Below are 444,737 nucleotides of genomic sequence, written 5' to 3' on the forward strand. Positions count from 1 at the left end.
TTTAAAAAGGCAAAGGCATCCAAGAAACAAAAGTCAGTCAAATCTAAGACTGGGACAACCTTTGTGTGTGAACAAAGGCTGTCTGAGTTTTAGACTTGACTGCCTTTCGCTTCTTGGCTGGCTTTGGCCTTGTAAGTGACCCTATTCATAATTCCATCAGGATTCGACAGATGCTGTTGTAATGGTGCAAACAAGGTCAATAAATAGTTGCCTGGGTTGAGGGTTGGATTGGGCAGAGGGTTACACTGGGCCGAGGGTCAGATTGGATAGAGGGCTTTGCTGGGCTGGGGTTGGATTGGGTAGAGGGCTTCACTGGGCTGAGGGTTTTGCATTGGATTGGTGACTGATGCTCAGCCGCCTGGGTTGAGGTCGTATTGGGCACAGGGCATGATTAGATGGGGATTGAATTTGGAAAAGGGTTTCCATGGGCTGAGGGCTGCATGTCGCTGAGGGCTGATGGTCAGTGAAGGCGAACATATTGGTGTTCTGTGGAGCGATGTGGCTGTTGCTTGGCATAGGGTACAGATAATCAGAGCATTATGGCATATCAGTGTCTGATTCATTGTCAGGTTCATGCAGTCTATCCATCAATTGCTCAAGAGCAACTCATTCATATGACAGTCGGCCACATGTTGGCCCGGTGTAGTAAACCCATGGGTGTCAACTTCACAAATCTCGGTGGATGGGCATAGTAACAAGTCTTCTTCGGGTGCCATGTGTATCATGGAATTAGAGGTGACCTCCCGCTTTGATGTCAAACCTAAAGTGAGTCAAGGGACAAATTGATACACACCTAATCTGGTGAGTACAACCCTTTTTCAAGCGTTCATCTACCATCCCTTCACCCAAACGACTCCGAGGAATATTGCCATGGTCATCTTCTGGCTTTGACTTCTTGAACCTCCCTCTTGGCAGCTTCATTATCATTTGACTGATTTAGTCTGCATGAGGATTGACCATTGACTCGTCATCTGAAATGTAGCTATAGTGTTAGAAGAAGCTCCGGACACCGCTTTACAAACTAACCAGTGAATTCAATGTCCTTGAACATTAACTTTCTTCCCATGGTTCCGTCAGAGATACAATCATGTTCCATTGTACCATCCATTGCCCAAGGGCGACTTATTCATATGACAGTCAGCCACATGTCGGCCCTCAATAAAAGTTGATATTCATACCTTTCCTTTACACACAGAAAGGTTGTCCGAGTCTTAGATTTGACTGGTTTTGCTTCTTGGCCGGCCTTGGTTTCATAAATTTCTGATCTCAGAAAGCCTGTGAGCAAATGGTGTAGTAAACCTATAATGACCTTATGAAGAGGGACACCTGCGGAGTGAAGGCCAGCTAGGAAGTCAAAGAAAGTTGATCCTGGTTTCCCCCCTTCATGGGGGATTCATCTCTGATAGAGGTGACCAGGATTTTCGCTTCAGATTCACTAGCTCGCCTATCAAGGTCTATATCCTTGTGGCTCTCCAGAGTTCACATTCCTATTTCCTCACCAAAACTGATGTCTTTCATATGTTGGTGAGTACGACCCTTTTTCAAGCGTTCATCTACCATCCCTTCACCCAAGCTTCATTATGATTTGACTGATTTAGTCTGCATGAGGATTGACCATTGACTCGTCATCTGAAATGTAGCTATAGTGTTAGAAGAAGCTCCAGGACACTGCTTTGGTACACTTATCTTGCCATCGCACACAGAAAGGTTGTCCGAGTCTTAGATTTGACTGACTTTGGCTTCTTGGCTGGCTTTGCCTTTGTAAGTGTCCCTTGCCATAATGTAATGACAATGTCATTGATGTTGTTGCAATGATGCAAGCAAGGTCAAGAAAAAGTCGCTTGGGTTGAGGGTTGTATCAGGCGGGGTCGGGAGTTGGCATGAGTGGGGACACATAGAAAATACCATGACCTACCCAACTGTAGTATATTTGAAAATGAAGATAGTTGCAGGATAGTCCAAATCCCAGTAATGACTGTACACTGTCTGTTCTTCTTGGTCCGGTGCTTCTTCCCCAAGGCTTAGCCAAATGTTAATGATAGAAAGTGAGGCATGGGACGAATTGATACACACCTAACCTGGTGAGTACGACCCTTTTTCAGGCGTTCATCTACCATCCCTTCACCCAAACGACTCGGAAGAATGTTGTGATCCTCCTTTTCTGGCTTTGACTTCTTGAACCTCCTTCTTCATGACCCCATCACAATTTTTGCACGTCTTCGCATATCTTCGGTGTCTAGCTAGTCCCTGATCCTCCTCATACTTGAAGAGATTTGCCTCAGTAGCATCCCTCAAGGATGATACTACTAGCACACCTCTCGAGGGATATATCCTTGTGACCCCCCAGAGTTCACATTCCTATTTCCTCGCCCCAAGTTCGCTCTGAGGGCTATTTGGGTGGCAAGGTCCAGGTTTTGCCAGCCAAGAAGCGAAAGTCAGTCAAATCTAAGGGCTTTTCCCATTCATGGGCTCTGATAGAGGTGGCCAAGATTTTCGCTCTGAGGGGTATTTGGGTAGCAAGATCTTGGTCCCTCCTTTCATGGGGGAAACAGCTCTGATAGAGGTGGCCAGGAATTTCGCTTTTTTTACCTTTTCACTTTCTTGTTGGCTCGGGGGGCAATTTGGGTAGCAAGGTCCTGGTTTCCCCCCTTCATGTGGGATTCATCTCTGATAGAGGTGACCATCATTTTCGCTCTGAGGGCTATTTGGGTGGCCAACTTCTACTTATACTTTCGCTTTCATGGAGTTATGAAGAGAGACATTTATGAAGCCAAAGCCAGCCAAGAAGCGAACATCGGTCAAATCTAAGGACTCTGCCAGATTTCGCTCTAAAATAAAGTTCAAAAGTTGGCTGCCCCTGTCATGCAAGTCAATACCAGACAAGAAGCAAAAGTCAGTCAAATCACAGGACTTGGACAAGTCTTGTTGTGTGAAATGCACCAAAGCCAAGAAGATCATAAAAAAGCGAAAATATACATGTACAAGATGGCCACCTCTATCAGAGGTGAACAGCTTGGTCCCTGCTGTGCAATTCTGCATAACACCTCTGCAATTCACAATTTTGGTGTTTCATAAGGCAGATACAGGCAGGATCTAACACTCTGAACCTCGGAAACAAATCAGCAAGATTTATTTGCTGGTGCATCACAGTGGCATTGAGTGGTGAGCAGGCCCCCTCTGAGAGGACCGCATTCTTGCTTATGTAAGCAGCAGCAGCACCACACTCTCCTAAGATCGATTTTTACAGCCTTCATATGACTTGGGGAGGATAAGGTAGGACTTGATTTTGAGGTTATTGAGCAATACAAAGACCATGGTCATGCCAGATTTGCACGAAGAAATCAATTCTCAAAGTTGACCACCCAGGTCATGCTGGCCCCCCACACATCGATTTTAACAGCCTTGATATGACCTGCTTGACTTCAGGCATGACTCATTTTAGAGGTTATTGGACCATACAAACATGTTGGTCATGCCAGATTTCCCTCTTAAAATCATATTCCAAATTTGACTACAACCCCTGTCATGCCCCTCCCCCCCACCCAAAGATTGATTTTTTCAGCCTTCATACGGCTTGCTTGGCTGTATCTAGGACTCTTTCTAGAGGTTATTGGAGCATCTGAACACATTTGTCGAGCCATAATTGCACAATAAAATCAAATTCCAAAGTTGACCCCCTAGGCCATGCTGGCCCCCCCACACATCGATTTTTACAGCCTTCATGTGACTTGCCTGGCATCATGTAGGACTTGATTTCGAGGTTATTGAACACTACGAAAAGGATTGTCGAGCCAGAATTGCACAAAGAAATCAAATGCTGAAGTTGACCCCCCTAGGCCATGCTGGCCCCCCCACACATCGATTTTTACAGCCTTCATGTGACTTGCCTGGCATCATGTAGGACTTGATTCCGAGGTTACTGAACACTCCGAAAAGGATGGTCGAGCCAGAATTGCACGAAGAAATCAAATGCTGGAGTTGACCCCCTAGGGCATGCAGGCCTCCCCCACATATCGATTTTTACAGCCTTCATATGACTCGCAAGGGTTGATGTAGGACTTGTTTCCGAGGTTATTGAACACTCTGAAAAGGATGGTCGAGCCAGATTTGCATGAGAAAATCAAATTCCGAAGTTGACCACCAAGGCCATGCTCCCCCACCCAAAGATCGATTTTTTCAGCCTCCATATGGCTTGCTTTGCTTTAGCTAGGACTCGTTCTATGAGGTTATTGGACCATACAAACACGTTGGTCGAGCCAGATTTCCCTCTAAAAATCATGTTCCAAAGTTGGCTGCCCCTGTCATCCTCCCCCCACCCAAAGATCGATTTTTTCAGCCTTCATATGGCTTGCTTGGCTTTAGCTAGGACTCGTTCTTGAGGTTATTTGACCATCTGAAGACGTTGGTCGAGCCGGATTTTGCTCTAAAAATCATCTTCCAAAGTTGGCCACCAAGGCCATGCTCCCCCACCCAAAGATCGATTTTTCTAGACTTCATATGACTAGCCTGTCCTTCAGAAGCATTTTTCCTGGGGGTTATTGAGCCCTCTGAAACACGATGGTCATGCCAGAATTGCCTGGAAAAATCGTGTTCCTGAGATATACAGGGTCCTCCCCCTCCTCCTGACCTCCTATATGTCACTATCCCGGTGTTCTGCCTCAATACCGATACTGAAAACATCTCTCCTAGGGTATTTGAGGCCTCTGAATCGATTGGGAATGGTCCCAGACCCTCCGGAGGTCGGCATTCATGTGATATGGGAGGTAGGCTCAAATATCAGTATTTTGGACATATCTCCACAACCGAACCGCCGATTTTTCTTAATTGTTGGCTCATATCCATCCCAGAAGTACCCTCCATGATATGTACCAGCCCACCAAAAGATATTTTTTTACAAGTTTGAAACCTATTTCTGTTTTGACCCTATAAGTATTTTGGACATATCTCCACAACCGAACCGCCGTTTTTCTTAATTGTTGGCTCATATCCATCCCAGAAGTACCCTCCATGATATGTACCAGCCCACCAAAAGATATTTTTTTACAAGTTTGAAACCTATTTCTGTTTTGACCCTATAAGTCTCCTTTAAGTACCAGTCCGTATCTCCGGTTCCCCAATCACCAGATTCACCCCCAGTCAATTCAGAGGGCGAGGGAGTAAGTTGGGGCAAGGTTCCAGCCAAGATGTCTGTAGAGACGATAGAAAAGAAGTAGTACAATATAGTCAAGAATGAAGGTGAAAGAACATACCTTGAGTACTGTAAGATTCCGCGATGGCGACAGTAGCTATCGCGGAAGATGTAGGTGTAGGATCTGGAACAAGAGTGAATGGAAGATCCTTGATGTTGATCGATATAGTTGTACCAGGGACAACGGTGGCAGAGTCAACGACAGTTGGTGAGACATGAGGCACGGCAGAAGATTGCATAGTGTCATGATCGACAGTGTTGTTGTCGATGGCGGGCGTAGAAACCGGGCCAAGGTCGTTGTCGTGGTCGCTGGCATGGGCAAGGATAATGGGAGGGGAAGCCTGGCGTTGTTTGCGTGAAACCTGACGTGCCTTCACAGCAGCCTTGCCTTTTGCAGGCTGCTTGGGAGGTGGTTCGGGCGAGGTGACGATGTTGTCAGACTCAGAAATCGAGGGTTCGTAGGGTGGGCTAATGGGGTCATCGTCATCGTCTGATACAGGCGTGACAGCCTTCTGTTTTCCCTTGCCCTTAGCTCGACCTTTGGCTGTTCCTGCGACCTTGATCTTTGATGGGATCTTCGTTACAGTCGCTGGTGTGGGCCTGTCTGGTACACTTGACTCTTCAGGTAAGCCCTGTGAAGCAATACACAATGAGTCGTACAAACACAGGAGTGAAGGGGAGATACTCACCAAGGTATTGTCATCTTCTACGCCATCGATGACTGCGATCTGCAGGTCAATGATATCGCCCTCACAGTTGAACAAGGCTTCATTGTTTCCCGCGAGATGACGCAGACGCAGACGTGCGCTGTTTAATTGTAGACCCTGTGATTAAATCGGTAGTAAGTATCACATACTATTAATTGTGCACAATTCCGCGATGGCTACAGTAGCCATAGCGGAGCATATACGTGCGAGCATATACAAATTTTACATATAGACAATCATGCACAAGTCCGCGATGGCTACAGTAGCCATCGCGTAACATATGCGTACGTGCTATATGTAAAATTGTGTACCGTCAGACATGCATATGTCCGCTATGGCTACTGTCGACATCGCGGAATTTAGTGTAACTGTATAGATGTAAAGACTCACCGCAACAAGTAGAGCCAGTGGCTTCGCAACATCAGCTGACATCAGACTGTGTGAGCTTTCTCCAGCTCTCGCACACGCCATGTTAGATATGTAGGAGACAGCTTTGGTGATGGCGTCCCTATCAGCCGTCTCGAGAGCAAGCCTCTGCTGTGTTTGCTGGACGTTGACGGCGAACGTCTCCTGGATCGCTTTCGTCACCTTCGTCGGGTCTGCTTGGCTGTCGTCGAGTACGATCCCATCCCACCATTTCCACTTCTTGTCAGTGACAAGCCTGGCGTTAACGTACGTCTGCTGCTTCTTCGCCTTGCCTTCCAGACAGATCTCTAACATCCTCCTAAGCGCACCAATACTCACATCGCTCAACAACTCAGGTCGATAACTGTCAGCGTAGAGACGCTCCAAGGTAATAGCCTCTCCCATTGGCGCTATGTCCCTCGCACTATTTTTGAGCGAGGGGTGGAGCCAATCCCACGACGTGACATGTAGGGCCATAATGCCCAAAAGTCCCTTGGGCTCGGCCGCCATACTTCTCGTCTTCGGAGCAGTAGGCTTTCGCCTCTCTCCGATTAAGTTTGTCAGCCCCGTGCTGGTTATCTTCTCCATGGCAGGCAACGCCTCGAACTTGGCGTCGAATTCCGTTCGATCCTTCGGACGAGGTTGCATCCGTCGTTGGAGCATCGTCATCTTGTTGTTGAGGCGCATCACCAACGAATTCCTGTAAGTCCAAATAATGTCGGTGATCTACGCAGAGCATAGGTCAGTGTTAACGTTTTATCATGTCTCTTCTGTTGGCACTTACCTCGTAGCTCACGTCAACTGCCTCGAAACGTGCGTCGTTCCTGATGTTATTCAACATCACCGTGGACCAATCGTCCATGGTGTGAGTCTTGACATGCAGGATCTTCCAGTAATCGAGCAACGCCTCAAACCAACGGCAGATCTATATCAAGGACAGTCAGTCTACACTTTCTCGCTTCAGGATTATGTGCCACTCACCTCCGCTATGCCAGTTTTGACAGTGTTCAAGAACGTCCAGGCGTAGTTCAGCATCATCCCTCCCAGCAACGGTTCAGGTGCGTCGGGGGCTGTCACATCTGGCGTTAACACCAGCAGAAGTCGAGCCACGATGGTGTCTAGGTGCTTTACGATCTTGTTGTCGCTGCCTCGACTCGAGGATCCCACATGCCACTTCCTTTGTAGGTTACTCACTAATGTCTCCCGGTACGTGCTCAACGACACGATATAGTCAGCCGTCAGTACCCCGACCCCTTTGGACAAGTCGCGGAACGACTCTCTCGCCGCAAGGTCGAATGTGCCGATCCATTCGGCCCAGATCGTAATGTCTCCCTCCTGTTCCGGGGTGTATCCTGCAATGATCTGACGCAATTCCTTTGCCCGTTTCACCGCTTTCTCGTCGCCACGCTCAACGTCTTCCAACAGCTCCTCGACTGTTTTGAAGTCGGGGAACGGTTCCTCCGACGCTAACTTCCTCAATAACGTGCATCGCGTGTGGATCCACGCGACATATAGCTGTAAGGTCAGTTTAGTCAGTATATGTTTCTTTATTCTCACTATGCGCGGAAACTCACGCCAAGGCAAACATCAAGAGACTTGGAAAGCCACGTAACGGAGTACTCCCGACGGTGACGGAAGTGCGGACCCAACTGTAGAAGCTCCGTAGACAGGAGCATGCACAGCGGGTCATTTGCAAGGACTCGTTGGAGGCGTGTGTTCTTCTCCTGTTCCTTCTTCAACTCTCTGAGACACTCTAACGCTTTCTCTTCTGCACTCCCCTCATCCTCTTTATCCTTGTAGCGCGCGAGGACCTTCTTGAAAATTGTGATCAATACCTCCTCCTCGGTTTCCTTATATTCGTGCAACGCGTTGTTGCGACTCAGGTGAGCAGCGAGTGTTTCTCCTTTCGCTAACAGCAGATCTATATAACGACATCAGCATGTGTTCAACAGCACAAGAATTCCGCTATGGCTACTTGAGCCATAGCGGAGCACGGAGGTATGTGCCGTGCTCCGCGATGGCTCAAGTAGCCATCGCGGAATAGCACATAACACATAGTATACACACGCGATGGCTACTTGAGCCATCGCGGAGCATCGAGGTATGTCAAATGCTCCGCTATGGCTCAAGTAGCCATAGCGGAATGGTTAAGAATGAGACGACTCACTTGAATTGTAGACGACGACTCCCCATTTACCAATGTTGTCCATCTTCCCCAGCAGGATGCCCATCTGCCCACGTAAGTCGTCCCATTGTGCCACGTGTTCTGCTGAGACGTTCGTTAAGCCCGAGATCTTGTCTTTCTTTTTCTCTAGCGCAGCATATTCGTCCTTGAGCATCTGGCTATATTTCTTCAACGCTGCAAGACGATGCTGGCCGGACGCAACGATTATCTTGTCGTTGTCCGTGATTTCAAGCTCTCACACAGCGTCTGGATCACTAAAATCAGTTGACAGCGTGAGTCCGCTTTTCAAACGCTTGATGTCGATAATGATCGGGATGGCAGCTGTCTCTTTCATAGACAGTATCCCGGATTGCTGGAAGGACAGGATTAGCTTGTTCCGCTCCACCTCGTTTTCTGCTCGGTCGTTATAAACGCCGAATTTTAAACGTTTCGCCATCTTCAGTAAGTCAATCCACGCTACCCCTGCCTTACATTTCCCAACTTGCGTGTCCAGCTTTTGCGTAGCCTTCCCCACATCGTTCTGGGGCGTTATCGCTTGGATCGGTCTAGTATCTAGGTGCAGGTGCAGGCTTGATCCGCCTGCCTCCTGATTGCCGTTAGAAGCACACAAAATCAACGTAAGTCTTCTGTTTCTATTTAAAAAACATGTATTATAACGTACTGCGTTGTTTTCTCCCTTCTTAGCGCGTTTGCCTCCCATCGTTCGTCGTAGAGCAGTGGAGACGTTGTACTTAGATCAGGGTATCGTGGTGGTTGCATCTGAAGGAGTAGATTAATCTTTTTACACCCTTTACCCCCTCCGTATGCCTCATGTTCTTTTTTTCACCCTTCCTTTGCCTCATGTTCACATTATCAGGTCCGCGAACACCACGTGACACATCACGTGATACGGAAATTACACTTCGATTTGATCCGCGATGGCTACTTTAGCCATCGCGGAACATTCTATATATACTTTGATCCGTGATATCTATGTCACGTTCCTGTACACAGGATTCCGCTATGGCTACAGTAGCCATAGCGGAGTACTGTGTACGTGTGTGTAAGTACATATGTATGTATGTATGTTACATATATGTGTTATATACATGTTGTACTCCACTGTAGCCACCTTTGCGAACGTTGTGTTGCGCACTGGTGTACCTGTGTTGTGTTTCAATGATAGTATATACAATCTTATGATATAATAGTTGTATCTTAATATAATCTCATTTTTGGTCACATGAGCGGGTCAAAAGATCCATTATTCACAAGGTTTAACTGTGTGTTCCGCACCGACAATTGTTAGTATTTATGTCTGACATTACAACCCTTAACAAAACCAGTTATGTACCCGAACCCATTTACAAGAATCGTATATCATTATCAGGTCCGCGAACACCACGTGACACATCACGTGATACGGAAATTACACTTCGATTTGATCCGCGATGGCTACTTTAGCCATCGCGGAACATTCTATATATACTTTGATCCGTGATATCTATGTCACGTTCCTGTACACAGGATTCCGCTATGGCTACAGTAGCCATAGCGGAGTGCTGTGTACGTGTGTGTAAGTACATATGTATGTATGTATGTTACATATATGTGTTATATACATGTTGTACTCCACTGTAGCCACCTTTGCAAACGTTATGTTGCGCACTGGTGTACCTGTGTTGTGTTTCAATGATAGTATATACAATCTTATGATATAATAGTTGTATGTTAATATAATCTCATTTTTGGTCACATGAGTGGGTCAAAATATCCATTATTCACAAGGTTCAACTGTGTGTTCCGCACCGACAATTGTTAGTATTTATGTCTGACATTACAACCCTTAACAAAACCAGTTATGTACCCGAACCCATTTACAAGAATCGTATATCATATGACTAACCAACCAAACTAGACACCTATGTGAACAAATACAATCTGCTGTTCTAGTGGAATCTTCTTGCGCAACGATTTCACAGCCTTGTGCAATGCTACCGCAGCCCGTGTGCAGTCCAATCTCCCTGAACCATCAACCATCTTGCGGTAAAAAAGAGACACAACCTGCAGTGCAACCTCGTCGTCAACAGACCACATGGAACCTATGACACTGCGAAATCCGGAGAATTGAATTGCCGCGGCGAGATGGATCAATTCGTCAGGACTCTTCTCGTCGCCAACGGTAGTGTGGCAGGCCGATAAGAATGCAAATTCAGGATTCTGCCAGTTGGACCGGATGATGTCCTTGATCATCAACGGTCCATCGCGCATCGCGAAGGAAGAGTCGAACGGTTGTGTCCGATCCGGCATTCCATGGCAGGCGAGATGGAGCCACTGGTTTTGGTTTAGAGCATCGAGTGCACCCTGCACTGTTGCGTGGCTGTCTCGGAGTGATGTGAAGGATGACACGATGGGTACAAGACACTGAGATATGGCGTCTAACTCAGGAGCGACATGTCTGAGTTCCTTCCCTCTGTCCGGATTCGCTTGACCAATTGCAACAAAATACTGTGTAGACGCATATTGAGAAACGCGCTTTCTCGCACGAACTAGCGTTGCCAAAGTGGGGGTATAAGAGGAGATGTAAATCTGAGACAGGTTATCTCTCCCCCTCTCGTAGGGTCCTGCTGCATGTAGAGGAAGCAGAGTGAATTCAGCCGTGGGACACCACCAGATACGCGAGCCAGGGTGAACATTTGATATCCTAAGGGCTTGGACCACGGGGTCGACGACATGATGCCAGAGCTTGCGTAGGATGCCCACGAGCTGGAGTTGATTATTGGAACAACCGAATTGCTCTGCGACAGACTGAAACTCGGAGGACAGCTCGGAGACTTTGTTCTGCGTGATATCAAGTGGAACGTGGACAGGATCGTGGCTGCTTGAGACGATTAGGGCGTCACAGCCGTACCGACTAGCATTGACAATGATGACTGGACCCTCTTCAGCGGCTTTCCGGAGGTCAGAAAACAGTGGGGGCAGGAGAAACCGAGAAAAGTCAGGCTGCATGCGGATGCGGGAGACAACATCATTCCATTGCATGGTCAGTTGTCGGATTCGTGGGGGCTGCTCGTTATTAGACTGATCGAATGCGCTACGAAGGCCAAAGCTCAGCTGTTTGAACTCTTTCTCCAAGGCTGCGCCAGTGTCACCGGACAGGGAAAGTTCATCGAGTGGTGGGCGTAAGCGTGCCAACTGGGTCCAGAATACTGCGCGGCCTTGCTCCACCATTTCAACAGCAGTTGTCAGCGCACCATGACGAACACTGCACGAGAAAGCGTCCATGGCAAGCGAAGCTGTGGCCATCTTGACGACATCAAAATGGCGTGGAGAAGACGATAATAGAGTAGCATGATGATCTAGGAATTTCAATGCAGTTTGATAGGCAAGCAATGCAGAGTCATGGTTCATCTCCTCTGCAAAGGTGGCCCATGACTTGGCAGCAGTAAGATCCGTACGAGAGACTGCATGAGATAGGTAGGAAAGTTGCACATACAGTCTAAATGCTTCATCTAAATCGAACTGGGTGCCCCACTGCTTGAATCTGTTGTGAAGACCGAGGGCAAGATTTTTGAGAGAGTCTGATCGAAGTGAATGACCGGGGGGACGAAGGAGTAGTGCAGCCCGATAGAGTTCGATGGCCTCGTCAAGGTCAGACGGGACACCCCGCTGCTTGAATCTGTCTTTAAGGTTGATGGCAAGATTGTTGAGAGACATTGAGCGATCAGAATGACCGGGGGGACGAAGGAGTAGTGCAGCCTGATGGAGCTCGATGGCCTCGTCAAGGTCAGACGGGACACCCCGCTGCTCGAATCTGTCATGAAGGCTGATGGCAAGATCGTTGAGAGACAATGATCGATCAGAATGACCAGGGGGACGAAGGAGTAGTGCAGCCCGATAGAGTTCGATGGCCTCGTCAAGGTCAGACGGGACGCCCCGCTGCTCGAATCTGTCTTGAAGACTGATGGCAAGATTGTTGAGAGACGATGATCGAAGTGAATGACCGGGGGGACGAAGGAGTAGTGCAGCCCGATGGAGCTCAATGGCCTCGTCAAGGTCAGACGGGACGCCCCGCTGCTCGAATCTGTCTTGAAGGCTGACGGCAAGATTGTTGAGAGACATTGAGCGATCAGAATGACCGGGGGGGACGAAGGAGTAGGGCAGCCTGATGGAGCTCGATGGCCTCGTCAAGGTCAGACGGGACGCCCCGCTGCTTGAATCTGTCAGCAAGGCTGATGGCAAGATTGCCGAGAGACGATGATCGAAGTGAATGACCAGGGGGACAAAGGAGTAGTGCAGCCCGATGGAGCTCAATGGCCTCGTCAAGGTCAGACGGGACACCCCGCTGCTCGAATCTGTCTTTAAGGCTGATGGCAAGATTGTTGAGAGACATTGAGCGATCAGAATGACCGGGGGCACGAAGGAGTAGGGCAGCCTGATGGAGCTCGATGGCCTCGTCAAGGTCAGACAGGACGCCGCGCTGCTCGAATCTGTCATGAAGACTGTTTGCAAGATTGTTGAGAGAGTCTGATCGATCAGAATGACCGGGGGGACAAAGGAGAAGTGCAGCCCGATGGAGCTCGATGGCCTCGTCAAGGTCAGACGGGACACCCCGCTGCTCGAATCTGTCTTTAAGGCTGATGGCAAGATTGTTGAGAGAGTCTGATCGAAGTGAATGACCGGGGGGACAAAGGAGTAGTGCAGCCCGATGGAGCTCAATGGCCTCGTCAAGGTCAGACGGGACGCCCCGCTGCTCGAATCTGTCTTGAAGACTGATGGCAAGATTGTTGAGAGACGTTGATCGAAGTGAATGACCGGGGGGACAAAGGAGTAGTGCAGCCCGATGGAGCTCGATGGCCTCGTCAAGGTCAGACGGGACGCCCCGCTGCTCGAACCTGTCATGAAGGCTGATGGCAAGATTGTTGAGAGAGTCTGATCGAAGTGAATGACCGGGGGGACGAAGGAGTAGTGCAGCCCGATAGAGTTCGATGGCCTCGTCAAGGTCAGACGGGACGCCCCGCTGCTCGAATCTGTCATGAAGGCTGTTTGCAAGATTGTTGAGAGAGTCTGATCGAAGTGAATGACCGGAGGGACGAAGGAGCAGTGCAGCCCGATAGAGCTCAATGGCCTCGTCAAGGTCAGACGGGGCGCCCCGCTGCTTGAATCTGTCATGAAGGCTGTTTGCAAGATTGTTGAGAGACGATGATCGAAGTGAATGACCGGGGGGACGAAGGAGTAGTGCAGCCTGATGGAGCTCGATGGCCTCGTCAAGGTCAGACAGGATGCCCCGCTGCTTGAATCTGTCAGCCAGGCTGGCAGCAAGATCGTTGAGAGTTGTTGATCGATCACAATGACCGGGGGGACATCTCTGCAAGGCCGCTCGACACTTTTCCACCCAGTCCGCCATTCTATGGTATTAAAGTTACACTATGGTTGTCAAGCACACAGAGAGGATGAAGCCGACAGGCGCACTGGCAATTGGGCAAAGACGTCACTGTGTCTTTCATGAGTACAGATCCAGGTAACCAAATATGTTTGAATTGCAATGCGCACGCACACAAAAATTATGTAGAAACCTGGCCATAAACGATATGGTGAGCGCCCAGTGCAGTACCCAAGACGAGTCTGGTACTTGGTGTGGAACTACCCTTGATGTTATAAAATCATTCATATGACAAGTGTTTGTGCGTGCTTATGTAATGATCCTTGGTGCTACCTTGGCAACTACAGCGCTAGTGACTTCATCAATGTAAATTCTGTCTACAACCTTGAAACGTTTTTGATTCTGCTTTTGACAATTGGCACCTGCACGCCCACTGACATCTTGTGTCGTCCAAAGGGAACCAAATGAACACGATACATTGTTTTCAACTTGTACAAAAAGGTACACAATCGCAAGAAGATGGCAGACGGAGAGGTAATCAATATTCAGCTTCATAATAAGACATAGATAACAATGGTAGCCTTCTATAATACGAGTCGTCGCAATCAGAATCATGCAACGCAGGAAGTGGAAAAAACTCACATAGAACAGAGGCTTTACAAAGGCCGCTTGGGAAGTAGCTTCACAATTCTCTCCCGCTTGACAATATGCGCATCGTTTCCGAATTAGCGGGACTCGAAGGTCCAGTGCAGTGAACCAGTAATCCAGCTCTGCAGTCCTCGAACGTAGGTAGCCACCTGCTTGTCAACCACATCCCCCCACGAGGGGAGCATAGCGAGGTTTTCTTCAAAGCGCTGGAGGGAAATGTTACAAAGCCAGCCGCAGTAGTCCACAGCACCTTGCAGGTCTAGACCTTGGTCGACCATGAGCACAGCAACCAAATTATGCGTGCTACGGTGAGATTGCTGCATGTTATAGGAGACAATGTCCTATCAGCAACGAAGTCAGTATTGTCCCTGCGTCGACGACATAATAGGGCATTACATTGGACCAAGAAACAAAATTATTGGTAGCCTCCTCCAGGGCCATGATAACCGGATCCGAGACTACTTCGTCGGGGAGATCAATCCCACTTACGAATTTGATGAGGGAAAAACAAGCCTTGCAGCCGCTCAAGTCGCGCCTCAATTCGATGTAAGATTCTATGTCGTTGACATGTCCCTTGGCGCGGTTGTCCACATCCTTAGCTGCAGAGATGAACCGCACGTCCATTGTGTGGATAAAGCGCTCGGTGCAGCCAGGGCCACCAGTCTCCCTAAAACAACCGAAGAATCTGAAGACCATAAGATGCTCAGAGCGTGTGTGTGTGATGGAAAAAACAGACGCACGCTTTGCACGTCATTGCACTGTATCTTTCCGTTTGGAAGTTGATGGGATCACGGAACGCAGCCATGCAGCAATCACGTACTCCACACGAATCATTAACATCGAACCTATCGATCTCGAGCCAGTCGTCTAATTTGAACGACCAGTTCAGGAAGTCCGAGCAGACTTTGAGATGGAAAGCATCCGCGTCAGTGTAGCAAGGTGAAGCGAACCAACCTGCCCGCACGCTGGTATATTTAGTAATATCGAGCTCTACTCGATGTGCTTCGTCACAAAGCCATTGTGTGGAAGCAAGAGAGACCGGATCACGGTGAGGGTTTAGTCGCATGGGGTAGCAGCAATCGCTGAAGAAGTCGGGTATAATGAATTCTGCGGGCTCCGAGTCTGAAGAAGTCATGGTGCAGGTTGCGGTAGGAGCTATGGAGGTTGTCGGACTCGTGTCGTGAATGTCGAGATGAGCGAACAGAAAAATAAGATATCCGAGTTATGAGACAAGTCGCTCTGAAATAGTTTTTATAGCCATGCCAGTCTTGAAAGTGGGTGTGTCGTGTTCGCTCGGACCATCGTGTGCTTTTGAAAGGGAAGGTCTACCGGTCAAGTTCGAAACCTGGGCGAAGACTCACCTACTCGAATAATCTGAATTGTGCTTCCATATGCAGGTTGAAACATTACTGCGCTAGGAAATATAGTCCTCTACGCTCCTGTGGGTCAGGGTCGAGATGATGGGGTGTTTAAACTTACGGACAATGACCTTAGTGGATTTGTTCATCGACGGCGATTGACCTGTATGTCAATCAGGATTGACGGACCCTTCTAGTGATCTAATATCTGCTCGTTGACTTGTGTGGGCGCCGTGGTTCATGATACCATAGGTAGGGTACCAGAACATCTACAGCGGATCCGCTGGATAAGCCGTGGTGTAAGGACAACTGGAAAAATGCCAAGAACAAAGCATCCTGGAAGCAGGATGCATTAGTGTCATTTCCGAGTTTTAGTAAATCTTGGTGAGTGTAACGTACCGTACTGCGTAGTACTTGCTAACTCATCGAGCGTGAACCAATTGAGATGAATAGAAAGTCTAAGGTTAGCAGGTTTCTGAGTGACGTTGTCGATGGTTCTTGATGGCAAGCGTCAGGAAGCGTATACATCCATCGCCCGATGCCCATATTGACGCTCTCATATGTCGAGGTCCACTGCTGACGTGCACGCTCGCGCCGCACAGGTCCAAGTCCGAGTCCACATAGGCTATTTGTACTGTTTTTGAATGAAAACAGAGATTGAGTTGGAGTGGGATTTGAAAATTTGACGATTTAATTAAGTATAGATGGTTGTCCGGCAATAACCCAGCAGATAAACTTCAGAGGGCGCGGGCCCTGATCTACGCTAACCTATAAATTTTGTGATGAACATGAAAACGAGATAACGGGAGCACAAGAATATCAGGGTCATGTCGACAAGAAAGCAGGATGAAAGAGGGTCGCAGACGAATGACTCGCGAATATATACCAGACGAAACAATATGACGTAGGTAGAACTACACACCAATATGTATGAAAACCATCCTCTGCTCGAGCGGCACTTTCGTCTTCACAGCGTGAGTAGCACGGTTGAGTGCCCAGGCCGCCCTCGTACAGTCCATGAACCCGCCATCCTCTACATGGTTGACCATGTTCTCGTAGAAAGCTTCAACAACGTGTTTTGCGACAGCGTCATCGACCTCCCATAGCGTGCCAACGACGCTCTTGAACCCCGAAAACTGAAGTCCAGCTGCAAGATGGATGACTTCGTCGGGCGTCTCCTTATCGCCGACGGCGGTATGACACGCCGACAAGAACGCGAACTCAGCGTGCGGAATATCTTTCTCCATGATGTCGAGCAGCGTGAGAGGTGCGTCCTTCATGACAAAATGAGAATTATAAGGCTGGTTGTGGTCCTGCTTGCCGTGACATGCGAGGTGCACCCAAGTGTTCTGTTCCAGGGCTTCGAGTGTACCTGCCCGTGTGGCTGCGTCGCCAGAAACAGTGAAACGATTGGCCGTCGTGGGGACAAGCTTATGGACAAGCTCGAGCTCACCGTCGACAGCCAAGAGCGCCTTGCCATTCCCTCCACCCGGTTGACCCTGTCCGATCGCCACGAAGGATGGAGGCACATGCTTCTTCATCATCTGTCTAGACCTAATCAGCGCCGAAAGTGTCGGCGTATAAGAACAGATGTAGAGATCCTCTAGGCATGGCTCCTTCGAGTGATCTGCCTTCGTTCGAAATGGGTGAGCTGCGTGGAGAGGAATGGATGTGAAGGCCGCAGTTGGACACAGCCAGATTCGAGACTGGTGCTTTAAGTTGAGGGTATGCTCGAGTATGTTGACGACGGGTAGCATGATACCGTCCCATACCGCCCGCAAGAGGACAATCAGATCATTGCGCGGCTGTTTTAGGTCCATCTTTGATGCATGCGGTATCACCCTGGCGAACCGATCCTTGAGATCCTCGAGATCTGCGAGAGTGATAGATGGAAAGGGAACATTATGGGGCTCTCCTGACGTCGGGACAATGATGGCGCTGCACGAGTGTTGGCTCGCGATGAGGATGATGATTGGTCCATAGCGAGCTGCTGCTTGCAACTCTGTGTACGATGGCGGGAGCAGGAATCGCGAGAAAGTTTTAAGATTACGTATCTCAGCTACCACAGCTTCCCATTGCCTTGTAAGTCTCCTATACTCACTTGCTGCCCGATCAGCAGCGGCTCTGTCTGTGCTGCCTGTGGAACCTTGAGCATCAGAGAGACAATTGCTGAGCTCCGAGAACTTGTGAGCTAGGATTGGATTCGTGGACTCGAGGTCTTCAAGCGGACTCCTCAGGCGAGAGGCCAATGACCACTGTTGCCCACGACCCTGCTCCACGAGTTCAACTGCACGTCGTAGATTGTCATGACGGATGGCACACGATGCTGCATCTACAGGCAGTGATCTGGTATTGTTGAAGGCAGTGGCAGCTTCACGCCGTGAAATTGATGATGATCGTGTTGACAAATGACTGCTAAGAAGGTCAAAACACGTCTTGTAGGCCTCCAGCGCAGATGTATGACTGTGCTGCTCTGCTGTGGTGACCCATTTCCGGGCTGTTGCAATACGATTTGGAAAGCCCTGAGTAGGATGTCTCGACGCCAGTCTGAAGTTCTCCACAGCGAGCGACAAATCAGCGATGTTGTGCTCCATCTCATAACGAGACACATAGGCATCCTTCAGGTGTATGTAGCTGAAATACCTGTCCGGGTGTAGTGAATGTAAGGCCTCCAATGATTCTTGGCAGAGCCGAATGGCCTCCTCGATATCTTCATTCTTCCCAGCTTGCGTGAAACGAGACCAGAGCGCTGAGCTCAAATTGGAAAGAACTAGATGGCGCTCTGGATGGTCAAGCGGCCTTACCCGAAGGGATTCACGATATAGATCAATGGCCTCGTTAAGATCCTCAATGACATGCAATGTGTCATATCTCTCTTTAAGCGTGAGGGCAAGGTTGTTAAGCATGGTGTCACGACGTGGATGCCCAGGTGGGCGCAACATCAGTGCCTCGCGAAAGAGGCTGACAGCTCGGTTGGTGTCATCAACGTCACCGCGTTTGTTGAAACGGGTGCGGAGGGCGCTCCCTAGGTTGCCCAATGAGAAATCAAGGTTTTTGTGCTCAACAGGGCGCAGGCGCAGCGCTTCTTCGTGCATGGAGATGGCCTCGTCGAGGTCATGAGATTTGCCTTGGTGATTAAAGCGGGATTGGAGTGAGAGGGCCAAGTTATTCAGGTAACCACCGCGGTCAGAATGTCCCTCGGGGCACAGAGAAACGGCTTCACGAAGAAGTTGTATGCTCTCATCTATATCATCAATGCTGCCGCGCTGTTTAGAGCGTGTTCCGAGAGCCCATGAAAGTTTGTCAAGTGCGCTTGGACGGTATTTCTGGCCCAGAGGACAGAGCTCGAGCACGACTCGTCGAAGGTGGATGCCTTCGCCAGATGCATCAATCGGAAGTTTGTTGCATTCGGTAATCACATAATCGACCGCACTGTCTACGCCGATGCTACGAAGGTAGGTGCCCTCTAGACAGAGGGGCAGTAACTTGCAGCACAATTGCACGGATTTGTGAATGAAGACGGGGGTGCGCTCCTTGCTGTAGCGCCAGTTCAATGCGAGAATGAGATGTAAGAGAGATAATGTGTGGTTGGGATGGCCCTGCGGACGCAATGCAAGGGCTTCGTGGAAGAGGGAAGTGGTGGTATCAATGTCTTGGAGATCGTTTCGAATGTAGCCGTGAAGGCGGGCCCACGCGAGGTTGGTGAGAGCTGCTGCGTGGTCAGGATGGTCGACCGGACAGCGGTCCAGAACCAACTGAAAACGCTCTACAGCACCGTTCAGGTGAGAGACCGTCTTGCTGGTGCTGTACTCGGCATATTGTGCGTGGCCCGCATCTGTTTCCTGAGCAATCTCGCAGCCTACGAGGGACTACAGTTGGTGTTCCGTCAGCAGGAGCTACCATCAGAGGTAAGTATCACTCACGTCAAATAGTGCGCCGTCCTGGTTATCGCAAGCGTGTACAACAGCGGCCTTCAGCGTGAGCGAAGGATTGACACCATGAACAAGTGGGAAGGACAATTCTACGGGATGTGAGTAGATGTGCAGGAATGAGCAGTGGGTTGCTCACCGAATGTCTCATCTCCATGATCGAGCAGCTCATCCAACGATGTTTGAAGTGTCCCAATGACTTCGCCATTGCCAAGCATTTGGTTGACCTCGTAAGACGCTCTGATCTCCACTGATAGTGCAGGTGACTCGTGAGATGATCTGTAAACCGAAGATGAGTTCTCGAATCGTATCCGAAATATTCGAGGGAGTTCACAGAGTCACGGTATCTCCCCATACTACAGAGTTGTTGGATGATAAGACTCTGATGGCTGATTTCCAGTGTCTCCCCGAGTCGACATTGATAGATACTATGTAAATGCCTGCGGGTATGCGCCAGGAAGGGACTCGAAGATTCTGTCCACTGATAACTATATATAGAGGGTCAGGATCGCAAAAGAGATACTAAGGTGATACGGAGCCACATACATTCAAGTCTGATAGATTGGCTTTCTGCGCTGCCGGGCATGATGGTACTATGAAGCCAAAGGATGAGGATCGAGGATGGGCTTAGTGGTGGGTAGATTGAGTGGTAGGAGAAGACTGGGTAGGGATATGTGGACCGTGGACGGAGTTCAGCCGAGAGGAGAAGAGGTTCGGGGGCCGGGTGATGGCTGCACGTGTATTTGAATCATGTTGTTGAGGGCTGTTCAGCACAATAGATGCTGGTACGATTAGACTAAGCGCTGTGACCAAAAGATGACTGAGTAGGATTAGCGGGAGAACTTCAAACACATCAGTGAAAGTGACACGCAAATATTATGCGAGATTATGAGCGTCCTGTGGTGTTTGCTACTCCTGGACGGCACGACTCATTTGGCACACGAAGGTAAAATATAGAATCGGGTTTATTCGCAAGGTAATGCAAACCGGCGAAAACAAAACAAAAAAGCCGAACGATTATAAATGGGTACGATTGAGCTGACAGTGCCATGGGGGGGAATGATGATTGAGAGTACAACGGGTGATGAAGAGTGTGAATGTGACCTAGAACAAGAGTCAGAAGGGACGAGCATGTCTAAACAATACCTGGGGAGTTTCCCTGCTGTTAAACGAGCTGGCGTATTTTCCTGAGCAACGGGAGAATCAAGTACCAGCAAAATTGAAAAGTGTCGCCCAAGTCCATTCCACGGAAAGAAAGAAAAAGAAGCACAGCCACCCATTCCAGTAACCGCGCCTTTGCCGAATTGTGACTTCGACGATTCAATATTCAATATGGACTCTACCCCTTCGAAAACCACAAAACAACCACCCATCCTACCAATATTGTTTTAACTTCTCTAATATGTCTCATTCACGAAACGCGAGTGACGCCAGCGACTTGAGCGAGACCATCAGCGAACCTGAATCCGTCATCAGTTTCAACGAGAACGTGTATTTCAACATGCAAAACGCTACCGTGTTCACTGCGACATACGTGGGACAGGCTCGACAAACAATAGAGCAACTAGCGACGAATGAAAATAGATGGATCACAACTCCACCAAGCGTGCACGACGTGGACGCATCCAGGGTTCTAGACGCGATGCTGAGGAACGCTCGCGGGACCGGTGGCGAAACCTCTGAGCGTTACACTGCCTGTGCTATTTGCGCATGTCCGGAGATCCACGACCAAGTCAACCTCGCGAGGACTTGGTTCATGTATCTGCTATGGCCATGTCCGTTAAAAAATTGAAATATCTGCCGCGGACACTAACACGATTTTTCACTGGTAGTCACAGCCGGAACCCACCGATCATCGGACCTGAATTCTGAACAGGCCACGCCGACTATTGACGACACCTATGACAGCCTTGTAAGTGCCAGTACAGAACGGAGAAGCAGATTCAGGACAGATGTACGTCCTACCAGTTGAACAGCGGCTTTGGTGTTAACTTCCAACAGGTTAATCGACGGGACGGCTATAGATGTGTTGTTTCAGGTCTCTGGGATGGACCACACGTGCCCGCTGGTCTTGATCAGGGTTATGTAACCTTGAATGGAGCGCACATCATGAAACGGGCTGTCGGGGTTTTCACCATGGACCGGGTAAGGATTTCTCTAGTGGGTTATCATTAATTCTGACCCTTAGATTATATAGGCACATACTGCAGCTGCAACGTGGAATATCATTCGGCATTACTCAGGAATGTCCGAAGAAACTATTCAAAATATGGAAAGGCTTGTAGACGACCCTTCCAATGGCATGATGCTCCAACACGATATCCACGATATTTTTGATAAGCTGAAAATATACCTGGAGCAGACGGAGGTGAGCCCGCAGTCTTGCATCCTCACAATGTATTGATCAGCGCTCCAGCAAGAAAACGAGTATGTAGTCAAGGAGGTTGGGAGCAGGGCGTGGTTACACCGTGAGCTCCTCGGTAAAACTATCACCTTCCGGAATCACGATGCCCCCACACGAAACTTGCCATTACCTAACCCTCATTTCATCGCACTACATGCAGGCATCTCCCGAATTTTGCATATGAGCGGCGCATCCGAGGTATTCGCACAGATCTTGGACAAATATGATGGGGCAGCAGGAGGCAATGTCGGAAATTTGAAAAGCAATGGAGATCCGGTGCATCAACTATCTTCAATGATGTCTGCCTTGTTCATACACGATTCATTGATTACTTAGTGTCTCGCAATCATGTGGAGTTTTGTGCATTAATTTTTTAAGTGCAAGTTTGAAAGTGCATACCCCACCTGTCTTTTTCACCTCACGTCTAAGGCGCCCCATTGCGAGTCAGCCTGGCACTATCCCAACGACAACTACAGCAATGTTGAAACAGTTTCTGGTACTCTGTTATCAGTCGGACCTTGATCGGTTCTTTCGAACCAGACCTTCATGCGAAAGTCACAAGTGGCTATCACTCGTTGGAACGGTAATATTCTCCAATGGGAGGGTGTGAATCGCTGAAGAGATGTTGGTCAAGCTCCTTTGCCCATGTGCGTGAGTGGGACCACGTTCATTTTCTCACTGCTCGTAAATGAGCTCTATATGATCGCTCACTTACATATGTACAACTGCTTTGACAATCTTGGCAAACTCTCCCTTTGGCTTTGACGATGACCTCGACAACAAGGGTACATGCTAATAAGTGGGTATGGCGATACTAGCAGAAGTTTGTTTGATGGGTTTGGATTCATGATCGTGATGAAGTTGTGTCATGAGCACCATGATTGAAGCCGATATTGTCAATCTAGCGTTTGGAAAATTACCAAGCAGCAGACGTCGTTATTATGCTCTTGTCTACCAGATGGTCATGGAGGCCGTCAAGAAAATAATGCACAGGTAAGAGTATGATCCCTTCCTGCGAATGATCTGCTTTCGCTTTCCGCGCTGGTCACTTTAAATCACTCACTTTCTAGTCTTATCAACTGTTAAAACCCTGGAACGTGTGTTCGACACGATGCACGCCTTGCATCCTGTCTATTCATCAAAAATAATCATTCTTTGCTCAGTTCATCGCGGCGATGGTGGTAATACAAAATGCTACAGATTTTTGCTGACGTAGGCGCTCTACGTTGGCTGCAATCATTTAAAGGTGGCCACGGACGGCCTTGGGCTCATACCTGAAAGAAAACGTTAGTCTCATCTCGAATGGCCAAGCAAGTAGAATACGAACGGCTCCTCCAGGTACAAGATCTCCTCCGGGGTGAGCTCGATTCCCTTTATGATACTCTGCTGCAATCTCTCTAGAGAGCTTATACCCACGATAGGGCTCGACACCTTTGTTGCGACCCAGGCCAACGCAATCTGGCTCATGTTGCAATTTTTCTTCTTGGCGAGCTCTGCGACGCGATTGACGATAGTCTCGTCTCCACCGGTCAGCTTCTTCTCGAAAAGGGTTCCCTTGGTAGCGTTGAGACGTGCCGTCTCCGTGCCAATGGGACGTGCGAGGACACCAGCAGCTAGAGGAGCCCAGGGAATGACACCGATACCATTGTAGTTGCAATAAGCAAGCATCTCGCGTTCCTAAACGCGACATTAAACTGGAGAACGAATTTCGTAATTGTAAATAACTTAAGACACACCTCCTCGCGGTAGAGTAGCGAATACTCATCCTGCATGCTGACGAACTTTGTCCAACCGTTACGAGCGGCCGTGTCATTCAACATGGCAAACTGCCAACAGCGCATGGAGCTGGCACCTATGTAACGGACTTTCCCGCTTTGCACGAGGTCGTGAAGTGCCTTCATGGTCTCTTCAGGGGTGACTGAAGGGTCGAAGCGGTGGATCTGCAGGAGATCGATGTATGGGGTCTCGAGACGAGCGAGGGACGCGTCGACAGCGTTGAATATTGCAGCGCGAGATAGACCAGATTGGTTGACGTACTCAGGCAGCTGCTCCATGCCGGGTTTGAAATACGCCATAGTGGTAGGATCATTGGCGACAAGACCGTGGCACTTGGTGGCGATTATGATCTTGTGACGAGGAATGTTGTACTATGAAGTTCATACCATCAAACTTGAGATATCATCGATTAAGGACATCTGTAAGGCACACCTTTTTGATGAACTTGGCGATGACAACCTCTGATTCGCCGTTTGAGTAAATATTGGCGGTGTCGATGGTGTTGATGCCAAGGTCCCAAGCAGCCTTCATGAGTTCGATAGCGGGTTCCTCGTCAAGGACCCATGACTGTAAGAGGTTTAAAATGCAGTGAATGAAACATCGGAGATCATCACATACAGCCCATTTAGATGTGCCAAAGCTCATCGCACCAAGCTAAGAAGAATTATAAGTGCTGTGCATTGGCAACAAGCATTTCACCAACTTACAATTGGCACGGAGACTTTGAGACCAGTCTTGCCAAGGGAGCGGTACTGAACGACGTTAGACATGGCGTTGGAGATGAAAGTGATGATGATATGCAGTTGTTGATTCAACCCCAGCTGTATTTAAACCTTCTGATTCTTCCGTTCCATGACTCAGATTTCCGTGACGCGTACGTTGACAATGCTTACGGGTGCTGGATGACATGGATGTTATGCCGATATCTTACGTCTGCTGATAGCTTACTGATCCCCTGACCAAGTACTGATCTGATGACGAGCAAACACGTACTATGTGACATGAGTCGGCAAACTCCCGAGATAGTACTAGTAGTTCACGACTCACTGTATCGCCTTGCCTTGATACAATGAAAGATGTATGAACCGCAAGTTGTCACACTCTCGTCAACGCGTTAAGTGGTGATGCTAGCCTTATCTTGGCAAAGTGATATGAATCCACCTGGCTTGACAACGGTGAGGGCAGCCAGCCAGCACAACATGCATTACCTAATCAATACAATAGCGCACCCGTCCGTCGTGGCAGTTATTCTGTGATTTGTTTCCCAATTGTTTTGTTCAAAGTGATCTTGCACAGATTTGACTTACATCGTGCAGCCTTGTTTTATTCTTTGCTTGGAGCAGTTTCGACCATTCCTTCCGCGTGTTTTGTTCTCACCATTGTGAGTAAAGTTCCGAACCTTGTTGTATTGACCTGTTTACGATAGTTCAATTCCTTGCTTGACGACACTTTGCACGACTTGCACGATTCAGTTTCCCCCAGACTTCGTGTATACCTCTATCCTCCCCTGTCGCGCTACCATCTACCATCACCCTTTCTCACTTCAACCCCGATGGCTCGATTTGGCGATTTTCAAGCTCTTTGCTCCCAGGTACCGTCATACACCTGGTGTAATCTCTTTTATCGTCAGGTCAGTATCCTTTCATATCCCATATACATTGGCTAAGCTCATCCCCCCAATTAGTTGCAAACCAATGATCCAACGGTCTTGGTTGGTGTATCCCAAAACGCCGCCTCTGCCCCAGTCGGTGTTAATCCAGAGTGTGGGATACCAAAATTAAACACCAACGGCTCTCTGGGCAACATCGCCAATATCGTTGCTTGCGGTCTCAGTATCTTCATTGTCGGAGCTTTGATCTACTTCACTGGAAGGCGTAAAGCAGCAGTTGGTCAGTCTTCTTGCTTCCCCGAACCGAATCCTCACGCCATAATCCCCACACTTCGACGTTCGTTCACCGTTCCTGTTAACTAATCCTTTTATATTCCAGGCCGTGTGGAACTCCGGATATTCTTCGCCTTATACCTCTTGACCCTTCCATTCCAGTTAATCACGACCGGCTCGTTGCTTACTCAGGGCACAACTGCCTTGGTTGTCCTTACTGCCATACATGCTGGTCTCGTCGCTACATTATTCTGGACGTTGCTGGCCAATGCCATTGTAGCCACCCAAATTGTGGAAGATGGCACCCTGAGCTCAATAGTAGTGCGTCCCTTTCCATTCCCCAACCTACAGCAAGCTGAACACCACCCAGCCCTTCTCCATCATTTCCGTCGCATTCTTTGTGGCTACAACCTATATATCCTTGGACGTCGGACTCACCATTACCCATGTGATCGGAACGTCAAATCCACCCCAATCTATCAACAGTATACCACTTTTCGTCCTCACCAGTATCTGGCCAGGAGTGTGAGTCGCGCGACTTCCATGCGCTTTCTCTATACTTACTGTTTTGGGCCATCTTTATAGCGCTGCTTTAATCTATTTCGGAATCATGCTGTACATTGTCCTCGGGATTCTCAACGAAATCCGACCGGTTTGGTACTATGTTATCGCAGCCATCCTCTTCGTGCTTAGCCAGCTCGACTACTTCTTGCTCAACAAAATCATATGTCGAGTACGTAATGCATTACGATTAATGCGTCGGATCCTGCTGATCGCTTGGTACCTATCTGCAGGGCTCGTCGATGAAAGTTGACGGCTCGTTCATTGCCACAATACTAGAGACCGCATGCGTAGTCGCTCTTTACTTTGCATGGAGAGGAATCACAGAAGGTAATCTCATCCGTCCTCTCTATTTCAACCTTGCTCACCCACGTCACAGAGGACTGGGATAACGATCTCTACTACCCATCATGATATAGATGAATGGGCTATGTATGTTGTTATGTTTGTGATTTTCCTTATCGTTTATACACGCGATACATGTTACTCCTCGGTTTACACGCTTATTCGCCTTTCCTTGCATTCTGCCTATGTATGGTTATCTACGCGGCGTTAGCGCTAGGGCTGGTCGTGAAGTGTTGTGGGGCAGGTTCTGGTTAAAAAGAGGCACACCAGTGGCTCGCTAGCGCTTGGACTTGTAACTTGTATCTCTGCGGGGTGCATACCCGAATATTGTTGTGCTGTAATATCATCATGATATACCATCAATCATTGGCCCGGGACGGTGAGGCCGTCGTGTACAATATGATACATATATCTAAACGCGGTGAGTCAACACCTATGCGAGACTCTGTCTCACAAGAATATGAATGAAAAGCGCGGATCAGGCGCGTCTGCAAAGTGAACTAAAGTATTCAATAGAAAAGAAACGTTCACAATGAGCGTGTAGCAACTGCTCGCAGCACAATAATTAAAAAGGAAGACCACAAAAGGATGACGTGGATGTGATACATCGAACTCTCAAGCCAGAGAAGAGCCCGGAGTCCCTTTACATCTCGACGACTCGTTGCGTGATGAATGGCGTTATCTCAATGGAGACCCAACTGTCGTCTGTCGACCTTCTAGCCACACGACCATCTGTCGACCGTCTAGTCAAACGACGAGATTTTTTGGACTTCACGCTGAACGAAGGCGATGCCGGGGTGGAAGCAGGACTAGCAGAAATTGGACTTGTCGAGCCTGAACTGCTTATATACGATATTGGAGAAACCGGAGACGGACAGTCACTCGGGCGACGTTTTTTCAAGCGTCGACGTGGACTATTTGGGGGAGTGGTGAGATTAAACGATGGCTGGTACTTGTCCGCTATCCATAATGGGGGCGGTACGCGACCGTGACTCTCGGGCGCCTTCGTTTTCTGTTCTTCTACACGCGGGACCTCGACATAGGCAGACGTCGAGGTAGTCGTGACGGACCAGTGTGATTTCTGCGTCAGCGGTGAGATATAGATATGTGGGAAGGAGGGGAAGGCGATAGACGTACTGGTTCTGTTCGTTTTGTTATGACTGGTATGTTTTCGAAGAACCCCTCATCTGACACAAGATCTGACTCCAAAGAGATGTCTGCGAACGCAGGCTGCGCCTCGAAGGAAGAGGGTTCTGCATGGAGCTTATCAAAACATGGGTACTGGCGTGACGGCCGTAGGATAGGGTCTCGCGAGTACACGTCTAGTCCATCCAGCGTCGAGGATGCCACCGTATTGGAGGAGTGCTTGTGCTGCTTGTAAAACTTCGAATTCCGCGGAACGCGATGGAGGAAGGCTTTGAACGTATCTTGGAAACTTCCAATCGTCGCTGTGGTGTTCTCTTCCGATGTATATCCGTCGTGATCGGTGCTGACGGCTTGAGAAAAACCATCATCAGAAACGTCAGGAGGGGTGCTAGCTCCGGAGGAACTCTCATATTCGTCGTCGCTTGAATCGAGTAGGCGTGTTCCGGAAAATGTCACCATCCCGTCATCAGGGTCCCATACCGCTGCGAAGGTCAATGCTGACTTTGGGGAGACAATGTTGGACGATTGGTTGTCATCGGTGGCCGCAGTGGTGTCGACGTTGCTGAAATCGAGCGAGATGGATAACTGTGGTCCAGACAATGAGGAAAGTCAGACCGATTGTGTGCGGATTTAGAGGGGTTACTAGATCCCACCTTGTTGGGGATACTACTTGAGTTGGGGCTACTGTCCATGGGACTGTTGTCCATTTAAACTGCTTTTGAAATTTGTATGGCAGTAGTAAAGAGCGGGTTTGAGCGAAAGGGGTTGTCACAATAAATTCTAGTTCTAGTTTATAGTGTGTGCTAGAAAGGGAGTCAGTCTCTTGCCATGCTTTCGGGCACGACGCGAACGCACCTAAGGTCAGTGGCTGAACTGTCGTATGCCTGCACACGCGTGGATACGATGCCCGGGAGGAAGAAATGGGAAGAGCGGAGGCAAGGGACGCATGCGCATATTTTATAAATGACCGACTGAAAATTATCTTGACGCCCTCTTTGCCCCGTGCATCAATAGAAGACTCGACATACCTGGTCACTTCCCGCCTGCTGTGAGAATATTAAAAACGTGCAGCTTGTCGAGGCCCTCTTCTACTGGAAGTTCTACATCCGAAAGTTGACCCCATTTGCAGCTGCACGTGACCGAGGCTGTATCACTATCCATACAAGGATACCTCCCATTTCTTGTAAGCACAGTTCGGGTTACTGGTGTTGGACCTACTTGGCTAACCCTTCTCCCTTAGGCAGACCAAATCGAAGTAAGGAAGTATTCGCAGGCCTTCTGATTGCCTACAACGACCCCTTCCTTTTCGACTATGATATCCTAACTTGAGCGGAGCAAAGTGTCAAGTGATGCGGGTGGCAAGCGAATCAATGTCCGTACCGGCAATCCGCGCCCCAGACGCGTGTAAAATAACATGAGCCCTCGGAAGCGTCACAGCGATTCACAAAGTGCTGCAATTCGCGGACATTGAAGGGCGTGCTTTGATCGGATGGAATTCGGACTTCTTTGCTATGATCGGCGACTACCCTTCCACAGGGAAACTTCTACTATGGATAGGACATCGATACCACGCACATAAGCACGTGTGAGGTTACATCCTGCCGGGAAAACGTGGCATTTAAAGATCGAATAAGCTTCGGATCACCGCGCTGTATCTATACGTATTTGAGTTTTCAGTCGCATAGTTGAGATCTGGGCGCCGCGAAGCGAAGGGTCACCGGCACCGATGGGAGGATCATAGTGACAAAATAAGGCTAGAGACGACGTGTTACATCTCCTCCAGCGAAACCGGATTACGCGCCTCAAAGAAAAACTTTCAGAGACTGCAAAGGGCACGATAACGACTAGTTTCATGACGTGCAATTACTGGTATTAGTCGAGCCGTGACGAAGCTTCTTAAAGCGAGTCGTGTTCAGTCTCGAGTCATCCTTGAGAAAAAGTGTAGAACGCACATGAGCAAGGAACGGAACGCGAACTGCGATGAGTAAGCAAGCGAACGACCGAAAAATTCAAGTTCTCATCAATCTGGGGAAACAGCTACAACATTCACAAAGTCAATTTTAGTCCATTGACATGGGGTGGGATCTTAAAGAAGCTGCTTCAAACAATCTATGCTGACTTGCTCATTCGAAATTTAGTGCCTTGGACTTGACAAGTCGTATGCGAACCAACCCTTCCGAGTCCGAGACCCCTTATCCCAGCTCTGGCACGATGGTAGGCATGTTATGGTATTTGTGAGACAGCGACAAAGGATCGCGACTAGATGACAGCAGTCGAGGACGTTGCATTAATAACAAGTACCTCAGTATTATTCCCTTCGAATCAAATATTATCTCAACGCAAGAATGAGCTCACTAGACGCGTCCCTCGTCCATATGAGCCAGATCCTGCTGAGCACTTAACAATACTTCCTAGGAATTCCATCAGTCAACCTCCAGCGTTGCTAGGACATCACATACCGTCACAAGCGCCTGTCGCGCCTCGTCCTTAATCTCCTTCCACCTCCCCTCGTAAGTCGACAACAGCTGCTCATACTCATGTTTCCGAGCCAACGGCCCAGTCCTGATGATAGACTGCAGAACAAAGATGCCTGCAACCCACTCCACCTCGTCTGCCTCCCAAACCGCATCGCGTGCCATCAGTTCCGACAGTGATTCAGCCGTGCTGGCGTAGTCGCCACGGAAACTCAACAAACCAAGCTCTAGCGCCGCGCCATGAATCTGTGCCCATTGGATGTAGTCCTTGCGCTTTTGGCGGTCTGCGGCAATACGCTCCATTTCATCACTCATAGAAGTCCCACTTGCCGGGGCAAGGACCGGGTACCACACAGATGATTTACGAATGGCCATCTGCAGTGCGCGAGGGCCGGCAACTGGGCCGGAGACCCCCGCATGCATGAGGGTCGCTGGGAAATACCCACATGCTTCAGTGAAGCGACGGAGGATCGTTATGATCGTGTCGTGATTTGAAGCGGTCCGTGAGGCCGTTGGAGCGTTGAGAGATGAAGTGACAGCTGCAAAAAGAGCGTCGATTATGGGATTTAATGGAGTCGGCGAGGGATGTGACAGGACATAGCTCTGAATGAGCGATGAGAGCGTCGTAACATCTATTCCTCGTGTGAGGAACGCATCTCTCAGAGCGTTGGGGCTAGCATTCAGAGCAAGTGTAGCCGCAGAAGGTACCGATACGTTGGTCTGGAAACTGAACTGTATATGGCCAGTAGGCTGAGGCGGAGGTACGTGTTGTTGAGATTGCTGCTGTTGCGACGACGAGCTGGCAGTCTGAGCGGCTATGTCATTTTGGGCAGCATACGACACAGTCGTTGGCGTCTCGAGATTCGGGCTCCATGTTAAGCTATTATGCCCAGGAGACCCAGAGGCTATAATGAAGATCTAAGGATCAGGAAAGTGGTACTGGTTTGAGATCCAAACCTTTCTCAGCTGGCTTCTTGGATCTCGTTCTTCCCTCGAGCTTTCGTCTCGCTCGGCCTACGGTATTCTTGTACCAATTGTATATTTGCTAGGATCAATACACCACCATCAATACATTTTCACTTCCTCAATTAAGCATCGGCGGTAGCAGCCCTCACCTCCCGGAACCTTGGTTCTGCTTCGTCGATGCCTTGGAGGTCCTCTGGCATGCCAAAACGGACAAGGAACTCATTGGCGCGGTCCAGCGCGAACTTCTTGGCGTCACCTCTCACATGCCCGCGAGTACGTGTCTCAAAGCCGCTTATGTGACTTCGCAGAAAGATGAGCTGTTCGTCGGTGTAAGCCTTGGGCAACCTGGGTTTGCTCACCCTGGGATCGCTGGCCATCGTATCGTGAGGCTGACACAAGGTTCGCTCTCATTCTCATCCTTCTTCGGCAACGCCCGAAGGATCGTTCCCAATGGGACTATGCTTATCACCGTGCGGAACTAGCGCGGACTCTTTAATCATTTGTGGTTTCGGATTACCTTAGGTTCAAGCTCAAGGTCAAAGACATTCGTGCATGGTTCTATGTAGGGTAAGTATTAGCAGCGGGTATATACGTAATATATATGTGGCATTGTCCAGTGAAGTGTGCAGCTCATCCTTCAGAAAGCGCGGGCTTGCGGCAAATTGCGAGGTACATGGGCGTGAAGAGCTTTAAAAGGATGATAAGCCCTCGTTCGGATCTACAGAGAGGTGCTCCAACTTACCTTGGTCTGGCCACCCTTCACGAGCGCATCAGCAGCCACCTTGAGGGATTCGCCAACGTCATGAGTGCCTTTTGGCATAAGATTAACCATCTCCATGAGCTTGATTGCGGTGTGTGAAACGAGCTTGCCGCTCCAGCTCATTCGCCAAACGGTGAAATAATCCCAGGCAGTCTGGGCCTTCCAGATATCGCCTTCAAGTGGGTAATACCACGGAACTTCATCAGGGCGTTCAGCAAGATCCTCTTCATGCTCAATCGTGAAGCCGACGTTGATCATGGCTTCACGGGCTTTCTTCAGGTGGCGCATCTCTGGGATACCATTGCCATACTCGATGGAATGTGCGAGTTCCTTGTGTGCCGGGATTGATGGATCCCACGCGTCGGTCATGCACCACTCGTAGACGCCGAACTGTAAACCGATGATTAATATATTGAACCCCGAAGGCAATGACTGACATACCACTCCTCCAGGCTTCAGAACCTTCATTATTTCCCCGTACACCCCCTCCCACGTAGGTGCATGAACAGTGGCTTCAATGGCGTACACTGATCTCCATGTGTTTGAGTTCAACAATGTTTCACGAGACTGCACAAGCACCCACCAGCATCAAATGAGTTCTCGCCAAACTGTTCCGACAGCTTCATAAAATCACCCTTGGCAAAACTCACTTGGTCCTGAAGACCAGCCTTCTGGGTGTACTTCCGAGCGCGCTGGATCTGAAAGTCGTTGTTGTTCAAGCCAACGATGGAGACGTCCGCAAACCGAGCAATCTCGCGTGCGGGACCACCGACACCGCACCCAACATCTAGTACGCGCATGCCAGGGCGAAGCGACATTTGGGCTGCGAGGTAGTGTTCATGGCGGGCCAAGGATGCTGCGAAAGCCTCTCCTTTGTAGAATCGCGAGAAGTGGAAGGACTGGGCCCAACCATACTCATACAGCTCCGTCGCCCCATCGTAGTAGCCTGTGTCTTCTGTTAACAACAAAAAACCGTTCAAAACATCATGAGGTATACCATTTACAACGTCGGTGTAGCTCTCAACACGGTTTTGATTATCCACTTCACCCTCGTTGCCAAGGTCCTTTTGCCAGAACTTGGTATAGTTCTCGACGCGTTTTTCTTGACGTCCGTCAGTGTACTGAGTAGAAACCATGATATCTGCAAAACAAAATCGCATAAGTAACAAATTCAACCTCCACAACAACAAAACAAGAAGAGATGCAAAACTTACAAGCTATTTACTATGGTGTAGAATGAAAGTATGAGGGAACGGAGCCAACTCTGCGAATTGAGGGTGGACCAGCCTCCCCTAGGCAGACCTTTATAGACGAATGAAGGCTCCGGCTGTGGATACTATCCGTTACACTCTATTCGTGACGGTCCGCAATTTCGTGAGTCACACTCATGTCACGAATAGTAACGGACAGTCACACTAGCCGTGCTCACGTGCTCACGGATTGCAGCTGCAATGAAACACTGTTAAATTTAATGTCCGACGTCGGCAGCCACGGCAGGTGACATCGAATCGTGATTTTTGCTGCTGTCACGCTAAAAACACGATCTCCACCATTTCTCAACGGATTTGTTTTGTTTCACTTGGGATATGGTAGTATAGTACGTAGAATACATACTCAGTGAAGTAGCTAAGTAATTACTTGAAAAATGAGGGCTGCAGACAAAAATCACGAAATTGCGGACCGTCACGAATAGAGTGTAACGGATAGTAGCATCCACTGGGTGAACCCGACGGTAAGAAATCAGGTCATTTTGTCTGGACCTGAATCACGTGGACCGTCGCTATAGGTTATGCATGTGTATATATATAAGCGTAGTCTATAGATAGGTGAAACAATATTCACTTTCGAAACTCAATTGCAATCCAAGGTACCCCCTAGCCAGACTATTAGAAGGAAGGCAGATGCTCCTTCTAACTGAAGGAGCTGTCAAACGTTTGTGCCAGACACGAATAAAAAACCTGATCCTTCGGAAGTCTCAGAGCTCTTGCGATTCTCGGACATTGAAGGGCGTGCTCCAGTCGGATCGGTTCGAGTGCTTCTCGACTATCATCGGCGACTGCATGTAGTATGTACGCATAGCCATCTGGTTTCCGCAGTGTGAAGGAGAATATAGCATTCGAGGGCCAAAAATTGTCGGATGACCATGTTATATGGCTTTGAGTGTCTAGAACCACTAGGTGTGCCACCGAGACTTGGAGTCATCGCAAAAACGTTATCATGCGTCCTGGATATCTAGAAGGCGCTGTCAAAGATAAGGACGCGAGATTCTGCAATGAGTTGAAGATAACATCACTCTATGAAACGACCTTCTCTGGTATCGTATCTTGTCGTTCGGGCGAATGGCGTTCCATTTTGTGCAATACGGACCACATCATCGATGTCATCTACGGGAAAGAGACAGTCGTGAGTATGGGAAGCGGTCAGATTGTTGCTGTGCGCTGAGCATTGAGAAGCGCGCTGCGGCTGCTCAGGCCCAAGGATTGAGCGTAGAGTATCAGATACCAATTTACGCCGTTTCCTGAGAACATATCACTACGAGTTAGCTAAAGACAGAGACGGAACATTTCTGCAAGAAGAAAATCACATATCAATACCGTCATTGCGTACAGGCTGCAGCACATGGTGAACCTGCATCACTCGATGGTGACGCCAAAATTCAGAGGAGTTTGGAACAACATAAAGTTTTAGGTTGAGGAACAAATGATATTGAGGAGCATTGCCGAACGGGGGAATGTGACACAGCTTTCAACGTCAAACGGTCACTGCTCTGACTTTCACCATTCCCCACCCCGTTCTCTCTCCCTATTACACCGCCTTAACAGGAACCGTATATCTTTCACACTGAACGTGGTATGCGATGAGCTCGGCAGGTGGACTTTCTCGCAGGCGGGTAGGTGGACCTTCATCGTCCTCAACTTCAGATGACGCCCCAAGTCCTGGCTGGACACCAAATGGTCCCAGCCCCAATGGAACCGTTGCAACACATGCAGGCTCAGCTTTTGAAGGTGGAAGTAAAATAGCCTGTGATCCTCGCGACCTCGATCAAGTCGAGGAGGACAGTCGCTATGGTGGAAGAATGCCTCGGCTGACAATCATGGAAGAGGTACTCCTTCTCGGTCTGAAAGACAAACATGTATGTCATGAACCTCTTTTATACCTCATAAACTTCCTTTGCTGCGCGCTGTTTCGTTTGTGTGCCATCTGCACTTTCTCCCAGGCTGCCCTGCCTCCGCAGCATGGCCTGACATGCCGCTTACATTACCTCACAATTGAAGGTGCCTTGCTTTGCTTGAGCCGGACGATATTCATGCCCATGGGTCACGGCCTGACATCAGCTCTTTGCAGGGTTATCTCTCCTTTTGGAACGACAGTATATCCTATGCACTTAGAGGGTGTATTCTCATCGAGCTCGCCCTTCGCCGCCGCATAGCTCTAGTGAAGGATTCAGGTCAACGCCGGAGTCCGCTCGCAGACAGGCTGGTAGAAGTTATCGACGACAAACAGACGGGCGAAACTATCCTTGATGAAGCGTTGAAGATGATGAAGGGCCAGGAGTCGGACAGAATGTCAATAAATGGCTGGGTCGATCTTTTGAGCGGTGCGTCTAAAATTCTATGCGTGTTTTATGGCATCATTTCCGCATTGATGTCTACCTCATTGCGAAGCTGACTGAATTCACGACAGGCGAGACGTGGAATGTGATGAAAATTGGATACCAACTTAAGCAGGTTCGCGAACGCTTAGCGAAAGGATTGGTGGATAAGGGTGTTCTGCGTACTGAGAAGCGTAATTTCTTGTTGTTCGATATGGCGACACACCCAGTCGCGGACGTACGGACGAAGGATTCGATTGTCACACGGGCGGTATCGCTGCTTACTGCGACGACATCTGCAGTGCCACCAAGCGCTTTGGACAAAGAAGGAACTCAATGCAGGGTCACACGGGCTGTTTGTTTGGTGTGCGCAGCATATGCAGCCAGCGTATTGGACAATGCATTTGGCAGATTGACATATGAAGACAGGGAAGCTGCCTTTCAGAGATGTGACGAGGTACTGGCGGAGTTTGCTTGTTGGCCGTTCGGGTCTACCACAGCTGGGTCAGGGAGTGGGGGAGGCAGAAGGAGAGAAGCTGTGAAGATTGGGATGGGAAATACTGCGCCTAGTGGACGGGAGAGTGTGCTTGGTCTTGTGCAGGAGGTGAAGCGGGAGATGAACGGGGAGGAGGACCTTGGGTTTCAATTGATTGCTGGAGTCCTCGAAGTTCTTTCAAAATTAGATTCGCTGTTGTGAGGGATGTTAATGCATATATTTTTTTGTGCTCTCTTCGTACTATGATGATTGATATCTTTATTCTCTCACAATTGATCTTGGCGTGGATGACAGTGGCACACTTGGCTTTGTAAGGGATTTAATTCTCAACAAGTGGAGACATTTGGTTTCTTTGACGACATTCTCAGGACGCGATCATATGCCAGCTTGGATAGGGCCCGACGAACAAAGTCTCATCACCGCAGACTCTGCTCTAGTTTTAGCAAAATTTGGACCATAGTATCAGAATTTACCATCATTCAGATTTCGCCATTATTTAGCACAGGGTATACCTCGGACTCTCATGTTTGATCGATTTTCCGCGCTACGAATTCGCTGGGTAGATTTTGCCTAAAAGCTCATCAGGACTCGTCCCTGATCACTTTTTTTACGAGACTCATTCGGGCCACTCACAGATTGGTCATAAAGCGCGGGTCGTTATCGCACAAATCCTTCATTGCTGTCCATACCCATAATCGTCCTCTACCGGCCCTCCCGGCCATTGAACATGGCTTTCAGCGTGGTCTTCCATCACGATGCTGCAGATCCGTTAGCGGTTATCAGCGCTCCACCCCCGAACGAATCTTCACACGAACGAGCCGCAAGGGAAGAACGGGAGCTTGAGGCTCAAAGAATAAGTGATCTCATTGACGACGAAATTCGCGCTGAACGAGCGGTAAGAAAGAAGGAAGAGGGTTTAGTCAAGATCCTATTATTGGGTCAGAGCGAAAGTGGTGTGTCCATTCAGCTCTAACGCATAACTTCCCCTGGTCTCAGCCTTTACAACAGGTAAATCAACAACCTTGAAGAGTAGGTTACGTTGCCTTCTGATTCCGTCATCATTCAATGAGCGTCCCAGATTTCCGTATGCGGTTTGCCCGAGATAAATGGATAGAGGAACGAGCATCATGGCGAGCCGTCATACTCTTAAATCTCGTTCGGTCTGCAAACACCATCCTTGATGCCCTATCACAGGAGATGGATGATCTAGAACCAGACCGCCCCGACGACGGTGATGCATTCAAGTTCGACGATTACTATCGTCAATATAAAGTTCGCCTCAGTCCACTGCAGGCGGTGGAGAGTAATTTAAAACACTTACTCGGCGCCACCGAAGATCTCCAACCACGACAACAAATCTCTCCAACAACACTATCCCCCTGCGGATCACCCGAATTCTTCGTTCGTTCTCGGACTTGGCGTAACTTTCTTCAAACAACCCAAGGTCCCGAGTTCCCGAGACGTTCATTCCAGCAGGATCTTCCCACTTTACTTGACAGCACAGATGTGATCGCGAATGGCAAAGATGACATCAAGGCCCTATGGAGGGATAGCCACATACAAGATATGCTATGGAGACGGAAAACCCGGCTCGAGGATTCTGCCAGCTTGTCAGCCTATTCAATATTCCATTCCCGCATTCTCTTAATCCATCTCCCCGTAGCTTTTTGGACGCAATCGACCGATTATCGGTACGAGATTACGAGCCAACAGATGAAGATGTCCTCCGCGCTCGATTACGAACGCTTGACATCCAGGAACACGAACTCATAATTGATGATGGTAAGTGTGAAACGTGAGATAGTTCGCCCTTGTTCTCTGAACACATACCGTTTTATGCAGAGACCGATGCTCCGAAATGGAAGATTTTTGACGTTGGCGGTTCACGCACACAAGTCCGTGTTTCACCGATTTTCCAATTCATGCTCACCCCCGATGATGTCTGCTATGTAGCGTCATGCGTGGCTACCGTATTTCGATCAAGTCAATGCGGTCATATTTCTCGCACCGATATCTTGTTTCGACGAGCGACTTCTGGAAGACCCCCGTGTCAACCGTCTAGAGGATTCCTTCATACTCTGGAAGGCGATATGCTCCTCCAAGCTTCTCTCGCGGACAGTTCTTATCCTTTTTCTAAACAAGATGGACATTCTCGAGCAGAAAATCAGACACGGCATAATGGTGAAGCGCTTTCTCCCCAGCTATGGCGACCGGCCGAATGAGCCGAATGATGTTGTCAAATGTAATATATTTCTTTGCTGTGTCGCGGTCTTTTCAGCGTGATTAAACGACTTGCCTCTAGACCTACGACAAAAGTTCAAAGACACGGTGAGGTACTGTTCTCCGGAGCCACGGGTTTGTCATATATACCCGACGTCCGTCACTGTTGGTTCTTCCCTTGTTCCAGGCCGAAAGTCCTGTTAACTTTCATTTGCTTGATAGGACACGAAGGCGATGTCTGTGACGCTAATATCTGGTGTGTGCCTTTGTATTCCCCTGTGGTTAACGCAACCTTGTTGAAATGAAGGACCAACCTGGCAGTGCGCGACGGGATCTTGCGCAGACACCTGAAGCATGCGGATTTGTTCTGAAGAACACGGAGTGACAGTAACATTTGTAATAACAGATCACATGCGAAACCCGATGAAGATATGAAGATATGACAAGTTGACGATATAGATACGACAAGTGTAATGAGTGCACGATTACCCCCTTGCTTGCTGAATCATGACTCGTGAATACCCTATCGTAGGTATCTATACGGACCCAGGGCATAATACAATCAGTATGGACTTCTCACATGACCACACGCTCAACTTGTCTGTCAGGCTACAGCGGTCGCCACCCCTCGCCTGCTGGCCATTTGAGGTTGTCTGCTTCCTTCAGAAAGTCGCGATGTACTGCAGAGCTCTTCATCTGCTCCGCGTCTTCCCCTGAGCTCGGCTCGTCGTCAGAATGAGGCTCAGTATACGGATCGCGATCAACATGAGCACCGTCGTCGCCCTCCTCCTCCCGATGGGTACCCGTCATCAACCCCTGCTCACCCTCCTCCACCCATCTCCCAGGCGCACCAACATGCGAATGATGAACGAACCCCCGCCGACTGAGACCCGCCTCGGCTTTGTACCGCGCCGCATCCAGTTTCGGCTGGGCTTTGAGTTGGAAATTTGAGATAGTCTTCTGGATGTGCGACATCGGCGAGGCGTCGGTGGCGTCGCGGTCTCTCGTGAGGGAGATATGACGAGATAGGCCGTGGTATGAGGATGAGGATGTTCGTGTGTGCGAGGGAAATGCGGACGAGGGGAGCTCCGATGTGCTTGACGCTGTAGTGAGTTGGATGCTCTCGGGACGCTTGCGCCGAGGAGGGGGAAGTGGGGGCGTTGCAGTGTGGTGCAATGACTTGGACCGTGTTGGACGCGTGGAGGTGGAGGTGGTGGACTCTGCTGTGTCGTTTGTGGGTCTACGATCTGGGTGAGTCGGTGGCGCGGGTAGTTGGGACGAGCTGTCTGGTGTCGTAATTGGAAGCGTGGATTCTCTGCTGGGAATTGGTGGGCGGAATAGGGTGGGCGTATGTGAGGACTGGGTGTTTAAGCTAGCGCTTGCCACTTGGTCGATGGACGGCAGGGAACTTGACGTTGATGATGGAGAGCTGGGTATTCGTCGGCGGGGAAGTGGAGGTGCAGGACACGTGTCTTCAGATCCAGACGAACGACTCCCGAATCCTTTGCGGAGCTGCTTTGTGGGACTTAGGCTGCGTGGCCTGCTGCTCGCCGACGAGCCGGATGACGTCGTCTTGAGCACCTGTAGAACTCGCTCACGATCTAGCTGTTCTTCAACACGCTTCATGTTCTGACCGTGCTTGCTAGCCTCCAGTGATTGTTTCATTAGGGGACTCATGATGTGACTTGGTTTAATATTGTGAGAAGGATGAAATGCTGCCAGACCAGGCGCGCCTAGAGGCTGGGCTGATGATGTGCGACGTGCTTGAGCAACCAAGGGTGCTGGTTTTCGAGGAGGAAGCGGTGGAATTTTGCCATCCTTGCGCCGCTCGGGTGATGTGATGACAGCGTCTGTCCCATTTGCTTTGTCACGCATCAAGAACGGATTATGGCTGATCTTCTGTGGCGGACGACAGGGAATGACAGGAGGGGTGTCGCATTGATCCGGAACAGAGGATAAAGACTGCTGCGTATCAGACTCGAGTGATTTGCGAAAGGGATTCGTGTCTGGGGAGGAAGAGTTGGAGGATGTGGCATATTGTTTAGGTCGGCCGGGATGAACAGGTGGAGCGTGGACTTGACGCTTGGAAGGAGAAGTTGATCTTGATCGTTCAAGAACTTCTGGGATTGGGTGGGCTGCAAGGCAAGCTGGTCAGTGATGGCCAAAGGATGAGATGGAGCTTGAGAGGCTGTAGCACACACCTTGCACAAACGCGAGAGTTCTATCAACGCGTTTACCTGACACGGCGTGAAGGACAAGCCTTAGTGCAGCAAAAAACTGGCCGCCAGTGAGATAATCTGTATGGAGCAGGTTTGGGTAGAAGAGTTTCAAGATCTGCGGGAGGGAACGCGCACGGTTAGGACATCAAGAAAGCGAAGAAATGGCCGAACCTTGTCAATATCAGCAGCTGGTAGATGAGGATATCTGCCTCGCAGCCATGCTCTGACTTCGCGGACGCCAACGGACATTGCTTCAAAGTGGGCATCGTCGTGGACGGTGGTAGAGTCAGGTGAAACGGCGAGGTCATTGAGAGATGATGTGTATAAGTTGTACTCGAGATCGTTGAGTGCAGATACATGAAGAGTTAGAGGTCGCATTGCAAGCTGGAAGACAATGATTTTTGCATGAGTGAGTGGGTTGTTCAAGCGCGTAATAAGCAGCGCAATTAATCCACGCTAGGACACCACGCCATGCACGTGATCACCACAACAAGGCTAGGGTAAAACTTTAAACAACGTTGTTATCTCTTGATACAATACAAATCATGTCAACTGCCAGTGAGCCTGAAGATCTTCCCCCGCCATACACCCAGTCTGGCACTACTTCTTTCCCAGCACCGCCCATATGGGAGCCTCACTTTATTGATCTCTCCACTCAACATCCATCTGTTCTTCTTCGCAAGCCCTTGGATCCTCCACCCGACTGCTTCTCCACTCCGTCACCTCTGAGAGTAAAATCCAACGATTTCCCTCCATTCAGAATTCCCTGCGCTGGCAATCACCTCGCAGACGGTTTCCGCATTCTTTATCCCTCGGGTCTACTTGAGAAACATGGGATTCAACAGGCAGACTGGACGCGCTTCCTGGAGGACCTTGAGATATCTGCTCGTCTTGCGGGTCAGGGACTCAGCGCAGTGGGTTCTCGCGTTCCCATAGCAGCACTCCCCGTTCGTGGTATATTTGGGGCAAGAGCGCCTGGAGTAGTATACGACTCTCAGTTCACGAGAAGCCCTAGAGATGAGGTTCAGACACTCATTACCGTCTGGAACCAGTCTGCGTTTGAACGACGGAAATTGCGCGTCAGTCTGCAAATCAACGGAGGGGTGGACAATATGGCCGCATATGAGCTTCTCGTCGAGTCTCTTTGAAACACTTATGATAATCTCTACCACCGGAATTCTATATATACACGATTCACAGCAGATGTAGCATATTTTGTAAATTCATTTGCTTTCGTGCAATGGATGCCTCGACAATTACTCATCGATATGATGCAGCAGCGCGCTCATGAATACTTATGATTGGCAGATCTACTAGCGCATTTGCCACGTCGACTCACTTTCATCTGAGCTCAGCTCAGCGATGGCACTACCTCATGCATAATGACCAGATTGCCTGCTTTAAACCGTCCTTGTACGATTTGCCCAAAACAGGGCGAAGTCCGCAGTAGTGAAAAGGTGGAAAACTTCAGCCTACAATCGACCAGGCCAGTAGACCAGTTCAGCGAACAATATGGCAGTTCGAAAAACCGGAACGCGTGTTACATGTATAGTCTGAGGAAATATATAAGTGCGAATTCGATAGTCATCTAAACATGTCTAACAGTCTGCCTACTACGTTTCGTGGTGGTGTTCTTGACTCTATCTCTTTGCTACGAAGGCGATCTATTGAAATTCCACATCGGGTCGTCTCGGGCGCTAGGTTTCATATGACGCTGCATCGTGCTCTGAAAATGATGGTGTAGTTGAAGGAGGTATAGGAAACAGCTCAACCCGATTTGGGCCGACAGTTCTGGATTGTCGACGACAATTAACCTGCATGTGTGAAGCAGTGGATCCTTGCATACCAGTCGCGAGCGTGATGGTCAGGGGATGGTAGTGCAGACGAAAGGGGTTACTGAGGCAGTGTTTAAGTTTCACCATGGCTCACCTTGACAAGATTCTCAGGGGTTCAGAACTTGAGAACTATTTCGTCATCGTAATTCGACTGATCCGCGAATAAGGGCTCGGTGCTCGGGCCTCGGGAGTCAAAGCTCGGGTGTAGGTACTGGACCTACTACTGGTTGGCATGCAGGGTGGAAAAAGGGACAATTGTGGTCAGGACCAAAATGACCACCGCAGGGGTCGAACCTGCAATCTCCTGATTCCCGTTGTTATCGTAGTCAGACGCGATGCCATTTCGCCAGGCGGCCATGTAGTCGGTGACGTTCCTGTTGGAAATGTCACTCCGGTCTCTTTAAGACAACCGGTGCTGGCAACGCGACCAAGGAGGAGGAAGAGTCACTGCTCCGGCAAAGAGTTCAGTCTATAAAAATACGCAAAGCTGTCACATCACCCTTGTGTGACAGTTAACCCATCAACCACTACAGTGATGACCCTATGACGACCCTGTAAGTAGATGGACTCTAAGAGACGTTCAGAATCGATGTAGACAATCGAGGTATGTTGGGAAACTCACTCCTCCGTAGCTGATATCTACATCTGAGCATTCCTCAAACGCGATAAAATCACCGTCCTTGATCAATGTCCACTTCGCGCGAGTCTCTCTTCTGGGAGAGGAATCGTTCCGATCCAAGCATTGAACCCGGTGGGAACGTCGACTTGTGGCAAGTTCGGCTGGCACACTAGGATGAAGCCAGCTAATTTGCATGTGTAAATCCTCGATGTTTGAGCAGCCTATTGACAACCCCGTGCACATAATCACACGAGCATTCGTCAGACATAGCCCTTCCTAGACAGACCACATACGCTGGAGTAGGGGACCTTAGGCAAGGGGCGAGGCTGAGAGGAGGTTTGGCGGAGTTTGTAGCTGAGTCAGCCTGAAAGCAAGATGTTGCTCACGCTTGGCTCACGCGTTGAAATAAGTATAAGTGGTCTTTCCCAATGATATTTCAGACTCACCAGTATTGCACCAGTGCCTTTTATACACCCTGACAGGACCAGGTGTGAAGGAGAGGTCATCAAAAGGAATACGAGTGGCTCTTTCCAGAGTCTCCATTACATCGGTCGTCGGCTCCATATTTTTGGCATCTTCATCATCCGTCATGTGCGTCCAGTGCTTGTAAAAGAATTCAATCCTCTCGGGCAAGGAGGTCCAGCTCCTTGTAATTCATATCATGCTCAACGTATGAGATGGTCTCACTTTGTTCCAGGTGCACGATGCCATCGGAACATGACTGCCACGACGGTGCGCAAATGTCGTGCTGGCCAAGAGAAGCTAGCCTCCACTTGAAGCTTGAAGCGCTAACGGAATTGATGACTACTTGCAATTCATAGAATCGTACATACATTTTTCATCATGCCATCAAAAATCGAAGCCAGTGATGACTCGACACCGATAATCAGTGACTATTTCGGGATTTTCCTCAATATGATATGGTATACATATTTGCCATGCCCATTTTGTCAGTGAGAAACAGGATCGGTAAGCTGTTTAAATACACAGGGGTTGGACCAACAACCACATTATCACTTACATCTCCAACGCCATGTCTAACGCCGCTCAGTACCGCTCCCTTGGCAAGACCGGTCTCAAAGTCTCTGTGCCAATTGTGAGTTGCGAAACACTAATTGCTAGTGCACGGCGCTAATTCTTCATAGCTTGGTGCGATGAGCTTTGGAACGTCCAAATGGGCTGTACGCGATGATATCTTTTTTCATTCACTGCATCTTAAACATATTACAGTCTTGGGTCCTTGACGAGGAGCCTGCTATCGAACTCATGAAGGCTGCTTGGGACCTTGGCATCAACACCATCGACACCGCCAATATTTACTCAAACGGCAAATCAGAGGTTCTCATCGCCAAGTTCATCAAAAAGGTGTGCCTTACAGATGTCCTTAATCGATGATATCTCAAGTTTGATGGTATGAACTTCATAGTACAACATTCCTCGCCCCCAGATCATAATCGCTACCAAGTGCTATGGTGTTGTTTCCACTGACCCTTCCAGGCAGATAGCCTACAGGCCCGGCCTCGAGCAGCTGCCCGAGTACGTTAACCAATCTGGCCTGTCTCGCGCTGCAATCTTCAACGCTGTAGACGCGTCCCTCGCTCGTCTCGAGACCCCATACATCGATCTCCTGCAGATCCACCGCTTCGACCCTTCAGTCACCCCTGAGGAGACCATGAAGGCACTTCACGACCTCGTGCAAAGCGGGAAAGTCCGTTACATAGGTGCTAGCTCCATGCGCTGCTGGCAATTTGCCATGTTGAATGACACGGCCGCTCGTTACGGTTGGACAAAGTTTGTCAGCATGCAGGATGAGTATTCGCTACTCTACCGCGAGGAGGTGTGTCCCAAAAAATACGAAATTCGCTCTCTAGTTTAACGTCACGTTTAGGAACGCGAGATGCTTGCTTATTGCAACTACAACGGTATCGGTGTCATTCCCTGGGCTCCTCTAGCTGCTGGTATTCTCGCACGTCCCGTTGGCACGGAGACAGCACGCCTCAGCACTACCAAGGGAACCCCTTTCGAGAGGGCGCTGACCGATGGGGACGTGGCCATTATCAACCGCGTCGAAGAGCTTGCCAAGAAGAAAAATTGCAGCATGAGTCAGATTGCGTTGGCCTGGGTCGCAACAAAGGTGTCGAGCCCTATCGTGGGTATCAGCTCTCTAGAGAGATTGCAGCAGAGTATTATCAAGGGAATCGAGCTCACACCGGAGGAGATCTTGTCCCTGGAGGAGCCGTGCGTGTTTTGCTTCCTTGGTCATTCGAGATGAGATTAACGATACCTTTCAGTTATGAGCCCAAGACCGTCCGTGGCCACCTTTAAACGATTGCAGCCAACGTAGAGCGCCCACGTCAGCAAAAATCTGTAGCATTTTGTATTACCACCATCGCCGCAACGAAATGAGCAAAGAATGATTATGTTTGATGAATAGACAGGATGCAAGGCGTGCATCGTGCCGAACACACGTTCCAAGGTTGTAACAGTTGATAAGACTAGAAAGTGAGTGATTTAAAGTGACCAGCGCTGAAAGCGAAAGCAGATCATTCGCAGGAAGGGATCATACTCTCTCCCGTGCATTATTTTCTTGAAGGCGTCCATTAAACACAATAACGTTCCGCCTCTTGGAAAATTTCAAAACGCTAGATTGACAATCTCGTCTTCAATCACGGTGTTCATGACAGTGATGACACACCTCCGTCATGATGATGAATCCAAACTCGCCTATCAACCTATTATGAATGAACTTCTGCTAGGGAGAGCTGGTCAGTATCTTCATACCCACTTGTTGGCGCGTCCCCTTCTTATTGAAGTCATCGTCAAAGCAGAAGGCCGAGTTTGCCAAGATTGTCAAAACATAGAGCAAAATTACAAGTACCGAGAAAACGAAAGTGGTCCCACTCACGCACACGGGCAAAGGGGAAAAGAACTTGACCGACATCTCTCCAGCAATTCGCACCATCCCATCCAAAAAAAAATTGAAGTCCCAACGAGTGAAAGCCGCCAGATCAGCCTGAGCAACAGAAGGGTGTGATGTGTGGAAAGTACGAGGAGCCAAATTGTATCCATAGTGTTGCCCAAAATGCGCGAACGCTAGAGGACATCCAGTACGATCACTCTTCGCGATCTCAGCCCACGAGTCCTGCATAACCTTGCGGTATTGCAGTTTTGCCTGCGCGAATGGGTCGGAACCGATCTCGTTTTCCCCACCACCACCATCGCGAACTTTCCGCAGGTCGACAACATATGGCCGTCCGTCCCACATTTCGTAAGAGCCAATTGTAAACTCGGACACAAGGCTACGCTACAAAGTCGATGTTGTCGTCCAACACTCTCAACAATATGGTATGACAACATTGAAACATGACTGGGTTTACATGGTATGCGTGCGACATTCAGGTTGAATTCATACCTTTACTTCCTATGGAGCAACAGAGAAACTGCTCACGACAGGTAAATGCATGCCCGCAAAATAAGAATTCAGATTCATATTACCTTGAAGAACCTGGTTGGGTGGCAGTATCAACCGTACAACGGGTCAGCCTGTCCAACACCTCTGTCATCATCGGTCGCTTTTTCGGATCTTCATCCATAAGTTGCCACGAAATTTCGAGGAGGGTATTGCGGTCCGTGGATGGGCGACACTTGTTGCACAGCTCCTCTAATGTCTTTCCACAGGACCACAAGTCCGCCCGGATCGCACTGAAGATGCCTTTACCAGCGGCTACCTCAGGGGCGATATATTCAGGAGTGCCCGCGATGCCACGAAACTTATGTTCGACACCCTTGACTCGCAAGGACCTGTTGAAGTCGATGACAGTCAGACGGCCGCCGTTGATGGGGACCAGGATGTTATTTGGCTTCAGATCCATGTGCGCCACGCCGTGCTGGTGCATGAAGTCGACCGCTTCGAACAGCTGTTTAGCCACAGACCACAAATGTGCACTGGGTTTTGTTAGCGACGTAAGCCAGCCGCCAGCCACCGGCATCGATATGACGTTGCCACCGCGCACAGGCCAGATTCGAACTCCCGAGATGGTATGATTTGCAGGGGAATCGATTCCTGTGAGGTATTCCAAGATCTCAATTTCCTTCTCCCCTTCTTTCACGAACTTCAGGTATCCGTTCTCGGACTCGTGGGTACTAGTAGCGTTCGACACGGCAGCTATCAGTGGATACTACAAGAAGTTTGCAAAGCCTCAGTATCATATTCCTAGACGTTATGGATGGCACGTACCCCAGCAAGGATGAAGTCGATCTTGTAATTCATCTTCTTCAAAATAGCTTGGATAGCATCCGTACCAAAGACGCCGAGATCATCTTGAGGCTCATCGTCAGCATCATCCTCAACTACGGAGGCCAATGTCGAGCCGCCCGTCCTGTCCTGCTTAACCTTAGATGTGAGGGAGATCACCTTGGAAGCATCATGGTGAACTTTAACAAGGCTACCCTGTTTGCGTTCGTCGAGATACTTGGCCAATTCCTCAAGCATCGCGGCGAGGTTGTACATCTCACGAAGAAATGTGACCGCACCATCTGCAGTGGTGAGGTCAAAATCTTTCTGGGCAATGGATACCTGGCGGTCCTGACCGTTCCACGAGAAAAAAATGGGACGACGAAACAGCATGACACACCTCTTGGTCCCCTCTCTCTTCCGTAGTATGGGTGATCACGTATCTTTCCGCAGTTAAATTTGAAGAGAGGTAAATCGCGACAACGAAAAACGGTTTTGGTGCATCGTCCACCATCAGGAACTGCCCGGCCCGTACGACAGTAATGCCTTGAAGCAGCATACGGTATCGATCTTCTTTTTTCTGTGAAATCACTTCGCATATGAGGAACGGGCAACCAAACAAGGGTGACGAAACCATGAAATCACTCCTCGGGTGAAACTGGCACCAAATGTTGGGGTTATCGTGAGTATCGATGAATATAGGAAAGTTCCAAGGCATCTCCCTGAAAAATTTCATTATAATCAGTTGAACTGTGACATGAGGTGAACCCACTTACTGCTTCAATACGATATGATTGCTGTGGCGGGAAAAGAAAGGCGGGACCATAAGATACGCGATGAAGTTGCTGGACTTAAGGGGGCAGGATGAGTCGGCGCTAATGTGTTTCGGGTCCTCGTCAAAGCACCGAAGGACATTGAAGAAGGCTACGAATTCCAGGTCGGTCACATCGTCCGATTGGTTCAGAGTCGACTCAAAGATGTTGTGAAAATGTTCAGTGTATTGGCAAGCGTTCTGATAATCCCTGTTCTGTGGGGCGCTCGGGACCTTGGGAAGAATTAGCGAAGGGCTATAGATGCGGCAAAAGGAGTTCTCACGTTGTAGGTACGGCGCTGTGTCAATGATGCCTCTATTTCGGAGAGTTCGACTAGACGTTCATTGTTGGGAGGGTACAACCTGCCACCTGCCATGTTATGGGTGACATCCTCCATCGTCCATCTTTGTAGCATGGATACCCTGATCTGCAAGCGGCTGAATATCTCTTTATGAATTGTAATGAGACGTGAGATAGCTCTGTCCGTTGCCACATCTGGGGGAATGCGTGAGCTAATCAATGATCAACGGATATGCTGACGTAACTCGCCCTCCTCAGGAATAATCACGATGTAGACATGACTCCTTGATACGGATTGTGCCAGAACCCACAAGGAATCCTCAGGGGACACCTTTTGCCAATTGCTCCTAACCAGGCACTCTGGGATGATGCTGGCAGCGATTCGGTCACGAGGAACTGGCACGGGATTTCTGAGCTGGTAGTAGTCGCATTGATTATATGAGATTGTGCCCAAAATACGACGTGCTACAGGCAATGTTTTGAGGGACTCGAAGGTCTCGCTGATCCAAGCGTCTTCGGAAGTTGTAACAAGGAACAACTGAGATTTGAGGACGACGCGGAAGCTGTAGACCATGGCCAGACTCAACTGTGGGAGACGCGATGAATCAATTAGATGTAGATATATCAATGTACGAGCACGAACTTGTTTAGATTCGCGACAGGTAAGGAACGATGACTGCGTGGCTGGAGAGCTGCAGGGCGAGACAAACTTTGAGATTCAATGGCCCGGGCCGCCCCGGACGTAATTTGATTTGATCGCACGACTCCGAAGACAAGGTCAAATCCTACTTCAAGTTCGTGGCTATGAATTTCTGAGTCTTCTTGTTTGGAAAATTGAGCCTGGTTGTGCGAGGTGCAATGTAAAGGGGCTCAAGGTTATACTGGTAGTATTTAAGGGTGTTTTGTGAAGAAACAGGTTTTGAGCGGGTATCGAATGAGGGCGCGAAAAGTTTTGGATTAGACGAGTGCTATGAAGAGTGTATGTAACTCAGTCTCGTGAGTCGAAGACTACGAGACACCGGCTGACCTACTCGTGAAATTTGAATCATCTGTTAACCGTTTATTGCTTCCGTTTCCTCCAATATTATAGATGAACTTCTGCTAGAGGGGTATCGCCATACCCACTTACTAGTATTGACGCGTTCCCTTATTATCGAGGTCACCGCCAAAGCCGCTGTAGATATGTAGGTGAGCGATTACATGGAGCAAAATTACGAGCAGCGAGAAAACGAACGTGATCCGACTCACTCACATGGGCAAAGGAGAAAAGGGCCTTGACCTTATTCACAACATCCCTCCAGCGATTCGCACCCTCACATTGGGGATATTACAGTCCCAACGAGTGATAGCCGCCATATCAGCAGGAACAGAAGAGTGTGGTGTTCGGAAGATACAAGCAGCCGAATTGCATTCATAGCGGTGCCCAAAAAATGCGTGAACTCTAGCAGGCATCTAGTACGATACTATTACATATGGTTATCCAAGATCGACGATTTGACGTTAGCGCTCCGTGCAGAACGTTGACATTAGTATTACGTAGCTGCGGACCGAAATCAAACCTCATAACGGCGCACCCGGAGGGGCACATCTCCAGCCTCACCACTCCCAACCACCTTCGGTCTTGGAAAAGTCCCCAAACTCTCCACAACCTTCACTTCAGGGCCCTCCACCATCTCAAACACGATTTCTCGCACAAGGTCGAACAGCACGGCCTGGGATGAGACCAAACCGGGTCAAAATAAATCGTGACTAAGACTTTTGTGCAACCGCATACCTTAAACTCTGTTAACGCAAATAGCCTTCCCAGGCACATCCGCGCACCATCGCCAAAGGTCGTCATATGGCGATAGCCATGCAGCAATTCTGTAGCACCACGCTTGCTCTCGTCTTCATCGATCCACCGGGAAGGCTTGAACGCCTTTGCGTCGGGGCCCCACATTCTGACTGAGCAATTGATTGCGGCGAGCGGGACCACGATCACTGTCCCTTTCGGAATGCATACGCTGTCAGTATAGTCACCGGCAGCCGTGTACAAGGGTTCGCATAGCGGAATCACGTCTTCTTTCGTAACCTGTCAAAGATACTGAGTTCGAGTAGTTTGTATCGGATTTGTATCGGATACGCACCGATCGTGGGATTTCCTTGATTGGCGCGTGAAGGCGAAGAACTTCATTCACTACAGCATCTAAGTAGGGAAGCTTGTTCATGAAGTCATCATATGAGGGGGTTGACCCGAATTCTAGACATTCGTTGCGAAGCTTCGTCTGGATGTCCTGATTCCTCGCAAGTTCTATCAAAGCCCACTGTGAAGGTTGAGACACTCGGTTGGAGCAGCAGGCGGTTTGAAACTTACTGTCATGGTGACTGATAAAAATGCAAGGAACAGTGAGTATGTGGTTCCTTTGCTAGACAAAAGCACGTTACCTGCAGTGGTCTCAAAGCCGGCAACAAGTACAACCTTTGCCTGGCGGAGACGGAGATCAGTGTCACATCGTTCAAGAGAGTTCTATGATTCGTATACCTCATCCAGCACCTCTTGTGGAGACAGTCCTGCGCTCTCACCAGATCTCTCCGCTTTCACTACACAGTGATTGTAGCGTTTGCAATTTTGAAAACGAAGGGCAGGACTCACAGAGCAAACCCAAACATGATTTGTCACCTTGCTCGGCGCCGCCAGCCTCTTTTTCCTTGCGGGTCCGCGATATCATCTCCTGACATATTTTGCCAAGTAGAAAGTTGAGTCTCTGAGAGAACTGCATGCGAGGTAATGGGAGCTTCAGGATGGAAGGAAACTTTTGTGCCAGGGCGACCAAGTTGAAGGAAATACTGGCAGATGAACTAAATGCATTCAGGACGTTCACGACCTCGGAGTCATTTCCATCGAGGGCGCCAAAGTCATGGGACAAGACGCCTATGCCCGCACTGTCGAGTCTACGTGGCGGGTGCTGGATGAGACAGCAGCCTGGTGGAGAGGAATGCATATACGTACGAGATCGAATTCATCCTGCATAATGCATGTCTGAGTAATTGGGTAGGAAGCTTTAAAGGAGAAAACAAATACCATCGTTCAGCATCAATTATAGCGCAATGAGTTCCTTGGTTCGATGCCATTTCACCGTCCCAAGCGATTATTGTCTGTCACCGATTTCAAGTACAGCGACGGACGAACGATGAATGACCGACCTTGTGAGCGGCATCTTGGAAAATAGACGTCAATCTGCGAATAGCACCTGCGCTAAATGCAGGGTTGAGAACCTTGCGCTGCCTGATGAATGAGAGAAGATGACATAGATTTAAATCAGCGCGACTTGTAAGGTCATCATTCCGACCTTTTGTGGCTTTCACCATCGGCCCACAACACTCCTCTTCCAAGCTATCAGTCACAGAAGAGCACCGTCATCTTATAGTCGCACCAAGAGGGAAAGGAACATACCGTCGTTCGAATGCCAATCTTGTTAAACGGTGTTTGGTTATACAACCAGGTATCTTTTGAGAATAAATGAGCAATCGCGCTCGGGTCCCATAATATGACCCTGGACTGTCCCATAACGTGCGGGACCTTGTACACTGGACCGTATTCTCTGGCCCAATTTTCGTACAGTGGAGCGATGATAGCGGTGGAATTCGCTGTCTTGGCGAAGCCAAACAACCAACTTGGGCTCGGAGGTCCTCGTAAGGGTGTCGTTCGTTGTCTTTGCCGATACACTTGTAGGAGATAGAGGGACAGCAGTATCAGAAATGAGACACATATCGCTGTTGAGCCTGGCAAGGACGCCAAGAAGCAGTAGTCCTTAAAGGCAAACCAAATGTCCCTGCCATAGTGCAACAAACCCATGGTCGTGAACAACTTGCTTTAAGGATATCAATCAGTAAGCACTTAAATACTGCGGACAAACATAATTTATAGCACCTTGTTGTACGATAAAGATTAATTCGTCTATTGCTGTGTATAGGGGAGACTACCTTGCTCGTTTTACGAACACCATCGTCCTGGCCGAATCCGGGAAGGATATGGATCCGACTGGCTGCAAACTTGCCTGACAATGCCATCACTTCCCTAAAAACAGGATGGTACCTATCCAAGTCGATTAGGTCCAAATTTGAGCTAGTTCGGTTCACGAACAGCCATCCGAACACGACCCGAGTACGATATTAATGGATGATGAACTGCGGTATTTTCTTGCAAAACAGGATAGCGTTATCATGGTCTGTCTTCATTCGTCTTCATATTATGGAGACTAGGGTCCAAAGAGGTAGCTTGTAACACCGCCGTCTGAACACCCTATCCGAGTACGATCCGGGTCCGACCAGCTGCAAAACCAGAATAAATCTGCCGTCAGCTTCATGAGAACATTTGCTGCTCCACTGTCATGAACAGCGAAGTACAACTTCCCCTGCCTCTGGCTATAAGATGATGGCTGGAATATTTTGTTAATATCTATCGGGCACGATTCACAACAGACAATACTGACAATGTGAATTTTCACCGCGATCCAGTAATTCTCCAACGGAGATCTCGGATGTCCAAAACAGTTCTCCATGACCACGAGACCAGTTCAAACGACTCGGAGCATTTTGATATCTGCGGGAAAAACGGGGACGACTTACAAAATATGCGTACATTCCATTCAACGACATCCTGGTCTAGGTGTGTGGGTGTATTGCTTGTTCGCCATATCGGTATGCACCATCATGTGGAAACCAACAGGGATCCGTCGGGGACCAAAAATGACACCAGTTGCACGAATGGCTTGAGAAACATCATAAATACGTGTTAAATAGAGATACATCGCACATACCAGTGATGGCAACGCATTGTGCTCCAACCAGGTGTGCATCTCCCGGATCCTGAGTGTTCTGGCTGGCTTGGCTTCTCATTTAAGGGTGGGAGGGTATCATCGAGTGGATTCCGGTGCTGAGCGTGTCGCGAAACGAAACGGCAGTGCAACGATGAAATACAATATGCTGAAAGAAGATAGATGGCACATACTATTGATGACGACTTGTAGCATTTCGCTGAACATGAGATGCATTCCCCCTGGGTCCTGGGGCCTCACCCAAGGGCAAAGAGGAATCATAGAGAGGAGACATCTGGCTGACTGAGGGACGGATACAAATTGCCAGTGATATTGAAGAGTAAAATGTGTATTAGCGGTCTTGACTCTTGAAACGCTGCAATGCCTGTAAAATCTTGATGGACATCAGGAAAACACTCCTGGGCTAAATCAACAGAAATTCCAGGACCTAGAAATAGGTACTGGTTTACAGACTTTAATCTTTGTCTAGAGTAGTGTGCACGATCACAGGCTCCAGTGCCACTTGCCAAATTGCCGGTCTGGTAAATATTATTACTAAGGTTGATGTTGAAATGTGTTTTGTGCCGGTACATTGATACACTAGTGCACTTGGTACTCAGGCTACTACTACTAGGTGCGTGTTTGAGACTTGTGAGTTTTTGCAGGCCATAATATATATTGAAATCTGTGTGTGGATTTCAACTGGAGTCGCTGTATCGCTGTGTACTGTGAACCTGTGCGAACTGTGGCCCAATCCCCGAAGTTTGTCACCTCCGTGAGAAAATTGGACTTTACTGATGGCCGCATGGAATCGGGATGCCTGTCCATGGCCGAAAACAGATCAGAAAAGTCTTGAAGGCCTCTAGATAATTTTGGCGAGTTGGAGAGTGATCTTGGTGTCGACGGGAATGGCTAGTCAATTGCGCGAAGAGAAACGCGGCAGTTTGGATTGATGTGGAACCTAGCGCTAATATACTTTTTAACTAAGCTAGTGACACTTTGTCAAGGAGTTTCGTTCCTCGGAAATTATGGACAGCCTCTCGAGCACAAGCTGTTCCAATACAGGTATACATTTCAGAGCTGACAAGAGCTCCGGTAGGGTAGTAGGAAAGAAGGTTGTGCCTCTGACACTCAGAGTTTGAAGCCCGCTGAAAATATGCGTTGTCCAGCGTAAGCTAGACTTCCTAAGTTCAACACTCCGAAGTCAAGGTGCTTCTCCTGGAAAGATGGTGTTTGATATGAGCCTCGTTGTGTGATCGCTGTGCGCCCAGTGCTTCAAGTTGCAGAATTGCGAAAATTTCAAGCAACGGCGCGGGTTGCGATGATAACAAGTAGATGATGCGATCGACATCCGATGGCAATGAGGGAAATTGGGGGACTTTGACTCGGGGCAGTTGCGAAAGGACTGGCTCCAAGCAACCTTGTAGTGAGACCGGGGATTTGTATGTCACGACCAGGGGGGCGTTCTTCGACCTCTCAAGCATGATGCCTACTAAACGAGGAGAGGAAGAACAGATGAATCTCCAAAGAGAGGGGCACTCGATTTGTATGTGACGACCAAAGGAGCGTTCTTCGGCCTCCCAAGCATGATGTTAGTTTGGCAACGAGGAGAGGAAGCACGGATGAATCTCCAAAGAGTAGGGCATTCCAGAGCGACTTTACGCCAGTGTCTGCAGACGTGTGTGATTGCCAGACGAGCCAGGAGATGTAAATCTGCTATGATGAGTGTAGCGAGACTCGACGAGTTAAAAAGCATTGAGAAGAGGTAGATGTATTTTGAGTAGACGAGCATGTGCAATGGAGTCGTCCGGAATCGTTCCGAGTTCTTTGGATCAAAATAGAGTGAATTGACATATGGTTGAGAGGATACATGTCATCCTATATACCGTTCTGAGTGGCTCAGAAGGTAGGTACAGATATGCGCGAGGATGAAAGGGAATTGTTGGGGACAAAGGAATAAGCGATGAAGACGACATTTAGTGGGAAATTCGTGCTCGTGTTGCAGGACCTAACAAGGTGAAACATGAACATGTGAAGTAATATGAAGAGACGCTAATACACCTCGTCCTCCCATGGACATGCCAACAAAGAATAAACTGTAGCATTGTCACATTCTTCTTTGTAGGCGAGTCTGTTGTTCTGCAATCGAATGGTAAACACTAACAACACAATGTCATAGCCCCCCACGCGCTAATCATCCGACGAAAGGCCAAACACTTATCTTCATTTCTCTATTCTCAGTGTCGTCCGCGCCTACAACACCATCGTCCCGCCATACAATGCCACAGCTCGGAAGACCCAGCAGCTCCGGAAGCATAACTCGAGTCTGCTACAAGGTGCATAATCAAAATCAGCTAAGCGGGGAAAACAGCGACAAGGGGCTACCACGCAAGGTCAAGGGCATTTGAAAGGGCAGCAAGGATAGATACGCACCTCTTTGATGAGTTTGCGAACTTTGGGATACCGTTCCTTTACCTCTCCAACATCAAATGTGATCACTTGCTCGCCCACCTCATCCACCAATGTCAAATCATCAGAGTCAGTTTGTAGTAGAGGAGATACGCGACCGCTCTCTTGTGGTGGCTGAGCAGCCGGCGTAAACCCGGGAGGGAACGCGTCATCGTCGGGGGCGTAGTGTTCTTGTGGGTTTTCAATTGGTGCTACGGTGCGCTGCGGTGGTGGCGGTGGGAGGTACGTGGTAACACGTCTCTTTGTCCGAGTGTCATGCCTCTTCTCTGGCTGTGTTACGCCTGTACCCCGGTCCTTTGAATTCCCGAAAGTTATACCAGGGAGACGGAGGCCGAATGGTCTCGATGACTGATCGTTACCGGGCTTGAACTTCTTGCTCTTTTTCTTCTCGGGTTTCATGACCGTGCTCCAGTTAGCGTCAGGATCGTCATCGAAAGCGTATGCAGAAATATGGTGAACACCGCGTGAAATTGACGAGTCCGCAACATTACGTTTCGGCGTACACTTTTGGGCGCGTTGGGGCAGTGGAGACGACATTGGCGATTGGTAGGGACGCTTCCTAGACTCGGGAGCGTTATGGTATCGCACCGGGCTTGAAGCTCTTTCAACAAATTCTGCTTGAGTTTGCGGAGAGTTGAGGGAGCTATGAATAGTGGAAGCTAGCCACTGCGGCATCGACGGAGGCTCTGCTTTAACCATTGCAGGCGATCCTGTGCGGTATGGCTCCATCGCCGGAACCTGGGGAACAGGCAATGCAGACAACGCTTGAAAACGCTCTGCGGAGTGCAGAAAACATGCATCATATGCTATACAGGCGCGCTAGTGTACTCACGATTACCAGTAAGACGTTCACCACGGCGAGAATGCGAAGAGAATTGGTTACACGGAAGCAATCTCGGAGGAGTATCGATGTTTCTATAAAAAGGTCTTGGCGGGGAGGATTGATAACCTTCTGGTCGACGGTGTGAAGCATTCATTGAATAATCGTGCTTGGTAAGTGGGGATGACATAGACGCGAAAGGCACGTTGTATCGCAATCGCGGCGTCCGACTCGTGTCGGGGGTAGATATATGCGCTACGCTTCGTTGCAAGGGAGCTTCATGACTCATCTGAATGTTAGCGCGCTTACTACCTGGGATGCAAGATAGCGTCAGGACACCCAGATGAGGCTGGAATCGCAGTTCATGGAGGTCCCCCTGGGGAGCATTTGACGACAAGATAACCGGTGTGTCCGAAGGTCTAGTTTGGGAATCCCTGGCGCTAAACGATACATTGTTGTGCTGCGAGTAGCCCCCTAGTTCAGCCCTGCTCATCCCCTGGATGTGTGAACAAACTTGGTCCACCTGAGAGGCCCGGGGCGTTTTCGACTTGGGTTTTGGAACCTTGAGTGTCTTCAAAGGAAGCGGTTCACGAGGCGGCTTGCGCTCTGCCTGAACTTTGAATGCATCCACGATTCGACCCTGTGGCGCCCGTGGTTGTGATTTTTGCCGTGTGTTCTCTGAGATCGCCTGGCTGGGGGGTGCCTTATTCGGGGGACGACTAGCAGCATTGATACGTGCGATACTCCATGGGTTAGGCTTGTACTCCACAGTCTCGTTCCGCGAGGAGATATCGAGCTCTTGAATGAGTCTGGTGTCATCGGAGGGAAGATTGGTGTTACAGCGAGTTTCGGCCTCGGATTCAGAGTCGGAGGAGTCGAATGTATAATGAACTCGGGTACGGTGATTGAACGACCATAAGTTCTGCTTGTCCTGTAATTCTGGTGGATTCATGGGAGCAACAATGGGTAGTTCATAAGTTATAACCGTTAGCTAGAGCACTGGTAGTGGTCTGGAGTCAGCTGGGGACTCTGGGCAACAAAGTTGTGGGCAGTTGTTTGGCAACACCCTCTGACCCAAATAACGTTTGCGCTACGAGCGGGCCTTCTCTCTATCGAGCATATAGTCTGAGCGTCTAATCCCAGGCTGGGTATGTCTACTTACGAGGTGCGGCATTCAGTACTTTTGGCTACTATTATGGCTACTGTGTTGCTACGATGCTCCGCCACTCATGATGCTATTTGGCCAGGGCCGTGGCACTAACGTTGAATTTGACTACCAGCCAATATGCGATAATACATGATCTCCCTTTCTAAGACTGTGGTACAGGCTAAGGAAGACGGTCATGCTTTCTATCCTACAGATTTATACAGTGCATGAGAGCAATTTGTTCCAAGATCAATGTGTAATTTACACAGAAAGCCACTTGTGAGTTATCAGCAAAGCATCGAGAGAGTTTTGATTCGGTTATTTTTCACAGACGATTTCGGCGACACCTGTTACAAGCGAGGATGTCACACCCTTTACACCGCTAACAGATATCAGATCAGAAAGTGTGTCGATGTAAGCAAGGCGACGCAAACGACTTACGAAGAGGTATAGTGGGAGATGTATCTCACAGGACTCGCAACGTCCACCCCCTCTCCGGAACTTCCAGTTTGTGTGGTCACAATCGTGATCCACTCTGAGACGCTCCATGGTCTCCATTATCATACGCTGTCTGACAGTGTTCCTATCCGAGTCCGGCGCGGCTGCGGGCTGCGCCTGTGGCACTCTCTGGTGCCATGTCGCGCGCCATTCGGGAACGTGAACATTCACCTCAGCGTCCCTATCCGAGTCCGGCGCGGCTGCGAGCTGCGCCTGTAGCACTCTCTGGCGCCATGTCGCCTGCCATTCGGGAACGTGAGCATTCACCTCAGCACGGCGAGTTCCTGGCAGGGAAGGGGGTGCTGGAAGAGGTGCTGGTGCTGGTGCCTCGGGACGGAGAGTCGTGGGGCGTGGTGGAACAGGAATAGGTGTTGGGGCAGGTACCTCAGCACGGCGAGCCGTAGGCCGGGTATTGACAACTGGTGCTGCTCTAGGTGCTGGCACAGGGACCTGTTGAGGAGGATTTGCAGGGCGAATATTGGCAACTGGCACTGGTCTGAGCGCTGGCACAGGTGCCGGCCTGGGTAGATTAGCGTGCTGAATCCTAACAGCACCAGCAGCTGGCACTGGTTGGCGCACTGCGGGGACCTGTCGGGGAGGATTAGCAGGCTGCGCGCGATGCACCGGCGCGGCGGGCATCTGAGCATCCACGCGACGCTCTGCAGCAGCAAGCAGCCTGGCCTCATCCCACTGCGGGCACCTGCAGTTCTTCCAGAGTACTTTACACAGATAGCAGAACTCCGTCCTGCATCGGCAGGTCATGTGGAAACACCCCATATTAAGCTCGATCATCTGAGCACAGCCTGGACAGCGTGCCCACCCCGAGGCGCGGCTTAGCATGAGTACTTGCTCAGCATCTGCATCAGGAGTGCAGCTGTGGGTGAATCCTTCATATCTACCGCGACATTTTCCACATGTCGTCGTCGTGCAGGTAGGTGACGTGCATGTAAAGACCTTGTTGAAAAATCCCTCATATAATGGCCCGAGGAAACGACTGCACGTTGGTGCAACACAATAAACGCGCTTCATGGTCCCAAATTCTTGAGCCTTGAGCTCAAACTCGGCGAGGACTGCCTGCGTCAAGTGAGGCCGAACTTGTGGGAGGGTAATGTTCTGGCGACAACATCGAGGGGGATACAGGCTCTCGTCGCGTGTTGCTGACTGGAATAGGTCGGTGATGCAACCGATATCATAAAAGTGGCCACATGGTGCCCGAACTTCTGCTCCGAAGATGGGATCCTGACAGATCACACAGTCATGACCGGTAGCCCTTGTAACGATAGTTTCAGTAACAATATCATGGGTGGTAATATGTCTCACCGAGGAGGAGCCGGCCTAACAATGGTGGGCGCTTGAGCTGGGTTCGGTGGGGTCTGACCATTCGATACGGGCGCCGAAAATATGGCGGCAAACCATTGGCCCCATGTTTGTGTTTTTGATGTAGTGCTGAGATTCTCGTCAGGGACTCTCAGGGGTAGCATTACACTCGCAAGCATACTTTCTAATGGTGGGTTGGGGCGCCGCAGCTCGCTGTAGTGCTACTGTTGCTGGCCTGCTTATCAGTGTTAGCTTTGGTGGATTACGCAGTATGGGTTCCTACATAGGTGCAGGAACAGGCTCTCCATCTCCTTCTTGAAGTTGCTGGGCAAGTGCCCGATCAGCATTGAACTCCGCAAGCTCTCGAGCGTTCTGCATCAACAGTGCGAAAGCAACTTCACGGTCAGTGAGACCTTCTCCTCGATGCACTCTGTTATGGTATAAAGTCTGCAATCTCTCCACGTCAGAAAGCTCGAGTTGAGCGATCATACGGGTAAGATCCTCCTCATAGTTGTCTCTTTCTCTTGGACCAGGGACCAGACGTGGTCGTGAGGGACCAGCGACGTTCATGGCGGCAAGAGAGAAAGAGTCAAGCCTGTGCAGCGTGAGAGCCTACAACGACATCTAACAACTTCTGGATGAGCCGCACTAACACGTGTCGAGCCTTTGTGGGCGAAACAAAGGATCAGCGCTCACTCAGCGCTATTAATTACCTACACGTTGTGCGAGACATCGAACATCGCCGATAGCTAAGTACAATACTATTACTACGTAGTATCCACTAATAGCCCCTAATCCTGTGTCCACCATTCAAGTAGCTTGTGAGTCTGAGCTCAGACCGAATACGCCCCTCAGAATCTCGACAAGTTCTTCATCTTCGGCATCGGCGCTTGTGGGACTAGAGCAACCTTGCTCGGCTGCAAACCTCTGTGCATACTCACGAGCCTCGTTGATCCTGAGGACGGTGGGCATGCCGAGCTGCTCACCATCCTCAACAGAGCGACTCGATTGTTTACACAGAAGAATGTAGGCGGGCAAGAGGAGCGATTTGTCGAGGTTGTACTTATCATAGGTGACAATTCGCTCGACAGGTTTCATGTCGAGCTTTTGCAGCTGCCGGACTGCCAGGTCTACAACGCTTGGAAATCTCCATCGTGTGGCCAGGTCAAGGATAGTGGTCCAGTGGTCCTTGGGCTGCTCATCGTACATATATTGTCTTCGATTCCAAGCGCTCAGTAAAAGAAATATGAGTTGGGAAAGAGGACTCACGGGTTGTAGAATACCCACAACAGTCGCTCGAACTCACTGATCTTGACGTCATCAAGTCGAAACGCTGCCTGGTCAGAATGACCATCTTCCTGTGGCCCGGCTTCTTCGAACCCCTCACGGAAGTATTCGGACTCTCTTTCAAAAAAATACTTGTGTACGCGAAAGAGGGTGCCCGCGACCTGGTTGACGATAAGCTTATCAGGACCGTCATCACGACCAAAAAAGGAAGACGTGCATGAAATGATACGCTGCCGTCACGCAGGTAGTACTGGGGATGGTGCTTTATTCGGGATATGCTCATATTTTGATAGTTGAGGTTGTGGGATAACAATGGTATATCGGAACCTGGTGCCATGGCCAAAGTATATATCCTTCCGTACATGTGTGTTATTTGGGAACAAGGTTATTGCAAATGTAACCAAACGTGCAGCAATCTTCGAATCACCCCACAAAAGGTTGCCGCCGATGATCAAATGAGGATTCATTCAATCAAGGATATTCGCCTAGAAGTGCGGAAATAGTACGTGCACGAGGCATGATGCATGATGGGCTGTGTGCGATGATAAAACCTGTGCAAGATGCCCGGTACTTGTACAGGAGATAGAAGCGGTCCAGTCAGGATCCACAGTTGTCCCCGAAAGAAGTAGAGTTTCATCAATATTCAATTTATCGACCGTCACGGATCCGAGTCTGGAGGGCATACATACTTCATTCACTTGCGCTTGCGCTTCACCTCCTCTAGAGCTACTTTGCTAGTGGTTTTTAGTGGTAATCGCGACATATATTTGGCATCTCGCCTGTTTTGTCACCGTTTGTGATGAGTCGGGCGAGATCAACGACCTCAAGAGAGGTAACCCATTTCCAGTATGAACATCATCCTGTCTACTACGATGCCCCAGTCGTTATCGGAGTCCAATGTAGGATCTAAGCCTGCAAATATAGTGAAAACGTTACGCCTAGTAATGCAGGAAGTATGTGGATGACAATGCTAACCGATGTCACCCGGGCTCCCAGTGAGGTCAATGTTATAGATAAGGCAAATGGAAAGTTATATCAGAGTGAGAGGCAGGTGTCCTGTCTCTGAGCATCTTGCTGCACGCTTGAGTCTTGAAACTGTGGATCATAAGAGTTCTTGAGGAAGCTACTCGTGACTGCTGGGAGCCTGGGACAAAGGATGGCGTGTTGGGCGCGGCAAATGTGTAAGTCAAGTAGCAATACAAAATTTCGATAGCTATATGGAAGGGGGAGTTATAAGTCCATTAGACGCGACTAGGCCTCGAGGGTATAACAGTTGACTGACATGGATGCACCTAGCCATTGTCTTCTGCTGCCGAATAACAAAGGAATCGAACACTCAGAGCCTGGCCATCCTTCCAACTGAGCGAGAGTATGGTAAGTGCCGCGACGTTGTCCAGCACATGGTGGCCACTGGGTATGTTTTGGTTGCCAATTGCAAACATACCCGTGTGCAAATTTGGTATGTAGATTGGTGGAAACCAAATAATTGACGATGTTTATTTCTAAAGCTTTCGGCAAACAACCATCCACATCGGTCAACAACTCTGGCCATTGAACTTGAAGTCAACGAGTTTTCATAAGTTTTCATCCAGTGTCTTCACGTTACGTTGACACAGGATTTAGGATCCTGCAATTTATTATGGACAATGATAGTGCTGAGATTGAGCTCGTATGTTCTTCCTCGAGACGGATTCACGGAGTGTTGATTGTTCTGCCGTGATGCAGCTAGAGCAGAACCTCAACAAAACGGTCCAGATCTCACAGCGGATGACTTGTGCGTAATTTTCAGCTATGCATAACTGTTGACTGCACATCACAATACAGCCATCCTGACAAACTTTGACACTCGCCTTGCGAGACTTGAGAAGTCTATTCTGCCGCTATACAATTCGACGCAGAAGCTCAAGCTACTGGCCCACAGTTGGTGGTTCACATTGCTTGATAGACAATACTCATCGGATTGTATGCAGATATTGATCGTGCCCTGCTGAAGATCGACGAGGTTGCTAGTAGTCAAGATGGCATTGCCGTAGAGGAAGGTCTGGTTTTACGGGGGTACGTTCGCAGTCCGATCAAGGCTTGGGACATAACTGAATTATGAACAGGCCGCAGCCTGGTCAACTTGAAGCCTACATCGATATCCTTGAACGCCTCAATGCTGCCATTGCATTCAAGTCTTCTGATGCAGGTTCAAGGGATATGGTACAATTCCAATTCATTTGTCGCTATTTTACGTGCTCTCTAATCGTCTTTCCAAGGCACGACTGATCGAGACCGGTGCGAAGAAGCTTACCCAGTTGTATACCGAGCTTGTCGCGGAAGGCTCCTCGGGATCTCCACCAGTTTCAGGTCTTGCATTCATGCTCACTGAGTTCCCCCCCTCCTTGATGTCCTCACTCACACCCCTTGTCGCCTTCCTCCGTACTCTTCCCCTTCCATCAACACATCCCTCTCACCCCGCTGCATCAGCTATCTTGAACACGCTCAAGGATGCACAGCGAGGATATGCGGATATGCGCGGGAACTGGAGTCGCAAAGCGCTTGAAATGCATTCGCGGCGAGTTGTGGACCGAGCAGAGACTCTAGATGGCGTGGCTGCCGGGAAGGAATTTAGCACGTGGATAGACAATTTGCTCAAAGTCACTCAGGTGATTTTTCATAGTCATCATTCCTATTGAAAATTCTCAACAGAGCACGGATACACAGACCGAATATACCCTCCTCACAGAACTCGCCCCGTTGTCCATCAACTCCCTCATTGCATCGACTTATGACAACCTTCTTACACCTCTCCTGACCCTCTTCACGGACACCCTGTCATCTCTGACATCCCTCATTAAGCGCTCCCTGCACAAATACACATTCCATGCGCTTTCTGCGTTTTCTGCTCTATTGATGTCTCAGAGTCGCTGGGAATCTGTATTGGCAAAACATGGACGGGAAAGGAATGAGTTGCGAGACGGGCTTATTGCGATCCGTGGTGTATGCCTCAGGAGCTTTCCTGAGTTCTTGGCCGATTTGAAGCTTGCCGCTGCTGGCAAGGGTGGCGACCTGAGTGTCAGCTTAGCGGACATCACTGTTTCGGTATGTTATGACAGGTCTTTCCTTTGCGTTCACCCGTACTGAACAAATATAGACCGTGCAGTATCTGAATCGCATACCCGATGTCCAGGATGCTGTTGGCGCTGCGTTGTCTGCGCTCGGCGATGGGAACTGGAAAATGGGTGACGGGAAGCAAGTAGGGAAAACCAAGTCCAACTCTGTAGAGATCAATGAAAAGGTGCTGATTCAACACTTTGTTTGTGGGTTGCGTTTTCTCTCCCATTTCCGAACATAATTCATTCAATCCGCAGACGACGTCATGAACACTCTGATTGGTAGTCTCACAACGCTGTCACGCACACAACGCCGGCCTCCCTTTGGTTCTGTGTTTCTCCTTAACAATATATCGTATCTTGTGTCTCACCTCGTTTTGCGCCCCACGAACCCTAATACGCCTTCCCTGCTGTCTAAACCCACAACGGACTTCCTCAGCTCGTCGTGGCGTACTGCAAAGGCAGGTTACTTTGATGTTAACTTCTCACCCCTCATGCAGGCGCTCGCCGATGACGCACAAGATAAGACGAGTGGCAGTGGTTGGAAGGCAGCAGCGAAGGAGAAGTTTACGCGCTTTTATGACTTGTTTGAAGAGGTTGGAGAACGACATCGAATGGCAAAGGTATTAGAAGAAGATTCGGAGGAGAGAAGCGCTGTTGAGGAGGAGGTGGTAAAGCTTGTTGTTCCGTCGTTGCAGCGGTTCATGCAAAAGCAGAAGGAGAGAGAGTTCAGCAAGAGTGAGCTTCTTGCCTTTGACGTGTGCAATGAACTAACACCTCGCCAGATCCTCAAAAGTGTAAGCCTTCCCGTGATTTTGCGCGAATCTGCTTCCTTTGACAACGCGTCCCATAGATATCAAGCTGTCTCCTGAAGAGGTGGAATCCCGGATCAGGAATTTTTACAAATAGTTCTCCATTCACACCATAAGCTGTCATTGTTCTACCTGCGACGAACCATACAAACCGAGCAATGGATGAAGACAGTAGAAAGGCTAGATCGTTCATTCTGGACAACCCTCGACTGTTCAGATTTGTCCACCGAAGGCGTGCAACGTACGATAGGGAAATGGAGATACATACTTATAAGCGAGCACTAATAAGAACCATGTCATCGAGTACCCGACCGGGCCGTAAGCATCGTCGCACCGACCTCTTCTGAGTCCTAATTCTAAGTACCACGCTTCGGGAATCGGGATGATCATAGTGGTCCAATATCGATATCTTCATTCTATCAACTTGAAGGTCTGACTACGGGAGACTAACTGTCCAGTACGTACTGTTAATAAATTTTACATTTCCTAACGACTCCCGATACAGTTACTGCTGTGATACGGTACTTGCAAGATATTACTGCACTGTGCAGTGGTGAATCTCCCACCGAGTGTAGTGCATATTATGATCACAGCTCTTGGTATTGATCTCGGGACATCGAGTTGGTGAGGGCATTTTTCATAGCTTCTGCGATTGACATTCACTCCTGGCATTACAGTTGTGTTGGGGTGTGGAACAATGATCATGTCGAGATCATAGCGAACGAACACGGGAATTATATCACCCCATGTTATGTATCCTTCATGGCCAACAATTACTTGATCGGAGAACAAGCAAAACGCCAAGCACCTTCTAACCTCGCAAACACGTAAGCCTAGTACCTACTAAGTTGCCTTCCTCTCCATCATGTTGAAAGTGCGCGAATAGTATCTTCAATGTCAAGCGTTTCATTGGCAGGAAATTCGACCATCTCGAGGTGCAATCCGTCATGAAATACCACCCGTACGACTTGATCAACAAGGAAGGACGGCCATATGTCAGCGTCGAACGTCATCAAGGACAACAAGATTTTGTGAGTGTACAGGAATCACTTCAGGTTTGCGCATGTGTCATTGTGATGATCCACTTCCTTCGCCAGTCTGCAGAAGAAATATCATCAATAATCCTCACCAAAATGAAGGGTCTAGGAGAAACCCACCTCGGCGCACCGTGTACAGATGCTGTCATTACTGTTCCGGCTTACTTTACCGATGCACAACGGCGAGCCACGGTAGATGCAGCGAGGCGGGCGGGCATCACGGTCCTGCGACTGCTTAACGACTCCACTGCTGCGGTAGTTGCCCATGTAATCAACAATGATACCAAAGAAGACATGTACAGAATCCTTGTTTTTGGTCTTGGGGCGGGCGCACTGGACGTAGCGCTTGTCGAGGTTCTTGAAGGTGTTATGGAAGTTGTCACTGTGGCAGGAGATTGTCACTTGGGTGGCGAAGACTTCGACGACCGTCTTGTCTTTCATTTCATTCAAGAGTTTTTGAGTCAGCACAAAAAAGGTTGGGATCATTTGTCTACTCCCTTCCGGCCTCTAAAGTTTCCCCCCCTATAACAGACATATCTTCTGATCCTCGTGCTCTTTGGCGTTTACGTGCAGAATGTGAGCGTGCTAAACGCACACTAAGCTCCGCTACCCGAGCTGACGTCGCGGTCGAATACCTTCATGACGGAATCGATTTCTATTCATCAATCACACGTGTTCAGTTCGAGACCCTATGCAACGATCTTTTCGATAGAATGCTTGATCATGTTAAGGAGGTGCTTCGAAGTGAGGATATCACGCCCGTGACTGAAATCGTCTTGGTTGGTGGATCAACTCACATTCCCCGAATCCGAACCATGATATCGGATATATTTGGCGGCAAATTGCCTGTCAAAATCCTTTACCCCGAGGCTCCTGCAACTGGGGCTGCTGTCATGGCTGCCATCCTTAGCGGAGATCTTTCATCAAGGCTACAGGATGTTTTAGCGCTAGATGTCGCGTCATTGTCTCTGGGTATCCAAACCGTTGGTGGAGTCATGACGCGTATCGTTGGCAGCTCTGCCACGATTCCTATCAAGAAGTGGGAGACATTTACGACTTATGCGGATAACCAGTCGACACTTGTCTTGCGTGTATTCGAAGGGGATAAAGAGCAGGCAAAAGACAACAATCTCCTTGGCGTTTTCGAGCTTTCCGACATCCCGCCAGCTCCTCGCGGGGTTCCTCAAATTGAAGTCACATTTGATGTTGATGCAAACAATATTCTCAGTGTTATTGCCTGCGATCAGAACACCGGAAGGATAAAAGTGGTGACCGTTGGCGAGCGTGCCATGGGATCGTCTCGTGATCCCGACGACCTCAAGTCAAATTATTCCCACAAACGGTACACGGGTATGTCATAACCATTTGAAGGAGTGTGATAACGCTCATATTAGTACGTATATTCACAGATGTGCCAGGCGCTCAAGCGAAAAAAACACTCAAGTGGTATACATCAAATCTTCGGTCATTGATCTCCGAAGACAAGCTTCCCGGGACTCTGAAAGCTTCTGAAAAAGAAAGACTCGAGTCGGTTGTTAAGCGAGCAGAAGAATTTCTGAGCATGGCTGACAATGAGAGTCCTGATGTCGAGCAGTATGTGGAGATGCAACGGTTCTTGGAGACGGCTTCTTTATCAATCTTGCGCAAGCATAGTACCACGTCGAGTTGAGATTCGTTGGTCTGACACAAACTGACTGCTATTATGTTGGTTCCTATGAAATGATCACAAGTTTTGGACATCAAGGCGTGAGGCCGGTACTGTTGAGTAAAGAATTAGTCTATCGATATTAAGCACGTTTCATTGGAACCGCGCATTCAAAGTTTGTTCAGAATTTGTGATTTGGTCTATGGCTTGGTCCATAGTCGATGTTCCATCGTATGAGCGTTCCAGGCTGGATCTTCAATCCTCAGGACTTCTCGTCCAGTTGTTGTATTACAGGAGCAGTAATTATCCAAGTGGACTGATTATCGCTCGTACATGGCAGCCCATTCAAGAGGCATTGTACATACGACTTCGAACCGAGAGCTACGAGCATCCTTGTTTTAGTACAACACTCAAAAATGGGAGAAGTCGAATTACACACTCACATGCGACTATTTAGTGTCTCAATTGCGAGACATTAGCATAGAGGTGTTCTCTTTGCATCTTATCTTTGAGAATACGAGCCGGAAGTGTCTCCTCATCGCGACCTGCAGCGCGAATAGCTTCCTTGTCTTGCTCTGTCATCTCAGAGCGCAAATGCAATTGATTCTGCTTATCCGCCCTAATATGCAAGTTGATGAACCTATGCGATGATTGTAAGGGGCTCCGCTTGCTGATATGTGGGGATAATGCAGAATAACCTACTCTAGACATGCCACAGCACTCATGGGTTTCTTGAACTGCGTGCCCGTGACAGCAGAGACGCCTGTGAAGGGCTCGCGTTTCTTTGCAAAATCAAGAAGAACAGCGGGGATGTGGAACTCAGCGGTCACTGAGTTCCCCGAGTCCTCTGCACAACTACAGCCGATGAACTCTACGAGGCCTACGGGATCTTTGGCGCAACCTTCTTCGTTACACCTTGCTCGGGCCTCACGCCATTTCTGTAGCCGCCTCGGCGTAAGGGGACTTTGCATGCTTGAGTGCCACGGAGTGATAGAATTGACTTGCAACATCCCTTGAAGCTTCTCCCCAACAGCTTTGTCGTTGAGATACAATCTTGTGAAGTCAAGAATATCACTCGGCTCCACTGCAATGTCAACACGTGCCATGAATGGCACGTCAAATCCGATACGGGGATTGTCGAGCAGGCCACAGTCAAAGAGGATACCGATTTTGAGGTACCCCATGAGCAATGGGTTTGCACTGAACATTTGTATGAATTTGAGTGCCCCCGAGGAGCGTTCAACTTCGTGACATGACGGTTTGTGGGTGGACCTAGTATCATTAAGTGTGGAGTGAGGATTCCAATCTGTTTCAATGCACTCTCACCAATTTTTCTTTTGACACTAACAAGGAGACACACGACTCGGTCAGTCCTTAAGCTTCAGACTTGGGTTTGATCCCGGTCGGAAATCCCACCTCTTTTGAGCAATACCAGACGCTCTTGCACTAAAAGCAGTTTGCGACACTCGATGAACAACTGCAACAGTATTGAGGTATTTGAGCACCCACCTTGGCGCATTTCAAAGGTTTCTCCAAACTCGTTTGACACTGCGTACATTGTATGCTGAAATTCTTCTGGTTTGCCTTAAGGAGTTTACTAGAAGCTGCTATAGCGCGAAAATGATTGTCCCTCTCTGGATGAGTCACATGTTCGATATAGACGGTCTTTGAAGCCGCGGAGTTGTTGTTCGGGTCAGCACTCATGTTCTCGCAAAGGTGGTGAGAGATGGACTTGGTGAGTTGAGCGCTAGTAGCAGGTTCACTGTGAAGGACTGACTGATCACGAGCGTAGAAGTTCAAGTTGGCGTACCCAAAGCGTACCTAGCTATAACTATTTTGGTTCAGCGCTCACTAGCCTGAGTGGGCAGGTGCGATGATAATTCTGATTGTGATAGGTTTTCCGCAGAGGTCCGCAGTCCACATGATCCAGACCAGATACTTACATTTCTATAGGACATATATCGTTTCCCTGTCTTGCTCGTATCAATCGCCAAGCTTGTAGAGTTTTCTGCAGCCAAGCACAGTGCTGTGGCACCAGTCAGCGTTAGCACACACCGTTTCATCTAACAAGGGACTCTGCCGCAATATCACCAAGATTTGCTTGTTCGAGTGCACCAGTCGGATCGACCTCCGTGTTACCGCCCATGATGCAAGAAAATGGAGCCTGGAACTTTGTTGCATCCAGTCTGTAGACCGATCATAATGATCCTATGCGCACGCTAACACGGCTATGTCCCAATTGTAATTACAGGTAACCAATCGGGCTAGCTCCTCTGCATTGCGTAGTAAATGCAGGCTCTCTGGATGCTAAGCAAAGCATTTCACCAATAGCGCGAGGAACACAGGTTTTTCGTATGATGCACCTAGGACCATTCGGCCGCTCAGATTTAGATTCCAGATATGGTACAGCTGATGGACACAAAGTTGCGCCCTCAGAAGGCATCCATGGGCGATAAAAGGACGCACTGGATGGTGTAATCTCACTATCACAGTCATGTCTTCCACCACGATCCCTATTCACTACTTGCCACGTAATTCTGCTCCACCAACCAAGGAGAACCACTACGCTCAGCGCGAGCGTCCGCTATCCTTCCAGCCTCGTTTTCAGGAAGTCGACACTCATCCCTTCAATAACTATGGCTTCCCGGAGCCAGGTATCCAGGTACTCGCGAGATACCCTTATTATTCACCAGAAAATTGACCTGCGTCCTTTCGAAAGGCTCCAAGCGCTCGCCAAGTTGTAGCACAAGATTTCCTCATCTCAAACGAGACATGGGAAGATCTCCGGATGGGTGTTCCCGACCTCGACTTCATCGTGATAGGTTCAGGTGTAAGTTGTCGTTCAAGGCACTCCTTACTTGCATTCAATCATATCCCCTATGTCAGCTGACGGCCCTCGCATTTATCGAACAAACATTGAAAAGAGACCCACGAAAGAAGATTCTTTGTCTTGAACGAGGAGGTGGGCGGTCTTTTTTACTGTAATTTTCAACACACTGAACACCCTTTGCTCGTCGCAGATTTTTGGCTCCCCGATCACTTCCAAAACCTGCCACTCCCATTCAAATACACTCTTGGCGGCCCCAGTGAAACATTCCCTTTTACTTTGTCTAAACAGACTTATGAGAGCGACATCAAATTTGTCCACGGCTCTTGTCCTTTTTTCGGTGGTCGTTCTACCTTCTGGTCTGCCTGGTCTCCAAGCCCGACTGCTGAGCTAATGCGCAACTGGCCTGACTCTCTTGTTACCACCGCACAGAATCCAAGGTTCTTCCAAATTGCGAGTAAACTTTTACGAGTCACGAAGGCCAGTGACATTGGTCCACCATATGGGAAGCTTCAATCCCAGATCGACCAGCGTTTGCAACCGGCAGTCGCCGGTGGAGACATATTGTCAGCGGAAGAAGTGTATCCTGCTCCCATGGCAGTCGCATCCATTGCGAAGACAACAACTATTCATTTCACCAAATTCTCTACGCCTGGTCCGCTTCTTTCTCTGTACAAGGATCAGCAGAGGCATGTGCAGGCTGGCACCGGCTCTCCACTTCTCTTTGCAACGGAGACTGCTGTGCAATACCTTGGGGTCGATGTCGGATTCCCGCCTCCTGCCAGTATAGGTGATGAGGTGTCCGTCAAATTTCTGCGTACTTCTCGTGGGGATCTACCTATAGCAAACAGGACGAAGGTCATCCTTTGTGCTGGAGCATTTCCCAACGCGACGCTCGTGCTCAACAGCTTCCGGAACAATAAGTATATAACAGGATCGGCAGGAAAAACAGTGACAGGCCACTTTTTGACCCATATCGTTGCTCGTGTGAAGAGAAGCGCTTTCTACGACCTTAACCAAAAGAGCATCGAGATCGGAGCGGAGTACTTGGCTGGGCGCCACCCAACTTCCCATCTACAGTATCACGTCCAGATTACTGCTGTCGCTTCGCCTGATCCAAAGCAGGATGCTGAAGATGCTGCCCGTTTTTGTCCCGTATGACATCTACGGTTTCTCGTGCATTTTAGTAACTCATGGTCACACGTAGGATTTTGCTGGCACAGCCAGTGAAGAGCAACTTCATGGATCGGAAGATTATGTTGTTTTTGGTGAGCATTTAGTATTCCCATATGTCCATTTGTTATTGAATCACCCTCCTAGTGTGCGCGACGCTTGGTGAACTCAGTGAGGACAACGCAAATTCTTTCTTCCGTTTGTCGAACCAGCCCCTGAACGAGGACCCAACATCCAACTGTGTTTTACAAGTTGTGCTTGACGAGAAGGACTATGAGCTCTGGGACCAGATGGACGAAGCGACAGTTGACGCTATCAGGGCGATGGCTGGTAATGAGAATCAGCAAGTCGAATGGTGGCATCAGCCGAAGCCTTGGGACAAGCCTGGCGCTTGGAAGAGAGAGATTCCTGGCAAAGAGACGATTAGGATGGAGGGCATTGTACACGAAGCGTCGCTGCTGCCCCTTGGGGATGGCGATGAATGCTGCGTCGACAGAAATTACAGGGTCAAGGGCGTTTCAAATGTGGTAAGTGTCCCTCTGATGAGTCAAAATATCAGTCTTTCATAACTCATCCCGAACTAAAGTACGTCACTGGATCAGCGATCTTCCCAACATCTGGCTCGTGGTATGTTGTAGCTCTCATCCTCCCTCAGCTAGAACTCACGAATTTTCAGGAATCCCACCTTGACGATGTGTGGGTTTGCTCAGGATCTCGCAAGAAAGTTAACTCGCAGTTCGAAACATAAGAGAAATGCAGTCTCTGAGCAGCATCAAATTTCGATTGACCATCCCCAGAGTGAGTTTGTACGTGATAGCGATGTATGGGCATCAGACAGCGACGAAGACGACTGAGCGACAAGGAACAAGCTGCAGACATTAATTACAGGATATCGTTGGATGTAGGATTTTGCGACATGTACAATAACTGTTCACAGAAGTTACCGTTATTGCCTCCCCGTGTCAAAATATAGTGATGTTTCAGTGTGCTCATGCAATGACGAAACAGGAGTCACTGGTTCCGTCCGCCGTGCTTTGCTCAATTCGGTTGGAACTCCCACTACTACAAGAACAACGGTAAGGAGTAATACATGGGCGGAACGGGAAGCGAGACACTCATGTAGCTGCCTGCTAGTGCAGTCCTGCCAGCGGTCGGGCCCGGGCGGCGGCTCCCCGCGGGTCGATCGAAACCATTTACATATGTTTTCCTGACCTAGTGCCATGTCCGTCCACGAACACACCTGCGACTCCGCATTGCTCATTTGACGCTTGCGAAAGCTTCAGTACACCTACATAGCGGTTTGGGAGCCCTGGCTAGTGATTGTAAAGCTTAATTTTGCCGCTCACGGAGCTTCTTTTTAACCGATGGCGCGATCAATACTCGGGCGCTAAATGTACTTCGTACGCTCAAGCCTCGAGGCCTAAGACCTCCTCAGGTGCACGATATGTGGATAGATAGTGTTCGAGAGTTCATCCTCAATTATTCCTGGCTATCAACACCTATCATTGCGGCAATCGGATGGTGCCAGACCTGGGTTATCGCCTCTCTTTTTCTTTCCATCGGAAAATCCAACGAGGTTGTTGAGGCCATTGAAGAATCACGATTACAAAGTTCCTTCGTGAGATATTATAATGAAGACAGAGAAGACCCAGGTGCGACTGAAAAGTCAACTTGTAATTATGTTGCAGAGCAAAGGTATACAGGTGAGTGGTTACATCCATGCCTCCCCCAGATTCGAGGCGTTGACACTACTCTATTGGACTCAGGTCTAGCAAAACGCACGGTACTTGCTGCATGGCTTGCAGACACTTCCACCGCAACTCCCAGAAAGATCGTCGGCGTGATGTCGATGGACCCTGGGCTCAGCACGCAGCTTCTTGACCTTTACCACTCCGTCTGCGACGCTGGCTACCTTGCATACTTATCATTCATCATTCAAATTGTCGGCTCTCTCTACGGTATCGTGACAGTCTCGATTATTTGGGCAGATGATGCGCATCTCAGGCAACAAGCTTATGGCGTCCAACTGCAGCAACAACTCGCAGCGCTCACTATCAACCGCGGGATGTGGTCCATTGCAGCTCTTGGCGCGTTCTTCCCGTGGGCACCTCTTCACGCTGTCTATTTGACGACGGCCGTTGCTGTCGTACTAGAATTCCTCTTCGCTGCCAGGGGATTCGTCATTGGCTGGCACATGAGCCTCCTTCCTGGTATCCTCCGCTTCTGGGTTGTCTTTTCGTGGCTGCTTCCTAGCGCGGAGGCGTTGACACTGATCTTTGGTATGTCAATGCGCTTTTAGTTTATCGGTTCTGCACTCACGTATCTGCTATAGGTCTTATCGCAATGAAGATGGAAGTTTCATTCATCTCCGCCAAGGTGATCATCTTCGGGCTCCCAGCACTGTGGTTAATCATCGGGCCGCTTCTCATCATCGGGGCATCGTTGGGATCGCACTTTGGCATGCTGAATTGTCTTGTTGTCAATTCTAGCTTGTGTGCTACAGCTTGAGCGAACAGACGTGCAATTAGGCGGATATTGGAAGGAGCAAATGTGCCGTTTTTTTATCCTGCTTTGTACCATGGTATGGTTTTCCTCACCAACTGCGTATACGTTTCTCACTCCCATTGCGCTAGTTTTCTGTCGTTGAAGCCCATAGTATTCATGCAACACTTCTGATTTCAATCATTCCAGCTCTCAGTTCGCGAGAGGTTACAATCGCGCCCCGTTTACATACCAGCAAGTCAACGAATCGAATAGAGTGTATTATAGACTTCTCCTCAGGAGTCGGAGAAGCCGATCGTCGCCATGAAAAAGATATCTTCTACCATAGCGCAAGACCTGACTGATTGTGTTCCGGAGATGAGACGAGCATTGGCAGATGCGATCCAGAATGCGAGTTCGCTGAAGAAAAAGACGGCGGATGTCATCAAGCTGCTAGGAAAGCTCTCTCAGGCTGGAACCCATCATGATCAGGATCGATGGACTGGATGAGAGCGGCGGAGTAGAGACACAGAGAGACCTCCAAATTCTCGCTGATAAACATCAAAGCCTAGCTGTTCCCGAAATTGCATAACCATTGTCCTTGTGAGCAGAGCGGATATCTTCTTCGAGCCCGCTGTCAACCGCACAAGCCGAATAGCCCTGTTTCAGTATTCTTCCTGTTATCATGCCATCAGAGGTCTATCATCACGAGGATGGACCCTGCGAGACCCTACGTGTTCTTACACTCAATCGCTGTCAAGAATTTGCTAACATCCTTGCAGTGATGTAATGCACCCCTTACCACGTAGCCCCTTTAGCGTTGAGGTCGAGGTTGCACGTCACTAGTACTCAAGCTGAATATTCTGTTGGACGATACGATACGTACGCGTGGTATCCATCCCGGAGGGTTGACCTCCGGTAAAATTATCACCGGTGGTTTCTTTTCCGTCTTGTGCTTCTCAACACTCGATATTGAATATTTTGCTCGCCGTCAACGTTTCAACGTTGTCTATCACATATCCACTGAGGTATGTATACTACATCACTTGTACTTACTCTTGCTAACGTTAACCTAGACCTTGTCTAGCTTCGTACACTTTCATGTCAATGAAGCCCACAATCCATGATACGTTCACAGCGAACGAGAAGTTGGATGATGTGGTAGAGCTAAAACATACGCAGTCATCTAATTCCACAACACCTCATTCAGAGTCTGACCCTCCGGATGGCGGGTTTAGGGCATGGGCGACTGTTTTTGGGTGGTAAGCTATGTCTCAAACGATACCCGCATGCTGCGTGTCTCACATTCAGAACGATGACTAGTTTCCTCATGCAATTTTGTGGTTGTGGGTGGGTCCAAGCTCCGTTCGTTCGAGATATCTGTCAGTTAATAGTACTTTAACAGATACATATCGTCTTTTGGAGTTTATCAAGGTACGCAGCAGCTGTATGGTCAATTGTATCCAAAGTTGACGAATGTCCTCGAAAGATTATTACACGCGAATTTATATGACCAATCAATCGCCGTCTGCAATATCATAAGTGAATGCCCTTTTATTCGGGAGTTCTTGGTCTCAGTCAGTGTCAGATGGATTGGTGCAATGACCATGTTCTTGGCAATCATTGTCGCATTGATCTCAGGTCCACTGTATGACCGAGGGTGGTTGTAAGTTGGCATATATTTATGACCACACGTTTATTTTATGTACAAATTACCAATAGCTATCGATTGGTGATTGTGGGGTCGCTGCTCCAATCACTGTCCTTGTTCGCTTTATCCTTCACGAAGCCTGGTCAGTTTTACTTTGTGAGCAGCCCGACCAATCTTATCGTCGATGGGCTACTTATATGTTGCAACCAGGCTTTTATTTTTCAGGGCGTCCTTGCTGGGTTTGGAATGGGCCCGACGGACGCTCCCACTATGGCGATTGTCTCTCATCACTTCTCCAAAAAACGCACAATGGTGATGTCTCTCGTCGTATCTGGTACATCACTTGGTACTATAATCCATCCGATCATGCTCAATCACTTTTTGAATGGCACTGTTGGCTTCGCAAGAGGCGTCCGCTTCAGTGCGGGATTTGTCAGCGCTCTGTTATTGATCTCCTGTTTATCCATGCGTACAAGAGAACTGCCGGCACCGACTGGCAGCTATACAGCAGTGGCCCGAAAATGCTCCCGCGAGGTTCCCTTCATCCTCATGACCGTTGGGTATGTTGTCTCAAGTATGCCCAAAGGGCTCAAAAAATTGACAGTGGATCGTTCCTAGGTCAACGCTATTTCAGATCAGGTCTTTCTTCCCTGTATTTTACTTGCAATTGGACTCTGTCAAACATGATATCGACATCAATTTCTCCTTCTACTCCGTACGCCCAGGATCATTACCCTCATTGCAGAGTTCTAACCCGATTTAGCTTGTGATCATGAATGTAGCCTGTTTTATCGGACGCTGTACGGCAGGGGTAATTGCACGGTATACGGGGGTGTTGAACTTTACGATCGTATCCGCGTTCGCATGCAGTGCCCTCATCATATCCATGATAGCTCTGAGTAACGTGGCAGGTGTGGTTATGTTAGGACTTGCATATGGTTACTTTTCTGGAGTTTGTATGTCTCACCGCAGCTTGTGTAATCCCTGGTACTGAATTTTCAAGACATGGCGCTACTGGTCCCGTTGGTGACTGTGTTGACGCCCGACTTGACTGAGCTAGGGTTAGATTCTCTCACATTTGCATTCTGGCGGTGTTGACTCTCATTTTCAGAATGCGAATAGGAATATGTTATACTTTCATTTGTGTGTATCATTCAGCTCTGTTTCAGAACTTTTGACAGAGCGTGAACGATCAGCCTTTAGTGGATTAATCAGTGGGTACTAATTACTTATGGGGATTTATCTGATGTCGAACCAAAATTATTATCAGGCGGCCCAATCTCAGGCACTTTACTTTCTTCTCAATATAGGTGGTGGATACCGTCGCTCTTCTGTGGGGTGAGTAGATCGCATTATTCTCGCACTTGCGCAAACCCGATGCTGAAAATTTGATCTAGCTCATCTCTCTTGCCGGAAGTTTAATGTTTGTGATAATGCGCTTCATGACATACCGCTATACCTCCAAGGAATAAACGGAAGCTACGCGTAGCTGGCGGGGGACGCGTAAACCAATTGTTCAGAGGTTCTGTCGAGGTCAGTCTGTACTCGTGCTGTATCATATGAGACTTGGTGCAATGATGTGTATGATGATGCTATGTACATGCATCCAACGCGTGTGCAGGTGTACAATTATTCTTGGATCGATCGATGTCGTAGCCGCGTGCGCAGGCGGTGACCAACCCCCAACTTCAAATTGAATGAATACCAACTAGCAACTCAACTTCGAGTCTATGATTTTCAGATACCTCTATGGTGATGAGATTATCGACAACTGATGTACTCTACTTTCATGTCAAGACAAAGAAACAAGGCGACGATTAAATCCTTCAGACATTGGCAGCTCACCACGAGCTGCCAGACGATATAATCCTACGAGGGAAATTTAAATACAGCCCCTTAGAGCATGAGACTTCGACTCACTGAGCAGTAGTAATCAGAGCGATACAAGCTCGACGAATCGTTTCAAACGCAGGGGCGCTTCGGGGGACTTGGGCGGGAATTGGGTTCGAAACACGACGAAGCTTGTAGTCGAATGTTTACGCCACGGATTCTTGGACCAGTGGTGGTTGTTGCTCATAACAGGCACCGGCTCCACTGCTCGCATCAGTATGAAGGCGAGGCAATTGAGAGGAAGCTCTGCATCTCCAGATGGGGTCTCCAGATAGTTCCATACCCCGAGAGCATAGTCTGAGACAATGCTATCAACATCGGCGGTAGCATCCTGCACATGATCGCCGTAAGACAGGAAATTTCCTGTTACATCAACATCCGTTATGTCCATGCCGTCAACTTCGCTGTGAAATCTGGCTTGACGAGAGGATGTGTTGTTGCCGAATGGCCAGGTCAGCTCAGCGGGCAGGATCATTAGCTTGATGCGTAACCCACTGTTCGTTAGCGAAAACGCTCTTCGAATCGGCGGGCAGTACGGCTGCCCAACATAGCATCTTGGCGAGGAGGGAAGAGCTCGGGAAGGATGATTCGTGACGGCGGGACGACCTGCCCAGTTGAAAATCCGCAGATCATCCGATGTCTGGATGATGGCTTCGACAAGCCTGAAGAAAGCTCGTTCTGACCCTTCTCCATAAGCAATGGGCAGGACGACATGAAAAATTCCCATGAGGGAATACGCCATGTCCTCTCCCTTCGTAGTCTTCCTGTTCGCTGCCCACGTCATGCGTTTAGCGACATCATGCGAGCCAGGGATGAAGTCGCTGAGCTCGCGGCTGGAGATAGACGTAACTCTTTCTATCGTCTTGATGACGTGGTAATCAGCCTTGTCGTTATCTTGCATGGTCAACGGTGACCATCCAGCTCCAAAGAATTTCAATCGCTTCGGGGCCAGAAGCTCTTGTAGCGTCCAGCCTCTCGTGAACCACAGATCCTTTCCCAGATCAGCAACTCTGATGGTTTGGGCAAGATATGCGATGCAGATCGACGAATTGCGGTACCACTTAAACATGGACCGGAGTGATTCGTCGAGCTCAGAGCTACTCGTTTTGTCGATGCAGCATGTATCTGACCAAGCAAAAGCCAGCTCATATCTCGATGCAGCTACGCAAAAGCTCTGCAGCTTTTCGAATCCAGGACCGCGGGACTCAACGCCTCCCGTCATCTCTTGATAAGTCACTTCCCCTTCTGCAAGCCACCTGTGAGAGAAAATTGCATATCGCACACGTTTCCGCACGACATTGGCGATCACATCTTCTCTCGAAAGATGGAGCTCTGCGCATTGCACCTGGATGTCTTCTTCTGTCATGTCTCGTACAGCAACGAGGAAGTGACGCAAAACGGCGCCGCGATCAACGAGCTTCATCTCTGGAACATGGATCAAGTGAATGGGGGTTTCATCGAAGACATATTGAGCGATTGCGTCTTCGAGGTCCCTAGGAGCCATGGTACGTGCTGCACATCAAATTTGGTGGCGAGTGAGTTGGCGACTGGGGTGGGGTGGGATCATCGATTGAACTCACGAATATTGTAACTCAGGACACGAGTCGCTGATTACTGCTACTAGCTATTTGGGAGTTGAACTCGAAGGAAGCTGACGACTTACTAGTAACTACGCTTAGTTTATCCCAGAATGGACATAGCTCCGTGCCTGGTTTTGGGGCTCCCCCGGGAGTTTTCTTCCGACCGAGTTTGCAAAACTAGTCCTCGCCGCTCGGTGAGTCGACCGAGCCAGCTGCATGGCACCAACGCACCTGAGGCTCTATTTTCCTATGTCACATGCAATACGGATGCTCGAACACTGCGTCTGGCGCTCTCGAGCTTGATAATCGTGGAACTTGATACATTGCAAAGGTAGACCGTCTGGACGATTCAGTCTACAATTGTAAGTCTAATGCTGATCTCGGGTTGAATTGATAGCTAGCAGGAGACTTTGCTTGGTGATCGGTACGAGCAAGACGGGAAGGGAAAGACGCCCAGAACATGTAAGTACTATTTGCTATTACGAACAAGTCATCATCAGAAATTATGGAATTCTCAGCGCATGGGCCAGGCCTGAAACACGTGTCTGTAATGAGGGAGCGCTTCCTGCCCCTTCGACATTGCAGACAAAATCTAACTCACCTCTACATTCATCTCCCACCGCTTTTGCGAGAACATGAGTACCGACACGAACAACTCCTCTGCAGCTCCAAAGGCCATCCATATAAGGGTGACTCATCCGGATGCTGAAAAGGATTTCCGAGCTGTAGCAGCTTCCAGTGAATATCTCAAGACGCAGAAGAAACAGCTTCGCACACAATGTACACAATGCCACATGATATTGGAAAAACCTCGGAAATGCTCAAAGGTAATGGCCAAACATCTGTTGCTAGCATTCATCGAGTATCGCAAATTCCTTTTAGTGTAAAACCGTTTGTTACTGCTCACAACAGGTAGGATTTGCAACTGGAATGAATCTGAAATCTGAAATGCTGACATCGTGTGTAGTGCCAAAAGAAAGACTGGTGAGAATGCTGCCTACGATTCACACAGGTCGAGACCTCCAGACGTGGACTTACGCCATGATAGGTCCACCCACAAACTGGCATGCCGCGAAGTTGAACGTTCCTCGGGGACAGTCAAATTTATACGAATGTTAGCCTTAAATCCACTGCTCATGGGGTACCTCAAAATCGCTACCATCTTTGACTGTGGTCTGCTCGACAATCCACGGATCGGATTTGACGTGCCGTTCGTGGCACGTGTTGACATTGCCATTGAGCCGAGCGACATCCTTGATTTCATTGGATTATATCTCGATGACAAGACCATTGGGGAGAAGCTTCAAGGGATGGTGCAAGTCAATGCAACCACTCCGTGCCACCCAAGCTTGCTTGCCCTTACGCCGAACCGACTAGATATTTGGCGTGAGGAACGAGCAAAATATAATGCAGACGGTTATGCCAAAGATCCCGTTGGACTCATAGATTTTGTCGATAATACTACCTATGCGAAGGACTCGTGCCAGAACGCAGTGACCGCTGGGCTGCACATCCCTACCGGTGTCCTAGACTGGGCAAAGAAACGCGAACCCTTCGTTCGCGTCTCTGCTGTCACGGGCACCCAGTTCAAACAACCCATGAGTGCTGCGGCGTGTGTAGAGTAGGTCTCCATAATTATTCCCTGGATTTAGAAGCGGAGCCTCTTACAAATATCTTGCATAGGTATGTCAACGTGCATATTCGGGAGGATTTGCGGAACCAGTTGTATTTACGGACCGAGATGACAGAGAAAGACAAAGAAATCATTCGCGCGGCAAGCCGCAATGAGGACACATATCCCGCTCGCATCCTCAAAGAGAAGATGCGAAGGGAATTTGTGTATGCTAATATCGTGCACTTGACCCAATAAACAGTTGCATGTGAGTGTACATTTTCGGTGATTTCTCGCACGTCTTTCTGAATTTTAGATCAAGAGAAGGAAGGCGGGCTTTCTTTCCTCCGCCCATGACTCTTCAAGTTAGCCTTGGGTTATGCTTCATTACATCGGCGGGACCTTGTGTTGGATTTGCTGCAAGTTTAGCGTCTCGTACTTGTAGCTGATGATCTTTTGGACTACGTGTTATCACATTGATGGGGTCTTACTCAGGCTAAACTTCACATTTTTTGGATGCTTGTAGCTCTCCGCTTGAAGTCATAGGTTACTGTACGACGTCTGTTAAGTAAACGGGCGTAATCAGCAATGATCAGTCCATGGGATCGCCGGCACAATCTGGTCTCGGTCCTTGGATATTTGCTTCTTCTGTGATACGATGAGTGGATGAACAATAACTTATCAGGATCGACGGTTCGGCACGAGGGGGGTTTGACATTCCGCACCAAGCTATGAAGAATTAGTAATGGTGAGTAATGCACGCTTGCAACAAGTGCATCACAGCTCACGGGGACTTTGAGACCAGTCTTGCCGAGGGTGCAGTACTGAACAAGATGTCGTTGGTGATAGAAGTCATGCTACAGAAATTGACTGTCAATGTGTTCTCGTCCCCCGTGTGAACTCGTACAAACCTTGTTATATGTGACCGTGCTACTCTCTGCGTGCCATTCGAGTCAGTGAGCAACAAACATCCAAATTACGACCTACGACAACCTATTCCTCTTACCACTAAAAACACTTCTTTCCGCAGCCAAGGTGTCTGCGCCCATCATGAGGCCATGATGGATGAAAGTGGAGCGTGGAGCATCCATTACATCCTATTGAATGCAAGAAGCGTTGTGCACACGTAACGCGCTTGATTGTATTTGTGTTTATGTACAGGTAACTAATTGGGCTGTGCTTATCCGCTTCATGTCACTCGGACTACACTTACAGCTTTGCGCTATTGACATAAGTACATTTCAGACGGCAGCATGATCCGTGCGCGTGAACGCTGATCTTTGCCCAGCGTGCTTGAGAAATCCTATCTTGGATCTTTTTGACCTTGGTGCGTTGCAATTTCAATGCAGTGTCCCTTCTTAGACGATGTGGTCCAGTGCAAGTCTAGTGCCGATTGATGTCTGGCTTGATTAGCAGGAAGATTTGAGATTGATACGAGAAAGATAGGAATGAATTGTGATAGATGCCTAGAATGAATCTAGATCTCGTGTGTACTCCTTGCTATTATGAACACTGATCAGAATTCCTGGAATGCTCACCAGACATAGTAGACCTGAAACACGCGTCCACAATGAGGCAGTGGTTCGTTCTCTTTCCATCGCATTCCAGACAAGGGTTGCCTTAAACCACGTGAACTCGCCGCTCATACCTGTATTTTCGTAATCAGTCCTTCTTCGTGTGTCTTTCATCATGCTGCAAACAAGGTCTTCCTTACAAAGTCCACTGCTAGCGCTCAACCCACCCAAATCCACCGCCTTTGCAAGAACATGAGCACCAACTCTAGCGACTCCCTGTCTGCAGCTCCAAACGGTGTTGCTATGACTTATGCAATACATCCAGAGCGGGACAACATTTTCCGTGCTTCAGCAGTGTCCAGCGAATTCCTCAAAGCGAAAAAGAAGTGTATCATCGTCAAGTGTACGCAGTGCCACACGATAATGGAAAGACCTTTGAAATGCGCAAAGGTGACGGTCAATCTGATTCATACTGTTGCAGGCGTTCATATAGTGTCGCAAATCACCTTTAGTGTAAGAGCGTCTGGTATTGCTCAAAGGAGGTAAGATTTTCAGCTGGGACAGAAAATATGAAGAGTTGACATCGTGTGTCTTCCTGTGTAGTGCCAAAAGAAAAATTGGTGAGAGTGCTGCCTACAATTGATACAGACCAGGACCTCACTTGGACTCGATGATAGGTCCAAGCACAAGCCGACGTGCCACGAAGATGAACGCTCATCTGGGCTACTCAAACTTGTACAAATGATCACTGTCAACCCAGTGCTCATGGCGTGTCTCCAGATTGGTGTCATCTTCGAGTGTGGCCTGCTTGACAATCCCCGACTCGGATTTGACAAACCATTCTTGGGGACTGTACATATTGCTATTGAGCCGAGCAACGTGCTTAACTTTGGTGGATTGTATGTCAATGCCACGAACATTGAGGAGAAGCTTGAAGGGATGGTGCAAGTCAATGGCATCACCGCGTGGCAGCCAGGCTCAAGAATGCAGAATCCCCTTTCACCAATGCGACTAAACATGTGGTGCGAGGCTCGAGCAAGGTGTAATGCAAAAGGTTTTGCTAAGGATCCTGTTGGACTCATAGAGTTCACCGGTCATAAGAGTGTTGAAGACTCAGGGAACTCAATGACTGCCGAGTTGCACATCCCCAATATTGCCCTTGCCGGCGTGATGACAGGAGAACCCTTCACATTTTTCACTGCTATGACGGACATTCAGACCAAGGCACCCATGAGTACTGCAACGAGCCTACGGTAGGTGCTCTGTTCTTATTTTGCAATAGAGCCCATCACGATTATATGCACAGGTTTATCAACTCGCACATTCGGGCGGACACGCAGAACCAGTTGGGTTTAAGGACTGAGATGACAGAGAAAGACAAGGAAGTTATTCGGGCTGCAGGTCGCAAGGAGGACAGCTTTCCCGTTCGTCTCCTCAAAGAGAAAATGCAAAGAGAACCCATTTATGCCAATTTCTTGCAACTGACGCAGTAAATAGTTACCCTTGAGTGCTCTTGAGTGCATATGTACATTTGATGATTTCTCGCAAGCCTTTTCAATTCACACGTGATCGGCAGATCTTGCTTTCCTCCGCCCGTGACTCTAGCCTTGGACTTATGCTTCATTATATATCAATGGAGCCTTACTCAAGTTGGATCTGCTGAAATTTCATCCTGCTCGATATCTTGTGTAGGTCGTCTCATGAATGGGCTGCACCACTAGGGAGAGCAAAATATTGTTTGCATGTAGCAAGTCGGCTGCCAAGCGAGAAAAAATAACGGAAAACAGAGACGTGGATCGACTACGTCAGACAGCTGAGGCTCGACCACCGACCTCAGGCTGGTAGGGTGCAAGGTGCGTTGCACCACCGTCCACTCATGTACAGACTAAATTCCGAATAAGCCAACCATGCAGGTGCATAATGGCGGGAACTGTGATAAATGCCATTATTCCCTCATCAAGTTGCTTGTATGATTTACGAGGCACTCAAAAACGCCCTTGGGGCTTGTGTATGTCGAGTAGGTTTGAGTCGGAGTGAAAGGAGACGTCGCGATCGTGAATAGAAAGTAGATGTCGACCGGGATATGGAGGGCGGCAGGTAGGCCGAGGGACATGCAGTGTAGAAGAAAGTATGGTGAGTTACCTATGATATAACGCATCCTGTAAGAGAACACTGGGGAGACTGACCGTATTCTCTGCAAGAGAGTTCTAGGAGTTGGTTCTTGGTGGAGTGCTGTGTTCTCGTTCCCCGTGCAACTCGCACAAACCTTGTTTGATCTAGGTAAATCAAGCGGGGCTTCCATGCTGAGATGCGATTCAGATCTCGAGCTGTGTTACAGAACAATGGACACTATTTGTTTTACTTTGGTTCGTCACTTTCATGCTTGGACCACAATGTCACTCTTGTTAAATTGTTTATCCATTGTGATTGCTAAATCTTTTGTTACCTTGGAACCACAACCGGGTCTTCGTTCCACTACGGTCTCAGTTACAATAGCGTTCTCGTCTATTTGAGTAGCAACTTCTTCAGATGTAACTCTCAGTTAACCTCTGCGGTCATTTTCGTTATCGCGTGTCACAACCGAGGTAAGACATTCAACTGTTCCTTGCCATTTACCTATGCTTACACTTCTCGAAGTTGTTTGATAATAGGTCAGTATACCAGACGTGAGTTATCGCGTGATACGACTGATACTATCTATTGGATTTAGATCCGCGCGACAATACGTTGTTCTTATACCTGAATTCTTGTTCGAATCCGTAGCAAACGCTGATTTGTGAAACCTGCATCTCGAATCACGAAAGGTAATAAATATTTACAGCTAACTGAGGTTTCGCCTGCACTCAACTGACGACTCCGCCCCACAGATCCACCCATGGCGATTATATCCTCTCCTCTGGCCGACTCGGATGCTATGTCCACAAGCACAACCACTGAAATCAACAAAGACCTTGCTGTATTAGCCGAGTCCATGCACGTCCTTGACTCCATATCTCGCCTTCCAGCCGAGATTCTCGCGATTGTCTTCGAATTCGTCGAAGAAGAGAAGCGTTTCGACGAATCTGCGAACAATAATGCCCCTGCTTGTCTAGCAATCACACACGTCTGCAGATACTGGCGCAACGTCGCTCTCGATTGCCCCTCTCTTTGGAGATTCATCCGTTCTTCCTCTCCATATTTGGTAGGCATCATGCTTGAGAGGTCGAGGAACGCTCCCCTGGTCGTGACGTACAAATCCCCGGTCTCACTACAAGGTTGCTTGGAGCCAGTCCTTGCGCAACTGCCCCGAGTCAAAGTGCTCCAATTTCCATCGCCGGCACCGGACGTCGATCGCATTATCAACCTGCTATCATCGCAACCAGCACCGTTGCTTGAAAATTTCGATTTACGCAAGCCATGGGAGGGCAGAGATTGGTTCATCACAGACACCATCTTTCAAGGCCAAGCACCTCGACTTCGGAGTGTTGAACTTGGGAATTTTAGCTTAAGCTGGACAGCGCATATTTTCAGCAGGCTTCAAACTCTGAGTGTCAGAGGCATAACATTCTTTCCTACCACCCTACCGGAGCTCCTGTCAGCTCTGAGACGTATGACTGCATTGGAACAGCTTGCGATTGATACGGCGTCCGTAGTTTCCGAGATAACGATGCCCCTTGACAATGGCAAAGTGCCACTCGCTCGGTTGAAAAGTATAGCGCTAGGTACTCTCTCAATCCAAACTGCCACGTCTCTCTTCTCGCAACTAGCCATTCCCGTCGATGCCAAGATCGCTCTGCGGCTCAAAGATATTCTAGGCCTTCAAGACTTTTCCGATCTGTTTTCGGCCATGGACAGGTATCCTGATACACCCGGTTCTGTCATTCGATCCCTGCGCGTCATCTACTTTTCGTACAAATCTTTTTGCTTCCAGCTTAGCACGTCCACGACGATGGATCCTCCAGAATCCTGGAATTCTCATGATTATGACGATGCCATACGACTATCCATTCACTTCAACTTCCACGGATACGTTGACGTCGCGAAGAGCATCCTGTTCGATATATGTCGGCTCGTGACGCAGCCTGAGGACAGGATTCAAACGTTCTATCTTGGGTCAGATTTTTTGGATCCAGACCCAGATTTCTGGCGCGCTGGGTCCGCCTTCCTCCCGGATGTCGAAACTATTCATCTGAACCGCACATTGATTGGAGGCTTGGTCGAGATGCTCGAGATTGACGAAGGCGAGCAGGAATGCAATGTGCCATATCACTCCCTCCGTGCTCTAGACGTCTATACGACCGTTTTCATTTATGAGGATGATGAATATGAGAGGCTTCGGGATATCATGAAGATGCGAGCTGGACGCGGTGCCGGCATCCGGGCCCTCCGACTCGAGAAATGCTTAGATTTAGACGCTGAAATGGTGCAAGGTTTCAGGAGAGTGGGTGGGGCTGTTGATTGGGACGAATATGTAGAGCCCTTGGGTGATAGGGAGATTTACGAGGTCACTACGCCGCCGGGTTGGGTGAATTGGACAGAGGCTTTTGACCAGCGCTAGTGTTTATATATATCGACGACGTTTTAATGCGTGATGGATTTGTATTTAGATTTTTGTTCTTATCGTCGACTGCTGTGCAGCCTCGGGCTGTATCTCATGGTCTGCCCCAGGCAAACCATATACATCAGAAAATAATATACCCCGGATCTATATCATGATGCATTGTGATTATAATTGGCGATAATCACGCCCCCTTGAAACTTGTCCTATACGTTAGTGAGAGTCCTGGCACAACAATATTTGTATGGTAAGTAGTGAATGAAGAAAAATATATGTGTCTTTGCGCAAGAATGACAGAAAGGATGGGGAATACTGCGCGATGAGAACGATCGACGGACCTCCGAGACTACGTTCCAGCGCTCTCACAACGTTGTCGGAGAACGAGTGTGGCCAGCCAAGTACGTTAACGTTTGCCCCCGGCATACTACTTCCGAGCCTGGAAATGGAAGAGAAAGAGAGATGGGCGGGTAGCGCAGGTCGTATGTCAATGACACAGATGGTAACGCGAGAAACGGATGGGGTAAGGCTGGTGGGATTAATCCAAATTACAAGTTGTGTCTGAGTCGTACCATTTGAGGTGTCATTGACGTTTGATGGCATTGCTCATCGTGTGGAATGATCATCTGGGGAAATATACACTTGAATATCTTGAAAGTTAGTCAAACGAAAAAGGACGCTTACACGAGCAATGTATTCTCTGTATCACTGGCATGCCCAGGAACATCCTGAAACACAGAATTCTGAGTTACCGTAACTTGATATCAACTGAGATCATATCCCCCACTGTTCGCCATACTGCCTCCGCCCATGCCGCTCTTGATCAGGATTCAGGACGTGGGACATGCGGCGAGAAGTGGGCCGGCTACTTGGCTGCCAGGTGGCTGTTCGAACCGAATCAGTAAAATTTGAAAGGTTAAACAGACCTGCTTAAGGCTCGATCTGTACTTCTAGACCATCGTGGATGTACGCAGGCATGAGCTGCGAAGCTCTTCTCCAGGGTAGGGTTTTGAAGTGCCGGCCGGATCACTGGCAGGCGAACACAATTCGGATGTTCAATTTGAGTCTCAGGCTGGCCTCGGCCTAGTCTCGTACCCAGGTCCTAGCCATCACACGATTACCCTACCCCAAGAGGAAGTGTGTTGTTGGGAAGGGTTACTAACTTACGACCCTATTTTTGAAACCTTGCCACATAAAGAGCAATAACCCCTATGACGCTGATGCCAATATTTAATGTCCCAAAATCTTGATAAAACAACCGCATAAAATGTGTGCACATTAATTCGTCCGAACATGATTAAAGATTATAATAGGGGTCTCTGAAACTCACAACCCACGTCTCAGGTGGCTCGCTCGCACCCGGAATGAGTCTCCTCCTCGCAAACTCCTCATCCTTTTCGAGCCCCGCAAACGCAACACGAGGCCCAAGCCAGTCCACACGGATTATCTCTGACCCTTGTATCGCAAGCTCCACACCCAGATCAGGTGCGGATCTCACTCTAGGCTTAGCAGTAGGAGATGCCCCGGAATTCAAGCTCTCGCGCGACGCAGCAACCATAGCTATAGTAAGCCTCCGATTGCGCGCTTCGATGATTCTTGCGCGTTTATCCTCTCCGGCGGCGCCCCACTCCGTATCTTCGAGTGGGAGCTGTAGTGCATTGTAGAGCGCGGTGATGACGGTAAGACATGTTATGTACTCTTCTTTGGGACTGGGTTCGATGTCGAATGCCCAGGGAAAGTCTTTGCTGATCAGCCGGATTTGCTTGGGCCGCGCTGGCGTGAGTGGGATAAATCGAAGATGCCCATATCCCAGTCCTGCGTTCCGAGGGAATCGACGAAACTGGAGAGAGGTGTAGCTGTATCGCAGATCGTATACCAGTGCCAAGCATGGTGCCGCAAGAGGGTATGCTTGGAGGAGGCTCATCAGGATCAATCAGGGATACAAATTTGCGTCTGAGCCTCACCGATTTGTGTGTCCTTGTTGATTAGCGGCATCGAATCCTCTGTTCGTCCTGCTTGATCATCTAGGAAAGTGGAAAGTGGGCAATTGAACCGAACTGCGGTTTCAAAAGCGCCTTGGAGAGATGGGTTTTGGCGAGTGCCACCTTTATCGTGGAGTGAGATTGTATGATAACCAGATTATATGACAGGAACCTACCGTTGTGCATGCATGAGTCAAAGATATCGCGGCGTTGGGATTCAAGGGGACACGCTATATCTACACAACCAATAAGCTTGGCGTAGAACAAAGGAGAGGGTAAATACCTTGCACCCCAGAATTTGCGCGTGGGTAAGTGTCATATTGGGGATGAAGAGGGTGATGGTCTTGTAACGGCTGAGACAGTGAGACACATGTAGAACAACAATAACCGCTTACGGGTATAAGTGGCGTTACCGGCATAGGAGGGAGGACATAATGGATTCGAAGCGTGCCGTTCAGCAGGCTTCTTGAATGAAGGCGAAGCGACATTTGGAAGCTGTAGTGGAGGGCCGGTCCACCCGTCGTAGCGAGCATTGTGCAAGGAGGTGCTGGGATCATGGGTTTTCCGTGATGGACGAGTTAAAAAAGGCATGTGGGAGGTGGCGTTGGTGTACGATTACTTGGGATGCTTGTGGATGCATCGCTATGAAGAGGGTATTATATACCATCGAATAATAGGTGGCAAAGCGCTGCCCGCTTTATTGTGAGTGCAGATATTAGACGTGACGTGCAATCGAACCAAGGGCCCGGTGGGATCAACTGACCCGTCCAAGCTGTGGAGAAGAATTCTTATCATCACGACCAGCAAATAAATGTGGACAAGAACCTGCCTGTTAAACCCAGCGAGCGTAGGTCTTCCCCTGCCAACTGCCACAGACTCGGAGATCCGATAACTGATGGTCTGATACACCTTCCTTTTGTAGTCATTATGACAGCAAAATTCTTCAAGTGAGACACGATGGATACACCACCAGTATTTCCAGTGCTGGTATGCCTTCGCCTTCTGCTCGCCACTCTACCACTTCTAGGCCAATATCTCCTTAAACATGACCACCAACTCAGCTCTCCTACCTTCGTTGTATGTGCCAACGTATTTAAACCAAGTGATTGCACCGCTTTGAATCCATCGCAGTGAATGAAGGTCTGTGGCTCCTCGACAATAATATCGAGCCATACATGGGTGGGGCCTTTCACCATGTTTGTCACTTTAGTGGGCCACATGCCATGGGCCGATCAGCTGTACCATAGTCACCTCGCTTACTCTCCTTATTTTTGACCATCGTACCTCTACTCCCAATAGTATGGGCTGTATCTGATGCAGTGGGAACATGGGCACTTCTCCGCACATGGCGTGCACGCCAGGGTCTATCACCTCACAAGGGCACGCAGAGAATCTCATCGTAAGCGTGTGCGTCCCACCATCATACTTCAAGTACGCACCTAACGCACCGCACAGCTACTTGCTGAATCCCTACCTCCTCCTCCCATCACTCGCGCTGTCAACATCCACATTCGAAAATACCCTCACCCTCCTTGTTCTCATGTTCGCATCTGAAGGGACATCCCAATGCCTCCATCCAAGTTGGCTCATGCATTCCTCACCTCGCTTCGCCGCGCCCGTTCCATGGCAGCCTCAAACGCATACCGTTCCTCTTTGGTGAGTCCACGCTATAATGGCTCGTCCTTGTAGGCGCAGCATGTACGATGGCGGGCGGAGGCTGGGACAGGGTCAGTGCATCATGGGGCGCGAGGTAAGTGAACTTCCAATACCTAACAGATGGTCCTAAAACCCACCATCCCAGCCTCACACTACCAGACCTCACGCCTAATCCGGGTCTCTGGTGGTGCTTCTTCACTGAGATGTTCTGATCATTCTTCCTCATGGTCTTCTCTGTGCGTTTTCGTCCTCTTCGTCGTGAATGAAAATGTGCCATCTCACTACGTGGTCAAGTTCACCTTGTCATATATATTACCTCTTTGCGTAAAATTCCAGTTAAGCGGTTGTACGTGTTTATTGTGATGCGCTTCAAATGTAGACACGACCCCCTCTACGCTGCGTTCCTCCTCGTGGGTGTCCTGGGGACGTTCAAAGCGTACCTGACTCTCGCAGACACAGATTTGTTCTTGAGCATGATATCTCTGTTCCCTGAAGTACGTTCACTCGCACCAGACCTCCGATACCCCATTATCACTACGCTCCTCCACCTACACGCTGCGCTCCTCCTTCCGCTTCAACATGTACTCTGGATGAGCGAGGGATGTATTATTATGCTGCTAGTCTTGTTATGGGGATGGCGGGTGGTGCGGGGCTTGTGGATGCGTGTTGGGCGGGATGAGGATTGCTGTGAGGGCTAGGGATAAGGGAGGTGTGGTGGGAGGTGGTGCAACAATGAGGAGTGAGGCTGGTTGCTGTTTTGCGTGCGTATTTTGAAAGGACCAGTATAACGAGATTTGTGGTGGGAATCAGGCCTAGGCCTCAGGTTGGATGTCCGGCTTGATTTTTACACAGAGGGCCATACGGACACGTTGGGTGTGGTAGAGTGAGCAGCGGTACCCGTATTTATGCAACAGCCGCATCGGGGTTGTTGGGTTCGTTTACCTTGACGAGCATGGGCTTTCTTTGAAATAGGCAGCGGCTGGGGAACAGGCACGATGGTACGAGATTGTATTTTGTGGTGTTCAGTAGATGTGGATACAAACACGGCTAGAAAGGCAAGAACTGGGTTAACAGGAATTTGCGAGTCCAGCCGTGTTTGTATCTAAAGATATATGTCTACAAGTGAATCGTCCTTGTAAGTATGTCATGTCTGGTGCATGCAGTGGGTACTTGTAGTCCTCCTCGATGGTTGGCTGTGCATGGATTGCCGAGTGGATTTGTATGGAAAGGCATAGAAGTGCGACGAGCACGGGATGAGTCATAAATTACGCGTTCGTGCCGATTCGGCATCGGGTAATTCCGTGGGTACTGGCAACACGCCTCACAAGCGCAGTGCTCATTACTCTCGATCTCTTGCCAGATAACAACAACGAACCCACCCATCGAGTGTCCCCATTCAATATGTTGACCGATGCGATAACAGCAGCACCCTCTTTCTCATTCGACCCTTCAGTAGACGACTTCTTCAATCTCGACATACTCAACTCGGCTCCTTCAGCTTTCACAGCTTCATCATCAACTTCATCCCCACGCAGCCCATTCCCTTTCTCAACCCCACCACCTTCAACTGGCGCAGACGATGACTTCTTCGCCCAATTCCTAGACACTGACGAGTTAACAAAGGGCCCTTCCCTTTCATCACTCTCAGTCCCTTCTTATGACTTTTTCGGCGCAACTCAAGGTGGCGCCAGTGCAACAGGCTCAAGCCCAGAGAGCATCGACCCTCCAACTCCCATGTTCGCAATAGACCCACAACTAGTCGGAACTCCTGCTACTTCAAACGACCATTCAGACCTCGAATCTGACTCTGAACCAGAACAAGAGCAAGCCCCGCCTAAACGTTCTCGCCGCGGTGCTGTCGCTTCCGGTGGCATCAAGAAATCATATCCCCCCTCCGAGAAAGACTTGAACTCTACCACAGGAAAATCAAAGTCCTCAAAGGACTCTTCCCCGCTCAAGATCCTCGAACCCGAAGACTGGCGTCCAAGTCCCGAAGAATACAAGAAGATGAGCAGCAGAGAGAAAAGACAGCTCAGGAACAAGATCAGCGCACGAAACTTCAGAGTCAGGCGAAAAGGTCACTATTCCCCTTTCTTCGCTTCTTTTCTCCACCTAACCCACTCCAAACAGAATACATCACAACACTCGAAGGCGACATCGCAGAACGCGACCGCCTAATCGACGCAATCCGCTCAGAACTCGGCAGCTCCCGCTCAGAAAACACTGCCCTCCGCCAAGAAATATCCGCTCTCAAACGCTGCCTCCTCGACTCCCGCCATTCCCCCGATCTCCCACCCCCTGCAGAACTCGCTCTCCCCACAGGCGCACCCCTCTCTCCACCCGGTTCGCCTGTCTCAGTCTCCGTTCCAACACCCACAACTACGACACCCCTCATCACCCCCAACACCCAAAAAGACCTCCCCACATCCCCCCGTCTCGGCGCACGCCCGTTCTGGGGCGGTTTCGGCGGCATGGGCGTCACGCCCGTCCACACAACTCTCATCCCGCATACCCCTGTGGGCGTCAAAGGCGTCCTCCAGGAAAATATCAATCCGGCGTTACACCGCCCCGGGTCGATTGTTGAGAAGACGAACAGCCAGCTCAACGGTCTTGGTATGGGAATGGGCACTGGACTGGGTGCATTCGATGCGTTTGCGGATACGAATCCGTTTACGCTCAAGACGCTCGATGCGTATCGGATGCAGCTGTGGGGCAAGATGGCGGCGCAGCATGCGCATGCTAATGCTGGTGGGAACGGAATGGGAATGGGGTATGCTCCTCAAGGACTGGCGTCGGGTCTCAAACCTGCGTATTTCGCTTCTTCTTCTTCGCCTTCTTCGAAATCACAACCGCAACCGCAATCACTTGGAGGGAAGAGCCCGTATGCAAGTGCTTCGCATGGGGGCAAAGCGATGCCAGTGCCTACGAGGGAGCAGGCTGCGCTTGCTGCTATTGCGTCGCAGACGCTGCTTGGGAAGCTTGGGAGTGCATTTTGGGAGGCGTTTTCTGGGTCTGGGTCCGGTATGGGTCCAAGTGGAAGTTCAGGTGTGGGTGTGAAGAAAGAATGGGACGCTGAGAAAGTGCGCAAGGTGCTCGAGGGTCGGGCGGTTGTCAGAGTCGTTGATATCGAGGAGCCTGTTTTGGAGAAGAGGGTGTCTGCGTTTGGTGTGCCGTCTCCGATACTAATGGAGAAGAAGCCATCTGCGTTGGTTGTGGACACGAAACCGAAGTCGTCGTTGGAGAAGAAACCGTGTCCGAGTGCGTCGAGTGTGTGCAAGGCGAATGTGTGCGATATTTTGGAGGAGAGTATGAGGAGTTTGACGATTTCGAAGAAGTAGGCGTGGAGTTGTCTTTCCTCGATTCCCGATCATTCCCTCGCACTCGATTTCCATCATTCCCTCGCGCTCGATTTCCGATCATTCCCTCGCGCTCCTCCCCGTCCCGTCCAGCTATCAATCTCCTTTTCGTTCCTCACAATATCAGCATCGCATCCGGATACGCTCTTCGTTCCTCTCCTCGTAATTTGTCCAATCCCCCCGCTCCGCCTCTGACTGTGCTCTCTTTCGTTTTGTGTCAGTGACTTCTTCGTCTCGACGGCTGTTTCGTCTCGACTCTCTCGTCTCAACGAATCGATTGTCTCTCAACGAATCGTTTGCGTCTCTCTCTCGACGAATCGTTTGTGTCTCTCAACGACCCCATCTCGACGAATCGTTTATCTCTCGACTGTTTCAATTTTTATATATTTGCTGTGCGTGGATGCTCGTCAGATCACGGTTCCTTCCCCTTTTTCTCATCCTGCGCTCACTTATTGTCTCGCGCACCGCTACGTACTTACCCTCCGTCTAAATAGTAGTCTTACATACATGAATTGTTTTTTTTGTACATATGAGAAGATTGTGAGAAATGGAATTTGGAATTTTATTATAATTTTTTGTTCAAGGCCGTTTACAGGGTAGGTTTAACTTGGGTGCTCTCCTCAGGAGTCTCCTGAGAGCTCTTACCGTTGTGATTCGCAGGCTGAGCTTGCAATTTTGCGCATCTTTAGCAACGTTAACTCTATATGCTGGTCACGCTCGATGGATGGATGCAGCGGGCTTCAACCAAGCTTCAGCACAATGGCATCATGGCGATATATATATACAACGCACAACAATCCAGGCTACACTCCATGCAGGACATGCATGTCCAACCCATCGACAACGGGTCCAACTTCAGCACATCTCAACCACACAATTTTCGTTACATAATTTCAATCCTATTCTCATCATCATGACCGGATTCAACAAACTCAAACTCTAGAGCTTCACGCCACACTCCCGTACGCCCTCAGGCTCCTGTACGTATTATGCTCGTGGTTCCATGCACTGGTGAAAGCAAGCACATCAGCACTCACATTCAGAAGACGGCGAAAAGGACAAGACTCACTCAGGCTCAGGCAGCACTATAGACTCGAATTGACCGAGGCTCAAGCTTCAAGGCTCAGCGCTCATGAACACGCGACCGTAGTCGGACTGGTAACATGGCATCTTTGTCCGATCTGGCATGGCGTATACTTCCAGATTCTGTGATTGGAGCAGTAAAACCCGAACCCGTTGCCGTGATTGAAACCGTTGAGGGTTGAGCATCCCACTTGAAAGCCCATAAGCATGTGTGGTTTCAAGGCAGGCTGTAAAAGTGAAAAAGCTCACCGGTTCCTCGGCAGGGCAGGCCCAAGGGTGTTATGTTCAGATCTTCAGATGCGATGGCTACGCCAGCCATCACTGCGGCAGAGATGATGGTGGTGGTGAGTGAAGGGAATTTCATGGTGGAGACTTGATAATGATTTCTGAATGCAAAAAAAACTAGCCAGGCTATACTGGCTTTTATACACAGGTAGCGAATGTATACGGAGCAGCCAAGCGATTTCGGTGTACTTGTACTTCAAGTCGCCGCCATCACGAAACATGATGGGCCACACAATACAATTTTACATGAAGGCTTCAAATAATGTTCCGTGCGCATTTCGCCGCGAGTTTTCTTGGTTGGTGACTTCGATCTATGGTGATGATTGATTCACCCAGTTTTCACATTTTCAGGGATGCGGCTGAGGCACTCACCGACAATGTGCATGTAGCGACTCAATAGGCCTGTCACTGTGCCCCCCGCCGCCCGCATGACCTCGCCAACCCTACTAAAGCGTACTGGTGGCCAGGCCGGTGGTCGCGGGGGTGAACTGTAACGGCGTTGTGGAATAACTTGATGCTCGGCCGAGTGTTGCAAAGGAATGTATGGCCGCACGTTGCCTCTGCTTTTGAATAGCACATTCCATCTATTGAAACCTGAGTGCCGGAGGTGAGAGTTCCTAGGTTACAACTTAGAAAACGCACTTACATACCAATCAAACTTCCAAATCCTGCACGCTTTGTCCAGAATCAATTTCCTGCTATAGTGCATGCCTGGAAAAATTGCAGTGGCTATTAATATGAATTCCTCTTCGAACTATACCTTTTTGCCGTCAGGTGCTACTAGTGGAGGTGTTGGCGTGGGTGGAAGCAACATTGGGCGGAGTGATGGTTCATATGGCGCTTAATACATGATCGTCAGCGCGTCGACCGATCATATGGCTATTTTGTAAGCGTTTGGCATTAATGTACATGGAGTCAGTTAATGGGTGTCTCGTCATTTTAGCAGTCAGGAGTTGTCAGATGAGGACTTTGATAGACCGTAGACTCGGCCCTCGCAGCTGCGAATTCTGCCATTGACATCGTGACCATCGTCAATGTCGTTCTACGACGGTCAACTTTCCAAAGGTCAAGTTGCATGCGTGTTGCAAGCAAGCCCTGGAAGAGAATCTGTGCGCTGTGTAGTCGTTAACTAAGGTTCAATCAAATCATCGACATCCTCACATTTCCATAATACCAGTAGGCCATGTCGCAACGGGAATAAGCAAGATGCCGACGATATTGAGGATATTCAGAGCTTTTCGGATGTTATTCGTTTCATCAGGCAAGGAGTAAACCACGTACCGACGCTGGCTCCGAAATACACGATATTATTTCGCACCAACGATTTGAGCAGTTGTCCTGAAGCAGCGCGGTATTGACGTAGAACACGATGCATGCTCATTACAAACAATCCTGTAATGCCATGACAGCAGCATAAGCGGTTGACTCGACATAGTGCTCAAGAAAACGCTACGGACCTATTTCTAGGCTAATCAAAGCCACAAAGCTCACAAGGAGCCACAATGCGCCTGGGTTTTCTGATCCATAACACGCCTCTGTATGACCGTGAGCGAACCGGTGTTAAAATGAGGGTTGAACCTGCCGGCAGGGAGAGCCCCAGTGTACATTTGGAGAGAGACGAGACCCGTGACATAAGTAGCCTGGCTACGATGTTACAGCGGTCAATCCTGTTAGCTTGAAATCTTACCAGATAAGCAGTTAAAAGACAAATAAGGACCCGTTTACTGCAGCCCCACAGAGCATAAGTTCGCAAGATGAAAATAACTAATCTTGTGTTTAGTGGCCTGTTGGCAAACCAGCATGAACCAACGTACATTCAACACAAGCCATCTGCAGGAAAGATAACCCTATGCTGCATGTGAGAGTTGGCCTCCACCAGTCACAAATTTGACTTACAGATGCTTGAGCGCATCAATACCAGGCAAAACTGAACAACGATTAGCGGGGGAGAAGACGGTATTGCGATTCAATACATTATCGTCGATATAACCTTCCCCGACGACTTCATCTAACAGGTAAAATAAGCTGTCTTTCTTTTTGTTGCAGAAAAATCTAGATTCCTTACAGATTCGCACAGCTCCAATAACGAAAGGAAGGTAGCGACACAATATAAATATGGCCTTGACGAAAATAGACCTTGACCTCATGATATAGTCGATCTATCGCGTTGAGATTCATGGGGCTCGGTGCAGGTGTTTCTCCTACCTCCTCGTCCAGGTGGGTGATAACATCGTAAACCTTAACAGACATTATTCAGAATCACAAATATACGAAGGAAAATGAAACCGACCACAATCGTGAGTGCCGACGCTATATTATGTTTTAGCTGCCAGGCGCCTGATAAGCGAGGTATAGGCTCACATAGGATGTACTAATTCCAACCTAATCTCAGTGAACGACCTATACAAGGACGACAGGACTTACGCCAGCGGTATTGTCGACGATAGGAAAACTTCCAGACATACTATGTAGATGGTGACTGTAAAGAAACAGATCCCAGTAGCACGAGTCGTGCACGCATTATAGGGTCAGAAGGTTGGTAACGCCAGGCAGGGGAATCGCCAAATGATGGGCTGTGCATATTCTCAGGGTTTCCGTCCTGGCCGACTAAGTATGAATCTTGTGCTTCGCGCCACGGCATATGTATCATGTAAAATATCTGTCGTGTGAGCAAAAGCATACGCTAAACTCCACTTACTTCTGTCGACATAGAAAATGCTTAGCGTGGGTGTATGCGCCTATCAAGGTGTTGTGTGCTGAATGCTGCGCGATGAGTGGATTCGCCTCAGAATCCGATGAATGACTGTGTGAGCCGTTCATGTTGCTGTAAATGAAATCACCCCCTTAGCGGCCTTCGTTTACCCGCACATTCTTTCCCTTGACAACCTGTGTGAGTGAGATTGTGAGTTGAAGTCAAACAAAGAATGTACAGGACCGACAACATCATGATCGTGAGTCGTGACTGTGGCGCACCTTTAAAACTTTTGTTCAGTGTAAATGATAATCATCACACAAGATGGTAATTGATTGAAGAGATCCAGCTCGACTGATGCAGTATAATTATATTTTTCGTATAAACAGAAACACGGAATGACCAGCAGTACGTGCAGCACAATGCAGGAGGGATGTACAAGGATGAATCATTTGAATCAGAGCAGAACCAGGAGGAACAACGATTTGATATGAATCAAATCAGCCGGGTCGTCTTACATAATCTTCACCCTTCGCCGTTTTCGTTCGGCACTTCGACAACACTTATCCTTCACAGAACCAAAAATATGGTGAGGCCACCCCAACGTGCATGTCACCGTACACTGACATGTCTCTAGGGAGGTGGTGCTAGATATCCATACCCAAAGCATGTGTGGTCCCCCGCTGGTACGTCCGAGCGGTTGCTTCCGAGCCACTCAACCTGACGGTGCCTCAGGTGGCTGGTGGACCCGTCCTGCGAATTGGCGAAGTAACACGGTCATAACTTTTGCTGGTATATTCGCCATTGCATACGGAGTCTGGACTGTCAGCGCGGACCGTGAGGTGCGGAACTTGATTTATCGTGTTTTGCCGTCGTCCTTATTTTGCATTGCTTGAGCAGATCAGACACATTCAACCCGACCGACCGATCCCGTCTATGATGGTACGCTTTTCTACCTCGTGTGCTGGTAGTCTTGTTCACTTTTTTGTAGTGGGCAAAACAGTATAAGGACCGGTCTCAGGAGAGCTGAGACAGGTAGCTGGGAGTGTATGCTTAAATAACACGGATCTTCTTGTCCCAGTCGGTTATATCCTTCATCATATACAGATATTTTTCCACCCCTGCCTGACTGTCGACTGAATTGACCAGGAGAAAACACGAGACCCTCTAGAGTGGTGCCGAAAGGACGGGTTCCCTGCATCCCAGGTCCAGAGCTTGTTCAGAATGCCATTGTATATATATATATATTGACCCATGTCAGAACCGTCATGATGTTACTAGTGCGAACACAAAATATGCCAGATTATATATATCGTCCATATGTAGCCGTTACGAATAATGCAATCAAACCGACGTGAACACAATTTCATATTTCAGATTCGTCAGACCCGAAAGGATCCCAGTCGCTGGGTTTTTCTGCGGCAGCAGGGTCTTCATCGTCATCGAGCTCATCAAGCTCATCAAACTCTTCTTCCTTCTTCTCATCATCATAGTCCGGATTCGGAGTTTTCCTCACTTTCTTCGTCAACTCGCACATGCGTTTATTTGCGTAGTCGACACGGCGCTTCCTCGACGGCGAGGCGGGGAATGGAGTAATAGCTGACGAGGCTGAAGATGAATAGGTGAGGGAGAATATCGATGAAGATAGCGAAGAGGGCGATGAAAAGTCAATGGAGGAGCACATGGGAAGAGTTAACGATGACTAGGAAAGCTGGTTCAGTATATTTGCATGTCAAGGCACGGAAATGAACATACGATATCAGGGTCAACTTCCCCTTCTGCGTCAAGACCCAGAAGTTCCTCTTCATCTCCGCCACGTTTTAGGCGCTCCTGCTCTTCCTCAGCCTTCAAAAACTTCTCAAACGCAAGTATATTATTCCACCGAGTTAATTCGATGCCAGTCAGAATGATGGAAGACGCTGCCGAAGGCGGTGCGAATAGGTCTATGGAACCCCATGCCATGAAGAGGTAAGGCTTATTGCCGACCCCCTTGCGACCTGGGATTTTCTTCGTGTTCATTGTTATGTGAATTTGAGTCGTAGAGTCATGATGCTATTCATGAATATCAGATCTGCCCAGGAGCATGAAGAGAAGAGGGACATACATATATGATACCTTTCTTAATGTCCCCGCCTGGAGCCCAGAGCTGCGAAAGCTGGAAGTCCTCCTCCGCTTCCCACCGCCACACGTCGTCTTCGCCATCTTCAGCATCAAGCAAGGAGCCCTCCGAGCCGTTGCCAGGATAGTGGTACGGGTCTCTCAAGGTAGACGATTTGACCGTGGTCATCCCGCGTATTATCTCGCCAGAACGCGAAATTTCTATGTCTTTTTGCACCTCGAACAAATGTCCTGGCTCAAGATCGAAGTCCAGAGCTGGTTCTTTACCCTTGTACGACGAAGGGTGCCTGGCATACCATGGAATGCTGGCGTGCCGTGCGGCACGCCGAAAATGGTATGATCCGCCCATCTCGCTTTCCTTCGCTGGCTGGAAGACAAACTTGATAAGCTTCCTGAGGTGACCGAGTGTATAGGTCAGAGGGACTTGAACGACCCTATACACCCCATCTTTGTTTGCGTGGCTTCTGCCGTCACCGTCTGGGCGGATAAGCTGGAAGCGAAGTGGCAAGTGCTTCCCATACGAAGAAGGGCGGGGAAGTGTGGTGCTCGTTGTCAGCCGCCGAATGCGACCAAAGGGGTTGGTAGGAGAGTCAGAGGGGACTTTCCAGTTTCTGATGCTGCATGGCGTTCTGGGCGTTGCACGTAACGAAGAAGTCGAGGTGAACGGTGACGACGGCGGTAAAGAAGATAGCTGTCGACGTTTTGGACCACGGGAAGCTGATGCAGAGTTTTCATAGGCGTCTAGTGGTCGTTTGAGGACCATCATGAATTCTTCAGAAGATAGACAAGAAGATTAAGTGGTGAAGAAGATCTGAACGCTGCTTTTCTACAATCTTCGCTTTGATTGAAGATGTGGATGACCCGGGGTTAGACTACATTTGCCCACGCTTGTCAAGCGCGTCGTCGCGTAATATTTTCAACAGTTACGCGATCACGTGATATCCACGAAAGTGGCGTACGCTCCAGGACTCCAACGCCTTTGGCAGCCGACGTCTTGAGTCAACTTGACATCAAAAGGGAACGTCCAGCGTCGATGTTGGATGCTTACGATTTGTTAAAGTTCCGTTTCCCTGCTACCATTTCACGCTGGGTCACACCGCTCGTTTTGCAACTCACCCGATCGATCATCCATTTGCAGAAGAATGGTTTTGCCTCCGAAGATACCCAGGACACCAGTGCCACAGAGCCTCTGTCCAACGAAGTGCGATTATTAAAGGGCCTGGTGAACACAGATAAAAGGACAACTGAAGCAGGACCACTGGTATACGTACATTCTTTATTGATTGGGATACCTTAATGTTGCATTCAAATTACAAGGTTGCAGAGCAACGCTAGGCGACCCGTGCTTCCAATGCTCATCCTCTTGGTCACAATCAGGGTGGGCCACTTCGTCAACCGGACGGTGGCTATACTCATTTCAATTCGCAATGTCGCTCACGGTGCTATCCACGTTGCGTCGATTTGCATGATAGGCAGATCATCCCCTGGGTCCTGCGGAGTATGGAGGACCCTCTGTTCTTTGCATTGGCGGTCACACGGTCACCGGGCTCGTTCGGAAAGTCTGTTTGACCAGGTTTATGCTATGAACATCTGGTACGCTTTGCAATTCTATATAACCTCCTGACACCTCCTGACACACGCCTCAGTCTCAACAAAGTTTCTAAACTTAGATCACTCGCTTCGTTCAAAAGGTGAGGCTCGTTCGGAAAGTGTATGTATAGGCTTCTTGCCGTGAACATCGGGTGCGCTTTTTATATCTTCCTGATCCCCTGGTTTATCGAGCTTCTCAACTTAGATCACACACTTCAACGTCAGAAGTTATCGGGTGCTCAAAGTTATTGCTTGTCTCGTCCGTCTGTGATATCAGGCTTTAGAAGAAGGAAGACGGTCGTTCCTACTGATAAAGATGTGATATTGGGGACTGGTGATGCTCTTACCCAACCCCCAAAATAAATGGCCGGATCTGATGCGGCTGATCTGTTAGACCTTTACAGCCTTATCGCCAGGACCACATCATAGCACAGCATGCCCCACCACAGTTCACCCACCTCAGGCATCACTTCTCGGTGCCTATAAGGGGTCTAAGAGACCCGGTTTTTATGTTATGGGAAACTAGTCTCTGAGACCCCTCCCTCCCACCATCTAATTATAGTCATGTTCTGACGTTCCCTCGCGGGCCTCTGGCACCTCCCTACGAGCCTTTTCCACCTGCCTCTTGTACCTCCCTACGAGCCCCTTGCACCTCCCTACGAGCCTCTTCCACCCGCCTCTTGCACCTCCCTACGAGCCTCTTGCACCCGCCTCCGTCGCGCCCTCTTGCATACTTCTCGGAGCATGGTTTGATACCTTGGAGCATTCACTCACCCCAGCCCAGCGAGTCTGCTCGGATGAATTGTAATCCGCGGTCTACTCCCATAACTTATTCACAAGTCAAGGACCCAGGAACATAGAGTAGGCACTCAAGTGTACAGTAGCAATAGCAAGCATAATGCATTATGTACATACATGGATGAGCGGGTATATCACCCAAGGAACATATTTAGATGTGTTCGAAGAGGTGTTACTGGAATCAGTGTGGATAGTGTACATAAGTACGGTACAGCATAGGACAGTAGGGGTCATACGGAATCCTAATTGTCACTGATGCGCCCCATCTCGTCCTCCCAGCGTGCGACGTGGTGGCCGTATATCGAGCGAAGGGCACCGAGGCTGCCGAGCTTCTCGAGTGCATGCTTGAGGTCGCTCTCTCTGGATTTGGAATCAAATGAGATCTGATCCCGCAAATCAGAATTTAATGTAGAATTTCCAAGCAAATTGTGGTACTAACATGGTATCTACTTTAAAAAGAATTGTGGTTCTAACATGGTATCTACATCCAGTCAACCTCTGTGACGTTTAGAAGGCCGATAATCGCTTTCAGACAACTCATCGTCTATAGTGATACTTTGATCATCATCAGAATCCTCGGCATATTCAGAAGTGGACGAAGACCGCGTGACAGAAGTTATCGGTGGGATGAGATCCTCAGTGTGAGTAGGGTGTGGTGGCAGAAATAAGTTGTGCACAGCTCTGGAAGCTGGCCGGGGTGGCGGGCGTGATATTTCTACAAAAACTTGGACATGACGACGAATAGCAGAAGTTGTAGGCTGAGGTGGTGCAGGAAGTGGTGCAGGAGGTGTTGCAGGAGGTGTTGCAGGACGAGTAGATGGTGTAGCAGGGCGAGTAGTTGGTGTAGCAGGAGGTGAGGGGAGACGGCGAGGCCCTTTTCGGTCAATGTCGCCATCTGCGAATGCACGTTGCCCGCGAGGGTGGATTGAGCGATGTGACGGTGCCTCTCCAATGATAACTGGGTCCTTGGACGTCAAGAGGTGTAAGCGGGCAGCATCGCTCGTGATGGCTCGAATAGTGAGGGTGCCTGTCTTGAGAGCGTTGACAAGGTTAGCACGATGAGGGATGCTCAAATCATGTATGCCTTTGGTCCGCCTGAGCGTGGGTCGAATCTCGCCGGGCATCAAAGTCTCTTCAGGGTAGTTCACGAGGCAACATCTGAGCCGAGCTAGTTCTTTGGGCAAGGTTTTCCAGGGGAAGTCTTTTGGGGAACGGCCATGCAGCGTGCCGCCAACAGAAGCTGAAAGAAAGTCAAGATTAGTGTAAAAGAGAACTAACGAAACTTACCAGCAAGCGCCGTTATGCCACCCATAATGCAAGGAATACCATCAAGGGCCTTCCATCCACAGTCGTGAACTTGTAGACTGGCAGTAACCCCACTAACTCCTGGGCCCTCTGTCGACACCGCCGCATCCATGAGCTAGAAGCGATCAGCAGAACGGATATGAAACTGACTGGGGACTTACGAGGTGAGTAGTTACAAAAGAGTGCGAGTCTGTCTGTGTGGCGGCATCAACAAGGTGCGAGGGCTTGGATATGGTCATAGTCATTTTGCAAAGTACAAACAAGGTACGAGAGTAGATGCAGTTAACCAATAACACGCAAGAGAAGCCATAGAAATCTTTGGGATGTCACAGGGTAATTTTCAAAAAAGCATTGAATGAGGATAGCGCCGAGAAGCTATGACTTACCAAACCTGGTAAATGAGCGCAGAACTTTAATTCATAACGTAGTGTTGGCACCAAGCGCTCAAGAGGGTTGTCGAGGCTACTGCGGGCCTCCTGCGAGGTGAAAATCACATCTGTGAGCCAATGCGCTTGAGCATATAACTCGTACTGAATTAAAAAGACAAACATATGGACATTCACTAGCATTCAAGGTGTCCGAACCAGCCTCATGGGCTCCAGCAGTACGCCCCATTGTGCTAACACCAAATTTTGAACAAGGACACTACAATTAATGGCTGTATTGTATTTCTCCAACCGACAGGGCAATATAGCAGTACGAACTTCACAACAACTTGTGATCTTGTTAGGTACCATTTTTACAATTCATCCTTTCCCCTGTCATAATTCATCATGGACCGGCGAGCAAAATACCTCACATTAGATGAGAAAGCAGCTGCCTCACGACAACATAGAGAATCATATTCTCAGTCACAAAGGTAAGTATTATATGTTTCTTGTCTAAGTTTAATCCACATGTTTTCATTATCACAGAGGTAAATTAGTGAGGCAAGCTCAGAATGCTCGCGGTTATGGTAGGTTATCGAGGGTAGCGGCCATTGACGGTAAAGTCAATAACCAATCCTATGTATAGATCTACCTCGAGGTTGTCGCTACGCCATCGTCAACTCCCCAGGAAGACTAGCTCATCAGGCGTGTCCGTAGTCATGTTATTCAAATCAGATTATGTATCGCGATGCACAGAATGATAACACTAAACAGACAACAAGCAAGGTGGATAACACTATCATCTTCCACCACGGTACTGACATCGGATCCCGCGTACGTCTCTCCGTCATCTGACGACATATGTCTCCTCCAGAAGTCTGGCAGCGATGGATGTCGGTGCAATGGATTCTGGCGCCATGAGAGCTGTTTACCTCTCGTTCTGGTGCAGATGGTGTGGCAGCGCTGGGGGTTGCACAAGCGGTGCAGCTTGAATTGCGTCGTCGAAAGTGAATTCTGGCATAGGTGGAGGACTGTATTCTTAAGAGTTGCATAGTTCTGCAGATGGTGCGATCATATTCAGCCATTCGAATCCTCCGCAGTAGTCAAGGACACTCACAGAATGGACCACACGCGGTAATCTGCAGGAAGGACGGGAGGAATAAGGGGCTTCCACATGTCCCTCATAATTAAGTTTATGCTGCTAAACTTTCCACTCTCTCCAGTGCCTGCTTGGCATGCGCTGTGGCCCGACATGATGATGAGAATACGCTATGCACAAGAAAAACTTACAAATTCCTGTAGGTCTCTGGTCTCCTTCTCGGGTGTGATGAGCGTACTCTGGATCAGGAACTTGTCCTTGCACTTCGACGACAAATGTCACTCATCTTTCATCGGTTGTAGCATTACTGTAATACTGTTGGACATTAAGCAAAGTTGACACAGACATATATAACACGAGGCACATACCAGAGACATCGACACTTCACCAGGCTCTACCCTGCCACCCACGGACGCAAGCGATAATTTTGATGAGGCGGAGGCCGTGATGGCAGTGGAAGTAGATTCTGTGTCTAGACTCTACAGATGCTGACGTCAAATTCCCATCACATTGCATTGCGTCTGTGACATCATTGCCTCGATGCATCTTCCAACAGAAGTCCAGCTGATGGCATCATACCACGCCCCCTTAATATAACATTCTTTTTGCGTGGCTCTGGCACCACCTCCACACCTCAGCCTCGTGCGAAATGTTCTAGGGCTACCTCCGTCATGTAGGCCCTTACACATTTTGTTGAACTCGCGTTAATTGCGTAAGTACTTTTCTCCAGACTACTATTACTACTACCTAAGGTCCGATTTTTACAGTATCATGGTGGCTTCATCGCTGTCATCTGGATCTCGTTCTAACCACCACAATCGGCTTATATTATCTGGGCTTGGACGTCACTCTGTCAGTCCGCGCAAGCCCCGAGACAAGAGGACGACTCAAACATCGGTCAAGGTACCTGGTGCAGAGGCCAAACGACGCCAAATTCTCGCAGCAATGGAACAACTGATGAATCCAGATCATCACGTGTTGAAGTTGCCTCTCCCACCTCCCCTCGTTACAAATGCGCCTCCTGATCCTGCTGATAATTTCATCGCAGATGATGGTGTGGAAATGTCAGTGCCAGAACCAGAATCGGACTCCAGCCCAGGGGAAGCGCCATCGAACGCCTTGAAACGTCGCATTTGGCCTGACAGGTCGACTCAAACATCATACAACTCATGGTCAACACTCATTCCCACTCTCGTCGAAGCCCAACTCCAATACTCCGCGCGAACACATGGCAAACCCTTAGAGAAAATCCAGAAAGTCGTCTCAGCGTGTAGGACTCTCAGGTGCGCATCAAAATGGACAAGTCTTGTATGTTTGTTTTTAGACCGTAAGCGCTGGAAAACATACCAGAGAAAATGTTCGTATTGACGGTTTATTAGGCTTTGAATCTATAGAAGCATTGAGTTGCTGTTGTTCTTCCCTTCCCCAAGTCCTTATCCACCATGGCTTGTTCCCAACAGCACCTTCGCAGCCTCGAATGGCAGTCTCCCTTGAATCACTATCCTTCTACCAGGCGTTGTTTGAGCGTTCCTGCGACGCAATTAATGCGCTTACATACGCTCTCAAGACATATTACTCGCATAGAGGCTTCCGATTGACAGATTCCAAGGTAAGTCAATTTAGTACACTATAAACGAATACTAATGATGCGTTTCTAAAGGGCGACGAAATACGAGAACCTTTTCGTCGCAGCCTTGGCCATGCGGTGCAATGGTACGACATTCTGCAAATTGAAGTTGAGCGCCAAATCGAAGACCTTCTCGAACGATGCCGGTTCGAATTCTAAGATAGCCGAGGCATGAGGCTATCATAGAATATAGTCTACGCGTGAGTAAGCAATGTGGCGCAGCTTCTTTCTTCTTGCCCACATCAGCTTCTGAACGACGTAGATGATCACAAGCCCTAGCCCTCTCGTTTTCTGTTCCTTTTATTAGAAATAAATGGCTCTCATGGTTAACGACCCTAATACCGCTATACTACCGAACTTCAGGACTGCTGAGCACAAAGCAGCCAGAAATCAACTTATAGCCAACGGCGTCGCTGACGATGCCCAAGCGGCAGAACTTCTAGCAATGTTATGGACCATAAACAATAACGCAGATAGAGAATGTTGGGCTGAACAAATCGAAGAAGCTGCCAGAGACGCAGAAGAGGCCCAGCGTCTAGCAGCCGAAGAGGAACAAGAACACCATCAAGCCTTAGAGGAAGAACAGGAAGCAGCTCGCAAGGAAGAACAAAAGAAAAACAAGTCCAAGTTCGTCCCCATCGGCAACTCCAAAGTTCCCTCTGTCCTGGTCGTCATTCCTTCTCACTATGCCGTGCGCAAATTGAAAGCGGGAGAATATTGTGAACTATATTATTTCACTAACAAGGGTTTGAAGGATGCTAAGAAGACTTTACTCTCCACCGAAGCACCAAGACTAATGTTAACAACAAACGCAGAAGGACAACAAACCTGGGTCAACGCCGACGAAACACGCGACCCCAAAGCTGTCGTCACCAAGGACGAGAATCTGTCTTGGGAACATTTTAACGAAGCCGCCCCGCGTATGATAACGGCCATGAAACAGCATGGATGGCCAGAGGACAGAGTCACCATGCATATTCTATTTTGGACAGCACTTCAAAATCACCGCTGGAGACACGCCTTCGACACTCTAAAGCAGCGCGCACTACTGCTTTATCAGAGTCAACAACGTCGGCTGTGGCACCTCACAGCAGGTGGACCACATGGGTGGAGCATAGCTGAGCTCAATCAAGACCTCATTCTTGAGGCGAGAGAGGAGATCTTCAACGAAGACCGCGATAACGCACTCGCCGCACTCAGACAGGTAGGGACCCACCCCCAACCCCCGTTACAAAACTAACTATTTTCTCTCATCATCGAAACCACTCACATCACGAACCACGCGCATCACGTTCGCCAACGTTCCCTAAAAACTTCGTTTTTCGACATCACGCTCAATCTCACAAACGATGCCGCTCCGACCATCACGCGTCAAACCGGCTACTAACCAACATCATGGCTATCCGGACATCATGCGCCCTCCTCGTCATTCCCCCCCCACTGACACACAACCCCACACTCGCACGCAAACAGGCAGCTACCGCCCCCAACATGAACGTTGTGCGGAGCCAACAGCCCGCCAACACCAGCAGTAGGCCTCCCGCTCTACAGAAGAGAACTCTATCTCCGAACGCGGAAAACAACGACCAGAGGAAGAAATCACGCTCCTTTCGTGATGTTCCCAACCCATCCTCCCCATTTCCATGTTGCACCGTCTGCCTGGGTCGCAACTCCCATCACACAGTCGAGTGCACCGCCCCCAAAACCTGGGATAACCTCTTTGATACCTTCTCAGAGCGCATTAACAAAGCGCTCTGGACCAGGGATGGATGACAGTTGTGTACCTCGTGGCAACGTGAGGAAGGTTGCACCAACACCTCACACGGCAACAAACATATGTGCTCGGGGTGTGGTTCCCCAGATCACGGAGCCCAGCGTTGCGCTAGAGCGCAGAAGGTCTAAGCCCATCACCCCATACATTGCAGATGCATGGGAGCAAGCGCTTCATAATGCGAACGCAATAGAACATTTTGCGAAGGTTCCTGAAGGTCTCCGATTAGGTTTTCTTCTAGATTTCCCCTTAATTACACATGTACAAAGCCCACCAAACAAAGATTCCGTTGACGATTATCGCACAGAGTTTAATGCCAGCATTCAAAAAGAAGTTAATAAAGGGAGATACATAGGTCCATTTACCCCCTCAAAGTTAGAACTCATTATAGGCCCATTCCAAACCTCCCCACTGTCCATAATACCAAAACCCGGAAAACCCGGCAAATTCAGACTTGTCCAGAATTTTTCGTTCCCACATACCACGTCTCCCGCATATCCCAACCCATCCATTAATTCCCACATCGACGCTAATAACTTCCCCACCACCTGGGGTAAATTCTCAGTCATATACCTACTGATCTCGAGACTCCCCGCAGGATCAGAACTCGCAACGAGAGACGTATCGGAAGCATATAGGACCCTACCCCTACACCCCTCCCAATGGCCAGCAGTGGTCGTCCGCACATCACATAACGAGGTTTACGTCGACACGTGCGTGTCGTTTGGTGCCACTCCTTCGGCAGGAGCATATGGACACGTCGCAGACGCAGGCGCCGAAGTAATGAGGCACAACGGCATTGGCCCACTTGATAAGTGGGTCGACAACCACCTTTTTATCCGCATCCGAATAGAACACCTAGCTAACTACAACAGACAACGCGCACTGTGGCACGTAGACCTAAGTGAGTGGGGCATGCATCAATCGGGGAGTAGAATCTGGTTTGGAGGACGCACCTTTGACGACAACTCCACAGAAGAATTCAACAAAGACTGTTCCTGGCCCCTCAAAGACCTATCGGGACAGTCGCCAAGATCAGATCACAACAAGCTGTTCGGATACTGCCTCGAGGACATCAACAAACTCTCCGATCACCTCGGCATCATGTGGGACAGGGACAAAGATCAACCGTTCGCGCTCTCCACAGTGTGTATTGGTTTCCTGTGGGACGCGGGCACCAGAAATGTGTCGTTGAGCCCGGAAAAGGTATCTAAGTACCTGCTGGCCATCCACAAGTGGCGCCACAGAGCAGTTCACGTCCTTCAAGATGTTCGCGAGCTTTACGGCAAGCTTTTACACGCGTGCCAAGTCGTGCGGAAGGGGTGTGCTTACCTTACGTCGTTAGAAGGTATGCTAAGTACATGCGGCAAGAAACCGCACCTTCCACACCGCCCCACCAAGGACATCGAGGAAGATCTCATCTGGTGGTCGAGCCTGCTACAAAATGGAGGCGTTTCGACGCCCATTTTCCCCCCACCCGCTGTAGGAGACGATCTGGCTGCAGCCCCGTATGGCACCAATTCCCCTTACGAGCCCATTCAGTCACATACCCTGTATTTTACAGGCAGCCGAGGTTGACAATATCCTGTTCCACACAGGCCAGCGGACGTCGGCCGACCGAATAATGTTGCCCGTGGCTAGCGTTCGGCTGACGGGCTGACAGTAAGACAATGTTAACAGCTGGGCCCATAGGTAGTGGTGTTTGATATTTACATGTCGGCCGGTGGTACATCAAAAAATGGTAGTGGAGGAGGGTGTATGATGGTATCAGGTGGGCCCATGATTAATATAGTAGCTGCGAGATGCAGGTCGGCCGACGATGGGTGTGAAGCCATCATGTCGGCCCATCCAAAATACAGTCTGTTGGTATCGGTCAGCCGATGAAGAAAATGTTGTTTATGTGGTAAACAAATGTTGAGCATCAGGGAATTGAATGGGTGGATGCAAACGAATTGCCGATGTTATCAGATGGGCCGATCCAAACGAATGGCTGATGGAATCAGATGGGCCAATGTAAACTAGTAGCTGATGTCATCAGATGGGCCGATGTAAACTAGTACCTGATGTCATCAGATGGGCCGATGCACACCCGATTCTATCACACCGGCCGATGGAAAATGAATTGCCGATGTTATCAGATGGGCCGATCCTAACGAATGGCTGATGGAATCAGATGGGCCGATGTAAACTAGTAGCTGATGTCATCAGATGGGCCGATGCACACCCGATTCTATCACACCGGCCGATGGAAATGGACACCCAATGGAATCAGATCGGCCGATTCAAGCGAATAGCCGATGGAATCAGATCGGCCGATCGACAGTTGATTCTATCAGGTCGGCCCATAGAAATGAAGTCCTGATGTAATCAGGTGGGCCGATGCTGGCTTGATACCATCAGGCCGGCCGATGGAAATGAACACCCGATGGAAGCAAATCGGCCGATCAAAACTAGTAGCTGATGAAATCAGATGGGCCGATGCACGCCCGATTCTATCAGGCCGGCCGATGGAAATGAACACCCGATGGAATCAGATAGGCCGATGTAAAATCGTAGCTGATGGCATCAGATGGGCTGATGCACGCCTGATTCTATCGGGTCAGCTGATGGAAATCAATACCGGATTCCATCATATGGGCCGATGCAAATGAAGTCCCGATGCCATCGGGTTGGCCGATGCAGGCTTGATTCTTTCGGGTCGGCCAATCCAATGTGTTATCTGTAAGGATCGCCTCGCCAACGTCGCTCCCGGCACACATCGGTCGGCCAAGGTCAGGTGACTTCAGCTCTTTAATAATGGCCAATATATGCATCTCAGCAAATCAATGTGATACATGAGACGGTCTTGAATGTCTATATAATGATGCAACCCTCTAAGCTTGAACCATGACATCCTGGCCAACATCCATGTATGTTGCATACTGTGTCCGAGGTGTCCCAACAAAATTGTGAAGGCTATCACGAATGAACCATGCCCACACGATGTGATCGCCGGTGAATGTCACGCCATGCCTGACCATGTGTCCAGAGCAGCTGACCATGGCGCCGGAGTTATATTGTAATCGAATACCTAAGTTGGACAGCGTCATGATTCCTTCTGAGTAATTGCCGATACTGGTCATGAGATCAAACCCATCGGGTGTGGAGCTTGGATCTCGGTGAGGGGGACATTGTCTATTGCAGATGACAGCGGCGCAGTTGAACACCGAGGCCCAAAGTTGCAAACACGTATAGATGTCAATGAGGTCATTTTCCTTCGCCCATTGACCGAGCTTAATCTGGGTTGTGACTGAGGCCCAATATAAGTCAGGATGCATGACCCGAAGAGCCGCCGAGGTCAGCAATGCCGAGCGCTGCATGGATAATATGACCGCCGGACCACCGTCACCCTTCAGTGCAGCTGATACCTCCGGTGTGAAACCACCAGATGGGGGAAAACCCTGAGGCTAGAACTGCCGAGTGAGCACTAGGATCCCCTGATACAAACCGGTCGGTCTCACCTCATGACCTTGTTGGAACCAGCAAGGGGCAATATTGATACATCCTGGTGTTAGAGGGCTGCCATTGCTGCTGTGAAAATATTTGGAGAATGTTCTCCACTTGGTCTGTTGTCCATTGGTCATACTTTTCTTCAGGAGATGCCCCATATTCACTGTGGCTTGTTCCATCTCGGCCTGGTGGGGGGTGTCAACACCGGACTATGTAGGATGATAAGCACCCTCACTTGAATCCAGTGGGTAATTGCATTCGGAAGATACCATGCAATAATCCGACCGCCGGAATCCACCAGGACCGAGGGCTTCTCCAATAATTGTTGGGGACCATGGGGGAATTTTTGGAGCAGAACATCTTCATGCTTTGGAATCCGGCCGGTAGAACGTCGGTCGAGAGCTTCGTTGTAGCGAACCATGTCAAACTTCAGGTACACTGGAATGTGTGAATGAGCGCCAGGTTAAATGATAGGGATTACCGACCGGGATTGCAATACGCATCAGCAAGAACCTGGGCTAATTGCCGACATGCTATCATGGTTCGCACATCCAGTTCCAGTGGCGGAAATACCGAGTTTTGTTGGCCAACAACATATGAAATAAAGAGGAGGTATACAAAGTCACAGGCAATGTTGGTGGTATGCAACGCGCAGTCAGTTGGAATTGAGATCATTATTGGGGGAGAGGAAGAGAAGGAATGATTTACAAACTAATATATACCAACAACCGAGACACATGTAGTAAATCTATTTACATTTCCAGCATTGTAAGTCAGATCGGCAATTAGGCCGAATGTAAAGGACTTGTATGTAATATCATCCCTCATCCCTCATTGTCCAAAGGAGTAAAGGAATTGACCAGCGCCTGCTCCACTTCATCGATCGGTGCCTCTAGTTGTGTCATGGTGGCAGCGGCCACTGCGGCGATCTGAGTTTTTTCCTCCAGTAAATCTTCCATCGCTTGACCGAGAGCTAGAAGATGGGCCCTGACTGCCACAATCTGATTGAAGAGTGCATCACTTTCAACCTGATTAGTGATCACCGGGCCGGGAACAAGCATGGTACCCATCGGCTAAGAGGTATGATCGGTAAAATGTCAGAATAGAACAGGAAAATGACTTACCAGTCGCTCAAAATGATCTTCGGTCATCTCCATGACTTCGCTGACATTCAAGATAGGGAGTTGAAACCCCAGAATATCGAACCGGTCCTTCCACCAATCATGGTGGTAGGTGCTGACGATTCGGTGATTGGACCAGAGTCGTTGGTCATTGGGAGAACATTCTGTGTGAAATTCCTGGAACAATTTTTCGGCGGTGATGGACCCGGTTTGTAATCGGGCAAAGCATGACATGACGCTGCGGAGGAGGGCAGGAATGGTCGGATGAATGTTCATCACAAGGCATATGTTTGTGTAAGGAAAGACAAATGCCTGATCAATTAATTAGCCATTGTGTCATACAACCGAACTACCAATAAGGTACTCACATCTACCTCCCATTGCAGGTGCCGGACGAAACTTGCCTTGTATGCCGCTGTCCGATTCACATGGCTCCGGTCCAATGCACGCCAGATTGCGGCGAATCTGGATGTTGCATATTCCAAGACATTGGCAGCATCCCATGCAGTGAAGTCACTGATTTCACGAGTTGAAAGGGTGCTGGTTCCAGACATGATTTGCGTAAGTGTAGCTAGATGTAATTGAAGTGTAAATCAATGAAGGATGGCGATATTTATAGGAATCGGCATTGTACTTGTGACTGATCTAATGTGACGTTTCCCATTGTCCAAATGCGGTTGTGGCCGTATGTGGACCCCTGTCACTCTGCCACTTGAGCGACCCCCTTTGTCCTTTCAAAGCTGTCTTGTGCATGCTGCGAGAGTCGGAGGTAAATCTGGGCCTGTCGGGCAGCATAGCACCGGTGGCCGATCATGTTATTTGCGTCGGCCTCTTGCATTCGGCCAACCCATTGCTCGGATTTATGAATGAAAAATTCAACTGTCCATGTCATTTCTCTACCGACCAGCAGCAGTTCCTCCGCCCAACGATCCCACAATGCCAATGTCCGAAGCCAATGGACGGGGTAAACTGTGAAAAGAAATTAGTTCGGAACAGCACAAGGTCGGTCGGAGAAGTGCACACATTCATCCATCCAGTCATTGCTTGTGGAATCCCCCTCAACATCAATTGACCAGAACCATGCCAGCGTGCTATTCCTTTGACCGCGCGCATTCGGGTCGGCCACTACTGTAGTAGCCTTGAGGTCCTCCTTCTGCAACGGCCGATATTTCGTGAGCAAGTCATCGGCTCCGAGACTGATGAGCTGCCTGCGGCATTTTGAGTATATCTGAGTATTTAAATGAAGAACCTTGTCGACCGAATGCACCTGGGCCCATGCCCTGGTCGACCGAGCTTGGGATTTCGCCGACCGAACCGTTGTCCGAAAGAGAACGGCTTTGTCAGCCAAATTAACCCTGATGGCATGCAAAGCGTCATTTGCCTGGCCTTCTCTTAAAGATATTTCTTGCAGCACAAGGTCGGCAACGCCCCACTCGGCACACCTTTCAACGCCAATGTTGGACGGCAAAGGAATAACCACGGTCTCGGGATTGAACTCAACCGGCACATCATCTTCTTCATCATCCGACCGATCGGCATTGTCAGACAATGAACCTACCGACTCCAATTCTGCGGCATCCAACATGACGTTCATGCCATCCAACCGGTCATATCCTTCATATCCATCGCCGAGAAATGTGAGCGCGATCCTGATGAATTCATCAAGTTGGCTTTGCAGTCTATCTGCGCCGCCGAGCCACGGCCAATTTTTGGGTATCGGTCGGCCGCCTTCCCAGCTTCTTCACGTCAATTAGGAGGGCTACTTGGGCCTCCTCAAGCGTAATTCCAGCGGCCAGCCAGGTCGCAGCACCGCGGTGGAGCTCGCCGGCCGGCCATCTTGCCTGGCGATTCAACAGGCGCAACTCTTGCTGTTTTTTCGTCGGCGCTTGATGTAAGTCGATGAGCATGTTGTAGATAGGAGTTGCATTCCGACGGACCTTTTGTTAATTTAACTTCGTATATGTCCATGGCGCTGGGATTATCCAGTCGGTCATTCTGAGCGGCCTCGGCCTCGGCCTCCCATTTTGCAAGGGTTTCTTCGCTGGCGGTCTCGCTCAACCGGTCAAATGCATATCGGCTGTCCTTCACTCCCTTCACAGCTTCCTTAAATTTCCGGCAAAGGAATTTGCCTATATGCATCAGGATTTGTGAGCTCGGCGACGCGTTATCACTCACTCATGCGAATCATCTTCATGAAATTGCAGTCGTTCATTTGATAGTCCAAGCACTCCTTTCAGGTGTGGGGTGGACATCCCCCTTGCCGACGGTGATATAATATTCAAAGGCGCCCACAAGGTCTCCATTATTTCGCCGTCTATCCTCGCAGCGCCAGGTGATGAAGTTGGAGGCATACCGGACGTAGCATTTGTCCTGATGTCCGTGAACATGCCAGAGGCCGATGCCAGGAATGATGTCCATGCCCCATGGAAGGCCGAGATAGGGGGATGCATCAATCCTCTGATGGAGATGCTTGTGGTATTGACAATTAATGTCGTAGAATGTGAATGCTCGCTCGATGCCATCGGTATTGTAGGACAGGGCTTGGCACAGCGCATAATCCATGTTCATCTGCCTTCGGCCGACTGACGCATCAGTTCAACCCGGCCAATGCAGCGTTTAGAAAGACGAACCTTTCCCCCTTTTGAAAGTCCACCATGGAATGGGGAACGAAACATCCATGTCTGGCGCAAGCACACCCGCCGATGCCGGTTGCTTCGAGCTTGTGCCGAGATGCATTTGCTTGGTTGACCGCTCGGTGATTGTTGCAATCAGATCTTTGATTGGTATCCTGCGCCTTGGCGAGATGCATTTTGTATCGGGCATCGCCGACCATGAATCCCAAGCCGTCAGGTCAAAGCCACCTCGCCGGCTGGATTTGTCGGATGCAAATGTTCGGCCTTGAAATTACCATCCATGACCAAAGATCTGGAATACAGCCAGGCTGGGTCAGGACCGATTCCTGTCTGCCAAATTGACATTTACGCCGGGCTGCGGACATGCAGGACAGAAGAGAGCAAGCTCCCCTGCCTTCGGCTTTCGCTTCTCATGGCCGAACCCATGCCACTTGAGCTGTTTGAGCTGTCGCCATTGCCTGCCGACCCTCATCAACTCCCGGTATCGGTCCTTTCGGCCCATTGTGAGTAATGACATGGAAGCCGGCATCAACATCACTCACTGGCACCAGATGAGGGAAGACGCTGGATGTGACACGCCTCAACTTACTGTAATAGTTCATGGCCGAAGTCCCGCATTCCAAGTTGTCCAACAGGAAATCGTCCAACACTTCAAATGTGAATGCTGTCTTCGGCGAAGTGAAAGACGCAGGGAAGAGTCCGGTCTCGAATAGTTGCTTGTCGGCCGTCATAGCATCGGTGCACCGACAGAACCTGATCATCAAGGAGTGAATGCCCGTCCTGTCCACCACTGTGGTGGTACGAGGATCATTCACTAAGGGTATCCAAGGGCCCTCGGTCAAATCGTCTCCTTCATCATCTGTGTCATACCATTCATCGGTCAACCCCGGGCAAGGCTGGCCGGCATGACCGAGGTGTATTTCTAGCCCGATCTTAGTCAAGGAGGTATCCTCGAAGAATCCCCCTGTCCATTGACTGATCCGATGGAATGGCATCCGGCTGTGCACCGTCCGACAGCAATGAGTACAGAAGAGTGGCTGGCCTACACAGCTGTGACATCTATAGACTCCGTCCTTTGCACAGACCGAGCACGTTCTGATGGAAGGTGGACCCTCCCGCCGAAGGAGCAGGTCCAAGTAGTCATCGGTGTTGTCCTTCCACTGACGAAGATAGTCATTTTGACTCTTGATAAATGCTCGGCATCAATAAATGGTGAGAGGAATGGCAATTGTATTGTGAGCTTGCCATTGACTTTCGAAGCTGAAAATGCTCCAAATTTGCTTCAGCGAGGTTGTAGTGTGCATAGTCATGCTCGGCACGACGTCCGCTGGCTGATCCCTGCTTGACAGGTGATTTTATGGGAGATGAATGAACTGATTTTGTTGTATTATCACGTCGAGCCTTTACATATCGACCTTTATCTCCCCTAGTTGTTCTTTTGTCCACCCATCGAACCAAAGAGGATGTCTTGGGAGGACTCCACGCCTTTGGCTTTGACTTGACCATGTATAACAGTAGTGCTGTGATGGTGAGGATGTGTTGTTGGAAATCGAATGCTTAGATATGATACAATTTGATGCTTATATGCGACTGCCAAATGCAATCTATCATATGTAATAGTCACTTTCATCTCTTGCAAATCATCAGCATGGATATTTGTGGAGCAATGTCAATGGTGTATATTGATTATGCATATGATATGGTGAGAGCACATCAGGACCTGTAGTTTTACTGGACATACCCACCCTTGCATCAACACCACTAGATATATGTCCTGTAGCACTGGGATCACACTATTCGGTACAATCTAGCCCTTACGTGTGCTAATGATAGGTGCATGTCACTCATCCGAATAATTGCTCGGACGACCTATCCTTCCTTTTCCTGTCCCACCACCTGTATAAATCCTCCCCTGCACTCACATTTGCAGGTTCTTTGCTCAAAGTTCCGAACTGAAAAATGCCTCGGACAAAGATTACCACAGGGGATCAGCCTCGGTTGAATGACCGAGAGACCACTGCTCTGGATTCTCATCTTAGAGTGGCAGAAGGCCAGTGGGATGCAGCGACGAGATATCTTCAAAGCGGCAGCAAGAGAGGCCAAACTCTTTGCTCCACAAATGGACAAAGAGCTCTTGAAGCAACGAAAGTTGGTAAGTGTTTCAGGCTCCGATATCCCTCATGCTGCTTTATGGTCACACAAAAAGAAATACAGGGAGTGGTTCTACAATCATAAGAAGCGCAAGGCTCAAGCTAAACCGCCAATGAGGTTGCAAAAGAAATAGACGGCACGCCGGGTTATAGAAGAGGAGCGCAAGGCCGACATCCTACAGAAAATCCGAGACGAAATTGAGGACGAGACCGGGCGGAAGGCCGGGCAGAAAGAGGTACTCAAGAGGTATCAACCAATGATGACAGCGGTCATGAAAACTCTGGACAACGATGAGTTGGAGCAGGCCCAGGCGAAGGCCGACGAGTGGACGAATCAAGCGCCCGATGCCACAGTCCAAGCCAAAACGGCCAAAAAGAAAGGTGAAAAGATGGTCAAGCACTTCGCCAAGGAGATGTTTACTCAGGCCGGGATGAGAGTATTTGTATTGGGTACCTGGAAGGATGAGAAGGGTGGCCTCCTTACATCTGGGTGAGTTTATCCGGTCGGTCGGTCGGTTATTTTGCGTGTTGACAAGGTGACAGGTTCGACTTCAACGAACAGCTCGGCAGGGGAATCAGCTTCATGAAAGAAAAGGACTGGCAGGTCATCTTACCGGCATGGGAAGATTATATCGGTGAAGCATTCGGTGAGTTTCAAGACCATGCGACCGCCGGTTCTCCATCTAATCTGTGTCCCTTCCACCAAGATGTAGATCAAGACCAGGATGGGACGGTGATCGGAGGCATGCGTCGGGTCCCCAAACCACAATATGAGTTTGACGAGGACCGCAAGGGATTGCCGATATTGCCCGACATGGACGACCTCTCACTTGAGACCAAGAAGGGAATGATTAGGTCATTCCTCACCACTTATTATAGTAAGCCTCTTCCCATACAACCTGCACGTCTATCTGATATCGGCCGCCACAGGGAAATGTTGTGGAAAGCCGAAGGTTCCAGTCCCTTGGAGCGATATTCTAAAGGGACAGTCAAGATTTATCTCCAGCACATACTTACTGGACGGTGTTCAGATCATGGAGCCATCAAAATTGATTCGGCGAGATGCTGACTCATTGTTGGAACATTGGTACGACCAACAGGAAAACCAGGTTGGACCAACATTCCAGTTCAAAGGTTGGATTGATGACAAGGGGAAGATACGCCTACCCGTCGGCGAGAGCTCTGAATACTCAGATGGTGATGCCGACAACGAGAGTGTTCTCACAAGACCAACAAAGAAGTCATCGGCCGCGGCTGTGCATGCATCGGCCGGCCTTGCCACACATCGGCCGAGGTCTGCCAAGACATCCTACGTCACTTCTGACAATGACCGTGATGATGAAGGCCCTGGAACCACAAATGCCGATATTTCCCCACTGCAGGGACAAGCAACAGGCAACCGCACAGACTTGGCGCATGAAGGCCTGACAGATTGCACCCAAGAGGGTCACTGTTGAAATTCCCATTGCACCAATGACCGAGCATGGTGGTCACAGGGACACTGTGACGGCCGGTCCTAAGCGTGCCCGCAACTTCGGCCCACAATCAACTCGGCGAGGTCTGGAACATCTTCATTCTGGTCCAGCATCGCAGAGCCTGGCCGATAGAACATCCCGGCTCTCCCAGAGATACATCGCCGGCGGTACAAGACCGTCCGGTCAAGAGGACCAGGGCGAACAAGCAGGTATCACCAGCAGTGCAGGATCCGTCGCCGAGAAAAAAGAAGGTGGCCAAAGCCACAGCACCTTCGCTCGCTGATGCGCCGGCAAGATGCACTAGGAGCAAGGCTGACAGTTCACTTGGTGTGAGGCGCCGGCAAAAGCCCAAGAGATATGATGACTTCATGTAGTTGTCGGTCATCAATAGGTTTCATATATACATTAGGTACTTGGCTTTCAATGGACTTTGTATATACATGGTTGCAGTCTTCTACATTACCGGACCGGGGAATCGCCCCGGCCCATTTTCCTCATTGACTTCAGTAATACACGCAATGGATCATCTATCTGACGCTGTAAGTTCATCAGATGTTGGATCTTTGCAACATCTTTGCCAGCCTCCATGAATCTGTCCCGAGCTTCCCTGTACTCCGAGATCAAACCACGGTTTGCATCTATAATCACCGCAAATGCTTCTCCTGGGTCATTGTCTGTCGGTAAAGGTTAATTTCATGACACTCCTGATCGGTTGAACACTGAACTTACTCATGAAAGTGTCAATATTGTGTAACCGCATATTGGCTCGGCTGAGAACCTCCTCACTAGTGTCAGACATTTGACTTGGTGTTGTTGGCCTCTGTGGTGGTGTTGCGGCCGGCGAAGCAAGCCCGGTGGATCTCGGTGGTGGTGTTGCGGCCGGCGATGCAAGCCGAAGTTGATCATAACTGGCATTGACCGAGTCGACGATCTCTTCAAAGGTCAGACCACTTCCTCGGTCATCGGCATCGCCAGATGGTTCATCGGCATTGCCGGATGCTTCATCGCCGCAGCACATATCACAATCAGCTGCAAGATTGTCAGTATGTATCAGCAGCCTAGATGACCGAGGCTCACCATTGTGGAAAAATGTTGATGCCGGCGGTTGGTCATCCCAACACATATCATATCGCTCTTCTGTTGCAGGTGTGTTGACCGGCTCCATGATAGGTGTGACATCGGCATCCGAGGCAATCGGCGCAGCATCCCAACAGAAATAGTATTGGGACGCCATTGGTGGCGCAGATGTCGCCAGCTCCACGATTTGGTTGACGTCGGCATCCGAGGCAATCGGTGCCTCGTCCCAGCATAGGTCATATCGGGGCGACGCTGGTGGCACAGATGTCTCTGCAGTAATGATAGGTGCTGGTTCAACCTCGGGGTCAAAGCACATCTCAAATACTGACAAGGGATAAGCACGCAGCAATTGCATCTGTAATTATGCACTTACTTTGTCTGCCGTACTGTGCATCGGCCAATGCTGTATAGGACGGTGTGTCCACCGTCATTGATGCATCACCTTCGGTGCCATAGCACATGTCAAACGCTGATAGGTGATCAATTATCAGCCGAGTTTTACTCAACAGGACACTTACTTTCATCTCCAAAATATGTCCTGGCAAGTATCTCCGCACGTGTCTTCTTGGATGTCTTGGTTTTCATACTGGTGCGGGATGTAGTTGGTAGCTTGTGCAAAGTGCTATTGGGTGGAGAGCGGCATGAATCAAGTCCTTTTGAGCGGATGGAGGAGGCCACATCTTCGGTGGCACCCACTTGTCCCACGTGACAAAGTAATTCCGATCGGCTTTGATGTGCTCGTCCTGTATTCTTCGAGCTTTGTCAATTGGACTTCTCGTGGGAAGACATCCTGCTGGCAGTCCCCAGTGAATTGATGTGACGGCTTCGAATTGGAAAACAATGTAAAAGTTTGACATCCGATGCGACACTTCGGCCATTACCGGCGTCTCACAATGCCACATCTCGGCCATAACCGGCGGAATCGCAAATTTTGAAATTCACCAATCCACATCCACATCCACATCCACACATAGTCAGTTCCCTATATAACTAGGTCAACACTCATCCAACAATCCTGTTCTTCGTTTTCCCACATTCACCTTGTTTTCTGTTACTCTAAATCATTACATCATCATGTCTTCTGTCAACTGATTCCAACAAGGCTTTGGTACTCGCCGATGAAGCATTGCGCACCGCACTCCGCCGAATCAAAAGATGGCAATTGGATGGCCGAGTTTCTGTTGACCAGGCTCATGACATAGCCCGACTGGTGGTATGTTCTCTTTTCTTCTACTTACTCATATTCATATTGACACTACTGACCCTTTTCAGTCTGATGCTCTTAAGAAGCATGGCAGGAATGCCTCGGTCGTTCCTCCATTGCTGCTCTCTGTGGCAGCCGAGGTCAGATCGACCATGAATGAACATTCTCGCTCCCGACTGGGACCGAGTTAAGGATGAAGATCCTCGCATGGAGTCCCATCCATTCTTCCCGAAGACCGTTGGTTTTGGTAAGTCGGTCGTCTTTTCATCAATGGTGGGACTTAACCTTTTCCCCAGTTCAAGAATCAAATGCTGGACCTGCACTGCCATCTCCAATCGTCCCAGCTCCTCCGCCCAAGACAGCATCGGTCCCCCCAATCGCAACCCTCCCTCCACCCCCTCCTCAGCCCACCGACAAAGGCAAACAGCCTGCTGACAAAGGGAAACAGCCTGCCAACAAAGGCAAACAGCCTTCTCGCAGGAAATCGGCGATCTAGAGAGGACAGCCCGGAACCTCGGCAGGCGTCCAAAAAGCGCAAGACTGACCGGCCCTTGTCCAAGGCTCTCCTCACCGACACCGAGGATGAAGACCGAGAGCCCTTACCATCCATTGTTGTCAAAAAGGTAAGTTCCTTTCTTTCCTCTTTCCACCTTGTGCACAAATTGACCTATTCTCAGACATCCGACATCGCTCAACCTGCACCATCGGCTCCGCTGAAGTCTAAGGTATGTATCGCGGTCATCTCGCACTTGACATGAATGCCGACCCACCCCTCTAGCGTGTCCCTAAAGCGGTTAAGCAGGTGAGATTTGCCTCCCTCCCTCAATATTCATTCCTCAATGATTTTCAGACCCCTGCAGACAACAGCATCGGTCGCACAGCCGGAAAGGGAAAGGGCAGGGAAATGTCCGAGCCTGTTAGAGGGCGCTCGGTCGTCAATACCGATGACAATGACAATGACAATGCCGACGCCGACGCCGATGCCGATGCCGATGCCGATGCCGAATCGGTGAGTTGTCATTTTCTTCAACTATTCAAAGTTACTTACCATTTACTAGAACGATCCACCCTGCGGCAGATGTGTTGCGATGGACAAGCGCTGTCTTGTCGTTCTAGGCATGAGGGGGCAGGCCCATCAAGTCCTGCGGCACCTGCCACTCAATGAAGGTGAGGTGCGACCACCTGGTCAAAGTCAAGGTCGGCGGTCCTGCCGCAGCTCGGGATGCCCCGGTTCGCACGTTCAAGGTCCAAGTCAAAGAGGACCGTCGAGGAGAACGAGAGCAGCATCCCGTGCACGTGCAGCAGCTCCGAATTGTGGAGTCTGAAGAAGCAACTCCAATTGTGGAGTCTGAAGAAGAGGAACCGGTCAAGGATACAAGTAAGTTTTCATTCAATTCATCATATCATTATTTGACCGATGTTAGAAGCTGTGACAGGTGCTAACGTCGAGACGCCCACCGACGTCGATACCGAGATGGTGGGCGTCGATGACATCGAAATTGACCAACCTGTGGCCCTTGCATCTGTGGCTGACTTTCTGGCCGATCATTGGGAGGAACCCAACTCCGCTGGCTACCCCATTCCCCCACCCACTCCTGCAGCCCCCATCACTTCCATCCCTTTGGCCTCCATCCATGATAGCGTCCTGCAACTGACTGCTCGGGTTGCTGCCATGGAACTCGCCGACCGGAATGTTCTAGGTAGGATGAACACCATGCAGCGGGAGTATCGCACCCTTATCTCCTCCATGCGTGCCGAATTCTTCACCCTGCACATTGATGTCAATCAGGCCCTCAATGCTGTTCATGGCCTCGCTGACATGCTTGAGATGTTTCGGCAGACACAAGTCGCTGCCAATCCCTCCTTCCCAGCACCGACCATCAGCCAGGCCGAACATCCCACAGTGACAGCATTTGGCCGGTTGTTCTTGAACAGCGTGTTTGATCCTTCAGTCGCACCCATCCCTGTTGCAGCCGCAGCCGGTGAACCCTCGGTGTCTCGCCCTTTCGGTCGGCATGACACAGTGGGCTCCACCTTCAGATCTGGACAAGCTGTCCTCGGTCTCGGCAGCCTGCCGGTCCTTCATCGGCCCCTGCAGTAAGTTGTGTCCTCGGTCTCGGCAGTCGCCAATCCTTCATCGGCCCCTGCAGTAGTTGCATCTCATTCTGCCGTCCCATTGCCTGCTTCTTCAGCCACCTCCATCCCTTGACTCTGTATTACATTACATAGTTGAACCATATATCATGCGTCGGTCGGCGATTGTACCTTTATACCACGTACTTTGATCAAATACCATGTGTCGGTTGGCCAATGTGCCTGTATATCACGGACTTGTACTGAACAAATAATTCGATTGTGTGTGGACTTCCTTGGTTTGAAACTGAGACTTTAAGCATGAACTGGCGAATGACGCCATGTCAGTTTACATTCACATGCTTTAATTCATCTTATCTAATGAGCATTTGCCGATTTATGCTTGGTGACAAAAAGGTATACCTGCACAATTTTGTCACTTGTTTATATTACACCCCAATCTGGCTACCTACATATTATCCTGACAATTCCTTATTCATAGTATCTTACCGAGTCTGTTGACCGACTGTGTTGACCGACTGTGTTGACCGACGTGGCCGTGGAAAGTATTTCCGGCAGGCCGGCCAACGAAACTACCTCAACATGAATATTTTACCGATTGCATCTTGACCGAGTGTATTTCCCCGATTGTCTTTTCACCGAGGTGGTATTTCCATGTTGTGGAAGCTAGACAATCAATACAAATCCATTGACCGACCTCCATATTCTTGATGTGACCGAGTATCTTTTTACCAAGTATCTTGTGACCGAACATCTTTTGACCATGTCTTTTGACCGGGTGTCTTTTGACCGAGGTGTTCTGTGCAAGATCTACACCCCTCGGCCCATCTGCACATATCAGGTACATAATTTTTACACTACCGGCAAAAGTCAATAGAAAAGTCCACTTATTTACTACACAACACACCATGGGCCGACTGTTCATATCACATACACCATTCGACCGGCCCATCTGTTGCTATCAGATACACACTCGAGGTCGGCCCACCTGTTGTTATCAGGTGTATACTCCATAGCCTATCTACCATACACTATCTACAAAATTCAATACAAAGTCTAAACTTATCTACTACACAACATACTATGGGCCCACTGTTCATATCACATACACACTTCGACCGGCCCATCTGTTGCTATCAGATACACAATCAGGGTCGGCCCACCTGTTGTTATCAGGTGTATACTTCATAACCTATCTGCCATACACTATCTACAAAAATCAATACAAAAGTCTACACTTATCTGCTACACCACATACCATGGGCCCACTGTTTATATCAGAAAATCACTTGAGGTCGGCCCACCTGTATTCAACATAACAATACATTGATGGGCCGACGTCAGCTGGCCTGTTTGGAACACAGGATTGTCAACCTCAGCTGTCTGTTTTTATCAAGGGTAAGTGACTGTAGTATGTGGCGAGACAGCATGTTTCTCGAGATGTCTCCCTTGATAAAGCAAACCCAAATGGAGGGATAGAGCTCAAACTTGAATGTGTCGCTCATGAGCTAGTCGTTCAACGTATTTTTAATGTACTTCCAGCTTAGGCACATCTCAATTGAAGACAAAGCTTCGACGGAGCACGCAAGGAGCTCCATTGCAAATAGATGACTCGCTCGCCGTGAATCAGATTGCGCAACATCATGATGGTGGAGCAAAACTGGGCAGGGGGTGATTAGTGATGACAGAAATGTGGTGAGTTTGTTGTGACGGATAAACTTCTCCCTAAGCGTGGACAGAACCAAGTTTGTGAGCAGGGTGGTTAGAATTCAAGTAGAATATGGATCATGACATCATTAAAACTCAACAGCCGACGAATTGCGAGCTATCGAACACGGGAAGTCACCAGTCTTTCTTGATCCGATCAGCCAACCTTTTTGCGACATCCCGAGACATACCGCAACGCTTGGTAAGGCGAGAGACCATGTCCTTCTTTACATTCACATTCCCAACAAGGAGCCCCTTCAGCTTACGCATGAACGACACGAACAGGTTTTCTCCTCCTATCCATGCTTGCTTCTGTCCGTCAGCAGCGAACTCCTTGAGAATGTTGCGGATCGTGGTGCGCGATTCTTCATGCCGGTGTGGAGAATTACCTTCGATGGCGGTGATGCACACATGACCATCGACATAGACCTCCTGGTCATGGAAAAGTTCTTCGTTTCTCTTCCACCAGTCATCCATGTCTTCGACCTCATTTTCGAGGTACGTGATCACTACAACGGTGGGAACCTTCTTGTCACAGAGAAATTCGTGAAAGAGCCGGTAATTGCTTTGAAGCGTGGAAGTGAGTCTGCCTGCGCGCATGCAAAGCAGAAGCAGATCAATGCCCCCTTGTCTCTCCAAATCCTGGATGAGCTTATAGGCATTCTTGACAGCATCGAGGAATTGTGGGATTCCCAGCTGGGGTTCCTCGAGTCCAACGGTATCGAACACCTTATAAGACTCGCCATCAAATTCGACGGGATATGATTTCCAGTGCATCGTGCTGATTGTCGTGTCATTGGATGTGCTTGCTAGATCCTGTCCCGCCATGAGGTTGACGAGTGAGCTTTTGCCTGCCCCTGCCTGCCCAAAAAGGACGATATTCGTATGCTTGCTCCTACTTATTGATGTTGAAAAAATATGGCACAAAGATCCTGTCTGGATTCTACGTACCTTGCAGTCATTTCAGAAGGGACGTTCTGAATAGTACCTCGTAACGGCTCAGCGTGAACCCCTGTATCATTTGACAAGCGGCACTGCTCGATGAGCTTGCAGACAGTGTCAGATGACTGGTCGCAGCGCTCCTTGATGACTTCAGATTTTTATATTGTATCCGCGGTGATACATGCATGGCCAGCAAACATCATCCCGATGTTTGATATGGTTTGTTCGTTATCCCTCCACCACGTTTCCATGTCTGGTTTCTGGAATTCCAAACATGTGACGACGAGTACAATTGGAACTTTCCTCTTGACTTGGGAGCGGATGAACTCGTAGTTCCGGCGGAGTATGTCAATCGCTTTATTCCCCCGCACACAGTACATGATGAGATGAATGTCGCCTTGCCCCGTCAGAGTTCCAATAAGGTTCTTCAGAATTCTTCGAGCTTCCTTGTCGGGGACTGCACCTTGAGGGCATTCGTCAAGACCTGCCATTTCATTCAGTGATAACCACGAAGAGCGGCTAACTGGACCGACCGGGTGTGTCGAAAAGCTTTACCTTCAACGTCTCATTCTGAAGCAAAACCTCGTGCGCTTTGGTTTCAGTTGTACATCCTATAGCATCGGGGGATACCACAGCCATGTCCGTCCTAGCGATCAAATTGACCAACGAACTTTTGCCAGATCCGGCTTCTCCGAAAATGATAACATTGCACGTGTCTGTGCGATGTGAAGCTTCTGTATCGTTGGGACGAGCAGGTCCTCGTGCGATGGCCACCTGATTTCGAGTTAACATCATACTGAGGCATAGACAAACACTTACAGTATGCGACATTGCAAAGATGACACGACTTGAGACAAGAAAACAAAAGGTTTTGACTTGCGTTTTCGGGGGTTTCGAGGTGTCAGACCAGGAGTCGATATATCCAGACGCCAGATGTAAAATTAGCCAAGACGCGTGGATTCAACATGTTCCAGTGACATGCGAGAAGGGCATTGTCAGGCGGCAGTTGGCCCAGTGAGCATTTGGCTGTGTACTTCAAGTTGGCAGACCCCCAGACCCTGTCGCGACTCGTGATTCAGCGTAAGCATACCGTAAAGTCCACATTGAGTGCACTGGCGCTTGATCAATCGAGTCCAAAGCCGGAAATTAATTTTCATTTGATGAAGGTCCATGGGCATGCTCATTCCATACTTACGGGGGCCAAGCTTGTCAACGGTTTGTCCATCATCTGACATCATCCCAGCCATCATGATCCATGATCCATAGCATCAGACAGCGTGAAGGTGCCGGGCCAGGAGAAAGGCGGGGACCAATATATAAGCGTTTCAAGTGAAGACTCTAGTGATCGAGACAGTGAGAAATAAGAACCGTGATCAGAAGGCATCAGCCGCGTTGTCGCGCCGGGCGGGATAGAAGATAGATGGCATGTGGCAGGCAGACGAACCTTTGACGCTGAGGAAGACATCGAGGAAATGGCCGTTTGAGTAAAATCTAGGTACAGTATTTCAGCGCTAACCGGTGGACGTCATACGCACCACTCGGCAGCTGTAGAGTGGGAGTCTGACGGCCCGCAGATATGGGCAAAGGGAGAGGCAGCGGATAACATGAAAGGCAGCGGGCAGACGAATTTGTGACTTCTAGACACTAGTGACAATGATCCAGAGCAGTATGATTGTGCACGGCAGTAGACAGCAATAATAGCGATAATAGCAAGGAGTAGAAAACGGCGAGAAATCAGAAAGCCGTGAGTAGAGATTGTACCCATGCATTTTGTTCAATGCGTGGTCTGAACTCTTCGACACATTGCCGCAAATTAGCAAGCTGAGCCTCATGCGACACATCGTCCATCATGGCGTCTTCATCGTCAGCTGAAGACTCGGAGGCCCACTTTTTCAGTAAATCTTCGATGACTTGGATGCCCTCCTCGGTGACTTCATCCGAATGCTCGGGTTCTGCCTGTTGCTCTGCTCAGCCAAAGTCAGCGTGACAGATTCCTGACAAAGAGACTGGTCGACAATCACCAGTTGCAAAATCTTCTAGTTCGTCAGCTTTCCGTTTTGCAAGCTAACACACGGTCAGTGAACAATATAGAAAAGTTCGATCCAGCACTGACTTTGACCACATTTTCAGGGAAGTTGGCCAGTTGCGCAACGTGGATACCGAAGCTTTGGTCTGAGACGCCTTCATTTAAAAGTCTCAGAGAAAGATATATACGATCGGGGACAATCAAACACACCTGGTTCGACCTTGTACAAGAGTGTGATATCCCTTTCGCGCGGCGCAGACGCATCTTCTTGGTTCACATGAGCTACAACATGGAGATTTTTCACGTGAGAAAGCTGCTGGTCAAGGGCAGTCAACTCGTGAAAGTGAGTAGCAAACAAGCAGAAAGCGCGGATGTGGGATGCGATATGCCTCGGGTGCCATCAGGTACTATTGCAGGTGATAAAACGAGTTCGCTTACTCGGATATGGACCATGCAAGGCCGAACCCGTCGTACGTTGACGTTCCTGGAGATCAGTTAATATTCACATGGATCCACAGTCTAACAGAAAACATACCACGGCCGAGCTCGTCAATGATAATGAGAGAATCTTGCGTAGCAGACTGAAAAGTAAATGGAAATCAGACTAAAGAAAGAGTCACGTAGATGCGCACTTACTCGGAGGATCGACGCAGTCTCAAGCATCTCAGCCATGAAAGTCGAGACGCCCTTCAATTGGCTGTCACCTGCACCCACTCGACAAAGCACGGAATCGAAAATCGGCAGGGTTGCCTCCGAGCAAGGAACGAAACACCCGGTCTGTGCCATGAGGGCAATGACTCCAACCTGTGAGTTAAGTTGAGAATGGTGGTGTTCATGAACAATGACATAAGTGACGTACCTGACGAATATACGTGCTCTTTCCGCCCATGTTTGGACCAGCTTTCGGTAGGTTAGTTCTGCTAAAACGGCACAATAGCAGAACCTACTGATGATTTGGAATTCGCCCTCTCCTACAAGACGGCACATGAGTTATGTAATGGTGATAGCGTGGTTAATCTTACCTTTCACCATCTCCACATCGTTGGGAATGAAACTGATGTCATCCTGAACTTCGAGGCAAGGGTGCCGTGCATCGCGTAATATCAAGCCGCTGGTACCTAATAATACATTAATCAACTCCTGCATCAAGCATTTTCTCTAAGACTTGCCTTTCTCCAGAACTTTTGGTTTCATGTATGGTTCAGGAGCGTTTACGGAAACATGAGCGAAACTGAATGATCGTTACCACATGCGCAGGCTCCAGTGAGTGGACTCACCTGAGGATCACATCTAGGTGCGCAATGATGTGGTCAAGATTCTCTAGTACGGGCGTATATGTTGCTACACGAAGGAAAGGGTATCTGTGAATGGCGAGGTAGCAGTGAAAGGAATATCTCACATGCAATACTGACAACTTCCTTCACCAGCCCGCTCTGCGTCCGCTGATACTCATGCGTAGTCTCTTGATGGTCCGTGGAATGCACTTTCAGTTTCTTGGTTGTGAAGTAGACTCCGCTCTTGACAGTCCCGAGTTCAATATACTTATTATTCCGGACAATGGCTTTTGCGTCCTGATAGGTACGTGAGCTCATGACATCTCGCAGGACGGCAAGCGTACATTTTTCGTCAACCTGAAGCAGTACCCGTAATTCTGAGAGTTTTCAAGGTGCAGTTTCTTGTCAAGATCGAGATCAAGATCCTTGCCGGTTGCACGATGTTCGGCATCAAGACCATCTCGGATCTAAGGAAATGTCAGCCGGTTCGCTAATATTCGGATAGTTACAATGATATACCTCCACAAGTTTATCTGCCAGAGCCTGCAGACGCTCATCATAGTCAGGTTTGATGGCATAATTGTGATTTTCGAGTTCTTCGAGATCTAGCGTTGACTCGACCATCTCCCCATATTTAACGAGGTTATTATTGACAGTCTGGTAACAGCGTGTGTTAGAAAGCGAGGGAAAAGCACATAACCCGACGAAACCACGTCGTGCGCACCTCGAATGGCTTGATATAAATTTCATCGATAAGCTCCTTGTGCTCCTCATGTTCGTACTGGACACCTTCGAGAGCCGCAAGCAAACCAGGCAGCTAGCCGGGTCAAGTAAGCATTGCTGATAGCTGAGAATCGAACCAAAGTACCTTGAGGACCACTTGATAGGCCCGAACAACATCTTCAAGTGATGCGATAGATTTCTTGAATCGCTTGCTTAGCCGATGGAGGTCAGGCATCAGCTTCAAGTAGTCATCCTGTGAAACGAAAATAAATGATGCCCTTGGCGAATGGTATTGTACTGACCTGCAGGGTTCTCCGAGAAGATGCGTCATCCACAAATGTTTCCACGAGGTCTTGCCGTTTACCTGCGCGGCCAAGGTTTTTATTACGTCAAGTGGAAAAAGAAAACGAGCGTACGTATTTCGTGTAGATTTATCAAGGGTTGCTTAAGCCAAGTTCCAAGAAGCCTAGTTCCTTGAGAAGTTTTGCATTTATTCAGCAGACCAAGGAGAGTTGCGTTCTTATTGATACTTCCCTACAGGGTGACCGTTCGCAGGTCAGACATCAGTGTGAACTACATCTCGAATGACTTACAGCACTCCCAGGGGCATCAATCAGATTCAGCGCACGCAATGCACTAGCATCCAAGCGCATATATCGTGCCAAATCGTGTGTTCGTAACTTGTATGCCCCATGATTGGAAGGATCAGAAAGAAGAGAAAGATAACTGATTAAGGCAGAAAGAGCAGACGGGGCTGAAGGAAGAGAGAGCTCAGCTAAAACCATATTGTGAATGTTGTTGATGCAGTTCAAATATAAAAACCCACGAATCGGAGCAAAATCTGAATTTGTTTCAGGATCAACCGTTAGTTTTTGGACGTCATCTGCCACATTTTTCGCAGTGAACTCGCCTAATAGTCTGGAATTAGTTGGCTTGAGAGACCGCATAGAGGTTGGCTTACTTGGTTTACGTTCGGTCACAACAACGCCACACCTCTCGAACACGGCTTTTAGCTTGCTCAAATCAAGGTCACGGTCCGTTGTTCCAGATACTGTTCCGGTGGGAATAATGGCTTCTTTGACTGAAAGTTGTATCACAAGAGACTACTCCAGTATGAGGAGATGGCAATGACGGTCTGCAAGTGAGCAACCCACCTCAAGGTTCGAGAATAGATCATTGTCGACGAAATCGGCAACTCCGAACTCCCTCACACTGGTGTCCGCGAATGCAATGCCAACTGCCCTGGTCTTAGCTTTGCTTGTCCCTGAAGATGACGACATTTTGACAGCCAAAACGATTGGTGCCGAGGTAACGTCGCAGCTGACAAAGAGAAGATCTTCAACGGCTTGCAGATTTCCAGGAGATGCCTTGCGAATGATTAAATCATGCCCACAAAGACAAGACGTTGCTTCCTTACTTCTTTCTCCAACACAAATTTGGAAGCTTTCCTTCCCTGGCCTGGTGCGGGCACCCAAATCTCGACGCGCAGCTGTTTAGATGTGAGGGCATCCCGCAAAAAAGAGTGAGCCAGGGTATGGCTGAGCGTGACGCTCGGAAGACCACCAGCCTTGCCTCCAGCACCTAGGTACTTGAGGACGGAGTTGGTACGAAAGACGTGCGTTGCGACGTAGTGAGCATCTTGCCCGTGTACAGAGTAGTAGTCTGTGCGATCGAAGAGGCGGACCGTTCCAGTTTCAGGAGATTTCTTCGGGAGTTTAGAAAAGAAAGCAACGAAACCAGGGTCAGATGCTGGTTTCCAGGTCAGAGTTAAAATTCTTTCTGTCGATGAGGCATTGGAGACTCACTCAATTCATGTTCCGCGTCCTTTTCTTTCCCATACATTAGAGACATGTTAGAGCTGATAATGGTTGTCACAAGAAAGAAGTAAACGACGTCTTGCAACGCGTCGCGTCACGCGTAATATTAACATTGACTCGGAACCTTATTTAGCTTTATGCAATTGCTCCCGCATACATCAGATCATCTGAGTTTCTCTTTGCAAGTCTCAAGCAAGTCTGCTGTCATATCTGTTCAGCGTCGTTCACAGTACTTCAGTCTCAACGATCTCCTCCCTCGTGCCCATTCGTGCAGAATTCAAGCGATTCTGGCTGCGCGGCCAGTCAATCGGTTTATATATATTTGCTTCCAGCGGAGTCGACTCATCAGTCGAGAAACCATCGCTGACACAGGTCACGTATATCCTTCGCAGGTCCCAGCTGTCTTAATGATGTAATCTCTGCTCTTTTTGTGCGTATTCAGCCTCGCCTCACTGGATATCGTACACTCACAAGCGAGACTCTTGTTAGTGAGATGAAGCAGTTGCTAAATAACACATCAAACGAAGAGAAGTGGCGAGTGGCATTGAATACCTGTCCCCCTGGTAATCATCACCGGCTTATGGCTCTCTATTATCTTGCCAGTAGCCTTTGAGCCCAGATTTCCGTAGCGGGGCGTCCTCTTTGATCTCGATGAGTCCATCAGAGTACATTCCTAATGCGAACGCATTAACTTGAAAGCGTACGGCGTTCAACGTTGACTTCCAGAATGGCCTTGAGGCCCATCCACCACACATTACTGTTCAACATGCGCGGAAGACAGCTACGTTGTCAACAGCGGAATGTCCCCAAATTTAAAGTCACGAGCCAAGAGCATGTCGAGTCCTCTAGAATAAATTATGCTAAGCCCCACTTTTACGCTTGGCTGTCTAGTACAAGCTCGATATATGCTGATATTTTGTGGACATGATAGTACATAGATACATGAAAAATCGGCCCTGAACTACTTGCTCCCATGCACAAGTATCAAAGAGTTTTGCTAGAGCCCGAGGGCTTGAAAGACCTCACTCTACCTCCTTCCCCGTTTAGGAACGATCATGCGCAGGAGCCCATTTCGTGCTGATCGAATTCTGGTGGCGAAGTCCAACATACGCAATCTTCGAACGTCGTACTGACATGTACGCAGCTTTCATTGGCATGCGTGTCCCAAATGCTGATGATAAGACGAGGCACGATAATGAATGGTGCAGTATCCTTGAACAACAGTACGAGATTCCTCGCTACCGTCTGTACATGCCTGCGTTAGAGCCGATCTCTCTAGAATAATGGGAGATAATACCGGAAGGTTGGCCCACAGTATCGCCATGAAAATTTGGCATGCCAGATTCCTAGCGTGATTCAATGAATACAGTTAGAAATCCCGACAGGGGAAGGGGAACTTACAGGACAAAGTATATGATATGATGTTGGACGATCATTATTACATAGGTGTTAGGCCTCATTTTGAGTTCCTTCCGTTCCCTGAGGTGTTTCTTGAGGACAGCGATTGCGAGAATAACTAGGAAAATATCATAGCATATGATGGGGATGGAAGCATATATCGCAGGCATGGGCCCGATGTGGAACGAAGCCGTGCAATACTTGATATTCGGAGTTATCATCACTTCCTCCGCTATGCAACCAGACGTTAGCTTGCACAGGATTTGATCGAAGTAGACATTCACTTGAGATCGCTGAAGGTCGACTCCATAAAAATATATCCATCGCTATGTAGAGCGCGATGACAGGTATGAATAACCCCAGGAGAACATAAAGTATAGGCTTGGATTGGTTGTATAGAGCGTAAAGACGCCAGATGAGAATGACTGCGGACGCACAATCGGTACGCGCAAAGATGCAGGAACGTGTATGACTGACCTTCCGCCAAGCAAAAATAAAAAGAAAAGCCCCATTGCATCAACAGAAAAATACCATGGCCTATTTCAATTTCATGATGAGCAAAGGGCGGTTTTAGCTGAATACGATACACTCACAACTAAATAAGAGATAAGCAGCAGATCAGGCTTAGCTGCAAAACGAACTTCTGACGTACGGCTGAATCTGAATTAACCCAGAAATCAAAAGAAAGAATTGACACACTCACTGCTTCAGGTATATAAAATAGACCACCCCCTAGCGCTAGTCAGTAAGTGATGGCTCAGTTGACATCATGTCACGTACAACAGGCGCAAGTACTATGGTTCAGTGTCAACATGCAATATACCATCTGAGGGACACAACCGCCGCGACATACATTGCAATGAAAACCCCAAAGTATCGAACCTGACATAGTAACAAAAATGGGAAACCATGAAGCGCTTTGGCAGGGTAGGGCTCACAACGAGGTATAGATATGTCATCACTGACCACTGTCTTCCCTAGATATTCAGTCAGTTTCTAGAGCTTGATATCGTTGGAGTTGAACTCTAACCCAAACAAACTTGACCTGCGATAAGATGATCGTGAGTACTCGACGAAAATAAAACGAGCTCCTCGTTACCTCTTTCTCGAACTGAAGAACTAGATAATATTACGCTCAGCCGCAGTGCAAGATTCATGATAAAGTTACTAACTGCACTCATAGGATAACAGGGTAATTATTGCAACTGGAAACGACAAAGTTCAGCACTTAATGGTTCGTTAATAGCAAGGCCGACGAACCAGATATGTTGTTGTTCCATTCAAGAGCATAGGCATCGTCTTCTAGTTGCGACATGAAACTGTGCAAATCAAATGGCGAATTCAAAGAGTGAGCGGTGGGCAGCTGATCACCAACGTACAATACTTATAAGGCACAGAGTCACGTTAACTTGTGAGGGCTGTGGTCTAATGAAAATTGTACGACATCGTGCCAAGCTTGCGGCGGCGCACTTCTTTTGGTGTCATAAATCATTGTCCTCGATAATTCGCTGCCGACGGAAAGATCGTGAGGATGTCGATAGTCACACGACAAGGGTCACCGGTGGCTGTTGCGTCTTGGGCTAAATTCTACCAGTTCAACCGTCCTGTTCAAGCATTGAGGGAAGTGCTTATCTACCCCAATATATGCTGGAAAACATCAAATGAAGTCCCACCACTATCAATATAACAAGGGTATGATCTAAGATCGAACCTTGAACTAAGCGAAGCGACTCCAGATGTCAACATATTGACGTCCGACGGCAAGGTGATCTCTTGGAAAAACATAGTCACGCTGTCTTCGAGGAAGACGATCGCAATCAGCGAAGTACCCTATCTTACATTTATGGGAATATAACCACCTTGACTATTTGCGGAATGGAAGTGACGGTCTGGCCCTCGAGGTGGGAATGGATAGCAGGGACGACAGGAGCGAGAGGCCCGGGAGGGAGAGGGTAGAGCCACGAGCGCATTTAGTTCCTAAAATAAATTATGTTATGCTGCACTATCAGATAGTGCACGGATAACAGAAAAATTGGCCCTGATCTACTTACACCCTTGGAGTATGAGGGAACTCTGCCAGGCTAGCCTGAGAGTCTGTACGTTAAACTCTTGTTCATGCAAGCACATCGGAATCACAGTAATATGCATATATATCGTCAAGAATATTTGGTTTGCCAGATTCCTAGTGGGATTCAATGATTGGTTTCAGAGCTCGAGAGCCTGCCAGACGAAGGGAACTCACAGGATGAGATTGGTTGAAGTGGGTGACGCAACTTGTACTCGCTCGACATCAACAACGACGAACGTCATATATATCTATCTGCATACACCTGTAGTGCCTCTCAAACAGCCATCGTCAACGAGATCACTAGTGTTCACTGTTTCTGGAAGCACTGGTAACCTTTTCCAGAAGCAGCGCCGTACTCAGCTGCAGACACGAATGCAACTGCGGGAACGTAAAGTAGGCGATGCGAAGGGTCGAGTCAAGTTGTCTATGTTTATGAGCAACTCAAGCATAGACTAGACGTCTGATGCGGCATGAACATTGAAGACCTGTTCTGTAATGAGCGTTTTCATTCGAGGCCAGCGCCAGGCATGCGGCCATGTGTTTGGATACCGCCCCACGCCTCCAGAAGGATCCAGCAAGAATGCTTACTGAGCTTCGGGGCGCTGTGGCGATGAGCGGCTGGATATTTAAACTCCGCCACGTCCCAATATATATGGCCCCGTTATCTAGGCGTTTCCCTACAATCGCTCTCCTCACAAACCACCCCCTCTAAATTCCCGTACTCTACTCGCGTGAGTTTTTGATCGCTCTCGAGCATCTATTTGTATATATGAGGCTGACATCGAGACACAGAATGCAGATTTTTGTCAAGACGCTCACCGGCAAGACCATCACTCTTGAGGTCGAGTCCTCTGATACCATCGACAACGTCAAGGCCAAGATCCAAGATAAAGAGGGGTATGTATGCATCCCAGTTCGCGCTACCTATAGCTGACGGTTGTGCCTGCAGTATCCCACCCGACCAGCAGCGTCTCATCTTCGCTGGCAAGCAGCTCGAGGATGGTCGGACGCTCTCTGATTACAACATCCAGAAGGAGTCTACCCTCCACCTTGTTCTTCGTCTCCGTGGAGGCATGCAAATCTTCGTCAAGACCCTCACGGGCAAGACCATCACGTTGGAAGTGGAGTCATCCGACACCATCGACAACGTGAAGGCGAAGATTCAAGACAAGGAGGGTATCCCTCCCGACCAACAACGCCTGATTTTCGCCGGCAAGCAGCTCGAAGACGGTCGCACCCTTTCCGACTATAACATCCAGAAAGAGTCCACCCTCCATCTCGTTCTCCGTCTTCGTGGTGGTATGCAGATCTTTGTTAAGACCCTCACGGGCAAGACCATTACGTTGGAGGTGGAGTCGTCAGACACCATTGACAATGTCAAGGCAAAGATTCAAGACAAAGAGGGCATTCCCCCCGACCAACAGCGCTTGATCTTCGCTGGCAAGCAGCTCGAGGATGGTCGCACTCTGTCCGACTACAACATCCAGAAAGAGTCTACCCTCCATCTCGTTCTCCGTCTTCGTGGCGGTATGCAAATCTTCGTCAAGACCCTTACGGGTAAGACGATCACGTTGGAGGTAGAGTCGTCCGACACCATCGATAATGTGAAGGCGAAGATTCAGGACAAGGAGGGCATCCCACCAGATCAGCAGCGTTTGATCTTTGCTGGAAAGCAGTTGGAGGATGGTCGCACGTTGTCGGATTATAATATCCAGAAGGAGAGTACCCTCCACCTCGTACTCCGTCTTCGTGGTGGTCTTTAGTATTACCGAGCGTCGTTATTCCATTCATACCATTGCCGTTGTATTCTGTTGTAGCATTATCCGTAAATCGTTAGTGCATATGATATGATCAAGTCCTTTGTTCCCCGCTGCATATGAACTAGTCCAAACTTGTCGCTTTATCGTGTCACATTAGAACTGCCAGACTCAAGCTAGCTAGCTTCACAACATCAGAAGGTAGTGATGACAGCAATCGCAAATCAATTCAGGGAAGGGGCCAGAGATCATGAAGCTGTACTGTTATCACCTCTGCCTTCCCTGTCCTTCCCTCTCTCCTTCCGCTCCCTACCCTCGTCCTTCCCCTTCTTCCCCTTCCCACTCCTCTCCTTGGCCGCTCTAAAGCACATAAACTCAATCCCAGTTGCACGCCGACTCTCCGCCAGCGTCCTCTTCACACTGTCCAGATTCGACTGCAAATTCTCATCTCCCGGCCGCCGTGCATACGCCTGCGAGATCTTATTGTACAGCTCTGAAAGTGTCTTCGCGGCCGGTGAAGACACGTAGCGAGCAAGCGTTTGGTGCAAGAACTCGATCTCTAGCGTAGCCTGTAGATGTTGTGTTATTGATAAGAGTAACATGTGAGGAACGAGGACATGCACTTACACGAAGCATACCGCCCATGCCGAACCGCTTGACTTGTTTGAACGAGAGTAATGCATCTTGAGCGACGTTCTCGATAAGCGCGTACATCACGCGTTCGAGAAGATTCTCTGCGACGCGGCTTATTTGTGCATGGATCTCGACGAGGCCAATCAAGGCCTTGTACATAAATGGTCGTACTTCTTTAGTGAATGTCAGAGCAGGGAGCAAAATGTAGAATGAGAGAAGCTCACCGGTAGGTTGCGGCGTCTCATACCAATCCATGTTTTTGTCGAGAATTCCCTCTCGCAAGATGATTGCGACGGCGGCAGCCTTGGGTTTGACATATCCGTCAAAAAGAGTCTTGTCCAGTGCAGTCACTGCTTTCATTAGTGTCTACGTCGTAACTTGAGCATGCACGGCAGCATAAGTAGGAGAGCAAGAAGAAATACCTTTCTATCATCCTCAACTGATACTCCGAGCGCATTCTCTAGCTGAGATAACATACTGGGTATCAACAGCCCTGATAAATGTGAGAAATTTGATATCACGAGGAGCAGCCTCGTATTCTTAATGCGTGACTGTGTCAGAGTGAGAATTGTGGAGCAGAAATACTACGTACCGAGTCCCGCAGGTCAATCAGTTCCTCCTTCCCTTCTCGCTCAGAAGCTCCCGCTGCCACGATGCTGCCCGCACCTGGTGGCACTTCCTCCGCGACAAGCACTACGAGCCCATCCAGAACTGCGTATATTGCATCCAAAAATGCCTTGGTAATCTTCGCTGTGAATGCTGGTGGCACAACATTCTGTTGCGTTACCCGCAACACGCCCGATCCGCTGTCTGTCGAGATACCACCCGCGATTTTGAATGCTGACGTTGCGAGGTGGCGCATGAACGATTCGAGATGAGCGAGGTAAAGCGTTGTGGAAGGGATGGAAAGATTGGGCGTGAATGATTCGAGTGCGTACATGTAGTTGGCGTCTAGGATAGTTAGTCCACAGATGCACAAGGGAAAGTAGAAGTAGCGCATACCTCGCAACCAAGATCTCACTAATACATCTTCAAAACGCCACCGCACGCTCTCCACTAGTCCTTTCACCAGACCTCCTTCTCCAAGTTCCAATGCACCAACCTCTGTGACGCAATCTTGGACCTCGCTAAGGATCTTGACCAACCAGTGAGCGGTCGTTAGCGAGTTCGAATGAGATGGGAGATGTTCGGGAGAGTTGGGGGTCGAGGAGTTTGATAAAACGTCAGAAAGAATAAAGAATTCTGAGAGGAAACTGATGTAGAGCTTGATGATGTCAAGTGCCATTTGCCTGCATTGGGAGGCACTGCGCCTCGACGACGAAGTCTAGAAGAAAGAGTGAACGTTAGACATGAGACCGCACGAATGACACGTACTCGTTTGAATTTCCCCTCCAAGAAACTCCTTGCGATTTTCCAAAAGTTGGGCAGAGAAGAGACCATAACCTCGGAAATGTTTTTCACCATGTCCCAGATAGCCTGCCACACTTCATGACCGCCTGCTTGCGCTGAGTACGACATGCATGAACAATGAAGCTTGACAAAAGGGATAGGACAGCGCACCAATTACAGCGTCCGGCGTTTTGCTCTCCAGCGCTACAATACATACCTGGAGTTGTGCACCAAGGATCTGTCTTAGTGCATTCGGAGACGACAGATCAGGTGCCGTGCGAGACTTCGTGGCTGTGATGCGTGTCAGTCTGGAAGTATTCAACAACGCAAAAAGGAACGCGCCATCGATGTTTGAAACACCAGTCCTGTAGGCAGCACTCATCCGGTCCATAATGTGCTTGTGCTGGCTATCGAAGTAAGTCCATATCGGATCTTCAGGCACATTTAGTTCCAGGAGAATCCTAGTCAGCGCTGGTTAAGAACGAAACGCGGGCAATGACGAGTAGACCTACTCAATCCCTCTCTCCATTTCCTCGACGCTCCTTCCTGGTTCTTGCAACCGTGCCAAAAGTAGTGCCTTCATCTCTCCCATCACCTTTTCAACATTTGCCCACACTTTGTCTAATATCCTCTTTTGTTGCGCTGTAGACCCAGCATTCGCACCTGCTTCGACAGGGAGGAGCTGCCCAGGGCGAGAGTCGAGGAGAAACTTGCCCTTGTTGTACTGACGCATTGCAGCTTCATACCTTCCAGCCTCGATAGATTCCACGAGAAATCCCGGAAGGCTGAAGAAGAACTTGGAGCGCTCAAAAACGCCGAGCGTAGTGCGCAACTTTTGGGCTTTGGCGCTGTTCTCGAGGACAGGGAGGAATACTTGATTAGCCTTCGCGGCTGATCCTGTTTCGGAGCGCATCAGAAACAGGATTAAGAGTGATGAAATTGGGACGGACGTTTTAAGTAGTCTACGAGCGGTCTGCTAGCAAATTCCGCCTTGTCGCTAAGTAATCCCTCGCACATCTCCGCATATAACGCTGCGAATGTGCACAAGTTGTTTGGAGTACCCGCAGACAAATAACACGTAACGTACCATCAGTGGAAGCCTTGACGGCAACGAACCGATCGAAGTTATCCTCCACGAGGACACGGACAGCCTCTGAACGGACATCGATAGATGATTGTAGATGTGTAATGCCTGCTGCGAGATCTTGGTAGGTTGCATTTGGGTGTACGGCAGATAGGAAGGCTTTGGGATCAAATGATTTGGAAGAGATGAGCACCGACATTTCTGGAAGCGTATGAACGACCAAAATTCCAACTGAAGTCAGACACAATCACGCACTCGATTCTGCATCCAGACTCGTCAGACTGCGAACATTGTTAGCACCGAATGGCGGGCTCAATGACAGCACATACTCAATGACGCCGCCAAGTCCCAGGGGGTCACCGTCCCCATCGTTGGATTGGGAGGTGAGGAGGTCAGAAAGAGGATCTTCCAAGTCGTGATCTATCTCCTCCCATTTCCTATGCAACAGTTAATGGTACGTTTAGACAGTAGGTTCTCCACGTACGTCGGGTTCTGGGATGATAACTTATAGGCCTTGAGGATGGAGGCTTCGTCGGCCGTGAAGTTAATCTTACCCATCAGCAAAAGCGGAAATGCTTTATTTCTGCAACCCCACCGCGAATGATATATACAAGCAGTAGCAGTTTAATATATGGGAGATCAGTTAGCAAGTAGCACTTGTAGTACTAAGTTACCCTTGCCGGTTACAGTCTCAGACTTACTACAGGCACTCACTCAAGTTGCACGTGACTCATAACATAACGGTAGACATAGCGTGCGGATTCCGGAACCCGGGTACGGTACTAGTAGTGCAGCAACTTGACTCAAGTTGATGTACTCTGCCCCCTTTCTCAAAGCCTCCAAAGACCGCTAAGCTACTATTTAAAGTCAGTCCACTTATGACTTCCATGCCACTCAAGGAGTTTTTGTTGCAAAAACTGGTCACGTTCGTGAAACATCTCAAGCTCTTAAAGTTATCAGTGATTCAGTGCATTCACCGACATGTCCTCACACTCCTCCGCCGACTACTACATAAGATGTCGCACGAGTCCGACAGTCATTTACCTGGACAAAGACTACGCGTTGATAGAATTCTGGGAGCTATACAGCCCACTGTTGGGGACACCCAGAACCACTCGCAGACTCCAGTGACGACGCTTGCTGTGCGCTCTCCCGAGAGCGGATATGCAACTCCCTTCCAACAATTTGTTGGGAGTCCTTTGGCATTCCCATCAGTTCAGGTGTCAATGCCTCGGCCTTACCCTGTTCAGACATCTTCAGCAGTACCCAACGTCCGTCAATCAGCAGCGATTAGGCTTGAGCCAATCATTGCATCACAAATTGCTAGGTACCACAGGAATATTACTCAGTATGTCTGCGTTGTATTTTTGTTTTGTCGAATGTCTCTCCAACACTGACGGTAGAAGTAAGGGTTTCCGTGTGCTCGAGGTTGGCCCGGGGCTGGACAATTTTACGGAGTGAGGACAATTGCGTTTGGATAATGACAACATTCTCATTATATTTCTGCAGACCCTCGACGAACATCGCCAACTGGTTGCAGCTCACTCATCCTGAGGGCGCGCGCTTCTTCTTCAACCCCCTTCAGGTACGCAAGAATCACCAAAAGGCCCAAACCACTCATCGTGCGACACCACACAGAGAGTCTTCACCGATCAGAATATTTTGAAGGATGGCCTTGCACTTGAGATACTCGCTGCGGCCGAGCAAGCGAATAAAATGGCAGCAGAGGCCGGCATGGTTTGCGCGACAATGGAGCTTGCTGTCGAAAAGCTCCCCAACGATAACTTTGGGTATTATTTTGTAGACCATGATGCACGGGTTATCTTCTGGCCCGAGCCTGTCCAATCTAGGGAGCTTATGCACCATGTACGAGGCGTTGTTGAGAAGAGTCACGTCGGTAAGCGTGTAGTTGACTTATCAAAATGATCTAGTGATTTGATAGTTTGATAACCTAGGGTATGCACTGGAGGCGCAATATTGGTATGTTCATCAATATATGGTGAGTAATTACCTACGCCTCGATCGAAAAATAGCCACCAACTTATATGAGCAAGTTTAAATGGCACTTCGTTGAACTCATCTGCACTTATATGTCACAGGAAACATTGCACCCTGTTCCCGAACATGCGTGCTCTCCCCGAACAGGTAGTGGACCACTTCCGAGATATCATTACTTATGCTCATGCCGGTATGATGCTCCATGCAACCTCTTGGTTACCTTTTGAGTTTTCTGGTAGAATCAATCACGTCTCAAACTTCGCTTTCTCCCTTCGACTTGGATGAGCTCACAAACATGCTCAGTGTTGTTGATCACGTAAAAGGTCAGCGTCTCAGTAGTATCGTCTGGACCCGTCTTGATCAGAATCAGATAACGTTAACAAAGTCAACGAGCATTCTGTCTGTATCGTGGGTAAGAGTATCAACTCGAGTGTCCATTAAATGTTTATTTATCCGCCTCAACCTACAGCTCGATACATGAATATGTTCGGCGAGTGGCCTCTATCTACATACTTCTTCCAAATAACGCCGCGTCGAAATAGTCCGAGCAAAATTTGTCAACTTCTGTGGACAGCTTGGTGCCCGTCTTGATGCTGATCAATCGCTATACGATAGTAATATCGAGAAGTCCAAGCCCATCTTATTTCGTGTTTTGAACGTTGCACTGTTCAACTCCCCCACCATCCACAGCGAATCCATTCACAACGTCTGGGTGGACAACACCGTGGTCCAACCTAGGTGGAAGAAATTCATCACCCAATTAAATAGCGAATGGAGCAGCTTCACTGTGTTTGTAAGTATGCCGGTGATCTTTCAATATACAGACCTGCTCATAATGGGCAGTCGACTGTGATGCTCGCTGTGGATGTCAGCTTCCTCGCGATTCCCGGAGTAGATGATCCCTCCATTCAGTCAAAACCAGCTACAACGATCGTCATTTACCTGTCCACGCTTTGCGCAATGGGCTCACTTGTGATTTCCCTTGTCCTAGCAGGTCAAGTCAGCGACAATAGACGGAGCTCTGCTGGTAGTGTGGTGCGTCGCTAGCTGTAGTCTCGATGCATCTCATAGCAAACACTGACATAGGCGACTTTCATGGACTCGATGTCCCAATCACTCCTTGGTATCGAGAGCCTTGCCTTCATGCTCAGCCTGCCATTTGCTCTCCTTATCTGGGGGTAAGTTACCCCGAAGTTTGCAATATGCGCGATGTTGACCAAGAATATCTCAGAATGATTTTCTTTGCAATCGGACTCTCGATTCTCATCTTCTATACTACCGATATCGTTGCATTGACCGTTGTCGTTCCCATATGGGCGGTCGTGCTCCTCCTCACGACGTGGCCAGTCCTAGCAGCCAATAACTTGCATGTTTCGGTTATTGCTGTGCGGGCCGCCAAGTACTGGAAATCCATGATGAAACACATGGTCGTCATCCGAAGGCAATGATTGAGTTTCCTTTATTCATTTTGTGGATGGGAGGTTTTCTTCTTGACACTCACACGAATCTCACTCCATATGATATTTACTTGTACTAGTCTGTTCTCTCTTTGTATTCTGACGCCATGGCGTTGTATATGTCATAGTTACTTTACACTGCAGTTGTTCTCGAGCAGTGCTAATGTGACCAGTGCCAGACTCCAGTGCTTGCTTGATCATGATGCAAATGTGGTACTTCAACACATGAATCTGATTTCAGTCCATCGGAACTTCGGAGGGGTGCTATCATTCATGGCCTTTCGCCATGTCCATCGTCTTCTACGGCGCGCCATCACGATGCAGCTGACAATAATCGTGAATTAGCGCCGTCGGTACGTAATCCTGTACAACATCGAGATCAATATATTGTTGACGTGCACAATTACATGGGTTGTCTATGTACTTAGTGCCTACTACCCCTTCCAGACCATTGCTCTACCTTCTCTCTCCCGCCCGCCGCCCGCGGACAAAGTTCTTTAATATAGCTCTTGCATTCGGTTCCGTTTACCTTCGAAGTTCTACGTCATGCGGAAAGGATACATCCGCATGTTCATCTCCTGGTTGAGGCTCATTGTCAAGACAACCGCATTTCGGTCGTGCAGGAGTCTCCTCTCTGTCCTCCTGCGACTGATCCGACACTGTCAATCTGCCGTGAATGGAAAGGAGGCGGATTTTCAAGAACGGCCCAGTTTAGCATTGAGCTCTCAGCCGATGGCCAACCAACCAGAGTCGACGCCTGTTGTGAGCCTCGCAGTGCCGTTGCTTAAAGCACCTCTACACACCCAAGGGTTCCAACCTGTAATGAACGTCCAGATGCCAACTCCCGACCCTTATGCAGGGACGAATACTAATGACCCAACCTATAATGCACATTCTCCCCAGCACTCTATTGCGCCATTCACGCCAATCTCTATGCCCGAGCCCAGCATCCACATCGCCATACCATCACCACCTGCTGCCCCAGGACAGACTTTTGATACCTTTCTGATTCCCATTGTACCCGACCAGGTCAAACGGTACGAGAGGAATGTGCGAGTGTACGCGAATTGTATTTCACCCGAGTTGCCGTTCTAATCCATACTCTCAGTGATCGTCAGTACAAACCGTTTAAGGTTGAGAAAGGTTCTTTGGACTGTTCAGAGTAAGCATGTTGATGAGAGAGCCAGTAACGAGATTAAAACGAGCCGTAGAGAGCTTGCTGCAGTAGAAGGATGGGAGCCGCTCACGCACCCAGAAGGGGCTTTGTTCTTCTATCACCCATCTAAAGTCTGTCTGCCGCCTGCTCCTTGAACATGTCTTTACTCAAATTGTTTACCAGAGAGCGTTCACTGATGCCGATGTTCGACCCGAAACTGCTGTCAAATTAGCCACAGCTGTTGAGAAGGCGCACGAAGAAGCACGCAATGCAAACATATCCTTGCATCCGGATTCGTCCGTCGAGCTCGCATTGGAACTCATAGAGGAGGATGGTAGGGAATCGTGGGGCTACTACTTTGCCGATCACGAAAAACGTGTCATTTTCTGGTTCGAAGACTACGAACACTTTGACCTTATACATAACGTTCGAGGTGTAAAGCGCAAGAGCCACGTCAGTAAGTTCTTTCCGTGGAACTCTTTCCTTTCGAGCTCCTGTGATTGTGTCGCTCCCAGAGTATGCATTAGATTCGCAGTACTGGTTCGTGTGACCTCCAGAAGTACGCATATGCCCTCATTCAACCAAAGTAAACGTATTCACGTTTTGTTACAGCCCTTTTTCTCGTTCCATGATTTACGTACATGACGTTGGCAGGAGACACGTCGAGCTCTTTCCAAACAGACGCTTCCTTCCGGAAGACATCGTTGTGACACTGAAAGAAATTGTCATGCATGCTCATGCAGGTGAGTAAAGACCGATAAGCGTTTCACACCGTACAAGATTGACTTGTATTAGAAAACATTACTTCTGATACGTGCCTAGCACCTTTTGCCCCGAATGAGGTTGCAGATATGCTTCCTCTTGTGGATTATCTCAAGGGTGAATCGTTCCCCGATGCGGGAGGGTCGTCGTTGATCGTCTTGTCAGACAGTATTAACAAGGAGCGTGAACACTCCGTGTGGATTGCTGGTAAGTCCGATTATGGGCCAGTTGATTGCTTCTGATATGTTTGTTGATTTCAGCTCGATTTATGAGGCTTTTCTGTGAGCTTCGGTTGGTAGTCCACGATCCCCAATTCCTGATAACTTCGCTAGGCAACGCAAAGTTTGTGAATTTCTGTGGACAACCAGGCGCCCGACTTGACGTAGATCAATCGTTATACGGAGAATATGACACCTGCTCAAAAAAGATTATCCTTCGTGTCATGAATGTTATCCTGTTTGGATCCCCTGATGCTCAAAGCAAGGCAATTCACAGGATATGGGTCGATGAAACCATCGTTCAACCGCGATGGAAGAATTTTATTGATAGGCTCACCACCGAATGGAATGGATATACAATATTTGTGAGTTGCACTTTTGTTTCATATTGTCATGTAATCAACGACCGTCTCAGTCTACTGTGATGCTCGCTGTTGATATCAGCTTCCTCGCAGTCCCAGCTGTCGCGAATCAAACGCCCGCGATTGTTCTAGCATATTTGTCTTCCCTCTGCGCCATGGGCTCGTTAGTGGTCTCACTGATCTTGGCTGGACAAGTTAATGACAGCCGGCGAGGCTCTGCTGCTGACGTGGTAAGTTTCTTTTTTTCGATTGTACAACCTGCATTATTTATGTCCATAGGCCTCTTTCATGATAGGAATGTCACGTTCTATGCTCGGCCTCGAGAGCCTTGCCCTGATGCTCAGCCTGCCGTTTGCACTTCTTATTTGGGGGTCAGTATCAGGGTTACATTCCATGGACCGATAGCTCATCCTTTGACAGAATGGCGTTCTTCGCTGGAGCATTGTCCACCCTCATTTTCCGTACTTCCGGCGTTGTCGCCGTCTCGATCACATCTCCAATTTGGATCGCCATATTCGTCCTAACGACGTGGCCCGTAATGGCTGCTAATAATATTCACGTTTCTCAACTGAGGACCTGGATCATAGCACAAGTTTTACCTCAGGCTGTGACGGACAATATCATATCTCATGTCTAATCTGTGTAGTCTGATTATAGGGACTTTATGTAGCCCGCCGCGCGTAGAGCTGGTGTCTGGTGCTTTGGTTGATTTATATGATACCCGTTTCCTCCTGGATACTCACACAGGACTTTGCAGCTCTAGATCTGGGATCGACATTCCTAGCGTGCGAGGCTTGTCGTTGTCTCTCAGATATCATACGTTACAACAGCCTCTCCGCCTTTTGTAAGTACTACTACATTAAGTTCTGTGATGATATTGTAAAGGCGTGAAGCTTCGTCGGAGTTGGTGCCTACTCAACTAGTGGCTATACCATTAGAAGGAAGACATTCTTAATGATACCACTAAACGATAGTCTCTTCTAGTCAGACCTTGTCGATAGTCGTTTCTTCGTGTTGGGACTAAACGAGCAAAAACGGTCTTGCGTATCAACTCTTTCCCGACTGTTTACTAGTACGAGAGTTCGGCACTCACATTTGGCTTCACAATCAATGTTGCGACAGTAACACACGCGTCCAACTCTGGCCTACGTACGGGAGTTGGATCTTGGTGGCAAAAACACCTCCGTAGTGGATCGCAGCATGAGAGGAACATTCTGAACCGCGCGTTGTTTTCAACTTCCCACGTTTGATCGAAGACGCATATTTTCTTCCTTCATCATGATGAATCATGCGCATGATTCACTAGCACTTTCAGCACAAGAGTTCGACGCATACCGCGGCATACATAGACACGTCTAGTATCGACGCAATTGCAAGTACTAGCATTCACTCTTAATTGATTCACTTTTCGCTCCACAGTATTAATCATGTTCGCAGTGACAAACGAGTCCAACTCTGGTCACCTATACTGTAGGCCTACCGCTAGAGTCGGTGGAAAAACACCTCTTTTTGATTCCAGCATGATGTGAGGAACCGTTGACTATACGATTCATGTCAAAAAAATCTTGACGCTCAGAGCGATTCCGTTACCGCCCAATCAACACGTGTGTCATGCCGTTCATTGGACATCTTCTTATCGTTCTTCTCACCCACCAGCAAAAAAAGTTCTTTAGTTTTTGTGGTCGGCCCATGATGATCATCCACGGAAAACACATTCGCATGTTCATCTCCTGGCTGAGGCACATTGTCAAGACAATCGCATTTCGGTCGTACAGGAATCTCCTATCTGTCATCCTACGACTGATTCGACACTGTCAATCTGTCGTCAATGGAAAGGAGGGGGATTTTCGAGAAGCGCCCGGTTTAGCATTGAGCTCTCAGCCAGCGACCGACCGATCTGAGCCGACGCCTCCTGTGAGCCTCGCGGTGCCGTTGCTTGAGGTACCTCTACAGGGTCTACACGGCCAAGGGTCCCAACCCGGAATGAGCATTCAGAATATGCAGATGCCAATTCCCGAGCTTCATGGAGGGTCGAATGATGCTGCTTTTAATACAGACACTCTCCCGAACTCTTATGCGCCGTTGATGCCAAGTTCTATGCCCGAACCCAGCACCCTCGAAGTTGGTGTCGCCACGCCACCACCTCTTGCGGTGCCAGGACAGACTATCACTCTAACACCCATTGTACCCGACCAGTCCAACCGATACAAGAGGAATGTGCGAGTGTACGCCAATTTTTTGTATTTCGAGTGATTTGCCGTTCTAACCCATACTTACAGTAAAGATGAGTTTGAAGTGTTCTTGATTCAGAAAGGTCCTTTGGACTGCTTAGAGTAAGCATGTTGGTGAGAGAGCCAACCACGAGATTAAAATGAGCCCGTAGGGAGCTTGCCGCAGTAGAAGGATGGGAGCCGCTCACGCACCCAGAAGGGTCTTTATTCTTCTATCACCCGTATCAAGTGCGTCTACCGCCTGCTCCTTGAACATAGCTTTACTCAAATTGCTTACCAGAGAGTTTTCACTGATGCCAACCTTCGGGATCCTGAAACTGCTGTCAAATTAGCCAAAGCCGTCGAGAAGGTGTACGAAGAAGCGCACAGTGCAGATATCTTCTTGCATCCATCTGTCGAGCTCGCGTTGGAGCTCATAGTGAAGGATGGCAGCGAATCGTGGGGCTATTACTTTGCCGACCACGAAAGACGTGTCATTTTCTGGTTCGAAGACCACGAATCTCATTCCCTCATGAATGCCGTCCGAGGTGTAGAATGCAAGAGCCACATCAGTAAGTTCTTTCCGTGGAATACTTTCCTTTTGAGCTCCTGTAATCGGTCGCTCCTAGAGTATGCACTAGAATCACAGTACTGGTTCGTGCGACCTCTCGAAGTACGAATGTTTCCCCCACTTGACAGAAGTAAATGAGCTCACACTTTGCAACAGCCTTTATCTACCTCACATAATTTAGACATCTGATATCGACAGGCATCATATCAAACAGTTCCCAAACAAACGTTTCCTTCCGGAAGATGTTGTCGTGGAACTCAAAGAACTTCTCATGTATGCTCAAGCAGGTGTGTAAAGACGAATACGCGTTTCACGCCATACGAGATTGACTCACGGTAGACTACATCATTCGGGACACATACCTAACACATTTTACTGCGGACGAGGTTGCTAGCTTGCTCGGGCTTATGGATTTTCTCATGGGTGAATCATACCCTGATGTGGGTTGTTGTTGTTGATTTTTTTTTTCAGACAGTACTAACAAGGAGCGTGAGCACTCCGTTTGTATCACAGGTAAATCCAATCACGGAAGGTCAATTGTTTGATTCTGATATGCTTGTCGATTGCAGCTAGATTGATGAGACTTTGCTGTGAGCTCCAGCTTGTCATCTGCAACACCATTCCCTGATTGTGTTGCTAGGCGACGCCAAGTTTAAGAATTTCTGTGGACAACCAGGCGCCCGACTTGACGTAGACCAATCATTATACGGAACATCTTATGACCTCCCACGCTTAACAAGGATCTTTCTTCGCATCTTGAATGTGATTCTGTTTAGAGGCCCTAATGCTCAAATGAAGAGTATTCAGAAGATATGGGTCGATGAAACCATCATCTGGCCACGGTGGACTAAATTTCGTGATAGGCTCACCACTGAATGGAATGGATATGCGATATTTGTGAGTCGTACTTTTGCCGTATATTGTCATACAACCAATGACGTTCCAGTCTACTGTGATGCTTGCTGTTGATATCAGCTTTCTCGCAGTTCCAATTGCTGACGCGGGTCGGACGATCGTGTTCATTATAATATACTTGTCTGTCCTCTGTATCCTTGGTTCATTAACATCCACACTATTCTTGGTTGGACAAGTCAATGACAGTCTACGAGGCACAACTGGAGAAGTGGTAAGTTTCTTTTTGCATTGTTTTACTGTATTCTTTACGTCCACAGGCCAATTACATACGTCAAATGTCATATTCTTTTCTAGGCCTCCGAGGCCTCGCCGTTATGCTCAGTCTGCCGTCAGGACTTTTGCATTGGGGGTGCGTTTACGGCTGCATCCATGGCTCAGTGGCTCATTGTTTGACAGAATGATATTGTTTACTCTGGCGTTGTGCATAATGGTAGCAATCGGATCCAATTCTGGCGGCATCCTCATCATCTATTCGCTGTCACCTGTGATCTTCATACTCAGCGTAGTGCAGTCGCCCATGCTGGGCCTATCTGTTTACACGTGGTACTGTAACACAGAACGTCAAATCTCTCGCCTGTGGCACAGGATCAAAGAACAAGTGTCACGTACAGTCACCACCCCCTCCCATGTTGTGTAGTCCACGATTCCAGGGACTCTCTGACCGGACGAAGCCTTTGGTTCAAACTTGTCTATGGTATAGCATGTACAGTTAATGTCTGGCGTTTTGGTTGATTAATTATATATATGAAACCCATTTCTTCCTGGATATTCATACACAAGAAACAAGTAGCAGTTCCAGCTCCGTTTCTTTCTTGATGCTATGTTGCCGGGTCTCGTGGTGGTACTAAGAAGCACGACTGAAGCCGTGTAAAGCTAAAATTACGAAGCTCATCCCGGGTCACGGGAGGTGTATGTCCGGGGGCCACCGTGACCGCCTTAGGAAATACTTGGAATGTTTTTGAACTATGGATGTCGATGACAGCGTTATTTTGCTGAGGACCGGATGATCTCCCTTGAAGCAATAAGACTGGTACCTTTTCTCCAACACAGTTTTCGGGGTCCAATGTTGCAACCTTCACTGAATAACGTCAGTAACACACTTTCTGATAGAGAGCCGATCTATTTCGGAATGCTAACAGCTCTGCACTCAAGTATGTTCTGGCATTCAATCCACTCTTACTTCACTTACTTTTTGCTCCACAATAACAATATTCACGATCGCAGTGACAAACACGTTCAATTCGAGGCCTACCGCTAGAGTCGGTGGCAAAACACCTCTTTAGTTGATCCCAACATAACAATTGGCAGCTATGGGAATCATGTCAAGACAATCTTGACGCTCAAAGCGATTCTGTTACCGTCCAATCAACCCTGTGACATTCCGTTCATTCCTTCTTATCGTTCTTCTCACCCACCAGCAAAAAAAAGTTCCATAGTTTTGTGCTCGGCCCATGATGATCATCCACGGAAAATACATTCGCATGTTCATATCCTGGCTGAGGCACATTGTCAAGACAATCACACTTCGGTCGTACAAGAATCTCCTCTCTGTCATCCTACGACTGATTCAACACTGTCAATCTGTCGTCAATGGAAAGGAGGGGAATTTTCGAGAAGCGCCCGGTTTAGCATTGAGCTCTCAGCCAGCGGCCAACCAATCCGAGCCGACGCCTCCTGTGAGCCTCGCAGTGCCGTTGCTTGAGGCACCTCTACAGAGTCTACACAGCCAAGGGTCCCAACCTGAAATGAGCCTTCAGAATCTTCAGATCGCAACTCCCGAGCTTCATGGAGGGTCGAACGACGCAGCTTTGAATACAAACTCTCCCCCGAACTCTTCTGCACCATTGATGTCGAGCTCTTTCCTCGATCTCAGTATCACTGAAGTGGACATCACCACGCCACTGCTTCTTGCGGCGCCAGCCCAGGCCTTTGATATCACTTTAACTCCCATTGTACCGAGGCAGGTCGATCGATACGGGAGGAATGTGCGAATGTACGCAAATTGTATTTTGAGTGATTTGCCGTTCTGACTTCTAACCCATACTTACAGTAAAGATGTGTTTAAGGCGTTTAAGGTTATGAAAGGTCCTTTGGACTGTTCAAAGTAAGCATATTGGTGAGAGAGCCAGCAACGAGATTAAAATGCTCCCGTAGGGAGCTTGCTGCAGTAGAAGGATGGGAGCCGCTCACGCACCCAGAAGGGGCTTTGTTCTTCTATCACCCAGATAAAGTGTGTCTACCGCCTGCTCCTTGAACATGACTTTACTTAAATTGCTCACCAGAGAGTTTTCACTGATGCCAATGTTCGAGATTCTGAAATTGCTGTCAAATTAGGCAAAGCCGTTGAGAAGGCGTACGAGGAAGCGCGCAATGCAGACATCTCCCTGCATCCATCCGTTGAGCTCGCATTGGAGCTCATAGTGAAGGATGGCGGAGAATCGTGGGGCTATTACTTTGCCGACCACGAAAGACGTGTCATTTTCTGGTTCAAAGACCACAAATCTCATTCCCTTATGCGTCACGTTCGAGGTGTAAAGCGCAAGAGCCAGAGCCACATCAGTAAGTTCTTTCCGTGGAATGCTTTCCTTTTGAGCTCCTGTAATCGCGCTGTTCCTAGAGTATGCACTAGAAGCACAGTACTGGTTCGTATGACCTCTTGAAGTACGAATGTTTCCCCCACTTGACCGAAGTAAATGAGCTCACACTTTGCAACAGCCTTTTTCTACCTCACATAATTTAGACATCTGATATCGACAGGCTTCATATCACACTATTCCCAAACAAACGCTTCCTTCCGGAAGATATTGTCGTGGAACTCAAAGAACTTCTCATGCATGCTCGAGCAGGTGTGTAAAGACCAATAAGCGTTTCATGCCATACGAGATTGATTCACGGTAGACCACATCATTCAGGACACACACGTAACACAATTTATGTCGATAGTTGATATGATTGCGACCTCGGTAGATTTGTTTGTCAATGTTTTGGATATCAGATACTTAGCGTTACTCGCCTCTTATTTTCTCCCTCAGTCGTTTCATTCAACGGCTGAGGTGAGTACTGTATTTACTTGAGTAGGACGTCGCTGACACGCACATAGTTCTCGCGTTCTTAGGTACAGTACATGAATACAGTCGTTTCATTCAACGGCTGAGTTCTCGCGTTCTTAGGTTATGAGCCCTGAGGCCGCTCAAGTCTAGTAGGTAATCGACACCGAACGATCCTCCACGAACCTGCGATGGGCGTTGAGTCAGTAACGACCAATGTCCCCATCCTCTCCGAACATAACTACCCAACCTGGAAGATCCGGATCCGAGGAAAGTTGCAGCGGGAAAAGGTCTGGGGCACCGTCTCCGGCGAAGACCCTGACCCGTCAGCACCACAGGCCAGCACGACATCACCTGCTGCCCCCACTGCGTCTGCGTCGACGAGTACCACAACTCCATCTACCACCTCTTCAGCCACATCTGTCCCCTCTGACACTTGGAAGATTCGGAACGACAAGGCTCTCGGCATCATCATTGAATATGTTAGCAACGAGAAACTGGACCTCATCGCAGACCAGACTTCCGCCAAGGATGCATGGGAGAAACTCGAGAAAGTGCATCAAGGCACTAATGAGGGGCTAAATGCGTTCTTCACGCTCAAGAATATGATGAAACGGAAGTTCAATGACTCCTCATCGATGGAAGAGCACATTGCTACCTTCTCGGCTGACAACCGCAAGCTCACAGCAATGGGGAAGGCAATCAGCGACGAAATGCAAGCTTTCCTCGTGTTGACGTCGTTGCCATCTACACCAATCTGGGACACGTTCACGACTTCCTTACTGCAGTCATTGCCTGCCAACTCATCACTCACTTTCGAGACCATATCCACTCGACTTCTCTCGCAGTCGTTGCTTATCAATGCCAACTCATCAGAACCCTCGTCTGCACTCGTGACTGATGCACGCACCAGTGGTGCAAGCAACCAAGGCCAATATTGTGAATATCACGAGTCACAGGGCCATGCCACGAAGGACTGTCGGGATCTCAAGGAGATGAAGAAAGAGCGCAAAAAGCGGAAGCGAAAACCCCGAGAACGAGAGAAGTCTGGATCAAAGACTAAGGCAAATAAAGCAGATACAGATTCAGACTCGGACTCGGATGGAACAGACTCGGATACGGTTGAAACTCGGAGTAGGAGCGAGAAAGCACAGCATGCGCATACAAAGCACCGCCGTAATAATTCACAACGTGTATATGTCACGAAGGCTTTAATGAACCGTGTTCAATTGTATACGTTGACGACTGCTGCAGCTACCAACACCACTCGACGATCAAAGGACATCCTCATTGACTCTGGTTGCTCGCGTCATATGACACCACGCAGGTCATGGTTCGTCGAATCCACATTCCGAAAATTGCGAAAGCCAATTGCAATCCACCTTGGCGACGACTCAACTATCAATGCAACAGGTCTTGGGTCAATACAATGTGTGCAACATCTGAATGGAGAGCGACGTCATCTCATCATTGATGATGTCCTATACGCACCTGACCTCGCGGTCACACTCCTGTCGGTAAAACAGCTCGCGCACCACAACCGTGTAACATTCGATGGACCCTTGTGCCAGATACATGATCGAAAAAGTAACCAAGTTGTTGCAGAGGGCAAGGAGCACAACAATCTCTACCACCTTGTCTCAGAACCAATAACCGGAGCTTCAAAGCTACACGAGTCGACTCACCTCGCAACTGACATAAACGTCCTGCATAGACGTCTTGGTCACCTCGATCATGACAGCATCAGACGAATGGTGTCCAAAGGGTACCTGAGGGGAATAGATGGGGTCACCGGAAAGGAGATTTTCTGTGAAAGTTGTGTCAGAGCGAAAATGAAGAAGCTTCCATTCAAACACGAACGTGAATCTGCCCTCGCACCACTTGCCCTCATCCATTCTGATGTCGGAGGTCCTATCACACCACAATCACCAGAAGGATATCGATATTGGATCACATTTATAGACGATCACACTCGTTACCCTTGGATTTTCTTCATGAAGCAAAAGAGTGAAGCCTTGGAAAAGTTCAAGGAATGGCAGGGTGCAATAGAACCGCTCCTCAATGCACGACTGCAGCAGATAGAATTCTCGCAGAACTGGGTTCGCATATTCCGCACGGACAATGGTGGAAAGTACATCTCACAGGAATTCCGAGGACACCTCCGGTTATCTGGGATCCTGCACCAGACAACAGCACCTGATACCCCTGAGCAAAATGGACTCGCCAAACGGATGAATCAAACCATTGTCAATCGTGCGCTGGCCATGTTGATTGATTCACGGTTGCCGAAGACCTACTGGTCACATGCTTTTCGCACAGCAACCTATCTAATCGCACGCAGTCCAGCTTCTGGAATTGATGGTCGAACCCCCTTCGAAGTACTCACCGGCCGGAAAGTGAATTCTTCAGGACTACGACCCTTCGGATGCAGAGCCTATGCATTAGTACCAAAGGACCAATGATCCAAGCTGGATCCTCATGCCCGCAGATGTGTCCTTCTCGGATACGAGTATGCATCCAAGGCCTATACTCTCCTCGACGTCACGACCCGGAAAATGTTCAAGTCCAGACACGTTGTTTTTGACGAAGCGCCAGGGACAGCGCCAGAACTGCAACGTGACAATGCTGAACCAATTGAGTGGGAGCAGGCATTACCAGACACAGAAAGATCACCTCAGACCATGGCTGACCCGAAAACGGTGTTGCCCACTGGTGATTCCGAATCTGTGTTTTCAGAAGGGGACCCTGTGCCCATGTGCGAGAATGAGCACAAGTCTCCTGAGGTAGGCACAGAGGACCATAATGTTGCTGTGAAGCTTGAAAATGAATTGGCAAAGTCGAATGTGAGAGATCACTCACCACCCCCAGCCGAAGAAGCACCAATCGCGCAAAGACGAGGCCGTCGAAACGTCAAACCACCACCTCGTGTCCCCCAACTGGTGATGGTGCAGAAAACCGCACCACCCAAGCCACCAGTCAATCAGCCACAAAAGCCAAGCGCAGTCATCGTCGACACGTCAGCACCTCCCGCGAAGATGGACCCACCAGAAATCCCACTGACTGAACTGTCACCTGACGTCGAAGATGACACAACGTCAAATTCCATCTACTGCCAGTTTGCTGCGTTTGCCGAAAGCGCACCCAAGGCAGCAGAAACACCAAAGAACCTCAATGACGCTTTCAACGGACCAGATGCGACACAATGGAGGGCTGCGCTGGACGAAGAATTAGCATCCCTTGTGGAGAAAAAGGTGTTCAGAGTGGTACCACGGCCGAAAAATGCGAAGGTCATTGGTGTAAGACTGGTGATGCGCATCAAGGTCAATGCCGACGGAGGGATCGAGCGCTACAAGTTACGTCTGGTTGCACAAGGATATAATCAAAAGAAGGGGGTCGACTATAAGGAGAGCTACTCCCCTACACTCGGAATGGACGTAGTACGAGTGATTGCTGACATCGCAGCTGAAGAAGATTTAGAACTGCACCAGTTGGACGTATCAACGGCTTACCTCAATGGAGAACTTGAGGAGGTGTATGTGATGCCACCAGATGGTGTTGACTGTCCGCCAGGCGACCTTTGGGCTCTCGACCGTGCGCTATATGGACTGCCACAATCAGGATATGTGTGGAACGTCACACTCCACAATGCCCTGGTGAAGATAGGCTTCGTGCGAATCAGTTCGGAACACTGCATATACCTTTATCGTGACAAAAACGGGAGAGTTTGCTTCCTCGCCATCTATGTTGATGATCTACTCGTTGCAGCCAAGGGCCTAAAATTCACGGAGAAGATGAAGAGAAACCTACGGAGACTCTTCAAGATGCATGACCTCGGTGAAGCAAAGCACCTATTGGGCATTGAGATCATTCGCGATCGGGCTAAAGGAACCATCAGTTTGTCGCAGCGGCAATACATCACGAAGATGCTCGAGAAATACGGACTCAAGGATTGCAAACCCGTGGCAGTCCCAATGGACCCCAGTCTAGCACTATCTTCTGCGCAATGCCCTGAGTATGGGTCAGACGAATGGCGAGAAATGCAAGACAAACCATACAAAAATATTGTCGGTTCGTTGATGTATGCCATGGTCGCGACACGTCCAGACATCTGCTATGCAGTGGGAGCACTAGCACGCTATAGCGCTAATCCTGGACGAGTCCACTGGGTCGCAGCAAAGCGCATCTTGCGTTACCTTCGCGGTACAAGAGATCTGGCACTAACGTTCTCGCCGGTCCGAAAACGGGAGAATGCACTCGTATTCTATGGCTATTCCGACTCGAGTTGGAGCGGAGATGTAGACACCTCACGTTCGACTTCAGGCTATGTGTTCATGATGGGCGGAGGAGCCGTGTCCTGGAGCAGCAAGCTACAAGGACTTGTAGCGCTGTCATCGACTGAGGCTGAATACATTGGACTGTCCAATGCAGCGCAACAAATCGCTTGGTTGCGGGAACTGATGGACGAGTTGGGATACAAGCAACTGAAACCTACACTTTTGCTTGCGGACAACCAAGGATCCATCGCGCTCACGAAGAATCCAGGGTATCGTGCCCGAACGCGGCATATCGGGCGAAAATACCATTATGTGCGCGACGCAGTGAACGAGAAGAAGTGGGCGGTCGTAGACTATTGTCCAACGGGAGACATGATTGCAGATATCATGACGAAAGCATTGCCGAAGGAGAAGCATCAAAGATTTACGAAGGCCCTCGGCTTACTACCGCGTTCGAGTGGGAGTGTCGATAGTTGATATGATTGCGACCTCGGTAGATTTGTTTGTCAATGTTTTGGATATCAGATACTTAGCGTTACTCGCCTCTTATTTTCTCCCTCAGTCGTTTCATTCAACGGCTGAGGTGAGTACTGTATTTACTTGAGTAGGACGTCGCTGACACGCACGTAGTTCTCGCGTTCTTAGGTACAGTACATGAATACAGTCGTTTCATTCAACGGCTGAGTTCTCGCGTTCTTAATTTACTGCGGACGAGGTTGCTAGCTTGCTCGGGCTTATGGATTGTCTCATGAGTGAATCATTCCCTGATGTGGGTTGTTGTTGTTGTTGTTGTTGATGTTTTTCTTTCTACAGACAGTGCTAACAAGGAGCGTGAGCACTCCGTTTGTATCGCAGGTAAATCCAATCACAGAAGGTCAATTGTTTGTTTCTGATATGCTTGTTGATTTCAGCTAGATTGATGTCATTGTTCTGTGAGCTCCAGCTTGTCATCTGCCACACCATTCCTTGATTATGTTGCTAGGCTCCGCCAAGTTTAAGAATTTCTGCGGGCAACCAGGCGCCCGACTTGACGTAGGCCAATCATTATACGGAGCACTTGATGGCCACTCACAAACGATCATTTTTCGCATCTTGAATGTATTTCTGTTTAATGGCCCGAATGCTCAAATGAGGAGTATTCAGAGGATATGGGTCGATGAAGCCGTCATCTGGCCGCGGTGGAACAAATTTTGCGATAGGCTCACCACTGAATGGAATGGATATGCAATATTTGTGAGTCGTACTTTTATCGTATATTGTCATACAACCAATGATGTTCCAGTCTACTGTGCTGCTTGCTGTTGATATCAGCTTTCTCTCAATTCCAGTTCCTAACAAGGGTCGGACGATCACGTTCAATGGAATTTTCATGTCTGTCCTCTGTACCTTTGGTTCATTAGCATCCACACTATTCTTGGTTGGACAAGTCAATGACAGTCTACGAGGCACTACTTTTAAAGTGGTAAGTTTCTTTTTACATTGTTTTACTGTATTCTTTACGTCCACAGGCTCGTTACATGCGGCAAATGTCACGTTCTTTTCTAGGCCTCCGAGGCCTCGCCATTATGCTCAGTCTGCCGTCGGGACTTTTGCGTTGGGGGTGCGTTTACGGCTGCATTCCATGGCTCAGTGGCTCATTGTTTGACAGAATGATATTGTTTGTGTTCTCGTTGAGCATAACGATGGCAGCTGAATCTTTTTCTAACTTTGTCCTCTTCATTATTGCATCTTCAGTTGTACCCCTCGTGCTGTTTGTAATGCACTCGTCTACAATGCTAGGTGGGCAATTGCTTCGCATGTGGTACCGGAACACACAACATCACATCTCTCGCCCGTGGAACTGGATTACAGAACAAGTGTCACGTACGGTCATTGCACCCTCTCATGTCTAATTTGTGTAGTCCACGATTACAGGCGCTTTCTGACAGGGTGAAACCTTTAGTTTAAATTCGTCTGTGGTGTAACACGTAGTTTTGGTTGATTTATATGATATCCCTTACCTCCTGAATATCCATAGACAAGAAGTAGCGCTTCCGCTTCCATCTCTTTCTTGACTCGATGCTGCGGTGGCCCAGGTCTCGTGGCGGTACTAAGAAGCACAACTGAAAGCTGTGTAAAGCTGAAATCACGAGGGCTCAGCGCTCATCCCGGGTCGCGGGAAGTGAATGTCCAAGGGCTACCGCCTTAGAAAGTACTTGAAATGTTTCTGAACTATGTTTGGATGACAGCGTTACTAACTCACATTTTGCTTCACAATCACGTTCCGACAATAATCCCCTGATGCTCAAAGCAAGGCCTTCAATGAAACTATCGCTCAACTGTGATTGAAGAAATTTATTGATAGGCTCACCACTGGGAATGGATACACAATATCATCAGTGAACTGATGAACATATTAAAATGTCATAGTATACTATATATTCATAACAATAACACCAATCCCCATAAATGTGGCAGTGGGGTTTGCATATAATTATTTGATCTTACGTGAGAACGATGCATTTTCATGGCAGCCAAGCAAGTTCTCCTGTGCTCGACGTACCGTCTTCTGCTTAGATCATCCTCCAAACGAATATACGAACGCAGGCCAATGAAGTAAAATGCGAGTCTGTAAGTGTCAGAGCGACGCAAAAAGTTGCCACCAAATATTCGTACAAGGTTTTTCCGTCTCGCCACAATTCTGTAAATCAGCACGCCTGGTGCGAGAGCTGGTGTTAATATTCGACTGGATAATGAGAATAAGCGAGGTTCACGTTCGACAACACGTTCCCTTGGTAAGATACAGGACACTTCACTCTGAAGTGATAGGTACTTGCCTAGGCTGACTGAGATTTGTATCATATACATCGCGCCCAGTCCTGCAACTAGTTCAGAACATATCCATCATCGAAGCAATGTGTCAACGATGCGTTTGCGACGCTGCTCACAAGATTACAGCCACCATACGATAAATGTGTCAACGATGCGTTTGCGACGCTGCTCATAAGATTACAGCCACCATACGATACCGCAGGTTCTTAATAATGTTGCTTGTGACGGCTAAATATCACAGTCACGAGGTGGGTGATTATTTGTAAGCTGGTTGATCTAGACCGCCGTATTGGATGGGAAATTGCCAGACTGCCACATCTAGCAGGATATTGCAGCCTTGCTCAGCCCTCGGCTCAATATTGTAAAAGTCAATTATCCTTCATGTAGGAAGGAATCTAGACACACTACCTCAAAGTGTTCAATTAGTGAGTGGCGGAACGATGGTAGGCGTTCGCACATCAAAATACATATCAGACGACAGGACATTTACTACCGAAAGTACCTCAATTTATTATATACATGTCTGTTGATGTGTCTGACCAACGACACAGCGGTACATAGAATTGATATACATCAAATACATCAGATACGTGGCTATGTCGTCCTGAAAACAAACCCAATGTGCCACACTGACACCGGTACTTACTTCGCGCAAGTTTGACGCTGCTACTCACTTGGTACAAAACATACAATATTAGTGCGTTTCAAAGATAGGGCAAGCGCTAAGTCCAATGCCTTAAACTACCAAATTCATGTCTGTTCTAAACACGAGCGGAAAATTCATCTGTCAGGAAACTCAGCAGCAATTCATACGAAGGCGCGTGGTTCCGGGATCGTGTCAGTAGAGCAAGTTGCTCTGTACTGATCAGCCTAGGCAAGTAGAAATAACGGCAGCAACAATCATTCCTTCGTTCCGCTGATACACTGGATACATCAAATTGGGTGTAGCAGAATTATTTACCGCTTGGAAACTGAACACCACAATGATGGAGTTGCGTGCTCCGCTCAGGTATAATTGGATATACCGATGTCTGCCCGAGTTCTGTCACCTAACCAGACCCACCTTTCATGTTTAGTATTTCCAACTGATAGTCTTCAGTCGGAGACCGCGATTGACCTCTTCCACTGGGGGCGTTCTAAACTGGCAAATATCCACGACTGATGCCGCACGGAGACAACATAATGTTGGTTGTAGCTGTCATAGACATGTTTGTTCACATACCAAAGATTTCTATGAATTGGTGGAATTGGAAGGTACTACAAATCTCGCTGTAGACTGCATGTCAAGCCTTGAGTACGATCGCTGAAAATCATTCCTTCCGATTTGTGATCTCGAAATATAATAACGAACATGAGATTTATGATTGCATTAAAAAAGTGTATTGTAATATATCGGATATATAAAACTATGATCAGGCTAATCCGAGTCGAAAGCAGATTCCTCCAGCCTCTTTCTCTGCTCGGCTAGCGTTGTAACGGACATTTTGGATACAACTTCCGGGGTTAGATCCTCTCGATGATTTTTCCCGAAAATCTTCCTAAAAATAATGTTAGATGATATATAGCAGACCACGGTAAGCAATACCTTGTCCACCATTCGAGTAGCTTGGTCACCCGATGTCGTGCGATAGGTCCAGGGACATCCTTGAAGAAATCGACGATGTTGTTCCAAAACACTTCGTAATCGAAGTTGCCGTCAACGGTGCGCCAAGACGAGACGCTTGATAGCGCAAACCGAACCTGAATGATAGTAGGTCAGACATCGATGGGTGAACAATCAGATGTACTCACCTGACAGACGACATAGGTGATGGAGCGAGGGGTAACTCTCTTCGTGTTGATGATTGACGCCACACATGTTTTAACCTTGACTTGGTTTAATGCCCGTCGGGCGCGCCGGTTATTCTCGAGTATATCGGCTCCATCACCGTCGCCATCAGCTTCTCTTGCGGAAGATGGTGACGTAAATACGGCTTTGAAAGCCTGGCACCATACAGACATGAGTAACGTTTTCACGACTAGTAAGAACCCATCATGATGTACTGACCTGAACGAGGATCTTAGACATGAACAGGCCCTGCTCCAGGTTGCTGTCGTCGAATGTGTAATTCTGGTAAACAAACAGCGGCCAAGAATTTTCCGACACGATGAAATCTGTCGTTCTATCGTGAATGCCCGCCTTCACGCTGCTCAGGCTTCAGCGTCATGTAAATATTCCACGTGCATTGATACTCACCGGTCATCATTCCAATCCCACTCAGTGGGGCATAGTAGTTTCCCACAAACGTCGTGTGCGAACCCGCGCAAGTGCTTGTCGTTGGACCTGAGTAGAATGGTAGGACGAAAATCCTGATTGATCCAGGCGGCGACGAGATCCTTGAGAGTGGATGTATCGTCGCCACGGGCGGCATCGGCTCCTCTTCTGATCTATAAAATTATGAGTGTGCAGTGAAAGCGCAAGTTTTGAGAGCACAGACCTTCTTCAACATCTCTTCAGATTCATCGTAATCACAATCTGCAAGTTTAGCATGTAGCCATGGCAGAGTCTGTGTAAGCGCGAGGTAGCCGCGCTGCAGGCGGTTTTGTCTGAATAATAATCAATTGAATGTGTCATAAAAAAAGAAAAGACCTACTCTGTGGTGTTTTGCGCAATGTCGTTAACCAAGCTTCCCTCATACCTGCGATCGTTCTCAGCGATCAAATTTTCTAAGCTAGTGTAGAGGACGGTCATTCGGCGAACCGCCCTGCCTTGTGCGACGTAGTAGGTCATCTTTCTGTGAGTATCTATGAGGAAGAGGCAGCGAGGAAAACGGTATGCGACGAACCTCTGTTTAGGTCCTCTTTCATCCTTCATTGTCTGCAATTCTTCTTCTAATGCAGCGATGCGGCGTTTGGCCCTGGCCTCTGCAGAGGTAGGGACTGCACCGGAGAGGTCTGGAAGTGAGAGGGCGTGTACCCCATTTCCGAGTCCAGGCTCTGACACAGACTCGGACTGGGACATGGTAGAAGTGATGGTGTCGGTGTCGGGTTGACAAAAATAAAGAGTGACAAGGGCCAGAAATAAAATAGCAACTTGAAAAAGTGCCAGAAATTAAAGAGTGAAGGTGAAGAGAGCTGTAGAGAAGATGCAGGTAAGTAAGAAAAGCCGCCTGCCAGACCATTATTTATACAACGCTCAAAACCGCCGAGACATATAGGGCAATTCTAAATGCGGATATGAGGGGGGTGCAAGTAAGCGAGTCTCATAACACGTACTAGTAGGTTTTGAAGATACTCCTTCGGTGCATGTCTTCCATCCGCTGACGCCATTCGACGACTGGGAAACACTGGACGGTGGACCGAGCACGAAGTATGGCTCTTTCTTCTAATTTGATCGTCTTCGAAAGCTAAGATAACATATAGGCCGTCGAGGTAGATTCCACAGGGAACCACTAAGAGCAGAAGCGCATTAGATCCCGCTCAAATAGGACTACGCTAAGCACTCACTCATCCAGGCATCAACCCAAGACCACAAAGTCGACTACCGACACCAAGGGTGCCTTTCCTAGCGAATTCGACAGCGACCAATCTAAATGATTCATCGCGAGAAGGAATCAAAGGGAAATCAGCACCACTAAATAGATAAGGGGAAAGCGCAGTGAACTCTGGTTTCGAGAAAACACGATCAGGGTACATCTCCATCAACCGACAACTTCGCTTCCCATACTTGTCTGGCGCACCAGCGACACTGATACTCTTTTGATGAACGCTACTGAATGATGCAGTGGCGTGAAGCAGGTTGAACGTGTTTCTGGACGTATTTCGTGCAGTGCTCTTTGCTGATGTTGAACGCGGAGCAGACTTCTTTCATTTCTTCCTTTGTTCGAAGCAGCCACAGACCCTGGAAGTCAATATCGTGCAGCGAGAGACGGACGGGTACTGCTTTGGGCAGGAGGTATATCGGAGCGAGCGCGTCGTGGTAGTCGTTGACGTGGTATATGTCGATGACGGGGAATTGGCGGATGGTAGTTGTGATGGCTTGATTCCACGTGTAGTAGAAGATGGCAGAACTAAGATCGTCCATGCGGGCTGGGTAGGGGTCCGACTTGGTCTATGCACGTAAAACGGGGCTGTCGAGGATAACGAAGGCAATATTGTCCAACATGTGCGTCTCCACTTCGATAAGGTAGGGCTCGTTGAAGATGACCACCTCGATGGGCTTTGCAGGTTCACCAGCGGGGTACTCGAGGTCCTTGACTCTTGGAATGACCCAGATCATGTCAACGTCCGTCATAGTTGAGCTCCCATCATCTTGCCAAAAGACGGGAAGCTGACAAGATTGGTTACGCTGATTGATGACCTACTAGTAGCGCATTGAGAGATCTTAGTTAAGCCGGCTTCGGGCTCAAGGCAAACGGAAATAAGTACTTACGGAAAAATCAGCATACTGCTCAAAACCCCACGGGATGTCACTGGCGCGCTGACTCGGACATTGAGAAATCTGGGGAACGTTGTGTATGAGTGGATGTACTGTGTTGATACGTTGAAAATACCCAATCATTAATAGTACCCCAGCTGCAGTGAGGGTCCAAGACTCGGATTGTCAGGACGTTGGATCGCCTTGCGAGAGCATCATGATTCATGATTATCATGGCCACGGTGTGTGTGACACGATGGCTGGAACGTCACGGTTTGTTTGGATCCAAAGCCTTTGGCAAACAACCCTATCACGTGATCAGCCAAAAATTTCACAACCGTGGCCGTCGAGAGGCCTTAGTAAACGCAGAGTTTCAAGTTGTACTAGTAGTCTATCTAAGCACAAGTAGTAGTACATGTGCGTAGTACTAGTGTATTGGTCAATATGCAAGGACAATCTGTAGTTTGTTAATTCGAGTCAACGTCGAGTATGATAGGAGATTACAATTGAGTCACTCTGTCTACTACTAGTAGTAGTCACTAACACCGTGGAACTGCAATCAACATGAACAAAGTTCGTTAGGAATGAAAACGTGAACAGCGTAAAACGAAAAGCGTAACACGAAAAGCGCGAAAGCAAAAATCAAGTAAAACATGATGAACTCAGGCTTGCGTCAATGGAACGCCCCAGTTTCCCTCAGCCTGATACGATCCCCAAAGCGCGCTAATGCTTTGCACACTTGTTGGAAGGCTTAGCCTTGCCCTTGCCCTTGCCCTTGCCCTTCGAGGGTTTAGACGTGCTTTCCGCAGCAGCCTTTGAGGGTTTAGACGTGCTGGCCTTCAAGGGTTTGCTGCTGGTACCCGCCACGGGCGTCACGGTAGAATCAGACTTTCTGGGACCCACAATGATCGTTCTAAATGCGTGGTGGGAGGGGGTGGGAGGAGTCTTCTTGGTGCCCGCACTGGCAGGCTGAGGCTTGGGGTCATCCACCTCAGACACGGAGCTACCACCCTCTGATTCCGACGGGGCGTAAGACGAATCGCGGGAACGCTTCACGCCTCTGAAACAAACCGCATGCCAATTGACATAGCGAAGATGGGCAGTAAAGTCCGCCGCGGTCGCAATTCCCAGCGCGCTAAGAGACCAGTCGATAGGGAAGGATGGAATAACATATTTTTCAAGCGCGGAACGGTCGACGGCAGGATCGAGGTCTGTCTGGAACCTGACGAACAGGTCTTTCATCTCTGCTAACCCTCGGTCGAATATCTTCGTTACGTTCTCCATGCGCAATTCAGGCATGAGAGTCTGGATGGGATTGAGTGATTCGTTGCGCATGAGACAAAAGAGAAATTTACGCCATGTGCCCTGTACTCTGGCTTGCTATTCCTCAAGTCTATCGGCTTATCTTTTTCGCCCTTCAACCAAACAAAGTATTCGACAGATTCCACGTGACACCAAATGTGATCGGCGACTTTGACGGGCTCCTCGACTGTCCGTGGCGTCGAGCACATCCTCATGAATGACTTGAGTGACAATGGATCGGGTTTTTCTTCTTTGTTGCAACGGTTGTGCAACGTCTCCGTCGCAGTAGATTTTTCTGCGGGACAGGCGTAGCGTTTGAGTTCTCGCACCAAGACGATCGACGCTAAGATCGTCTCGGGATATTGCGCGATCATTGACACCATTTTTTCGAAAACATGATCCCACTCCTCCGTTAACGCGGTTACTCCTATGTAAGGAATGAGTAGAACTTCACTGGGTCCCCGCGTGGCCGACAGCGATATAACTAAATCTGGAGTTACAGATTTATCCTTGATCGCGAGGGTACGATTCATATGAATCTGGGGCCGGATAGTCAGGCGATGGTAAGGAAAACTACGAATGGCGACGGTAAACGAATCCTTCAAGTCGTCGTAGAATGACTCGTGTAGGACAGTGGGCATGTCGATGGTAAGGAGTTCTGCGTTATAGTCGTAAGTTAGCCTGTAACGCCGGATTTAGCATTGCTCGATACAGAAGTAATTAAATCGCCTCGACCTGGGCTTCGTAGGTATGCGGGCCGTTTCTCCCACCGCGTGTTCTATTAATTCGAATTATTTTGCTCGCACGCGGAATTCCTGTATAATTGTAAGCATATCAATTTTTGACTGGTGAACTGGCAAAACACATACCATGTGACTTTGTGCTGGAGTCATCAAATAATTCAATACTTTCCATACATCTTTAACACAATTAGAACATAGTAAACATTCACTTCCCATTGAACATACTCGGCGTAAAGTGTTCAGAAGGGTAGTGTTTAGTATCATGTTCATACAATGAATCTGCTGCAGTAGGGTTAGAATCCAGCGCGGGGACATCCGAGTCTTCAGCTGGGTTCAGGTTCAAGTTGTTCTTGAGCTCTACCTCCTCTTCCACAGGCAGGGACTTGTATGTTTGGTGTGCAGTGCTATTTTTCAGCGGTAAACTTGGAGATATCAACCCAGATTTCATATTCTTGAGTTGTTCATTGTTGGAGTCGGTGAAGGAACTGCTGGAGGGGATAATGCGTGTCGCTTGTGCATTAAAGCTTCTGGTATTGTAGGGTTTGAAATGGTTTGGAGCCTTGGAGGTATAAGAGCTGCGATCATGCACAATGCCAGAGCGGTCCACTATGGCTGCAGGCATGATGTGTGCTGGATGAGTGTCTGGTGGCACTGAGGTCAGAACCTTGAAGAAGCTCCCATGATTATTACAAATGATAACGATCATGATTACGGTAAATGCCGAGAATCAATAGGAGACAACCGCGGGCAACTGCATGACAAATAGTTGGTCTTAATTTGGTATTCCCTAATGGATCAAATGATTTAAATCTGAGGGAGTCAGACTTTCAATGCAACTTGAACTTAAACGGTAATGACAGTAGTACTAGTATGCGAGGGTAGAAGCCATCCTCCATCAAAATTTCATGTAAGACCAAATGTCGGCCACCTGTTCCATGTCCCAATTCTGTTCAGGTTGTCCCGGGAGGGTTTCAGGTTCAACTTGAAGCTGACCTTCATCACGGTCGGCGGCAGCGGGTACTACTAACTCAGGCTCATCATCTAACTCGCCGATTCTTGTGGCCGGCATTGGCACTGGAAGTGCTAGGAGTACGGGTGAATCCCACGGTAGCAGGGACGGTGATGGCGGAGATGGGGATGGTAGAACAAGTGGCGATGGTGGAAATAGTAGAACAATCGGTGATTGGGGAGACGGGGGTGGTAGAACGAGTGGTAATTGAGAAGACGGAGATGGAGGAGATGGCTGTGGTAGAACGAACGGTGATGGACTCGGAGGTGATGGTGATGGAAGAATGGGTGGTGGAGATGGGGATTGCGTTTCGGGGGACGGTGGACCTGGCGGAAGATGTAAGGGTGGGTGTGGGGGTGCGGGCAAAGGCGGCTGTGATGGCGGAATATAGTGACAAAAAGTACTAGTGTCGTCCGGGCCTGTCATCGAGACATCGATGCTATACTCCTGCCTTGCAACACGCGTCGCTTTGTTCCGAAGTGCGACATCCACGGCATAGTCAACTTCAACAAACTTGTAGTTTTGTCCGTGACGGCGACTACTAGTACCCCTGCGATCTATCAGCACCATACGAATCATTTAGTGCATCTTCAATTGAAAGGGGGGGGGGGAAATCCCTTACCTGCAGGCATGCTGCGATTGAGCAGTACGACGACTCGGTGACCGTCTGAATAGCCTGCTGACTGACAGTCCAACAGCGGGTACTCAGAAAAAACGGCAACATTGTCACAGTACGATGATAAACTCCGAGTACGATTGGCATTCAAAATCCAACGTATTTAAACTTGCCATGAGATACAGAATCATTATTATGTACATAATACAAGCTGTGGTGGGGTTGCATTATGTCAATATCATCGTTGTTTAAGAATAAATGACGTACAATTACCTGCTGCTAAGTTGAATGATTCAACCAGTGTTCTCGGCTCAAGCCTCGAACAGCAGAATACACCCTGGTGGATTGTGAATCGAATAGGCGGCAGGGGTAAGGGTCCGAAGAACGTTGAACTTTGAGAGATCATAAGCCTGCAAACCTCGGGTTCATAAATCCCAAGCAGAACTCACGTTAAATTAGGGGGTGGGGGGCCTGCTAGGGCCCTGGTCGAACCGATCCCACGAGGCTTGTGCGAGGCTACCAGTACTAGTACGTGAAGTCTAGTACGCGCAGAAGCCTTCTTCTATTCAAACGCGTGCACAAACACATCCTAAAAGTTGCGTCAGTATTATAACGGAGGTGAATTGGACACGAGCCGCAGCGATGGCAAAGTCGCGGTGACTGAGGTGGTGTAAACTACGACTCGGATCTGTAATTTTTATTGAGTGAAAATATGGTGTCGGAAGCACATTGCTCGGCTCCGAAACAAAATGAATGTCGGAAAGTAGCCAACACCCTGGTACTTTAAACGGGCAGTGGTTAGGGAGGGGTGAGCCCTAGCCGCAGTAGGCGAACTTCAACCCTCGTGCAACACCAGAATACGGATGATCGAGAGAAGGGTCGACAACGGCCAACATACAATTATGTTCCAGTGAACTCCAAATGCGCATGCCCACCGTGACAGATCCGACGGCGAAACACAATACGGACGATCGAGACCAGGAAGGGTGTAGGGACAGAGGTACAGTCGAAGACAGCCGCCGACACGAGGCCCTTCGACGCGCACTGCGAGAGACAGGAGTCAGCCAACATACACTGACTTTTAAACCATCCCCAGTCACCGCACTTCCAACTTGAAAACCCTGAGAATGCACGAGAGGGGAAGGTCGACGATAGACGAGTGACGTGGAGTTGTCGACAGCCAGCATTGGCAACAGCCTGGGAGCCATGGTGAACCGAGCCCCGAACACTGGCAGCATGCCTTGGATGCGGCCATGATTTGAACATCCGCCAAGTCCGAGTCAGGAGTCGATCATGACCATGATAGCAGTCAACTTAAACCAGTTTCAAGCTGTACTCAAGCTGTACTATCCGGGGGGTCAAGTTTGAATTGTACCAACTTCAAGTTGAAATTGAACTTCTTGTGAACGCTAAATATCCGAGTCGGACTCGGATATCACGATCATCTTGCCGCACCGTAGAGTATTGTAACTTGTGCATCAACACAACGAAAACGTTCACCAGCAAGCTTGAACAAATCCAGTACCAGCCTGAGGTACTTCAAGTCAGTCACAGTAGTAAGGAGAAAGTCAGAAAATAATCATATTACAGCGACCAAACAAAGTCCATGATGTACATAAATAAAGACGAAGATATGACCACGCACCACGGGTCCGAGTCTACCGTGACAGCAGGATCAATTTTAAACAGTCTAGTTGATTTCGATTGGCCGTGTAACTGACCGTTCTTGCTCTGATCACAGTTCTTGCTTGATTTGAAACACCGTTACTGTAACTCCGATCAAAAATTCTCACTAAATATTTAAATTGTTGAATGTCTAGTTCCCGACCTCAACTATTGCTAGTATCACCCCACAATGTCATCATCAGATTCATCACCAACTTTATCGTCATCCTCTCCTCATGGCGTCGGGAACTTTCTTACCCATGAAGGCTGCATAAATGATATGCCCGCAGCGGCCGAATTAATTGCAAACATAGAAAGCACTGGGCATAAACGCGAGCACCAGACATATATGGTACGATAGAGCCTCTTGTTCCACTTTACGTCGGGCACTGACTGTGATTGTTTGTGCAAGATGGCGCTTGACGGAATCGACATGGGAGACGACGAGCAAGACACGCTGTTCGTCAAGTATAGCGTTGACACGGTGTATCTAAGCTATTTAGCAGCGCGGAATCGAGTCCGCCAGTATACTCAACTCTTGACGCTCCTGAAGCGCAAGGAAGATGCGTGGCTTCAGAGAGTTCAGAAGGCGAAATATGCGCTGCCGGGTTACAAGCCTGAGCCTGAGGGGGTGGCCATCTTAATTCAAGTTTAAGTCATTTCCTCGTTGGTTGAGTTACGCTCGCATTTTAATTAGCAACTTCTCACTCGTCTTGTTTCCTTGGATCATTATATTAAAGTACGAGCCTCATCATCTTATCGATATTCCGTTGTCAACTACGTACTAGACTTGATCCCAGAAATGTACTATTAGTTACCACCAGTTCATGCACACCGCATCTCGTGCAGTCACACAAATGTAACTTTCAAAGTCCAGTGACACAAACCGTTGTCAACATCCGTTAAAGCTCGTAGGGCGTTCTAAGAATTTATCATTCCATATGCATGTATTAGTTCGAAGATTTGTAGTAGAAAAGTGTTGTTTCCGCGTTTTTCATCATATGCATAGTAAGGTTCGATCGTATCGCGGTAAGAAAGATTAGCACAAATATGGCAATGCCTAATGAGGACGAATTGAGTCACTGACTTGTGCGGCGAGGACTCACTCCCAGGCTATCGCGACATTTTGATAATGAGCTATCATGACCTTCAAGTTCAGTCGAGATAGAATGTATATTTCTCGACCACCTTGGACTTTATTCTTTTTCATCTTCATCCTTTCAATGGTGTCCTGCGGCGCATTATCTTGCTCCTGGGAGAGGGATACTGATTTTCGCGGACTTGACAGACACCGCTCTACTTGCAAGTATTACCAGAGAGCAAGCATGTTAGCTACGCAAAAAAGGAGGGACCGGGCAAGAGTGTCAGCTCAAACATTGCAAAAATCAACCCCACAGCAGCTGCCCATAGTAAGTCCAGGCTAAGTTTTCGCCAAAGAATTTCATAATTTGATCGAATTTCTACTCTTCCAATTCATAGCTCGGACCGACACGGTTTGCAAAGAATCACGGCATAAAACCTATAGCTCAGTGCGGACCTCGCTTGTTCGGTGCGCAACAGGCTGAACCTATCAACCCAGCCCGGGCCAGTCACTCCGATCTGAGTCACGGTCGCACTGATGCTAGTACCTCTACGTTTGCCATTGTGCCAGCATTCCAGGACCCGGATGTTTTCGATATCGAAATGGACCATACTTCGACTGAACGGGATCATGATGATATTGCAGGTGTGTACCTCATTTTATATATAGTACGTGAATGATAGTGCTTATGAATCGCTACCACTACCAGTAGCCTTAGACCCAGTTCGAGGACCTTTGCGATACACGCGTAGGACGGTCCCAAGACATTTCGAGGACCTTATACCCGCCGATGAAGACATCAACATTTCAGATCATTCTTCTGGCAATAATTTGCCACCTGCGACCGAATCCCAGAATCTGCCGCAGCACCGAATCAAGAGGGTACTTTTGACCTTGCGCGATTCTCTTCAAACGGCGTTTAACGTAGTCGGACTCTGTCGACAATACCCCAGGCGACCCTCGTTCGAACCTGACAGATTCATTCCGTCTTCGCTACTAGCTAAATCCTGTCCAACGGCCGCTGATGCGGATACCAGTACATCATTTTGGGTCTCTGAGCCGCCTTATCCCTTCCCTAATATGTCCATCTACCGCCTTATGAGGTGGATGAACTCTGGTAGTCATCAGAAATCTGAGATTGAGGTAACACGCCTCGTTAAAGACGTGCTCCAAGCGGAGGACTTCAACCCAAGGGACCTGGATGGGTTTTCGGCAAGGAAGAGCTTGCGCGCACTGGACAGAGGAAAGGGGCCTGTTGATTTCCCGGATGACTGGTTAGCGACAGACATAACCATCGACATACCCACAAAGTCCAAAGACGATCCGTCTACATCCTTTCACATTCCAGGGTTCCATTATCGGCCGCTTGTAGCGGTGATTCGTTCGGCATTCGCTGACATTCAAGCTAACGTGTTTCACCTTCTCCCTTTCAAGCGTATCTGGAAGGATCCCCTGGACGGTCATCAAGAGCGCGTCTTCGACGAACTGTATACCTCTGACTCCTGGCTAGAAGCCCAGGATGAGCTGCAGAGACAGCCTAGAGAACCCGGCTGCTCACTCGAACGTGTTATAGCTGGACTGATGTTATTTTCAGATGCCACCCATCTGGCAACCTTCGGAACAGCCAAGGCATGGCCGCTTTACCTGTACTTTGGAAATTTAACGAAGTATGCACATTCAGCACCCAAGTCCGGTGCATGCCACCTTGTCGGATTTTTACCTTCGGTAGGTAGTTGTCTCGCATGTTCTACGTCATTCTTACCTTGAATTTTCAGCTTCCTGATAGCATCAAGGACGTCCTCAGTATGTTACCTCGGATATCGAAGAGTGGCATGGCAGCTCTCCATACGCACTGTCGGCATGATTTGTTTCACGCTTGTTGGAATCATTTACTGGACGCCGAATTTCTTGAAGCATACTGTCACGAGTTCCAAACACAAACCATTATTCTTTCCTTTCGACTACAAGTATTAAGCGCCCATTCCCAGCGCTAACTCCTAATCGCCCGACATATGTTCCAACCCTTAACCCTAACCCTACCACTACAATAACGGAAGTAGAAGAAGACGTCTTCTATGACGCAGAAGAATAGACGCTTCTATATCACGTGATTCCTAGAACCTTCCAGAACTTCACAGCCTCATGACATCATAGTTCCTTTTCACCTTATCACATCGTACGATTCCGTTTCCTATTTTATGATTGGCTAGTAGTTAGAACTCAGTTTGTATCTCCTCTTGAATAGTTGTATATAGTTAGGATGTTTGTAGTATTAGTTCTTTAGTTCAAACCTTTCGTCTCTACATTGTGTAGCAGCCCAAACGTACCTGCTCAATCTCATCTCTTTTATCGTGATATCCTTTGTTTGAGTCCTAGTCTCTGCCCTAGCATTAAGTTGTTTAAGGGGTTGTGACATTAGGTTTGAACTATAGGGGACTCCGACTCGCATACCGCTCGCATTTTCCTCTCTACGGTGTGAAGTATAATCACTATCCTTCATCCGTATAGACGAGACCATCATCACACGTTTTATCTTGCCCGGCCTAAAAAACCGCGACCTTTTTCTTTCCCCAAACCTTTGCTCGCTTGAGCACAACTTCTATTACCCTTTATTAGTTAGTAGTCTGGTGACAGGCCCCGCCTTACATTGCGGCTGCTATCATCAGTTGGAGGAGCAACCTTAGGTGCTTTATCCGCGACCTCAGTGCTGGCCCAAGACCCTGCCTGCTGAGCTCTACTATACCTTTCTTTTTTACGATAGTTTCCTTCGTACCTACAGATCGCTTCCGAAGAGTATTTAGTGGAACTGTCTCGTTGCATGACTGGTGATTTGTAAGCTCCGGCTGGAAGAGTCACACGTGTCCCTCGAGTTTTTCCCACTTTAGGAAGGATCGACCTACTATACCTTTTTACGATAGAAATAGTCTACTATAGGAAGAGCGTCAGTTGGGTTGATTAAAGAACCCTTTGACCCTGCAGTACGTGGTAGATCCGATCAGATATCGGGGACCGCTGCAGTTTCTTCATTTTCCACCTTCCACCTTTTTCACCATCTTTCCCATCCGGGTTGACCGTTACGACTAGTCAACCAAACCCCGACATTAGTGAATAGGATTCCAGAACGCAACTGGCACTATGTCCGAAACCTGGGAACAACAAGTTCAAGAGACCATCAACAGGCTTGTAGCAGAAGCCGTGGTGGGGTTCAGAACAGAAATAGAGCAACTACGTCTACAAAATGAAGCACTCAATGAAAATAACGAGTCGCTTAAAAAGAAGCTCGAAGATGTTCTGGATTCCCAAAAGAACACTGTACATTTTCCACCATCCTCCTCTTCATCCGAAATGAAGATCGCGAAACCCAGCGAATTCACAGGAGAAAAAGACTCCATTGACGCCGAAACCTTCGTAGCTCAGATCACATTATACTGGGCACAATATCCTAACGCAACTTCGAGCAAGATGATAGCATTCTTCTTGTCACATCTCAAGGGAACTGCCGGAAAATGGGCACACCCCTACATTAAGAAGTACGCAGATGATGACCTAGACGAAGAAACCTTGGCAACAGACTTCATGAAAATGTGGAGCGTTGTAGACAAGGAAGGAAAGGCGATCAGGGAGCTAGAATCTCTGAAACAGGGCACAAGCAGTGTACCTGACTACGTTGCAGCCTTCAGACAAAAGGCAGCATACACGAAATACTCCGACTACGATCTCAGACAGAAGTTCAGAGTTGGTTTGCAGAGCAGGATCAAGGAGCAGCTTGCTCATGTGGCTCTGGCAAACAAAGACACACTTGAAAAGTTGATTGAGCAAGCAGTCCAGATCGGACGGAACTTCGAAGAGTTAGATGCGGAGAAGAAGCGAACCTCGTGGTGGACCCCAAAAGGGAAAACACAGGAAACCGCTACCCAGAGGGCTGGACCCTCAAGAGACAGTGACGCCATGGACGTCGACTCCGGCAGACAAAGAGGCGCCCCTAAAGCGCGAGGTGAAGGGAAGGTCCCCTTCAAATGTTATCGCTGCGGAGAAGAAGGCCATATGGCTAGGAACTGCAAAGGTGCTCCTAAACCGGCACAAGTGAAAGCCACGGCTCCGGAAGCCGAGGTAAAAGTGTCTAGCACAGAAGGACTTACGCCTCCTCCCTGGTTTGCGGCTTGGCTCGCAACCAAACAGGCTAAGGATTTTTAGAAGGATCGAAGTCAGAGTCTGCGCACTTAGATCCGAACAATCGTTTCTCTATCCTATCTAGTTTCTCGGATGTATCAGAAGTATTTTTGCGATCGAAATCAGAGCATTTTTACATTCCGATTAGCCTGAAAGGAAAGAACCGACAAGCAGACGTAAAAGCACTCGTGGACTGTGGTGCATCAACACTATTTATAAGCCAGAAGTTTGTAGAAAAAAACAGTGTCCGTTGTCGTAAATTATTGCGGCCAATTCCGGTTAAAAACATTGATGGCTCCCTTAATGCCGCTGGATCGATGACACATTTCGCTGAACTAGGTCTTAAGATCGGAGATCATGAAGAGGAAAAAGCAGCCTTCATGGTCACAGACCTTGGAAGTGATGATGTCATCATCGGCATAGATTGGTTGAGGTACCATAACCCGGAAATAGATTGGAACGCAGGACGATTCAAACTTACACGTTGCCCAGTCAAGTGTGAGACTAAAAAAGAAAAACGACTTAAAAATCGAGAAAACAGAAAAGCACAAAAAGATATTCCGGATCTGATTCCCACAGAAGAGGATGACGATGAAGATTGGATGAAGAAGAGGGCGACGGTTGAGGAAGTAGAAGATGAGGAAAGTCCTGAAAGATGGATTAGATACAAAGGCTCAGTCGCCACAGAGCAGAAAGTAGCAGAGGAAGCTACTAAGAAGAAGAAGTCGATGGAAGAAATGGTTCCAGACTGGCTTCATGATTACCTGGGAGTATTCTCAGAAGAGGAATCAAGACGATTTCCTGAAAAAAGAAGTGGGATCATGCGATAGATCTCAAAGATGAAGGTGATCTTCCGCCAAATGCGAAACCATACCCGTTGTCACCTAAAGAAATGGACACTTTGAAAGACTGGTTGAAAGCAGAGACTGCATTGGGACGTATTAGAAATTCACAATCCCCGATTGCAGCACCTTTTTTCTTTGTGGCTAAAAAGGATGGCAAGTTACGCCCCGTTATGGATTACAGGAAGCTCAATGATAGAACAGTCAAAAATGCATATCCCTTACCAAGGTCGCAAGATCTAATAGATGCATTGACCGGAGCGACCATGTTCTCTAAAATGGATGTACGATGGGGGTACAATAACATTCACATGAAAGAAGGAGATGAGTGGAAGGCGGCATTCAAAACGCCCTTTGGTCACCACGAACCGACCGTAATGTACTTTGGCTTGACAAACTCTCCTGCAACGTTCCAGACTATGATGAACGAAATATTCAAAGATTTGATCGAAGACAGAAAAGTAGTTGTCTATATCGATGATATTCTCGTATTCACAAATGCGGACAAGGGAGAACATAGGAAGCTTGTGCAAGAGGTGCTCAAAAGACTAAAAGATAACGACTTGTTCTTGAAGCCAGAGAAATGTAGCTTCGAACAATCTCAAGTTGAGTTCCTCGGGTTGATAGTGGAAAAAGGCGGCGTATCAATGGACCCTGTGAAAGTAGAAGGAGTACTGAATTGGCCTGTTCCCAAATGCATAAAAGATATACAAGCATTCATGGGTTTTGCCAACTTCTATCGAAGATTCATATTGGGGTTCTCGAACATCGCTAGACCAATGAATGATTTATTGCGAAAAGATGTCAAATGGGATTGGACGGAGAAGCAACAGAAGGCCTTCGAAGAATTAAAGAGGCAGTTCACAGAAGCTCCGTTATTAGTCATGCCAGACGTTGAAAAGAAAAAGAGAATAGAGACCGATGCTTCTGACTATGCATCCGGTGCAGTACTTTCTCAACTAATGGAAGACGGTGTAGGGAGTAATATCCCTACAGGCTCGTATCCCCTGATATATACATCGACCTCATCACTATCCTCATGTATGCGCAGTCCAATAGAGTCGCGCGCAACACGCGCGACCTTCCGCGCTCTTCCGCGACGCACGCAACCTTCCGCGCCCTTCCGCAGACCGGCGCTATCCTCGGCATACCCTCCCATGTCCTGTCCTGTCTATCCGGTACCGTTGGTGCGTACTCTCACTGTCATCTCCGTCTCTGACCACATCCAGGGTCTTTTACATAGTGTTACATACTTATCCGCTTCCTTGCGCGCTTCCGCGCAGCCTATCCGCTTCCCTTACGTCTCAATACCCTGAGAGCTCGCGTAGCGACCTACATATCTAGAAGACTCAGAGGATTTCGGACTTACTTACTTTTCCTTTACTGGGACTCACTATCAGTTTCCTGTCTACTCGCGCTTAGAGCGCTAATATCATTGCTGTCATTGTCTATCATCTTCTTTGTCTAGTGAAGTCTCGTTCCTCATCCAAAGGGAGCTCCTACGATCCTCTGCAACCCTTCTCCCATCGCGCACGTACCGCGCGCTTTCCGACCCTTCCGCACGGCTCGCGCGTTCCGCGCGTTCATCACATCAGCCTCGCGCGTTCCCGCGCACCTTCCGACTTGAGCCTTTCTCTTGATCCCTCTCATCATTTAGAGAGATTGACTCAGTAGCATCCCCTAAGGGACGATTCTACTAGCTCGCCTCTCGAGGTAGATATTCTTGTGACTCTCCGGAGTTTGCATTCCTATTTCCTCACCCACAACGGATTATGGCATCCCGTGGCATACTACTCGAAGTCAATGAACGATGCAGAACGAAATTACGACATCCATGACAAAGAGTTACTCGCGATCATTCGAGCGTTAGAAGAGTGGAGGCACTATGTGCAAGGGGCACCTCACCCTGTGGAGATCTGGACGGATCACAAAAATCTCGAATATTTCATGACGAGCCAAAAATTGACAAGAAGGCAAGCCAGATGGAGTCTATTCCTGGCGGAGTATGAATTTACGCTCCAACATAAGCCTGGTGTAGTCAACGATAAGGCAGACCGTCTTTCTCGGAGATCAGACCACAGAGGGGGGGTAGAAAACGACAATTCCGACCGCGTTTTGCTGAAACCTGAGTTTTTCCAAGCTAAAGCTGCTAAAAGAGGCCAAATGCTCATAGAAGGAGAAAGTTCGTTGCTAAAAAAAGATAAGAAAGAGCACGGAACGAGAGCCCGAGGTCATGAAAGCTTTGGAAACGCTAAAGACAGCGCCAGTACAGCTACGCAGAGGAGTCGAAGAGTGGAATGTTGAGGATGGATTGGTGTTGTTCCGAGGCATGGTGTACGTTCCAAATAATAAAGAGATCCGCCGAGAGATATTAGAGTTGTTTCACAACTCTCCACCGGCTGGACATCCTGGACGAGCCAAAACCTTAGAATTGATTTCCAGAAATTATTGGTGGCCTTCAATGACGAAGTATGTTCACGATTACGTAGATGGTTGTGATCGATGCAAACAGACAAAAGTGTTCCCAAGCAAACCAACGGGACCTTTGCAGCCAAATGAAGTGCCGAGTGCACCTTGGCAGACAATCTCATGTGACCTTATCGTGGACTTGCCAAAGAGTGAGGGAATGGACAGCATATTCGTAGTCGTAGATCGATTTTCGAAACAGTCATATTTTATCCCCACGGTAAAGGAAGTAGACTCGAAAGGCATTGCCGAGCTATTCCTGAGAAATGTCTGGAAAAATCATGGAACACCAAAGAAGGTGATATCGGATCGAGGAACACAGTTTATCTCGAAGTTCATGGGACAAGTGTCGAAAAGATTAGGAACGAAATGGTCACCCTCGACCTCCTATCACCCTAGAACAGACGGACAGACAGAGCGCGTAAACCAAGAAATCGAACAATACTTGCGCTTGTTCACATCCTATAGACAGAATGATTGGGTATCTTGGCTACCGATTGCAGAATTTTCACACAACAACGCAGTCACATCAACCGGATACAGCCCTTTCAAAGTCTTGTATGGATATAATCCCGAATTCACCATATCTCCGAACTCCAAATCCCTTATTCCCGCCGCAGATGAGAGAGCGAACCAGATGAAAAAAGTGCGTGAAGATGCAGAAGACACTCTAAAGATGGTTAATGAACGGATGAAGCGTTTCTATGACCGAGGAGTGAAAGACGCACCGAAGTATGAGAAGGGAGACAAGGTCTGGTTAGACGCAAAGAACATTAAACAGCGTCGTCCGAGTCAGAAACTATCAGATCGTCGTCTAGGTCCCTTCGAAATACTAGAGAAGACGGGCGAGGTGAACTATAAATTGAAGTTGCCAGAAAGCTATAAGATTCACCCCGTTTTTCATGTTGAATTACTCACGCCATATCGCCCATCTCAAATGGTTCCTCATCGTCAATCCACCCGACCACCACCAGAGATCGTTGCCGATCAGGAAGAATTCGTTGTAGAATCCGTATTAGATAGCCGATTGTTCCGAGGAAAGCTGCAATACCTAGTAAAATGGGAAGGATATCCGACAGATGAGTCGACATGGGAGCCAGAAGAAAACTTAAAAAACTCCCCGATTCTTGTCGCAGAATTCCATAAAGAAAATCCCACGGCAGCCGCTTCTAAAAGAATCCGAGGATCTATTCTAGAAACATCGGAGTTCAAAGAATGGAGAAAAAAGAACATTTGACCTTCCGTCTTTCGCGATGACGCTCAACCTAGAGGGGGGGGTAATGTCACGAGTTCCAAACACAAACCATTATTCTTTCCTTTCGACTACAAGTATTAAGCGCCCATTCCCAGCGCTAACTCCTAAACGCCCGACATATGTTCCAACCCTTAACCCTAACCCTACCACTACAATAACGGAAGTAGAAGAAGACGTCTTCTATGACGCAGAAGAATAGACGCTTCTATATCACGTGATTCCTAGAACCTTCCAGAACTTCACAGCCTCATGACATCATAGTTCCTTTTCACCTTATCACATCGTACGATTCCGTTTCCTATTTTATGATTGGCTAGTAGTTAGAACTCAGTTTGTATCTCCTCTTGAATAGTTGTATATAGTTAGGATGTTTGTAGTAGTAGTTCTTTAGTTCAAACCTTTCGTCTCTACATTGTGTAGCAGCCCAAACGTACCTGCTCAATCTCATCTCTTTTATCGTGATATCCTTTGTTTGAGTCCTAGTCTCTGCCCTAGCATTAAGTTGTTTAAGGGGTTGTGACACATACCGCCACGGCATTGTACTCCGGTGCCCAGATGGCATTCTGAGAAGGGTATTTCCACGTATATTCACTTATTCGGCTGATTATCCGGAAAAGTGTGTTCGTTTATTTTTATTTCGCAATTCAAATACTAATTGATGTGTCAGGGTTTTAATAGCAACGATCAAGGACATGGGCTCTTGCCCGTGTCCACGTTGTCTCATGCGGAAAGCCTCATTCGATTTCCTGGGCCTATTTAGTGACATGCAGGACCGCCTAAATGACCTCAGGACTTACTGTCTAGAGAGCGTGACCCGGGCCCGCGAAGTTATCTATTCCTCGGGAAATACTGTTGATGGGTCGAGGGTTCAGGGAATTCTTGGAGAAGGGTCGTGGGTGCCGACCGTGGTGAGTTCTTTAGGAATAACGCGCCGATTAGTTCCTGACTCGAGTAGAACGCATTCACAAATAAACTTGGACCGCTCGGATTTGACGCTTTTCGGATGCTAGTGGTCGATTTCATGCATGAATGCGAACTAGGTACATGGAAAGCGCTTTTTACTCATCTCATTCGTCTACTATATGCGCTTCCGGGGGGTGACAACCTGGTTGCACAACTTGACAAGAGGTGTGTCGCACACCACTCTCCTTATCTATTTGAAATTAACTATGTTAAAATAAGATTTCGCCGTGTCCCATCATATGGCAATGGAGTGATCCGCAAATTTTCAAATAACACGTCAGAAATGAAGAGGCTAGCGGCACGCGATTTCGAGGACATCTTACAGGTTTGTCGTGCTGGTTACCGGAGTGCATTGTTGACATATCCATCTCAGTGCGCCATGCCAGTATTCGAGGGGCTCTTCCCAGCAGACCACGATGTGATAGTACAATCACTTTTATATAGGTTTGCCCAATGGCACGCCCTCGCCAAACTAAGGTGCATTCTGAAACCACCTTGTCGGTTTTGGATGAGGTTTTCAAGAAGCTCTCCCGCCAACTGCGCAATTTCCAGGATTTCACCTGTGCTGCATTCACCACAGTGGAATTACCCAAAGAAAAGGCTGCCCGCGAGCGTAACGTTGCGCGCGAACACTCGGGTACCAATAATCCAGATGCGGGGGGTGGTGGCCGAAAGGTGAAAAAATTTAATATGAACACTTACAAATTTCACGCTATGGGGGATTATCTACGATCAATCCGACTCTTTGGGACGACTGATTCATTTACATCGCAAATCGTATGTGAATTCCTGCTACCTCAAGGTCTACTAATCTTATTATGTCGGATTGATTTCGGTTTAGGGAGAGTTGGCACATAGAGCATTAAAAGTGTTCTATCCGTTGACCAGCAAACTCGACACCCCGGCTCAACTTGCTAAACACGAGCGTCGTCGTCGTGTTCTTCGGCGTGTAGCGGAGACAGGTCACTGTTTGTACACTAGCGAGCAAGCGCTGGTTGACTTGCCTCCAGTGATTAAGGATCACCACTACATACCACAGCTCAGCTGCAATAATCCATTGCACATCTTCGGTTTTCTTCGAGATCACGATCACGATCCAGCTCTGACAGTATGTACCACTCTTCTCCTTGTTTATTGTGCTCACGACAACGTGCAGGAGTTCATTCCGAAACTTAAAGACCATATATTGTATCGACTTCGGAAGTTAGATGTCACCTTTTGTGACCATACCTTTTCAGATGAAGAGCGCAATTCAGTCATCATCGCAGACAACAGGTTATATTCTGTCCAGACAATGCAGGTATGTTATGCATTTTGTGAGTTGTACTGATATGCGACTTTAAATTTTACAGGTTCATTATACCACTTACGACCTTCGGCGAGAATTCGACACTATCAATCCTCGGACTCACTCTGACGTCATGGTATTATCTGGGGAAACGAACCCGAAACATCCGTACTGGTACGCCCGAGTTCTGGGCATCTATCACATGGAGGTATGGCTCAACGTGGAGGGTCCAATCCAAAGGCGCCAAATCGAGCTTCTTTACGTCAGATGGTTAGCACCCTTGACCGACCACCGGTCGGGAATGAACCGCGCTCGACTTCCAAAAGTCGCTTTCGTCGAAGAGTCCGACCGCGATGCCTTTGGATTTCTTGATCCCAGTCAGGTTATCCGAGGTGCACATTTGATTCCCGCTTTTGCCTCTGGGCGCGGAACCAGTTCCCTTCACGAAGGTCAGTCATTTGCACGTCAGTGTGGTGATTTAGACGACTGGGAGGCTTATTACGTCGGAATGTAAGCCCGATCTCGCATTTGCTGCCCTTAATTCGAGCTGATGGTTGATTGTTCAGATTCGTTGACCGGGATATGTTCATGCGTTATACGCACCACGGAATTGGGCATCCCACCATCCTACGGGAGATAACAAGAGATTGCACCCGCGAGGACCTCGCGGATGGCCAAAATGACAATGGGGACTGGGAAAGCGATGTTCGTCGCTGCGATGATGACAACGAGAATGGTGGAGGTGATGACGATGATGACGGAGGTGGGGAGGAAGATGCAGAAGACAGCGAAGAGAATGGGGAAGATACGGAACAGGAGTGCGATGACGAAGAGCCGCCGTGTGCCAACGATGATCCGGATGATTGGATGGAGGACTCTGGTGAGAATGAAGAAGATAACTACATGTATTTCTGACTGAGTATGTCAGTGACCACTCTCATTATGATCATATGATACAGCACCCTCACGGTGACGCAGGCTTCAAACAAATGTACATAACTTCAACTTGTTGAACGAGGATGAATTCTCAATGAGAGATCTGCCAGGTTGCCACCGATTATTCGTACAAGGTTTTTCCGTCTTGCCACAATTCTGTAAATCAGCACGCCTGGTGCGAGAGCTGGTGTTGATATTCGACTGGATAATGAGAATAAGCGAGGTTCACGTTCGACAACACGTTCCCTTGGTAAGATACAGGACACTTCACTCCGAAGCGATAGGTACTTGCCTAGGCTGACTGAGATTTGTATCATATACATCGAGTTTACTCTCAGTTCTCGTGTTTTCTAAACAAGATCTCACCGGGTTCCGAGTCACTCAGGCTGATGCTATTACTGGGACAGTAATAATTTGATATCCACGTTCAAGTTGCAGCGTGTTGGCAATGCGCTTGGAAAAGCCCTGAAAAAGCTTGAAAATCTCAAGGATAAAAACAATCCAAAAGGTTGAGAGGAGCGTGTCTGCAGCCGCAATGGGCGGTTTGTCACAATTTTGTTACCAAGCCTAAAGCTAAGTTAGATTTGTTGACTGGTCCCAAAGGACACCCCCCACAGAAAGGTTATGAATACCATCTCAGGTGGAAACATAAATCAAGGAAATCCCGAACGATCAACAAGATTGGGAGGAGGCTGCCGTCATGTCTTGTCTGCTGCGACAGAGACATGTAACAAATTTTTTACGCAAGACAATGCTAATTTAAATCTTTCGACAAGCGCCAAAGGCACTTCCTACAAGAAGGTTTTGCATAATCTCATAATTTAAAACACACATAACAAAAAACGAGAGACATCAAAGAGGTACAAGAGGACTCAGAGGAGTGCGCTGACATCCCTTGCTGGTCTTCATGGCTACTGGTCTCGACTTTGTTGTGAAGTCCCACACTATTCTACATTTGTTCACGAGTGCCAAAGGCACCTCCTACCAGAATGTCTTGGATGAAGTTATAATGCAAAGCATGAGTAAGACAAAATGGCAATGGTCAAAATATTTCGTGCCGGTACACTACCACCACTCACCGGCTGCAAGGGAGGAGTGTAGTTACATTGTCGTTGACTGTTCATGTTACTCTGGGTTTCTAGGCATTCGCCAAACGGTCTTCTCATGAGAAGATCTTGAATAGCAGTTCAGTTCAACGCATAAACAGGGAAAAATGAGAGCCGTTAAATAGGTGGAGGGTTTTGCGCTGTCGTGCATCGTTGGTCTTAATGGCCGCAAATCAAGACTTAGTTATGAAATCTCACGTTATTATACATTCGTTGACGAGTGCCAAAGGTACCTCCCACGCGATTGCCTTGGATGAGCTTGCGGCGCAAAGTGTGATTGAGGTAAAATGACAATGCTCAGAATATTTGGCATATGTGAGCTACCATCCCTCGTCGGCTGCAATTGAGGAACATCATAACCTTGTCGTGTACCACTCATTTTACTCTAGATTTGCAGGCGATGTATCTAGAAATCAAATTTCTTATAGTATAAATGGCGATATTTAGCAGGAGCAGCATTCTGCCCTTATATAATTCGCACGGGTACAATATCAAGGCCTCATCGGTTTACTGATGATTTGTGAGTCCGAGTCGCACTTTCGGTCCATATTGTCATGCAACCAATGACATTTCGGTCTACTGTGGTGCTTGCTGTTGATATCAGCTTTCTCGTGGTCCCGTCTGTCGTGAGTCAACCATCCGCGATCCTTCTAGCACATCTGTCTACCCTCTGTACCATTGGCTCATCATTAGTCGCACTATTCTTGGTCGGACAAATCAATGACAGTTTACGTGGCACCACTTGAGAAATGGTAAATTTCTTTTTCCTTCATTTGACTGAATTCTTTACACCCACAGGCCTCTTTCATGGTAGGAATGTCGCACTCTGTGCTTGGTCTCAAAGCCCTGCCCTAATGCTCAGTCTCCCGTTTGCTCTTCTAATTTGGGGGTGGCTCATTCTTCGACAGATTGATATTTTTTGCTGCAGCGTTGTCCATCCCGATTCTCCGCACTTCCAGCGTTGTTGCCTTCTCGATCATATCGTCAATTCAGGTCGCCATATTCATCCTAGTGATTTGGCTCGTGCTGGCTGCCAACGATCGTCACATTTTTCAACTTGAGGACCTGGATAACAGAACAAGGTTCACCTCAAGCTGCGGTCGCCATCAGCTCTCATGTCTAATATGTGCAGTCTGGATCTTATGTGAGACTTTCTGTGGTGCGTATCTGGTGTTTTTTATTCATGTGATACTCGTTTTCCCCAGGGTTTTCATCACTGCCGCACTCAGGACTTCGCAGCTCTGTTTGCTCCAGATTGATATTCATTACTAGCGCGAGGCTTGTCGACCACCACTTACACCATATTGGGCAACTGCTGGCAATACCCGCCACACTATTTTGTTCACTTCACTGAAACCCCGATCACATCACAGCGAACAAGTGGTCGGTAGAAAACTGGGCGCCACTGTCAACCACAGGAACACGCGCCCGGAAACACCATGAGGACGATGATGCGCGGAGATCAAGGACACTTAAGCGAACAACCAAAACAGACCATAGGTAATAATAGCACTACTACTCAGAATTAACTTTTTGTGAATCATTACAGGGACTGCAAGCAAAGCGCACGGGAATAAGATGGATGCGATAGCACTTAGTATTGTAACGAACTTGAAGAGGTGAGAGCTACATTAGGAGCTTCAGCTAAGACATACACTAAATCATATTCTACACAGGATGGGAAAGTATCAGTAGTAGGTAGCCGGTGGGTAACACCTAAAATATCTACTTCGCTAATACAAAGAACGTAAAAGAAAGGCAGCAAACAGTTCCTGGTCTTACATATTTTTTCCCCTTGTTAATTCTCCTATCCCTTCTGCCAAGACTATCGTTCTGCCTTCTCGTCCGACGCTAGCAGACAGTCTTGAGTTTTTGCACTTGCCTCCATTGATCTGATCAATCATGCATGGAAGTGACATTCGCATGTTCATCTCCTGGTTGAGGCGCATCGTCAAAGCTACTGCATTTCGGTCATACAGGAGTCTCCTCTCTGTCCTCCTGCGACTGATCCGACACTGTCAATTTGTCGTGTATAGGAAGGAAGGGAATTTTCGAGAGCGGCCCGGGCCGCCCGTAGCATTAAGCTCTCAGCCAGCAACTAACCAATCCGAGCCGACGCCTCCTGTGAGCCTCGCAGTGCCGTTGCTTGAGGCACCTCTACAGAGTCTACACAGCCAAGGGTCCCAACCTGAAATGAACACTCAGAATCTTCAGATGGCAACTCCCGAGCTTCATGGAGGGTCGAACGACGCAGCTTTGAATACAGACTCTCCCCCGAACTCTTCTGCACCATTGATGTCGAGCTCTTTCCTCGACCTCAGTTTCACTGAAGTGGGCATCACCACGCCACTGCTTCTTGCGGCACCTGGACAGACCCCTGATATCACTCTAACTCCCATTATACCAAACCAGGTCAAACGATACGGGAGGAATGTGCGAATGTAAGCAAAATTTATTTCGAGCAAGTTGCCGCTCTAACCCTTACTTGCAGTAAAGATGAGTTTGAGGTATTCTTGGTTCAGAAAGGTCCTTTGGACTGCTCAGAGTAAGCATGTTGGTGAGAGAGCCAGTGACAAGATTTAAATGAACCTGTAGGGAGCTTGCTGCAGTAGAAGGATGGGAGCCGCTCACACACCCAGAAGGGTCTTTGTTCTTCTATCACCCATATAAAGTGCGTCTACCGCCGGCTCCTACGCGTCTTTACTCAAATCACACCAGAGAGTTTTCACTGATGCCGATGTTCGAGATCCTGAAACTGCTATCAAATTGGGCAAAGCTGTTGAGAAGGTGTACGAGGAAGCGCGCGATGCAAACATTGTCTTGCATCCATCTGTCGAACTCGCGTTGGAGCTCATAGTGAAGGATGGCGCAGAATCGTGGGGCTATTACTTTGCCGACCACGAAAGACGTGTCATTTTCTGGTTCAAAGACCACAAATCTCATTCCCTCATGCGTCGTGTTCGAGGTGTAAAGCGCAAGAGCCACATCAGTAAGTTCTTTCCACGAAATACTTTCCTTTCGAGCTCCTGTAATTGCATCGCTCCCAGAGTATGCACTAGAAGCACAGTACTGGTTCGTATGACCTCTCGAAGTACGAATGTTTCCCCCACTTGACAGAAGTACACGACCTCACACTTTGCAACAGCCCTTTTCTACCTCACATGATTTAGAGATCATGATATTGACAGGAATCATATCGAACTATTCCCATACAAACGCTTCCTTCCGGAAGATGTTGTCGTGGAACTCAAAGAACTTCTCATACATGCTCAAGCAGGTGTGTAAAGACCAATAAGTGTTTCATGCCATAAGAGATTGACTCGTGGTAGACCATATACTTTTTGAAACATCCCTAGTACCTTTTACTGCAGACCAGGTTACTAGCATGCTCGGGCTTATTGATCCTCTCATGAGTGAATCATTCCCTGATGCGAGTTGTTGTTGTTGATGTTTTTTTTTCCAGATAGTGCTAACAAGGAACGCGAGCACTCTGCATGGATCGCAGGTAAGGCAATCACGGACAGTCGGCTGTTTGTTTCTGATATGCATGTCTATTTCAGCTAGATGGATGAAAATCTTCTGTGAGCTCCAGCTTGTGGTCTGCGATGCCGTTTCCTGACTACTTTGCTAGGTAATGCCAAGTTTAAGAATTTTTGTGGACAACCAGGCGCCCGACTTGACATAGACCGATCGTTGTATAGAAAATCTGGCAACCAGCCACCACCGTTCAGTTTTAGCGTCATGAATGTGTTTTTGTTCAATGTCCCTCGTTCTCAATGGCGGAGTGTTAATAGGATATGGGTTGATAAAGCTATCATCTGGCCGCGGTGGAGAAAATTTCGCGATAGACTCACCACTGAATGGAATGGATACGCGTTATTTGTGAGTCGTACTTTTGCTTTGTATTGTCATGCGATCAATGATGTGTCAGTCTACTGTGATGCTTGCTGTTAATATCAGCTTTCTCGCGGTTCCATCTGTCACGAGTCAATCATTCGTGACTGATTTAGCATATATGTCGGCTGTCTTTACCATTGGCTCATTAGTATCCACACTATTCTTGGTTGGACAAGTCAATGACAGTCTACGAGGCACCACTGAAGAAGTGGTAAGTTTCTTTTCTGACTGTTTGACTGTATCCTTTACGTCTACAGGCCTATTACATGCAAGACATGCCACGTTCTATGCTAGGCCTCGAGGGCCTTGCCCTTATGCTCAGTCTGCCATTGGGACTTTTGAGTTGGGGGTGCGTTTCTGGCTACATTCCACGGGTCGGTGGCTCATTGTTTGACAGAATGGCATTGTTTACTGCGGCTATGCTCATCAACTCTCCTGCTGTGACCGCCTTAGTTGTAATACCAGTTGTGTTCACCATATTGGTCCTAGTTTACACGAGGCCCATATTGGCAGATGATGCTCACGTTGGAGACCACTGGCTTCACGTGTGGTACCGCAACACACAGCGTCGCATCTCTCTTCTGTGGCACTGGATCATAGAACGAATGTCACGTACAGTCACCACCCCATCTCATGTTTAATTTGTCTAGTCTGTGATTGCAAGGACTTTCTGTAGCGCGTACAAACTGGTGTTTTGGTTGATTTATATTTTATACCTTACCTCCTGAATATTCATAGTAGCAGTCCCAACTCCGTTTCTTTTTCGAAGCCATGCTGCCAGGTCTCGTGGCGGTACAAGCACGACGGAAGCTGTGTAAAGCTAAAATCACGAGCGCCCATCCCGGGTCACGGTCAGTGTATGTCCGGTAGCTATCGCCTTAAGCTTAGAAGGTACTAGCTTAGAATGTTTATGGACTTTTCTGAACTGTGGATGACAGCGTTACTTTGCCGAGGGTCGGATGGTCTCCCTCGAGTCTTGACATGGACTTGTCACACGATTGAGTCCTATATACATGGATCGCACGCGCGGAACTCATGATGTAGTTGCTAAATTCAGAAACAGTATGTACGTATGATGTCAATCAAGACAGGCGCAGGTGATCGCAGGCTGGCAGCGCGTGAAGCAGCGCCGTCACGACTACATAGCACGATGCCGTTGATCCCGCTGTCGGACGGACAAGAGATAAGATGAGTTCACACACTCACGTATATATAACATAGATCAGCACAGGAACATTTACGGCGGTTGGGGTAGCAAGTCAAAAGCATAACGGATGCTGTGATCCGCACATAAGAGCTGGGTGGATTCATCCAGCGAGCCTTCTCAAATTCATCTGAGTCAAAACGTCACTGAGTCTCACGGAGCGTGACGTTTGTTTCATTGAAAGGAAAACTTGCCACATGATATTAAGTAGACTCGTCGCGATGACCCACTAGGATGTTACTTCATCCCCAGCGGGTTACAGTCAGTGCGAATCCGAGGACCCTGGGAACCGTAGTGCACTTTCATTGTCTGGCATGATCCGGATGACCATGACAGAGCTGAGAAGCGATCCAGAAGGGCCTAGTGATTAAGTTACGGTAAGGATGGTTGACTGACCACTCACTCAATGAACCTGAATCGTTTAATAATCTGCGCGGTCAATTGGGCGAGGCTCGTTGAGTCGTTTAATAACCGGATATAATAATACGTGCTGTGGCACGTTTGATTGAGCAGGTCCGCTGGTAGCTCACTGGTTCAGAGGGAGTGGTACGATTTAATATTTATTGATTAAAAGCACTGCAAGTCGAACGCTGAAGAAGCATCATTAAGATTCATTCGCTTCGGTTAGCTACCGAACATCATACGAGCGATGAAGGCCCACTGGTGGGGAGTCCCAGGGACGGGATTGAGAGATTAGAAAGGATAACGTACTTGAACGTTGTTATCATCGTGTCTTGCCGCGGACTGGCAGACTCAGTCTGGCCAGATAGACATGGCTTGGCCACTGCCTAAAAAAGAGAGCCATGACGCAAGTGGTGGTCGGCTCTAAGGGCGTGCGAGAGACCATCGCGAGACATGAGAGCAAAAGAGCATCATATGTGGAAACTGAGTGGAGTAGTACTGCCTGGTGTCTGTCTGTGGCCCTGGGTGCAAACAAGGAACGTCCAAGAAAGCATAGCCAGTGATATATGCATATACCGAGAAATACTTGGTTGTGTATGTAATATGGAAGGATGGCTTGATGGAGGTTGTTATCAAGCTGTGATGATAATGTAAAATTCTAGAGCGCAAGAACATGGAGGAACATGAAAACCTAATTTGCTGTGTTGTTGACAACGTTGATAACAAGATAAGTTGTTCGGTTGGGAAGATGCGGAGGAGAAAAATGAGCGGGCGTACAACATGCGTAGGATACCCTAGGATACCTTCTGTCTAATCTAGAAAAATACGAATGGCTAGCGACTTGTCTCAGTTTGAGACAGCAAGTACGTGGTACACTGAAAGTGGCAGTAAGTATTAGTGCTGTGAGACTGTGCACCACAGGCACGACTTTCCGGATCTCTTCAAATCACCGTGTTGAGACGAACTGGATGAGACCCCGAAGGTTGATGAGCTGGCACTGACAGGACGAGCTAATAGCTAAAGATGGTGTCCAACGTTCTAGTAGTCGTGATCGTCCATGATGTGGCGGTTTATCACGTTCCATTCTCGATGACTTGGGGAAAGGTCGAACCTTGAGAGGAATGGTTGCATTCCACGGTAACAAAGCACAATCGCAGTAGGCTATCGTGGGTGTCCTTTATGCGAATAGAGCGGCAAGATTAGCTTGAGGTTGGAGCCGGGTCTGTCGCGAGCTCGGGTCAAGGAGAAAGGGCCGGAGGAGGAGCGCGCAAGAGCAGTGCGGCAAAAGGGATGAAAGAGAACCGAACCGACTTTGGTGGTGACTGGGGTCTTGAAAAATGCCATAATTAGCCGATTACATTACCGCATGCAATGTAAATAAAAAGTGAGAAATGACGGTCGTACCATTCCCTGTCCCAATCATCCTTACAAGGCCTCTCATTCTATTGAGACTGGCCAACTGCCCTTGTAACCTGCCATAACATTAGGCAGTCGTTCCCCGACTCTTGCTCACCGCGATCTTGGCTTGCACGAGCGTGTCGTCCTCCACGGTCAGTATCCGCTCTCCGTAAATCTCGACTCCGCTTTCTTTCGCTTCGTAGCCAATTACTCACAGAGCTCGGCTTCTTTTTAACAGCTTCTAACGCGTTAAATTTCCATCCCATCCCTCTCACCTCTTCCTTCTTCTAGGTGATCACAATGCGGTCCATCCTCCAGCCTCTGGCTGGACGCACCGTCTTCGCTCCAATTGAAACAATCGTCTTCTTCGCTATCGTCGGCACTCTCGCATACTTCCAGGTCCTTTCAGCAATTAAACACTCTTCATTCTTCGCCCCATCCGTTCCTTCAACACTCCGTCCAGCCCATGCACTACTGCGTGATGGCGAGTGGGTCGGCGTCGACGAAGACTGGTATTTGAAACGCGTTAAAACAGCAGACTCTCGTCCAGTGGAATTACAACAATTAATCTTTTCATTAGATTCCGCCCAGTCTTCGGTCGCAGTCAGTCTCCTCTAATTTTGTTGTCGTCTCATCATAGTAACGCGTTTATGGTTAGGTCGCTGCGGACTCCGCCCCCGTTGACCTCGTATCCTTATCACAATCTATTGATAATATTACACACCATATTGCTCACAAGCTCTCCACCCCATCGGGCGAGACTTACACGTCACTATGCTATTATCCAATCACTGGCGAATCTTTGTTACCCGCTTCATGTTTCACCACCGCATCTCTCCAGACTTCGCGCTCAAAGATGGTTACGCTGTCTTTTGCTGCTGGCGCTAGCGATGCATTTATAGACGCGTTGAACCATCAACCCACCTTTACGGCTGATGAACTAGGAGTCAGATACCAGATAGAGACGCATGTCACGGAGACAATCGGAGAAATGAAAGGTGGTAAATGGATGGCTTACGCTGCACGAGCTCTAATCGTCCGTTTCTGGGAGCTTACCAAGGTCAGTAGGCCGAAAAATATTCTGCCATGTTTCGTCATACTCACATGCAATGTAGAAAGCGGACTCGCTCGACATTCTGCTCGTTCTTGTTGGTTACATCCTCATGCACGCGTCATTCATTCGTTTGTTCTTCTCAGCTCGTGCTCTTGGTTCCAACTTGAAGCTCAGCCTTGCGATCTTGTCATCATCCATCCTCGCGTTCATGCTCGCTCTCCCCATCTCGCACTACCTTGAGATTCCTCTGGATCCAATCAGTCTCACCGAAGCTCTGCCCTTCTTTGTGTGCACGGTTGGCTTCGATAAACCCCTCCGTCTTGCGGCTGCAGTGTTCAATCACCCTCATTTGTTATCTCCCGTTAAAGAGGGCAGGTGGCGTGGGCAGATGAAACCCGCCGGCGAGGTAGTCATGGAAGCAATTGAAAACAGTGGCAATGCCATATTGCGCGACTACGCACTGGAGATTGCAGTCCTCGCTATGGGCGCCAAAAGTAAAGTTGGTGGCCTGAAGGAGTTCTGTGCGCTTGCCGCACTTACCCTGACATTGGATTGTGTTCTATTCGGTACCTTTTATGCTGCCATGCTGGCAATTATGGTTGAGGTGAGTTGTCATGTGATTTCCTTCTTTTGGCACTGGGGTTAGGGTCACAATGACTCTTGTTGTGATTGTTCTGAACAACGCTCATGGGCATCTTATTGTTTAGGTCCGGAGGATCAAAGCAGCTCGTGACATGACCAGGTCCCGGAGCTCAAATAATCTGACTACTGAACGCAAACCAAGTGCTCTCGTCCGTTCGCCACCTCAAGTCCAGGACAACAGCCTTAGCCGCCAGCTTTCAGAGACCCTATTGGGTGTCAAGGGTTCTATGCTCAGACAGAAGAACAGCCCACCGCCAGAAGTTAAGGAAGAGAACCCTCTTGCACGCCTGAAGCTTCTTCTCGTACGTAACTGCCGTACTTGACCTTCTCCCCTCTCTGATGTTCTTTCGAATAGATCGTATCTTTCCTGACGCTGCACATTTTGAACTTCGCAACCACTCTCACACCCGCAACCATCTCGAGATACCAAACTCAGACTTTGATTGACTCTGCGGTCAGCGAGTACTCTGTGTCGCACAAAGTCGACATTACGTCTCCTGCCATTGCTAGTGTGCTCGCCAACCTTGCCGCTATTGACATAACGTTCCAGGCAGAAGAAGAAGCCATCGTATCTGCTCCTGCCGATCTCCTTGTTAAGATTGCCCCGCCCCTATATATCCGTGTCACACCACCTGGTCCTGTTCGTCCCCGCGCACTCTTCAGATCTACGGAGGCACTCGAGAGCTTCATGACTGGCTGGACAACACTCGTCGGCGACCCCATTCTGTCAAAGTGGATCGTGATTGTGCTTGCTGTCAGCGTCGCGCTCAACGGTTACCTTCTCAAGGGCATTGCTGAGGGTGCCATGCGTGGACTACAGCCCAACAACGTGCGGTTCAGATCGGTTGTTGCTGAGAAACGCGAGAAGGATGATGAGGAAATTGTGACACCTGGGGTTAAGACCGCTGTTGGACGCAGACGGTCGTCCTTCATGGTTGGTGATTCGAAGCCGCCTTCGCCGAGTTCTTCAGATTCCGAGAAGCCTATTGCCCGTCCCCTTGCTATCCGCCCTATGCGTGTCCTCGCACCCATTGCAATTCCTGCTGCCAGTGGTGTGTCTGCACAAATGCTCGACATGAAACTCCGCGCACAAGCTGCACCCGAACCAAGAGAGGACCAGCCGCTTCAGTTCCCTGTCCGGTCATTGGAGCAGTGCATTGAGATCTTTGAGAATGGGCCTCGTCCTGCTTCGGCTGCTCTTGCGACGTTGAATGACGAGGAGGTTGTCATGCTTGCGCAGAACGGAAAGATTGCGGCGTATGCATTGGAGAAGGTACTTGGTGACCTTGAGCGGGCTGTGACCATCCGTCGCGCATTGATCTGTAAGTTCATGTTCATCATTTCTCGTGGACATGAGTGCTCATATGATGCCTAGCCCGTGCAACTCTCACTCAGACCCTTGAGTACTCGGATGTCCCCATGCACAACTACGACTACTCTCGTGTTCTTGGCGCGTGCTGTGAGAACGTTGTCGGCTACATTCCTATCCCGCTTGGTATTGCCGGCCCACTCAACATCGATGGCGAGCTTGTCCATATCCCCATGGCTACTGCTGAGGGTACACTCGTTGCCTCTACTTCGCGTGGTTGCAAGGCTCTCAACGCGGGTGGAGGTGTCACAACGGTCCTCACCAACGACGCCATGACACGTGGACCTGCCATCGACTTCCCTTCCATCGTCATGGCTGCAGAAGCTAAGCTATGGATCGACTCGGAGGAAGGCTTTGAGATCATCCGTGAGGCATTCGAGTCAACGTCGCGTTTCGCCAAGCTTCAACGCCTCAAGACTGCCATGGCTGGTCGTACACTCTTCGTTCGGTTCGCGACACGCACTGGTGATGCCATGGGCATGAACATGATTTCCAAGGGCACGGAGAAGGCGCTTGAGGTTATTCAGAAGCATTACCCGGAAATGATCACGCTTGCGCTATCAGGCAACTACTGCACGGACAAGAAGCCTGCTGCCATCAACTGGATTGAGGGACGCGGGAAGAGTGTGGTGGCTGAGGCTGTCATTCCTGGGAGGGTTGTCAAGAGCGTGCTGAAGACTACGGTTGAGGCGCTCTGCAATCTCAACACGAAGAAGAACTTGGTTGGAAGTGCTATGGCTGGTTCGATTGGTGGCTTCAATGCCCATGCCGCGAACATCCTTACTGCGGTATTCTTGGCTACTGGTCAGGACCCTGCGCAGAACGTGGAGAGTTCGAATTGTATGACCCTCATGGAGCCGTAAGTCGCCATTAACATCACCTGACTGCGTGATACTGACGACTTTTGGTAGAACTAACGACGGTGAAGATCTGCTTGTGACTATATCTATGCCCTCGATTGAGGTTGGCACTGTCGGTGGGGGTACCGTTCTCGGTCCCCAGGGCTCTGTTCTCGAGATGCTCGGCCTCAAGGGCGCACACCCAACTACCCCCGGCCATAACGCACAACGCCTTGCTTGTATTATTGCTGCTTCCGTCATGGCTGGTGAACTTTCGCTTCTCAGTGCTCTCGCCGCCGGTCACCTCGTCCGTGCGCATCTCGTCCACAACCGCTCCCAAGCCAACACCCCAACGTCGTCACGGCCCGTTACCCCCGGACTCATCGCCAGCGACATTGTTTGGGAGCAAAAAACCGCCGAGAAAAGTCTCGGATCGCGGCCTGATCCTGTCCTCTTACATTCGTTATCGACGACATCATTACCCCCATACACAGCAAACCCGGAGAGTGAGACCAAGCAGTAGCAGACTGTGTCTTCATACTGACAGAACTGCGACACTTTCATGTCTGACGCTCAAGCACTCTTTTCGTCGTCTCATACTCATCTATATACATCAATATCTTTTTCCCTTGCTTTGGCTCAGCATCTAGACGGAAAAATAGCTATAGGATTTTTTTTATCTATGTATATTTGTAGCCAGATAGCTATACTACGTATGCGAGCTTTTTGAATGCTTGTACTTGTGAGAGCGCTCAATGAATATGTGCGGCACCTAAGACAGTTGTGACGTCAGTGGTACCACCCTGCTAGGTAAATCATGCTCAGCCTTCTTCAGCTGCTTCCATCACATCGCACAGAACACTACACGATAGCTGCAAAAACAACAGAAGTGAAGTGATTTTCACTGACTGACTATCCTTGTTTATAATATTTCACCCCTAGATGGCCAATCTCATTCGTTCTGCAAAGTCAAGCTGCGACTGGGATGACAACGAGCTCATGGCATACAATATAATGTTCACTGCTATACCAGCACATCAATTCTTTCCCCAGGAGACAGATGTCCCTCTAACCCTGGTAGGCCTTGATTCCGGGCTCACCAAAGATGAGGTGTCCTCTTACGCCCAAGTGTCGCCCGCCACCTTTCATCTTCTCGCACGTCTCCACTTTGCCATGGATCCGAGGCAGGCTGAATATGAGCCGGTGATTGTCAGCTTGGCTTCTGAAGTTCTCGACAGATTTGGCTTCCAAAAGCGTCAGACTTGCCTATTCAGAGAGTACACTATCCCATTGCTGATCTGCGATGATACCAACCAAGTCGCATGCATAAGTGTATGCCTTGTATCGGATCCATCAAACAGCTTGCTTGTTCTACTAGCGGCCAAGACGCTGATGGGACCTTCAAATGTCGAAGCATGTATGGTCGCAGGAGCCATTGCGACATACCAGTTCAACAATAACAGGCGGCGAGAGATGGGTCTGCATCCACTTGATGCCATGACTATGCCTTGCATCACCATGGTTGGGACACGTCCCGCCTTCTATCTGGTGCCCGTCACCAAAGCGTTGAGTGAGGCGGTCATTTCCGGTCAATTTCCGTCAGATAGGACTGAGGTTTTGAAGTGTGAGGTCGCAAGTGACCACGATGGAGGCATGGAGGTACCGGAATACAGGCGCGTTGCTTTCCAGTATTTTGTTGCATTCCAATCCCTTGCGCAAAGCCACTGGGAAAAGTTCCTTAGTTTTGATCAAGTTTTGCTGCCACCTACGAATTACCATACGGATTGAACTTATGAGTCATCTGGTATCTGCATTTGCCACACCTTGACCTTCACTTGCTGCACGACGTCGGATGGCCATACATGGCCTGACGCCAACACGCTCACTCCTTTGGCCTCATTGCCCGCCAATAATGCTAAAAGCGCTTAGCTGGTAGCCTTTGAGTAGACGCTTTACGTGAAGGGCGAATATCAAGCGATGATATTGTGCAAGCTAGACCGTCACTTTCTTTCTTCTTTCGGTCCCAAGAACATTGCTTCTTCTTCCAATAGCTATGGTCCAAATTCAGAATTTGGAATATCTGCTTCTTATGCGATACCCTCTGATACTCCCGCAGCACGCCTCCCAGCGGAAAATCACCCCCTACAAGACTCTTTGAACAATCGTCAGAAGATAGCGCTGGCTCTGTGTCATCTCATTTAACACGACCCGAACGCAGAAACAAGGAGCCTGATTCCTCACATAATCGCATGCGGACCATCACTTCGCCATTGCCGACTCGAGCTCTCGCCCATCCAGCCGGGCATCGAATAGGTCGAGCTTGATTCCAGTGCCCTCAACATCTAAGAGGAATGGTCTTTTCAGCAGCGGCAATTTTGCTTCTTCTGCTCCTAAAGCCAACAATGAAGAGAAGTTCAAGAAGGGTCATCACAAGTGATCGATGGAGTTTACGGAGTCAGTGGGAAGTATTCAACATCAGGCTAGCATGCACGGTGCATTTGGGGACGAGGATATGGTGTTGGGTCAGATATGTATTTCCCTTATCCTTTCAATATACCTTATCTGGATTCTGCAGCGAGTGATGAGGAATCTGTATCGGACTTTGCTCCGCGTTTGACTGCTCCAGACATACGACCTTTGAATTTTTTCCCCGACGATGCTCCCAGCGAGACAGAGACAGAGGTTCTAGTGTCTCCACCATCCTCTCCACCAAGACAACACTCACCCGTTCAGGCACCTCATGGCGTTTCTGTCGATGATGAAGCACGTCTCCATAGAGCTCTTTCCTCAACTTCAGCGACCTCCTTCCCACCTCCTACTCCAGACTATTCATTAAAATCCTCTCGGCCCCAAGAGCAGACGACACCATCCTCTTTCACTCCGCCGGGAACGTCGTCACTGGCCAGTATCGTCCCTCAGGATGAATCTTCTTTTGTCATTCTCAACCTTGTGTTCACAACTCCGCCGTGTCGTCTTTTGTCAAGCACTTCCATCCTTGACTTCTGCACCCCGTCTCCACCCCATGACCTCTCCAATCTTTCTGCTCTCCCTTCATCTTCTGAGGATGAGGTAGAGACGCGCGAGGCGGATGTCACTCCCATACGAGTCAATGTCAATGAGGGTGGCCTTTCCAATCCGAACTACACAGCGATGAACACCCTGAGACTTCCCGGAGCATGGGCTGCTACGCCTGTACCACCCAAGCACCTGAGGGAAACATCACCACTTCCTGCTTCGTTTGAGTTGACTCTGCCTGCACCATCGCCACCGACGCCTTTCTCTCGAGCCAATTCTGAATCCGAGCGGAGCTCGAAGACTGAGTCCCCGGCAGGCAATGGGCTACTCATGCCAAAACCTTCTCTGTCGCGTGCCAACTCTCTTGCTTCACGCACCCCGGCTCCCCTGGTGCATGTATGTCGACCCCAAACCAACCTACAACGCAGCATGGACAGAATGGCTGTACCGATCAGTCCCAGTTTGGTTCTATCGGAACGAGAAAGAGCATTCTCAAAGTGATGTCACGGAATCAGAGGGTTCAACTGCTGAAGTTGAGCACCAAAGATCTCCTTCATCCTCCGGGTGCGTATCTGCGCCTGACTTTCTGCCCGACATCCCTGCACGGCGAGCGGAGACCGTCCCTTCAACAGACATGGCCCTGTGCGCTGCATCGGTGAACCTGCTTGGGAGAGGTGGGGAGAACGCCCTTACACCGGACATGGCCACCTACGTGACTATCATTATGATACTGCATGCTACTGTAGAGATACGACACTAGGTTCGTCACAGGTCACAGCCATCAACGAATCGAACCTATTTGGTGTGACTGTCACACCAATTTTTTGGGGGCCGAAGCTAATTTGTGACACGTGGTAAAAACATACAGAAAAACATATAAAAAACATACAAAAAAACATATAAAAAACAACAATGCCCAGCTAGATTCTACCTGTTACTTCTCAACTTTACAATAAGATATGAATCAGACAAGAAGCCTTGACAAAATCACGATTTCCGAAGCTATTTTTTATGTGGTCACAGGTGACAGGGTAATTCGAAGCTGTGACACTAAGCGTGACTTTGTCACGTGCTGCACGTGACGAAGCTAGTGTCGTATCTCTACAGTATCTATATTTTTTCTTTCTCTGGTATCGTCGAAAGGCTTGGCTGAATGCTGTCTGATATTACCATTTAGTATTGTATATGCATATGTTGCATGAGTACATACTTATGCATATGTAGAGCGTTGAATCAATTTTACGCCAGGATAAGGTCTCGCGGTTTGTTAGGCAAGCGGAGTCCCCCAGCTCCGTGCTCGGGGGACCCGATCAAATTTTATTGCGAACCGAGAACTAGAAAGTACACGACGAGGCAATGTGATAGAGTGCGAGTCTGAGTCTGGAGGATGGGTGCTTTTGGGTGAGCAGACCTCAGCAGAAAAAAGGTCGAAATAAAACATGAGTGACGGGAAACCGGCAAGATAGAGATACTAAAGGGCTAGTGATTTTTTTTTTTTTTTTTTAATATATGTTGTTATGTTGTATGTTTTGTGGTCTTGACGCCAGTGAGAATCGAGGAGTAGAGTACGATGAAGAATAGAAATTGATTTGGTGATGGTTTGATGAGTGAATCAAGAAGTGTCGTTGTGTGTATTTGAAGGCGCGCGAGCTGAGCCGTGAAGGAGAGCGTTTAGTAAGAACGCATGTTGGCGTATATACTTTTTAAATTCATCAGAGGACCACCGACCTGCCGCTTGAATAAGATCTGGGGTCATTCCCGCGATCGCTAATGCTGTTGCTCCCCCAGCTCTCATGGAGTGACCGGAGAGCGCTGCTCCACAATGTTTGCGTAAACGTTGGAGGAACCAACTACGAGTTGGTATGGACCCGTTACTTGTTAGCCACAGTGCGGGACGGAATGCGAACGCGGTATCGCGATATTTGAAATAGCGACGGAGTAAAGGCAGGGGATCGAGTCCGATCACCGAATTTGAGAGAATGAGGATGGTCGAGCCAGTCCCCATACTATCAGTCTTTTGATAAGGCAGCGTGTAGGAGACGGAATTGGCAGTGATGACGAGGGGTGTGTCGCAGAGGTACTTTCCGATATGTTTGATGTTTGACAGCGTCTGGCCACGTCAGTTCTCCTAGTCGTTGCAAAGTTAAGAAACCGGTGAATAATAGTGCAAGGAAAAGGCTATCATCGTGTCCTGGTGAACTGAGTTCAGCGCGTGCTCGTTGAAGGTCATCCACGTTCAAAGGCAATTTCCTTTGAACTGGTTTTGACATGCGCCGTTTGCAGCCACGGAGAGTACGAGCGACGAGTGACGAACGGCGTGCAGCCCGTACCGATGGATAAGAATCTTCCAAGCGATTAGCGATGCCAGATAGATAAGAATCAACTGATCGTGGTTCTATATGGTGCGCGAGCCATACAACATAGAAAGATAGCGTGTCTGTTGTAGGGTCGATTGGAAGGTGGTGTAGTCGGCAAAACGTGATGTAGGAGTTGAGGTGAGAGTCATAGGCTGACGCCGTTGTCGACTCGATCGCGAAACCGAGTGCGATAGAGCGCTCGTATAAGAGACGCTCAGATGTCCAGGCTTCCCGTACGGGTTGCCTGGACGATGACGACACGTGCATCATTTTTCGACTCCCCCCAGCGCATCTCGAGGGGGTTCGAAATCAAAAAAGTTGGCCGTTGGGACCAACTCCAAAACTCGTTCGTTTTGAAAGCGTGATAGCGCATCTGCGATTGAGTTCTCGCAGCCACTGACATGTTCCACGCGCAAGTCTACCTCGTATTGGAGTAAAACATTGATTGCGGAGAGCAGGATAGAGTTGTAGGGCGGATGCGCGCGAAGTGAATTGAACATTGCCACGGTGTTAGTGTTGTCTGTATAGACGAGCATCCTTGATGGGGTTTCAGTCATGTTGCAAATGGCATGCACTGCTGAGCAGACGGCGAGGGCTTCGAAGAAAAAGATGGTGTCCTTTGGAGCGTTGGGAGGTAGTGGAGACTGACTTGCAAAATGGTCGTGAGGGAACCATAGACCCATGCCCAGTCCTGAAGCGTCCGTATAGGCTACTACGACATCATCTGAACGAGGGTCAAAATCCAGTGACTTGTAAAATAACAAGCCAGGGAGGCGATCAATGTGAGAAGCCATCCACGTGAGCTCGTTGATGATGGCGTTGTTAACGTGAAGTCTTGCGTGAGGCTTCGTCTTCCCGCGTATCTTCTCATAAACAGCGGAGAGACCTGGTTTAAGTAAAGGGAAGATATTAAAGCCCCACTCACACCATCCCGCGAGTTGTTGGAATTCGCGAAGCGTCCATCGAAAATTCTTCCCTGCGAAATGTCGTAAGTGTAGGACTAGTTCTTCCTTTTTGTGTGGTGGTAGCGTTGCCGACATAGCGTTTGGGTCAATGTCGAAACCAATGACTGTGAGCGGAGAGCCGAAGAGCTGTTTTGGACGATCGTGAGGGAGTCCAATCTCGTCCCAAAGCTGCAAGAGCCGAGTTTGTTTAGCTGGGAATTGACACTGGTACGGCGCATAGTACAGCATACGACCAGCTAACTCAAATGAGAATGAGTCGTCCATATAAAGTTTGAGGGCCTCGATCAAGGTTTGATGGATAGCGATCCATGCGACAAGTGACATAAAAGAAATCCAAACTTTGGGGGATCCACGCCCTCCAAAGTTGTTATTTCGATCAACATAACGTTGACCGCGAACCGTAAGCACCTGCTTGGCTTGCCACAGCGGGTGCATAGGTAATCTTCGAAACGCCTGGGATACGTCTGACTTGAACAAGACTAAATCTTCATCCGGATGCTCCCGTCGAAATTGTAGGAGTGATGCTCCTAGCGAATGTAAGCCGTCAAGCTTGGTGCCCTTAATAGCATCCGAGTCAATCATTGAGTTTAGTGAGAAGTCCCCCGCAGTGTGATCGACGACGAGGCGGAGCTTGTCAGAGTTCGGTTTAGGTACAGTGTGCATTGGAACACTATACATTCCTGGTAACAAGTCAGTCCCGAAACTATGAGAGACTCGCCCCAAACGAATCTCTTCGTTGAGTTGATCTTCAATGAATTTGATTTGTTCGTCCGTCTTCGCGCAAGTTCGCATTGAGTTATCATTTATTGATGGGTACGAGTCGTCTGATGCGTCTGCCCACGGCCAGAAACCCTCACGCAGGGCTCGACAGACAGATTGAACAAAAGGCTGGTTAGGGTGACCCGCTAAAAGTTCTTCGAACCGATCAACGTTGATTGGCGTGACTATCTTGAAGAGATCTGGGTGATTTGCAACTGTATGGGCCGCATCACTATCGGCGAGATATGAAGGTGCTGCTGGAACTGGTTCTGCATACTCTGAGGAGCGTGCAGTAGGACTAAATGAGATGTCTGTTGGTGACCATATCAACCCTCGGCGATGACGTGGATGTTTCAACGGTCCCTCAGGTTGGTTTGGACTTTCCATCTTCGACATGCTTCGTTTTAACGTGTCGGCGGCCGCATATTTGCCCATCTTGCTCAAAGTTGCAGATGTGGGCATATCGGCAGCTGGTTGCACTGCGCGTGCAGTCTCCGTTATTCCATTTTCGACAAGGGTCCCGTTTGACCGATGCCGAGGACTCACGTCCCGTGGACTTACTGGATTCTCCCGCATCATTGTGAAGTCGTCCTCCAGCGGAGAAATGGGAGCTGTAGATGTCTTTGAAGTACTCAAAGTCTGACAGCTCGTACCTGCGAGTGTTTCCAACTCTGAATCTGACAGATTTGTCATAACGGAGGACTCGTCCATGGCATGATTCCAGTTGTTGGTCAAACTGCTCGTTGATGTGTTCCGAGTAGGCGTTGAGCTCAGCCTGTCGATAAGGGAAAGCGAACTTGAGGGCTCGTGCTGCCCTGTTCCACGCCGCATTCCATTGTCCTTGCGTGGTAATCTTCTTAGTGGCCGTTTCCGAGATCCCGTATGTGAGTTCGACGTCTCCGATGCTCTCTGTGTGTTTGTCGACGGCACGTGAGGTAGTGATGATTGTATGGATGGCGTCGAGGTTGATACTTCTTCCTGCAACAATGTCTGCCCATCCCGACTCATGGAATTCAGGACTCCGTTCATGGTACATGAGTTTGAGCTTTGCTTGTTTCTGGTCCTGCGCCCAGTTCTGGAGAATCCGGATGGTCTGTTTAAGATTGGCTGATAGGGGCTTGCTTGGTTCCTGGAGCGCTGACGGCTTAAGTTCGAGACAGGTAAAGTCGAGCTTAGCTCGCTTTCGAGCAGGTTCTCCTGGCTCGATGCTAGCTCGTTGACTCCCGAGATCCTCTCCTCGAGGCTCTTCTTCACTGCGTGAGTTTGACGTTGGTTCAACCGAACGTCGTTCTCTAGCGGCTCCCGATCCTCGTCGAGTAGCTCGATCCTGTTCTGATTCCCACTCATCAAGCATGGTGAGGTAGATAGCCGCGATATTAGAGGGTTCTTCGGTTGACTCAATGGGTAAACACTCCTTGATGATGCCGACAATGACATAGGTTGCTTCAAATTTGGTACCTTTTCCGGCTCTAAAATCTTGGACGACATCGAGGCATCTCTTCGCCATGTCTTGTTCGGGTAGATGCGTTCCATCAGTGTCGGTTTCAACCGAAGTCCCGCGCATTCCTGGTCCCCTAAGAGATGATTGTGCTTGCGCCGTATTGCTGGCATTGGTGCTTGAGATTGTGGGTTCTGACATGTACCTTTGAAGTATGATCAAGCTGAGTGAAACGAAGATTCAATGTGACGAAAACAAACGGTGCAGGAAGTGCACGAGCAGATGGTGCTCAAAGGACAAGAGTGCAACGTAACGAAAGGGGTCTCATCCGTTCAACACTTATATCCAGATTGAAAGAGGGGCCTCTAAGGGTGACGCTGAGTCACGAGGCAAAAACTTCGACCAGCGTCGCGAATCGATTCAACTTGGATAAACAAGTTTAACCCCGATCAAACGTTCAATATTCAATATTGACTACCACATGTAAGGTGTGACTCAGTCACGTCGATATCTTCAATCTTCACTTGCCTTCAGCTGCTATTTCTGCTTCGATCACATGTACATAGCTTTCCTGCGCAAAGTATCACACAGCGACAAAGGTGAAGTAATTTTTCACTGACTCAGTATTCTCTCAGGCTGACATTGTCCCCCCCTAGAAACAAATATGCATCTTATCTAACGTACTACACCTTGGACTTCACTTGCTACCCGTACGACGTCTGGCTTGATGCCAACTTAAACCTTCACTCCCTTGGCTGCGCCAAAAGCGGGTAGCCTTTGGGTAGACGCCTTACGTGAAGGGTGAATATCAAGTATGTTGCGCAAGCCAGACTTTCTTTCTTCTTTTGATCTGACTATATTTATGCGGGAGTAGAAACACTCCCAGCGTCAACGCTGTCAAGCACGTGTTCGTCATGGTCGCACTGCCCAAGGCTCTTGCTGTGTCCCACCACTCTTCTCTGCCCACTCACCTCCTACTCTTCCCAAATCTCACTGGGTTTGTTTGAGATCCAATATAATTATATTTCCTCATGTCAAAGCTATCAGGCACCGACGATGCCGAGGATCAGCGCGCTCAAAATGGTGAGCGGCCTCCCGCGCAAAATGACACCGTAGGACCCACAAACGAGTGAGTTGCGACTTCGTGGAATTTACCACTCACCTAACAGCAAGACAGGGAGGAGACAAATGGTGAACCTTCGGTGGTGCTGCCATCAGGGATGTAAGTGTTTCTGCTCTGATACTTCTGTGTCCTTCCTCACCAGAACTGCAGCTCGAACACTGGGCATTCCCAACCATTAGGACTTCACGTAGAGGAAAGTACCCCCAATTTGAATGTTGCACCAGACGGTGATCTAGCTCCGTGAGTCCCTATCAATGCCGATGTCAAATAAGCTCATGTGTTGTCTCAGCGAGGCGGAGAAGGACGTGGTGGAGAAGGACATGGTGGAGAAGGGCATGGTTGAGAAGGACATGGTCGAGAAGGACGTGGTGGAGAAGGACCAGCCAACTCTAAGCGAATTGTGAGCGAAAAGTCAGTCGAGCGATCGTAGCTGACAACATCCTACACACAGAGCAAGTGTCATGAAACAAGTATTGGATGTTCTCCAAGACTCGACGATTGCGTCGAAGAGCGGCAAGGACCATCGCTCTCGTTTCTGGGGGGTGTACAAAAGAGTCGCGGAGGAGCATGACGGGGAGTTCCTTGAGCGATACACCAGCGATATGGACATTGTCTTGGTCTTCGTAGGTGTCGCATGCTTTATCTTTAACTCACTTTGAGATTGATGTTTGATCAGTCTGGTCTTTTCTCCGCCGTCAGCACATCTTTTATCGTAGCGATGGAGTCTAATCTCAGTCCCGACCCCAACGAGACCACGCATGCTCTTCTCGCGCAGCTTGTACAGATTGGGCTAGGCAACCTCGCTGAAGCAAGCTCTGCGCCTGCATCTACGTGGTCGCCGTCGGCGACGACTATATGGATCCAAATGATCGCATACGCGAGCTTGTCCATGAGCTTGCTCGCTGCATTCGGGGCTGTACTAGGCAAACAGTGGCTCGGGTACTACAAGTCCAACAGATATGGCCGCGGCTCGCAGGAGGAACGAGGAAAGCGCAGGCAAGAGACGTTCGACGGTATCACCACATGGTATTTTGATGCTGTCGTGCAATCCTTTCCGGTGTTACTTCAGATCTCCCTTCTTCTGTTTGGGATCGCGCTCGGGGCCAATATGTGGACCGAGCAGCCGAGCATCGCCTGGGTCATCATTGCTACAACGGTCTTTGGATTTCTGTTCTATTCGCTGACGGTGATGGCATGTTTGATATCCCCCGCCTGTCCATTTCAAACGCCAATATCGACGATATTGCGCATGCTGCGCATTGACAGTAAGATCATTCTGTGGATTCTGGTGATCGTTTCCAGTCTGAATCAACATTGCAGGAGTTTTACTCTTGATATTTAAACCAGCCTCTAGGTATTTACAGCAGCTCATGACGTCAGCACACGGTGAGCTATGTTTTCTTATGTGCCCACAGGTTTTGACCGTTTCTTGTCAGGTGTGCTGCAGCGACTGCTTGGCACCGTCAGATCAAGATGGACCCGATTGTCTGAAGCGTCGAGAGGTGATCTTCTTATCTACTGTTACACAGGATATCCAGTGCTTATTTCATTCCCTAGGCCCTATATGTGCGGTCGGCGCATTCACATGGCGATCTCTTCAGCAGTTATTCACCACGCTTCATAATGGACTGCGTTCCTTAGTTCTGCGCTCTTCGACAAAGGTTGTGGACTCGGAAAGACAATCGCTGGACCAAAACCTGGACGTTTCGGCGGAAGATGAATGCACCCTTATTCTTGACCTCCCTGACATATCCACTGCCGGACTAGAAGCACCTAGCATCAAGTGGCTGCTCGAGACATCTACGGATCCTGAAGTATTTCTCGCCGCTGCCAGTCTTGTTCCGCACGTCGAATGGCCCCCGGATCTTGACGTGTCAGACATGCTGCCTCAGCTGCTTTATAATTTTACAAGCTGCATTGATATCCAGGATCAAATCGTACCGTCGTTGGAGGAAAAGGCCTCTGCATGTATAATGGCTCTGAGTCATCTATACTGCGGCCGCGTTCTTCAGGCATCTCCTGTCCATGGTGAATTTCTTGGCCAACGGAAAAGAGACTACGAGGTGTTTCATGATATGAAGCGGACGATCGGCGGTATAGCCGAAGACGTGGTACTTCCCACGACTATGAATCTTTGTCCTCCGGAAGATGACGATGATGAATTTTCGTTCTTTTCTTCAGACTTGAAGGATTGTCCCGACTCTGTTTCGGAGTGGCTGTCGCATTCTCTTCCTTACCATTTCGTCACTGGGCGAGTGAATGAAGACATAGAAGAACTCGCCATAGCAGTGATATCAAAACTGCTAAGCTCTCCATCCACTCCGTCGAATCGAATCGTCGCCAATTGCACTCTTCTCGCTTGCGTCATGATCGGGGTTCGGTTTGACAGGAAGGATATAGTTCGGATTGATAAAAGGTGCCATTGACTCATTTGATGTTTTTTCTGCCATCATTAACAATGAAATTGTGTAGTTCTGCTCTGCCTCAACTCGCGCAGTCCCTTTTGACGCAGTTCCAAAAGGTTCTCTGGGCATGGGATGGAGGCGATGTCGACAAAGACACCACTGGAATAATACGCCGGGCATGGAACCTCCTTGACGTTATTTGTCGCATTATCGAGCCTGCTCGACGTCACTATAATCCTTCACCCCACACGATGCGAAACCTGGACATGTGCAGGAAGATTTATGAGCGAGCGAGGTCATCTGAACATCCCTCCCAGGGGAATTGTCGCGGGCTCTGAAAAATGCACTGCATTTCACATTCGCTGCTGCCGGAGTATCTCGGGACCCTATCCAGGTGTGGAATACGCCGCCTTGGTGGATAGGCCTTGTCCACTCGCCAGAAGACTTCGACTGGCTGGTGGACTACCTCGACTATATTCATTCCGACGACCACGAGACCGCATATGACATCCTTTTGCTACTGAGTGGTTTGGGAGCTCGCTGCAGCCCTGCTAAACAACATATGTTCATCAAGAGCCTCATCGCATGCATGGACAGTGACATGCCTTACAATTTACGTCATGCTGCTCTTCGCGCTGTTCACATTGTCCGACAAGAAATAACATCGATCGATGGCATCGATGATGTGAGCCTACGGGACATGGTTTTGACAGAGCTCTCCCCCGCTATTCTGACTGTGGTTTGTCCGCGACCAGGTACAACACCTGCCGATGATGGCCCTGACCGCTTTTTGGATTCTAGCCGCGGCTCGTGCTATCTCGAGCTGGTTTTTTCCCTCGCGAGCAATTCCGACTGGTACTCCCATTTGTCTGGGGATCACCATATAGATTGGTGCATTAGCATGGTTGCAAAGTACCACCAAATCTTGCCGCATGCGTTTTATCTAGCTGGCATCCTCCTCCGAATCGCGCCTGAACAATTGTCGGCCACATCACTCGATTCTATTACAGAGCAGCAGTGGTGGGACATGATGAAGAGTGCATGGGCCGGTGTCCCCTATGAAATTGACTTGCACTGTTTCGAGTTCCTACCAGTCCTTGTGGAAGCCACGAAAAAGTACATGCAGATTGCCTCGAAATTTGATCTCGAGCTGCTCATTAGACATGTGGGCTCTGTTCTCGAAAGACTGGAGAGGCAATATTCGGAGCAGGGGGAGCATGGAGAGCATGGAGAGGGGGCCGCCGTCGCTATGAAAGAGTTGAAGACTGTGGCCAGCGACATGCTTGAGAGGATGGTCAAAAGTGATGAAGCTGTTAGTCCCTGATTATCACGGTGCCTGCATGTTGTGCTAGGATCCCGGGACCGGAGGAAGGGATGGCGCAATGCGAGTGCGGAAGTGGACAAGTATCAAGATCAAAACAAGATCGATTTTCGATGATCAGCCAAGTACCTCAAGTCACTATAAATCAGTCGTTCATGTCAATCACTGTCACCTTCACGAACGCTGTATATTTACATCATGAGAGGCGAGTCAACTCTATTATATCCATGCAAATGATAGTTTTTATCCCGTCTGACACTGCTGCCTTGAACGGCATAATCTCGAGAATATTGACGAGGGAGAGGAAGGGACCCATGCATCGGAATACGTGCTTGTTTTCAGCTGTCGTGTTTGCCTCGAGACACGCCTCGAGCTTTTGGTGCCAGTCCCACAACCACTATTACAGATCTGCACGATGCAATTCCCAGCTGTCTGGACGGAAGTGAGCGCTCAATGAATGCCTCCTGATCAACTATCGTGGATTCGTGGTGCAGCTTTCGACCAGGCCCAACTCGACGTTGACGCGTGTTGCCAATATCTTTTGATACTAGCTGCGATTCAAAAGAAATAGATTTGATATCACGAGAGAAGACCACACGTGTATCGAAAATCAATCCCTTAAATAGAGGGCGACTTCAGACAGAACCACCCACCGCGCCATCAGCGATACCGCCCACCCTGAAAATGCGTCAGCCTAGGAATCTTATTGAATTCTGTTCCGTACCGTTTTTTATATTTATAGCCAGTTGCTTATACTACATCTGGGAGCTTGTTGAATGCTTGTGCTTATGTAGAGTACCTCCTGAATTGACCATCAAAGTGTAGCTTTCGACTTTGGCCAGGCCCGAAGTTCTCGCATCGATAGTTTCCTTGAATTTCGCGACGTCATGAGACTCATAACATCATCAGTGACGCAGGCCTGGTACTCGATATTATTAATACCTCACATGAATTCGATGGTCGTCTGCTATATCTCCTCCGCCTCATGAACAAATCACCATTTTCGAACTTTCCTGAAGAGCTTCACGATCCACTATCGCCATCAACGCGCTAGAGAAGAATGATTCCATACAGACAAAATCTAGATGAAATCATACTTCCCTTGGTTAGCGTATAGGTTGTTGCGCTGTAGCAAAGGCCTGAAACCCACCACCTCTGAACGACGGCTTTCCGTCAATTCAGGGTCCACCTATCGGCCGTCCTCGCGGGCTCCATTGTCGAACCCTCGACATCCGTCTGAAGGCTTCATTATCTGTGATACGCAATGCTACGAAGGGATTTATCATAGCAAACACTAATCATTAATGGCAGACGTGATTTAGGTGGATGAAGAGCCTGCACGAGCATAGTAGCCCCATTTTGGTGGAAGAGGGGCATTTGATTGGGCTCAGCCAGGGAACGACTATGTCATGGATACAGCATCGAGTGGGCGCCGATATTGTTGCCAGAGATACATCGATGAAGGTTAACTCGACGTACAGAATTATTGAGAGTCGAGATATGAGATGTGGTTTCTTGACACCGAGAGTTTTTTCAGGGTCTTTGTCGTAACCCACCTGGATCAGGCTGTCACTCGACCGATGCTTTAAGTCACTTTACATCGCTGCAGCGACAGGTCGCGGGAGTGCCGGAGTCAATAACGATGTCGAGGTCGATGGGCATCACTCCATGCGCCGTCAAGGTGGAAGTTGCAATTAGTCCCTACATCAGCCCTACATAGCTGAGTTTGAATATTAGGATTGGGTTCTGTTAAATTTGCTCCCAGTCACCCGTTTCCGAGCTTCAAATCGCAGTTATCACTATCATCCCCAAGATTGTTGCGCATCGATAATCTCATCCGAGTCTCTCCCGGGTATTAGTATAACAACGCGAGAGCGAATCCTCGGTCTCTGCATTAAGTCCAGATGTCTGAGTAATATTCACACCTCGAGACTCAATCCAGAGATCGCCGCCCACTTCTACGCAGACGTGCACGACCGTCCTTGCGCAGATCACCAGTTCTTTATTTCAACCATGACTTTGGACGGACAGATGTCCCTCTAACCCTGGCAGGCCTTGATTCCGGGCTCACCAAAGAGGAGGTGTCCTCTTACGCTCATGTGTCGCGCCCCACCTTTAATCTTCTCGCACGTCTCCACTTTGCCATGGATCCGAGACAGGCTGAACATGAGTCGACGATCATCGCCTTGGCTTATGAGGTTCTCGACATACTTGGCTTCCAAAAAGATTGGCAGTACCTAGTGAGACCGCACGATATCCCATTGCTGATCTGCAATGATGTCGACAAAATCGCATTGTTAAGCGTATGCGAATTGGATCGATCAAATCTCTTGCTTGTTCTGCTAATGGTCAAGATGTTGATGGGCTCTTCAAACGTCGAAGCACGTATGGTCGCAGGAGCCATTGCGGGGTACCAGTACCAGTACAACAACAACAAGCGGCAAGAGATGGGTTTGCGTCCGCTTGATGCCATGACTATGCCTTGTATCACCATGGTTGGGACACGCCCCGCCTTCTATCTGGTGCCCATCACCGAACCGTTGAGTGAGGCGGTCATTTCCGGTCAATTTCCGTCAGATAGGACTGAGGTGTTGAAGTGTGAGGTCGCAAGTGACCACGATGGAGGCATGGAGGCACCGGAATACAGGCGCGTTGCTTTCCAGTATTTTGTTGCATTCCAATCCCTTGCGCAAAGCCACTGGGAAAAGTTCCTTAATTTTGATTGAACCAATGAAGCTACCACGTATGAATTGCCATACGGTTTGAACTTATGAGTCATCTCGTGTCTGCATCATGATTTGCCACACCTTGACCTTCACTTGCTGCGCGACGTCGGATGTTCATGCTTGGCCTGACGGGCCAACACGCTCACTCCTTTGGCCTCATTGCCCGTCAATAATGCTAAAAGCACTTAGCGAGTAGCCCTTGAGTAGCCGCCTTACGTGAAGGGCGGATATCAAGCGTATGTTGCGCAAGCTAGACTTTCTTTCTTCTTTCGGTCCCAAGAACACATTACTTTGTCCTGTAAGTTCCCTTTCCTCTGTCGGGTTTTCTAACAATATTCATTGGATCCCGCTAGTAATTTGGCATATCAAATTTTCGTGGCGATACTGTGGGACAACCTTCGGTATTATCCCCCATGATTCTAGAGATATCGACTCTAACGCAGGCATACATACACAGACGGTAGCGAGGAATCTCGTACTCTTGTTCAAGGATACAGCGCCATTTATTATCGTGCCTCGTCTTATCATCAGCATTTGGGATACGCATGCCAATGAAAGCTGCGTACATGTCAGTACGACGTTCGAAGATTGAGTATGTTGGACTTCGCCACCAGAATTCGAACAGCACGAGATGGGCTCCTGCGCATGATGGTTCCAAAACGGGGAAGGAGGTAGAGTGAGTTCCTTCAAGCCCTCAGGCTCTAGCAAAACTCTTAGATACTTGTGCATGGGAGCAAGTAGACTGTTTCCTGCGGCTTTTTGTTCGCTTCTTGAATGATCTGGACTTCTTTACGGCTTGTCATCCTACCCGACGTCCATGATGGTTTGATTGCCACTGAACTGGTCGAAAGGAATAATGTGCAGCATTCAATTGAGACATGAAAATGAGATTCTTGATTTTACAACTTTGGTCGAACGATGGTAGTACATGGTGCAAATTCCAACACACGCTTCAGGAATGGCATAACACAACTCAGAAATATCCCAAGTAGGGGATGTAACCGTTATCATTCTGAGTAGACAAAACTTGGGTCAGTTGAAAGCAAACAGCACGGTGACAAGAGAACAAACCTTGAACGTGTTGTCCTGAGGCCTGGTCCGACGCAAAATCCAGGTCATCATTGGTCTCAAGACAAATGTAAGGTCACTCACTCGAAAAACAGAACACGAAGACAGTCATTAGACAAGGTGAAGTTATACGCATGCCCCGGTTTGCTGTGTGATTCGGACCTTCCGAGCATTAAGCCGCAGAGCAGGCTCACACCCTAGGAAACAGAAAGTAAGAGCGAATTTCTGCGCAAGAAGAGCTTTGAAAGGCTCACATCTGCGTGGATACTGTCGTCCCCCCAGGTGGCAACACAGCCTTTGTACACTAGAAAGAGTACTCAGCGACCTTGACTTGTGAAATGGAATAGATGAACGACAAACCGGCCGCAAAATCATCACAGTCAAAAATATCCGCGCGCCATTTTCGCCCGGGAAGGGTTGAACCCTTCCATATTTCAGAAAGAAGTGCTTGTGGGAGGATAAGGTATCTATCTCGGAAATAATTGAGCAAGCGAACGCTGACAGAATGCCATGGACGTTGCTTACTCTCCGTCGACCTTGTAACTTGCGAAGTCTTGTGCGAGATTCGGGCTCTCCTTTAGAATGGTGTGGACTTCTGGCCCAGAACGGCTGACTCGTTCGAAGTCCCAGAGTTGGTTAGCTCCTTTGTAACTCCACTGGCCGCCCTCGCCGTTCCATCCCTGGATCCTAGTCCCATTGACGGTGCCCCTGTATACCAAGGCAGATCAATAGTAGGGCCGCTACGGGAGGTTCTATGCACTTGCCCGCGGTTGAGGTCGACGAACGCTGCGTTGTGGATAAGTTTTTCTGTAAGAGTTACCGACTGGCAGATTCATTGAGTGCGACGTACTTTTGGTATGCACATTCTGGATCCTGCAGGCCGTGCATATGAGTTTTGCATTATGCGAACACCAGATTGACACACTGACATGTATGGCCCTGAGCCATTCTTTTGGCGGATGATCCAGAACCGTCGGTTTCCCTCTGCGCCTGTCGGTACCCGGCCGATGATGGGTGCACCATTATCCGGACCTGCACAAATGAGTTAAGACACCTTCACAACGCGACAGACTGACCCTCAGCTAGGCACATATAAGTCCCGCCTTGGAGGTTTCGGATGGTATACATGTCGGTCTCCCCCTTAGCCAACTGGAGGAGCCAGAGCTGGCTTAACGGGAAATTAGCCGTAGCGGCCATCCACGGGTACTTTTGCCACCCATTTACTGCTGCACCTGTAGACATAAAATGGTGAGGCTGACGTGAACTTCCGTTTGAAGTTCAAGTAATGACGCTTACCATCTGTCCTCGAGCCTGTAAGAGCCACATCCGCATCAACGTGACAGTCAAGTGCCGTGTAGTGCAAGTGGCACGCTTACCTCCTTCCAGGTTGATGGTCATAGGAGAATTTTTTGTGCTCGAAATAAAATCTGTTCGGTGATGACAAGAATAAGTTGGGTGTATGAGTTACAGTGGGCGATGAACATACAAACACCGCGAAGAGACATGATAACGATGGATGTCGTCTGTCACAGTTGATAGTAGTAACAGTCAGGCTGTTAAGGAGAATGTACACGATGAAGAGGTGAAGTGTGACTCACCTGGTCAAATCGAATAAGAGAGAGATGGTAAGAGATGCTGATGATGAGGTGCACTCACTATACATTTTATAGACGAAAAATAATAATTTGTTATAGCTGAGCAGGACTCAGAGGCATATGATGTCAGATGCTGTCGCCTCATTACTACATGTTAGAAGCGCTGTGATAACGCGGACTCGGATTTAGTGATGTGCCAGGCCTGCAAGCCTGTGCTGGACCGTCAATTTGCTTGTGATCAGTCCTTCTTCGGGCCTCCAGGCCCTGGCTCATAGGCCATGCCAAAGCCAGGCCTGTGGTAACGGCCTGATAGGGCTTTGGGCCTGGCCTGGGATTCTGGAAAGCCCAACTGTTTGAGGGGTTTCGCCGGACAAAAATATGACACAAACTTGAACGACGTCGACGAAGAAAATCAAATTTCTTGCTCTTTTTATGTAATCTCTCGTTCTGGTCATAGTAGGTCCTGTCTCTTTTATGCATCACCGTGGTGCCCGCGTTGAGTGAGGCGGTCATTTCCGGTCGATTTCCGTCAGATAGGACTGAGGTGTTGAAGTGTGAGGTCGCAAGTGACCACGATGGAGGCATGGAGGTACCGGAATACAGGGGCATTGCTTTCCAGTATTTTGTTGCATTCCAATCCCTTGCGCAAAGCCACTGGGAAAAGTTCCTTAGTTTTACTTGAACCAATGAAGCTGCCACGTACGAATTACCATACGGATTGAACTTATGAGTCACATCTCATATCTGCATTTGCCAAACCTTGACCTTCACTTGCTGCACGACGTCGGATGGCCATGCTTGGCCTGACGCCAACACGCTCACTCCTTTGGCCTCATAGCCCCGTCAATAATGCTAAAAGCGCTTAGCGGGTAGCCTTTGAGTCCCAGTGAAAATCGACAAGAATGAGGTAGATAGGTAGCAATAGATGTCTAAGTACAGATTGAGATAGATAGAAATCTAGAGCTAGTACGGTAACCAAAGTTGGACTGAAGTTTGTTTGAAGTTGGTGTGCCGTTCGGTAGTAGCCGATAGCGGAGCTTTAATATGTAAGTTGTCGGGGCGCATACCATGATTCAACTGACTCGGATTATCGAGACGCTGTGAGCCTGTGATGGTTCCGTTGCCCCTTGATCCCCTGTACAATAGACCATTGTTTGCTGACCGACTGGTCAATCGACTCAATATACCATTGGATCAGGCAAGATCTGCCTCATCAGTGGTCCGTGAACGCCTCACTCGATATGTGCTCCTCATGATCAGTATCATCATCGCTACGACTCAATCATTTCTACAAACCGGATTACCAAAGGACCCTGAACCTTACCACACGTCAGCGCTCAAGGGTGAAGAATGGCTAATGGAGTTGATCATTGGCCATCCTGAACGCATCCGCTGTGAACTCGGTGTCCACGCACACGTCTTCGAGAAGCTGATTGAGGAGCTTCGTGGTCTCGGTCATCGGAGCTCTCGCCATGTCTCGCTGGAAGAACAGTTAGCTATTTTTCTCTACACGTGTGTCACTGGTTTGACAATCAGGCACGTTGGAGAGCGTTTCCAAAGATCCAGCGACACAATTTCAAAGTAAGTCTTTGATTTATCGATAAAAGTTAGCCTAATCTATTTGTATCAGGTATTTTCGCAAGATATTGTTCATTTTTGCCTCCCCCCCATTCTACTCCACGCATGTACGCTTTCCTGACGGCAGCATCATCCCCGACAAGATTCGCAATAGCCCAAAATTCTGGCCCTACTTCAAAGGCGCTATTGGTGCCATTGATGGCAGTCATATTCACGCATCCCCTCCCTCATGTGATCGTACGTTCTACCGCAATCGCAAGGGCTTCGTGTCCCAAAACTGTCTGTTCGCCTGCAACTGGGACCTCAAATTCATATACGCGGAGACCGGCTGGGAGGGTTCAGTGACAGATGCGCGTCTATGGGAGGAGGCTCATTCAGACGGGTTGGATATTCCAGATCAAAAGTATCTCCTTGGTGATGCTGGGTTTCCATCCTGCAAGGAACTCCTTGTCCCATACCGCGGCGTCCGGTATCACCTCGCAGAATGGGGCCGTGCCAGCACTAGGTACATTTTTCTTTTTCTTTTTAACATTTCCAGTTTTAATTTGTCAATAGACCTGCTAATAAACAAGAACTATACAACCTTCGTCACGCCTCCGCACGGAACGTTATCGAAAGAATCTTCGGCGTGTTAAAACGACGCTTTCGCATCCTTCTCTTATCGCCTGAGTACAAGATGGAGGTTCAAGCACGCGTTCCCGCTGCGCTATGCGCCATTCACAACTTCATCCGCACTTTTGATAATCAAGAAGGCCTTCTCCCAGAGACGCGCATCAATTTCGACAACGACAACCCTGAATATCAAGGGCAGCCTGCTGACGTGGCAGGGCAGGCGGAGGAGGTCGTTAACGACGCGAACATACTACGAGACAATATTGCGCAGAAGATGTGGGACGATTACCAGTTGGTTTTGGCGGAGCGGGGCGCACTAGATGACTTTTCCATAGTTGACATTGACGACGATAACATTGACGACGACGATGAATTGTAGTACTGTACATGGTAGTAGCTACAAATGAGAATGCGCTTGTTATACATGATATGAGGGACTAAAAAATACTTGTACTAAGTGTTGGCATACTGCTGGATGACAGAGAGAGCGAAAGCGCGGCGCAACACGGGGTCTGTAGTTTCAACGTACGAGCTAGTCACCGCAGTACTTCTCACGAAGATGTTGATCAGCGCAACCTTCTCCTCCAGCGACAGGTCAGAGTCTTCATCCTGCACGATACGAATGGCTTGCTTTCGTTGATCAGTTATGCGGCTCTCATCAGTGGCAACCATCTGCGTCACCAATGTATCTGTGAGGCGGTTGAGGGCACCTTGCATGCCTATCATTGCGACGGCATTTGTGGCCTTGCCAGCTTTCGCTCCGCCACTGCCACTAGCCTCAGGTTGAGCTTTGATGTGTGCAACACCACCATGGTTGGAGGTCTTGACTTTCTTGGGGCCCGGCTCTTGCTGCGACACTGATGTGAATGTCGTGGAAGGAGGAAGTACAGGTTGCGCGTCTGTGCCAGTCATAGTGATGTGCAAAGCCCGGCTTCAGGCCGTGGGCCGAGCCAAGCCGAGCCCATTTAGGCCGGGCCAAGCCGAGCCTTGAGGACGGCCCATAAGGGCTCAAGGCCCGGCTTGAGGTATCTGTAAGCCTGAGCCGGGCCCTCGAGCCACGGCTTTCAATGGGCATAACACTGGCAGATCATAGATGAGTATTTGAGTACTTCTGCTCGTTTGCGTGCATCTGCATTTGTTCGTATGTAATTCTGCGTGTTCTCACTCACACATACTCATTTATAAATCGTTGCACGTGACACTTTGTTTGTTCGGAACGGGTCATTCATGCTTGCCATATCCTGTTCGTTCACCACTCGTATCTTCACACTCGTGCTCATATTGCACTCATTCCAGCTTGTGTACACCTGTTCTGACTTGTCCCTCGTCGTTCTCATTCATCTGGGCTTGCCTGGCCTCATTTTGGTTCATTATGGCTTGTCCCTCGGCATTCTCATCCATCTAGGCTTACCTGCACTCGTCTGGACTCTTCTGCATTCGTCTGCATTCGTCTGAACTTGCCTGAACTCGTTTTGACTTGCCTGTATTCATCTGGGCTTGCCTGCACTTGTTTGGACTCGTCTGCATTCGCTTGTACTTGCCTGCACTCATTCTGCATTCGTTTGGACTCATCTGCATTCGCTTGGACTTGCCTGAACTCGTTTGGACTTGACTTGGCTTGTCTGTATTCGTCTGGGCTTGTCTGCATTCATCTGGACTCGCCTGCAATCGTTTGGACTTGCCTGCATTCATTTGCGCTTGCCTGCACTCGTTTGGACTCGTCTGCATTCATCTGCATTCGTCTGGACTTGTCTGCGTTCGTTTGGACTTGACTTGTCCTGTCTGTATTCGTCTGGGCTTGTCTGCAAACGTTTGGACTTGACTTGGCTTGTCTGCATTCATCTGGACTCGCCTGCAATCGTTTGGACTTGCCTGCATTCATTTGCGCTTGCCTGCACTCATTTGGACTCGTCTGCATTCATCTGCATTCGTCTGGACTTGTCTGCGTTCGTTTGGACTTGCCCTGGCTTGTCTGTATTCGTCTGGGCTTGTCTGCACTCGTTTGGACTTGCCTGCATTCATCTGGACTTGCATGCACTCGTTTGGACTCATTTTCATGTACGTTGGTGCCCGTGCATTTTCGACAGCTGTTAATAATATCACACAATTTTTTACATAGCAAGCCGCGGCCTAAGCCTAGGCCGAGCCGAGCCTAGCCTGAGCCGTCAAGGAAGGCTCGGCCTGCAATTTCAGTGAGCCTGAGCCCCATCAAGCCGAGCCGTGGCCCCGGCTTTTGAGCCGGGCCGGGCCGTGCACATCACTAGCCAGTCATATCTGAATGTGTGCGTTTACCGACGCTCGATGTATGAATAGAATGAGGAGGGGAATAAAGAGGAGCAGTTGCAAGTTGTGAGCTTCCGGCGATAGGTCCAGCATCATTGTGTGGCACATGGCCCCAACCAACCTCTCCTTCAGCCTCGCCCATGTGAAAATCATCTGTGCATCCAGCAACAACATCCGAGTCAGAACCCATGGGAGCTGCAGAAGCCTGATCAGATGAGTCGTCCGTGAAGGCAGGTGCGGCGGCCCTAGATGGGCGATAGGCCGCACGACCTCGAGCGCCACTGCCACTTGGCAGAGTCTCTTGCATGAGTGGATAAAGCTGCCATCCGCTGTTTCGGTAAGGGCGCATGACTTGGTTGGCCTACAGTGACTCAAGCATGAGCAACCTGTTAGCTCTAGACGGTGATGCCAACCGACCTTCTTCTCCATATATGCGTCCCACACATTGCTTGCAGCCTTCCCCTCGATACCAGCTCCAATCTCATTATCCCAGTGAGTACCAGATGTTCTGAGGCGATAGTTCTCAATAACGTAGTAAAGATTTTTTAACTAGAGATCTTAAGATCAGTAGCTGTTAGATAGATGTACAGATAACATACTGATTGCCATTTGTTCTTACACTGGTTCATAGTCTTCGTCGGGCCAAGGGTCCTGTGGTTTGCAATAGTAGTTGCAGCTTCAGAATAAACCTGTGATCTGAAATTCCCGCCGTCTCCTATTTTTGAGCGTTGTGAATGGAGGTATGTGACGAGGGCATCTGTCTCTGCATCGTTCCAGATCGCCTTTGGAGCCTTCTGGGACTTCGGTTCTTCAGACATGAGAAGTATTTGGTGGTGAGCAGATACAATGATTCCGATTATAATTGGTATGATCTGCCTGCGCAGCTCCTGCAATTTGAGGCTATCGGGGGCATGGAACGAGGTCATTGCAGGAGGTCAGGAAAGTTAAAACTCCGTCTCGGCTTGCATCAAGCCGATACATCCTAAGTTGGCTACTTTGGCCAAACTTTGGTTAACTTTGGTTACCGTACTAGCTCCTAAGAAATTCGAGACGGCAAAACTCTAATTTTGTGCAAAATGCAAAGAACCTTTGCAAAGGTAAAAAATGCAAGCATGTCAAACTTTGTTTGCATACTTTGCAACAAACTTTTGACAAACTTTTATGGGGGACCGTATTGGACAAAAACATACGACTTTGAAAATGTATTATGGTTTTGGCTAAGGATTCAACTTTACATCAATCACTGTGAATCCCCGTGAGCGAGGTCTTATCCTGAAGTGGCAATGTGGAAGACTAAGTCAAGACCAAAGCGCGACAAACAAATTCATCTTCACTTTTGGCTACGAAGTCCCGTTTTAGCTTATTCACAGGTTCACTTTGATTTTCTTCTTGACATTGCTTGGCAGCGACTGGCATTACGCCGTTGATCAACGTGAGTGAGTCTTCTTATGTGTCTTTATCTATGCTGCTGACATTCAGGCTAGCTAGTATACTCTGAGATGAACCGGAGCAATGTTGACCACTCGGCGGAATCCATGTTTTTTGTGAAGACAGCCTCGAATTCCACTTCCTGAACCCACTCATGTACCTGTGTCTGCACCTGGCTATAGGTCGTTGACAATTCTCGCAAGGACATGTTGATTGTTTTACGAGCACGCACTGAATGTCATCTATTCAGATCTTCCAGGGCTCCAGCCATCAATTGAGCGCTTGCCAAGTCCTCGCGGGTCCTCTTTTCAGTTACCATTGTGTCATCTCCTCTCCGCAAGTCTTGACCTTGTCTCGCTTTTCAGGGGCGCTCAACCGCCACAGCTCTATTCAAAACGTCGTTCGAGACAATATGAAGGCCGTACGTACGCGTGAAGAATCCCTTCATGACCTTCAACGGCGCCGGTGGTGTACTGCAGCGTCCGTAGAGAGCATCAAGAAAAAGCTCACCCGGATGAATCATACTAAGGCGTTCGTGGACCATTTCATGCAAGGACATGCGAGATTTGGATGCAAAATTGCGCACGAACAATCGACGATCACGGTTTTTAAACGTAAATGCACAAAAAACTGGCTGACACTTAAGTTTAGAGGTCTTGCAGAGTACTGTGAAAAGGGCATGGTATGCTCTGTACGCCGTGCTAATTATGAAGAAATGCTACGTTGGGTTCGAGGTACGTCGTGTGCGATCTTATTGTTCAGGTGAAGCTTTAAATACTCGTGCCGCTAGTCAAATGCTCGTATTTGTAATACGTGTCATGCTAGTATATAATTTCATGGCATTAAAACTGCAGGCAGGTCATTTATGTCAGCTGGATAGCTTCAAAGATTGAGCGTCGGTCGTCAAATTGTCGACATCTCTAAGGGACACTATGTTGCCGGTCGTGCAGATTCGTTCAAATTGGGCATTCAGAAGATACTCACCATGTTCTCTCAAGATCTACTAATCCGCACTGATAGCACTGCTCGTCATCTCGAGACGGTCTTCCTCTTTACAAAAAACGGACGGGCTTCGTAATCCCCTGGACGTACGTTTCCTTTATCTGTTTGCTTCATGTACAATTGACTCGACGGTCCGCTTGCATTTCCCCGCTATAGCGCCCCTACCTCATTCACATATAAATCTCCATGAGGACGTAAGTAGGGATTGCCATATTCACATATTTGACTTATATTTCATTTTCTAGTCCCGGCCCCCACCAGTACCGCCCACTACCCAATCCTGGTGGCCCATTCGGACAGGTCGGGCATCACCGGCTATTGTCGAGGTCCCTCCTGTTTGCTGGATCTCACGCATCCGTTTACAGCGGAATGCTTCAGCCGATGCTCCCGCCAAAGACAATGAATGGATTCGTGACGAAGACTATGTTTCTCCTCCAAATCCCGATTTACAACGACCACCCGCAGCAGGGCAGATCAATACTGGAGAGCACGGAAGCGGTCGGTTGTGTTTTTTTTTCTTTTAGACTGACTTTTCAAATGGTACTATGATGAGCTCGTCCTGGACGAACGATCTCCCTTTGCTCACTACGCCTTGTTCAAATTGCAAAGTGTATTTTTACAGAAAGTAGGGCGTATCTTCAGTTGCTGGTTATTTAGCTTGGCGGTACCATGATGAGTGATGAGTCAGTCGTGGACGATGATCCTCCCCCCTTGCTAATTAAGTGCGACGGGTGCAAAATCTCTCAGTGATGAAGTTTTTTCGTGCTGGTCCAGCCACTGCAGAAAATGCAAAGTGAGGATAGAACAGTATGGCGCTGATCCAAGTTGTCTACCAACCTTGCGTCCTCCAGATATAAAAAGGTCCAGCCAGAGAACATGCTTCGAAGGTACTTGCATCAAATTATCTGTGTCGTCTCTCAATTATGGTGGTCGCTCAGGCTCTCGTCACCCATCTTGGCATGGAGGAATCCTCTGTGTCGAACACTCATTTCGCTGCGCCCGCAGGCAAGCGGCATCACCGACTTGTGAGCGAAGGGCAATATTCACCCGTTGGCCAATTTCAGTGTAAGCAGTGCGAATAGTTTGGATTGGTATCACATGTATTTGCGGCGGGTGCCACTGCCAGCGTTAGCGTCCATTGACTCAGTAACGTGCAAAGTCGAGTGCGTAATCAAAGCGGAAGACAAAAGCAAAAGAAGTCTGATCAAACCAAAAACAGAGTGGTACCTTCCAAAACTAATATCCAGATACGTAAAAACGTGTTTAACTTGTCCTTGGACATGGCCCACGGTGGTCTTGTGTTAAGGTTCCTGCATTTGGTTTTCTTTGTAAGTTGTTGACTGCGCCTACATGGCCAATCGAAATAAGCATAGAATCTATGTTTTTTTTTGGGAGCATAGCAACTATACGTACACAATGCCGGTACTATAATTTTCGTCCTATACGTACGCTATACATTTTCTCGGTATATGAGCTATGTCTGAAACTGTGGTGCGAAGCACGGTAAAAAGCATGAAAAAGGTATATGCAAGAAAATACATAATAAATCAAGGGGATTCGAACTCTCGAGCTCACCATTGACTTTCTCACACATCATTCGTGCAACAGCGTACATACCGTTAGGCTATCAGGCTGTTAGAATGTACCATAAGTAATAATATTTAACAAGCTACCACGGACTTGGAAGAAATTTCGTTGAATTACTGGCAGCAGCTATTATATATAGGGCCGTCTGCTCACAACACAACAGCTACTAGGTAGTAATGTTGTTATTCTAAAGCTTGCTACATTGTTGCATATATTAAATATGTCTGTCTTAGTGAAGATTACCGCTGGTGAAGCTGTATGCATGGTATGAAGACCTTGGAAGCCGTGGGATAACTCAATATATAGATCCTATGCTTTGGCGGCATCGATTCTATGCAGGACCGGTGATTGTAATGTAATTATATCCTGTTACCGCACCGTTATCCGGCAGCTATATAAACATTATAAATTTTTCCAGTATGTACCAGACCCTGAATATGTATAGGTTCTATATCTATTGTACACATTTAAATTGTTTTTCGTCAAATATACAACGTGCGAATTTGACGATTGGCCGTGTAGGTTAGAGTCATACACCGTTATTCACTGTGATTCATCATTCTTACTCACAATCAGGTCACAAATTAATTTTGTCCAGTAGTGGCCCCCAAAAACTTTGCACATGCTGCAATATTGCGCATGTGCATATCATAGGTGCATAACTTCTGCATTTGCACTTATGTTAACTTTATCATATCCGAGTCGGTGCAGTTGAACCACATGCATCTTCTCCTCCGCCCACCATCTCCTCCATCCCCGCCGCGACCCCCGCTCGACACAATCACTCCCTTATGTTTCTAGTACAACACGACAACCAGTTACCACGAGTTGATTTCCTAACTGTGACTTTGAACTACTAATCTAGAATCTAAGTTCAACGCCTGTAGACGTCGCAGTCACGCAAAACAGCATTTCTTCTATTATGACTGCAGACCTTGCACACGACCTCAGTCCTGATTTGGTCGGTATGCTCAACCACTCCCGACCCCAATACGCAAGAGAGCAGCTGCTGCTGCCTGTTTAACCAAGGCACACACCCAGGTGTGGTCTGCGCGACTGTAAATGTCTTGTGCGAGCTCGCCTGGCAAAACCCCCAAGACTACCTTCCGCTTGCCCCACAACTCCTCCATCTCCCAACACATCGTCTAACAACTGGATGCTCATCAAAATCATCAAGTCGGTACGGATCTTTCTTGCTTTTTCTTAACCTTAGTAGAACCCCACGACAGAAAGCTTTCCTGGTTCGCGTGTCTTTGGGCGTAGGTCATGTTCCAAGAACGCGGAATATCAACTGTTAGTCTGTTATGCCTTCTCGATCTCTCCGACGTGCATTCCTGCACCCCAGTCACACTCAAGAAACACACCAATACCTTTGGTGTTGTCTCTACTGTTAGGACGTTCTATCCCCAGGCTGAAAGTCCAGTGGAGGTCCAGCAGTGGGTCCAAGCAATCCAGGACGTGCAGGAGGCTCTCATGACCGCTTCACCCGAGTGCGCAGCGGACTTACTCGACCCCCTCACAGAATCGCCCTGTAGTTCCTTCCTCACCCACACCGGTCACCAGCGGGAGCCAGCGAGTGCGTTTGCACTCTACTGGGACAACCTATCTGCTAGTATTAAGGAGGTAAGTACCGTCCATTCTCTCTTAGCACACAACTAACACAGCGCACTACTAGGAGTACAAGAGAAAGGCAACTGCACAAGTGAGTACAATCGTCCGAGATCCGAGTCTGGCTGCTAATCAGAGTCTTTTACAGGTTCGTTCTTTCTCAACACAGCAGGCCGTCGACGGGGAGGATGCAATCAATGTTGACGAGTAGGAATGGGTCCCCGCACAGTCCTAGGGCGGAAACGGGAGGGGGTGCGAGAATGGCGGGCAGGGCGAGGACCAGCAGATACCCTACCATAACCTAATATCATCAATTCACAGCGATACCCACCTACATTTGATTCTATAGCATTATATTTGTATCGGTACCATTTCGAGGCCAAATAGAATCATTTTCAGCGCATACATCGGGACGAAAAACCTATCGAAAGACCGAAAATTCCTCTCGACCTCTATCTTTCGCTGTCTCGAAAAGTGCCGTTTTTTCGAAACACCTCGAAACGCAGCGATATAATTGACAGCCTCAATTTTCCTCGACGTATATTGTTACGTATCGGCCTGTTTCTTGTCGATTTTCACTGGGTTTGAGTAGCCGCCTTACGTGAAGGGCGGATATCAAGTACTACACTTTCTTTCTTCTTTCGGTCCCAAGAACATTGCTTCTTCTTCCAATATCAGAATTTGGACCATCTACTCCTTATCGATACCCTCTGATACTCATTCCCGCAGCACGCCCTTGCTAGCACGTTCATTAGATTTGCCCAGCGGAAAATAACCTCCTACAAGACTCTTTGAACAACCGTCAGAAGATAGCGCTGGCTCTGTGTCATCTCGTTTTACACGACCCGAACGCAAAAACAAGGAGCCTGATTCCTCACATAATCGCGTGCGGACCATCACTTCGCCATCGCCGACTCCGAGCTCTCGCCCATCCAGCCGGGCATCGAATAGGTCGAGCTTGATTCCAGTGCCCTCAACATCTAAGAGGAAAGGTCTTTTCAGCAGCGGCAGTTTTGCTTCTTCTACTCCTAAAGCCAACAATGAAGAGAAGTTCAAGAAGGGTCATCACAAGTGATCGATGGATTTTACGGAGTCAATGGGAAGTATTCAACATCAGACTAGCATGCACGGTGCATTTGGGGACGAGGATATGGTATTGGGTCAGATATGTATTTCCCTTATCCTGTCAATACACCTTATCTGGATTCTGCAGCGAGTGATGAGGAATCTGTATCGGACTTTGCTCCACGATCGACTCCTCCAGACATACGACGTTTGAATTCTTTCCCCGACGATGCTCCCAGCGAGAGGTTCTGGTGTCTCCGCCATCCTCTCCACCAAGACAACACTCACCCGTTCAGGCACCTCCTGGTGTTTCTGTCGATGATGAAGCACGTCTCCATAGAGCTCTTTCCTCAACTTCAGCGACCTCCTTCCCACCTCCTACTCCAGACTATCCATTAAATTCCTCTCGGCCCTAAGAGCAGACGACGCCATCCTCTTTCACTCCGCCGGGAACGTCGCCATTGGCCAGTATCGCCCCTCAGGATGAATCTTCTTCTGTCATTCTCAATCTTGTGCTCACAACTCCGCCGCGTCGTCTTTCGTCAAGCACTTCCATCCTTGACTTCCGCACCCCGTCTCCACCCCATGGCCTCTCCAATATTTCTGCTCTCCCTTCATCTTCCGAGGATGAAGTAGAGACGTGCGAGGCGGATGTCACTCCCATACGAGTCGATGAGGGCGGCCTTTCCAATCCGAACTACACAGCGATGAAGACCCCGAGACTTCCTGGAGCATGGGCTGCTCCGCCTGTACCACCCAAGCACCTGATGGAAAGATCACCACTTCCTACTTCGTCTGAGTTGACTCTGCCTGCGATGCCTTTCTCTCGAGCCAATTCTGAACCCGAGCGGAGCTCGAAGACTGAGGCCCCTGCAGGCAATGGACTACTCACACCAATACCTTCTCTGTTGCGTGCCAACTCTCTTCCTTTACGCACCCCGGCTCCCCTGGTGCATGTATGTCGACCCCAAACCAACCTACAACGCAGCATGGACAGAATGGTTGTACCGATCAGTCCCAGTTTGGTTCTATCGGAACGAGAAAGAGCATTCTAGGACGGTCAGCTTTGAAGGCGGAGCTACATGGCACTATGCGCCGCATCAGCCAACCCGCTTGGGAGAGGTGTGGAGAACGCCCTTACACTGAGTTATGGCCGCCTACATGACTATTATTGTGATACTGCATACTATCTATGTTTTTTCTTTCTCTCGTATCGTCGAAAGGCTTGGGTGAATGCTGTCTGATATTACCATTTAGTATTGTATATGTTGCATGAGTATTTGTTAAGGTGTGAATCAGTCACGTCATCCTGTCAAATGATGTTCAGTCTCCACTTGCCCCCAGCTGCTATTTCTGCTTCGATCACATAGCTTTCCTGCGCAAAGTATCACACAGCGACAAAGGTGAAGTAATTTTTCACTGACTGAGTATTCTTTCAGGCTGACGTTGTCCCCCCTAGAAACAAATATGCATCTTATCTAACGTACTACGCCTTGGACTTCACTTGCTACCCGTACGACGTCTGGCTTGATGCCAACTTAAACCTTCACTCCCTTGGCTGCGCCAAAAGCGGGTAGCCTTTGGGTAGACGCCTTATGTGAAGGGTGAATATCAAGTATGTTGCGCAAGCCAGACTTTCTTTCTTCTTTTGATCTGACTATATTTATGCGGGAGTAGAAACACTCCCAGCGTCAACGCTGTCAAGCACGTGTTCGTCATGTCGCACTGCCCAAGGCTCTTGCTGTGTCCCACCACTCTTCTCTGCCCACTCACCTCCTACTCTTCCCAAATCTCACTGGGTTTGTTTGAGATCCAATATAATTATATTTCCTCATGTCAAAGCTATCAGGCACCGACGATGCCGAGGATCAGCGCGCTCAAAATGGTGAGCGGCCTCCCGCGCAAAATGACACCGTAGGACCCACAAACGAGTGAGTTGCGACTTCGTGGAATTTACCACTCACCTAACAGCAAGACAGGGAGGAGACAAATGGTGAACCTTCGGTGGTGCTGCCATCAGGGATGTAAGTGTTTCTGCTCTGATACTTCTGTGTCCTTCCTCACCAGAACTGCAGCTCGAACACTGGGCATTCCCAACCATTAGGACTTCACGTAGAGGAAAGTACCCCCAATTTGAATGTTGCACCAGACGGTGATCTAGCTCCGTGAGTCCCTATCAATGCCGATGTCAAATAAGCTCATGTGTTGTCTCAGCGAGGCGGAGAAGGACGTGGTGGAGAAGGACATGGTTGAGAAGGGCATGGTCGAGAAGGACACGGTCGAGAAGGACGTGGTGGAGAAGGACCAGCCAACTCTAAGCGAATTGTGAGCGAAAAAATCAGTCAAGTGATCGTAGCTGACAACATCCTACATGCAGAACAAGTGTCATGAAACAGGTATTGGATGTTCTCCAAGACTCGACGATTGCGTCGAAGAGCGGCAAGGACCATCGCTCTCGTTTCTGGGGGGTGTACAAAAGAGTCGCGGAGGAGCATGACGGCGAGTTCCTTGAGCGATACACCAGCGATATGGACATTGTCTTGGTCTTCGTAAGTGCCGCATGCTCATCTTCGACTCACTTCGAGATTGATGTTTGATCAGTCTGGTCTTTTCTCCGCCGTCAGCACGTCTTTTATCGTAGCGATGGAGTCTAATCTCAATCCCGACCCCAACGACACCACGCATGCTCTTCTCGCGCAGCTTGTACAGATTGGGCTAGGCAACCTCGCTGAAGCAAGCTCTGCGCCTGCATCTACGTGGTCGCCGACGGCGACCACTATATGGATCCAAATGATTGCATACACGAGCTTGTCCATGAGCTTGCTCGCTGCATTCGGGGCCGTACTGGGCAAACAGTGGCTAGGGTACTACAAGTCGAACAGATATGGTCGTGGCTCGCAGGAGGAACGAGGGAAGCGCAGGCAAGAGACGTTCGACGGTATCACCACATGGTATTTTGATGCTGTCGTGCAATCCTTCCCGGTCTTACTTCAGATCTCCCTTCTTCTGTTTGGGATCGCGCTCGGGGCCAATATGTGGACCGAGCAGCCGAGCATCGCCTGGGTCATCATTGTCACCACGGCCTTTGGATTTCTGTTCTATTCACTGACCGTGATGGCATGTTTGATATCTCCCGCCTGTCCATTTCAAACGCCGATATCGACGATATTGCACATGTTGCGCATCGACAGTAAGATTATCTTGTGAATTATGATGGTCGTTTCCTGTCTGAATCAACTTTGCAGGAGTTTTGCTCTTAATATTCACACCAGCCTCCAGGCATTTCCAGCAGCTCATGATGTCAGCGCATGGTGAGCTATGTTTTCTCATGTGTCCACAGGTTTTTACCGTTTCTTGTTAGGTGTGCTGCGGCAATTGCTTGGCACCGTCAGATCAAGATGGAACCGATTGTCTGAAGCATTGAGAGGTGACGTTTTTATCTACTACTACGCTGGACACCCAGTGCTAATCTCATCCCCCAGGCCCTATACGTGCGATCGGCATATTCGCATGGCTGTCTCTTCAGCAGTCATTCACCGCGCTTCATAACGGGCTGCGTTCTTTAGTTCTGCGCTCTTCAACAAAGGTTGTGGACTCGGAAAGACAGCCACTCGACCAAAATCTGAAAATTTTGAGGGAGAACGAATGCACCCTCGATCTCGACCTCCCTGACATACCCACTGCCGGTCTGGAAGCACCTAGCATCAAGTGGCTGCTCGAGACATCTACGGATCCTGAAGTATTTCTCGCCGCTGCCAGTCTTGTTCCACACGTCAAATGGCCCCCGGATCTTGACGTGTCAGACATGCTGCCTCAGCTGCTATATAATTTTGCAAGCTGCGTCGATATTCAGGACCAAATTGTACCTTCGTTGAAGGAAAAGGCCTCTGCATGTATAATGGCTCTGAGTCATCTATACTGCGGCCGCGTTCTTCAGGCATCTCCTGGCTATAGTGAATTTCTTGGCCAACAGGAAAGAGACTACAAGGTGTTTCGTGATATGGGGTGGACGATCGGCGGTATAGCCAAAGACGTGGTGCTTCCCACGACTATGAATCTTTGTCCTCTGGAAGATGACGATGATGAATTTTCGTTCTATTCTTCAGACTTGGAGAATTGTCCCGACTCTGTTTTGGAGTGGCTGTCGCATTCTCTTCCTTACCATTTCGTCACTGGGCGAGTGAATAAAGACATAGAAGAACTCGCCATAGCAGTGATATCAAAACTGCTAAGCTCTCTGTCCACTCCGTCGAATCAAATCGTCGCCAATTGCGCTCTTCTCGCTTGCGTCATGATCGGGGTTCGGTTTGACAGGAAGGATATAGTTCGGATTGATAAAAGGTGCCACCGACTCATTTGATTTTTTTTTCCGCCATCATTAACAATGAAATTATGTAGTTCTGCTCTACTTCAACTCGTGCGGTCCCTTGTGACGCAGTTCCAAAAGGTTCTCTGGGCATGGGATGGAGGCGATGTCAACGAAGACACCACAGGAGTCACACACCGGGCATGGAACCTCCTTGACGTTATCTGTCCCATTATCGAGCCTGCTCGGCGTTGCTTTAATTCTCCATCCGACACGATGCGAGACCTGGACGTGTGCAGGAAGATTTATTCACGAGTGAGGTCATCCGAAGATTCCTGGGATTTGTCGCAAGCTCTGAAAAATGCACTGAAAAATGCACTGCATTTCACATTCGCTGCTGCCGGAGTATCTCGGGACCCTATCGAGGTGTGGAATAATCCGTTTTGGGGGACAGGCGATGTCCACTCGCCAGAAGACTTCGACTGGCTGGTGGACTACCTCGACTATATTCATTCCGACGACCACGAGACCGCATATGACATCCTTTTGCTACTGATTGGCTTGGGAGCTCGCTGCAGCCCTGCTAAACAACATATGTTCATCGAGAGCCTCATCGCATGCATGGACAGTGACATGCCTTACAATTTACGTCATGCTGCTCTTCGGGCTGTTCGCATTGTCCGCCAAGAAATAACATCGATCGATGACATTGATAATGTGAACCTACGGGACATGGTTTTGACAGAGCTCTCCCCAGCTATTCTGACTGTGGTTTGTCCGCGACCGGGTACAACACCTGCCGATGATGGCCCTGACCACTTTTACTATCATCCCCGCAACTCGTGCTATCTTGAGCTGGTTTTTTCCCTCGCGAGCAATTCCGAGTGGCACTCCCATTTGTCTGGGGATCACCATATAGATTGGTGCATTAGCATGGTTGCAGAGTGCAGCAAATCCCTCGTGCGCCATGCATTTTACCTAGCTGGCATCCTCCTCCGATTCGCATCAGAACAGTTGTCGGCCACATCACTCGATTCTATTACAGAGCAGCAGTGGTGGGGCGTGATGAGGAGTGCATGGACCGGTGTCCCCTATAAAATTGACATACACTGTGTTGAGTTCCTTCCAGTCCTTGTGGAAGCCACGAGGAGGTATATGCAAACTGCTTCGAAACTTGATCTCAAACTGCTCATTTTACATGTGGGTTATACTCTCAAAAGACTGGAGAGGCGAGATTCAGAGCAGGGAGAGGGAGCCGCCGTCGCTATGAAAGAGTTGAGGACTGCAGCCAGCGACATGCTTGAGAGGATGGTCAAAAGTGATGAAGCTGTTAGTCCCTGATTATCACGGTGCCTGCATGTTGTGCTAGGGTCCTGGGACCGGAGGAAGGGATGGTACAATGCGAGTGCGGAAGTGGAGAAGTATCAAGATCTGAACAAGATCGATTGTTAATACTCAGCTACCTCAAGTCGCGATAATCAGTCGTTTATGTCAATCACTGTCACCTTCACGAACGATGTATATTTACATCATGAGAAGCAAGTCAACTCCGTATTATATCCATGCAAGTCTATAGTTTTCATCACGTCTGCACACTGCTGCCTTGAACGGCATAATCTCGAGAATATTGATGAGGGAGAGCTTCTCAGGTTTGACGAGGGAGAGGAAGGGACCTATGCAGAACACATGCTTGTTTTCAGCTGGCTGGTGGTTAACACAAACGTCTCACCGACCTTAGCCTCAATAGCTATGATATCCTTTGTCTGCCTTGAGACGCGCCTCGAGCTTCGGCTGCCAGTCCCACAGCCACTTTGCAGATCTACGTGATGCAGTTCACAGTTGCCTAGACGGAAGCGCTCTACTGCAAAATCGTGGACCAATCTTCGAGGAGTGTTTGTTGGTCTTCTGGGAGGACGTGCTGTGCAAAGGCGACCTGAGCCAAGTGGTTGCGGAGGTTGTCGAGGTTGAAGCTTGACCCTGTGCTAGCATCATGTTCCCGCCCTCGTCCAGGTTTTCTTCAGAGGGCGCCTGAGTGGATGTTGGTGTGATCCAAATGAAAGAATGCAGCACATACGGTGGGTCGTGTGACAGATTGACATCCTCCAAAGCGGCTGGTGCGCGGCTTCCAAGAGATTCTGCCGGCCCAAGTTCAACTGATACACAAGGCCCGGGGGTGCAGCTTTAGAGAGGAGTTTGATGATGTCAATTGCGGGTTCGGAGCTGCTAAAAGATCCAATTTGCGCGTAGACCATTGTACAAGTTGTGGAACCATGCATCCATGGCAGCCAGCTGACCAGAATCGATCAAGGAGAAGCAATTCAGAACGGTCAGCATGGCGGCCCCAGAAGAGGAATATGTTCTGCGCTTTGGAAAGACGTGGTGATGGGGGTTCAACGTGATCGGATTCCGGAAGACAAAGAGCGGGGAAATTGGTCATTTGACGTCATGCCAATACACTCACTCCTTTGGGAAGACGCCTTATGTGAAGTGCGAACATCAAGTGTAAGTATGTTGCGCAAGCTAGATTTTCTCTCTTCTTTCGGTCTGACTATATTTATGCGGGACTTGCAGTCTACTGAAGAGAGCACTCCCAGCGTCAACGCTGTCAAGCACGTGTTCGTCATGGTCGCACCGCCCAAGGCTCTTGCTGTGTACCACCACTCTTCTCTGCTCACTCACCTCCTACTCTTCCCAAATCTCACCGGGTTTGCTTGGAATCCAATATAAGTATATTACCTCATGTCAAAAGCATCAGGCACCGACAACGCCGAGGATCTGCTCGCTCACAATGATGAACAGCCTCCCCCACAAAACGACACCGAAGGACCCACAAACGAGTAAGTTGCGACTTCGTGGAATCTACCACTCACCTAACAGCAAGACAGGGAGGAGATAAATGGTGAACCGTCTGTGGTGCTGCCATCAGGGATGTAAGTGTTTTTGCCCTGATGCTTTTGTGTCCTTCCTCACCAGAACTGCAGCTCGAACACTAGGTGTTCCCAACCATCAGAACTTCACGTACAGGAAAGTACCCCCAACTTGAATGTTGCACCAGACAGCGATTTAGCTCCGTAAGTCCCTATGAATGCCGATGTCAAACACGCTCATGCGTTGTCTCAGCGAGGGGGAGAAGGACGTGGCGGAGAAAGACAAGGTTGTGGCGGAGAAGGACATGGAGGAGGACGTGGTGGAGAAGGACCAGCCAACTCTAAGCGAATTGTGAGCGAAAAATCAGTCGAGCGATCGTAGCTGACAACATCCTACACGCAGAGCAAGTGTCATGAAACAAGTATTGGATGTTCTCCAAGACTCGACGATTGCGTCGAAGAGCGGCAAGGACCATCGCTCTCGTTTCTGGGGGGTGTACAAAAGAGTCGCGGAGGAGCATGACGGCGAGTTCCTTGAGAGATACACCAGCGATATGGACATTGTCTTGGTCTTCGTAGGTGTCGCATGCTCATCTTCTATTCGCTTTGAGATTGATGTTTTGATCAGTCTGGTCTTTTCTCCGCCGTCAGCACGTCTTTTATCGTAGCGATGGAGTCTAATCTCAGTCCCGACCCCAACGACACCACGCATGCTCTTCTCGCGCAGCTTGTACAGATTGGGCTCGGCAACCTCGCTGAAGCGAGCTCTGCGCCTGCATCTACGTGGTCGCCATCGGCGACGACTATATGGATCCAAATGATCGCATACGCGAGCTTGTCCATGAGCTTGCTCGCTGCTTTCGGGGCCGTACTGGGCAAACAGTGGCTCGGGTACTACAAGTCGAACAGATATGGCCGCGGCTCGCAGGAGGAACGAGGGAAGCGCAGGCAAGAGACGTTCGACGGTATCACCACATGGTATTTTGATGCTGTCGTGCAATCCTTCCCGGTCTTACTTCAGATCTCCCTTCTTCTGTTTGGGATCGCGCTCGGGACCAATATGTGGACCGAGCAGTCGAGCATCGCCTGGGTCATCATTGCTACAACGGTCTTCGGATTTCTGTTCTATTCACTGACCGTGATGGCATGTTTGATATCTCCCGCCTGTCCATTTCAAACACCGATATCAACGATATTGTGCATGTTGCGCATTGACAGTAAGATCATTCTGTGGATTCTAGTGATCGTTTCCAGTCTGAATCCACATTGCAGGAGTTGTATTTCCAGCAGCTCATGACATCAGCGCATGGTGAGCTATGTTTTCTTACGTGCCCACAGGTTTTTACCATTTCTTGTCAGGCATGCTGCGGCGATTGCTTGGCACCGTCAGATCAAGATGGGCCCGATTGTCTGAAGCATTGAGAGGTGACCTTCTTATCTACTGTTACACAGGATACCCAGTGCTAATCTCATTCCCCAGGCCCTATACGTGCGGTCGGCACATTCACATGGCGATCTCTTCAGCAGTTATTCACCACGCTTCATAACGGACTGCATTCTCTAGTTCTGCGCTCTTCGACAAAGGTTGAGGACTCGGAAAAACAATCGCTGGACCAAAACCTGGATATTTTAGCGGAGAATGAATGCACCCTCGCTCTCGACCTCCCTAACATACCCACTGCCGGTCTGGAAGCACCTAGCATCAAGTGGCTGCTCGAGACATCTACGGATCCTGAAGTATTTCTCGCGGCTGCCAGTCTTGTTCCGCACGTTGAATGGCCCCTGGATCTTGACGTGTCAGACATGCTGCCTCAGCTACTTTATAATTTTACAAGCTGCATTGATATCCAGGATCAAATTGTACCGTCGTTGGAGGAAAAGGCCTCTGCATGTATAATGGCTCTGAGTCATCTATACTTCGGCCGCGTTCTTCAGGCATCTCCTGGCTATAGTGAATTTCTTGGCCAACAGGAAAGAGACTACGAGGTGTTTCGTGAGACGAGCTGGATGGCTAACGGTGTATTCGATGACGTGGTACTTTCCACGACTATGAATCTTTGTCCTCCGGAAGATGATGATAATGGATTTTCGTTCTATTCTTCAGACTTGGAGGATTGTCCCGACTCTGTTTCGGAGTGGCTGTCGCATTCTCTTCCTTACCATTTCGTCACTGGGCGAGTGAATGAAGATATAGAAGAACTCGCCATAGCAGTGATATCAAAACTGCTAAGCTCTCCGTCCACTCTGTCGAATCGAATCGTCGCCAATTGCACTCTTCTCGCTTGCGTCATGATCGGGGTTCGGTTTGACAAGCAGGATATAGTTCAGGTTGATAAAAGGTGCCATGGACTCATTTGGTGTTCTTTTTTCGCCATCATTAACAATGAAATTATGTAGTTCTGCTCTGCCTCAACTCGTGCAGTCCCTTTTGACGCAGTTCCAAAAGGTTCTCTGGGCATGGGATGGAGGCGATGTCGACGAAGACACCACAGGAGTCATACGCCGGGCATGGAACCTCCTTGACATTATCTGTCTCTTTATCGAGCCTGCTCGACATCACTATATTTCTCCATTCCGCACGATGCGGAACCTGGACGTGTGCAGGAAGATTTATTCACGAGCGAGGTCATCAGAACATCCCTGGGATTTGTCGGAAGCTCTGCGAAATGCACTGAATTTCACATTCGCTGCCGCCAGAGTATCTCGAGACCCTGCCCATTTGTGGTATGCCTTGTTTTGGGAAGGCGATCCCCACTCGCCAGGAGACTTCGACTGGCTAGTGGACTACCTTGACTATATTCATTCCGACGACCACGAGACCGCATATGACATCCTTTTTCTACTGAATGGCTTGGGAGCTCGCTGCAGCCCTACTAAACAACATATGTTCATCAAGAGCCTCATCGCATGCATGGACAGTGACATGCCTTACAATTTACGTCATGCTGCTCTTCGCGCTGTTCACATTGTCCGACAAGAAATAACATCGATCGATGGCATTGATGATGTGAGCCTACGTGACATGGTTTTGACAGAGCTCTCCCCCGCTATTCTGACTGTGGTTTGTCCGCGACCGGGTACAACACCTGCCGATGATGGTCCTGACCGCTTTTTGGATTCTCGTCGCGACTCGTGCTATCTCGAACTGGTTTTTGCCCTGGCGAGGAATTCCGACTGGCACTCCCATTTGTCTGGGGATCACCATATAGATTGGTGCATTAGCATGGTTGCAAAGTACCACCAAATGTTGCCGCATGCATTTTATCTAGCTGGCATCCTCCTCCGAATCGCACCTGAACAATTGTCGGCCACATCACTCGATTCTATTACAGAGCAGCAGTGGTGGGACATGATGAATAGTGCATGGATCGGTGTCCCCTATGAAATTGACTTGCACTGTTTCGAGTTCCTACCAGTCCTTGTGGAAGCCACGAAAAAGTACATGCAGATTGCCTCGCAATTTGATCTCGAGCTGCTCATTAGATATGTGGGCTATACTCTCGAAGGACTGGAGAGGCGAGATTCAGAGCAGGGAGAGCAGGGAGAGGGGGTCGCCGTTGCTGTGAAGGAGTTGAGGGCTGTGGCCGGCGACATGCTTGAGAGGATGGTCAAGAGTGATGAAGCTGTTAGTCCCTGATTATCACGGTGCCTGCATGTTGTACTAGAGTCCTGGGACCGGAGGAAGGGATGGTGTAATGTGAGTGTGGAAGTGGACAAGTATCAAGATCTGAACAAGATCGATTTTTAATGATTAGCTACTTCAAGTTATGATAATCAGTCGTTTATGTCAATCACTGTCACTTTCACGAACGCTGTAATCTACATCATGAGAAGCGAGTCAACTCTGTATTATATCCATGCAAATCTATAGTTTTCATCCCGTCTGGGCACTGCTGCCTTGAACGGCATAATCTCGAGAATACTGATGAAGGAGAGCTTCTCAGGTTTGACGAGGGAGAGGAAGGGACCTATGCAGAACACATGCTTGTTTTAGCTGGCTGGTGGTCAACACAAAAGTCTGATGAGCGCATACATGCTCACCGACCTTAGCCTCAACAGCTATGATATCCTTTGTCTGCCTCGAGATACGCCTCGAGCTTTTGCTGCCAGTCCCACAGCCACTTTGCAGATCTGCGTGATGCAGTTCGCAGTTGCCTAGACGGAAGCGCTCTTAGCATTCACTGCAAAATCGTGGACCAATCTTCGAGGAGTGTTTGTTGGTCTTCTGGGAGGACGTGATGTGCACGAGCATAGTAGCCCCATTTTGGTGGATGAGGGGAAATTGAATTGGGCTTAGCCAGGGAACGACTATGTCATGGATACAGCATCGAGTGGGCGCCGATATTGTTGCCAGAGATACATCGATGGAGGTCAACTCGACGTACAGAATTATTGAGAGTCGAGATTTGAAATGTGGTTTCTTGACACTGAGAGTTTTTTCAGGGTCTTTGTCGTAAACCCGCCTGGATCAGGCTGTCACTCGACCGATGCTTTAAGTCACTTAACATCGCTGCAGCGACAGGTCGCGGGAGTGCCGGAGTCAATAACGATGTCGAGGTCGATGGGCATCACTCCATGCGCCGTCAAGGTGGAAGTTGCAATTAGTCCCTACATCAGCCCTACATAGCTGAGTTTGAATATAACTGTTAAATTTGCTCCCAGTCACCCGTTTCCGAGCTTCAAATCGCAGCTATCACTCTTATCCCCAAGATTGTTGCGCATCGATAATCTAATCCGAGTCTCTCCCGGGTATTAGTATAACGAGAGCGAATCCTCTGTCTCTGCATTGAGTCCAGATGTGTGAGTAATAGGTACTATTGCCAACACTTCGAGACTCAATCCAGAAATCGCCGCCCACTTCTACGCAGACGTGCACGACTGTGCACGACCGTCCTTGCGCAGATCACCAGTTCTTTATTTCAACCATGACTTTGGACCAAGTTGGTGATACATACCCATGGAGGAATGCGCGCTCTATCTTATCAAAGTGGCATGTTTCTGCCTCGGTGTGTGACTCGGAATTCACTCGTTTAGATTTTCTCATCTTGCCAGATCATGACAGGGTAATCGTATAGCGCTAGTGGCTTGTACTGTTGTCATGCATGGAATAAGATGCCGCTTATGATCGATCTGATCACACTTCATCGATGCATCAATCGTCACAAGGTGGCCGCCAGATAGACATCAAGCTTTCACCACTTCAAGCATGTCCTAGCTTTACGAGCTCGCTCTGAATTACATTTTTTTCTTGCGGACTCTCCACAACAACTGCGCTTAATCGTATCTCATCCAGATAGACATCGTTGCCAGAAGCATCTTTGGCACTCCACAACGGTTGCTGTCCCTACCCTCGTTAACTCCGACACCACCTGCTATCTCATACCTTCTCTTGCGCAAACGGATCTCAAGTCCAGCTGCTCATTAACCCACGTATCACCTTTTCATTCAATCGTAACACCCCTTCTTTAAGTTCTTTTGCACTCGACACTGTTACGCTCATAAAATTATACGATGACCCCAGGTCACGGCTTGTAAATGATAATTAGTAAATAATGAATATATTATATATAGAGCACGTCCAAACTAGACGTTTAACTTTACATTCAGCACGCGTATGCAGCGTCGTCCACACCTGCATAGAAGAAAAGGGCTGCAAGAACGTTCCGACAAGAATCTCCGCACTTCACATCCAAAAACAGAATCCAATACCAATCTACCAAGGGTAAGAGGACATTTCAGACTGTCCGTTGACCCTGGTAGTAAGGAGAGGGTCATCGTCCGGGGCAGGGGTGGAGAAAATGCCAGTGTCGATAGATTTGTGCAGGTTAAGCATTAGTCGAGAGATGAGGGTGACGGACATGCTGGAGGTGGTCATATTTAATCCCAATTTGTGTTCATCGCATCAATCACTCACCAGCTAGTAAATGCGCCAAGAGTACCATTCATCATACCCTTGTCGATCGTCAGGAAATAGTCAAACCAGATATAGAATGCGAGTCTATATGCTCACTGAATCAGACTGATTCAAGCTGTGAGCCTTTTGTGACACCATCAGTATTCACTCAATGACTCACGTAGTACGTCAGGATGTTCGGTATATTGGACAGTGCCATCGCTCTGAAGGAATACGGATCAGAATCACTCAGATCACGATCTCACTGCCAACTTCACCCGAAATACATCGCACCTGCGTCCTGTAGATTCAGCGTTGAAAATACCGAGACAGCGAAATATTTACCATCGTGAAATATGGTATCAATCACATTTTTCCTGGTGACCAGAGACAACCGCAGCAGACCTCTAGTTTTGCAAATCCTGTGCACCGTGAGGGCGAAAATGAGTGAATCGAAGACAAATAAGGCCATCCATGCCAGCCCGAGACCTGTCATGACATCAAGGTATATACAAACGTGACTTGGAGTTTACTGACGGACAGATCTGCGACGACTTTTGAGCAAGCGCACAGAATGACAAAAGGATAGCGTACGTCTCTGCTGTATATGTTTCGTAACAACCGATGCCTGGCAAGATGATCGTATTACCTGAAAAACGCCCAAACGTTCCCACCTAGAAATAATCAGTACACCTCAGAGTATACAATTGTATGCGAACACGCACCGATGCTCCTCCCGCAAGAGCAACCAGGATGATTATCAGCCAAGTAAGCAGGCGCTTGCTACAGCCGTAGAGAGCATAAGTGCGAATGGTCATTATGACTGAAAATTTCAATGCATGAGTTTCTCGCAACGAAATTATACTCACGGCACACAATGATTGCTTGGGCGAAAATGACCAGTTGTCTGTATAGCGTATATTTCGAACAACTAAGTCTTTGTTGAGCAGAGTGATAGATAAGAGAGCAAAGTAGAACCTCTACAGAAAGAAGTTGTGAGCATGCCAATTGAGTACGTGCATAACGAAATATCATAGAACCTCATCTGAAGCAGGCAGGAAACTGATAATTACGCCGCAAATATTGCAGAGGAGAGCGACATAGCGATTGAGCAGAAATAACATCGCAGACAGTGCTTTCGGACGACACCATATAAAAGCAATTTCTTCTGGTAGGGTCGTCATATGATCATACATCAGGATACCTGAATTCCGAATGTCGCATTATCGTCATGAGCTCACAGATACAACGCACTACAGCTATTACTCACTATTTCCTGCTAGAGTGGCGTAAATGCAGAAGAGGCTGGAATATTCAGCCGTCATGGTCAATCAGATTTATGCGTGTATCACCTACATCTGCAGCGCCTCCGAGTCAGTCATGGTAGTATCCATTATGATGAGGCAATAAGAAAGGCGTTCAACGAGATTGTGCGGCAATCCATTAAATACCATCCCCGTTTAACGGTCTTTAATAGTCCGTCCCGCACTCATTAGTCGGGTGCTACGCATGCAACACAAGGTTAAATTTCGAAAACTGGCCGAGTCCACGACTCCAACGGTGCATCCAGACGTGATAACGTGGTACTGTGCGTAAATGTTCCAAGGTCCATCGATGTTACCAGCTGCATTGCATAGGAGGATGGTCCATGAAGTTTGAACCACATTATTACAAGGCTTACTGAAACACAGGGATCACCATGGCGACCAAGGAGGATGTGAATGGTGAGCCTAAAACAAGAGCTCGCGACACTTTGAATGTTGATGCCGGCAATTTGATGGTACAAAACAACCTGTGACTGTGTGAGCTGGCCAGATCTGCTTACGTTGGATCTACGATTCATCGATCATCTCTGGGATATTAGGGGAGCTCAAAGTTGAACGCCCAACACCCAAGCCCAACGCCCAACGCCCAACCTCGTGACTGAAATTAGGTATACCTAGAATAAATAGAAGTAAATATGGAGTAAAGCCACTGATGAGATAAGCTCCTTACCTAAACCTTGTCGCGCGAAGCGCCGAAACCTTCGCCAACTGTCTCCCCCTAATCCTCAGCATTTCTAAACCTTTTAAGCCTTTTCATCGTACCTAAACCTTTTTATACCTAGGAGACCTTGCTTTTTCATTCCTAATCCTGTTCAGTTATCCCTCATTAGACTTTTGCCACATGCTCACACAATAAAATCTATGACATGGGTTATGATTAGGGTTAGGAATAGCATTTTTTAAGTATCGAAAGGTTAGGAATAGAATATGAAAAGGTTTAGGGTGTGAAAAGGTTTAGAAATGCTGAGGATTAGGGGGAGACAGTTGGCGAAGGTTTCGGCGCTTCGCGCGACAAGGTTTAGGTAAGGAGCTTATCTCATCAGTGGCTTTACTCCATATTTACTTCTATTTATTCTAGGTATACCTAATTTCAGTCACGAGGTTGGGCGTTGGGCGTTGGGCTTGGGTGTTGGGCGTTCAACTTTGAGCTCCCCTATTATTTATCTACAAAACCCTACATCTATGTTTGGACTCGTCTTGAGAGACACTTGAGAGCGATGCTTTTGGGATAGTTCAGGGATACTCTCGTACACAGCCCTTTTTGGTATTATAACTCTCGGAAACCAAATTTGCAGATCGGCACCCGTCTAAGATCAAGAGATGGGCTCATGATATGATCAAGATATCGAATCAGTCCAAGATTGAGATTGATAACTGCGCTACATGAAAATCTATCTAGGCATCTGAGATCACTGATAGCGAGTGGTACAGCTCTTTGTCTGCAAAATTATTCAAGAAATAGTCGTCAAACACCTCCATTGAGTTCCCAGAATTCACGTCCCTGCCCAATGGTCCTTGATAGACAGGTATAATCTCCACCACATGCGTAACGTCTGTGAGAGGAATTATGGATCCGCGTCTGATCACCCTTTCCGACTGTGCTGAATATCGAGTATAAGATCGTCTGACCATCCACATGCCCGTAGATGGCTCGGGGCCAGGCACGACGAAGTCAAAATGCTGGATATATACCAGCACCTGAGACAAGCGCTCGGGGAGCTGCGCACGAGAACCTCTGGGGAGGGTTGGCTGGAATATGGCTCATACTTGAGCGACATAAGATCCTGTAGAGGCCCATCAGGAAATGTCACCACCGGTAAATCTAGTAATACTCACCATCGTTACGACCATCGACCCTCTGGTTAAATAATACGGCGTCACAGTTCCCTCTAGGAAAATTACTGGAAGGTGGCTCGGCATGAATTTGTTGGCTCGGCATGATCCTGCAAGTATGGAATGCGGAAAATAACTGGATGCGAAATTTCAACCATGTATTGAATAGTAGCTGGTCGGAGAGTGTACAACCATTGCGGGTCGCGTAGAGGTGTAAAGCATGAGAAAAATCAGTGATGTCGTACGACGACTGCAGTTGAGATGCATCAAGGCGATTGCAATCTGCTTTCACAGTCACATTGAAGGCAATCCGTGCGTTGTCCGACAAAATACCCTTCAAGAAGTGATTGCGAACAGGGCGCGGCGCTTGTAGACGTAGCTGGGCAGCTGGGTTTGCGTTGGAGACCCAAGCAAAGGTGGGATCTGTCTCCGTACTAGCAATCTCTTCGTCCTCCATGATGACAGCGTTCATGAGTGGGTCCTGACCAGGCGTAGATACAGACGAGGACAACAGTGTGTAAAGGTTGAACTGCCGGATGGACTCCTCCCGATCGAGGATGCGAGCGATCTGCAAGACGAAGTCTCTCTGACGACTCGTGCGTTCAAACGGATGTTTGCAGTGAGTAATTAAAAGACGTTCCGATACGTCTGCTGTCCACTGCATGAGCGAACCGACGTGGGAGATCACACGAGCAAAATTTTGCATGAGTTCCAATTTCGGAATGAAGAAGTCGTCTTTAGCACCGCTCTTTCCCTGGCGTGCCTCTGCATCGAGGATGGCCTGCTTATGATCATGGAAGTCTTGAAGTGCTTGAGTCATGGAGGCGATGCTGGATTCAGTGTGAAGGGGATTCTGAGCAAGGTAGATAAAGTCGATCATTGCCCGCACAGCGCGGATGAAACCAGGGCTTGCGATACCCCACAGCGTCGGCACAATTGTGCGCTGAATATCTCGGTGCTCTCGTCCTGTCATTTGGTTGACATGAGAGACACCCCCAGAGAAATGGCGCACACCAGTGCGCTTGTGGTGACTCTTGAACCGTACATCAAGTTCATGACCCATGATCTGCTTGATCCATTTAAGGACGTGATCGAAAAAGAATTTGTGTAGCGTGTGCAGAATTTCTGGCGTCAGGAATCTAGCGGGATTGGAGCACCTCCAGTTTCTCCAGTACGGCAAGTGCACCCCACTAAGATGGAGCTTTTTGGACTCTCTAACGTATACAATGAGATCCCATGGGTCAACACGGTTGCAAAGCTGCTGGATAAGCGCGTAGGTGTCCGATCCATTCCGTGGAGGATGCGGTGTCTCATCACCAAACTCTTTGTGGGTCGCTGTGGTGACGGGAGACGAGTTTTTCATGACGCATGCGATCATCAATTGTTCGGGGAGATCGGCGATGTGGCTGATTAGAGGCGTGAAACAGTAACAGATTTTGGCCGAGGGATCGACCATATACTCGCCAACACGAGCTGCGACCTTCAAATGGGAACATACGAGATCCATGCACTTGTGCCACAGACGCGCCTGGAGTAGAGTTTGAAAATCAGAGTTGACAATGAAAGTCGGTATTGGCATGAACGCAGTACATCGCCACGCATGTGATGTAGCCTTCATGCGGACATCGGCCTGGATATTTCCGATGGTGAGGAATAATGGGTGCATCTCGAGGCCACCTGTGTGTCTTGTAACTGGGGTTTTGTCAGAAGCAGCGATGATCGGAACGATAGTCGCCCCTTCCGGTAGTTGATCCTATTATCAAGTGTCAATCACTCAAGTAGCTCTAAACAAAAGCGCGACTACTTACCTGAATCTCCCATGCATCATCCGAAGTCCAAAATTCTCCAATTTGGCGTTCTTGTCCTTGATAGATATGGTGCGGGTCATAGCACATGTGTTTCGCATAAACGGGGTTTGCAAAAAGTTGCTTCGTAACCTCCAACCTGTCCCTCCAAATGAGGTGAATCGGTTGTTCACTCTCGTAGCCCTTGAGCTTAAGCTTCGTACACTGCCATTTCGGCCCACGGCCAGGAAGCTGCTGCATGTAGAAGAACAACTCGTCCTTCGTTTTGAATTGCGGCCGCTCTCTCATCTGGAACTGAAGTAGTATGTCATTTAAGTATTTACTTGATGACAATTAGACAACGCACCCAATCTAACTTGAGAAATTTGTCGATCTGCGTCTGAGAGAGGTTCTCGACAAGGAATTTCGCGAGTGACCATTCACCCAGCCCATCAAATGGATACCATACATTAGTCTCCCTGGCTTCTTGAAGAGGATGGTCTTGCATTTCTTGAAACATATTTTGTGCAGGCGGTTGATCTGGAAGAATGTAATGGTAGCCAGAGGTGGGGTGATACTTTGCTGATAAGTTTGTCTGCTCTGGCGGTCGCTGTAGAGCCTGCAGTACTGGAAGCATTGATCTGTTGGTGAGGTTCTCTGGCCAGCATGAGTCTGCACTATTTAGATGCTCAATTATTGCCTCGGCTGATTGGTATTGTTTCTTGCAGTTAGGACACAAGACGACAGCAACGTTGAAGGGCGAACTGGAGAAATAGATCAGTGAGTCATTTAACACCGCACAGTACTGCTCACTTTTCAGTCAACTCTGCGAACTCAGAGTCGGGTTCCTCGTGCTGAAAACCGGGGTTATATGGATCGTAAAGCTGAGGATACGCCATAGGAATGACCACTCTGAGGTACCACCAGTGCGATACTTTGCACACCACTCGAAAAGCACTAAGTCTTTGAAACTCCGACTTTTGTTGGGGCTTGCTGTTGAACACAGTGCACACCGAGCGACTGAGACACCACTTATGTATCCTCCAGAGTCTCTGTTCCAGTATCCGCGTGGCGAAACCCCGCCAACCAGTCCACTGCATAGCTCAAAGTCAAGTCCGATTCTCCCAAAGGTTGATTATGCTGAAGCTTTCACTCGCGTCTACCGTGATAGCCCCCAAAGCTCTTCTCCACCTAGTAGCCTAAAACACCTCAGACAACACTTAATTCAAATCTTTGCAGCATCTGTCACTTCCTTAGGACATGCTGATGTCGGTCCACCCACTACAAAAAGGCGGGGTGGCATACGTTTAAAGCAGAATTTGCAGTCCAGTTACCACCCTTATGTCCTGAAAACTCCCCCCACTCCGCAGGCTGAGCGTAAGATGGCAAGCGTGATGGGACGATTGACTGGCGGTATGGATTCAGACCTTGACGATGATATGGTATGTTACAATACTTTATGCTCCGACTCTCAGTGACATTTAATCACGTCTCTAGACCTGCAAAATATTTTCTCAGGGCTTGCAGCGGTTGTCCTCTGAAGGAGTGCGCCGTGCTGCTTATTACAAGGAGGCAGAACTTGAACATCGCCGGCATCTTTCAATGGCTTTGGCTTGGGAGGCAGAGAAGCTCTCGAGGCTCAGAGATTTCATCGATTGTGAGCAGCAGGAGCAGGAGGATCAAACTATTCGGGCATTTGAGGAGGCTGCGCTCTTTACACGCATGGTGACTGATCGCGACGCAGGGCGTGCTTCCCAGGATCTCGAGTTCATCACTTCAATCCAACAGGAAGAGGCAGCAAGGGTCAAACAGTTGAATGCTGAGCTCGATGAGCTGGATATATTTCTTCCCTTGGACCCGCCAACTTCAGATCTCGACACCGCCGACGCAAACTCCATCAGAGATCCTCTTGGTTTTGGTCAATCATCTGTCGGAGACCGCTCCGAGTATGAGCTGGCGACAGGGCCAAGGGTATCGAAGTAGGAGTCTAATTTTATTAACCAATACCAAGGTAAGCTTCGTTGTTTCATGTGGCAGCATGCGCTCATCTATTGATAGGATGTAGCCTGAATGATAGGGTTAGATAACTGTAAGGTGGTACATATGCAAATTTGTGTTTCTACTTTCGACGATTTGGTGTGTTGACGTCTTTATTTGTAGTTTGTAGAACTACGATTACCATTGAATGTAGCGCTTCGTGAACTTTGTTTTTTGCCTTACGAGGATGATTGTTATGGACACTCTTTATTGATTGTTTCTGCAAGTGACCACCATGCCCGCAAGCCAAACCAGAGGCCGCCGAAGAGTTGTGCGGGTAAGTCACACCTTTAGATCCCCCCCTTCGTATGCTGACTCCTTATCGCACGATGACAGGACGTGCCCATCATTCGACAACCGGGACTGAATGTCGCTGGACACTCATCAGCAGATCAGCTGGGCTGCACATCAGAGATCCCAGAGTCGATGGGCATCCCTGAATTGCCCCCTCACATCTATCCTCCCCCTGTTTTCTCGCACGATGGCTACAGCTCAATGCCGCCTAATTCCCAGGACAGCATGCCTTTACCAAGGGCATCACACTTCTCTGGGACAACCCCTCGCGCGCCAGGGCCTGATCGAGTCCAGCGATCATTTGCACCTTCGGGCGATACTGCGTCTCGGTATCGCATGGTGTATGCTTATTTACCGCTTCGCGGTGGAGAGAAATCCCGCCAAGAGTATACGGATGGTGTTGTTTATGTGAGCCTTATATTTATATCCTCCGAGTTGTACTTATTCATGTATTAGAGAGACGACACGACGGGTGTACAAAAATCGACTACACGACGGTACCAACTCCCTCCCGTTAGACCCCCAAGGGAGTCACATTTGTCGGATTCGGAAACTACGCCAATCGCTACTACCTCTCAACGCTCTACGTCAGTCCGTGCAGGTCGCCGGTACAGTCAAGGGGACCGCTCCGGCACCACGACCACAACAGTACCTTTAATCGACAAAAACAATTTGAAAATCATTATGAAGGACGCGAAGGACGCCATCATCAAAGAGACACTTAATCGATGTGGCTTCCACGATTCGTCGAGTCGATTAAGTGTAGTACAAGCTGCTCTGACTGATGCGTGTTCGTCCGTTATTGGCGAAGGTGAGTTTCCCGTTGGTGCTACAGCTAGGATACGTGCTAATGGGATAGCTACTAGAACACTTGATCAAACTTTGGATCGACGAAAACACATCCGGGCTATATAAGACCGTCATCACACCAATGTCGACAATACTCAATCGTTTCAAGCAGTGTGCGCAGGACCTCGTCGAAACCCTATACCGGCTCCAAATGTCAATCTGGGCGGACCCGGTGGTCCAGGCCAATCACATCAAGTCGACCATCGATTTCCTCACCGGCAACAATTCCCTCAATTTTATATTTGGTGAATCAGTGAAAGTATGTACTATTTTTCGAATGCTACTGTTCGAAGGATGACAAATTATCAACAGATTGATGGCCGCGAGTTGCGGTACCCGTTTGAGCACGAAGCAATCATCCAGATTGCAAAGTGTGCGGCATTTCGTGATGGCTACGGCAAATTCATCGACTCGGACAGTGGCTTTAGGGATCTGCACGGGTATGGGTAACCCGTGCGGGTCACGGGTACGGGTACTCCTCGGGTACGGGTAGGGGTTGAGATTTCGAGACCCGCGCTCAAACCCGTACCCGTGGTGTACCCGTACCTTCCAAAAATGGTAATTGCTCGTTTGCGCTGTTCTCGCTTGTCTAAGTTGTCTTTGCTTGTGTCTGCGACGTCTGCACTCATTTGCACGTGGCACCCATTTGGGAACATTTGTGTTTGCATACGCCTGTCCTTGCAAGTCCATCTGTGTCCATCTGTGAATGCCTGGCTGCGTATGTTCACTTGTTTTATCTTCCGGCGCTCATTTGTACACGTTTTCATTTCCCGGCACTTGTCTGCTGCTGCATATAGGTGCGTATTCAATGATCTATGTATGTATGTCCATTACTAACAATTTTTTTCGTTCAAGGTTGACAATGCTAGTGCTAGCAGCCACGAGTCGCAATGACACCCCGCTCTCTCCGAATTCGGGACACCCTCATTCCCTTGTCTCTCCCTACCCTGTCATCTCAGCTTCAAGTCTTATCAACTGCAAACTTCCTGTCCACTCGCTTAACAAGCTTGAATCGCTTGCCCTGGATACCCTTTCGCATGACCTTACAATCTCACCTGCTGCTTGGCGCCAGTGGCTGTCGCACCTCCTGCATACCTGCTCTCCCTCGGCCAGGATGTTCTCAAGCATCGGCGATCGCGTTGAGAATGGGTCAGCCGGTGGTGGTCTTGGAGAGTATGAAGACGGAGACTGTGTTGCGTGCTGAGGTAGCGGGTGTCAGAGGTGCGTGTATTGTGCGTTTTTACGTTACTTCACTACATTAATCTTCTTTGATGATCACATCAATATTGTTGTTTCTGTTGTCGAGCAGTGTCTCCAACATATCACCGTGTAACTTGCCCGAACACTTTGCATACACCTTACTGCAATATATAACCTCTTCGTTTCGTTGATTCCCATGATCTGCGTATGCACTAGATGCGGTCGACGTTCTTTCCCCTCACGCCTCAAACCAGCCACTAATTGCGTGGCGGAGTTTCTGCTGGTTGCAGTGTTGACATAGGAAGAAGTGAAGCTCAACTTGACTCAGACACGTAATTCCTGTACCGCCAGGAGTCGTCACAATGATTCCCTGCTACGTTGGTTGACCATAATTGAATGGACCAGGACGCTGACGGTGCTGTGATGTCCCCTTTTCACCTAACATTGTGCCCAAGTCGTCTCCTTCGCATGTGATATATGCGCGCTGTGAGTATTTTTTGAATCAGGTCTTATTCCGACCTTTTGCTCTCAGTCCTCCACGTCGCAAGTGTTTCATCAGGAAATCTACCTGAAATTGATATGACTAGATAGGATTGGTAACCAAAACTCATTATGACACGTCATTTTTCAACCTTATATAATTTTATCATGGTGTAACATATAGGTAAAATGAGATAAGACTGTGCCAGAGAAATACCATCTTGGCGTGCATCTTGTAAGCAAACAACAGTGAGATAACTGCATGTCCATGCAGTGTAACTGAATGGCTGCAGGTCATCACATTTCTAGTAGAATTATAATCCACTGTGACATTTTTTAAACAGTGAGATATATCTTATCTGGGTTGCATAGAAGGTGCAAGAACTACAATTGTGACAGCCTGCTTGCATGCCATTTGATAATTTTATTATGGTGTAACACATAGGTAAAATGAGATAAGACTATGCCGGAGAAATACCATCTTGGCGTGCATATTGCAACCAGACAACAGTGAGATAACTGCATGGCTGCAGGCCATCACATCTCCAGTAGAATTATAATCCGCTGTGTCATTTTTTAAATGGTGACAATACGAGGGAGATATAATATTGATCATGTATTTTAGATGGGACAACAACACAACAATTGAATGTTTCATACATTGTAACTGGCTAACCTCAACAAACATTATTAGCTGACTGTACAAGTGAGATATAATTTTGATATGTAATTGGCTAGCTATAGATTGTTATTGGAATTAAAACATGTTAGAATGTATTTTCATTTGACTAGTAGCGGTACATAGTAGCGTGAATGTAAGTAGAAGTGTTGTACATCGTCCGTGAAGATCGCCTGGCCAGCGCCTGCGGCTTGTGCAGTGCCATACATCGATATCAACATGAGTCGTCGAAGGATTGAGCTTGGATGGCAGGAATCGAGCTTGACTGCCACCCTGGTCGCAGATGGTGTATCGTGGTATAGGGAAGCGGTCGACGAGCAAGTCCTGGATGTACGGCCGTTAAAGTGAGTCAGAAGCACAGCCGAATAGTCGCACCTGAGCATCTGCAATAGGGTTCTCCAACAGCTCTTTGAAGTTCGCGTACCCATCCTGGTCTTGGTAACCTGCCTTCCTCCATTGAGCGACCGTTTCACCGTGGAAAATAAGAATATGGAAGAAGGTATCGAGAAGAAGGATGACATTAGAGTAGGTTGGATCATGATCAAAGAGTTGTTAACGTCTTCCTCATTGAGAATATGTCGAACCTGGCCTCGAGGTCAATTATACCAGCTCTACAAGAAACTCAGAAGATTGTCTGTATCAAATAGACCGAGGCTCACGGCTCCCAGCGGACGGGATATGGAATGGCTCGGTGCAGAATATGGCTAGAAATAATGAGACAAAGTATCACAGAAAATGAAATATGACATACCAAATTTTGATAGAGCCACCAAGGACGCATTGACGGCCAAAGAAAGCTCCATAGGCAATTCCGGGGGAACAACGCTCGTAATGATAAGCACGCAGTCAAGCAAAAGTTCGGACTTTTTTAAATCGCACTCGATGCCTATATGTAAGCTTATGATTAGTCGCCCGGTACGCAAGAGATGACACGTACCCTTCACCCAAACATTCCAACTAGCGGCAATCGCGAAGATGAGCAAGAATCCGATAAACATAAACGATTCGAGATTATTTACAGAAACGCGTTCCGTTGAGAATATCATCGTCCTCACAAGTTGTCCCTGGGCCGTGCCGAAACCGGTTCTCAAAACAAGTCCCAGACATCACCATCCGGAGTCACTGCAGTAACTTGACCCTGGCCTGAGATCCAAATGACCACATTAACGAAGGAATACACTGCAAGTGTTGAACGTACCCGTCGGGCTTGCTTGGAGCACCTTGGTTCCACTGAACAGGACCGCGTTCTTGTGCGTGCCGTCAACGTCAGGTTTGTCCTTGCTGTCGAGAAGCTGGATGGATTCCTTGAGTAACGGGGGTCAAGCATGGACGCACACTAGGAAACAGACGGACATCGACATTCCGCTAACCGTTACCTGTAAAACGTCGAGATACTGAGAGATCCACTGAATATAGCTGCCAGTGTGTGGCGTTATTTGTGGGATCGATTATATAGATTCTACGAAGTGGGTTTTGCTAGAATGAGACGGTCAGCTTGAATCAGTAAATCGATACTATATTCCATGGCACCCATGAAACAGGCGAGTCAATTATTTTGCGAGCGCGTATGTATCTAACGATTGATTCATTAGCTGAATTATCATGCCAGAACGTACGTATGGTATACATTTATAGTCAAGTACGTATACTGATCTGCGTATACAACTAGATCTAGATCAGCGTTAGCGGCGGCAGATGGAAAACGTGAGGCTGAGAGACGCGATGCGAAACGACGAAGGGCTGAGAGACGCGATGCGAAACGACGAGAGGCCAAGGAACGCGCTCAGAGGCTCAATAGCCTGGGTGAAAGGTGCATGTTGAGATTGGGGGGATGGTGGAGACGCTTGAGGATCTTCAAGCTAAAGGTGGGTGGGTGGGGGGTCCAACTGAGATATACTCAATCCTACCTTTCAGAGTCGCGAAACAATGGGAGTGGACAACCGTGCAGGAAATTTGAGGGCTTGAGGGACACAGGCGTAGACACCTTTTAGAGAATGTTATGTGACGTCTCATTTTCGATCTTAATCTTTCGCCTTCCTCCCTTCTTGTCCGACTTTGGTTTCTCCTCCTCCTCATCGTCGTCTCCACCACTCTCTGCGGCATCCTGATCATGAATGAAACCATCTTCTGGTACGCCGGTTTGTTGTACTGGTTGAGGGAGATGTTGGTGAGGTTGTTGAGGATCCGCAACGACTGGATTTACCAAATTGAGGTCCGTGCGTTGGCACTTACGCATTGTTGGAGAGGATGTGGCGGGGTCGTCTTGAATACTCTGACCAGAAAGGAAAGGATGTGGCTGTGATGAGCCGCGGCGTTGGAATACGGATAAGATGGTTTAGTTGTAGTTGACGGCGATAGGCCATATGGGTTGTTCACCCTAGGACGACGATGAAGAGGACGCGTTGAAATAGGAAGGAGGTGGAAAAGGGAGGGAGTTGTCAACGGGGCGTGTGTTGTCTCAGTAGTGATACAGCGGGTCCAATGTTTTGCCCCTTAACGCGAGAATCCCACTGCAAAATCATCATAAATTATGATCGGAAACAACATGTCAGAAGGGCGGACACTAAGCACATACTAATCGGTAATCGAAACAATAAAAACGGCGGTAGGGGTAGTACAGATGACCTAGATCAAGTCCACGTACAAGTACCATTACAACAGCCCACTTCCAGTGGGCAATGTGCAAGCACAAGAGAGCATCAAAAGAGTACAGAGGCATTAGAAGATTCAGACGAGGTTGAAAAATCATCAAACCAATTGTCAAACCAATCTTCGGAAGAATTGTCGGGTAGACACGATTCATAAGTCCCGTCAGAGCCATTAGACGAGCATGTGCCTAAATTCATCTCAGTATGAGACAACTCAAGCTAAGCTGCAAGCTCACCATCCTCAGACCGAGGCCCCGCAGTGCGTGCTATAGCTTCTGAAAACATCTCCACTTCGGCCTGTGCACGATGTTTCTTCAGCTCTAGAATATGAAGATCGGACTTCAGAACGTCCAGGGGTTTCTCCTTCTCTGATTTAGGGCTATTGTCGATGTTAATGCCTAGGAGTTTGGTGTCGGCACAGTCGGCACAGAATGCGCTGATGTAGGCGCGATATGTGACACTACCGACCCAAGACTTCATCAAGAAAGGAAGGGAAAGGAATTGACCATTGAGCTGTATAGTATTAGAATACAAAGTCTTTACTATCGTGAACAGCGCTCACCCTTAAGAGGTTTTCGTAAAGCTGAGGGACTTCTTGAATTTGCGGGAAATCTACTATGAATTCTGATGACATGGAAAGCCATTTCTGGCATTTGACATGTGCAGCAGTTGGAAGCTGAAAGCCCTCAAATTCGTCCGGGGGAGGCGGCATTTGGCACGCACTTATATACCCAGTGTGCTGCTCTGGCAGGGGTACTAGAGCTAGGAAGAAATTTGGAGTCAGGCGGCATTTCATTTCTTAAACAGCATGGCTTACATGGGCGACACCTGATGCCAAACTCTTCGCACAAGTTTGCAATAGCTTTACTGAATAAAGTAACTTCCATCTGAGCGCGATACATCCTCTCCTCCATGTAGCATCGCCCTCCTTGTAGGAGGAATGAGATGCAAGTGAGCTCTGGTTGCTGGAAGAGCTTTTCCATTGCAACCACTCTGAGGCTCACTTGTATGACAGCTATGAGGTCAAGGGGATCGACCCATGCAAACAGCACGGAAATTGTGACGAAGAGGGAGTCTGGAAGCTGGAGTCGATGTTAGATTATATCATTGTGAGAAACATGCAAGTCCACTGACAATTTCGCGTCCCCGTTTGCGAAGCCAAGATTTGAGCGCATTCTCCGCGTGTTCGATCTCAAGAATGTGCTTTGTTGAGGGAGTGGTGGGGATATGAGGCAACGCAGAATTACTATTTAACATATTGAAGTGGGGTGATAAGAAAGGATTAGACGGAGGTCAATACAATTATTGAGGGCTTACATACAATGAGGGCTTACATACAAGAAGGCTTGCGACAGCGGTCTCCAAGCGATGAATCATTGAATAGCCTTGAGTAGCGGTGGCTGTGCAATTGTAGCGGTCTATAAAAAAACACCACTTAGACCAAATAATTGAAATGAATCAATTGTCCTTGCGAGAACCTGGAATGTTCCATCAGACCGCACAATTCCTTGTTTGGAAGTGAGAAAAAGCCTGTAGTGTTCGTGAGCGACTTGATATAATACGGTGGGCTTTGATGCATATAGCGCGCACTATGTTCCTTGATCTGACTTGGACATGTGGGGACTGTGCTATAGGATCTTATCTTAAACTATCACAGGAAAGTGCGCAATATAACAGAACCTTGAAAATTTGCAAATAGACCCGTGGACAAGATATAGAAGACAGAAGACAATTTTTCATCTTATTTACGGGGAATCCGATAGACTTCAGTCTCACTGTGAAGCATTCCCATTAGTTATTTGTAAAGAGATGAACTAAATGTAAACTCACGTAATGTTGCACAACTGTGCCATGCGGTTCACAAATGCCGGGTATCCTGGGTCGTCCTTCTGTGCAAATAAGAGGACAACCGTTTGAAGAAGTTCATCATAGACCTGGCTGACTGGCGGATATTGCGATACGTTGACGGTTGTGGACTTCCCCGCTTTTGACATCGCCTTCAAAATCTCCCCCAGCCGTTGGAGGATAGAGCCATAACACTAACACGAAAGGATTGTTTAGATGAATGAAAGCTTGTAGAGTAGAACTTACGGAGGCCCCCACAAATGCTAACGTCTCCATGGGTGGATGTGGGGCATTCCTGAAGATCCCCGGTGCAATATCAGCCAAAACTACTGGGACTGTGGCTGATACGCTGCGCCAGAACACGAGATGATATACGAGTGATTTCGCAATCTCCTTCATGAGAAACCATGCAAGGCCATTGTCCTGCGTGGTAAAAGAGTAAGACCCTGACAACCAAAGCTAACTCGAAAAAACTGACCGCAATTGGCAGGCGACCCGAATTTGGAAGCAGGAATCGGTGTAGCAGGACTACACATCTCTCAATGAGTATTTCCAGTGGGAGGTCTATGATGCTAAAGCCCAGGGGCGGTCGGGGGTCTAAGATCGCAATTTTTGCCAATCGTTTGGTGTCAGAAAGTAATGCCGACACCCATTTAGCGGCCTATTCAAGGTGAGACAAGTAAATAGAAACGACGTAGAAATCATACCAATACCAAAATATCTTCTACCGTCACTTCGGACCCATCAGTCGCCCTGACTAGAAAAGAGTCAGTATCTGCAGGACGTATTAAATCAACGAGGTACTGACTGGAGCACAGCTCTGCGCGAGTCAATCGGAGTTCAGCCAGGCTTCGTTCGAAGAGATTGGCGACGAAACGAGCTTTATGTTCAGCACCTGATATATGGGTGAGCAAGAACGGGTTCCCACATGCCCCGCAGCAAATATCGAGCCTCATGAGAATCCGCAAGCGGACCAGAACGGTTTGCCATTGCGGATACTTGAGCTGGATATCATTCAAGCTTTCTGAGTCGCTGCGGGTGGGTGTATTGTTTGGTTGGTCATCATTGTGACTGTGTGCGATAGAGGATAGCCCGCGGGAGTCTGGCACAACTGATGAGGCCAGGGAGGAGTCTGGCATAGCTGACGAGGCCAGGGAAGTGTCTGGCACAACTGAACCTTCATGGAGCGAACCCAGCAGCTCCGACAGTTCTGCAAGAACAGCATCGTCAAACTCGGGATAAGCCTCGTGGTCGTGCCCAGACGGAAATATAGCATCGACGATAATTGTATTATGGCCATTGCCCTATACAGTTGTCAGACGAGATAGCCTTGAGATTGCAAGGTGTACTTACCCATGCATACACATGTAGAAGGACACCGTCGTTACTCGGCCTTGACCAGATGGCGTTCAAGTCCAAGTTCACGGGTGGGGCGTCGGGTGCATTGTGCGCCTACAAGACTTATCAATGGGAAGGCGAGGTGCAGTCCAGAGCTAACTGAATACCTTGGCGACGAATATAGGTACCTCCACGCACGATTCCCATATGGAATTGTGAGGAGTAAGCGGCAACACATACGCTATGACTTCGACATGCAACTTAAGCTATAAAATTTTGTGAGTATATGACACCTACAAAATTTTAAACCACCTACAGCCTCAAGGCGGATGGCTGAACACTGTGGCCAACGATGAGACGCCTAAAAACCTTGAGGAAAAACAAATGATACTTACATACAGTGCGTAGAGGATTGGTCGAGACCCAACCGCTAGATATCCTACAAAACAGAATGGCTTCTGTAAGAGAGTGAGGCTACCCTGAACGAACTGAGTTAGCAGTGTTGGGGTAACAAGCAAAAAAAACCCGCATAAACAGGCTGGAGACTTGACAGATCATCTGGGAAAAAATACGAATTGAAAGTTGGCGATGCCATATCGTCTGCAGAAGATGTTATTGGTTCCAAGAGGGAAAGCAGGCGCTTTAAATACAAATACTGCCTTGTAAAAATTCACTAAAAATGTATCGCGGAACAATTAGCTATTACATGTGTGCTGTCGCGATGCCATACAGTCTGAGGTATAACATGCGAGGCGGTGATTAGCAGCGCTGCGCCGCAAGGTTGCGCCTATGTCTAGCGAGCGCTATCAATCGATTTTGCTCCATCCATCTAGTTCTCGTAATCAAGGGAGACATCGCTTTCGTACATCTCATCGAACTGATCTAATAATGATTCGTCGCTGGAACCGAACCTCTGCTCGATATCTGATCCGCTCTCAGTACCGTCATCTTCATCGTCATCTTCACTGTCCTCTTCGCCCCCAACTCCATCTATTTCCCCAGGGTCTTCAACATCATGGGTAAAAGCTGCATGCGCTGTACTGCCTTCTGGGTGAAGCTCCGGCTGCGTCAGGCGATGGTGAGAGTATGCATGACCCACTCCAAGACCAAAGTGAAAGCGCATGAGCATGTCCCGGTCGACAAACCTGTAATAATGAGCTCGATGTTTGTGAAGTGCTGCCCCTAACTCACTGATTAACATAGTATTGGCACCAATCATACTTGTCGCCCGCGCATGCCGAAACTCCCAAACCATCGGGATGTCTCTTGCCATCGGCAAATGATGGGATAATATGACAGCCCCGAAGGACATCCGCTGGATCAAGAAAATCGAACGAGAACTCGTCCGCCATGCTCGGAAAGCTGAGACGATCTAACGTTGAGGTGTCCCAGGTGGCGATATCATCCATGGGAGTGTACCAGCGTACCCATAAAAACTCCATTCGGAGAGGAGTATAGTTGACCATACCATTTCCTATGAAGATCACGTTGACGTGGTATATACCAAGTACCTTTCCGTAAAGGTATCTGTGGCCTTGGCGCCCAACGTCATCGTTAGCACGTAGAGCCATGATGTTGCAATGGGGAGTTTTGGGGTTAATAACGTCTTGTGACCTGCGAACATCGTATGATGTATAATTGAACCTGGCGGTATTGTGGTAATACATGCGATCGTCCTTCAGAATAATGGAATCAGTGTTAGTCTCTTCTCCAGTACCTGGAAGATCTCTAGATTGGTTGAATCGGCGCAATATATGATCCTTTAGTTTCGGCACAAAATTCTGTAGGGGTGTTAGAAGTAGCTTGAATATAAATGATTACGCTTACAACAATTGCTGGATCAGCTACGTGGTCACACAAGTACGATCCTATATGTACAGGGAACTTCTGTGTCAGACCGATGTGGTGGTGGACATGCGGGCTTCTCGCGATCTCTGCGATCTCGAGGTGAGGACGAGGAACAATGCTGTCCCCGATACGACGAATGCGAGTCTGACGGTGTTCTATCCGAGTGAGTTGTTTGACGAATGTTTTGCGATCGGTACGCCAGTATCTAGTCTTGGGAAAACGGTGTTCAAGTTCACCCTGGATAAAGTTGGTGAGTCAAATCCGGAATCGAAAATTATGAGACTGACCGGTTCAGTGCTGTATGAATCGGACGTTCCATACCGGCGGATTGTAGATACGTAGTCTCCCAATGCATGAAATTTGTATGTCTGAAAGTTAAATATTTTGAGTCGTTTCTTATTCTTGCCTGATTGTTTTTCTGGCTCCACAACGGGGGCTTTTTGCTTCCCTTTCTGCCGTGCCTGCTGCTTTTCCGCTTGCTTTGCGTCACGTCGGACACGAGCATCGACCTCCTGTTGAAGTTCATGGGTATCGAAGGCGGAACATACGGTGGCTTTAAAATGACGAAACTGATGGCCGACCGCTGTAGTCACTTCGTCCATTATTTCTAGGGTTGGGTCAGAGTGCATACGAAGCTTGGCCAGTCCGTGCCAATGAGCCATTGTAAATAACAACCGAAGAACTGTGCTATTGTGTGGTTCTGGAAGAAGGCGGTCAAAAACAGGGATAGAGCACTTTATCCAAGTGATGTTAGGCCATATCAAACTTCATTAGCTATTAAGTCATACCTGAAGGAGGTCTTCAAAGTCTCGAGCCGCCATTCGTTTCATCTCCGAAGAGTTCGCAGAGAACTTTCGGATGGTAGCCGAGCCAAACGTTGGAATCTGCCTATATCTGGTGGAGGTGGTCAATGTGAGGTGAAGAACGGAGGATGACGGACCTTACCTCTTGTCCAACTTATCTATAAGCTTCTTGTCATACGCCGATAAGATACGTAACAAGTGCTTAAACAGCATCTTCCAGACGCCGATCTCAAACTCGTGTAGTAGATCTACTACAAGCGCATGGAAAATATTGAAACCCAAACGACTAAGGCGGTCTGAGAATGCATTCTAACAGATTGTTAGCCGTTTTCAGTGATAGATATTCAAACCTTACGGAGGTGGGAACCCATGACTGGGGCTTAAGAATGCGCTCTATTGGTGCGCTACCAACAGCATAGTTTTGCTCGTAAATTAGTGAGCGCGCTTCGCTCACTATCATCCCTCTTCTCTCGTCATTGCGTCCCAGAGTGATGCGCTGTGTTCTATCCCGAGGCATTCCCATGTTTTGTATCCGTTCCTTGGGGATCAGACAACGAGGACATGGGCAACCTCCCATATTTCGAACCGTTGCTACAAGTACTCTAGTCGGACAAAAAATCAGTGTAGTTTAACGCACTAAATTAGTCGACTTACTTCTCAGGATAATCTGCTGAATAAGTGAAAATTCTTGGGTAGAATCTGCGCGGAATACCATCGCAGCAAATAATAACGATCCCGTGCTCATACGCCTCCAAGAATTCATCGTCTAACAAGATCTTCCACTGCTCGTGGAAGAACTCTCTACGACAATGTGTTGTAAACTCGCTGTTGATTCCTTTAGTGCCTGAAAAATCTTTGAACGAATCGGGGAGCTGGCAGCACAACTTTAAGTATTCCGTATATCAAACTCTGTGGGAACACGCACCGTTTCGAAGTAAGCGACGTGGTTGCTCAAATTGCACGAGGGCTTGCAGCGGCGATACTTCGACTCATTACCGAAGTACATGTAGGTAGGCCATAGTTTAGCATTGCCAAAGGAAGTGAGTTGCGTTGCATCCGACCAAAACATAAGGCCAGCTACAACGCGGGGTAAGTCACATCCAGGTTCCCCGGGTGATTCTTGCAAGTCGCTGTGAGCATCGTAAAAGGCCGCGGATGTGTACAGATCCCCGTGGATGGAGACTTCGCTATCTAGATGGGGAGGAGCCCAGCGTAGTTGATACGGCTCGTAATGAAACAACTTGTCGTCTCGGGCGTTGGCAAGCTTTTCCCGCAAGACAGCCACAAGGGAGCGATGATACAGTTGTGCAACTTCATGAAGCCGTGGGCCAGGCATTTCGGTGGTGCGTGAAAATGGCACTTGGATGGTAACGGCTGTCCTTTTCCATCCCGCATCTTCGTCTTCCCATTCTTCTTCATCTCCCTCATCATACTCATTGGTTCCCAGTTGAGAATTAATTTTCTTCCAACAAGTGGAACTCACATCAGCAGCATTGAAAGTACTGCTGCCTAAGATCTGCAACAGTTTCGCATAGTCTCTTTGCGATTTTTGCAACCCCTGATTCCAGTACCAATCACCGAGCTCGAATGACGAGCTATTGGGATAGGGATGATACTGAGAGTCACTGGTGGAAGCGGCAAGTGCATGTGGTTCTTCGGTAGCTTCAGGGTTGCCTGGTATGAACGAAATGACATACCCCTCTGGATCGTGGGATGGCACCTTTGAGGAGAAGTATTGCCGTACTAGCCCGAAAATATTTGGGGGGGTGCGAAATACAGTGCGAACTGGTGAAGCAGGTCGTTCTGGAGCGATGACAGCGGCTACAGATTCTGGCAGTTGCTCGCGGGCTTCCAAGGGCATGGCTGGTGGAGGTTGAGGAAGCACATCCCTGAACCGCATGGGCAACTGGCGGTTCTGCCGTCTCGGGCGGCGCTGTGCCAAACTCATGTCATCTCCTTCATCTATTTGATCTCCCTCACAGTCAGGGGTCACATTGACTCCTGTAGCAACGAGCGATGGGAGGGGTAGAGGGACCACCGGAACTTCGGGACGTTGTGACGTTGTCAAAGCCTCGACTTCGCCGGAAGTGAGATAGCTGGAGGATGATGCATCGCTCGATTCGACGAATCCCGCAGGCCGAACCTCATCGTGTGAGATACGTGGCTTTTTCCTGGAGCTTAGAAGCTCCTTGGCAGAGGACATCGCTGATGAAAGGCGCTTTCTCGTTTGAGAGCATGAGCGCTGATGGTGGCTAAAATAGTTTTGTGCTGTAAAAGTGCGCTTGCAAACGCAGGTGTAACGAGAAGCTGACATTGAGTAAAGATCGGAGAATCTGGGCCGACAAATTATAACGCCCAACCAATACGATGGCGCAATTGGATCCGAGAAACAGCGGTCGCGCTAGCCGAGCCGCTACAGCTGCTGATCAAAAATGATGATCGCACAATAGTTGTGCATCGAAAGAGGCACCACAGGAATGTATAAAGACTAAGTAAGCAAGGCACCCCCATCTGTATACCGTAAAATGTCCGTACCTTCGTCTCCATCCTCTACATGCTCAGAGCTCGAACCACCGGAATTCGTAGCTGACCCTCAGGTAGTCAGACTGCTAGTCCAAATTTTGATTTCTCCTCATTGTGTATTGCATTATCACGGCCAGACGGCAGAACTGACGACATATCAGTGGTAAGTAAGTTGATTCATGCGAAGGTGCCATACACTGACGCACACACGCAACCAGCAGGCCTACTGACCGACAGGGCCAAAAAATCCACCCGTCACAATTTGATGCTTATCGCCGTAAGCATGCGTTTCGCTATCCCTGTTGCCTTTGCGCCAGGGGTGGTAGCTATGTCGAGACTTCAATCCTTCCGTGGACCAGAGGACCACATCAAGGGCTGTATGTTGCTGAATGCATGACCAGTACTTGCGGCTACCTGTGCAAGTTGCTTGAATTCCCTATACAAAATGGCGATGGCTGACATTTAATGTAGTAAATATAGAAAAATACTTTGGGAGAGCCCGCGTACCGGCTATGTATTATCCTCAAAGAGGTGAACGCCCGTTGCCGATAGAGTGATGAACGTAGCTGCGCCCCACAAATCAATATCTATTGCCGAATTCAAAGTTTAACTCGCACCAAGCAATTGGTCATGCCTTCCGACCGCAATACCATCAATCTCGTCACGGGCTTCACAATTTTGGCACCAGACAGCGCAATTCAACCCGTTGCCTCGCGTAAACTTCAGATCTTCCACGCTGCTGAGCGCTGATCTTTGCATCAGTCTGAATATTTGCATCAAGTTGATCACAGAAACGGACAGTACCTCTACTATCTTTTTGGAGCGTTGCGACACATCGTGACGGGTGTATGCACTTGCTTATGTTTTGAAATGTGCAAACTTGCACTCGTGAGTGCGAACATTAACAACTAGCTATACACAGTCAACTACAGCTACATTACAAGTATTTCGCATTCGCGACAATACATGATGAGGGAAGTGATTAGGTTGAAGGTCGGAAACTGTAGCTGATTGCAGGAGGAGTGGTTTATATATTGAACAACTGTGATTCAAGCTCCGCCGGCTGCACCCGAGTGAATGCCCAACCGCCGCATGATCACGTGACTCGAAATAAAATCATGATTTGATTCAACAATTAGGGCTCAGTGAATAATTTATGATCAAATGGTGACACATTTAACACACCCAGCATTTGTGTGTAACGGTTATGAGGCGCGGCAGCTAACTACTTTATATCACGTCACATGGAACGTTTGAACTACGGTGTTGAATTGATGTGTAGTATGATGGTACTACGTAGTTTATTACATGGTGTGTTGTGCACGTTGGACAAGACATATCTGATCAAAATGTAAGGTAGTAGTAGTGGAATCCTTGCCCATAAATTGAGCAGTCTTTTTACCGATACTACATTGCGAAATAGTCAGAATCTGGCCGCGATAATTTCCATCTAGAATGAGACATTCTTGGTTTTTTTTTTCGTGGAGGAGCTGGGCTCAGATCCTTGGCAGGAATATAGTAATGTTCCAGCGCAGCACCTGCACGACTGGATGTACAAAATACTGCAATGCAATCCATGGGTGCGGGTCCGTTTGCACCGCAGAATGGATCAGGACAGGCCGTTGATACGAATCATTTGTAGAGCTTGGCGTGATTGAAGCTCAGTGAGACTGTAAACACCGCGTGATATGTAAGGAACAGCGTGGAAAACTCTTTGCCCATGAACCAAGGTAGAGGCCCTGTAAAAAATGAGCAAAAAGTGATGTGATATCTTCGGGCCGGACTCACCACTGTCTTTGGGTCTCTCTGCTCTGGCATCTATGCTATCCTGGATGTCCTGTGCATCGATGGTCCATGGGTCGGGTGTCGATGAGCTGAGATCGATGCCTGGTGACAGATCATTCGCACTGTCGAGATCCTGGCCGAGATTCCAGCAAGTCCAATTGGATGATGATGGGATGAGAGCTGCGCTAATAGAATTAGATGAGTTGGAGGGAACTGAGTCAGGAGGGGGTGTGATGCATCTTCGTGGTTGTGGCACCACATAAGATCTTTTTCGCAGGTCACAGAACTCTATCAAGTCCGATTCCCCTAGCATGAGACCATTTAATCTCATTCCATACCTGCATATCAATGAAAAATTACTAAATGACTATGAAAATGTGCGCGCTGCTCACTTGGTCACAACGTTCTGGCATTTAAGTGTGGTACGCGCCTGCCCATTGATAGCAACAGTGCAATTCTCGCCCCCAATGCCATATAATGTGGCTTGAAAACCCTTCCGGTCACCTCCAACCACGAACACTTCTTGGCCGATGACTTTGTCGAAAGAATCAGAGGACACGTTGAGTATTTTCATCACAAATCCAATTGGGACGTCGATCTGTTCCAAGTCAGATAAGCCTAAGTCAAGTTAAATTTCACTTACAAGCAAGTGATCACTCTCAGACAGTAGTGTCAGGCGAGCCTTTGGGAAGTCAACGCTCTGCATGATCCCTTTCATCTGATATTCCGGCCCACGCGCGACCCTCACGATGTCTCCAGGCTTGACGTCGTAACCTTTTTCCTTGGTGAATGTAATGGTCTGGGGTAGGTGCGTCCGGTGAACAAATGTCACAGGAACTTGGATACTTGGAGGTCCTGAATAGTACTTCGTATTATACAAAGTCAATGTCTGAGGAGACTCGTCCTGGAACCACAGTTGGTCTCCTCCAATAGAAGACCAGGTCACGACACCCCGCTTTCCTATGTGCTTTCCCACAAGAACCTCAATAGAATCCCCAATTTCTAGAGATTGAGACTCGGGGGGAGGTTCGAAATGTTGATGCGATGGTAGATGTGGTTGTATCGTGCAAGCCTGATGACGACGGTCCAAGTAATATTTTGAAACTTGCACCTATGCACCGAGCATTAGTGGTAGATTTTCTATTTGAGCAAAATATTTACCTCTTCCATGGAGACCCATTGGCAAATGAGAAACAGCACCTCGTCCATTTGAATGATATGGCCTTCTAAACCCAGGTGTGAACCTGCTACAACTCGAACCGCGTCACCGACCCAAAAAACGCGCTCCATGTCTTCATGTCGAGCTTCCAATTCTGTCCGATGTCCATCAAAGGTTAATTCGATACGTGCAGACCCACCAAACGCATGGTCTATTGACACGACCGTGCCAATCTCTGATCGAGCTGCTCCTGCGATGATCCTGGCCGCATCTCCTACGCGCAGAAACTGCATGGAGAATGCCACAATAGATTTCTTGACGAAGGGCGTGTCAAACCCGGACTGCAGATGCAGTCTAACATCGTCAGCGTGAGGGCAAGCGACAAGTTCTAGTTGATAGCGGTGGAATTTCTTTAGGAGCAGGCCCCTGTAGTATTGATGTCCTTTGTACGAGCATCCTATAATTTCGCCATTACGAATGATGTCGGTAACTGTCTTGTCCTTCGGAAGGCGAGAGCGGTCGAGCAGAGCTTCAGATCTCGAAGGCATTGTATAGGGAAACTCTCGAACGGCGACTAAGACATCAACAAAAAGGTCCGACTGGTCTGGGTCGAAGACATAGCCTATGGCGCCCTTGTACATGCCGGATTTGACCCTTACCCATGAGGGGTTGGGAAATTTGATTTCCGAATTCTCCACCGCGATGCGTTCTTCATCCGAGATGCGATGGTAGTCTTTTACCGAGAGTTTATGTGAGGATGGAAGGGATGATGCGATAGTTCTGGGGCTATCTGAGACCACGTAGAGCTGCCCAGGTAGCCAGGGCGACACGGTGACAGAGAATCCTTTACCCTGAAGATATTCAGCAATATAGACCGCAGCAGTTCCTAAAAGTGATGAACAACATAGTGCATGATGAAATAATGGACATACTATGGACATGCAGTAGATACATTCTACTCTCGAGCGTGGTGGGGGACCGGGAGGCCCTGAGAGAAATGTGGCGTCTTGAGGAGCTAGAGACCTTTGTCGCGTTGTTGTAGATCTCATCGATCTTTTTAGACAATGTATCCTTGGCTGACGGTCCTGGAATGACCGTAACCTTCGGCGATCGCACGGAAGAGCCCCCCTGATCCTGCTTGTCGTCGTCGCCACTGTCTTCGTCGTCTTCTTCTTCTTCTTCATCTCCCTCATCTGCTTCTATGTCTAGATATATATTCATCCGCTACAACTGTTTAGCATGTATTCAGTGGAATATGAAAGATTTACTCACAGGGCGGGGTATGTACCTCTTCCTTAAGATCTCGAGATTTCTTAGACAGGCTCCGAGGTCGTCTTCACCGGAGAAGAGCGTAGCTTTGGCGTCCTTCCAATCGTCCGCAAAGTATCAATCGCCGAGGTATGATGAGAGTTTCTCTTCCATCTCACCGTAACTCATCTCGGTCTCGAGGAATTGTGCTAGAATGAGCCATGCACCTCGATCTGCCAGTGGCGATGGCGCTGAATGAGAATTGCATGTGTAACGTTTATACTTAGCAATGATCAAAACGACGGCCAGGTATACTATCACGGCTTACCTTCACAATTTCTGTTTCGCATGCGCTTCGAGGCTGGTTCAAGAACATCCGAGCTTGGTGCGGCACGTTTAGCAGGCATTATCCTGCATGTATTCTAGTAAATTGTTAATGAAGTTCCTGTAAGGAAACCAAAACACAACATACTGTGACGATAAGTCTATTCAAAAGTCTATTCAAAAGTCTATCCGATATTTTACTAGCTATAGGTATCGATGTAGATGAGTGAGGAGAAAGAAGAACCTGCGAACGCACATGGTCAATATTTATAGTGAACGACTAATTGTGGACATAACAGTGTGACATGTTGCAGGCGCAATTAATGTTCTTTTGTGGTTGTTTTGTGGGCATTAAGGTCGTGGACCAACATGTAGCAACGGTCAAATTCAACGAATCACGCGTACTACTTTACATAGTCACATACTACTGCAACGCGACCATACGATTTATCTAATATTCTAATTTACAGAAATATATTATAATGAAAATCGAAAAAGAAACCTCTAGGGGAAGAAGAGCGCGATTGATATACTGAATGACTACACATTCAGACCCAGCCCGGAAGTGCCCAATTACTAACAGGTGAGCTGAGTTGCATCTGAGTTTGAATTGTCATTCACTATATAGTCTGCGTCTTTTCCGTCACGGAACTTCTTTCCAACCACCATCTGATATGCTACCTATGTCAAAGCGCTAGACATTGTAGTTTAGTTAGTTATTTTTAGTTGAGAACTGTTAGATCAAGATGATGTCATTCTACTATAATTATGAGTCCGCGCTTCTTCAGGTTCTTTTGCTCGTATTGAATCACGAGCGTGGTTGAGCTCCCGCTCTACTTTGCTTTCGAACGACTCTCAGATAGTTATACCGGGTAGTGCCTTCAGCCGGTCGTGATATATCTCCATGATGATTTTCGCGATCAACTGCTTCTCAACAATATCTTGCAAAATGAAGCCTAGGTCCTCGGGACCAGCAACAGCGTCAACGATGCCGATGCTGAATTCATTCTGGAACAGGCAGAGGTTCACAACAATCTGGACGCCCGTGAAGTGGTTACGAGTAGCACTCAGCACCCTTCTGAGTGCAGTGAGACTTTAGTTGACGACACAAGTATGTGCATTCCCCTATCCTAACTTCTAGTACTAACGGCTCAAACATAATACCTGCAGAACTCATAGATTTTCTCCGCCATTGTCCTCTTCCTGTTCCGAACATTCATCATTCCCGCACCAGTATTCAGGAAAGAAGCTAGGAGAAGGAGCGCCCGCTGGAATTTGAGGAATGTCAGCAATGTGTATGCCAGAGGGCATATGGTATTCGAGGTTTTCAGCGCGGTAGTATTCTTCTAGCCATCTATCCCTGTATGTCTTCACCCTATCTGCAAGGTAAGCAATCTTATTTTCTGTGTTCCTTAGTTGTTCCTTGACGAGATACAGATCAGATTCTTCCCCTATGCATTGTTCGTTAGAGACTAGGTGATTTCACGTACATTTTCCCCCATCAGAATTTGAAGTCTTACCTGTAGTCTGTGTCCCTCGATCGATCAGAGTTCTGTTTTGATGGATTTGCCTGCACGCTAAGTCTTTTTGACTTGGTCTATATCGCCTTACTCACTGGCAATCAATTCCGACTTGTAGATCTTTTGCGTTATTGATGTCTCTGAGCGCATCTAACGAGGACAGTTGGATCCTGTGGGGTTCACCTGTTCAAAAGTTCCGTAGCGCATGTCATTGAAGAGCTCACCTGAGCGTGACGTTTTTTTCGATACTGAAGCATTGTTGCATATTCTTGGGTGAGTCCGGCGTCCGAGAGACAATCAGTGGGCTGCCCGACATTATGCTGATAAATGCGTCAACAGTGCTAGCCTGACTTATGTATAAACGCACGATGCTGTCATCTGGTGTAATGCACCCGTCCGCTGTCAGCGCCAAGGATAGCAGTTTCTTTATAAGTTCCGAAGTGAACAGCAATCGAATCGCGCTTTCAATGCTGTCACGATATCTACAGCGGACCCAAAGTAAATTTTCCGCTACTTTCTATCCGACAGTATATAAAGTCTCATGAAGCTACTGTTATTCCAGCCTCCCAATTCCTAAACTCGAGTATGAGTGGCGATGAAAATGATCCGTCTGCTGAACCTTCGCGCAAGCGTGGTGGTTCAGCACTTTATTCGGGCCCGCGTAAAAAGGTGTAGGTTGCGTTCGACTCGTTGTAATCCTACCTCACTGACTTTGCCTCAAACAGGACTTCATCAAATCCCCTTGTTCTCCATGGTCGACACTTTGGTCGTACTGTGTTCGCAATGTGCAACTATCCTGCCCTCCTGACCGGAGGCATACTCCGACTCGAAGAACTACAAGACTCACCAATCGAGGACTATCCAGCTGAGTGAGTATAATTGTGATGATTAAATACCATTGACCCCTTACAACACTTTCAATTCAAGCGTTCGCAGAGAACACAGGGTATTCTTGGAATTAGTAGATTCGTACCCCAGTCTTTTAGATTGTTTGACAAATGGTGAAGAAGAAGATATCATTCACGTAGGAGAACTAGTAAGTGTCTAATACTGTAATGACATCATGTTCACCTTCTGGCAGATGGGTAAAGGAGCGTCTGGTGCGCGAGGTGACGACACCAAGACTCTTAAATCCGCTGTCCTCGAATGGCTTGTCCCTAGAGGACAGGCACTTATACCGCCTCTCTCCCGAAATATCAAGTCGGACCGTGGCTTCAATCACGAAGTAACTGGTGCGTTGCTCTGCCCGGCAGGCCTTGACTGGTCGAATGTGGAGTAAGTGTTTCTTTTTCTACTTAATCACCTAACCGTTGAATCACTTGCCAGAACCAAGCAGAGCCTCAAAAGCGGTGAAACCGCAGTTCGTGGTGACCAGTGGCCGATGTTTCTATATGCTGGGTATGTTTATGATCCCGAAGATCCTTGGACTGGTTTACTAAGGAGTGAGATACTCATCTTCGTAAGTTCATTGTCGATAATCAAATCACCACTCATCACAATATTGTTTTTTTTTGGTAGGGTTTTAAGCATGTTTTTACGTCTCCGAGCTCTGTGGATAGGGAGCCAACAGCTACGCGCTCCGGAAATGCATATCTTCACGGCATGAAGTCTGTGACTAAAGGGTCCTTGGCTTATATTGCCACGCAGGCACGTTGAAAATTCGAACATTCACACATCTCATACTGAATGGTTTTTAGGTTCGGTTTTCATTAAGCTCATCAGCGGTATTTTCGCGTACCGACACGGTTACGGACTCCGAGAACTTTTATCATAGTATTCTTGATCTGTTGGAAGATCCTGATGACAGTCAGGAAGTCGTTGACTTGATGACGTGGTGGACTCGGTCAGTGATCAATTTCATTCTCAAACTCTCAACTTAATGTCTTTGATAGTCGCATCTTCCCTAATTCTTCCTCTTCGCAGCGAGGTACAAGCAAAAACAGCGCGCTATCCAAAATTCGGGAGAAGCGCGCTGTCCTTCAAGAACAAGCTGCTATAGGCACTACTTAATTTATTTAATTTATTGTTGTCGTTACCGTACTACTATTTGTACTAAGACCTGAGATCTTAATGCCACTCATGAATTCTGCTTCATCTGCCATTGTATTGCATGAAAATCCCCACTGCAAGTATGTACTATGTTTGACCAAAACATCATCAACCTGCTGCAGTGAGACAAGTCAGTGTCAGAGCACGACTTTCTGTTAGTAATGATAGATCCTGCCGTCAGAAGCTGCCCATGCAACAGTAGGTGTGTGTGGTGGAAGGTCAACAACTTGCTATGGTGTGATAAACATATATAATATCACAGCACAGTGGAAGCAATTACAGATCCTGCCACTGGAAGCTGCCCGTGCAACAGTAGTTATATCTGGTAGAGGATCACCAGCTTGCTATGGCATGATAACTGGATATTGTGCTCTGGCACACTGTCAACGATTACACATCCTGCCACAGGAATCCGCCAATGTAAAGTCAGACATATTCAGAAGATAATCAGCACCATGTTATAGCAAGATAATCTAGTACCATACTCTGACACATAGTCAGTGATTACAGATCCTGCCACTGGAAGCTGCCCGTGCAACAGTAGTCATCTCTGGTAGAGGATCGCCAGCTTGCCATGGTGTGACAGGCAGATACCATACCCTGGCACACTGTCAACAATTACACATCCTACCACAGGAACCTGCCTATATAAAGCCAGACATATTCAGTAGATAATCAGCACCTTGTTGTAGCAAGATAATATGGTATAATACCCTGACACACAGTCAGCGATTACAGATCCTGCCACTGGAAGATGTCCCTATAATAGTAGCTGTCTTTCGTAGAAGATCAACAACTTGCTGTGGCATGATAACTGGATATCGTGCTCTGGCACACTGTCAACGATTACAGATCTTGCCATAGGAACCTGCCTATGTAAAACTAGACATATTCAGTAGATAATTGGCACCTTGCTATAGCATGATAATCTAGTATCATGTGCAGGCACACAGTCAGCGAATATATATTCTGCAGTTGGAAGCTGCCTATGTAAGAGTAGATTAATTTGACAATAACACAACAATGTGCTAGTAGATGATAACTCAGTGCAATAGGTCGGCCAATATTATAGTGTTGGGAGATCCCACCAGTGTAATCTGCCTATCCATTCCTTTATCATGTGATTTTCAATTGTGATATATATTTTTGATATTATACATTAAATAAAGCTAGCTACATCTTTGTCATACTCTGGTCAAATGCCTGATGTTATCCTTCCTCATTCTGGATGGTCTGTATTCCTCCTCTCGTCAATGTCTACTCATCATCTTCCCTCCATTCGCGATCAAAGCACCAACAGATCAAAGAACTTCTTGTCGGCGGGTGCATGATCTATTCTGCCCTCACTGTTACCCGCGGGTTTACCCCACACGGGTCCGGGTCTGGGTCTGATCTCATCATACCCGCCAAAAACCTGTACCCATTAGCACGGGTATGGGTTTTCGCCGGGTACGGGTGCGGGTATGGGCGCTGGTACCCGGGGGTTTACCCGTGCAGTTCCCTAAGTGGCTTCGACAACGTCATGGCGATCTCTGGTACAGCGGCGTGTTGTAGTTTGCAAGAGTTTGCGACTGGTGAATTCAACCAAATTGACTTTACTTACACTACTTTTCACACAATGTACGAGAGACTCCTGAAGTTCATTCGCGAGGATATTAGGAGCTCTTTGACATTGCAAACTCGGTGGAACAAATTGCATCAACTTTTTCGTAGCGGAGCTCGTTGATTAGTAGATCATTATCTTACGAGTTATCTTCAAGTTGTAGATATGATAATCTCAATCAAATCAGCATCTCTTGTGGATTTAGTCAGGACTTGACCTTCCACCAATCGCATGAATGCGCTACTGAAGTCGTAAGTGTTCGTAACGCGCGTAAGTTAAGCGTTCATTTCGTCGTTTTGCAGATGTAGGAACGAGTTGGGTTCTCTAGATAGTTTTCTCCCGATATCGGTCATGGAACTGGGGGTGAAGCACAATTATTCGGTATACAGTACTGTTCGGATTGCGTGCATTCTAGCAGCATTGCAAAGCGAGCAACACCGAATAATCTCATACCACTACGCTCCTTTACGTGCGCACTTATGTAAAGCTGAGGCGAGGCGAAAGTCTCGCAACTCGCGACGGCCCCAGTAACTTCAGCCTACAAAATACCTGCATGCCATAGCTCTATAGTATACATCCAAATCGTTCTTGAAGCTCCATAATGTTGAATTTCTACTTCACCTTTCTTGCGCTGCCCACCTTCCTTGTTGGCGCCAACGCGGGGTGTGTAAAGTGCCCTTACAATATGGCCTTCGGCGGTATGGATTGTGTGCTAGTCAAAAGCACTCTCGAGAACAACGGGGACACACTTTGCACGTACGTTACACTCACAACTTCATTGAGCAAAGTGACTGATGGGCTGGCAGCTATCATACCTCACTGGACACACGGGCGTTCTGCGTGTATTCGGTACGTACATACTGGATCCTGTGCAGCTCATCGGTTTCGTTTAACACACGTTCGCGCTCATCAGGACGAAGGCCAGTGGATAAATGGGCTTATCACTTGTGAGCGTATGGTGGATACGCGAGGAGAGTGCTCAGCCTGAGCAGGATGTAAAGTGGAAATGGCCCAACGCGAGTAGCAATATTGCTTTGCAGACAGCTGGGCATGTCAGTAGATTTCATCCGTTTTATCAGACGCAGTCCTTGTCGAGCGTAGCCTTTCGCAATAGTGTCTCAGATTTGAAGCTTTGAAGCTCGAAAATTTGAGCGAGTTTCTCAAGTTCATTCGTTCTCCCGGTCGAGATCATGTTGTGAAGAGCGAACAATAACCTAATAAATTAGATTGCATACCTGAAAATATCTATAATGCTAAATCAATGTCCATTGTCTCGCATGGGATTTTGACAGACATGCGTGCACTTGCGCAAAGTATAGGTTGACTCTGAAGATAGCTCTTGAGACCATCCGCGAGGCATACCAGTCGGGGTCGCATTTCACCAAGCTTCAACGTCTTGATCAATAGCGTCATAGCTAGCCGTACTAGTACGCTTCGTTCGGCTAATATCCTCCAGCGTCCTGTGTCCGATTTTAATGACTATGCTGTGGTTGAGTGGTGGGGAGAATCGCGGTCGTGATCCTCTTGCAACAAGAGCCGCCCACCGTGCACGTTCCTTGACTGAGCTGGTTGAAACCAACGAAGTCGCCAGCAAATCCATGAGGATGTTCGATGAACCGAGATATGCGATGTATGCTCGTGCGTTGCCGTAGATTAGCACATTGGCCTGGCATGAGGCAATTATGTATCGCATTTCTTCATCTAAATACCACTCGCGCCAGTGAGAGCCCCGTAAGTCAGAGTGTGAGTGCACTATACCGAGTACTATGAGTGACACAAATAAGCCTGAAGAAATGGTGTACAGTAAAGAAGGCCGCATGCAACCTCGTGAAGTTAAGACCGAAGTCTCTTAGGATGCCTCTCGTAGATCTGTGGTGACGTCTCGTATTTTACGACTGTCGTGAACCACAGACCTCGCATCCTACGGTATTCTGTGTGTCGTCAATTAATGGGCTCCACAGCCATCCAGTCGATCGTATCCGTGGTTTGTAAAGTCGAAATCTGCTCGAGAGCTAGTAAAGGTGAGTCAAGTGCATTTAACATAGTCTGTAAATCTGACATTCTATCCAGGTGTTGTTACAGTAAGCCATGTCTAGTGTCAGAGAATGTGGATTCAGATAGTGAACGGATGAGGAGAGAGTTGGACTCCGAGAGACACCTGAAGCAAACCATCATCGTGTGCTAACCACATGTGTATGTAATTATAATTATTTATTTATGAGCGTATCGATTAAATATAAGTCAGGCGGACTTCAAAACTATTCTTTTCCAGCTCGAAGGGCCACGAATGCTCATCTCGTCCGGAAGGTTGTTTCGTGGCACATTCTTTTCATCTAATTCACTAGATGATATTCATTCGTCACCCTCAGGGCCCACCCCTGAGGCCTTGTACACATGTAGACTGCAGTCGAGGCATCCTGCCTAGTGCCTATCTCTTCTGGGAAACTGAGTTTCATGAACTACCTGCTTGCGGCTGGAGACGATCATACATTTCCAGGCGGTCTGAATCCTCCTTGCGTATGAGGGTACTGTCATCCTTATTGGATGCCAGTTCCGAAAGGATCCTGCGACTGTATGGGTGTGAGCGCTCAGACGGTGGCTGACGCACTAGTCCTTCATTTCATCAAATATTCTCAACCGTGACGTTGGACCTTTATGACACATATGCACAGAGGAATGTGCACTCTATCTCATCGAAAACGGCACGTTTCCTCCTCGGTATGTGACTCGGAATTCTCTCGTTTGGATTTTTACCTTGTTAGATCATGATTAAATTGGTTGGAATCGTCTTGGTGCGATCATAGCCAGTGACAGCGAGTGGCTTGTACTGTTTCTTCGCATTGAATGTATCACAATAGTTTTCAGAATACTGTTCACGCATTTCAATACATGCCGCTTATGATTGATTTGATCACAGTTCATCGATGTGGCCAGGTGGGCCGAGCTTGCTCTGAATTTGATTTTTTCTTCATTGCAATTGCGGAAACAGCCGGGCAGGAATCCGTATCCACCGCGTCCATGATCGTCTTTTGAATCATTCATTCACCTTCGTATGCCAATCAATCTCGGGAGGTTGCTCATTATCCTGCAGCTAGCCTATCAATTACATTTTCTTTTACTGTATTATTTGTTGACGCTGGTAATCTCATTGGTGCGCAGGTCTCGATCGATTGGTATGTGACTTTTCGGACTCTCGACGACAACTGCTCTTAATCTCGAGTTTTTATCGTCGCCGGAATATACATATTTGATCACCGTCTGCGTATTTTTGCTGTGCAAACATTGGGGTGACCTCAGTATCTTTAGCGACTTGATCCAGACGGTCGCGGGAATGGAAGCAACGGCTTTGGAGTGGAGAGGATTCTGCGCGACAGGTCGATCTCTTTAAAACTGCCAGGCTGGGCTGCAATTGGCGATAGGGCAATGATTTCATCCAAATTAGGTACCGTAATTGGGTCAGCTGCACGGTCCGCCGCCCAGCCATGATGTAAAATTACTTCCTCAGAGAGTCTCTGCGAAGTTCGGTTAAAAATGTCTCGTGCTTGTGGTGTTGACCTTTATAGAAGGAACGACAACCTGTGGACGCATTCAAACGATGACCTCACTTGGCTTCTATCAAAGTGTCAGGTCGGCGTTGCGAACTGGCGCGTCGACGTGTCGTAATACTGGTCATCGCACTCTCACATCCTCCTCTGTTCAGGGACCTACTGAACGCTCCCTGGATTTCCGAACGCTCACAGGTTTCTTTAGAGAAGAGATCCTCGGAAAACACGCTCACCTCCCTGCCCTAATTTGTAGGCAAGAACGTCCTCACGCCCATGGTGGGCCGCCATCGAGGAACCTCAACGTCACCAGCCACCTAGCATGGGATTTTGAAGAGTTTGACAGGCACATACGAGCGCTTGCACGAGGGTTGGTCGCAATGGGTGTCAGGAAGGGCGATCGCGTTGCAGTGCTCATGGGGAACAATAGGTGGGTACTGTGTTGGTTCTGACGCGAGATATCTGCTGACGCAGGCATGTGTATCTATATGAAGTTCCTACGCATCACTTCAGTGGGCATGCGCGAGCATAGGTGCTATCCTTGTAACGCTGAACCCTGCCTACAGGTTGAATGAACTTGTAAGTTGATTATGCGGTATTCTGCAGCTCTTGAACCACCGTGTTGTAGGTGGAGACACTCAACCTCGTCGGCGTCACCCATCTCTTCACTGTACCACGCATCAGAACGTCAAATTATATCCGCATGCTCTCTGATGCCTTTCCTGAGCTGCGAAACTCAAGTCCTGGAAATATCCAAGAGCCTGCCCTTCCTTCGCTGAGGAACTTGGTCGTAGTCGATAATATCCACGACGCTGCAGAGTGGCAACGAGAGACGCGCGATATCAAGAGTGTCACTGATTGGAGAGAGACCTTGATATGGAGGGAAGATGCATGGGAACAGCGTCATATCGAAGAGTCGGTCCAGTCGCAGCGCAGCGACGAGGTAATCAACCTGCAGTTTACCAGGTGTGTTTTCTTGTAGATATACATTCGTTATCTCAAAGTGAATCAATACATAGCGGGACCACCGGCGCTCCCAAGGCTGTCTCAGTAAATGGCTTCTTCTACCATGCTTGCACCGCTCCTGAATACCGTCTCAGCTAACTCACACGAACCTACTCAATAACGGTATCTCCATTGGTGACTGTATGCGACTGGGCCCAGACGATATCCTCTGTACGTTCGCCTCTGATTCTCGTAATTCATGTGACAGTGATGCTTTTCATCAGGCAATGTACCCCCATTGTTCCACTGTTTTGATGAGTGACAAACTTCTGTGTTTTCATGCAGCCATTCTTACCTTGAATCCATGCACGCCTAGTCCTAGGTAACCTTGCCGCATGGTCCCATGGGTCTTGCGTTGTATACCCCTCAGACATATATAACCCCAAAGCTATTGTGGATTCCATCGTGCAGGACAGATGTACAGCCCTGCATGGCGTCCCAACACATTTCTTGGGTGTCTTGGCAGAAGTACAGAAGCGGCAAGATGCAGGAGAGAAGCTGGACTTGAGCCGCCTACGGTAAGTAGAACAAGTCTTGCCCAATTGCGCATCGTCACTCATGACATCATGACATGTAGGACTGGCATCGCAGCGGGCTCACCGATACCCATTGACCTCATGCGACAGCTGATCGAGAAATTGAACCTCGTAGATCTGTCCATTGCGTATGGAATGAGTGAGTTCCTCATCTCGTTCAACTGAAATTCGGCTTATCAACCCATTAATAGCGGAAACGAGGCTAGTTTACTTCCTCGGTAGGAATAGGGTTTTATAGCTGTCGCTGATTTTGTTTCAGTCCCGTGGCTTTTCAAACCACTCCAGCGGATCCAATCATCAAACGCGTTGAGACAGTTGGTAGAGTGCAACCACACGTGAAGGTCAAGATCATTGATGGCGAAGGACATGTTGTCCCTGTCGGCAAGCCAGGTGAATTGTGTATCGCTGGTTATCTTGTTCAGAAAGGGTTCGCTTGATCCACTTTCTCGTTTGTTCTTATCGACTGAAACGAGCCTAGCTACTGGAATGATGAGGAGCAGACACGGAAGGTCATGCGAGCGGATCCGAATGACCCGTCCACAGTATGGATGCATACAGGTGACGAAGGGATCATGGATGAGGAAGGATATCTGAGGAGTAAGCGTATTTTGACGTGCCTTTTTGCGTACCTGTCTGATGTCCCGCAGTTGTTGGCAGGATCAAGGTTAGTCCACGCCTCAACTCCAAATTCCAAAAAATGAATTACATTACAGGACCTAATTATTCGCGGCGGAGAGGTGACACATTCCATCTCACGTAGCACCATGGCCTAACCCAGCTTGCAGAATCTATTCCCGGTCCAAATTGAGAACGCGCTGACTACACATCCCTCCATTAGGGAGGCTGCAGCCGTCTCTGTACCTGATGCAATGTATGGAGAGGTCGTGGGGGCATGGATTGTCCGAGAACCCAGCACCAACATGTCAAGAGAGGAAGTCCGTCGGACTGTCTCAGATAGCATGAATCCGCAGGTAAGTTCCGGAGGTGGGGCTATCGGCCAAACTAACATACTCCCAGAATGCTCCAGCGTGGGTATGGTTTGTCGGCGAAGATGGCACGCCGGGAGAACTCCCGAAGACTGCCAGTGGAAAGGTTATGAAACATATTCTTCGCAAGTGGAGTGCAGAGCTTGTGCAAAATGTTGTTGGGAGTGTTGGAGGGAAATGATCTATCGATGCATTACGCACCCTAAGGCGAAATTATGACAAACAGGGGCTATTTATGCTCTCCGAGATCGTGAGAACTTTCACAGGAAATGAAAAGTCAAAAATGGGAGCATGAACGAAGTTTGCTTTGTCCAACAACCAGCATGGCGGTCACGAAACGCGTTCGCATTTACACCGAAGAGGACGTTGCAAGCCACAAGTCCGCCAAAAGCTGTTGGGTAACCTGCCGTGGCAAGGTCTACGATGTCACTGCGTTCGTGCCTGACCACCCAGGAGGAGACGACCTCATTCTCGAGCATGCTGGGACGGACGTAGAAAGTATCATGAAGGATGGGGATTCTCATGATCACTCTGACTCTGCGTATGAAATGTTGGAGGAATATTTGATTGGGCGTTTGGGGACTGAAGCAACGGTTGTCAGAGATGGTATGCAACTCAGTTGCGCTTACTGGAAAACATACTCATGGAGGATTTGCTCTGCAGACTGGGAGGCTCCAGATGACTTCCACCCTGAAGATACGGACTCTGCGGAAGATTTCGAGAAAACACAATTTTTGGACCTGCGCACGCCCTTATTGCAGCAAATGTGGCAAGCCAACTTTAGGTACGTTGGGACTCATCCTCTTCGCAGACGCATTCTCTGACTGCCTGGACATAGTAAATCCTATTATCTCAAGCAAGTTCATCAACCACGGCATTTGCACGAGTCTGCTCGTCTCTTTGCGTACGATATCTTTGAGGTGCGCAGCATTCCTAGAAATTTGTGTTCCCATCTTATCTGAGTATGCAGGTGTGCACACGAACCGTGTGGTACGCAGTACCACTGATTTGGCTGCCAATCGCCGCAAATCTGTTCCTTCGGTCCATGCTCCAGTTCAACGGTCCCATACCCAACTTTATTTCTAATCCTCTACTCCCTTGGTCGCTCACATCAACGGTAACATTAGACGCCTTTGCCAAAGCCCTTCCATGCTTCTTCTTGGGGAACTTCATATGGACGATTCTAGAATATGGGATGCATCGTTTCCTGTTCCATATCGACGAGTTCCTGCCCGACCACTACGCGTTCTTGACACTTCACTTTTTGCTCCACGGTATTCATCATTATATGCCTATGGATAGGTGCGAAATTCCGTGTGGTATGCTATATTATATTGCTAATCCCCTCTTAGACTCAGGCTCGTCATGCCGCCTGTTATGTTTGGGATCCTTCAAATCCCATTCACTCGCCTCGCATACATCCTGTTCCCCACTTCAGTCGCTAACGGTATCATTGCTGGTTCATTCACGTTTTGTAAGTAGCTGTGCCTGAGCTTTAAAATCGTTTTCTGATCATCATTTCCAGACGTCCTTTACGACTGTATGCATTATGCGTGAGTCTGGTCAGTTCTGATTTGACGCATTTTATTAACCCGCTTTCAGTCTTCACCACACGAAGTTACCTGCGTACTTGCGGCACATGAAGAAATATCACCTTGCACACCATTACAAGAACTTCGAGTTAGGTTTCGGTGTCACCAGCAAGATCTGGGACTACGTTTTCAAAACCGTCCTCCCCGTATGAGGTTGTTTCGTGGCTGTTGTAGACTGGACATACTCGTTTCTTACATTTCATCATCTCATTTTACTGGGCATTTTCAGTACATTTACCTACACTTCGCGGACCAATATAATGTTCATCGTTTACGGATTAATGCTTTCAATCATTTATCTCTAACGTAGTTGAAATACTTGATTGATTCACCTGTTTGCGTCAATCCGGTTTATTGTGATCCACCTCAAGTCTATTCCCAGTGTTCTTGAAGACTAGGGGTGCTAGTAGAATGACCGTTTGGGTCTCGACAGAGGCGCCGGACAAATCTTAGAGATGAACGATTATCAGTCGTTCCCTAGAAACATTTTATTTCGTACTCCAGAGTCCGACATTTACAGAGCATAATGAGGAGCAACAGCTTTTGCCTTTTTCCACGTCTCGTCCAACAGTTTCACGATCTCATCCGGAAGCGGTCCTCCCTCACTGTGCAGAGATGAAAATGAGATAGGGGAACCAGACAAGGGACGCACCATTGCACGATATTATCCTCCATTTGCTGGGGTGATGCTGCACCGAGAATAACTGCATCTCCAGGTTGAAGGGCACTGTGGTGTTGCAGCCATCTTTGAGCTGCCTCAGCCATGCGGATATTGTGCACATCCTGATGCATTCGAATAAGCTGATCTTGGTTGAGAGTCACCTCCTTTACGCACCAGTAGTTCCTTCAATTCACGTAGAATTGGCAGCAGTGGTCCGCATTGTTCGTACAATGTAGGTGCAAAGTGGGACACGGAAGGGTCCCAGCGACCTCCCTTGGCGTTTTTCATGCTATCTTCATCGAGAATCTTTCCCACTAGAAGGCCGCCACTGTGAAATACATGTAAGTCATCCAACGAGTAAGAAAGACTTATGGGAGACGTACGCCAGTGGCCCATATGCGTAGAACTTGATCCCAAAATGACGCAGACAAGGAATGAGCCTGTACAGTCTCAGGAAAAAGCAAATCGTCAAATTGAAAATAGCTTACTCTACTTCAACGTTTCGCTCCACTGCGTTATATCCGCCTTGGTATACTGTAGGCTTGACCCAATTGTTTTGTTTCACGATACCCATAATTTCTGCGACCTGCGTGAACGGGTCAATCGTATTTTAACAGATTCGCATATGTATTACAAACCTCCCAGGAGTTATAGTTGCTCAGGCCAAATTGTTCGCTAAAGCATGTTGAGGACAAAAATTGCAATATGCAAAGAAATACCTACAAATGACCCTCGTTATAAAACTCATTGATTGCCCGTAAGGTATCTTCAATGGGCACGCTTCGGTCAGGTGAGTGCAAGTAGAAGATGTGCACTTTTTGCCAGCGGAGAGCCTTCAAAGACTCCATCAAGGAGGCTCTAAGATTCTTGGGTGATAAATCGCCAGGCTTCGATGAAAGGGCCCTATGAAATAGAACCGTCAGTTTTAACTGTGGGTTGTGCGGAGACGAACGTGCGTACTTGGTATCTATGTAGCATCCTTCCGCGATGTCAACTTGACCAATGAACTTCGGTGTCGTTAATGACATTACTTTGGCATTTCGCGCGACCACTCACCTCCTCAGACGTTCCACCACCATATAGACGAGCGGTATCGATGGTGGTATATCCATGATGGACATAAACACTGATAGTCTCTCGGGCCTGTTCAACTGAATGGATACGCGCTCCATTCGAATGAGGCCCTGGAAGCCCAAAGGAACCTGCACCCTGAAAGTAAAGTCATTTATTAGTCCTCAAAGTTGTCATGGACCTTACGAATATCAGATTGATTCGGGATGACATCGTGCTCGAAGTATTAGGCAAAGAGTCGACCTATGAGACTTGAAATATCTTCGTGGCTTAGGAACAACTTCAAAACTTGAAGAGCATCTCAAGTCTTATAAGTCTGTTGCATCCGGATCTATTCAAGCTTATCTGACTCCCCAATTGCAAGTATGACTTCATGGCGGGCTGGAAGGAGCCAAATGGCCGCTCTGGGGTTGTTCGGCGTGAGTCTAGCCATAAATTTATAAAGCAGGCTGCAAGACAAATAGCACAGCAGTGACGTAAACAACCTCCGATGGTAAGTACTGCCCTCGGCTTTTGCCGTACCAAGGTTCCTCTGCTAGTACTGCTGGCAGTGGCAAAAAACATCTGAGTAAGGGTATGCAGGGGATGATTTGGAATTCGTTGACAGTCGCTAATTAAAATATTCAGATCCATTCTTTTTAGGGTTTACCTGGCATAGTTGGGGGATGTTTGAATGCTGTTGCGGTCGTCCTGCCAGTGGACTACGTCAACCTAGGCAGCACACCAAGCTCTGTTGATAACATCAAGTATGCACAGTCAACCAAGGCAGGCGCGGTCGCAGACGGTGCTTATGATTGTGTTGATCTTTCCCATCGCTGGCTGCCGTCACGCGCGCGGCGGCCATCATCGGCAGCTCCTTTGGTCTGCTCACCAATGCCCTTCCATTCGTCAAGAATTTTCTCTGGATGTACGGGATGGCAATGGCGGGTCAGACTCTATGCGCAAGGGGACGTCCGAGGAGGATATTGAGGAGGAACGCCGACTGACAAGCATCGCGCCTCGTCCTCCAACGAGTCGCGAGTCGAGGATGCTGTGCATGTGAATATGATGATGTGTTCTTCGCGCGCAGGTCAGACGGCACGGAATATAGAAGTTCTCTATCTCTCTCAGACGGCACGGAGGATTATGGGTTCGCACACAACCTGGACCAGCTGCGTCCCGCCAGCAAAGCGTCGTGTGGATCCCCGACGATTCACTCGGTTTGAACCGTGAGGAGGTCCATTCGAAGGAGTCGGGCATTAAGGCAACCGCTGAGAACGCAAAGATAGATAAGTACGGGAAGGTGGATGTGACAGGTCCCCCTTGCAAAGTTCTGAGAGATGTTCTAGAGCAATTGACGTTACTTTCCTCAGTTTTTTGGTGCATTTTCTTGCCTCGCGGCCTGTCAAAATTATGGTATCTATCTTTCATTCAGCGTCTCCTATGCTGCACATCATGTTTAACACCTGGTTATATTCACGCCGTCACCTGATTATTCGTTTTACCCATTCAATCACATCAACCATTGTCAGTTCCATCTATCCTTGTCCCAGTACATAATCCTGTTATATACCTACAACCATGTGAATAGTCGGTCTGCAATTCAGTACTTGAGTCCGTGTATTCACTGTGAATCAGTCCAAGATTATCATAGTTCAACATGTAGGTCTCCTGAGTCGGTATGCTGTCCAGTAGTCCGTGGCTCCATAGCTGCTATTGTGAAACCAGGGGATTCAGACTCGTGCATACTGGGTTCTACCAGCTGACCAGCTCCGCCATCCTGACCACCTATCAACGACGCCAGCACAGCTGACGCAGCAGCAGTGCTAGCCGACGCAGTCGTCACGACCTCCCCAGCTTTCTGCACTACCGCACGCGTACTCAAGCCGGAGCTGGGCAATATCCTCGTCCAGAAAAATGCGATGCGTAGCCCGCGATCGACTATGCGCTGTTTTAGTATGAAGAGGACCACGAGGCCGAAGAACACGAGGCCGGAAATTATAAGGATGCGGTCGAGCCAGTCTGTCTTTTCGAGTGCGGTAATAAGTTGTTTGGAGGTGCCGAGGATGAGATCGAGCGCGTCGTGCATCGTGGATGCAGATTGGAGAGTTGCAGTGGATGATTCTTTATTGAGTGAACGATAGGTATTGGAGAGAAAAATGGTAGCGTGAGGAACTTGCCTAGTAACTGGCTTGACAAGACACTGCGCTCGAGTTCTTTCTGCATGAGTCCGATTGTTCGTTGCAGAGCTTCTGTGACATCATGATTGGCTTTCATAAGTGCGTCTTCACTGTATATCACGGGTCAGCCGTATCAGAAAGAAGGAATTCATACGGCACACGAACGTGACTTTCTCGCTCGATGAGCTTGTGCTTTTCTCGAGAACGGCAGGGGACCGCAATAGCTCTTCTCGCTGTGACCGACTTTGCGCGTCAATTGCATGTTTCGACGCTAGTAATGCTGCTCGAGAGTCTTTTCGTAGACTAAAATACAGAGAGAAAATTTGTCAGAGACCGGAGACAGTGCTGGATGGTCAAACGGCTGCATACTTGACTAATGAATCGCGGAAAACCTCAGTTCTTCTCCTCAGCTCTCCTCTTGCCCGTTCAGTCCTCTGGTCATCAACCAGGACATCCAGCTCCTACAAGCGGTGAATGTGGGCTTGACCTGAATGCGCGAGATGACAAACCTCAATCTGCCTTGCCAGGCCTTCAATGTCCTCCCTTACCTCCACCGCCCATGCTTGTTGCGTGGTCAAAGGACCGGTGCACGCTCTTAGACGAGGAATCTGAAAAGTTGAAAGGTCATTATGGTGCCGTTCGATGGAGTCGATTAGAGAAATAGCTTCAGCATCCAGCGCTGTCGGAATAGGTGGCATGTCTGAAAAGCAAGGTGTTGTAATTTGGGATGCTACAAATATAGTTCAGCGTGAGTTGAGTCTTGATATGGGGTCCACGCCTCACGGTCGTGCCGTCTTTCGAATAGGGGAGCTCAAAGTTGAACGCCCAACACCCAAGCCCAACGCCCAACGCCCAACCTCGTGACTGAAATTAGGTATACCTAGAATAAATAGAAGTAAATACGGAGTAAAGCCACTGATGAGATAAGCTCCTTACCTAAACCTTGTCGCGCGAAGCGCCGAAACCTTCGCCAACTGTCTCCCCCTAATCCTCAGCATTTCTAAACCTTTTCACACCCTAAACCTTTTCATATTCTATTCCTAACCTTTCCGTACTTAAAAATTGCTATTCCTAACCCTAATCATAACCCATGTCATAGATTTTATTGTGTAAGCATGTGACAAAATTCTAATGAGGGATAACTGAACAGGATTAGGAATGAAAAAGCAAGGTCTCTTAGGTATAAAAAGGTTTAGGTACGATGAAAAGGCTTGAAAGGTTTAGAAATGCTGAGGATTAGGGGGAGACAGTTGGCGAAGGTTTCGGCGCTTCGCGCGACAAGGTTTAGGTAAGGAGCTTATCTCATCAGTGGCTTTACTCCGTATTTACTTCTATTTATTCTAGGTATACCTAATTTCAGTCACGAGGTTGGGCGTTGGGCGTTGGGCTTGGGTGTTGGGCGTTCAACTTTGAGCTCCCCTAATGTTCACCTCCACCTGCTCCACTTATCATTTGCTTGCAGCAACTGGTAATGCATTCCTCTGAGGGTGATACCAGACTCAGGTTCAGGCTGCGAGCTCACTGAGGCTGGTTGCGAAGCCATCTTATTCTGTGGATGCGTCGGAAGGCACCGTGACGACGTGGCTGTTTGTTCGAAGGCCGCTTTCCTCTTCAGAAATGCAATGCTGCAGCATCGACTTACATTCGACTTGTCGTATTAATTTCTCAAGCTTGTCTCGAGCAAGCTGTTTATACATTGCGTCCACATCCGAGCGGGCCGATTCTACTGTATTACGGACGAAATCACTCAGGTGACCTTCCTGCCTGACCGATCTGAGCTTCTGTTATATAATATCATGCAGTACAAAAGCTTTGAGACGAAGGACATGAGCCATATCTCCCAGGCTGATATATCTTCCACTATAACCTCCCATCTCACCGAAGCTTGTATCCGGTCTATCGTTGGTATTTGACCGACCCTCTCTTCGCAGGAAACCTTATGGCTACTATGAACGCTGTCTACTATGAAGCTGTGAGTCGCATGCTTATCACGATAAATTGTCTCTCATTGCGCTTGAACTAGCCACGGCAATTCGACGTGCGATCTGTACCCATTCCTACCATAAATGATGATGAGATCTTGATCAAGGGTGTGTACTCCCGGTAGTTCTCTAACAGTGGCTCTGATATTGTTCCAGTCTCATGTTGTGGTAAGGTCCACACACCCATAGACGCTCCGCACATGGATTTAACTATCCACAGGCATATGCGGGACCGACGGGCATGTACATGAAGGAGAATTCATCGCGAAGTTTCCTGTGAGTTTCCGCAAAAGCACAATTTGAACGTATTTTGAGAGTGATCTTCCGATCACAGCTAATTCCTGGTCACGAAGTAATTGGGACAGTTGCCAAAGTCGGTAGTAACGTTACAGGATTCGCTGAAGGTGACCGATGCGTCGCCGACCCAGGGGTTACAGTAAATCCAACTCTTCAGTACATTGAGAGCACGACTTGACATTTTTACAGTGCGATAAATGTTTCTATTGTAGGCGAGGGCAGTCTCTGCTGTGCGAGAACTTCAACGGCAGAGGAGTTACAATGGCAGGAGGATTTGCTGAATATGTCGTATTGTGGGTGCTACCACTACTGAACCCGCACATCTTACACGTTTTCTCATTTGTGCAGCGAGGCCAAGAAAACCTACAAGATCGAGTACCTCACCGATGAAGAAGCAACACTTGTCGAGCCTGCTGCCTGCGCCATTCACGGGATGGATAAGCTCAACCCACCCGTAGGCATTGATGCCTTGGTGATTGGTGCTGGACCTACCGGGCTGATTCTCGCACAACTGCTCAAACTGAACGGTGCCGCCAAAGTCGTTGTTGCTGCCAATAAGGGTATTAAGACCCGGATTGCACAGGATCTAGGCGCTGGTGACGTCTATATTGAGCTCGATAGAGAAAATCCTGCACCCCAATGGGAACAACTAAGGAGGGACCATCCGTATGGATTCGATGTGGTCGTAAGTGAATTGCAGGACTGAAGACTTGCGTTCAGCTTGAATCGTTTGTTTGCAGGTTGAGGCTACTGGCAATGAAGAGGTCGCAAACGACTCAATTAATTACGTCCGGCGGGGCGGCACTCTCATGATTTACGGTGTCTACTCTGAAAGTGCTCGTGTCCACTGGCCCCCTTCCAAGATATTTGGGGATGAAATCAAGGTGTGTAGAATAATTCTTACCATCCATTCCTTGCTCATAACTTGAGCAGATCATTGGCTCATTTGCTCAGACCCATTGTTTCCCTCGAGCCGTAGCCTATCTTGACAGTGGTAAAGTGAAAGTGAAGGGCATGGTATGCATAAAGCGTACTCCGAACTCGACCGCCACATTAATGTTTTCTAGGTCACTGACGTGTTCAAGATCAGTGAATATCAACAGGCACTGGATAAAATGAACAGCAGAAACGCCTTGAAGATTGCATTGAAACCATAATGTCACTAGAGGTCACTAGTCATATGTCATGGATAATTGGATAAAGCCATGTCACCTTCCTGCAGTATAATAGATTTTCCATTCGGATTGTGTTCCTACGGCATTTGCCCGACGGAGGCATGTATGTGGAAGTTACCGAAGCCCGATATCGTAACTCATTACATGTTCACTGACACGAACATCGCACGACCAGGCGATTTCCGAACTTATTAAGTAGCTCACATGCACCCGACGGCGCGCTTCCCGACGTTCCCGAGCAAGCCTCGTACCCGTCCCTCCAGGAGCGATGTTATCTCTCCTCAGCGTGTTGGCAGGGATCGCCCCGCTCATAATATATCTCTATTTTCGCTTCAACGACCAAGGATTGTCGCAACTTCCGGCGGAAGCCAAAGCGTTCGCACCCAACCGGTTCACACCGCATGTCGTCCGTGAAACTGCTGAAAAGCTTTGTAACTCGCCCAAAATTATAAAAGATGTCCTTCCACCAAAGACTGGACGTCGGTATATTGTAGTTGGTGTCAGTATCTAATTGCATCCAGCGCTTAATGCTCATTGCTGACGTTTCTGGCATAGGCTGGTTTCTTGGGCGGCTGGATCATCATCCAACTTCTACAACGTGGCGAGGATTCAAAGAAGATCAGAATTCTCGACCTACGCCGTCCTACTCGTTCAGACCTACGCACAGGCCTGGCCGCGCAGGTTGCTTTCTTTCAAGTAGATGTTTGTAATGCGAAGGCTGTGGACGATGCTTTCCAAGCGCCTTGGCCAGATTGCGACCCTTCAGAGACAGCGCCAGAGGTCACAGTCTTCCACACCGCTGCCAATATACGCTTCTATGAGCGTCATCTCGCGCTTTTACCTCGTTCTTCCAAAGTCAACTATGAAGGGACTCAAAATGTGATCAATGCAGCACGATCTATAGGTGTCACGGTATTGATGTATACATCATCTGGATCTATCTCTGTTCGTCGTTCTCGCTTTTGGCTCTGGCCTTGGGAGAAGCAGCCCAAGTACTTTGTCCAAATAATTAATGACGACGATAACCTAATTCCCAAATACCACGACCATTTCTTCTCAAACTACGCTGCTTCTAAGGTCCTCGGAGAGAGAGCAGTTAGAGCTGCTAATGGGTCTCGATCTGGTGAGAAGACACTGCGGACGGGATGTCTTCGCCCTGGTAATGGTGTGTTTGGTCCCGGTGGAGATCTGATATGCGGTGCCTACCTGGTACGCAAGTTCAATCCCACTTGGGTTCCTAACATCATGCAATCCTTCATGTACGTGGAAAACTGCGCCCTGGCCCACCTCTGCTATGAAGCACGTCTCCTCGAAACTGCAAGAGGAGGATCCAACCCTGACCTCGGTGGGCAGGCGTTTACTGTCACAGATACTGGTCCGCCAATCACATATGGCGATGTCCACGTTGGGTTGACGACGCTGGCTCCCGAGACTATTTTCAAACAGATGTCGCCTACCCTTATGCTGTTCATATCGCACATTATAGAGGTCCTTGTCCTCGCGCGCGCGTTCTTGTCAATGTCTTCGTCGCCTGTGCGACGCGCACTTGCACATTTTATACCCAACATCGTTGGAGATACAGTTAATCTGCAACCATCTTTGTTCGCGCTCGCGTCTGTGCATGTCATTTTTGACGATTCCCGAGCTCGATTGTCGCCTGAAAAGGGTGGACTGGGCTATCATGGACCGTTCACGACTCTGGAGGGGATCTGCAGGACAGCTGAGGAGCACTTCAAAGCTGGTGAAAACGGGGAAGAGAGATCACACTCCGGCGGTGTTGGTTTAGGTTTTCTCCGACACAGAAAGGCCCCGAAGGAGATGATCAAGATGGAGAAGAGAGTCAGTGAGCAGTTGCATGTAGAGGCCGTTGATGTGCTGGGATGATACCGGAATGATTAGCACTTGTGGGGATGGTAGGACATGGTTTTGCTATGCAATAGGAAATGTTGATGATGTCGCCTCCGCTCAACCGGGATTCGGGAATTGTTCGTAATCGTTGCAATGTGTCAGCGCTGCGCTTCTAATAATACTATGTGGCATAAAAGGATCTCTGCATGCTCAACAACTGCAATACTCAAGTTCTTGATTCCAGAACAATGTCGACCCGAATTCGTCTTATTTATGTCAGTATGGAACTTCAACGTGTCAACTGCCTTCTAATTTGTTACACTCTTAGGGAGCTGGTCAGTTCAGTGTACCTGGTCCACGGTCTATGGGAGCACGGATCAACACCATCGAAGACGCACAAAATATCATAGACGTGTTCGCCAGCCATGGCCACAAACAGATTGACACATCTCGTGTTTACGGGGGTGGGACGTCAGAGGAGGTACGAGCGAATTCTCTGAAACCTTCGTCGTCGCTCAATAGCACCATCGCAGTTCATCGGCCAACTCGATCTGAAAGGTTGTACAGTGGATACAAAGTGCGTATATTCGTTCGCGAGGCTTATCCTCTCATATTTGCCCTTATGTGTAGGGTCCTTCCAACTGCGCCCGGGGATTTTGCGCAGGACAAAATTCGGGCGTCGTTAGAAGCTTCTATCAAGGCGCTGGGGAAGACAAAGATCGAAACGTTCTATCTGCACGCGCCGGACAGGAGTGTTCCAATTAAAGATACTCTTCGGGCCATCCACGAACTGCACTCCGAAGGTCTCTTGTGAGTTTTTAATTAATCAGTGCTTGACTTGCCCGGATGATTTTAACTCTGGACAGTGAGGAGTTTGGGGTCTCGAACTATAACGCCTGGGAGGTCTGTCTATATTTTGTTATATTGCATATCTCATCACACCTCCTTTCTAAACAGGTGGCTGAGATGGTTGGCATAGCGGAAACGAACGGATGGGTCAGACCGACTGTATATCAAGGCCCCTATAATGCACTCGAACGAAGAGCTGAAACAGAGTGAGCCGAAGATGGGACGCTCGCTCCACTTGTCTTGACATAGCGCCAGGTTGTTCTCCTGCCTCCGGCACTATGGAATACGATTCTATGCGTATAGTCCACTAGCGTATGTTGTTCCACATCCCATCGTTCATGGTATCCATGCATGACAACTTCTACAGGAGCGGTTTACTTGCTGGGAAAATTCTCTCAGAAGCGGACATGCAAACTGGTAGATGGGATTCCAATTTATCTCCTGTAGCAGATTATCTGCGCGCGAAATATTCTCTTCTCATTCCTATTTTGCGAGAATTGAAGGGCGTGCTTGTGAGTCTATGTGAATCGCTGCATGGGTGACGCATAGTTCATGATTTGGATATCAGGACAAGCAGGGAATTCCTCTTTCTGAAGCTGCTCATCGCTGGCTTCAACACCACAGCAAGTTACAACCTGGTGATGGCATCATTATTGGTGCCAGTAACGTCGACCAACTCGAGAACAATCTGAGGGAAAAGTGAGTAACTTTTGATAGTGATGACCATTGTTCTGACCACATCACATTGTTGCTAGCGAGGGTGGACCACTTTCTGACGATGTCGTCAAGTTGCTGGAGGATGCATGGGGGCAAGCCAAAGGTGTTGCACCGCACTACGCGGCTTGAGTCCTATCCAGTTCGAACTGTATTATATCTATCACGCAGAACTTGAAGCAATTCGCGTAATTCCCATCCACTTAAGCTGTAATGCATATTGTACACTACAATTCATCGCAACGGCCGAAGGCGAGCGGATTGCGTGTAATTACTAGCAACAAAATGACCATACAAGTACCCTACCGGCATGACAGGTTGAAGGTGGAATCAGATGAGGATGATACATCCAAGGTGAACTGATGCAAACTACCGAGTGACATACCATGGACTCCTCTGCTGTGGGAATTATTTGGTAGTGTGTATACTATATACCTCATGATACTAGTGATGCTTTTCATCAGGCAATGTACCCCCCTTGTTCCAACGTTTTGATGAGTGACAAACTTCTGTGTTTTTCATCAGCCATCCTTACCTTGAATTCATGCATGCCTAGTTCTAGGTAACCTTGCCGCATGGTCTTGCGTTGTATACCCTTCAGACATTTATAACCCCAAAGCTATTGTTGATTCCGTCGTGCAGGACAGATGTACGGCCCTGCATGGCGTTCCAATGCATTCTTGGGTGTCTTGGCAGAAGTACAGCGGCAAGATTTGGGCAAGATGCAGGAGAGAAGCTGGAGTCGAATACTGGTGACTGGAGTCTTGGTGTGTGATATAATTTGATGTTTGCACATACCTTGTTTGTGCCGTGATTTGGGAGCCGAAGTATTTCGGAAGGGTAGTTAACACCCGAGGCACTCATCACCGCCGTCCTTCCATATATTTATGTAACGACCTTCGGAAATTCTTGATGGTCCACAGTGTGGGGACCCTGTTCCACTGCCCCAGTCCAAGTCCTGTCCCTGTCAGCAATTTCAATCTGCGAGTTATCGTGGTTTTCAAGGATGTAACTACCCGGGCCTTTAAGGGACTGGCGCAAGTTTAAAAGCGTCACTCTACTCATCTCCATATCAAAAACATGGTCTCTCCAAACGAATACTTCCCTGTCGCACTGGTAAGCTCGTGTGCGACTAATTATGTACTGAGCTATCATGTTTCATCCATCCAGGTTGGCATTTCCGTAGAGCTCCCAAGTGGTCCTCATGGAACAAGCAACCTTGACTATCAATCGTTCTTCGACTTCCTCATGAACGAGCACCAAGCCTACGAGAGAATCCCGGCCGATAGATTCAATACAGATGCGTGCGTCTGTCTTCCTTAACAAGTCCCACCCGTCAATTACTGACCACGCGCCCAGTCTTCAGGGAGTGAATATCGGTGAAGTGGCCACCGCACATGGCGCATTCTTGAAAAATCTAGATTTATTCGATCCTATCGAATTCGGAATCAGTAGCAAAGACACTAGGATGATGACGATTGGAACGCGAAAGCTCATTGAGCTGTCTTTCATGGCCTTGTTGGACTCTGGAATTGACTATCGAGGAAGAAATATCGGGACTTACATGTCGAGCGTCGCCCATGACGTTTGGATGATTTCCGGCGAGGTTGGCGATACCTGTCTTGTGTCTCGCTGACTCACGCCTAGTTTCTCAGTATGATACTGAAGCCCGCGGTTTATTGGCAGGTTCCCCTGCAATGATCGCCAATCGTGTGTCATACCACCTGGACCTACGCGGACCTTCCATCCCCATCGACAATGCTTGCAGCTCTAGTCTTTCTGCCTTCCATCTCGCTATTCAGGCCGTATGCAATGGGGAGTGCGAAGCAGCGCTTGTGGGTGGTTGTCAATTGAATCATAGGCAAAGATTTCTTTTCAGCAGTATTTCTGAAATTTGACGGCTGAAACGCCTCAATGTTACTAGGTTTATGGATTGGCTAACGTACAGTCAAGCTGGGATACTTGCACCAGATGGCAAATGTAAACCCTTCGACGTCTCTGCTAATGGGTAAGGCAAATTTTGAGTCCGCATGAGTCATGACTAATAATTCTTCCAAGATTTTCTCGGGGAGAGGGTGCTGTCGTTGTGGTTATTAAACCGCTTGACAAGGCGCTCCTAGATCATGACCACATATATGCTACTGTACGTTATTTTCCGCATGGGATGTATGTATCGGTTCTTAATTTTCCACAGGTTCTAGGCACCGGCATCAATTCATCTGGTTCATTGGCTCCTGCAAACTCTCCTGTAGCCTTTGCTCAAAGGGATGCAATGCTGAGAGCCTTCAAGCGAGCTGGCCGCCAGCCACACGAAGTTGATTTCGTCGAGCTTCATGCCACAGGCAAGTTCCTGAATCTAGGCCGTGGAGTTATTCAAACGTGTATGACTCTAGGGACTGCTTCCGGCGATCCAACGGAAGCAAACTGGGTTGGAGAGAGCTTCTTGAAAAATGATAACAGGGAGCTCCTTATAGGTAGTGTGAAAGGAAACATAGGGTATGTCGTCGGAATTACGACAATCAGCTTGGTCTCACTTTGCTCCACCCAGTCACCTCGAAATTACAGCGTTTCTTGCGTCACTGCAAGGTTTGCTCCATGTTTGAATCAGGAATCATCCCTCCCGATGTCAATCTCCTCAACCCTAATCCGGCGATTCGTTGGGAAGACTTCCATCTTCGCGTCGTCTCATCACCAACAACGTTGCCTTGTCAATCTGCTACTGGACGCTCTCCGATCTCGTTGGCGGGCTCTGGAATCGGCGGTGCTAATGGTCACTGTGTTGTCGAGGGTCCTCCTACAACCAATCCTGTAATACCGTTCTGGCAGTCAGATGTCATTAGTCCACCTTGCCTTTTGGTGGCGGGCGGCCTTTCTCCGCGTTCAACAGTTGCCGTAGGAGAATCTATACGGGCCATAGACAGTCAAACATTACCTTCTGTAGCAGCGACCCTAGGACGTCGGTCCAGGTCTACGCCTTGGCGTTCTTATGCGGTTACTTCGTCGAATTCTCCTCCTCGTTTTACCGAGCCGGTTCTTGCTCCTCGCACTCCCCCACTCGTGTTTGTGTTTTCGGGACAAGGTCCTCAGCATTTTGAAAGTGAGACATCATCCCAAGCATTTCATGACTTGATGCTGATATTTTCGTCAGTGGGCAGAGAGTTTTTCAGCTCATGCACTGTCATCAATAGGAGCATACTTGAAATGGACGAAGTACACAAGCGTACAACTGGATTTTCACTCATCGCACAGACCGGTCTTTTCACTCAACAAGCTCCTTTCGCAGAAGCACTTGGCGACATCTGGCCTATTTCGGTGACTCTTCCTGCTCTAACCATGCTTCAAATCGCAATCTTCAACTCTCTTGCGAGTCTTGGAATGAAGCCTGATGCGGTCGTGGGTCACTCTGCAGGAGAGACCGCATTATTATGCGCATCTGGAGCAGGTTCCAAAGCCATGGCTGTGGAGCTCGCAATTGCGCGTGGGCGGGTTTTGACAAACGTCGAAGGCGCAATGGCGGCAGTTGCATGCTCCCCTGAACAAGCCCAGAAAATCATATCACAGATATGCGCCGAACAGGGAAAGGTCGATATGGATATTGGCTGCTATAATACTCCCGACTCCATCACGCTATCGGGATCATCTGTGGATATCAACCTAGCAGTCCAGCGCGCAAAGGCTGCGGGATTTTTGGCAAAGCGACTCAATACCACCATTCCTGTGAATTCCAAATTGATGGAAGCTTGTCGTGACGAATTTATGCGACTGGTAACGGTGTGTTTGGTCCCGGTGGAGATTTGATATGCGGTGCCTACCTGGCACGCAAGTTTAATCCCACTTGGGTTCCTAACATCATGCAATCCTTCATATACGTGGAAAACTGCGCCCTGGCCCACCTCTGCTATGAAGCACGTCTCCTCGAAACTGCAAGAGGAGGATCCAATTCCGACCTCGGTGGGCAGGCGTTTACTGTCACAGATACTGGTCCGCCAATCACATATGGCGATGTCCACGTTGGGTTGACGACACTGGCTCCCGAGACTATTTTCAAAGAGATGTCGCCCACCCTTATGCTTGTCATATCGCACATCATAGAGGTCCTTGTCCTCGCGCGCGCGTTCTTGTCAATGTCTTCGTCGCCTGTGCGACGCGCACTTGCACATTTTATACCCAACATCGTTGGAGATACAGTTAATCTGCAACCATCTTTGTTCGCGCTCGTGTCTGTGCATGTCATTTTTGGTGATTCCCGAGCTCGATTGTCGCTGAAAAGGGTGGACTGGGCTATCATGGGCCGTTCACGACTTTGGAGGGGACTTGCAGGACAGCTGAGAAGCACTTCAGAGCTGGCGAAAACGGGGAAGAGAGATCACACTCCGGTGGTGTTGGTTTAGGTTTTCTCCGACACAGAACGGACCCGAAGGAGATGAGTAAGATGGAGAAGCGAGTGAGTAAGCAGTTGCATGTAGAGGCCGTTGATATGCTGGGGTGATACTGGAATGACTAGCACTTGCAGGGATGGTCGATTCTGATTAGAACATGGTTTTGCTGAGCAATAGGAAATGTTGATAATGTCACCTCCGCTCAACCGGGAATTGTTCGTAATCATTGCAATGTGTCAGCGTTGCGCTTCATTTGCCCTCTGTGGTATAAAAGGATCTCTGCATGCTCACATGATAACTGCAATACTCAAGTTCTTGATTCCAGAACAATGTCGACCCGAATTCGTCTTCTTTATGTCAGTATGAAACTTCAACTTGTCAACTGCCTTCTAATTTGTTATACTCTTAGGGTGCCTTTCAGTTCAGTGTACCTGGTCCACGGTCCTTGGGAGCACGGATCAACACCATCGAAGACGCACAAAATATCATAGACGTGTTCGCCAGCCATGGCCACAAACAGATTGATACATCTCGTGTTTACGGGGGCGGGACATCAGAGGAGGTACGAGCGAATTCTCTGAAACCTTCGTCGTCGCTCAATAGCACCATCGCAGTTCATCGGACAACTCGATCTGAAAGGTTGTACAGTAGATACAAAGTGCGTATATTCGCTCGTGAGGCTCATCCTCTCATATTTGCCGTTATGTGTAGGGTCTTTCCAAGTGCGCCTGTGGGCTTTGCGCAGGACAAAATTCGGGCGTCGTTAGAAGCTTCTATCAAGGCGCTGGGGAAGACGAAGATCGAAACGTTCTATCTGCACGCACCGGACAGGAGTGTCCCAATTAAAGATACTCTTCGGGCCATCAACGAACTGCACTCCGAAGGTCTCTTGTGAGTTTTTAATTAATCAGTGCTTGACTTGCCCGGATGATTTTAACTCTGGACAGTGAGGAGTTTGGGGTCTCGAACTATAACGCCTGGGAGGTCTGTCTATATTTTTTGATGTTACATTGCATATCTTATTGTGCCTCCCTTCTAATCAGGTGGCTGAGATAGTTGGCATAGCGGAAACGAACGGATGGGTCAGACCGACTGTATATCAAGGCCTCTATAATGCACTCGAACGAAGAGTTGAAACAGAGTGAGTCGACGATGGGACGCTCACTCCACTTGTCTTGACATAGCGCTAGGTTGTTCTCCTGCCTCCGACACTATGGAATACGGTTCTATGCGTATAGTCCACTAGCGTATGTTGTTCCACATCCCATCGTTCATGGTATCCATGCATGACAACTTCTACAGGAGCGGTTTATTTTCTGGGACAATTCTCTCAGAAGCGGACATGCAAACTGGTAGATGGGATCTCGATTTAAATCCTATAGCAGGTTCTCTGCGCGCGAAATATTCCCTTCTCATTCCTATTTTGCGAGAATTGAAGGGTGTGCTGGTGAGTCTACGAGAATCGCTGCGTGGGTGATGCATAGCTCATGACCTCGAATATCAGGACAAGCAGGGAATTCCTCTTTCTGAAGCTGCTCATCGCTGGCTTCAACACCACAGCAAGTTGCAGCCTGGTGATGGCATCATTATTGGTGCCAGTAACGTCGACCAACTCGAGAACAATCTGAAGGAAAGGTGGGTAACTTTTGATAGTGATGATCATTGTCTGACCACATCACATTGTTGCTAGCGAGGGTGGACCACTTTCTGACGATGTCGTCAAGTTGCTGGAGGATGCATGGGGACAAGCCAAAGGTGTTGCACCTCACTACGCGTTTTGAGTCCTATCCAGTTGGAACTGTATTATATCTATCACGCAGAACTTGAAGCAATTCTCGTAACTCCCATCCACCTGAGCTGTAATGCATATTGTACTCTACAATTCATCGCAACGGCCGAAGGCGAGGGGATTGTGTGTAATTACTAGAAACAAAGTCTTGCCCATGTCCATCGGGTGCCGAGAAGTCCAAATGTACAAGAAGAACAAAAACCGGTTTGCGAGCATGAAATAATCGGCCAAAAAGGTGCAGGCAGCAGTACTGCCATTAGGGCACGATTCTAGGAAGGTTCATGATCATCGAACTTGGTCAAAACAGGTCGAGACCAAAATTTGACTCTGCAAGTACTTTCCAACTACTGCGAATGCCTAATTAGGAGTTCCCTGCTTGTTCCCCGCCCCTCAAGTGTGACCTTGCCGAGTGCGGCTGCAAGGGAAATCAAGCGTTTCCTATTCCAGGTGCAGAGAGTACACATATGATTATAGTGAGACATCGTCTCACTTCTGTGCAGCATCCAACTGTTTTGCACCCGTTCCAAGGTACATATCAATACGATTCGCTGTGAGTTAGTACTACTGACACAGTACAATCCAAGCATACATAGCCTTGTAAATCATATCCAATATCACTAATGTGTCCCAATCGTGCATTCGCTGAAAGCAGAATTCTTTTGAATGTGGTGCGCGAAGAAGTAGGTCCGGATGACAACATCCTGATCCATCTCCAACACTGCAAACATCGTAAGCATCGCAAATACCCGTCTCACGGCAGAGCTACCTGTGAGCACCGTCGATGCATCCCCAGTCCGCCTGACATGAATTCAAGTCCTGTGTTTGAAAAGGGTAAGTTAAGGAATGTCTGTGCAAAGCAAGGACTTCTCACGAGACGGAAGGATGGGACCCGGCATTGGTGCCAGCATAAACACAGTCCATCTTCACAGCCGGCAGCGGCTGATCACTCGTCCCTATTTGAAAGCTTAACACACCATCCTCATGACCACACAAGTACCCTACCGGCATGACAATACGGGATTCCATCTTCCTTGTGGCCCCACCACATCACAGGCGTCCACTCATCCACGAGGTTGGCCAGTGTCTGAAGGTGACCGTATGCAGCTGGCTGGGGCCCGCGCCGTTGCCGCCGTGCCACGAAGGTGAAGAAACAAGCGAATACAAACAGCACTATCCATAAGTTCAAGATCTGCGCGAGTATATAAGGATGCTGTAATGCCTGTACTTAGATAGTGAATACGAACCTGCATTGGGTACATATATATTGTGATATCCACTCCAAATGATGAATAGACGTCCAAGTTGGCGAGGAGCACAAAACAAAGCCCGAATATCCAGTCTATATTGTTGATAATATTTGTTTCAAGAACACAAATCTAAAGCTAGGTGCGAGTGACTTACGCAGGATAGGCTTCGCGACAAAAAGTGCAAGACAGAGCGGATTGGCGAAAACCGACTTCAGTGGGTTCACCAATGTAATCCCTTGTCCAGTAGCGCATCTCCAATGCCCTTCGTCTCGAATGACATTTGCGATGAGCTCAGAGCAGTGCAGACAAAGTGTCAATGGTCCCTGGATTACAGCCAGGTTGACATAAGTCAGAATCCAAAATTCAAATTCAACGAGTCCCCCCCCCGCCCCTGCTAACTGGTACCTAAGGCTGTATAAGAAATTCGTATCGTCGGGGAAGAACGACCACGATTTCCAGGTTATCTGACCGGTATAGCCTTCATACGCATCGTGGATGTACAGGATGAGGACACCCCATCCAGCACATGCTACGACAAGGCACCAAAGGGAGATGATAACTTTCCGGATGCTAGGGTGTGCATGCCATGCAGAGGGCTGTGTATCTGATGGCCTCGCTGGACCTCCATCCACATCCAAGTCGGACACGCCACGCATGCACCGGAAAAGAACTGGGGTCAATTGCGCGTGGTGGATCAGGGCAGCGGTCAAATCGAAAGGCGAGGAACTCCACGTTAATATCTTGATAGCTCGCATCCCTGTCAATGTGATCACCACCTGGAGAAGAAGTGCGACTCCCAGAATCAGAAGAGGTGTCCCTATGATATCAACACGAGTCGCGGTCACGGTGTTCACGGCTTCGCCGGAAAGTACATCATAAAGGATGGAGTAGGAAGGTAATGCGACTAGTGAAGCTGAGCTATAGGATATGACGAGGAGGACAACCATGATACCATTGAGCAGGGCACCATTGGGGTTGCTCCATCCATGAGCTGCGGTCAGAAGGCGCAGATTAGAGTTGAAATTAAGCCGAGACTCTGAAGCCAATACAGAGCGCAATGAGATGTTGTGTACGAAACCTGTGGCCTCGGTGCATAATGTGACGATCAAGTTCAGTGAAATGACCACCATCTCTTTCCGCAGTGCAATCCCGCTCGGTCCTGCTGAGATCAAAGTGACCGCACCTCCACTGGCAGGAGCTGCCGCAATGACAGCGCCTGCAACGATGCAACAACAGCTGACGATACTTGAGCATGCCACACCAGCGAGGGCATACCTACGACTTGTCAGACTGCGGTCGTAGAAATTGGTCGCAGACTTCAGGTCAGATGTGACCGAGTCAGAGTCATCCAGGTGATTTGGGAGTGCATCACATGCAAAAAGAGTAGATGGGTCCCAGGTTTCCTCCCTAGGTTCGGGAGCAGTTGCCATGCTGGACGTGGAGAATGGAGGGGGGAGTACTTATATCATGTACTTGAAGTATATAATAGCCCTTGGCACAGCCCGATCTGCCTGCCAGTGGGTGTACGTAAAAAGTCTGATGGAAGGACGATGGTTCGAACTTCTAAGCTCAATTGGTGTTTGGTTTGACTAAATAATGGATGACTTCCCGTAGGCTCGAAATAATCGGATTAGAATAAATATTATTACTTTAGGAAGGTGTGCCGCGATGCCGCTCGCAATTTATGCCACATTGACACACCGATAAAATTTTGCACCCCCTCATAAACCTTATTTTATTTTAATCTGTAGGGGGGGGGGGGGGGGGGCCCCCCTACAGATTAATCCGACTAGAATTCTTCCGTTTTGGGCCACTACGCCAACGATATCGGCTGACATAATACCGCTCGCACGCACTATGCGAGTTACACCAAAGTTACACTGTACCAGTGTAGCGTCGAAAGACTTCACAGTGTATTGTCAAAAGAACTACATGCCACAAGGTAAGTTCTCTCCATTCTTCTCGGCCAATGGCCCACCCTGCACAGGCTCAAATTCATAGTTCATGATACTAGCCAGTTTTCGTCAATCTTTTCGTTCGATGTCAGCGTCCGTCACGTTAAACAGCTATGTCCCTTCATTTTTCATTCCGCGCTATACCACATGAATCCTAGTTACAACACTTGCCAGGGTGTATTTTCCCGTGGGTTTGAAAGAAGCTGCGAGTGGCAAAAGTATAATCTGTTGAGGTGGTGATTGTTGATGCGCTCTTGGCGGGCAACCTCTACTCCAGCGATAAGTGCCGCTGCTAGCACACGTGAACCTTCTTCGTTTTCGAGGACGTCTGCCTCATTGTCGTTCAGAAGTGAATATAAGAAATCGTCCATTTATCAAGGATTATATCTATGTAGTTGGCCTACGGTTGAATATCGTCGTATAGATTAAAAAATAAACTCGATTTCCCATGGTTTTTCAAAGTCCGAAATATTCTATTCTGATTACTTAGCCTACGGGAAGTCATCCAATGTATAAATCTCATCTTGATTCTAGTTTTGGTAGTTCCCTTCGTGGTATTGATGTATAGCCTTCAGAGGTCCGATATCCACTATGAGATATGGTTTGTACTGAGTAGGACACCTGCCGGAAATTGTTGTAAGATGAGCAATTTTATAGGCATTCTAGTCCCGATGGTGTACAGCCCTAAGAAACGCCAGCCACGGCCCCATACAAGCGAGGCGACAACATCAAAGCAGCCGAGGCTGTCGGGAAACCTGCATCAGTTGCATGTCGAAGGAGCAGGGAGCTGGTTGAAGGTGGAATCAGATGATGGGGTTGAGGATGATCAATCAATCCAAGGTGAACTGATGCAAAGCAGGCTCCATTAGACCAATTCTAGAGTGCCGAGTAACATACCATGGACCCCTCTGCTGCGGGAACTATTTGGTAGACTAAGTTAGTGATGTTCCGGCCCGGCTTGGCCCAAAAGCCACGGCTTTGGCCTGGCTTCAGACGGCTCTGGCCTGCAAAAGATCCAAGCCGGGCCAAAGCTGCAAATGACGGCTGGCTTTGGCCTGGCTCTGGCCTGAGCCGCGGCTCGAGTAGGGAATTTGCGATTCTGACAAGACTCACCTGCCAGTGCGCGCCTCAGAATGCAAATCGCGACGATTCACGCTTCGGGCGCAAAATGCTGACGGACGGATTCAGATGGGCTCGCGTTTCCTCATGTGTTTCTTTCGCTGCGTGAGAGAGGAGCTGTCCAGAGTACGATCCACGAGGTCAATGAGCATATCATATTTTGTGAAAACGACAACGACGGGAACTTTGGACCAGGGTTAGCGGTCACCTGCGTGGAGCGATAACAAACGAACTATTTCTGAGTTTTCCGTCGCGCTTCAATGTAAGGAATGCCTCCGTGCCAGTCTCCAATAAACGCCCGCCTGCACGGGGTATTTCAAAGCAAAGCCTTCCGTATATTTCGTCAGCTTGGGATGAGGAGTCGTGAGGATGGAGAGCCCACCAAACAGCATGCAGCTGATCTTTCAGAGCAGGCTCGGATATCCTATGTTCAATAAAATCTTGGACTATTTTGATGTTATCCTCTTCTTCGATGTTAGCTTCGCCCGGCTTTTCATGCGAAGTGAGCTATGGAGATAACATCAGCGACTTACTGTGTTTAAGATGATGAGCAGCCTACCGCTTTGTCCACTCCAAATGCCTGATTGATCAGTGAAGACCTGCCAACGCCCGTCTATTGTAAGCAAAAGTGTGAATTACAAGCCTGAGAAGCAAAAGTCGCGCTCTCAAGATCAAAGGTTGCAGGGTTTTGGAAGATTCGAGCTGGGGTTGTTCAACTTGATTCAATTTGGCACGAGTCCGTTCGACCTAGCCAAGCAGACCATTCCGAATTTGTGCGCCAACGTTGAAAAAACTATCAAGGTAAGACTGGCGCAAGCAGTAATTAGTAATTGTAATGTGACGTTGAGTTGTATTGACCACGCGGATCACAAGAGCTGAATTGGTTGAAGCACAGACCGACTTGTAAGTTGTGTGTGTTGGTCCTCGTTTGTTTGTTTCGAAGTTCAGCATGTGTTATAACTTATTACGAACCAAATTATATACCAAAATTTGGTGTCAAAATGTTCATTGTCGTTGACGATGGTAGAGGCTAGGAGCCGCGGCTCAGGCCGTCGGCTTTGGCTTTTCAGAATTCCAAGCCGGGCCAAAGCCCTGGTCAGGCCGTCAGTTTGGCCTGGCTTGGCCCGGCCTAATTTGGCCCGGCTTGGCTCGGCCCACGGCTTGAAGCCGGGCCATGCACATCACTATTGGTAGTGTATATTGTGAAGTGAAAAGGCAGCTCTCGTCGCTACACATTGAGATAGTGTACTGTAGTCGTTTCCGTGGATGGGAAGGTCGTCTAGAGTCGAGGGCAGAGGCTGTGACAGCTGCTCGAGTGTTCGCTACACTGTTTTATCCCTCCCACTAATACTGACACTGCCGGTACATGTCACTTCTCCACATTATTTTCAAGCGGATCAAGGTTTGGCTGTGGTTTCCAAATATCGGCACTCTACTCTTCAAGTCGGCCCAGGAAGAAAGTCGAGAGTATGCTTTATTCGCGATGCAGAGTCGACGCTACGACGTCGTCCCCCTAGCAAGCCTAGATCATTCGAAAGAAAGTTGTCATTTCCGTGTAGAGTCGAGTTGGAGTCGAGGGTAAGTACCGCGGCTCTCGTGACAACTCCGCAAACTGCCCATCACAAACCAATTCATGTCTGGCATTGCCTGCGCGGGAGTTCCATGTATGCTCCAGAAGGTCTATGCGAATGTCCATATTTGACCAGCCGAGCATAAGGCACGGTGCATCGAGTAGCACCTGTGCGATGGCAGGTTTGTGCTCAGAGGCTTGGGCGTTGCACCCTTGGCAGCACTTTTTAGACCTTCCCACGGTCTTTCAGACTGGGTTTCTTGGTCTGCGTTAACCTATCTCTAAGACGTCCCTCCTGAAAGAGCCTCCTGCCTATTTCTTCAAACATCTGACCACATTCCTCGGGAGGTCCGTAGCCCTCCTCTTCTGTGAACTGAAGAACACCTCTGTCCTCTATAGCGCTTACTCCACACCCCACGAGTCCACGGGAGGAATATGTAATGAGGTTTCGGAGGAACGTCGTGGCATGTTCTGTTGCGCGAGGTTTGAGAGGAATGTTGGGGCGAGGTCTGAGAGGAATGTTGGGGAGGTTTCGGAGGAACGTTAGCGAGGTTTTGGAGGAACATTGGGGAGGTTTTGGAGGAACGTTCGCGAGGTTTTGGAGGAATGTTCGCGAGGTTTTGGAGGAATATCTTGCGATGTCCTGGAGGTTTTTCGAAGACTGTCTCGTGAGGTTTGTGAGCGGCAACCTGCTCTCAACCGCATCCTCGCTGATAGTGGTGTCCATGACAACCCCGACAGCATCTCGAACTCGTCCTTTAGGTGTCATTTATGTGTAGATACAAGAATACTTTGTTCTGCTCATGTCTTGATCAAACATTCCACACATCAGTCCGAGTAACGTGCTCGATGTATTCAAGAATAACGGCAGCATGATCAAAAGTGTGACTATATACATAAGTATGTTGTATTAGAAGGATGAGGTATCGGGGGTGTGAGATGACAAAGGCAGTGCAGACGAGAGACTATGAACAGTGTGGTGTAAGGGATGATGGCAGAACAAAGAACGGACAAGAAGGGAGGCGGCAATGATATGACATCTATGTCAAGGACATAAAAAGAAACTGCAAGGCCGAGCAAGCATAACATCAGGTGGCAGACGAGAGACTATGAACAGTGTGGTGTAAGGGATGATGGCAGAACAAAGAACGGACCAGAAGGGAGGAGGCAACGATACGACATCTATGTCAAGGACATAAAAAGAAACTGCAAGGCCGAGCAAGCATAACATCAGGTGGAAGGAGGTGCGTCTGCCGGTCGGGTGTTGGAGTTGGGACTTGGACCGTGGTACGGGGCCCGCGAATCCTGACTTTCCCACCTAGAGTCTCCATTGTAGCGTCTCCTGTAGCCTTGGGAGTCATTATAGTAACCTCCGCTGCGCTGGGGAGCAAATACGTGGCTGTGATCATCATAATCACCACGGGGAGGGAATCCGTGTTCGCGTTTGTACCCATAGTCCACCGCTGGGCTGTATCTGTCACAGTCAGAGTACGCCAGTGAGCGACTGCGCTCCCGTTCCATGTTGTAAGTCATGCTAGATTCTGCTCCCGGAGACATGTCCCGCGTGTGATCACTGTCAACATGAGACCTGCGTGATGGATGCAAGTCATGAGAGTCCCGGGAGTCAGGTACATACCCAGGATTGCGAGTAGTATCATGGTGTTCAGGAATGTTGTCGCGAGGAATGTTGTCGCGAGGATTGCCGTTGCGGTGATAGAATGTGTCATGCGGGTGGAGGAGTTTCTCATTGGCACCTTGCATAAAAGGCAAATTCTGGTAATCTTGCGCCTGTCCGAATATTAGATTGCACGCAGAAAAAGAACGATGTGTCACTTACGGGATAGGAAGAGCCATGAATACTACGACCAGGGAAGCGATGATCATGGAGCTCTCGATCATGGCGTTCATGAGAGTTGGCCAGGAGAGGTCCACGAGGGTCAAGAGGTAGAGGTCCACGAGAACTGTGGTAGGGATTATTCCTGTGATCACGATCATAATGGAAACGATCCCGAGGGTCCTGGCGGATATGGTCACGAGGGTCCTGACGGATATGGTCACGAGGATCCTGACGGACAGGTTCGCGTGGATCATGACGGAAAAGCTCTCGAGGGCGCACGGGCTCTTCAGATTGGCGGTGAGCGTTTGCGGGGAGGTTGTGGGACTCCAGTAGGTCTTCATGAGTAACCAAGTGGTCATCTGCTGTACCTCGGGTCACCAATTCATCGCCTCCTCCTCCTCCTCTCTGAGGCAAAGGAGGAAGCTCTGTGGGTGAGGACATGTTGCCTTGTTGCAACAGCACTGGAACTCGGCCAACATCGCTGGGAACATCACGTTCGTTAGCGCCTGAAGTCGAAGGAGACAGTGGACGAGGAGACTGTTGTACCGGGCATGCGCTGTCCATCTCTGTATTGGACTGCGGCAGCTGGGCAGCCCCGTCATCAGTAGTATGCGTTGGTGCATCTGCAGGACATGTTGCAGAGTTGTCCGCACTCTTGGGGGCAAGTTTTTGGGACTTATCTGCAATCCCGTCGCTAACAGCTTCAACATCATCGTCAGAGTACATCACACGAAGGGCCCGGCCTTGACGAGTAGTCTTTGGCTTCGGACGTGAACCCTTGACAACCGGTCGTGGTTTAGGACGACCTGTGAAATACAAGGTGAGATCATTGAAACACAAAAAATTAACGCAGCCGTACCTTTTGTATCTTGAGGTTTGTTGGAAGGGCCATCACGAAGGCGCGTAACTCTGGCTGTGTAAAATCAGGTGAATCCCAGGGTGAGTTATAGACAGTGGGACACTTACTTGTGCTAGTTGCAGTGGGATCCTCCTCATCACTCGAAGACTCCACCGTCACAGGGGATAATGGACCCCCTTTCGTGGGAGAAGCACTAGGGGCCTGTGACTGCGACAGTCCTGATTTCTCCTTCGATTGCGTTCCTGTTCGAGTCGCTGCTTTTGGGACAATGTCTACAGGTGAAGCGCGCTTCTTCGATGCACGCAGCTCACCACTGGACTGCCGCTTCTTCCTCTTGCCCCGAGATGCTTCTTCGTACTCTGACTCAGAGTCCGGTTCACGCTGGTCATTTCCGTCTTGAGAATCGGATGAAGTAGATTGGACTTCAATCACCTCGCGAGCCGGCGGCCTGTCAACAACCTTGAAAATCCGCGATGGAGGTGGTTCAACATGCGTAGTTGATTTTCCTGTCAAAGTAGTAGATTTCTTGACTTTGGTAGTTGCGGAACTGGGCTTGAGGCGAGAAGGACCATTGTAGTCCGTATGACCATCGACGAACAGCCGTCGAGCACCTGGATAAGGATAGTCCGATGGAGGAGCTTCGCCGAGAATGACGGGCTTCTCAGAGCTCAATACTGCCGCTATTGACACCGGACCGTCAAGGAAAATTACACACTCAGGGACAGATCACACATACCTCGTTCCACGATATCAACTTTCTCTACATACATAGTCTTTGCTTTTAAGGACTCCACGAGGATAGAGACCTCCTTCTGTGTCAGGCCAGCGACTCCCTTGCTCTTTGCATTTGAGGCAACACCACGTGCCTCGCCAGGGAGGAGGCACTTGTGTGCAGGGTAGCCCTTGATGCAAAGGTTATCATCTGCGAGCGCGTTCGGCATGAGCTTCCAAGGAAAGGTCCTGTCAGTGCCGAATTTGCCTCCAAACTTGGCTGGTGTAGGGTGGTAAGTAGTCTGAATACGATAAATAAAAACCAATACCGAACGTACCGACTTGTTTCGTAATTTCCCTCTTGATCCATTTGATACTATCCTCTCGTCCCTCCAAAAGGTCAGAAGCCTGATCCACATCCTTAGAGTCTAGTAGGTCCTTGGAGTCTACACCTTTGGAGGTGGACGCCACATCATCATCTTCGTGCTCCATGAATGCATCCTCCACAGCCGATAACGACATTGTGTTACTGTGATGTTTGATAAGACATCGCGGCCTTCAAGATAACGAAACAAGACTCACTAAACTTGGGCTTTGAGGTGAGCGAGGATGGTGTCATTGTCTGCGCGGCATCGCGTCAGAAAGAACTAGCACAAAATATCAATATGTGCGCGAGGTTTAGCATGATCTTTGACGACTTACATCCATTGCACCAGGTGTCGTGTGTACATGACCGAGTGAGGCGTCCTGATTGACGATTTTGCCACACATGACGGTAGCGGATTCGAACCCGAATTTGGCCGACGCAACATCCAACTGAAATGACAAGTGTACATTAAGCGTCGAGGCACCAATCAGTTTGATATGAAATCACTTACTATATCTGTCACCCTTTTGTGAAACCTCTGGAATGCCTGCGCACGTTGGCTGACTGTTTGAGGCAATCCACCTAGTGAAGCCATCTCATCGTGGGTGTCAAGGATATCTTGATATGTGTCGGGGAACTGTTCTTTGAACTTCACATAGCATTCTTTACGCACACCCGCGCCTGTGATGCAAGATCAATTTACGTACTGAAATGAGTCTGCATTTAGAACTTACTTGGCGTGCTTCCTCCAGCCGAAAGATCTCGACCAAGTCGGGCGAGTTCCTGCTTGGACTTGTCCTTGAAATAATTGGAATAAAGATTCCAGTAATTGATGCTGCTTGCTGTGCGTCCACGGCTCTTCATGAACAGGTTGATGACCTGATGCATGGGCATCGTAGTGGACCTGGATAACTCGAGCAGTGCCTGATCAACGACCGCGAATCCTGCGTCAAGTGCAGCATTGGTCTCTGCAGACCTGCGTCCCACGACAGGTAGTTCCTCGGAGTGTGAGGTGAGGCTTTCTTCGGGAAACCGTTCGCGGACGCTGGTGTCAGGAGAGTAGTGGCTCAAGTCAAGCTGCTGACTTGGCCTGGGGGAAGGTAGATTGGGGACACTAGAACCAGGGATCAAGTCCTTCAGGGGTGTAGGCGGGATAACATTTGTGGAGGGTGGAGGTGCGTGGGCGGCTTGAGGAGCCAAGTGAGATGGACGCCGAAGTTCGAATGCCGGGACTTGACCGGAGAAGCCCTGTACAAAACCCGAAGGATCTGGAGCATGATCCCCAAGTAAGGTTGTGAATGAGTCAGCGCCCATCAGGTCAAACATATTGGATGCTTGTTGACCTGTCCAAGCAGGCTGGTCGCTCATTGAATTATAAAACATATCTTGAAGAGGTGCGGGAGCTGGGGGTCGGGAAGCCGCGTCACCCGCAAATGGTGAGGGGTGGCGACTATTGCCCGGTGCCACAGTAAGTGATGTCGCATCACCGGTAAATGGTGAGGGCTGACGACTGCCATTCAGCGCAACGGTGAGCGATGTTGAATCACTTGGGGTGGCGTCATCATCCTGAGGAAGGTCCAAAGATGCAGCACCGGGACCTGATTCCACAGAGCCTTGACTGTCTGGGGTCGGTTGTTGGCCCCCCCTTCGTCGAATTGAAGCACCTTTGATGATCCCAGTGTCCCGTGCCATAGCCTTAAGATTACTCCTCAACCTTGACGGAGTGAGCTCGACCGCTGGTTCTTGATACCGACGGCCTCCACCGAGCTGTTCATATATGTAGTTGTCACCAGCAAGGGGAAAGGCTGCACTGCTGAGGGGAAAGGCCGCAGAGGGATTGATGTATCTTGGAGGCGGAGAGGACTGCCTATTGAACAAGTCCATTTCCTCGCTGTACGGTGTTTGAGTCATTCTAAATGATTGTCAATAAAACAAACTTTGGAGAATGCAATGACGCACCAATGCAAGCACAACCACAGTGTACAAGGGGTATAGATTCAAATTGAGAGGACTTAGCTGTCACGGGAGACGGTGCATAAGTGAAGGAAAGAAAAGCAAGTGAAATATATTTACGCACCAAAAAAATGTCGACAGCGAAAGGTATTTTGTGCGTTGATGGAAGCAACGTTAGCGGAAGATCTGAGAGGCTTATGAGCAAGTGATATCAAGAGCAGCTCAGGAGGAAAATATTCACCGCGGCCTCATTCTTATATATATTTATTTGGGGCCATTAGTAGGATCCAGTCCAGGGTCCCGCTACATAACAAGTTAGAATGCGATCGTTATCGGAAGCGGACTGACCTGAAGTGTCTTTTTCGGTAGGGCCTGTCATGGAAGTCTGAGAGGCCATGAGCAGTCCAGTAGGTCCTGGAGGTTCGTGAACCTACTGGAGAGCCTTCCTGCGAGGCCATCAGCCAATAATATCGAGAATAAAACTCGCGCTAACATTGAAACACAAGCTGCAAGAGACAATTTGTCCTTAAATCCCCAACAACAGTATTGAACGACTCACACCATCAGCCCCAACCTATTGACATCACAATGTCTCTGGACAGCGATGATAAGTTGTGTCCTATGGCGCAAGGAGTGAGACTCATCAGTATACGTTATTGGCTTCCTGCAGGTGACGGTGCACAAACAGTGATAGTCTAAACTAGGACTTACCTTCCAGTTGTTGAACTGACACTTGAGTCCGCTCGTTAGTAAGCTCATTGTGAATCTACTATCAGCCGACATTGTGTGCTCGGTTCGACATGGTAAATGTTTCTGATGGTGATATGAGAGAGCCTGAGATGTTTTGTGAAGAAATACTTACCAGAGTGTCACGGTATCATATGGTGAGAAGACAAAATATTATATCATGGCAAACAGCAAACTCGATCATGATGATGGTAGGGAGAAGGTGCTCGGACTCAGTGAATATATTAATGATGTACAGCCAACTTCACAGAGATAGTATGCTATCATTCTATGGTAGCCTGTCTGAATCAGTCTGATGCGCTATGATTTGTCCTCAGTGTGGCGATAAGATTGATATATTCTATGATAGCCTGTCTGACACGTCATGACTTGTCCTCTGCAAGCTCAATGATGGTAGGGAGAAGGCTCTCGGACTCCGTAAGTATATTAATGATATACGGCCAACATTTCAGAGATATGCCATTCTATGAATCATAGCCTGTCTGATGCGCCATGATTTGTCCTCAGCGGTAACCTCAAATTTGGTGAAAGGGAGAAGACGAAGTATAGGCGCCTCACTCAGATTGCTCGCCAATGGTCAATATTCATAGATCTAGGGTACTGTACATTGATGCGTGCTAGAATGCAGGTATAGAAAGTACACGAGCACGTAGGTAATATCGCAGGTCGCTCATTTCCTCCTCTTGTAGTCGCGTAATGTGTCGTCCATGTAGGACAGCAATCATGGCTGCTAATATCCATACCCCGCAATCATATCCGTTAGTCTGGAGAGGTTTGATCTGCGTGAATCATTAAATTGAGGTTTAGACATGAGAGATGCGCTTGAACTTACGGTCAATGGGCGAGCCACCCATCCATCCAGATCAATATGTACCTGCTTGTTTCGTTGATGTGCGATTGCCAGAAGCCGACAAACAAGTTTCATGATGTCCTGTAAAAGATATCAAAATCATGATTGCACGTAAGTCAAGATAAACATACTTTCAAGTCGTGTTTCCACGGTTTTCGTTCAGCGAGACTATCAAAGAGATGGATTTCTTTTCTTGACAAGTAAATAATGCAAACCACCCAATGGCCAACACTAGTTGGCCTATGAATCGGGATAACCCAGACATCTTTCTCCCAATAACGTGTCCAGGATGTATTGCGCCAAAGGATATCATCGGCTGCGTTGTAGCGGATGCGAGGAAGATCGTGGGTGGAGAAGATAGCTACAGTGGGGTTAGGGATATCTATCTGCAGAAGCACGGCACAGCCATTGATACAAACATCGTTCAGGTACGCTGTCGGAGAAGCAAGAAATGAGATGTCTCTCGGCTCAAAAACTTGTTGGGGGAATCCACCCATTGATGGTCGTACTCGTGTTGCTACCCGTCCAGCCACAATGACATGCGAATCTTGAGATGGGGCGCGGAAATCATCAATCAGGAGACCCTACAGGTTATTAGTGATGTTTGGCCTGTCAACGACATTGACGTACCTCTGGGGAATCCCACACAATGTCAGCGCACATATTAGACACTAAGTCTTGATCTTCATCAAGCTCCGCTCCGGCAATATCACCCTCCAGGATGTCTGCAAGCGCAGCTTGCTCAGGCTCAAGCTCCTGCGAGTCCAAGTCATCCACCTCAGGGACGACTGGTTCATCCTCTGGAGCAGGGTCCTGCACTGTTACGCTAGCCAGATTAAGAACAGTATCTTGAGGATCTCCAGAGTAGGCTATAGCGCGGTCTAGCGCCTCTTTTGCACGGCTTGTGAACCGAACCGATGATGCAAGCGAATTTGACCAACGCGTCTGAAGTCGGATAAAATGTGAGTGCCGTTGTTGCAATGGAACACGAAAGCGCTTATCTATAAACGAGCAAGGCCGGATCAATGAGACCTTGAATAAATAGCGAGAATCAAACTTACTTTCGGGCAATCGGAGTGAGAGCTCCAGTGCAGTTAGCTCTTCTCCGAAGAAGCGGCACAAATTGTCAGCCTCCATGCCTAAGCGTTTTTGCTCCTCCTGGCACCGGTCACGTTTGAGAAGGGCACGAATTCCGTCCCTGACGTCCGAGTCTTCTAGCCATCGAGGCACCTCTCCTACGGAGGGCACAACCCAGATATCCTGCATCAAGGTCTGGTCGCCACGTAGTTCAGCTAACTTTGTTGGAAGGGGGGTAGGAAGTGGGATGTTCCAAGCAGGATCATACAGTGATTCTAACCGCTCACAGTAAGAATTAAATTGTCGGATTGCCGTCATAAGAGCAGGTTGGCGCTTCGCTATGGCTTTTCGAGTGTGTTGATGAAGCTTCGTCCCTGAAGAATAAGGTTAGAATGGAGGAATAATTGAATATGAAGACTTACCTAATGTTTGCTGGGACCCGCCTACAGCCCGATCTAGCTTATCCCATTCGAAAAAACTGGCGATGGCACGCTTCCGAATATTCATTTTAAGGTCTCGAGCCATAAGAAGGACACGGACGAAGTCAAGATTGACTCCGTCGAGCTCCGGAAATCTATCATGAACGTTAAGAGAAGAGTACAACGCTTCGACTTTGGTCATGAGACGCTCGTGACCCCTCTGTAGGCTCGCGAGGACATCTAGAGTGTCACCGGATGCTGCCTCCTTCTCCAGCATAGTCCTCGTAGCCTGCAAGGCTCGATCCGAGACATCCAAATCAGCTTGTAGAGCGAGAACTGTGTCGAGCTCCTTCTTGAGGCGAGCAGGGGCATCTGACAACATTTTCAACATAATTACTATTGCGCGCGTATTACGGGCCTACTCACGAGCTCGAATCGACAGCTGTGATTGTCGCTGGTCAGCCCATTGAGTTCGTAGGTCCTCCACAGATGTTTCGCAGCGATTGAGCACGTTGAGCGCAGCTGAGCCCTGGTCCTTGATGCCTCGCTTCAGACGGCGCTTGATCCAATCCCCAAGGTCTGCCTTCATTTCCGATCCTATGGCAGTCGCTTGACGGTCAATTAACCAGATACGGCGCTGGCGCTAAACAAATGAAAATAATTAGTACATTCCTAGGTGCAATGCCACCTAACGCACTGATGATGACCTTTCGACACCTATCAAGCGAACGAACCGCGACCATAACCGCTCAGTCCCCTCGCCATCAGATAATCCAAGGCCAATGCACATCCGTGGATTGTGCACCAGCTGGCAGGCCCATTCGTGGCCATAGGCGTGCATGGCTGTAGTTGCAAAGCGCAGGCGTGATAGAACATCCCGAGGGAGAATCTCAAACTGCAAATAATTAGCACGTGAATCCAACTAAGATCATACATACCTTTGAAAGGGAACGTGCCAGAACACAGCCTACGTCATAGAGGGTCGCGACTGTGGCTTGAGGAGGGAGCAATGTGAACAAGTGTTCTATAAGCGCAACTGAGTATTTCTGTTGCTCGCCGGGGGAATCGATGTTAGCAAAAAATAGTGGGATATCATGACGGCAAATAAGGGCCATCAATCCCGTGTTGTCGAAGCTGTCCATTGCGGCCTTTTGTTTCTTCCCGTCGGCAGCTTCATATGCATTCTCACATAGGTCAATAGCCACATCAGGGACAATGGGGGTGTGTGCTTTTGGAGGTCGCTTACGTTGTGCATCAATTCGGCACCCAACTGCATCAACAAACTGTTTAGGAAGGAAGTAAGTGGGCTCGTAGAAGCGAGGACAATCACCCGCGGAACGTCGGTGGCGGTGATGAAAATTGCCGTCTGTAGCAACATGTATGTCCCCGCCTTGATCAATGGGTCTGCCAAACAGTGTCCCACCAAAACATGCTGGACAACGTTGTACGAGGAGTGACGCGCATCGGCCATGGTGCAAGGCAGTCAAAGCCGAACTTTCAGCATTTGTGAGAGGAGGGAGTTGGGGTGGCTGGAGACTGGCAACGCGGTCTCGAGTCTGTTGCAGGACTGCATCGACTTGCCGTTCAATTTCGACCTGGAGGACATCGTACCATTGTACGGCGTGGCCTAGACCACGACGAAACGGTTCTTGCACGAGGTCACCCTTTAATCTAGTTTAGTGACGTTAAACCTGATGTAACTATATCTTACCCGCGAGTCGGTCACTTGAAAACCCCTGCGTGAATAGTGAGTTTTGAGAGCGGATGCAAGAGCATTGATGGCGTCACAAGAGCGCTCAAAAAGAGCGCGATAAAACGAGAGTAGATCAACAGATACCGCCATGCGAGGTTGGGAAGGTGCCGTGGGGAACAGCCCATGATGAAGAAGGACCTGCGGAAGGCTGGAGCATTCACAGCTCAATACATCAATTGATACAAATCCTGTTGATGTATTTCGCACTTGTAAGATCATGTGATGGGCTAAAAGCGTAAGTACTTACTGTCGAAGAATAGGCACAACAGATTTGTTCTTTTCTGTGCGCATGAGAGAGTTCCACATGCTGAGATCACATCTTGAGTTCTTTCCAAGGCTTGGCCGAGAGTACGGGCGTAATACTGCAATTGCGGGTCGACGAGGGTGGGGATGAGCCTGTGCCAGTTGGTGTATAATGTATCTGTGGACTTATCAGGGAGAATGCGCCGTTTGTGTGGACTGCTCTCCAAGTTTACAGGCCTATCAGAAGAGGATTCCTCCAACATTTCAAAGTCGGTGCCTGCAAACTCCAATTCATTGGGTGTGTTCGCGTTGGCTACTCCACCAGAGGTACTACCCAGGGCAATACCAGGAGAATACCCTGAATTGGGGAGTGTGGGATCCATGAGTCGTTGCATTTGAGCAAGTAGACGACGACGCCTGAGTTCCGCGCCAGGAAACTCCACCAGCATTTGAGTTTTCCTCTTGTCTCTGGCTTTCCTTGGGCTGACAAAGTGTTGACCAAGGCCAGAGGAAACGATTTGAGCTTTACGAGTATTGCGGGAGTTAGTTAGAGTCATGGCGAGAGGGTCAACCTGCATGCACAGAAGACTGTGCGGACGAAGTTAGTACTTTGAGTGTTATAATACATAAACAGAAAACTTACAAGGATACCTCCCACCTACCAGGCAACCCTACAAGACTATCACGCATACCGCTGGAGCCTACGGATGAACTGCCAGAACCTACAAAATGAGGTGCGAGAGGCGCCGTAGGTACCTGGGAGGTACCGGAACTAAAAGTATATGTAAGCTATTTTTAGATTGGAGGGATGATGGGTCTCGCAGACAGGTTTCCCACAACATAATAACCGGGTCTGAAAGACCCCTTATTGGCACCGAAAAGTGTTGCCTGAGGTGGGGCGTTGAGCAAGTATCAAACCCTCCCTACCATTTTCACTTGATGTGGATGAACGAAGCATTGCAGTCCTGGCCAGTCAGCATCGTCGTTAGCTTGAACATCAAATACATACGTTTCCCTGGACCGGTCGATGGATACCAACAACTCCTCCATGGGCCTGTTGAAGTAGGTTCACGGTGTACTGTCACGTGTAAGCCACAGTTGGTTCCGCGGAAGCAATTTACGTGATTCCGCATTGGATCCATTGGTGGTCAAAATGTTGAGGTCTCTCAACGCTCGCGATCCGCTTTAAACGAGCATTTGGTCACCGGTCACCATTGAACTGGATCATGACCACATTGACAAAGATTGATAATTGGCATGAGCTGGCGTGTGCACTGCCGATGTCACATTATTCATCAAATGATGTGACAGTTCATAAAGGATCTCTTCATGCTCATTGCTAGCAGCTGACGTCTCGAACAATGTCGACGCGAATTCCTCTTCTTTATGTCAGTATGGATCTTCAACTTGTCGACTACCTGCTAATTTTTTTGACTTCTTAGGGTGCTGCTCTGTTTGGTCTACCTGGCCCAAATTCCGCTGGAGCGCAAATTCACACCATTGAAGACGCCCAGAAGGCCGTAGACGTATTCGCCAGCCATGGCCACAAACAAATCGATACTTCTCGTATATACGGAGCTGGGAAATCAGAGGAGGTAAGAGCAAGTTCTCCGAAATATTCGTCGTCGCTCAATAGCACTATCTTAGTTCATCAGCCAACTCGATCTGAAAGGATGTACAGTGGATACAAAGTTTGTATTTCCGCTACAATTCGCTAGAGAAGCCTCTCATGTTTGTTATTATGTGTAGGGTCAATCCAGCTGCGCCTGGGGACTTCGCGCCAGACAAAATTCAGGCGTCGCTTGAAATTTCTATGAAGGCGCTGGGGAAGACGAAGATCAAAACATTCTATTTGCACAGACCAGACAGGAGCGTTCCGATTGAAGTTACTCTTCGAGCCATCAACGAACTTTACAACAAAGGTCTCTTGTGAGTTTCGAAGTGACGTGTATTTGACTTCCCTGATGATCTCAACTCAGTGAGGAGTTTGGGGTTTCGAACTAAGGTAGACGACATTAAAATCCAACTACATTTTGAGACACCATTTTGCACAACTTATTGCACTTTCCTCATCCACTTTCCAAACATTCTTTTTGCACCAATCTTTTCCTAAGACCTCTCTAGATAGCTTGATGGTCTCAAATTTTCTCAAAACTGAAATTTAAGAGAGCTATTTCCACTTTTTCTATATGTTGTATTTCATCTCCAAATACATTTCTGACGCTATAGGCGGAAAATAAAATATTTGTCCCGTAGATTTGGCCACGTCACGTGATACCACTTTAACCATATATGGTTGATTACATAACACCAGGCTGTGCCACAATCAAGGTAAGCACTACTGGTGCGTAGTCAGTCATAACCATACTCCTTTGATATTCCTAGTACTTTAAGTGTGGATGTAGAGTAAAATACAAAGCTTATTGTTTTTTAATTTCAATTTTTTTTTGATGTTGTCAAAGTGATTTTCGAGGCAAATAGTGATTTTGGATTTTCGAATTCTGAGATTTGGCCGTGGGAACAGTCACGTGATCATATGGCGGCACTAGTTGTATTTCAATGTCGTCTACCTTACCTTATAACGCTTGGGAGGTCTGTCTATATATATATATGACGCTATATTGCATAACTTATTGTGCCTCCTTTCTAACCAGGTGGCTGAGATGGTTGGCATAGCGAAAGCCAACGGATGGGTCAGACCGACTGTATATCAAGGAGTCTATAATGCACTCGAACGAAGAGTTGAAACAGAGTGAGTTGGTGATAGCACACTCACTCCTCCTGTCTTAACCTAGCCCTAGGTTGTTGCCCTGCCTTCGGCACTATGGGATACGGTTCTATGCGTATAGTCCATTAGCGTATGTTGTTCCCCTCGTTCGCCGTATCAATGCACGATAACTTCTACAGGAGCGGTTTACTTGCTGGGAGGATTCTTTCAGAAGCGGACATGCGAAATGGTAGATGGGATCCCAACAAGTCTCGAGCTGCAGGTTTTTTTCGCGCAAAATATTCGCTTTTCATGCCTATCCTGCGAGAATTGAAGGGTGTGCTTGTGAGTCTCTGAGAATTGCCGCGTGGGTGATGCATAATTCATGACCTCGAATATCAGGACAAACAGGGGATTCCCATTTCCGAAGCTGCTAATCGTTGGCTTCAACATCACAGCCAATTGGAGTCTAGTGATGGCATTATTATTGGTGCCAGTAACGTCGACCAACTCGAGAATAATCTGAAGCAACAGTGGGTAGTTTGTCTTTGATAGTGACTGGCATTGTCTGACCACATTGTTGCTAGCGAGGGTGGACCACTTCCTGATGATGTCGTCAAGTCGCTGGAAGATGCATGGGGACAAGCCAAAGGCATCGCCCCGCACTACGCGCTTTGAGTCCTATCCTGTCAGAACTGTATAGTAGCCTTTGGATCGCCGTAAATTCATAATAGTTTACCTTTTTGTCTCTGATCGACGCCAAGGTTGAGGTACATTGAGGTACTCATTGTTGGCGTAAGTTCAAGATTTTAGATCGTCGCGTTGGACACAATGCACGGTGATGGCGAGACCCTGAAGATCCTTCTAGGGAGCATGTTCAGGAAACGCAATGAGCAAAGAATTTGGGAATCGTGTTTTTGTAATGAACTGGCCATGGCGATCAAGCTTAAGCTTAAGGGGTAACGTGACGGAATACATAGAGTGTAAGCAATTTCAAATTCACTCGTTTGGTCTGCTGAAGTGGCTGAAAACGGTAATGATGATCCTTCCAGCCAGTGGATACTCCACCTACTAAGGCCCTCCCGCTCGTCGTGGTCCACCACGACGACGAGCAGCGCATCAACATCGCACCCTTCTAGCCATGACGTCCACCATCCCTTTCCCTACGCCAGGTACACCCAGCACATCATCCTCGTCGGGAATCATGTCCGAGTTGAAAACTGCCAACCTGAAACCTTCAGAACTGTGCATGGTGACATGTAAAAACCCCCTCACATATCAGGTCTGCGATTTTGTATACGATAATTCCCCATCCACAAGCTTTCTGGATACAGCTGAGCTCTTCTATGAAACTCGTGCAGGTCAGTGGATCATTTCATACTTTCTTTGCTTTCACTCACGTTTTGTGCCCAGTGTAAGGATACCGCCTCTATCTTGTTTGCTGTAATGCTGACGCTCCCAAAAGTTATGAAAATCCCCTGATAACGGCCACTTCCCGCGCCCTCATTGCTGATATTCACGCTCTCGTGCGCCAATTTTCCATAGTCGACATCCCAAAGCCATCCAAGATACTCGGCGCGCTTCTCCCTTTCCGGGTCAAAGATACCGCCAGCTCGGATCCTTGGTTTCGTTTCCTGCGTATCTGGTCAGAAATCGAAGAATTTAGCGAGAGCGAGAGCTTCGGTCTGTCTCCTTGCCTCTACCTCCATACAGCCCTCTCACGATTCCCAGATGGCCACAAAAAGAGCATCGTCGAGCACACGCTCAACATCCTGCTGTTTCCAGACTTGCATATGGGCTTTAAGATGCCCAAGTCGCTCTCCCTGCGCGCGCCCGGGTCTACTAGTACGCCTGCAAGTGAGGCTGTACATGAGCTCTCAGTAGTCGTCCCCACCCCCTCGCTTCCAGTTCCCGGTACACCATTCGCGGTTCCATCGCCACTGCACTTCCAGCTGCACGTCATCACGCGCCTAAGTTTCAATGAGCAAAAACAGATCACGTATCATCGCGACGTATGGGATATCCGCGATGTGATAGCGCTCGTACCTGGCATGCGCATCGCGCAGTGGATCTTAGGGCGGGCCGGTGCGTGGGGGCTGAGCTGGGTGGGTAAGAGATTGAGGTCCCAGCCACATAGTGCATCATTGATCACGTCTGCTGATAGGATAGTTTAGTTTAGTTTTAATGTCCTTCCTACGACGTTGCCGTTCGTGATGTTAATATTCGGTATTTTCCTCAACTGTAGTCATCCTCGCGCTTAAATTGCGTTGTTTAGTTTCTGTCTTCATAGCCTTATACCGTAACCTAATACCACGACTACTTCCCTGCATCAAATCAGTATTTTACTTATCAGGGGTACCTTGAGTCTCACACTCCAGTATATCATACATTGTCAGGCCAATCATGTCGGACAGGTCACAGCACACGATGGCGCTGATTCCCGTTGTCAAACTGCGTCGTTGAGCTTCGGTCTTCATAGCCTTGTACCTCATACCGATATCACGGCAACTTCACTGGAGTCTGACTCGGACATGTGACAGATTCTCCCTTATCTTATATGTCTGTCAAACAGCACAGGCCATGAGGGCCGCCGATATCTCAAAGTTACATGTTGACAAGTGGGCGCGACTCGGATATCCACCTCGCTTCATTTTCCTTATGCCTCAGCCTGTTTTTCTAAAATTCATACACGGTAGAGAGAAACAAAAGTTTATGTGTAGCGCTCCCTCCACCGCTCAAACTGTTTCAAACTATATCGCAGTTCCCATGCAAGAGCATAGCTATAGTACACGTACGTACGTAGCCTATATAATTAATCAATACTGGGCCACTGTCAAAGAACTGTCAAAGGTTGGATGCCAAGATGGACCTACATGGACAATCACAATCATCAAAATTACACATGTACAGCACTGCAGACACAGTAAATATAAATAGCGGCATCACCTGGTATCACTCGATAGGTATTAGGCGCTATTAGGCGACGCCCCCGAATTCATTCCGAGGATTCAAATGCTCGGATTTATCCAAGTAGTCTGCGACCACCGAACGCTCTTGTGTGTCGACCTCGTCATTGACACGCGCATTACGCGGCGACGCTACGAAGTCGGCATCGCGTTTTGGGTCGAACCGGGAGCGGAAACTAAACATCCCGCTCCTCGCACTTTGTGCAGGACGCGCGATGACCAAACTTTCCATACGCGGGGCCTGTTGCATTTCTTTTTGTGCAATTTGGACAGAATGAGCACAACATAATAAACCGGAAATGTGAAAGTCAGCAAAAGACGCGTCAAGCTCTGGCGCACGGCGCACCTTGTTGATGGATGAGAATTTGTTGGCTCATGATCCACGTTACAGCATAACCTATTGATGCCCTGATGATGTCTTGTGAGCGGTCTGATCCTCAATACCCAACAATACAGAACTTACCCTGCAGACTAGTCATAGAAGCGGACCGACATTATCGCGATACTAAGTTTCCATGGCGTACGGCAATTAGGTCTAATTACCTGAGCTTGGACATCTGACTCGCGATACAACACAACGTTCAATATGTTCGACCCTGAGGGAACGTGAGGAGGGTGATCAGTACAAGCAGAATGTACTTGCCTGTCAGCACAACGAAATACCCAATACCATCATACATCAGGCTGGGTACGATGAGCGATGCCATGTCATTGAGTAGTATGCTAGTGGGACTTACGCCCGTACCACTCGTTCTAGCCTAACAATGGTTTAGTGACACTCAAGACAACGGAGAGAAAAGGCACACCTGCTGCTGAGAGGATTATAACGCAGAACATACGTAGTGGACATCGTCAACATCACGAGGTCATACAACATGACAACGAGGTAGTAGACCCAGGCAGTCATTGTCTTTCCATAATCTACCGGGGTGCAGCTGTGCTTCGTTAGGATCTGAGCAGCCCACGCTGGCGGTAAAGGAAGTACTTACTTTCCCTAGAAAAGGTACGCCGTTGATGTAAGGTTTAGTGGTGAGGAACGCTGACGTACATCGACAACGACGGCTGGTATTTCTAAAGGTCAATGCGAACCAAAGATCAAAATATAGACCAGAGCTTACGGATCCGGTGATATACATCGGTGAAGCATTCCACCTAACACATATAAGAGAGAGGATATTATGCTTGTGGCAAGAGCCTACCGAAATCGAGAAGAGGTATAGCAGCAACAGTGCGCTTCCTATCCTCCTATCTCTCTTTGCGATATTGAATGTCCTACAAGGCGTTCAACTTGTCTGTGCAAAACCCACAAAAAAATTGACAGGACATACCTGAAACCAAGGATGACCTGCGATACCATGGCTTGTAAAACTACAGCGTGGTTAACAGAGTCCTGGCGGGTGAACATCGACAGGACAGACCTTTGAAGATAGGCGCCAAAATATAGTAATGTTGACACGTTTCTTGGGTGAAGCTGGTGGAGAAGGCTCCGTAATTGCTGACTAGTATAACTACGATACTGACGTAGCTGCACCAATGTGAGCGAGAAATCTTTGCATGGCGAGATAAGCACAAGTTATACCGTATGAGGATGAATAAGATGCAGGAAATACTGATGGAGAGAACCTGTTCGTCAGTAGTGGAACATGAACGCCCATGGGTACATACTTGAGATGAAAGATTGAGGATTGGCTTCTGTAAAACCGCCATTCTGCGGGGAGTGTGATCACATAACTGAAGGTAGTCACTATGATAAGACAGTCACTCGACAAAAGAAGGAAGAGAAGGACTCACTCGTACAATGCGATGGAGATGGACGCAATTCGCAAATACTGGTCCATTTATGTAAAATGAGGAAATAAAAAAACAAGGCTTGTTCTTTCCACAAGGTGATTATATATATGTCAGTGGTAGCTCTGCGGTTGAACATCACTTGCACTCCGCTGATCCTAATTCTCAAAACTGAAAAACACGTTGAGTCTCAGCCTTCATAGCCTTCAAGAACACCATACCACGACTGTCCCACTCCATGGCAATAGTTTGCTTGCCGAGGCTGAAGTCTGGATCCTTTCAGATATATCTGCCATGCATGTCAAACAGCACAGATCATGGGTACAGAGTGCCGTCATTGTTCAAAGTTTCATGTTTCCACTGACAGTGGGTAGTGCACCGCGTTCGGTTTCCCCCGGTTTTGGCCTGTTTCCCCGTGATCTGTACTAATCAATTCATGCATGGAAGAGGTAATAGATATGGGAGTTTACGATGTTCTGCCATGGCGCTGGATCTGTGCACACAATTTTTTTTCACACACAGTCGCGTACAGTTGCCGAGACGTATCAGGATGCTTTTGGGATTAGCGTGACTTCCTGTTTTGGTAACCCTGCGCGCCGGCAAAATGCTCGAGGCTCGCCGTCGAGAACAGCGAGCTCAAATAGTTGCCTAATCCTTCATCCTTTTCACAAATGGCATCTGTCATAATTTTGTTCCCTCAAACGAACTAGTGAAATGGGTGAAGGATTGGGTAATTATTTGAGCTCGCTGTTCTCGACAGCGAGCTCGAGCATTTTGTCGTTGCGCGCTACTCCCAAAAGCATCTTGGTACGCAACTGTGTGTGTGAAAATCTTTTGTGCGTGAAATAGTTGAACAAATCCGGATCTGTTCAACTATTTCACAGATCCAGCGACATATGCTTCCGCTTCCTATACTATTGCAGTGCTCCGACTCGGAGGCTCCAAGTCCCTCCACCGCTCAAGCTATCTCAAATCGCATTCGCCTAGTGCCCGATATAATTAAACACTCATCACACGACTACCACTGTCAAAGGTTGCATACCAAGACGGACCTACATGGACACTCATATCAACTGCCAACTGCCAAAAATTACACAGCACCGCAGACACGGTATATATATAAATAGTGGTATCACCTGGTATCACTTGATAGGTATCAGGCGCTATTAGGCGAGACCTCTGGATTCATCTTGCCACTTTATTGACCTCGAATGCTCGGATTCGTCCGTGTAGTCTACGACCACCGAACGCTCGACACATACGCGTATATCGAGCTCCACGTCATTGTTGCCGTGCGCATTACGGGGCGATGTCACGAAGTCAGCATCGCTTTTAGAGCGGAAACCGGACATCACGTTCCTCGCGCTTTGTGCGGGACGCGCGAGGACCACACTTTCCGTACGTGGAGCTTCTTGCATTTCTTTTTGTGCGATGTGAACGGAGAAGGCGTAATGGAAGGAGTGAGAATTTTGAACGTCAGCAGAAGAAGAGTCGAACTCTGTAACACGCGTACCTCGTAAATGAATGAGAATCTGTTGGCTCATGATCCACGTTACAGCATAGCCTATCGATGCCCTGATAGTGATTTCTGAGAAGTCTGATCCTCGGTACCGGACAATACGAAACTTACCCTGCCGACTAATCATAGAAGTGAGCAGAGATTGCAGTAAGTTTCCATAGCGTACGGAAATTAGATTTGATTACCTGAGTTTGGACATCAGACTCGCGATACAGCGTGATGTTCAATATGTTTGACCCTGAGAGAACGTTAGGAGGGTGATCCGGTACAAACAAAACGTACTTGCCTGTCAGCACAATAAAATATCCAATGCCGTCATACATCAGACTAGTACAATGAGCGGTGCTCATAGATGACATCGAGTAGTGAGGGACTTACACCCGTACCACTCGTTCTAGCCTAACAATGGTTTAGCGACTCCAAAGATATGGAAGAGAGAAGGTGCGCACCTGCTGCTGATAACACTATATTGCAGGAGATGTGTGGTGGAAATCGTCAACATCACGAGATCATACATCATCGCAGTGACGTAGTAAAGCCAGGCGGACAATGTTTTGCCAGCATTTCCTGGGGTACAGCTACGGTTCATGAGGATTTAAACAGCCCGCACTGGTGGTAAAGGCACTGCTTACTTTCCCTAGAAACAGGACGCCTGTTTAAGTTAGATTTCGTTGTGAGGAACGCTGACTTACATTAACACTAACAGCTGTTGGCTCAGACAGTCAGTGCGAACAGAGATGAGAATATAGGCCAGAGCTTACGGATCCGGGAAAACATATTGGTGAACCACTCCAGCTAAACCGGGTGAGTGAGGGAAAGATATTATGATTATGCGTTAGGTACATACCGTAATTGAGACGAAGAATACCAACGCTAGAGCAATTCCTGTCCGTCTGTTTCTCCTTGCAATATTGAATGTCCTGGAAGGTGTAAAAATTTGGCAGCCCACAAAAATTCAACATGCCATACCTGACACCTAGGATGACCTGTGATACTATAGTTTGTAGAACTACAGCGTGGTCAACAGAGTCCTGGCAGGTGAATATCGATAGGACAGACCTTTGAAGATAGGCGCCACAATATAGTAATGTTGACACGTTTCTTGGGTGAAGCTGGTGGAGAAGACTCCGTAATTACTGACTAGCATGACTGTAATACTGACGTAGCTGCACCAATGTGAGCGAGAAATCTTTGCATATCGAGATAAGGGTAATCTATACCGTATGAGGATGAATAAGATGCAGGCAAAACTGATGGAGAACGAGTTTGTCAGTATGGAACGAGGATGCCCATGCGCACACACCTTAAATGAAAAATTGAGGATTGGCTTCGGTAAAACCGCCATTCTGCGGGAAGCGTGATCACATAACTGAAGGTAGATATCGTTCAGAATAGTCATAACAAAGCGATATTACGGGACTGTCACTCGACAAAAGAAAGAAAAAGACTTACTCGTACAACGCAATAGATATGGACGCAATTCGCAGATACTTCTCCGAGGCTTGGCTATCTACAACCGCACGCTGATCCATTTGAAATGCAAAGTTGGAGCCCGTTTTTTCTGGAGTGCGGTTGTGTACGGTGGCTCCGCGGAAGTCAGGCAGAGTGGCGGATTGAGGCTAGTAATGTCCGAGCAAAAGTTTCCGGGAAGAGGGAAATGAGTGACACAGATACTCCGCTTCGAACTGCCGGGAAGGGAGGCAAGATCAATAAAAAATGTGCATTGTTGTTTTTCTAGGTACCAAGATACTGATCAAAGACGCTCGAGAAGGCAATGTTAGAAAGGGGTAAGCATGGCCAGGGTCCATCGATCGGACTTAGTAAAGCCTTCTTGCAAGGCAGAAAGGCGATCCTCGCGATGATGGTTGGCAGTGTAAGAACCGTTACGGTGTGCAACGCTGACCTTGTTTAGTTCCAATTGGGTTGAACTTACCTACGGACTTCAACTTATGTAAGCGGGTATCGGTGCCGTGGCCCGCGGCCCTCCTCCAGCCTGAGAGCCTCCTCCTGTGGCAATCAACCTTGTGACCGAGAAACATATCCTACAGGTGCAGTTAATAATATTAATCATCTCACAACTTATTGCTTTACGACTCGGAATTTGACACGACAGAAGAATTTCTGGCTGCCTCATGCTCCTACCATTGACATGTTGAGATGGCGCCCAGGCCACCATGGCTACTGTCTACAGCATCATCAAGGTACACGCAATCAAGCCACCAGACGCTGTCATCCACTTCAAACAGCATATTCAAACACGCTCCGAAGGAACAAGGAAAGGTCGGCCACCCAAATCGGACCGAGGCGGACTCTGCACTCCCAAACAAACTTCCACTATCATCGCTCAATTAAACCCTCAAACATTGGCGGCGCCCTTCCCCGACGCTCCGAGCCAAGTACATGGCCGCCTTGCGCAGTGTCGCACAGGGCGGCCACCGTACGTAATGTTACACGAGGTGCGGCCTTTGTGTTCACAGTCCTGCGATTTTAGTCTACAGTCGAAGAATTCGGCGAGAGCAACATTTCGGTGAGTTTCGTCGCCTTTACTTGTGCGGTTTTCACACTAGCACAGAGAGCCATAAAAGGAGCATCGTCGCATGCTCTGAAAGTCTCAAACCTGCATGTAGGCTTGAAGATCCTCGAGTTGCTGTCCTTGATCATTCTCACCCCGAAGCCGGTCCCCGACACGTCGTTCGTGGTCCCATAGGCTTTGCATCTGCAGCTGCCCACCCTCTTACGCCGGAGCTTCAAGATCTTTAGGGGGCTGAAACAGTCACTCGTCAGTATCTTGTTCTTACCTGAATGGGTAGATTTTATGGACATGTGCAATTGATCTTCCGCCGATCAGGTAATTTTTATTTTCTTGACTCCTATGAACACCTAGCGGTTCTCGGATGCTCCACACTGATATTCATATTCCCGTGTAGCTTGAGGGTTCATAGCCAGAATCCACTATAAGACGGTCCGTGTTTCTACGTTAAACTTTCACTGTGAAGAGTGCCATTACATCGCTCACATTAGACTCGTGATCGGTCCGAGTATTACGTCGTTGAAAGTTGTGTAGACAGCACCCTGGTAGCAATGCAGATGGGATATATACGGCGATATCACTCCAAAGTAACACATTAGCTAGACGGTTATTCCCCTCAGCTGTGACCCCTCCACCGCTAAAACTGCATTGTTTATTTCCTGTTTCCATATCCATTAACCCATACTTCAGACCTGCGCGACCATGGACACTTGTGGCAGTGGTAGTAGCACTGCACACGGGTATATGCATGACTTGATAGGCGCCAGTGCCTCCAGATTCACTTCATTCTCGACTTATCCCATGAACTTGAATGCTCAGAACCATCCAGGTAGTCTACCTTCACCGAGCGCTCAACGCATACGCGTATATCGAGTTCCACATCGTCGGGATGCAGATTGCGAGGCGATGTGGGCGGGAACTCAGCATCAATGGGGCTTCTAGAGTTTTTAGTGTGGCTTTTGGATTCGAATTGTGAGCGGAGACCGGACACCACGTTCTTCCGCCCACTGCTGAGTGTGGGACGCGCGAGCACCACGTTTTCCAAGCGTTGTGGGTCTGGCTCTGACATTTCTTTGCGGGTACGACATGAGAAGAGGAGCAACGGAACGAATGAAAATCGCGGGCGTCAGCGGGAAAGCAGTCGAGCTCTGAGTGGCGCTCACCTCGTATATTTATGAGGATCCGTTGGCTCATAATCCACGTTACAGCATAACCCATTGATGCCCTAATGATGTCTTCTGAGTGATTTGAATCTCCTTGACGCCAGACGATGCAAAACTTACCCTGACGACTAATAACAAGTGGGAGCCAACATAATCTGAACTTCCACGGTGGAACGAATATTAGACCTACGTACCTGAGTCTCGGCATCGGATGTATGATAAAGGACCAGGTTCAATACGTTCGACGCTGAGGGAATGTTAGCAGGTGCTCATCACAAGCAGAGTGTACTTGCCTGACAGCACAATAAAAAATCCAATGCCGTCATACATCAGGCTAAGGATGATGAGCGACGCGCATCGACTCTACCGGTAGTGAGAAACTTACACCCGTACCAATCGACTTACTCTAACAAACAAACAATGGTTTAGCGAACCTATAGACGAAGGAGAGAAAAGACGCACTTGCTGCTGAGAGGATTATAACGCAGAAGATGCGTAGTAGAAATCGCCAACATCACGAGGTCATACAACATCACAACGAGGTAGTAGAACCAGGCAGTTAATTGCTTTCCAGAATTTACTGGGGTGCAGCTATCCCCCATGAGGATCTGAACAGTTCACATCAGTGGTAAAGGGACTACTTACTTTCCCTAGAAAAGGTACGCCGTTTATGTGAGGCTTAATTGTGAGGAACGCTGACGTACATCAACAACGACAGCTGTTGGTTCTAAAGGTCAATACGAGCCTCAAATCAAAATATTGACAGGACTTACGGATCCGGTGAAATAGATCGGTGAACCATTCCACCTAAAACATATAAGAGAGAGGATATTACGCTTGTGGCAAGAACCTACCGAAACTGATAAGAAGTATAGCAGCAACAGTGCGATTCCTAGCCTCCTATCTCTCTTTGCGATATTGAATGTCCTACAAGGCGTTTACGTCTGTGCGGCTCGTAACCAACAAAAAAGAACATGCCTGACACCTAGGATGACCTGTGATATCATAGTTTGCATGACTACAACGTGGTCAGTAGAGTCCTGGTGGGTGAGCATCGATATGACAAACCTTTGAAGGTAGGCGCTGCGAGATAGTAATGTTGACACGTTTGTTGGGTAAAACCGGTAGAGAAGAATCCGTAATTGCTGATGATTATGACCAGGGCACTAACATAGCTGCATTGCATGTGAGTGAAAAGAACTGATTGATACAATGAGAACAGCACATACCGTATGAGAATAAACAAGATGCAGGCAAGACTGATGGAGATTTGTCAATGACAGTACGTGAATGTCGAATGTGTGTGCGTATATAAGTACCTGATACGGAAAATTGATGGTTGGCTTCGGTAAAACCGCCATTCCGCCGGGAGTGTGATGATATAACTGAAGGTAAATGTCGTTCAGAACACAGTGATCATTATGGGCCTGCAACTCAACACAAGAGAGAAACAAAATGCTTACTCGTAACATGCGATGGAGATGGCTGCTATTCGAAAATATTTCTCCGAGGTTGCGCTGTCTACAGCCAAACGCCGCTCCATTTAACAGATTAAAGGCGCGTTGATTCTGGTGTGGTAGCTCTGCGTTAGGCAGATCTGTCCTTGATAGATAGAGACGGGAGGGGGAAATCCGGGATGTGGCTGCGTCCGAGCAAGCTGATGACGAAAGGCTTTACGGATGCGGGTGGGCACTCTATGATCCGGATGCTTCGCTTTTTACAGGGAAAGGAAGGAAGACTAAGAGGGCGGAATGGATGGAATCAGGATGGTTGCATTTTTACCAAAACTACACTTTGAAATTGATTAATAATGCTTGAGTAGGCAATAGAAAGGGGGAAAACGCCCTTGTCCCTAGATCGGATTCAGTAAAACTCTCGTGCAAGGTCCTCGCAATCATTTGCGTGTTCAATGCACCAATGAGCTTGGCCCAACCGTAGTTTTGCTGATGTAAGCAAGTGGGATCGGCGGTATTTTCAGCCTCAGCGTCGCTCATTGTAGCCGCCCGCCCTGAACGTCTTGCTACGCATTCTGTCAGATATATAATCTTGCCACACGTAGCATAGAACTCACGTCAAAACGTTCGGATCAAGGGGCAAGTTGATCATAATGTGACACGTAGAAGATTTCAAATACTGAGTGACTCGGTGTGTGCGGCACTCCACGATGTTGGATATCAGGAGGATTTAGTCCGAAGTCGATGAATCCAGGGAGAGCGGAGGTCCGGCCCGTTCCGTCACGTCTAAGTACCTGCCCATAGTGGCCCTTTTACAACCCTCACAGAACCCTCACATATCATCCTGCGCTGCGCAGACCCGCACATAGGCTTCAAGTGAACTAATCTTCTTTATCACGTCCTGAGTTTTGTCGACAAGCGGTGAAGGATCACGTTGCGGTGTGTGCCAGGGCACGCGCGTCGCGCAGTACGCTATGGGCTGAGCTTTCATCATCCTGGATGGCGGAGATTATTTACTTGGTCAGCCAGCGTGACGTTGGGGAATAGTTTTGAAACCGAGGTTTCATTCTCCGAATCCTGGTGATAGTGCCCTAGGTGACGTTGACATTCGTATTCCTGCGTAGCCATCCACACGCTCAAACTGCGTCGTTCAGGAGCGTTCAGGCCTGACCTACCAGTATATTCTTTGCATAAGATGTTAGATGCGTTCGAAAATTTTGGTGTGAAAAGTTAACCTCCCACATTTGGCATTTTGTCGGCTCGGAGGTCGGCTAAGTAGAGTCGGCACAACGTATCTAACGCCTCGGCTCCTGCACTCCACCGGCGGGTCTCAATGCAAACGACCGTTGTTTCGTTTCGCAACATCGAGGAATATTTCCATCTACTTGTACAAAACGTCATTTCTGCGTAGTATACACATGTCCGATTTTTCGAATCAAGGGAAGCAAGGTCCAATACTTTGGACACTTGCATGTTACCTTGTCGTGTAGATTGCCTCGAATGATATAACACTGCAGATGCCGCTGTACATACAGCGGGGTTACACATTGCATCGTGCCCAGATTTATTTTTCCATCGGGTTACCCCATGAGCTGGAAAGCCCACATTCGTTCGTGTGGTCCAACGTCACCGAGGGCTCAACGCATGCGCATATGTCGAGTTCCATGTCATCGGTCTGCATATTGCTAAACGATGCGAGTGCACATTCAGGATCATAACTTTTAGAGTCGGGCGGAGGTCGGAGAGCGGGCACCACATCCCGAGCAATTTGCGGGGAACGCGCGGCGACCACGTTGTCCACACGTCGGGTCTCTGCTTCTGACAGCTCTGTGTGCGCAATGGAAGGGGAGTGACAATGAAACGAATGAAATCGCGGGCGTTAGCGTAAGAGCAGTCAAATTCTGGGGCAGTACGAACCTCGTAGATGGATGAGAATCCGTTGGCTCATAATCCATATCACAGCGAAACCCAGTGATGCCCTAGTGATGCCCTATGAGAAACCTCCACGATGATATACGTTGCAAAGCATACCCTGCCGCCTATATAGGAGGGAGCCAACATAAGCGCACTATGCTTCCATGGATTATGGTACAGAAAACATACCTGGGTCTGAATATCGGACGTATGATAAAGGATGATGTTAAATATGTTCGACCCTGATGAGATACTGCTCAGTCGTGTGTGCTAAATAAAAGTAGAGCATACCTGCCTGTTAGCACGACGAAATATCCAATGCCATCATAGATCAGGCTAAGTACCATGAGCAAGGATTACTTTGAGAGTATTGCCTCAGGGACTTACACCCGCACCAATCGTTCTAGTCTAGCGATAGGTCAGCAACTCTAATTGCAGGGGGAGAGGATAGGTGCCACCTGCTACTGAGAGGATTGTAACGCAGAAGATATACGGTGGAGATGGTCAAGACTGCGAGGTCATACAACATCGCAACGATGTAATAGAACCATGCTGACAGTATTTTACCAGAATTTCCTGGGGTGCAACTATGGTTCATGAGGTTCTGAACGACACATTCATAAAGACACAGCTTACTTTCCCTTAAAAAAAACTACGCCGTCAGCGCGAGTCTTGTTGTGAGGAACATTGACGTACATTAACAATGACGGCTGTTGGTTCCAATGTTAACACGAACTCAAAACTTAAATAGAGGTCAGAGCTCACGAATCCGGTCAAACATATTGGTGAACCACTCCAGCTAAAGCGAGTGAGAGAGATGTCACGCTGGTGTCGTAACAACCCACCGAAACTGAGACGAAGTATAGCACAATCAGTGAAATTCCTATCCGCTTATCCCTCCTTGCAATATTGAATGTCCTGGACGGCGTAAGTTCATGTACAGCCTGCTGCCCGTTAAATGCGACAAAGACATACCTGACACCTAGGATGACCTGTGATATCATAGTTTGTATGACTACAGCGTGGTGAACAGAGTCCTGGTGGGTGAACATCGATAGGACAGACCTTTGAAGACAGGCGCCACCATATAGTAACGGTGACATGTTTCTTGGGTAAAGCTGGTGGAGAAGACTCCGTAATTACTGAGTATCATGACCACGATACTACCATAGCTTCATCCATGTGAGCGAAAAAAGTGGTAGGGAGAGACAAAGACAACATACCGTATGAGAATGAATAAGACGCAGGCAAGACTGATAGACTTCGATCGTCAGTGGTGGTATGCGAATACCTGAGTGTACATACCGGAGACGAAAAATTGACGACTGGCTTCGGTAGAACCGCCATTCTGCGGGGAGGGTGATGATATAACTGAAGAAAATCAGTTATGACACAATGACCACGGTACCTCAGCTCGAAAAGAAAAGACCCTCACTCATATAATGCAATGGAGATTGATGCTATTCGCAAATACTTCTCCGTTGCCTGGCTGTCTACGACAGCAAGCTCTGGCATTTATGAAATGGAAATGAACCAAAAATTCAGATCAAGGCGCGTTGGTATCGACGTGATGCGATGTTATTGCGCAAGTCAGGCAGCGGTTTTGAATTTGGGCACCGGGGACGAGGTAAATGAAAAACGAAATGGACGAATCGCTGTGTCTGACCGAGTTGACGACCACAGGATTCAAGATCGAGGTAGCTTAGCGCAGGGAAGGGAGGCAAGCCGCAAGACTAAGAGGGACAAATGAAGGATTGGCAAGGCATTACAGTTAATCGATCAAAGACTTGAGTATATAGGCAATAGAAATGGGCGAACTTATTAGGCGAACTTGCAGTCCCCGATACCCCGGATTCAGTATACAAGCTTATCTGCCATGTAAGCCAACAAGCCGATCTAGCGCAATGGGTTGGTCCGAGGAGTCAACTTCTTCCTCTGGAATTGCGTGGGACGCGGGATTCTGGGCCGTTAGCTACAGTCACCCGCCCTATGAGGCCTACGATCAACGTAGCCTACAATCAACGTAACACTGCAAGGATCGTTAGAATTCACGGGTGCCTCAGGGAAAACGTTAAAACCTGATAAAAGTCACGGTGCTGAGCCAGGTTGATCATGACACGTGCTGTGCGCTATCTTTAGACTACAAGTGAAGCCGCTTATAAGTTCCTTTACGTTTATTGGAAACTATGGTGATCACAAGTTAGTAGGGAACAACATGATATCAGAGGATATCAGTGTCACATCTCCTCACCTTCTCCCTTAGATATAGTAGATAGGCAGTTAAATTTACATATATAGATAGCTGGCTTCCGGGAGTGCCGCGCCCTCACCGAGCATAATCCGAATCTCGGAGTCCACAGGCCGAGACTCATATCGTGCAAGCGCTAGTTGATGTGATTTAAAATTCACGGGGGCATCCCTCAAGGGTGTATAGCAGGAGCTTGTCTCTCGAGGAACACCTTGGACAGGATGCCAGGCACACCAAATTATGACCGGCAGTAGGAATGCGCAAGTTCAGCCAACATTTCCCCCCGCCAGGGACATCAGGGGGTGTCTTGGCAATATTCGGACTCACGTAGTCTAATTCGATAAGCAGTGAATGTACCTATGACTGGCATGTATACTGTCAAATGCTGTCCAGCGTCCGATCGACCTCATGACAGCCTGTGACAGCTAAGCGCGCGTAGTTGTCCTTCAAGGGCTCACGCATGTTGATTTCCCCGCCCAGGATTAGATGTGCGGTGGCATGTTGGAATGAATCAGGTGGTTGTTCGTTCACCTTAGCAAGCGAGGTCATATGGAGGAAGTTCCACTGCAGGGAACAAATTTCCTTGCTTGCGGAGCTTCTTGCTCCACCGTGACCATCTGCCGAGGCTTTTGCCAGCAATGCTTCCGATGTTCGATTCGCTTGCTGCAATTTACACTAGTCCATGGTGGCAAGGTTGCGTACAGTGCCGATATCCAACCTATTCTGATATTAATATGAATCAGTGATTGGCTATGAACATGTGAAAGGCTTGTCGGCTGAACTGAATCGAACGATATGGTTAATAGTTACCAACACTTATCGTTTCAAAGGCAACCCCTTTCTCGCCATTCGCTACCCTCGAAGGTTTTACGCGTCTTATCCACGGTAAGTATTATGCATGCCAACCTTGTTGCATGCTGTGTTGGAATCATAACTGCACAATAGTACTAAGTAAAAGCTCTCAGCCGCACTTTAGTTTAGAACTTACTTAGACAGACTGATCATTGCCCAATTACAGCAATGCATCGCGTATGCATGCATTCAACTGCCTGAACTATTGCAATATCGGTGCCCCCTATCCCCGAGTTGGAAGTGAGAAAGGACTAGGAGCGATGAAATAAGCACATTCCAATGTCTTCCCTACCAAGAACTCATCTATCCAGATCCCCGGAAGTCCTTCGTGATCTCAATGTCCAGTATAGCACCAATATCCCGTGGGTCACGGGGGTAACGATGCCGCATAGGAACAATTGCAGCCTGCAAGCAAGGTATTTGTCGTCGATGCGTGACCCTGAGTTCTCCTGAGTACTGAGCGCTGAGTTGCGGTACAAGAGACAAGAAGAAAGAATACGATATCAAACTCTCGTCAGCCCCTCCTATCGATATATCTTTTCGTATCTTCAATGGTTTAGCCCAAAGGTTCATCCGCCGGACCATCGTGGGGATGTGACAGACCACCGATCATACACTCGACTTGTCAATGATGCGTCTTACATCTGGAAACTTTCATCGCAGAATGAGGCAATACGACAGTCTTTCTCGTCGTTCTTCGCACGAAAACACCAATAACAGCATGAATAAATTGCCTATCCAACCTGCCACTCAAGCACCACTCCGACCTGCAGCTTTGATGGCGGTACCATTAGCCAACTGGGGCAACGCCTTGTTTGGCGCTGACGAAGACGGCGCTGGCAAGAAACCCGCTCCAACTAACCACGCGAGGTATTTTCCCATCAGTTGATCCGAAACGGTGAATGTACATGGCTGCCCTTGGGAGCGCAGCAACGCCATGGTGTTAGTGGCGTCAAGCTCGGGGGCTTTTGTGCTCGTCGGCAAGTCATCGAGGACGAAATGAAGAAGTGGGAATAGGGCGTTATCTTGGACTTCCATGACGTGCTGCTCCAGCTTGCGACGCCATATTAGATACTCGCATTGTTGTGTAGGGAACCCGTACTCGGCCAATGACGAGAGGATGGCGTTGAACGTTGGAGGGGGCGCCGCAGTGATGTGTAATACGCTTTGTGCGGCATTCGGCAGGGGTTCCACGGCAGCGAGGGCAGTGCAGCGAGCAACATGATCCACAGGCACCATATTCACGGTGTTGTTGATATCTGGGACAAGACCGAGCTGAACGCATCCCTTGACCATGCGCCAAATAAAGTCGTCGGTGTTTGTCACTGGAGCCCCATGATAAATTTGTCTGCATTTCAAAGGAGAGGAGTCTCCGTACCTGCGGTGTGCGAGTCGCCAACAATATAGCCAGGCCGCACGATATGGCCCCGTAAGCCCCTCTTTCCAGCTTCAAAGAGCAACTTCTCGGACACCCATTTGCTCTGGCCATAGCCGGACTTGAGACCCAATTTCGCACCTTCGAGGTCGTCATCTTCCGGAATCCCTCTCCGCGACTCTTGGGATTGTCCCAGAGAATCAGACAGCTGCACGTAGTGCTCGGTGTCGATCGCCGATGTTGATGAAACGAAAACAAGTGATTTCTGCTTCTTCGTCGAGGCGAGTTCCACAGCAGTCAGGGTGCCGATCACGTTCGGTGCACGAAGCTTCTCGTAGGGATACACCCAATGCACCTGTGCAATAAATTATCAGATACCAATGCATGCATGAAGAGGCGGAGTAGCTCACCAGGGCACCGTTGTGCAAGACAGCGTCCGCCTCAGCAGCGACTCGTGACCATACTTCATCACCCATACCAAACAAATCAAGGCCAAGGTCTCCAACCACCACCTCGAGTCTACCCGATGTGAGCCACTGCTCATCCCAAACGCCACGATCAGTAGACCCTTCTCGAAGGCGCGCCACACCTTGTTCGACGCTGGGCGCACGTACGAGACAGATGACCTTTCGAACCCTATCAAGACGCTGAAGGAGGTCACGCAGGACAAAGGCTCCGAGATAGCCTGTAGAACCTGTCAAGAACACAGTAACAGCACCAGACTTGAAGTCCTCAGACATCGGTGAGTATGAGGGTCGCAAGCGTTGAACAAGTGCCTCATAGTCTTGTCCGTACTGAATAGCAGCGGATAGTTTCGCAGGTGCCTTGACACCATCCACGACAGGCGTCGCAGGGCGCGTCTCAGCGTCCCCGTATGCGATACCAAAGTTCGGGTTACGAAGCGCATCTAACGCCGAAGCGAGGCCGGTGATTGTCGGCTGGTCGAAGATAAGGCCCAGTGGAGCTTCGACGACAAAGACTTTGCGGACCTCAAAGATGAGACGCGTGGCAAGGATGGAGTGACCACCGAGATCGAAGAAGCTTTCGTCGAGGGGGATTGGTGTGGGCGCATTCGGGAGGATACTGGCCCAGATAGTGCGCATGGTTTGTTCGGTAGGGCTCGCTGTGCGCCCGTTAACAGTCTTTTTGGGTTCGGAGTACGCAGCGTGTGCATGTGCTGTATCGGGGAAGGGAAGCGCGGGCTTGTCTATTTTACCGTTAGGGTTGAGGGGCATGCGATGCAGCGGGACGAACACTACAGAAAGAAAGTTGAGTAAATGAGGTAGAGGAAGGCAAGGATAGACCATACATGTTGGTATGCTGTAACTAGGCAGTTTCTTTTTGAGGTGCTCTCTAATATCCTTGATGAGCCGTCTATACTTCGGACTCTTGCCATCGATCTTGTCATCGTCCTCCGTGTGCTCGCTGGCAAAGCCATCCAGCTTAGATCCCTGCAGAGGCACGAAGTAACTGACGAGGATCTTCTCCTCGTCCTTGTCTCTCCGCACGAGTGTGACATTTTCGCGCACGAGCGGGTGTTGGCTCATCAACGTATCAATCTCCCCAAGCTCGATCCTGAAACCACGGATCTTAACCTGGTCATCTGCACGTCCTGTGCATTCAACACGCCCATCAGGGAGATACCGACCGAGATCGCCCGAACGATACATCCGGTCACGGATGCCCTTCCAATGACGTGACTCAGGTCCAGCGAGGCCCTGAGGCGGATGCAAAATGGTGTCCTTCCAGGGTAGAGTAGAAGGAGAGAACCAATTGTTCACGAACTTCTCGGCAGTGGCTTCGGTATCGAGGTATCCCTCCGCCAAACCTCCAGACCGCACATATATCTCTCCGACTTCTCCAACTGCGCAAGGGACGTTTCTGTCGCTGCGGTTGACAACAAGGAGCTGCACGTCAACCATGCCCTCTCCAGCAGGCATGATGTCCTTCTGAGTGGCAAGGAAAGTCGCGTCCACGGACAAGGGTGGAATCGCAAAGTAAGATACAGCGCGCTGCGTCTCTGTCGTGCCATACATGTTGATGATCTGCACGTTCGTGGCGAGCGCCTGGAGGCGGAGGCAGTCGCGCTTGGTCAAAACGTCACCGACGAAGAATGCGTTTCGTAGGGAAGGGATTTGGCGTGTAGCTTGTGCGGAGAGCAACTGGCCCATGGCGGGAGTTAGGTGCGTGACCGTGACTTTGCTGTCGTCCATCCATTCTGCGAGACGGCCGGGTGTGCCGATATCGTCTGCAGTGGGTACGTGAAGCTCTGCGCCCAAGAACAGGGGCGTGAAAACTGTAATATTGACGTTATCAGCAGACGTGTATATGGTAGAATATAGTACATACTATCACGCTGGATGGGATCGTGTGCGATACCGCTTAGCATTGTGAACTTGGAGGCTTCGGTGAGCAAGAAGCGGTTGCCCATCCAAGGGAAGAAATGTGTGAGACTGTAATGGCGTCCTCGAACGCCCTTGGGGATACCAGTGCTTCCACTGGTAAAGGAAAGTGTACCGATGCTATCGGGTCCTAGGATGACATTAGGATCCGTTTCTGCAAGACGGATCTGCGACTTCAAGACATCGATTCCGTCGTTCGCGCCCCCAAGTATGTGGCCGGTAGGGGTAATCTCAAGGGCGGGTACCTCGACACGGATCTTGAGTTCCATGGATAGAAATTCGCGCACAGGGGGTGCAATTTTGCCTGCTCCTGAGAGGACAACCAGGCCACGAGGTTGAGCTACCCGAAGGTATATTATTTGACGTGAAGGCGGATATGCAGGATCTGACTCGAGTTACAAATGAACTGAAAGACACGCAACATATCGCACCTATGACTGAGAACGTGGCGCCGCTTTTGAGAACTGCCATGACAGCTACGACAAGCTCGATGCTCCGATGTGCGTAGATCATGACGACTTCTTCCCTCTTCACACCACCTGCTAGGAGGTGGTGCGCTAGGATGTTGGAAGCTCTTCGGATGTCTCCGTAAGTGAAAGTTCGCCTTGTCTGCGGTTCGCTAGGAATCGAGGCAGGTATGCTTTGAATGATACATGGCCTATCAGGCCATTTCTGCGCATTGCGGGAGAACACATCTGTGATGGCTCCCTTCCAGTCACACCAATGCAAATCTGCTGTTGGGTTGGGCAAGCGTTCGCGTTGTGCGGTCGTCAAGAGTGGAACAGACCCGACTGAGGCAGTTGGATTAGCGGAAACCTTCCTTAGAAGCACGGAGAGCTGTTCGACGATGAATGATATGCGAGCAGATGTGAACAACAAGGAGTTAAAGAGGATTCGAAGGGAGATATGGGGAGCTAAGGAGGCGCGTGTGGTAGTGGGGGGTCGCGTGACGAAGATAGTAAGATCCGACGTTAAGCTGGTAGATCTGATAAAGTTATCCCGTGGCTGATCTGTTTCATCAAAGAAACGAACACGAAAGAGGGGACGGGATGCTTCTACAGAGTCGTCTTTGTCCTTGTGTAAAGCCCGTACGATGGTCTCATAGGGCAGCAGGTCTGCTTCGGCCTCACGTTCGACGTGCTGAACACGACGCACGATAGTCCAGAATGAATCTGATGGGTCCACAGAAAGTCGAAGAATCAAAGGAGAGCTTGCAGCGGCAGAAGAGGAGCCGATCACGAAGTCCGTATCGCCAGTGTACCTGTGTAGGAGGACGAGAAAAGCGGAGAGTAGTAGATGGAAGGCTGATGGTCTAGTTTCAGAAGATCTATTCTCGTCGTCTTCGCCATCTTCGGTCTCTGCATGAAGTGCAAGCTTCAAAAGACTGAGCGAGGTCTGTTCTGAAAGATCTGCTAGATGAGCGGCTTCGATGAGTTTATTAGCACCAGTCGATCGGGGATAATCTGTGGGCAGAGACATCACAGGCAGATTCTGCAACCTCGCGAGCACTCTGGAGAGTGCATCTGAGGCCATTTTGACGGTTGAGGACAACCGTGAAAGTAGTCAAGAGATGATAAAAATATAAAACTTGTGACTCTAACATCATGTGTTCGGACAGACTAGATTACGGCCGAAAGCACTCGGTCACCGAGTTGGTGCTGTACGTACTAGCAACCACTGTGCGCGCTATAGCTACTGATACTGCGTCATACTTATATACGGGTCCTGTGGTTAGCCCAGCCCTAGAAGTTCACCCAGGAAAGTTTCAGTGCAGCACTTTCGTACAAGGTCATTTTGCTGATTAGTAAGCAAGGCGCCAGTGCTCAAGCGCTCACTGAGTTATACTCGGAGTTTCATCCACATCATATATATGCATTCACCTGCCACGTCAAAATATTCGTTAGTGCTTAGGAACAAGTTGTGGACCGTAAGTTAGATCATTGATTTAGTCCGAAGAGTTGATGAGAGCGAGGGTCCCGTCGCCTCTGAATCTACCTACCCATAGTTGCCTTCTTACAATCCACAGTGTATCATCCTGTGCCTCCCAGACCCGACATCTTCAAGATACCCTTCCCTTCATCGCATTTTGGGTCAATGAAAAAGGATGGATCACTGTTAGGTGTACATGGAAGTTTGGTCCGTCAGTTTCCCACATTTTACCGCCGCGGAGTCGGTGGCCGAACTTCGTGCTGACGTTGCTCAACGGGTTCGACATTCAACTACTACTAGGGGGAGTGCCATCATATGCACTCGCAGGATTATGGGGTCCACCACCAGCCACCAGCGTCCCCCCAGGACACCTGAGCCAATGTTGGCGGCGCCAATTCAAGCCCTACCGGAAGACCTTCAAGATTCGAACTTCCTCCATGTTGAAGCCTCGAATTCTTCCAAAACTATAAACGTGATGAATGGCGCCTTGTCACTTCATAGGTCAAGTGTGGCAAAACAAATTTGGCCCCTTCCTAATGACCATCAAGTTTCGGGGCTGCAAGTTGAAGTCTCGAATCCTTCTAAAACGATACACACGTCGGTTGGGATATTCTCGCTTCCTACAGAGCTCATATGTCACATTCTGCTCCTCCTCCATTTCAAAGACCTTTCTCGCTGTGTATTAGTCGGTTCTTTCCCGTGGTTCCATGATTTTAGGTTGACTTTTGGGTTACGCTAGGCCTGCAAAACCTTCTGGCATGTGGCCCAGAATTCCCCCGACATTCAATGCCTATTCGAGCATTACGCTGAAGGCTTTACAGAGGCTTCTACCCTTGGCTGGCTCGACGTTTCCAGCAAGATGTATTCACTCAAAAGATTGGCATCCATGTGGCGGTCTGACTTTCACCTAAACAATGTATTCGAAGATACAGTGGCTACTGACCACCTCGTCGACATCGTTTCGCGCATACAATCCGTGAAGTGTGGGCTTTGGTGGATGTGCGCTGCCTCTCAAGTCTTCATTCGGGGGTGCGACACAAATACCAAGCGATCTCAGATATGGTTCGTGCAAAGATTGCCTATGCTGGGATATATGTCCTATGTGCGGTCAGTTGTCATAGACCCTCTGCAGGACCTTGCGGTCGCAGTGTCGTCCAACCTCGCCGAGCAAGGTCGCCACGTCTTTTCGGTGACATTTTGGTCGGTTTCATCGCAACGTCCACACCCAGATTCTGCATGCACTTCCTTGGAGTGCAAACATCCTTGTTTTATGGCACCTGACCATCATATTTTTTTTGTGGGTCAGCCTGCGATTTGTGGGGATCGTATAGTAGTACTCTATTTCACAACCAATATCGGTTCACTGGGGACACGATCCAACATATTCATACAAGTGATAGATTGGAGGAAAGGACTTGCGAAGGGTGTAAGTTCACTCTATTCTTTGAAACTCTGTCACTCAGCATAAGCAGTATCCCTTATACGAACTCGGTTGGACAGAGGCAGATTTCCATCTACTTGACGAACAAAGGATCATCGTCATTGGCCCGGACTCAGGCCGTATGGCCTTGTACACATTACAAGAACTTGATGGCTCACCTCGGCGCCGAATTGTGTACGTCCTCCCGAAAGTGCAACGATACCTTCGGCCACTGTTCGGTTTATCATCGCCCTGTGTCATTCATGCTACACCGTCGTTCCATGGTGCAGCGGCTCGCCCAGACCTTATGCCCGACTACGTGACCTCTCCGGAGGCACAAATCATGGTTTTAGAAGTTCTCTCCAGATCATGGCAGGTAATTTTAGTTATCGACATGGCTATCTTCTCAGCAAAGGCCGTACACTCAGAGATACCTGTCGAGATTCCCTGGTTGGAGTGGGGACCCAAGTATGCGCGATGCTTTCCGCATCATCCAAGCCACCGAATCAGCGTTTTCGGCAGAAAAATGGCCTATGCTCTTCCTCAGTATCGTGCCCCTGAACCAGGGCAAAGACTGGAGGAACTCCCTACCGAAGGTTCCTTCTACGTGCAGATTTGGGATTTCAGTAGGACCATTGCTCGCTCCGAATGTCCGGGCAATATCCGCGACCGCAATTCACCAGATCGTCTCATCTGCAAGCCTGGTCGGCTAGCTCAGACGTGCTTTGAAGAAGACATTGGAAATCTCCTTGCATATCATCCTTACGCTACTGCTGTCTGCCCCACGGGTTTCTCGACGCGTGACTTTCACCGGTTTTTCTTGGAACATGATCGGCTCACTTTAACATGGGTAGGCGCTCTTAGTATGACTACAGGAAACGTTTATCGTGATGCAACTATAGGCCCGCCCTGACTCGGTTCATATCCAGGTCGTTTCTCCCTCACAGATGGAGGTTGACTTGGACGTTGGACAGGCTCACAGCCCAGAGCCGCATGAAGCCAAGCAAACGCAGTCTCGCAACAAAACAAACATCCTATTTCACCTACTGACGAAGCTGCTGAAACGGTGGAGAGACTCCGAATAGACAGTTCCTGCTCCCTACTCTGGAACTTGTAGTCCCTCGTCGTGGAAGAGGGGGATTTTCGGCGGTTATGGGTAACGGATGCATTAAAGGCTCCATCTATTCCTCCAACGAGTGGATGAGGGCCAAGGTCATTGGAAACAGCCCCTCGATTATCGAGTATACCCTCTTTTTATTTGTTTCTTTCAACTCACGTTCGCTACATCTCCATACATCCTTTTTACACGATAATTCTACCCTCGTTCACTTTTTCCTCGTTTTCCTCGGTCTCTGACAATAAGAGTGGGGGCGAGTTATACACTCTGACACACTCGTTACTGAAATTATATAGGACTCATCGAGTCCGTTCTGTTTAGTGTCTTATACCAGATTCAAACCTATAGATCCTCTGCACAACCTGTGGCCGGGCTGGACAGAGCGTAGTTCGAAGCCGCTGGGAGGACAGGACAACTTTTTGCGAATCCGACCGCGCCAGACGAGCAAACTTATTCTGAGCGCAGGTATGATCGATGTAAATCCATGAACGTGAAGTGCTTAATTACATAAAGGGAGTGGTGGGTAGTGTTGCCGCGAAGCGAACTGAAGTGAATCGAAGTGGAAAATTGAGACACTTCGGTAGACTTCGGTGTCAACGAAGTTATTCGAAGTGCGCTTCGTTACACTTCGCGAAGTCACAAGTAAGTAGAACAAATTAGTAATCAAATGTTGCTACAACATAATCTAAGACGAAAGGTTTGCAAGCAGCTGAGCAAGTTCATCAAGCTTGTCTGCTGCCATGAGTTCATCTATGGCATTCCTAGATACTGGCCCTGAAATAGAATGATCTACTTCCTCCGCAATGAGATGGGACGTGAAGTTCAGCCGGTCTTGCTTGTAAGAGAACTTGAGTACTTGTAATAAAGCTTCGAGAACAGTTCGTGAGAGGTTAACATGCCGATCTGTGCGTGTCTCTTTGCTAGACGAGAAAACTCGTTCGGAAGGGACAGACAAAGCCTGCGCGGGAAGGGCATCCATTGCGACGCGGAAAAGCAGTGGAAATATATGTTCATTCAATATTAATGATTCAATGAATGATTGAAAAAAATGCGCGTAGCGCTGCATTTCTCGCTCGGCATCTTTCCTGTCTTCCTCTAAATCTCGTTGCACTTGCTCTTCCAGCGTGAAAGGTGAAGACATTGTTGGTAGCCTTTAAATTTATCTCACAAATTCAATTCAATCGCGGAACCGATTTGAATGTTCGAGATCATGTATGAAAGGCTTATACTTAGGATATACAGTGATGTTTTATGATTGCAATATGATAGAGACAGGAAGCACATACTACAGGGCTTTGGACGTGCAGTGATGATGATTAATCTATGTAATAACTTCGATTCACCTCTCGAAGTGGACGAAGTGCCGCTTCGACCAACTTCGGAACAACGAAGTCAACCAAAGTCTCACGTTTTCGAAGTGAAGCGAATTTACCTCGAAGTCACTTCACTTCGGCGGCAACACTAGTGGTGGGCAGGTGCAAAGGAAAACGGAGTGCCGGAAACTTCCGGCGGGCTATGCCGCTACGGCACCAGGCTGTAGCCTTCTTTTTCAACAGCCTTGATGCCACAATTTAATCTTCCTTCTATTTGATCTACCTACGTGACCCTCCAAAGGCCTGGTCAATTCTAAAATGTTGTTGTCAATGTCGACTTGAAGCTTACGGTCACCTCACGTAAATTACCTACGCGGACCCTAAACCTTTCCTTATTTGTCCAGATGCACCGGCGCCGCCAGCTAAACCTTCGCATGAGAGAATTTCTACGCCTTGTCGCACCGCGAGTATCCTCGTCCTAATCCTCGCTGTATAGAGCCTTAAGTTAGGCCTAAACCTTGTCATACATAGTAGTATAGCCTTTTGATGTATTATTGCTAAACCTCCTCCTAAACCTTTCCATGACACGTGTAGTCTAGTGTCTGTTTTATTCAATTTTTCATGCAGTACTAGCTACATGTTTCAAATATTCAAAAGACTTTGATTTAGGGAAAGGTTTGGTGTGCAATATTTACTACATGTAAAGGTTTAGGAACTAATCCTACATGACAAGGTTTAGCAATACCTAGCTAGTAACTACTTAGTACATTGAAAGATTGAGGTCTCTCTATACAGCGAGGATTAGGACGAGGATACTCGCGGTGCGACAAGGTGTAGAAATTCTCCCATGCGAAGGTTTAGCTGGCGGCGCCGGTGCATCTGGACAAATTAGGAAAGGTTTAGGGTCCGTGTAGGTAATTTACGTGAGGTGACCGTAAGCTTCAAGTCGACATTGACAACGACATTTTAGAATTGACCAGGCCTCAAGGGACTACGTACATGTATTGAAATAGACTGCCCACGGAGCGTCATCGACTGGGATGTGCATTGTGCAAGCCCCAGCTGTAGATTTACCCGAAGAACTCTGGTGGTTTGTAGAGAATGACGGCAGAGAACGTCTTTTCCGGTTCTGCTTTCTCCTCACGGTGAGTACACATTTCTTACTACGTCGAGGCGCACGGATCCGCCGGGACAGACCGTGATAATGACACTACATCATGATAGTGCAGCATCTATGCTAGCACATGGGAAGCTTATCGCGCGCCAACTTGATGGTACTTATTCGTGCCATATATTGTACCACCCGGCATCGATAAGGCTGGTTGATTAAATAATCAATGTTCGTGTCTGGACAGGTCTGGACTATTGGAGGACGATGTCAATGAATAGCAAGCAGCAACTTGAAAACATGCACATGCAGCACATCTCATCATCCCATCAGAATGTCGATCAGTACAGGATATACATACCTCATGCCCAGTGAAAACCCACTATGGCGTGGTACGATGGGTTCTGATTATTTTATGTTTATACCGTAGTGGATATGGCCAGATCAGGTAGATAATGAAAACAACATCGTCGTTACATCGTTTGGCGTTGTTCCTTGCATCACTTACATCGCATTGCGTTGTACCTTTTGATCCTTACATCACAATTTCTCATTTTGTATCATTTCTCTCGATCCTTCGAAGCTACGCATCGTATTGTGCACACATTGCATTGCATACATGAAAGATTTTGTGACGTTCGGACTTAGCCGGTACATGCTACATTGGTGTGTGCCTATGACTTCATAACTTCTCTCTGTACCATCATGTCCTTACCATCCACACCCACGCCGGGCACTTTCTTGTCCTCGTCTCTTTGTCATTTTCATCATCACAATCTCAGTTTTTACAGGACCTCTCTGCTGATTTTTCGCCTCCCAAGGCCATAGGTGTAAGTGGTAATGATATCATTCATAAATGGACGTGATTTTTTTAATTGAGTTGAAAGGGTGGATATATGCGTTCAAAGACAACCAGAAGGTCGTAAAGTGTGAGGCGACAGGCAGCCATGACGACGTTGACGGCAACATTAACGATCTAGAAGCTAAACCTCTCATCATTTCAAAGGGCAAGAAGCGTGCACGTGACACTGATGATACCAAAGCCACTCACAAGCGTCTAAAGGGTACGTGAAGTCTATGATTTGTACACTATGCTGATAAGTTTTGCCTGTTGTGTTTTCAGAATCTGGGTCTTTGCATGGCGACTCAGATATTACTGCTTCGTCGTCTTCCTCGACTGGCATCATCGAGCCGCCGAGTTACTTGTCAACATCTGCCGCTGGCAGCTTCGACATTACTGCTTTGTCGTCTTCCTCGACCAGCGTCATCGAGTCGCTGAGTCACTCGTCAGCATCTGCCGCTGGTAGCTTCGACATTACTGTGCTGCCATCCATTGTTTTCCCGCTGCCCTGTATTGTTTTTGGATGCCCCCGCACCTGTTTTTATGCCGCCATGATACCTATTAGTACTAATATCACGCCCTGTCGTAGCATGTCGTTTCTCGTCATATCAATTGATTCATTTTGCTGTACTACTTTATATGGCGTGATATGATTTTATCTGAAAATTGAACCAAAAACATATGTTGTCAGAGGAGGGCGTGCCCCAGCATGCAGTATATGTGATGCGCCCCGACGACATATGTTGTGCTCCGATATTTTCCTAATCAAGAAAAAAAAACAGACGATGTCCGTTCTCGTCGTACCACGCCATAGGCGGTTTCTACTGGGCCTCATGCCTCAGGGCTCGCGCTTGTTTCCACATAGTGCTGGCCCTGACAGCCTCGTGGTCTTCGTGTCGTCGAAGATGCTCAAATATAGGTATTCGTGACATTCATTCAATCGTGCATATAAGGTTGATGCCACATTATTGTACGCTGTTGACTCTCGCACTGAGGATTTTACCTTACAATGCACAACTCTGTTGTAAGTCGACCTTCATTTTGCGCTATCAATGTATCATCATTTTGTTGTGTTTAAGCTCGAACCAAATATCATTCCTCCGACAGCCATCCGAAGACTGGAGCGGTTTCCCAATGCTTCAGGATGGCTTGGCAATGTTTGGAAATGTTCTATGTCTACACAATCTGAGGCTCGTCCTGTACGTTTAAAACAACGGAATATTTATCGTTTTATTTATCGCAATCAAGGTCGCAGTCAAATCAGTTAGGATCCCTCCCGGTGCGGATGGAGAATCAGTACAAAAAACAGGCAATGTTAGGGGATGAAGTAGTTCACCGTTCCACTCACTGATTGTTGAACTCACCAGAGGATTCGTCGCGAGGGATACATTTGGATTCAATTGTCGCACGGCAACATTCTCCCCCTTGAGGGTGTTACCGAAGGATTCGGGCCGCTTCCCGCATTCGTCGCTCCTTGGATGGAAAATGGAACACTCAACGACTATTTGAGACGGGAAGTTGGTCTTTCGAGAGAGAAGAAGTTAACCATGGTATGTGTTTCGTATTTGAGGAGACAGGCTGAGTCCTTATTTGAGCGGCCGGTCTTCAGTACTGTGAGTACTGGAGGTCTTGCACTTTAGTTGACTAATCTCCTGTAGTGCACGATAAGGATATTGTCCATGGTGACATGACTGATGTGGGTTTTGTTTGCCACCATACTCCGGGCAGAAATAACGGTTCCATAATTCAGACCAACATCCTGGTCAGTGGTGATGGGAGGCTATATCTTGCAGATTTCTCTCTCTCGATGATTCTTGCAGAATCGGACAACACTACATTTAGCTCCTTTCACGGGGGCAATAGCCGGTGGATGCCTCCGGAGGCAATTGTGCTGCTTGAGGGAATGGAACAGCCAGAGAGCAAGCCAACCAAGGCCGGCGATGTTTACGCATATGGCTGTATTATGATGCGGGTATGTCGGGTTTTCTCATTTGATTCTATGTTGCTGATACCACTTAGGTATTTTCTGGACATCAACCTTATCACCACGTGAAGGGGGGTGCTATTGCCATTATGGGAGCAGTATTACGGGGGGTCGAACCATTCCCCCAGCTAACTGATATTGACGAAGGAATTCAGCGGTTCGCACGACAATGCTTGTTGAGGAATAGCGAACACCGCCCATTGATTGCCCAGATTGTGGAGTTCTTGTGGTCACAAACAAACATCACGGAAACCACTGTGAAGATGATGCTGTCGAAACTTCCAGTGGATTGAATATTGAAAGCAGATCTCAGGAAGTGTGACTGCCATGCGAATAGCTTGGACGTCGTCGGTGCGACTTTGAAATGCATGTGGGTACATAAGTTGAGTGATAATGAGGTTAATGAGACTGAGGTCAGTGCATTTGTATTGATCCACGAAACTCTATGTAATGCATCAGTCGACAGGTTGCGGTCAAGACTTTGAGGGAAGATGTCAACAGTCAAAACGATATGGAAAAGATATGCAATGTGAGTAAACATGCAATAAATCGTTACTAAATCATGTACATATTGCTCTGCAGAGGATTCGTCGTGAGATGTTTGTTAGAAAAGGGTTGAGGCGCGACACCATCCTTACCCTCTATGGAATGACGACGGGTTTTGGAGTTCTCCCCTCCTTTGTATATCCATGGATGGCAGGCGGTTCGTTGCATGACTACCTGCAACGAGAGTACTCCAATTTATCTACGCATCGGAAGCTCAATATTGTAAGTCGATGTTTCGTGGTATGGATAACTTTTCTGATCTTGAATGAGCAGCTACTCGAGGTAGCGGATGGTATCAAATATTGTTAGTATCCCGTAACTGCTCATGTATGAAACTCATACGTGTCCTAAGTGCACAAGAAGGATATTGCGCATGGCAATTTAACAGGCGTATGCTTCAGCTACTCACGTTACTTAATAAAATTCTCACCACATTTCTAGGACAACGTGCTCCTTGATGGATCGGGCCATATACGCATCACAAACTTCAGTCACTCCATGATCCTTGCTGAAGCTAGTAGTTTGATCTTCAGCGAGCAGCTCCTGGGAGATGCGAGGTACATTGCACCTGAGTTTATTGTTCGTACGGGCCGGACTGGAGCACCAAAGCCAACCAAAGCCGGAGATGTATACTCGTATGGCTGCGTCACTATTCTGGTGCGTTCTGGAGTAAACCAGTTTTGATGCGTTTTATATCAGTATTCTCCAGGTGTTGTCAGGAAAGGTGCCGTATTGGTGGATTTCCGAAGAGAGTCGGGTGCTTTCGGAGAAAGCAAAGGGCATAGAGCCTTTTCGTTCAACCTTGGAGGTATGATCTTTGCAAATTTTATCTTGCGCACTCAACAGACCTTGAATGCAAAGATTGGCAAAGTGCACCTAAACTTGGTGCGACAGTGCCTATTAGCGGAGAAATCCCGTCATTCGATAGAGAAGGTCCTCTACTTTGTCTTAGTTTGAATTTTCGGGTGAGTTATCTTCGTTGTGTAGTGCTGTTGAGCTCATCGTCTTCAGTGCTGTCGATCTAACGAACTCAGTCCAACGGTCTGACCAAGATTACCATGATGCCGGAGGATTTGCATATGTTCATAAGTGCAAGCTCAGTCGGAGAAACATCTTTGCGAGCGTCCAACAAGTGGATTCCCGCCGCCAGCTCTCCTCCATGACAACCTCTGTTGACGTAAGTGTCTCATAATATATCTTTTCATTTTGCTTTCCTCACAGCAATTTAGGTCGCAGTCAAAGCAATAATGTTGAGGAACGATGTGGACATATTGAAAATTATTAATGTCAGTAGCCATGTGTTCTACCTTCATTCAACTGACTCCCCTTCAGCGATTGTTCCGAGAGATTAAGCTATGGTTGAAACTTAAGCACAAGAATATTGTTCCTCTCTGGGGAGTTGCAGATGGCTTTGGCTCCCTCCCTGCACTTGTCTCGCCATGGTTGGAAAATGGAGCGCTGACCGGATACATTCAGCGTCAGCACAAAATGCTTTCTTACAACAGGAAGTTTGCACTGGTTCGGTCCTATATGTTCGCACTATAACCAGTACACTAAGGTCCCTTTAGCTCGAAGACATTGCTCAAGGACTTCAATATCGTATGTTCACTATTTTGTCATTAATGTGAAAGTCAACTAATGCTGAATTGGACAGTCCATTCACAGTCAATTGTCCATGGCGACTTGAGCGGCGTGCGTGCACATCTATGAAATTACGAATGCTAAACTAAAGAAGCTTCCTTAGAATAATGTTCTCGTTGACGAGAACGAAACAGCAAGCCTCACTGATTTTGGTCTCTCTGCCTTCCTTCCTGACAGGACAAGTGAAGCTTTATTGCCTACCAACCCTTCGTGCACCATGCCGTACATGGCGCCAGAATACTTGACAACCGATGATAAAATCAATTTGTCACCGAAAAGTGATGTGTACTCTTTCAGAGGAATCATGCTGGAGGCACGTGGTTATATTTTGTATTATCCATTGAACCGACTCATCTCCTTCTGCAGGTTCTGGAGGGCAAAGTCCCATACCATTACATCCGCAACCAAGCGACCATAATCCACCACATATCCAAAGGAATAAAACCCGAAAGGCCGCCCATATCTGTCATCATTGACCGTGACTGGGATTTTATGCAGAGTTGTTGGTCAGAAGATATGAAAGATCGGCCTTCTGACGAAGAGATCCTGAAATTTATGAAAGGACGGGCAATGATTCAGTCATAGTAAATACCAGTTCCTCTGTACTCTGCCCATCGTTTGTAGTACCTGGCAAGTATTAGGTATGTAACAGTTCTAGTGCGCCTCTATGGTGCTGGATCTATGGCGCTGGATCTGTTCAACTATTTTTACACACAATATGCACACATACACAAAGGATTTACACAACACAGAGTCGCGTACCATTGCCGAGATATATCAGGATGCTTTGGGATTGGCGTGACTTCCCGTTTTGGTAACACTGCACGACGACAAAATGCTCAAGCTCCCTGTTGAGGACAGCAGGCTCAAATAGTTGCCTAATCCTTCACCCTTTTCACTAGTTCTTTTGAGGGAAAAAAATCACCTGTAGCTTAACTATGCTTACTTTTGGACAACACAACCCTCCTTCCCCACCTCCTCCCCCAACCCTGACCGCTTTTCTGGTATTTTCTGGACTCTAATTGAATACTTCTGGCATTGTAGAAGTTCTAATATATTTATACAATAAATGCACCATTAATTGAGCCCATAATAAGCCCCTCAGAGCGCCCAGTATAAATACATGACAGGAATGGGTGAATATTGTAAGTATGGAAGATTTATGGTCAAAATAGCATAGCTAACTAGCTACAGTTGATTTTTTTCCCTCAAAAGAACTAGTGAAAAGGGTGAAGGATTGGGCAACTATTTGAGCTCGCTGTCCTCAACAGCGAGCTCGATTTTGTCGTCGTGCGGTGTTACCAAAACGGGAAGTCACGCTAATCCCAAAGCATCCTGATACTCATCTCGGCAACGGTACGCGACTCTGTGTTATGTAAATCCTTTGTGTATGTGTGCATATTGTGTGTAAGAATAGTTGAACAGATCCAGTGCCATACAGGTGCACCATCCAAGTGAAACGGACATACATGCACATAAGTTATGTTATAAGCTATAGTAAAGAACATCGGATACTACAATTTGTATCATAGTGTTTGTTCGGGATTTAATTTTCTGTACAATTGTCCTATTGGAACTCCAGAGAAGTAACCTGATCTGATCCTAAAAACCTCAAAACCTCAACAGCCGAGGGTCGACGACTCGGCCTATCACTCCAGCATCTCTGGATTAAATCCCACAAGGGATCAGCGATAGGTGGACTGGAGGGTCTTGCGGGCTTCTTGCCGTGGAATATCATACTAGTGACTTGATAAGTGTCGTGTACATCTGCATAAGGCTGTTGGCCTGTCATAACCTGCGGAATATTTGAATCAGTTGCCAACAAACGCAACTAGGAACGCGAAATACCTGGAACATGATGCACCCAAATGCATAAATATCACTCGACGGCTTTAGAGGAGTCGACGATTCCTCAAAAAGCTCTGGAGCAGCCCATCGCACGTTGTTTCTGAGGTACGAGGTATTGGGGGACTCGGGACACAGGGCGAGGATTCCATGGTCTGCTACCAGAGCATTACGGTTCGAATCTATCAGAATGTTGTTCTGCCATTTCAGATCAAAAAGTCAGAATTGCAAGCGGGATTCAGACAAATACTAGTACGTACGGCAGTAAGCTCTCCGTGAACAATGCCCTTCGAGTGAACTACAATGTTCTTAGTCAACGTTTTTGCGAGCTAGTTGAGATTCCACATACGGTAGCTGATGGCTGCAGCGACTTGCCGTAACTACGGTTCCGATTAATACCGCGGCATGTAGTTTGGAGAAACAACTCACGATTCGTAGTTTAGATTCAATCATTAATTCTGTGAAATTGTGTCGAAGATATATATTGAGCGTGCCGTTGTGCATCCAGGGAGAAACCATCGCTGGGAATGGTCCGAAATCGCGACTGAAACCGAGCAGAGGCAAAATATTTTCGTGTTGCAGTTGTGTCCGGGCATGGAAATCGGTCAAGAGTCTCTATGAAGCCATTTAGTATGAGCAAGCTTATCATGGTTAGATTTAATGGAAGCCGCGAACGTACTCGAGTAATTCTGGCCTTGGAAACGTCCGAGTCGCCTGCGACGTCAATCCTCATGGACTTGACTGCTACCTGTCAGAGAATCAGATCGTTGAACATGGCCATACACACGAGACACTTACTTCCAGGTAAGAGCCAGACACAGTGTAGATGCATTTCCACACATCCCCGAAACTACCGTATGCTATAGGATCGGATGACTGCTTGACTATGAATCTTGTGAGATCGTGTGTGGTAGTCGTGGATAGCCTAAGTTTTCTCACGACCTTCTCAAGCCATAACCTGCAGAGCGAGAGGGAAAACATGGTGACTCGGACACCAAATAATGACGAACTCTATGTAGTCGACTTTGTAGTTGATGTGCTCTTTTAACAAGATATTGAAAGCCTCGTGGTGTACGAGCGATTTGATCATATAGCCGAGCTCGTGTATTGTGGCCCTCTTCACAATATCCATCGCGTTGCATAAGAAACTGTGGGTTTTCAAGGTCCCTAGTCGGCCTCGCCCGGGGACCTTTGCATCCAAATGTGGTCAAGCGGGCAGAGTATACTGTTCACATTTAAAGAGACTCTTAGATCTCAGATTTCAGACTCGCCTGAAGGGCCGCAGCATCAAAGCCATCCTTCGAGTATGAAACGAAACTTCTTTTACCCGATGCAGTATGTTGGGTCACTCAAGATTTCGCAACCCAAACCATAGAATGCACAACACAGATCTAGCAACATATTTGCCCTTGGTGATACATACGTCAGGTTGGCTTGCTAGTGACGCTGAAACCCCTCACCTGTAGGTCTTGTATGGGAAACAATCTTAAGGCCGCTGTACATGTTGAAATATTCTGTGACATTCATATATCTAGAGTTCATTGACTCCATCAAAATACAGCCCGATCAACTTGCAGCTGCACGATATCAGCAATCTGACTTAAATGAAACAGAATGGGGGATAGCGCACCAATCAAATGATGAGCGGGCCCCTTCCGGGGATAGATGGAGTTTAGATTGCGCAAGAATCATCAAGTCCGCACCTCATTGGCATCGCTAATCAGAGTATTAGTCAAAGCACACCAACTTGAAGTACATGTGGTGAACGTGTGGCAGGAACGCTTGACATGATGCTTGTGCACATGAGCGTTGTGGATAAGTGTCATGATGGGCCTCCCAGTTTGAGAACGTTTACGACGTACATTCATTTGGGATCAGTCGTTATCCGAGTGCCAAGGAAACATTTTTTGGGACATACCACCGATGCTCATTGCAAATTTGTCTTCCTCATTGTCCAGGTCAAACAACACGGCGGGAAACTCGAAAGATGGCCCAGGGCTGTTGAATGACCATATCAGATATGCATTTAAGTTGCAAAGATAAAGCAATTGATAAAAGACAAGTTGAATATGAACCCGCTTTCGGGCACAATGTACACTCGCACGACCGCCGTCGTTCGCCACGTGACACCCAAGCGCATGTAACTTAATCATGAAACGTTGCCACGACCCTTCCATCACACTAGTCCACACCCGTTGTGCCTTCGGCACAGGAAGGCAGCAGAGCGCTTTGCGCTCTGCTCAAGGTGCCTGCGGCACCTTGTCTTCCCACTAACCATAGCAGGTTTTGAAATATATTGTATTTTTGACTATTTTTGAGATCATGATTTGAATTTGAATTTTTGTATACTTTTATAATTAATAAAAATAATCATACATTGCACAAATCCTGCTGGCAGAGGAATCAGTCTCACATTTTGTACTATGGTAAAATTTATTAGTTCTCCCCATCCCATATTCTCCCGTCCCCCCAGTCACATATTTTTGTGCTGTTTTATAATTTATTGATTTGCCTGTTCCTCTATTCTCCCATTCTCCTGTTCTCCTGTTCTCTCGTTCTCCCATCTCCCGTTCTGCCATTCTCTCAATCTCCCGTCTCCCATCTCCCGTCTCCCGTCTCCCGTCTCCCGTCTCCCGTCTCCCGTCTCCCGTCTCCCGTCTCCCGTCTCCCGTCTCCCGTCTCCCGTCTCCCGTCTCCCGTCTCCCGTCTCCCGTCTCCCGTCTCCCGTCTCCCGTCTCCCGTCTCCCGTCTCCCGTCTCCCGTCTCCCGTCCCCTGTTCTCCCGTTCTCCCGTCCCCCTGTCCTTCCATTTATTTATTTCACAATTTTCTGTCTTTCATCTCCCAATCTCTCTTGTCTCCAAGATGAGCATTGTTCATTGAAGATTCTTTTATTTCATAATCAAAGTACCAATCAATCAAAGAGAAACCTAAAAGAGTTTGCATGTGGGTGGAAGAGAACGTGTCCAGCCTTGAGGCAACTTCCAACCTGGTGGTGGTCCCTCCCTGAGCCTCTCATCAAATCGCTTAACCTGGGCCTCACAACTTGCCCATGCCCTTTGACTGCCAATGAACTCTCGCCAGTCTCGTTGATCTGCACAATCCTTCTCCCTCTGTTCTTTTGCTAGACGAACATCAACGATCTTCTGCAACTTCTTCTCCTGCTTCCTCATCCAGTGCTCATGCTCCTCTTTGCTCCTCTCCATGGATTGTCGTATCTTTGCAGTGCTCTTGGAGACATCATGGATATACTGCTCCAATGCGTGAGTGCGTTCTCGACAGGCTATCTTACTGTAAGGATCATTGAGCTTTCGACGCTCGAGTCGAGCGTGAAACTGCTTGTGGCAGTCGTCACGTAGTCGGGCCTCCCAGTCAGTGGTGCGAGAGAAAGGCAAAGATGGTGGTAGGACAGCATAGCCATGCTGGGGGTTGCAGAAGGGGGGCAACACCTGGGTGCAGGGATGCCTGCAGTAGGGGTGTTTTTCAACATTTTATTTCATTAGACGAAATAAAATAAAATAAGATGACTCACGTGACGTCCGACGAAGCAGAGAATCGCACATCGGACTCGGATGATGTCACTGCAGTGACAGAAGGCAGTGGTGTGCAGCCTGGAGGCTGTTGAGAGCTACAGAATGGTGAGTGGTTGTCAACACTGATCACACAATGCAAGTCAGCTTATAGTGACAGGAACTCAGCTTTAGTGACAGGAACTCACCTGTCCGTCGAAACAAAATTCGACATGTGCGGAAGGGAACGGCGCAACGCTGGATGTGCGGTGCACAGGAATCGTCGGCGCTCGAAAAGAACCACACGACTTTCCAAATCGAGGTTTTAGCGAGCTAAGCGCAAACCATGTGGCAGAACGTGGCGTCCACGCGAGGTGGCTAGAGCGTTCCCACCCATCGCGCCTTACTTTATAGAACGAGTCCAACCCGTTGTGCCTTCGGCACAGGAAGGCAGCGGGGCGCTTCGCGCCCGTTGCCACGTGAGTTTCCAAAAAGAGGTTTAAGCGAGCTAAGCGTACCTACGCGCTCCCATGTGGCCTTTGGCGAAATAGGCGAAAACCACGCGAGCTAGCGAGGACCGTTCTTGGCGCTACACGCCTTACTTTTTAGACGAGTCCACACCCGTTGTGCCTTCGGCACAGGAAGGCAGTGGAGCGCTTCACGCTCCTTTGGGAGGTGCCTGTGGCACCTCAACTCCTTAATAATCATAGCAGGTTTTGAAATATATTATATTTTTTTGAGATCATAATTTGTCCCATTTATCCTCCTGTCATTGTCCTCTTGTCCTCTTGTAGTCCTCCCATCATTGTCCTGTTGTCATTGTCCTCCTGTTGTCATCCCATTGTCCTCTCATAGTCCCATAGTCGTCCTGTAGTCCTCCCATTGTCATCCCATTGTCCCATTATCCTCCTGCCCATCCTCCCATCCATCTGTCCTCCTGTTTTCCCATACTTTGGTTCTCCCATTCTCATTTAGTTCAATTTCAATAAATATTTCCTGTCATGTACATAAAACCAACTTCCATGTTTGGTCATTAGCACTCATTCCTATCACCATTCCTTCAGTCACATTGAATTCAATTCATTGATTTGCTTGTCCACAGTGGTTTCTCAACATCTGTCAGAATTTGCCCCTCCCATTTGAATTTTCAATAATTAATTTCATGTATATACACAACAGTTGTGCAAAACACAGGGGTGCTGCCTATGTATGGAACGAAGAAATGGAACTGAGTCGGCGCTTGAAAAAACCACGCGAGAAAACCACGCGATATTTCCAAAAAGAGGTTTAAGCGAGATAACCTGCACAAGCGCGTTAACCGGGGCCATGTGGGCTACGCGAAAATGCCCAAATCGTTCCCACGAGCGTTCCCCCTTGTCCCATACTTTTTTGATAATGCCTGGTGTTATCCACATGCCCAACCCTGCCACGAAGACCTGCCGCTGGCGTCTTCCTTTGCCTACAACGCTCAAGTTCAACCTCCTCAGGCTGCTACCTTGTAGACCATGGCACTGCCCCTCTCGGTACCCGGTGCCAATTCCCCCATGATCGTGTTGCATCCTATTTCCGCCCTCTCTGGGCCTTCCATCTCCTTCACTGTCCACGACGAGGTTAGAGGTACACGTGTTTTCTGAATATAACGATAATGACTGGAGAATGCTTGCTCAATTCCCACATACCACCCGAACTCGTGAGTTCAAGATGGACGCTTATGAGTTAGAGTCAAGTATAGCTTAGCAGACTGGCAAAGGTATAATACGTTATGCGGAGCAACGTGGACTGCCGCCTCGTGCAACGTGGGAAGTTATGTAGTGGAAGGACAGCATTCAGGCTGCGTGAATATCTCATTCATTCAACGTGTATCATTCATGGCAGTTTGAACTGCCCTGTCGTAATTCCGACTTGTCGGCGCTATCATGACGTTTGGATGAATTTTCAACTTCCCGATGTAAACAGTATAAGATGGCATTTCCGAGGCTGGTAGGGATTAGGATTTTTTCTGAACCCTGCCGTGGCTATTCGTCAGGCGTCGGTATGTTCAATCTTGTCAAGCGTCTGGTACATTGAGTTTACTTTTACCTTCTATGACGTAGCTCACTCTCAGTAACAGATGAACCTGTGGCGAAGTGGCCAGGAATCTAACGTTGCTGGGGATTTTGATGACCAGCCTTGCGATAGCCGGACCTCCCTTGTGTATACCCTCCAAGACGGCCAATGTGCATCCCACCCCATATTTGAAAAAGCGGACTCGCAACACGGCACTTTAATCCGGACCGCGACCCCTCAGATATTGACGTGCGGTTCTTTCGTTATGGAGCCCAGTAACGTCACCAGGCAAACCCGTTTTCCGACGGCTTCTGGTGGACTCGGAGACATTTACAAATGCACATTGACCTGTGGCGCAAGTACGGCAGAGGTAATTCAGACATCCATCTTGTCCATGCTTTGTGCTCACTATATTATCAGGTAGCGGTTAAATCCCCACGGTTTCCAAGTCTAACTGAAGCCGAAGTTGCCAAAATAAACTATGTGTGTTCGAGTAGCTTCTGAAAGTGCTGCTTGTCTGAACTTTGTTTCTGTTCTACGCAGAATCTTGATCGCGAAATCAAGATATGGGCCGTATTGAAACATCAATATGTATTGCCCCTGCATGGCACCGTGACAGGTTTCGGCCCGTTTCGCGCATTGGTTTCCCCCTGGATGCCAAACGGGACATTGAACTCCTATCTGAATCATGCGCATAAAAGTCTCACGACGATGGGTAGACTTCGTATCGTAAGCCCTTTCTACGAAGCCGATTTCAAGAGCTTACCATTTTTCAAAGCTTAGCTTAAACAGATCGCCGAGGGGCTGAAATATCGTGAGTAACGGGTTGAATATGTGGAAACGACCGGCTTAACTGATACCGCATTGTGTGGACAGTCCACGACAACGACGTGATTCATGGCAATTTGACAAGTGTAAGTTTACACATTCCGTGTATCCATGCTCTGATCGTGATCGCAGAACAATGTCTTGGTTGCTGCCGATGGATCCCCGCGCCTTGCAGACTTTGGCATATCGAATATCATGGTAGAGTCCAACCCAGCGTTCTCCTACCAAACTGGCGCAGTTCGCTGGGCCGCGCCAGAGCTCATCGCCCTTGAGATTGGTCAAACGGTGCAATGTGCCACGAAATTCAGTGATATATATGCTCTCGGATGTATCATGCTTCACGTCAGTCTCTTATTTACCTTGTTCATGGCACCTGACACAGTTTCTGCAGGTGCTATATGGAAAACTGCCCTACTGGTGGATTAAGACTGCTCTGCAAGTCGTAGCATCAAAGTTCAAACACCAAGAGCTGGTCTCACAGTCCATCAATGGTGTCGTGCAAATTCCAGCGGATCATCATGATTTTATGAGGCGGTGCTGGTCGATCAAGAGCGACAATCGCCCTTCAGTTGAGGAGGTGCTAGACTTCCTCGATGGAGCGATCGCAAAAGCAGCTTCATCTAGGTAATTTTGGGAGTGGTCTCTTTCGTCTTATGTGCAGGACACACAACATTATGAACGTTATGATTTAGTTGGTGGTGGGAACGATCACTGGGCAGGCCCCTGTTACGGTTGGGAGATGTCGATATGATGATCATGAGTTATCTTTTGTATGTAACGTAGTACTTTTCTCCCCTAATGGAAGGAACGCAGACCTCTTTACGATTTTACTCTGCTTACCGTGGCTCAGCAACCCGATCTCGGTAGGTTCCATCCTCTGCATGAGGGTCTTCTCTTTGCAAGCTCCTGACTTATGTTCTTCGGCATAGTCGAGGCACAGATTCATCTTGAAAATGTGAAACTTTGACCCAACGCGACTCTACCCAACTGATGCGTAGCCACATATCCTACCATATGTACATGCTGATGGCGACTTCCGACGGAACAGGTTTAGATATTGTGCTCAAATGGAGAGCGGCGCGGGGGCGGATTGGCTCAATGGGCCCGATGTCACGATACTCTCGAAGGGTGTTTGTTGAAGATCGAGACAAACCGTGTACATACGGTGCAATGCAGGTACAGAAGATTCAGAGGATTGTGAATCTGGGATATGTATTTAAAATGACCTTTCCAAAACACTAACAGAACGTACTCGGTGAGTCCTGTCATGGTGTAAGTTCAGTTATGAGTGTGCATATCGATAATCGAGTGAGTGTATGACTCAATTGCGCTCACATGCAAGAAACCTAGGGGACAACAGGAAAAATTCAACGAGGCTCGGAGGGTGGCGAATCGTACGGGCAAAATATAGTACTAGGGGGAAGAGGGAAAACGACGGTAGCGTACGTGGAATTGATATGCGTGGCAAAAATATACGGGGATGTAGCGAACGTGAGCTGAAAGACAAAAATGAAAGGTATACTCCATACGTATTGACAGGTTGGTTTCCAATCTGGGCGCTCTTCGTCCATTCGCTTGAGGAAATATATGAAACATTTGATGCATCCATGGCGCCCGTCATTCGGCGACTCAATGAGTCTTGCCGCCAATGATCGCTGGACGTTCGCCTCGTCCGTAACGAAGGCCCCGCCCACTCGTGGGTCTCTCGACTATTTCCGCACTTTAGTCAGTACGATAGGATGTGTAGTGAAACTTCATTTGCCTTGCTTACCGCAGCCCTGGGCTGCGAACTACTCGGCCCTGTCCAACGTCCGTCGTCCAAGCGAACTTCCATGGGCGGAGGCTGGATATGAATCGAGCCAGGCGGGTCCAACGGGTTGGTCACGTTAAACCATTACTGTACTCATAGTCTCATAATAAGACAGCCGATCCTGTTTAGAGAAAACTGGTTTAGATAAAGCGTCGAGAAACCCGTGGGGGAGGCAGCAGCAGTGTGAGGATGATTCGTGATGAGATCTCCGATGCCTTCATCAAAGCACGTCCGAGCTAGCCGGACAGGCCTGCGGATGATGCGATTTGAGGTCGTGGATATTTTCCGAACGTTCCGAGCCAGCAATGGCTCTATTGAAGTCCCAGATGTGGACGTCGAAGGATTCTGAGGGATCCCCTGGGCAGGGAATTTCTAAGAGGATGTGTTGTGTTAGACCACGTCGGTCAAAGATCTTCTGCGGTCGACCGGCATTGTGCAACGTCTTCTATCGAAGCTATATCGATGACTCGCAGAGAATTATCATGGTCAGGTACTATACGGTACACGAGAGACAACGAGAGACCCAAAAATCACTTCCGAGACATCATCTGACCGTGGTGAAAACTATTTATAGATCCCATTGCCCACAGCATATGGCTTCAAGCGGCGATGTTGATTCTTGAAGTCAGCGCTTTTTATGTTGAATGCTCGACTACTTATCATTTCTATCCATCTTCGAAAGACCCTCCAGGAAGGTACTGAGCTGGGGTTCGAACTAGAATGGCACGAACCAACTGAAATTGACCCTGATCGCACCGGATCAACATCCATGCGCAAGCGTGTGTCCTCGATGATAACCGAACCAAGATTTTGGAGGATATAGCAGAGAGCGTATCAAGGACCCGGAGGAAACGTTCGAGACGGAGAGGATTCAGCGGCTAGCTATAAAGGAAAGAAGATCGAGGAGAAGGAGATGTTGGCCATGGCGACCAGATTCGAACTTCTCGGGTTGACGCGTTGTGTTAGACTACGTCGGTCGTAGATCTTCGCCGGCGATTGCATTTCTCAACTTCTTTTTATCGAAAGCCGTTGATTGATGGCTCATCGACATCATCTGATACTCATAATTGCCACGTACGCGGGTGACACCAATGTGCACATGACAAGGGAACCACCACGGGACTAGCACCCAGCGAGCTGGACATATATATAATCATTTTAATCCCATGATATCGCACTAATCTTCCCTCAAGAGTACTAGCACAATGGACCCCACCAAACAAACCCTCCTAGTCGGTGGTCTAGTCGTAGACGTCTACTCCCACCCGTCCTCCACAGACCCCACCATCCCCGTCCACGCCCTCGTCTTCCTCCACGGCAGATTCGGATCCTCACAGCACGCAGATGTCGTCACAACCGCCAAAGCCATCTTCGATGTGAATTATGGATCCGGTGCGGGCTCGCCGAGGACAAAAGATCTTATCATCGTTGCTTTTGTGAGTCATCACTAGCACTCTTCAACACAGGGCACGGATTTGCGGATCGATGTTGATGGTCATGGGGTTGGACACGGACAGGATCACAGGAACCACGGGACGAGACTCGTGAACATCGAGCGGAATTTTTCATGGAACCCAGATCCAGCAAAGAACAATGACCAACATGCGTACGTCGCGTACCATAACATGGCATAAACGCTGATACATACCTCCTCATTCAGCGTCGACATGTACACCATCCAAAGTACGTGAAAAGTCCCAACCAATATCTATCGTCCTCGTCTCACCCTATGCAAAGCTGGTTCGGCCCAAGACGTGTCCTTCCTCATCGACCACCTGCCTTCATTCCTCTATCCCTCAAGCCAACGAACCATCGTCGAATGGGGTATGGGTGGCGTAAGCCTCGGAGGACACGCGACATGGATAGCGCTCTCTCGAGGTATGCACCCAGGTCCCATCTAATCTTATCTCATCCTCATTCACAACCTTAAACCTCCCATATGACACCCTGCAGAACCCCGCCTCAAAATCGGAATCCCCATCATCGGATGCCCAGACTACACTAAACTGATATCCCAACGCGCATTATCCTCAGGAGTCCCTTTCAAGCCACCATACTACCCAGACTCCCTCAAAGAATACGTGGGCGCTCACGACCCCGCTCAACTTCCTTATCGCGCAACGGATGCTTCGAATCCGTTTTTGGGGCGTAAGATACTGGTGCTTTCGGGCGCGAACGATACGCTTGTTCCGTGGGTGGCGACAAAAGAGTTCGTGCAGGGCCTTGAGGTTGGGAAGGAGGGTATTAAGCGGTTTGTTTTGCAGGAGGGTGCGGGGCATGAGTGTACGCCAGCTATGCAGCGGGAGGCCGGGTCGTTTGTGAGGGAGTGGTTGAGTGATTGGAGTAATGCAAATTTATGATGATAGTGCTGTCTTTTTCTTTCATGGGATATGTGGGATCAAATGGGATTGAGGAGAGCTCTATTGAAGGATATACTGAGTATGTATGTATGATACGAAAATGCAGATCTATGTTGAAAGTGATAATAAATGCAAGACGAGTTTATAAACCCATATATCACGACCCAAAGCGCTGACTGAGACCATCATAAACGACAAAAACGATCCCGCTGCACGGTATAGCGCGCGCGACCGTCATTCCACACCCCGCATACAACCCCCTCCACCCCTGAGCCTTGTACATCGCAACGCCCGTACTCCAAAACGACGGGAACTTACTCTCCAGTTCCCGCGAGAGAGTGAACATATCCGGCGGACGCAGCTCTTCTGCAGTTTGGATCGCTGACTTGATGGTATCAGCAGGATAGAGGGCAAGGACGCAGAGTCCGCCGGCCAGTGCTCCAGAGAGAGCCGATTCCCAAGGCGCAAGAGCCATCGATGGGTCCGAGGTCAAGCTTTCTACGAAATAGTTCCTTGGAATTGAGGATGGCGAAGATTGGATCCTTCGAGCGAGGAGCGCAGACGCGATGAACTCTTTCGAAGCGAACCATACAGCCGTTCCGCCCGTTTCGCGTAGTATAGTCCCCGTGTGTCCCGCCCACATGCCTTTCAACCCATGTGTCTTCACTATCTTTGAAATGATAGGAAAACGGTCCGGGGAGGTGTCGAGGATAGCGCGATGACGTAGACGCAGACACAGACACTCTGTGTGGCGTGTGCACGAACTCAGGCGGTGACGTCGCAAGATTGGGTAATCGAAGCGGTGGAGACATCATCTGAACTTGCATCTTACATTTGACGAGTTCTATAGGCGTTCTGTTAAAAGACCGTGTGTGTGTTAATAGAAGTGGAGAGAAGGAGGAGGGCGACGCACGGACAGGATGAAACTAGTGAGGAAACCAGCACCTCCTGCTGCAAGACCGAGTTGGGGGAGCGAGAGAGGAGTTGAAGCCGGTGAAGCGTCAGACCATCGAATGAGAGATTGGATCTGGCTGTATGCGACGAAGAGACTGGCAGTTTCGGCCATTGAGCCAAAAATGGGAACGGGTAGACCCTGCGAGTGTAATGTATTGTGTGGTATCGACGAACGGCGAATCGAGCTCCACTGTCAACAAAGGGCTAAAGGAGCTCCATGTGTGAGTGACTTACGCGATAAAGACCTCTTATCCCTTCATCTCTCCAGGTCTGCATCAAGCAGTCCAGAGGACCGCCGAAACTTGCTGTATTATGCAAGACTTGAGATTGGAGGCGCACTTTAGCTAGATCAAAGGGAAATTCGAATACTTCTGCTACCATTCCTGCAATCTTTTTCGAGGGGTGGTAAGAAGAAGCAAGTTTGTTTTAAATTTGGACGACGTACGCTTCCGAAGGCGATGTCTTTTACTGCACGAAGCGTGACTGAATCTCCTGTTGGTCGATGCAAGTCGGCTGTCCCTCCTTCAGGAAAAGACCCATGGCGAGCGTCCATGAAGTCAAGTGAAGAAGGTCGACAACGCGCTGGACGCGGTGGTTAACATTAACACGTGGCTTAACCCTAAGTTAGGTGTCCAAAAATAAAATGGGGTTGTGACGTCAGCGTTACTTGCAATCAGTGAATCACCAAGCCAAGTGTTGCCAATCAAATCCAATGGCACTCGATCGTGTTTGGCTTTCTTGGGGATAAAAGCCAGCTTGGATACTCGTTACACCAAACAACTTCTTCCCCTCCTATACTTACCACAAATTTCCCTTTTTCCTTTTCGACATGCCTGAAGGTACTATGAGAGCTCTGTGGTACAACAAGGTAGGCATCCAGCACAATCGTGACTATGGTCTAACGTAGCGACAGCCGCAAGACTTTGAAATAAAGCAAGTCCCAATACCCAAAGTCGGTGACGACGACGTTCTCTTGAAAGGTATTGTCGCGTGCCACCTTTCAGATCGCTTCTGATTACCAAAAAAAAAAACTTCAGTATCATGTTGCGGTCAGTACGCACGTCCGAGCATCATGAAAGCACACTCATCTCTTTCTGTACAGGTGTATGCGGCACAGACGGACACATCCATGAAGGGGAATTCATATCCAAGTTCCCGGTGAGTCCGCCTTATCAGACGCAGTGACGTCAGTCCATCAGTATCTTATCATATCTGCCCCACCTGACAGCTCATCCCGGGTCATGAAGCTATCGGTAAAGTCATTGAAATGGGCAAGGATGTTAAAGGTTTCGAGATCGGTGACCGTTGTGTTGCTGACGTGGGCATAACCGTAAGTCTCTTTCCTGCAAACTCCAAACAACCCACTTACAACTTTTTGGCAGTGCGACAACTGTTTCTATTGCCGAAGGGGAAATTCCCTCCTGTGTGAGAACTTCAACGCCAGAGGCGTCACCCTAGATGGTGGATTCGCCGAATACATCGTATAGTAAGCACATGCTTCCATTTGCATGTGATTTCATTTACAGATCGCATTCAGTCATCAAAAGAAGCTGTACAAGATCAAGAACCTCTCAGATGAAGAATCGACTTTGTTGGAACCTGCTGCGTGCGCTATTCACGGACTGGATAAACTTAACCCCCCTGTCGGCGTTGAGGTGCTCCTTCTCGGCGCCGGTCCCACTGGCCTTATACTCGCACAGCTGTTGAAACTCAATGGGGCATCAAGAGTCGTTATCGCTGCTAACAAGGGTATAAAGATGGATATCGCGAAGGAATTGGAAGCTGGGGATGAATACATCGAACTTGATCGGCAGAATCCCGAGGCTCAGTGGAAGCAGTTGAAGGACGATAATCCATATGGGTTCGATGTCGTAGTTGAGGCTACAGGTGTTGAAAAGGTTGCCAACCAGTCGATCGACTATGTCCGTCGAGGAGGTACCCTCATGATCTATGGTGTGTATGAGAACAAGGCCCTTGTACACTGGCCTCCATCGAAGATCTTTGGTGATGAGATTACTGTGAGTTATCATTCTTAGTAACCTCCTCCTGGAAGGCTGACGACATACCCTCCCATCAGATCATCGGCTCGTTCTCACAAACATACTGCTTCCCGCGAGCGGTCGCCTATCTCGATAGCGGAAAGGTCAAGGTCAAGGGCATGGTGACGGATGTGTTCAAACTTGAGGACTACCAACTAGCTTTGGACAAGATGAACAGCAGAGGAGCGTTGAAGATCGCGATCAAGCCATGAGTGCCCTAGGATCCGCATCATGCTCCTGCAGATAACACTTCGTGTACTTTTATCCTTTATCTGTATTTTATGTCGCGGCTCGATGTTGCGTATGAATATGTTGACCTGCGTCCGTGTCTGTCAAAAGTCGTCAACTTGCGACTCACATATGCCAATGGCATAATCACATCATGACGACTAAATGCCCTTGCTCCGGCATTCGGCTGTAAATATCGTAACTGTTCAGGAACACATCAGGAGGATAAACCCTGCACTTTGACTCTGTGCAAGTCGCAAACGTGTGGTGGAATTCAATGCGATATCTCATCATATTGCATCTAGGACCATACGAAGGCGCCTGGTTATTCGATGCACCGGTTCACCATCAGCATCCATGCGGGAGTGAAAACCAGGCGATTTTTCATTCTCGCGTGGAGGCTGATGATGAATGATATAAGCAAGACGGAGAATCAAGATCGCTTCACATTAAGCCTCCCGGGCCCCTATCTTGATAGAGTAGATTGACAATCGTATAGATTAAGAAAAAACGTACATCGGGGGAACTGCATTTTACACCGCGTCCCGTATTCTCCTGATCTACGTCCGCATGTGATGGGTAGCTGGGAGCGGAGCATCGATCGACAGGGATGTATAAAGGCTTTGTTGGAGCGCTCTGCCCTAGTTGCGACCATTAGTTGAACATCTGGTGCATGATCGCATTAAGCACGCACGACAAGACACTGCTAATCAGCTCTCAATCTCGCAACTGTCCTGAAACACATCGGAAGGAAAAAAAATCGCACTATGGTGAATAATGGCTGTTGTTCCCTTCCGATGTATTCCAGCTTGCATCTCGTGAAGGTATGGTGCACCATTAGGTTTCATTTAATTGGATCCCAATGGTTCACCATAATTGGAGATATTCGGTGTGCCTTGATGGATGTATTCGGGTAACGATGGAATGGAATCTGGTGTAGAGTATATGGGAGCTAGACGAAGCTAGATGTACACGTCAGTGTGAGTGTCAAGTACACGATACAAGATACCACACACCTCTACGAATGTAACAGAACAATATTCGCTGAGATGGGAGATAAGGAGCTGTGGAGGATCTCTGGCTTGCTGAGTGTCGAAAGTACTATAATGACCAAGACGTGATTATTCAACAGAGTAGTCCCCACACGGATCATGGCGAATGATAGAAGTGAGGTAAAGATCGTTTGGAGGCTTCAAGTTGAAGTTGTCTGGGTCATGGGGCTGACTCGTGACCCATTTTTAGTCCCCTGGACGGCTATCTTGAATCTTGATAGAATCATACGATTGTCGATTTGAGGTCGATTTGCCGCTGAGGCGGGGCGGGTACTCGCCGAGAAAATTCTCCATTCTCTCCTCGTAAACTACCATTAGGTTAAGTGTGCATGCATGGATTGAGTCACTCACCACCCAGGACTATCGCTGCTACCAAACCTCCGAAACATCTCCGAGTCCTCTCCAGCTAGATTATTTCGTGGCCTTAGTGCCACCTTGGACACCACCAATCACATCGCTAGCCCACAGAAACCGCTGGAGAAAACGTGCTGGAAGATGTCCATGAGCTAGAAACGAAGATAGCACTGGGAGGAGCCAGAGCGTGAAATGTATTAGTCAGCAAGGGCTGGCAGCGAGGCAACTTTTGAAGGTAACGTTCAACTACTTTAGCACTTATAGACCATGAACTCGTTTAGCTGGTAAATCATTGTATCGGAATGATTGGACTACTGGCATTGACTGGCCGCAGAGGACTCACTAAACCATGTGTCGCTCTCCTCCACCCTGCACAATCTTTTCGGCGAGGTTACGCCCTTTCTAGATTTCCTGAGCGAAGGACCGGTTTTGGAAGGAGTTCAGGACGCAAACCCACTCAGGGAACCGTGCCATCTACTCAGGATGAGACATATGGATCATCATCGTCTGCATACGAGGAACAACCCTCTGTGCATGATTCGCAGCTCTGGGGTTCGAGCCAGAGAACGCCCTCCAGTAACCCGGAGGAAGGTTTGAAGCACCTGTTACTCAATAATAATACGTTGGTCATAACAAGGTGTGTTTCTTACTGAACTACATAAACGACTGTCGAGCTAATTCATTGTAGGAAGCTTGAAATGCTGAGTATATTCATGGGTTTTGAGCAGTCGAACCGATATACCATTAGTATGTGATACTTGAGTCTTTTATAACTGCTGGAATCATTAATTTTTTTCCCAATTAGCAAACGAAGCTGGTGAACCGCTTGGATACATCGCTGAAGAGCCACGAGGTATCCTGTCGATGTTTGCCAGACAAGTCTTCCGCACACACCGTCCCTTTCGTGCTTTAGTAATGGACCTTCACGGGTCACCTATTCTCTGGGTGCGGTCCATAGTAATCTCCCTCGCTAATCATAATAAATCCATCAAATTATGCAGATTCGCCGACCATTTGCGTGGATAAATTCGCGCATGTTCGTCCAAAGGCTAAAAGACCTTGACGAGTACACGCCAGAAGGGGAACCTGTCCTAGACACATTTGCTGAAGTCCAGCAGGAATGGCATCTTTGGCGAAGACGATACCATCTCTTTCTTCGGTAATGCAACACATTGCGCTTTTTGTCATGTCAGTACCGAGATATGTATCGTAGTGACCAGCCCAGGCGCATACTTTCCACCACCTCCGAGCCCCAGCCCGAACCTCCGACAGATTCATTCACCCAGTTTTCAAAGATAGACGAGGGGCTCTGGGCCTGGCACTTTAACATGCTCGATGCGCGCGGTGCGCCCATTGCGACTGTCAACAGGGCATTCCGCGGCTTTGGAAGGGAGGTAAGTTAGACATACCCTATCTCCGCATTTCAAAATGTTGTCAGGGGCTCAACGGTCTTCTTTGCAGATTTTCACTGATACAGGTTCTGATATGTCATGCTCCTGAGGTGCCAATCATTCTGATAGGAGCTTATTGCGGTTGATAGGACAATATTTCGTGACCTTTGATGCCACACGCCCAGACCTGTCCGATCCAACGCCGCAACAGCCCACGGTGATGAGGAATCTCACTCTTGACGAGCGCGCGGTAAATATGTATCAGTTGCTTCGTCGTTTCGATTTTTCTAAACATTTGCGCTATTATAGCTCGTGCTTGCGGCGGCAGGTCAGTAGCCCAAATGTTCTGATAGAGTTTAATATTGATGAGTCTGACAGTAAACATCGATTATGATTACTTTTCAAACCATTCGGGGGGTCACGGATTGGGGTTCCTGGACCTGTGGAGCTCAGGAGAATGAAGATACTCGTAAAGTATCTGTCATTTTGTCACACTGTTTATCGGTTGCGGTTGGGATACAATATGTATATTGCTGGCAGAGTTAATATAAAACAGCTAGTCACCTTCCCCGACTTCGCACAAGGTACTAAGAACAACCTCCTGCTCGGATGACCTCCCTGATCGTTAAAGGCCTGTCGCGCATTGTGGCAGGCCAGGTGAAGTCACTGATTACGGTTTAGTGCGTTGAATGCGCCCTGGATTACATCGCTGTCCTCGAGCAATATAAAGGACAAAGTGGGCACGACACGCTGAGTGACAATGACTAGCTCGGGAGCGACACATCGAGGTTCCTTCCCTCTGTTCGGGTTAGCTTGACCAATGGTAACAAAAGGTTTGCGTGGACGCCTCTCGAGAAAGTGGCTGTCTTGTGCGAATGAGCGTCACCGAAATTGAGGTGAAAGAAGAGATGAAAAAGCGAGGCAAATGTTGGTTCTTATTCTCGTACTTAATCCTACTGCATGTAGAGGATGTAAAGTGGATCATGCCCTGAGAACTTGAACCACAGGGTCAACAACATTATTCTAGAGCTCGCGGAAGATGCTAACCAGCTTGCGCAATTCGAGTTGATGCTCGGACGGACCAAAATCCTCCGCGAGGGACTGGAACTCGAAGGAAAATTCTGAGACTTCGGTCCGTGTGGTATCAAGTGGAACATAGACAGGATCTTGGGTACCTGTGATACACAAGGCGTCGCAGCTATAATGGCTTGCGTTGACGATAATGACTGGCCCGTCTTCTGTCGCCTTCTAGATATCCGAAAACAGCGCGGAGGCAGCAGAAAACGGGAAAAAATCAGGTAGCATGCTGATACGTGAAACAACATAATCCCATGGCGGTGTCAGCTGCCGGATTTGTCGGGACTGGTCTTCAGTAGACTCATCGAACGCGTTACGAAGGTGAAAGTTGTGCTGCTTGAATTCTGCCGCTAAGGCCGATCCGGTGCACCTGCCAGCTGTGACAAGTTCATCCAGGGGAATGCGGAAGCATACCAAATCGGTCCAGAATACTGCACGGCCTTGCTCTACCAGCTCCACAGCGATCGTGAAAGAGCTAGGGACCATATGGCTTCCTTGACCACATTGAAATGGCGTGAGAATGACAATCTAGGCGATTGAGGAATCCGAGGAATCGATCAAAGCTTAAGTGGCTGTTCCGCAGAGGTAGCCCCATGACTTGGCAGTATCGAAGTCACTACGAGAGACTGCATAAGATACTTTTGAAAGTTGCAAATAAAGCCTAAAGGCCTCATCCAGGTCAAGGTGATTGACCAGCTGCTGGAATCTTTCTTGAAGGTTGGTGGCAAGATTGTTGAGAAATAAGATCTTCCACATTGCCTCAGCTATGTGATGAGGAACATAGCAACTGCCCCATCCCACTTTTGAGTACTGATAATCGAGTAAGACTAGGCTGCCAGTGAATACGCACGGAACGAGCAGGAATTGAAGCATAGTACTTCCGAGTCGCGGCAGCGATGAGAAATGCCGCACCCTACCGCATCACTGCCGCACCCATCAAGTACATATATCACTGTAGTACCACTGTTAGCCTTACACAAACACCTGGAATATAGTATTACTTATTCTTAAATCATATTCCAGACAGTTGCGTACGACGTAGACGCATTTAAGAGGCATATAAGACATTGTTGAGTAGGGTGCAGCAGGGTGCGGCACAGATGCGGCAATTTCCTAAGGTCCCACCGCCACCTAATAAACGTACGGCACACCTCCCGAAGCCAAGAGTTCCACGATACCTTTCAACCCACGCGCGCGATGGTGCGGTGGGAAGACAGCGCAAACCTCTCTAAGTGCAACAATGAAGCAGCAAATGCAAGACGAACCAGCCCCGCTTGACGTCGAAAACTACCCCGTCGCACCAAAAGGGCTGGACCTGGAGCAGGTGCACATATACGTGAGACATGGTGCGTCGGGTTCGCGTGCGCGTCTCGTTGCGTCATCGCTGATAACTTCCATGCGCACTCTGCTTTAGGTGAACGTACGCCCGTCAGAGTGCGTATGTCGGATCCTCCAGCATCCATACCAGCAGATTGGCAGATGTGCAACACTGCGAAAAGCTTTCACGAGACCGTAGCTGGACTCAGTCCTACCGTAGATGACGGACTGTGGTATAAGAAAGTTGTCGAGAACAGGCATGGAAAAACGTCCGAGGGATTATGGTAAGTTGATGCGCATATATGGGTACTCGCGATGAGCACATTTCAATACGGAATACAGCCTCCTAGGAGAGCTTACGGACGTTGGAAAACAGGTGAGTGGGCTCCATGCGACACTCAGTTGCTTGGCTTACGCGTCTGAGAACAGTCCACGTATTCTTTCGGGACAGCATTGCGAAGCCTCTATGTAGACAAGTAAGCATCCGCGCAGCTTCTTGATTTCATCTCACTCGTATCTTTCTGAAGATTGAAATTTCTTCCTCAAAAGCTCGAAGATGAACGTTTGACTTACTTCCGGTAAATCTATTCACCTTGGCCTCGTGACTCGCGATGAACTTCACACAACGCAGCTCTACGAACATCGCGCGGACGATTGAATCTCTGCAGCACATAGTCCACGGAGTGTATCCTCCGTCTGCTTGCGCTCCAGGTACGATACCCTCTATCATCATACGGTACGCTTTTGCACAGGTCACAGAAGTCAAATGCAAACTCACGATGTCTTTGGTATCAGTAATGGAGTTGACGAGAACCTCGTCAGCAATACCTTAGCCTGCAAGCGACTGGCGCTCTTGGAATTGCAGTTTGCTGAAGGTAATCACATGCTTTTAAGTAATATTCTCAGATTTGTCTGATGTTACCAGTTGCTGTTGCTATCTGGAATTCGCGTTTAGAACCGTTGGATAAGAAAGTCTCCAAGTATATAGGCGGTAGGCCATTACGCCTTGATGGAACTCCTCGAGCTTCGGGGATCCTTGATACAGTATGTTTTTCAGGGCAGGACATGCAAAGTTGAACTCAGTACTTTTCCAAAGGTACGCTCAGCAGCTGCTCACGGGTTCCGGGTTCCACCAGAATTCTCGGAAGATAGCGTCATTGGTTTAATCGTGCGATAATTTTATTCCCTCATCGCATCCTCCGCTGGCTCATCTACGATTCCCCAGGAAGCAGCTGTAACAGCCGAGTGGTTTGACAGTAAGCTCCTAGTCTATTACTTTCCATTATTGCACGAGTATTGATTGTCGTTGTCCAGTTTGTGAGGACGCTTCCTGACATTCACTGAAAGTTCAACTAAAGTTCTTTATTTGAACACTAGTCAAATCAGAAGAAGGCCGCCGACTAGGAATGGGTCGTCTCCTCGCAGACGCCTCAGAAAAAATGCAACGCAAGATCCTCAATTCCAAAGATCCAACAAAACTCCTCGTGCACACCACTCACGACTCGACGCTCGCAGCGTTGCTCTGCACATTCGATGTGTTCGATGACAAGTGCGTCAGTCCCACCACTTTCGGTCTTCATACTAATGATCCTCATCTTCACGCATGCAAGGTGGCCACCATTCACTTCATCAGTAACATTTGAGCTCTTCCGAAAACGGGCCGCAGATACCCCGGGCCAGCGCTCGTTTTCATCATTTTGGAGACAACGGGACGAGCATTGTGAGTATCGAAGTGCGTGTTGAGAACAAGCCTCCTTGACCGCTTGCAGATGTCCGTATGCGTTACAAGAACACGAACATGGTGCTTCCGATGTGCGCCGCAGAGGGGAAGCATTTGCCTGGTTCGCCAGAGTTTTGCACGTTGGAGGCGTTTCGGCGGAGGGTGGAAGAGTTGACGCCTAGGGATTGGGTTAGGGAGTGTTTTCCACGGACGTGAGCGTGTGGTGCTGGTGTCGTTGCTGGCATGTCATTTATTATTTTTATTGTTGCATATTTTTGAGGAAGAGAGTTTATTTAGACTTAGGTTTAACCTTTGCTTGCCTCACTAGAACGACACTAGAAATCCTAATGCTCTGCCATACCCTCGACTGACATCCATGTCTTCTGAGAAGACCCACCTGTCCTGGCTATTACTAGTCCGAGCAGCGAAATTCGTCGACGATATTTCCTGCACGCGCATTCTTGGCTATCTCTAAAACATCCCATGCAATCATAATATTAATGTTCGACGGACCCCTGATCCATTTCTGTTTAATTTCATGGTTATACGGTACGCGTCCCTTAACCAAAATATTCAAAACAGTCACCAAGTATAATCAAGTCCTTCGTGCTTCTTGAAGAGCTCTATACGCGAAAGGGTAGTACCTATTTATCGAGGCCTGCACCCAAAGTTGCGGTGTCTTGTCTATAAACAGAGCCAGCGGATTTCGAAGTTTGCTGCTAGGATAGGCCATAGAAAGATGCGTACCCCACGCCCAAGATGAATATGACGTCGGTGCCAGTGAAGTGGACCATCGCGAAAGGAAACCAAGGCAGCAGCGAGCAAGGTGCTCAAATTAAACATATCCTCGCAAAGACAAACATGACACCAATCGTTGTGACGTGTGACGAACCTAAGGTCAAAATCCTACAGTAGTATATTGATTGTAGCTCTAGATATATAGAACCGCATGCTAGCATGGGGACGGACATATCTACATGGGAGTGCTGAGTTCGGATCAAACGGGAAGAAAGCCAACGCTGCGCCAGTATCCGATCCATTTTGCTACATCCTTCGCTCCCAGTGGGCTTGAAACAATTGATCGGAGTGTCGGAGATTCTTGCAGTGCCTTAGTGCACGAGAGCTCCGGTTCTAAGTTCACAGTTTTCTTTGTGAGATTCCTTCTGTGAGGGGTATACCTGAACAGATCGAGCAGCCTCAGCGCGGGATTGTTCTGCGATGTTGTTGTTTGTGATGACGCCTGTTCCTCCAAAGAAGCGAGCCACTGAGTTGGCGGGACCAACGAAATATTCATGATGCGAGCAGCTTCCTGCATCAGAACAGTCCATGAAACAGGACTCGGATGTGTCAAGTGATACACGCCAGGGGGTGAATTGAACATCTCCACGATCGATGCCGCTGCCACATCAATCGGAAGCCAGTTTACGGTCTACAAAGTTCAGTGATAGTTGGATGGCATTCAGGAAAACTCACATCAGAACGGTCAGGCAAGGCACCGAGGCTGAGGCCTGAACCGATTATGGATGGGATCCATTCCGTTGTTTTCCATTGTCCATTGCGCCCTCCGGTGAGTTGCCCCACACGAATAATTATTGGCTTCAGTCGTGTGGCATCGGAAGCAGCAGCCAAGACGTGCTCTGCAACCCATTTGCTTTCGACATATCCTGTGGAAATAGATACACTGGGATCCTGTATAAGAGCCTCCTCTGCTGCGCTCGTTGACGTCAGACCTGCCAAAATGTCAGTGATTTAGTGCATCTCAAATCACCCAAAGTACCTCACCGTAACCATTCAATATCCCGAACGAGCTTATGAAAAGGAATTGAGGGGGAACTTGCCAGGGCGAGGAAATGGCGAAGTCCACCAAATTTCGCAGACCGTGAAGAGCATGATCGAATGCAGCAAGGGGAATGGTGAAGTCCACTGGCCAAGCTACAAGTATTTCAGTATGAATGTAAAATAACGTGAGATATTCCTCACCAACGTGCAAAATGTGGGTGACGTTTCGAGCCATCTAAAACAAGATGAGTCTCACCAAAGTGTTATGTAAAAAGGATGCTCACGTTGTTGAACATGTCAGGCGATAGCCCTAAGTAATCTTTGTCTAGAGTGCCTTCCAAATACACGACCTTGTCTGTTTCTAGTCCCGTCTGGTCGAGCGATTGTGCCTGGAAAATCTCTTGGTGGCGTTCCAACATAGTCGGAGTTCCGGGCTTGGTACGGTTGAGAAGAAATATGCGACTGATTTGTGGCGCACGGAGCAAGCATTCCAGAAGGTGTGCGCCCGCGACGCCTGTGGTACCGGTTATGAGAACGGCGCAGTCCCGTGAGCTCAGAGAGGAAGGCAGCAGCGTCTTAGGGCTCTTGAATCCAGACGTGTATTTGGCGACCAAGGACCTCATCTCAGACACCTTGTGAAGCTCGGATGCGCTCCTTTCCTCCGCTTCAGTTAGGGTGGACAGCCGCTGGTCCTCTAACCGGGCTTCTAGACTCCGAAGGGTCACGTTCGCAAGGAGCTGGGTTTGACTGATGGATAAAATGGGGTTCAAGGCAAAGGATAGCCTCGCAGCAGATAAGGAATCCAAACCGTACGCGGTTAAAGGAACATCGGGAGACAAGTCTTCGCGCGCAATGTCAAGGGTGGCACACAGTATGTCCCCGATCGAAAGACTGTTGTTTGAGGTTGACGTTCCGTATTCCGCGATAGTCCGCTCGGGCAATAAGTGATTATACATGTGTTCGTTTCCTAGCGCGGTGTGGACTGCTTCCCAGTCAAAATCCGGAATATAGAACCAGAAAGGGCCGTCAGCAAGCTTTTGAATGCCTTCCCCGATGAATTGGAAGATCCCTAAGGAAATATGATGCCGAGCTCCGCATTACGGTAAGGGCACAACTCACTCTGAGATGACACCCCCCAATCCGCCAAGTGTTTGATTTTTGTCGGTTTCATTGTAGAGACGAATGAGTCAGTGACTGCGGGAATTGCAATAGAGAATGCATTGGGCATGGCGCGCAGTCTGCCGTCCAACGCAGTGTTCGCTCTGAGAAATGTGAGCCGTCGATTTACGCACACGACTCAAAAGACGTACGCAGCATAATTGGTTTGACCCGCATTCCCAAATAATGCCGAAATCGAGGAGAATGCAATCAGGAAATCCAGCTTGCTTGTGTCAATTGTATTGCATAGCACCTCGAAGGCCCTAATCTTCCCATTGAATGGTGCATCGAAGTTCTCAGCGGATAGCCCAGAAAAGAGGCCATCCGCAAGTACCACAGAGAGTAACATACATCCCCCGAGCGGACTCTGGAGTTTTTGCACCAATGTTTTCATACCAGGTTCGGAGAGGGCATCAACTGCCTCAATCAGTAGATTCAAATCCGGTATGTTGTCGAGATATGCGATAGTGCGCTGAGATGCAATATCTCCCCTACGCAGAATTCCAGCCCGCCCGGACCGCGAAGTCAGAGCAATTTCCCGAGCCCCGTTCTAATTGGTCGACTCAGCATGACTAAATGAGTTCAGTGTAAAGGGACATCCTGACCTTGTACATCCACTGGGCAATCTGGAGTCCAAGGCTACCGACGCCTCCCACAAGTAGATAAGCCTTATTATCGCTGAAGAGCTGTTTCTTCACATAGACAGGATCACCGGGCTTGAGAGTTATGATCTCGTTGAGGTTCTGCATAGGAATATCGAGCTCATTGCCAGCTATATTTGATCCAAGACGAATGGCATGACCAATCAACCAAGGGTTGCAGGCGAGCAGCGACTGCAAGCCTTTCGTAGGATGCTTCCACGGGAACGTCGTCCCGCCAGCAGTCAAGAGGCGCGATAAAAGGTGAAGCGTTGCCGTGTCGCTGTATTCAGAGACGATGAAACTAAAATGACCATTGGGGAGGCGGCTGATTTCAGAATGCGTCGCATTTTGCGTTAGAGTAGCAACGCGAAAGCCTCGGAGAAGGTAGAGTTGAATGACCAGCATGCTAGTTTGGGTATCTGCATGCGTCACCAGAATTTCTCCACGGAACCTTCCCGGGTTCTCAAAATATGCAGGACCAACAGCAAGAACTGCTATGGCAAAGGCAAGAATGGGAGGACCCGACTTTGCACCAGCATCCAAGACCGCCGGGACATCCATCAAGCTATCAAGCGGCGTTGTGATGAAATTCCCAACAGGAGAAGCGGATATCCCCATGACACTTTTGTGCGAGCCGCCTAAGAAGCCAAAGAAAGTCCATATGTGATTGTCCGATCGGCTAGCACTTTGCACATGCACGACAGCCGAATGAGAATCCAAACGGGGAGACGAGCAATGAACGACCGTGGACTTCTCGAGCTGCCATGGTTCGTGGAAGTCGAAAGGAGAGACATTCTTCGGGCCCTCACAAGGTGTTATTCTCGGGACGTGTACCAATCCAGATGCATCCACCACAAGCTCCCTCTCCACCTGGGGCATCTTGGACACAACTTCAACTGCCCGTTGGATGCTTTCATCATTCCAAGTCGGGTCGAACACCATAACGTAAATCGTCCATAAGAGATATTCCTTCTGCAACACTCGCACGAACCCGACAGCCTCGTCTCCGTCTACACCAGCGAGTGCCGTAATATATATGGTGCATGGTGCGGTAGTGTCCAGTACGGATAATACCGGCTGAAGTTCTATCCCTTTGCCGTGCTCGTAAACGATGACGTTGAGCGGAGCTGACGATGACGTCCCAGCATCTGTCCCCACTAGGTTTAGCAAGCTATCCCTGGGTTGGTCATCCGCTGATAATTCTTCCTGGGTCGGGTGACGACACGAAGACAGGTCGAGTGAGATGGGCTCATACACTAAGTCGAAGTGGCGTTTCGGTTCGTATAGAGATGACTCTCCGTGGAGGGCAATTTCGAATGATTCTATCGTGCAGAGATGATTTCCGTCCTCATTCAGGAGGGCAATGTCAAATGTCATGGATTCTTCTTTGGTATAAGTCCCCGATAAACAGGTGATCATAAGAAAACTCACGAGGCGTCCACTGGCGGAAAACAACATGAGTATATAGAGACCGTGGGAACGGGGACGTGATGAGTGCATCATGGATCGTCAGATTTTGCAGATGAGAAGGAAGATAATACAAGGATTTGTCTGTGAGATAGGTAAACATCGGGTGGACCAGAGGATGTATTGCGGAGTCAAATATGACGGGGTGGAACTTGAACTTTTCCAGTCTGTCATTGTTGTCCCGTCAACATATCGTCAAAACAAAACGAACGATCGCACCCTGGAAGATCCCCAACATCCCCACGGATCTGTATCAATGCTTCTTCATGCTCTCCGCGAGGGCCCCGGTAACAATCCAATATTCTTTGATAATCTGGTCCAAATTGAGCGAAGTGCTCGAACCCATCGTAAAAGCCTGAGACAGTGGGGTGAGTGACGAAGCCCCACAATGAATAATGATTCGTGACGGACCTTCGACGCTGACTTGCGTGCAGCGCTCCTTGATTGCCTGAATGTCTACTGCTGGTAAGGGTGAAGGTCGAGAATCAAGAGATAGGTAGCCCTCAGCATGCAATCGATCATACTAACCGTCGGTGAGTCATAGAGCGAAGAATGAAATATCTTTTTCACGTACTTGGGGTGGTGCGTCGGACAGTTGCGATGGATTTACTAGAGCAGAGCGCACAGACCAACGAGGTCCTTCGATACTGACATCAACTGGCACTGGTTGATCCCCAGATAAAGATAGCATGAATATGAAGTTGACATCCCATAATTGTCTTGCACCAAATTCCAATGCCTGGAAAATACGGGTTGAGTTTTGTTGCCCTCAGATTTCGCGAGTGAGTGCGTACCATTTCAAGGAAACCTGTGGCGGGCATGATGGGCTCGCCTTGAATCACATGTTGAGCCAGGTAAGGGTGTGTCACAGAGTTGATGCGAAGCTGAGAGTAGTTTAACGGGCCGTTACGAGGCTGACGAATTCCCTTGATGTAAGAAGTAATCGGGTACAAGGGGACCTTCTTGCGGGAAAAGGGGTAGGCGGGTAGTTTGGCGACATCTGCTGCGGTGCATCCATTGAGAATATTGAAGTCGATGCAGCAATGTCCAGCGACTGCCAGCTTGCCCAAAGCGTCAAGAAAAGAAACCACTTCTCCTTGGTTGGCCTTGGGCCTGCGCAGAGGACACACAACAGTGGCTTTCTCGCCGCCAAGAGTGACCAGATAACTAGCAAGAACCGGGTGAGGCCCTATCTCAAGATAGTTCGGAGAACCAATGTCGTGAATGATACGCTGGATTGCTCCTGTGAATTGAACTGGGCCACGCGTAGTGGACCAATAATATTCTGCGTTGAATCGGTCGTATTTCAACATACCGCTTTCAGTGGAATATGTTGGTATTTGAGGCGGCTGGGAAGGATAGCGATCGAATATGTCCGTTACCAGTCGCATAAATTCGTCACGACCAGCTTCCATCAGTTTGGAATGCACAGGAATGGTGGTATTTAATCGCTTTGCCAAAAATCCCGCAGCCTTTGCGCGCTGGACTGCTAGGTCGATATCCGCAGATGATCCCGATAGAGTGATGGCGTCGGGAGTGTTATAGCAGCCAATATCCAAATCGACCTTCCCCTGTTCGGTGCACATCTGGGATATAATTTTCTGGGCATGTTCAGGGGAGCATGCAACTGCCGCCATTGCGCCTTCGACGTTTGCCAAAGCCCGCCCACGCGCAATTGCGAGCTCCACAGCCATGGCTTTGGAGCCTGCTCCAGATGCGTATAACAATGCGGTCTCTCCTGCAGAGTGACCCACGACCGCATCAGGCTTCATCCCAAGACTCGCAAGAGAGTCGAAAATTGCGATTTGAAGCATCGTTAGAGCAGGAAGAGTCACCGAAATAGGCCAGATATCGCCGAGTACTTCTGCAATAGGAGCTTGTTGAGTGAAAAGACCAGTCCGTGCGATGAGTGAAAATCCAGTTGTACGCTTGTGTACTTCGTCCATTTCAAGTATGCTCCTATTGAAGACAGTGCATGAGCTGAAGAACTCTCTCCCCACTGACGAAAATAATCAGCATCACATCATGAAATGATTGGGATAATGTCTCACTTTCAAAATGCTGTGGGCCTTGTCCCGAAAACACAAACACGAGTGGGGGAGTGCGAGGAGCAAGAACCGGCTCGGTAAAACGAGGAGGAGAATTCGACGAAGTAACCGCATAAGAACGCCAAGGCGTAGACCTGGACCGACGTCCTAGGGTCGTCGCTACGGAAGGTAATGTTTCACTGTCTATGGCCTGTATAGACTCTCCTACGGCAACTGTTGAACGCGGAGAAAGGCCGCCCGCCACCAAAAGGCAAGGTGGACGAACGACATCTGACCGCCAGAACGGTATTACAGGATTGGTTGTAGGAGGACCCTCGACAACACAGTGACCATTGGCACCGCCGATTCCAGAGCCGGCTAACGAGATCAGAGAGCGTCCAGTGGCAGATTGACAAGGCAACGTTGTTGGTGATGAGACGACGCGAAGATGGAAGTCTTCCCAACGAATGGCCGGATTAGGGTTGAGGAGATTGACATTGGGAGGGATTATTCCTGATTCAAACATGGAGCAAATTTTGCACAGTGACGCAAGAAACGCTGTAATTTCGAGGTGACTGGGTGGAGCAAAGTGAGACCAAGCTGATTGTCGCAATTCTGATAACATACCCTAGGTTTCCTTTCACGCTACCTATAAGGAGCTCCCTGTTATCAGTTTTCAAGAAACTCTCTCCAACCCAGTTTGCTTCCGTTGGATCGCCGGAAGCAGTCCCTAGAGTCATACACGTTTAAATAATCCTACGGACTAGATTCAGGAACTTGCCTGTGGCATGAAGCTCGACGAAATCGACTTCGTGTGGCTGGCGGCCAGCTTGCTTGAAGGCTCTCAGCATTGCATCCCTTTGAGCATAGGCGACAGGAGAGTTTGCAGGAGCCAATGAACCAGACGAATTGATGCCGGTGCCTAGAACCTGTGGAAAATGTAGAACCGATACATATATCCCATCTGGAGAACAACGTACAGTAGCATATATGTGGTCATGATCGAGGAGAGCCTTGTCAAGCGGTTTAATGACCACAACGACAGCACCCTCTGCCCGAGAAAATCTTGAAAGAATTATTGGACATGACTCATACGGACTCAAAATTTGCCTCACCCATTAGCAGAGGCGTCGAAGGGTTTACATTTACCATCTGGTGCAAGTATCCCAGCTTGACTGTACGTTAGCCAATCCATAAACCTAGTAACATGGAGGCGTTTCAACCGTCAAATTTTAAAATACTGCTGAAAAGAAATCCTTGCCTATGATTCAATTGACAACCACCCACAAGCGCCGCTTCGCAATCCCCATTGCGTATGGCCTGAATAGCGAGATGTAAGGCAGAAAGACTAGAGCTGCAAGCAGTGTCGATGGGGATGGAAGGTCCGCGTAGGTCCAGGTGGTATGACACACGATTGGCGATCATTGCAGGGGAACCTGACAATGCACCGCGGGCTTCATTTTCATGCTGAGAAACTAGGCGTGAGTCAGCAAGACACAAGACAGGTATCACCAACCTCGCCGGCAATCATCCAAACGTCATGGGCGACGCTCGACATGTAAGTGCCGATATTTCTTCCTCGATAATCAATGCCAGAGTCCAATAATGCCAGGAACGACAGCTCAATGAGCTTTCGCGTTCCAATCGTCATCATCCTAGTGTCTTTGCTACTGATTCCGAATTCGACAGGATCGAATAATTCTAGATTTTTCAAGAATGCGCCATGTGCGGTGGCCACTTCACCGATGTTCACTCCCTCAAGACTGGGCACGCGGTCAGTAATTGACGGGTGGGATTTGCTAAAGAAGACAGACGCACGCATCTATGTTGAACCTATCGGCCGGGATTTTCTCGTAGGCTTGGTGCTCGTTCATGAGAAAGTCAAAGAACGATTGATAGTCAAGGTTGCTTGTTCCATGAGGACCACTTGGGAGCTCCGCGGAAATGCCAACCTGGATGGATGAAACATGTTAGCTCAGTACACAATTAGTCGTACACAAGCTTACCAGTGCGACAGGGAAGTATTCGTTTGAAGAGACCATGTTATTTGATATGCAGATGAGTAGAGTGACGCTTTTAAACATATGTCAGTCCCTTAAAGGCCCGGGCAACTACATCCTTGAAAACCACGATAACTCGCAGATTGAAATTGCTGATGAGGACAAGACTTGGACTGTGGCAGCATGGAACCCTGGCAGGGTCCCCACACTGTGGGCCATCAAGAATTTCTGTCCGAAGATCGTTCAACCTTGGCTAGAGTTTCAGCCACTTCTGGACCCATGGTTTTCGAGATGGTGGTTGATTTATAATTATCAGCAGCAAGCGCGAAAACCATTTAGCGCTCAGCTTAGATTGTATTTGTCGTAGGTTTTTATGCGATAAATAGTGGATGCATGGAGTGAAGGTGCGAATCTGTGCGAATCCGGAGGGTTATCTGATATGATTTCCTGATTTTCTACCAAGGTGGTAATACTATCATACTATGGCTGTGTACGCGTAAATCATAGGCTGTACAGATGTCGCGCGTGCATGCAAAAATTTCACGCACCCACACGTCCCGAACCGTTCCGAACCCCGAACCGATAATTATATTTTCAACAGTATGTACCTATTTTGTACCTAGTTTTGCATGCTGGCGGGGGTTAATGCCAACGCTACAGGAGGATTCCAATCACTATGTTGTGCTGGGTAAGTACACCTGCGCTGCCACCATTTCGTGTCACATCGCTGTCCGCACAAATGCCGCTGTATCAACACTGTATCGTCATAAATGTCCCTCTCAGATATGCATCCGTTCACTGACGATCCTCATTCCTTAGGCTGCAGGTGCCAATTTTTCATGACGCCAGATCCCCATCCCACGTTATGAGTCAACAGTGGCTCAACACCGCGACGACCCCGAAGTCCATGAATACATCGACGTGACGCTTCTGGACGTGATTGATTTGTTATGTTTCAAGAATGCCAACAGAAGACATCCTATACATATTGTTATGACGGTGAGCTCTATACCTCGAGTCATTTTCAAACATATCCTAATTTGTTTGTAGCTTGTATGATGAGTAGGTGACTGCGTGGTTTTAAAAATTATATACTAAACACGGAACAGACGGGCTGCAGTCGTTGACGCAGTGGAGTAATGTGTTTGATTATCCTTCTGGTGGGAAGGTGAGTCTACTGGTGCACGTTGGCGAAAACGTACTCACCCGCCGTGATTGCTGCAACCGTGATCTAGATGCTTAGCCAGTCTGTCCAGATGTTCATTGGAGCCCGGTAAGCAACACATAGTGACTCGCAGAGTCATGCCTGACAGATTTCCGCAGTTTCTTCAGACAATCGCTTCTGTTGCTTATCCCCTCCTTGTCGCTGTAGTAATGCGGAGGTTCGGTTCTGAACCGCGGTTCGAACCGGACTTTTCATGAACCGGTCCACGGTCCAGTTCAGTGTTCAGCATTCCTTGAACGCGTCCCAAACGCGTCCGAACCTTTTTGAACGCTGAAATGTATTGATTTTATAGCTTCGTAACTTTGTCTCTATTATTAAATTGGCTCGGCTGCTTCCGTCCTTTGTCGCGCCTTGCACGTCACAACTCTACTCGAAAGACAACATCGTTTGCATATTGCTATTGTTGTGTTGTCATTGCACCATTGTCTCGCGTCGATCACATTTATTGCACACGTACGCAATCAACTATTTTCACGCATCGTTCGTCGTCACGCAGCTTACTAAAACTACACTTAATATTCGTACGACTTGCGAGTTTTTTTAATTTTGTTTGGGTGAGTTTCACCCCTGAAGTTAAAATGTTTGAGGAACCCTGGGGGCTTCCTCTAGTGACAGTGAGCCTGTGGGTTTTGTGGATTTAGGTATGTTGTTGCTACTTTTTCACAGGTTCCTGTCAAAGTTATGCATGAATCCTTACAACTGTAACACTACTTTGATGCAACAATGCTACAGACTGCAGTCCTAAGACATGTGTGATGTGTGCCCCCTCCAGTGATGTGATGCATCCCTCCCTTCAATTGATGCATCCCCCTGCTGCTAATTAATGCATCCCCTCCCTTCAATTAATGCATCCCCCTGCTGCTTAATGATGCATCTCCCACCCCTCATTGATGCATCCATGCATGCATCCCTCCCGCTCTTCATTGATGCATCCTCCCGCTCTTCGTTGATGCATCCCTCCCGCCCATTGTTCATGCATCCCTCCCGCTCTTTGTTAATGCATCCCTCCCACTCTTCGTTGATGCATCCCTCCCGCTCTTTGTATCCTCCCACCCCTTCAACAGATGCATTAGGGGAGCTCAAAGTTGAACGCCCAACACCCAAGCCCAACGCCCAACGCCCAACCTCGTGACTGAAATTAGGTATACCTAGAATAAATAGAAGTAAATATGGAGTAAAGCCACTGATGAGATAAGCTCCTTACCTAAACCTTGTCGCGCGAAGCGCCGAAACCTTCGCCAACTGTCTCCCCCTAATCCTCAGCATTTCTAAACCTTTTCACACCCTAAACCTTTTCATATTCTATTCCTAACCTTTCAATACTTAAAAAATGCTATTCCTAACCCTAATCATAACCCATGTCATAGATTTTATTGTGTGAGCATGTGGCAAAAGTCTAATGAGGGATAACTGAACAGGATTAGGAATGAAAAAGCAAGGTCTCCTAGGTATAAAAAGGTTTAGGTACGATGAAAAGGCTTAAAAGGTTTAGAAATGCTGAGGATTAGGGGGAGACAGTTGGCGAAGGTTTCGGCGCTTCGCGCGACAAGGTTTAGGTAAGGAGCTTATCTCATCAGTGGCTTTACTCCATATTTACTTCTATTTATTCTAGGTATACCTAATTTCAGTCACGAGGTTGGGCGTTGGGCGTTGGGCTTGGGTGTTGGGCGTTCAACTTTGAGCTCCCCTATTGTATATTCAATTGTGTAGCTATGATACTGTACACTACACATGCCAAATGGATATAAACTTGTTAATGATGTCCCAGACTGAGAGCATTTAGATCAGCGTGGAAGTGGTCTATGAATGCGCATGTGTCTTCCCAACTGGAACGACATGTGACTGACAGTGCACAATGCAAAGCTGCTTGGCGCCGAGCATATGCGATCTTGCCTTCTCTTTCTGCAGGACCCTCGGGCCAGCTCTGATTTGCGCGCTCGCACCAAGACGTGGCTTGCCAGTTGAAGAATTGTAAGATCCTCTGCATCTCCTCCTGTAACAACTCAACCTCCTCGTTCCACTGCATTGCACGTGCCCTGGCTTTGCACCACTTGATTTTCATGTCTGGAAGATCTGCGCTGAAGTGAGATATGGGGCGGGGTAATGAATCCGTAAGTGCACATACCTTCCATAGATCTGTCATTGTCCAACTCATCTCCATGTGTGCCCCGCATATTCCAAATCCAAGACAACTTACGCCTTCCCTCAGTCTGGCCCCACAGAAGATCTGACATTCCCCGGATATCTTCACGATTGAGCGGGCACAGAGAGCACTGCCAGCCTGTCTCCTTGATGAGGGGAGCAAGAACTACCAGTGCCTTGCGTGCATCCTGATATTGGCTCAATGCTGCCTCGATCCTTCCATAGATCCCTTTGAGTGTGTTACGTGCTCTGGTGTTAGCGCCTTGACCACGGAGGTTCCGGTCCTTGTACTTTAAGACAGCAGTTTGCGCACAGAGATTAGAGTGTAGGGAGCGGAGGGTATTGTGAGCCAGGCTCGTACCCACCGCAGCTGGAGAGGTTCAAGGGCGGTCTACGAATAATTTTAGTGTTGCCTTGATAGATCACATGACTAAGACTATTCAAACCCAGCATAACCTTATCCCTCAACCTCTCCAGCAGCAGCTGGCACAAAACATTTGTAAACAAATGTCAGCCACCTCGATAGTGTCAAACGGAGTCTGAAAATGTATTAAATTGTATAGGGTATATGTATATTATTGTGGTATATTGAAATCAGTGTTACTAGTAGTATGGCATCCAGGGCACCGATAGACGATGTCCTCGACAACCTTCAGCTCGTTGGAATCTCAGTGTCACACTTTCTGCTGGAGCTGCTTGCCAACAAGAAATATATCAATCATATTGCTGTCAAAGATATCCTACACAACAGACATCAAATTGTTGATGCTCTTTCGACGAGTGCAGAGGAATCTCCGAGAACTGAGCTTAAATGGGCTATGGATCTCGTCAAGGACATTTGTGTGCACAAAATGGTGGTGCTGTCGGCAAAGGAGAGTGGTTATCACTTCGATGTGGTACATACAGCACCAGAGCAATTAGAGGATTTCAGTATTGAGGAACTGGCTAAAGACATGGAAAAACTCGCACCTGTAACATGGGACTTCCTCAATACAATGTTGTCCGCAAGAATGCAGCGAAAAACTGGTGCCGTAAAAGAGCGCAATGAGCATCAGCTCGTGGCAGGCATGGATAGTGACGAAGAAGCTTATTGGGAGGAGCTTGGTGAAGGAGATCTCGAAGGAATCATTTCCGGACTCACCAATGATGCAGAATCCAGTCTCGAGAATCAGCGGAAAGCCAAAGCTTTGCTGGTGTGTACTAATCCTGTCAGCCTTTAAAATCACTGACATTTGGTTAATCTACAGAGAAAAGTCACAGTTTTGAGTATAATGATGAGAAGCACAAACCAGAGATCCAATACCTTGCAAAGCTTGGTGGGGATGTTCCTGCAGTCCACGCACACCCCACAAAAGGTGATTGAGATGCTCAAACGAATGGGAGTTTCTGTGTCTGTCAATGCAATCTTCACAGCTACACACTCATTATCGGCGCAAACTCACCGCACACTCCGCTCGCTCGGACAATCGCTCCTCGCTACCTATGCGTATGACAATTTTGACGTCGACCTGAAAACTCATGAGCACAAGATCGAAAACTCGACTGAATCACTGAAACATCTTACATCCGGCTTAATGTTCCCCCTGCAGCACTGCACTTCACAAGAAGATCTCAGATGTTCTGAGGAGCTATGGCTGAAGTCGTCTCTCAACCTTTGAGCGGAAGCGTTGCCGAAACGGGGGTGGAAGGACTTGCTCAGCCTTCAACCAGACACACCAAATCTATCAGGACTTACATGTCGCGACCACTTTAATTCCTGGAAGTTTCTTACCGACCTCATAACATATGGACCGCCATACTTCACGCAGTTTAAAGACTGGCTGCGTGAACCGGAGCTTGTTGAGGGCATCCCCGTCGTTAAAACACCTACTATGGCTGCATCAGCAATGGATGTTAGCAACTCTACTGTGGCCGGAAATATACAAAGTGTTATCAACTTACTCGAGCAAGGTGGGATCGCGGAACCTAATAGCTTCGATGATCCTGAGATCCCTGATATCTCAGAGTATGTCGTTATGTTTCATGGCAACCTGGGCACAGGTAAACGACTGCAAGTGGTACAGCAGCACCGTGCAATTGAAAACTCACCTTGGGATCGATTTCAACATGTTGTGTTTGTCCCAGGAATGTTCCATTTGAAGATGGCGGCTGCAGACTCCATATGGTGAACATTTATGCAAACAAGTGCAGCGCATCTTGATGAGACAAGTCTCATGCGAGACATGGGCGTGTTGCGTCCCAAGGAGACAGGCCATTATGGGTCGAAGCCAGGGTTTTGCCGGATGCATCAGTTGATTGGCTATGATGGCATATGCCATCGTCTTGATTGTTGGAGGATCGAAGCCAGAAAACGCATGAATTATGTGGATCTTGAGGTGTTTGCAGCATCAGAGCCGTCATACGAAGATCTACAAGCGATGGCAGACTCACTTGCACGGGATTATGTCGCTGATCACAAAATTCGACGTATGCGGAACAAATCAGCAGCGGAGCGTGACCAGCAACATGAAAATGGCCTCCTTCTAAACAAGTATGTACTTCTGTTTGAAGAGTTGTCATATGCGATGAACATCGGTGATATCGGTCGACTGGAGACTTGCCTTGTTACATGGATCCTGATGTTCAAAGCGACCAGCAAACACAAGTACGCCAATACAATGTTGGAGTTCTTGTGCAATGTGCACTTTGTGTATCCTGAAGGGCTAAAGTAAGTCAAGTGCGATCAAACAGAGACGTGGACTTACAATTGTTGCAGACACGCGGTTCGTTATCATATCCTTATCAAACCCACAGGAAAGAAGGGTAAATTGCGTGGGGTTGACTGGTGCATAGAGCTAAACAATCTCTTCACAAAGGTGCGTGAACGGACCTCATTGCTGTGAAGATGGTGAAGTGATGTGAGTGACAGGTGATCAACGGAGGCAAGGGGTCGAATCGCACAGTAGAACACATCATATTGGAATCACCACTGGTGCAAATTTACCGTAATTTGCACAGTAATTTTCAAAGCAATTTCTTGCATAATAACCTCACAACACAGCATGGTGAATCAAACATGGATAAAACATTTCAAGCGCTATGTACATACATGGTGGGGCATTCCGCAAACGAAGTGATACGTGGAAGAAAGAGTCACCATAGGGTCCCTGACCTCCTTGCAAAGGGACAGGAATTGATGAGCGCCGGTGATGGAGTAGATGTAGTGGACGGGGTGGAAGAGGGAGCTATGGATGTGGACATGGACGACGGTCGAGATGAACATGCGCTGATCGAGGACGTTACAGTAGAATTATGAGTGTTGCGCTGTATTAATTGGTAATGTCTATGAAGAACATGTTGAGATCAGTCATCGACAATAGTACGTCTGTGTGAAAATATGTACATTCTCCTTCTCAGTAGAAGATGTTCGAGTCGTGTTGCGTACGGGATGCAAAGGACAAATGCGATTGTGCCCTGGTGAAAAGATAAGTCGAAAACGTAAGTCCAGAAGATTTACTGCAGAACGTATAACAATATGTACTATTATGGCCCTCCTGTTGGCAAGCACTACATCTATTCGTCTTCTTTACATCCGAAACAGTTGATGGAAGGGCGACGTTCCCAGCCCTTGGTGGGTTAGAAGTTGTTGAAAGAGGGTCGCGCTGCAAGGGAGCGTTGGTCAAGGCTGCCCGTACGATCACTTTGACAGGAATGATGTGATGTATGATGGCAAGAACTTCACTGCCAAATTTGTCAGCAGATGACCAATGAGTTTCCTTGCGAAGGTCTTCAATGGTCCTGATCTTCTCATGATGTGCGCAGTTGACAAGGCAATCCAGAACTGAATCTGCCATGATGATAGCCGGATCGATATCGATAAGGTGAGAATGCCCATATTTCTCTGCCATCTTCTCTTCTCTCCAATCCTCTAGTGCCTCGCACAGCTCATACTCCTTGGGGCCCATAGCGTAGTTAGGGAGACGAGAGCGGTTGGGAAGTTTTGGTGGTTGTGGAATGTGAGTGTCGAATAACAGGAAGGCGGACGGGTGATGGATGTCACAGCACACGTCAGGAGTCATGGGAGCGCAACAAGAACACCCGTAATTTGTTTGGTCACATGCAAGGTGATCTATTCAATTGAAGTGAGTCAATTACACAGGGGTTCGGATTATGAAAACATTCTCACCCACTAGAGCAGACACATTATCAAAATGTAAGTCAAACACCTTATGGCGACATCCAATCCCCCACAAGTGTGCATTAATGAGCCAATCCATTGCAGGATCCAACTCCCTTTCCTTCTTCTGCTTCGAGGCAACTTCCGTGTTTGGTTTCATCAACTCTTTGAGCTGCGCATCGCTTACACTCGCATTTCCCAAGGTATCATTCAGCACACTATCACCCGCACCCGTCACAATATTGCCGTCTGGCTCAGTACTTTGAGCACCAGTAGGGGGTGGGACAGGGACAGTTGATCCCTCATCAATGACTCATTGCTTTGCAGCTCGCTGGTTCGGTGGTGTGTCTGCTGCTTTCCTTTTTTTGTTCTGCTGACGCTTCGGCTTCTCTTCACGTACATCATCAAAGTGTTCTTTCTCGGCAAACAATGACACTGTCCCTTGCAGTGCACGATTTCTGATGGCACGTCCGAAATGTTGCCACACTGTCGACAAGCTGCACGTCGCTCGCCACTGCATCAGGAAAATGTGTTTTTGCCATAACAGGTATTTGTTCCTACAAGTAGCTACTGAGACCTGCTAAGAGCTACTGAGACCTGCCAAGAGCTGCTAAATGCTATTACCAGATGTCATGAAATTTTTTCACTTGAAGTGAATATACTATACTACTATCAATTACTAATGAAAGTTGTAGTCCTTGTGAAGGGGAGTCTATCCATAGTCTCATGATGTCCATAGAGTAAGATCCTAGTGAGTTATTAGCAAAATACTAGAAAGTGATGTGTTCAAGAAAGTTCAGGCACACCAAATATTAGTTGGTTGAAAAATTTCCCACGATCTGCCCTAGTCATTCCTTATCATTCGAAATCCTAGTCACTATTAAGCAATCATAGTTTCATAAGCAAAATATGGTCACATGACTTGTGTGCCTGAACTTTCTTGAACACATCACTTTCTAGTATTTTGCTAATAACTCACTAGGATCTTACCCTATGGACGTCATGAGACTATGGATGGACTTCCCTTAACAATGTCTATAACTTTCATTTTGGTTGAAAACTTTCCCACGGTTTACCCTAGTCGTTCCTTATTCTTGGCTTAATCAAAAGGACTTGGATGAATTTTTGCAATTGTGATGATATAAGCACAAACACAAACAAACATGAATAATGTCTGACGTCTCTTCTCTTTCTTACCTTTTGGTTTCATTTTGTTCTCTTCACTGATAACTGTAGGCACTGTGGGAAACAGTGAGCGGGAGGGCGGGAGGCGCTAAAGTAACTGGGTTACTTTCCCGCCCATCAACAGTGAGCAAGCATAGGTCTTTTTTGTGAGTTTTTCTAATGTTTTTTTCTTTCTTTCTTGCTCTCATTCACGCTCTTCCCTTGGCAATTTCTGATCTTTTTTGTCATTTGGTGAGTCCACTCTTCTTTCCTTTGTTTTTCTCTGATACTCAGGCTCTGCTCCTGCTCCTGCCCCTCCTCTTTTTCACTCTCCTCTCTCTCTCCAGCTCTCTGCACCTGCACCTGTTTTCACTCTTCTTTCTGCTCTTGCTCCTGCTCTCACTCCTACACCTGCTCCTGTTGTGGCTTTTGGTATGTTTTTTTATCTCTCTCCGGTTCTCTCTCTCTAACCCTCTTTTGCTAGCTATCTCCCTTCCTTCTTCTTCTACTAGTATTCCTCAAAATTCAAGATTTTGACTTTTTGGTAAGATCTCTTAGATATTGTAGTTAGTATTATACGCCCATGTATTAGTTAGTATGAATATACTTGAATTTTCACTTTCTGTTTTGTGTCATAATGCCAACAAATAGCTACTAAGAGCTATAATGCCAAGGTCATTGAAATTTTTTTGACTTGTCCATTATAGCTACTGGGAGCAATTATAGCCATTATAAAAAATATGCCGCTATTATGAGGGCTATAGAAGGGACTTGCCAATAATTGGCATTTATGCTATAACAGCTATTATAGCTCCTAGATACTACTAGGAGCTATTAGGAGCTATAATTGCAAGTACACATTTTCCTGATGTGGATGACCAGGATAATATCTGGTATGTCCATTCCCTTTCAGAGTGGTCAATGTTGATTGAGAGTCCACACGACCATAACGACTCACCATTCAAAAGGACTCTGTCGTACAGAGTCCCCATGTATCTCCAGTAACGAGGTTGTCGACCTCAGCTTCCTTGAATTTTGATGTCATGTCTGAATTAAACCATTTGATTTTCTCTCGCAGTTCAGGTGGAAGGCAACTCTGCAAGTACTTTGCAGCTCCCATTGCGTCCTGGATGCTATTGAAGAAGATGAAGAACTTTTGGGGTACTTGATCCCCTGGTGTCCAGCCTGTAGGTACGAGGAATCCCAGGTCCACGTATGACGAGAGAGAATATCTAATTTTGCGGACACAGATTTTGATATTTGGTCGATCCGTGGACATATGGACCATCAAGAGATTCTCCGAATGCATATGAAGCAACCTCTGCACATCTTGTAGGGTATCTGGCGTGAGCGTTGCCGATGCAATCATAAATGGAACATAGCAAGGTAAGATGTACCGCAAGCGCTCCAACTCTTTATATTCATTGCAAACCTCTCCCCAGGATGTGATACAGTGAGCTTTGTCAAACACAAAGCCCATTATCTGCGATGCAAACATTGGCTCGGGTGGCGCTCCCATGTATTCCAGTGCATGGGGAAGGGTTGCAAACAGCGCATTTGGCGCTACCTCGACAAGGGCGATGCAAAGTTGACGAGCAACATGGCCAAGCACGCCAAGAGCTGCTGGGGGCCAGAGGCATATGATGCTGCACAAGAGACTAAATCAGCAGCAGCAGCATGTGAAGGCGTCATCAAAAACTTACTGAAATCCGGTGTGGGAGAAATCGTAGAAGTCCGCTATAGTGATAGCGTACCGATCCTGCTGGGTGCGAGAATAGTAGTCGACCCAAGGGGATAGCTCTGAGAGCAGTTCCTCAAGTATGAGCGAGGGGAACAGTGAAGAAGGAAGTGATGCGCTGAAGACAGAACGGCTGTGTACGTGAGGAGGTGCGGAGATGCGAGAATGCGCGGAGATGCGAGGTATGTGGAGATGCGAGGTGTGCAGATGCGGAGATACAAGGTATGCAGATGCGGAGATGCGAGGTATGCAGATGCGGAGAAACAAGTGAATGTCTAGAGGGTACCAGGTATGCGAACGGGTAGGGTACCAGGTATGCGAAACGGGTAGGGTACCAGGTATCAGAACAGGTAATCAGGTAGAGCAAACTAGGTACCAGGTATATGCGAAGACGTGCAGAAACCGCTTTGCAAAGGAACTCAACTAGGACTAGCAATAGTCAACTGTCAATGGCGATGCGAGCGTTCGCGCGGGATGAGAAGGCAAACAAGTGATTGCTCAAGCAAGGAATGACAAGGTAAGACTAAGCTAGTGACTCCGCAACACACAACCAGAGAGAGGGAATGTAGGAAAGTGAAGTCCGTACGAGTCTGCGACGTAGTATATAACAGAGTCCGTAAGAAACCGGAACCATATAAGCGGGCGCATATGCAAGCGAAGTCGGAAGGAGATACATGTAAGTAATGGTACACGGCCTCGTGTATGGGAACTGATATGCAACTGGCCCTGCGAACGGTTAGGAATGACTAACTAAGAATGAGAACGCACCAGTGAGGACGGACGGATGCAGACAGGACATGGACGGATAGTGCGTTGCGATGCGATGAGTGCGAGGATTCCGCAACCTTGTGTGATGGTCCGCAACGGCCTGTGGAAGGTATGCGTGACTTCGTCCAGTGAGGGGAAATGGTGCCGTACGGGGCTGCAGCCAGATCGTCTCCTACACCGGCACTATCACGTCCTCTTTCGAAAGAACATCTAAGGGTAAAGTGACCTATTCACATAGGCAACACACAAAGACTGAAACCAAGTAAGTACTCACTAGTATGTACATGAACACGCTACTGACACATTGCCAAAGGGCAGAGATCGTGCGTTGGGTCTCGGAAAGCCTACAACCATTTGAGACTGTCAGCAACCGAGGATTTCAGTCGTTGATGAAGATGGGGCGTCCTGAATACTACCTACCTTCACCTTCCACGGTGTCACGCGATGTGAAACTTGTATTCGCGAATGTTCGACAACGGATCACACGAATGCTGCAGGTGATGCACACCATTGTCGAACATCACAAAAAAAAACTAAAAATCTGAAAGGAATATGATGGTGAACTCAACTTCACGACAGATGCATGGACCTCACCTAATCATAAGGCCTTTGTGGCGGTCTCTGTGCACCTTGAACACCAGGGCAAACCTCTGGCCATGGTTCTTGATGTTGTTGAAGTTGCACAGGTGGGTGTGCTCGATTAGCTTCACATCACCCTGAGACTGACGGCAAGTCAGTCACATTCTGGTGCCAATCTTGCAGAGGCCTTTGCTAAAATTTTAGCCGACTTTGGAATAACTGACAAGGTCAGTACCACTCACCATGATGCGTACTGTACAAAGGGGGGTTGGTGTTGGCATTGGCAAAGGGGGGTTGGTGCCAGCGCTTCACAGTGTTGGTGTTGAGTAGATGATGGCGCTTCACAGTACAGCTGCTTAGCCAGCGCTTAGCGCTTCACAATGACGGTGCTTATACAAAGGGGGGTTGGTGTTGGCATTGGCGAAGGAGGGTTGGTGCCAGCGCTTTACAGTGCTGGCATTGAGTAGATGACAGCGCTTCACAGTAGAGCTGCTTACCATCCTGCAGATACTGAGCATCACGGCCGACAATGCAAGCTCTAATGACACACTCACGACTGAGCTTGCCGACCTCATAGCTCACTTCGGAGGGCCCACATCACGAACACAATGCTTTTTGCATGTAATCAACCTCATGGCGAAATCGTTAATAAAGCAGTTTGACTTACCGAAGGCCAAAGATGTTCCCACTGATGCAGAGTCACTTGCACTTGACTCGGATATGGCGAGAGATATGAGGAGCAAGGATGAAGCCACAATTGCAGAGAACGGGGATGGTGACCCGGATGCAGAGGATGTTGACAATGAGGATGGGTTGGTCGACAAAATAGACCTGCTGACAGCACATGAACGCACTGCATTGGAAGCAAACATTTGGCCCATTAGATTGACACTAGTAAAGGCCAGTTTGAGTTTATACATGATTAAAGACATGAAAAATTAATCCACTCACCAGCTGCGCAAACTCGCCTTCAAGATTGTCCACTCTACTACACTCCTTCTCCCTGCATGGAAAGATGCTACTGAGGAACTAGGACTTGGATCCAGGATCATGCCGTGTGATGTGTCAACCCGTTGGAACTCCACATTCGATATGTTGGAGTTTGCGATTGATCACCGCAAAGCGATTGATGCGATGACTGATAAGCGTAAGTTGGGACTTGGAGTGTATGAATTAGATGATCACGCGTGGACACTTGTGACACAGCTGCGAGATGTTCTGAAGGTAAGTGACACGTCACACATTACACAAGCTGTGACTGACCTTCTACAGATCCTCAAGCATGCCACCCAATACTTCTTGCGATCAACTCCCAATCTTGTGATGGTCATCCCAGCGATGGACCATATTGACACAACCTTCACCAACGGTATCCTTAACGCTCACGTCCTTGACCCTGCCATTCGTGCGGCATTGAAACTGGCAAAAAGAACCCTCAACAGATACTATTTGCTCACTGATACCTCCGAAACATACCTTGTGGCTATGGGTATGCTCTTGTCAAGTCTTCCTTCTTATGATGATGCTAACTTCATATTTTTTTTTCACCGGCAGTGCTTCATCCCCAGCACTAACTGCAATACTTCCAGAATGCAGGCTGGGAGAATGAGTGGGTTACCACGGCTGAACATCTCATGTGTGAGGTGTATGACCGGTCATATGCTGTGCAAACAGTTGCTCAGGGTGTCAATGCTGGTGACAAGGTAAGTTTCATGTCTCTGTGTCCCTCATTATTTAACTAATCAATTGCTGTTAAATGTTGCCATAGATTGATGCTCACAATGTCATTGACAAGACATTGAAAATCTTCGACTCACTCCCAACACTGGCTGCACCTCAAGTCATATCACACAAGCTTGACAAATATTTAAGCACTGATGTTGAAAAAGTCGGTGATGTACTGGCTTGGTGGCACAAACATCGCGCTATGTACCCACGCCTCTCTCGCATGGCCCTAGATTACCTGTCAATTCCAGGTGAGTTTGTTTTTATTCTGACGTGAATCTTCGATGTTTGTAATGTGGCTTTCCAGCAACGTCTGTTGACGTCGAGCACATTTTTTCTTGCGGACGGCTCATTCTTTCTCACGTGTGTTCAAGACTTTCGGCACAAACGACACAAGCTCTTCTTTGCCTTGAAAGTTGGAGTCTCCTTGGTCTGGTGAAAGACAAGGATGTTACTGCTGTGACATGCAAGCCTGACCTCGAAGGAGAAGAGCGGGAGTTGGATGAGGGCTGGGATGATATCATTGTGTAGTTCTCGCATGTCTAGTAGCTAGATTTGAATGTATACCGCGGGTTTACCCCTCATGGGTACCATACCCGCTGTACCCGCTCCGATCCACACGAAGACCCGTACCCCCTGGTACCCTTGGGTACACGGGTATGGGTACATTGCGGGTATGGGTGCGGGTCGAGGTCTGGATACCCGCGGTGTAGGGAACTAGTTCCCTGTGGCCTTGTATTGACAGTTTCTACCTAGCCTTACTTACCCCTTTCCTTTGTTTATGTTGGCATTTGACTGCTTACCTAATCATCAAATCTTCGCCCTACACTTCCACTCATCAGCAGTATTCAGTTCATATTCTGGTAGCTCCCCTTCTAGGGTTAAGTAGTAGCTTCCCCAGTTTGTAGCTTCTCTGGTTGTGGCTTCTTAGCTCACTAGTTTGCTCCTGATACCAAGTTCTAGCCTCATTGTCTGGAGTGACACCCTCCCTCACACACACACACACACACTCTCTCTCTCTCTCTCTCTCTCCCTGCTTGAGCACTCCCTAGTCAAGAAAGCCTGGGTCTTACATTGTCTCTCAAGGCATAGCAGCTAGGCAGCAAGACCCAACACCTACTGCTACTCAGCAGATTTGTTGTCCCCACAGCGGGTTTACCTGTGCCAATGCCTAGGTATCTGTGGCATGAATGCCCAGACCCGCCTTCTCAGCTGCAAGACGTAGTCTGAAGCATTTTATTAGTAAATATTCATTCAGCTGAATATCAATATCACTTACTGTTGTTCTTCAAGTTCGAGTCCACTGCTAATCGTACTAGGTGAACAATCTTCATGCAGCACACGGGAGCCATCAAGTTCTGTTTCCAATGCCTCCTCTCCTGTGAGTTCAAGATGCACGGAGGCAAGGGTGATACCTGTGTGATGTGACATTAGATACTACACACAAATAACACCGTACTCACATTCCACACTTCGTTCATATGGGTTCAGCTGGGAGGGATCACACTCCCATGCCTCGACCTCCTCTTTCCACCTGCTCAACGCTTCCGAGTATTCTTCCTTCAGCCCTTCCTCAAGGTCGTCCAGAGCCGCTTCATATTCCGATAATTTGGGTAAGGCATCTTTCATCTTGCGCAACATTGTGTGACCTATTCATGCATTAGTGATGCATCAGTATGTAGCGCCTCTCGCTGTAAAAATAACTCACATAGATTAGTAATCTTCCTCCAATTCCAATCCCCAAAAAAATCGTCCAGCATGTCCCATCTTGCGCCTGGGCCCATCTCTTTGGTGCTCGACGCTACAGGGTTGATATTCGCCCACCCCTGCTCAGGGGCTTCTCTGTCTGTCTGTCCAACACCAGGCGTAAAATTGAATGAAAATCTCGTTTGACACTGTTGAATATGAGCTGGCAGATGGAATTTGGGGACAAAGAATGTGATCTTGTTGTTGTTGTGGTTCAGCTGCATGGAAGGGGGAAACGACATCATGCGGTGCCATAGATTCTTATTTCACTGGCAAGCAATGTTGTACGACATGTTGAGAATATCGACAGTCATATGGTGAAGGGCCGAGAAAAACAAATAATCCATATTTATGTACCTAGATGTAGTTAATTCGATGCGCCTAAGTCTGAAGCGTAACAAACTTACCTTTCTCCTTTCTGGAGGTCCCCAGCTGCTGTCGGTAACTTCATGTTGTGGCAGGCGCAGTCAATGGTTCCGAGCCCTGTAGCTGCCAGGCCACAATTTGATTTAGTATCCGCCATGTTTACAGCATTGTGGCTCAAGCAGGTGGACTTCTGTTTAATAGGGTATCACTATAGAAAATAACGACTACGAAAAAAACTCACCTCTTGGCTAACATCAGATTTATTGTTCAGGAAGGCCTTGTACACACTTTCCTCAACAAAGTATCCCCAGCCATTACTAAGGCTAGGGTCCATGCTATCTTTTGACACAACTCTCCATTTCAGCCAGAAGTTCGCGTTGATGGCCACAAATAGGCCATACAACCAGCTTTGTCGGGAGGGGCCTCTCTCCAGTTGGACGGTAGGTTCTTCCCAGGCTGTACATATAACAGTGCATGCACCCTCCGCCATCGCATTAATGCCGTTGGGATCATGCACTCTCCCAGATCGCTTGAGCATTTTGAGGTGACACCATTCACATACCATTCTCAAGAATGAGTCATATCAATCCTAAAGGGAAATAAGTCAATGTCCCCACAAAGTGTTAGGATAGGAATAGGACCCACTTTGATAGGATTGATCCCTGTGTTATCAGACCTCCGCATTAGGGTGTAATAAAACTCATAGCCCGATACTTTTGATTCCAAAGACAAGAGGTGAAATTCTTCTAACAGACGAAACGTAGCAGCTGTTTTGGGGTCCGCAGTAGTTGCAGGGAGCAGTGACATGCGCAGCAGTTGTTGTACATGGGTTGTTGCCAGAGTGCAGTCACAAAAATTCAACAATACTTTGTGCATGCCATGAGAATCTATAATGACGAAGTCATCATTGAACGCACAACGCGGTTTGGGACAGGTATGGCCTAGTGCGTGACCGAGCTGAATCCAGAGACCAAGGCTCTTCAGGCTTGCAAATTTGAAATATTCACTGTTCCATTTCTGTAGTATGTCTAGTTAGTTTTTACCCTACATTATTGACCAATTGGCGCCTACCTGCAACCGGTGACAAGACTAAGCTAGTGACTCCACAACACACAACCAGAGAGAGGGAATGTAGGAAAGTGCTGGATACAAGTCCGCGAAGTAGTATATAACAGAGTCCATAAGAAACTGGAACTGTATAAGTGAATGCATATGTACGCGAAGTCAGAGGGGGGTAATATGTAAGTAGCACTATGCGACCTCGTGCATGGGAAACAGTATGCAAATAGTCCTGCGAATGATCAGGGATGATTAATGAAGAAGGAAACGCACCAGTGGGGGCAGACATGCTCGGATAGGATATGGACGGGGATGCGTGGCGATGCGAGATGATGTGAGGAATGTGCGGGTTCCGCAACCACGTGCAATGGTCCGCAACGATCCGTGGGAGATAGATGCAACATTGTCGAACTAGGGGAAGTGGTGCCATACAGGGCTGCAGCCAGATCGTCTCCTACAATGGACTTCATAAAATTAAGAAGTATGGTCAGATGTGTGATGCATCATTGGAACTTCAACAATAGATACGGGTATATAGCATTATATTACTAGTGCTAGACTACAGTATAAAGAAGTTTGACGACAAATACAAGCGGGCAGAACAGGTACCTCTGTACTATGTCACTGGCGTCAAGAGGGTTGCAGAAACACACTGTGCATATCAGGAGGAATGCGCATTTAGGTATCAGTATGCAGGAGGCCAGCGCTAGTTACCATAAATAGACAACACCACATCAAAGAAGATACAGTGCATGCAAAGGGAATGGCACAGGTGGTGGCGGGAGGAAGGAAACAATGTGTCATGGTGCATCAGGAGGCGGGAGGCGGGAGGCGGGAGGCTAGCACTGGTTACTATAAATGGACAACAATGCCACATCAAAGAAAATACAGCGCATGCAAAGGGGATGGCGCATGTGGTGGCGGGAGGAAGGAAACAATGCATGATGGTGCATCACACTGCCATACTATTTTAAAGGCCTGATGCATTATGTATAGCCTATTAATGCATTATGCATCATAATGCAATATATTTACCTGCCTATAGATTGTAAGAGTATTGCATCAATTGATGCCTTACAACTGTTACCAATTCTTGCATCAATATGACAGGGTCGCCTGACTTTTTACAAACAAGGACTCCCTTCAGTTGGTGGAAACTACCTGTGAGGGTAGAAACACCAAGCGGAGATCAGACAATGGTAATGTGTCAAGCATATGGGATTGAACAGGAATAAGGGGTGATGAGCAATACATGTGTTAGCGTCTTGGTATAAGTAGTGTCCAATGCAAACAGGGGTAAATACTACATGGTGTCCAATCAGCTGTGATGTGATCACCTATGATGGAATGATGTGATCAACTGTGATGTAAGCCACACTTACAGTCAGCTATCATCGTGTCTACAGCAGTAACTCAGGGAATACAACATTTGCACAATCTTGCTCTTTGTTTGCCTGTGTAAATGAGCACAGTGTGTCTCTTCGTGTCCTTACTCTTGATAGCACGGTGTATAGTTGACTGTGAGTGAAGGAGTCAGTGTGGAGATTGAGAATGGTTCACAATAGCATTAAACCTTGGCATCCATTGAACATAGTTGCATACAAAAGTCGCAGAGGAAATTGTTTTCTGTTTATCTGTCATATCCCATACATGAGGCTTCTCATCCGGTCCGATCCACCTGATCCATCGGGCCCGGTCTAGAATTCATTTCCCCCGAGTCTCCATTTGTATACACTTCTTTCTGCCCCTATGTGCCCGGATCCTTCTGACAGTTAATATCTGCTTCCATTCTGATCTGTCTGTTAGTCTATTCATTTCCCTTTCATTTAACTTGTTCCCTTTGTTCTATTTCATATCCAGCTCCACTCTTGATCGTCCGCAGTTATGTTTTATTCACTAGTATGTTTTCTACATAGCTTTATGTTCTGAGGACTGCACTTTGGCCGGATATCCGTCAGATCCCTTATAGTATATAAACCCCTGTAACCCGTAGTATATCCTCAGTTCGAATATCATCTTAGACTCTGTTCCTTCTTTGTGTCCCCTCGGCCTTTAGGATTATCATCCTAGTCTGATCCTCCGAGCCTCGGGATTATACCCCTAAGGCTAAATCCCTCCGCCTCTACCTTCAGGTAGTCCGTACCCTATTAGTTTCTACCCGGACATTAGTCTCGGTAGTCCTCCCTCTTTCGTCCGGCCTTATCCATACCCCTCGGCCGACGAAATCTACCCCCTGTAAATTAGGGGCACATACTCGGGTAAAGAGCACAGCACACGAGCTGAAGCTAAGCCCCTCTGGTCCAACCCATTGGACAGGGTCTTAACATTATCGTCCATGATGAATGACCAGGATTGAATGAGAAGTTAATGCGAGGAACACAGTGGCTTTCGAAGTTGTTGAGGATTTGTACTCTGATGAAGTGTTGATGAAGAGTGATGACATGCACCCGCACATTTCTCACCAAACCTTTTTCCACTGAGAGGTTATGCATCAGGAAAATGTGTACTTGCAATTATAGCTCCTAATAGCTCCTAGTAGTATCTAGGAGCTATAATAGCTGTTATAGCATAAATGCCAATTATTGGCAAGTCCCTTCTATAGCCCTCATAATAGCGGCATATTTTTTATAATGGCTATAATTGCTCCCAGTAGCTATAATGGACAAGTCAAAAAAATTTCAATGACCTTGGCATTATAGCTCTTAGTAGCTATTTGTTGGCATTATGACACAAAACAGAAAGTGAAAATTCAAGTATATTCATACTAACTAATACATGGGCGTATAATACTAACTACAATATCTAAGAGATCTTACCAAAAAGTCAAAATCTTGAATTTTGAGGAATACTAGTAGAAGAAGAAGGAAGGGAGATAGCTAGCAAAAGAGGGTTAGAGAGAGAGAACCGGAGAGAGATAAAAAAACATACCAAAAGCCACAACAGGAGCAGGTGTAGGAGTGAGAGCAGGAGCAAGAGCAGAAAGAAGAGTGAAAACAGGTGCAGGTGCAGAGAGCTGGAGAGAGAGAGGAGAGTGAAAAAGAGGAGGGGCAGGAGCAGGAGCAGAGCCTGAGTATCAGAGAAAAACAAAGGAAAGAAGAGTGGACTCACCAAATGACAAAAAAGATCAGAAATTGCCAAGGGAAGAGCGTGAATGAGAGCAAGAAAGAAAGAAAAAAACATTAGAAAAACTCACAAAAAAGACCTATGCTTGCTCACTGTTGATGGGCGGGAAAGTAACCCAGTTACTTTAGCGCCTCCCGCCCTCCCGCTCACTGTTTCCCACAGTGCCTACAGTTATCAGTGAAGAGAACAAAATGAAACCAAAAGGTAAGAAAGAGAAGAGACGTCAGACATTATTCATGTTTGTTTGTGTTTGTGCTTATATCATCACAATTGCAAAAATTCATCCAAGTCCTTTTGATTAAGCCAAGAATAAGGAACGACTAGGGTAAACCGTGGGAAAGTTTTCAACCAAAATGAAAGTTATAGACATTGTTAAGGGAAGTCCATCCATAGTCTCATGACGTCCATAGGGTAAGATCCTAGTGAGTTATTAGCAAAATACTAGAAAGTGATGTGTTCAAGAAAGTTCAGGCACACAAGTCATGTGACCATATTTTGCTTATGAAACTATGATTGCTTAATAGTGACTAGGATTTCGAATGATAAGGAATGACTAGGGCAGATCGTGGGAAATTTTTCAACCAACTAATATTTGGTGTGCCTGAACTTTCTTGAACACATCACTTTCTAGTATTTTGCTAATAACTCACTAGGATCTTACTCTATGGACATCATGAGACTATGGATAGACTCCCCTTCACAAGGACTACAACTTTCATTAGTAATTGATAGTAGTATAGTATATTCACTTCAAGTGAAAAAATTTCATGACATCTGGTAATAGCATTTAGCAGCTCTTGGCAGGTCTCAGTAGCTCTTAGCAGGTCTCAGTAGCTACTTGTAGGAACAAATACCTGTTATGGCAAAAACACATTTTCCTGATGTGTTGAATTGCGCAAATGCAGTTTTGTTTGAGATCGAGACAATGAGGTGGTACTCCAGGATGCAAGATAGTTGGGTGTACGTTCTGGTGTGCTTAATGCAGCATGCTCTGCTTCTTTCAAGCTGTCTGAACTAAAATAGGATTCTATGTTTTGTTGTGAGCACATAGAGCAACTGATGTCATTCACAATGCTTATGAAAATCGCCTAGTAATTGATCCAAAATTTTGTTGTTACATAGACATTGAGTGGGGATAGAAATGCATAGTCGAGACAGGTTTCTGCATCTGTGAGAATGTGAGGTGGGAAGAGGAAGTCAATGGTGTTGTTGAAGTCGGTGGTGGCTGCCATGAGTCTGAGATTCTCTTGATTTCCGGAGCAGTCTTCTCCAATGCGATCAATGAATGCTGTGAATTGAGGATCACCCATACTGCAGATTGCAGTATTGAGACTGAAGGTGCACATGCTTGGCCATAGTGTTGATGACTTCACTGATGCCACAAGAGTTGCTGTTTCTCCTGCTCCACTGACAATGGGACTGGCTTGGTGAAAATCTCCCAATCCTATGAAGGTAAGTCCTCCAAACAGTATTCCCGGTTGATTGCAAACCAAGTGACAAAGTTTATCAATGCTCTCCCACACTGCTTTGTTGATTGCGGGAAGTTCATCCCAGATGATAGCCATTGCATTTTGAATGAGATCAGCGTGAGGTGAATGAGGGTGAATAGAGCTATGTAAATTGACATTGTCGTCGGTTACAGGGATACTGAACATATGATGTGCCGTTAATCCGTGATCATATGCAGTGGCACTCAATGCACTGCTTCCAACAATGAGTACAATATGTTCCTATGCGTGTAGTATTGATGACAGTGCTTTGATTAAAAAAGTTTTCCTCAACTGGGACAACCTCCAATGAAAAGTGAATGTTTCGATGGTACAATTGCCTCTGTGATGCAGTTGAGAATGTGTTGTTGCTCCACATTTAATTGTTCAACCATGTTGTGGCTTTGTGCTTCGAATGTCACATGGTTGTTTTGCAGGTACAATTCTTCATTGAAGACTTCAACAGATTGTCTGGGAGGGGATGGAAGACCAAAATCTGCAAGGTGTCTTCCAGAGTGAGAAAGTAGATCATTGATAAGTTGTAGTGAGAATTCATAGCCACTACATTCATTTCCAAGCCTCTGAATATGGTCAATGGCCAGCATCTGTCAAAATTCTATCCAGAGCAGAGTAGCTGCATACCCTTCAAGAATGATCTGCGAGAATAGAAATTGAAGCTGGGAGGGAGTGCGGAGGGATTTGACCGCTTCTTGAAGGGCAAGATATCCCTTGTTTTCATTGTCAAATAATCCAAGGTCACATGCAGCATCATGGAAAGTATCGAACACATGCCCTTCAATTGTGCAAAGGTCGATGAAAGAAGTTGCGGGTTGATGGAGGAGTAGAGCGCGAAGATAGAAAGGCTCTCCAGAATGAATTGGCATAATTTGAATTTGAGCAACTTTTCCGAATGAATGCACTGTGAAGCTTTCTTCTGTGTAACACCTTGTCTTTGTCTTTCAGGGTAGTCATTAGCTGTGAGATCATCCTCCATGGAGTATGGGTAGAGAACAAATTGTCCAAAGTATTCTTCGTAGCGAAGTTGAGCCAGCTGATGTGCACGAAGGAAATAACGGTGCAAAAGAGAGGTCATCGACCTCTCACCTGCTCGCTGACAAAATTGAGGAGTATTTGACCAGGTAAATGGACTGGAAGGCAATCAACTGAAGGTTCCTTTCGACTGACTTTGAAGCTCAGTATATGCCAAGCTGCCTCTGGTGCCGATAAATATCTGCCTTTTGTTAGTCCATGATTTCATTCAAAGCTGCTGGCTCTTCAGTTTCAGCATCTTCTTTAATGGTGAAAAGTACGGTGTCTGGTCCCTTGTAAAGATACTTATAGAGATAACTGAACACTTTTGCAGTGTAAACAATGTCAAAGTGAAAGTGACAGTCAGAAAAAGTGAGCAGCATGGTGTCATGCATGGTATGCAGTTCATACCTTGACATGTGTGCTATATAAAAGATAGGGAAGGTATAATGAAGTGTACTCTACCCTATCACAAAGTGACTCTATCATTTTGCTTTGATTCATCAGTCTGTTTTCTGAAGTCTTGTTTCTCACGTATTTTCTGAAGTTTCATTTCTCGTGTCAGACACATGAATTTCTGAGGGCATGTAAGGTGCATGGGTAGAATCTACGTAGAATCTACCGTGGACTCACGTAGAAAATTGGTAGACTCCATTCGGATAACTCCGCAGAATCTACCGCAGTCCACCTGAGTCTACGGACTGTCTACCGCAGTCTACCGCAGTCTACGCGAGTCTATGTAGAACGACCAAACAATGTTGTTAGCGACATATATGCTCATCCTCATCGCCATCATCGACGTCCCTCTGACCCCCTTCCTCATCATCATTGACGTCCCTCTGATCCCCTTCATGATGAACATCCGTCAGTTGCTTGCGTCCTTGGATGCATCTGATCTCACTTTCTCCGACCTCACGGCCTTCGTTCGGCTTGCATGCATGGCGAAACCATTCATTCACCAGTGCATGACCGACATCTGCCATCCACCCACCCACCCTCCAGAAGTTGTTATACTCCTTCTTGCTGGCACACTTGGCCAAGACCGACCCACTATCCTTGCGTGCTGGGTAGTGTTGCGTCAAGTCATCTGGACTCACGGTACAGTACTCCCAACTGACAAGGAGATTGAGGCTTTCAACCGTCATGGACTTATGCGTGGTATTGGTGCGTCGCCATTCATCATTTCTTTTCCTTCACTGACATGTTTGAACCTCATAGGATATCACGACTTGTATCCGCCGACACGTGTGTGCCAGAGTCCTGAGTGCACCAACTACCGTGATGGCGATGAAGTAGCCACTCTCACGGATGTCAATAAATTTCGTGCTAGCCTCTTTACGCTACGAGATGGCTCCCTCCCGGTCCATTCGGTATCAACATATTGTCGACGTATGTTCTTTATCTTCCAGCAACGCCTACTGACCACTTCACCCAGAATGTCACACCAGATACTACCACAACTATCGGATTCACAATGCCGACTCGACACGCATGTACTACGCTGGTGTTCCCAGCGTCATTCAGGCCGCAAGGCATTTCTATATTGAAGCTGCGCTGTTGGAACTTTTTGCAGCAACGAAAGTCTTCGGATGGTATGTTTCAAATTCTCGTCTTTCTCTGATGATATTAATGGTAACCTTTTGTTTCAGGATGTCTAGTATGAACTGCGCTCGCGTGTACAACTACGCACTTGCTCAACGGCACGCCTACATGTCAAACAATAGGCGTGCTTTTGACGCTACACTTGCGCAAGCTTTCGACAAGGAATTTTCATGGCAGTATACCCTTCGAATGCGCGACACTGACGTCCTAAATGGATTTTTCATCCACTCACTGCTACTGGAGAAGGCAGAGCATAACAGTTGCCTCGTTCTTCCCCACGACGAGCAACAACGGACCCGAATTGATGTTGCGCTGAGTGAGCGCAACAAAGAAATGGAAGGTATTGGGCAGGAAGCATACCCGCACGCCTGTGACCTATGCTTCATTGTCATTGGCGACGACTCAAAAAGTAAGTCAATCATTTGTTAAGCGCGAGGTGTCATGCTTAGATTGATTCCACGCCGCAGCAAAGATCCAAGCAGCTGTTTGTGACGGCAATACTATCGGGCACCCTTGTTGCACAGTGCACGACTGCAAAGTCCCACTTATGACCAACCGTCATCGTTTCTGTCCTGACCATCAAGACTTGAACCAGCGGTGCACAGTCAATGGCTGTGACAAGCTCCATACCTCTGGATCTCGAACATGCGGCAATGTGGACCACCAGGCTCTTGAAGACGCCTACTTCAAGCCTGCGAAAGCTCTCTTCCAGCTGCGAGTGCGGCTCAAGAGGGCTGGCATCACATTGCCCTTGGACTCTGTTCCGTCGGCGTCTGATACTGGCGGTAGCAACTCTAACAGCGCTGACGAAGATCTCGAGCTTGACTCTGAGTGTGATGGTAAGCCGGAGAACGGCAACAGGCACCTCAGAGCAAGGTTTGGTTGACGCCGCACCCATAACGAGCAGCTTATCATGCGGCCTTGTGGTGTGATATTAGCGCGCGCTACGTTCTTTGGGTCCGAGGCTGTTTCTGCTGTTAACATGAGTTGTATACAGTCTCACTGATGCACGCTAACCCTTAACATTTAAACTCAAGGAATTTGCAAAGATGGTATTCCCTACTGCCGCATCAACACCCGAATTTTTCGTCTTCGACAACAACTGCAAGCTCCGCGCTCACCAAGATGCTATTGGTGATGACCACTTTGCCGCAACAGGGATGCCTGTGGACGTGTTTCACTTCAACTCGAAGCACAAGGAAACTGACACCTACTGTCAGCAGCACTGCAACCCTGCCGCTTTCCCAGAACTTGTTTCCGGTGGCAAGTGGCAATTCAACACCTCGATTTGCGAACAGACAAATGTATGGCTAGGTGGGTATCAGGCAATCCTGCGGGACATGTCTGTACACCGGTATAACTTTTATCTTGATGAGATGATCAAACGTCGAAACCGCTATGTTATCTCGGAGTCAGAGAGACGAGGACATTCTCCTTGGATGATTTCTATGGATGCTCTGTTTGGCAGTGACTAGCGCACTGGCGCTGTTCGCATTAGTTCGTTCGCATTAGTTCGTTCACACTACATACATTGTCTAGGTCACCCGATTGTTTAGGATACATCTGGCAAACAACGATCAGCGACTTAAAGACAGATTTAGAAGGTTCTTGCGCGAGTTGATCAAAGTGTTTACAAACCGGCTGATTGTGTAGTTCAGAATCGCCCTAAGCCGATAATTTAGAAGGTTTTTGCACGAGTTGATCAGAGTGTTTACAAACCGGCTGATCGTGTGATCGCTGACCCTTGTGTAGTTCAGAATCGCCCAAGCCGATAAACTTTTCGGCTCATGGAAAGTTTGATTGATCATATTCCAGTCACATTTTCATGGATAATAAACAGTCGAATCAACTAGTAGAACTTTCGCTGTGATAATTAATCTAACTGAAAAGGTGGTAAGGATGGTAAGACTTGACCGTCAGGTCCCATAAAAGAATAATCTAGGAGAGAGGGATCATTTAACCAAGCGGGAAATGTATCGACGGGAAAGGGATCGTTTTCAGGATAACTCGTAAGATCTAATGGAAATTCAGAATTGGTGGTAACTGCGGTATCATGGTTCATCTCGTCTATGCTCCGGAATAGTGATGCGAGAGTGTCACTCATCTCACCAGTTAAGTCAGTAGGGAGTAATCCAGTGTCAGTGGTAGATGGGTCCGCTAGTAGTAAACTCGGAGTAGGGAGTAACCCAGTGTCAGTGGTAGATGGGTCCGCTAGTAGTAAACTCGGAGTAGGGAGTAACCCAGTGTCAGTGGTAGGTGGGTCCATTGGCAATGAAAGCGGAGGCAGCATATGATCTGAAGGACAAGGATTAGCCAATCGTGGAAGTAGTAAAACAGATTACACTTACACTTCACATCCGAGTTTGAGATGCTACCCAGGCCACTACTACCAGTAAGACTGGGGGTGTTAGCTTTGATTTCCGCCAAGAGAGTGTTCCACAGGCCAGCAGGACTATATCCTGCATTGACGGCACATTCCACCTTATCCCCTGAATTCTTGATAGCTGCCCGATAAGCAGCACGATGCTTATAAAATGTCGCCTTAGTATAGGTGCAATTCGGAAAAGTAGTAGTGAAGAGGGTCTGGATCATCTGATCGTCTGATAAATCAACGAAGAGCTGAATACGGGGAACCATATCGCATGCATACTTCCAAGGAAATCGTGCTTGGGCACCTGGAGGGACAGTAGCAGAGGCGTTGGGTTGGACCATGGCTGGCGCAGGCACTAATACAGGTGACGTGTCCGAGTCACCAGTGGTGAGTGACAGAGGTGATGTCGCAGTGGGACTAGGTGATTTGATAAGTGGTAAAGGAGTGGGCAACCGCAGAGAGACGAGAACCAGGCTCGCAGCGTTGTTACTACTGGCGTTCCTCTGCCGCTTCAATGGCGAGGTGATCCCATCCAATCGGGAGAGGTGCATACCCGTGGCACTAAAGGCTCGTTTCGATGGAGATTGGACAGTCGCAGGCGTGCGACTAAGGGATAAGACCCTCTCAGCGAATCCATGTAGTGTGTGATTGTCAGTGAGATCAATAGAGCGCAGGAGGATGGTTGAATTGGGGGGACTGAGAAGTGGAGTCTTGATATCTTGCTCGATCCAGGCATGCTGATCACTGCAATATACTGCAATATAGTCTCCGAGGTCGAATCGCATCAATAGCGAATGGTCTCCTGGCACAAACTTTCCAGGTGTGGTGCATGTAAGCCTCACCAGGTGGGGAGGGTTGTTGTTCTAGCGTTATTCGAGTTGAGTAGTCAGCGCCAAGAAACCATCAAATAAATGTAGAAGACTGCACCTTCAACCAGAGGACTACGTCGATCATATTGCGGATCATGATACTCAGACTTTGGTCAGCTTGAAAGCGCTGTTCAGCCACCAACGTCCGCTGGTGCCCAAGAACATAGTTCCGTGCGTAATTGGGGTCTAACAGCCGGGCATAAACTCGTGAAGCAGCTGGGAGCGACTGAGTGGTAGTTAAAGATTGGGATGTAGGCGAGGGGCCCTCAGGTATATTAACTGGAGGGTGGTCAAGCTGAGTAGACGTGGGGTTAACGGTGGCAAGTGGTGGTATGATCGAGCTTTCATGCTGTTGAGCAGCAACTGGAGGAGATATGGATGCGACTCGGTGGACCCTACACCCTCCCACCACCTCACAACACTGCTTGCAGTAGCGTCGTATGCAGTTCCTGTTGGCCTTCCGCGGCTGAGTACCCTGCTTCAAGTTGCGGCAGTCAGCTTTGGTACACAGGACCGTATCAGTCATACCACGTCAGTGAGACAAGCTACGAAGAAAAGTCACTGTGAACATACTACAAATTTTATACTGAGACGGCGACTTGTCCTGGATATTGTGCACATATTGTGCACATTGAATTAGTAACAGTCTAACTTGTAGCAGGTGCCAGTGTAGGTCCAAGTGACATAGCGGTGGGGCAGATAGCGAAAACATTGGCTTGCCATTGCCATCTATATGCCAGATGCTGCTCCAGGCAAAGTGACATAGTGGTGGGGCAGATGGCGAAAACATTGGCTTGCCGTTGCCGTATATGCCCGACGCTGCTCCAGGCAATGATCACAGCCGAGGCAATAAACTCCGCTGAAGTTGTTTGGTCGATCTACGGAAAGTCTACGCAGGTCTATGAATTGTCTACGAATGGTCTATGGATTTGGCTCACTTTCTACGAAAAGAATTAGTAATGCTCCCGGATTTTCTACAATTTTCTACACGTAGTCTATGGTAGAGTCTACCCACGTACTCTCAAAGTTCTGGAATTTCTATGCATTTCTATTTTGTTCTGTGACCTTCTCTATCTTTCTATTTTTCTTGGCTTATTCATCAGACTTTCTCACTAGCTGACTGATCATGTTTGTAATCATGTCATGTGACTGGGAAATAATCTGATTTGTCATGGTTTGTAAGACTTGCAACTGTATTTATAATATTTTTAGTAACCAGGATGACTCAGCTCACCAAAAGGCTTGGTTTGTAGGCACAATCTTACCAATCCATGAGATGACTCATACCTTTGATTCATCATGCTTTGTAAGATAACACTGTATTTATAATGTACAAGTGCTTGCTGTGGCTGTGCGGCTCATTGGATAAATCTAATTTGTTTCTAATAACAATTCTTTATAAACAACATTCAACATCTTGGAACCAACATTTGTTTTGTCTTCCGGCAATAGGATGTGCGAGTCCTGTCGTTGACATATCCGTGAAAGGGCTGTGTACAGTTGACCATGTGTGAAGACATTGCAGCGAAGGTCAAGAATGGTCTTGTCAAGGGTGAGACCTTGGCAACCATTGAAAGGGGTTGCATATGCAAGATGGAGGGGAAACTGGAGATGATGAACAGTCCAACTTGTACATGGGGGTGTGAATTTGAAGCGGATGCGAGGGATGCATTGAGTATCTCCAAGTTGACCTGTCCTGTTGTTGATGACTCGAACCTCAACATAGCGGTGGTGTAATTGTTGTACAATAAGACTCACATTCTTCACTAGTCCCTTCTGAATAGACATATTGCGCATGAGTGAACAAATACAATTGCACTTGAGATGAAGTTCGTGTTTTGTAATTCCATTCTGTGTGAGAATTGCAAGAAAGTCGGGTGATCTGCTATGAGCTGACTGTCTCCTTTTACAGTGTTGGCGCTGTAGTAAACTACTGTGTAATACATTGCTCAGTAAAGCAGATTCAATTTGTAGACAGAATGGGAGAAGGTGAGAAACTGACCTTCTTCGCCAGGCAAGATATCAAGTATCTTCACGTTGAAGTCATCAATGTAGGAGTTTTTGGGGCTAAGAAGTGCACACTGTAAGCAGATGGACAGATCTGCAAGGACGTAGCATGGGAACAGAGAGGAGATTGCTTTGTCGAGTGTGTTTATGTGAGATAAGATGTTGAGAGATACATGAGAGTGAGTGTGATCTTCACTTATACGGTCAATGAAGGTCGTGTATTTGGAGTCTCTGGCTCCATGGATGGGACAGTGCAATGTTCTGATATTGAACTTTGACCATAGCAGAGATGACCTGACTGACACAAGTAATGATGGTGTACTACCAGAACCTTTTACAATGGGTGCAACTTGGTGGAAGTCACCTAAACCAATGAAGAGAATGCCACCAAAAGGCTGTTGTTTCCCAGTGATGATTTGACAGATTTCATCAACACTCTCTACAACGGCAACATTTGCCATGGGAAGTTCATCCCACACAATGAGGGAAGCATTTTCGATGAGGTCTGCACGAAATGTGCCAGGTTTGATCTTCAAGTGGAGGTCAACATTATCCTAAGTACCAATATCAGTATGATTCTTGAAAGCTCGGCAGTATGTTAATAGGATTTGTACATACCTCTATGACAGGAATATGAATGAGCTGTGCGTCCTTGTTCATATAAGGCTGCAGCTAATGCACTTGTCCCGACTATGAGAACAATGTTTCCTTTGCTTCTTAGTTGAGAACATAGCACATCAACTAAAAAGGTCTTCCACGGCCAGGTTTTCCTTCAATGAAGAAAGTGTTGTTGGGCACATGGGCATGAGAGTTTCTTGCGTGATGGAGAATCTCGCAAAAGATATTCTTCTGCTTGGAATTCATGGTGTTGTACATTTGCTAAGCTTTGTGTTCCAATTCAGATTCACAATCACTGAAGGCTTCAAGTTTAGTGATGATTTCAGCACTTTGGTGTTGAGGCTCTGGCAGACCAAAGTCTTTGAGTGAGTGGTGTCCATCCTCGAGGTAGCTTGCAATTTGTTGCAATGCACTATCAGTGCTGATGTATTCAGAGCCACTTTTACTGATGTAATTGAAAGCAAGACCACCGCGGAAATGGTTCCATAAAGGTAGTGCAGGGTAACCTTCGAGGATAATTTGTGCAAAGAGAAAGCAGAGTTGAGTAGGCAGCTGGTGATTGGCAACAGCTTCTTCAAGCGCAAAGTATCCTTCATTGATGTCATTGAAGAGGCCCACAGAAAGTGCAGCTTCATGGTAGGTGTGGTATAATGTTTCTTTGATTGTGTGCAGCAAGATCTTGCGGGACGGTGCATCAAATGACAGCGGAGGTAGAATAACTCTCCAGCACTTGGGGAGATAGTGTGGAGACGGGTGACTTTTTGACCTTGATGATGTGAGCGAACCTTGTTTCATGTGGAGTGGTGGATGAGTTCTTCAAGATATTCATCTTCATCAAGAGGGTCACCGTGTTTCAATCTGTAGAGCACGTATAGTTGGAAGTAATTGAGGTACAAAATATTTTCAAATTGGGGGAGGTTTGGATGGTGGAAATAGCGAATCAGCAGGGACATTGTTGACCCTTGTAAGGACCATATGTTCTTTACGCACCAAACCAACTTTAAAACAAGGAGTTTGAACTTATGACGAGTTTGAACACAGCCACATGACTCACTGATGCGAAGAGTACAACTCTTCGCATCTGAGTACATGGATACATTCCTCTATATCCTTTCTATGTCTTTTTTGTACCTTACCTTGTGCTCCAACCTCACCATCCCCATCCTTCACCGAGCATTTTCAAGAGCACCACATGCTCCTTACACCAATTCTGGTATAGTAGAATCGCTCCCCAACATATAAATACCACCCATGTCTACCTACACTAATTAGCAGAATCTACTCTTTGATTTCCCGCTCCAAGAACGACCTCAGTCCTATCAGAAAGTCCTCCAAAATCCTTCTATATTCACAAGTCTATCTAAGTCTCTACAAGAATGCCTCATTAGAATCAATTCCCCATTGAACTCACAGCAGCCCTTACACCCTTCATCCAAAGTACCTTGTAGAAATTACAAGATATTTTTGCCAGGGAGATGAACTGGGAGGCAAGTTACAGATGGATCCTTTGAGGTGATCTCGAAACCTAGTATTCTCCATGCAGCCTCAGGGGCAGAGAGGTAGCATCCACATGCACGAGGCTGCTTGTTATCATTACATATTACCGTGCTATGGACTCGCCTGTACTTACCGCTGCTGCTTAGGAGGATTCTGAGTTCTTACAGATCATGATAAATGGTCGCACTGGCCTCTGCCAATAATCATTTCCTTCTACTCCCTTGGATTTTGTGTCTAAGTCTGTGTGATCAAGTCCCTTTAGTTTTCTGTACCGCTGTGGGTGAGGAAATAGGAATGCGAACTCCAGAGAGTCACAAGAATATCTACCTCAAGAGGCGAGCTAGTAGAATCGTCCCTTAGGGGATGCTACTGAGTAAATCTCTCTAAATGATGAGAGGGATCAAGAGAAAGGCTCAAGTCGGAAAGTACGTGAAGGCGCGCGGGAACACGTGAGGCTGATGTGATGAACGCACGAGTCGTGCGGAAGGGTCAGAACGCGCGCGGTACGTGCACAATAGGAGAAGAGTTGCAGAGGATAGTAGGAACTCCCTTTGGATGAGGAATGAAACTTCACAAGACAAAGAAGAAGATAGACAAAGACTGCAATGATATTAGCGCTCTAAGCGCGACTAGACAGAAAACTGATAGTGAGTCCAAGTAAGGGAAAAGTAAGTCAGTCCGAAATCCTCTGAGTCTTCTAGATATGTAGGTCGCTACGCGCGCTCTCAGGGTAATGAAACGTAAGGGAAGCGGATAGGCTGCGCGGAAGCGGATAAGTATGTAACACTATGTAAAAGACCCTGGATGTGGTCAGAGACGGAGATGACAGTGAGAGTACGCACCAACGGTACCAGACAGACAGGACAGGACATGGGAGGGTATGCCGAGGATAGCGCCAGTCTGCAGAAGGGCACGGAAGGTTGCGTGCGTCGCAGAAGAGCGCGGAAGGTCGCGCGTGTTGCGCGCGACTCTATTGGACTGCGCATACATGAGGATAGTGATGAGGTCGATGTATATATCAGGGGATATGAGCCTGTAGGGATATTACTCCCTACACCGCGACATGCACTATTTAGGCAGAAAGTCCAAATATAAGCCTAATATTAATTTCATCATTGTCTCCCATGCAACTGCCAAGGAGGTGAAGAAGAGTAAAGTAAATAATATTTACAAAGTGAGGTTATGCAAGTCCATCCACAAGTTCAAATAGACAGAAGTTCAAACAATAGTGGAGTTCAAACACATAAAAACTGAACTTTCATAACTGCCTATGACCTATGTAGTGAAGACTTATGATATCTCTAAACAGTACCCTATCTCCAATCATACTCTCAACAAAAATAGTATGTAAGCGGGGCTAAGGATTTGGGAAGCCAATATGATAAACTTACATGGCTGACAGTAATGTATAGTGTGTCTGTCAAAATATTCTGTACAGCCTGGATGAAGAAAATATTGTCTGACTAAACTCATTGAGAATTCCCAGACCATAGATTGGATGGATAGCCTGATTGGTGACAATATAGTCTCGTGCCCTGTCAATTGTCATGGCAAAACTCCTTAGGATATCCAGATCACGGCCATAGTGTGTGTCTCCAGTAGACCGGTGGTGCTAGGCTTGCTAATCCAGAAGTGAGTTGTGCAGCTGGTTGATGCTGGTAAGCAAAGGGAAGAACTTCTGCAGCATAGCTGTGGTAGCATTTCTGAGAAATGTTCTAGTGAGCTTGATGTTAATAGTAGGCATATGCTTTTACAGAGCAGCATTCACATCACTTCCACTCCACAGAAGTGAATTTTGCACCAGAAATGGGCATGCGAATATATGCATGGAATACTTAGAAACATCCTCCTTCAGCTAGTCAAGGAGGCCAATCAGGGCAGGACTAATAATATTAAGAAAAAACATGGTAGAGGTTGTAAGGGAGAGAGATAAGACCTACAGGCACTCCTGTATATTCTTCCTCCACTATTTTGCAGCAGGATTGGCTAATGCCACTAATCCTAAGATAATGAAAAGATTTCCTGCTGAGCCTATCTAAGCATTCCAGTCATATTTAAGTGATTTGACCTGAGATGATCGGAGGGACACCAGATGTTAAGAAAAAAACTGCTACAAGTGCCAACAGAATGTGCTATTCTTCCTCAAATAGTCTGGACAGTGCACGAGGCTTATTGAGGGACTGTTGCTGGAATTCATTGAATACATGGTCAGAGGAGGCCACAGCAAGACTGTCATGGTTGGTAGCCTTGGTCAGCACAAACATACATCATTCTAGTCACACACTGATTTTCTGTATTGCAAACATTGCTACAGTTCATTCATATGTAATCTCGGAGGTGGAAATTCATAAGAAAATTTTTTGGATCCCACAATCTCCACTCAAGTAGTGTGTGCTAGTTGCTGGAGGCAAAAACCAGCAGCAGTTTCCGACGGATGCTTACCATCTCTGTGAGTTATTCACTGCTGTTTCATGGCAGAACCTAATGATACAATAAATTCTAGCACAATGTTTCAAAGGGATGTCTGTGTGAGTAATTAGTTGGTAGCTTTTGAATAATCTATCTGACGTCTGTGTAGAAGTGGGAAACCTCAGTCTATCAACCATAGGGTCCAGCCAGGATTGGTTCCTTGGCTGTTGGAAGACTAACTCCTGACAATTGAGGTCATCTGTCAGAGTGCTACTAGTGAAGTCTCATAGAGATTCCTACTAGAAGAGCACAATACAGTCTGAATACCACGAGCAAAATTTGTGATGGCATCCCTGGCAAGTGATGCAAATTCTGAGTAAGGAACATGATGGAACACACAATAGGCATCCAGAATATTGATTGTCTAGCCATCAGAATCAATTGTGAATCTGGTATTATTCTACTCACTCTAAGCCTCAAGGACAATTTGATACCAGATAAATTTCATTCTGCTGTAGAATGTAGTGTATATAAAGTCCATGGTGGGCTACACAAAATGTTTTTTTCTAAGAGAATCCTAAAGTCAAGAGAAGGGTTTAGCATGAAGAATAGGATTTAACTATATGATAGCTCACTTTAGAATTGAATTAAATAGTAGGTTGCTGTCAGATTGCTGAGCTGTTGCCTTTTCCTAAAGAGAAGGGGGGAGGGAAGATGTTGATTTCTTTATATAACAATGTGGGCTTATTATATCAACCAGAGGGTCAGGGAAATCTGTCTGAAAAATGACCTTTTTAGGTAGGAATATCTCTGTTTTCAATGCATACTTCTTGGCCAAACTCAAGATTGCTATGTCGATGATGGTCTCAGATGTTATGATAAATATAGTAGGTAATGGCACAGATAAAGGCGGCACAAATGAAGGTAGTGCAGATGAACACAAGGATGCAGTAGATGAACATGACAATGTTTCCCTCTTCTACCTAATTCCATATGACCTTCTGATTATGGAATGCTGTTTGATCTTGCAAGCGACGACTCACAAATGTCCCTATTATCTTCTGCATGACAGGAATCTTGGTGTTATCATGAACAAAAAGTGGAGAACAGCAATACATCTCCAAGATTACTGGAAGAAGCCAAAAATTGAGGACAAAATCAAAAAAATTGCTCAGCAGTATTTGTATTATTCACTGTATCCACATATGACTACAAAAGAACCAGTTGTATTCCTGGACTTCACAAAAACATGTCCATGAATGTCAAAGGAGTTGTTCTTCTAGCAGATGCCAGTGCCAGCTATCAACACGAGTAATTTGTGGCAGCTGTCTCCAAATACTCCTACAAACAACTAGGCATTCTTGAACCAAAACCTGACAAACTTGGGAACTCAAGCAAAGGACCACTTCTCTAAAAAAAAAGGCTCATACTTGTATTTGTATGCTTGCATGATCTAATCATTTGGGATTTCAGGACAAAAAAGGGCAAAGAAAGAATAAAAAAGAGTTGGGTATCATGATTTATGATCTGTAATGTGAGAAAATACAAAAATGTGGGGTTTAAAAAGCTGAGAAAAAAATGGGTTGACCATGAAAGAGAGTCAGGGACTAGCGCCCATGCCCTTACAATATAGTAAATATTGCGGGTGGTAGGTGATAGATCAGAGAAGAGACCATTTTCTGAGAGGCATTTATAATATAGGGATGACAACTCATCTTTAAAACTCAGTGAGCAAGTTCTGGTATATATGTTATGTTGTTGGGATTGAAGGACAAAGCCGGTGTGGGTACAACAATCCTGCTAAGGTGCAGGGAGATGTTGGGTCTTGCTAAGCCTAGGCTAGTTCGACCCTATAGGGTCTCTGCTCTAGGCTTAGTGCTCACAGAGAGAAAGACATCAAGAATAAAGACTCTAGACTCAGACAGACTCAGACTTAAGCTAGTACTGGTGAAAGATTGACTGGATTATGTAAGCAATAAGAGTACCAATATAAAGTAAGTAAAGTATCAATTGTGAGGCCAGAGATTGGAGGTTTCCTACACCACCGGAGCTTGAATTATATTACTCATCCTTACATAACATACAGTGCCACAATTAGACTTTTCCTTTCCTACTCTTACATCCATCACCTTACTCATATAGTTCTTTTGCCTATAGACCTTGAGCTCTATAAATCATAGTGTTATCTACACTTAAGTGAGAGACATCTTCATTATAATTAACATATGTTTAGATGAGGACAGGAACACTATCAGTGATGGGTTCACTGTTGATGCAACACATTTTTGACTCGAAGCTCTTGCTGTAAGTAATTATTATTATGTACTCCTTTGTCCTCCCATTCAACATCTTCCAGAGTTGTTAAGCCTTCTGTAGGCGAAGTGACTCTGTAGGCTGTATGCACTTGGAGATGCCTTTTGTAGGCTGATCTGGGGTTGATGTGTGTGGCAGGGCTCAACCTTACCTTTTGTCATCCTTTCAGTGTCTCATTAAACAGTGGTGTCTTCTTATTTAAGGGTCTTATATAAATTAAGTGTAAAATGCAGTGATAATCATAACTGCACTTTCATAAGACAAAAGTTGCGAGCTCCTCAAGTTCACGGTCAATGGATTTTCTACTTCTCAGTTGATGATGTGTTGTTTATGGGTGGTCAAAGAGTAAACAAGTTACCTTTTTGTTTAAAAAAACTATACTGGAATGTGTCTGTGGTTTTGTTGTGAATAGAAATATGATAGGTATGTTTTAACCTAGCAGGTTGTGTCTCAACCTATGAAAGTCTGTTTTAACTTTGTCGTATTCTCCTGTTTCATGTCTCCCTTCCTATAAAAGAGATATATATTTGTTGTGTGTATATGGAGCTTAGCTCAATAAATCAGTGAGCAATCATAACCCCTGGCGGGCTCTATCATAACTTGAAATTGCTTTGTCAAAATATTACTTGCACTCTCACTATGTCTTGCCTGATCTCACTCTCAGCTAGTGGGATAGGTTTAGAGTAGAAGTTTGTCTTAGTTTTACTTCAAGGCACTGTGCCTGCCTGCACTTTTACTATGACTTGCCTAATAACTCTCAGACAATGAGATATAGTATCTAATGTTTCTGCTTTTTCTTGCCAGTGCCAGCAGCTATGTACTTTTTAGACTCTAGGATCATGGTATATAGAGTGGTGAGAGACCTACTGTATAAGGCTTTGAATGATGTTAAATTCTGCTGACACATGGCAATGATTTACCATGTACTGATGCAACTACGTAGGTATGGCAGGTTGATAATCATTCTCTAGAAAGTAGCAATAAAATATTCATATATTTGTATAGTGAAGGTTGTGCCTTTTGTGTGGCCTACATATCAAGAAAGCTCCATCAAATGCATGTACTGGTGGTTGTAGAAATTGCCACCAGTGGCAACATTTGCTATTGGTGTATAGACTGCATGAAACTGTCCAGGCAGTTGGATACTTGTCAATGTAAGCTTAAACTAAGAAATTGTACAAAGTGATGACTCACAGCAAATCTCTAGGTAAGACAGTGACTGCTTCAAAATCCCATTTGGATTCTATCTTCTTGCAGTTCTTTTTAAAATTTGGCCAAAAGTGCGAAATTTGCACTGAAGGTGGTCTGGGGAATCACACCCCCATCTTATAGGAAAGCTAGACACCAAAACTTTACATTAGTGTGGTTCTCTACCTCAACATAAGTGTTTCCTCTGTCAGAGTCATGGTGAAAATATTTAAGGAATTCAGTGTGATGAAATAAGGCCCATGCCTTTATAAGGAAGTTGTCAGAATGGACTGATTGTAGTTTGCATGTTAAAGTCATATTCCAAGTATAGACCATGCCATGATCAAGAGTACTAAGGTACATTATTTTAGAGATAAAAATGTGAGAATGGCCAGCACAGTACTCACCTAAAGAAGAACAGTAGACCACCCTGAGAAAATGGAAGATCAAGAACACATTGAATTATATTTGAGTTGTTGATGTCACAAATAAACTGTTGGATTGTGCTATCCTTATGTGGATATGAGAAGTTTGCTACACATGCTTTAACATCTTTTGTAATTCACAAGGCAAACTGAGAAGCCATGTGAAATAACAGACTTGCCATGTGCAATAATAGGCCTCATAGATGACTTTCCACATTGTTTTAGGTAGTTGACATCAAGCTTGACTGGCTCCGGTTTAGAGAGCCTACAAAGAAGAAAGCATATGCCCTCGCAAAGTGAGGCATTAACCTGTTCGTGTAACTCTGCTTGTTTTGAACTCTAATCATAATACTGTGCATGGATGATGTAGGCTGAACCCGGGAGGGTTTGTGGAAGCTGAGTGAGGAATCTGATGAATGTAACCTCATCCTTACATATATTTACTCCATCTTCCCAAACACATGGCAGGACTGTGGTGTGCCCATCAGACCATTCAATAGTCTCTGATTGTTTAGAGACTTTAACACTGATGATATTAGTTGCCAGGTCCATGTCTAGCTCTGCGACAGTTGACAAAGTGAGAGGTGCAGGTTCAGATTGGTGGTCATTGGGGAGAGAATATGAATTTGCAGAAGGAGCTTCCATCATGATGGATACATCCCAGGTTTCAGCTGCCATAACTTGGATCTCCTGAGTGGTAGGAGGAAAATCTATCATTATGGCAGTGTCGCATGTGCTATGGGAACTTGGTGCTGTGACTTCAACATTATTTGATGGTTGTGGTAAGAGAACAGGGTCTATGGGAATTGGAGTAGTTGCTGAGTGATGCTGGAGGGCTGGGAGCTAGCTTTTCAACTGCTGTGCTGCTAGTATGCCATTGATTGCATTCAGCGCTGTGTTACGCTCTTCCAACTTTCCTTTCTTAAGTTGAAGAAGTTGTTTAATTTACTAGATAAAATGAGTTAGGGAATGGATGAGAGTCAAGGAAACAAACAAGATCCTACTGCTTGAAGATATTTCATAGATGAATCTGTGCTTGGTGGTGCCACAGGCCATGAGATGGCATCATCTGAATCATGCTCTGAATCCGACAAGATATTAGAATCAGAATCTTCCAGGTTTGAATCAGAGTCGAGCGGAGAGTCCAACATGAGTTATTGACAGTATCTCACAAAGAGAGGAATGTGTGAGCAACTCAGAAGCTGAATGAACTCACTGAATCAATCATGAGGTCTTTATATTGATTTTTCTGACAACCCTGAACAGTCAAGAATCCATCTGCATTATTACTAGTGAGTGAGATGATAACAGATGTGAGTTGATTCAATAATTACATTGTATGATTTGACTCAATCGCTTTGGCACATGAGTTGCTATTAGTGAGATAGATCACAGAGGCTGTGACCTTGAGAAGAAATGCTGGACAAAAAATACATATTACAACATGAGGCGACACCGTTACAACACACTTGTATCAATCAATGATACAGCTTGAGGACCTATGATGCATGCATCAGGAAAAACTATTTTGTGATATAGAGCTTTATAGACAGCGGTCCAAAAGGGCCCAACTATAACACCTTTTTGGGCTATTATAGCTCTATAAAGAGCTCTATAGTAACCACACATTTTATTCCTGGCTTTAACAACTTTAATAAATATAACAGTAGCTACTAGTGGCTGTGATGTTGAGTGAACCCAGTAGACCATGGGAATATGACTTCAATAGGTTAAGATCCTAGTGAGTTATAAGGAAAATACTCGAAATTGAGCTTGTGTTGTGGCTTTGTTTGGCACTACTTTTGTAAGCAAAAATGTGGTCAACCAATAAGTCTTTTCCTATTCTTTTATTCCCCCCACTGTCGCCTCATTAGATTATCTTTCATATTTCTCTTACAATTTTCGAGTTTTTGCCTCTCTTCTCTTCTTCCTTCTCTATCCTTCTCTTGGTGTTGATGTTGTTGGTGCTGGTACTGGAGCTGGTGCTTTGAACTCTGGTAAGTAGTGTTGCCACAGCTCTTGCTTGAGGCTGGCTTTAGCCGAGAGTGGAGCTACAATTAGGCTAGCTGTGTACCAAATTAAGCTTACGTAATATATGGCTCAGTCTAGTCATTTGAGCCGTTTCGTAGGTCTTTAAGCTAGCTCCAGCCACATTTAAAATTAGAATAGATATAAAATATAAATATATTTGTATTGATTTATAAATAGTAAATACATTAAGTGATAATAATAGCAAAGGTCCAAGGGCCAAGGCCCAAGGCCTGGGTTCCAAATTAGGCAGCGCTAATGTCTGTCTACAACACACACTGGAATCTAAACTTGCATCCGATATCGACAATTGTCCTTCAATATGGGGCCCCAAAACGATGTAAGTCAATGTTTTGATCTGATGTTTGGAAAACTTACCCGATTTAGTTGTACTGTAGCTTGGATCATGTTCACAGGATGCAGGCAGAGCAAGCAGAGATGATGAATGCGGCTTTGCGAAAGTGATGACCATCGCAAACGGGGGTGAGAAGAAACATCAAGGGAGTCGAGGGAAGGCGAAGGGTGAGTGAAGAAATGGGTGAAAGGGGTGTTGAGGAAGCTTCGTTTGAGCCGGGGGTAGCATGATGTCGAGAGCAGACATACCAAGTAGAGATCCTTCCTTGTCTTGTTATTTCACCTTCATCTCCGGGCTGAATACATATTGCTGTCTCGCTTCATCACTGTGTGAAACAACATTTTGATAAGCCTCAATCAAAACGATAAATGTGTCACTTGCCGAGCGCTGGTCAGCTGAGTACTATCAGATCCATTCTTGTCTCCTTTGGGTTCATCCATGATGTGTGTTGTATTGCCCTGGTAAAATGTTCCTTGAAATTGTTTTGCATTAGTTGATTGGTGAGGGACTTACACTTGTATCAGCTGTTCTACTCTGATAGCAAATTGGGACGCGGAGTAGCTCATACCCGGAGCCTGCATATGGAGATGACAATGGAAATCCAAGAGATGTAGGTGGGAAGTGCAGGTTGTAAGTTAGTGACATGGATGGTGTTGCGAGAAATAGGTGGGCATAGGCTAGTGATAAGAATGATAAATGATTGTGGTCGCAAGCCAGCAAAACAAGGCACGTACATATGAGCTGTGTGTTCTCTCAAGTTGTGGTGCACATTTCAGAAGTGCCTTGGAGGGATGGAGTGTAAGTGCCGCCTGCATCAGCCATGTCAGATCATGTAATGACAAGATGCAACAATGAGAACCCACCATTCCATGCCAATGAACCGGGGAAGTCGTGGTGTTGAGAGCCAACGGGACCCATTATATCTGCGGATGCTAACAGAACGAAAAGGTGATTACCTTGCAGTCCAAGGTTTGTGCGGGGGTGAGCATCATACTGAGGATGAACGGGATGAGGTTCTAATGACAGATGAGCAGAGAGCCATAGAAAAAGAATCAAAGCTCACGGGTATGGGTGGTGTTAGCCTCATACAGACAGTGCGATGGAACATCAAATGCAAGAGCAGCGCGCCATGTAGTAGATGGAGGTGAAGCAACTTGGGGAAGTTCTAGTGGGGGATGGGGCCACCCTTCATAGCGAGCATTGTGTAGGGCTGGATGCGAGATAGTGGGATTAGAGGTAGGCCAATGGTATTGCCAGCTGCAGGGGGGACAAGTTGTAGAAAACATGGGGAAGGTGATGTTGGTGGTTGGTGGGGCAATGGTTTAGCGATCGTAAAGATGGGAGAAAAAAAGGGGCACCTGGTACTGAGAGGATTATAGCGCAGAAGATGCATTGTAGATACTGTCACCTTCACGATGTCAGATCATCAGAGCGAGGTGACACTCAGCAAATGAAAGTGGTGAAAGAGACAGTCAAGCAAGCAAAGAGAGAATAGTTGAAAATTGAAATCATAATACAACACGAGAGACATTGCAAGATGCCAGGCAACCAGAATAAGTAAAACAAAGAGTAAAAGAAAACATCACATGTTGTAGGTAATAGGAACATCATCAATGTCATCACACTCCTCCTCTGCAATAGCTCTGAGGAGGGTGTCATATACATCACCTGTCATTCTGCTGCTGGAAAATGTCAAAAGAGTGTTAGTCTTGTCTCCCTCGCCCAACACCTTATACTCCATAGCCTTTTGTGACACTGCCCAACCTTTCATAAAGTTAAGTCATTCTTTTTTCATGAGAAACTTTACCACCTGCAGGGCCTCCATCAGGACCGGGCTGATGTGATTGCATTTCTTTGTGTCGGTCTCACTGCTGGACGAAAATACTTGCTCACATGGAACGGTATAGGAACCATCCGTTTTGTGGCCTCACAATGGACAATTATCCATCCTTTGGTGCTCACCTGGTCAGATACCATTTCCGTGGTCATCTGCTCACATCTGTCAGTATCTGTCCCATCATACACCTGGCAGATACACTTTCTGTAGCGGATATCACCAGGATCCCTCGGGTTCCATCCATCCATGTCCTATCCATGCCTGTCCATCCCCATTGGTGAGTCATTTATCTTATTCTGTCATCCTGATCATCCTCAGTCCGTATTACATATGTGTTCCCATACATGAGGCCACTTGTCATTATTTACATACTACTCCGCTGCGGACTCGCCTGTACTTCACTAGTGTCCACTCCTTATTTTAACAAACTTATGACCTTTGGTCAGGGACCCTATGTGTACATTTCATGACCTTTGTAAAATATTTCATACTCACCACAAATTTTGAAATATACTGATAAGTCAGAAAACACTTAAAATATCTTACCAGGGCACATTTTTGCAACACAAGACACATTTTCAAAACTCAGTCTGGGTGTCTGAAAACTGTCAGATATAATGTTTTCAAAATGCATGGCATGTCAGAAAATGTTAGGTAGAATGTTTTCAAAACGCACAGCATGTCAGAAAAATGTTAGGTAGAATGTTTTCAAAATGCACGGCACATTTTCAAAACATTAATATTGCAAGCAGCATTAGAATAGTGGTAGGTAATGATGGGGGGATACACAGGTAGGCACAATGGTAGAAGAGTGACGAATAGAATCATTTACGGAGGCTAAACAAGGACACGTCAGTGGATAATGACCAACAAAAAATAAATACTTACCACTTGCGGAGGGTAGATGAACCTTCATCGTCATGAGCATTGCGCACACACTTCATGCTGGGGGTGCTAGCAGTCATTTGACTCAACACCCAAGCCACATCACCCATAGCCTTGGTGAAAGAAACACAATCAGTATCATTGACAATAGCCTCACACCAACATGCAAGGCTGAGAAGGACGATGAAGAACCCATTCTTCCGTCTGCGACGAAGACAGAGCCAATCACCTGCAGGACGCGCGTCCTCTCGGATGAGTGCCTCCTTGTTGCGCCAGTCTGGTTGGCAGGAGGCCCACCACACGAACCACTGCTGAGCATAGCCAGGAATGTCAGTAACCGGCACCAAGGGGGATTTCATGGGGCGATTATTATTTGTCCATACTCCAACCTCACGGGGTCGTTGTTTGGATGGAAGGAAGGCTGAATGAACCTATATAGATGGATTATTTATCATTAGTATATCAAACTAAGCCAGTAGAACATACAACATACCGAACTGTCAGAAAAACCAAGACTCTCTTCCAACTTGATCCACATCCCCACAATATTCTTCTACGGATCTTCAAACTCAAGACCTCCGAAAAAATCGAACCAAGTCTTGATCCACTGGACCGGAATCAGGACATGAGTGGACAGTGAAACCTCTGTCTTGTTTGACGACGCAATATCAACATCCATTGCTGGCAGAGTTGGTGAGGGAGAAGGTGCCGCCATTGTTGCAGGCGTTGGTGAGGGAGTTGGCGATGTAGCAGGTGCCGTCGTTGCAGTAGTTGTAGTAGAGGGTGTTACCGCAGTACTAGGCAGTGGTACAGTAGTGAGTGTTGGAGTGATACCACACTTGGTCGCAGTGGACATTGTTGACATGGTGGTGGTGATAGCACCGGGTGTACAAGCCACGGCAGGCTGGGCTACAGGTTCCATTGCAGTAGGCTGTGCTACAGGCTCCATTGCGGTAGGTTGAATTGCAAGATCGGTTGGCATGCCACTTACTGCAGGCTGCAGGGCCACAGACTGAGTAGCTGCAGCAACCCTTGGCATGAGGCTACATGACGGGGCTGTGGGCTGCGTGGCTACAGCAACCACTGGTGTGAGGCCATGTGAGGTCAACAGTGATACAATAGGTTGGAGTGCTCGAGCTTCACATATCTCAGGCGCTGGAGAGATGATCAGAATTTGTTGCAACATCGAGGGCTCATGACTCATGAAAGATGTCTTGAACGAAGTTGTTGAAGTCACCAATCCAACCTTCCAAATCAGGTAGTGCTTCGTCGAACTCTAACTCATCACCCGCTGTCTTACCGCGATGCACACTGAAGGTAAATATTGCTTATCAGCACTAAACTATGAGTGATCAACATATATAATACTTACAACCAACTTGTGATCTGGCCGCCTAGCCGTGGCTGAGGACCCCCGACGAGGATTGCAACCACGCAACCAGTCTTCACATATATCTGGTTAGCAGCCGCATCAAGTGTCTTGGGCAAGGAGTCCATTGCGCTGTGAGTTCATGAATATATATTTTTTGTGTGGATAGTGGTTGATCTTACCTTTGGATACCATAGAGGTATTCACTGTCTTGCTCTCTGTCAGCAGCTTCATCCTCATTAACTGGTGACTGTTTTCACATCTGCTCAACCTCTGCTTTGACCTCCGGTGTTGCCTCTCGAAGAAGCTTGTTGAAACGATTCTTCTGCCACTCAAGGAACTTCATTGGACTATCCTTCTCGATGGTCGGAACAAAAGCCTGCACGTAAGCGCCATATTCCTTCTCCATCTTCATCTTGAATTCGCCTTTGTGATATAGGCGAGAGTATGTTTGCCACGGCAGGAGTTGGCCCTTGCATTTGCCAGCGAGGTCGAGAAGTTTTTGTGACCCTGTACCGCTTGTCGTGCCACGTGAATGATTAAAATACCAGTGGTAGATCTGCTGCATGGGAGTCAAAAAGACTGAAAGTGTGTGTACATCCTTGCTTACCTTCTCCTTCTTCTTTCGGTCATTTGAATTGACATCCTCGGCACTACTATGGGCGTCTACCAGCTCGGCTTCAGTACCAGCAGTAAGCGGATAGGTGGCAAACCACTCTCTTTAAATGTCCTTCCAGAAAATCCAGCATGCCTTTGTGTCTGTAGCAGCAAGGAACAAGGAGAGTCTTGACTCTAACTAACCACATGACTTGTTCCTTTGTTACCCAAGCTGCTTGACCCATGATGGACAGCAGAATTTTAAAATTGGGGGGATGTTTTAAAATCTGGCTTTTTTTAAACTGTCCGCAGTTATGTAGTAAGCCTGTTTGTATTTAATATGCAAGGGTCTGACATGATGTGATATGTGATAGTGTGACTTTGGGCAGGACTTTACCTACAAAAAACACTGTTTGCGGATGCTGCTGTCTGTCCCTGTTGAGCTTCTCACCATAATCTGATGACAAGTGAGTTTTTAAAATGTTGCATTTCCACTTCCCACTCATTGCTTCCAATTGTGACCCCACTCCAGGATTTCGTGTCTCCGGAGAGATTCTTCTCGAAGAACTTCCAGGACATCAATCACACTCCTCCACCATGTCCACAGCCTCATCGCCGCCACCCATTATAAGCAACCCACTGTCAGTACCACCATATCAGCACAGGAGGGCTCCAGGAGTGAACTGGAGCTCTCATCCAGCACACCAGCCTGCTATGGCAGTGCCTCGCATCACTGTTCATCCACTGCCTGTTGAATCACCTGCACTGCTTCGAGAGGGCGCACTTGATTTCCTCGACTCAGTTCGTGTTGGTCGCAAGATAGGTGTCTTCAGCTCCTGGTACGTGTTTTCTCCGTGCTTTGGGCTTTAGATAACATATTTTTCAGGCAGGAGACTTCAAAACAAGTGCATCGTTACCCTAGGGCGGAATACAAGGGTTTTCGTAGTAAGGGGAATGCAGTTTACGACTTTGTGACTTACTGCACACAAATTCAACGGGATGCATAAGGGTACAATCGTATTTAGAGCTATTAGCTATTTCGTGTATCCACCAGAAATATGCATATGTAATGTGCATTTGACATAATAGCCACTGCATGTGTGAATTGTTTGTCTACTAATCACCTCTTCCTTGCAATGTCAAAATGTACAGCTAGCAGCTCTACTGCAGGCTCTCGCAAAAAAACTCGTGTTTTTGTAGTCGACGAGAGTGGACGTCATGCACGACCATGAGTCAATGTCCTTCGCAGTTATACCATCACACACACCATAACCGGGTGTCCTGGCCAGCGACGGGTTGCAGAAGCCATTTCACATCATCCACCGCAGCCACCACCACCTCTGATCATGGATGATCCAGTGACCGACCAGTATGAGGGATATTCTCACCCACGGCATCAGAAGGGGAAGCCTTCAGGACCAGTAAGTTTTTGATGTTCCTCTCGTGATTTTTCTGACTTGAATTAGTCACAACTAGAAGCATGGCTTCAACTTCACTCTACTGTTCTCGATGAACTACTTTGTCGTGATGGATTTTGGGAGAACCTATCAGGGATATGCACATGCGGGTCACCCGGCCAATATCGTTGTTGTGACTGCTTCAATGGTACCTTGACATGCAAGGAATGTATCATTTCAGCTCATCTAATGCTTCCCCTTCACCACATTGAGGTAAGCACCTTTGCACTGTTGATAGACAACTGACATTGATCCTTCATGCACTTAGGCTTGGCAAGACACTCATTTCCAACAGACCTCTCTATGCTCGCTGGGGTCATCCATTCAGCTTGGCCATTGTGGCCATCGTTGTCCAACGCCCATCCCAGCTTCATATCATTTTACAGTCCTGGATGTTAGTGGGGGTACATGTGGTCTCACTGTGTTTTTGTGGCTGCTACAATGCACAATCGCGCTACATCCAATTGCTCCGTGCGGGTTGGTATCCAATGACCATTGACCTACCTCACGCAGCGGCCACATTTACGGTGCTGGAATGTTTTCACGAGTTGACCCTGCAAGGGAAGCTCAACATCTTTGATTTTTACAATGCCCTTCTCCGCATCTCAGACGGCTCTGGAGTTACAGACTTCACGGTATGTATCATTCATCAATATCAAGTCATTGGCTGATTGTAGTTCTACTAGAATCGCTATAACGACCTTTCACGCATTATGCGTCAATGGCATCACATCATGTCCCTCAAGCAAGCCGGTCATGGACACAATCCAGCAAGAATAAAAGCTACCAGTGCAGGATCGTTGGTCATAGAATGTGCTGCTTGCCCTCATCCAGGACGCAACTTGCCTGATGGTTGGGAAACTACTACTTGAAATGCTAGTGAGTTTGTATTGTTATCTGTCATGGTGATTGTAACTGACTCGTACTTTACTAGGTACCTTTACGCGTTATATTTGTCAATGGACACAAACTTTCGGCTTCCTCTGAAGAGCCACTTAAGAGATATTGAACTTGCCCCAGGGTAGTCGTTTTTTGTGGAGGAGTCTGCATTTCAAGCTGTAATAGCTGAGTCTGGGGAGTGCAACGAGGGGAGCACATGTCAAGTCGAGCATGATGCCATTGTTCATGCCAATGTCCATAATAAAGATGGGTATATCACATCTGGGCTGGGTGCAGTGATGTGTGCAAGGCACATATTAGTTCGGTGCAATGGCATTGCAGACTTGCAGAAAGGGGAAAAGTAAGCCTTGTCTGCATGGTCGCTCTCAAATTGTTTTACTAATTGCTCCACACTGTAGGTATATCAACATGGATTACATACTCTTTTCGACGCTCATTGGCGTTCAATGCCTCATGTTATTCCTCTCATATGACATTGCATGCCACTATCACAAGCGGCTCCTTGTTCGCATGGAGGATCTGCCGTCCTCACTCCATTTCAACCATGGTGACACTGAGATGTGTTATGCTGTGCCAAAATACGACCTTCGTAATCATGGCAAGGATTGTCAAGATACCTTTTCACTAAACTACATACATGGTTCTGGGCAGACATGCGGAGAAGGCATCGAGACTGCATGGGCTCATCTTAATGGCATTGGCACAAGTACTCATGAGATGTTGCCTGGTGGACGACACAAGACAATCAATGATCATTGGACTGCGTGGAATTGGAGGAAAACAGTAAACTTTGGTATGTCTCATCGACGTTGTTGCTTGTTTTAATGCTTACCCCTCACATGTCTACTAGGTTCAAGCCTCTTAGCACAGTTCAAGGAAGCGTTCGCCATGCATCACACACACCAGAAATTTCTGGAGTCTTACACTACGACCTTCCCACCCACAACTATTTGCACGTGGTCCAAGGCAGTTGAGGACTGGGAAGCTGATATGTCAAAGCCGAATCCCTACAGGGACTGTCAGTCACGTAAGCTCTCCTCTTTGTCGTTCAATCATACTGGATCCTTTTGATTGAGTGAAGGTACTACACTTGCGGATATCCGCCTTCAGCTAGCAAAAGAAGACATGGCTGCTGCCACGCAGGACCATGTCTCGATGCATGAAGTCACTCCAAGCAATTTCCCTATCAATGGCCTCGAACTTGAAGACCAACAGTGAGTATTTATTTTCTATGTATGTGCGACCCATCAATTTATTTTAATATCATTGTAGATACACATTGACTGCATCCATCACTGCGCTCAAGGGCAAAGGGACAAGTTCGCAGCTCGCAGACATCCAACAGAAGCGCACTGCTCTGCTTCGACGCATCCAGAATTGGCGTGACATGCAACAGGTGTATATGCCATGTGTCATGCCATCTCAGGACCGTCAATCTGAGGACAACAACACTGACACCAGATCAATTAATGCCAAAGACCTCTGCCTGCATCTTCCGTCCTCACTTCCTTCACCCACTGTCACTCTGCTGTCCCTTACGCAACTCGTATCACTGGAGTTTCGCCTTCGTGTTGCACAGGCTGACGACAGTCTAGAAGATGTTCGTTGTAATCGCTGCATCACTCAGTCCCTTTACCAGTTCAAAAAGGGCAACATCTCTGGAACAGGCAACAAGGCCAACACACGCTCTCATACAACCATGACCTGCTTCGTCGAGAAGTCACTTGCAGCCACGGATCATTATGAGCATGCTCGGAAGGCTTTGTTGGCACTTGCGCTGGGTGGCAACTGGCAAACACAACTTTGCCCTTTGAATAGAGCCGACATCAGAGGTCCTGGAAAGGATGACGAAGAGTTTGAAGGCAGGCAGAGTGAAGGCCGCCGTGAGCCTTCGTGGATCTGGATGGTCCCCCGTGTCACTGCCAACAATGATTCACTTCCAGATGGAGCCATCACCTCCACTGCTGATGGTCTCAATGATAATGTTCGCATTGAGTGGACCAAGGCTCGTGTGCGAGTCCAGCGCTGGCACAAAGAGGAACTTGTAGTTGTTGAGGAGATGCGCCAAGTGTTGGCGTTTTTTGAGTGGAAGGCTGTGTGGTGGTTATTGCAGGCCAGTCTTTGCACCAATATCACCCCAGCTCTTTGCCATGGACTGTCTGCTAATGCGCACAAGCAGGCCTCCATTCTCACTCAGCTGGCTACAAAATTCGCCCGTCTATGGTTGCCTGTCCTGAAGGGTCACGGTGTCGAGCCAGTGTGGCAGTCGAAATATATCTCATTATCCAGTGGCAGTGCTACGGCCCTATGTGACAAAGTATACGACCACGTCAATGCTCTTTCTGACAATGATGTCATTGAGGATGTGGACCCTGATATGCTTGAAGGTTCATTCATTTTTGTTGTGTCATTCTTCTGGTAAGCTGACATAGTGTTAGGTTGATATTATTCATTTGCCGGTGTATAATTCCACTATGTCTGGTAGTCATGGTCAAATTTTGAAAATGTGTCAGTTGTTTTGAAATGTGTCTGGGTCTTTTTGAAATGCGGCCAGGTTGAGTCTGACAGTTTTCTGACACCCCAGACCGAGTTTTGAAAACAGGTCATATGTTTTGAAAATGTGCCACACATTTTGAAAACATTATATCTAACAGTTTTCAGACACCCAGACTGAGTTTTGAAAATGTGTCTTGTGTTTCAAAAATGTGCCCTGGTAAGATATTTTAAGTGTTTTCTGACTTATCAGTATATTTCAAAATTTATGACAAGTGTGAAATTTTTCAGAAAGGTCATGAAATGTACACTTAGGGTCCCTGACCAAAGGTCATGTATTGTGAAAAAAAGGAGTGAACACCACTCTGGATGTCCTCTTGAGCAGACTGATGATGTTGTAGGTTGGTGGGGGGTGAGTTTTTATGCTATCACAAGCATACAAGTTGACTAACGAAGATTTGTACAGCACCACCAGTCGCAGTACCCGACTCTTTCACGCATGGCCAGGGACTACTTGCCCATACAAGGCTCTTCTACACCCTCGGAATGTGCCTTTTAGAGTGGCGGATTGACAGGAACAAAGCGGCAGAACTGTCTCAAATCAGACATTTTTGAGAGCTTGCAGTTGTTAAAGAGTGCGTACCGCAATGGTCACATCTCCACTGCCAGTGATGCCAAGCAGCACTTGGATGCACTGATTGCTGCCCTCCATGATGATGCAGATGAAGATAGTGAGTAGTTTTATTTTCTCTTTGTTGTATACCACTCTACATCTCGGCCAAAATGAAATTTTCTTTGAGCTTAGATTTGGATGGTCTGGTTCAGGGTTCGGACCCTTGATGAACTGGAACTGGACCGTTATCGGACTGAACCGATGGTCCGGTCCATGGTTCTGTTTGTGGAGAGAACTGGACCTATGGTTTGGTTCTCGGTTCCCAAAATTTGCCAGCAAACTGGACCAAACTGGACCTGTCCATCACTATGTACAAGTACTGACTATTTTGCTGATGGATACTCAATGCATCCCTCGCATCTGCTTCAAATTCACACCCCCACATGCAAGTTGGACCATTCATTGTCTCCAATTTCCCCTCCATCTTGCATATGCAACAACTTCCAATGGTTGCCAAGGTCTTACCCTTGATGAGACCGTTCTCGACCTTTGCTGCAACATGGGTGACCCTATATCGCTGAGAGTCAGTGATATACTGAACAGTGAGTGCAACTTCCCTGGAGTGAACTCACCCAAGTGGTTCACCTGTGAACAAACAGTCTTCAGGGAAAATGTGATGTTCGAGATCCATGATGGGGATCTGAGCTTTCGAGTGTGGGCCAATGATGTATATCTAAGCAATGCCAAGTTAAATGTGACCTGCTGGTACCATAAGAGATTAATATGTGCTTACCAAAAACTGGATACACTTATGTGTGACAAGGAGCTGGAAGGTAAATACTTCCAGCTGCAGCTGTTGGACCACAAGCTGTTGAGTCCTATCTAGTGATATGCAGGGGTATGGGTAACCCGCGGGTTTTTGGAGGGTTTTTTGGAGGGTATGGGTAGGGGTACAAAATATTTAACCCGCAAAAAAACCATACCCGTGGCGGGTAACCCGCGGGTATTTGTAGTACATAGTGTAGAGCTTGATCAGGCAATTTAAACGGTGGTCTGATCATGCAAAACGGTTGAGATTTGAGCAAGATATGATCATTATAAGAAAAGGATGCAAAATGAAAGGACAGCTCATACATTAAACATACCTCAAGTGTTTGACAAGATAATCAAGATAACACTAGCTTCAGATTAGACACCTAAGTCATTTAACAACATTCACATTTTCCTTAACTATGCAATCCTATCTTGTAATGCTCATATCTTGCTCAAATCTTAACCGTTTTGCATGATCAGACCACTGTTTTAATCGCCTGATCAAGCTCTACAATATGTACTACAAATACCCGCGGGTTACCCGCCACGGGTACGGGTAGGGGTGTACCCTGGCAAAAACTTTGTACCCGTGAAAAAACCCGTACCCCTGGCCAGGGGTATGGGTTTTTGTGGGTAGTGATGTTCCGGCCTGGCTTGGCCCAAAAGCCACGGCTTTGGCCTGGCTTCAGACGGCTCTGGCCTGCAAAAAATCAAAGCCGGGCCAAAGCCGCAAATGACGGCTGGCTTTGGCCTGGCTCTGGCCTGAGCCGCGGCTCGAGTAGGGAATGCTTTGATTCTGAGTTCCTTCGAATATATTGTCCTCCGTCAAGTAGTGAGGGATGCCTGTCCAACGTTTCATTGCTGGTATGAATGAAGATTAAAATTACTAACCCATCGGTACAGAGGGATGCCAGCACAACAATTCGCAGATAAGGGCTTCGATGTATGGAAGAGAATCTCGGTCCTTGTAGGTTGGCAGCCTGTCAGCGCCGACGACACAATCGATCTCCTCTTGAGCCTTGCGCTGTTTGTCGCCAAAGAGGAACATGGTCAAGACAAAGATTTGCAATGTAGCAGTGTTCTATTGATCGGAGGTATGTCAAGTTAAAAGGTAGGTTGCATGTTTGTACTTACGTTCTCAGTTGCAGCTAGTGGAAGACGTGCGTAAGTCCCAGTTCGAATAGCACAGGCGACTGTCATTTTGCAGTACTTCCTAGGTAAGCTTGCAAAGAACCTTGCAGAGATGTTTCCACGTGAACTCAGCTAGCTTCTTCCTTTGATACACTGGAAATTCATAATGATGCCTGCCCCCACGAGTGCGATACCCTGAAAGGTCAGACACGACACCCTGCTGCTTGAATTGCTGTCCAAGGCTGCTCGCAAGCCTGTTGAGAGCCGTGGATCGCCCAGAATGGCCGAGTGAACAGAGGAGCAGTACAACCCACTGGGTTGAGAGACACCGACTGAAGAGACTGACCAGTGGGACATATGATTGTACCATCTTGAAAGCAGGAACACGAGGACTGTCAAGAAGAGGACTACGGTCGAGAACGCAGGGAGGAGCACAAAGCCAAAAATGCGGAACTGGGCAAAAACGATGACAATATCACAACTGTCATGTTACAAATACGCCTGACGTCAGTACCTCGACAGGATCACTGAGGCCCATGGAGTCGACACCTGGCAAGAGAAATGATTTCGAACGCGCGCAATCGTTCTGTATTGACAGGGATCTGTGCCCTTTCTGTGAGCAATTATTCCTCGCAGAGCTAAAGTCAATTCAACCTTTGATGTACCCCTTATCACGCCATCGTCTGAAAGCACTCACTGCCGAAGGGTATTTGTGTTTATCTGCTGCAAGATGTATCATTAGACTTAATGATCCATGAAATTGAAGGAAACAAAATACATGTACAATGTACGATAACCTCAGAGCTCAGACGGTTTGACCAGTATCGAAGATGGTCACAACAGTTCTTTGAAGAAATTCCAATTTGATGTCGGAATGTTCATGGTCGTTGTCGATGGTTGAGGTGGCTAAAAGCCGCGGCTCAGGCTGTCGGCTTCGGCTCTTCAGAATTCCAGGCCGGGCCAAAGCCCTGGTCAGGCCGTCAGTTTGGCCTGGCTTGGCCTGGCCTAATTTGGCCCGGCTTGGCTCGGCCCACGGCTTGAAGCCGGGCCGTGCACATCACTATTTGTGGGTAGGGGTAGGGGTAAGCTGAAAATACCCGTGGGTTACCCGCGCAGAACATTAGTCCTATCAACTGTGCCCTCGAAGAAGTGACGCACCAGCTATTCACTATACCGGATATTCAATTTGCTGAAACAAGGAAACACTTTCAATTAGTAGAACTCAATGGTCAACAAGACGACTCCCACATCCTATTGCCGTAAAATGAAACAAATATTGATTCCAAGACATTGAATGTTGTTTATAAAGAATTATTATTAGACACAATTAGATTTATCCAACGAGCCGCGCAGCAGCAAGCACTTGTAATACATAAAATCCTTAAAAGTCAGTATTTTGGACATCAACTTTCAGTATTCAATACATTCATTTTCAATGTATTTACTTCCCACAGTGGCCTTCATTGTTGTGTCCTGCCGTCTGTGATTTCAAGTCAGCCACTACCATGCGAGAAATTTGAGTTATTGGTAGTACACCATGATAGCCACCATGGATGTCTGAAAAGACATCTACCTTTACTACCAAGTGTAATAATACAGCAACCCAGGTGTGACATCCTACAGTATATTGATTGTAGCTCTAGATATGTAGAAGTACATGCTGGCATGGGACGGACATATCTACCTTAGCACGAGAGACTGTTGAGTTCAAATCAAACGGGAATAAAGCCAATGCTCCGCCAGTATCCAATCCATTTAGCTACATCCGTCGCTCCCAGTGGGCTTGAGATAGTTGATCGCAGTGTCGGAGATTCTTGCAATACCTTAGCGCACGAGAGCTCCGGTTCTAAGTTCACGGTGTTCGTTGTGAGATTGCTTCTGTGAGGGGTATACCTGAACAGGTCGAGCAGCCTCAGTGCAGGATTGTTCTGCGATGTTGTTGTTTGTGATGAAGCCTGTTCCTCTAAAGAAGCGAGCCACTGAGTTGGCGGGACCAACGGAATATTCATGATGCGAGCAGCTTCCTGCATCAGAACAGTCCATGAAACAGGACTCGGATGTGTCAAGTGATACACGCCAGGGGGTGAATTGAACATCTCCACGATCGATGCCGCCGCCACATCAATCGGAAGCCAGTTTACAGTCTACAAAGTTCAGTGATAGTTGGATGGTATTCAGGAAAACTCACATCAGAACGGTCAGGCAAGGCACCGAGGCTGAGGCCTGAACCGATTATGGATGGGATCCATTCCGTTGTTTTCCATTGTCCATTGCGCCCTCCGGTGAGTTGCCCCACACGAATAATCATTGGCTTCAGTCGTGTGGCATCGGAAGCAGCAGCCAAGACGTGCTCTGCAACCCATTTGCTTTCGACATATCCTGTGGAAATAGATACACTGGGATCCTGTATGAGAGCCTCCTCTGCTGCGCTCGTTGACGTCAGACCTGCCAAAATGTCAGTGATTTAGTGCATCTCAAATCACCCAAAGTACCTCACCGTAACCATTCAATACCTCGAACGAGCTTATGAAAAGGAATTGAGGGGGAACTTGCCAGGGCGAGGAAATGGCGAAGTCCACCAGATTTCGCAGACCGTGAAGAGCATGATCGAATGCAGCAAGGGGGATGATGAAGTCCACTGGCCAAGCTACAAGCTTTTCAGTGTGAATATGAAATAACGTAAGATATTCCTCACCAACATGCACAATGTGGGTGACGTTTTGAACCATCTAAGACAAGATTAAATTCACTGAAATGTTATGTAAAAATGATGCTCACCTCGTTGAACGTGGCAGGCAACAGCCCAAAATAATCTTTATCTAGCGTGCCTTCCAAATACATGACCTTGTCTGTTTCTAGTCCCGTCTGGTCGAGTGCTTGTGCCTGGAAAATCTCTTGGTGGCGTTCCAACATAGTCAGTGTTCCGGGCTTGGTACGATTAAGAAGAAAGATACGACTGATTTGTGGTGCACGGAGCAAGCATTCCAGAAGATGTGCGCCAAAGACGCCTGTGGTACCGGTTATGAGAACGACGCAGTCCCGTGAGCTCAGAGAGGAAGGCAGCAGCGTCTTGGGGCTCTTGAATCCAGACGTGTACTTGGCGACCAAGGACCTCATCTCAGACACCTTGTGAAGTTCGGATGCGCTCCTATGTTCTGCTTCAGTGAGGGTGAACAGCTGCTGGTCCTCTAACCGGGCTTCTAGAGTCCTAAGGGTCACGTTCGCAAGGAGCTGTGTCTGACTGATGGATAAAAGGGGGTTCAAGGCAAAGGATAGCCTCGCGGCAGATAAGGAATCCAAACCGTACACCGATAAAGGAATGTCGGGAGACAAGTCTTCGTGCGCAATGTCGAGGGTGGCACACAGTATGTCCCCGATCGAAAGACTGTCGTTGGAGGTTGACGTTCCGTATTCCGCGATAGTCCGCTCGGGCAATAAGTGATTGTACATGTGTTCGTTTCCTAGCGTGATGCGGGCTGCTTCCCAGTCAAAATCCGGAATATAGAACCAGAAAGGGCCATCAGCAAGCTTTTGAATGCCTTCCCCGATGAATTGGAGGATCCCTAAAGATATATGATGCCGAGTTCCGCATTATGGCGAGGGAACAACTCACTCTGAGATGACATCCCCCAATTCGCCAAGCGTTTGAGTTTTGTCGCTTTCATTGTAGCGACGAACGAGTCTGTGACTGCAGGAATTACAATAGAGAATGCATTGGGCATGGCGCGCAGTCTTCCGTCCAACGCAGTGTTCGCTCTGAGAAATGTGAGCCGTCGATTTACGCACACGACTCGAAAGACGTACGCAGCATAATTGATTTGACCCGCATTGCCAAATAATGCCGAAACCGAGGAGAATGCAATCAGAAAATCCAGCTTGCTTGTGTCAATCGTATTGCATAGCACCTCGAATGCTCTGATCTTCCCATGGAATGGTGCATTGAAGTTTTCAGCGGAAAGCCCAGAGAAGAGGCCATCCGCAAAAACCACAGAGAGCAGCATGCATCCCCCGAGCGGACTCTGTAGTTCTTGCACTAACGTTTTCATATCAGGCTCGCAGAGGGCATCGACTGCCTCAATGCGTAAATTCAAATCCGGTAGGTTATCGAGATATGCGATAGTGCGCTGAGATGCAGTATCTCCCCTACGCAGAATTCCAGCCCGCCCGGACCGCGAAGTCAGAACAATTTCCCGAGCCCCGTTCTAATTGGTCGACTCAGCATGACTAAATGAGTTCAGTGGAAAGGGATATCCTGACCTTGTACATCCACTGGGCAATCTGGAGTCCAAGGCTACCGACGCCTCCCACGAGTAGATAAGCCTTCTTGTCGCTGAAGAGATGTTTCTTCACATAAACGGGATCGCCGGGCTTGACAGTTATGATCTCGCTGAAATTGTGCATAGGAATATCGAACTCCTTGCCAGCTATGTTTGATCCAATACGAATGGCATGGCCAATCAACCAAGGGTTGCAGGTCAGCAGAGACTGCAAGCCTTTCGTAGGATGCTTCCATGGGAACGTACTCCCGCCAGCCGTCAAGAGACGCGATAAGAGGTGAAGCGTTGCCGTGTCGCTGTATTCAGAGACGATGAAACTAAAATGACCATTAGGGAGGCGGCTGATTTCAAAGTCAGTCGCATGTTGCGTTATAGTAGCAACGCGAAAGCCTTGGAGAATGTAGAGTTGAATGACCAGCATGCTAGTCTGGGTATCTGCATGCGTCACCAGAATCTCTCCACGGAACCTTCCCGGGCTCTCAAAATATGCAGGCCCAACAGCAAGAACTGCTATGGCAAGGGCGAGAATGGGAGGACCCGACGACGCATCAGCATCCAGGACCGCTGGGACATCTATCAAGCTATCCAGCGGCGATGTGATGAAATTCCCAACAGGAGAAGCGGATATCCCCATGACACATTTGTGCGAGCTGCCTAAGAAGCCAAAGAAAGTCCATATCTGATTGTCCGATCGGCTCACACTTTGCACATGCACGACAGCCGAATGAGAATCCAAACGGGGAGACGAGCAATGAACAACCGTGGACTTCTCGAGCTGCCATGGTTCGTGGAAGTTGAAAGGAGAGACATTCTTCGGGCCCTCACTAGGTGTTATTCTCGGGACGTGTACCAATCCAGATGCATCCACCACAAGCTCCGTCTCCACCTGGGGCATCTTGGACACAACTTCAACTGCCCGTCGGATGCTTTCATCATTCCAAGTCGGGTCGAACACTATAACGTGAATCGTCCATAAGAGATATTCCTTCTGCAAGGCTCGCACGAACCCGACAGCCTCGTCTCCGTCTACACCAGCGAGTGCCGTAATATATATGGTGCACGGAGCGGTAGTGTTCAGGACGGATAATACCGGCTGAAGTGCTATCCCTTTTCCGTGCTTGTAGGCGATGATGTTGAGCGGAGCTGACAATGACGTTCCAGCATCTGTCCCCACTAGGTGTACCAAGCTATCCCTGGGTTGGTCATCCACTGGCAATTCTTCATGGGTCGGGGAGCGACACGACGACAGGTCGAGTGAGATTGGCTCATACACTAAGTCGAAGTGACGTCTCGGCTCGTATAGAGATGACTCTCCGTGGAGGGCAACTTCGAATGATTCTATCGTACAGAGATGATTTCCGTCCTCATTCAGGAGGGCAATGTCAAATTTCATGGATTCTTCTTTGGCATAAGTCCCCGATAAACTGGTGATCATAAGGAAACTCACGAGGCGTCCACTGGCGGAAAACAATATGAGTATATAGAGACTGCGGGAATGGGGACGTAATGAGCGCATCATGGATCGTCAGATTTTGCAGACGAGAAGGAAGATAATACAAAGATTTGTCTGTGAGACAGGTAAACATCGGGTGGACCAAAGGGTTTATTGCGGAATCGAAGATGACGGGGTGGATTTTGAACTTTTCCAGTCTGTCGTTGTTGTCACATCAACATCTCGTCAAAACAAAACGAACGATCGCACCCTGGAAGATCCCCGACATCCCCACGGATATGTATCAATGCTTCTTCATGCCCTCCGTGAGTGCCCCGGTAACAATCCAATATTCTTTGATAATCTGGTCCAAATTGAGCGAAGTGCTCGAACCCATCATAAAAGCCTGAGACAGTAGGGTGAGTGACGAAGCCCGACAATGATTAATGATTCGTGACGGACCTTCGACGCTGACTTGCGTGCAGCGCTCCTTGATCGCCTGAATGTCCACTGCCGGTAAGGGTGAAGGTTGAGAATCAAGAGATAGGTAGCCCTCAGCATGCAATCGATCATACTAACCGTCGGTGAGTCATAGAGCGAAGAATCAATTAGCTGTTCACGTACTTGGGGTGGTGTGTCGGACAGTTGCGATGGATTTACTAGAGCAGAGCGCACCGACCAACGAGGTCCCTCGATGCTAACATCAACTGGCACCGGTTGATCCTCAGACAAAGATAGCATGAATAGGAAGTTGACATCCCATAATTGTCTTGCACCAAATTCCAGGGCCTGGTAAATACGGGTTGAGTTTTGTTGCTCTCATATTTCGCAAGTGCGCACCATTTCAAGGAAACCTGTGGCGGGCATGATGGGCTCGCCTTGAATCACATGTTGAGCCAGGTAAGGGTGTGTCACGGAGTTGATACGAAGCTGAGAGTAGTTCAACGGGCCGTTACGATGCTGACGAATTCTCTTGATGTCAGAAGTAATCGGGTACAAGGGGACCTTCTTGCGGGAAAAGGGGTAGGCGGGTAGTTTGGCGACATCTGCTGCGGTGCATCCATTGAGAATATTGAAGTCTATGCAGCAATGTCCAGCGATCGCCAGCTTGCCCAAAGCGTGAAGAAAAGAAACCACTTCTCCTTGATTGGCCTTGGGCCTGCGCAGAGGACACACAACAGTGGCTTTCTCGCCGCCAAGAGTGACCAGATAACTCGCAAGAGCTGGGTGAGGCCCTATCTCTAGATAGTTCGGAGAACCCATGTCGTGAATCATACGCTGGATTGCTCCTATGAATTGCACTGGGCCACGCGTAGTGGACCAATAATATTCTGCACTGAATCGGTCGTGTTTCAGCATACCGCATTCAGTGGAATATGTTGGTATTTGAGGCGGCTGGGAAGGATAGCGATCGAATATGTCCGTTACCAGTCGCATAAATTCGTCACGACAAGCTTCCATCAGTTTGGAATGCACAGGAATGGTGGTGTTGAGTCGCTTTGCCAAAAATCCCGCAGCTTTTGCGCGCTGAACGGCTAGGTTGATATCGGCAGATGACCCCGATAGCGTGATGGCGTCGGGAGTATTATAGCAGCCAATATCCAAATCGACCTTTTCCTGTTCGGTGCATATCTGTGATATGATTTTCTGAGCCTGTTCAGGGGAGCATGCAACTGCCGCCATTGCGCCTTCGACGTTTGTCAAAGCCCGCCCACGCGCAATTGCGAGCTCCACAGCCATAGCTTTGGAACCTGCTCCAGATGCGTATAATAATGCGGTCTCTCCTGCAGAGTGACCCACAACCGCATCAGGCTTCATCCCAAGACTCGCAAGAGAGTCGAAAATTGCAATTTGAAGCATGGTTAGAGCAGGAAGAGTCACCGAAATAGGCCAGATATCGCCAAGTGCTTCTGCAATAGGAGCTTGTTGAGTGAAAAGACCAGTCCGTGCGATGAGTGAAAATCCAGTTGTACGCTTGTGTACTTCGTCCATTTCAAGTATGCTCCTATTGAAGACAGTGCATGAGCTGAAAAACTCTCTGCCCACTGACGAAAATAATCAGCATCAAGTCACGAAATGCTTGGGATGATGTCTCACTTTCAAAATGCTGAGGACCTTGTCCCGAAAACACAAACACGAGTGGGGGAGTGCGAGGAGCAAGAACTGGCTCGGTAAAACGAGGGGGAGAATTTGACGAAGTAACCGCATAAGAACGCCAAGGCGTAGACCTGGACCGACGTCCTAGGGTCGTCGCTACAGAAGGTAATGTTTCACTGTCTATGGCCCGTATAGATTCTCCTACAGCAACTGTTGAACGCGGAGAAAGGCCGCCCGCCACCAAAAGGCAAGGTGGACGAACGACATCTGACCGCCAGAACGGTATTACAGGATCGATTGTAGGAGGACCCTCAACAACACAGTGACCATTGGCACCGCCGATTCCAGAGCCCGCCAACGAGATCAGAGAGCGTCCAGTAGCAGATTGACAAGGCAACGTTGTTGGTGATGATACGACGCGAAGATGGAAATCTTCCCAACGAATGGCCGGATTAGGGTTGAGGAAATTGACATTGGGAGGGATTATTCCTGATTCAAACATGGAGCAAACCTTGCACAGTGACGCAAGAAACGCTGTAATTTCGAGGTGACTGTGTGGAGCAAAGTAAGACCAAGCTGATTGTCGTAATCCCGACAACATACCCTAGGTTTCCTTTCACACTACCTATGAGGAGCTCCTTGTTATCATTTTTCAAGAAGCTCTCTCCAACCCAGTTTGCTTCCGTTGGATCGCCGGAAGCAGTCCCTAGAGTCATACACGTTTAAATAATTCAACGGCCTAGATTCAGGAACTTGCCTGTGGCATGAAGCTCGACGAAATCGACTTCGTGTGGCTGGCGGCCAGCTTGCTTGAAGGCTCTCAACATTGCATCTCTTTGAGCATAGGCTACAGGGGAGTTTGCAGGAGCTAATGAACCAGACGAATTGATGCCGGTGCCTAGAACCTGTGGAAAATTAAGAACCAATACATATATCTTGTCCAGAGAATCACGCACAGTAGCATATATGTGGTCATGATCGAGGAGAGCCTTGTCAAGCGGTTTAATGACCACAACAACAGCACCCTCTGCCCGAGAAAATCTTGAAAGAATGATCGGTCATGACTCATACGGACTCGACATTCGCCTTACCCGTTAGCAGAGGCGTCGAAGGGTTTACATTTGCCATCTGGTGCAAGTATCCCGGCTTGACTGTACAACAGCCAATCCACAAACCTAGTAAATTAAAGCGTTTCAACAGTCAAATTTCAGAAACACTGCTGAAAATAAATCTTTGCCTGTGATTCAATTGACAACCACCCACAATCGCCGCTTCGCACTCCCCATTGCGTATGGCCTGAATAGCGAGATGCAAGGCAGAAAGACTAGAGCTGCAAGCAGTGTCGATGGGGATGGAAGGTCCACGTAGGTCTAGGTGGTACGACACACGATTGGCGATCATTGCAGGGGAACCTGCCAATGAACCGCGGGCTTCAGTTTCATGCTGAGAAACTAGGCGTGAGTCAGCGAGACACAAGACAGGTATCACCAACCTCGCCGGAAATCATCCAAACGTCATGGGCGACGCTCGACATGTAAGTGCCGATATTTCTTCCTCGATAGTCAATTCCAGAGTCCAACAAGGCCAGGAATGACAGCTCAATGAGCTTTCGCGTTCCAATCGTCATCATCCTAGTGTCTTTGCTACTGATTCCGAATTCGACAGGATCGAATAAATCTAGATTTTTTAAGAATGCGCCCTGTGTGGTGGCCACTTCACCAATGTTCACTCCCTTAAGACTGCGCACGCGATCAGTAATTGACAGGTGGGATTTGTTAAGGAAGACAGACGCACGCATCTATGTTGAATCTATCGGCCGGAATGTTCTCGTAGGCTTGGTGCTCATTCATGAGAAAGTCAAAGAACGATTGATAGTCAAGGTTGCTTGTTCCATGAGGACCACTTGGGAGCTCTGTGGAAATGCCAACCTGGATGGATGAAACATGTTAGCTCAGTATACAATTAGTCGTACACGAGCTTACCAGTGCGACAGGGAAGTATTCGTTTGAAGAGACCATGTTTTTGATATGCAGATGAGTAGAGTGACGCTTTTAAACTTATGTCAGTCCCTTAAAGGCCCAGGTAGTTACATCCTTGAAAACCACGATAACTCGCAGATTGAAATTGCTGATGAGGACAGGACTTGGACTGTGGCAGCATGGAACCCTGGCAGGGTCCCCACACTGTGGGCCATCAAGAATTTCTGTCCGAAGATCGTTCAACCTTGGCTAGAGTTTCAGCCACTTCTGGACCCATGGTTTTCGAGATGGTGGTTGATTTATAATTATCAGCAGCAAGCGCGAAAACCATTTAGCGCTCAGCTAGATTGTATTTGTCGTAGGTTTTTATGCGATAAATAGTGGATGCATGGAGTGAAGGTGCGAATCTGTGCGAATCCGGAGGGTTATCTGATATGATTTCCTGATTTTCTACCAAGGTGGTAATACTATCATACTATGGCTGTGTACGCGTAAATCATAGGCTGTACAGATGTCGCGCGTGCATGCAAAAATTTCACGCACCCACACGTCCCGAACCGTTCCGAACCCCGAACCGATAATTATATTTTCAACAGTATGTACCTATTTTGTACCTAGTTTTGTAGAAACTGACACAATGCTCAGCGTTATGGATAAACCACTTGTTATTAAGTAGTACCTGACACAATGCTATAGACGAAATAAAGTGAGAATGATGCGGCGTGCACGACAGAAATCAAACATACCTCAGCGTTATGGATAAACCGCTGAGGTACAAACAACGAGAAACAACAGAGATAAAAGGTGTCTAATGGGTCCGTGATGCGATGACTAATACGTGCGGAGGTTGTCGATGTTGTCATCCAACATACCCCCTCAACGAGACAATGTAGGAAATGATTATAGAGAGACGAGTGCAAGACCAGAACGGTGATGTGTGAAAGCCAGACGAGGGAGGACTTTAGTGAATATGTCTGCTGTGTTCTTGTGAGTTGAAAGCCAGACTGGGAGGAAGGTGTTCTCTTCAACGTGACGGCGGATGAAGTGATAGCGAAGATCAATGTGCTTGGTTCGGATGTGATTTGCAGCCTCCTTTGAAAGTGCTATCGCGCCAGCGTTGTCGGCGAATAAGCGCAAAGGAAGAGAGAGAGGGATTGACAGACAGCCAAGGAAGGACTGGATCCACAGACCGTCTTGAATTGCTGCGGTAAGAGCCATGTATTCCGCTTCAGTGGAGGATAAGGCATGGGTAGTCTGCTTCTTGGCGGAGTGGGACACTGGACCGCCGTTCAAGAACCAGACATAGCCGCTGATGGAAATCCGATCTTCTGGGCAAGTGGCCCAGCATCAGGAAAATGAGCGGTGCCTACGCGAGCCTATGTAGCCTATGTAGGCTTGTTAGTCCAGTAGGTAAGTCCCGTATATGTAGACAGGCCCCGTCTACAGTAGGTTCCTCATAGGCATGGTGGGCATTTTGTTACGACTTGGATAGTTCTTGCGTAACTAATCCAATAAAGGAGTTCTTCGTGTTACGACGTTCGGTTCAGACACTTGAGGGACTCTCCCTCTAAGTGAAGTTCGAGTATAGACTAGTCTCTGTAAGAGCTAGATCGGAGTCAAGTATCTTCCTCAGAAGATGATCAAGTATCAGAGAGAACCAAGTAGATTCAAGTTAGAGAATACAAGCGTGACTACTACGGTATTTATAATGGACAAAGGAGGCACGGACCAGGCCGACTATGGAAGTGAAAGGAGCCAAGAAGATCGTCATGGAACTATCTGGAATGTTCATGCAGCGCATGTTGATAAGCAGTCAAAGATAACAAGAATAGACGGAAGTATCTAGAATGTTCATGCAGTGCATGTTGATAAGCGGTCAGAGATAGCAAGAATAGATCGGAGAAGCATGATGATGAGAAAAATGATGGGGTCGCTGTAACATTACCCCCTGTTTATCGTCTGAAGTCACCGACTTCAACAACTTTCCAACCTCGCATCGTCGTAGTAGACGAGATCCGCGTCAGCGTTATGAAACTCCAACAGATCGTCCCCCGTACGTTTGTTGGCGAGCTCCTCTGCTTCTCGCTCAATTCGTTCGATAAGTTCGTCTTGGTCCGCTTCCCATTTAGCAAGTGCATCGTAGAAGCCCTCTTCGTTGTGCTCCATGGGGAGGACTCTTTCGCCGTTGAGTTGGCGGCAGAAGACTGATAGGTGTCCAGGCTTGAACACGAGGCACGCTCTGCAGTAATACTCTGGGCAGTTCTTGTGACGATGTCCCATTTCTTTGCAGTGGCGGCAGATGATGTTGTCATCGAAGGAAAGAGGGGGTGGTAGCGATCTGGATGACTTTGGAGGAGTTATGATATCTGGCTGCGAGCAGCGGTCTTTGTTCTTTGGAGGGGAGCGTGATTTGGGTTTGTAGGGTGTTTTCTTTGCGGGGCTTTTACGACGTTCCGAACGCCTGGGCATGTTCTGTGGTGGAAGGACGGGTAGTGTGATTGTCGGTTCAGGAGTGACGGGGATAGCAGTAGGAGGAGGTGGGGGTGGAATGGCGACCTCGGTTGTGACTCGTTCTGCGATGGTTTGTATGACTTGTGTTACATCCTCCTTGAAATACAAAGGAAGGAGGTGGAGAGCAAAGGTTCGTATCTTTCTTTGACAGTAGAGGATGCTGCGCTGAGTGTCGGCATCGCCTACATTTTCAGCGATGGTTTCCAAGAGACTGGTGGTGCGGATGATATTGACGGTGGTAAAGGTGGTGTCATCCTCTCTTTCAGTGAGGATGCGTTCTATTTCAAGAGCATGTTGTGGGGATAACAGGGCGGATTCTACGAGGGAGGCAGCGTCAATCTCGTTAACGAGGTCGAAGTATTCAGCGAGTTTGAAGGACGAGGACATGGTTTGTTTTGCTAGAATTGGTTCTGGAGACGAGGGTTCAATGGAGAAGTCGGGCTAATTTGAGGCGGTTTTTATAGGCTTTCAGGATCTCTAGGGCGTTCTGGAGTTCCTTTTCGGGTAGCCATGAGTTTTCTGAACTAGGGTAGCCCTTCCATGACACGAGGAAACGGCGTCTTCCTTTTACGTTTCCCTTGTGGGCGAGGATCGCTTCTATCTCGTATTCCTCTTGTCCGTTGATAAGATCAGGTGGTGGTTCAGGATGGTTTGGGCCGTGAATTTCAGTTTCCCGATAGGACGATAGTTCAGAAGCATGAAACACGGGGTGAGATTTCCAAGATTCTGGGAGACAGAGTTTGAATGTGATAGGGGAGAGGACTTTTTCAATTTCGAAGGGGCCGTATCGCTTTGGCGCAAGCTTCTTTGATGGGAGATGGGTGATAAGATGCGCAGCAGATAACCAAACTTTGTCTTTAGGTTTCCAGGGTTCAAACTTTCTTCCAAATGATCGTTCGGCCATACGTTGCATTGCTAGTTTATGACAGGCAAGGGCTTCTTCTCGAATCTTCTGGAGGTGTTTTACTCGGTCTTCTGCGGCAGGGATAGCGGAATTGGGGAAAGCGTAAGGAATTCCTCGAGGCTCATAGCCCATCATGAGGAAGAATGGGGAGGTATTTCGGGAGTCGTGTTTTCGGTGATTATGGACGAATTCTGCCATAGGAAGATGTTTTACCCAATCTTGGGGATTTGACCGGCAATAAATGCGGAGATAGGTTTTGAGTTCTTGGTTTAATCGTTCAGTTTGTCCATCAGTCTGCGGGTGGTAGGCGGTTGAAAGGGCAACTTCATATTCAAGGAGTCTTCCAAGTTCTTTTGCGAATTTTGATGCGAATTGGGGGCCTCTGTCGGAGATGATTTTGTCATATAGACCAAATCTGAGGAACACTTTCTTGAAAAAGAGTTTGGCTACTCCTTCCGAAGTGATGGTTTTCTTGCAAGGTGAGAGAATTACCCCCTTCGTAAGCCCATGGTCTACCACGACCATGACAGAGTCAAAACCTTCCGATGGTGGGAGATCGGTGATCAAATCTACTGAGACTTGGGCGAAGGGGCGTAAAGTGGAGGAGGAAATAGGGTTCAGAGGGGGAGTCGTGGGGTGCGTATCGGACTTCATCTGTTGACACATGGTGCATCCTTCGACGTATTTCCGGATGTATGTCCCCATCCCAGGCCACCAATAATCTCGCTTAATTAGTTCTTCAGTTTTAAAGCGTCCGGGGTGTCCGGCAGTGGGGTGGTCATGGTGAAGATTTAAGATGCGATGACGGAGATTTGCGGGGACGTAGGCTCGGTTCTTATAGAAAAGCGTGTTGTCTTCGATACGCCAATCAGACAGCGCTGATTTCATAGGAGGGGTATTGAGCCCATCTAGGGCCTGTTGTGCTGCTAAGATAATGGGATCCGAGAGGGGGTTCTGGAGTTTCAGTGCTGCGGCAAGGTCGATATCAATGAGTCGTCCAAATAATTCATCAGGAAGGAGGGTGATATTGGTGTTATCAGTTTGGCCTGCAGAATGATCTGGTCGTCGTGAGAGAGCATCAGGGGCGGCGAGTTTGCTTCCTGCAACATGATGTAGTTCTAGATCGAACTCGTTGAGGGTCAGCTGCCATCGTGCCTGCCGACGCGTCAGGTTCTGTGCTGATCGAAAATAGAGAAGATTTTTGTGATCGGTGAAAACTACTACAGGGTGTGGGTTTCCTTCAAGATAGTGGCGCCAGGCTTTCAGGGCTCGGATGATTGCGAGGAGTTCCCGATCATAGATCTGATAGTTCCGTTCTGCTGGGTTAAAGGATTGGGATAGGTATCCGCAAGGATGATAAGCACCATTCTCATCTGTTTGCAAAAGGACGGCTCCTGTAGCAACAAGGGAGGCATCGGTGGCAAGAGCGAATTGTCGCGACGGATCGGGGTTTCGGAGAACAGGTTCAGAAAGGAAACATTTCTTCAGTTTCTGGAAGGAATCTTCACAGGCTTCTGACCACATGAAAATCGCATCTTTCTTTGTTAGATCGATCAAGGGTCGTGCGAGGTCGGAGTAATGGGATATGAAATGACGATAGAAGTTACAGAATCCGAGGAATGATCGGACTTCTTTTACTGAGGATGGGATTTGCCAATCGCTGATACCCGAAAGTTTGGCAGGGTCCATCGCAATTTGTCCTGGTCTGATAATCATCCCTAAATAGTCCACCTCTTGAGCGTCGAAAGTGCACTTTTCTGGTTTCAGGAAAAGAGTTTCTCTTCGAATGATTTTGAGAATACGGCGGGTTCTGTCCTGGTGTTCTTCGAGAGTTTTTGAAAAAATCAAGATGTCGTCCATGTAGACTATCATCCATCCTTCGTCTATCTCTTTTCTGAATGTCTGATTCATGTATGCTTGAAACGTGGCTGGTGAATTGCAAAGACCGAAGAACATGACTTTCGGCTCAAAGAGCCCAAACGAGGTTGTGAAGGCGGCCTTCCAGGTCGTCGGGATGAATCAAGATATGTTGTATCCCGATCTGACATCCATCTTCGTGAAGTAGTTGGCACCTGGAGTTTCGCAATCAATGGAGGAATCAAGGGGAGAGGATAGGCGTTCTTTATTGTCCATTCATTAATGTAACGATAGTCTTGACAGGGGCGGAGGGAACCGTCTTTCTTTCCAACGAAGAAGAAGCCGCTGGCTTGAGGAGATTTCGATGGTTGGATGAAGTCTTTCGAAATATGTTCATCTAGAAAGGCTTTCACAGCCTCGGTTCTTTCAAGGATAAGGGGTAAGTTTTCGCTGACTTCGGGACATAGCCAGGTTTCGTTTCGATTCGGTGTCTACTCCGGGTCTGAGGGAGGGAGTTTGTTCAAACCGTCTTTGGCGAAGATGTCGGCGAAATCATGGAGGTATGAGGGAACGAGTTCTTCAAGGTTTTCTTTTTCTTTTGCGCGTCCTTCAGCGCAAATTCCTGAGCTTTATTGCTAGTCTTCAGGTATTCTTCATCGGTATTTTCCTCGAAAATATCCATTGATTCCTTAGCGGTTGTGTTGAGATTGCTCGTCTAAGCTCAATTGCAGACTTCCATCTTGGGTGAGAGGAGTATCGAGGGAAAGGTTTTCGATGATTCTGACCGTTGACCCATCAGGAGAGTATTCGACAAGCACTTCATCGTCGTTGATCGGATAAGTGGAGATATCATCCATTTTTCGGGCAAACAAGGTTTCAGTAGGAACAT

At 48.0% G+C, this 444,737-nt stretch overlaps 144 protein-coding genes and 1 non-coding gene across 145 annotated transcripts; 69 read left to right on the forward strand and 76 right to left on the reverse strand.

The window, feature by feature from the left end:
* Positions 1 to 4,981: 4,981 nt before the first annotated feature.
* Positions 4,982 to 9,185, reverse strand: DEU56DRAFT_755537 (uncharacterized protein; the record flags this gene model as incomplete). The annotated part of the gene is made up of 10 exons (XM_041349919.1): positions 4,982 to 5,187; positions 5,250 to 5,820; positions 5,878 to 6,012; positions 6,286 to 7,026; positions 7,085 to 7,225; positions 7,282 to 7,815; positions 7,875 to 8,221; positions 8,468 to 8,719; positions 8,741 to 9,071; positions 9,147 to 9,185. The coding sequence occupies 10 exons, from the start codon at positions 9,183 to 9,185 to the stop codon at positions 4,982 to 4,984; spliced, it is 3,297 nt and encodes a 1,098-aa protein (XP_041209032.1).
* A 1,193-nt stretch (positions 9,186 to 10,378) lies between these two features.
* DEU56DRAFT_980276 (TPR-like protein) lies at positions 10,379 to 14,105 on the reverse strand (the record flags this gene model as incomplete). Its single annotated transcript, XM_041359774.1, has 2 exons — positions 12,604 to 14,105; positions 10,379 to 12,560 (listed from the first exon to the last, which is right to left on the reverse strand). The coding sequence occupies exons 1-2, from the start codon at positions 13,869 to 13,871 to the stop codon at positions 10,379 to 10,381; spliced, it is 3,450 nt and encodes a 1,149-aa protein (XP_041209033.1). The 5' UTR covers positions 13,872 to 14,105.
* Positions 14,106 to 14,414: 309 nt separating this feature from the next.
* Positions 14,415 to 15,320, reverse strand: DEU56DRAFT_322931 (isoprenoid synthase domain-containing protein). The gene is made up of 3 exons (XM_041345660.1): positions 14,892 to 15,320; positions 14,490 to 14,836; positions 14,415 to 14,431 (listed from the first exon to the last, which is right to left on the reverse strand). Exons 1-2 carry the CDS (start codon positions 15,189 to 15,191, stop codon positions 14,573 to 14,575), a joined length of 564 nt encoding a protein of 187 aa, XP_041209034.1. The 5' UTR covers positions 15,192 to 15,320; the 3' UTR covers positions 14,415 to 14,431; positions 14,490 to 14,572.
* Positions 15,321 to 16,767: 1,447 nt separating this feature from the next.
* DEU56DRAFT_901060 (CHAT domain-containing protein) lies at positions 16,768 to 20,711 on the reverse strand (the record flags this gene model as incomplete). Its single annotated transcript, XM_041356534.1, has 5 exons — positions 20,329 to 20,711; positions 20,117 to 20,270; positions 19,922 to 20,061; positions 19,777 to 19,874; positions 16,768 to 19,722 (listed from the first exon to the last, which is right to left on the reverse strand). Exons 1-5 carry the CDS (start codon positions 20,366 to 20,368, stop codon positions 16,768 to 16,770), a joined length of 3,387 nt encoding a protein of 1,128 aa, XP_041209035.1. The 5' UTR covers positions 20,369 to 20,711.
* Positions 20,712 to 21,034: 323 nt separating this feature from the next.
* DEU56DRAFT_800175 (uncharacterized protein) lies at positions 21,035 to 22,590 on the forward strand. Its single transcript, XM_041353070.1, has 5 exons — positions 21,035 to 21,557; positions 21,615 to 21,736; positions 21,784 to 21,927; positions 21,980 to 22,150; positions 22,199 to 22,590. Exons 1-5 carry the CDS (start codon positions 21,185 to 21,187, stop codon positions 22,520 to 22,522), a joined length of 1,134 nt encoding a protein of 377 aa, XP_041209036.1. The 5' UTR covers positions 21,035 to 21,184; the 3' UTR covers positions 22,523 to 22,590.
* Positions 22,591 to 23,355: 765 nt separating this feature from the next.
* On the reverse strand, positions 23,356 to 24,619 carry DEU56DRAFT_800185 (NADP-dependent oxidoreductase domain-containing protein). Its single transcript, XM_041353071.1, is given in 6 exon segments — positions 23,356 to 23,460; positions 23,514 to 23,863; positions 23,923 to 24,333; positions 24,395 to 24,526; positions 24,567 to 24,569; positions 24,581 to 24,619. The coding sequence occupies 6 exon segments, from the start codon at positions 24,605 to 24,607 to the stop codon at positions 23,427 to 23,429; spliced, it is 957 nt and encodes a 318-aa protein (XP_041209037.1). The 5' UTR covers positions 24,608 to 24,619; the 3' UTR covers positions 23,356 to 23,426.
* A 701-nt stretch (positions 24,620 to 25,320) lies between these two features.
* Positions 25,321 to 27,113, forward strand: DEU56DRAFT_800192 (chitin synthase III catalytic subunit). Its single transcript, XM_041353072.1, has 8 exons — positions 25,321 to 25,343; positions 25,405 to 25,592; positions 25,647 to 25,851; positions 25,951 to 26,165; positions 26,215 to 26,369; positions 26,430 to 26,577; positions 26,639 to 26,735; positions 26,785 to 27,113. The coding sequence occupies exons 2-8, from the start codon at positions 25,515 to 25,517 to the stop codon at positions 26,817 to 26,819; spliced, it is 933 nt and encodes a 310-aa protein (XP_041209038.1). The 5' UTR covers positions 25,321 to 25,343; positions 25,405 to 25,514; the 3' UTR covers positions 26,820 to 27,113.
* Positions 27,114 to 27,140: 27 nt separating this feature from the next.
* On the reverse strand, positions 27,141 to 29,044 carry DEU56DRAFT_323248 (uncharacterized protein). Its single transcript, XM_041345663.1, has 4 exons — positions 28,752 to 29,044; positions 28,550 to 28,699; positions 27,888 to 28,481; positions 27,141 to 27,831 (listed from the first exon to the last, which is right to left on the reverse strand). The coding sequence occupies exons 2-4, from the start codon at positions 28,601 to 28,603 to the stop codon at positions 27,394 to 27,396; spliced, it is 1,086 nt and encodes a 361-aa protein (XP_041209039.1). The 5' UTR covers positions 28,604 to 28,699; positions 28,752 to 29,044; the 3' UTR covers positions 27,141 to 27,393.
* A 1,162-nt stretch (positions 29,045 to 30,206) lies between these two features.
* DEU56DRAFT_323226 (uncharacterized protein) lies at positions 30,207 to 31,756 on the reverse strand. Its single transcript, XM_041345662.1, has 4 exons — positions 31,486 to 31,756; positions 31,328 to 31,415; positions 30,356 to 31,275; positions 30,207 to 30,307 (listed from the first exon to the last, which is right to left on the reverse strand). Exons 1-4 carry the CDS (start codon positions 31,711 to 31,713, stop codon positions 30,251 to 30,253), a joined length of 1,293 nt encoding a protein of 430 aa, XP_041209040.1. The 5' UTR covers positions 31,714 to 31,756; the 3' UTR covers positions 30,207 to 30,250.
* A 9-nt stretch (positions 31,757 to 31,765) lies between these two features.
* On the reverse strand, positions 31,766 to 33,457 carry DEU56DRAFT_800207 (S-adenosyl-L-methionine-dependent methyltransferase). The gene is made up of 6 exons (XM_041353073.1): positions 33,311 to 33,457; positions 33,094 to 33,237; positions 32,680 to 33,042; positions 32,538 to 32,623; positions 32,079 to 32,486; positions 31,766 to 32,023 (listed from the first exon to the last, which is right to left on the reverse strand). The coding sequence occupies exons 2-6, from the start codon at positions 33,230 to 33,232 to the stop codon at positions 31,967 to 31,969; spliced, it is 1,053 nt and encodes a 350-aa protein (XP_041209041.1). The 5' UTR covers positions 33,233 to 33,237; positions 33,311 to 33,457; the 3' UTR covers positions 31,766 to 31,966.
* Positions 33,458 to 34,806: 1,349 nt separating this feature from the next.
* DEU56DRAFT_800211 (Golgi phosphoprotein 3-domain-containing protein) lies at positions 34,807 to 36,533 on the forward strand. The gene is made up of 3 exons (XM_041353074.1): positions 34,807 to 35,229; positions 35,442 to 35,694; positions 35,781 to 36,533. Exons 1-3 carry the CDS (start codon positions 34,954 to 34,956, stop codon positions 36,383 to 36,385), a joined length of 1,134 nt encoding a protein of 377 aa, XP_041209042.1. The 5' UTR covers positions 34,807 to 34,953; the 3' UTR covers positions 36,386 to 36,533.
* A 378-nt stretch (positions 36,534 to 36,911) lies between these two features.
* On the forward strand, positions 36,912 to 38,894 carry DEU56DRAFT_944003 (guanine nucleotide binding protein, alpha subunit; the record flags this gene model as incomplete). Its single annotated transcript, XM_041358970.1, has 8 exons — positions 36,912 to 37,137; positions 37,263 to 37,794; positions 37,848 to 37,966; positions 38,027 to 38,079; positions 38,138 to 38,426; positions 38,487 to 38,569; positions 38,627 to 38,660; positions 38,726 to 38,894. The coding sequence occupies 8 exons, from the start codon at positions 36,912 to 36,914 to the stop codon at positions 38,773 to 38,775; spliced, it is 1,386 nt and encodes a 461-aa protein (XP_041209043.1). The 3' UTR covers positions 38,776 to 38,894.
* DEU56DRAFT_323502 (uncharacterized protein) lies at positions 38,857 to 41,051 on the reverse strand. Its single transcript, XM_041345664.1, has 4 exons — positions 40,795 to 41,051; positions 40,606 to 40,738; positions 39,002 to 40,539; positions 38,857 to 38,940 (listed from the first exon to the last, which is right to left on the reverse strand). Exons 1-3 carry the CDS (start codon positions 40,999 to 41,001, stop codon positions 39,014 to 39,016), a joined length of 1,866 nt encoding a protein of 621 aa, XP_041209044.1. The 5' UTR covers positions 41,002 to 41,051; the 3' UTR covers positions 38,857 to 38,940; positions 39,002 to 39,013.
* Positions 41,052 to 41,147: 96 nt separating this feature from the next.
* DEU56DRAFT_800256 (uncharacterized protein) lies at positions 41,148 to 41,898 on the forward strand. Its single transcript, XM_041353075.1, has one exon. It carries the CDS (start codon positions 41,169 to 41,171, stop codon positions 41,769 to 41,771), a length of 603 nt encoding a protein of 200 aa, XP_041209045.1. The 5' UTR covers positions 41,148 to 41,168; the 3' UTR covers positions 41,772 to 41,898.
* Positions 41,899 to 42,678: 780 nt separating this feature from the next.
* DEU56DRAFT_755549 (uncharacterized protein) lies at positions 42,679 to 43,668 on the reverse strand (the record flags this gene model as incomplete). Its single annotated transcript, XM_041349920.1, has 4 exons — positions 42,679 to 42,832; positions 42,958 to 43,010; positions 43,081 to 43,298; positions 43,524 to 43,668. The coding sequence occupies 4 exons, from the start codon at positions 43,666 to 43,668 to the stop codon at positions 42,679 to 42,681; spliced, it is 570 nt and encodes a 189-aa protein (XP_041209046.1).
* Positions 42,732 to 42,814, reverse strand: DEU56DRAFT_t58. Its single transcript has one exon. It is a non-coding gene; the product is annotated as a tRNA-Arg (tRNA).
* A 442-nt stretch (positions 43,669 to 44,110) lies between the features above and the next one.
* Positions 44,111 to 45,473, forward strand: DEU56DRAFT_972411 (NADP-dependent oxidoreductase domain-containing protein; the record flags this gene model as incomplete). The annotated part of the gene is made up of 6 exons (XM_041359486.1): positions 44,111 to 44,173; positions 44,223 to 44,258; positions 44,308 to 44,442; positions 44,504 to 44,914; positions 44,966 to 45,317; positions 45,371 to 45,473. 6 exons carry the CDS (start codon positions 44,111 to 44,113, stop codon positions 45,400 to 45,402), a joined length of 1,029 nt encoding a protein of 342 aa, XP_041209047.1. The 3' UTR covers positions 45,403 to 45,473.
* A 933-nt stretch (positions 45,474 to 46,406) lies between these two features.
* On the reverse strand, positions 46,407 to 49,235 carry DEU56DRAFT_800281 (uncharacterized protein). The gene is made up of 7 exons (XM_041353076.1): positions 49,067 to 49,235; positions 48,673 to 49,009; positions 48,407 to 48,618; positions 48,088 to 48,356; positions 47,712 to 48,033; positions 47,315 to 47,653; positions 46,407 to 47,255 (listed from the first exon to the last, which is right to left on the reverse strand). The coding sequence occupies exons 2-7, from the start codon at positions 48,995 to 48,997 to the stop codon at positions 46,569 to 46,571; spliced, it is 2,154 nt and encodes a 717-aa protein (XP_041209048.1). The 5' UTR covers positions 48,998 to 49,009; positions 49,067 to 49,235; the 3' UTR covers positions 46,407 to 46,568.
* A 565-nt stretch (positions 49,236 to 49,800) lies between these two features.
* DEU56DRAFT_944014 (cytochrome P450) lies at positions 49,801 to 52,123 on the reverse strand (the record flags this gene model as incomplete). Its single annotated transcript, XM_041358971.1, has 10 exons — positions 49,801 to 50,135; positions 50,198 to 50,494; positions 50,550 to 50,743; positions 50,848 to 50,887; positions 50,945 to 51,003; positions 51,056 to 51,354; positions 51,479 to 51,558; positions 51,607 to 51,688; positions 51,753 to 51,796; positions 51,857 to 52,123. Coding segments are annotated over 10 exons (1,521 nt in total), but the record flags the coding sequence as incomplete, so codon positions are not given.
* Positions 52,124 to 55,413: 3,290 nt separating this feature from the next.
* On the reverse strand, positions 55,414 to 57,460 carry DEU56DRAFT_755552 (uncharacterized protein; the record flags this gene model as incomplete). Its single annotated transcript, XM_041349921.1, has 4 exons — positions 55,414 to 55,548; positions 55,653 to 56,426; positions 56,521 to 56,603; positions 56,818 to 57,460. 4 exons carry the CDS (start codon positions 57,458 to 57,460, stop codon positions 55,414 to 55,416), a joined length of 1,635 nt encoding a protein of 544 aa, XP_041209050.1.
* Positions 57,461 to 57,581: 121 nt separating this feature from the next.
* Positions 57,582 to 60,092, reverse strand: DEU56DRAFT_323867 (uncharacterized protein). Its single transcript, XM_041345665.1, has 5 exons — positions 59,754 to 60,092; positions 59,652 to 59,705; positions 59,474 to 59,599; positions 58,097 to 59,423; positions 57,582 to 58,037 (listed from the first exon to the last, which is right to left on the reverse strand). The coding sequence occupies exons 1-5, from the start codon at positions 60,038 to 60,040 to the stop codon at positions 57,981 to 57,983; spliced, it is 1,851 nt and encodes a 616-aa protein (XP_041209051.1). The 5' UTR covers positions 60,041 to 60,092; the 3' UTR covers positions 57,582 to 57,980.
* Positions 60,093 to 60,280: 188 nt separating this feature from the next.
* DEU56DRAFT_735645 (uncharacterized protein) lies at positions 60,281 to 61,094 on the reverse strand (the record flags this gene model as incomplete). Its single annotated transcript, XM_041348464.1, has 3 exons — positions 60,281 to 60,686; positions 60,740 to 60,918; positions 60,954 to 61,094. 3 exons carry the CDS (start codon positions 61,092 to 61,094, stop codon positions 60,281 to 60,283), a joined length of 726 nt encoding a protein of 241 aa, XP_041209052.1.
* A 1,186-nt stretch (positions 61,095 to 62,280) lies between these two features.
* DEU56DRAFT_800322 (Cullin repeat-like-containing domain protein) lies at positions 62,281 to 64,992 on the forward strand. The gene is made up of 11 exons (XM_041353077.1): positions 62,281 to 62,426; positions 62,483 to 62,531; positions 62,582 to 62,677; positions 62,728 to 62,812; positions 62,863 to 62,959; positions 63,016 to 63,405; positions 63,464 to 63,841; positions 63,894 to 64,059; positions 64,111 to 64,590; positions 64,638 to 64,649; positions 64,706 to 64,992. The coding sequence occupies exons 1-11, from the start codon at positions 62,397 to 62,399 to the stop codon at positions 64,759 to 64,761; spliced, it is 1,839 nt and encodes a 612-aa protein (XP_041209053.1). The 5' UTR covers positions 62,281 to 62,396; the 3' UTR covers positions 64,762 to 64,992.
* A 7-nt stretch (positions 64,993 to 64,999) lies between these two features.
* On the forward strand, positions 65,000 to 67,444 carry DEU56DRAFT_800325 (heat shock cognate 70). The gene is made up of 6 exons (XM_041353078.1): positions 65,000 to 65,288; positions 65,342 to 65,491; positions 65,551 to 65,695; positions 65,762 to 66,176; positions 66,233 to 67,051; positions 67,111 to 67,444. Exons 1-6 carry the CDS (start codon positions 65,248 to 65,250, stop codon positions 67,368 to 67,370), a joined length of 1,830 nt encoding a protein of 609 aa, XP_041209054.1. The 5' UTR covers positions 65,000 to 65,247; the 3' UTR covers positions 67,371 to 67,444.
* Positions 67,445 to 67,589: 145 nt separating this feature from the next.
* On the reverse strand, positions 67,590 to 69,534 carry DEU56DRAFT_323939 (uncharacterized protein). Its single transcript, XM_041345666.1, has 6 exons — positions 68,856 to 69,534; positions 68,763 to 68,792; positions 68,673 to 68,689; positions 68,049 to 68,618; positions 67,790 to 67,986; positions 67,590 to 67,727 (listed from the first exon to the last, which is right to left on the reverse strand). The coding sequence occupies exons 1-5, from the start codon at positions 69,048 to 69,050 to the stop codon at positions 67,800 to 67,802; spliced, it is 999 nt and encodes a 332-aa protein (XP_041209055.1). The 5' UTR covers positions 69,051 to 69,534; the 3' UTR covers positions 67,590 to 67,727; positions 67,790 to 67,799.
* DEU56DRAFT_800336 (uncharacterized protein) lies at positions 69,510 to 72,358 on the forward strand. The gene is made up of 8 exons (XM_041353079.1): positions 69,510 to 70,008; positions 70,066 to 70,176; positions 70,233 to 70,308; positions 70,367 to 71,328; positions 71,381 to 71,441; positions 71,494 to 71,873; positions 71,933 to 71,973; positions 72,023 to 72,358. Exons 1-8 carry the CDS (start codon positions 69,841 to 69,843, stop codon positions 72,198 to 72,200), a joined length of 1,977 nt encoding a protein of 658 aa, XP_041209056.1. The 5' UTR covers positions 69,510 to 69,840; the 3' UTR covers positions 72,201 to 72,358.
* A 29-nt stretch (positions 72,359 to 72,387) lies between these two features.
* On the forward strand, positions 72,388 to 74,029 carry DEU56DRAFT_323950 (uncharacterized protein). The gene is made up of 4 exons (XM_041345667.1): positions 72,388 to 73,049; positions 73,113 to 73,625; positions 73,679 to 73,927; positions 73,980 to 74,029. Exons 1-3 carry the CDS (start codon positions 72,791 to 72,793, stop codon positions 73,852 to 73,854), a joined length of 948 nt encoding a protein of 315 aa, XP_041209057.1. The 5' UTR covers positions 72,388 to 72,790; the 3' UTR covers positions 73,855 to 73,927; positions 73,980 to 74,029.
* On the forward strand, positions 73,925 to 74,192 carry DEU56DRAFT_800340 (uncharacterized protein; the record flags this gene model as incomplete). Its single annotated transcript, XM_041353080.1, has 2 exons — positions 73,925 to 73,927; positions 73,980 to 74,192. 2 exons carry the CDS (start codon positions 73,925 to 73,927, stop codon positions 74,190 to 74,192), a joined length of 216 nt encoding a protein of 71 aa, XP_041209058.1.
* Positions 74,193 to 74,609: 417 nt separating this feature from the next.
* On the forward strand, positions 74,610 to 77,066 carry DEU56DRAFT_324044 (major facilitator superfamily domain-containing protein). Its single transcript, XM_041345669.1, has 13 exons — positions 74,610 to 74,855; positions 74,904 to 75,089; positions 75,151 to 75,177; positions 75,233 to 75,493; positions 75,550 to 75,634; positions 75,689 to 76,038; positions 76,097 to 76,193; positions 76,242 to 76,434; positions 76,482 to 76,539; positions 76,590 to 76,621; positions 76,675 to 76,692; positions 76,749 to 76,816; positions 76,876 to 77,066. The coding sequence occupies exons 2-13, from the start codon at positions 74,929 to 74,931 to the stop codon at positions 76,948 to 76,950; spliced, it is 1,425 nt and encodes a 474-aa protein (XP_041209059.1). The 5' UTR covers positions 74,610 to 74,855; positions 74,904 to 74,928; the 3' UTR covers positions 76,951 to 77,066.
* A 104-nt stretch (positions 77,067 to 77,170) lies between these two features.
* Positions 77,171 to 78,993, reverse strand: DEU56DRAFT_324016 (uncharacterized protein). The gene is made up of 2 exons (XM_041345668.1): positions 77,399 to 78,993; positions 77,171 to 77,347 (listed from the first exon to the last, which is right to left on the reverse strand). The coding sequence occupies exon 1, from the start codon at positions 78,870 to 78,872 to the stop codon at positions 77,412 to 77,414; it is 1,461 nt and encodes a 486-aa protein (XP_041209060.1). The 5' UTR covers positions 78,873 to 78,993; the 3' UTR covers positions 77,171 to 77,347; positions 77,399 to 77,411.
* Positions 78,994 to 79,726: 733 nt separating this feature from the next.
* On the forward strand, positions 79,727 to 80,573 carry DEU56DRAFT_755559 (uncharacterized protein; the record flags this gene model as incomplete). The annotated part of the gene is made up of 2 exons (XM_041349922.1): positions 79,727 to 79,860; positions 79,916 to 80,573. 2 exons carry the CDS (start codon positions 79,727 to 79,729, stop codon positions 80,571 to 80,573), a joined length of 792 nt encoding a protein of 263 aa, XP_041209061.1.
* Positions 80,574 to 82,326: 1,753 nt separating this feature from the next.
* Positions 82,327 to 83,625, forward strand: DEU56DRAFT_944034 (uncharacterized protein; the record flags this gene model as incomplete). Its single annotated transcript, XM_041358972.1, has 5 exons — positions 82,327 to 82,524; positions 82,587 to 82,616; positions 82,678 to 82,694; positions 82,752 to 83,327; positions 83,381 to 83,625. 5 exons carry the CDS (start codon positions 82,327 to 82,329, stop codon positions 83,565 to 83,567), a joined length of 1,008 nt encoding a protein of 335 aa, XP_041209062.1. The 3' UTR covers positions 83,568 to 83,625.
* Positions 83,626 to 84,576: 951 nt separating this feature from the next.
* Positions 84,577 to 86,718, forward strand: DEU56DRAFT_324319 (uncharacterized protein). The gene is made up of 4 exons (XM_041345670.1): positions 84,577 to 84,659; positions 84,712 to 84,725; positions 84,785 to 84,878; positions 84,942 to 86,718. Exon 4 carries the CDS (start codon positions 84,950 to 84,952, stop codon positions 86,609 to 86,611), a length of 1,662 nt encoding a protein of 553 aa, XP_041209063.1. The 5' UTR covers positions 84,577 to 84,659; positions 84,712 to 84,725; positions 84,785 to 84,878; positions 84,942 to 84,949; the 3' UTR covers positions 86,612 to 86,718.
* A 1,082-nt stretch (positions 86,719 to 87,800) lies between these two features.
* On the reverse strand, positions 87,801 to 89,497 carry DEU56DRAFT_324348 (uncharacterized protein). Its single transcript, XM_041345671.1, has 5 exons — positions 89,420 to 89,497; positions 88,874 to 89,362; positions 88,767 to 88,826; positions 88,573 to 88,713; positions 87,801 to 88,516 (listed from the first exon to the last, which is right to left on the reverse strand). The coding sequence occupies exons 2-5, from the start codon at positions 89,145 to 89,147 to the stop codon at positions 87,906 to 87,908; spliced, it is 1,086 nt and encodes a 361-aa protein (XP_041209064.1). The 5' UTR covers positions 89,148 to 89,362; positions 89,420 to 89,497; the 3' UTR covers positions 87,801 to 87,905.
* Positions 89,498 to 89,784: 287 nt separating this feature from the next.
* Positions 89,785 to 93,584, forward strand: DEU56DRAFT_755563 (uncharacterized protein; the record flags this gene model as incomplete). The annotated part of the gene is made up of 12 exons (XM_041349923.1): positions 89,785 to 89,836; positions 89,890 to 89,989; positions 90,046 to 90,246; positions 90,280 to 90,340; positions 90,367 to 90,482; positions 90,626 to 90,740; positions 90,868 to 91,007; positions 91,099 to 91,178; positions 91,219 to 91,244; positions 91,321 to 91,381; positions 91,607 to 92,323; positions 92,377 to 93,584. 12 exons carry the CDS (start codon positions 89,785 to 89,787, stop codon positions 93,582 to 93,584), a joined length of 2,877 nt encoding a protein of 958 aa, XP_041209065.1.
* Positions 93,585 to 94,363: 779 nt separating this feature from the next.
* DEU56DRAFT_800385 (uncharacterized protein) lies at positions 94,364 to 95,056 on the reverse strand. Its single transcript, XM_041353081.1, has 3 exons — positions 94,935 to 95,056; positions 94,672 to 94,875; positions 94,364 to 94,610 (listed from the first exon to the last, which is right to left on the reverse strand). The coding sequence occupies exons 1-2, from the start codon at positions 95,047 to 95,049 to the stop codon at positions 94,733 to 94,735; spliced, it is 258 nt and encodes an 85-aa protein (XP_041209066.1). The 5' UTR covers positions 95,050 to 95,056; the 3' UTR covers positions 94,364 to 94,610; positions 94,672 to 94,732.
* A 169-nt stretch (positions 95,057 to 95,225) lies between these two features.
* On the reverse strand, positions 95,226 to 97,433 carry DEU56DRAFT_901085 (uncharacterized protein; the record flags this gene model as incomplete). Its single annotated transcript, XM_041356535.1, has 15 exons — positions 95,226 to 95,281; positions 95,343 to 95,587; positions 95,621 to 95,681; positions 95,939 to 96,084; positions 96,132 to 96,204; positions 96,252 to 96,362; positions 96,428 to 96,505; positions 96,526 to 96,610; positions 96,658 to 96,734; positions 96,785 to 96,817; positions 96,867 to 96,897; positions 96,944 to 96,978; positions 97,036 to 97,129; positions 97,176 to 97,208; positions 97,395 to 97,433. The coding sequence occupies 15 exons, from the start codon at positions 97,431 to 97,433 to the stop codon at positions 95,226 to 95,228; spliced, it is 1,197 nt and encodes a 398-aa protein (XP_041209067.1).
* Positions 97,434 to 98,183: 750 nt separating this feature from the next.
* DEU56DRAFT_800398 (uncharacterized protein) lies at positions 98,184 to 98,675 on the forward strand. The gene is made up of 4 exons (XM_041353082.1): positions 98,184 to 98,251; positions 98,300 to 98,348; positions 98,398 to 98,604; positions 98,654 to 98,675. Exons 1-3 carry the CDS (start codon positions 98,249 to 98,251, stop codon positions 98,556 to 98,558), a joined length of 213 nt encoding a protein of 70 aa, XP_041209068.1. The 5' UTR covers positions 98,184 to 98,248; the 3' UTR covers positions 98,559 to 98,604; positions 98,654 to 98,675.
* Positions 98,676 to 98,945: 270 nt separating this feature from the next.
* Positions 98,946 to 100,664, reverse strand: DEU56DRAFT_324469 (uncharacterized protein). The gene is made up of 3 exons (XM_041345672.1): positions 99,767 to 100,664; positions 99,418 to 99,714; positions 98,946 to 99,364 (listed from the first exon to the last, which is right to left on the reverse strand). The coding sequence occupies exons 1-3, from the start codon at positions 100,544 to 100,546 to the stop codon at positions 99,029 to 99,031; spliced, it is 1,413 nt and encodes a 470-aa protein (XP_041209069.1). The 5' UTR covers positions 100,547 to 100,664; the 3' UTR covers positions 98,946 to 99,028.
* A 2,199-nt stretch (positions 100,665 to 102,863) lies between these two features.
* On the reverse strand, positions 102,864 to 103,313 carry DEU56DRAFT_695916 (uncharacterized protein; the record flags this gene model as incomplete). The annotated part of the gene is made up of 1 exon (XM_041347219.1): positions 102,864 to 103,313. A coding segment is annotated over one exon (450 nt), but the record flags the coding sequence as incomplete, so codon positions are not given.
* Positions 103,314 to 106,077: 2,764 nt separating this feature from the next.
* On the forward strand, positions 106,078 to 106,263 carry DEU56DRAFT_693474 (uncharacterized protein; the record flags this gene model as incomplete). The annotated part of the gene is made up of 1 exon (XM_041347178.1): positions 106,078 to 106,263. A coding segment is annotated over one exon (186 nt), but the record flags the coding sequence as incomplete, so codon positions are not given.
* A 97-nt stretch (positions 106,264 to 106,360) lies between these two features.
* On the forward strand, positions 106,361 to 106,573 carry DEU56DRAFT_735581 (uncharacterized protein; the record flags this gene model as incomplete). Its single annotated transcript, XM_041348462.1, has 1 exon — positions 106,361 to 106,573. A coding segment is annotated over one exon (213 nt), but the record flags the coding sequence as incomplete, so codon positions are not given.
* Positions 106,574 to 106,880: 307 nt separating this feature from the next.
* On the forward strand, positions 106,881 to 107,601 carry DEU56DRAFT_871127 (uncharacterized protein; the record flags this gene model as incomplete). The annotated part of the gene is made up of 2 exons (XM_041355681.1): positions 106,881 to 107,531; positions 107,560 to 107,601. The coding sequence occupies 2 exons, from the start codon at positions 106,881 to 106,883 to the stop codon at positions 107,599 to 107,601; spliced, it is 693 nt and encodes a 230-aa protein (XP_041209073.1).
* Positions 107,602 to 108,206: 605 nt separating this feature from the next.
* On the forward strand, positions 108,207 to 108,473 carry DEU56DRAFT_696607 (uncharacterized protein; the record flags this gene model as incomplete). Its single annotated transcript, XM_041347233.1, has 1 exon — positions 108,207 to 108,473. A coding segment is annotated over one exon (267 nt), but the record flags the coding sequence as incomplete, so codon positions are not given.
* Positions 108,474 to 111,391: 2,918 nt separating this feature from the next.
* Positions 111,392 to 112,137, reverse strand: DEU56DRAFT_698823 (uncharacterized protein; the record flags this gene model as incomplete). The annotated part of the gene is made up of 3 exons (XM_041347281.1): positions 111,392 to 111,745; positions 111,806 to 112,012; positions 112,063 to 112,137. Coding segments are annotated over 3 exons (636 nt in total), but the record flags the coding sequence as incomplete, so codon positions are not given.
* A 514-nt stretch (positions 112,138 to 112,651) lies between these two features.
* On the reverse strand, positions 112,652 to 113,502 carry DEU56DRAFT_755570 (uncharacterized protein; the record flags this gene model as incomplete). The annotated part of the gene is made up of 3 exons (XM_041349924.1): positions 112,652 to 112,900; positions 112,952 to 113,260; positions 113,317 to 113,502. The coding sequence occupies 3 exons, from the start codon at positions 113,500 to 113,502 to the stop codon at positions 112,652 to 112,654; spliced, it is 744 nt and encodes a 247-aa protein (XP_041209076.1).
* Positions 113,503 to 113,648: 146 nt separating this feature from the next.
* DEU56DRAFT_755571 (uncharacterized protein) lies at positions 113,649 to 116,758 on the reverse strand (the record flags this gene model as incomplete). The annotated part of the gene is made up of 10 exons (XM_041349925.1): positions 113,649 to 113,917; positions 113,972 to 114,152; positions 114,216 to 114,631; positions 114,886 to 115,077; positions 115,124 to 115,136; positions 115,199 to 115,530; positions 115,579 to 115,845; positions 115,945 to 116,071; positions 116,124 to 116,580; positions 116,667 to 116,758. 10 exons carry the CDS (start codon positions 116,756 to 116,758, stop codon positions 113,649 to 113,651), a joined length of 2,346 nt encoding a protein of 781 aa, XP_041209077.1.
* Positions 116,759 to 117,583: 825 nt separating this feature from the next.
* On the forward strand, positions 117,584 to 119,188 carry DEU56DRAFT_912099 (uncharacterized protein; the record flags this gene model as incomplete). Its single annotated transcript, XM_041357366.1, has 5 exons — positions 117,584 to 117,733; positions 117,866 to 118,221; positions 118,275 to 118,378; positions 118,439 to 118,609; positions 118,662 to 119,188. The coding sequence occupies 5 exons, from the start codon at positions 117,584 to 117,586 to the stop codon at positions 119,186 to 119,188; spliced, it is 1,308 nt and encodes a 435-aa protein (XP_041209078.1).
* Positions 119,189 to 119,665: 477 nt separating this feature from the next.
* DEU56DRAFT_755573 (uncharacterized protein) lies at positions 119,666 to 121,194 on the reverse strand (the record flags this gene model as incomplete). Its single annotated transcript, XM_041349926.1, has 6 exons — positions 119,666 to 119,880; positions 119,936 to 120,235; positions 120,284 to 120,607; positions 120,657 to 120,752; positions 120,802 to 120,905; positions 120,980 to 121,194. The coding sequence occupies 6 exons, from the start codon at positions 121,192 to 121,194 to the stop codon at positions 119,666 to 119,668; spliced, it is 1,254 nt and encodes a 417-aa protein (XP_041209079.1).
* Positions 121,195 to 121,357: 163 nt separating this feature from the next.
* On the forward strand, positions 121,358 to 123,588 carry DEU56DRAFT_755574 (uncharacterized protein; the record flags this gene model as incomplete). Its single annotated transcript, XM_041349927.1, is given in 10 exon segments — positions 121,358 to 121,366; positions 121,386 to 121,496; positions 121,556 to 121,627; positions 121,784 to 122,110; positions 122,165 to 122,212; positions 122,266 to 122,289; positions 122,338 to 122,496; positions 122,546 to 122,654; positions 122,680 to 122,865; positions 122,924 to 123,588. 10 exon segments carry the CDS (start codon positions 121,358 to 121,360, stop codon positions 123,586 to 123,588), a joined length of 1,710 nt encoding a protein of 569 aa, XP_041209080.1.
* Positions 123,589 to 125,435: 1,847 nt separating this feature from the next.
* Positions 125,436 to 126,101, reverse strand: DEU56DRAFT_800405 (uncharacterized protein; the record flags this gene model as incomplete). Its single annotated transcript, XM_041353083.1, has 1 exon — positions 125,436 to 126,101. A coding segment is annotated over one exon (666 nt), but the record flags the coding sequence as incomplete, so codon positions are not given.
* A 256-nt stretch (positions 126,102 to 126,357) lies between these two features.
* DEU56DRAFT_800407 (uncharacterized protein) lies at positions 126,358 to 126,855 on the reverse strand. The gene is made up of 2 exons (XM_041353084.1): positions 126,833 to 126,855; positions 126,358 to 126,766 (listed from the first exon to the last, which is right to left on the reverse strand). Exon 2 carries the CDS (start codon positions 126,719 to 126,721, stop codon positions 126,389 to 126,391), a length of 333 nt encoding a protein of 110 aa, XP_041209082.1. The 5' UTR covers positions 126,722 to 126,766; positions 126,833 to 126,855; the 3' UTR covers positions 126,358 to 126,388.
* A 1,032-nt stretch (positions 126,856 to 127,887) lies between these two features.
* Positions 127,888 to 132,148, reverse strand: DEU56DRAFT_800410 (DNA mismatch repair protein). Its single transcript, XM_041353085.1, has 25 exons — positions 132,059 to 132,148; positions 131,671 to 132,002; positions 131,408 to 131,620; positions 131,215 to 131,356; positions 131,080 to 131,163; positions 130,847 to 131,028; positions 130,670 to 130,787; positions 130,556 to 130,617; positions 130,399 to 130,506; positions 130,255 to 130,347; positions 130,050 to 130,187; positions 129,875 to 129,997; positions 129,656 to 129,827; positions 129,534 to 129,597; positions 129,426 to 129,487; positions 129,279 to 129,374; positions 129,204 to 129,227; positions 129,116 to 129,156; positions 128,893 to 129,060; positions 128,792 to 128,837; positions 128,695 to 128,740; positions 128,467 to 128,645; positions 128,344 to 128,411; positions 128,252 to 128,294; positions 127,888 to 128,194 (listed from the first exon to the last, which is right to left on the reverse strand). The coding sequence occupies exons 1-25, from the start codon at positions 132,102 to 132,104 to the stop codon at positions 127,965 to 127,967; spliced, it is 2,880 nt and encodes a 959-aa protein (XP_041209083.1). The 5' UTR covers positions 132,105 to 132,148; the 3' UTR covers positions 127,888 to 127,964.
* Positions 132,149 to 132,974: 826 nt separating this feature from the next.
* DEU56DRAFT_324950 (uncharacterized protein) lies at positions 132,975 to 135,045 on the reverse strand. The gene is made up of 13 exons (XM_041345676.1): positions 134,848 to 135,045; positions 134,729 to 134,787; positions 134,641 to 134,673; positions 134,499 to 134,587; positions 134,407 to 134,445; positions 134,322 to 134,350; positions 134,249 to 134,262; positions 134,172 to 134,200; positions 134,110 to 134,122; positions 133,753 to 133,893; positions 133,472 to 133,700; positions 133,368 to 133,416; positions 132,975 to 133,315 (listed from the first exon to the last, which is right to left on the reverse strand). Exons 2-13 carry the CDS (start codon positions 134,781 to 134,783, stop codon positions 133,124 to 133,126), a joined length of 912 nt encoding a protein of 303 aa, XP_041209084.1. The 5' UTR covers positions 134,784 to 134,787; positions 134,848 to 135,045; the 3' UTR covers positions 132,975 to 133,123.
* Positions 135,046 to 135,476: 431 nt separating this feature from the next.
* Positions 135,477 to 136,220, forward strand: DEU56DRAFT_324813 (uncharacterized protein). Its single transcript, XM_041345674.1, has one exon. It carries the CDS (start codon positions 135,531 to 135,533, stop codon positions 135,990 to 135,992), a length of 462 nt encoding a protein of 153 aa, XP_041209085.1. The 5' UTR covers positions 135,477 to 135,530; the 3' UTR covers positions 135,993 to 136,220.
* On the forward strand, positions 136,150 to 137,093 carry DEU56DRAFT_324718 (polyubiquitin). The gene is made up of 3 exons (XM_041345673.1): positions 136,150 to 136,433; positions 136,486 to 136,885; positions 136,938 to 137,093. The coding sequence occupies exons 1-3, from the start codon at positions 136,306 to 136,308 to the stop codon at positions 136,965 to 136,967; spliced, it is 558 nt and encodes a 185-aa protein (XP_041209086.1). The 5' UTR covers positions 136,150 to 136,305; the 3' UTR covers positions 136,968 to 137,093.
* Positions 137,094 to 137,428: 335 nt separating this feature from the next.
* Positions 137,429 to 141,108, reverse strand: DEU56DRAFT_800449 (exocyst complex component Sec5-domain-containing protein). Its single transcript, XM_041353086.1, has 15 exons — positions 140,884 to 141,108; positions 140,729 to 140,836; positions 140,655 to 140,680; positions 140,403 to 140,600; positions 140,266 to 140,346; positions 139,828 to 140,212; positions 139,658 to 139,776; positions 139,487 to 139,606; positions 139,301 to 139,431; positions 138,929 to 139,250; positions 138,519 to 138,877; positions 138,349 to 138,465; positions 138,151 to 138,292; positions 137,921 to 138,099; positions 137,429 to 137,862 (listed from the first exon to the last, which is right to left on the reverse strand). Exons 1-15 carry the CDS (start codon positions 140,955 to 140,957, stop codon positions 137,542 to 137,544), a joined length of 2,682 nt encoding a protein of 893 aa, XP_041209087.1. The 5' UTR covers positions 140,958 to 141,108; the 3' UTR covers positions 137,429 to 137,541.
* Positions 141,096 to 144,035, forward strand: DEU56DRAFT_800456 (uncharacterized protein). Its single transcript, XM_041353087.1, has 13 exons — positions 141,096 to 141,747; positions 141,803 to 141,856; positions 141,909 to 141,984; positions 142,038 to 142,296; positions 142,355 to 142,379; positions 142,499 to 142,587; positions 142,637 to 142,720; positions 142,768 to 142,809; positions 142,867 to 142,887; positions 142,940 to 143,190; positions 143,241 to 143,432; positions 143,484 to 143,575; positions 143,629 to 144,035. The coding sequence occupies exons 1-13, from the start codon at positions 141,278 to 141,280 to the stop codon at positions 143,843 to 143,845; spliced, it is 1,872 nt and encodes a 623-aa protein (XP_041209088.1). The 5' UTR covers positions 141,096 to 141,277; the 3' UTR covers positions 143,846 to 144,035.
* Positions 144,036 to 144,400: 365 nt separating this feature from the next.
* On the forward strand, positions 144,401 to 146,989 carry DEU56DRAFT_912107 (uncharacterized protein; the record flags this gene model as incomplete). Its single annotated transcript, XM_041357367.1, has 12 exons — positions 144,401 to 144,912; positions 144,963 to 145,016; positions 145,066 to 145,141; positions 145,194 to 145,467; positions 145,526 to 145,550; positions 145,623 to 145,753; positions 145,806 to 145,979; positions 146,033 to 146,053; positions 146,105 to 146,355; positions 146,406 to 146,582; positions 146,632 to 146,723; positions 146,773 to 146,989. The coding sequence occupies 12 exons, from the start codon at positions 144,401 to 144,403 to the stop codon at positions 146,987 to 146,989; spliced, it is 2,004 nt and encodes a 667-aa protein (XP_041209089.1).
* Positions 146,990 to 148,042: 1,053 nt separating this feature from the next.
* DEU56DRAFT_944095 (uncharacterized protein) lies at positions 148,043 to 150,685 on the forward strand (the record flags this gene model as incomplete). Its single annotated transcript, XM_041358973.1, has 14 exons — positions 148,043 to 148,577; positions 148,632 to 148,685; positions 148,736 to 148,811; positions 148,864 to 149,134; positions 149,192 to 149,216; positions 149,332 to 149,420; positions 149,473 to 149,573; positions 149,605 to 149,622; positions 149,647 to 149,665; positions 149,703 to 149,723; positions 149,774 to 150,030; positions 150,080 to 150,259; positions 150,306 to 150,397; positions 150,445 to 150,685. Coding segments are annotated over 14 exons (1,979 nt in total), but the record flags the coding sequence as incomplete, so codon positions are not given.
* Positions 150,686 to 151,159: 474 nt separating this feature from the next.
* DEU56DRAFT_800495 (uncharacterized protein) lies at positions 151,160 to 153,076 on the forward strand. The gene is made up of 7 exons (XM_041353089.1): positions 151,160 to 151,199; positions 151,273 to 152,041; positions 152,099 to 152,152; positions 152,203 to 152,278; positions 152,331 to 152,607; positions 152,666 to 152,690; positions 152,806 to 153,076. Exons 2-7 carry the CDS (start codon positions 151,500 to 151,502, stop codon positions 152,900 to 152,902), a joined length of 1,071 nt encoding a protein of 356 aa, XP_041209091.1. The 5' UTR covers positions 151,160 to 151,199; positions 151,273 to 151,499; the 3' UTR covers positions 152,903 to 153,076.
* Positions 153,077 to 154,090: 1,014 nt separating this feature from the next.
* Positions 154,091 to 154,594, forward strand: DEU56DRAFT_735819 (uncharacterized protein; the record flags this gene model as incomplete). The annotated part of the gene is made up of 1 exon (XM_041348475.1): positions 154,091 to 154,594. A coding segment is annotated over one exon (504 nt), but the record flags the coding sequence as incomplete, so codon positions are not given.
* Positions 154,595 to 158,446: 3,852 nt separating this feature from the next.
* DEU56DRAFT_944148 (uncharacterized protein) lies at positions 158,447 to 158,976 on the forward strand (the record flags this gene model as incomplete). Its single annotated transcript, XM_041358974.1, has 3 exons — positions 158,447 to 158,602; positions 158,652 to 158,831; positions 158,878 to 158,976. Coding segments are annotated over 3 exons (435 nt in total), but the record flags the coding sequence as incomplete, so codon positions are not given.
* Positions 158,977 to 161,597: 2,621 nt separating this feature from the next.
* DEU56DRAFT_735776 (uncharacterized protein) lies at positions 161,598 to 163,181 on the reverse strand (the record flags this gene model as incomplete). The annotated part of the gene is made up of 8 exons (XM_041348472.1): positions 161,598 to 161,718; positions 161,766 to 161,920; positions 162,035 to 162,163; positions 162,228 to 162,366; positions 162,417 to 162,607; positions 162,658 to 162,766; positions 162,814 to 162,954; positions 163,006 to 163,181. 8 exons carry the CDS (start codon positions 163,179 to 163,181, stop codon positions 161,598 to 161,600), a joined length of 1,161 nt encoding a protein of 386 aa, XP_041209094.1.
* Positions 163,182 to 163,666: 485 nt separating this feature from the next.
* Positions 163,667 to 163,864, reverse strand: DEU56DRAFT_735688 (uncharacterized protein; the record flags this gene model as incomplete). The annotated part of the gene is made up of 1 exon (XM_041348467.1): positions 163,667 to 163,864. A coding segment is annotated over one exon (198 nt), but the record flags the coding sequence as incomplete, so codon positions are not given.
* A 1,435-nt stretch (positions 163,865 to 165,299) lies between these two features.
* Positions 165,300 to 167,243, reverse strand: DEU56DRAFT_912111 (uncharacterized protein; the record flags this gene model as incomplete). The annotated part of the gene is made up of 3 exons (XM_041357368.1): positions 165,300 to 165,881; positions 165,932 to 166,536; positions 166,847 to 167,243. 3 exons carry the CDS (start codon positions 167,241 to 167,243, stop codon positions 165,300 to 165,302), a joined length of 1,584 nt encoding a protein of 527 aa, XP_041209096.1.
* A 273-nt stretch (positions 167,244 to 167,516) lies between these two features.
* Positions 167,517 to 168,262, reverse strand: DEU56DRAFT_912112 (uncharacterized protein; the record flags this gene model as incomplete). Its single annotated transcript, XM_041357369.1, has 2 exons — positions 167,517 to 168,187; positions 168,253 to 168,262. 2 exons carry the CDS (start codon positions 168,260 to 168,262, stop codon positions 167,517 to 167,519), a joined length of 681 nt encoding a protein of 226 aa, XP_041209097.1.
* Positions 168,263 to 184,523: 16,261 nt separating this feature from the next.
* Positions 184,524 to 184,838, forward strand: DEU56DRAFT_800510 (uncharacterized protein). Its single transcript, XM_041353090.1, has 2 exons — positions 184,524 to 184,770; positions 184,817 to 184,838. The coding sequence occupies exon 1, from the start codon at positions 184,573 to 184,575 to the stop codon at positions 184,762 to 184,764; it is 192 nt and encodes a 63-aa protein (XP_041209098.1). The 5' UTR covers positions 184,524 to 184,572; the 3' UTR covers positions 184,765 to 184,770; positions 184,817 to 184,838.
* Positions 184,839 to 186,632: 1,794 nt separating this feature from the next.
* Positions 186,633 to 188,271, forward strand: DEU56DRAFT_707667 (uncharacterized protein; the record flags this gene model as incomplete). The annotated part of the gene is made up of 9 exons (XM_041347446.1): positions 186,633 to 186,689; positions 186,737 to 187,007; positions 187,066 to 187,090; positions 187,207 to 187,295; positions 187,348 to 187,452; positions 187,486 to 187,599; positions 187,650 to 187,900; positions 187,950 to 188,126; positions 188,173 to 188,271. Coding segments are annotated over 9 exons (1,188 nt in total), but the record flags the coding sequence as incomplete, so codon positions are not given.
* A 2,948-nt stretch (positions 188,272 to 191,219) lies between these two features.
* On the forward strand, positions 191,220 to 195,346 carry DEU56DRAFT_735589 (hydroxymethylglutaryl-coenzyme A reductase-domain-containing protein; the record flags this gene model as incomplete). The annotated part of the gene is made up of 7 exons (XM_041348463.1): positions 191,220 to 191,522; positions 191,578 to 191,979; positions 192,035 to 192,577; positions 192,681 to 192,917; positions 192,971 to 193,937; positions 193,991 to 194,843; positions 194,896 to 195,346. 7 exons carry the CDS (start codon positions 191,220 to 191,222, stop codon positions 195,344 to 195,346), a joined length of 3,756 nt encoding a protein of 1,251 aa, XP_041209100.1.
* Positions 195,347 to 195,658: 312 nt separating this feature from the next.
* On the forward strand, positions 195,659 to 196,622 carry DEU56DRAFT_972423 (uncharacterized protein). The gene is made up of 2 exons (XM_041359487.1): positions 195,659 to 195,712; positions 195,766 to 196,622. Exon 2 carries the CDS (start codon positions 195,766 to 195,768, stop codon positions 196,609 to 196,611), a length of 846 nt encoding a protein of 281 aa, XP_041209101.1. The 5' UTR covers positions 195,659 to 195,712; the 3' UTR covers positions 196,612 to 196,622.
* A 379-nt stretch (positions 196,623 to 197,001) lies between these two features.
* On the forward strand, positions 197,002 to 198,457 carry DEU56DRAFT_325600 (uncharacterized protein). Its single transcript, XM_041345678.1, has one exon. It carries the CDS (start codon positions 197,353 to 197,355, stop codon positions 198,337 to 198,339), a length of 987 nt encoding a protein of 328 aa, XP_041209102.1. The 5' UTR covers positions 197,002 to 197,352; the 3' UTR covers positions 198,340 to 198,457.
* A 6,335-nt stretch (positions 198,458 to 204,792) lies between these two features.
* DEU56DRAFT_944168 (uncharacterized protein) lies at positions 204,793 to 205,414 on the forward strand (the record flags this gene model as incomplete). The annotated part of the gene is made up of 3 exons (XM_041358975.1): positions 204,793 to 204,880; positions 204,932 to 205,103; positions 205,157 to 205,414. Coding segments are annotated over exons 1-3 (510 nt in total), but the record flags the coding sequence as incomplete, so codon positions are not given.
* Positions 205,415 to 206,729: 1,315 nt separating this feature from the next.
* Positions 206,730 to 208,257, forward strand: DEU56DRAFT_800536 (uncharacterized protein). Its single transcript, XM_041353091.1, has 3 exons — positions 206,730 to 206,896; positions 206,953 to 207,209; positions 207,260 to 208,257. The coding sequence occupies exons 1-3, from the start codon at positions 206,847 to 206,849 to the stop codon at positions 208,207 to 208,209; spliced, it is 1,257 nt and encodes a 418-aa protein (XP_041209104.1). The 5' UTR covers positions 206,730 to 206,846; the 3' UTR covers positions 208,210 to 208,257.
* Positions 208,258 to 209,988: 1,731 nt separating this feature from the next.
* On the forward strand, positions 209,989 to 210,992 carry DEU56DRAFT_944180 (uncharacterized protein). The gene has a single exon (XM_041358976.1). It carries the CDS (start codon positions 210,351 to 210,353, stop codon positions 210,930 to 210,932), a length of 582 nt encoding a protein of 193 aa, XP_041209105.1. The 5' UTR covers positions 209,989 to 210,350; the 3' UTR covers positions 210,933 to 210,992.
* An 818-nt stretch (positions 210,993 to 211,810) lies between these two features.
* DEU56DRAFT_325675 (Moa, A lectin from the mushroom marasmius Oreades in complex with the trisaccharide Galgalglcnac) lies at positions 211,811 to 213,706 on the reverse strand. Its single transcript, XM_041345679.1, has 14 exons — positions 213,599 to 213,706; positions 213,487 to 213,523; positions 213,377 to 213,427; positions 213,297 to 213,311; positions 213,077 to 213,232; positions 212,930 to 213,032; positions 212,851 to 212,873; positions 212,765 to 212,786; positions 212,526 to 212,708; positions 212,361 to 212,467; positions 212,255 to 212,304; positions 212,085 to 212,197; positions 212,004 to 212,025; positions 211,811 to 211,944 (listed from the first exon to the last, which is right to left on the reverse strand). The coding sequence occupies exons 2-14, from the start codon at positions 213,503 to 213,505 to the stop codon at positions 211,906 to 211,908; spliced, it is 903 nt and encodes a 300-aa protein (XP_041209106.1). The 5' UTR covers positions 213,506 to 213,523; positions 213,599 to 213,706; the 3' UTR covers positions 211,811 to 211,905.
* A 4,339-nt stretch (positions 213,707 to 218,045) lies between these two features.
* Positions 218,046 to 218,886, reverse strand: DEU56DRAFT_912130 (uncharacterized protein; the record flags this gene model as incomplete). The annotated part of the gene is made up of 3 exons (XM_041357370.1): positions 218,046 to 218,429; positions 218,486 to 218,617; positions 218,668 to 218,886. 3 exons carry the CDS (start codon positions 218,884 to 218,886, stop codon positions 218,046 to 218,048), a joined length of 735 nt encoding a protein of 244 aa, XP_041209107.1.
* Positions 218,887 to 219,445: 559 nt separating this feature from the next.
* DEU56DRAFT_325739 (uncharacterized protein) lies at positions 219,446 to 220,355 on the forward strand. Its single transcript, XM_041345680.1, has 2 exons — positions 219,446 to 219,504; positions 219,553 to 220,355. The coding sequence occupies exon 2, from the start codon at positions 219,732 to 219,734 to the stop codon at positions 220,260 to 220,262; it is 531 nt and encodes a 176-aa protein (XP_041209108.1). The 5' UTR covers positions 219,446 to 219,504; positions 219,553 to 219,731; the 3' UTR covers positions 220,263 to 220,355.
* A 2,652-nt stretch (positions 220,356 to 223,007) lies between these two features.
* Positions 223,008 to 223,904, forward strand: DEU56DRAFT_944190 (uncharacterized protein; the record flags this gene model as incomplete). Its single annotated transcript, XM_041358977.1, has 6 exons — positions 223,008 to 223,050; positions 223,162 to 223,265; positions 223,315 to 223,378; positions 223,431 to 223,708; positions 223,761 to 223,787; positions 223,842 to 223,904. The coding sequence occupies 6 exons, from the start codon at positions 223,008 to 223,010 to the stop codon at positions 223,902 to 223,904; spliced, it is 579 nt and encodes a 192-aa protein (XP_041209109.1).
* Positions 223,905 to 224,816: 912 nt separating this feature from the next.
* DEU56DRAFT_755596 (uncharacterized protein) lies at positions 224,817 to 225,923 on the forward strand (the record flags this gene model as incomplete). The annotated part of the gene is made up of 4 exons (XM_041349928.1): positions 224,817 to 224,862; positions 224,907 to 225,064; positions 225,181 to 225,714; positions 225,747 to 225,923. The coding sequence occupies 4 exons, from the start codon at positions 224,817 to 224,819 to the stop codon at positions 225,921 to 225,923; spliced, it is 915 nt and encodes a 304-aa protein (XP_041209110.1).
* Positions 225,924 to 226,973: 1,050 nt separating this feature from the next.
* DEU56DRAFT_944196 (uncharacterized protein) lies at positions 226,974 to 227,617 on the forward strand (the record flags this gene model as incomplete). Its single annotated transcript, XM_041358978.1, has 4 exons — positions 226,974 to 227,006; positions 227,046 to 227,083; positions 227,136 to 227,307; positions 227,360 to 227,617. Coding segments are annotated over exons 1-4 (471 nt in total), but the record flags the coding sequence as incomplete, so codon positions are not given.
* Positions 227,618 to 232,288: 4,671 nt separating this feature from the next.
* Positions 232,289 to 232,896, forward strand: DEU56DRAFT_325785 (uncharacterized protein; the record flags this gene model as incomplete). The annotated part of the gene is made up of 2 exons (XM_041345681.1): positions 232,289 to 232,506; positions 232,560 to 232,896. Coding segments are annotated over exons 1-2 (499 nt in total), but the record flags the coding sequence as incomplete, so codon positions are not given.
* Positions 232,897 to 237,513: 4,617 nt separating this feature from the next.
* On the reverse strand, positions 237,514 to 239,056 carry DEU56DRAFT_325853 (uncharacterized protein). The gene is made up of 11 exons (XM_041345682.1): positions 238,898 to 239,056; positions 238,694 to 238,761; positions 238,550 to 238,647; positions 238,419 to 238,498; positions 238,362 to 238,369; positions 238,170 to 238,313; positions 238,103 to 238,118; positions 238,006 to 238,048; positions 237,942 to 237,950; positions 237,846 to 237,883; positions 237,514 to 237,792 (listed from the first exon to the last, which is right to left on the reverse strand). Exons 1-11 carry the CDS (start codon positions 238,924 to 238,926, stop codon positions 237,645 to 237,647), a joined length of 681 nt encoding a protein of 226 aa, XP_041209113.1. The 5' UTR covers positions 238,927 to 239,056; the 3' UTR covers positions 237,514 to 237,644.
* Positions 239,057 to 240,558: 1,502 nt separating this feature from the next.
* Positions 240,559 to 243,665, reverse strand: DEU56DRAFT_944221 (uncharacterized protein; the record flags this gene model as incomplete). Its single annotated transcript, XM_041358979.1, has 7 exons — positions 240,559 to 240,588; positions 240,623 to 240,909; positions 240,986 to 242,240; positions 242,349 to 242,735; positions 242,791 to 243,081; positions 243,134 to 243,530; positions 243,580 to 243,665. 7 exons carry the CDS (start codon positions 243,663 to 243,665, stop codon positions 240,559 to 240,561), a joined length of 2,733 nt encoding a protein of 910 aa, XP_041209114.1.
* A 135-nt stretch (positions 243,666 to 243,800) lies between these two features.
* DEU56DRAFT_912137 (uncharacterized protein) lies at positions 243,801 to 244,749 on the forward strand (the record flags this gene model as incomplete). The annotated part of the gene is made up of 2 exons (XM_041357371.1): positions 243,801 to 244,208; positions 244,264 to 244,749. The coding sequence occupies 2 exons, from the start codon at positions 243,801 to 243,803 to the stop codon at positions 244,747 to 244,749; spliced, it is 894 nt and encodes a 297-aa protein (XP_041209115.1).
* A 289-nt stretch (positions 244,750 to 245,038) lies between these two features.
* On the forward strand, positions 245,039 to 247,172 carry DEU56DRAFT_944224 (uncharacterized protein; the record flags this gene model as incomplete). Its single annotated transcript, XM_041358980.1, has 7 exons — positions 245,039 to 245,080; positions 245,140 to 245,505; positions 245,554 to 245,908; positions 245,964 to 246,205; positions 246,259 to 246,386; positions 246,744 to 246,767; positions 246,802 to 247,172. The coding sequence occupies 7 exons, from the start codon at positions 245,039 to 245,041 to the stop codon at positions 247,148 to 247,150; spliced, it is 1,506 nt and encodes a 501-aa protein (XP_041209116.1). The 3' UTR covers positions 247,151 to 247,172.
* A 1,358-nt stretch (positions 247,173 to 248,530) lies between these two features.
* DEU56DRAFT_705601 (uncharacterized protein) lies at positions 248,531 to 248,770 on the reverse strand (the record flags this gene model as incomplete). The annotated part of the gene is made up of 2 exons (XM_041347403.1): positions 248,531 to 248,629; positions 248,681 to 248,770. Coding segments are annotated over 2 exons (189 nt in total), but the record flags the coding sequence as incomplete, so codon positions are not given.
* Positions 248,771 to 250,292: 1,522 nt separating this feature from the next.
* DEU56DRAFT_755604 (uncharacterized protein) lies at positions 250,293 to 255,265 on the reverse strand (the record flags this gene model as incomplete). The annotated part of the gene is made up of 20 exons (XM_041349929.1): positions 250,293 to 250,577; positions 250,777 to 250,815; positions 250,881 to 250,930; positions 251,190 to 251,466; positions 251,516 to 251,715; positions 251,771 to 252,035; positions 252,088 to 252,199; positions 252,288 to 252,371; positions 252,456 to 252,581; positions 252,784 to 252,992; positions 253,045 to 253,221; positions 253,277 to 253,459; positions 253,506 to 253,555; positions 253,607 to 254,102; positions 254,152 to 254,250; positions 254,304 to 254,402; positions 254,453 to 254,476; positions 254,532 to 254,615; positions 254,709 to 254,736; positions 255,003 to 255,265. 20 exons carry the CDS (start codon positions 255,263 to 255,265, stop codon positions 250,293 to 250,295), a joined length of 3,150 nt encoding a protein of 1,049 aa, XP_041209118.1.
* Positions 255,266 to 260,942: 5,677 nt separating this feature from the next.
* DEU56DRAFT_912143 (uncharacterized protein) lies at positions 260,943 to 263,475 on the reverse strand (the record flags this gene model as incomplete). Its single annotated transcript, XM_041357372.1, has 6 exons — positions 260,943 to 261,049; positions 261,099 to 261,433; positions 261,488 to 261,693; positions 261,739 to 262,206; positions 262,257 to 263,140; positions 263,187 to 263,475. 6 exons carry the CDS (start codon positions 263,473 to 263,475, stop codon positions 260,943 to 260,945), a joined length of 2,289 nt encoding a protein of 762 aa, XP_041209119.1.
* Positions 263,476 to 264,681: 1,206 nt separating this feature from the next.
* DEU56DRAFT_912144 (uncharacterized protein) lies at positions 264,682 to 265,662 on the reverse strand (the record flags this gene model as incomplete). Its single annotated transcript, XM_041357373.1, has 5 exons — positions 264,682 to 264,901; positions 265,058 to 265,277; positions 265,347 to 265,378; positions 265,442 to 265,516; positions 265,571 to 265,662. The coding sequence occupies 5 exons, from the start codon at positions 265,660 to 265,662 to the stop codon at positions 264,682 to 264,684; spliced, it is 639 nt and encodes a 212-aa protein (XP_041209120.1).
* Positions 265,663 to 265,931: 269 nt separating this feature from the next.
* Positions 265,932 to 267,356, forward strand: DEU56DRAFT_871135 (uncharacterized protein; the record flags this gene model as incomplete). Its single annotated transcript, XM_041355682.1, has 8 exons — positions 265,932 to 266,017; positions 266,072 to 266,215; positions 266,274 to 266,382; positions 266,428 to 266,621; positions 266,673 to 266,805; positions 266,865 to 266,993; positions 267,044 to 267,189; positions 267,239 to 267,356. The coding sequence occupies 8 exons, from the start codon at positions 265,932 to 265,934 to the stop codon at positions 267,354 to 267,356; spliced, it is 1,059 nt and encodes a 352-aa protein (XP_041209121.1).
* Positions 267,357 to 269,391: 2,035 nt separating this feature from the next.
* DEU56DRAFT_800591 (uncharacterized protein) lies at positions 269,392 to 270,167 on the forward strand. The gene is made up of 3 exons (XM_041353092.1): positions 269,392 to 269,754; positions 269,805 to 269,847; positions 269,912 to 270,167. Exons 1-3 carry the CDS (start codon positions 269,600 to 269,602, stop codon positions 269,984 to 269,986), a joined length of 273 nt encoding a protein of 90 aa, XP_041209122.1. The 5' UTR covers positions 269,392 to 269,599; the 3' UTR covers positions 269,987 to 270,167.
* Positions 270,168 to 270,296: 129 nt separating this feature from the next.
* On the reverse strand, positions 270,297 to 271,177 carry DEU56DRAFT_800596 (uncharacterized protein). Its single transcript, XM_041353093.1, has one exon. It carries the CDS (start codon positions 270,815 to 270,817, stop codon positions 270,377 to 270,379), a length of 441 nt encoding a protein of 146 aa, XP_041209123.1. The 5' UTR covers positions 270,818 to 271,177; the 3' UTR covers positions 270,297 to 270,376.
* Positions 271,178 to 272,462: 1,285 nt separating this feature from the next.
* On the forward strand, positions 272,463 to 275,314 carry DEU56DRAFT_800607 (uncharacterized protein). Its single transcript, XM_041353094.1, has 15 exons — positions 272,463 to 272,970; positions 273,035 to 273,119; positions 273,169 to 273,506; positions 273,560 to 273,590; positions 273,641 to 273,716; positions 273,770 to 273,799; positions 273,856 to 274,063; positions 274,123 to 274,220; positions 274,273 to 274,282; positions 274,341 to 274,508; positions 274,560 to 274,678; positions 274,729 to 274,745; positions 274,795 to 274,818; positions 274,867 to 275,052; positions 275,099 to 275,314. The coding sequence occupies exons 1-15, from the start codon at positions 272,594 to 272,596 to the stop codon at positions 275,246 to 275,248; spliced, it is 1,917 nt and encodes a 638-aa protein (XP_041209124.1). The 5' UTR covers positions 272,463 to 272,593; the 3' UTR covers positions 275,249 to 275,314.
* Positions 275,315 to 277,057, forward strand: DEU56DRAFT_800612 (uncharacterized protein). Its single transcript, XM_041353095.1, has 7 exons — positions 275,315 to 275,673; positions 275,731 to 275,851; positions 275,906 to 275,987; positions 276,038 to 276,369; positions 276,420 to 276,541; positions 276,593 to 276,620; positions 276,670 to 277,057. Exons 1-7 carry the CDS (start codon positions 275,337 to 275,339, stop codon positions 276,809 to 276,811), a joined length of 1,164 nt encoding a protein of 387 aa, XP_041209125.1. The 5' UTR covers positions 275,315 to 275,336; the 3' UTR covers positions 276,812 to 277,057.
* A 38-nt stretch (positions 277,058 to 277,095) lies between these two features.
* Positions 277,096 to 278,843, reverse strand: DEU56DRAFT_800613 (NADP-dependent oxidoreductase domain-containing protein). The gene is made up of 10 exons (XM_041353096.1): positions 278,578 to 278,843; positions 278,377 to 278,529; positions 278,281 to 278,327; positions 278,044 to 278,223; positions 277,959 to 277,995; positions 277,809 to 277,906; positions 277,704 to 277,760; positions 277,495 to 277,648; positions 277,312 to 277,442; positions 277,096 to 277,264 (listed from the first exon to the last, which is right to left on the reverse strand). Exons 1-10 carry the CDS (start codon positions 278,602 to 278,604, stop codon positions 277,174 to 277,176), a joined length of 975 nt encoding a protein of 324 aa, XP_041209126.1. The 5' UTR covers positions 278,605 to 278,843; the 3' UTR covers positions 277,096 to 277,173.
* Positions 278,844 to 279,863: 1,020 nt separating this feature from the next.
* DEU56DRAFT_800619 (uncharacterized protein) lies at positions 279,864 to 281,433 on the reverse strand. The gene is made up of 5 exons (XM_041353097.1): positions 281,060 to 281,433; positions 280,920 to 281,011; positions 280,716 to 280,853; positions 280,551 to 280,660; positions 279,864 to 280,494 (listed from the first exon to the last, which is right to left on the reverse strand). The coding sequence occupies exons 1-5, from the start codon at positions 281,246 to 281,248 to the stop codon at positions 280,019 to 280,021; spliced, it is 1,005 nt and encodes a 334-aa protein (XP_041209127.1). The 5' UTR covers positions 281,249 to 281,433; the 3' UTR covers positions 279,864 to 280,018.
* Positions 281,434 to 282,489: 1,056 nt separating this feature from the next.
* DEU56DRAFT_735814 (chaperonin 10-like protein) lies at positions 282,490 to 283,986 on the forward strand (the record flags this gene model as incomplete). The annotated part of the gene is made up of 9 exons (XM_041348474.1): positions 282,490 to 282,522; positions 282,574 to 282,640; positions 282,753 to 282,808; positions 282,867 to 282,968; positions 283,019 to 283,122; positions 283,178 to 283,514; positions 283,570 to 283,713; positions 283,763 to 283,846; positions 283,897 to 283,986. 9 exons carry the CDS (start codon positions 282,490 to 282,492, stop codon positions 283,984 to 283,986), a joined length of 1,017 nt encoding a protein of 338 aa, XP_041209128.1.
* Positions 283,987 to 284,272: 286 nt separating this feature from the next.
* DEU56DRAFT_735659 (3-beta hydroxysteroid dehydrogenase/isomerase family-domain-containing protein) lies at positions 284,273 to 285,888 on the forward strand (the record flags this gene model as incomplete). Its single annotated transcript, XM_041348465.1, has 2 exons — positions 284,273 to 284,503; positions 284,560 to 285,888. The coding sequence occupies 2 exons, from the start codon at positions 284,273 to 284,275 to the stop codon at positions 285,886 to 285,888; spliced, it is 1,560 nt and encodes a 519-aa protein (XP_041209129.1).
* Positions 285,889 to 286,100: 212 nt separating this feature from the next.
* On the forward strand, positions 286,101 to 287,997 carry DEU56DRAFT_944302 (NADP-dependent oxidoreductase domain-containing protein; the record flags this gene model as incomplete). Its single annotated transcript, XM_041358981.1, has 10 exons — positions 286,101 to 286,127; positions 286,181 to 286,333; positions 286,386 to 286,429; positions 286,483 to 286,662; positions 286,719 to 286,755; positions 286,810 to 286,907; positions 286,957 to 287,013; positions 287,069 to 287,213; positions 287,270 to 287,400; positions 287,457 to 287,997. 10 exons carry the CDS (start codon positions 286,101 to 286,103, stop codon positions 287,545 to 287,547), a joined length of 963 nt encoding a protein of 320 aa, XP_041209130.1. The 3' UTR covers positions 287,548 to 287,997.
* Positions 287,998 to 288,495: 498 nt separating this feature from the next.
* DEU56DRAFT_980331 (thiolase-like protein) lies at positions 288,496 to 291,806 on the forward strand (the record flags this gene model as incomplete). Its single annotated transcript, XM_041359775.1, has 12 exons — positions 288,496 to 288,531; positions 288,586 to 288,719; positions 288,775 to 289,021; positions 289,071 to 289,220; positions 289,277 to 289,296; positions 289,340 to 289,423; positions 289,474 to 289,558; positions 289,610 to 289,911; positions 289,964 to 290,001; positions 290,024 to 290,512; positions 290,564 to 291,186; positions 291,240 to 291,806. 12 exons carry the CDS (start codon positions 288,496 to 288,498, stop codon positions 291,804 to 291,806), a joined length of 2,775 nt encoding a protein of 924 aa, XP_041209131.1.
* Positions 291,807 to 292,123: 317 nt separating this feature from the next.
* On the forward strand, positions 292,124 to 293,773 carry DEU56DRAFT_901106 (NADP-dependent oxidoreductase domain-containing protein; the record flags this gene model as incomplete). Its single annotated transcript, XM_041356536.1, has 10 exons — positions 292,124 to 292,150; positions 292,204 to 292,356; positions 292,409 to 292,452; positions 292,506 to 292,685; positions 292,742 to 292,778; positions 292,838 to 292,935; positions 292,985 to 293,041; positions 293,097 to 293,241; positions 293,299 to 293,429; positions 293,485 to 293,773. The coding sequence occupies 10 exons, from the start codon at positions 292,124 to 292,126 to the stop codon at positions 293,573 to 293,575; spliced, it is 963 nt and encodes a 320-aa protein (XP_041209132.1). The 3' UTR covers positions 293,576 to 293,773.
* Positions 293,774 to 294,118: 345 nt separating this feature from the next.
* DEU56DRAFT_800661 (uncharacterized protein) lies at positions 294,119 to 296,339 on the reverse strand. The gene is made up of 5 exons (XM_041353098.1): positions 294,985 to 296,339; positions 294,828 to 294,922; positions 294,563 to 294,772; positions 294,454 to 294,541; positions 294,119 to 294,328 (listed from the first exon to the last, which is right to left on the reverse strand). Exons 1-3 carry the CDS (start codon positions 296,258 to 296,260, stop codon positions 294,563 to 294,565), a joined length of 1,581 nt encoding a protein of 526 aa, XP_041209133.1. The 5' UTR covers positions 296,261 to 296,339; the 3' UTR covers positions 294,119 to 294,328; positions 294,454 to 294,541.
* A 3,361-nt stretch (positions 296,340 to 299,700) lies between these two features.
* DEU56DRAFT_755617 (uncharacterized protein) lies at positions 299,701 to 300,201 on the reverse strand (the record flags this gene model as incomplete). Its single annotated transcript, XM_041349930.1, has 1 exon — positions 299,701 to 300,201. The coding sequence occupies one exon, from the start codon at positions 300,199 to 300,201 to the stop codon at positions 299,701 to 299,703; it is 501 nt and encodes a 166-aa protein (XP_041209134.1).
* A 3,582-nt stretch (positions 300,202 to 303,783) lies between these two features.
* On the reverse strand, positions 303,784 to 304,232 carry DEU56DRAFT_690070 (uncharacterized protein; the record flags this gene model as incomplete). Its single annotated transcript, XM_041347108.1, has 2 exons — positions 303,784 to 303,929; positions 303,983 to 304,232. Coding segments are annotated over 2 exons (396 nt in total), but the record flags the coding sequence as incomplete, so codon positions are not given.
* A 2,333-nt stretch (positions 304,233 to 306,565) lies between these two features.
* On the reverse strand, positions 306,566 to 310,553 carry DEU56DRAFT_735682 (uncharacterized protein; the record flags this gene model as incomplete). Its single annotated transcript, XM_041348466.1, has 11 exons — positions 306,566 to 306,727; positions 306,781 to 306,879; positions 306,930 to 307,315; positions 307,416 to 307,799; positions 307,860 to 308,249; positions 308,298 to 308,666; positions 308,721 to 308,937; positions 308,992 to 309,189; positions 309,233 to 309,958; positions 310,006 to 310,195; positions 310,291 to 310,553. 11 exons carry the CDS (start codon positions 310,551 to 310,553, stop codon positions 306,566 to 306,568), a joined length of 3,384 nt encoding a protein of 1,127 aa, XP_041209136.1.
* A 1,098-nt stretch (positions 310,554 to 311,651) lies between these two features.
* Positions 311,652 to 313,935, forward strand: DEU56DRAFT_972431 (NADP-dependent oxidoreductase domain-containing protein; the record flags this gene model as incomplete). Its single annotated transcript, XM_041359488.1, has 10 exons — positions 311,652 to 311,678; positions 311,733 to 311,885; positions 311,938 to 311,981; positions 312,040 to 312,219; positions 312,270 to 312,282; positions 312,945 to 313,042; positions 313,092 to 313,148; positions 313,198 to 313,342; positions 313,400 to 313,530; positions 313,585 to 313,935. The coding sequence occupies 10 exons, from the start codon at positions 311,652 to 311,654 to the stop codon at positions 313,673 to 313,675; spliced, it is 939 nt and encodes a 312-aa protein (XP_041209137.1). The 3' UTR covers positions 313,676 to 313,935.
* Positions 313,936 to 314,023: 88 nt separating this feature from the next.
* Positions 314,024 to 315,346, forward strand: DEU56DRAFT_800676 (uncharacterized protein). The gene is made up of 3 exons (XM_041353099.1): positions 314,024 to 314,362; positions 314,463 to 314,680; positions 314,729 to 315,346. Exons 1-3 carry the CDS (start codon positions 314,139 to 314,141, stop codon positions 315,169 to 315,171), a joined length of 885 nt encoding a protein of 294 aa, XP_041209138.1. The 5' UTR covers positions 314,024 to 314,138; the 3' UTR covers positions 315,172 to 315,346.
* A 380-nt stretch (positions 315,347 to 315,726) lies between these two features.
* DEU56DRAFT_980336 (uncharacterized protein) lies at positions 315,727 to 318,239 on the reverse strand. The gene is made up of 16 exons (XM_041359776.1): positions 317,973 to 318,239; positions 317,755 to 317,922; positions 317,629 to 317,694; positions 317,543 to 317,572; positions 317,382 to 317,488; positions 317,292 to 317,331; positions 317,163 to 317,235; positions 317,082 to 317,115; positions 317,012 to 317,025; positions 316,770 to 316,903; positions 316,701 to 316,721; positions 316,607 to 316,647; positions 316,507 to 316,559; positions 316,427 to 316,434; positions 316,310 to 316,371; positions 315,727 to 316,215 (listed from the first exon to the last, which is right to left on the reverse strand). The coding sequence occupies exons 2-16, from the start codon at positions 317,799 to 317,801 to the stop codon at positions 315,974 to 315,976; spliced, it is 972 nt and encodes a 323-aa protein (XP_041209139.1). The 5' UTR covers positions 317,802 to 317,922; positions 317,973 to 318,239; the 3' UTR covers positions 315,727 to 315,973.
* A 538-nt stretch (positions 318,240 to 318,777) lies between these two features.
* DEU56DRAFT_326532 (uncharacterized protein) lies at positions 318,778 to 321,173 on the reverse strand. Its single transcript, XM_041345683.1, has 16 exons — positions 320,723 to 321,173; positions 320,574 to 320,639; positions 320,491 to 320,520; positions 320,330 to 320,436; positions 320,240 to 320,279; positions 320,118 to 320,190; positions 320,032 to 320,065; positions 319,963 to 319,976; positions 319,903 to 319,907; positions 319,720 to 319,848; positions 319,649 to 319,669; positions 319,557 to 319,597; positions 319,456 to 319,508; positions 319,382 to 319,389; positions 319,265 to 319,326; positions 318,778 to 319,171 (listed from the first exon to the last, which is right to left on the reverse strand). The coding sequence occupies exons 1-16, from the start codon at positions 320,800 to 320,802 to the stop codon at positions 318,918 to 318,920; spliced, it is 1,017 nt and encodes a 338-aa protein (XP_041209140.1). The 5' UTR covers positions 320,803 to 321,173; the 3' UTR covers positions 318,778 to 318,917.
* A 1,475-nt stretch (positions 321,174 to 322,648) lies between these two features.
* On the reverse strand, positions 322,649 to 324,628 carry DEU56DRAFT_326608 (uncharacterized protein). The gene is made up of 17 exons (XM_041345684.1): positions 324,427 to 324,628; positions 324,283 to 324,348; positions 324,193 to 324,222; positions 324,032 to 324,138; positions 323,942 to 323,981; positions 323,818 to 323,890; positions 323,737 to 323,770; positions 323,668 to 323,681; positions 323,609 to 323,613; positions 323,477 to 323,554; positions 323,426 to 323,428; positions 323,349 to 323,369; positions 323,257 to 323,297; positions 323,158 to 323,210; positions 323,084 to 323,091; positions 322,964 to 323,025; positions 322,649 to 322,860 (listed from the first exon to the last, which is right to left on the reverse strand). The coding sequence occupies exons 1-17, from the start codon at positions 324,504 to 324,506 to the stop codon at positions 322,748 to 322,750; spliced, it is 828 nt and encodes a 275-aa protein (XP_041209141.1). The 5' UTR covers positions 324,507 to 324,628; the 3' UTR covers positions 322,649 to 322,747.
* A 1,068-nt stretch (positions 324,629 to 325,696) lies between these two features.
* Positions 325,697 to 327,992, reverse strand: DEU56DRAFT_326765 (uncharacterized protein). Its single transcript, XM_041345685.1, has 16 exons — positions 327,767 to 327,992; positions 327,637 to 327,702; positions 327,555 to 327,584; positions 327,397 to 327,503; positions 327,307 to 327,346; positions 327,177 to 327,249; positions 327,097 to 327,130; positions 327,028 to 327,041; positions 326,968 to 326,972; positions 326,790 to 326,918; positions 326,719 to 326,739; positions 326,627 to 326,667; positions 326,521 to 326,573; positions 326,449 to 326,456; positions 326,335 to 326,396; positions 325,697 to 326,244 (listed from the first exon to the last, which is right to left on the reverse strand). Exons 1-16 carry the CDS (start codon positions 327,844 to 327,846, stop codon positions 325,982 to 325,984), a joined length of 1,026 nt encoding a protein of 341 aa, XP_041209142.1. The 5' UTR covers positions 327,847 to 327,992; the 3' UTR covers positions 325,697 to 325,981.
* Positions 327,993 to 330,098: 2,106 nt separating this feature from the next.
* On the reverse strand, positions 330,099 to 334,815 carry DEU56DRAFT_327026 (uncharacterized protein). The gene is made up of 6 exons (XM_041345686.1): positions 333,640 to 334,815; positions 333,156 to 333,593; positions 332,116 to 333,102; positions 331,217 to 332,061; positions 330,810 to 331,161; positions 330,099 to 330,756 (listed from the first exon to the last, which is right to left on the reverse strand). Exons 1-6 carry the CDS (start codon positions 334,739 to 334,741, stop codon positions 330,182 to 330,184), a joined length of 4,299 nt encoding a protein of 1,432 aa, XP_041209143.1. The 5' UTR covers positions 334,742 to 334,815; the 3' UTR covers positions 330,099 to 330,181.
* A 1,010-nt stretch (positions 334,816 to 335,825) lies between these two features.
* DEU56DRAFT_327105 (uncharacterized protein) lies at positions 335,826 to 337,817 on the forward strand. Its single transcript, XM_041345687.1, has 3 exons — positions 335,826 to 336,563; positions 336,610 to 337,407; positions 337,460 to 337,817. Exons 1-3 carry the CDS (start codon positions 335,997 to 335,999, stop codon positions 337,640 to 337,642), a joined length of 1,548 nt encoding a protein of 515 aa, XP_041209144.1. The 5' UTR covers positions 335,826 to 335,996; the 3' UTR covers positions 337,643 to 337,817.
* Positions 337,818 to 338,359: 542 nt separating this feature from the next.
* Positions 338,360 to 338,653, reverse strand: DEU56DRAFT_735753 (uncharacterized protein; the record flags this gene model as incomplete). Its single annotated transcript, XM_041348471.1, has 1 exon — positions 338,360 to 338,653. The coding sequence occupies one exon, from the start codon at positions 338,651 to 338,653 to the stop codon at positions 338,360 to 338,362; it is 294 nt and encodes a 97-aa protein (XP_041209145.1).
* A 2,298-nt stretch (positions 338,654 to 340,951) lies between these two features.
* Positions 340,952 to 345,525, forward strand: DEU56DRAFT_912169 (kinase-like domain-containing protein; the record flags this gene model as incomplete). The annotated part of the gene is made up of 22 exons (XM_041357374.1): positions 340,952 to 341,159; positions 341,219 to 341,398; positions 342,044 to 342,135; positions 342,185 to 342,250; positions 342,304 to 342,544; positions 342,595 to 342,632; positions 342,687 to 342,908; positions 342,956 to 343,177; positions 343,227 to 343,271; positions 343,387 to 343,449; positions 343,503 to 343,688; positions 343,740 to 343,770; positions 343,819 to 343,856; positions 343,908 to 344,123; positions 344,166 to 344,351; positions 344,419 to 344,431; positions 344,501 to 344,643; positions 344,696 to 344,752; positions 344,799 to 344,984; positions 345,035 to 345,065; positions 345,121 to 345,158; positions 345,211 to 345,525. The coding sequence occupies 22 exons, from the start codon at positions 340,952 to 340,954 to the stop codon at positions 345,523 to 345,525; spliced, it is 2,817 nt and encodes a 938-aa protein (XP_041209146.1).
* A 1,149-nt stretch (positions 345,526 to 346,674) lies between these two features.
* DEU56DRAFT_735713 (kinase-like domain-containing protein) lies at positions 346,675 to 347,537 on the reverse strand (the record flags this gene model as incomplete). Its single annotated transcript, XM_041348469.1, has 4 exons — positions 346,675 to 346,902; positions 346,956 to 347,150; positions 347,213 to 347,239; positions 347,352 to 347,537. Coding segments are annotated over 4 exons (636 nt in total), but the record flags the coding sequence as incomplete, so codon positions are not given.
* A 1,915-nt stretch (positions 347,538 to 349,452) lies between these two features.
* On the reverse strand, positions 349,453 to 350,694 carry DEU56DRAFT_755633 (uncharacterized protein; the record flags this gene model as incomplete). The annotated part of the gene is made up of 4 exons (XM_041349931.1): positions 349,453 to 349,754; positions 349,940 to 350,415; positions 350,483 to 350,578; positions 350,669 to 350,694. The coding sequence occupies 4 exons, from the start codon at positions 350,692 to 350,694 to the stop codon at positions 349,453 to 349,455; spliced, it is 900 nt and encodes a 299-aa protein (XP_041209148.1).
* Positions 350,695 to 352,500: 1,806 nt separating this feature from the next.
* Positions 352,501 to 353,923, forward strand: DEU56DRAFT_327204 (kinase-like domain-containing protein). Its single transcript, XM_041345689.1, has 7 exons — positions 352,501 to 352,517; positions 352,570 to 352,875; positions 352,926 to 352,988; positions 353,049 to 353,234; positions 353,289 to 353,319; positions 353,382 to 353,419; positions 353,466 to 353,923. The coding sequence occupies exons 2-7, from the start codon at positions 352,570 to 352,572 to the stop codon at positions 353,757 to 353,759; spliced, it is 918 nt and encodes a 305-aa protein (XP_041209149.1). The 5' UTR covers positions 352,501 to 352,517; the 3' UTR covers positions 353,760 to 353,923.
* A 2,425-nt stretch (positions 353,924 to 356,348) lies between these two features.
* DEU56DRAFT_755635 (Alpha/Beta hydrolase protein) lies at positions 356,349 to 357,503 on the forward strand (the record flags this gene model as incomplete). The annotated part of the gene is made up of 5 exons (XM_041349932.1): positions 356,349 to 356,579; positions 356,610 to 356,749; positions 356,804 to 356,826; positions 356,881 to 357,021; positions 357,097 to 357,503. 5 exons carry the CDS (start codon positions 356,349 to 356,351, stop codon positions 357,501 to 357,503), a joined length of 942 nt encoding a protein of 313 aa, XP_041209150.1.
* A 157-nt stretch (positions 357,504 to 357,660) lies between these two features.
* Positions 357,661 to 359,010, reverse strand: DEU56DRAFT_912174 (mitochondrial carrier domain-containing protein; the record flags this gene model as incomplete). The annotated part of the gene is made up of 5 exons (XM_041357375.1): positions 357,661 to 358,173; positions 358,241 to 358,358; positions 358,421 to 358,596; positions 358,692 to 358,847; positions 358,903 to 359,010. The coding sequence occupies 5 exons, from the start codon at positions 359,008 to 359,010 to the stop codon at positions 357,661 to 357,663; spliced, it is 1,071 nt and encodes a 356-aa protein (XP_041209151.1).
* Positions 359,011 to 359,081: 71 nt separating this feature from the next.
* DEU56DRAFT_327121 (chaperonin 10-like protein) lies at positions 359,082 to 360,736 on the forward strand. The gene is made up of 8 exons (XM_041345688.1): positions 359,082 to 359,325; positions 359,371 to 359,437; positions 359,495 to 359,506; positions 359,560 to 359,615; positions 359,686 to 359,787; positions 359,840 to 359,943; positions 359,995 to 360,475; positions 360,535 to 360,736. Exons 1-8 carry the CDS (start codon positions 359,287 to 359,289, stop codon positions 360,706 to 360,708), a joined length of 1,035 nt encoding a protein of 344 aa, XP_041209152.1. The 5' UTR covers positions 359,082 to 359,286; the 3' UTR covers positions 360,709 to 360,736.
* A 1,696-nt stretch (positions 360,737 to 362,432) lies between these two features.
* DEU56DRAFT_944398 (Scramblase-domain-containing protein) lies at positions 362,433 to 364,304 on the forward strand (the record flags this gene model as incomplete). Its single annotated transcript, XM_041358982.1, has 9 exons — positions 362,433 to 362,767; positions 362,819 to 362,877; positions 362,936 to 363,075; positions 363,132 to 363,289; positions 363,344 to 363,524; positions 363,592 to 363,607; positions 363,671 to 363,771; positions 363,831 to 363,849; positions 363,900 to 364,304. 9 exons carry the CDS (start codon positions 362,433 to 362,435, stop codon positions 363,980 to 363,982), a joined length of 1,092 nt encoding a protein of 363 aa, XP_041209153.1. The 3' UTR covers positions 363,983 to 364,304.
* On the reverse strand, positions 364,119 to 365,004 carry DEU56DRAFT_327535 (uncharacterized protein). The gene is made up of 2 exons (XM_041345690.1): positions 364,569 to 365,004; positions 364,119 to 364,516 (listed from the first exon to the last, which is right to left on the reverse strand). The coding sequence occupies exons 1-2, from the start codon at positions 364,844 to 364,846 to the stop codon at positions 364,330 to 364,332; spliced, it is 465 nt and encodes a 154-aa protein (XP_041209154.1). The 5' UTR covers positions 364,847 to 365,004; the 3' UTR covers positions 364,119 to 364,329.
* A 635-nt stretch (positions 365,005 to 365,639) lies between these two features.
* Positions 365,640 to 368,253, forward strand: DEU56DRAFT_800791 (histidine phosphatase superfamily). The gene is made up of 14 exons (XM_041353100.1): positions 365,640 to 365,944; positions 366,013 to 366,199; positions 366,258 to 366,291; positions 366,345 to 366,391; positions 366,443 to 366,493; positions 366,547 to 366,651; positions 366,711 to 366,790; positions 366,841 to 366,959; positions 367,012 to 367,083; positions 367,141 to 367,171; positions 367,192 to 367,194; positions 367,293 to 367,464; positions 367,526 to 367,635; positions 367,685 to 368,253. Exons 1-14 carry the CDS (start codon positions 365,839 to 365,841, stop codon positions 367,849 to 367,851), a joined length of 1,284 nt encoding a protein of 427 aa, XP_041209155.1. The 5' UTR covers positions 365,640 to 365,838; the 3' UTR covers positions 367,852 to 368,253.
* Positions 368,254 to 368,383: 130 nt separating this feature from the next.
* Positions 368,384 to 377,119, reverse strand: DEU56DRAFT_972438 (uncharacterized protein). The gene is made up of 23 exons (XM_041359489.1): positions 376,714 to 377,119; positions 376,526 to 376,659; positions 376,224 to 376,470; positions 375,969 to 376,174; positions 375,823 to 375,906; positions 375,688 to 375,772; positions 375,489 to 375,636; positions 375,335 to 375,437; positions 374,732 to 375,282; positions 373,996 to 374,679; positions 373,475 to 373,965; positions 373,255 to 373,419; positions 373,092 to 373,203; positions 372,900 to 373,035; positions 372,645 to 372,847; positions 371,178 to 372,595; positions 370,725 to 371,122; positions 370,534 to 370,676; positions 369,699 to 370,483; positions 369,616 to 369,649; positions 369,418 to 369,567; positions 369,109 to 369,365; positions 368,384 to 369,064 (listed from the first exon to the last, which is right to left on the reverse strand). Exons 1-23 carry the CDS (start codon positions 376,789 to 376,791, stop codon positions 368,633 to 368,635), a joined length of 7,044 nt encoding a protein of 2,347 aa, XP_041209156.1. The 5' UTR covers positions 376,792 to 377,119; the 3' UTR covers positions 368,384 to 368,632.
* Positions 377,120 to 379,685: 2,566 nt separating this feature from the next.
* On the reverse strand, positions 379,686 to 380,527 carry DEU56DRAFT_912179 (uncharacterized protein; the record flags this gene model as incomplete). The annotated part of the gene is made up of 3 exons (XM_041357376.1): positions 379,686 to 380,005; positions 380,058 to 380,444; positions 380,521 to 380,527. The coding sequence occupies 3 exons, from the start codon at positions 380,525 to 380,527 to the stop codon at positions 379,686 to 379,688; spliced, it is 714 nt and encodes a 237-aa protein (XP_041209157.1).
* A 110-nt stretch (positions 380,528 to 380,637) lies between these two features.
* On the forward strand, positions 380,638 to 383,369 carry DEU56DRAFT_944418 (uncharacterized protein; the record flags this gene model as incomplete). Its single annotated transcript, XM_041358983.1, has 6 exons — positions 380,638 to 381,267; positions 381,322 to 381,691; positions 381,740 to 382,238; positions 382,284 to 382,781; positions 382,830 to 382,929; positions 383,238 to 383,369. The coding sequence occupies exons 1-6, from the start codon at positions 380,686 to 380,688 to the stop codon at positions 383,367 to 383,369; spliced, it is 2,181 nt and encodes a 726-aa protein (XP_041209158.1). The 5' UTR covers positions 380,638 to 380,685.
* A 97-nt stretch (positions 383,370 to 383,466) lies between these two features.
* DEU56DRAFT_735728 (uncharacterized protein) lies at positions 383,467 to 384,390 on the reverse strand (the record flags this gene model as incomplete). The annotated part of the gene is made up of 2 exons (XM_041348470.1): positions 383,467 to 384,182; positions 384,240 to 384,390. 2 exons carry the CDS (start codon positions 384,388 to 384,390, stop codon positions 383,467 to 383,469), a joined length of 867 nt encoding a protein of 288 aa, XP_041209159.1.
* A 189-nt stretch (positions 384,391 to 384,579) lies between these two features.
* DEU56DRAFT_690434 (uncharacterized protein) lies at positions 384,580 to 384,756 on the reverse strand (the record flags this gene model as incomplete). Its single annotated transcript, XM_041347117.1, has 1 exon — positions 384,580 to 384,756. A coding segment is annotated over one exon (177 nt), but the record flags the coding sequence as incomplete, so codon positions are not given.
* Positions 384,757 to 386,355: 1,599 nt separating this feature from the next.
* On the reverse strand, positions 386,356 to 386,913 carry DEU56DRAFT_735811 (uncharacterized protein; the record flags this gene model as incomplete). The annotated part of the gene is made up of 1 exon (XM_041348473.1): positions 386,356 to 386,913. The coding sequence occupies one exon, from the start codon at positions 386,911 to 386,913 to the stop codon at positions 386,356 to 386,358; it is 558 nt and encodes a 185-aa protein (XP_041209161.1).
* A 12-nt stretch (positions 386,914 to 386,925) lies between these two features.
* DEU56DRAFT_972441 (uncharacterized protein) lies at positions 386,926 to 388,604 on the forward strand (the record flags this gene model as incomplete). The annotated part of the gene is made up of 4 exons (XM_041359490.1): positions 386,926 to 387,106; positions 388,081 to 388,162; positions 388,268 to 388,397; positions 388,449 to 388,604. 4 exons carry the CDS (start codon positions 386,926 to 386,928, stop codon positions 388,602 to 388,604), a joined length of 549 nt encoding a protein of 182 aa, XP_041209162.1.
* Positions 388,605 to 391,375: 2,771 nt separating this feature from the next.
* Positions 391,376 to 393,664, reverse strand: DEU56DRAFT_755645 (uncharacterized protein; the record flags this gene model as incomplete). Its single annotated transcript, XM_041349933.1, has 10 exons — positions 391,376 to 391,430; positions 391,484 to 391,619; positions 391,668 to 391,853; positions 391,913 to 392,088; positions 392,358 to 392,506; positions 392,558 to 392,845; positions 392,962 to 393,203; positions 393,234 to 393,322; positions 393,360 to 393,387; positions 393,649 to 393,664. 10 exons carry the CDS (start codon positions 393,662 to 393,664, stop codon positions 391,376 to 391,378), a joined length of 1,365 nt encoding a protein of 454 aa, XP_041209163.1.
* A 2,534-nt stretch (positions 393,665 to 396,198) lies between these two features.
* On the reverse strand, positions 396,199 to 398,869 carry DEU56DRAFT_912186 (PIF1-like helicase-domain-containing protein; the record flags this gene model as incomplete). The annotated part of the gene is made up of 4 exons (XM_041357377.1): positions 396,199 to 396,251; positions 396,304 to 396,388; positions 397,617 to 398,199; positions 398,628 to 398,869. The coding sequence occupies 4 exons, from the start codon at positions 398,867 to 398,869 to the stop codon at positions 396,199 to 396,201; spliced, it is 963 nt and encodes a 320-aa protein (XP_041209164.1).
* A 1,083-nt stretch (positions 398,870 to 399,952) lies between these two features.
* Positions 399,953 to 402,091, forward strand: DEU56DRAFT_871163 (uncharacterized protein; the record flags this gene model as incomplete). The annotated part of the gene is made up of 7 exons (XM_041355683.1): positions 399,953 to 400,178; positions 400,233 to 400,403; positions 400,450 to 400,606; positions 400,664 to 401,025; positions 401,084 to 401,376; positions 401,524 to 401,592; positions 401,654 to 402,091. 7 exons carry the CDS (start codon positions 399,953 to 399,955, stop codon positions 402,089 to 402,091), a joined length of 1,716 nt encoding a protein of 571 aa, XP_041209165.1.
* A 3,136-nt stretch (positions 402,092 to 405,227) lies between these two features.
* On the reverse strand, positions 405,228 to 405,653 carry DEU56DRAFT_735691 (uncharacterized protein; the record flags this gene model as incomplete). The annotated part of the gene is made up of 1 exon (XM_041348468.1): positions 405,228 to 405,653. The coding sequence occupies one exon, from the start codon at positions 405,651 to 405,653 to the stop codon at positions 405,228 to 405,230; it is 426 nt and encodes a 141-aa protein (XP_041209166.1).
* An 808-nt stretch (positions 405,654 to 406,461) lies between these two features.
* On the reverse strand, positions 406,462 to 406,617 carry DEU56DRAFT_735822 (uncharacterized protein; the record flags this gene model as incomplete). Its single annotated transcript, XM_041348476.1, has 1 exon — positions 406,462 to 406,617. A coding segment is annotated over one exon (156 nt), but the record flags the coding sequence as incomplete, so codon positions are not given.
* Positions 406,618 to 406,742: 125 nt separating this feature from the next.
* Positions 406,743 to 407,276, reverse strand: DEU56DRAFT_912189 (uncharacterized protein; the record flags this gene model as incomplete). The annotated part of the gene is made up of 1 exon (XM_041357378.1): positions 406,743 to 407,276. One exon carries the CDS (start codon positions 407,274 to 407,276, stop codon positions 406,743 to 406,745), a length of 534 nt encoding a protein of 177 aa, XP_041209168.1.
* A 7,376-nt stretch (positions 407,277 to 414,652) lies between these two features.
* On the reverse strand, positions 414,653 to 415,030 carry DEU56DRAFT_912190 (uncharacterized protein; the record flags this gene model as incomplete). The annotated part of the gene is made up of 1 exon (XM_041357379.1): positions 414,653 to 415,030. One exon carries the CDS (start codon positions 415,028 to 415,030, stop codon positions 414,653 to 414,655), a length of 378 nt encoding a protein of 125 aa, XP_041209169.1.
* A 968-nt stretch (positions 415,031 to 415,998) lies between these two features.
* Positions 415,999 to 416,806, forward strand: DEU56DRAFT_755649 (uncharacterized protein; the record flags this gene model as incomplete). Its single annotated transcript, XM_041349934.1, has 5 exons — positions 415,999 to 416,054; positions 416,086 to 416,117; positions 416,221 to 416,310; positions 416,522 to 416,681; positions 416,758 to 416,806. 5 exons carry the CDS (start codon positions 415,999 to 416,001, stop codon positions 416,804 to 416,806), a joined length of 387 nt encoding a protein of 128 aa, XP_041209170.1.
* A 643-nt stretch (positions 416,807 to 417,449) lies between these two features.
* Positions 417,450 to 417,982, reverse strand: DEU56DRAFT_912191 (uncharacterized protein; the record flags this gene model as incomplete). The annotated part of the gene is made up of 3 exons (XM_041357380.1): positions 417,450 to 417,505; positions 417,560 to 417,712; positions 417,760 to 417,982. 3 exons carry the CDS (start codon positions 417,980 to 417,982, stop codon positions 417,450 to 417,452), a joined length of 432 nt encoding a protein of 143 aa, XP_041209171.1.
* Positions 417,983 to 419,357: 1,375 nt separating this feature from the next.
* Positions 419,358 to 421,629, reverse strand: DEU56DRAFT_755650 (uncharacterized protein; the record flags this gene model as incomplete). Its single annotated transcript, XM_041349935.1, has 11 exons — positions 419,358 to 419,370; positions 419,422 to 419,849; positions 419,912 to 419,915; positions 419,976 to 420,349; positions 420,410 to 420,573; positions 420,665 to 420,729; positions 420,791 to 420,919; positions 420,970 to 421,005; positions 421,048 to 421,346; positions 421,398 to 421,506; positions 421,592 to 421,629. 11 exons carry the CDS (start codon positions 421,627 to 421,629, stop codon positions 419,358 to 419,360), a joined length of 1,659 nt encoding a protein of 552 aa, XP_041209172.1.
* Positions 421,630 to 421,981: 352 nt separating this feature from the next.
* Positions 421,982 to 426,163, forward strand: DEU56DRAFT_912194 (uncharacterized protein; the record flags this gene model as incomplete). The annotated part of the gene is made up of 10 exons (XM_041357381.1): positions 421,982 to 422,223; positions 422,634 to 422,805; positions 422,851 to 423,054; positions 423,120 to 423,476; positions 423,528 to 423,644; positions 423,867 to 424,081; positions 424,140 to 424,534; positions 424,592 to 424,759; positions 424,823 to 424,955; positions 425,014 to 426,163. The coding sequence occupies 10 exons, from the start codon at positions 421,982 to 421,984 to the stop codon at positions 426,161 to 426,163; spliced, it is 3,153 nt and encodes a 1,050-aa protein (XP_041209173.1).
* A 2,299-nt stretch (positions 426,164 to 428,462) lies between these two features.
* DEU56DRAFT_692547 (cytochrome P450) lies at positions 428,463 to 428,732 on the reverse strand (the record flags this gene model as incomplete). The annotated part of the gene is made up of 2 exons (XM_041347162.1): positions 428,463 to 428,503; positions 428,552 to 428,732. Coding segments are annotated over 2 exons (222 nt in total), but the record flags the coding sequence as incomplete, so codon positions are not given.
* A 1,771-nt stretch (positions 428,733 to 430,503) lies between these two features.
* On the reverse strand, positions 430,504 to 438,983 carry DEU56DRAFT_980346 (uncharacterized protein; the record flags this gene model as incomplete). The annotated part of the gene is made up of 22 exons (XM_041359777.1): positions 438,580 to 438,983; positions 438,392 to 438,525; positions 438,090 to 438,336; positions 437,877 to 438,040; positions 437,689 to 437,772; positions 437,554 to 437,638; positions 437,334 to 437,502; positions 437,201 to 437,303; positions 436,598 to 437,148; positions 435,341 to 436,545; positions 435,125 to 435,289; positions 434,963 to 435,074; positions 434,771 to 434,906; positions 434,516 to 434,718; positions 433,049 to 434,466; positions 432,596 to 432,993; positions 432,405 to 432,547; positions 431,570 to 432,354; positions 431,487 to 431,520; positions 431,289 to 431,438; positions 430,980 to 431,236; positions 430,504 to 430,935 (listed from the first exon to the last, which is right to left on the reverse strand). Exons 1-22 carry the CDS (start codon positions 438,613 to 438,615, stop codon positions 430,504 to 430,506), a joined length of 7,011 nt encoding a protein of 2,336 aa, XP_041209175.1. The 5' UTR covers positions 438,616 to 438,983.
* Positions 438,984 to 444,737: the final 5,754 nt, after the last annotated feature.

The sequence above is a fragment of the Suillus clintonianus genome (assembly GCF_016758775.1).
Source record: "Suillus clintonianus strain FC179 chromosome Unknown DEU56scaffold_30, whole genome shotgun sequence".
Classification (NCBI taxonomy): domain Eukaryota; kingdom Fungi; phylum Basidiomycota; class Agaricomycetes; order Boletales; family Suillaceae; genus Suillus; species Suillus clintonianus.

What these genes read in the sequence shown, in the direction of transcription:
- DEU56DRAFT_800661 (XM_041353098.1), bottom strand. Translation starts at nt 296,260, where the DNA reads ATGGCAACTGCTCCCGAACCTAGGGAGGAAACCTGGGACCCATCTACT. An exon ending in TGTCGCGAAGCCTATCCTGC is followed by an intron (nt 294,923 to 294,984) that starts GTAAGTCACTCG and finishes TCAACAATATAG; the next exon opens with ACTGGATATTCGGGCTTTGT. An exon ending in TATATATGTACCCAATGCAG is followed by an intron (nt 294,773 to 294,827) that starts GTTCGTATTCAC and finishes ATACTCGCGCAG; the next exon opens with ATCTTGAACTTATGGATAGT.
- DEU56DRAFT_800510 (XM_041353090.1), top strand. Translation starts at nt 184,573, where the DNA reads ATGCAACCAATGACATTTCGGTCTACTGTGGTGCTTGCTGTTGATATC.
- DEU56DRAFT_323867 (XM_041345665.1), bottom strand. Translation starts at nt 60,040, where the DNA reads ATGAACGTCGCTGGTCCCTCACGACCACGTCTGGTCCCTGGTCCAAGA. An exon ending in GAGCCTGTTCCTGCACCTAT is followed by an intron (nt 59,706 to 59,753) that starts GTAGGAACCCAT and finishes ACTGATAAGCAG; the next exon opens with GCCAGCAACAGTAGCACTAC. An exon ending in ATCTCCCACTATACCTCTTC is followed by an intron (nt 58,038 to 58,096) that starts GTAAGTCGTTTG and finishes GATATCTGTTAG; the next exon opens with CGGTGTAAAGGGTGTGACAT.
- DEU56DRAFT_327535 (XM_041345690.1), bottom strand. Translation starts at nt 364,846, where the DNA reads ATGTTGTTTCACGTATCAGCATGCTACCTGATTTTTTCCCGTTTTCTG. An exon ending in AACTCGAATTGCGCAAGCTG is followed by an intron (nt 364,517 to 364,568) that starts GTTAGCATCTTC and finishes CTGTGGTTCAAG; the next exon opens with TTCTCAGGGCATGATCCACT.
- DEU56DRAFT_800449 (XM_041353086.1), bottom strand. Translation starts at nt 140,957, where the DNA reads ATGGGTAAGATTAACTTCACGGCCGACGAAGCCTCCATCCTCAAGGCC. An exon ending in GAGTCTGGATGCAGAATCGA is followed by an intron (nt 140,601 to 140,654) that starts GTGCGTGATTGT and finishes ATACGCTTCCAG; the next exon opens with AAATGTCGGTGCTCATCTCT. An exon ending in CGTCAAGGCTTCCACTGATG is followed by an intron (nt 140,347 to 140,402) that starts GTACGTTACGTG and finishes GCACATTCGCAG; the next exon opens with CGTTATATGCGGAGATGTGC.
- DEU56DRAFT_327026 (XM_041345686.1), bottom strand. Translation starts at nt 334,741, where the DNA reads ATGGCCTCAGATGCACTCTCCAGAGTGCTCGCGAGGTTGCAGAATCTG. An exon ending in CGATCCCATCCAGCGTGATA is followed by an intron (nt 333,103 to 333,155) that starts GTATGTACTATA and finishes TCAATATTACAG; the next exon opens with TTTTCACGCCCCTGTTCTTG. An exon ending in TGGCGACTCGCACACCGCAG is followed by an intron (nt 330,757 to 330,809) that starts GTACGGAGACTC and finishes ATGGGGCTCCAG; the next exon opens with TGACAAACACCGACGACTTT.
- DEU56DRAFT_324950 (XM_041345676.1), bottom strand. Translation starts at nt 134,783, where the DNA reads ATGTCGCAACTAGAAGACGATGCCTATGCTCTTGAATGGAACAACAAC. An exon ending in CCTGTTATCCTATGAGTGCA is followed by an intron (nt 134,588 to 134,640) that starts GTTAGTAACTTT and finishes AATATTATCTAG; the next exon opens with TTCTTCAGTTCGAGAAAGAG. An exon ending in CATATCATATACTTTGTCCT is followed by an intron (nt 133,417 to 133,471) that starts GTAAGTTCCCCT and finishes GAATCACGCTAG; the next exon opens with GAATCTGGCATGCCAAATTT.
- DEU56DRAFT_800211 (XM_041353074.1), top strand. Translation starts at nt 34,954, where the DNA reads ATGAGCTCGGCAGGTGGACTTTCTCGCAGGCGGGTAGGTGGACCTTCA. An exon ending in TCGGTCTGAAAGACAAACAT is followed by an intron (nt 35,230 to 35,441) that starts GTATGTCATGAA and finishes AGCTCTTTGCAG; the next exon opens with GGTTATCTCTCCTTTTGGAA. An exon ending in CTGGGTCGATCTTTTGAGCG is followed by an intron (nt 35,695 to 35,780) that starts GTGCGTCTAAAA and finishes AATTCACGACAG; the next exon opens with GCGAGACGTGGAATGTGATG.
- DEU56DRAFT_323502 (XM_041345664.1), bottom strand. Translation starts at nt 41,001, where the DNA reads ATGCGACCTCTAACTCTTCATGTATCTGCACTCAACGATCTCGAGTAC. An exon ending in CAGCTGCTGATATTGACAAG is followed by an intron (nt 40,739 to 40,794) that starts GTTCGGCCATTT and finishes TCCCTCCCGCAG; the next exon opens with ATCTTGAAACTCTTCTACCC. An exon ending in AACTCTCGCGTTTGTGCAAG is followed by an intron (nt 40,540 to 40,605) that starts GTGTGTGCTACA and finishes CTTGCCTTGCAG; the next exon opens with CCCACCCAATCCCAGAAGTT.
- DEU56DRAFT_800322 (XM_041353077.1), top strand. Translation starts at nt 62,397, where the DNA reads ATGGACAATGATAGTGCTGAGATTGAGCTC. An exon ending in ATAGTGCTGAGATTGAGCTC is followed by an intron (nt 62,427 to 62,482) that starts GTATGTTCTTCC and finishes GCCGTGATGCAG; the next exon opens with CTAGAGCAGAACCTCAACAA. An exon ending in GATCTCACAGCGGATGACTT is followed by an intron (nt 62,532 to 62,581) that starts GTGCGTAATTTT and finishes ATCACAATACAG; the next exon opens with CCATCCTGACAAACTTTGAC.
- DEU56DRAFT_800591 (XM_041353092.1), top strand. Translation starts at nt 269,600, where the DNA reads ATGTTGAATTTCTACTTCACCTTTCTTGCGCTGCCCACCTTCCTTGTT. An exon ending in AACGGGGACACACTTTGCAC is followed by an intron (nt 269,755 to 269,804) that starts GTACGTTACACT and finishes ATGGGCTGGCAG; the next exon opens with CTATCATACCTCACTGGACA. An exon ending in GGGCGTTCTGCGTGTATTCG is followed by an intron (nt 269,848 to 269,911) that starts GTACGTACATAC and finishes CGCGCTCATCAG; the next exon opens with GACGAAGGCCAGTGGATAAA.
- DEU56DRAFT_327105 (XM_041345687.1), top strand. Translation starts at nt 335,997, where the DNA reads ATGTATTCACTCAAAAGATTGGCATCCATGTGGCGGTCTGACTTTCAC. An exon ending in GGAAAGGACTTGCGAAGGGT is followed by an intron (nt 336,564 to 336,609) that starts GTAAGTTCACTC and finishes CAGCATAAGCAG; the next exon opens with TATCCCTTATACGAACTCGG. An exon ending in ATCGGCTCACTTTAACATGG is followed by an intron (nt 337,408 to 337,459) that starts GTAGGCGCTCTT and finishes ATGCAACTATAG; the next exon opens with GCCCGCCCTGACTCGGTTCA.
- DEU56DRAFT_324016 (XM_041345668.1), bottom strand. Translation starts at nt 78,872, where the DNA reads ATGGCTCCTAGGGACCTCGAAGACGCAATCGCTCAATATGTCTTCGAT.
- DEU56DRAFT_800185 (XM_041353071.1), bottom strand. Translation starts at nt 24,607, where the DNA reads ATGAGCTTTGGCACATCTAAATGGGCT. An exon ending in CGCTACTCTACCGCGAGGAG is followed by an intron (nt 23,864 to 23,922) that starts GTGTGTCTTAAG and finishes TGTCGCGTTTAG; the next exon opens with GAACGCGAGATGCTTGCTTA. An exon ending in ATCTTGTACCTGGAGGAGCC is followed by an intron (nt 23,461 to 23,513) that starts GTTCGTATTCTA and finishes GTTTTCTTTCAG; the next exon opens with GTATGAGCCCAAGGCCGTCC.
- DEU56DRAFT_324319 (XM_041345670.1), top strand. Translation starts at nt 84,950, where the DNA reads ATGGCGATTATATCCTCTCCTCTGGCCGACTCGGATGCTATGTCCACA.
- DEU56DRAFT_323226 (XM_041345662.1), bottom strand. Translation starts at nt 31,713, where the DNA reads ATGGCCAGCGATCCCAGGGTGAGCAAACCCAGGTTGCCCAAGGCTTAC. An exon ending in CAGAACCAAGGTTCCGGGAG is followed by an intron (nt 31,416 to 31,485) that starts GTGAGGGCTGCT and finishes TATTGATCCTAG; the next exon opens with CAAATATACAATTGGTACAA. An exon ending in CAAGAAGCCAGCTGAGAAAG is followed by an intron (nt 31,276 to 31,327) that starts GTTTGGATCTCA and finishes TCTTCATTATAG; the next exon opens with CCTCTGGGTCTCCTGGGCAT.
- DEU56DRAFT_324348 (XM_041345671.1), bottom strand. Translation starts at nt 89,147, where the DNA reads ATGATCCCAGCACCTCCTTGCACAATGCTCGCTACGACGGGTGGACCG. An exon ending in TGACTCATGCATGCACAACG is followed by an intron (nt 88,714 to 88,766) that starts GTAGGTTCCTGT and finishes TCCACGATAAAG; the next exon opens with GTGGCACTCGCCAAAACCCA. An exon ending in CAACAAGGACACACAAATCG is followed by an intron (nt 88,517 to 88,572) that starts GTGAGGCTCAGA and finishes GCCTCCTCCAAG; the next exon opens with CATACCCTCTTGCGGCACCA.
- DEU56DRAFT_972438 (XM_041359489.1), bottom strand. Translation starts at nt 376,791, where the DNA reads ATGTTTAAAAGCGTCACTCTACTCATCTGCATATCAAATAACATGGTC. An exon ending in AATACTTCCCTGTCGCACTG is followed by an intron (nt 376,660 to 376,713) that starts GTAAGCTTGTGT and finishes TCATCCATCCAG; the next exon opens with GTTGGCATTTCCGCGGAGCT. An exon ending in TTGGGGGGTGTCATCTCAGA is followed by an intron (nt 370,484 to 370,533) that starts GTGAGTTGTGCC and finishes ATATTTCCTTAG; the next exon opens with GGATCTTCCAATTCATCGGG.
- DEU56DRAFT_944180 (XM_041358976.1), top strand. Translation starts at nt 210,351, where the DNA reads ATGGATCCGAGACAGGCTGAACATGAGTCGACGATCATCGCCTTGGCT.
- DEU56DRAFT_325739 (XM_041345680.1), top strand. Translation starts at nt 219,732, where the DNA reads ATGTCATCTATTCAGATCTTCCAGGGCTCCAGCCATCAATTGAGCGCT.
- DEU56DRAFT_324813 (XM_041345674.1), top strand. Translation starts at nt 135,531, where the DNA reads ATGAGGGAACTCTGCCAGGCTAGCCTGAGAGTCTGTACGTTAAACTCT.
- DEU56DRAFT_800207 (XM_041353073.1), bottom strand. Translation starts at nt 33,232, where the DNA reads ATGGTTTCTACTCAGTACACTGACGGACGTCAAGAAAAACGCGTCGAG. An exon ending in CTACACCGACGTTGTAAATG is followed by an intron (nt 33,043 to 33,093) that starts GTATACCTCATG and finishes CAGAAGACACAG; the next exon opens with GCTACTACGATGGGGCGACG. An exon ending in CGAGAACTCATTTGATGCTG is followed by an intron (nt 32,624 to 32,679) that starts GTGGGTGCTTGT and finishes CATGGAGATCAG; the next exon opens with TGTACGCCATTGAAGCCACT.
- DEU56DRAFT_800619 (XM_041353097.1), bottom strand. Translation starts at nt 281,248, where the DNA reads ATGCCACCTATTCCGACAGCGCTGGATGCTGAAGCTATTTCTCTAATC. An exon ending in TTCCGCGATTCATTAGTCAA is followed by an intron (nt 280,854 to 280,919) that starts GTATGCAGCCGT and finishes TCTGTATTTTAG; the next exon opens with TCTACGAAAAGACTCTCGAG. An exon ending in TCATCGAGCGAGAAAGTCAC is followed by an intron (nt 280,661 to 280,715) that starts GTTCGTGTGCCG and finishes CGTGATATACAG; the next exon opens with TGAAGACGCACTTATGAAAG.
- DEU56DRAFT_972423 (XM_041359487.1), top strand. Translation starts at nt 195,766, where the DNA reads ATGGCCAATCTCATTCGTTCTGCAAAGTCAAGCTGCGACTGGGATGAC.
- DEU56DRAFT_323248 (XM_041345663.1), bottom strand. Translation starts at nt 28,603, where the DNA reads ATGGACAACAGTCCCATGGACAGTAGCCCCAACTCAAGTAGTATCCCC. An exon ending in CAAGTAGTATCCCCAACAAG is followed by an intron (nt 28,482 to 28,549) that starts GTGGGATCTAGT and finishes TCTGGACCACAG; the next exon opens with TTATCCATCTCGCTCGATTT. An exon ending in TAACAAAACGAACAGAACCA is followed by an intron (nt 27,832 to 27,887) that starts GTACGTCTATCG and finishes CCGCTGACGCAG; the next exon opens with AAATCACACTGGTCCGTCAC.
- DEU56DRAFT_800536 (XM_041353091.1), top strand. Translation starts at nt 206,847, where the DNA reads ATGATCGGGGTTCGGTTTGACAGGAAGGATATAGTTCGGATTGATAAA. An exon ending in ATAGTTCGGATTGATAAAAG is followed by an intron (nt 206,897 to 206,952) that starts GTGCCATTGACT and finishes GAAATTGTGTAG; the next exon opens with TTCTGCTCTGCCTCAACTCG. An exon ending in ACATCCCTCCCAGGGGAATT is followed by an intron (nt 207,210 to 207,259) that starts GTCGCGGGCTCT and finishes CTGCTGCCGGAG; the next exon opens with TATCTCGGGACCCTATCCAG.
- DEU56DRAFT_800336 (XM_041353079.1), top strand. Translation starts at nt 69,841, where the DNA reads ATGTCTTCCACCACGATCCCTATTCACTACTTGCCACGTAATTCTGCT. An exon ending in ATGCTGCCCGTTTTTGTCCC is followed by an intron (nt 71,329 to 71,380) that starts GTATGACATCTA and finishes GGTCACACGTAG; the next exon opens with GATTTTGCTGGCACAGCCAG. An exon ending in TTCCCAACATCTGGCTCGTG is followed by an intron (nt 71,974 to 72,022) that starts GTATGTTGTAGC and finishes ACGAATTTTCAG; the next exon opens with GAATCCCACCTTGACGATGT.
- DEU56DRAFT_800495 (XM_041353089.1), top strand. Translation starts at nt 151,500, where the DNA reads ATGATGATCATCCACGGAAAATACATTCGCATGTTCATATCCTGGCTG. An exon ending in TACGGGAGGAATGTGCGAAT is followed by an intron (nt 152,042 to 152,098) that starts GTACGCAAATTG and finishes CCATACTTACAG; the next exon opens with TAAAGATGTGTTTAAGGCGT. An exon ending in GGTCCTTTGGACTGTTCAAA is followed by an intron (nt 152,153 to 152,202) that starts GTAAGCATATTG and finishes ATGCTCCCGTAG; the next exon opens with GGAGCTTGCTGCAGTAGAAG.
- DEU56DRAFT_327204 (XM_041345689.1), top strand. Translation starts at nt 352,570, where the DNA reads ATGAACCTGTGGCGAAGTGGCCAGGAATCTAACGTTGCTGGGGATTTT. An exon ending in AAGTTGCCAAAATAAACTAT is followed by an intron (nt 352,989 to 353,048) that starts GTGTGTTCGAGT and finishes TGTTCTACGCAG; the next exon opens with AATCTTGATCGCGAAATCAA. An exon ending in CGCCGAGGGGCTGAAATATC is followed by an intron (nt 353,320 to 353,381) that starts GTGAGTAACGGG and finishes TTGTGTGGACAG; the next exon opens with TCCACGACAACGACGTGATT.
- DEU56DRAFT_327121 (XM_041345688.1), top strand. Translation starts at nt 359,287, where the DNA reads ATGCCTGAAGGTACTATGAGAGCTCTGTGGTACAACAAG. An exon ending in TTCGCCGAATACATCGTATA is followed by an intron (nt 359,944 to 359,994) that starts GTAAGCACATGC and finishes GATCGCATTCAG; the next exon opens with TCATCAAAAGAAGCTGTACA. An exon ending in TCTTTGGTGATGAGATTACT is followed by an intron (nt 360,476 to 360,534) that starts GTGAGTTATCAT and finishes CCCTCCCATCAG; the next exon opens with ATCATCGGCTCGTTCTCACA.
- DEU56DRAFT_325675 (XM_041345679.1), bottom strand. An exon ending in AGTTACAAGGTCGACGGAGA is followed by an intron (nt 212,468 to 212,525) that starts GTAAGCAACGTC and finishes TTTCCGAGATAG; the next exon opens with ATACCTTATCCTCCCACAAG. An exon ending in CTTCGTGTTCTGTTTTTCGA is followed by an intron (nt 212,026 to 212,084) that starts GTGAGTGACCTT and finishes GCGTCGGACCAG; the next exon opens with GCCTCAGGACAACACGTTCA.
- DEU56DRAFT_800385 (XM_041353081.1), bottom strand. Translation starts at nt 95,049, where the DNA reads ATGAAATTCCCTTCACTCACCACCACCATCATCTCTGCCGCAGTGATG. An exon ending in CCTGCCCTGCCGAGGAACCG is followed by an intron (nt 94,876 to 94,934) that starts GTGAGCTTTTTC and finishes TGGGCTTTCAAG; the next exon opens with TGGGATGCTCAACCCTCAAC.
- DEU56DRAFT_800676 (XM_041353099.1), top strand. Translation starts at nt 314,139, where the DNA reads ATGACGTCCACCATCCCTTTCCCTACGCCAGGTACACCCAGCACATCA. An exon ending in TATGAAACTCGTGCAGGTCA is followed by an intron (nt 314,363 to 314,462) that starts GTGGATCATTTC and finishes CGCTCCCAAAAG; the next exon opens with TTATGAAAATCCCCTGATAA. An exon ending in TAGCGAGAGCGAGAGCTTCG is followed by an intron (nt 314,681 to 314,728) that starts GTCTGTCTCCTT and finishes CACGATTCCCAG; the next exon opens with ATGGCCACAAAAAGAGCATC.
- DEU56DRAFT_326608 (XM_041345684.1), bottom strand. Translation starts at nt 324,506, where the DNA reads ATGGAGCGGCGTTTGGCTGTAGACAGCGCAACCTCGGAGAAATATTTT. An exon ending in CCATCAATTTTCCGTATCAG is followed by an intron (nt 324,223 to 324,282) that starts GTACTTATATAC and finishes AATCTCCATCAG; the next exon opens with TCTTGCCTGCATCTTGTTTA. An exon ending in ATTTTTTATTGTGCTGTCAG is followed by an intron (nt 323,211 to 323,256) that starts GCAAGTACACTC and finishes ACATTCCCTCAG; the next exon opens with CGTCGAACGTATTGAACCTG.
- DEU56DRAFT_324718 (XM_041345673.1), top strand. Translation starts at nt 136,306, where the DNA reads ATGAGGCTGACATCGAGACACAGAATGCAGATTTTTGTCAAGACGCTC. An exon ending in AAGATCCAAGATAAAGAGGG is followed by an intron (nt 136,434 to 136,485) that starts GTATGTATGCAT and finishes TTGTGCCTGCAG; the next exon opens with TATCCCACCCGACCAGCAGC. An exon ending in GCAAGACCATTACGTTGGAG is followed by an intron (nt 136,886 to 136,937) that starts GTGGAGTCGTCA and finishes TTCAAGACAAAG; the next exon opens with AGGGCATTCCCCCCGACCAA.
- DEU56DRAFT_324044 (XM_041345669.1), top strand. Translation starts at nt 74,929, where the DNA reads ATGTCAATGAAGCCCACAATCCATGATACGTTCACAGCGAACGAGAAG. An exon ending in TGGTTACTTTTCTGGAGTTT is followed by an intron (nt 76,435 to 76,481) that starts GTATGTCTCACC and finishes TGAATTTTCAAG; the next exon opens with ACATGGCGCTACTGGTCCCG. An exon ending in TACCGTCGCTCTTCTGTGGG is followed by an intron (nt 76,817 to 76,875) that starts GTGAGTAGATCG and finishes AATTTGATCTAG; the next exon opens with CTCATCTCTCTTGCCGGAAG.
- DEU56DRAFT_326532 (XM_041345683.1), bottom strand. Translation starts at nt 320,802, where the DNA reads ATGGATCAGCGTGCGGTTGTAGATAGCCAAGCCTCGGAGAAGTATCTG. An exon ending in CAGGTCATCCTAGGTGTCAG is followed by an intron (nt 320,191 to 320,239) that starts GTATGGCATGTT and finishes TACACCTTCCAG; the next exon opens with GACATTCAATATTGCAAGGA. An exon ending in GATTCTCATTCATTTACGAG is followed by an intron (nt 319,172 to 319,264) that starts GTACGCGTGTTA and finishes TCGCACAAAAAG; the next exon opens with AAATGCAAGAAGCTCCACGT.
- DEU56DRAFT_800791 (XM_041353100.1), top strand. Translation starts at nt 365,839, where the DNA reads ATGAAGCAGCAAATGCAAGACGAACCAGCCCCGCTTGACGTCGAAAAC. An exon ending in TTACGGACGTTGGAAAACAG is followed by an intron (nt 366,292 to 366,344) that starts GTGAGTGGGCTC and finishes GTCTGAGAACAG; the next exon opens with TCCACGTATTCTTTCGGGAC. An exon ending in GGAATTGCAGTTTGCTGAAG is followed by an intron (nt 366,791 to 366,840) that starts GTAATCACATGC and finishes TGATGTTACCAG; the next exon opens with TTGCTGTTGCTATCTGGAAT.
- DEU56DRAFT_800613 (XM_041353096.1), bottom strand. Translation starts at nt 278,604, where the DNA reads ATGTCATCCCGAATCAATCTGATATTC. An exon ending in GCAACTATAACTCCTGGGAG is followed by an intron (nt 277,907 to 277,958) that starts GTTTGTAATACA and finishes CCGTTCACGCAG; the next exon opens with GTCGCAGAAATTATGGGTAT. An exon ending in TACGCATATGGGCCACTGGC is followed by an intron (nt 277,649 to 277,703) that starts GTACGTCTCCCA and finishes TGTATTTCACAG; the next exon opens with TGGCGGCCTTCTAGTGGGAA.
- DEU56DRAFT_800256 (XM_041353075.1), top strand. Translation starts at nt 41,169, where the DNA reads ATGTCAACTGCCAGTGAGCCTGAAGATCTTCCCCCGCCATACACCCAG.
- DEU56DRAFT_323950 (XM_041345667.1), top strand. Translation starts at nt 72,791, where the DNA reads ATGTGGATAGATAGTGTTCGAGAGTTCATCCTCAATTATTCCTGGCTA. An exon ending in TGCAGAGCAAAGGTATACAG is followed by an intron (nt 73,050 to 73,112) that starts GTGAGTGGTTAC and finishes TATTGGACTCAG; the next exon opens with GTCTAGCAAAACGCACGGTA. An exon ending in GGCGTTGACACTGATCTTTG is followed by an intron (nt 73,626 to 73,678) that starts GTATGTCAATGC and finishes TATCTGCTATAG; the next exon opens with GTCTTATCGCAATGAAGATG.
- DEU56DRAFT_323939 (XM_041345666.1), bottom strand. Translation starts at nt 69,050, where the DNA reads ATGAGTGCTGACCCGAACAACAACTCCGCGGCTTCAAAGACCGTCTAT. An exon ending in AACCTTTGAAATGCGCCAAG is followed by an intron (nt 68,793 to 68,855) that starts GTGGGTGCTCAA and finishes AACTGCTTTTAG; the next exon opens with TGCAAGAGCGTCTGGTATTG. An exon ending in AGTGCTGTGGCATGTCTAGA is followed by an intron (nt 67,987 to 68,048) that starts GTAGGTTATTCT and finishes ATCATCGCATAG; the next exon opens with GTTCATCAACTTGCATATTA.
- DEU56DRAFT_800175 (XM_041353070.1), top strand. Translation starts at nt 21,185, where the DNA reads ATGTCTCATTCACGAAACGCGAGTGACGCCAGCGACTTGAGCGAGACC. An exon ending in CATGTATCTGCTATGGCCAT is followed by an intron (nt 21,558 to 21,614) that starts GTCCGTTAAAAA and finishes TTTCACTGGTAG; the next exon opens with TCACAGCCGGAACCCACCGA. An exon ending in TATACCTGGAGCAGACGGAG is followed by an intron (nt 22,151 to 22,198) that starts GTGAGCCCGCAG and finishes TCAGCGCTCCAG; the next exon opens with CAAGAAAACGAGTATGTAGT.
- DEU56DRAFT_325853 (XM_041345682.1), bottom strand. Translation starts at nt 238,926, where the DNA reads ATGTCGCTCTCCTCTGCAATATTTGCGGC. An exon ending in CCAAGCAATCATTGTGTGCC is followed by an intron (nt 238,648 to 238,693) that starts GTGAGTATAATT and finishes TGAAATTTTCAG; the next exon opens with TCATAATGACCATTCGCACT. An exon ending in CTTGGCGCATTTACTAGCTG is followed by an intron (nt 237,793 to 237,845) that starts GTGAGTGATTGA and finishes GACCACCTCCAG; the next exon opens with CATGTCCGTCACCCTCATCT.
- DEU56DRAFT_800398 (XM_041353082.1), top strand. An exon ending in GCATGTGTGGTCCCCCGCTG is followed by an intron (nt 98,349 to 98,397) that starts GTACGTCCGAGC and finishes ACGGTGCCTCAG; the next exon opens with GTGGCTGGTGGACCCGTCCT.
- DEU56DRAFT_800596 (XM_041353093.1), bottom strand. Translation starts at nt 270,817, where the DNA reads ATGCGGCCTTCTTTACTGTACACCATTTCTTCAGGCTTATTTGTGTCA.
- DEU56DRAFT_800325 (XM_041353078.1), top strand. Translation starts at nt 65,248, where the DNA reads ATGATCACAGCTCTTGGTATTGATCTCGGGACATCGAGTTG. An exon ending in GATCTCGGGACATCGAGTTG is followed by an intron (nt 65,289 to 65,341) that starts GTGAGGGCATTT and finishes CTGGCATTACAG; the next exon opens with TTGTGTTGGGGTGTGGAACA. An exon ending in ATCAAGGACAACAAGATTTT is followed by an intron (nt 65,696 to 65,761) that starts GTGAGTGTACAG and finishes TTCCTTCGCCAG; the next exon opens with TCTGCAGAAGAAATATCATC.
- DEU56DRAFT_800607 (XM_041353094.1), top strand. Translation starts at nt 272,594, where the DNA reads ATGACCTCACTTGGCTTCTATCAAAGTGTCAGGTCGGCGTTGCGAACT. An exon ending in GGGCCCAGACGATATCCTCT is followed by an intron (nt 273,717 to 273,769) that starts GTACGTTCGCCT and finishes GCTTTTCATCAG; the next exon opens with GCAATGTACCCCCATTGTTC. An exon ending in CTGGACTTGAGCCGCCTACG is followed by an intron (nt 274,064 to 274,122) that starts GTAAGTAGAACA and finishes CATGACATGTAG; the next exon opens with GACTGGCATCGCAGCGGGCT.
- DEU56DRAFT_322931 (XM_041345660.1), bottom strand. Translation starts at nt 15,191, where the DNA reads ATGGTCTTCAGATTCTTCGGTTGTTTTAGGGAGACTGGTGGCCCTGGC. An exon ending in ATTTTGTTTCTTGGTCCAAT is followed by an intron (nt 14,837 to 14,891) that starts GTAATGCCCTAT and finishes CGTTGCTGATAG; the next exon opens with GACATTGTCTCCTATAACAT.
- DEU56DRAFT_800456 (XM_041353087.1), top strand. Translation starts at nt 141,278, where the DNA reads ATGACTTCCATGCCACTCAAGGAGTTTTTGTTGCAAAAACTGGTCACG. An exon ending in GGGCTGGACAATTTTACGGA is followed by an intron (nt 141,857 to 141,908) that starts GTGAGGACAATT and finishes ATATTTCTGCAG; the next exon opens with ACCCTCGACGAACATCGCCA. An exon ending in TCTTCTTCAACCCCCTTCAG is followed by an intron (nt 141,985 to 142,037) that starts GTACGCAAGAAT and finishes GACACCACACAG; the next exon opens with AGAGTCTTCACCGATCAGAA.
- DEU56DRAFT_800410 (XM_041353085.1), bottom strand. Translation starts at nt 132,104, where the DNA reads ATGTCTCTAATGTATGGGAAAGAAAAGGACGCGGAACATGAATTGA. An exon ending in CACCTAGATGTGATCCTCAG is followed by an intron (nt 129,488 to 129,533) that starts GTGAGTCCACTC and finishes ACGATCATTCAG; the next exon opens with TTTCGCTCATGTTTCCGTAA. An exon ending in AGAGCACGTATATTCGTCAG is followed by an intron (nt 129,061 to 129,115) that starts GTACGTCACTTA and finishes CTTAACTCACAG; the next exon opens with GTTGGAGTCATTGCCCTCAT.
- DEU56DRAFT_800612 (XM_041353095.1), top strand. Translation starts at nt 275,337, where the DNA reads ATGAAAAGTCAAAAATGGGAGCATGAACGAAGTTTGCTTTGTCCAACA. An exon ending in TGCTGGTTCATTCACGTTTT is followed by an intron (nt 276,542 to 276,592) that starts GTAAGTAGCTGT and finishes CATCATTTCCAG; the next exon opens with ACGTCCTTTACGACTGTATG. An exon ending in TACGACTGTATGCATTATGC is followed by an intron (nt 276,621 to 276,669) that starts GTGAGTCTGGTC and finishes ACCCGCTTTCAG; the next exon opens with TCTTCACCACACGAAGTTAC.
- DEU56DRAFT_800281 (XM_041353076.1), bottom strand. Translation starts at nt 48,997, where the DNA reads ATGGTCTACAGCTTCCGCGTCGTCCTCAAATCTCAGTTGTTCCTTGTT. An exon ending in CGTGATTATTCCTGAGGAGG is followed by an intron (nt 48,619 to 48,672) that starts GCGAGTTACGTC and finishes GCATTCCCCCAG; the next exon opens with ATGTGGCAACGGACAGAGCT. An exon ending in AATCATATCGTATTGAAGCA is followed by an intron (nt 48,034 to 48,087) that starts GTAAGTGGGTTC and finishes GAAATTTTTCAG; the next exon opens with GGAGATGCCTTGGAACTTTC.
- DEU56DRAFT_800192 (XM_041353072.1), top strand. Translation starts at nt 25,515, where the DNA reads ATGGCTCGATTTGGCGATTTTCAAGCTCTTTGCTCCCAGGTACCGTCA. An exon ending in GTAATCTCTTTTATCGTCAG is followed by an intron (nt 25,593 to 25,646) that starts GTCAGTATCCTT and finishes CCCCCCAATTAG; the next exon opens with TTGCAAACCAATGATCCAAC. An exon ending in ACCAGTATCTGGCCAGGAGT is followed by an intron (nt 26,370 to 26,429) that starts GTGAGTCGCGCG and finishes CCATCTTTATAG; the next exon opens with CGCTGCTTTAATCTATTTCG.
- DEU56DRAFT_325600 (XM_041345678.1), top strand. Translation starts at nt 197,353, where the DNA reads ATGTATTTCCCTTATCCTTTCAATATACCTTATCTGGATTCTGCAGCG.
- DEU56DRAFT_326765 (XM_041345685.1), bottom strand. Translation starts at nt 327,846, where the DNA reads ATGCCAGAGCTTGCTGTCGTAGACAGCCAGGCAACGGAGAAGTATTTG. An exon ending in CAGGTCATCCTAGGTGTCAG is followed by an intron (nt 327,250 to 327,306) that starts GTATGTCTTTGT and finishes TACGCCGTCCAG; the next exon opens with GACATTCAATATTGCAAGGA. An exon ending in GATTCTCATCCATCTACGAG is followed by an intron (nt 326,245 to 326,334) that starts GTTCGTACTGCC and finishes TTGCGCACACAG; the next exon opens with AGCTGTCAGAAGCAGAGACC.
- DEU56DRAFT_980336 (XM_041359776.1), bottom strand. Translation starts at nt 317,801, where the DNA reads ATGGACCAGTATTTGCGAATTGCGTCCATCTCCATCGCATTGTACGA. An exon ending in TATACCTCTTCTCGATTTCG is followed by an intron (nt 317,116 to 317,162) that starts GTAGGCTCTTGC and finishes TATATGTGTTAG; the next exon opens with GTGGAATGCTTCACCGATGT. An exon ending in TATAATCCTCTCAGCAGCAG is followed by an intron (nt 316,722 to 316,769) that starts GTGTGCCTTTTC and finishes AACCATTGTTAG; the next exon opens with GCTAGAACGAGTGGTACGGG.
- DEU56DRAFT_324469 (XM_041345672.1), bottom strand. Translation starts at nt 100,546, where the DNA reads ATGATGGTCCTCAAACGACCACTAGACGCCTATGAAAACTCTGCATCA. An exon ending in TTAAGAAAGGTATCATATAT is followed by an intron (nt 99,715 to 99,766) that starts GTATGTCCCTCT and finishes ATTCATGAATAG; the next exon opens with CATCATGACTCTACGACTCA. An exon ending in GGGAAGTTGACCCTGATATC is followed by an intron (nt 99,365 to 99,417) that starts GTATGTTCATTT and finishes CAGCTTTCCTAG; the next exon opens with TCATCGTTAACTCTTCCCAT.
- DEU56DRAFT_800407 (XM_041353084.1), bottom strand. Translation starts at nt 126,721, where the DNA reads ATGGCAGGTCTTGACGAATGCCCTCAAGGTGCAGTCCCCGACAAGGAA.